General features: G+C 41.2%; 4 protein-coding genes, 2 long non-coding RNA genes and 1 pseudogene across 31 annotated transcripts; 5 read left to right on the top strand and 2 right to left on the bottom strand.

Moving 5' to 3' along the window:
• Positions 1-13,919: 13,919 nt before the first annotated feature.
• On the bottom strand, positions 13,920-323,854 carry RGSL1 (regulator of G protein signaling like 1). Of its 20 annotated transcripts, XM_025429987.3 has the most exons (31): positions 216,759-216,981; positions 215,523-215,703; positions 213,308-213,412; positions 203,935-204,083; positions 150,207-150,281; positions 145,668-145,797; positions 143,299-143,403; positions 141,980-142,141; positions 139,968-140,938; positions 130,109-130,171; positions 129,477-129,693; positions 125,405-125,512; positions 106,002-106,107; positions 101,014-101,207; positions 100,195-100,312; positions 99,645-99,753; positions 97,534-97,663; positions 93,766-93,940; positions 89,736-89,874; positions 89,372-89,496; positions 85,979-86,088; positions 83,901-83,993; positions 82,785-82,851; positions 81,699-81,869; positions 53,615-53,819; positions 52,681-52,816; positions 47,194-47,354; positions 41,568-41,684; positions 41,010-41,213; positions 39,846-39,966; positions 13,920-14,567 (listed from the first exon to the last, which is right to left on the bottom strand). In XM_025429987.3, exons 3-24 carry the CDS (start codon positions 213,360-213,362, stop codon positions 81,833-81,835), a joined length of 3,438 nt encoding a protein of 1,145 aa, XP_025285772.1. In that variant the 5' UTR covers positions 213,363-213,412; positions 215,523-215,703; positions 216,759-216,981; the 3' UTR covers positions 13,920-14,567; positions 39,846-39,966; positions 41,010-41,213; positions 41,568-41,684; positions 47,194-47,354; positions 52,681-52,816; positions 53,615-53,819; positions 81,699-81,832. The 20 variants fall into 20 exon arrangements, with proteins under 20 accessions (XP_025285772.1, XP_025285774.1, XP_025285765.1 ...); XM_025429989.3 differs by lacking the exons at positions 13,920-14,567; positions 39,846-39,966; positions 41,010-41,213; ... (2 more) ...; positions 52,681-52,816; positions 53,615-53,819 and adding an exon at positions 73,059-73,806; XM_025429980.3 differs by lacking the exons at positions 13,920-14,567; positions 39,846-39,966; positions 41,010-41,213; ... (2 more) ...; positions 52,681-52,816; positions 53,615-53,819 and adding an exon at positions 78,281-78,449.
• On the top strand, positions 156,293-165,641 carry LOC118355299 (uncharacterized). Its single transcript, XR_007411873.1, has 4 exons — positions 156,293-162,745; positions 163,758-163,819; positions 164,732-164,866; positions 165,456-165,641. It is a non-coding gene; the product is annotated as an uncharacterized LOC118355299 (long non-coding RNA).
• On the top strand, positions 194,025-195,536 carry LOC112648466 (transmembrane epididymal protein 1-like). The gene has a single exon (XM_025430014.3). It carries the CDS (start codon positions 194,252-194,254, stop codon positions 195,155-195,157), a length of 906 nt encoding a protein of 301 aa, XP_025285799.1. The 5' UTR covers positions 194,025-194,251; the 3' UTR covers positions 195,158-195,536.
• On the top strand, positions 208,118-209,489 carry LOC112648467 (transmembrane epididymal protein 1A-like). Its single transcript, XM_025430015.3, has one exon. It carries the CDS (start codon positions 208,259-208,261, stop codon positions 209,162-209,164), a length of 906 nt encoding a protein of 301 aa, XP_025285800.1. The 5' UTR covers positions 208,118-208,258; the 3' UTR covers positions 209,165-209,489.
• GLUL (glutamate-ammonia ligase) lies at positions 216,398-225,772 on the top strand. Of its 7 annotated transcripts, none has more exons than XM_049112135.1 (8): positions 216,421-216,535; positions 217,557-217,676; positions 219,153-219,331; positions 220,656-220,817; positions 222,263-222,409; positions 222,810-222,937; positions 223,117-223,316; positions 223,905-225,772. In XM_049112135.1, the coding sequence occupies exons 2-8, from the start codon at positions 217,570-217,572 to the stop codon at positions 224,221-224,223; spliced, it is 1,242 nt and encodes a 413-aa protein (XP_048968092.1). In that variant the 5' UTR covers positions 216,421-216,535; positions 217,557-217,569; the 3' UTR covers positions 224,224-225,772. The 7 variants fall into 7 exon arrangements, with proteins under 7 accessions (XP_048968093.1, XP_025285797.1, XP_048968092.1 ...); XM_049112134.1 differs by having other exon boundaries at positions 216,423-216,535; positions 220,656-220,832; XM_049112136.1 differs by lacking the exon at positions 217,557-217,676 and having other exon boundaries at positions 216,398-216,535; positions 220,656-220,832.
• A 5,541-nt stretch (positions 323,855-329,395) lies between the features above and the next one.
• LOC112647810 (DNA polymerase delta subunit 2-like) lies at positions 329,396-331,614 on the top strand (annotated as a pseudogene).
• A 121,467-nt stretch (positions 331,615-453,081) lies between these two features.
• LOC112648228 (uncharacterized) lies at positions 453,082-461,339 on the bottom strand. Its single transcript, XR_003128835.2, has 3 exons — positions 461,245-461,339; positions 455,132-455,384; positions 453,082-454,141 (listed from the first exon to the last, which is right to left on the bottom strand). It is a non-coding gene; the product is annotated as an uncharacterized LOC112648228 (long non-coding RNA).
• Between the last annotated feature and the right edge of the window lie 5,473 nt (positions 461,340-466,812).

Genomic DNA, 466,812 nt, shown 5'->3' with positions numbered 1-466,812 from the left:
ATGAAGCAGTATTTTATTACCTATTTGACCAAAGTGACAATAAAGTATATTTTTTAAAGATTTTATTTATTTATTCATGAGAGGACACACAGAGAGAGGCAAAGACAAAGGCAGAGGGAGGAGAAGCAGGGTCCACGCAAGGAGCCTGATGCAGGACTTGATCCCGAGAATCTAGGACCATGTCCTGAGCCAAAGACAAATCCAAGATCACGCCCTGAGCCAGACTCAAAATGCTCAAATGCTGAGCCACCCAGGTGTCCCGACAATAAAAGATTTCAATGGCAAATAAAAAGGGTCACAAAGTTGTAAGCGAAACGTAGCTCTCTCAATATCCAGAAGATGTGGTTTTCTGAGTACTCAGAGACTTGATGAAGCCACAACATAGAATCTTTGTTTTCTATGCAGATTACATGAAAGGTAAAGGAAAACCTTTGTTTACAATTTCATATTGAGAGCAGACCTATAAGAAAACTTTATTCTTTTAACTGAAGGAAAATTCTGATTATGCACCAATGTGTTTTTGATATCGAAACTTTTTTTAACTTAAATCCATTCTAATTTTAGATTGACTACATATAGAATTCCTTCCTCAATATTTCTTTTCCATAAGCCTTCTATTCCTTCTTTATATCTATTTAAAATTTAAAAATTAAGAAAAGTATTCTGGAACAATTATTTTACTTTAGCACAAAATTACTTTTTTTTTTTACTTTACCACCACCACCACCACCAAACCTCATGTCCTTCATACCCTTCCTTATCTAAAATATACATTCTACTTTTTAAAAACCATTTTTTTCATATACAATCCTTTTCTTTTACTTTTATTATTTCTAGTAGTTTTATTTAAAAACGTTAAGTAGACAGACTGAAGATTTGAAAAATAGGACAACCTTCAAACTGATGACAGAGCTATAAATATCTGGGAAGTCTTCACCAGAATCCAAAGCCTTGCAAGTAGTTATAAGAAATGGGGAAAATTCTTTTAAATAGGTTGTTGCCTAGGTGCAAATCTGAAAAGACACGGCAACAAAGTGTGAGCCTATCGAAAAGTGTAAGTTTGGTTTGGAAGAGTTATCACTGTGCTCCTACAGGGCAGGAAGGGTGGTTGTTTTTGCATTCCCCATTTCAGCTGGCTGCACAGACCCTTTTGTTGCTCAACTGACTGTGATATAAGAACAGTGGTTTCAAACACGCTGGATCATTCCACCCCAAGAATATAGTGTATGTTATGGCCATCATATACCTACATATATAAAGCTATGTAAGTAACTGAGAGCCCTGATTGCTAGAGAAGGCCAGGACCACATAAGGGAACCTGTCTGTCTCTCTCTTTTTAAACAATTTTATTTATTTGAGAGAGAGAGAGAAAGGGAGGGAGAGAGCGAGCACAAGCAGGAGGAAGGGCAATGGGAGAAACAGACTCCCTGCTGAGCGAGGAGCCCAAATTGGGGCTCCATCCCAGGACCCTGGGATCATGACCTGAGCGGAAGGCAGATGCTTAACGTACTGAGACACACAGGTGCCCCAACCAGGCAACCCATCTAAGTGGGGACTGACCATGCCAGTTTAAAGCTGCTGCCTCACTAGGATTTTCTGGAGGTGGGCTCTCCACTCTGAGGCTACTCAAGTGCTTGGGGTCAGCTGGAGTTCCATAGGCCTGGAATGCCCCCTGGAACCCAAGGCTGGCTGACGGGCTACTGCACAATGTGCCTGCCATGCAGGTCAGCGCAGTCTGGGACCTAAAACAGGACACGTATGCCTCCAATTAAGCCTCCTACCAGTCCAACAAGGAGCTGCAAGGACTTCCTTCTTTTTTTAGTGCATCTGTTTTTGGCATAGGTTGTAAATTGGGCATAAACACAGACAGATAAAACAATTTGGGGATCTATATCTGGCTTGGAAAACCTGCATATTAAATTTCTGGGCATAGGCTGCTATTTATTGTAGGTTCCAATAAGACTGAGACAAGTTTTACTAATCGGGGTTCCCATATTCTTGGGTTAGAAGTATGTGGTATAAAATAGAAGCCTCATATATACCATGAAGGACCATGATATGTGTTATATGCTTAGTTTCCTATATAAATTTCACTGTGTACCTTATAAGATGTCCCTGTTCATTTAAACTCTGGACCTGATACCCATGGATCTATTGTTCATAGGTGATTATGGAAGAAAAATGGTTTGTGGGACTCATGCTACATGAATAACCTTGGGAGCCTGGTTATTTAAAATATATTAATATATTATCTGGCCTCCAGGTCAGAACTGGCCCTTCTGTTCTGGATGCCAAAAGTTATAAATCTTGCCTCACATTCCCTCCTGCTCCAGGCTGGGCTGGACCCCGAGAATGGAATCTGGGTGGGGAGGCAGACACACATAGCCCAGGCTCCTTAAAACTATAAAAACATGATAGAAATGCAGCTCGCTCCATACTGCACATGGGTAAATGCTTAACTACAAACCCCATTACTCAGCCTGGAATCTGGTTGGTTACTCAGCCTATGAATACAGAGGGCCCTTATGGGGATGGTCAGTTGGAATTGGATTACAGGGTAAGTTACCCTATAACTATGTGTTTTTCTTAGTCTGGTTGCAAACGTGGAGTCCAGCTGATCAGTTATGTGGGACAAATCATAGAAACATCTATCCATATAGAACAGTTGTTAAGGTATCCTGTTGGTAACCTACTAAACGTATCTGCCTTCCCACGCAAATGCAGTCATGGGTTGGCTCTCTTTATCAACTGGAATAGCAAAGAACGTTTCAGGTAAGTCTGTCCCCATGCAATCAGTGCCAGATCAGTGGTGATATTGCTTATGATAGCATGTATATTTGAGGGTGCTCCCTCAGTTTGGGAAAATTTGTTTAAATTCCTAAAATTTGTAAATGTATATGACCTGTTTGGCTTTTTGACAAGCCAGATTAAATAATTTATGTGGTAAAACAGTAGGGACATAATTTGTTCCTTTAGAAGTTCCTGAATGTTTTATTATATACATGTCCTATGATAGCCATTCCAGGCATGTTTTCTAAATTGGGACTTAAAAAGCATTTAGTTTGAAAGTCTGTCCTCATTGCTCAGAATCTATGTACCCAAGTGTGTGGGGATAATTTTCCTTCTCATCCTTCAATCTCTTTTTATTGCTCAAGTTTTCTATAGGATATCCTATATCTATCTAGATATATATCTAGATATATCTAGATCCTATATCTATCTATTTGTCTAGATATAGAAAATATCTATAGGATATTTTCACAAGGATATCCCTGTGTCATTGTTATTAGGACCCTGTATCTAACAACATAGTGGGTGGTATATGTAGTGTTTCTATTTGCAAAAGAGGTTTCTGTTGATATGAGCAGTTGTCTCTGGCTTGAGCCAGAGGAAGAGACTGCTGAATCCCTGTGGGGAGCTCACAGGGTTTTCTCTCTCTCACTAGCAGTGATCTGCTATTGAGGGGATTAGGTTTTATAAAGGAGTAGTATTTACAGTAAATGGACGAGTGGGTATATGTGGATTTATTTTCTGTAGGTCTATTTACTGTAAAAGATGGTTGTTTCTGTTTCTCTGCCTCTCCTATGTAGCTTGTGGGGTATCTATTTGACTTTCTACTTTTATAGTTTGTTTTCAGGGTGGTGGTCTAAATGGTGTAGGTGACCAAAAAGGCCCCTTGTAGATTTAGGTCTAGATGGTCTATTTTGATTTGGTGTATTTTTATTAGATGTAGGCCTGCTTTTGTCTATATATATGAGTGTTAAAACTATCCTTTTAATTTAGTCCTCAGCTGTCCTTATCAAGCCAATCAGTTCTCCTGGTAGCTGCAAATACTATAAATAATGCTCTTCTGTACTGTGAAGGTGCAGCTTTTAGACTTTTTAATTTGTTGCTTCTATATCTAGCAGTGTGGGTGTCTGGTCCCTATCATAAATCATAGTTAATAATCCTAATTTCATTATTATATTAGCTTCCCCTGCTGTGTTTCATGGAGAGTTGTAAGGGGTGATATATTTGGAATAGGCCATCTTAAACTCCAGGTTTATAAAGATTTTATAAATTAGTACTATTTTCTCCAGATGCTCTAAGGTGTTGATTCAATTTAGCATCACTAGTAATAGGTTTAAGGTGCACAATCTCTGCTCCTGTGAGGATCAGGTTTTGTTCTTCTTTGGACCATAAATTTTTTTTCAATTTTTTAAAATTAAAAAAAAATTTTATTGGAGTTCAATTTGCCAACATATAGCATAACACCCAGTGCTCATCCCATCAAGTGCTCCCCTCAATACCCATCACCCAGTCACCCCCACCCCCTACCCACCTCCCTTTCCACCACCCCTTGTTCGTTTCCCAGAGTCAGGAGTCTCTCATGTTCTGTCTCCCTTTCTGATATTTCCCACTCATTTTTTCTCCTTTCCCCTTTATTCCCTTTCACTATTTTTTATATTCCCCAAATGAATGAGACCATATAATGTTTGTCCTTCTCCGATTGACTTACTTCACTCAGCATAATACCCTCCAGTTCCATCCACATCGAAGCAAATGGTGGGTATTTGTCATTTCTAATGGCTGAGTAATATTCCATTGTATACATAGACCACATCTTCTTTATCCATTCATCTTTCGATGGACACCGAGGCTCCTTCCACAGTTTGGCTATTGTGGCCATTGCTGCTAGAAACATCGGGGTGCAGGTGTCCCGGCGTTTCACTGCATCTGTATCTCTGGGGTAAATCCAGTGCAATTGCTGGGTCGTAGGGCAGGTCTATTTTTAACTCTTTGAGGAACCTCCACACAGTTTTCCAGAGGGGCTGCACCAGTTCACATTCCCACCAACAGTGCAAGATGGTTCCCCTTTCTCCACATCCTCTCCAACATTTGTTGTTTCCTGCCTTGTTCATTTCCCCCATTCTCACTGGTGTGAGGTGGTATCTCATTGTGGTTTTGATTTGTATTTCCCTGATGGCAAGTGATGCAGAGCATTTTCTCATGTGCGTGTTGGCCATGTCTATGTCTTCCTCTGTGAGATTTCTGTTCACAGAAATGTGATTGTTTGTTTGTTTGCTGTTGAGTTTAATAAGTTCTTCATAGATCTTGGAAACTAGCCCTTTATCTGATACGTCATTTGCAAATATCTTCTCCCATTCTGTAGGTTGTCTTTTAGTTTTGTTGACTGGTTCTTTTGCTGTGCAGAAGCTTCTTATCTTGATGAAGTCCCAATAGTTCATGTTTGCTTTTGTTTCTCTTGCCTTCATGAATGTATCTTGCAAGAAGTTACTGTGGTGGACCATAAATCTAATAGTCACTGAGTTCATGTGTCAAAATCAGTATGTTGGAATTCCATTTTAATTTTGTCATTTGTCTAGTATATGCTTTCTCTTTTGTGATTCTGATTTGTTCTATATTACCATTTGTTGTTTCGTCTGTTTTTCATGGGCCTAACTGCTAGTTAGTTAAATAGGGTCAAAGGGCTAAAATAATTATTAGCTCCGGGTTTGGGTTTGTATGCTAAGGGGCAAAAGGGTCTGGATTTCTCCCTCCCCCTGGAGATAACTTTTTGTGCTAGCACTTTTCTTTTCTGCCTGTAGGCACCTGTGTAACTTCATGCTCTAGTAATAGTACTGCAATAGCTTCTTTATTTGCTCTTTTTAATATAGGATATAACACATTGGGTTGAGTGATCTGGCCAACATCTCGAGTCTCCTTATGTTTTGTCCTTCCTGTCTTCAGAGGATTCCTAGGGACCTATTGAAATTAATATATAATCTATTCTACCTCTAAAGCGCCTTTTGAGTAATTTTGGTGGGGTTAGTGAGCAAGGCATATTCTCTGTTTCCTCTTGCCATTCACAACTGTGTTCAAAATAGGTTTTATTACAGAAGTTTGCTGATGGGGAGGACATAGTGCATTAACAGATAGGCAAGTCAGCTAGGGACCTGTTTCAGAAAAATTGTCAGGAGTAGCCTAGTCATGGGAGTGGGCTCTTGGGAGTACAGGGCATCTCCCTAATTCTAAGCCCTAACCTACACCAAGGTGCATATTCTCCCTGAAGGGGGAGGGGAAGAACTCAGCCTGCCTTGCATGGTTTGCCTAAGCAAATTGGCTTGAGTATCCTGACACCTGGGTGCCTTGATTGCTGGGGAACCCCAGAACTCATCAGAAAACCAGTGAAAATAAAGACTATCACCAGTTTAAAGCTGATGCCTCAGGAAGATTTTGGGGGTTGATCTCTCACTGCCCCAGAGGTGATAAAGGCAAGATTGGGGGCCAGCCAGAGCTCCACAGACCTGGAGGGCCCTTTTGGGTCAAGGCTGGTTGATAGTATGTGCTATTCATGCATAGGCCAGGCAGGTCAGTATAGCCAGTGACCTGGAACATGGAAACTGTCCAGAGAGTCCAGGGGTCAAGAGCAGGCTCTTGGGTATCCATAACATCTGCCTATATCCAAGACCCAACCTACACTAATGCATATATTCCCTCCGAGGGCAAAGCTGGAGGCATCTGGACTATCTTGCCAGGGTGGGGCCAGCTGGGCTGGCTGGGGTGCCTTTTATTAGGAGGTACCTGGGAGACTTGATTATTGGTTTGTGGGGTAGAACTTTCTTCTGCCCTTCAAGCTGGTCTAATAATTAAATTGACATGAGATAGATTAACAAAAAACCTTATTTGTACATACACATACCCAATAACATAATTGAGCCCCCCCAGATAACCAAAGCATGCAACTTTTATATGTTTGGGTAAAGAAACATAAATCTGTGAGGAATGAACAGAAGATTTCTGAATCTTATGTTCATTAGCTTTAATTAGTACAAAATTTAAAAAAGAATTTGGGCAGAAGTAATAAATTTGTAAAAGTAATAAGACTTGCTTATTTATACAATCTTCTTGGCTCTAAATACCTATTTCAGGTGATAAGGATACCTTTTTACCTCCAATGTAGGAAGGGTTTCTTTCACACTGGAGATTTATTTTCTGCTCACTGGAGACAAAGAGGGTCAGAGTGTTCTTCCTGCACTGGCTGTTTCTTAAATTAATTCAAAATAACATGACAAAGTGGCATATTTTGGGGTGGCCTGCCCTGGGCCCCTAGAGTTTCCTAGAAACTTCCTAGAGACTTGACATACTAAAATCTAAGCTGGTAGATTGGTTCAATGAGAGAGAACAGTCTCTTGGTACTGACAATAGGCCAGTTCTATTAGAACCCTTTCAGGAGATGGTGATGCACGTGTGTTTCCAAAGTTAGGTTTATGGTTCAGATAGTCAGGTATTAAGTTAATGGCATTTCTATGGAAATAAGAGAAAAACAATGTAGGATCGCAGCAAAACATAGAGTTTCAGTTTTGAGAGTACAAGGTGAGAAGAGTTTTAGATGTCAAAGTATCTTTAGATGGATTGAAAGCAGGCAGTGGCAGATTTCTTGGTTTTCAGTTTGAATGTTTCAGGCGATCCTTCTGAGTGGCCACATAGCAATTTGCACAAAGATCATCCATTCATGTGCTATTGTGATGATTTCCCTGAAGTTTATTATTTTTTTAAGATTTTATTTATTCATGAGAATATACAGAGAAGAGAGAGAGGCAGAGACACAGGCAGAGGGAGAAGCAGGCTCCATGCCGGGAGCCCGACGCGGGACTCCATCCAGGGTCTCCAAGATCATGCCCTGGGCTGAAGGCAGCGCTAAACCGCTGAGCCACCAGGCCTGCCCTTCCCTGGTTTATATCAAGTCATTCATATGCAGTTTGGAAGCCTCCAGGAAAAATGGCAGATTTAGGTTTTAATGACTTCAAGTCAAAGAATGGGAGAAAATCATAAATGTTAGTTTGGAGAGTTGTAGCCAGAGTTTGGATGAAACAAGAAGAGTTCAGGATCTAGTTGAGTTTATAGGTAGAAACAAAATCTCAAAAATTATGAACAGAAATAGAATCTAATATTCAAAAGTACATATTATAGTGTCAAATGAAGCATTTTTTTCTCTCTGCAATTACCCCATTTCTATCAATGGGGTATCACCTTACAATGATAATCATAGTAATTTGTTTGCAAATTAAGTATAGTTTCAAAAAACTTGATTATTTATATAAGTGCAGCAAGAGTAGCAATTGGTCACATAAGCTCTTTTAAGCCTGTTTCGGTATAAGGAGTCTCTAGAATGAACTTTTAATAGTATCTTGAGGCTAAGAAGCCAAGCTAAATACTTGCCATCAGACTTTTCCTGCAATACCTATAGAGTTGAATTATTTTCTCTCTTTTCAAGATCCCCTAATCTCCTGAGGTTTCTGCATCTGGCAGGAAATGACCTTTACTCACCTGGTAAGGCTGCTGAGATCCTTGTAAGCAAGATATTGGGCTGATATGTGCAAGGGAATTTATTGGCTCCAAAAAATCATCCTTAGTTTCATAAAGCTGTCTGGTCATATCTCAGTCTCTGCATATTTCCCTCAAATATGACAGCCTTGCTAATATAATCAATGTCTCCAATTCTATCTTGTCACAAACAAAACAGATTCTTACTGAACTCAGGCAAATATTTCTATGAAACTAAGAATACTGAGAGAGATTCCAAATCTTGGAGATATCAGGGGAAAAAGATACTTCAGTTCTGCTTACAAAGGTATAATTTACCAAATTACTAGAGTCATATTTAACTTAAGAGGAAAGGCTTTCTTGTATCTTGAAAAGATGAAATAACAAGCAGTATTTCAAACAAAAAGTCATAAAAGTTAAAGCATTCTCAGTTTATTCAGTACCATGTGGTTATTTTTTGTGATCTTGATCTTTTGTTAGTTTTATGAAGCCTTCAGTTTTTCTGTTAGAATTCTGTAAGTTTTTACCCAGTTCAATGGTATTCTGGAGTTCCTGTCAGTCCTTTTTTTGAATCTCCTTAAGATGAGGGACTTTTGCAAAGGCATCAGAATAAACCTTTTGTTTATAAATGACTAAAGTCTTAAAAATTGCAGTGGTTAAGGATCTGATTAGAGTTCATTACAATGCAACTGACAAGGTAATTTGGTTATTTCTGTGACACACAGCACTTCAAGATTAGAACTAGAATTGCAAGCGATAACATACCAGGACATATCAGATTTCTAGGAGTCTCATACAATTTCTAGAACACTAATCTTAACATATATTTAATGTGATCTAAGAAAGTTTAGCATCATTTGACAATGCTTCCCATGTTACTTATACCAAATAGGACAATGATCTCTCTTTTATAAGAACAACAAATCCTTCATATGTTCTAGGAATCCTCTGGAATATTCCAAAGTTAGTTTGTGGTCAAGACTTCATTATAAAATTTGATTTGGGGAGATTTCTCAAATATCCTGAAGGTTTTGGATATTTGATTAAATTGGATCACAGATTATGAAACCATACTTAGTTATCAATTTAATCAAAGTGCCAATTAAAGACTTCACAGGCAAACACAGCAAGTTAAATAGCTGTAAAAAGCCTTAGTTCTTTTAATATTAAATAGAAAAATAGGGGATCCCTGGGTGGCTCAGTGGTTTGGCGCCTGCCTTTGGCCCAGAGCACGATCCTGGAGTCCTGGGATCGAGTCCCACGTCGGACTCCCTGCATGGAGCCTGCTTCTCCCTCCTCCTGTGTCTCTACCTCTCTCTCTCTCTCATAAATAAATAAATAAATAAATGAATAAATAAATCTTTAAAAAATAAAGAAAAACAAAGACCTGATAAAGAAAACACACAAAATTATTTTTCTAGGTAGATTATTGGTCTGCTTTTAATAAGAAATTGTAAATAATGTTTTTCTTTACCTTAATGTAACCTAAGAAAAGGTTGTCCTTTTAACAGAAAAATGAAATTTTAATTTTGCACCAGTTTACTTCTGACATTCTCATTTTTTTACATTAACTCATTTTTAAATAAACTCATTTTAATCTTACCCAATTGAGCAATGTCCAATAGGACATTAAAGTCCTATTTTAAAGATTCCTTTTTCACAAAGCTTTTACAACTTTTTTTTCCTCAACAAAAAATTAATAATAATAAAAAAGAAGATATGAGGAATGAATATAATAAACTCTACCCCCTAACTAGGGCTCAGACTCATTATCCCTAGGATCAAAGATCATGGGCCCTACTGGCTGAGCCAGCCAGGTGCTCCTATTCCTTATACCTTCTTTTATCAACAACACATAGCCTACTTTCCTTGCATATGAAGATATTACCTTTAATTTTAGTAGCTTTAACATATATTAGAATTTTTAACTCTTAGAAACTAAACTTTATTATCTAGTGAAAACTATGTGGTAAGAAATTATGAATTGTTGCACTAGCACTCTTTAGATTGGTAAATTTATGAATATATTTCATAATTTCTAGAAACATGCTTTTTCATAGCACAGTCTTTAAGTAGAACACAAAAAATGCTAACACACCAATTTTATCTTTAGTTTTTCTATAATAAGGAAGCCAAAAGTAGATAAACCTATGTTCAGTAATAAGTATTTATTTTAATTTCAAAATGATCTAGATATTCAATGTAATTAATCTAACTCCTTACTTAACCTGAAACCTTAATTTTTTTTTTCTGTTATCGAAACATTTTTGGAAGCTCTTTAGAAAGTTTACCTAAAAACTTTTAATATTTTTTTTACCTTTTAAAATTACTTTTTTTTTTTTTTTAAGATTTTATTTATATGAGCGAGAATGAGAGAGATCATGAGGGAGAGGTAGAAGCAGACTTGCCGCTGAGCAGGGAGCTTGATGCAGAGCTCAATTCCAGGACCCTGAGATCATGACCTGAGCTGAAGGCAGGTACTTAGCCAACTGAGCCACCCAGGAGCCCCAATTTGTTTTTAACAATTATGGTTAGATTACCCACAAACACTACATGAGATACCACAGTCTTCTTTCAAGCTATTCTGTTCTTCTTGTTGGAAGATTTTGTAACCAAAATCACATGAACTTATTTGACTTTCAGTAAATGCAAACAGAATAAAAGTTTTCATTTTAAAGCTGATAAAAAAAAAATAAAGCTGATAAATATAAAGATGTCTATTTTATTAAATTAACATCCTTAAATTAATTTTCATATTGAAAATTCAGATTCAGTATTGAAAGTTCAGATTATGTGAACTTGAAATTCATTTGGACTATTTCTATTTTGAGGATTTTTATAATACCAAATGCTTTATAAGCATTTCATTTTTTAAAAAGATTTTATTTATTCATGAGAGAATTTATACACACACAGAAAGGCAGAGACACAAGCAGAAGGAGAAGCAGGCTCTGTGCAGGGAGCCTGACGGGGGCCTCGATCCAGGGTCTCCAGGATCATGCCCTGGGCTGAAGGCAGCGCTAAATCGCTGAGTCACCGGGCTGCCCTAAGCATTTAATTTTTAAGCCAATTAAATAGAGCGCTTTATAAATGAACTTTGGAAACAACATTGAGAGGTAGAAAAACCTGTATCTGTAATGCATATACATACACAAACAATATAAAAGCTCACTAGTTCATGAACAGTTGCAATAAAGTTTACTTGCTCAGATGCCTAAAGTGTTTTACTATTTGTGGAAAAGACTTTTAAGATTTGTATTTGTCCTTGGATTTAATCTTATATAGGCTGTGCTAGAGTTTGGGCACAAGAGTGATTTTAGCAGTTTATTTTTTAAAAAGTCCTCTTCCCTTTTTCTCCCTTCAGTCTCTAGTGACTGAGGGCTGTACTTACATTTCAAAGACATAAGGTTTATAACTTTGGACAGAAAAAGTGCAAATTGTTTTAAAGAGATTCAGTGTAATTGTTATTTACCTTTTTGAAGCACAGGGCAATTTTGTTCTAATATCCTGGTCTTTTGTAATATCTGCAAGCATTTTGAGAGAAATAAAGTATGGGGATTAGTAAAGACCAGTGGGCTTTGATTGTTCCTAGAGTTGCATTTCTGGTTTTGTAGAGACTTGCAAGGTAAAGGCAGTTGTTTTTAATTCCTTTCAAAGAACTGGATTACAGCCTGAATACTAAGGGACTGACTCATCTTTTTATTTTATTTTTATTTTTTAAAGATTTTATTTATTTATTCATGAGAAACAGAGAGAGAGGTAGAGACACAGGCAGAGGGAGAAGCAGGCTCCATGTAGGGAGCCCGATGTGGGACTCGATCCGGGGAGCCCAGGATCATGCCCTGGGCTGAAGGCAGAGCTAAACCACGAGCCACCTGGGCTGCCCTGACTCACCTTTTTAAATTAAACTAGCTACTTTCTATCAGGGAGATTTAAACTAGAACTAGAATCAAAAGATTTATGCCTTTGTAAGGTCTCTATAAAGTATTTTAACAAAAGCCTTTTTTCTGAGTACACAATTCAACCTTGGCTTTTATTAGTAGTCCCTGAACATCAATCTGCTGATCATTATAGGGAGACCTAGGAGATACTTTGGTCATCTGGTATGTGTGTGTGTGTGTGTGTGTGTGTGTGTAGGGGTGGTGTTGTGAATGGCCATTAATTCTAATTCCTTTCTAAATTTGGGAAGGAGGAGGATAAAGGTCAAAGGCTTTCTGATTGGAAAGATCTGCTGTTGTCCAGGGGACATGAGTTTCCTTTTGGTGGAGGAGTGTAGGAAAAATCTGCAAAGGATGTTGCATAGGAATGCCTGAAGCTGGTAGAGCCTGATTAGAGTGGCCTGGAAAGTAGGAGCAGAGCCAGCTTTACTGCTAATCTTTGGAGCTTGTATTAATTCATTTCCTGACTTTCAGCACTTACATGAGTAATCTGTGTACTTTGAATTTAGAAATTAGGCCAGAATGCTCTCTGTAAATCATATAGGGGAAAGGAAGTTAAAACAGGGAGATGGTCCCAGTTTGTGAGAAAAGAATTTGTTAGATATAGATACTAATTTTTGTGTTAAGTTTAATTTCTGTTCTTTCATCTTGTCAAGGGAATCCCTAAAGCTAGCTGTTATACCAATAAGACAATTGAGAGATCTCTGTAAGGAATTTTCTTTCAAATATAGCCAATTCAAAGAATTCATTTCCTGGCCATTGATAAGTAGGATCATATTAATGCTCAATATCTACTCAGAACAACACACCTTTTTACAGAAAAACATGGAAGCGGGGATCCCTGGGTGGCTCAGCGGTTTAGTGCCTGCCTTTGGCCCAGGGCGTGATTCTGGAGTCCCGGGATCAAGTATCACATCAGGCTCCCTGCATGGAGCCTGCTTCTCCCTCTGCCTGTGTCTCTGCCGCCCCACCCCCCCCGGCCCCCGTGTCTTTCATGAATGAATGAATGAATGAATGAATGAATAAATAAATAAAATCCTAAAAACAAAACAAAACAAAAAAAACCTGGAAGCAACTTTCTAGACTACAGACACAAGAGGTATCCTTAGAGAAGGCATAAATGATGCAGGCCCAGTGCTATAAAAGTTTACTCCCCAAAATAATTTAAAAAAGCAAAAACTTTTTTTGTACCAGCAGTAAGGACAGTATAGTAAAGACAGTGTCTCAGATGTCTCTTCAAAACGGGAGGTATCTGTAGTCACAGACCCACTCATCTGGGACACTGGGCAAGAGCTAGTGGAATGGGACTTTCTGGTACTAACAAGCGACAAAGATTAAGATGATAGAGGTCCCTTATGGGCTGGGACTTCTTATCACAAATTCCCCTGAGAGCTGGCACAAACAGAGAAAATGCTGCTTATAATTTTGTGTCTCAGAATCCCTGTCTATTCACCTGGCCACCAAGGTAAACCCAGGTGAGTACATCCTCTGGATTGTGGAGAACAGAGAGAATAATTTTCCTGGTTATAAAGGCAAGCTCTAAGAACATAGAAGATGAAGGAAGAACTTTGTTTTGTTTTTACATAGAGGACCCACAGCAAATCTTAACAGATGCCAGTCTTTTTTTTTCTTTTTAAAGATTTTATTTATTTATTCATGAGAGACACACAGGAGAGAGAGAGAGAGAGGCAGAGACACGGCAGAGGGAGAAGTAGGCTCCACGCAGGGAGCCCGATGTGGGACTCGATCCTGGGTCTCCAGGATCAGTCCTTGGGCTGAAGGCGGCACTAAACCGCTGAGCCACCCGGGCTGCCCAACAGATGCCAGTCTTACAGGAACCATGGACACACCACTTTTTGAGGCTGACTTGAACAGTAGTCTTCTAAGGGCCTAAGACTTATGTTCTTTACGGTAATTCCTTTCCAAAGACAGAGACAAAGAAAAACCATGACATCTCTGTGAAGAAATGAATCAGTCACATCAAGAGTACTCTACCAAATTTGCCAGAATCTCTAAGCCCAAGAAACTAGTTTCATAAATTTTTTCCCCTGCTGATGTAAATTTAGAATGAGAAGATAGATGCTCACCAGTCGCACTCCATTAGACCATGCAGGCTGAGATCAGGAGTCTGATGTGATGATGATTCTTACTTTCCACCAAGGATACTAACCATCTGCTGATGGTCATCAGAGGTTTCAGGATTTCTCAGCTGCAAAGGCCTCAAAACAAGTAGTATCCAGTGACGGAAGTTTATCCTACTGACTATACCAAGTGTTGGGGAGGAAAATTTTTATTCTACCCCTCAAAGTTCTTCTAGGTGGCCTAAAAATTAAATTAATAGGAGATATATTAATAGAATTTTAAAAAACCTGAAGTTTATTACATGTGCACAGAGGCCCAGTATTAAAATTGAGACCTAAAGAAATGATCAAGTCATGCAGCCTCTATATGTTTTAGGCAAAGAAACACAAATCTGTGAGGAAGCGAGAGAACAAAGAAAACTCATGTTCAGCAGCTTTGATTAGTAAAGAGTTCTCAACAGAATTTTTACTGTGGTAGTAAATCAGTAAAAGTAACAGGGTCATTCACGTAGGCTTCTCTGGCCCTGAATCCCCTTTCTCTGATGATAAGGAGGTTTCCCCACCTCTTGGTGCAAGGAGGGTCCTTCATGTGAGAAACTTATTCATTGGTTTCTGGAGAAAGGAGAATTAGAATGTCCTTCTTATAATGGTTGTTTCTTAAGTAGCCTTAAATCAAAATTATTACTATGTAGTCGTTGAACATTTTGGGGCGGGCTACCTTGGAACCCAGTACTAGTAAACCTGTGACCCCACCAGGTAGCAGATCAAATAAAGACTGTCCTCGGCTTAAAGCTACCTTCTTGGTGTGGGTTTTCTCTACTCCATAGACTATGCAGGTGGTTTGGGAAGGTTGCAGCTACACAGACAAGAGGTCCTAGGCTGCCCACTGTCAGCTAATAGGATAGGTACTCTGCATGTATGGACTGCATAGGTCAGGGTAGCCAGGACCTGTTAAGGGGTCAAGCAATGCCAGTCACAGAAGTGAGCTATTAGGGGCATAAAGTACCTTCTTAATTCCAAACTCTGACCTATGCAAATAGGCATATTCTCTCAATAGCAGAACTGCAGGAAACTGGACCACCTTACCAGGGTGTAGCCTGGTCGACTGATGAAGTATCCTTCAACAAGAGATAACTGGGAGCCTTGATAACTGATCCCATTCTGGTAATGGAGTCCAGTTTCCTCTACTGATGCCTTCAGGAAGAATATAGACATTTGTTTAGGTTAGAATTTGGAATTAGGCAGATGCCATGGACCTCCAAAAGTCTACTCTTGACACATAGACTCTCTCAACCCTTGCCCGGTTCCAGGTCTCTGGCTTCCCTGACCTGTGTGTCTGGCACTTGTGTAGTATGTACCCTGTCAGGCAGCCATGGGTGGCCAGGACCCCCTAGTACTGCGGAGCTGGGGCTGGTATCCAACCACTTACATCGCTTATAGAGGAAAAGAGAGCCCACTCTCAGAAAATCTCTCTGAGGTGACTTTTAAAATGGCCACAATCAGTACACATTTGGACTGGTTGCCTAATAGGGTCCCAGGCTTCTCCCAGGTATCTTTTATTGGAGGATACTTGGTCCAGTCTGCTCAGCCCCATCCTGGAAAAGCAGTCCAGTTTCTATCAGTGATGTCTTCAGGGGGATTCTTCACATTTGTGTAGATTATGGTTTGGAATTAAATGATGTCTTGTACCCCCCGCCAAAGCCCTCTTTAGTGGCCTGGATTCTTAAGACCTGTGCTCTATTCCAATTTATTGTCTGCCCTGAAGTGAGCTGCACCACACACTCAAGACATAGCCTGTTAGCCTTGGGAAGCGGAGGCTTTCCAGGCCTGTGGAGCTGGGGCCAGTGTCTAACCATCTGAATAGTTTCCAGGGCAGAGGGAGACCACTGCTTATGAATCTTTTTGAGATAGCAACCAATCCAAATGAGGTTTGCTTAATGAAGTTCTAGGTTTACCACTGATTAAGGCTCCCAGGTGTTTTTTAGTGAACGATTCCCTGTTTGGCCAGTCTGGCCTCATCCTAGAAAGGCAGTCAGATTCCTCTGCTGTGTATTGGTCCGATATGATTTTAAATCCACTTGTTTATGACAAAGACAAAAAGTATTTTCAGAAGTAAAGTTGTTTTGATATGAGTAAACTGTGTCAGAAAGTCAGTATCTCCTCTGTTCTCACTGATAACAACTAGTAGCTTAGCAGCTGAGGGGCCCCCCTGAGGGCTTATCAATAAAAATACATGAGGAAGTAAATATGGCAAGGGTACATATTAGACTGTGAATCCTGAGTTTGTGAAATTGATCTGACAGTGTTTGGTCTGCACAAGGCTATAGCTCTCAGAAAACACTGGAGCAATTAACTCCTGCCACGATAAAGGTGATTCCTTTACTGATAGTGGTAAAAGCCATGCAGAGGACTTGCAAAGATCTTCATCTTGCCCATCAACACCTTGGCCATCAATCCCTAGCAACCTGCTCTAGCAACACAGGGCTCTTAAGATTGCACTGGCAGCTGGATGTCAACTCTCAGTTGGCTAACCTGTCTCTCCCCAGTATCAATCCATAAAGTGTTTAAAAAAGAAAGAAAGAAACAAGTAGTCCAAAATAGAGTCCTTTGCCTTTAACCACAGCAAACCAAGACTTAATGACAGTTTCACCCTATTCCAGGAACGTGATCTTCTAAAAGTCAATCTGAAATTTCCTGATCAGCACCAATGAGGTGACATGATAACAAATCCTGCTGGTTCCTCCCCCCTTAAAAGAAGATGTCCTGGCCTGAAACAATCCTTTGCTTTCTTTTGCTAATAACGTCTTTGCTCTACCCTCCTTCTTATAAACACCTTCCATTTTTGTACAACTCCTTAGAGCAATTCTTTGTTTGCTAGATGGGATGATGCTTTATTCATGAATTGCTTAATAAAGCCAGTTAGATATTCTAATTTATGGATAGAATTTAGTTTTTTAACAAAATGTCCACCTCAACTAAATTTATTTTTAAATTTTTTAAAAAAGATTTTATTTATTCATGAGAGATAGAGCGAGAGAGGCAGAGACACAGGCAGAGGAAGAAGTAGGCTCCATGTAGGGAGCCTGATGTGGGACTCGATCCCCAGACTCTGGGATCACGCCCTGAGTCAAAGACAGGCACCAAACCACTGAGCCACCCAGGCATCCCCACCTCAACTAAATTTAAACTTTATTCCTTTCATTGCCCTTTGCTGAGAAGGATAATATCATTGATTTGGAATATGATATTTCTTTATTGGCTTATTAAAAGACATTATTGTATATGCTATTGGCTTATAAAATTCCACACTGAAATAAATATAGAACTCTTGTAACTTGGTGCTATGTTGCCCACAATAGTTTTTTTAAGATTTATTTATTTGAGAGAGAGTGGGAAGGAGGGACAAAGGGAAAGGAAAGAGAATCCCCAGGCAGACTCCCCACTGAGCACAGAACCTGACATGGGGCTGGATCCCAGGACCTTGAGATCACAACCTAAGCTGAAATCAAGATTTTGCTGCTTAACCAACTGAGCCACACTGGTGCCCCCATGATACTGATTAACCATATTATAAACCTTCTGGAATGCTCTATTAAACATCTTGGTGATAAAATATTAGTGATCTTTGTGAGTGGCAGGAGGAAATAGTAAATGTGTCTGTTCACAAACCCTATCAAAATTACTCAAGAAGTGGCTTAAGGGTAGAATGGGTTGTATATTAACTTCTGAAGATCCCTAGAGACCTACTGAAGACTTAGTCTGGGCAAAACTTCAAATTAAGGAAACTCCAGATGTTGGCCTGATCATCCAACCCAATCAATTATATCCTTATTAAAAAGAGCAACTAAGGAAGATGTTACAGAGCTCTTCTTAGGAGCATTAAGTTACATAGATGCCTACAGGCAGAAAAGAGGGCTAGTGAGATAGGGAAACTGGACTGTATAAAAATCTGTTTTTCTACTTCTCCTGCTTCTATTCCGGCTAGAACCTGCAACCCGACTCATAATGAAAATAGTGTATATCTTCTTTATAAGGGAAAAGCAGGTCAATAATCCAAAATTACTTTTTTCTGGTCCCAGGAATTCAGCTAGATAGCTCTCAAATCATTCTGAACATCTGCAAATTCAACTGAAGATCTAAGAAAAGAATAGCTGCAACTCTACAAATAGAAAAGTGACCACTTTCTGAATGAATGACAAGATGGAAAAACCTCAGAAAAGAGAGCAAGAGGCAAGGAGTGACTGCCAGAAACTTAATCAGTATGGATATAAATAAGATGTCAGAACTAGAGTGCATAGAAGAATAGAAGACGCTAGCAAATCCCTTTCTGGAGAAATAAAAGAACTAAAATCTAATCAAGTCAAAGTCAAAAGGCTACTAAGGAGATACGATTTAAAAAAATGGAGGCTCTAGCTGCTAGGAGAAATGAGGCAGAAGAGAGAATTAATGATATAAAAGACAAAATGATGGGGAATAAAGAAGCTGAGAAAAAGAGATAAACAACTACTGGATCATGAGGGGAGAATATGAGAAATAAGTGATACCATAAAGTGAAACAATATTAGAATAATTAGGGTCCCAGAAGAAGAGGAAAGGGGGGTGCAGAAAGTATATTGGAGCAAAGTATAGCAGAGAACTTTCTAATATGGGGAAGGAAACAGGCATTAAAGTCCAGGAGGCACAGAGAACTCCCCTCAAAAATCAATAAAAATAGGTCAATACCTCAACATAGAATAGTGAAACTTGCAAATCTCAGAGACAAAGAGAAAATCCTAAAAGCAGAGCAGGAAGGGATCCATAACCTACAAGGGTAGTGATAGTAGACTGGCAACAGACCTATCTACAGAGACTTGGCAGATCAGAAGAGACTGGCATGATACACACAGGGTACTAAATAAGAAAAATATGCAGCCAAGAATACTTTATTCCACAAGACTACCATTCAGAATAAAAGGAGAGATAAAAAGCTTCCAGGACAAAGAGAAAATAAATGAATTTGTGATCACTAAACCAGCCCTGTAAAAATATTAGAGAGGATTCTTTAAGAGAGAACCCAAAAGTAACATAGACCAGACAGGAACAAAGACAATGTACAAAAACAGTGACTTTACAGATAATACAATGGCACTAAATCCATATCTTTCAGTAGATACTCTGAATGTAAATGGGCTAAATGCTCCAATCAAAAGACACAGGGTATCATTGGATTAAAAAGCAAGAACCATCAATATGCTGTCAGAAAGTAGGTGGAAAACCATTCATCATGCTAATGGACATTAAAAGAAAGCTGGAATAGCAATCCTTAGACAAATTAGATTTTAAACCAAAGACTAATAAAAGATGAGGAAGGATACTATATCATAATTAGAGGGTCTATCCAACAAGAAGATCTAACAATTATAAATATTTATGCTCCTAACATGGGAGCAGCCAACTATATAAACCAATTAATAATGAACTTAAAGAAACACATTAATAATACAATAATAGTAGAGGACTTTAACATTCCACTCACTGCAATGGACAGATCATCTAAGCAGAAGATCAACAAGTAAACGAGGGCTTTGAATGACACACTGGACCAGAGGGATTTCACAGATATAGTCAGAATTCCACCCTAAAGTAATAGAATACACATTCTTCTTGAGCATTAATGGGACTTTCTCCAGAATAGATCACATACTGAGTCATGAATCAAGTCTTAACTGGTACCAAAATATTGGGATCGTTCCCTGCATATTTTCAGACCACAATGCTTTGAAACTTGAAGCACTTGAAGCAAAGGAAATTTGGAAGGAACTCAAATCCTTGGAGGCTAAAGAGCATCCCACCAAAGAATGAATGGGTCAACGAGGAAATTAAAGAATTTTAAAAAATCCCTGGAAACAAATGAAAATGAAGACACAACTTTTCAAAACTCTTGGTTTGCAGCAAAGGCAGTCCCAAAAGGTAAGTGTATAGCAAGACAAGCCTTTCTCGAGGAACAAGAAAGGTCTCAAATACACAGTCTAACCTTGTACATAAAGGAGCTGGAGGAAAAACAGCAAATAAAGCCCCTACACCCAGGAGGAGAAGAGAATTAATAAATATTAGAGCAGAAATCAATGAAATAGAAACCAAAGGATAATAAAAAAAATCAATAAAAGTAGGAGCTGGTTCTTTGAAAAAATTAACAAGACTAATACACCCCTGGACAGACTTTCGAAAAGAAAAGAGAAAGGACCTAAATAAATAAAACCATGAATGAAAGAGAACAGATCACAATCAACACCAAAGAAATACAAACAATTATAAGAACAATATTATGAGCAATTACATGCCAACAAATTAGGCAATCTGGAAGAATGGATGCATTCCTAGAGACATATAAACTACCAGAATTGAAACAGGAAGAAGTAGAAAATCTGAACAGACCCATAACCAGCAAAGAAATTGAAGCAGTAATTAAATATCTCCCAACAAACAAGAGTCCAGGGCTAGATGGTTTCCCAGAGGACTTCAACCAAACATTTAAAGAAGAATTAATACCTACCTATTCTTCTGAAGCTGTTTCAAAAAAATATAAATGGATGGAAAACTTAAACTCTTTTTATGAGGCCAGCGTGGCCTTGGTCCCAAAAAACAAAGACCCCACCAAAAAGGCAAATTACTGACCAATATCCCTGATGAACATAGATGCAAAAATTCTCACCAAGATACTAGCTAATAGGATCCAACAGTACATTAAAATGATTATTCACATCGACCGAGTGGGATTTATTCCTGGTCTACAAGGGTGGTTTGACAACCACAAAATCAATCAATGTGATGATATACTAAATAAAAGAAAGGACAAGAACAATGTGATCCTCTCAATAGATGCAGAAAAATCATTTGACAAAGCACAGCATCTTTTCTTGATGCATCCTTATCCCACAATGTAGGGATAGAGGGAACATCTCTCAATATCCTAAAAGCCATATATGAAAAGCCCACAGCAAATATCATTCTCAATGGGGAAAAACTGAGAGCTTTTCCTCTAAGATCAGGAATACCATACAGATTTCTACTGTCACTACCGTCATTCAACATAGTTCCAGAAGTCCTAGCCTCAGCAATCAGACAACAAAAAGAAATAAAAAGCATCCAAACAAGCAAAGAATAAGTCAAACTCTCACTCTTCACAGATGATATGATACTCTATATGGAAAACCCAAAAGACTCCACTCCAAAATTTCTAGAACTCCTATAGGAATTTAGCAAAGTGGCAGGATATAAAGTCAATGCACAGAAATCAGTTGCATTTCTATACACTAACAATGAGACAGAAGAAAGAGAAATTAAGGAGTTAATCCCATTTACAATTGCACCAAAACCTATAAGATTTCTAGGAATAAATCTAACCAAAGAGGTAAAGGATCTGTATTTAGAAAATTGTAGAACATTAATAAAAGAAATTGAGGGGGATCCCTGGGTGACTCAGAGGTTTAGCGCCTGCCTTCCGCCCAGGGTGTGATCCTGGAGGTCCAGGATCGAGTCCCACATCGGGCTCCCTGCATGGAGCCTGCTTCTCCCTCTGCCTCTCTCTCTCTCTCTCTCTCTCGCTCTCTCTGTGTCTCTCATGCATAAGTAAAATCTTTTAAAAAATAATTTTTAAAAAATTTTAAAAAGAAAGAAATTGAGGAAGACATAAAGAGATGGAAAAATGTTCCCTGCTCATGGATTGAAAGAACAAATATTATTAAAATGCATGTTACTTGAGAAATCTATACATTCAGTACAATTCCTATCAAAATATCATCAACTTTTTTTCACAGGGCTGGACAAAATAATCCTAAAATTTGTATGGAACCAGAAGACCCTGAATAGCCAAAGGAACATTGAAAAAGAAAACCAAAGCTGGAAGCCTTACAATCTCAGACTTCAAGACCTATTACAAAGCTGTAATCATCAAGACAGTATGGTACTGACACAAAAAACAGATGCATAGATCAATGGAAAAGAATAGAGGACCCAGGAATGGACCCTCAACTCTATGGTCAACTAATCTTCAACAAAGCATGAAAGAATATCCGATGGAAAAAAGCACAGTCTCTTTTTTGGGTTTTTGTCAAAATTTAAAAAATATTTATTGACTATAACCTACAAAAATGGAAGAATATACAATGGAGAAAGAACAGTCTCTTCAATGAATGGCATTGGGAAAACTGGACAGTTACATGCAAAGAATGAAACTGGACCCCTTTCTTACATCATACATACAAATAAAAAAGTAGATTAAAGGCCTAAATGTAAGACTGAAACCATAAAACTCCTAAAAGAAAACACAGGCAGTAAGCTCTTATATATCAGTCTTCAGAACATCTTTTTGGATATATCTCTTCAGGCAAGGGCAACAAAAACAAAATTAAACAATTGGGACTACACTAAACTAAAAATCTTCTGCACAGCAAAGGAAACCATCAACACAATGAAAAGGCAACTGACTGAATTTTAGAAGATGTTTGCAAATCATATATCCAATAAGGGGTTAATATCCAAAATATATAAATTGCTCATACAACTCAACACATACAGAAAAACAATCTGATTAAAAAATGGACAGAGGACCTGAATAGACATTTTTCCAAAGAAGACATACAGATGGCCAACACACAAAAAGATGTTCAGCATCACTACTCATCAGAGAAATGTAAATTAACACTACAATGAGATATTACCTCACACCACTGGCTAGTATCAAATGGACAAGAAATAACAAGTGTTGGCAAGAATGTAGAGGAAAGGAAACCTTTGAGCACTTTTGGTGGGAATATAAGCTGGTGCAGCAACTATGGAAAACAGTATGGAGTATCCTCAAAAAATTAAAAATAAAAATAGCAACAATCCAGTAATTCTACAGTCTATTAAACAAATGGTACTGGGAAAATTGGACAATCACATGCCGAAGAATGAAACTGGACCATTTCCTTATACCATATACAAAAATAGACTCAAAATGAATAAAAGACTTAAATGTGAGATAGGGATCCATTAAAATTCTGGAGGAGAACACGGGCAACAACCTCTTCAACCTTGGCCACAGCAACTTCTTGCTAGACACATCTCCAAAGGCAAGGGAAACAAAATCAAAGATGAACTACTGGGACTTCAATCAAGATAAAAAGCTTTTGCACAGCAAAAGAAACAGACAAAACCAAAAGAAAACTGACAGAATGGGAGAAGATATTTGCAAATGTCTCATCAGATAAAGATTAGTATCCAAAATCTATAAAGAGTTTACCAAACTCAACACCCAAATAAATAATCCAATCAAGAAATGGGCAGAAGACATGAACAGACATTTCTCAAAAGAAGACATACAAATGGCCAACAGACACATGAAGAAAATGCTCAACACAACTTGGCATCAGGGAAATACAAATCAAAATCACAATGATATACCACCTCACACCAGTCAGAATGCCTAAATTAACCGCTCAGGAAATGAGAGATATTGGTGAGGATGTGGAGAAAGGGGAACCCTCCTGCACTGTTGGTGGGAATGTAAGCTGCTGCAGCCACTCTGGAAAACAGTATGGAGGTTCCTGAAAAAGTTAAAATAGAGCTGCCCTCTATAGCACTCCTAGGGATTTACCCCAAAGATATAAATGTAGTGATCTGAAGGGGCACTTGCATTCCAATGTTTATAGCAGCAATGTCCAGAAAAGCCAAACTATGGAAAGAGCCAAGATGTTTATCGACAGATGAATGGATAAAGATGAGTGGATAAAGTGTATAAAGATACACACACACACACACACACACACACACACACACTGGAATGCTATTCAGCCATCAAAAATGAAATCTTGCCATTTGCAATGATGTGAATGGAACTAGAGAGTATTATGTTAAGTGAAATAAGTCAATCAGAGAAAGACAGTTATATGATCTCACTCATATGTAGAATTTAAGAAACAAAACAGTGGATCATAGGGGAAGAGGGGAAAAAATAAAACAAGATGAAACCAGAGAGGGAGACAAACCATAAGAGACTCTTAATTATAGGAAACAACACGGTTGCTGGAGGGGAGGGGGTAGGGTACCTGAGTGGACATATTGAGGAGGGCTCCTGATGTAATGAGCACTGAGTATTATATAAGACTGATGAATCACTGACCTCTACCTCTGAAACTAGTAAAAAAAAAAAAAATATATATATATATATATAGCAGTTAATGATTTCTCTAGAATAGGTAACATCTGAAAAAGGACAGATAAAGCCATCATATGCATATCCAAGACCACCAGCACTAGACAGCTCAATGCCAAGACCTCCTGGCTCCAGGGAATAGCACCCAAGCCCTCCTCTTTATTCTAACCAATTCCTGGATGCCTGAGAGGACATGTACAACAAACCATAACCCTCAGTAAAAACCCCAGACCCTAAGCAAAGATGAAATTCTCTCTCTTTTCCTTTCTGAGTCTCCCAGATACTCTGTATCCACATTCTCTATATACCTTTGGTTAATTCTGCTTTCACCTCCTGCTGGCTCACATTTCAATTCTATCCTGTGTGCAGCCATCACTAGCACAAAATGGTATCTTCAGAACAGAAAGAAACACTGATCCTTTTTGCCTCTAAGGGCATTAATCCACATCCTGAGGATGATAATTATTTTAACTCTTTTGACCCCAGTAACATTAACTAACTAGAAGTTAAGCCCATGACAATAGACAAAATGACAAATGTAGTAATATAGAATTAGAGTCACTGGAGAGTTTATACCAGACAATAAATGGTAATAATTAAAATAGAATTCCAACAGGGGCACCTGGGTGGCTCAGTGGTTGAGCGTCTGCCTTTGGCTCAGGGCATGATCCTGGTGTTCCAGGATCAAGTTCAGTATCACCCGCCCTGCAGGGAGCCTGCTTCTCCCTCTGCCTATGCCTCTGCCTCTCTATCTCTGTTGCTTATGAATAAATAAGCAAAATCTTTAAAAAGTAAAATAAAAGACTTTTTTCCAGTGGATAATCTTTCCTGCTTTGTCGAATATTAGTTCACCATAAAGTTGAGGGTCCACTTCTGGATTCTCTATTCTGTTCTATTGATCTATGTGTCTGTTTTTGTGCCAGTACCACACGGTCTTGATGACCACAGCTTTGTAGTACAACCTGAAATCTGGCATTGTGATGCCCCCAGCTATGGTTTTCTTTTTTAAAATTCCCCTGGCTATTCGGGGTCTTTTCTGATTCCACACAAATATTAAAATAATTTGTTCTAACTCTCTGAAGAAAGTCCATGGTATTTTGATAGGGATTGCATTAAACGTGTAAATTGCCCTGGGTAACATTGACATTTTCACAATATTAATTCTTCCAATCCATGAGCATGGAATATTTTTCCATCTCTTTGGGTCTTCCTCAATTTCTTTCAGAAGTGTTTTATAGTTTTGAGGGTATAGATCCTTTAAAACTCTGGTTAGGTTTATTCCTAGGTATATTATGCTTTTGGGTGCAATTGTAAATGGGATTGACTCCTTAATTTCTCTTTCTTCAGTCTCATTGTTAGTGTATAGAAATGCCACTGACTTCTGAGCATTGATTTTGTATCTTGCCACACTGCCAAATTGCTGTATGAGTTCTAGCAATCTTGGGGTGGAGGCTTTTGAGTTTTCTATGCAGAGTATCATGTCATCGGCGAAGAGGGAGAGTTTGACTTCTTCTTTGCTAATTTGAATGTCTTTAATGTCTTTTTGTTGTCTGATTGCTGAGGCTAGGACTTCCAGTACTATGTTGAATAGCAGTGGTGAGAGTGGACATCCCTGTCTTGTTCCTGATCTTAGGGGAAAGGCTCCCAGTGCTTCCCCAATGAGAATGATATTTGCTGTGGGCTTTTCGTAGATGGCTTTTAAGATGCTGAGGAATGTTCCCTCTATGCCTACACTCTGAAGAGTTTTGATCAGGAATGGATGCTGTATTTTGTCAAATGCTTTCTCTGCATCTATTGAGAGGATCATATGGTTCTTGGTTTTCTCTTGCTGATATGATGAATCACATTGATTGTTTTATGAGTGTTGAACCAGCCTTGCATCCCAGGGATAAATCCACTTAGTCATGATGAATAATCTTCTTAATGTATTGTTGTATCCTATTGGCTAGTATCTTGTTGAGAATTTTTGCATCCATGTTCATCAGGGATATTGGTCTGTAATTCTCCTTTTTGGTGGGGTCTTTGTCTGGTTTTGGAATTAAGGTGATGCTGGCCCCATAGAACAAGTTTGGAAGTACTCCATCTCTTTCTATCTTTCTGAACAGCTTTAGTAGAATAGGTATGGTTTCTTCTTTAAACATTTGATAGAATTCCCCAGGGAAGCCATCTGGCCCTGGACTTTTGTGTCTTGGGAGGTTCTTGATGACTGCTTCAATTTCCTCCCTGGTTATTGGCCTGTTCAGGTTTTCTATTTCTTCCTGTTCCAGTTTTGGTAGTTTGTGGCTTTCCAGGAATGCGTCCATTTCTTCCAGATTGCCTAATTTATTGGCGTATAGCTGTTCATAATAGGTTTTTTAAATTGTTTGTATTTCCTTGGTGTTGGTAGTGATCTCTCCTTTCTCATTCATGATTTTATTAATTTGAGTCCTCTCTCTTCTTTTTAATAAGGCTGGCTAATGGTTTATCTATCTTATTAATTCTTTCAAAGAACCAACTCCTGATTTTGTTGATCTGTTCCACAGTTCTTCTGGTCTCTATTTCATTGAGTTCTGCTCAAATCTTTATTAACTCTCTTCTTCTGCTGTGTGTAGGATCTATTTGCTGTTTTTTCTCTAGCTCCTTTAGGTGTAAGGTTAGCTTTTGTATTTGAGTTCTTTCCAGTTTTTGGATGGATGCTTGTATTGCGACAAAGGAGGAAAGACTACCCACTGGAAAAAAGACAGTCTCTTTAATAAATGGTGCTGGGAAAATTGGACATCCACATGCAGAAGAATGAAACTAGACCACTCTCTTGCACCATACACAAAGATAAACTCAAAATGGATGAAAGATCTTAATGTGAGACAAGATTCCATCAAAATCCTAGAGGAGAAAAAAAAAATCCTAGAGGAGAACACAGGCAACACCCTTTTTGAACTTGGTCACAGTAACTTCTTGCAAAGATTCATCCATGAAGGCAAGAGAAACAAAAGCAAAAATGAACTATTGGGACTTCATCAAGATAAGAAGCTTTTGCACAGCAAAGGATACAGTCAACAAAACTAAAAGACAACCTACAATATGGGAGAAGATATTTGCAAATGACGTATCAGATAAAGGGCTAGTTTCCAAGATCTATGAAGAACTTATTAAACTCAACACCAAAGAAACAAACAATCCAATCATGAAATGGGCAAAAGACATGAACAGAAATCTCAGAGGAAGACATAGACATGGCCAACACGCACATGAGAAAATGCTCTGCATCACTTGCCATCAGGGAAATACAAATCAAAACCACAATGAGATACCACCTCAAACCAGTGAGAATGGGGAAAATTAACAAGGCAGGAAACCACAAATGTTGGAGAGGATGTGGAGAAAGGGGAACCATCTTGCACTGTTGGTGGGAATGTGAACCGGTGCAGCCACTCTGGAAAACTGTGTGGAGGTTCCTCAAAGAGTTTAAAAAAGGTCTGCCCTACGACCCAGCAATTGCACTGCTGGGAATTTACCCCAAAGATACAGATGCAGTGAAACACTGGGACACCTGCACCCCGATGTTTCTAGCAGCAATGTCCACAATAGCCAAACTGTGGAAGGAGCCTCGGTGTCCAACGAAAGATGAATGGATAAAGAAGATGTGGTCTATGTATACAATGGAATATTCCTCAGCCATTAGAAACAACAAATACCCACCATTTGTTCGACGTGGATGGAACTGGAGGGTATTATGCTGAGTGAAATAAGTCAATCGGAGAAGGACAAACATTATATGGTCTCATTCATTTGGGGAATATAAAAAATAGTGAAAGGGAATAAAGGGGAAAGGAGAAAAAAATGAGTGGGAAATATCAGAAAGGGAGACAGAACATGACAGACTCCTAACTCTGGGAAATGAACTAGGGGTGGTGGGCGGGGGGTGGGTGTGACTGGGTGATGGGCGCTGAGGTGGGCACTTGACAGGATGAGCCCTGGGTGTTATTCTATATGTTGGCAAATTGAACACCAATAAAAAATAAATTTATAACAATAATTTAAAAAGTAAAATAAAATAGAATTCCAACAAACTGATTTGGTCAGAGAAATCTAGTGGCTATTAGATTTATGTTTCAAAGGAGGACAAAACCTGATCCTCATAGGAACATAGGTTGTGTACCTCAAACCCATTACCACTGATGCTAAATTGAATTGATACCTTAGAGCATCTAGAGAAGATAATATTAATTTACAAAGATCTGGTGTTTGGGTAGCAGCAACCTGGAGATTAAGATGGCCTATACTAATATGTAATCCCTTACGACACCTCCAAGGAAAATGGCAGGAGAAGTTAATATAATAATGAAATTAGGACTATTAGCTATGATTTATGATAAGGGACAGACACCTACACTGCTACATGTGGAAGCAACATAACAAAGTAAGAGGTCGTCTTTTAAGCTGCATCTCCATAGGACAGAACAGCATTATTACAGTATTTGCATGCACCAGAAACACAGGAGATCTGATTGATAAGAACAGAGGAGGGAGTAAGTCAAGATAAAGGCTGTAGAGGTGCCTGGCTGGCTCAGTTGGAAGAACGTGCAACTCTTGATCTTGGGTTTGAGAGTTTGACCCCCAAGAGAGTTCAGAGTTGAGGTCGCTAAAAACAAAAAATACTATCTATCATTAGATTTCATTTATTTATTCCTGAGAGACACAGAGGGAGAGAAGCAGAGACACAGGCAGAGGGAGAAGCAGGCTCCATGCTGGGAGCCCGATGTAGGACTCAATCCCAGGATTCCAGGATCACACCCTGAGTGAAAGACAGACACTTAATCTCTGAGCCACCCAGATGCCCCCCAACCCCTCCCAAAAAAAAACCTTTAAAAGAAAAAGATAAAGGTTATAGCTTTAACACTCACGTATATGGACAAAATAGGCCTACATCTAATAAAAATAGACCAAATCAAAATAGACCATCTAGACCAAAATCTACAAGGGGCCTTTTTGGTCACCTACACCATTTAGACGACCACCCTGAAAACAAATTATAAAAGTAGAAAGTCAAATAGATACCCCACAAGCTACATAGGAGAGGCAGAGAAACAGAAACAACCATCTTTTACAGTAAATAGACCTACAGAAAATAAATCCACATATACCCACTCGTCCATTTACTGTAAATACTACTCCTTTATAAAACCTAATCCCCTCAATAGCAGATCACTGCTAGTGAGAGAGCGAAAACCCTGTGAGCTCCCCACAGGGATTCAGCAGTCTCTTCCTCTGGCTCAAGCCAGAGACAATTGCTCATATCAACAGAAACCTCTTTTGCAAATAGAAACACTACATATACCACCCACTATGTTGTTAGATACAGGGTCCTAATAACAATGACACAGGGATATCCTACTAACTTAGAAAACTTGAGCAATAAAAAGAGACTGATTGAAGGATGAGAAGGAAAATTATCCCCACACACTTGGGTACATAGATTCTGAGCAAGGACAGACTTTCAAACTAAATGCTTTTTAAGTCCCAATTTAGAAAACATGCCCGGAATGGCTATCATAGGACATGTAAATAATAAAGAAAACATTCAGGAACTTCTAAAGGAACAAATTATGTCCCTACTATTTCACCACATAAATTATTTAATCTGGCTTGTCAAAAAGCCAAACAGGTCATATACATTTACAAATTTTAGGAATTTAAACAAATTTCCCCAAACTGAGGGAGCACTCCCAAATATAGGTGCTATCATAAGAAATATCACCACTGGATCTGGCACTGATTGCATGGGGACAGACTTACCTGACGCATTCTTTGCTATTCCAGTTGATAAAGAGAGCCAACCCATGACTGCATTTGCGTGGGAAGGCAGATATGTTTAGTAGGTTACCAACAGGATACCTTAACAACACAGTAATAGCCCACAACTTTCTAACACAAGAATTCCAGGCCTTTCAGGAAAACACAACATACACACAAACCAGAATTTCCTGTATTGATGATATACTTATTTATGGTGATAACTTGGACAATAGGTTTATAATAGAATTAATTCAATTCCTTAGAGGATAGGCAACTGACCCGAGTAAGGTCCAAGGACCTTATACTACAAGAAAATTTCTAGGTATAATTTGGTCCTGTGAAGGCAGAAAAATAACAGACCCAGTCATAAACAAGATACATTGCGTCCCAATTCCTACCACAAAAGAAGCATCTCAGAAACTGGTAGGACTATTTGGATATTGGAAAGAGCACATGACACTAAATGGGGATAGTATCATAATACACTTGTAAAATTACAAGGAAGATAGGGAATTCAGTTGGACAGAGACTCAAGAGGTAGCCTTAATTTGCTTCAAAGTGCTCTCAAACTTTTAATACATTGGCATCAGCGAGCGAGGACTCCTAATATAAAGTGCCTAGGAGCACCTAGGGTGACTCAGTAGGTTAAGTGTTGGCCTTAGGCTCAGGTCATGATCTCAGGATCCTGGGGTCAGGCCCTGCATTGGTTTCCCTGCTCAGTGGGGAGTCTGCTTCTCCCTCTCCCTGATGTACCTCTGCCGTCTCTTCGGAGTTGTGCCATCCTCCCCAGCACACGACTCAGAAGAAACAAGAGGAGAAGCTGCACATGATGCTGCCAGTGTTTAACAGGGTTTTTGGAAATGCTCCACCTTCTTTTTCCTAACAGAAAAATAGTGTTTAAAAAATACTAGATATTTCCCACTCCTTTTACAAAATTACCCTCTCCTCTTCTTCAATCACCCTCATTCCCCACAGGACAGTGCAGATGAAGGAGATGAGGACCATGGGCTGAATGGTGCTATTAGGAGTTGGGGTCACTAGAGCTTTCCAGGGTCCCCTTGGTGTCCACTTCCTACTGAAGATGTGGAGCAGGGGAACTGGCTGTCTCCCTCAGCTTATGCTCACTTACGCTCTCTCTCAAATAAATAAGTAAGTAAGTAGGTATGTAGGTAGGTAGGTAAGTAAGTAAATTCATTAATTAATTAATATAATCTTTTTTAAAAAACCCAAAAAACTAAAGTGCCTATATTTACAAGGGTTTGCAACATGGTGTCTGTGGACTGAAAAATTGTAGGAACTCAATTTTTAGCAGATTGCATTTTGGACAAAGATTTTCCCATGGTCCAAGAACAGATACTAATGAATTGCAAGACTCACTTGGGCACTGTATGATGAGGCTCTAAAAACTACAGAACCACTAACAGAAAATAAGCTAATTATACTTTAATTCCAATAGGCTATTCTGGGGTGGGTAAGGCAGACCTTTGAGAAACAGGAATTATTCCTGACTGTCACATGGAGAATGTCTACTTCCAAGCAGGACTAAATGACAGAGGATCAGCCCTCTGCATGAACTGAGGAAATCTCCACAAGGCCAGAAGTGGACTTCACCAAATTTCTGAGGGATGAACCTATTTAAGCTTGAGCAGTTGGGCAATGGGGACCACTCTGGTCCATGGCACTCAATAATGCATGGTTTTTAGCTGGATCAGCTTCCAAGACACCATCTAGAGAATGCTGGCACACTGTGGCCTTGAGGACTAATGATGGTCTTAACTTGACATAATCAGGAGAATTCTGGAGAACAGAATATGCTGAATAGCCATAAATTGTGAGTGACTAATGTGTTAAGGGAAGTGAGAGTGAGGTGTAGCTTTTCTCAGACTCATGGACAGTAGCTAATAGAATAGACATTTTGGACATGAACATTGTGGAAAAATTACTGAAAAATACCAAATAAGAACATAATGAAGGATATAGGGCAGAAAATAGCACTGACTAATATCTCTATATTTATCATCGATGTCTCTGCACCTTAGGAGAACTCTGAAGTAATTAAATTGAATAACTAGATGGACAAACTTGGTAGGTAAACTAAAGAGATGGAGGTATGCAAAATTTAACTTAAAAAACTCAATAATTTATGGCTAGTGATGAAGCCAATTCAAGACATAACTATATATAAACAAGAAGGACAATGGGCTTACAACCTGAACACGCAGATATGCCAAGTAACAGAATCATTCTATAGACACATCAAACAGGTCAGGCTGACACACATGAAACTAGAATTGGTTAGAGCAAAAAGACATGTATGTACCCGTTAAATACCTCCAATTTCAAATTAAATATGAGAATTGCTGGAAGTTTAAAGCATGGAGGTCATTAATGAATATTCCAAATAAGTCAAAGCAGACAGACTTCAAAATTATACAAATGATTATATAGGACACCTGCCCATATCAGAGAATAAACTATGCATGTACCACTATGGAGATATGGTCAGGAGTAGGATTACCCTACTCTTGCAGGAAAACTAATGAAAAATCTACAATCTGAGCATTAGAAATATGGATGCTTGCTATAGTATCCCAACTATCATAAAATCAGATCAGAGAACCAACCCACTTTATAGGAAAGTGAATATAATATTGGACAAAGAAACTAGGCATAATGTGGAACTTCCCCTTACCCTATTACCCTACTGCCTCTGGGCCAACTGAGAACTATAATGATTTGTTCAAGCAAAAACTTAGGTTACTTCCTAACAATCTAGATATTAAAACAGACTAAAATAATCTAGGAGATGACAATATCTCTAAAGTATAGATCTAGAAATCATATGCATACATACATACACACACACATTGCCCAGAACTTTATGCCTGCAAAATAAAAGCCACTGTGAATCCTCAACTCTAGCAATAATATGACATAGATCAGTGCAGCATGCTGCTTGCTGGCCATACTATTTTACCTATTGCTTACTATTGGATATCATACTATTTGTATGGATTTCTCTTCCAACGGTTTCAGCAATAGTAGTTATGGTACCATTCTTAAGTGGAATGCATCTTTTGGTCCAGATACAACTCCACTGTCTGTGACATCCTCTACTTCCTTCACAGATCACCATCCTGGGTCACCTTGTTATAACTGAGGACTCAACGGCGTCACCAGCATCATCTATATCACCAAACCCAACCTCTCCATCTCACCCTTCAGTATCAGTACCATCTACTGGGAAACCTTTAGTCAGTGGAAAAAACAAATATTTAGGGAATCTGATGAAGCAGTAGAAGTCTCCAAAGAATCTCTTGAATAGTATCCCCTACTAGACACTGACTGAGCTTGAAGACTAAACTACTAACTGGCCCTTGTCATAACCCAGCCTATATACCAAGAAAATCAGGTATTGACTTTTCTGCTTTCCTTATATCTAACTGAATTGAGTGTAGCATCAGACACGTGGTAGACTGAAAATAAAGGAGACAGAACATGAAGACTCCTAACTCTGGGAAATGAACTAGGGGTGGTGGAAGGGGAGGAGGGCGGGGGGTGGGGGTGAATGGGTGATGGGCACGGAGGCGGGCACTTGATGGGATGAGCACTGGGTGTTATTCTGTATGTTGGCAAATTGAACACCAATAAAAAATAAGTTTATTATTAAAAAAAAAGAAAATAACCTCAATTTCATTTCTGAGATACTTTGTGTGCTAGTATTTTACAAAAGAGCATCTCTGAATATGTAGAATGGGCAATTGTATCTTTAAATATTAATAAGCCAGAAACCAATCAGTTATTACACTCAATTAACTCAATCCCAATCACCTATTAGAAAATAATCAATCCATGGATACTTTGTTCAGTCTTCACAAGAATAGGGACAACCTGTCAGGGATGTAGCAACTCATAGAAAACTTAGCGTATAACATATATCATTATCCTTCATGGTGTACTTCAGGCTTCTCTCTCATACCATAGAACACCCAAGAACATAGGAACCAGGATTAGTAAAACCTTTCCAGGTCATATTGGAACCTATAGTAATAGGCTATGCCTTGGTATTTACTATGCAGAACTTTTAAGCCAGATATAGATCCTCAAATTTTGTTCAGTTTTATCCATATTTGATCATGCACAATTTTTAACCTATGCCAGAAACAAATTCACTAAAGGAAGGAAATTATTGCAGTTTCTTGTTGGACTGTAGGAGATTTAATTGGTAGATTTAATTGAACAATGGCAGCCACTTTTCTTTTTTTTTTTTACTAACATCATACTTAATGGTAAAAAGCTGAATACTTTTCCATTAAGATCAGGAACAAGACAAGGATGTCTACTTTCTCAATTTTTGCTCAACATAGTACTGGAAGTCCTGCTGCACCAATCAGACGTGAAAAAGAAATAAAGGCATACAGATTAGTAAGGAGAAGTAAAACTTACTATTTGGAAAGGATATGATTCTATATATAGAAAATCCTAAAGATCTCAACAAAAAATTAAGTTGCAAGATAAAAAATTAACATACAGAAACCTGTTACCTTTCTATGCACCAATAGCAAAGGAGAAGAAATAGAAATCCAGAAAACAATTTCATTTACATTTGTACAAAAAAGAGTAAAATACCTAGGAATATATTTAACCAAGAAGGTAAAAGATATATAGTCTAAAACTATAAAACGTTAATGAAAAATACTGAAGAAGACACAAACAAATGGAAAGATATTCCATATTCACAGATTGGAAGAATTAATATTGTTAAAATGTTTGTATTACCAAAAGCAAAATCTGTAGATTCAATATGGTACCTATCAAAATAACAATAGCATTTTAAAATAAATAATCCTAAAATTTGTATGGAACCACAGAACACCCAAATCGCCAAAGCAATCTTGAGAACGAAAAATGAAGATAACGCAATCCCAGGTTTCAAGAACACTACAAAGTTATGGTAATCAAAACAGTGTGATACTGGCATAAACACAGAACACATCAATGGAACAGGATGGAGATCTGAGAAATAAATGCATGCTTGTATGATTAATTAATCTATGACAAGGCAAGAATATGCAATGAGGAAAATATAGTTTCTTTAATAAATGCTGTTGGGAACACTGGACAGCTACATGAAAAAGAATGAAACTGCTTTCTTACACTAAAGATAAACTCAAAATGGATTAAAGAACTAAATATGAGACCTGAAGCCATAAAACTCCTAAAAGAAAACATAAGTGGTAATGTCTTGGACATTAGCGTCAGCAATATTTTTCTAGATACGTCTCCTCAAGCAATGGAAATAAAGCAAAAATAAACTACTGGAACTAATCCAAAATAAAATCTTTGCTGTGCAAAGTAAAACATCAACAAAAGGCAACTTAATGAGAGAAACTATTAGCCAACAATGCATCCAATAAGGGTTCTGTGACAAGATGGAGAGACCTAGAAGATATGATGTTAAAGGCAATAAGTCAGAGGGAAAAAGAAAGAAACCATGTGATTTCATTTTTATGTGGGATCAAAAAAACCAAATGAATAAATAAAATGGAATCATAAATACAGAGGATAAACTGGGCATGGGAAAAATAGACAAAGGAGATTAAGAGGTACAAACTTCCAGTTATTAAATAAAACACAGAGGTGGAAAGTGAAGCATAGGAAATATAGTCAATAATATTGTAATAACATTGTACAACAGATTACAACTACACTTACTGTGGAGAGCATAGTGTAATGTATAAAACTGTTGAGTCACTATGTTGTAAACCCAAAATTAATATAACATTGTCTATCAACCATACTTCAATGGAGAGACATAAAATGTGTTTCTCTAACTATAGATTGTCAGTTGTTGCAATGACATGTTTCTAAGTATATGTTGTTGGACCATATACCTTTTTTTTTTTAAAGATTTTATTTATTTATTCATGAGAGATACAGAGGAGAGAGAGAGGCAGAGACATAGGCAGAGACAGAAGCAGGCTCCACGCAGGGAGCCCGATGTGGGACTTGATTCCGAGTCTCCAGGATCACGTCCTGGGCCAAAGGCAGCACTAAGCTGCTGAGCCACCCAGGGATCCCTGGACCATATACCTTTATTGTACCTTTATTCCTGCTATTCATAGTCATATTCATATGACTATGGCTTGAAGCTTCCTCAGCTACTTATGTATAATATGGAAAACTGGACCAGGATAGTATGCTGTAAGCCAACCCTCACCCTAACCTATTAGAGACAAGGGAAAAAGAAGGAACACAACATGATAGATTGTGTAACACTAACAGGTAACGAATCCTGTGATAGAAAAAGAGGTTATTGCAGATCAGTAGAAGATGAAGCAACTATTAGAATAACTGGAAAAATATTTCACGTTAGACCTCCTCCAATTAATCTAATAAATGTAAATAATGTATTAGAAAACTTAGGATAAGTAAAGGCACATTTATAAGATAAGACTAATAAAGTTAAAATAACTTTGCAGGAATTTAAAAGGAAACAAAAATATGCCTCCCTAAAATAGTAACAGGCTTGAAGTCTGATGTTATGACTACTGAATATGTATTTAATATAGCTATGCAAGCTTGTACCCCTGGAGCTTTATAAAAATGGTCTCCACTTGAGTACATATTTATCAAGGAAGTTAAGGTTAAGTTTTTGTTGTTTGTTCTTTCAATATGATACCATGCTAAAGAGTTCTTTAGTATGTTTATATTGATAGTATTAGAAAACATGGGCACTTAAACTGGTCATTAAACTATGGCATAAAAAAATGTGCATCAAAGGAAAAATACTCCCCCAAGATATGATTGTGATTAAGATTATAAGTGATATAGAATCACAGGGTAGATTGATATTTTTGTGAGCTTAAATTTGTACTGGGCATAAGATCCTTAGCATTAATTAGTGTCTGACTGATTTGGAATCACAGGGTGGATTGTTGTACATGTGATTTCACATACACTTGTTTATGACAAGGACAAAGTTGTTTTTAGAAGCAAAGTTGTTTCAGTATGAGAATAAAGTATGTTGTGTTGTGTCAGGATGTCATTATCTCAGCTGTTCTCACTGATAAATCAATAGCTCAGCTGCTGAGGGGGCCTAATGTTTATAAAAACATGTAAAGAAGCAATATGGCAAGGAGGCATTAAGACTATAAATACTGAGGGTTTGTGAGAATGATCCTGAGAGTGCTTAGTCAGGGCAAGGCTACATCTTGTTGAACTGATAGCTCTTAAAGACCTCAGGGCAATTAGCTCCTTCCTGGTAAAAGCAACTCTTTCACAGGCAGAGAAAGTTGTACAGAGGATTCACAAAGATCTTGCCCATTAACACGCACTGTCATTCACTGGCAATCTGTTCTAGAAGCATGGGACTTTTACTTTTGAACTGGCAGCTGGACTTCAGCTCTTGGTTAGCAAAATGTCTCCCAGATACCAACTCTGATAAGGGTATGTCTCAACTAAATTTGGACTTTACTACTTTCATCTGCCCTTGCCTAGAACAATAGTGTGATTCATCTGACATTGGTTTGGACTACATTTCTTTATTGACTAATTATTTTTTTAATTTATTTTTTATTGGTGTTCAATTTACTAACATACAGAATAACCCCCAGTGCCCGTCACCCATTCACTCCCACCCCCCGCCCTCCTCCCCTTCCACCACCCCCAGTTCGTTTCCCAGAGTTAGCAGTCTTTACGTTCTGTCTCCCTTTCTGATATTTCCCACACATTTCTTCTCCCTTCCCTTATATTCCCTTTCACTATTATTTATATTCCCCAAATGAATGAGAACATATAATGTTTGTCCTTCTCCGACTGACTTACTTCACTCAGCATAATACCCTCCAGTTCCATCCACGTTGAAGCAAATGGTGGGTATTTGTCATTTCTAAGAGCTGAGTAATATTCCATTGTATACATAGACCACATCTTCTTTATCCATTCATCTTTCGTTGGACACCGAGGCTCCTTCCACAGTTTGGCTATCGTGGCCATTGCTGCTATAAACATCGGGGTGCAGGTGTCCCGGCGTTTCATTGCATCTGTATCTTTGGGGTAAATCCCCAACAGTGCAATTGCTGGGTCGTAGGGCAGGTATATTTTTAACTGTTTGAGGAACCTCCACACAGTTTTCCAGAGTGGCTGCACCAGTTCACATTCCCACCAACAGTGTAAGAGGGTTCCCTTTTCTCCGCATCCTCTCCAACATTTGTTGTTTCCTGCCTTGTTAATTTTCCCCATTCTCACTGGTGTGAGGTGGTATCTCATTGTGGTTTTGATTTGTATTTCCCTGATGGCAAGTGATGCAGAGCATTTTCTCATGTGCATGTTGGCCATGTCTATGTCTTCCTCTGTGAGATTTCTGTTCATGTCTTTTGCCCATTTCATGATTGGATTGTTTGTTTCTTTGGTGTTGAGTTTAATAAGTTCTTCATAGATCTTGGAAACTAGCCCTTTATCTGATATGTCATTTGCAAATATCTTCTCCCATTCTGTAGGTTGTCTTTGAGTTTTGTTGACTGTATCCTGTGCTGTGCAAAAGCTTCTTATCTTGATGAAATCCCAATAGTTCATTTTTGCTTTTGTTTCTTTTGCCTTCGTGGATGTATCTTGCAGGAAGTTACTATGGCCGAGTTCAAAAAGGGTGTTGCCTGTGTTCTTCTCTAGGATTTTGATGGAATCTTGTCTCACATTTAGATCTTTCATCCATTTTGAGTTTATCTTTGTGTATGGTGGAAGAGAGTGGTCTAGTTTCATTCTTCTGCATGTGGATGTCCAATTTTCCCAGCACCATTTATTGAAGAGACTGTCTTTCTTCCAATGGATAGTCTTTCCTCCTTTATCGAATATTAGTTGCCCATAAAGTTCAGGGTCCACTTCTGGATTCTCTATTCTGTTCCACTGATCTATGTGTCTGTTTTTGTGCCAGTACCACACTGTCTTGATGACCACAGCTTTGTAGTACAACCTGAAATCTGGCATTGTGATGCCCCCAGATATGGTTTTCTTTTTTAAAATTCCCCTGGCTATTCGGGGTCTTTTCTGATTCCACACAAATCTTAAAATAATTTGTTCTAACTCTCTGAAGAAAGTCCATGGTATTTTGATAGGGATTGCTAATTAAAAGACATTATCCTATATGCTATTGGCATGTGAAATTTGCAGTTAATCAACATTAAATACATTGTTGGCAAAGACAACAATCAGCCTCTGAGCATTATTTGCTTCCCTAAAGAAAACAGCCTTCCCATAAACAGGGGGAATATGTGCATTTGTGTAGATTGGGGCTTGAAACTAGGCAGGTGTCTTGTACCTCCAAAACCTACTCCTATACCACAGCCTCAGGCAACATTGCCCTGTTCCTGGTCCCTGGCTACCCTGGCCTGGCCCACCTCACATGAGCAGTCCGCACTCTGTTAGTTGCTCAAAGCCAGCTGGAGCCCTCCAGGACTTTGGAGCTCAGATGGGTAACCAACTACCTACATTGCCCCAAGGGTGGAGAAAACCCATCCCCTGAAAATCACTGAAGTGGCCATTGAATGGGCAACAGTCCCCATGTATACTTACTGTTTGCTGGGTCCCAGCCTTCTGTAGCAATCAAGGCTCCCAGCAGTCTCTCACTGGAAAATATGTCAGCCAGCCTACCTAATCCAGCCTGAGCAAGGTGGTCCATATTCCTCTGCTCTGCCTTCAAGGGGAATATATACATTTGTATAGGTTAGGGCTGGAATTAGGCAAATGCCAAGTATCCCCAATAGCTTACCCTATGACCTAGCTTCACTGTCCATTGCCCTGTTCCATATCCCCGTCTACCCTGACTTGTGCCTTCCATGCACAATACAGCCCACACCTCATCAGTAGGCCCTTGGTTTCAGGAGCCTGTCAGGCCTGTGTAACTCAGACCATTCACAACTACCTACTTGGCCTCCATAGTAGAAAGAACTCAACCCATAAAATTTGAGGTAGCAGGTTTAAACTAGTGATTGTCAATCTTCATTTTGGACTGGTTTCCTGGTAGGGTCCAGGCTTCTCCAGAAATTAAGATTCCTCAGAGTCTATTATTGGGGGATACCTTGGCTGGCTGTCCCATCCCCAGCAGTCCAGAGTCCTCCAGCTCTGCTTTAGTGTGAATATACACATTTGTGCAGGTGAAAGCCTGGAAGTAGGAGGATGTCATGTATCCCCAGTCGCTTGCTTCTGTGACATGGCCTCACCCATTGTTGCCCTGCTCCAGGTCCCCAGCTACCCTGACCTGGATGCTGTGCACATGTAGTCATTCCTGTATCACCTGGCACTTGGCTGTGAGGGGAAACTCCAGGCCTGTGGATCTCTGGCTGAACTGCAAGTTCCTAAATAACCTCAGGGTGAAGAAAGGCCTCTCCCCGTCATCTTTCTGAAGCAGTAATTTTAAACTGGGGGTAATTAGTCCCCTTTTGTTCTGGCTGCCTGATGAAGTCCAGAACTTCTCCAGCAATCATAGCTTCAAGTGTCTGTTTTGGAGGTTGCCCTGGCCAGCCATCCTGGCCCAAGAGCCTTGACAGTTCAAGGCTGTTGAGAATCCTCCAGCTTTAACTTCAGAGTAAATATGTATATTTGTGTAGGTTAGGCCTTGCAATTAAGCAGCTACCATGGACTCCCAATAGCCAGTTCCTGTTACCTCTATCAACACTTGCCCTATTCCAGGTCTCTGCCTAGCTTGACTTGCATGGCCTGGACATGTGCAATATGTACCTGGTTGGCCAGGGCCTGTGGAACTTGGGCTTCTCCACAAATAACAGCATAGAAGTCAGGCTCAAAGTATCTTCAGACAGAGTGAAGGCAGGTACTGTCAATCTTACAGATTTTCCTGTAGTTTGAATGTCTCTGGTGATCTTTTTGGATAGCTCACAGACAGGCATGAAGATCATCTGTATATGAGCTATTGTAGTACGTTCCCTGAAATTTATATCAAGTCATTCATATTCAGTTTGCAGGCTTCAGAATCTAGTCTGATTTATAGATTTAAAGGTAATTAACAGAAACAGAATCTAATATTCCCAAAGGTGTGTTACTGAAATATAAATTTTCTCTGAAGTGATCACATTATTAAACTCAGCCAAATTAACATTAGTTTATAAAAGAAATTTAGTTTTAATAAACCACACCTGATCATTTATAGAAGTACAAAATAACAGTTGATGATGATACAGGCTCTTTTATATCTGCTTTTCTGGAACTTTTCATAGGGAATCTGCAGACTGAACTTTTAACAGCCTCTCAAGGGTAAAAAGCCTTGCCATCAAACTTTACCTGTAATACATAGATTTGGGTTATTTCCTCCTTCTCAAGGTTCTCCAAATATCCAGAGGTTCTTGAACTTGCTTGGAAGTCATCTTGTTTACTTACCCAATAAGTCTGCTACAAACCCTGTAAACAAAGTATCAAGCCGTTTTTCCAAGAGGCTTTACTGGCTCCCTAAAGTCAACTTTGGTTCCTTAGAACTATCTGGTTATATCTGAGTCTGCAATTGTTTCTCAAATATGATATTCTAGTCAAAGCCTTGGTGATGTAAACAATGCTTCCAATTATATCCTGTTACAAGGAGATCAGATTTTTTAAAACTTATGCAAATCAATATATGGCCCTATAAAGTGGCTCCTGCCCCACACCTAGTAGGCAGCCCTGGACAGCTACCATTCCAAAGTGACCTGAGGTTGGAAGGGGTAGGGGGAGGTAACCACATATACCAGCACAAACATCAGTACACACAGTTTCTGTGGCCAGATCTCTTAGCTGGCTGGTACAGGGAGCAGGCCCTTCCCTCTGGTGTGCCTGAAGTTGTGGCAGACAGGTTAACTGCAAGACAGCTAGGCTGACCGCTAGCCCCATCCACTAATAAGCTTATAGTGGTCACAGCCAGGCCTCTGAATAGGACAGGGAGCAAACCCTGTCCAGTGTGCCTACAGAAAACAAAGTGGGCTATCACAGCTGGCTGGACTGAAGGCAATTGAGGCTCATCCACAACAAGACATACCCAGTCCAAATAGGGAACACCCTGGAGTGTCTGGAGCTGATGACCTGGGGGCGGGGCATAAGGTGGGAAATGTGCTATTGGGCACCACAGGACTTCTTCTACACAAAGCCACTATTTTCAAGACTAGAAGACATAGCCAAGCCAACCTATCTAATACATAGAAACAAACACAGAGAACTAGACAAATGAGGAGACAGAGGAATATGTCCAAAATGAATGAAGGCAAAATATCACAGAAAAAGAACTAAATGAAATTGAGATAAGCAATATGCTTGATAAAGAATTTGAAGTAATGGTCATAAAGATACTCACTTGACTTGAGAAGAGAAGTAGATGCCTCAGTAAGAACTTCAAAAAGGAGTAGAAAAAAATTAAAAAGGACCAATCAGAGCTGAGGAATTCAATGACTGAAATGAAGAATATACTAGAGGGAATCAACAGCAGACTAGAGGATGCAGAACAGATCAGTGATCTGGAAGACAGGATAGTGAAAAGCAAACAAGCTGAACAGCAAAAAGAAAACTAATAAAAAATGAGACTAGGTTAAGGGAACTCTGACATCATCAAGCATAATAACATTCACATTATAGGGATCCTAGGGGTAGAAGAGAGAGAGAGAGAGAGAGAGAGAGAGAGAGAAGGGGTCAGAAAACTTATTTGAAGAAGTAATAGCCAAAATTTTTCTAATATGGGGAACAAAACATATACTCAGGTAGAGAAATTCTAGAGAGTTTCTAACAAAATGAAGTCAAGGAGGATCAAACCAAGATATAATTAAAATGGCAAAACATAAATATAAAGATTTTTTAAGATTTTATTTTTTATTTATTCATGAGAGACACAAAGAGAGAGGCAGAGACATAGGCAGAGTGAAAAGCAGGCTGCTCACAAGAAGCCTGATGCAGGACTTGATCCCAGGACCTCAGGATCATGCCCTGAGCTGAAGGCAGATGTTCAACTACTGAGGCACCGGATGTCCCAAGATAACGAATTTTAAAAGCAGCAAAAGAAAACAGTTATACACAGTGCACATCCCAGAAGGCTATAGATTTTTCAGAAGAACTTTGCAGGCCAGAAAAAAGGTGGCGTGATATAGTCAAAGTGCTAAAAAAAAAAAAAAAAACAACCAAGAATTCACTACCAAGTAAAATTATCATTCAAAATAAAAGGAGAGATAAAGATTTTCCCAAACAAAAGTTGAACGACTTCATCACTCCTAACCCAGCCTTTCAAGAAATATAAAAGGAAATTCCTAAATGGAAAGAAAGGGCATAACTTGAAGAAAGTTATAAAGGAATAATTATAGTTAAAAGCATACATAAAGGTAGATTAACCACTTATAAAGCCAGTATGGAGGTTAAAACACAAAAATAATAAAATCCGTTATATCTACAAAAATTATTCAAGGAAAATACAAAAAAAAAAAGACATGAAATATGACATTTTATACATAAAACAGGAAGTAAAAATGTAGTGCTTTGGGGCACCTGGGTGGCTCAGTGGTTGAACATCTGCCTTTAGCTTAGGTCATGATCCCAGTCCTGGGATCAAGTACCCCATCAGGCTCCCTGCAGGAAGCCTCCTTGTCCCTCTGCCTATGTCTCTGCCATTCTCTGTGTCTCTCATGAATAAATAAATAAAACCTTAAAAAATTTTAGTGCTTTTAGAATGTGTCCAAACTTAATATAGATTTCTGTATTCATATCATATATGAACCTAATGGTAACCACAAGTCAAACTCTTATAACACATACACAAAAAATAGAAATCTAAGCCTATCACTAAAGAAAGCCATTAAACCACAAGGGAAGAGAGCAAGAGAAGAAAAAAGGGATAGAAGAACTACAAAAACAACTAGAAAACAACAAAATGGCAATAAGTACATACATATCAATAATTTTTTTTAAAGATTTTATTTATTTATTCATGAGAGACACCCATAGAGAGAGAGGCAGAGACACAGGCAGAGGGAGAAGTAGGCTCCATGCAGGGAGCCCAATGTGGGACTCCATCCCAGATCTCCAGGATCACGCCCCGGGGCTGAAGGCGGCGCTAAACCACTGAGTCATGGGGCTGTCCCCATACCTATCAATAATTACTTTAAATGTGGATGGACTAAATATTCCAATCAAAAGACACAGGGTGATTAAATACATAAACAAACAAGACCCATCTATTTGTTGCCTACAAGAGACACACTTTAGACCTAAAGACATATATAGGCTGAAAGTGAAGGGATGGAAAAGGATATTCCATGTAAATGGAAGTGAAAAAAAAAAAAAGCGCCAGGATAGCAATAATTATATCAGATAAAATTTAAACTTTAAAACAAAGACTATATATAACAAGAAACAAAGAAGGGCACTACATAATGATAAAGAGATCAATACAATGAGAAGATATAACATTATATCAACAGCATAGGAACACCTAAATACATAAAACAAATATTAAGAATTATGTTTAGATTATCTATAAAAACTTAATGAGACATTAGATAAAATCAATTATTATTCTAAGTTATTTTCTCACAAATTTTATAACAGGGATAACATGAACTTATTTGATGAATAAACCCGAATAAAAATATATTTAATGCTGATAACTCTAAAGACATGTCTACTTTTTTGTGGAGCCCAAAGCTGGGCCTGAGCTCAAGAGCCTGAGATCAAGAGTTAGAGCTTAATTGACTGAGCCACCCAGGCATCCCAACACATCTATTTTTTTAAAGACATGTTTATTTTAATTAAACCAACAATCTTAGTTTTGATACCAAATATTTTCCCAGATCATAGAAACCTGAAATTCATTTGTAGTGTTTTACTTTTGAGAATTTTATGTGCTTAAATTTAAGCCAATTCAGTAGTTTCTTTATGAATTATTTTGGCAATACCATCCACAGGTAGAAAAATACCATATCTATAATGTACACATACGCACATATAGAGATGACTTTTAAGATTTGTATTTATCCCTGGAAGTAATCTTAAACTGTGCTAGAGTTTGGGCACAAGGGCCCTTTTAGCTGTCTGTATTTTTTACAAGACTCTGTTCCTTCCCTTCAGTGTCACATGATTGTGGCCTGTGTTTACATTTCAAAGACATGATTTGTAACTTTAAGGAACAGAGAAAGAATGCAAGTTTTTTTTTTCCCCCTAAGAGTTTCAGGGTAATTGTAAGATACCTTTTTGAAGTATAGGACAATTTTGTTCCAATGCCCTGGTCTTTATCTACAAGTATTTTGACAGAAATAGGCAAGCTTTGGAGGTTAGTAAAGACAGGTAGGCTTTGACTTGTTTTTAGAGTTGCATTTCCGGTTTTGTAGAGATGTGCAAGATGAAGTTGTTTTTAATTCCCCCCCAAAGAACTGGATTACAGCCTAAGTATTAAGGGACTGACCTACCTTTTCAAACAAATTTGCTACGTTATATCAGAAGGATATATTTTTTACGTAAATAGGAATCTGTATAAAGCATTTTAACAAAGGTCTTGTTTCTGAGAGCATAATTCGGGGGACATGAATTTCATTTTGGTGGGGGGTCTAGGATACATCTGCAAAGGACATTGCATAGGAATGCCTGAAGCTGACAGAGTAGAAAGTAGAAGCAAACCCAGCCTAACTGCCTGTCTCAGGAGCTTGTGTTAAATTCATTTCCTAACTTTCAGCATTTATAGGAGTACCTGTATACTTTGAATCTAGAGATTAGTTAGGCCAGAGTGCCCTCTGTAAATCATGTAGGGAAAGGGAACTTAAAAACAGGCAGAAGGCACCAGATTCTAAGAAGGGAAATATACGTGAGATGTGGATATTACTTTTTGTGTTAAGTCTAATTTCTTTTCTCTCATCTTATCAAGGGAGTCCCTAAGGCTAGCTGTTGTAAGACAATTTTAAGAGCTTTGTAAGGATTTTTTTTTCTTTCAAATATAGCCATTTTTAAAGGATTCATGTCTGGCCATTGACAGACAGATCTTGCTAATCATCAAAAGCTCCCTCAAATCAATAAGCCTTTTTATGATTGCCTCCAGGAATGACCTGGAGGTAATTTTCCAGGCTTAGATCATAGATGCAAGAGGCATCCCTGGACAGGGCACAGATGATATAGCTCAATGATCCAAAAGCTTACTTCCAAAAATAGTTTAAGAAAGCAAAAGCCTTTGTTGCATAGGCAGTTAAGACTGGTAAACGTGATATCTCTGGTCCCAGGAAAACTTGAGACACCTCTAATCACAGACCTGCTAACTTGTTACACTGGGCATATGATACTGAAGTGAGACTTTTCCAGCACCAGCAAGCAACAAAGACTAAGACGACAAAGGTCCCTTACGGGTTGGGACTTCTTAGGCAAGCTCTTCCAAGACCTGGTATGGCTGGCAAAGAGAGCACTGCTTGCAACTATGTGTCTTGAAATCCCGGTCTATTTCACTGGCCGCTAAGGTACACCCAAGTAAGTGTACCCTTCAGAGGGTTGAGACCAGAGAGAATATGGTCACTGGTCAGAAATCCAGGCTCTTATGACATAGAACAGGTGAAATGGAAAACCTCACCCAGTTTTTACATATAGGACCCACAACAAAATTTGTCTAAACAAATGCCAGTCTTAAGAGAATCATGAACTCTACTTTGTGAGGCTGGCTGGCTCAACGAACAGGCTGATAGATCCTATGCCTGCCTTTCTCTATGGCAATTCCTTTTCAGGACACAAATGTATTTGTATTTGACACAAATACAAAGAAAACAAAAAACTGTAACCATCTCTGGGAGAAAATGGATCTGTCAAACCAAGAGTATGCTACCAAATTTATTAGAGTTGCTAAGCCCAAGGAACTAGTTCCACAAATATTTTCTCCTGTTGATCTAAATTGAGAGAGAGAGAGAGAGAGAGAGAGAGAGGACTCTCTTACCACTGTTGTGGTAAGAACTCCTACGTTCTGCTGGGTTTTGTCAGATGTCCAAGGATCTTTCAGCTGCAGCAATGTCCAGCCAGGGAAGTTTATCCTGCCAACTATGCCGACTATTGAGGAGGAAAAATTTTCCTCTATTATTCAAGATTCTTCTCGCTGGTCTAAGAATTAAATGGACAAATTAATAGGATTAATAGGAGAAATAGAATTAATAGGAGAAAAAACAAAATTTAATTAACTGTACATGGAGGCCCAATATTAAAATTAAGACCCAAAGAAATGACCAAAATAGGCAACTTTCATACTTTTTAGACAAAGAAGCAATAAGTTTGTGAAGAATTGACAGTAAAAAGAAAACTTATGTTTGACAGCTTCAATTAGTAAGAAATTCTAAATGGAATTTGGGCTGGGGTAGTAAATTGGTAAAAGTAACAATATTTATTTAAATAGCCTTCTCTGCTCTGAATTCTCTATCTCTGATGATAAGGACATCTTGCTACAAAGGGTATCTTTTATTTGAGAGATCTATTTCCTGCTTTCTTGAGACAAAGGGGACTCTGGTTGTTCTTACACTGGCTACTTATTAAATAGCTTCTAATTCAAAATAATCCATACACTGAAGTGGCACATTTTGGGGAATGTTACCCTTGACCCCTCACATGCACATTTGTGTAGGTTAGGGCTTGGAACGAGGCAAATGCCAGGGACCCTTAAGAGATGCTCTTGAGATCAGGATACTCCAGACACTGCCCAGTTCCAGGTCTTTCTAGACATGTGCAGCAGGCATATGCACACTATTCACTTTAACAGCTATCCTTTGGCAGCTGGGGCCCTCCAGTGTGGAGCTTGGGCTGGTCTACAACCACCTACATAGTCTCCAGGGCAGGGGAAGCCTACCTTTGAAATCTTTCTGAGGCATCAGCTTTAAACAGTCAGTCTACAACCAACTAGCTGCCTGATGAAGACCCAATTTTTTTACCCCCATCAATCAAGGCACCCAGGTCTCCTTCCGAAGGATACCCCTGCCAGATTGCTCAGCCTCACCCTGGAAAGGCATCCAGTTTCCTCCAACCATAACTTCAGGGAGAATATGCACATTAATGATGGTTAGGGCTTGGACTTAGGCAGATGGTTTTGACCCACGAAAGCTTGCACCAGTAACATGGTATCTTCTAATACTTGGTCTGTCCTAGGTCTCTGGCTATCCTGACCTGCATGGCCCACACATATGCTATCTGCCCTCCAACATCCAGCCTCAGGCAACCAGGGCCCTCCAGGCATGAGGAGCTCAGACTAGTTTCCAACCACCTGCATAGCTTCCTGGGTGGAAGGATCCCTTGCCCAACAATCTTTCTGAGGAGCAGCTTTAGACAGGCAAGTCAGTCCACACTTGGACGGGCTGCCTGATGAGGTTCCAGTTTTCTCTAGCAATCAAAGGTAACAAGTATCTCCTATTAGAGGATACCTGGCCATCTGTCAGGCCTCACCCTGGCAAGGCAGTACATCTTACTTCTGATCTGCCTTCCTGGGAAATATGAACATCTGTTTAAGTTAGGGCTTGGAAATAGGCAGGTGTCATGTACTCTAAACAGCCCCCTTATGTGACTAGGCTTCTGCTGACATTTTTCTTGTAACAGGTCCTGTCTACCCTGATATGTAGACATGTGCAATATGCACCTATGTGCCAGCCTTGGGCAGCTGGGGCACTGCAGGCCTCTGCAGCTCTACTGGTCCTCACCCACCTGCATACCCACAGGGCACAGGGAGCAGAATCCCCAAAAATCTTTCTAAGGCATTAGCTTTAAGGTAGAAAGAGTTCCCATTTGGACCGGCTGTCTGATGGAATCCTGAGCTTACCAATAAGGAAGGCTCTCAGGTGTCTTTAGCAAAGGTTTCCCAGGCAGGCCACCTGGCTCAGTCTTGGCAGTCCAGTTAATAGTTTTATCTTCAAGGGAAATATGCAAATTTGTGTAGGTTAGGATTTGCAAATAGGCAGATGTCACGGACTTCCATTCATAAGAACTGGATTTTCCATTGCCCAGTTTCTGGTCCTTAGCTTTTCTGACCTGAGCTTTCCATGTATGCTCGGTATGCCTCCTGTCATCTAGCCTTGGTTGGCCAGAACCCTCCAGTCCTGTGGAGCTTTGGTCAGTGCCCCACCAGCTGGCATTCAGTGTGGTGAAAGCCCATCCCCCAAAAGTAGTTCTGAGGCTCCATCCTAAACTGGCAATTCTTAGGCCACCTGATGGGATACAACAGCTTCTCCAAAAATCAAGGCCTCCAGGTGTATCTTTGCAGAGGGCACTCCAGAAATCCCACCTGATTCCTCCAGTTTTCCCTTCAGTGCCAATATGCACCTTTATGTAGCATTAAGGCTTGGGATTAGACAGATGCCAGGAACTCCCAGTAACCCACTCCTGTGACCCAGTCCCCAGGCACTTGCCCTATTTTAGGTCCTTGGCAAGCCTGACCTATATGTCCTGCACATGTATGGTATGCATCCTGTCAGCTGCCCACGGGCACCCGGGCCCTCTAGACATTCAGAGCTAGGGCCCCTCTACAACTACCTGCATAGCCTCAATGTTGGAGGGAACCCATTTCATGAAAATCACTGAACTGGTTGCTAAAAGGAGAGACAGTTAATTCCCATACGGATTTAATGTCTGCTGGGGTCCCAGGTTTCTGCACCAACAAGGCTCCTGGGTATCTCTTATTGGAGGGTATCCTATCAAACCCCACTTGGTTCTACTGCAACAAGGCAGGCTAGGTTCTTCATGTCTGTCTTCGATGGGAATACGGACAGTTGAGTAGGTTAGGGTTTAGAATTAGGCGGATGCCAGTACCCCAACAGCACACTCTTTGACCTGCCATCTCCCAAATCTTGCCCTATTTCAAGTTCCTGGCTACCATGAACTGCATGGTCCACACATGCACAGTAGATGCCCTGAAAGTCACCCTTGGGTAGTTGAGGGTGCTCCACGTCTGTGGAACTAAAATTCATTTCCAAAGATTATATTTCCAACATTGGAGGGAATCTCTCCCTTCTTGAAAATTGCTCTGAGGTGGCTGCTAAAACAGGCAATAGTTAGCTCAATCCTCAGCTTTATTGTCTGCTGAAGTCTCCGACTTTTACAGCAATCAAGCCTCTCAGAGATAGCTTATTGGAGGATACTCCAGCTAGCTAGTCTTCTCCAGCCATGGCAAGGCAATCCAGATTATTCTAGCTTTGCCTTCAGTGGGATTATGTGCACATAATAGGTTAGGGCTGGTAATTAGGCAGATGCCTTGTAACCCAAGAGTCTGAACCCATGAGCTGCCCTCCCTGGATGCTTATCTGTTCCAAATACTTGGCTACCCTGACTTGGGAGATACACACATGCACAGTGGTATCCCGTATGCCAGCCTTGAGCAGACCTGACTCTTTAAGCTTGTGAAACACTAGCTAGGCCCCAACTACCTGTATAGCCTCCAGTGTGGAGGGAGCTTACCTTTCAAAAATTGCTTTAATTAGAAAGCTACAAATGGGTGACAGTCCCCATGTACACTTGCTGCCTGTTGGGTTTGGGGCTTCTCTAGGAACCAGGTGTCCCAGGTGTCTCCCAAAGGAGGCTACCCTGTCTGCCAGCATGGCCACTCCATGGCAAGGCAGTTGAAAAACCTCCATCTCTGCCTTTAGGGGGAATATTAAACAATGAGTAGGTAAGCCTTATGCACTAGGCCTTGTACCCCTAACAGCACCCGTCCTATGATCCAGCCTTGTCAATTCCAGGTTCCTGGCTATTTTAGTTTGTGGAGTTCGTACCGGTGCATGTCATACCTTGTCATGGGATGGCCTTGGGATGCAGGAAGCACTCCTGGCCTGTGGAGCTTTGGCCATATGACTTAACCATCTGAAATGCTTCAGTGTAGAGGGAGTACCCCCTTCCCCTAAATTGTTTAAACTGGTGACAGTCTGTCCCTATTTGGACTGGCTGCCTGATGAGGTCCGAGGCTTCTCTTGTAATCAAGACCATCCCAACCAGCCATGCCCTCCCTGGCAAGGCAGGTCCAGATTTCTCCAGCTGTACCTTCAGGGTGACTATACACATTTGTGCAGGTTGAACTTTGGAATAAGGTGGAATCCAGGTACCCCTACCCCAGTTCACGTGACCCGGATTCCCCTGACACTTGCCCTGTTATAGGTCCCCGGCTGTGGGTTTGCACATGTGCAATAAACCCAGAAGTTCCCTTTATGCAACCAGGGCTCTCCAGGCCTATGGAGCTAGGAGCTGTCCCTAACCACCTACATTACTCAAGGGTGAAGGAGGTCTACTACTCAAAAATCACTCGGAGGCGACTGCTGCAATAGGTGACAGTCACACCCCATAGAGACTCCATGTCTGCTGGTATCCTGGGCTTTTGCAGCAACCGAGCCTCCCAGGTATCTCTAATGGGAGGATACCCCAGCCAGCACCCTCCCCACAATCCAACCCTGACACAAAATCCTCCAGTTCTGCCTGCAGGGGGATTGTTTGCATTTGTGGACATTAAGGCTTGGAACCTGGCCAGATCCAGCTACTCCTATGAAACTGAGTAAAGGAAACCTTATTAAAAATTGAATGAAGGAAGCCCTGAAAAGGGAGCTGTTCTGCTCTTACCACTCCTCACAGCCTGCACAACCAGCGAGGGCAAGGAAGAGAATTCTCATCTTGACAGGGGAGGATACTTTGCATATGGGAATTTATCTCCTGCATTTAAGGAAGGAAGAGCTTTCCAGCCTCAGAAACAGTGCACCAACCACCTCTTACAGCCAGTGAGAAACCACCAAAGCCTCACACTTTTCTCCAATGAATTTGTGTTCAAAAACACTCTCCAGTTTCCTCCTAAAACTAATAAAAGCTGACCTTCCCTTTCTTTTTTTCCAACTTGCCTATAAAGGTTTGCCATAGTTTGCTTGTCCTGAATCACAATTCCTCTGCTGTTCTTGAATAAACTCATTTTGCTAGTAAAAATAACTGGAAGTCTTTTAATGTTTAGGTGGACACCCCCAACAGCCCTGTCCTGTAGCCCTGCTGTGTTGGGTATTGCTCTGTTCCAGGGCAACTTTGACCTGTGTGGCCTGCGCATGTGCAGGATGGGGACATCCTGTCGCAGTCTTGGACTGCAGAGGGCACTCCAGGCCTGTGGAGTTCTGGTCTGATGGGAACAACCTGAATGGCCAGGGTGAAGGAGCCTGACACTTCCAACCGTGCTCCCCTTTCCCAGCCAGTTTTTCTGAGGCAACTGCTTTATCTATCAACTGCCCTAATTGGCCTGTCTGCATGGTGGGGTCCCGGGGTTCTCCAGCAATTAAGACAGGTGTCTCTGGCATGCACAGTCTACACAGTTACCCAACCTTGGATTGCATGGGGTGCTCCAGGCCTATGGAGTGGAGGCTAAACCCCAGATACTAAAAAAAATAAAATAAATAAAATAAAATAAACCCCAGATACTTGAAAGGGAACCCACCTGAAATTCTAAAGCAGCAGCTTTAATCAGGCCAGTCAGTTCCCAACTGGACCAGCTCCAGGTGTCTCTTATAGGGGGCAAGGTGGACCAGGCCTCTAGGTCCCACCCTAGGAAGGCATTCAGGCGTCCTCTAGCTCTGCTTTCAGGGAGAATATACACATTCTTGTAGGTTCAGTCATGGAGTTAGGCAGATGCCAGGTACCCCCAGTAAACCCTACCTGTGACTCGTCCTCAGCTGACCTTGCCCTGTTCCAGGTGCCTGGCTACCATAGCCGGCACACCCTGCCCATCACAGTCCACATGTCAGTTCTCCATTTGCTTTCAGGGTCCTCCAAGCCTGAGGAGCTCATGACAGTGAACAAAAACCTGCTAGACTCCAGTGGGGGAAAGAGCCCCCAACCTTTCCTTCTCTGGAAATCTGAGACTCTAGGTTAAATTGGTGCCTCACTTTCTATTTGAATAGGCTGCTGCTTAATGGGTTCTTGGGCTTCCAGCAAACAAGGCTCCCAGGTGTCTCTTATTGGGAGTACCCCAGCCATCCTGCCTGGCAACCGTCCTTTGGGCCCTCCAGGGCTGTGGGACATCCCCAACCACCTGCATAGTCTTCAGTGTGGAGAAGGCCTACCACACCCTCCCCCCAATTGCCCTGAGGCAGTTGCTAAAATGGGTGATAGTCCCTGATAGACTTAGCATCTGCTACTGTCCCAGGCTGCAGGAGCCACGAAGGCATCCCACCTGACCCAGCCCTGTCTAGGCAGCCCAGATTACTCCAGCTCTGCCCTCGGAAGAATACGCACAGTTGTATAGGTTAACTCTTGGAATTTGGGAGCTGCCAGTTTTCCAGTAACCCCTCCTGGGAACTGGCCTAGACCTTGCCGTGTTCCAGGTCCCTGGCCAGCCTGACCCATACGGCCCATGTGTGCACAGTACCCACCCTGTCAGCCTGCCTCGGCTGTTGGGGTTCTCCAGGTCTGTGGAGCTCATGCTGGTATAAAACACCTTCCACCTGCTAGCTGCCGGGGTGGGGAGACCTGAACATTTTCAGAGACCTCTGCTTAAGCTGGCAGCTGTCAGTCTCCATTTGAACCAGCTAGCTAATGGGGTCCAGGGCTTCTCCTGCAACCAAAGCTCCCAAGTATCTTTAAAAAAAAAAAAAAAAAAAAAAAAGATTTTATTTACTTATTCATTCATGAGAGAGAGAGAGAGAGAGAGAGAGAGAGAGAGAGGCAGAGACACAGGCAGAGGGAGAAGCAGGCTCCATGCAGGGAGCCCAACGTGGGACGGGATCCCGGGGATCACACCCGGGCTGAGGGTGGCGCTAAACCGCTGAGCCACCTGGGCTGCCATCCCAAGTATCTCTTATTGAATGGTACTCAGGCCTCTGCCCAAGCCCGTCCTGACAAAGTAGTCCAGATTCCTCTAGCTCCGCCCTTAGGAGGAATATAAGCATCTATGTAGGTTAAACCTTGAAATTAGGCAGATGCCAGGTACCCACATTATCCCCCTCCGGTGACAGGGCCTCTCCAGATGCTTGCCCAGTTCCAAGTACTGGTTACCCCGACGTGAGAGGCCCACACATGGGCATACCCACCTCATAAGCCAGCCGCAGGCAGCTGGGCCCCCTGAAACGGGTGAGTCAAACTGCATGTAGACTTAACTACCAGCTTTGGTCCTGGGCTTCTGCAGCAAAGCTCCAGGTGTCTGTTGTTGAAGCTATCCCAGCCAGCCTACTGATCCAAACCTGGCCAGGCAATCCAGAACACTCTAGGTCTACCTTTACTGGGCAATGTGGATTTGGGTAGGTCAGATGCCAGGTACCCTCAAAAGCCCCTTCAGGTGTCCAGGACTTGTCCAACATTTCTCTGTTCCAGGTCTCTGGATTCCCTGACCTGTGTGGCCTGCATATGCCCTACCCCCCCTGAAATTAGCCTTGAGCAGACTTTACCCCTCAAGCTAATGGCAGTCTGGCCAGCCCCCAAAGCTCAGTCTTCAGGGTGGAGGAGCTCACCTTGTGAAAATCACTGAGTCTCTTCACAAGAGAGGGGTAGTCCCCCTGTATACTTGCAGGCTTCTCTAGGGACCAGGACTCCCAGGTGTCTCCAAATGGAGGCTGCCCTGTTCTGCCAGAATGTTCCCTCCTTGGCAAGGCAGTTGGATAACCTCTAGTTCTGCCTTTGAGAGAAAAAACCTCTATAATGGGTAGGTAGACTTCTCACAGTAGGCTGGTACTTCATATCCCCAATAACCCCCTCCTGTGTACTGACCTCACCCCATATTGCCCTGTCCCAGATGCCACTGACCTGCTCAGCCTGCTCACACATAGTCTGCACACTGCTAGCTGGTTCTGTGGTGCACAGGGCACTCCAGGCCCATGGAGCTCCAGCCCAACTTCTACCACTGGAACAGCCTCATGGTAGATGGTGCCCACCTCCTGAAAATCTGAGGCACTGACTGTCCCCATTTGCACTGGCTGGCTGGGCTCCTGGGCTTCTCCAGTAATCAAGGCTCCTAGAGGATACTTAGTGGAGGTTACCCTAGCTATCCTTCTGGGCCCCACCCAGGCAAGGCAGTCCTGATCCCTTTAGCTCTGTCTTCAGGTGGGAATATATGCATTTGTATGTAGGTTAAGATTTGTATTAGGCCCATGCCAGGTACGTGCAATAGCTTGCTCTTGTGACCAGGCCTCCCTTACATGACACAAGCCTTGTTATAGGTCCCTGGCTACCCTTACCTGGTAACCCACACAGCGCAGTCCCCATCCTGTAAGCTAACCTTGAGATTAGACCTTCCAAGCTTGTGAAACTCTGGCCAGGCCCCCATCACCTACATAGTCTTCAGCATGGAGGGAGCCTGTCTCCCAAAATTGCTGAGCCAAAAACTGCAAATGAGTGATAGTCCCTATGTAGACCTGCTGCCCCAATGGGGCCGGGTCTTCTCTAGAGACCAGGACTTCTAGGTGCCTCCATATGGAGGATAAGCTGTCTTGCTGGCAGGTCCCTGCCCTGGCAAGGCAGTTGAAAAACATCAAGCTCCAGCTTCAGAGGGTAATATTCCAGAGTGCATAGGTAGGTCTTGTGAATTAGGTCAATGACTTGTACCCCCATTACCCCCTCCTGTGACCTGTTCTCACCTAATATTGCCCCATTCCGGGATCCTGGCAATCACGACCTGTGACTTGGAATGTATATTCCACACCCTGTCCGCCAAAAATCTTTCTGAAGCTCTAGGTTAAACTGGGAACCCTCAGTCCCCATTTGAATTGGCTGTCTGGTGGGGGTCCCAACTCTTCTAGCAATTAAGGATCCCAGGTGTATCTTATAAGGGGCATCCCACCTGGTCCTAGTAAGGCGGTCCAGATTTCTCCAGCTGTGCTTAATATATGCATTTGAGTAAGTTAAGCCTTGGGATTAGGCACATGCCTGGTACTTCCAATAGCCTGCTCTTGTGACCTGGCCTCACAAGACGCCCTTTCTCAGGTCCACGGCTATGTTAACCTGCAGGGTGCATGCCGTGAGGAGTATGCACCCCATTAGCCATCCTTTTGGCAGCTGGGGCCACTAGGCCTTTGGAGCCAGACTCATCCCCAGCCACCTGAACAACTTCAGGGGTGCAGAAACCCAACACCCTGAAAATCGCTCTGAAACAGCCACTGAAATGGCAGCTGGTCAGATCGCATGAAAACTTACCGTCAGCTGGGGTGGGGGACTTCTGTAGCAATGAAGGTTCTTAGGTGTCCTTATTGGAGGATACCCGGCCAGCCTGCTGATCTAACAGGCCAGGCACTCTAGATTACTCCAGGTCTACCTTCAGCGGGAATATGTTTAGTTGTGTACGTGAAGGTTTGGGATTGGCAGATGTTGGGTGCCTCCAAAAGCCTCCTCAGGGGACTAGGCCTTGCCCAACATTGCCCTGTTGTGGCCCTGGCTTTACCTGTATAGCCTGCACATGCGTAGTATGTACGCAGAAGCTGGACTTGGGCAGATCCCGCCCTTTAAACCCGTCGACCTCCCTCCAGGCCCCAATCACCTGCACAGCCTCCAGCTTGGAGGAAGCCCACCTTCTGAAAACTGCTCTCAGCAGAAAGCTGCAAATGGGCAACAGCTCCCATGTGAACTTGCAGCCAATGGATTCCTAGGCTTCTCTAGGCACCAGGACTCCCAAATGTGCCTAAATTGAGGCTTCCAGCATGGCCCCTCCCTGGCAAAACAGATGGAAAACCCCCACAATGGCTAGGTAGGCCTTGCATATTAGGCTGTTGACTTATACTCCTAACAGCCCAGTCCTGTGACCTGGCCTCACTCGGCATTGCCTTGTTCCAGACCTCTAGGTGATCCTGACCTGTGCAGTGGGTACATGCAGTCTGCACCTTGTCAGGGGGACCAGGGCTGCAGGGGACACCCCAGGCCTGCGAAATTCTGGTCAGAACCCAGTCACCTGAATTGTCTCAGTGTGTAGGGAAACTGGCGCATGAAAATGTTTGTCAGGAGGCAGCTTTAAAATTGGTGACCAGCTGCCTAATGAGGATCCTGGGTTTCCTCCAGCAATCAAGCATCCCAGAGGTCTCTTATCCAAGAATGCAATGGACAGCCTTGCCCGCCCCCAGTGACCAGGCGGTCCAGATTCCTCCAGCCCTGCCCATGCTGTGTATTGGTTTGACAGGATTTCAAGTCCACTTGTTTATCATAAACTGTTTTCAGAGGTAAAGTTGTTTGGGTATAACAATGAAAAAAGTTGTGTCAGGATATCATCATCTCTTCTGTTCTTGCCCATTAGAATTTGGCAGCTCAGCTGCTGAGGGGTCTGGCTGGTGGCTTATCAGTAAAACATATGACGTAACTGGCAAGGAGATATTAGAATACAAATACTGAGAGCTTTGGCGGCTCCTGGACAATGCCCCTTGTGAGCAATCATGAAGTTTGCTTATTTAAAATAGCTCTCAAAGACCCTAGGACAATTAGCTCCTACCCCAGGAAAGTCAACTCTCTTACAAGCAGGGGCATGGTCATGTAGTGTCCCAGTGAAGGTCATCTTGCCAAACAACACCTATGCCCTTGTTGCTCAGCAACAAGCTATAGCCGCACAGGACTTTTTTGCACTGGCTGCTGGATGTCAGCTCTCACTTGGCTAAGCCTCTCTTGATTTCATCGCCTATAAAATGTTAAAAAGAGAAATTCAGGGCACCTGGGTGCTACGGTCGGTTAAGTGTCTCTTAGTTTCAGCTCAGGTTGTGCTTTCAGGGTTGTAAGATTGAGCTCCACATGGAGCTCTGTGCTCAGCATGGAGTCTGCCTGGGAGTCTCTCTCTCCTTCTCCCTCTGCCCCTCCAGCTTGTGCTCTCTTTCTTTCTCTCTCTCTCAGAGTAAATCTCTGTCCCTCTTTTTTGAAAGAAAATCCAAAATGGAGCCTTTTGCTCTGACACATAACCCTGAATCAAGAGTTGCACATTCTTCTGACTGAGCCAGCCAGGCACCCAGCAAGGTGACCTTTTAAAAGTCAATCTGAAATTTCCCCATCAGCTTCAGTGTGATTATCTACTTGATAAAAAAAACCCTGTTGGTCCCTCCCCCTCTTAAAAGCATCTGCCCTGGCCTGAAACAATCCTTTTTTTTTTCTTTTGCTAATACCTTGACCTCACCCTCCTTCCTATAAAAACATTCCATTTTATACAACTCTCACAGCATCTTTCTACTTGCTATATGTGATGCTGCTGGATTCATACATTGCTTAGTAAGGTCCGTTAGATATTCTAATTTACACAGTTAAATTTTGTTTTTTAAAGAAAAGTATGCCTCAACTAAATTTGGACTTTATTCCTTTCATCTCCTTTTGCTTGGAACAATAGTGTGACTCATCTATCATTGGTTTGGACTATGGTGTTTCTTTATCGGCTTAAACACATTATCCTGTATGCAATTGACTTGTAAAATTCCACAGTGAACCAATGCTGAGTAAATTTTTGGCAAAAACAAACTCAGTATCTGAGCTTTAATTCATCTCATCAAACAAAACAAAGGGTATAGTCTGCAACCTGAACCAAAGTAATAATAATTAACATTGGTCATTGTTATGAAATATGTCAAATTCCATGTAAATTAGAAACAGGTGATAAATTGTAATAAATTTATAATTAACCAAAATCTGATAAAGCCCATTAATGGCTTGACAAATTTTAATATACTATTTATTAGCTATGGCATCCTACTGAAATTATAACCAGCCTTTGAATAGATAAAATTGAAAAGAGGGCACCTGGGTGGCTCAGTTGGTTAAGCATCTGCCTTTGGCTCAGGTCATGATCCCAGAATCCCGGGATGGAGTCTCACATCAGGCTCCCTGCTCTGAAAGGGGAGACTGATTCTCCCTCTCTCTCTGCCTGCCACTACCCCCTGCTTGTGCTGTCAAATGAAATCTTAAAAAGATAAAATTGATAGAGCTACTATAATTAGGATGCTAATGTTGGCTACAATAATTATCTTATTCTGTTTTACCATACTATAAATGATTTGGAATCCTATTAGGCATCACTATGATAAAACATATATTGTTTTATATATCACAAAACAGTTGTGAAAGGCAGCAAAACAATAGCAAATATACACCTCACTTACTAACCTTGCCAAAATTACTCAAGGGGTGGTTTAGGGGTAGAATGGATTATGTATTAACATCTGAGGATCCATAGAGACTTACCGAAGACTTTGGGAAAACCTTAAAATTAAGGAAACTCCAGATATTAGCCTGATCATCCAACCCAGTTATATCCTATATTAAAAAGAGCAACTAAGGAAGATAATCCAGTGCTCTTATTAGAAGCATTAGGTAACACAGATGCCAGCAGGCAGAAAGGAAAAGTGCTAGCGCAAAAAGTTATCTCCAGGGTAGGAAGAAACCCAGAGCCTTTTGATTCTAACTGCACCAGTCTACATCCTGAGGATAATAACTATTTCCACCCTTTTGACCTTGGTAATAATGAAGGATAATTGGAAGAAAGGCAATTCCTGTTCCCTCCTTGTTCTAAGAGGAAACTACTCGGAAAAGGAAAAAGACCCCATCCTGTTCTCTAGGCTTTACTCAGTGCTCTAACTTTAAGTCTTCCTACTGGAAGGACTTACCACTTGTGACAGAAAGGAAAAGCATGGCCTTGGGCGTCCTAACTCAGGCCTAGGGACCAGCTCAACAGCCAGTGTGATAGTTGAACAAAGAGCTTGATCTAGTGATCTGTGGCTGGCTGGAATGACTTAGGGCCACCCTCTTGATCCCCAAGGCTACGAAACACTGCTCTGGAAGGAGCCTCCACCCTGTCCCTTGTGAACAAGTGCCTGATAGAGGAGTGCATGGACAGAAAGAGTATTAATCAGATTAAAACAGCCCATAAGAGCCCATAAAAACCCTTAGATTTTAATGCCAAATTGGGAACCCTCTTTGGTCTTGTCTCTCTTCAGGAGCTTGGTACTATCTCTCAATAAACTTTGCTTTGCTGCCCACGACTCTCCTCTGGTCTACCTCCTCATTCTTCGAAGCAACATGATCAAGAACCATGGGCATGAAAAGAAAAGAAATCCTGAAACAGTAACTTTAACTAGAAGCTAAAAGCCCATGATAATAGGCAAAAACTACAACACATGATTAACATAGAATCAATAAGAGTCACTGAAAAGAACACTAATACTAGACAAGAAATGAGAAAAATTAGAACGGAATTCCAACAAATTGATGTGGACATAGAAGGTCCAAAGGAGGACAAAACCTGATCCCCTCATAATAGAGATCATGTACTTCAAACCCATTACCACTGATGCTAAAATGAATCAATACCTGAGAGCATATGGGGAAAATAATATTAACTTAGAATGATCTTTGTTTGGGTAGCAACAAACGGGATTAAAATGACCAATACCTAATATATTATCCCTTAAAACACCTCCATGGAAAACAGCAGTGGAAACTACTAATGTACTTCATTATTATATTTCATTATTATGAAATTAGGGCTATTAACTCTGATTTATGAAAGAGGACAGATATCCTTACTGATACATGTAGAAGCAACAGAACAAATTAAAAGGCCAGCTTAAGAGCTGTACCCTACAAGATGGAACAGCATTACTTACAGTATTTGCATGAGTCAGAAAAACAGAACTGATTGACTTGATAAGAACAGTCAAGGAATTAAGATAAAGGCTATAGCTTTAAACTTCGTGTATATAAACAAAACAGGGTTACAGTTAATGAAAATAAACCAAATCAAAACAGACCATCTAGACGTAAGTCTATAAGGCCTTTTTGGCTCCCTAAATCATTTAGGTCACCACCCTCGAAAACAAATGATAAAAGTAGAAGCTTAAATGAGAACCCAAGAAAGTATGTACAGTGGCAGAGAAATGGAAACAGTCAAGCTTTTATGGTAGATAGATCTATAGAAAATAAATGGACCCACTACCCCATTTACTATAAATACCAACTGCTTTATAAAATCTAATCCCATTAATAGACAAGCCACTGATAGTCAAAGGAAAGCAAAACTCATGAACCCACCCATAGGGACTCTGTGGTCACTGTCTCTTGGCCCAAGGCAAAGATAATTGTCCATATATTACACAGGACATATCAATAGAAACCTGTTTTGCAAGCATAAATACTACATATACCACTGTGTTGGTCCATTCTTGGAATGGAAGTAATAGGACATAAAATTTGAGGGAAACATTCAGGAACTCCTAAAGGAACAAATTATTGTGCCTCCTGTTTCACATTATAATAATCCAATCAAGCCTATTAAAAAGCTGGATGAGTGTTATATATTTACAGTAGATTATAGGAATTTAAACGAACACCCTCCCTAAATTGGGGGGGGGGCAGACATAGGCACTATCATAAGAAGTATCACCACTGGATCTGGAACTAATTACCTGGGGATAGATTTATCTGAATATCTTTGCTATTTCAGTTGAAAAGGAGAGCCAACCCATGACTGCCTTCACGTGATACCAAGTTTACTAGGTTACCAACAAGATACTTTAACCACCCAGTAATAACTTGCAATCTTCTAACACAAGACATCTAGGTCTTTTGGGAAACCACACCACACACACAAACCAGTATTTCTTATATTGATGAAATCTTTGTTTAAGAAGATAACTTGGAACAATAGACTAGGGTTATAATATAATTAATAGAATAACTTACACTCAGAGAATGGACAATTGACTCAAATAATGTCCATACTACAGTAAAATTTCTAGGTATAATTTGGTCCTCTGAAGGCAGAAAAATAACTGACCCAGTTATAAAGAAGATAGCATACAAACTTCTACCACAAAAGCAGCAGGTCACAAACTGATAGGACTGTTTCAATATTGGAAAGAGCACATACCACATGAGTATATATTAAAACACATTTATAAAATAACTAGGAAAAGTAGGGAATTCAGATGCTCAAAAGGCAGCCTTATTTTAGAAATGTTGTCAGAACCTTTAATACATTGGTACCAGTTGGCGAGAAATGGTATAAATGAAAGTACCTATGTTCATAGAGGATTGCAAATGGTGTCTGTGGATAAAAACACTGCAGGATACTAAATTTTACCTGACAGCATTTTGGGCTAAGTGCCCATGGCCCAAGAACAGATACCAATCATTTGAAAGTCTCACCTGGGTACTTGATAAGGCCCTACAAAATAGAGAGCCACTAACAGAAATAAGCCAATAAGCCACTAACAGAAATAAGCCAATTAAACTCCAACAGCCTATTCTGGAGGAAGTAAAGCAGATCCCTAACAGAGGGGAACTACATCTGACCATAAAGGTCTAACACGGAAATTGTAAACTTCTGAGTGGGATAAATAGTTGGATTGTTGACCCCCTATATTAACTGAGGAAATCCCGGCAATGCCAGTAGTGGAGAAGTTTGAATTACCAAGGGGCGAACCTATTCAAGTTCAAGCAGTTGGGCAATAGGAACCAACCTTGTCCGTGGCACTCAACAATACATGCTTCCATGATGCCATGGGGAGAACACTAGCAGGCTGTGGTCTTGAGGACATTATAATGGTAGTGTTACCTAACACAATCAGGCTCAGGAGGATCAGTACAATATGCTGAACTAATAGCCATAAAATGGGAGATTGAACAATCTGTTAAGGAAAATCAGAATGAGGTATATATTTTCTCAGACTAATGGGCAGTAGCTAGTTGAATAACAATTTTGGTCAGAAAATGGTGGGAAAGAACTGGAAAATAGGAAATATATAGAGTAAGGACATAATGGCAGAAAATAGTATTGTATGACATCTCCCTATTCCTGCAGGAAAGATGATTTGAAAAAAATCCAGCATTAGAGCATTAAAAATCTGGATGGTATGGTATCCCATCCATCATAAAATCAGATCAGGTCTCCCACTTCACAGGAAAGTGAATATAAGAATGGGCTAAGGACAAGGCATAATGTGGAGCTTTCACTTACTCTATAGCTCTACCACCTCTGAATCAGTTGAAAGGTTTCATGGCTTGCTGAAGCAAAAGCTTGGGTTGCTTACTAACAATCAGGATATGAAAGCTTGGACTAAAACAATCTGGGAGATGACAAGATTTCTAAGCCATAATTATAGAAAGGATATAAGAACTCTCAACTAGTGAATAGTGCAGCCATCCATAGAGATAAGAATTAGCACTAACAACACCCCAGAATCTAAATCAACAAGCAAAGTATTAATAAAAAGAATTATGATATATTTAGTACTGGGGAAATTATAGCACCTGCCACTAATAAAACCTATAGGATGACCAGAGGAAAGGGCATATTACATCAAATTAAATAATATGATGCCTCTATAATAATTTCTGGATGGAAGAACACCATCATGTATCAACACTACATGCCTAATATATTTAGCCTAGCATGATGTACGGTGATTATGCCTGGGGAAATATTAGCAATAATGGCCATAATAACTGTAGATTTCCCTGAGTGGCAAGAACAAGAATGAATTAAAAGTTTATAGGACACCTATCTTATTTTGCAGGCATGAATCCACTATACATCTTTAACTCTATTACTATTACCAAGTGGGTTAGTGCAGCCTGCTGCCTGCTGGCCATATTTCACATACTATTTTGCCTGTTGCTCACTCCTGGATACCATGCTCACTGTAGCTATGGATACTCTTCTGTATCCAAGATTCCAAGACATGGCTGAGTGACATGCTTTATCATGTCTCCTTCTGGATCTATGAAATAAGTAGACAACCCACAAGAATGGTGGAGGTGGTGGTTGTGGTGGTTGTGGGCTGGAATGAACATTTATTCAACATATGCTAGAAGTCCAATATTTTATTAGGCTGTTACATATTTTCTACATTGACACAATCATCCTGAAAGACAGTTTTATTTCTCCACTTTACAGGTGGCGACATGAGGTACAGAGAATATAAATGATCTGTCCCGGATCACATGGCTAGTAAGACCCAGAAATGAAATCCTATTCAGCTCAGAAGCCTATGGTCTTTTATCTGTATACATTTCCCCCTCTCACTAGAGCTGATTAGCAGTAATTTTCTGGCTAAGGATTATTTTTGCACAATGCTTTCCAGCCAACTGAATACTTCCATTCTTTCATTGAATCATTCTTGTCAACATAATGCCAAGCTAGTTTCCTCCTTTAGTTCTTATACAATTTTATTGATTTCAATTAACTGACCCCACTTAGCATATAAAGGTATTTGTTAGAAGATTTGAGTTAATTATATAAAGGGGTGTGTGGCATCACCACTCTGTCCACTTGAAGATGGAGGCTGTACCCAGGTTCTGAAGTCACTGACATATGGAATTACTGTTTCACAGTATTACATGTCACTGCTGCACTAGACTGGAAGCCAAGACCTCCTCTATGTATGTACACTTTCATTCCAATATGGCTGATTCAGGCAGCCCTTGTAGGCAGGCCAGTGGCCTTAAAAGCAGCTTATTTTCCACTCTAGAATTACAGATCAGGTCTTCTTGGCTGACTGGCATTTCTCCCAGGCCATTTTAGAACAACATGAAAGACTTGTGAGTGGGAAATATATAGAGTACCCCTACCCCCGAAAAAGATTGGTGTTATATACTGGTGGGTCTTTTATGCCAATATACATGGCAGCAAAGAGCCTCCAGAGGGCAGAGCTTATTTGCCATTGTCCTTGAACTGTGTCTTCAATTTACTTCTCCACTTCGGTGGCCCAAGGTAAGGAATAAATCATGGTCCTAAATAGTGAAGTTCTACTAGCCCCAAGATATGAATAGCAACCATCCTGCCCTTTCCCAAGTTAGGTGATGTAATGCCCATTCAACGGATACAACACAGATTCAGATATGTTCAATGATTTGCCCAATGCCACACAGCCAGTGCCAAGGTAGATCAAGGCCAAGTTCCTTCCAGACTTCAGGTCAGATTCTTGTATGTTTTTGGATGGGAAGTGAATTAAAAGCAAAATGAGACTTGGATATTGGGTATTGAGCTTTCAGATACAAATTAATTTTTAAAAAGAGTAATAAAATTTATTATAAGAAGATTAATAGTTGTATCTTGTGATAAGTCTGATATTATTATAATTCATTATTTGATAAGTAATACCGCAAAAACATCAGAAATAAAAAAACACCCACATTCTCATTATGATAAACTATTTTAATATTCCATATTCCACCTTAGACTTTATTTACATGCATAGGAGAGTTTTGCATAATTGACATTCTATTGTATTGCTCCACTGTGATGCTGCTTAAATTAAGAAACAATATACTACAAGCACATTATACTGATTTATAGTAATTATTTAAAATGACTAAAAAATAAAAATAAAATGACTAAATATTCTATCAATTATGTTATCAAAGATTGTTTAAACATCTCTTTTTGTCTTATTTTTATTTGCTTCCTCTTATTAATATGAATAACATTCCAAGGAACTACTCTAAGCACATAACTTCATCCTTTGCAAATAAAAAATTATAGTTGTTGCTTGAAATATGTGAAATATGTGTCTAAGTGTGTGAGTGTATGTTTAGTTTTACTTCATGAAGGAAAGATAATTTTAGAAAAGAAAAAATAGATACTACCTTGTAATCCCAACACTTGGAATAATTGCTGTTAAAACTCTGTTATTATAAAGATGCATATTCCTTATATAGTTATCAAGTAATATTTGGGACTCATATTTATGTGTATTATTAATAATAGCTTGAGTCATATCATAGTATGGATGCTTCTGCATCTACTTCCATTCAAGAATATTTTCTCATTTTATTATATAGTTCTTTGTAGCCTGTACCATGATTTAATTGCATCCCTTTATTAGACACTTAGTGGGTTTTTTAATACTTTATATTTAACAACACTACAATTATTTTGAAATTAGTCTTTATAAACATCTACAATTAGTTCCTTAGAGTTAAATTTCTAATTGGAATAGCTGATTTAAGGGTTTTCATATTTTTGTTTTATATTACCATATTGCTTTCCAGAAGAGTTGTATCATGTAAACTTCTTTCTCTATATGAGGGTGTCTTTTTCCCCTCATGCTGGCAAGAGGCAGTTTATTAAAAAAAAAAAAAAGAAGAAGAAGAAGAAGAAGAAGGAAAAAAAACCTCAAAAGACCTCTGTCAATTCTGTAGGTAAAAAACAGACTCTCCTGTATAATTTTGGATTTCTGTGACTACTTTTGAAGCCAAAAATTTGTATTTTGGGTCATAAAACACACTTACACAAATTTAGAAGAATAGAAATCATACAATGTCTACTTTCAGACCACAATGCATTGAAACTGAAATAAGTAACAGAAAGGTAGCTGGAACATCCCAAAATACCTGGGAGATTAAACAACATACTTCTAACAATACACAGGTCAAAGAAGAAATATCAAAAAATACTTTAAAATATTTTTAACTAAATAAAAATGAAAATGCAACTTACCAAAATCTGTGAGATACTGGAAAAGCACCATTTAGAGGGAAATTTATACCATTGAATGCATGTTAAAAAATAAGAAAGATCTAAAATTAACAATCTAAGTTTCCACATTAAGAAACTAGAAAAAGAAAAGCAAATTGAATCCAAAGTAGGCATGAAGAAAAGAAATAATAATCAGAGCAGAAATCAATGAAATCGAAAACAGAAGATTAATAGAGAAAATCAATGAAATCAAAAGCTGGTCCTTTGAAAAGTTCAATAATATCAATAAACCTCTAGCCAAGCTACTAAGAAAAACAGAGAGAGGATAAAAATTACTAATATCATAAATGAAATAGAGGACATCATTACAGATCCCATGTACATTAAATGGATAATAAAGGAATACTAGGAGAAGCTCTATGTCACAAAATTGATAACCTAGAGGAAATAAACCAATTCCTTGAAATACACAATTTGCTGATACTCACCAAAAAGAAAACAGAAAATCTACTAAAGAAATTGGATCAATAATTAGTAAACTTCCATAAGAAACCCAGATGGGTTCATTGGTAAATGCTACCAAACTTATTAAGAAAGAATTTATACCTAATAGTGAAAGGGAAAATAAGGGAAGGGAGAAGAAATGTGTGGGAAATATCAGAAAGGGAGACAGAACGTAAAGACTGCTAACTCTGGGAAACGAACTAGGGGTGGTAGAAGGGGAGGAGGGCGGGGGGTGGGAGTGAATGGGTGACGGGCACTGGGTGTTATTCTGTATGTTAGTAAATTGAACACCAATAAAATATAAAAAAAAAAAAGAAAGAATTTATACCAATTCTCTATAGTCTCTTTCAGAGAATAGAAACAGAGGGAATACTAACTCATTCTATGAGATCAGCATTACCCTAATACTAAAATCAGACAAAAAGTATTACAAGAAAAAAAACACATAATCAATATCTCTCATCAACATAGATGCAAAAATCCTCAACAAAGTAATAGAAAATCTACTCCAATAATGTATAAAAAGTATTATATAACACAACCAAGTTGTATTTGGTGTGCAAGGCTTGCTTAATATCCAGAAATCAATCAATGTAATCAATTACATCAACTGGCTTTTAAAAAAGAAAAAAAATACGTGATTATATCAATAGATGCAGAAAAAGTATTTGCAAAGCTCAAAACCCATTCATGATAATAATCCTCAGTAAACTAGGAATAGAGAACTTTTTCAACTTCATAAAGAATATCCATCCACAAAAAAACTATTGTTTAATATCTTACTTAGTAGTGAGAAACTTAAGCTTTCTCACTAGGATTAGAAACAAAACAAGGACCTCTTACTGGTCCTTTTCAACATCATACTACTTAAGTTCTAGCTAACACAATAAGAGAAGGACAGGAAATTAAAAGTATACAGTTTGGGAAGGAAGAAATAAAACTTTTGCTTGTAGATGACATAATTATCTATGTAGAAGATCTAAAAGGATCAACAAAAAAATCTACTGGAATTAATAAGAGGTTATAGCAAAATTGCAGGGTGCTAAGAATATACAAGCACCATTCATTTTCCTATATACCAGCAATGAACAAGTAGAATTTGAAATTAAAAGCACAATACCATTTACATTAGCATCCTCCAAAATGAAATTCTTAGATGTAAATCTAACAAAATATGTGCAAGATCTATCTTAGGAAAACTACAAAAATCTATTGAATTAAGTCAAAGAAAAAAGTAAACGGAGAGATATACTATGTTTGTGGATAGGAAGACTTAATATTATCAAGATGTTAATTCTCAACTTGATCTATATGTTAAATGTAAACTCAGTAGAAATTCCAGCAAGTTATTTTGTGGATATCAACAAATTTATTCTAAAGTTTATACAGAAAGCAAAAGATCCAGAGTTGACAACATAATATTTAAGGAGAACAAAGTCAGAGAACTGACACTACCTGACTTCAAAGCTTACAATACAGCAACACTAATCAAGACAATGTGGTATTGGCAAAAGAACAGATAAATAGATTAGCAGAACAAACAAATTTATCAAAATAGATCAACAGACAAATAGATCAATATCAGCCTGGAGAGCCCAGAAATAGACTCACCTAAGGGACAAAGGAGCAAAGGCAATACAATAAGGTAAAGGTAGTCTTTTCAACAAGTGGTGCTGCAACAACTGCAATTCACATGCAAAAAAATGAATGTAAATACAGACCTTACACCCTTCACAAAAATAAACTCAAAATAGACTATAGGCCCAAATTTAAAGTTAAAAAATGATACAACTCCTAGGAGAAAAACACAGGGGGAAAACCTAGATGACCTTGGGTTTGGCGATGATTTTTTTTTTTAAGATTTTATTTCTTTATTCATGATAGACATAGAGAGAGAGAGAGAGGCAGAGACACAGGCAGAGGGAGAAGCAGGCTCCATGCCAGGAGTCCAACGTGGGACTTGATCCCGGGACTCCAGGTGGCAATGATTTTTTAGATACAAAACTAAAGACATCAACCACGAAAGAAAAATGGATAAGCTGGTCCTCATTCAAATTAAACATTTCTGCTCTGTAAAAAAATATGTCATGAGAATAAGAAGAGGGATCCCTGGGTGGCGCAGCGGTTTGGCGCCTGCCTTTGGCCCAGGGCGCGATCCTGGAGACCCAGGATCGAATCCCACGTCAGGCTCCCGGTGCATGGAGCCTGCTTCTCCCTCTGCCTATGTCTCTGCCTCTCTCTCTCTCTCCCTGTGTGACTATCATAAATAAATAAAAATTAAAAAAAAAAGAAAAAAAAAGAGAATAAGAAGAGAAGCCACAGACCAGGAAAAAATATTTGGAAAAGACATACCTGATAAAGGATGATATCTAAAATTTTTCAAAGAACTCTTAATTCAACAATAAGAAAGTAACTAAAAAATGGTTAAAAACTTTAATGAGCACCTCATCAAAGAAGATATCCTATATTATATATCATCAGAGAAATACAAATTAAAACAAAAACAAGATAGCACCATGCACCACCTACTAGAATGGCCAAAATCTAGATCACTGACAACATTAAATGCTGGTAAGGATGTGGAGCAACTGGAATTCTCATTCATGATCAATGGGAAGGCAAACTGGTTCAGCCATTTTGGATGACAATTTGGTTGTTTCTTATAAAACTAAACAAATTCTTACCATATGATCCAACAGTCATGCTCCTTGGTATTTGCCCAAAGGAACTGAAAACTTATGGCTATCCAAAAACCTGCACATGGATATTTACATCAGCTTTATTCATAATTTACTAAAACTTGGAAACAACCAAACTGTCCTTCAATATATGAATGGATGAACAAACTGGGACATCCAGACAATTAACTATTATTCAATGCTAGTATGAAATGATCTATCAAATCATGAAAAGACATGGAGGATCCCTAAATGCATATTACTAAGTGTTAGAAGCCAATATGAAAAGGCTACATACTATGTGATTTCAATTATATAACATTCTGGAAAAGGCAAAACTATAGAGACAATAAACAAGATCTGGGGTTGCCAGGGGCTGTCAGGGGAGAAAAGATAAATAGGCAGAGCACAGAAGCTTTTTAGGGCAGTGGGAATATTCTGTATGATACTGTAATGATGGCATGTCATTATTCATTTGTCCAAACCTTTTACATGTACAACACCAAGAGTGAACTCTAATGTAAACTATGGACATTGGGTAATTATGATGCATTAATGTAGGTTCATCAGTTGTAAAAAATGTACCACTCTGGTGGTGGGGGTGTTGATATGGGGGAGTTATGCATGTGTGTAGGGTAGGGGAATATGGGAAATCTTTGTACCTTTCCCTCAATTTTGCTGTGAACTTAAAACTGCTCTAAAATTAAAGTCTTAATTAAGAAAATAATTTGAAATAAAGATGGATTTTTATTCCACTATTACCAAATTCAGCTGGTATAGAAAGCAAGACATACACCTATAATGCTGATTTTTTGTTTTAAGATTATAGAAGCTTCAGTGTTATGCTAAATGGAAAGATGCTTCATGTTCATAGATTGGATGACTTAATATTAGATGGCAGTGTTCTCCAAGTTGAACTACAGATCAACAAAAAAACGTTCTAAAATTAGTTTGTGTTGATGACTGTATAACCCTGTAAATATATTTTTAAAAATGTAGAATTCTACAAATATCATGCAGCTATTTCCTTTGATATACCCAAGAACTGGATCTAGCCCAGAGAAGCCTGACTAGACTGATCAAGAAGACAAAGCCCTCTGTACTCATTCTCATTTCCTATTTCTCTACTTTAGCAGTAAAGTGTATCTGGCACCTGTCCATAGCTCTCAACCTTGGCTCTATGTTAGAATCACTTGGGCCCCATCCCAGACCAGTTAAGTCAGAAACTTTTGTGGGGCCCAGGTTCAATCTTTTAAAAAATCTCCCAGGACTTCAGGTTTCTGATCCAGCATGTAAGGAGTTTAGAAACTCCTTTACCCTATTCTATCAATAAGTAAAATACTGAAGAAACTAAAAAATCAACAAGCCTTCTTAGATCTATCAAAGGAGCAATATTACAAGGCAAACTGCTGCTCCTCAAACTAGAGAGACAGACAGATGAGTACAGAGAATCTCAATTTACCAGAGCAGAAACCCACCTCAGTGAGAACCAAAAATGGGGGAAGAAATCTAAGCTGTAACTGATAAATTGCTGGAGTGCGGTATGGACAAGTCTGAGAGATTAAAACAAAAACAGGAAGCTTCAATCACAGGGGCAGGGCTCACATTTTTGTGCATTTTATCTCCAGGAGCTGTAGCAGGTTCTCACTGTAAAGATCAGAGAAAAAGCTCGGGCTTCCAGGAGAGGGAGGCAAAAAGTGACCATTTTGAAACACACCAGAGCATTCCAAGAAAGGCATACCCACAAGAGAAACTATTTCATCAGACCTAATATACTAGGGTTTTAGCAGAGTCTAACCAACTCAGGTGAAGGGAAAATAGCCAACTCCAGGTACTCTAGCTTCCTATGTGGGAGAAGGCAAACACACAAATCCAGGCCCCTCTGGCCATCCTGGGCCATTTAAATGGGTAAAGGGGAAAAAAAGGGAAAAACTGCAAAGCACATGCAAAATTGACAGCCCAGCACAGACTCACTAAAAGCCTAGCATTTAATCATAAGACCATGCAAGCAGACCTTGGAAATATTGCAGATTCAATGCCAGACCACAATAAAGTGAATAAAGTGAGTCAAGTGAAGTTTTTTGGTTCCCAGTGCATATAAAATTTATCTTTGCACTATACTATAGTCTATTAAGTATGCAATGACATTGTGTCTAAAAAAATGTCCATATCTTAATAAAAAAATACAGTATTGCTAAGAATGCTAACTGTGACCTATGCCTTTAGAGGTCCATAATCTTGCTGGTAGAAGGTCTTGCCACCATGTTGATGCTGCTATCAGGCTGGTGCCTGGTAAAGGCTGGAGTGGCTAGTGGCAATTTCTTAAAATAAGACAATAGTGAAGTTTGTCCCATTGGTTGAATCTTTCACAATTTCTCTGTAGCATGCAATACTGTTTGATAGCATTTTACCCACAGGAGAACTTTCAAAATTGGAGTTGATCCTCTTAAAACCTGCCATTGCTTCTTCAGTTTACACAGTATTCTAAATCCTTGGTTGGCATTTGAATAATCTTCACAGCATCTTCACTAGGAGTACACTCCATCTCAAGAAACCACTTTCTTGCTCATCCATAAGAAGCAGCTCCTCATCCATTCAAGTTTTACCATGAGATTAAAGCAATTCAGTCACATCTTTGGGCTCCAGTCCAAGTCTAGTTCTTTGGCTCTTTCTACTACATCGGCAGTGATTTCCTCTACTGAAGTCTTGAACCCCTAAAGTCATCCATGAGGATTGAAATCAACTTCTTGCAAATTCCTACTAATGTTGATATTTGGACCTCTTTCCATGAATCACAAATGTTAATGTTCATTTGTGAATACTCTGCTGAAGGTTTTTAATTTACTTTGCCCAGATCTAACAGAGGAATCACTATCTATAGTAGCTATAGCTGTAAGAAATGTATTTCTTAAATAGTAAGACTTGAAAGTCAAAATTTCTCCTTAATCTATGTACTGTAGAATGGACATTGTGTTAGCAGGCATGAAGACAATATTAATGTCATTGCACATCTCCATCAGGATTCACAGGTGGCCAAATATTTTGTCAATGAGCAGTAATCTTTTAAAAGAGATCTATTTTTTTTTCTGAGGAGTAGGTCTCAGTGGGCTTAAAATACTCAGTAAACTATGTCATAAAAAGATGTACTATCATCCAGGCTTTGTTGTTCTATTTATGGAGCATAGGCAGAGTAGATTTAGCATAATTCTTGAAGGCCCTAGGATTTTTGGACTGGAAATGAATATTGACCTCAACTTAAATTCACCAGGTGCATTAACTCCTAACAAATAAGGTTTGAAGTTTTTTTTTTTTTTTTTAAGGTTTGAAGTTTTGAAGTCAGGTTTTGCCTTCTCTCTGGCTATGAAAGTCATAGATGGCATCATTCAATATAAGACTGTTTTATTTACAATAAAAGTCTGTTGTTTAATGTGACTACCCTCATTGATTTTCATGGCTAGATTTTTTGGATAACTTCCTGTAGCTTCTACATCAGCACTTGCTGCTTCACCTTGAACTTTTATATTATGGAGATGGCTTCCTTCCTAAACCTCATGAACCAAACTCTGCTAGCTTCAAATTTTCTTCTGCAGCTTCTGCATCCTTCTCGAGCCTTCATAAAATTGAAGACAGTCAAGTCAGGGCCTTGCTCTGAATTAGGCTTTGGCTTAAGGGAATGTTGTGACTGGTTTGATATTTTATCCAGAGCACTGAAATTTTCCCCGTATCAGCAATAAGGCCATTTTGCTTTCTTATAATTTGTGTGTTCACTGGCATAGCCCTTTAACTTCCTTCAAGAACTTTTCTTTTGTGTTCACAACGTGGCTAACTCTTTGCCACTAGAGGCCTAGTTTTCAGACTGTTTCAGCTTTTGACATGCCTTCTTCACTAAGCTTAATCATTTCTAGCTTTTGATTTACAGTGAGAAACATGACTCTTCCTCTCACTTGAATATTTAGAGGCCATTGTAAGGTTATTAATTGGCCTAATTTCAATATTGTTGTGTCTCAGGGAACAGGGAGACCTGAGGGGAGAGAGACAGGGGAACAGCCAGTTGGTAGAGCAGTCAAAATACACGATACTGGGACACCTGGGTGGCTCAGCAGTTGAGCGTCTGTCTCCGGCCCCTGGCGTTATCCTGGAGTCCGGGAAACAAGTCCCACATCAGGCTCCCTGCATGGAGCCTGCTTCTCTCTCTGCCTATGTCCCTGCTTCTCTCTGTGTGTCTCTCATGAATAAATAAATAAATAATTTAAAAAATACATGATACTTATGATTAAATTTGCTGTCATATATGGGCACAGTTTATGACACCCCAAAGCAATTAAAATAACATCAAAGATCACTTGATCACAGAGCACTATAACAAATATAATAGTAATGAAAGAGTCTGAAATACTGCAAGAATTTCAGGAATTCCAAAATAAGATAGACCAGAAAATGAGCAAATGCTGTTAGAAAAATTATGATAATACATTTGCTCAACACAAGGTTTCTACAAACCTCAATTTGTAAAAAATGCAATGTCTGCAAAGTGCATAATGTGAAGTGCGAAAATACAAGGTGTGTCTGTAGGATATTCTTTTCTCTTTCACACCATACTACTACCTTATAAAAGGCCTGTTTATCACAGTTTCTTTTACTAAGTACGTTATGTCTGGCCTTCTACAAAAAATTACAAGGCATTTTAGTATGGTAAAAAGCATCAGAAACAGACCCAGATATGGCAAGAATGTTGGAATCATCAGACCACAAATTTAAAACCACTATGCTTTATATGCTAAGGGATCTAATGCAAAAAGTAGCCAACATGCAAGAACAGGTGGGTAATCTAAGCAAAGAGATGAAAATTCTAAGAAAAAATAAAAAAAAATGAATGCTAGAGATAAAAAGACTGTAATGGAAATGAAGAATATCTTTGATGGGCACATTAGTAGACTGGACATGGCTGAGAAAAAATCTGAGCTCAAGACTGTCCATTACAATCTCCAAAACTGAAAGGTAAAAAGAGAAAAAAACTGGGAAAAGGGGAAGAGAGCATCCAATCACTGTAGGATAATTACAAAAAGTGTAACATTCATGTAATGGAATAACCAGAAAAAGAGGAAAGGAAAAAGAATATTTAAAGCAATAATGATTGAGAATTTCCCCAAATTAACATTAGACACCAAGCTACAGATCCAGGAAGTTTAAAGAACACCAAGAAGATCAGCAAGAGAAAAACCAAGAACCATATGATCCTCTCATTGGATGCAGAGAAAGCATTTGACAAAATACAGCATCCATTCCTGATCAAAACTCTTCAGAGTGTAGGGATAGAGGGAACATTCCTCGACATCTTAAAAGCCATCTATGAAAAGCCCACAGCAAATATCATTCTCAATGGGGAAGTACTGGGAGCCTTTCCCCTAAGATCAGGAACAAGACAGGGATGTCCACTCTCACCACTGCTGTTCAACATAGTACTGGAAGTCCTAGCCTCAGCAATCAGACAACAAAAAGACATTAAAGGCATTCAAATTGGCAAAGAAGAAGTCAAACTCTCCCTCTTCACCGATGCCATGATACTCTACATAGAAAACGCAAAAGTCTCCACCCCAAGATTGCTAGAACTCATACAGCAATTCGGTAGCGTGGCAGGATACAAAATCAATGCCCAGAAGTCAGTGGCATTCCTATACACTAACAATGAGACTGAAGAAAGAGAAATTAAGGAGTCAATCCCATTTACAATTGCACCCAAAAGCATAAGATACCTAGGAAAAAACCTAACCAAAGATGTAAAGGATCTATACCCTCAAAACTATAGAACACTTCTGAAAGAAATTGAGGAAGACACAAAGAGATGGAAAAATATTCCATGCTCATGGATTGGCAGAATTAATATTGTGAAAATGTCAATGTTACCCAGGGCAATTTACACGTTTAATGCAATCCCTATCAAAATACCATGGACTTTCTTCAGAGAGTTAGAACAAATTATTTTAAGATTTGTGTGGAATCAGAAAAGACCCCGAATAGCCAGGGGAATTTTAAAAAAGAAAACCATATCTGGGGGCATCACAATGCCAGATTTCAGGTTGTACTACAAAGCTGTGGTCATCAAGACAGTGTGGTACTGGCACAAAAACAGACACATAGATCAGTGGAACAGAATAGAAAACCCAGAAGTGGACCCTCAACTTTATGGTCAACTAATATTCGATAAAGGAGGAAAGACTATCCATTGGAAGAAAGACAGTCTCTTCAATAAATGGTGCTGGGAAAATTGGACATCCACATGCAGAAGAATGAAACTAGACCACTCTCTTCCACCATACACAAAGATAAACTCAAAATGGATGAAAGATCTAAATGTGAGACAAGATTCCATCAAAATCCTAGAGAAGAACACAGGCAACACCCTTTTTGAACTCGGCCATAGTAACTTCTTGCAAGATACATCCACGAAGGCAAAAGAAACAAAAGCAAAAATGAACTATTGGGACTTCATCAAGATAAGAAGCTTTTGCACAGCAAAGGATACAGTCAACAAAACTCAAAGACAACCTACAGAATGGGAGAAGATATTTGCAAATGACATATCAGATAAAGGGCTAGTTTCCAAGATCTATAAAGAACTTATTAAACTCAACACCAAAGAAACAAACAATCCAATCATGAAATGGGCAGAAATCTCACAGAGGAAGACATAGACATGGCCAACATGCATATGAGAAAATGCTCTGCATCACTTGCCATCAGGGAAATACAAATCAAAACCACAATGAGATACCACCTCACACCAGTGAGAATGGGGCAAATTAACAAGGCAGGAAACAACAAATGTTGGAGAGGATGCGGAGAAAAGGGAACCCTCATACACTGTTGGTGGGAATGTGAACTGGTGCAGCCACTCTGGAAAACTGTGTGGAGGTTCCTCAAAGAGTTAAAAATAGACCTGCCCTACGACCCAGCAATTGCACTGCTGGGGATTTACCCCAAAGATACAAATGCAATGAAACTCCGGGACACCTGCACCCCGATGTTTATAGCAGCAATGGCCACGATAGCCAAACTGTGGAAGGAGCCTCGGTGTCCAACGAAAGATGAATGGATAAAGAAGATGTGGTTTATGTATACAATGGAATATTACTCAGCTCTTAGAAATGACAAATACCCACCATTTGCTTCAACGTGGATGGAACTGGAGGGTATTATGCTGAGTGAAGTAAGTCAGTCGGAGAAGGACAAACATTTTATGTTCTCATTCATTTGGGGAATATAAATAATAGTGAAAGGGAATATAAGGGAAGGGGGAAGAAATGTGTGGGAAATATCAGAAAGGGAGACAGAACGTAAAGACTGCTAACTCTGGGAAACGAACTAGGGGTGGTAGAAGGGGAGGAGGGCGGGGGGTGGGAGTGAATGGGTGACGGGCACTGGGGGTTATTCTGTATGTTAGTAAATTGAACACCAATAAAAAGTAAATTAAAAAAAAAAGAACACCAAGAAGAATAAGCACCAGAAAAACTATACTTAAGTACATTATATCCAAGTTACAGAATATCAAAGATACAGAAAAAAATCTTGAAAGAAGTCAGAGGAATAAAATGCTTTATCTATAGAGGAGGAAAGATAAGAGTTACATCTTACCTCTCAGTAACCATCCAAGCAAAAGGCAAAAAGAGACTTCTCTACAGACCTCCATTAGCTCACCTGTGAAATGTCTTGTGATTCATATCCTACCTGTCACATAATAAATGCTCAATGAAGGGTCTTGAATGTTTTAAAGTATCTGTTAGGGGCTCAGTAGAAAATCTTTTTATCTCTTATTAATAGTAGATTCATGGAACATAAAGAAATCCTCCAAATGACTCTGTGGAAATTGCACATTAGAAATTAATGAGTTTGTGGACGTCCTAGGTACTCAAAGCTCATGAGTCATGTGTTTTGTTGGAAGAAAAGCATTCAGAATTTTTTTAGAATTTAATTCTTCAACTATGTCACTTCTGGTCAATCATTTCCTTCATGTTCCAGGAAATTTAGGGAAAAGGTGGAAAGAGGGGGAGCAACTAATGTCCTCACTGCCAGCTCTGTGCCTGGCCCCATGCAGCCAGTACATTTGGCCCACAGTGTTCCAAGTTGGTCTCCAAACAACCCTAGGAGGTAGACATTAACATCTTTATTTTACACATAAAGTTTTTGGGACTAAACAAGTTTAAGTAATTTGCTAATGATCACTAAGGAGTGGGGATGGGATTTAAAACCAGCCTGCCTCATGGAAAAACAGGAGCTCATAGGGAAGGCAGGAGACCTTCTGGCCTGGGCTCTTGGTCAAGGGAGGGCCCATGTGTCAGAGCTTCTGGATGAGACTGGCTGGTCCATGGTCTTAATCCAGAATTGGAAGTAATATTTCCATTATTTCTTGACTTGAAAATGATCTTAAGAACCTCTGGAGAGCAACGTATTGTTTTCCTGTGCCCTTTCCTTTAAGAAGAGGATGGGAGGCCCATCAATTGTGAATACGGACATCTTTTATTCTATTTAATGATTTGTAGCTCTGGTTGAAATTAGGAGTGAGGACTGGCACCTCGAGGTGCTGCACACAAGTGGCCCCTTCCTCTGCAGCAACTCTTGGATCGGTTGGAGGCTTTCAAAATGAAGGACAGATATCTTTTCATACTTCTGTAAAAAGAGGGAAGATTTTATGTCATTTCCTGACACACAGAACTGGAAGGCTTCTGAAGGTGGAAGGTGGATCTCTCTATCTCTCTTGCTGTTTTCTCTTGCCTCTTTCCATCACTATTTAATCTGAATGGCTTATATGAACTTTCTTTTTTTTTAGATTTATTTTTATTTTTATTTATTCATGACAGACACACACACACACACAGAGGCAGAGACACAGGCAGAGGGAGAAGCAGGCTCCATGCAGGGAACCCAACATGGGACTCGATCCTGGGTCTCCGGGATCACACCCTGGGCTGAAGGCGGTGCTAAACCGCTGAGCCACCAGGGCTGCCCTTATATGAACTTTCTAAAAAAAAAAAAAAAATAGAGTGTTCTTAAAGCATCAGGAGTTATTGGAATATAAAAAATTCATAAGGAAAATTTGTTATTTCTTCTTTAATGTGCTAGTCATAATTAGATTTGATTACTGATTTGATTTTTCTGGTAAACATCACGGTCTACTCCAATTGTAAAGTCAGCATAATTAACTGTAAGGTTAGGGCAGGCATAAACTGCACATTCTGATTTGTCCCCTACATTCCCAAACCTAGCACAGTTCATTTACTAATGCATCCAACATGTTTTTATGGGGCAACTATTATCCGCATGTCACTGTGCTAGGTATTGGGAGCATAAAGAAAAGCAGGATGTGGTCTCTGTCCTACAAAGATTTATAGTCTAGTAGGTAAAGGGTATATACGTGTATATATATATATATATATATATGTATATACATACATATACATATGGATCTCTAAAGGGGAAAAAGTGTCGTAGAAACAGAGAGGAAATTGTGGGAAGAGAGAGGAGACAATCAGGAGGTGTCATTGTTGTGATATCTCTTATCACCAGGTGGAGGAAAAGGGAAAGGCATTTTACACAGCCTTGTTGCTGGGGAATGGAATGCATGAGGAAGAGAGGCAACAGATGAATCTGGAAATCCAGATTGGGGTCACATTGTCAGTGGTCTTGTATAATATGTCCCTAAGGAGTCGAGGCTTTTTTCGACGTGGATGGAACTGGAGGGTATTATGCTGAGTGAAATAAGTCAATCGGTAAAGGATAAACATTATATGGTCTCATTCATTTGGGGAATATAAAAATTAGTGAAAGGGAATAAAGGGAAAGGAGAGAAAATGAGTGAAAATATCAGTGAGGGTGACAAAACATGAGAGACACTTAACTCTGGGAAATGAACAAGGGGTAGTGGAAGGGGAGGTGGGCTGGGGGTTGGGGTGACTGGGTGATGGGCACTGAGGCGGCACTTGGGATAGCACTGGATGTATGCTAAGTGTTGGCAAATCATACTCCAATAAAAAAAAATTTAAAAAAAGGGAGTTGAGGCTTTTTCTCTCAGGGAAAGAAAGTTGACAGTCAGCAAGGAAACAAAATCTCAGTGCTACAACTATAAGGACAGAATTATGTCAACCACCTGAATGAGCAAGGGAATGGATCTACCCCTAGAGCCTCCAGAAAGGAATGCACTTCTGCACACCTGACATGAACCTGATGAGTCCCAAGTCAGACTTCTGACCTACAGCGCTGTAAGCGAGTAATTTTGTGTTGTTTTAAGCCAAAAAGTATCTGGTAATTTGTTATGTTATCAATAGAACACAAGTACAGAGACTAGAGGAGGCCAGCTTCTTTCCCTGGCCTTTTCCTTTGATGCCAGTGACTCTCATGGGTCTATTGTTTGAACTTCTCTTCATCCCTTTTAACATTTTCTTAGATCCAGGACCCAAATATAATTACAAGGGGAAAGAAAAAGTTTAAAGCAAAGATTGCAATTTGTTGGGCTGTGGGCCAATGTTGCCTACTGCCAAGTTTTGTTTGACTTGCATAGTATTATAAAAACTTTAAATTTCCTGTTCTTTTTCTCCTTTTCTTCTCTCTCTTCCTCTCCCCCACTTTTCTTCCTTTCTTTCTTTCCAGCTGAGTGTTACTCTCCCCTTTAAGAGGTGTTCACCAGTTCATCACAGTTTTCTACCTTGTTATCTCTCATGGGTTGCTTACTCATTTATATTATCTGCTTGCATGGTAACTGATTGCCTTTGTGATGCTAGCCTAAATCTAGAGTAAGAAGATACTAGATCTTAGCTTAGCCCATTAGGGGAGGAAATTCTCACTCCTTTCTTCTGGGCCTTCCTTAGGCTGAATGCTTGCTTCCCTGGACCCTCTCCCAGTGGCCTGAGGCTCTCTGTACCTCATCTACATTGAGAACTTTTCTAGTCACATCTGCCTATAGTCTTCCTGGCCTGTCACAATCAAAGCTCCATCCAGATGATCTCACAGTCCCATGTATTTGTGAGCCCTGTCCTGACATCACATTTTTTAGTCTTGATAAAATTTAGGAAATAAAGGGCATCAACATAGCAGGAAACTGCCTGGAAATTTGAGAGACTTCAACAAGCTTTCTAGTCTTTCCTTCTTCTGAAATTCACAGAGTTGAGCCAGTCAGTCTTTTCTCCATTATCTTAAGTGGAGGACATTTAACATTTGGTCATTTATTTTACTCCTGATTTTCTTCAAAGAAAAGAAAATGGGCCTAGTGACTCTATAACTATGACAATAATTTAGGTCTTTAGGTCAAAAGTTTTCCAAAAAGTCTCTTTATCTATTAATTGGCAGACAAACAGAACTCCAGGGAAGAACTATTACTTTTGTGTGTGAAAAGTTGTATAGAAGGTGACCATGGAATGAGAACTAGTCAAAGATTAAGAAGTGATGTGTTCTAGTTCAGATTCTCCCTTCTGAAGATGATCTCGGGAAAGCCACTTACCTTCTCTGTGTGTCAGTTTCTTTATCTATTTAAAAATAATTAATTTTTAACATGGTTACTTGCAGAGTTGTGAGGATTTCCTAAGATAATGGATGTGAGTTATTGTCCAAATGGGAGATCCTAGCATTAAGATCCCATCTGTTCACTGTTGATAAAAATAGTAACTTGTTTACTAGAATGTTTAATGCCATCTACACACATTTGTCATGAGATTCTTTGACAACCATAAGTCAGAGATTTGCTCAAGGCCATGCAGCACCAGAGTGAATTAAGAAGTCTGGTCTCTTGACTGCAAGAGATAGATGATTTGTTACATGTCCATTGTGGAAAGACCATCTCTGACAGAACCTCCAGGATGAAGGGGCGCAGAGGTACTTCTGTTCATGCTCTCTGCTCACATGTTACCCACCGCAGTCCCAACCTACCATGTCTGGGCTGTCACTCCATTGATCATTCCAGGGCAGATGACACAGGGCATTTCATTTCTGACCAGAAATGTTTCTGTCAGTGTTAGGAGGCTTCTAAGAGATGACATGCCTCTGTTAGGAGCCTGACTTGATTACTTTTTCACCTTTTTGGTGCCAAGTAATTTTGGTCTGTAGGAAGAGAGAAGAGTGGCTAATTATCAGAATGGCAATGAGGTAACTGGCATATTCTACTGGTTTGTTACTGTCATTCCCTTTAGGAATGGCAGTAGTCCAAACCAAAACCCTTTGACTTCAGGACAGGGAGCCTTGCATTCTTATTCTCACCTTCCTCCTTAAAACTTAAAACCTCTGAATCTGTGCATTGCCTTTCTGTAAAAAGAGATCCAAAGGTCTTGTCTTCCAGGCATCAGCATAAGCAAGTGATACTGGGGCAGCTCTAAACCCCTGTTGAACCTGTAGAAGGTCTGAGAAGGTGGGATGGCTGGTGAGGAAACTAGGCCTTCCATTTACAGAGCCTGCTATCAAGCCTCCTAGACTTTCAAGCAGCTCTTTGGCTCAGTTATGTTTTCATGACCCCATGGGGTTTTCTCAGAGCCATAATTTAGCATTAATTCCACTTTGTTGTTTGTACAGAAGTGAGTTAGGCTGAATCAGATTTTAACAGGCTCAAGTCCTTTATACTTTTATTGCCAATATCCTGCCAAGTAGAATAACTTTTCTTCTTTCCATTTTATGTACCTTACCTTGAAAGGCTGGATTATTAAGGAGACTGGTAATAAAAGACCATCTGGGACATTCTTTCTCCAGCAATAGTGCTCTCCTAGAAGGTGGGTCAGGGGATCCAGCTTCCTAAAAGTGCCTGTCCTAGTTGGAGGCATGCAGGGATATCCACAGAGAAACCCTTCCCTAACTATCTTGACTACAGGATTCTCTGGAAGAAGCAAGCTCAACTTCCTGGTTTACACATGCTAAGGAGTGTTAGGATGCGGAACTAAGTTTCTGGGAAGTTTCTCCCCTATCTCCCATTGTACACTTGGACAAAACAGCTCTGAACTAAAGAAGAATAATTCTGACTTTGCCTACCCTGGGACGGGACACAGCTGCACAGTGGAGAGCACATGTCTTGATAGCGTAAAGTTGCTAGATGAAGCTAAAGACAAATATAGAGAAAAACTGCATCATAACTCAGAGCACAGACACTCACTGGAGGGCCTCCAACCCAGGAAGGCCATCCCAGAGCAACTTCCAGGGGAGTTGGAAATAGAAGGTGAAACAGTGATGCTCCGGGGCCATTAGGGAGACCTGGTTTGAATGTTGCAGTTCCTTTTGTCTTAGGAGACATTTCATCTGGATTCAAAGGTTATGCCATCCCCATAGACCCAGGGAAGATAATGAGATTAGACCAAATGAACACTAGAATCACAAAATTTTAGGGCTGTTTGGACCCTTTGGATCATGGGCACTGTTCCATAGTAGCCTCTCCCATTGAGCAACTAGGGGACATATGCAAATAGCAGAATAGGCAAGCTGGCATTTTATGCCCATAAGCAGCAGAGAGAAACAGTATCTCCAACTTGGAAATAGAAGTGAATAATTGGTACAGAAAAATAAAAAGGGCTTGTCAGGAGAGACCATGTGGAAACCAAGGCAACTTTAATACTTGGGAGTGGGATTACTCCTTGAAGCTGAAGATGGGGGAGAAAAAGAATATAACATGGCTCAAATGCAGGAGGCTAGGACCAGAGTGTTTATTCCAGGGATAAGATCAGTAGCAGGCACTTCCAGGAAGCAGGAAGTATGGGATAGAGGCCCTGTTCAAGCCAGCAGGTGCTATCACAGGGAGGGGAAAATAACAATTGGGATGTTATGATTGTCTCTTAATAAAAATCACACACCACACCTAGAAATGGCAGAGGAGCCAGCAGAGATACAGGGAAGTTTAAAGCACTTGTCTTCAAGGGGCTATAAAAGAATTAAGAAGATACAATTATTCAGATGAGAGCTGAGGCCCAGAAAGACAGTCAGGAGACCTGCTTTTCATCCCATCCCTGCCACTCACATGATGCTGTGTGGTTTGGAGCAAATTGCTTCACAGTTTGGGTACCTCAGTCTCCTTGTGGTCAATAAGGAGATTGGCCAAATTGGGATTAGAGTCACCCTCTGAGTAATTAGATCAGTGGGATTCCAACTCCAACTCACAATTTTGGACTGGACTTGTCATTACTTCCCGCTGTTGAGGCCGAAACCACTCAATACCTCTGAGCAAGGTGAATCTTAAGATGGCGTGGTCTCCTGGAGAAGAAGGAGAGGGAGTATTAAAATCCTTTTAACATCTGACAAAATAAATCTTTATATGCAAGCAAGGAAGTTCTTTTTTTTTTTTTTTAAGATTTTATTTATTTATTAATGAGAGACCCAGAGAGAGAGAGAGAGAAGCAGAGACACAGGCAGAGGGAGAAGCAGGCTCCATGCAGGGAGCCCGACGTGGGACTCGATCCCGGGTCTCCAAGATCAGGCCTTGGGCCGAAGGCAGCGCTAAACCGCTGAGCCACCCAGGCTCCCCTATATGCAAGCAAGGAAGTTCTTGATAACATTCCTTGGAGTATACAATGTTAATGATAGACACTATCTAAATCCAAACCTCTGTATTTGAGATCAAGGGCCTGGGGTAGAAAGAAGAGAACCAAGATGCTCCAGGTCTCTCAACTCATACACATGGACTCTTCAGGCCAGGAACCCAAGTGCCCTGAACACTTAATTTAGGGCATCCTGTTACTCTCTTCCAATTTAAGATACCAGAAAAGATTTAGGGATTTACTTCCCTGGAGCTCAGCTATAGGAAATGAGCCAAAGATGGAAGCTCTTTGGTTGCCACTAAGGGGAATGTTCTTGCTCCTTCTGAGTATCATTTGCCCACCCTGCCTGCTCACCTCCCTTTCTTTTCCCTCTTACTGTCCCCTACCGCCACCCCTCCACCCTCACCCCAAATAAGCCCTTGCATCCACAGGGACACTTTGTCCCACATATTGAAAAGATTGCTGATTTCTTTCTACTGATGTGACATTTTACAAGGCAGAGACAAGGATAATGAACAACAGTCATTGGCCATTAGGGCTGCTGCAGCCAGGGAGGTAGAGGTGACTTATTTCCTACTTAGTTGAGGAACCTCTTGGGGGGCAGGAACTGGGCTCTACAACCAGCCATAGCTGGTTCTCCCACTGTTCATGCAAGCTAGGGATAAGTTAAGTTTCAAAGGCTTCATTTGTACTCCACAAAGGGGTGGGGATGCTTGTTTGTGAGGAGGCTGGAAGGGGGGCTGGATTAAGTATCTGGGAAAAAAGATGAGAACTGCATAGGTTTGAGCTGAAACCATGGAATGCCCAGCTCTTCCACAAGACAGTTTGCTGCTGTCTTTAAGACTCCTGTCCCAACTCCATAATTTATTCTGATGTTGCTACTGTTTTCAGACTCACAGACCTGTTCTTTGGTTCCCAGAACTTTCCACTGCAGAGACATCCAGCCTTGTCCTCTCCAGGCACTTCTCAATATACCCTCCCCCCCTCTTTAAAAATTTCCTTTTGCTTAAGTATTGATCTCAGTGCAGATATTAAGAAAAGGACTGAGTTTAACTGATCTGCTAAGAAAGCATATACGTCTGCATGTTTTCAAACACATCTATTTGCTTATTTATAAATGTATTAATATAGAACATACGAATAGCACGTATTAAGAATATATTAATATGTAAATATCTCATAATCACACCATGCAGAGATAATCTTATTAACACTTTATTGCTGAGTTTTTCCCATGCTTTCATAAAAATTATTCTTATGCATAAAATATAGATATATATGTATATTTACCACATTAAAATCATACCCTACATTCACTTTTTAATTTTCTTATTCAACACTATAAAATAGATGCTTTTCAAATGATAGGGTTTCTGGAGATAGTTGGAGCAGGGGGCTTCTTAAATAGCAGTAAAGCAGGTCACCATTTCCATTTACCCACCACGTGGGCCATGACCTACCTCCTAAGGCTACTGGGAGGTACTGCTGGGGAGTGGTACATGGGTGAGGTACTCTTTGGCTGGTACTGATATCAATAGACAAAATATACTTTAATGTTTCTCTGAGAGCCAAGTTTATAAGATGCCCAACCCTCTAGCAAATACCCCCTGTGGAGTCTTATGTTGGTCCTTTGGACCCTTGCTTTCCCTTCATGAGTCTCACTTGCTAAAGAATGGGGCTATAGATCATGGTATAGCTTACCTCCACTCCAAAGAGGGTACTTAGCCATGGGCTTAGGAGAAGATTTTTTATCCTTGTATGTCTTGCCCCTGTACTGGAAGTAAGAGCGGGTTGCCTTCCAGGAACAAAACCTGTGAGAAGAATGCTTCTGGTCACATGGAGAAAGATACCACCAGTTGAAGAGGCTGGAATGCTGAGCACAGGGCAACTGGATTAGGACCAGTCCTCACAGAGAGTGGAGTGTCAATAGAGAAGAGGAAAGACTTGGCCTTGGAGTGCTGCCCATCAGAGGCCCTTCTTCTGAGCCTTCTCTGTGTCCAGGCTTAGCTCCAGTGAGAACCTGGCATGAACAGTATGTTCGGATTCCCTTCTGGAACCAGTAAATGGAATCTGTAAAGAATCTGCTATATCCAGGTGTGAGGAGGGGTCAATCATTCTGATGCATGCTTGAGCATCAGACTATGAGGTTCCTACTTAACTACACCTGCTGTAGCCAGAGCATCTGACTGGTTTCCTCTCAAGTTCCAATCCCTGGTTTCATCCTGTCCCTTACTGTAGGTCGTGACCTTGTCATCATATCCCCAGCAGTCCTTTCCCTGGAGTAGACCACTGCTCCTCACATGAAATTGGACTTATAATAGGCACAGCAATCTGAGACCTGGAATCCCTTACACCACTCTTCATCTCTCCCTGGCCAACTCCTTGCTGTTCCTCAGTCTGTCCTTGCATTGGACCCCCTCAGAGTTGGTCTTGGCTAAGACTGGAATTTTTTATCCTGCCTTTGCTCTGATGGTCTTAACTGGTGTCCTCTTTCCCTTTCACAAGGGGCACTCTATTTGATCACATTCGTTTTCTCTTGTTCCACTTGCTAAAATGAGTCTCCCTCCCATTATGGAGCTCCCAGTGTGCCACAATGCATTCTTTATGGTGCTTAAGAAAATAAGAGATCTGGTTTTTAATCCTGGTTTTACTACTCATCTATAAAATAGGGATAATAACTCTTTGTCCCACCCACCTCATAGGGCTATTGAGAGGTTCATCTGGAATAACATAGGTAAACACAAGTTGTGCAATATAAAACTCTTTATATAAGAGTATATAGGAAAATAAGGGAAGAACCAGCTGCATAAGGATTAGGGATTAAAAGCCTCCCTGAAGCACTACTCTACTTCCCTAATTAGTATGAGGGAGTGCTGAGCACTGACTTAAGCCATGCATTTCCCAGGGGTTTCTGATCCTAAAGAAAGTTTCAGGACAAATTTCTATTTAATCCTGCTTAGCAGAACTAGAATCAAGTCTAGCCTTGGTGCTAGATAATAATTAGTGTTCAAAGGATAAACTGGTTATCTTGAACTTCGGTTTTTAATTCTTTCAATCCTGTATTAAATAATTTATTATCATAGAGATTTTATTTTTTTAATTGAACTGAGTGATACTTATTTTTTCCCTAATTTTTATTTAAATTCTAATTAGTTAACATATAGTGTAATATTGGTTTCAGGAGTGGAATTTAGTGATTTATCACTTACATATAATACCCAGTGCTCATCTAACAAGTGCTTTCCTTAATACCCATCACTCACTTTGCCTATCCCCCCACCTCCCTCCATCAACCCTCAGTTTTTTTCCTATCATTAAGAGTCTCTTATGGTTTACCTCCCTCTCCTTCTTTTTCCCTCTTCCCACCATTCATCTGTTTTGTTTTCTAAATTCCACATATGAGTGAAATCACATGGTATTTGTCTTTCTCTGACTTATTTCACTTAGCATAAGGCACTCTAGATCCATCCACATCACTGAAAATGACATGATTTCATTCTTTTTGATGACTTAGTAATGGTCCAGTGTGTGTGTGTGTGTGTGTGTGTGTGTGTGTGTGTGTATTACATCTTTATCCATTCGTTAGATGAGGGATACTTGGGCTTTTTCCATAGTTTGGCTGTTGTTGATAATGCTGCTATTAATGTCGGGGTGCATGTACCCCTTTGCATCTGTATTTTCATATCCTTTGGGTAAAGACTAGTAATGCAATTTCTGGAATGTAGGGTAGTTCTATTTATCATAGAGATTTTAAAATAAAAGGTTGGAGATTGGTAAGCAATCCTGACACTTCTAAAACATAACTTTTATGTGTGTGTGTAGGGGACCCCTAAGAGCTGGAATCACATAATCTATCCTAATTAGACCTGTTTTGTAACATTTCAGCCCGTTGTCCTCTGGTCACTGTCACCCAGGGCACATGACATTTGCTACGTGGAAGGTATAGGGTGACGCTACAATGTACCACAGGAGTAAATAACCAGCTGGGAGGACCTGGGCCAGTGTCTCAGCCCAAACCTTGACAGGCTAGGTTAGAAACCAGTGGGCCACAGGTTGCATTTGTCCTGCAGATATTTCATTTGCTTCATTTTTGTTTTTGGCCTTCGTAATTTCCTTACTATGTTTCAAATTTGAGTTAGTTGCCACATTTGCCATTTTAACTTTGGGATATATGACCTAAAAAGCTAAATTTTGGAGGCACTTGGGTGGCTCTGTTGGTTGAGTGACTGACTCTTGGTTTTTGGCTCAAGTCATGATCTCATGGGTCATGAGATGGAGCCCTGTGTCAGACTCTGGGCTCAGCAGGGAGTCTGCTTGAAGATTCTCTCCCTCTGCCTCTTTGCACTCTCTCTCTCTCTCAAGTAAATAAGTCTTTAACAACAACAACAAAACCCCCCAAATTTCTAGGCTCCTCTTGGAAATTGAAATATCTAGCAACTGTGCCTCTACTGGTAATTATGGGATTTGGGCACAACAGGGTAAAATTCTTTTGTCCTACTGTCTCAGTGAAGCTCCTAAAAGCACAAGTACAATTGTGTTAGTTTTGACTTCCCAGGTAGCTATAGTACACACTCACACTTTGGTGAGGAATCTATCCTAAGAAAAGTAACATCCAAAAAAAAAAAAAAGAAAACTAACATCCCTTTTCCTTTTTTTTTTTTTAAAAAAAAGGTTTTATTTATTTATTCATGAGAGACACACAGAGAGAGGCAGAGACAGAGGGAGAAGCAGGCTCCGTGCAGGGAGCCTGATGTGGGACTCGATCCCCGGACTAGGATCACGCCCTGAGCCAAAGGCAGATGCTCAGCCACTGAGCTACCCAGGCATCTCTAACATCCCTTTTCCAAGCAAGCACAGGGGAAATAGAAGCCAAGCACTCTGATCCCCAGTCTTACTTAGCCTCCCATCCTCTGATTCAGTTTCATTGTGAGAATGTGAGGGATGGAGTGTATCAAGTAGGATAAGAATATACCATTGTAGTTCCCAAGAGACTGGAAAACTGTGAAACAGAGGGCTAGAGGAAACAGAAAACTCTCTAGAAAATAAAATGTGTTTTCCTGCCCTCACAGTCCTTGGGCAAAGGGAAATAGTTACCTTTTCCAGAAGTACATAATGACAGGGAAGAGAGACATGATAGGCCCGTGGAAGATGTTCCGATCTAGGTGGCCCTCTGAAATGGCAGCAAGGATGGCATCCTTCTGGGATTCAGAGATGTTTACCTACCCATAGAGTGGGAGCCTGTTACTGGGAGAGGCTCCAGGGAAGACAGAAAACCTCTTTTGATCCCCAGGACCTATAAGACCACCTCCTCCCCAGAAGGCAGCAGCTTTTCATGCAACTGCTAGGTAAAGTTTATCTGGTTGATCCAAGACTTAACAGGTGCATATCAACTTTCAGAGTTCTTGTGGAAGAAATGCTTCTTGGCAAAAGCCCAGGGAGGAGTGGGAGTCCCCTTTACCCTCAGCCTTGGAGGGATTTCAGAATGCAGGAAGAGCTTTAGGATGATGTTAATTTTGGACCTCATTAGGATCACATCATTCTCATTGTATGCCCGGTTGACTTGCAGCATGTGAGCTGAACTCACCAAATCATTAAACCTAAAAAGAAGCAGTAAGTAGGAAATCAGCGAGGAGAAGATAAATACAGCAACTAAATAGGGCAGCCAGCTTAGACCCATTTCTGGCCTAAATAAGACAGGGCCCAATCCTGGCCAGGTTGCAACTTAATTCATTCAATCATAATGCTTCCATTGGCAAATACTAACTAATTGAGCACCTACCACATGTCAGGTGATATGCTAAGTGCTTCTTCAAGTGTATTTCTTTACCACAAACTCCCTTATGTATTTCATCTTGTCTCCATCCTGGCCTCTGTACCAGTGTTGCCTCTGAGGACTTCAAGGGCTAAGGGCTGTCTTGCTCTTTCTTTCCCCTTCTGTGCTGATGCTCTTATAGTTACCACCACTCTATGAGCAACATATTCCTTTTCTTAATTTTTTTATTATAGTAAAATATATGTAACATAAAATTCACCAGTGTAATTGCTTTTATTTTTATTTATTTATTTATTTATTTTTATTTTTAAGTTATTATTATTTTTTTTAGTGTAACTGTTTTTAAATGTACAGTCAGTGGCATTAAGTACACTGACTTTGTTGTGCAACCATCAACAGAATGCATCTCCAGAACTTTTTTAATCTTCCTCAGCTGAAACTCTATGCCATTAAATAATAACTCCCCATTCTCCCTTCCCCAGCCCCTGGCAACTACTTTCTATCTCCTAGGAAATATATTCTTTTACTAACCATCAAATATATCAGTTATACCTTATCTTGCTTTAAGTACACAGTTTATTTTTCTAAGGCCTCTTTAAATTTTAACCATTTAAAATTTTCCTAAGAGTAGAATACCAAGATTTTCCCATTAGAATCTTGTTTTGCATACCTATTCATTTATTTAACCAATGGACATTTATAAAGGCTTACTCTATGCCAGGTGCAGTTCCAAGAGCAGGGATTCAGCAGTGAACCTGGTAAACAAAGTCCTGTTTTTCTTTTTAGTTGTCCAAATGCATTTCTTTCACCTACCATCCTATTTCTTAACTCTTATTTGTGTTTTGTCTGCCATCCAGATTAGTTTCTAAGATCTTAGAGAATAGAGAGCACGTCTTAATTTTCTTTTGTATCTCTAATTCCAAATCCAGTGCCCAAGAACAAGTAGCAATCAGAAAGCAATTGTGGAACTGAGTGAATGCCTCATGGGGGTGCAGTGGAAGATCTTTTAACCAAAGTACCCTAACTAGTGTGCTGAATTACCAGGTGCTCTGCACTTCTGAAAATACATTGAGTGATGCCTATGACATGCTCACTATATACACTGGTGTACCTTCTGTGATACACTCACATTTTCTCAATGAGTTGAGGCAATATATACTGAGAATTACTCATGTTTCTTTTCAAATATTTTTGCTATTGTACTTGTTACTATAATTTGAATGCATAAAGATCGATAAAATATGAACATAAAAGGAAAAAGTATTTGTTGTTTCTGTGAAAATAAATTTGAATGTGTTGGAATGTTCTAGTAAAGACAAGCTACTTAAAAAAAAAAAAAAGACAAGCTACTTTTTAAAAAGTTACTATTTAAGCTAGATGTGACATAGCAATTTAAGACTTTGAAAAAACAAGTATAAAAATCTAGAAGGATTAAATTTCCTCTAAATTCTCACTCTACTTTAAAGAGTGAAAAATTAGATTTAGTAGATAGCATTTTGGATATAGTTTATGCCAGAAAAATATGTGGATTTCCAATTAGAGGAATGGCTTTGACTTTATATTTGACTTTATAATCAAAAGTTTGATAATGAGTGAAAATATATTAGTATAATTTAACATAATGATATCTATTTAAGTATGGATGTTCTTTATAAAATTAAAAATAGATTTACCATATGATCCAGGAATCCCACTACTGGATATTACCCAAAGAATACAAAAATTCAGAAAAATATATGTACCCCTATGTTTGTTGCAGCATTATTTATAATAGCCAAATTAATGGAAGCAGCCCATGTGTCGATTGACAGATTAATGGATAAAGAAAGGTGTGGTATATTTATACAATAGAATATTGCTCAGACATAAAAAAATGAAATCTTACCATTTTCAACAACATGGATGGAGGCAGAGGGTATAATGCTAAGTGAAGTAAGTCAGTCAGAGAAAGACAAATATCATATGATTTCACTCATATTTGGATTTTAAGAAACAAAACAAACAAACAAAAAAAGAGACAAACTAAGAAACAGACTCTTAGCTATAAAGAACAAACTGATGGTTACCAGAGGGGAAAAGTGTGGGGAATGAGTTAAATAGGTGATAAGAATATACTTATCATGATGAACACTGAATGATGTATAGAATTGTTTCATCAGTATATCCTAAACCTGAAACTAATATAACACTGTATGTCAACTCTACTGGAATTAAAATTTTTTAAAAGCTAATCAATCAGAGGCAAGCAAAAACAATAATAATAATGATACACAATGAGTGAAGTAATATAGAAGATTGAGTAACCTGTATGTATGTATGTACAGGAGACTTCCAACTTACATCAATTTAAAAATCATTTACGCATTTCCATCTTTATTTCAAAATTAGTTTAGAACTTCTTATAGTTCTCAAAAAAAAAGAAACCACCTACCACATTCTAAAACAAAGACTTAAGGCTATCAAGTCATTCTACTTTATATAAGATACCTAATCATGTAGTACATTATTTCTACAGGTGAAATGTATTCCAGATTTCAAATCAGTATTCCAGGAACATGCCATTTCTGATAGTGGCAAAGATGTTCCCATTGATGAGGATGGAGAAAGAAGTGGAGACTCATTTCTCTGATAGTCACTTGTTTCTATATGCAAATATTCAAGAGAAATTTTAAGTCAATTCTTTCGGAGGGGCTAGATCCAGGTTCTCAACTGTGCTGCACATTAGAATCACATGAGCAGCTTATGAAAATACCAGTTTCCAGGCTCCATACTGGACCAGTGAAATCCAAGTCTCAGGGATGTTGGCATTGGCAGTATTCACAAGTCCCCAGTGATCCTGTACCAGGGTTGAGAACATTGACTAACTCCTCTACTCCAGTATGGTTGTTTTGCAAATTCAGGCCCTGGGCTCAGAAATTGGAGAGCTGTACACATGAGACACACTTGGTTAAGAATATTTCTAAGTAGAGGGGTGCCTGGGTGGCTCCATCACTTAAGCTTTGGACTCTTGATTTTGGCTCAGGTCATGATCTCAGGGTGGTAAGATCAAGTCCCATGTTGGGCTCTGTACTGTGTGTTGAGCCTGCTCCAGATTCTCTCTCTTCCTCTTCTTCTACCCCTCAATCCCCCTCAAAAAGAAATATTTCTAAGTAGAAACCACACTGAACAACAGTAAGAATTATATGACCCAGACCAGAAAGATATTTTGCTTCATATATTTCACCAAAAGCTGAAACAGAATGATCTCCAATTTTTTTCCTACTACTTGCTTTTTCATAAGATGGATGAATAAAGCAAGGAATTTTATATAGATATAGTTATCCATTTAATGTCATGCATACACACAGACACACACTATTTTTATTATTATAATTCTTTGCTCTAACTAAAGAACTATTGGCCCTATGGTGCTACGTAAGAGGATTTCTATCATATTAACAAACAATAGGGGGGGAAATGCTCCAGTTCTTGAGTATAAGTATCATTTCAATATTTCAATCACTTCAATATTGGCAACTCCAGAATACTGAAGAGCTTCTAGGACCCAAAGGGAAGAATGGGAGAAAGTGATACAGTGACGGAATTCAGTGAGATTTTCAGTTGGATATTCCTGCCTGGCAGGGCTGAAATCACTGCTCCACTTACAGGCCCCTCCAGTCTTTGCTGGATGGTACTAACCAGGGAAAGTCATGATCAGGAGAGATGGGAAACTTACTTCTCCATTTCAGAAAAAAAATATAAATCATTGATTGCAAAGTTGACAATGATAATTCTGTGGCCAAATATACGGCGCTTCATAAGGATTATATCACCATTCTCAAAGTCTGCACTCCGGACATTTGTGGCATATGTGGTTGGACGTCCTGATGAATTTGGTGATGTGGAGAAATCTGAGAGAGAAGGAGGAAGGAATTAAAATCTAGTTTGAGCAAGTCCCTCTTAAACTTGAAGGCTTTGGCATGGGCATAACAAAATGAAGAAAGGAAACTATGGACCAAACTTTGGGCCTATTGAAATAGTGATTTCCTACCCTTGGGCTCAACCTTTACTTTGACTTGAAGGACTGCTGAAAAAGCCGTTTGCTCAGATGGTATGACCACATACATACCAAAAAAAAAAAAAAAAAAAGAAAGAAAGAAAAGAAAAAAGAAAAGAAAAAGAAAAAAATCAAATGAGTGCTGAAAAGTGTTTTCCTGGTACTTGTCTCATAGAAATATAATTGCACTGTAGTTATGCTAATCCCTAACATTTCTGCAGAAACTGAATATGCAGATGTGACCTTCAAAATGGAGTCTGTGGTTCTGACAACACTTATTCTAAGTTTATCAAGGTAAGTAATTTAGAAGGAAACTGGGAAAGCAGCACAACAAAAAGCCAAAACATCAAGAGTATAGAAGTTTATTAAAGAAAAAGAGAGTAGGGTGCTAGAGTAGAAAACAGACAGAAATGAGCAAAGAAAAACATTGAAGATTCAAGAAGGTTTGGATTGTGCCTCAGAAAAATATGACACTTTAGAAAGGTTCTTGACTAGGATATATATATAAAGAAATCCATTCATAGGGATATAGGGCTAAGAAGATAAGAGTTTTGCTCTGTATCAGGCAAGTAGATACTGGTTAATTGCCTGGCCAGGTTTAAGAAAATTGTCTAATTCAGCTCTAGAATTTACTATTCTTCCTATAAAATCCATTTTTCTGGATATCTGTTCAGGAATCATTGATGTGGGTGTGGTGCTTCCTGTGGTATAAGTGGCATTCCTTTTGGAGCAGTGTTATATATTGGGTGGGAGGGTACTACAACATTGTATAAATAGCTAGAACCTATTTTATGTCCCAGACCCCATACTAGGTCCTAGGGTTACAGCACCAAATAAAGCAAAGGCTCCTTCTTTTTATCTTACAATCTTGCTTTATCTCTTAGACTTGAGTTTGAAGGGGGAAAAAAAAGTTTGCATAGTAGTGGAAGTTGGTATGATAGGGATTTTAGGAAAACGGTGTGCTAAATCCACTCAAGAAATCTGGGAGCAGTGATACACTTGTAAACCAGCTATGACAGGGGAGGGGAGACTTGATTTGTAGTATTTGCTGATTTCTGTAATAAATACTCCCACCATAGTTGATTTCAAGCTATCAATGGCTCACAAAGTGTCCTGAATATTTAACAGTTCATTCTCAATTGGGTTAAGATTGTCAGGTTGGATTATTTTTTTAAACTAAGACCCAACTCCATGCTAGTTACAAGAGGAGCACTTTAAATGTCTGTCATAAATAGGTTATAAGTAAAGGAAATGAAAAAGATAATACATACTAACATTACCAAAAAAAAGCTGGAGTGATTATTTTAATATCAGACACAGTAGATTTCAGAGAAAAGAATACTATCAAGGATAAACAAAGTGGTTTTTTTTTGTAATTATAAGTAGATTAATTGATTGAAGGACAGAAAAGTCTAAATGATAGTGATAGAAAGCAGACCACTGGTAGGTAGATCTCCCACCGAGTTACAGAAGCATTCTTCTTGGGCTATTCTCATACAATGCTAAGGATGTGGGAAGTTGAATTATGCCTGAAATTGGACTTTGTACCATTCTGGGGAATAAGGGTTTGAACTAATTTTATTTAAAAAAGGAAACAAAAGAGCTAGAACTATTCTAAAATCCTAAATGTTTGTGAAGCAGTTCGTAAAACAAATTAGAATTTGTTTTTACATTTTACATTTTATATTATAAAATATATTATTTATATTATATATTTTGCAAAAATATATGTAATTTTGAAAATTAGAAAATATAATATTAAAATTAAAATTCCAATAGAAAAATAGACAAAAGACATAAGCAATTCAAAAAGGAATACAACTGACCAACAAATAAAGGAGTTCAATTACTAAAGAAATATACATAAGAACAGCACATTAGTTTTCACTTACCAGATTGACAGTTTTTAAAAAGTGCATTATACTCCATGTTGGTGACCATGTGGCACTTATATTGTTGGTGAAAGTTTAATTAGTGTAGTCTTCTTGAAGGACTGAAATGTAACTTTTTAACCATTTACCCATTTCACCCATTTTAAAGGATTTATCTCATAGAAATACATGATTGCAAAATCTGTATGTTTTGTAGCATTATTTTTTTTAAGGATTTTATTTACTTATTTGACAGAGAGAGAGAGAGCTCAAGCAGGGGGAGTGCAGGCAGAGGGAGAGGGAGAAGCAGGCTCTGTGCAGAGCAGAGACCCAGATGTGGGGCTCCATCCTAGGATCCTGGGATCATGACCTGAGCCGAAGGCAGACCCTTAATGGACCCAGCCACTCAGGCACCCTAAGCATTATTTGTTATGGTGACAATTGGAACAACTTAAAAGTCATCAAAAGAGATGAAGGTGATGGGCATTAGGAGGGCACTTGATGTAATGAGTACTGGGTATTATATGCAACTGATGAATCACTAAACTGTACCTCTGAAACTAACATTACATTATATGTTAATTTAAATTTAAAAGATTCAAAAAAACGAGAGATGAGATTTATCATTATCAATTCCTTCAGTATTGTCTCAGATACTTTCACCATCTCATTAATCTTAATGAATCATAATCATTAATCTCTAGTCCAACTGGCCTGATTGCAGTTCCTGGAATGTGCCACACTCTTTGTTATTTTTAGCATTCAATGCAGACCTAGAAATTGCTCCCTGCCTATTTTGCCTGTCTAACTTGCTCATTCCTGAAGGCAAATTTATGTCATTTTCTAGAAGTCTTCCCTGATCCTTCTTGACTAACTAGGGTCTCCCTACAATTATCATTGGGATCACTCACCACATAATAATAGCAATAACACTGGCTAACCCTTTTATAGCAATGGGTAAAGATACTTTGTGTGTATGAACTCACTTAATCCTCACAACAATCTATGAGATGAGCACCCATCCCATTATTATTACCATTCTACAGAGGAAAAAACTGAGGTACAAAATCACTTTGACAAAGTCCTTTAGTTCAAAAATGGCATATTCAACCCAGGAAATTTGGCTTCAACATCTGTGGCTCTTACTTTCTGTCCTGCCCTCAAAACTTAAGTGCCATGAGGACATGTCCTGTACTACATGTTTACTACTGTATCCCCAGCACCTGGCAAAGTTCCTGCCACATAGTAGATTCTCAAAAAGTGTGTTGAATGAATAAACTGATAAGTGAGGTAGTTGAATAAATCTATACAATGGACAATAGTTTTGTGAAATGTAAGATTTTGCTGCGCTTTAGTCATTCTTTACCCTTTGCTGGCTCTGTGAGCAGAAGCCACTGGACTTACATCCTGTCTAAGCAGTCTTGAGTTTGGTTTTGCACCCAGGACCTGGAGTTCTTGGTAGACCCCAGGCTAACACAGGCATGACATAAAGCAAGAGCTCTGCAGCTTCTTATGTGGACTAACCCCTGTGTCCAAAATATCAACAGAAAAGACAGTGAATAGTGAAGTGACTTACTTTCCTTGTTATTTTGCACTTCTAGGTGAAGATATTCTTCAAATTCGTGGCACTTCCTGGGATCAGACATAAATCTGCGGTACTTGCAAAAGCTCTTAATAAAGCTAATCATTTTTATCCAGCCTCTCTTCTGAGGAAAGAGAGAGGGGTATGCCCCAATCATTAGTATAGCTGCTGTTCACTGAAAGTCTACTATTTGCCATAAACTTGACATTCATTACATTTCATCCTCACCACACCTGCTCTATAAGGAATAATTGTTAGTTCCAATTTAAAGGTGAGGAAAAACAGGTCAGGGAATTATACGCCTTCTTCCCCAAATGAAGCAACTAGTGACCAGAAGATTCTGGCTTTACCCAGGCATGGGGCCATTGGCAAGCTGTCTACCACAGTTTTTCAACAATAAGATTTAAGATGCCAAAATTAGAAAAGAGAATGTGAAAGCTAAAAATAGGGAGAAACAGGTCGGAGAAAAGCATAATTCACAAGAAGGGAATAATGGTTGGGGAAAATTGGAAATGTTGAAGAAATAAAGGAATGAGTAATATCATTTCTAACAATTAAAAAAGTATAATTATGTGCACATACACCACACACACACATCTTATAAGTTCCTCATCTGTTTCTTAATACCCAGTGACTATTCTGTACTTCATTTATCCCTTGACAAATTGATATTTAGACTCAGAAAGAATCTTAGTGATCAACTAGTTCAGTTGTCTTATTCTACAAAGAGGGATCCTCAATGCAAGTTAGAGAGCCAGTAGTGAAATACAAGAGTCACTGGATTTGGGATCAGAAACTTTGAGTCTGGAGCCTAGCTTCTCCCTAATTGTGTAATTTGGGTCAGTTTACTTAATCTATGTCTTGTTTTCTCCATGTGTAAGATAGAAACAACAACCTTCAGGGTTGTGGTGAGGGTTAGTGATTTTATATGTAAACTCCAATGCAGGGTTTGGTACAAAGTAGGCACTAAGTACGTATAGGTTTCTTTTTATCTTTTCTTATCTAAGAGCAACTGGAAGACCTGAAATTAAAATGAAGTCTCCTGGTTCTGGGTGCAATATTCTTTTTAATGTCCCACAAGAGCATTCATGGTACCCCAACACAGAGTTGACTTAGGCATGGAGGGGAAAAGACAGGAGAAAAGAGGGAGGCATAGGCATTGTTTTCAGAAAAAGCATGATTTTTGGAGTCAGAGATGGGCTCAAATTTTTCCAATACTAACCAACTCTACAACACATTGAGCAAGTGATTATTTAAAGGAGCATGCATTTTTTTTCTCAAATCATATAAAGAGACTTTCCTGAGTAAAATTCCTGTCTGAGAGAGCATGTGTCTTAGTGGATAGTGGTCTGAAGTACACTGTACCTTACTGAGAATCTTCTTTGTAAAGATGGTATTTAATTATTGCCATTTTCTTATAAAACTATATTTTGGAAAATTGTACACTATCAATTAAAATGCTTTTGTGCAAGCTGGAAAAGAATTCTTTTTTCTTTTTTTCTTTCCTTTTCTTTCTTTCTTTCTTTCTTTCTTTCTTTTACTGTTTGCGTGGAGAAAGAAAGAGTTAAATAATTGATAAGTTTGGAAGAAGAAAATGGATGTGTTCTACTCTAAGCCCTCTACATTCCCTCTTTGGGAATGACTTGTTTGTAGGATACCTGTGTTTAGGCCTCCCCTTCGTCATTCAGTAAGGGGTTCACCCAGGTAAGTGGAGGCCTAAGTTGTTCTGTTATGGCAGTGGCTGCACATGTAACTAAGTTTAATTTGGATGCAGGGAAGATCAAACCCATTGGGCTTTATGGCCAAATCCATGTCCTTCAAGCTAGCTTTTAGTAGTAAAAAACTGACCTTTTGATCTCCTTGTATCTGACCCGGTGTCTATCCCTCAATGGGTTCTTATCACAGAGAAATGAAGATAAAGATTTTTCTTAAATTCCAACTGTAACAATTTTCTTTGAGCCTAAGAGTCCTTTGTAAAATGTGAGTTAAGAAGCATACCCAAAGAGCAGTTGTTTTGTGAATAAATATGCTAACAATGAAACTCTGCCTACGCAGCATTTTTCCTATCCCCCATGTCGTGTGTCTTCATTGTCTTCCTCACTGACCTGGGATTCCTGCAGGTGAGTTGTGGTTTTTGAGGGCTTCTTAGAAGTTTGTACGTCAGTAAATCCTTCCTGAGGATGAGGTGGGAACAGCTCTTGGTAATCTTTAAACCTGCCAGAAGGAGATCAAGAATATCAAAGAAGGCAAACACCTGGTACATAAAAAGTAACCGTTAAGGCAAACCTATCTCAGCTTTTGGAGAAGGTCGAAGTGGGAATTGGGGAATGGCGAAACACAAATACTCTTCTTAACATTTCAATCCTTGGCTAATGTCCTTCCTGATCAATACTGTATTGTTCCTTGTTCAGGTAAATGAACTAAAGTGTGTATGTGTGTGTGTGTGTTTGTGCATGTACACACATGCATGTATGTGCATGCACATGCATGTGCACAGGTAAGTAGGTAGAGGATTCAAGATAAATTTGGCTTTTCACTTGTAGGGAAGCTCTGGCAGTGAACTATAAGAATAAATTTGAAACTCCCTAGAGTACTATGGCTCTAAGAAGCCAATGAGCAGATCCAGAATCATCACCTTCGCTGAGCAATACTCACCACTTTTCTTCCAGAGATTTCATGACAAAGCCCTGTAGCATAAACAATGTGGTTGTGCTGACATGACGCATGTGAGAGATTTCTTTGATAATAGGAGCATCACACTGCAGTATTTCTTCTAAAAAATGCAAGAGAGAGGAAAAAATCATCATTTTCTTGTCTACCTTTTCTGAGGTAGCTGGTATGTTTTTCATGGGATTATGCTTACCTCCCTTTTTCCCCTCTAGGATTATAGATTAACAATTTATTTGCAAATTCTGTTTCTGGCCATGGGTCAGATTGCCCTCCCTTCACAGACAAGTAAACAAAATTTAGGACACAAAGATTTTCAAGGAGACTGTTCTTCCCAGTACAACTCTCTCTACAACCCATAGTAGGTGACCACTCCAACTTTACATACAGCTAACTCTTGCTTTTGTATTTAAATTACTGTCTAGTTGATTTAAGGGTCAAATGAATTAAGTTTGAATTCAAGTTTTCTGTGTTTCATCTTCCTCATTAGTAAAATGGAGCTATTCATTCCTACCTCTCAGAGATTAAATAAAATTCTATTTTCAGTCAAAATATAATTAAATGAAAGGATGGATATATTTCACATATAAGTACAAGTGTCTTTCACTTGGCTTCTCATACTAGTATTTATTTTAGATTTATTATTATTGTTCTCTGCTTTTACTGACCCTCTTAATCTTTGTCTCAGTTCTGCCCACTGCTCTGTTCCGACCTTACAGGGGGCACATGAGACAGGTTCTCTGCCAAACACTTCTCCTAAGAGGCTAAAGGGAAAAGGAAACCATATCTGGAGAAGAGGATGCATACCAGCAGAGACTTTGCCATGGAAGAAAGTCTTGATTATATTTTCAAAGAGAGACTTGTACATTTTTTCATTTGTCTCAATACTGATCTTATGTATGGCTACCAGGAATTGCAAGGGGCTTTCAGCCTTCCGTTCTTTGAGAAACTCCCTGAAGAACTCCAAGTGGTGTGTATTTAGGAGGACTTCTGTTAAGTTTCTGGAAAATAAAAAAGCATCATTGTTGAAGAGAAAAGGACGGTGACCCTAGATTCTGCTGCAGTTAGGGAATGGGGAAGGGCATCTCCAAGACTTTAGCCATGCGTGAAAAGGAGAGTGAATAAATTGGTTACTATGCCTGTTTCCTTGGAGATAAATTTAAACTTTATATGTCTACCCTGAGCTTGGTCCAATCATTTGACAACCCTAGTGGAAGAGAAGGAGAGGTATTTTAAGGGAGATAATGTCCCCCCACCCTGCCCCACCCAAGGAAACCCTCTTTTTACACTGCAGATTCCAAGCAACCTTTAAATGGCACTCAAATCAGTGAGTCAGAGCATGAGTGATCAGTTGTTACTGATCAATATTTCTAAATTTCTTTTGCTGACTTATTCTTTCACATTTCCTTAATTATAGATGCTCCTAATGTTTTATCCTCAATCTTGTTTATTTTTGCTTTATGACTTTTTTTTTTTCCCTAGGTAATGTCTGCATCCTCTGGGTTTTCAGTTTTCATTGATATGAAGAAGTGGTGTCATTTCATTTTGATTTTCATTGATACCATATCTCTAATTCTCATGACCTCCCCTTCAAAATTTCAACTTCCTATTCAACCTCATCTTTGTCATAGTTATTACTTAAACCTTTATACCTACATCCACATGTTGTCCAACTTATTCTCCCTCCTTTATATAACTATCTCATTAAATATGACATTAGCTCTAAGTTTTTTTTAATAAATGACCTTTATTCAAATAAGAGGGCACCCTTCTATTTTAATTTTACTGAAAATTTTTATCATGACTGGGTGATGGATTTTGTAAAATGATTTTTATTCATCAATTGAAATAATCATGTGGAGTTCCCCCCTTATTTTAATAATATGGCATATTGTACTAATTGATTTTTGGGTGTTTGAGCAACTGCATTCCTGGGATAAATCCCACTTAGTAATGTTATAATACATTTTTTATATCTTGCTGGATACACATTCTTTTTGAGTACACATGGAACACTCTCCAGAACAGATCACATACTGGGTCACAAATCAGCCCTCAACAAGAACAAATAGATGAGACCATACCATGAATATTTTTGGACAACAGTGCTATGAAACTTGAAGTCAACCACAAGAAAAAATTTGGAAAAAACTCAAATACGTGGAGGTTAAAGAACATCCTACTAAAGAATGAATGGGTTAACCAGGAAATTAAAGAAGAAGTAAAAAAAATACATGGAAACAAATTAAAATGAAAACATGACAGTCCATAACCTTTGGGATTCAGGAAAGGCAGTCCTACGAGGGGGAAATATATTGCAATATGGGCCTATCTCAAGAAGCAAGAAAAGTCTCAAATGCACATCCTAACCTTACACCTAAAGGATCTAGAAAAGAAACAGCAAATAAAGCCTAAAACTAGCAGGACAAGGGAAATTATAAAGATTAGAACAGAAATAAATAATATAGAAACAAACAAAAACCCAGTAGAATGGATTAATGAGATTATGACCTGGTTCTTCAAAAGAATTAGTAATATTAATTGATAAGCCCCTAGCCAGACCTATCAGAAGGATAAGAGAAAGGATTTAAATAGATAAAATCATGAATGAAAGAGAAGAGAGATCACAACCAACATCACAGAAATACAAACAATTATAAGACATAACTATGAAAAATTATATGTCAACAGATGGGCCAACTTGGAAGGAATGGGCAAATTCTTAGAAACCTACAAACTACCAAAACTGAAGCAGGAAGAAATAGGAAATTTGAACAGACCCATAACCAGTAAAGAAATTGAATCGATAATCAAAAATCTCCCAACAAACAAAAGTCCTGGGCCAGATGGATTCCCAGGGGAAGTCTACCAGATATTTAAAGAAGAGTTAATACATATTTTCAAACTGTTCCAAAAAAACAGAAATGTAAGAAAAACTTCCAAACTCATTATATTAAGCCAGCATTACCTTGATTCCAAAATCAGACAAGGACCCCACTAAAAAAGAATTACAGGCCAATATCCCTGCTGAACATGGATGCAAAAATTCTCAATAAAATACTAGCCAATATAATTCAACAATACATTAAAAAATTATTCACCACAATCAAGTGGGAATTATTCCTGGGCTGCAAAGGTGGTTCAATATTCATAAGTCAATCAATGTGATACACCACATTAATAATGGAAAGGATAAGAACCATATGATACTGTCAATAGATGCAGAAATATTTGACATAACATCCATTCTTGATAAAAAAAAAAAACCCTCAAGAAAGTTGGGATAGATGGAACATACCTCAACATCATAAGGTCATATAAAAAGATTCACAGCTAATATAATTCTCAATGGGGAAAAACTCTGAGACTTTGCCTTAGGGTCAGGTACATGACAAGGATGTCCACTCTCACCATTACTATTTAACATAGTATTGGAAATCTTAGCCTCAGTAATCAGACAACAGAAAGAAATAAAAGGCACCCAAATTAGTGAGGAAGAATTCAGACTTTTATTATATGCATATGACATCATACTCTATGTAGAAAACCCAAAAGACTCCACCAAAAATAATTCTAGAACTAATACATGAATTCAGCAAAATTGTAGGATACAAGATCAATGTACAGAAATCTGTCATATTTCTATACACCAATAATGAAGTGGCAGAAAAAGAAATCAAGGAATCAATACCATTGCAATTGTATCAAAAACAGTAAGATACCTAGGAATAAACCTAATTAAAGAGATAAAAGATCTGTACTCTAAAAACTACAGATCACTTATAAAAGAAATTGAAGAGGACACAAAAAAATGGGAAAAAATTCCATGCTCATGGATTAGAACAAACATTGCCAAAAGGTCTATACTACCCAAAGAAGTCTACATATTTAATACAATCCCTATAAAAATATTACCAATATTTTCCACAGGGATAGAACAAACAATCCTAAAATTTGTATGGAACCACAAAATCCCAAATAGCAAAAGCAATCCTGAAAAAGAAAAACAAAAATAGAAGCATCACAATTCCAGATTTCAAGCTATATTACAAAGCTGTATGGTAGATAGTATGGTACTGGCACAAAAATGGACACATAGATCAAGGCAACTGAATAGAAAACCCAGAAATGGATCCACAACTATATAGTCACCTAATCTTTGACAACGCAGGTCACCTAATCCATTGACAATATCCAATGGAAAAACACAGTCTGCTCAACAAATAGTGTTGGGAAAACTGTACAGCAACATGCAGAAGAATGAAGCTGGGCCATTTCTTACACCATACATAAAGATAAATTCAAAATGGATGAAAGATCTAAATATGAAACAGGAAACCATCACAATCCTAGAGGTGAACACAGGCAGCAGCCTCTTTGACCTCAGACATAGTAATGTTTTACTAGACAAGTTGCCAGAGGCAAGGGAAACAAAATCAAAATTGAACTATTGGGACTTCATCAAGATTGTTTCCTTTTGCACTGCAAAGGAAACAATCAACAAAACTAAAAGGCAGCCTACAGAATGGTAGAAGATATTTGCAAATGACGTATCTGATAAAGCGTTAGTATCCAAAAATCTATAAAGAACTTATCAAACTCAACACCCAAGAAACAAATAATCTAGTTAAGAAATGGGAAGAAGACATAAATAGACACTTTTCCAAAGAAGATGAACAAGGGGTGGCGGAAAGGGAGGTGGGCGGGGGGGTTAGGGTGACTGGGGATGGGCACTGAGGGGGGCACTTGACGGGATGAGCGCTGGCTGTTATGTTATATGTTGGCAAATTTAACTCTAATAAAAAAATATACAAAAAAAAAAAAGACATCCAATGGCTGACAGACACATAAAAAGATGCTCAACATCAGTCATCATCAGGAAAATACATCAGGGAAATACAAATAAAAACCATGATGTGATACCACCTCACAGCTGTAGAACGGCTAAAATGAACAACATAAGAAATAACAGGTATTGGTGAGGATGAAGAGAAATGGGAATCCTCTTACACTTTTGTTGGGAATGCAAACGGGTACAGCCACTCTGGAAAACAGTATGGAGGTTCTTCAAAAAGTTAAAAATAGAGCCACCCTATGATCCAGCAATTGTAGTAGTAGGTATTTACCCAAAGGATACAGAAATACAGATTTAAATGGGATATATGCACCCTGATATGTATAGCAGGATTATTAACAATTGCCAAACTATGGAGAGAGCCCATATGTCCATCAAGTAATAAATGGATAAAGATGTGAGTATATATATTATTACTTAGCATCAAAAAAAAATCTTGCCATTCACAATGATGTGGATAGAACTAGAGAGTATAATATACTCAGTGAAATAAGTCAGAGAAGGACAAATATCATATGATCTCACTCATATATGGAATTTAAGAAAGAAAACATAAACAATGGGAAGGGGAAAAATAAGAGGAGAAAGGGGAAAAATAAGAGGAGAAAGAGGAGAAAGGAATTAACCCTTTGATGGAGGGAAGTGGGTGGGGGTTGGGCTAGATGGGTGATGGATATTAAAGAGAGCACTTGTGATGAACACACTTATGTAAGTGATGAATCACTGAATTCTACTCCAGAAACCAATATTGCACACTATATATTCACTAAAATTAAAATAATTAAAAATAAAATACAAAGTGTGCCTGTGTGTATGTATGTGATATATGGAAAGAAGTAAAAAGCCCAAACACAGAAAGATAATTTCAGCATTAAACATACTGAGATTAAAGAGAGCTTGTGTCTAGAGACCATTGCTGTAGCTAGATCCTATGTCTTACCTGGGTCTTAATGAGGGCTTCCTTGCACCAGTCTTTCTGAAGAAAGACATTTTCCTATATGAGGGTGAAAGCACCTTTGGTTCTCTGACAATTTCCACTGCAAAATCTAATGAAAAATCATGAAGTTAGGTAACACCCTGTTATAAAGAACATTTCAGAGAATAAGAAGGCACAAATTAAAAAGGATATCTATCAGGGGATCCCTGGGTGGCTCGGCAGTTAGGTGCCTGCCTTCGGCCTGGGGCGTGATCCTGGAGTCGCGGGATTGGGTCCTGCATCAGGGCTCCTGTATGGAGCCTGCTTCTGCCTTCTGCCTGTGTCTCTGCCTTTCTCTCTCTCTCTCTCTCTCTCTCTCTCTCTCTCTCATGAATAAATGAATAAAATCTTAAAAAAAAAAAAGGATATTTATCAGACATTGCATGCATGTGGAAAAACCCCACAGTCCCCACAACTGCCAGCATCTTAGGCCATTACTGCTGAAAAGAGACTTAGGGATGATTTTTACCCCTGACTTCAGTCCACATTGTGTTTTTTTAAGTCTGTTGACCATTAGGCCAAGAACTCACCCTCCTCAGAAGACACCTAAGACCAAATCTATTTTATTTCTCATTTTAACACCAAATGTCATCTATCCTTCCCCTAACCAACCATTTTGACCAGATCATACTAGTCAAGTATGACATTCAGTCTGCCTTGACACCTCTATTATCCTATCCTAAGCGCTTTGATTTGCCCTCTGGAACTCCTGCTCTGTATTCAGCAAACTCTCACATAGTTTTTAGCTCTTTGTTAAATGTTCCCTCTATCTTCTTGCTTTAACTGGAATCATTCTCTTTTCTGAGAACACTGCTTCCACTGCAAGCTTCTTAAAAGATAGTCTATCACACCATATATAGTTTAGAGTGGGTGTTTGGCTCCCTATTGCCATATAAAAACCATTATTTTAAAAAGTATATTCAAATATTACTATTGAAGAATAATAGATTCCAAGGATCTCAGTATCTTCGGAAAGTCCTTTGAGATGAATATTGTAGAAGAAAATATACACTCTCAACTAACTAAGGGAAGGATGATATATTACTTATCTTACTCTTAGAAATTAGAACATGTCCCAGTTATATAGTCAATGCTTTAAAATGTTTATTAAATAGTATATAGTCCCACAGAAAATATTTGTATGGTTTGGTAACACCTTCAGTGATAGCACCCAAAAAAGATAGAAAACTATGAAAGTAAAGTATATTCTGGTTCTAAATAAATGCAGTTGAATAGGTGAAAAAATAAAATCCAGACTATGGAAGACTAGATATTTAAAAAATATCCACACAAAAGAAACTCAAAAACTTTCCAATACAAAAATGTATAAATGCTAGATAAAAAATAACATGGTTTTATTTTTTAAAAAGATTTTATTTATTTATTTATTTATTTATTTATTTATTTATTTATTTATTTAATAAATAAATAGAAAGAGGCAGAGACATAGGCAGAGGGAGAAGCAGGCTCCACGCAAAGAGCCCTATGTGGGACTTACTCACAAGACTCCAGGATCATGCCCTGAGGTGAAGGCAGATGCTCAACCGCTGAGCCACCCAAGGATCCCAAAATAACACGTTTTTAAACTCATATGTAAACTTGTAGAAAATTATAACAAAACAAATAAAAACATAGAAATTAGAAACAAAGAGGATGTTAGAAACCAGAAAGTTAAACTGACACCCTGGAGGTATTTGCAGTGTTAAAACCACAATAGGGGCAGCCTGGGTGGGTCAGTGGTTTAGCACCACCGTCAGCCCAGGGTGTGATCCTGGGGACCGAGGATTGGGTCCCGTGTCGGGCTCCTTGCATGAAGCCTGATTCTCCCTCTGCCTGTGTCTCTCTCTCTCTGTGTCTCTCCTGAATTCAAAAAAAAAAAAAAAAAAAAAAAAAACTTAAAAAAAACACAACGCAATAGGTCAGAAGACAAAAGCCCTGGCCTTTAGAAAATGGACACAAAAACCTTGGCATTGCATTTATTCTCAAGACACATGTCAATTATGACAGTTGCTACTGAAAAATTTAACAAGGCTTTTGGCAGAGTCTCGGGGCAGAAGAAGACAGAATCGCAAAACAGCAAAGTAGAAGGGGTTCTGATAAGTACCTTAGTCTTTCAGTTGTGATCCCAAGAAGTAAGGGAAACCAGAAATAGCTCATCCATCAAAAGGAATAAAAGCCAGCTATGAACCAACTCAATCCTTAAATGAATTTAAGTTATTTGGATGCGACTAACTTAGTGAACAAGATGTAAGATAAAACCTTCTCTGGAGGAAAATAACATTACCTAGAGACTCAAATTATTGCTACATTTTTTTTTAAACCAGCAACGTTCACACATAAAACAGAAATAACAAGGGATTTAAAAAGACCTGACCAAAAACCAAAGGGAAAAAAAATTGGTAGTTGAAATAGACATAGGGAATCCAAATATGGACTTTAAAATTACAATTATTCATATAGTTCAAGGAATTAAAAGGAGGAAAATATCAACATAGACAATATCATACAAAGAAAAATTGAAAAATTAAAAAAATTAATAAATTGGTTTAATGACAAATTATACACACAAAGAATTACTGAACTAAGAGTTAGATCAAAATAAATTATGCAGGGGATCCCTGGGTGGCTCAGCGGTTGGGTGCCTGTCTTTGGCCCAGGGCATGATCCTGGAGTCCTGGGATCAAATCCCACATTGGGCTTCCTGCATAGAGCCTGCTTCTCCCTCTGCCTGTGTCTTTGCCTCTCTCTTTCTCTCTCTCTCTCTCTGTGTCTCTCATGAATAAATAAATAAAATATTTAAAAAAAGAAATTATGCAGACTGAAACATATGGAGAAAAATATGGAAATAAAGAAAAACTCATATAAGACATAAGCATATGACTATGTTTAATGTGTAATAAAATCATTAGAAAGAGGGAAGAAATAAAATAAATGGAGCAGAACAAATATTTGAAGAGATAATTACTGAAATTTTTCTAAAACTGACAAATGATATCAAGTCAGAAATGCAAGAAGTCCTGAAACCACAAATAGCATAAATACTGAGATACATCTTAGTAAAATCCCATAAAAGTAAAGAAAAAAGTATGGGGGGAAGAGGAATGAATAAAAGAAGTATTTCCTTCTACTAAACAATGCCAGTGAAGACTTCAGACTGACTCCACAAAATGAACTAAGGAAGCTAAGAGATGGTAAAATAATATCTGTAAAGTGCTAAAAGAACATAATTCCAACAAGAACTCTACAACCTAAGACTATTCTTAACAAATAAAACCAAAATAAAGATACTTTCAAAATTCACACTAAAAGAAATGCCAAAAGGCATTCTTAGAGGCAACTAAGAGGAGCAGGAAATGATGAAAAAGAAAGAAAAAATGAATATGTGTCTAATGCTATAAACATCGGGGGGCAGGTGTCCCGGCGTTTCATTGCATCTGTATCTTTGGGGTAAATCCCCAGCAGTGCTGAGTGAAATAAGTCAATTGGAGAAGGACAAACATTATATGGTCTCATTCATTTGGGGAATATAAAAAATAGTGAAAGGGAATAAAGAGGAAAGGAGAAAAAATGAGTGGGAAATATCAGAAAGGGAGACAGACCATGAGAGACTCCTAACTCTGGGAAACGAACTAGGGGTGATGGAAGGGGAGGTGGGCAGGGGGTGGGGGTGACTGGGTGATGGGCACTGAGAGGGGCACTTGATGGGATGAACACTGGGTGTTATTTTATATGTTGGCAAATTGAACACCAATAAAAAATAAATTTATAAAAAAATGAATATGTGAGTAAGCCCACCTAAATATTAATTTATAAAACAGTAATATATATGCAATAAAAGTAGTAACTTACATTAAACTTTAATATGTCAAGGATGCATTTTGAAATCTATATGGTAACCACTGAAGGAAGAAAACATGTAAAAACAACACATTAGCAGAAAGAATATATAGAATTATTAACCAAAAAATTTTGTAAACTTAAAGAAAGCCAAGAGGAGAGGAAAGAGAACATACAGCAAAAGGAACAAATAGAAAATAGTAAGGTAGCACTTAAAACCTAAACTATGAGAAGTTACAGTGAATGTAATCATACTAAATAATCAAAAGGCAATTCTCAAATTGGATTTAACAAAAAATGCAAATACCCCCCCCAAAAAAAGAGAGATTCTGCTTAAAAGAGGCTCACCTTAGATATAAAAGAAGGAGATGTTAAAAAAAAAAAAGAATGGAAAAGGATATAACAAGCAAACACTAGCCAGAAAGAAAGGTGATGACTATAATAATATCAGACAAAGCAAACAATAAAGTTAGAAGCATTATTAGAAATAATGATTTGCTCTACCAGGAGCTATAATGATTCCAAATTTGCTTGCACCTAGAGATGTAGCCTCAAATAATGTAAAGAAAAAACTGCAAGTCTTTTTTTTTTTTTTAAGAATTATTTATTTGAGGGATAGAGAGAGAGAGAAAGTAGGGGGAGGGGCAGAGGAAGAGGGAGAGAGAATCTCAAGCAGACTTCCCGCTATATGTGGAGACCAACAGGGCTCAATGTCATGACCCTGAGATCATGATTTGAGCCAAAATGAAGAATTGAATGCTTAACTGAGTGAGCCATGCAGGGGCCCCAGAAACTACAAGTCTTAAAAAAGAAGGAAAAATCCAGAGTGGGGATTTAAAATTTTCTCTTTTGATAGTGGATACAAATGTAAACTAAAACTATCATAAAAGATATTGAAAATTTGGGGCCTGGGTGGCTCAGCTGATTAAAGACCTGTCTTCGGCTCAGGTCATGATCCCAGGGTCCTGGGATAGAGCCCCACATCAGGCTCCCTGCTCAGTGGGAAACCTGCTTCTCCCTCCCTGCCACTTATGTTCTCTCTCTCTCTCTCAAATAAATAAGATCTTTTTAAAAAGTTATAGAAAATCTGAATATAGTCAAATATACCTACTTGCATATACAGAATATTGGATCCGACATTACATGCCTTATAGATAATTAATTATAATAAGAGAGTATCACAACTTAACAAAATATTTGAAATTTCAAATGAAATAAATAAATTTGTAGAAAAATAACAACATATTAAAATGACACAAGAATAAATAGAAAGTCTGAAAAGTCCTATATATTTTAAAGAAGTTAAGTTTGTAATTAAACCTCTCCCTGAGATTGAGACAAGTGTGCTTGCCCATACTATTTGTATCTAAAAGGGGAATGGAAGACCTAGTAAGATGAAGAAATGAAAATAAATAAAAGTTATAAATATTTTAGCACAATAAATAAAACTTTTTATTGGCAGAGAGCACAATTTTTATTCAGACAACGTTTGTATAAAAATCAAATTTGTAGACAAATTATTAGAATTTATAATTTAGGAAAGTGGTGGAATACATGACCAATATGTGAAAATCAACTATATTTCTAAATTCCAAATACAATTTAAAAATGAAACTTTAAAAATTATACCATTTACAAGTGTATTAGGAAACATCAAAGGCCTAGAAACAAATGTGATGGAAGCTATAAAATAATATATGGAAAAACATAAAACATTTTTGAAAGAAATTAAACTTAAATAAGTGGAAAAACACACTAAATTAATTAATTAAAAAGTATAATAGGGAATGGCATCACAGAAAATTATAAGTAGGGACTCCGGGGACCCACCCTCCATAAAAGCAGCTAACGATGTGGCAAAAATGGTCAGAATCAGGGTTTTACAAAACTCTGGAATCTGGAACTTATAGTAACCAGGGGAAGGCTTAGTAAAGAAATAAGAGGCTGAATCTGGTAAGAAAGTATTGTGGTATTTTAAATTGCCCACCTACCATTGCCCTATCCACATCAGTGGTGGCCATATGAAAGCAGCCTACATACAGAGGTAGCAGTATGGATCTAATTTTCAAAGAATGTGTTTGTCTCTTTTTAAATGAAGTTGTCTCTTGGCTTCCTGAAAGACTGGTACAAGGACTAGCCTTTGTTTTGCCCTATTTAGAGTGTTTTCAGGGAATGTGTGGATGGCTCAGTAGTTGAGCATCTGCCTTTGGCTCAGGTTGTGATCCTGGGGTCCTGGAATTGAATCCCACATTGGGCTCCCTGCAGGGAGCCTGCTTCTCCCTCTGCCTATGTCTCTGCCACTCTCTCTGTGTCCCTCATGAATAAATAAATAAAATCTTTTAAAAAAATAGATTGTTTTCAGGGCTGAGAGGCATCCTATGTGACATTTGTTGAGAGCATTTATAGGCACTAGTAGCCTGGGCCAACAGCTGGGACATCAGACAATATAAAGCTGAGGAAAGGTGAGGTTGTAAAAGTAGATACATGAAGTAATAAGGGCTTTTAAAGCTTCCACATATACTGGGGAATCAAGAAAGCTTTTCACATGCCCAGAACTGGATGTGTGCTCAGAAAAACCATGAGAAGATCCAAAACTTTCACCTCTGGCTGAAATTCAGGGTCCAGGCAAATGGAAATTGCCTGGAAGGCTAAGGCAGAGTTGTAAATAGCCTAGCTGAGCCATGAAAGAGTATTCTAAAACAGCGAATCTGCAAAGACCAGTAGAATAATTTTTGTTTTGTTTTGTTTTCTTTCTTTCTGACATTTAAGGAAACTATCAAAACACTAGTTGGCCACAAGCTAACAGAACATAGACTTCAGCGGTCTCACATAACAAAGAATACAGACTTTACAAAAATAGTTGAGAAAAGTCACCAAAGGAAAAAACAACAACACTTACAAAAGCAGCAGCAGCAGCAAACTTGAAGGAGAGGGGAGAATCTGATTTTCAGAGTTGTCATATTATAATGTCCAAAATGTCCAGTCTTCAACAACAACAAAAAAATCGATAAGGCATGCCAAAAGCCATATATGGCCCATTCACAGTAAAAAAGAAATCAATAGAAACTGTCCATGAGAAGTCCAGTCATTGTACTTACTAGACAAAAATTTTAAATCAACTGTCATAAATATGCTCAAAGAGCTAAAAGAAAGCATGGATAAAGAACTAAAGGAAGTGAAGAGAATGGAGTCTCACCAAATAGAGTATCAATAAAAGGATAGAAATGACAAAAAGAAATCAAATAGCAATTCTGGAGCTGAAAAGTACAATAATTTTGAGCTAAATGAAATAAAGAACATCACATACCAAAACGTATGAAATATAGCAAAAGCATTGCTCAAAGAGAAATTTATTCTTATAAATGCAGATATTGAAGAAAAAACTGCCAAATCAGTAAATGAAACTTATACTTCTAGGAACTAGATAAAGAATAGTAAGCTGAACCCAAAGTTAGCAGAAAGATTAGAATGGGAGTAAACAAAATAGGGAATAGAAAACCAATGTAAAAAAAATCACTAAGACCAACAGCTCTTTTTTGAAAAGATAAAAAAACCTGACATTTAGTTAGACTAGGAAATAAAAGACTTAAATGACTAAAATCAGAAATGAAAGTAGAGACATTACTACCAACCTTACAGAAATAAAAAAGAGAACATTATAAGCAATTGTATGCTGATAAATTAAATAATCTAGATAAATTGAAAAAGTCTTAAAAATGAACAACTATCAAAAGGAGTCAAGAATAAAAAATTTGAACATACTATTACAAGAGACTGAATCAGTAGTGACAAACCTCTCAACAAAAAAATCAAGGACCACATGGTTTCACTGGTGAATTCTATATTATAACAGTAAGACTGTAGATCTTAACATTAAAGACAATGCAAAGAAACTTACAGTTAAAAAAAATGAGTATCTCTATGGAGTAAAGATACTTAAAGCAATAAATGAAATCAATTTTAATTGGATTATAATTAAAAGCTCTGTTTGTTAGAGATACCATTGAGAGAGAGAATATAATCCTTATAATACATATGACTGATAGGTGGCTCATGTATAGAATATATAAATAACCCATACAAATCAATAAAAAAAAGACAGAAACCAAATAGAAAAGTAGGCAAGAGACTTAAATAGGACTGTCATGCACACAGACACACATACAATATCCAATTGAATATTAAATGAAAAGGCACTCAACATTATTACTCTATAGGGAAATAGATGTCAAAACAACAAGTGAGACATCACTATATATCCACAAGAATAGCTAAGAATAAAAATTTGGCACATCAAATATTGGTGGAGTTGTGGAGCAACTGGAATTCTCATGCTCTGTTGATAAGAGCATAAACATGTGCAAACACTTTGCAAAAGTATTGGGAATTTTTATAAAAGTTGAATATATGCAGATATTATGACCCAGAAATTCTAGATACATGTTCAACAGAAATGTATTCATAGTGTGCATCAAATAATATGCACAAAGATGTTCATTAGGAGTATTAAAAAACTGAAACAACTCAAACATTCATCATTTTTGAAAGAATTAAAGATGATATATTCATATATTAGAATACTCTATAGCATGTACTCTCAATGGATGATATTGTTTCCAACAGGTGAAAATTAGGTTTTGAGGGTCAGAAAAATTGTACTCTTTTGTATGCCATGCATATATATAGTATTTCAGTGGCACCGAAATTCATGTCTAAAGAGGCTCCTTGGGGGAACAAGAATGAAAAAAATTGAGGTGAGAGTTACACAGCTGCTCTGCATTACTAAAAATAAGTCAACAATTGCTGCCTTCAACATGACTGAATTCATAAACATAGCGTTGAGTTAAAGAAGCCAGTCACGGGAGTATATTCTGCATGACTCAATTTATAAAATATCAAAAAATTATGTAAATTTTAAAAACCAAATAAAGCCAAATTACCATTACCCTTGGAAAATAGGAAAGGATTAAAAATTGGGAGGTAATATAAAAGCAACCTTTGTCCAAAAGAGCAGTTGATCAGACATATTCTTCCTTTTCCTATTCTTCACAATTATTAGTAATTACTAGAAAAGAGGAAATGGGGGTTTAGAAGAGAGCAAAGAACAGAGGCTGGGTCATTTTTTTTTTTTTTTTGAGGCTGGGTCATTTGAAATAGAAACTTTTTAATACCATATTGGGAAAAATTAAAAAATGCCATCATGCCTTGGCTCTTCATTCCCTTCTGTCAGGGAGAGCAGAGCTGAGACATTGGGATGGGGGCATGCTAACTGCATCAGGTCACAAGATCTGTTAAGGGACTACAAGGTATGCATAGAATAAAGCTATATAAACTGTACACAGGAGTAGAGCTGGAGAAACACACTTAGAATAGACATAGAAGTTCTCCCTGTGACTGTACTGATTTAATCATGCTCATTACTGTATCCTAAGCTTTTTCTGGGTCTAGAATACTGCAGTTAATGCTACAGGATTGCAGCTCAGATCCCACTCTGCCTATCTGAGTTGAAGCACTCATTCTCCTAACCTGCTGTGAATTTTGCCTGCTGATTGTGCACAGTTGGCCCTCAGCTGGAAGAGCTGCTCAATCGAGGGTGTGAGCCTTTTATAGGAGCAGTGAACCCAGCTAACATGTATTGGCAGAAGCTAGGAGACAATGTATGGGAATAATTCTGAGGATGCTGGCTCAAAAGGGACAGAATATAAACTTGATTAAGGGAGAGTTGATTAATATGGGAGCATTCTCCTAGGAATTAAGAGCCTGAGAGGGATCCCAGGAAGCAGTACAACACTGCTAGGCTGACTCTTAGAAGTTTGGGGAAAGCAATGGCTCATACTAAGTAGAAATTTTAGTGGCCAAAACAAACAGGTGAGGAAGACCTCAAATGGCTCATAGAACTGAGCCTGCTACAGAAGATAAACTACATAAGACTAAAAACCCCACAAGGCAACAATGTGCCACAGAAGGCTCAATCCTTTGACTAAAGTCAAGGTGGGGGCGGAAAGTCAGAAGTGCTGATAAGAGCAGCATTAGTATCACTGAGGAGCTTTTTGGTGACTTTCTGTGATGAGAAAACATCCATTTTGAGTAGCTGCCTAACATTTTGCAGTGCGACAATTCAGAGGCTGGACGTTTGGATAAGAATCCAAGCTTAGGATTTTCACCCCAAGTTCCTGCTTTGCTTTTCCTGGGGCATCTTTTAAAATGGTCATTCAAATTTGGGTCCATGAAAAATTAGTGACAGTTGCCCTACCCTCCTTATAAGTAATAGGTAATAAGTAATTTGCTCCCCTGCTTGTGCTTTCTCTCTTGCTCACTGGTGACCTCGGATGTCAGGAATGCTTTTTCCCTGGCTCATTGCACCTCATTTGGGGACTTGAAAGTAATAAATTTTGTGACTTTACTTCTTCTGTGTGAGTATATAGTGCTTTTAATCAAAATGGCCCTAGAGTTTTCTCTTTCCAAAGTGGGATCTCAGATGCCAAGGGAATTACCTGCCAACCTTGTGGGAGTGACTTGTGCCTTCTCACTCATAGTCTGCATATTCTTAACACACCAACTCTGTGTTTTCCAACACATTTTTCTCTGTAGGTCAGGGCCAACTATTATTAAATTGAGGTCTCTGATAGCAATGGAAATCAAATCCCAAAATCATAGAGATAAGGTGGGAGCACTTTGTTGCCAGAAGTAAAGAAGGTGCTACTTTTATAACGAACAATAAAGTGGCAGTAGAACAACAGAGTGGCAGCTAGGAGGACCTGACCCTCAGAAAGCTGTAGGTATGGTTAATAGAATAGTATTCCTAGAGGCTAAATAGGCAGCCAAAAAAGTTCCTGCTTAATATATACAACTAAAAGACACCAAGGATAAATGACTGAGAGCACTTGCACCAAAGAAAGTCACAATCTCTTGCTTAGTTTCTAAACCTGAGTCAATTTTTAGACCTGAGATGCACTGACTGAAGAAAGGTCTCCATGAAGACAGACCCTACAACATTATAGAAAGTGAATTCTAATCATACTCATAGTCCCTCTCCAATGGGGCCTTTGAGCATTTATCCCAGTAACTGGAAGAAAAATATCCAGTTATTTTAAAGACTATTGAACACAAGGTCCTAGTAACACTATTTGGATCCCCAGAACATCATCATGGAAGCCTACTAGAGAAGACACTTATGAAAATTAGGTAATAAGTGGAGTCCTGGCCCAGGTACATCTCACTGTAGGAACAGTGGGTCCACTGGGTCCACAGATCCATTAAGTAGTCATTTCTCCAATCTCTAAATGTGTACTGGAATGGAATTACTTGGTAGTTGATAGGATCTCCATATTATTTCCTTGGTCTAAGGAGTAAGAGCTATTATGGTGAGAAAGATCAAGTGGAAGTCTCTGAAACTCTTTCCATGCTCCTAGTCAAGATAATAAAAAACAATATCATATTCTGGGGATAATGGCAGAGATTAATGCCACCCTTAAAAACTGAAAAGATGACTTCATATCCTAAATAATTAAGTTATAAAACCATTACTAAGGGCAGAACAAGATATTTGTCAGCATGAAAAGGGAGAAAGCTGCAAATTGCAGGTAGGGTAAGGGGGACTTCCCCACAGAAGTACTGCCCTACACTTGGTGCTGAAGCTCAAGCTGAGTGAGGAGAACATTCACATGAAGGGCAACTTGGAGAATTCAGAACTCAGGCAGGATGAGGAGGTATCCACATAAAGGGAGGCCCAGCATTTGGGGTTCAACTAGGGTGAGAAAGGCACCCACATTGGGGCACAAAGGAGCAGACCAGGACGAAGTGTGGAAACTTGAATAGAATGAGAAAGACAGGGACACCTGAGTGGCTCAGTCAGTTGAGAATCTGACTCTTGATTTTGGCTCAGGTTGTGATTTTGAGGTCATGGATCAAGCCTGGCATCTGCTCCATGCTCAGTGGGGAGTCTATGGCCTCTCTGTCTCTCCCCCCATGTGCATTCTCTCTCTCTCTAAAATAAATAAATAAATAAATAAATAAATAAATAAATAAATCTATCTAAAAAAATAAATGAGGAAGATATTCTCATTAGGTGTGGCCTACCACAGGGTATCAGAACCTGAGCAGGTTGGAGGATGTCCATGTTAAGGGGTCACCTGGTATGGGGTGACAGAGTCCAAGCAAGATGAAGAGAGAGTCTACACAGGAAATGGGTACAGCTTGGTATGGAGCATCAGAGCCTGAGAAAAATAAGACTGACCTCTCCATGGAAGAAGGATGGCCACGTGCAGGAAATCAGAGCCCCAGTGGCAATGAGGAATGACTACATGTAGTAGTATCCTGGCACAGGTCATCAGAACAGAGTGAGGAGAGTTTCCTCAAGAAGAAGCATCCTAAAAATGGTATTACAATTCAAGCAAGGTGAGGAGGGTGCTATGCATGAAAAGGGCCTGGTGTAAGGTGCTGGGCCCAGGTAAGGGGAAGAGGGCATCAGCAAGAGTGACAGTGTAGACAAGGTATTAGTTACATAGAAAGAATTAATCAAATACATAAATACATTTAAGGCAAAGGGAGTCAATTTTCTCATTGTCAGAGGAGACGTAAAATTATGGAAAAGGAAAAAACTAGAATAAACTCAAATGTATTGGATTAAAGTATAGATATTGGTGGGGTCTCATGGTTTTCTATATGTAGATATGGAGAAATATAGCTATAAATGTGTCTCTGTGTATGCATACACACATATATTCAAACACAATGTTCTCGAGTTCTGTCCATTAAGAAGATTTGATTGCAGTGATCTCAATAGCAATGAACTAACCTAAATATCATTCTCTAAGAGAAGGAACCACACTCTTTAGAGAAATGGCTGATTCTGAGCTAGAGTAGGGAGAGTACAAGATGAGCTTGGAACAGATATCTCATACAAGAAAGTAAGACAATGCTCGAGAGACCTGTCAAGAGGAGACAGATGCCAGCTTTGAATGGTATGCCACTGACCAAATAGGAGACAATTTGAACATCAAAGTAAGTAACCATAGTAATAGATTAAAATCCATTAAATAAAATCAGTAAACAATGAATCTCTCTGCCTATCTATCTATCACCTATCATTTATATATCTAAATGAATAAATTAAAAGTGTGGTAGAAAATGGGGTATTTATATAATTTCAAAGTATCCTCTCTCCTCCACACACATAATATTTATTAATTACAAAAGGGAAAAACTAATTTACAGGGGAAGATCCTAGGAGGCACCATATAATTAAGTGATCAAAGGAAATATTACCAGTAATGGAAAAAAAGCAAAATGGTGCACCACCTACTGCACTGAAAAGGACTGCAATGATATTTCTGAATGGATAATCCAAGTTTAAACATGAGAAAACACCAGACAAATTTATTGAGAGACATCTATAAAAATAACCTTGCAATTTTTAAAAATGTCAAGGATATAAGAATCAGAAAATTTGAGGAACTGTTCCAGATAATAGACATTTGGTGAGACTTGAACATAGCCTGAAAATTAAATGTAGTAATACATCATTGTTAATTTCCTGATTTTTCTTAAGTTCACAGTCTAGAGGCATAGGCTTACTAAAAGACTGAGACCCAGGACTATAGAATGCTTGCCCTTCCCCCACACCTCACCACCACAGTACTAACGGCCCATTTACAGCAGTTCCTTTTACCTTGTACATCATGTCCTGATATTAGGGCAAAAAAATATGAGGCATACCAAAAGGAAAAAGCCCCATAATTTAAAGAGAAGAGCAAACATAAGAAGCAAACATGACAGGGATTTTGGAATTATCAGACTAGGAATTTAAAACTATGACTAATATGCTAAGGGCTCTAATAGATAAAGTAGATAGCATGCATGAGCAAATGGGCAAAGTAAGCAGAGAGATGGAAACTCCAAGAAAGAACCAAAAAGAAATGCTAGAGATCAAACCACTGACAGAAATTAAGAATGTCTATGGTGGGCTCATTGATAGATTAGAAATAGCTGAGCAAACATATCTGCACTTGAAGATATCTCAATAGAAACCTTTAAAACTTAAAAACAAAGAACACAAAGAGACTGAAAAAAAACCAAAACCAAAACCAAAACACCTAAAAATTGTGTGAGAACTATATAGAAGGTGTAACGCATGTATAATGTGAATCCTAGAATGAAAAGAGATAAACACAAGATATATTTGAAACAATAATGACTGATGATTTCCTCCAAATTAATGTCAAACACCAACCCACAGATCCCTAAAGCTCAGAGAACAGAGAAGAAAAGATGGAAAAAAAAAGATAACAAAAAAATTCTGAAAGAAGACAAGGGGGAAATAAAACATCTAACCTAGAGAGAAGCAAACATAAGAATTACATCTGACTTCTCTTCACAAACCATGCAAGCAAGAAGAGAGTGGAATAAGATATTTGAAGTGTTGATAAAAAATTCCCCCCACCAGCCTAAAATTCTCTATCTTGCAAAATTATTCTTCAAAAGTGAATTAGAAATAAATACTTTCTTATACAAAAGAAAAAAAAAAAGGAATGAGGGAATTTCTTCGAGTAGACCTGCCTTGTAAGCAATGTTAAATGCTAGAGAGAAGGAAAATAATATATAGGTTGGAAACTTGGATCTACATTAAAAAAAAAAAGGAGAGGATCAAAAAGGGAATGAGTAAGTAAGTCAAAACCCTTTATTTTTCTTCTCTTTGGTTGATCTAATGAGTAATAGTTTGTTCAAAATAAAAATAGTAATGATGTATTCAAATAATAGTAACAAGGTATTCAAATGATAGTGGCAATGTATTCAATGATATAATGGTTGGGAGGAAGGAATTAAATTATTTTGCTGTTATAAAGTACACAAAATACTTGTGAGTGCTATATACTTATTTGAAAGGCGAAGGCTCTCTGCCCCAGAGCCAGGCAGCGGAAGAAGCAGGCTATCTCCGCTTCCTCTGGGAGAGATGAAGCCGCTGAATACCAAGCTGGGGAAAGCTGTCCCACCTCCTGACACCCTTCAAATTGTACGAATCAGTGCCCCCCTCCACCTGCCCTCAGGGGGACCTGAGCCAATGTGCACTAAGAGACTATAGTTTGGCACCCGCTGGGAGCTCTTGGCTCTGGGGCTGGAGATCTGGCTGCCACCATTTTTTTTTCCTCCGTTCACCCTGGAGACCATTCGCTCTAGAAAGGCTTAGTCTCCAGGGAACAAAGACCTCACAGGACAAACAGCTTACACTGAACCAGTCCACCTGGAAAGGGGTGGGGCACTTCCGCCCAGGCACAGACACCTGGGAATCGGTGCAGCAGCCTCTCCCCTAGAAGACCAGCTGGAAGAACAGGGGAACACCAAGTTTACTGACCAAACAGCACTGAAAAGCCTCAGGACTGAGGGAAAATAGTGTATAGAACTCGAGGTTTTTTCTGTAAGACTTGTTTATCTTTCAGGTTAAAAATTTCCAATATTTTTTCTTTTTTCTTGCTTAACTATAATATTTTATCAACTCTTTGTTTTTAAGTTTTTTCCTTTTTGACTTTCATATTTTTACAATTACATGTCATAGATATATTCCTCATTGTTGGCTTCCTTTCAACATATTCAATTAAATTTTTTTGTATTCAATTAAATTTTTATATGTACATAAGTTTTTGGTGTTTTTGTTTTGTTTTGTTTTATAATTTTTTAATTTAGTACCTTCTAACACACAGACCAAAAATACACTCAGAACTAAGAGGATCACCATCTTGGTCCACTCTGTGAGACTATATTCTCTCTCCCTCATTTCCTCCCTTCTCCCTTTTTAAATTTTTACTATTTTTTAAAATTCATTTTTCACTTTCATAGTCTTTTAAAATTTTCTGGTCCCTGACCTCTTCAGAATTGTTTATGGTATATTTTTCTCAGGTCATGGTTGATATTTTTGACTCTGCTTACTCAGACAGTCATTCTGCGCTGGACAAAATGACTAGAAGGAAGAATTCACCACAAAAGAAAGAACCAGAAGTAATGCTCTCTGCCACAGATCTAATGGATATGGATTTAAGTAAAATGCCAGAGATAGAATTCAGGATTACAATCATACAATTATTGGTGGCTCTTGAAAAAAGCATAAAAGACTCTAGAGATTCTATTACTGCAGAGATGAGATCTAATCAGGCCGAAATTAAAAATGCTTTCACTGGGATGCAGTCTAGACTGGATGCTCTAACAGCTAGGGTTAATGAGGCAGAAGAGAGAGTGAGTGACACAGAAGACAAGGTGAGGAAAAGAGAGAAAAACAACTAAGAACCCAGGGGAAGAGACTCTAAGAATTAACAGTTTGAGAAAGAATAACATTCATCTTATTGGGATTCCAGAGGACGTAGAGAGAGAGAGGATCAGAAAGCATGTTTGAACAAATCATAGCTGAGAACTTCCCTAATCTGGCATTCATATCCAAGAGATAGAGAAGACCGCCCCCCCCAAATCAACTAAAACTGATCAGCACCCCAACATATAATAGTAACACTTGCAAATTTCAGAGATAAAGAGGAAATCCGAAAGCAGCTCAGGACAAGAGATTCCTAACTTATATGGTGAGAAATTTCAAATTAACAGCAGACCTATCCCCAGAGACCTGGCAGGCCAGAAAGGGCTGGCATGATGTATGCAAGGTACTAAAATGAGAAAACCATGCCAAGAACACTTTAACCAGGAAGGCTGCAGAAGGAGCCACAAGATCCTTCAACAGATGAATGGATAAAGAATATGTGGTATATATATGTACAATGCCATATTACTCAGCCATCAGAAAGGATTCATACCTACCATTTCCATTGTTGTGGATAGAAATAGAGAGTATTATGCTGAAATAAGTCAACTGACGAAAGACAGTTATCATAATGGTTTCACTCACATATGGAATATAAGAAATAGTGAAAGGGACCAAAAGGGAAAGAAAGGAAACTGAGTGGGGAAAGATTAGAGAGGAAGACAAACCATAATAGACTCTTAACTCTGGGAAACAAACAAAGGGTTGCAGAAGGGAGGTGGCAGGGAATGGGGTAAATGGGTGATGGCATTAAGGAGGGCACATGATGAGATGAGCCCTGGCTGTTATACTATATGTTGGCAAATTGAATTTAAATAAAATATTCAATTAAATAAAATATTTAAAAATAAAATAAAAGGCATATGAAAATAAATGGAAGGAATTTTCTCTAGTGAGGGAGGTTAGTGGTTGAAATTAGGGACAGATGTAAAGAGGCTTTGATTGTTTCTATAATTTGTTATTTCTTTGAAAAATGATCAAAAGCAAATATGTCAAAATCTTAAGACATTAAATCTATGTGGTGAAAAAAAAACAACTCTCATAGAAAACCAATAACCAACTTGGTGAGAAATTGATGACATTGGATCACTTCAACTCTGGAATGAGTATCAATTGTATCTTGCCTGGAATTGACAAGAATTTCTGGCTACAAAGCCTCAGTAAGCATTGCTACCAGGAAGCTTACAAGAAACCTGAATGCAATCCCATGTAACATTTCCTCTGACCAAGTGATACGCTTAAAGTAAGGTTGGCAATGGACATATGATGATGGGATCCATTAGTTCTATCAACTATGATAGCTGCTGGCCTGGTACAGCAATGGAGCCATTCTTTGAAGGTGCAACTATGAAACCAGCTTGTTTATGATCTTGGAAAATGGGACATCATCCACCAGGATAAACTGGAGACCATTATAAGATGTTATGTCCCCAATAAGTAGAATACACGGGTTATGAGGACAAGGAGTAAAAGTAAGGGTGACCCATTTAACATCAATATCAATGATGGATTTACTTAGGGAAATTTCTTTTTTTTTATTTTATTTATTTTTTTGACAGAGAGAGAGAGAGAAAACACAAGCAAGGGGAACAGCATGCAGAGGGAGAGGGAGTGGGCAGGCTCCCTGTTGAGTAAGGAGCCCAATGAGGGGCTCCATCTCAGGACCCTGGGATCATGACCTGAGCTGAAGGCATATGTTTAACCAACTGAGCCACCCAGGAGCCCCATACTTAGGAAAATTTTTAATCCTTACAATTTTAGGTTCTGTGGATCTATATCAGTGCTGTCCAATAGAAATATAACATGAATCACACATATAATTTTAAATTTTCTAGTAGTAACATTAAAAAGATAAAATAAAAGGTTGAAGTTAATTTTTATAAAATGTATTTTGTGTAACCTATTAGTATCAGATACATTTCAAGTATTCAATGGCCACATGATGCCAGTGGATCCTGTACTGTACTGGACAGTGCCAGTCTGGAGATCTTGGTTCCCAGAAGGGGAATGCTTCTACTAGGGACACAGTAGGCACAGTAAGCACTTTAAGTTCCTTAGGCCAAGAGGCTAGCAGGCAAGCAAAGGAGTTACTGTACTTGCAGAGTAATTGACTCTTATCATCCCCTGATAACATCAATAACACAGCAGGAGCAGAAGAGAATTCATTTGGCATTGGGAATACTCTTAGTATTCTACTTCCCAATTTTGATGATGAATTGTCAAACGCAATAACTATAGCCTGAAAAACATGATGATCAGGAAGCTTAGGCTCCTTAGGGATGACAATGTATGTCATCCTCCCAGGTAAGTCCCCTAAGACCAGCAGAGACACTATCTGAGAATAAAGGAACTCTAGGATGGGTAGCAAAGAAGGGTGAAGAAGAGTATTCGGTGTGGTCTCCAGATAAGCTCTAGGAGTGTGAGTGAGCTCTTCTAGTATAAGTTCCCTAGGAAAAAGAAACCAACCAGAATTCTGGGGTAACTATTCCAATATGGAGTGAAGTTTCCATACAAAAAAAGTCAACAGGGTGCTGTGGTGCACGGCTAGTGCACAACTCAGATCCTCCTTTTAGGATCTAACCACCCATTCCCAGCTACCTGGAGTATTGGATACAGATAGCTCATAGTTGAGACCCCCTCTGGGCATTGCCTCAGCCAAAGGATGTTGCCTGACCCAAGGTTGTATCCTCCCCTTGGTCAGCCAAATCCCTTTTGAGTCAATGTGAAAGTGAAAAGAAAAAAAAAAAGGTCCTTTGTCTCAGTAAGGGAGGACTCTGAAAGGCCATCCTAGCTTTTGAGCTTCTTCTATGGGATCTGCTGAGGTCTATTGTAACTGCCTTGCAGTTCAACATCTACCTCTGCCAATTCTGCTTTCCTCATTTCTTTAAAGGCATTATACTAGGAACACACACCAACAAACCTCCTTCCACACATCTCTGACTCTAATGAACTCAGTAGAAGACATATCTGCATTAATTAAAACCCCAGAGTGATAACTAAGTGAGAAAGCAGGAATTAACAATTTTCATCACCACCTTCATTCATTTATAATTGCCTGTCAGTTTCAGGATGCCCTTCTATGGCTGTGTAGAAGAAAAAAGACATGGCAATTCTTCCCTGACCATCCCTCATTTCAAAAGAAGCACAGTTCCTCTCTTGGCTTATGCTTCTTGAGGTTGGAGAATCTCTTACCTGATTGTCTCCGATTTATCTTTGAGTTTTAAATACTTACCTGTTTTAGGTGCTTTTTCACAATATATTTTGTAGTCATCACTGATTCTCTGTATGGCCACCTTTGGATACTTATAGCAGAGTTCCTCAAAGGACATTTTCTCTATGTCTATCAAGTAGGGAAAAAAGGAATAGAGCCTGATTGTCCACTCTGGCTCAAAGATTCATGCAATTTTATTGAGGATATTACCTTTAAAATATTATTTAACTAAGATAAGAATGTTTTAATAAAATGTTCACACAAAGAATATAAGTTCCTCAAGCCAAATCAGAAGTAAGGGAATATAGCTTTCCCTCCTCTCCAGAATGTTAGAACACTGCCCCCCTTCTTGGGGACCCCTGACCCATGGAGATTTTCTGCCTGAAGGATGCTGAGGTAACTGAGTTATGGTTTTGAAAGAAATACTAATATTTAACACATATACAAGAAGTAATTTATCCAAATGAATATTGACCCTTAGAAGCAGCCATCTGTTATGGGAAGGAATTGCAAATGTATTCCAAACATTCTGCTATTGCTTCAAAGAATTTGATACACTTAGGGATTGTATATGGCAAATAACATGCTAGGAACGGTTCTCTCTTGCTTGGCTCTGTCTTTGGGAATTACTTTCAGAATTGACAGTTCATATATGTGATTATCATTAATAGTTGCAAATCATTGTCCTTTGAGAGAAAATTATTTTTTCTAGAAATAGCCATACGTTATTTCTAGTTATACATAATGAATTGAGAGGGAATACCTTTTTGTATCCAAAATAAGATGAGGCAGCCTTCCTTCTAGTCATGTACTAGACAATAGATACAGATTAGCAGCACCTTACCTCCTACCAAGGTGAAAACACTCAATCATGTTGTGAGTTCTGGGGTTTAAAATAAGTCTAATTGCACACAGTTCTCCAGAAACTCTCCCAAGGCAGTCCAATACTTTCTGAAGATTATATTGGTGGAGTCTAGAAGGAATGCTGGGGGAGGGACCCACAAAGATTAGTTGTCCTTATGTCAGCTTTGTCATTGTTATCATTCTCCTCTCTCAGCCAGGTGAATCTGGCTGTTAAGTTATAAGAGCAGTAGATCATTCCTACAATAGATCCAGATTTCTAGTCCTGGACCAATCTCTCCCTTATTAACCTTGGCCAAGTCTTTCCACTTCTCAGAGACTCATTTTCTCCATATGAAATCTGAGAAAAGTATTCTAGCTCTGATGCTCTGTGAGTTTATGGTGCATCCTGAGTGGAGGCATCAGTCCATTTGGGAGTCAGGGCCCTGGGTTGAGCAAATATACAGGAGGACCTTATCAGGTCAGACTTGCATTCCAAAAAGGCAGTGGTTGAGGGAATAATGATGTGTGTTGGGGGAGGGAAGAAGCAGCTTCATGGAAAGTAATTCCCACTCTTTCTGGTCATCCCTGGCACTCCAAGGCCACCAACCATGCCTATTGCCAAGTATGTGTGTGGTGAAATTTATCAGCCATCCTTTCTTCCACTTTTCTCTTGAACAGGTTGTGGCATGAGAAGGTGAAACTCTGATAGGAAACAGAGGACTTGTTCATGCTAGATTTAAATAACTCATGCCCAAGCATGGCTCTTGAGAGGCAAGCATTTAAGGCACCTTGTTTTATATATGGAGTGCACATAAAAGCTTTAAAAAATAGAATGTTACATTTTTTTAGTGTAATCTACCAAATATGTATTGAGCACCCGCTTGCAGTGTAAATGCATTGCCTTCAATTCCCTCAGCAATTCTACCAAGGAGGGGCCATTATCCTCACTGTATATTGGAGGAAATGAGGCTCAAAGAGATGAGGTGACTTGCTGAGGCTCACAGAGCAAGGGAGTGGTGGAATTGAATTTTCAAAGCTTTGGCTTACTCCTCCTCTGTGTTTTTAAAAGTGCAGGTCACGACTCCATAATATGTCAAAAAACTGTCATTATCAGCTTTTAAAAATAGAATAGAGAATATTAGGGGAAATCATCTTACATAATAAGGGTAATATTGCTTTGTGAAAATGTTGCTCCATATATATGCACACACATATATACAAGTACATGTTCCCTGAAGTCAAATGTGTTTATTGTGGGTTGAAGTTTAAGAAATGCTGCACATACACAAACATAAACTCAAAATGGATGAAAGATCTAAATGTGAGACAAGATTCCATCAAAATCCTAGAGGAGAACACAGGCAACAGCCTTTTTGAACTTGGCCACAGTAATTTCTTGCAAGATTCATCCATGAAGGTAAGAGAAACAAAAGCAAAAATGAACTATTGGGACTTCATCAAGATAAGAAGCTTTTGCACAGCAAAGGATACAGTCAACAAAACTAAAAGACAACCTACAGAATGGGAGAAGATATTTGCAAATGACCTATCAGATAAAGGGCTAGTTTCCAAGATCTATGAAGAACTTATTAAAGTCAACACCAAAGAAACAAACAATCCAATCATGAAATGGGCAAAAGACATGAACAGAAATCTCACAGAGGAAGACATAGACATGGCCAACACGCACATGAGAAAATGCTCTGCATCACTTGCCATCAGGGAAATACAAATCAAAACCACAATGAGATACCACCTCACACCAGTGAGAATGGGGAAAATGAACAAGGCAGGAAACCACAAATGTTGGAGAGGATGTGGAGAAAGGGGAACCATCTTGCACTGTTGGTGGGAATGTGAACTGGTGCAGCCCCTCTGGAAAACTGTGTGGAGCTTCCTCAAAGAGTTAAAAATAGGTCTGCCCTACGACCCAGCAATTGCACTGCTGGGGATTTACCCCAAAGATACAGATGCAATGAAACGCCGGGACACCTGCACCCCGATGTTTATAGCAGCAATGTCCACAATAGCCAAACTGTGGAAGGAGCCTCGGTGCCCATCGACAGATGAATGGATAAAGAAGATGTGGTTTATGTATACAATGGAATATTACTCAGCCATTAGAAACGACAAATACCCACCATTTGCTTCGACATGGATGGAACTGGAGGGTATTATGCTGAGTGAAATAAGTCAATCGGAGAAGGACAAACATTATATGGTCTTATTCATTTGGGGAATATAAAAAATAGTGAAAGGGAATAAAGGGGAAAGGAGAAAAAATAAGTGGGAAATATCAGAAAGGGAGACAGAACATAAAAGACTCCTGACTCTGGGAAACGAACTAGGGGTGGTGGAAGGGGAGTTGGGTGGGGGGTGGGGGTGACTGGGTGACGGGCACTGAGGTGGGCACTTGACGGGATGAGCACTCGGTGTTATGCTATATGTTGGCAAATTGAACACCAATAAAAAATAAATTTATATAAAAAAGAAATGCTGCAGTACTCTGATTGCTTCAGTTTTTTTTTGTTCAATTTGGATATTAATGGCTGACATTATGGACTTTTACTGTTGCCAAACATTGTGGTAATAGCTTTCATAGGTGACCTGGGGTCTTCTTCACAACAAATCTATTATTATTAGCCCCATTTTAAGGATGCGAAAACTAGGGCTTAACGAGAGGTTAAATACATTTAAATACTTAAATGCTTAAGTTTCTAGTCAGTAGGAGAACTAGGATATAACCCAGACCTCTGGGACAGCAGAGCCTTGTGTTCCCAACCACTCCTCTCTACTCCGTGAGTCAGCTACTGTGTTATGTTGGGCGAGGTCAGTAGCTATTAAAAATATATTCACAGAAATGCTTTGAACCTGACTCTGGAGGAAGTGTGGTAAAGGGGACCATGCTTATCAGATGTACAAAAGTGAATTATTCTTTAACTGAGGTGATGCTTTGGTGGACATGAGTCTGGCCAAACTTCAGTGCTCTGGCTCCCTTCAGAGCTAGAAGAGGCCAGTCAGTCAGTGAAATCCTGGCCCTGCCACTTACTGTGTGACCTTGGGAAGGTCAATTATCTTCTCTGTGCCTCAGTTACTCAGTACTTACCTCACAGGTTATTTTGAAGATCAAATGAGGTAATCTTTGCATTGGACAGTGCTGACATGTAGTAAACACTCACTAAATGTTAAATATTAATATTTCCCAGTTGCTTATATATTAGGATCAAAAAATTATGGTGACTGCCCTTACCTGCTTCGAACACTGGAGAGTTCAGTTCTACCTGGAGAGACCCACATTGTCTCAGGTCCTCAGTAGCTATCTTTTGCCACTGCATAGAATCCATTTTCTCCATGTTAGCCAAACCCTGGCTTAACTCCAGGGATTCCTCACACCTCTTATAAAGAAGAATGTTCTCTTCTTTATTTATAGATCCTTTTTTATGCCATCGGCTGCTGCTGAACTTGGTCTAAGAGAAGAGGATGAGGGCAGAGAGCACCTGCTATAGGAGCTAGACCAGAAGTAAGATTTTTTAACAGCCCATTCCCCTGTGCCTCCTTGTCACATCATTTATGCTGCTGATTGCTTTCATTTTGTTAAGAACCATTGCTCCTTTACACACCACCCTCCACCCTCTTCTAATTAAATCCATTTCTATAAGGAAGAAATTCTATTTGAATGTGACTTCTTCAAAATCAGCTATTGCACTTGAGTCTTTTTCCTTAAGGTTTATCTTTAGAACATCAGGGACCTTGTCAACACCTAGTGGCCTCTAGGAAAAATAAACATTTCATTTACTTTGACAAATAAGGCTTCTAAGGGAACAGTTACTCTTTTTCTCCCCACAACCTCATGATTTCTCCCCAACTCAAGGTCCCTCCTACTGTAAAAATGAGAAACCAGTAGTCCTCTTCATCCAGGAATTCATCGTACCAGGAGCTGAGCATCTGAAATCCAAAGAGGACATAAGTGTTACAAGGTGATGCTGTTTGCTGCATCTCTTGTGCCAGTGTTCATGTGGGAGAAAAGCAGGCTGCAGATTCTGGATTCTCTGATTCAACCACAAGACAATCTATGTGTCTCTGAATATGGCAGCTCGTGCAGTCTCCTTCTGAATCTCAGAGAATGGTAGTTGATATTTACTTAAGAAAATAATAGCAATTTACTGAAAGACAAGTACTTGACATCTTTGTACTCCCTTGTTCTTTTCTAAATAAAGTACCATCTCATTTGATTCTCAAAATGGTCCTAAAAACCAAGGATATTTATTTATTTATTTATTTATTTATTTATCTATCTATCTATCTATTTATTTATTTATTTTAAGGATCTTCTTCTTCTTTTTATTTTTTTTATTGGTGTTCAATTTACCAACCTACAGAATAACCCCCAGTGCCCGTCACCCATTCACTCGCACCCTCCCACCCTCCTCCCCTTCTACCACCCCTGGTTCGTTTCCCAGAGTTAGCAGTCTTTACGTTCTGTCTCCCTTTCTGATATTTCCCACACATTTCTTCTCCCTTCCCTTATATTCCCTTTCACTATTATTTATATTCCCCAAATGAATGAGAACATATAATGTTTGTCCTTCTCCGACTGACTTACTTCACTCAGCATAATACCCTCCAGTTCCATCCATGTCGAAGCAAATGGTGGGTATTTGTCATTTCTAAGAGCTGAGTAATATTCCATTGTATACATAAACCACATCTTCTTTATCCATTCATCTGTCGATGGGCACCGAGGCTCCTTCCCCAGTTTGGCTATTGTGGCCATTGCCGCTATAAACATCGTGGTGCAGGTGTCCCTGCGTTCCATTGCATCTGTATCTTTGGGGTAAATCCCCAGCAGTGCAATTGCTGGGTCGTAGGGAAGGTCTATTTTTAACTCTTTGAGGAAGCTCCACACAGTTTTCCAGAGGGACTGCACCAGTTCACATTCCCACCAACAGTGTAAGAGGGTTCCCTTTTCTCCACATCCTCTCCAACATTTGTGGTTTCCTGCCTTGTTCATTTTCCCCATTCTCACTGGTGTGAGGTGGTATCTCATTGTGGTTTTGATTTGTATTTCCCTGATGGCAAGTGATGCAGAGCATTTTCTCATATGCGTGTTGGCCATGTCTATGTCTTCCTCTGTGAGATTTCTGTTCATGTCTTTTGCCCATTTCATGATTGGATTGTTTGTTTCTTTGGTGTTGAGTTTAATAAGTTCTTTATAGATCTTGGAAACTAGCCCTTTATCTGATAGGTCATTTGCAAATATCTTCTCCCATTCTGTAGGTTGTCTTTTAGTTTTGTTGACTGTATCCTTTGCTGTGCAAAAGCTTCTTATCTTGATGAAGTCCCAATACTTCATTTTTGCTTTTGTTTCTTTTGCCTTCGTGGATGTATCTTGCAAGAAGTTATTGTGGCCGAGTTCAAAAAGGGTGTTGCCTGTGTTCTTCTCTAGGATTTTGATGGAAAATATATCAATCAATTAATAACCAAAGTGAAGAAATACTTAGATAATAATACACTTATACTTGGTGACTTCAATCTAGCTCTTTCTATACTCGATAGGTCTTCTAAGCACATCTCCAGAGAAACGAGAGCTTTAAATGATACACTGGACCAGATGGATTTCACAGATATCTACAGAACTTTATATCCAAACTCAACTGAATACACATTCTTCTCAAGTGCACATGGAACTTTCTCCAGAATAGACCACATACTGGGTCACAAATCGGGTCTGAACCGATACCAAAAGATTGGGATCATCCCCTGCATATTCTCAGACCATAATGCCTTGAAATTAGAACTAAATCACAATACGAAATTTTGAAGGACCTCAAACACGTGGACGTTAAGGACCATCCTGCTAAAAGATGAAAGGGTCAACCAGGAAATTAATGAAGAATTAAAAATATTCATGGAAACTAATGAGAATGAAGATACAACCGTTCAAAATCTTTGGGATGCAGCAAAAGCAGTCCTGAGGGGGAAATACATCGCAATACAAGCATCCATTGAAAAACTGGAAATAACTCAAATACAAAAGCTAACCTTACATATAAAGGAGCTAGAGAAAAAACAGCAAATAGATCCTACACCCAGGAGAAGAAGAGAGTTAATAAAGATTCGAGCAGAACTCAACGAAATCGAGACCAGAAGAACTGTGGAACAGATCAACAGAACCAGGAGTTGGTTCTTTGAAAGAATTAATAAGATAGATAAACCATTAGCCAGCCTTATTAAAAAGAAAAGAGAGAAGACTCAAATTAATAAAATCATGAATGAGAAAGGAGAGATCACTACCAACACCAAGGAAATACAAACGATTTTAAAAACATATTATGAACAGCTATACGCCAATAAATTAGGCAATCTAGAAGAAATGGACGCATTCCTGGAAAGCCATAAACTACCAAAACTGGAACAGAAAGAAATAGAAAACCTGAACAGGCCAATAACCAGGGAGGAAATTGAAGCAGTCATCAAAAACCTCCCAAGACACAAGAGTCCAGGGCCAGATGGCTTCCCAGGGGAATTCTATCAAACGTTTAAAGAAGAAACCATACCTATTCTTCTAAAGCTGTTCGGAAAGATAGAAAGAGATGGAGTACTTCCAAATTCATTCTATGAGGCCAGCATCACCTTAATTCCAAAACCAGACAAAGACCCCACCAAAAAGGAGAATTACAGACCAATATCCCTGATGAACATGGATGCAAAAATTCTCAACAAGATACTGGCCAATAGGATCCAACAGTACATTAAGAAAATTATTCACCATGACTAAGTAGGATTTATCCCTGGGACACAAGGCTGGTTCAACACCCGTAAAACAATCAATGTGATTCATCATATCAGCAAGGATCTTCTTTTAAAGTGTATTCTCTTAGTATCTCACACTCCAAGACCTTACTCACTTCTGAAGAATATTTTTTTTAATTTATTTTTTATTGGTGTTCAATTTACTAACATACAGAATAACCCCCAGTGCCCGTCACCCATTCACTCCCACCCCCCGCCCTCCTCCCCTTCTACCACCCCTAGTTCATTTCCCAGAGTTAGCAGTCTTTACGTTCTGTCTCCCTTTCTGATATTTCCCACACATTTCTTCTCCCTTCTCTTATATTCCCTTTCACTATTATTTATATTCCCCAAATGAATGAGAACATATAATGTTTGTCCTTCTCCGACTGACTTACTTCACTCGGCATAATACCCTCTAGTACCATCCACGTTGAAGCAAATGGTGGGTATTTGTCATTTCTAATATTTTTTTAATTGGAGTTCAATTTGCCAACATATAGCATAACACCGAGTGCTCATCCCATCAAGTGCCCCCCTCAGTGCCTGTCACCCAGTCACCCCCAACCCCCACCCACCTCCCCTTCCATCACCCCTAGTTAATTTCCCAGAGTCAGGAGTCTCTCATGTTCTGTCTCCCTCTCTGATATTTCCCACTCATTTTCTCTCCTTTCCCCTTTATTCCCTTTCACTATTTTTTATATTCCCCAAATGAATGAGAACATATAATGTTTGTCCTTCTCCGACTGGCTTACTTCACTCAGCATTAAATACCCTCCAGTTCCATCCATGTCGAACAAATGGTGGGTATTTGTCATTTCTAATGGCTGAGTAATATTCCATTGTATACACAGACCACAGCTTCTTTATCCATTCATCTTTCGATGGACACCGAGGCTCTTTCCACAGTTTGGCTATTGTGGACACTGCTGCTAGAAACATCAGGGTGCAGGTGTTTCATTGCATCTGTATCTTTGGGGTAAATCCCCAGCAGTGCAATTGCTGGGTCGTAGGGCAGACCTATTTTTAACTCTTTGAGGAACCTCCACACAGTTTTCCAGAGGGGCTGCACCAGTTCACATTCCCACCAACAGTGCAAGATGGTTCCCCTTTCTCCACATCCTCTCCAACATTTGTGGTTTCCTGCCTTGTTCATTTTCCCCATTCTCACTGGTGTGAGGTGGTATTTCATTGTGGTTTTGATTTGTATTTCCCTGATGGCAAGTGATGCAGAGCATTTTCTCATGTGCGTGTTGGCCATGTCTATGTCTTCCTCTGTGAGATTTTTGTTCATGTCTTTTGCCCATTTCATGATTGGATTGTTTGTTTCTTTGGTGTTGAGTTTAATAAGTTCTTCATAGATCTTGGAAACTAGCCCTTTATCTGATAGGTCATTTGCAAATATCTTCTCCCATTCTGTAGGTTGTCTTTTAGTTCTGTTGACTGTTTCTTTTGCTGTGCAGAAGCTTCTTATTTTGATGAAGTCCCAATAATGCATTTTTGCTTTTGTTTCTCTTGCCTTCATGAATGTATCTTGCAAGAAATTTCTGTGGCCAAGTTCAAAAATGGTGTTGCCAGTGTTCTCCTCTAGGATTTTGATGGAATCTTGTCTCACATTTAGATCTTTCATCCATTTTGAGTTTATCTTTGTGTATGGTGTAAGAGAATGGTCCAGTTTCATTCTTCTGCATGTGGATGTCCAATTTTCCCAGCACCATTTATTGAAGAGACTGTCTTTTTTCCAGTGGATAATCTTTCCTGCTTTGTTGAATATTAGTTCACCATAAAGTTAGGGTCCATTTCTGGATTCTCTATTCTGTTCCATTGATCTATGTGTCTGTTTTTGTGCCAGTACCACACTGTCTTGATGACCACAGCTTTGTAGTACAACCTGAAATCTGGCATTGTGATGCCCCCAGCTATGGTTTTCTTTTTTAATATTCCCCTGGCTATTCAGGGTCTTTTCTGATTCCACACAAATTTTAAGATGATTTGTTCCAATTCCCTGAAGAAAGTCCATGGTATTTTGGTAGGGATTGCATTAAATGTGTAAATTGCCCTGGGTAGCATTGACATTTTCACAATATTAATTCTTCCAATCCATGAGCATGGAATATTTTTCTATCTCTTTGTGTCTTCCTTCTTTCAGAAGCGTTCTATAGTTTTGAGGGTATAGATCCTTTACCTCTTTGGTTAGGTTTATTCCTAGGTATCTTATGCTTTTGGGTGCAATTGTAAATGGCATTGACTCCTTAATTTCTCTTTCTTCAGTCTCATTGCTAGTGTATAGAAATGCCACTGACTTCTGGGCATTGATTTTGTATCCTGCCACGCTACCGAATTGCTGTATGAGTTCTAGCAATCTTGGGGTGGAGGCTTTTGGGTTTTCTATGTACAGTATCATGTCATCAGCGAAGAGGGAGAGTTTGACTTCTTCTTTGCCAATTTGAATGCCTTTTATCTCTTTTTGTTGACTGACTGCTGAGGCTTGGACTTCCAGTACTATGTTGAATAGCAGTGGTGAGAGTGGAGATCCCTGTCTTGTTCCTGATCTTAGGGGAAAGGCCTCCAGTGCTTCCCCATTGGGAATGATATTTGCTGTGGGCTTTTCATAGATGGCTTTTAAGATGCTGAGGAATGTTCCCTCTATGCCTACACTCTGAAGAGTTTTGATCAGGAATGGATGCTGTATTTTGTCAAATGCTTTCTCTGCATCTATTGAGAGGATCATATGGTTCTTTCATCACATTAAAAGAAACAGAAAGTAACAATAACAACAAAAAAACCTAAGAGTTAGTGCTTAGCTAGGTTTATTTTTTTGTACTCTCATCTTCATTCATTTATTTGACAAATAGTTCCTAGGGCTTCCTATCTGCCAAGCACATGCAAATGGCTGAGAATACACAGATCAATATGCTATAAACCTTGTTCTCAAGGAGCTCACTTTCTAGCATGATGAGCAGCACAGGAAAGCACATGCTACCATACAAAGGTGAACAAAGTTCTCTGGGAGCAGAAACATGGGAACATTTATTTTTGTTTTGAGTCCAGGAAATCCAGAAAGAATCCATAAAGGCAAGGAAATTTAAACCAGAATTTGTATTTTGTAGGATAAGTAGGAGCTTAGTATATGGAAGTTGAGTAATGGGCATTCCAGGCAGTAGGAAGAACTTAAGCAAAAGCACAGAGATGGGAAAGGACATGTTTGGAAATGATGAGTACTCCAGCATGGCTGAGCTGCAGCATTCTGCAAAGAGCTCAGGAGTGAGGTAGTGGCAAGGGTTGAGGCAGTGAAGGTTGGTTGGGATTTCACGAGGGACTTGAATGCTTGCTAAGTAGTCTAGGCATTATTTTACAGGGAATGAGTCAACAGCAATACTTTTTAAATAATGTAAGACTGGTTTTACAAACCACACCAGTCATGCTGCCAGAAGGTGAGTCTAAGAGTACAAGTTTTAGAAACTTCATCAGAACTGGGGAACTGGAGTGAAGTATATTCCTAAGGAAATTCAGCTCAGTGATTGAATACTAACAATATATACTGTAATACAATATGATTGACCAATGTATAATCTCTAAATACATATATAAAATATAAATAATAAATAAACATGTGTGAAAGGGGTATCCTACTAATGTTCCTTCTAGTTTAAAAGACTTATGACTCTAATAACTAGTGAATAAGTGATCTAATTGGTATCTTAACAATGCTTAATAGAACATTTTCCATTAGAATAGTCAGATTTGTAGCAAAATAATACTACTAATAATAAATATAATAAAACAATATCTTAACCTATAATTACTTTTAAAATTTGACCTATTAACCTATAATTACTTTTTAAAATTTGACCTATTTGTAATATATATGTATTTTTTCTATAATTATTTTTCATTAGAATGTATCAGAGTTTCCTTCAGAATTCAATTTGTCCATCATTTGCTAAACTCTTCTGTCCCATCCTGAAAGCAATGTAAAAGAGGCCAGACAGTAAATATTTTCCAGTGTTCATAGAACCCCTTACTCTCACCATTTTCAGTATCTTCTCTCAATCTCCCTTCTTTGGTTAGAACCCAAGGAAATTTTTAAGCTGATGTTCTGTCTTCCAGGTTCATACCCACTTCTCTCTACCTATTTCCTTTTATAGTATTGTTAATGTATCTGTAAACTTATTAAATCCAACAAATATGATCAAATATGATTTTGTCCCAATTCTCATTTTATATATGAGGACTAAAAGACCTAGGGAATTCTAAATTCAAGAATTTAGACTTTGGGTTTGTTCAAGACCACATAGCCAAACAATGACACAGCCAGAATTTTTAAAACTTGTCCTCCTACTCCATGTAGACTGTGTTTCTACATTGTTGAGCCAGAAGTCAGGAAATGAACATATCAGCGGGCATGCTATTGGCACTTTACAAAGGTTGACTGGATAATTGGAAGTTGGTTGAAGAGATGGATGAAAATCCAAGTTCTCATAGAATCTATTTGTCTCCAACAAGCAAAAAGAGTCTTGGGCAAGGCCAAAAGAGGGGCCATTGCTAACTGGGTTGATTGGTTCAACCAACATCTATTGAGTATGAATGTCTATCTGTACTATCAAGCACTGAATACCATACCCCAAGGTAGTGTTCCAGATTTGGGGGAGACAGTACTGACAAAACATGAAAATCCCCACCCTCATAAGGAGAAAGAAAATAAGCAAAATAAGTTAAACATATATACATAATATTATGTATCTGAAAAATAATATGAGCATATGTATACATAACAGATGTATATGGTTTGCACATATGCATATATGTACATTGTAAGGATTACACATGCATTATACACACATTCACACAGAGTGTATGTATATATGTAAGAATGGATGTTGGATCTGGATAATGATGATAAGTGCTAAGGAGAAAAATAAAATGGGGATGGGATGAAATTTTATATAAAGTGGGTAAGGAAGGCCTCACTGAGATAACTTGAGCAAACACAGCTGAAGGAGTGGGGGCACAGCTGCATGAGCATCTGCACATTACACACAGTGGGAGCACTGCTTCTGAGCTGGCAATATACCTGGCATGGCTGGAGTGATGTGTCCAGGAGAGATTATGTAGGCCTTGTCAGTTTGGGCAAGGACCTTGGATCTTACTGAAGACAGAAAGCCATCTGTTTTCAACGTCCCCAATTACTTCCTTTTACTTATTTTCAGTTAAATTACACAACTTATGCTTTCGCAAGATCACCCTGCCAGTGTGGAAATGAGCCTTCTTGTCATCTGCAAGGACAAATCCATAGGCATCAGTTAGGAGGCCACTGTAGTAACCCAGATAACTAACACTGGATGGGGCTTGGACAAGAGTGGTTGTAACAGGGAAGGGGAAGAATGCCAGATTCTGGATATATTTTTAAGGTTGAACCAACTGGATTCAACAGGATTCACAGGACTAAACATGGGTATGAGACAAAAGGGCAAGCCATGGATGATATCAAGATCTTTAACCTGAGAAACTGTGATAGCTAGTCTTACCTAATACAAATACCATCAATATCTTTGCTGAAGACCAAGGTCCAGGCAGGGGGCTTTTCTGTGTGGATCTGCTAATCCAGGAAGCACAGCCCCAGTATAAGCCTCTAATTCCAAATACTTACAGAAAGAAAAGTGGGGCCTCTGGCCTTTCACTAAAGAACTATGCAAAGAAGAGCTTTGGCTGTGTACCCACTGGATTGATTTGGTCATACACTACTCAATGTGCAGCTATGGATAACTAAGATGTACTGGAAATTGTGCTAGACTTAGAACCAAGACCTCCTGGTTTCTCCACTAACCTGCTGTGTGCTTTTGGGCTAACCCACTTAACCCTCTAGGAGTCTCATTTACGTCAATTGTACAACAGAGGCAACAGAACTACTCTGCCTCTCAGAGGTTCTCAGAAGCCTAAAAGAGGTAATGGGTGGGAACATGCTTTATAAGGCAAACACATTTTATTTAATGCACTAAATAAGTTGTTTATATACACCTGCCCTTCCAGATATACTCTCTATCCTTCTTCACCCTGCTTGTGCCTTGGAAAATTAACCTGTATAGACCTCCTTGACCTCAGGTTGGACTGATCTAATTAAAAGACCTAGTAGGAGATGGGAAAGCAGGAGGAGAGTGAGCTTGGGATTAGCTATTCCCCTTGACCCTTTTTGGCCATATCACTGAGGAATGGCTATACACTTCTTCTGACAATTAGAGTTCCTGCCAAGTGTCCCATACCATATAGCTCTTTCTCTCCTGGTTCTGAAAACTGCTTCCTCTTCTCAATTCTTCAGACCTTGGAGGGAAAAAAGTGACCCATCCTTACTGGCCCTGAGGTATTATATTATCTCCTGTGGTTTTCCCTACCCTCCTGCCCTTTCCTTTGTAAGCAGATCCTTGTGTTGGGCTTTAATCTATTACTCAATTCGATTCTTCCATTTGTTTTCTGCCAAGATCTTGACCATACAATAGTCAGGCTATGGCCCTTATCTCCTGTGAGTCTTCAGGATAGTTGCATGCTTTTATCTAATGTTTTGGGATAAGAACAAACTCCTACCAACTGGCCCATTTCCTTGATGGCTAGTCTAGGAAAGGGAGATCCTGCATTTCAATATATAATGTTTAGAACAGAATTCTTAGAACTTTCTTCAGTAGAACACTCTGAGGTTTCATAGATTTGGGAGATTCCACACAAGGGGAAATTAAGGAAGAAATAAAAAGTGGATGTTGACCACTATGCCACTTCCATTCTATTTTGGATTTTTAGCTGTTTCTTGGGAATTCGCATAGTTTTTTCCTAAGAGATCAACCAACTCTTTGATATATTATATCATTAACTTAACCAGTCTAGATGACCAGATAGGGTTTTTGGTCAGTCTTGACCTAATCTTCCAGATACTAACCCATTTCTGTGGGGCTTAGCCTACCTTGCAGATCTCTCTCTGGGCTCTGGGTATCCAGGGGTTTACTTCCCCAGAAGGCAGCATCTCCTTCAGGCCTTCAATGGTTTGTGATTTGAGTGGTAGGCATGGACCAATCTGTTCATTCAGATAGAGCTCACAAATTCGGTTGCCCAGCATGTGCCGAAAGGTGGCATTCCCAGTCTTCCTGGTACTCATCAGGACACTGAGGAAATGGTGCAGCTCCTGCCAGAGGTCCAGGAGTTGTATCTCCACTTTCAAATCCTGCTTTTTCAGGTGGTCCCGGAAGGGACTCCCTGCATAGGCATCAGCACACAAGGCCCAGTGGGTGTACCCTAAGGAAATGCTTTGCTTAATGGACTTCTTGATAGTCATCTGGGGGGAGTGATTGATGATGGGGGTGACAGTCCTCAGATGTGTAGAGAATGCTGTCTCAAAGAGGCCCTCCATGTGGAGGTGGCTTTTGGATTTCTTCTTCATGCTGGACTTCCTGGCACAGAGAATATCCTTTTCCAGGGAACTGATTATTCGCTCTCTTGAAGAAGTCACTTTTGGGGAAGGCATTTGTAGGTATTTGTATATGTCCTCCTTAGAACACATCTCCTGGGGTGGAATAATGTTGGCATCTGGCTTAGTATCCATTTCCAGAGTAGAGCCATGGTCTATCAATTGCCACATCCTCCTCTTGGTCTTCCTGCTCGAGTACTGTTTCTGGGGGTGATGGCACTTCTTGATGCTCATGTTTAGAGGGAGTCCTCCGACATGAGTACAGCAAACAGTGCACAGGCGAGTCTCATATTCCTGCATCAAACCTTGGCATGATTCTTCCTTGGCCATAATCGTCCTGGCATGGATGTAAAAGTTGGGGAGCCAATAGCTCTGAAGTTTGAACAGAGACACTTTCTGCATGTGGCTCAGGATCTCCCTCCTGGTGGTTGACTGGTTGGGATGCCAGATGGAGAGGTTCAGGAGGGACTCTGGAAAGAATAGAGAGACATGAAGGATGAAAATAATGTTGGGTGTGTTTTTTTGAATTTTTCCAAATGTCATTGTGTATAGCATTTTATTTGTTCTTCATGCAATCTTGGGGTGTGGACAGTATGAATATATAGTAAAGACATTTTTAGGGTTTTCTCAGGGAATAGTGACCCCTTTCTTTGATTACCTTCCTTCTTCCCCATAGAAATAAGCCAGTTTATGGGATTCCTTGAATTATTTCTTAGACAATTAGATGTTTTTGTAAAGAAGAGCAAAAGGCACAAAAAATATATATTTAAGAAGAGACATGTATCTCAGAATGAGATTTCTTAGAGTCACATCTGCCTGCATGAAAGGATTTAGACCAGATAATTTGAAAAAGTCATTACTAGCCCTGATTTTAATGTCATAAATTCTCAATTATCACTATAAATAGAGGAGTGTGACCAATCCCAAACAGCAAATCTTCTGGAACACAATTATATTTGGGTTAGGAATGTCTCCTTACTTAATAAATAAATAAATTTAGATGAATCTGATGTTCTGAGGAGAGGCTGGCAAACCTGTAAAAGGCCAGATAGTGAATATATTAGTATTTGAGAACTGTACGCAGGTGCTGCTGCATAGCCTTCTTCCTTAACCCTTTAAAAATATAAAAACATTTTTAGCTCATAGGCTACATGCATTATTTGGCTGATAAGCTGTAGTTTGTTCTAGGGAATCTCAATTTTGAAAAGACAAACAATAGAGTCTCAGAAGATGTAGGAGCTGTTTAATTACCCTGTCCTAATTCCTCCTCCTCCTTCCAGCCAATCTTCACTGGAGAGTAATATCTCAGGAAGAAGCCCACACCAGCTTAAGGATAACTTGCCTCTTACAAACCCTCCTTGTTAAGGGTTCCCAATGGCATCCCTGGATACATAGAAAATGGAGAAGGTAGCAGTCTACAAAATGAGAGACTGAGAGTTATTAGACACTGATTTGATTTCTTTGTTATATCCCTCCATGATTTCACTTCAGATATGCTTTATAATTCTTACTGATGTTCATGTTGCAGAGAGTTACTACTTTTGAGCCTTCCTGCAGATGGGTAGCCTTCAGTACAAGGAGAAGGGACAGATAGTGGTCTCTCATTTCCAGGTCCATCTCATCAATGCTCAAGATCCTCTCAGCAAGGATCCAGAAATCCACCAGCTCTTCACCTACAGATTAGAAAGGGTAAGCACAGAGCTGCAGCCCAATCTTGCCCCTTCAGTGGTTGCATCTGGGTGTAGCAGCTGATACCATACCCCGCCACCAGCCTGCTCTATTTCCTCCAACATCATCATTAGTCACTTCTTTGGGTTAAGTCATCATCTCTAGTAATGTTATAATGTAGAGTCAGATGGAAACATGGGGAAAAAGGAAAAGGGACTTAATGGGTAAGGATCTTTTGTGACTTTTGTTGCTGTTGTGAGAAAAACTGTCACTTTAGGGAAAACTGCAAGACTCTGAGAATGGATCATGAGACATTTGAGTTTTATCCAAAAAGAACATTTGCTCTATCATGGACCAAGAGCTGCTAGAAGAATAATTGAGCCTAAAGGTGCCAAGGACTACATTCTCTGTTTCACAATTTTGCCAAGCTGAAGTCTGAATGACATAAAAGATTGTCTAGTTCTTCCCTACCTGCTTCCTGGAAATCCAGGATTTCACCCTTAAAATAGGGCTTGTCCTTAAATAAAACGTAGTGCTGCTAAACTGGAGTGTCAGCCAGTGCTGGCTGCTGACCTTCCAGCACTCAACAACCACTGGATCTACCAGAACAGAAAACAGTGGATCCCAAGATTTGTGCTATAGGGATTTGTTTATTTACTTGTTCCTTGTCTGTCTCCCCACATTGTGGTAGCTTTATTTTTTTTAATATTTTATTTATTTATTCATGAGAGACACAGAGAGAGGCAGAGACATAGGCAGAGGGAGAAACAGACTCCCTGCAGGAGCTTGATGCAGGACTTGATCCTAGGATTCTGGGATCAGGTTCTGAGCCAAAGGTAGATGCTCAACCACTGAACCAACCAGGTGTGCCTGTAGTAGCTTTATTAAGTGGGGATTTATGGCTCTTGTTCATAGTGGCTGCCATACAGTAGTGTTCAACAAACACTGTTAAATTAATGGATGGATGGATGGATGGATAAAAAAAGAAAGGGACTCTGATTACTTTTGCCCTAACCTATACTGTGGGCCTGTTTTCAAAGACCTTAACCCAAACAACAATATAAAACATTTTATTTCCCATGCACATACATTATTGTCAATAAGTGCTCCTGGAAGCTGCTAACAACTTTCAAAGTTTCCAGAAACAACTCCAAGAACCTACCTGTACTGCTGTTGAGGTAGGTACAGAAGCGCCACATCCCCCTGACTCCACCAATGCACTTCTGGAGTAGCCACTGGTCTGCTTTTCTCCATCTCATCATCTTGGCTGCCATGAAAAGTCCATGATGAGAGAGAAGAGAGAGAGAGAATGAGCTCTTCCCCCAGTACCTCTCTCAGCCTTGCAGACAGCTAGACCTCCATTCAGTCAGAGTGAGGAAAAATGGTGGCCAGTTCGATGAGTTGGGTTATCTACTTTTAAAGGTAGGAAACAAACCCAGTAGTGACATGCATAAAATGAGGGACCCACAAACACAGTACAATCCACAAATTAAAAACACCATCCAGGGCAAATGGTGGGTATTTGTCATTTCTAACGGCTGAGTAATAACTGGATGGTATTATGCTGAGTGAAATAAGTCAATTGGAGAAGGACAAACATTATATGGTCTCATTCATTTGGGGAATACAAAAAATAGTGAAAGGGAATAAAGGGGAAAGGAGAAAAAATGAGTGGGAAATATCATAAAGGGAGACAGAACATGAAAGACTGCTAACTCTGGGAAATGAACTAGAGGTGGTGGAAGGGGAGGTGGGCAGGGGGGTGGGGGTGGCTGGGTGGCAGGCACTGAGGTGGGCACTTGACTGGATGAGCACTGGGTGTCATTCTATATGTTGACAAATTGAACACCAATAAAAAATAAATTTATTTAAAAAAGAAAAAATAAAGATGAATGAATACAAAAGATGTGGTCTATGTATACAATGGAATATTACTCAGCCATTAGAAACGACAAATACCTACCATTTGCTTCGATGTAGATGGAACTGGAAGGTATTATGCTGAGTGAAATAAGTCAATCAGAGAAGGACAAACATATGGTCTCATTCATTTGGAGAATATAAAAAATAGTGAAAGGGAATAAAGGGGAAAGGAGAAAAAAATGAGTGGGAAATATCAGAGAGGGAGACAGAACATGAGAGATCCTAACTCTGGGAAACTAAAAAGGGGTGGTGGAAAGGGAGGTGGGCGGGGGGTGGGGGTGACTGGGTGATTGGCACTGAGGGGGGCATTTGATGGGATGAGCACTGGGTGCTATGCTATATGTTGGCAAATTGAACTCCAGTAAAAAAAAAAAAAAAGAATATGAAAAATAAATAGATAAATAAAAATAAAAACACCCTCCGACCAAGACCTCTTGCCTTCTATAATCCCCACCTGACAGTGATTTTACCATCAAATATACATTTGTTACATTTTACTTGATGGTATCTACTGAATCTTGACTTTCCCCAGGGTAGACCATAGTTTCCTTTGGCTAGTTGAGCTGAGAGTCAAATGATCAATTCAGCCTTTGATGGAAATGTTATTAATTCATTCTTTCAACAAATATTTATTACATGTCTACTACTTAGTGCCATTCTAGGTTTTTGGAATACATGAGCAAACAGAAAATCCCTGCCCTCAAGGAGCTCACATTCTTGTAAAGGAGACAGATAAACAATAAGCACAATAAATACATTATCTAGTAAGGTTGAACATTGTAAGTACAAAATGAAAAAATAAGAGAGGGTAAAGGGGGTTGGGACATTAGGGTCATCAGGGTAACCTCCACCTTGAAGGTGAGATTTGCACAGAGATCTGAAGAGGTGAGAGAGGGAGCCAATGTGTATATATACAGAAAGAGCATTCCAGACAGTGAATAGTCCATGCAAAGCCTTGAAGTGAGAATGTGTACAGCCTATTTGAGGAACTGCAAGCAGACCAAATATAACTGAAATGGAGTAAGTAAGCAGGGTGGGGGCTGGGGGGAGTAGGAGCAGATGAGGTCCTGAAAGTAATGGAATCACACATCTAGGACCCTGAAGGCCATTGCAGGGGCACTGGATTTCATACTGAGACAGAAGCCATTGGTAGGGGGAGGGAGTAGCAAGCAGAGGAGTGACATGATCTGAATTAAGTATTAAAAGGCTCTCTGGCTGCTGTGAGCAGAAAAAGAGCAGAAGGAGGGAGACTAATTAAGAGATGATTTCAGTAGGCAGGTGAGAAATGATGGTGACTTAGACCAAGTGGTAGCAATGAAGGTAGTGAGCTATGTTTGATTCCAGTATATTTTAGGCAATTTCACCATGTTCTGTGTCCACCAGTAATTCTCTCATTTTTGGCTGCAGTGAGACAAATAACACATACAACCTATCTAATTCTTGCTTATTCCTTTAGGTACCAATTTTTCAGTCTAAGATTTCACCTACTGCTGCATTACAAGCTGAGCCACCCTCACATCTAAGGGTACATGGGTAGTCAGTATCTTATAGAATAGGCACAGGATCATTATGCAACCTGGTTTCCCATATTTCTCCACTCATGCTTACCTCCTTCTGGGGACTGAATGAAACTGATGAGCTCCTGACAGAGAATGTAATGGAGACACAAGTTGGTTTTACAGAAGAAGGGTAACCGGTATTTTTCCAACCAGGTCAATAATCCTTTGTACTTTGGAATCTAGAGTCCAAACAAAATGAGAACAGAAAAGAGAAATGGAACTGAACTGCTAAGTAATGAAGCTTAGCAAGGGGCAATAAATAACTTCATAGCTGCAGTATCTGGCCCACAGGATACGTATTTGATTAAAAGTAGTATCAAAGGAGAGCAAAGACTTGAGCTGAGGCTCCTAAACGAGTGAATGAATTGGTAGGAACAAAAGCCCTGGTCTTTTATCAAAAAATTTCCTTATCCCTGAGGGAAGTTGTTAAAGATCTAAGTCTTGCCAGGTAGAAGAAAAGCAGAAGAGATTTCGATCTATGATGTCAAGTCATAACTCTATTCAACTTGCTTCTTTGCAAGCACACTTACAATTTCTCACAAGTTTCTAACCCATATCAAATACACAACATGTACAAAAACAAAGACTTATACTTAATACTATTTAGAGTACAGGTTGGATCCTTGAGGGATTGAGCCACCAGAGAAGGGAGAAGGATATAACTTTTCTTTTTACTTGTATCTCTCACTCCTCTTCCTCCATTTTTTTCATCCTCCCATCCACTTCCTATCTGGCAACAAGCAGTTTGTTCTCTGTATTTATGGATCTGGTCTGCTTCTGCTTTCATTTGTTCACTTGTTTTGTTTTTTAGATTCCACATATAAGTGAAATCATACAGTATTTGCTTTTAAAGATTTATTTCACTTAGCATAATATCCTCTAGTCCCATCCATGTTGTCACAGATTGCAAGATCTCATTCTTTTTTATGGCTGAGTAATGTTCCATTGTATATTTATAGTACATCTTCTTTATCCATTCATCTATTGATGGACACTTAGGGTGCTTCCATATTTTGTGGTATTGTAAATAAACATAGGTGTGCGTATCTTTTCAAATTAGTATTTTCATTTTCTTTGGGTAAAATTTCTAGTGGAATCACTGGATTTTATGGTAGTTCTAGTTTGATTTTTTGAGGAATCTCCATACTGTTTTCCACAGTGGTTGTACCAATTTACATCCTCACCAACATTTGTTATTTCTTGTCATTCTGACAGGTAGGAGGTGGTATCTTATTGTAGTTTTGATTTACATTTTCTTGATGATTCATGTTATTTAACATCTTTTCATATGTATATTGTCCATCTGTACATCTTTTTAAAAAGATTTATTTATTTTAATGAGAGGGGGAGGGGCTCTAGTAGGGGGAGGAGCAGAGGGAGAGTGAGAGGCAGACAATCTCAAGCAGACTCCATGCTGAGAACAGAGCCCTACACAGGGCTCAATCTCATGATCCTGAGACCCTCACCTGAGCTGAAATCATGTGTCCAACCCTTAACTGATTGAGCCACCCAGGCACCCTCATCTGTACATCTTTGTTGGAAATAATGTCTATTTGGGTCTTCTGCTCATTTTTAATTGGACTGGTTTTGGTGCTGAGTTGCGAAGTTCTTTATATTTTTTTGGATATTAACCCTTTATTATATATACATCACTTGCAAATATCTTCTTCTTTCACTAGCTTTTGCTGTGCAAAAGGTATTTATTTTGGCATAGTCTCAATGGTTTGTTTTTGCTTTTGTTTCCTTTGCCTGAGGAGACATACCCACAAATATGTTGTTAAGGCTGATATCAAAGAGATTACTGCCTATGCTTTCTTTTAGGATTTTTATGGTTTCAGGTCTCACATTTAGGTCTTTGATCCATTTTGAGTTGATTCTTGTGTATAGTATTAGAAAGTACTTTCATTCATTTGCATGTAGCTGTCCAGTTTTTTCAACATTATTTATTGAAGAGATTATCTTTTCCCTATTGTATTTTCTTCTCCCTTTTGTTATAGATTAATTGACCATACAAGTGTGGGTTTATTTCTGGGCTTTATATACTATGGATAGACCTATAGATAGATTTAGCCATAGATCTACCCACATTGATATATGTGTCCATGTTTGTGTCAGTGCCATACTGTTTTGATTGCTATAGCTTTGTAGTATATTTTTAAATTTAAAATTTAAAATTTATTTATTTATTTATTTATTTATTTGACAGAGAGAGAAGAGCACAAGTAGGCAGAGTGGTAGGCAGAGGGAGAGGGAGAAGAAGGCTCCTCACTGAGCAGAGAGCCCAATGTAGGGCTCCATTCCAGGACCCTGGGATCATGATCTGAGCCAAAGGCAGACATTTAACTGATGGAGCCACTCAGGTGCCCCAAATTTGTAGTATATCCTAAAATCTAGGATTCTGATACCTTCAGCTTTATTCTTCTTTGCAAGATTGCTTTGGCTTTCTGGAGTCTTTTGTGGTTCTATATAAATTTTAGGATTGTTTGTTCTAGTTCTGTAAAAATACTATTGGTGTTTTGATAGGAATTGCATTGCATCTATAGATTGCTTTGGGTATTATGGACCTTTAAACTATATTAATTCTTCCAATCCATGAGGGTATGTCTTTCCATTTGTTTGTGCCATCTACAATTTCTTTCATCAGCGTTTTATAGTTTTCAGAGTATAGATCTTTCACCTTCTTGGTTAAGTTTATTCCTAGGTATCTTATCCTTTTTGATACAATTGTAAATGCATTTGCTTTCTTAATTTCTCTTTCTATTTCATTATTAGTGTATAGAAACACAACAGATTTCTGTTTATTAACTTTGTATCCTGAAACTTTACAGAATCCATTCATTCTAACATTTTTCTTGATGGATTGGTTAAGGCTTTATATGTATCATGTCATCTTCAAATAGTGACAATTTTACTTCTTCCTTACCAATTTGGATGCTTTTTATTTTTTTTTATCTGATTGCTGTGGTTAGGACTTACAGTACTAAGTTAAATAAAAGTGGTTAAGAGTGGACATACTTGTCTTGTTCTTGATCTTAGAGGAAAAACTTTCAATTTTTCACCATCAAGTATGTTAGCCATAGGTTTGTCACATATAGCCTTTATTATGTTGAGGTGTGTTCCTTTTAAACCAACTTTGTTGAGAGTTTTTATCATGAATGGATGTTGAATTTTGTCAAATGCCTTTTCTGCATCTATTAAGATCATCATATGATTTTTATCTATCATTTTGTTAATATGATGTTATGTTGATTGATTTGCAAACACTGAACCATCCTTGCATCCACAAAATAAATCTCATTTTATTACAGTAGATGATCCTTTTAATGTATTGCTGATTTCTGTTTGCTAATATTTTGTTAGAGATTTTTGCCATCTATGTTCATCAGAGTATTCGCCTGTAGTTCTCCCTTTTGGTAGGCTTTGTCTAGTTTTGGTATCAGAGTAATGCTGACTTTGTAGGAGGTATTTGGAAACTTTCCTTCCTTTTCTATTCTTTAGGATACTTTGAGGAGAATAGGTATTAACTCTTTAAACATTTGATAGCATTCACCTGTGAATCCATCTGGTTCTGAACTTTTGTTAGAAATTTTCTGATCACCAATTCAATTTCATTACTAGTGATTGTTCTGTTCAGATTTTCTATTTCTTTTTGATTTGGCTTTAGAAATTATATGTTTCTATGAATTTATCCATTTCTTCTGGGCTGTCCAATTTTTGGCATATAATTTTTCATAGTAGTCTCTTACAATTCTTTGTATTTCTGTGGTGGTGGTGGTGGTGGTTATTTCTTCTCTCTCAATAAAATAAAGATTTTAAGTTTCAGGGTTTTCCTAGAGAAATCAAATACAAGAAGCAGAGGGGAGTATCTTTCTCAGCTCTCCAGGTCTCAGAGAAAAACAAAATCTTGTTGTGAGTATGGGTTAGAATGGTCTTTGTGATCCCACATGCCACTGATAGAGCATGCTGAAGTCGTTGGTAAGTCTAAGGTCTACATAGTGGAAAAAGGGAACCCAAGGGAGGAAAGGAAAGGAGAAAGACAATAGACAAGGAAAACATATAAAGAGATAAAAATATTAGGAAAAGACATGTTTCTGAAGTAGAACTGTAGGGTAGTCATTTGGAATTGCAGATTGGCACCTTACCTTAAGCTATAACTTATAGTGCAAATAATCACTAGGTGGCTCAGGGGCTGCCACTTCTATCCTGCACCCATGGAAGGCATTGCCAATCAACTCTCAGACTCCTTCTTGCTGAGGTGTGGCCCCAGAGTTCTCCAAATGGTGTTCCTAGCATTTGCCACCCAATGACCACAGTGGACATGAAAGGTGAATATCTCTTGCTGACCATAGACTAGGATATAGAGGAGAGAACTCACCAGCAATTGTCTGCCCATGTGGTAAAACACAAAAAGGAGAAATGTCTACTTGGCTTGATGCTGTTTGCAAGGTCCTACTCACCTGCTTTATAGTTTCTTTCAGAGTCACCTTCTGGGCCTCCTCTTCCTTTTATCTCTCCATCTCTCAATCCACACTTCAAATTTAGCTTCCTCTCTCCCCATCCCAAACCCTCTGCCATTCAAGAATCTTACCAAGTCATAAGGTATTTCTGGCCACAAGCTCCACTGTGAATTTTCAACAGTGTAAAATGGTGTCTGACCAAAGACCTGCAAAAGAAAGCTAGGAAATAGCCAAAGAGGTAGAGTTTCTCTTCACAAATATGTCACAGTCCAACTGTAGCCACAGGGGAAGAAGGTTCCATTGATTTCCTATTTCAAGAGATATTAATTCTTAAATTCATTCCATTAAATCAACTTGCCTTACAGAAAAACACTCAGAATAGACTAAACTGTAAGATTCATCAATCTTTTCAGTCTGCCCTGCCCCAACCTGGGAGTTATTTTGTCTACATACAAAGGCCAAAGTCTATGATATTAAAAGGCATTTACTTTTGCATTGCATTATTTATTTCTTTTTTAAAAGATTTATTTATTTATTTGAGAGAGAGAAAAAATATGAGCAGGAAGGAGCAGAAGGAGAGGGAGAGACGGAATCCTCAAGCAGACTCCCTACTGAGTGCAGAGCTGGCCAGGCTGGATCCCAAGATCCTGAGGTCACAACCTGAGCCAAGAATCAGACACTTAACCCCCTGAACCACCCAGGCACCCCACATTATTTATTTCTACATGGATTTAGAAAGAGCAAAGACTTGAAGCCTTTTTAGAAGGACAAACAGCTTTGGATTTGCCTAAACTCTTGAACTGGGAAAAGTAGAGGGGCCTAAGGATATGAGGATTAGGGGTACAAATTACTTAGTGGGGGTATAAAGAATGTTCAAAATTAATAGATAATTCTATGTAACTGTCTTGGAGAAGGGACTGCAACCTAGGCAACCAGCTTTGAGACTGATGGGCAAGGGCTTCTATGTTTACAGGTATCTAAGCTTATCAGTCTCACCATAGGCACCAACATGTCTCAAAATATCCCTACATCATTTGGGGATAAACTAGAGGGGCTGAAGCCCCAACTCCTCCCTGAACTCTTAGCACAGTATGTCAGCCTGACCATCTCCCCAAGACTATCAGCCCCAAATTTTGTTAGTTTTAGGCCCTCTCCTTCTCTCTCCTTTGTCTTTGGCTATGAGATAGAAGAGGAAAGCAATGTCACTGGTTGTAACTTACAATTATCAGCCTGTGAAGGAGGCTCAGTTCTTAATAACCCCTATCTGCTCTGCACTTGGGGTATGACATAATATGTTTTGCCTGGCATGTGAAGTTGCCTTTATGAGATGTGTGGTAGGACTATGGAATCATGAGGTTATGTGGGAGTAGTACAAGGAAGCAGTTCCACCACATGACATTTCCACCACAGAGGGCATGGGGCTGATGTGGAAAACATGCCAGGTATAGAGCCTCAAAACCTGGTCAGGTTCCAGAACTTCTCAAGACTTGCCATGTATTCTTAGGTGAGCTATTTAACTTCTGAGATCCATCTTTAAGAAGGGAGTGGTGTCCATCTCATAGGGTGATTATAGAAATTAAATAGTTAAAATTTGTAAATTGACAGTGGTATTCAACATGAATTAATACTGTCTCTCTAAATAGACTATAGCTACCTAAATGGCCAAGACTTTCTTATATTCTTGTCTGGGATTTTACCTCCCACATCATTCTCACCATTTCTAGAATATTATTGTAGACTGCATAAGTTGTGTTGATGAATTAACCAACTAACATGCCTCAAGATTATTTCTGCAACCTTTCGTTAAGACAGTGGCACCACCTTTCACTCAAGCATCTGACTCCTCCCTTCTTGTTACTACCTCTCCTGATGTTCAAACAGTGACAAGTTCCAATATTTTCCTTTGTAAAAAATCTCTTATTTTTTCCATTCTCTTCATTCTCTTGCCTTTAGACCCCATCACTGAGTAATCTCCTAACTGGTTTCCCTGCCTCCATCATAGTCCCTCTTATAACTGAACCTATGGTCAGACTTCTGCAGAAATAATTTTCACAAATAAAGTCTGATCATGTGACTTCTTACTTGAAAACCTTTGATGACTCTCTAGCACCTTCAGGATAATATCCAAACTCCTAAGCATGGCCTGCCTGTTCACAGAGCTTGTTTATGCAGCTTTGTCTCTTGCTATGTCTGCCTCTCACAACTTTTTCTTCAGCTTGCCTTGAAGTTGCTTAGAGTTTCTCCCCAAGTACCATAGGATTGTTTTCCTTGGTGCCTTTAGTTACTCCATTCTGTTTGTAAGGTTTCTGCTTTGTAGTACTCAATCCACCACCCCCACTCAATCCACTCTCCCTCCAACACCTGCCATCTTTTCCCCATACCTAAAAAGGTAGCATAAAGATAAAGATCCATTTTTCTCCCCATTTTATTCCCCAGCCAATTGTCAAATATGTTGTCTTCTTTAAAGACGGCTTGTAAAAAAAAAAAATTAAAAAAAAAAATAAATAAATAAATAAATAAATAAATAAATAAATAAAGACGGCTTGTGTCACTTATTCACTGAAGCCTTTCCTGACCTACCAGGTAGGAATGGTCTCTTCCTCTGATGCACTTGTACTCTTGCTTCCTTCTAGACACTCTTATCATGTCACCCACAACCCGTTTTGCACTCACCTTAAGTATTACTCTTTCACCTTAGACTGAGGATTCCTTGAGAACAGGGATGGCATCATTAATACCTGCATCCCCAGTAATAATCCCACTGGCTGGCACAAAGTAACTACCCAATAAATGTTTGTGAGGTAGTACAAAATTGTTTTTTCCCAGTTGTATGAATTCCATCTTTTAATAGATGGTGTTCCAAGGAAAAGGACACACTGAGCTACAATTTGTAAGGCACCAACCTTAAGATATAACCAAAAACTTAAACCAAAAAAAAATGTGATTAGTCTAGGTTTGGATCTAAGAATATTTTGATGTTTGACATTTGTTTTAGTTGCACAGGTTAAGAAAATACATATTTGGTTTCAGGCAATAGCTCAAAAAGTGCTAGATGCCAAACACTTAGTAAGAAAAATAGAGCAAAATAAATAATCCATGGTCCTTGTCCTGCATAAATTCACATTCTCACAGTTTAGTGGGAGAGACACATCCATTTAACACAAGAAGGATGCAAAGCACCAAGGGGCACAGAGGCAGAGAGAAATAAGTTCTGATAAGGAGAAGCTAGGAATTTCTCAAGAACAGGATTTAAGCAGAGATTTGGAAAATGGTTAAGACTTTGGTAGGTGGAACTATAAAAATTAACAACACAGCCAAGAAGGGGTGCAGAGGTGAGAGAATGCAGACCTGGGTACCAACAAAGGGTATGATGAGAAATAACCGGGCAGGCAAAGGCAATCAAGGAAGCTGAGGATTTGGGATTTATAGTAGTGTGAAGCTCCTAGAGATTTTAAAAGATATTCTGATACCTATTTATTTGCTCAAATTTAAATAGTTTTGAGTTAGTAGCAGTTTATTATTTTTTAAAAAATGTACTCATCTCAGTGAGATTCACTCTGATACCTATTTATTTGCTCAAATTTAAATGGTTTTGAGTTAGTAGCAGTTTATTATTTTTTAAAAAATGTACTCATCTCAGTGAGATTCACTATTTGGCTGTTGATGATTTGAATTTAATTCTGGGAATACTTACCGGAAGAGAAAGAAATGTATTGAAAAAATCGGCAAAGATTTCATCCTCTAGCAGAATTATAAGATTTGTAGAACTGATTATCTCTATGTGGGGAGAAAAAAAAACCTTATGAACTAGAGTTGCATCAGGATGAGAAAATGAAGCAATAGAATGTATTATTTCACAGAGCCAAATCTCAGCATTTGATGACCTTTAGGGTCATCTATCTTGATTTTTCCCCCTCTCCAGGACTTACTCTGCGATGTCACTCTGCTTAAGCATTCCCAGCTGTGGGGAGCTCACAGCCACACAGGGCTACCCATTCCATTTATGAAGAGATGAAATTGTTATGAAGATTTTCCTACTATAAATTGCCTTCTTTTATCTTCTTTCCATTTGTAGAAGTCCTGCCCTCTGAACCTTGACAGAATTCATCTAAGTCCTCTTAAATGGGTTGCTGCTCTCATATTTATAAAAAAAATCTCAACCTTCTGTTCACCTCAACCCCTCTGGCTCATCAGTCACTAAGCAATTCCTCAGCCATTCCTCAGATGGCCTCATTAATACCTGGGTCCTCTCCCTCTGGCTAGAGTAGCTCCCACAACTCAAGAACTCTGCATGCTTTCCGGGGAAGAGCATAAAACAACTTTGCCCATGTTGTATGTTCTATTAGTGTGGCCCCAAAAAGAATTAGTTTTGGGAGCTCTCACATTATACTATTAACTCCATTATCCTTTATTTATTCAGTCACTTTTCAGAAACCAAGGGCAGGAATTTACATTTATTCCAGTTGAAATTCAACTGGGCCCAACAGGAGCTTTTTTGAATACTGATTTGGTCATGCAAAGTATTTATAACTTCTCTCAGCCTTGATCATTGTGCTGCCTAAGTTAATCTGAGGAGATGAATATTGAATGTCACAAAGCCAAGCACAGAGACCATAGGTAGAGTAGGTGCCTCCTCAAAGTTTGCTCTAACTGTCTATGCTTGTTAATGCACAACTAGTGAATAATCCAATTGTTTTATCAATGCCCAGCATTTTTCCATCACACCCAAAGTTTATAATGAAAGACTTGTAAAATGAGCAACATAAATATTGTATTAGTCCTATCTCTTAGTTGGGTTAAATGTCTGGTGAGAATAGTAAGTGCTACTCACAATTGTTAGAGTGTAGTTATGATAATATAAGAAAACTAAACAGACCCCTCCATCATTTTTCCTGATGACTCCTGGTGGTTATTGTCTTTGTATAATAGAAATAGAACCCAGACAATCAAACACTCAATAGACAGAGCTGATGTCAGTTTTGCCCTTTGCTAGACAGATGCCTTTGCTGTTCTTTTTAGAAGCATTCCCTGATCTATTTCATGTATTCCACACGAATTATTCCAAAAATCTGTTTTAAGTCAAGACTTCTTTCCTTGGTTCTAGTTCTAAATATCCAGTAAATTATGTATGGGACATCTCTCCATGGACATCTACCAGCACTTCCATCTCAACATTTTCAAAGCTTATTATGATCATTTGCTTCCTAGCTTGATCTTTTTCTGTATTCCCAATCTCAGTCACTAGAACCACCACTCTTCCAATTATCTAAATCAGAATCCTGAAAATCATCTATGATTACTCCTGTGCTCTATTTCTCTTCTTCTCAAACACTCCCACATGTAACACAGAGGACCATGCTATGTGGTTTCTCCTCCTACATATCTCTAGAATCTATCCTCTCCTCTCCATCCATGCAGTCACTGTCTTATTTCAGGGCCCTATCATCTCTCACCTTGAGTTTATGGCATCAGTTTCTTATAATGGTCTCCCTATCTTTCCTGTCCAAGCACTTTTTGCACACACTACCCCCTTAATCTCTTCTAATGCTGTTCTTATTGATACTGTTCAAAAACTACTCAATATGCTAAAGAATCTAAGGCTTCACTAGATCTGGCTTTTGGGTTGCCTGCCAGCACCATCCCTTACTATACCATACCATGCTTCCTTCTGTTTGCCAGCCAAGACATTGCTCTTTCCTGAATGTGCTATACACTCTAACTTCCAACCTACATATCTTTATTCCCACATTCCCATCACCTGAAATGTCCTCTCAACCCACTTTCTTTGCAAAGCACTAGTCCTCTATCAAGAACTGGTTTACAAATAATCTACCACAATGGTAGAATCAATCACTACCCTCCTGCACCATCATTCACACCTCCCATTGTTATAATTAACAAGTCACTGTTTTCTTCCAAAGATCAGGTGGCATAAATTGGGGGTGCGAGTTGGGGAGGAGAAGAGAAAAAGAAAACAAAGGGCATGAAACATAAAAGCCACATGTGGTTTAAGGCTGGGCAGGTGAGAGATTTGCCTTATGTAGGGTTGCTAGAAGCCTCAGAGACATCCCTTTTAGATACTCACCAGCATTGCTCATGTTGCCATTCTTTCCCTGCCACTGTGATTGATTTTAGGAGGCAGAATTAGCCCCCAGTCAACAGGATTCCACCCCTTGTGACCACACAGTGACACCCCCTCTAAGGGGTTCCAGATTCTATCAGGAAGTGGCCTTTTTATCTCTTGTGTAGACCTTGATCTGAAGATAAGTCTTTGTTACCTGATCTCCTAGATCTCCTGGAATGTATCAGACTTCCTATACTTAGGCTTTTAGTCCATAGTATTTTGTGTGCACTGATAGTTTCCTTAAAAATTTTTGTCCAATGATATAGATCTTGAGTTTTAGTTCTGTCTCTTTAACTTGACTTTATGCTTCAGGGAAGCAAGGATATGTTCACTTATTTCTAATGTGTCTTTTGTACCAATATCCTTGTAGAAATTTACAAGTACTCAATGAATTTTAATAACTTGACTTATCTTTCAGATAAGCTGGCAAATTCAGTCAAATATCCAAGTGTGTTTTCCACCCTCTCTCCTCTTTCCCAGATAGTTTTTCCTCTGGTTGGCTGTGAGTTACTTCATAATCCATTGGCTTTGAAAAGGGATAAAATAAACATTAGTTCAACACCTTCCATGAGGAAGAAGCTAGGCTAGGTATTTATACTTTGTTCTCAATCAATTCTTAACCTCACAAAATAGAGAGCATTGCCTCCCTTTCACTGAAAGATAGTAATTACACCACAGATTTCTGTGTTGATTCAAGACCCCATTTGATTCAAGAGCCCATGTTATTTCAAATATGCTAATAAATCATACCTACTTTTCACATGAAAAATGCATTTGAATGGGCTTAAAAATAAGCCCCTTGGACTTCCTCACAATGATCTATTTTTCTGTATCATTTCTCCTACCACTTCTTGCATATATCCTTACATGTTTAATTAGACTTCCTTTCCTGCAGATGGCACAAAAGAAATAAACCGTATTTCTATGGAGAGAAGCTACTTAGAAAAAGTCATCCCATATATCTAATAATTTACCAGAATATTGAAACAAAGCCATTTAATATTTTCATCAAATCATAGCATAGGTAACAGCTGGAGATTTTCTGTAATAAACTTTGACCCCAAAGTTTTTAATCTTGATCAGTCCCCCATTCCTCTAGACCAGTCACTCCAGAAAAGATGGAAGCAAGCAAGAGGCAATATGGGAAAGAAGCTGTATTTATTTATCTTTCATTTTAACTTTTCTCAAGATGGTATAACGTTTTTCAACTGTAAACTGGGCCCACACCTACTTCCATACTATCATAACCAGTTCAAAGAAAAAAACAGAAAACTTTACCCACATAGAAATAGTCCTAGAAATGAAAAAAAAAAAGGAGAACAAAGAATTTTCTAGAATATTTCCAGTTTACCAAGGTTTAAAATGTTTGTTGCAAGTTGGGGCATAAGTTTACTCACAGAGAAAAACTTGTGGTAAGATAAATGTTTAGAATATTTTAATATGGAAATTAGATTTTGTTACTAATTTTTATTGCCTTACATGGATTTGAAGATTAAGATCTTCACTTCAAGTGTAGGTAAGTCATTTTGGGGTCATCCAGGCTTTGGGTCTGATTCACCACATTTGGATCTTTCCTTGCAATGTCCTAGGATACCTGTAAATTAGCCCAAAGAGGGTCCTGATCACTGAGTGGGGTCAGGAGAAAGTCATTTAGTAGGGTTTTGTGCTGTTTTGTTTTGGTCACTCAGTTTCTGACCACTTGCCCCACTTGAGTGAATCCTGCCCTGGCAGCAAGGACATGACACTTGCCCTAAACTCCACCAGAACGTTTCATCTTAGAGGCATGACTCAAAATCTGAGGGGCAATGTGAGACTATGTATGATGGTGCCTATGATAACGAATGCTCAATGGTGGGGTGCCAGCAGTAGTGGCACACTGTGAATGGCCACAAATGCTGAAAGAAGATGCTCTACTTGAAAATGAGCTTTGATTTAAATGGGAGGTGGTGCTTACCACAAATGACAAAGTTTATGCGGGTATCACAATAGCAGCTATGGCAGTGTCGGTATCAGAATGATCCAATCGATAGATTCTTTGTGATGGCTACTGATCTAAGGATCCCTTGGAAAAATGTGTGGGTAGGCCACTAGGATTTTACTTCATAATATAAGTTCTATTATGATGGCAGGGATTTTTGACTGTTTTATTTAATGATGCATCCCAAACCTCTAGAGCAGTTTCTATCACATGTAAGCACTCAATAAATATTTGTGAAGTGAATGTATTAATATCAATAGGAACCTATGTATAATTAATATAAAAATGAGCCATCACAGTGAAATATTGAATCTCTTCTTCAATTTTCAGTCCTGAGTGAGACACAGGAGCTTTTAAGTAAAAAGAAAGCATTCTTTGCCCTTTAGGAGGAACTTTGCAGTACTTTTGCAGAAATTACTGTGAATCTGTTTCCTAATCTTTGCTAAAGAGATGTACTGCCATTTCCAGTGTAAAGATGCCCAAGGAATGTGGGTATCTATCAATGTTATGTATGTGATTCTTTTAGGAAGAGACTGAAGAGATTTTTTTGTTGTTGTTCAGGTTGTGATAGCTCTTTACAAAGGACATGATAAACTAAGGAATAAAATGAGATTAGTAAGCCATCCAGAGCTTCATCCTGAACTCTCTTGTATCACACTAAAAAATGAGGTAATTGATAATTGATTGAAGAAATATGGTAGGCTATCAACTCATCTTGGAACACATAAAACATCAAGACATAATGAATCTCTTTACTTTAAAAATCAAAATCACTTTAAAGAAGAGTATCTGGCCTTTACATATACTAAAGAAACTATAACACTTTTCCAAATCTAAATGATAAATTATTGGCAGTTCATTATTAACATTTCTTCTAACTTCCAAAGTTCTTCTGTTTTATGGGACAAGATTTTTAGATATGATGAGCTTCCCAAAAATCCTAGAGCTTTTCAAGTTTTTAAGCCTCTTTTGGGTATGATACTGAATGATTCTCTTCTCAGTAACTTTTGGCCAAATTAGGGCTTATAGCAGTGATGGTCCATGAGAAGAGAACCAGAGAAATGGAAGAATTGTTTAATAAGATAACCAAGTGCCTGACAGCCCTTCAGAGAAAGGGAATTCAAGCCTCTTGTAGGCTGATGTTTCAGTGGACAGAATGTCCAGGAGATATTGCTTGTCAAAATAATACCAACTAGTTTTCAAAACCCTTGGAAAGTGAGTTTAGTGATGCAAAAGTCACAAGGTTGGAGAGGATAGAGTAATCTGGAAAGGGACTTAGAAAGGTTACTAAACAAATAGAAAGTTAGATGCAGTACATTGAAATAATGGCCCCTTTGCAATCTGTTCTCTGAAACTAACATCCTATTTTAACAGTAGAAAAATAAATCACAATAATTAGGGATTGGATGAACTCAGCTGAAAGGCAATGGCATAGAGGAAGTCGTACTCCATGTCCAACTCATCTTCATGCCTGTAGAGCCTGGCACTAGTAGGTGCTGGATAATCCAGTTCAGCTGAGAAATGAATGTGAAGGCAATATGGAAGTTTTAAGTCCTATACAAATATAAAGACCTAAAAGTTGTGATTGAGGAATTGGGACACAGAAAGAAGATGAAGGAGAGACAAAGCAAATAACATAGAGTCATTGTCCCAGTGTTAACTTATAAAAGTTTAGATATGATACTGACAGACAACAGACTTCTCCTAGGCAGAACTGTGACTTCTGATTCAAAACTTTGTGTTTGTTACTGCTCCTCGTCAGCTATCTAAGGAAAAGATACAGCATGTAGAATTTAGACTTTGCTCCTAATTATTGTTATCTTTGCTGATACAAAGACCTCAGAATGATGGTCAATACAATTCATGTAAGTTTTAAAGTCAAAGGAAGTGTAATTGTATCCTACATAAAAGGTTCCAAATGCTTTTGGTACGTAATTAGGTTTTGGTGCAATTATCTACAGAAATACAGAAAAAGAATAAAAATTGGGAAAGTCTTTCACAAAAATACCCTATTTAACAATTCATTTTAAGGAAACATACTGAGTTATAAGAGGACAGTCTTTTGTACTGGTGATTAGTGAAGTCTTGGCCAAAGGTAAAAAAAAAATCTCATGGATATGATCATAAAAAGGAGTCTACCCTATAGTTCTAGGGTTAGTCTTGGTCCTTTATTCTTTGATCTAAAATACATATAAAAATTCAGAGAAGCCTCAAGAAGTTGGCAACAATAATTTTCTTTTGGTTGAGTGGAAAATCTTAAATTTTGAGTTTCATCATATGAAGTGACTGAGGAATTTTGACTAACAACATATGGAAATGGTATCTGTTTAGGAAAATTTGATTTATCAAATGCGTGATTGAAAGATAATGAACAAATGATAGCAATTTTAAATCATATTATTATATTTATAAGTAACTTTATATGTGAAGTTTAAAATTTTAATTAGTATATTAAGTATATACCCTAATATATTGAATATTGAGTACAGTAATTGCAAGTATTTCTGTTGTTTTGGCATAGCATTCCCCTTCAGTTAGTAAGAACTCATTAATAATCTGCTGCCTTCAAACTGAAAAGTAAATTATTAAACTTTTCATCAGATAATTTTGCGTGGTTCTTCCTTTGCCATCCACTCTACAGGGCAGGAACTTGGTAGTTTTCTTGTATCATTGGGCCATGAAATCCCTAGAAGTGCACTGCTTAGCTTCTATTTGCTGAGCTTTGGTGTCTGAGCACAGGAACATACAAGACCTTAGAATTCCTACTCTGAATGCCTCTAACAAACTCCTATTTATTTGTCAAAACCCAGATCAGAATTAAACCAACATTTCATCTATGCTACACTTGTACTAGATACTTTATTTACTCATTCACTGATTATTTGTTGCATGCCTATTATGTGATAAGCCAAACAAGAGCATTTTGGTTATATTTACATAGTTGCTGAAAGAACGGCAGCCACTTCAACTCAAAGGGCATTGTGACAGTTTTGTTTTTTGAGATACAAACATATCTATCTATCTATCTATCTATCTATCTATCTATCATCTACATAGCTATCTATATGTGTATATAGCTATATACCTTATGTATCTATGTTTCCATGTATCTATCTACATATTACCTGTATCTATTGATTGAATTCTATGCTTATTCATGTCCACACATCTAACAAGAAACAAACAGATCTTCATTATGTTTACTGGATGCCTGGATGACACTTGCTTGTGTATTTTTCTGCCTTCCTCTTCATCCCTTCATTTCTTTTAAATTGATAATTCAGTAACAAATGGAGAACAATTGCCTTTTCCAGGCTCATGTAAAGATGATGCCCTCTGGTGGACAGTGGTGAAGGTTACACCTTTCTCTCTCTAATTCGGGAGGGTATTTTGTTGTTTTTCTAAATTTATCTTCAGTTGGTTTTACATTCCAAAGTGGTTAGGATTACTTTTCAGAGTACTCATACCTACTGTGATGTGAAGAGTACAGAAAGGCCCTTTGATTGAAATATCAAGTCTGTCTATTCCACCATTAGATCAAGCCTCAGTAATAATCCTTTGTGGCTTTGTAGGAGGCTGCTAATATTTATTATTTTACCTCAGAGGAACATATTGTGAAACATGACAATATTTGGAAGCACTATTTTATGACAAGAGATGAGTTCATCAGTATCAAGAGCTCAAAAGTCCTCAGAAATGGACAGATCTGTCAATAGATGGCTTTGGTATCTCTTCGATTTTTATCTTTTTAGAGAGATAATATATTGAAATACTAATATATTAATTTTAGGCTTTGCTTTTCCACCATTGTAAATAACTTTGCCCCCAATTAGTGACAGATACTGCCTCAAGATGAGGTCAGATTGTAATTGTAAAAAACAAGAGTCAATTTTTAGGTTAAAAAAATTGGAGGACTGAGTGAGGTAGAAAACAGGCCTTTGCCATACCACTAAGAAAGAGCATAGAGGAAATACAGATTCCCCACCTCCCTAGTCTTAGGACACTAGAGGAGGTTCAACTAGGCTTCAGGAAGGAATTGCTGTGAGTCTTGGCAAGGCCTGAGAAATACTCAGAGTTGGGGGAGGTGACAGATGGGATCCAGTGGTGACAACCAGGAACAGGGCAGAAACTACAGGGAAAACTGCAGAGCTCCACCGGTCATCAGGACCAAGGTGAAGCACAGATGCTGAAACAATGCCTGAGAAATATTTTATTTCCACCCCAGGGACCATAGCTCATCTCCAGTGGAGAGCAGCATTGTTATCTGACTGGATATCCCAGTGGTGCGAGGTGCAAGCCTTCCGTGGAGAGCTGTCTGCTGGTCACATGCATGCCATCCCAACATTGCATTGCTGGTCACATGCATGCATTCTGAGACATTGCTGAACACCACTGAAATGACACTGGGAAGCACCTCCCCCTTTGCAGTAACTGAGAATGCTCAGAAGCTCCTCGAACCACAGGGTAGAAAACCTTATCAACCAGACAATAACTCACCACTGCTACATCTTAACTTTGGAACAATAAAATTAACAAGGAAGAGTAAGGCCAGAACCAAAGGAAAAGAGGTACGTCTAGTTCTAGGAACCAGAAGCAAAAGGGAAATTAGAAGGATGATGACCCCCTAAAATCCAGGCCCCAGCCTTACTCTGTCCATGACCGAGGGTAAGGGAAGCTTAACCATGACCATGACCAAGAGTAAGGGAAGCTTAACATAGACATTTCCATATCCTGAGGACAGCAGGGAAAGAAGCATCAAGACATTGTTTTGCAAGTTGCCAACAATTTAACTCTACTACTCAAAAATTCTACCTTCCTTGACAGCCAGGTATGGCATTATGTGACATAGCTAAATCTCTGGCTACCTTAAGATATTTTTTCAACCCTTTTGAGTTTTAGATTATCAACTATAAATCTACATGATAAGATAGTTGTAGGGATTAAACTTTCATGGAATAAATAAGCCACTGAATTTTACTACATATGAGAACCAGAAAGGAGTGGTTCCAGAGGAGTCTACTACTTGGAAATTGATCGAGGTGTGTACAGAGCAATGGACTGATCTACCCAGATGGAAGAGTCTGACAGACTCTGCACTCAAGGAGACTGATAGATAAATTCCAGAAGCACATGGATCCTTTTTTGCTTTCACTATATGCAAAGTGTTGCTCTGTTCTGCTAGACCCTGCAGAGGAAATTGCCTTCAAAGACTGTGATGATGTTATCATGGTATCACATATGTACAAACCCATCAAAATATATACATTAAATATGTGCAATGGTTTTTAAATTAAGTATACTTCAATAAAGCTAAAAATACATGATCTCTTTGTCCGACAAATAATAATCTAAAGAAAGAATTCAACAATAGTTCTCTGAGCTCTTTATAGTTAAAATATCTGTTTAGATTGAGTATAGGCATTGAAGAGATCCAGAAAGAGTGAAGAAGTAATTTTTATGATGGGTAAAATATTATGATGTACTAAATGTAAGTAGTGATCAGTATTCTCTGGGGTAGGTGAGGATATTTATAAAGACCCAAAGGCAGGATACAGCACATTTATTTTCATATTCTCCTAGGAGGGATGTGAAGAGTACAGAGAAGAACAAGACAAGGAGAATGCCTCATCTGGAATTGAGAGGTAGGAGAGGTAGGGGAAATACTTGGGGAGCTGAGAGTGAAGGTCATAACTTCTTCTTGGGTTTCATTTGCCTGTCCCAGCATACTGCGCAGCAGATGAGACTGCTCAGAAGCCAGAAGGGGAGAGGTGGATGTCCATCCCAACAAAGTCTGTTGCCTCAGTCATCTTCCTTTCTAACACCTCCACTTCCTACAACTTCTCATCTAGGTATTCCAGAATGTGCAGGTGACAAAAGCCATTCTGGGATCACCAAGGTTCATACCTCAACAAATGTAATAATACCACAAAAAGGAGAAGCCATAGACCCAGATCATTAAAATGGCAATGAAAGCCACATGCCAGCAGAAGAAGGTGGTGACAAATATAATGTTGTTTTTGTCATCATCCATCCATTTATAGCCAGAAATTGGTTTGTACAGCATAAAGCCTATCTGAATCAGCCAAGAGCCTATCATCATATAAAAAAAGGCCTTCATAACCCAAAGCTGCAGCATATTGGGAGCCCACAGCTCTGCAATCACCACCAGCACCAGCAGGAACATGGCCTGAGTAAGCAGGATGTGAGACTGTAGCTCCACACCTTCTGAGTCCTGCATGTGAGACATCATGAGAGGCAGAAATAGAAATATGCCCAGGGCTTGGGCACCTTGCTCCAGAGCAGCACACCTCTGGGGCAGCAGGTTCTGGCTCACTACATCCATACACCCGCTCAGGAAGAAAGTCATATACAGAGTGAGATGCTGCCACTGTTTGCGGTACAAAAAGTTTCTCTGATGATATATCTTGCTGATAAGTACAAATTGTCCATGTACGTTATGCAGCTCTTGTGCTGCTAAAATGAAGGCACTTAATATCTTCACCAGCCCAACATAGTATATTTGCTGCAGCCTTGCCCATCTTCCTTTTCTCCAGGGATGACATGGCCGATACTGGACAGGGTGGTTGCATATCAAGGCCCTTGATACTAGTCGTGCATGATAAAGTCCATAGAAGAAGAGAGACAGCCCTGGGTACAGATGACCCTCAAAGCCTCCCATGGAACTGAAGGTAGATTTGATCAAAGGTAGAAGCAAGCAGCTCAGAAACGGTCACCACAGATTCTAGAGTGTGGAGGGAACTTCCTGAAGCCTACTTATATCCTCTCTCTAGCTCATTGGATTCCCATACACAGGGGAAATGGTTTTGGAGGAAACCCAAACTTATGGTGGGGTGGGTGTCATGGTTTCCGTTCTGGTCTTCTGCTCTAGTTCATTGATAGCTAACCAACCATTGCCAAAGAGCAAATAAGCATATTCTCCATCACAATGCCTGGGCATCTGCAGTTCTCAGAGATTATGCTATCGACTCCTCTTGCCTCTCCTACTTGTCCTTCATGCCATTGCTACCTTCCTTCCTTCCCTCTCAAATTCATAGAACATAAGGAAAAACTGAGAGAAAGCATAGAGAATACACAACGTAAGGCAGAACCCTTAAGATTCCTCACATATAATCTCATACAAATACTAGGTACAAATGTATTCTCATGGGTATAAAGTAAACAGTCTTAAGTAATCACACACAATACCCAATTTCTCTGATGTTGAGGTTTGCCAGAAAAATATTCACTCCTAAGAATCTGTCTTCTGCTGATCTCCAGATCAGAAATGAGGTGCCACTTCCTGAGATTCTTTCCTTTGGGCTGAAGTAATGTTTTTCCAAGTTAAAATGCAAGTGAGTAGGTTCTACTCAAAGGTACTGATGTGGAATTTCTTGAGGGTGGTGGTCTTAAAATAAGCAATAGTGAAAGGGAATATAAGGGAATATAAGGGAAGGGAGAAGAAATGTGTGGGAAATATCAGAAAAGGAGACAGAACATAAAGACTCCTAACTCTGGGAAACGAACTAGGGGTGGTGGAAGGGGAGGAGGGCGGGGGGAGGGGGTGAATGGGTGACGGGCACTGAGGGGGGCACTTGACGGGATGAGCACTGGGTGTTATTCTGTATGTTGGCAAATTGAACACCAATAAAAAATAAATTTATTATTAAAAAATAAGCATTCCAAGACACATTCCCAGGTAGTTCTTAGGCAGACTAAATTTTGAGAATCACTGAGTAAACTGTAGGTACTGGTTAGAAAGTGATCCTAAAAAAAGAAAAAAAAAAAAGTGATCCTATTAAGCTAAGCTTAGTGTGAATTGGCCATCGAATATTTTCTCTCATGAAATAAGCATTTAGTTAGAATATAATGGTCATATTATTCTTCACGACAGTCAGTCAAGCACAGGAATGTCTCAAGTTAAATTTGTCTCATATTGGTCTTACAGATTTCCATTTTGGTTTATTTTTTGGTAAATTTTGTTTTGTTCTTACTACCAACAGATCTTCCATTTTATTTTATAATTTTTACTCAAAAAACATAATTTTATGTTGATCTTCATATTAATCATCTTGTTGCATGTACCTACTGCTCTAATTTTCAAATTATTTTGTATAATCATATTAACTTCAATGATGAAAAAATGATCTCCTTTTAGATATAATTTTATCTTCTCTAATTGTCTTTCCAATTGCATTACTGCGACAGAATTCTATTGTTTTAACTATGAAAGCGCCCCTCTCCTGGGAAGTGTCTCCTCAAACCATGTGGGTTAATGGGAGCTGTCATTTTCTGACAAATCCTGCTTTCCTAGTCACAGATCAGTCAAGGGATTGAGAGCCTAACCCAGTGAGGGTAATCTAAACCCTTCACCAACAATTTAACTAAAGAAAACAGCTCTCTGCCCTTTCATAGATTATAACAATTCTGTTTATAGTAGAACTAATTAGCATGTTTGGATTCTATTTCCTTCTCCATGGATCCAATAATGTATTCATTATCTGTTGCTGTGTAACAGTTTAACACAATTTAACTCAGTGGCTTAAAACAACATGCATTTATCTCACTTTCTGTGGGTCAGGTTGCAGAAAGAGTTTTGTTGGTCCTCTGCTCAGAGTCTCAAAAGGCACACTCATGGTGTCAGCCAGGCTGTACTTCGTGCTGAAGCTGAGTCCTCATCCAATATCACATGGTTATAGCAGAATTCAATTCTTTGTAGCTGTGTGTAGGATTTGCTTTCTAGCTATTACTTCTCATCCACCAGATTGACAAAAAATAGCTTGACAACAGTCTGACAAAGTGAAACGAGTAGAATAATTAATATATTGCCAGCAGGAATATAAATTGATATAATCACTTTGGAAAAGAATTTGATGTTATGTGGTATTATATAGAAAATTGAAGATACACATCCTTACTTGTATATATTACACAATAATTCTCATATATCCATACAAGGATTATATGGAGCAATGTCCATACCAGCACTGTCCATAGCTGGTAGAGAGGAGGAATAATCAAAATGTCCTTCAAACTATACAGATAAATGTATAAGGTATTCATATGAGAGAGAAGTAAAAGTGAAAAATACAGCTACATCCAACAACGATGATAGTTAATTTTATGTGTTGCTTTAACCGGGCCACATGGTGCCCAGATTAAACATTATTTCTGGGTGTGTCTGTAGATTAACATTTGAATCAATGGATTTGGTAAACTAGATTATCCATCCCAATGTGGGTGGGCCTCATCTAATCTGTTGAGGCCCGAGCAGAAAAAAAAAGGAAAAAAAAGGCAAAGGAAGATGGAATCCATCCTCTTTTTTTCCAGCCTGTCTACTGGGCCGGGACATAAGTCTTCTTTTGCCCTTATACTGGGGCTTATACTATCAGCTCCTTTGATTCTCAGCTCTGTAGGCTCTGACTGAAATTATACTCTAATGTTTCCAGCCTGGAAACAGCAGATGGTCGGATTTCTGTGCCTTCATCATCTTATGAGCCATTTCCTCATGATCAATTTCCTTTATATATATCTTTATTGGTTCTGCTTCTCTGGGGAACTCTCCTGAAACAAACATGGAACCTCAAAACTATAATCTTAGATGAAAAAAGAATGTCACAGAATAATATATACTGTATGATTCCATATACATATATAAAGTTCAAAAACACACAAAACTAAACAATGTGAACACATACAAAGAACCATAAGCAAAATTCAGGAAAGTGGTTATCTCCCAGAGGGGAAGAATAGGATAGATTTGAGAGGGACACAGGTATGGAAAATAATAATGCTTTTATGTTCTTATAGTTGGTGGAGTTGATTACATCCCAACTCTATAGAGTTCACGTGTATTCTATAAATGCTATTTTGTATCCACTCAATATTAATTTTTTTTTTTTACAGAAATAAGAATTCTAAGTGGAAACGCTGTGAGGCAAGTACAACTTGATGTCTATTCAGTCTACTTTAGGGAGAGAAGGTAGGAAGATAGCTAGTTGCAATGGGCCTCTCCCAAATGCCAAAATGAGTTTTTCTCTAGGACATCAAAACTTATATGATCATTCTACTACTGGCAGTTTTTCACTCAGTCATAGAATGTGTTGGAGACAGAACTATTTTGTTACATAGAGGTACTACTGATCCTTTTAATAGCATATTCTTTAACTAGTCCTCTAGTGATGGATGTGATGGTCTAGCTGGCTTACTTTTGAACAAACAATGCTCAGTAAATATTCTTCTTCTTTTTTTTAATTCATGATAGTCACACACACACACACAGAGAGGCAGAGACACAGGCAGAGGGAGAAACAGGCTCCATGTAGGGACCCCAACGTGGGATTCGATCCCGGGTCTCCAGGATCATGCCCTGGGCCAAAGGCAGGCGCCAAACCGCTGCGCCACCCAGGGATCCCAGTAAATATTCTTCTTTAGAGGAGATAACCATACTGGCATTTCTGAGTCACAGACGATTACTTTCTTAAAATTTAATAACTAGTGATAAATCTTCCTTTAAAATAGTGGTACAAATTTTCACTCACCCCTACAATATATTAATCAATAAGTTATCTGGATTCTTTTTTTTTTTTTAAGTTATCTGGATTCTTTATCCCCACCTATACTACCCTTTCCCAAGCATCACCAACTCTGCATTGTTGCCACATCTCTTAACTGGGTTCCAATCCTTATCTATTCCTATCCACATTGCAGCCAGAGTGCGCTTTGGGAATAGAGAGCTTATAATGCCACTAGCTAATTTAAATTCTCTAGTAGCATCTCATTGCCTTATGGATAAAATCCATGCCCTTAGACTAACCTTGAAGGTGCCTCTCGCTTTGGCCTGGCCTCATTTCTAGCCCCTTCCCACATGGGAAGCTTCCAGTTCAGCCTGGAATGGATTTCTTGTTCCATATTCTTTCTTTATTTGGGAAGTTCCTCCTTTCTCCTTCAAAGCTCAACTCAAGTTGAGTTACACTTACACACATATACTTAAACACATATATATAGTTACACTTATACACATATACTTAAACACATATATAGTTACACTTACACACATATACTTAAACACATCTCTACAGTCACATGGTTTTGCCACTCCTTATTTACTAGAAAGTATTTGAAATCGGAGACCATGTTCTCTTGTCTCTTTAGAATCTAGCCCCATGCCTGGAGGTTCTCAGTGAGTGTTTGATGAATGAATAAATGAGTGAACTATCACATGAACACAGGATCTCTACCACAAAATGCTTTATAATCTAGTTATAAAGACGGAACAGATACCAGATACAAACAAGTGATGCAAGGCCACTAATGGTAAGAGCTAGATGCCAAATAAGTGAAACAAATGACCAGACCTATTCAATTAAAGGAGAGAGCTCACTGCAGCTGTAGAAGTCAGGACAAATATGATCATTCCCAGTGAACGGCTAGAAAGACTAACATATGTAAGTTCAAATTTTATCTTCAGCTCCTTTGTCCTTGGATGAAGAAGGTGTGGAGGACTTGGCATAACTGTAACACAAATATTCAGCCCTCCTGGGGGCAATATTGCCCCTATGGAGAGCACAAAGTGCAAACCAAGGGCACAGCATAATCCCAGCAAAGCGCTCATATTAAAAGAATGTTTGTCTTTCAGTGATAGACATTGAGGTACCGGTAGACAAGATGGCCTCAAAAATGTTATGAGATTCTACATGTATGGCTGTCAAAACCCACAGATTTCATGGTGAAGATCCTGGTATGGGAATTAGAAAACACATGTTCTATTAGAGGGACATAAATGAAAATTGCTTTCCTCCTACTCCTTTCCAGTTCCTATCGCAACAGGGGGACAACTGTATGAAAGAGGGAAGTGTCATCTAAAAGGATGAAAGGAATGAGCATATCCTAATGGTTTGGGGGTTTGTGGCCAAAAATAGGTAGAATGTAAATTAAGAGATTCTGCTTGCCCAAATGTGGCAAAAGCAAGAAGTTCCCCCACATTGAGCCAGATATACCACTAATGGGGCAGACACTTGGTATGGGAAAGGAGCAAGAGCCAAACTAATTAACTGATGTTTCATAATCTACAAACAAGGCATCTATCTGAGGCAACCCTCCTGGTACTACAGCGGATACTTGGCTATTCATTGACTCAACCCTAGGGACAGGGTCTGGTGGACACAGGTCCCAATAGTAAGGTAGGAACCTTAATGTTCATCATAATCATCTCAGAAGAGATTTTTAAAATACAGAGTACTAAATTTTCACCTTGATCCTACTGAATAAAGTCTCTGGATGGGTCCTGGAATCTTCATTTTGAATTATAACCACACATTCCCTTACCATTGGCGATTCCAATGCAGGCTATCTCTCCTGAGGCTTGGAAACCATTGCACTAGATTAGAAAACAGCACCCTAGTCATTAAGCCGTGCTTGGGAACCCTCTTCCTGCCCTCACCAAACCATAGATTCATCCAGGAGTATGGAGTGACATCTTTATAAAAACAGAATCTACAGGGGCACCTGGATGGCTGAGTGGTTGAGCATCTGCTTTCAACTCAGGTTGTGATCCCAGGGTTCAGGAATCAAGTCCCACATCAGGCTTTCTCCGTGGGGAGCCTGCTTCTCCCTCTGCCTATGTCTCTGCCTCTCTGTGTGTCTCTCTCATGAATAAATAAATAAATAAATAAATAAATAAATAAATAAATAAATTCTTTTAAAACAAAACAAAAGAGAATCTACAATGTTTATCGAGATAGTCTGGCATGCAAGAGGAGAGAGATGGCAGAGGTGGGAAGAGGCTAAATGAGGGATGGATAGGGGAGGGAAAGGGAAAGGAAGGTGGAGAGAGAAAGAGAAAACTGAGAGAGAACATAAAGAACTCAACAGAAAAGACAGAAAAGGCGAACACAACTCAGACCCTGAGAAGAGAAAGATAAGGAAAAGGGGAATCAAGGGAGCCAGAAGTTGTGCTTTCTCTCCCAAGGTTGGGGGAGAAGTAAAAACCCTCCTCGTCCAGGCTCCAGGAGACCTTATCAAGTAGTGCTTGAGAAAATGAGGAGTCTGATCTATGCTCAAGACCTGGTTTGGCCATTTGTTAGGTGGATGCTTTAAGACAAGGTATTCATTTTCTCTAAGACTCATTCCTCTCATAGGTACATGTGGAATTGTGGGGCATCCATGAAATATTGTATTTTAAAACAGGCTATAAATATAGAATACATTAAGTTGGTAATCTTAGGGCTGGATGAGATCATAGATCCTATTTCTTCCAAATCTCTGAAGATTCACAGAGGAAGGAAGGAACTGAAGCACAGAAAGTGACTCACAGGATGTCGCATGGTTAGCAGGTTAGTTGGTAACAAAGTATGCTGAGGTACTTAGTCACAAACTGACTGTTACCAAGAAGTACCAGAAAAGTCCAGCTCAACATGAGACAAAGTATAAGTGGGCAAGGCTGTGAGCCCCCTTTTCACCTAGCTGATCTAGGATCTAGGGGACTAAGACCTTAGAAAGACACAGATACTTGGCAACACGAATGTATATGTCTTTACCCAGCACCACCCAAGGAGAAAGACTGTTTTGGAAGGAAATAAGTATTCTGTTACAGAAGTACAGTCTTTTTGGAAAAGGGACAGTTTGTCAAGTTTTTCTTTTTTAAAGGTTTATTTATTTATTTATTTATTTATTTATTTATTTATTTATTTATTCATGAGAGACATGGAGATAGAGGCAGAGACATAGGCAGAGGGAGAAGCAGGAGGGGAGCCCAATATGAGACTTGATCCTAGGACCCTAGGATCATGACCTGAGCCAAAGGCAGATGCTAAATCACTGAGCCACCTAGGTGCCCCTGTACACTATGTTTTAAAAGATACCTTCATGATTAATCTCTTTTGTTTGCCCCTCAAGTTTGTCTTTTACCTGCAAGTTCCTTTAGTTACCTATATTCTGAGTCAAGGTTATGAGCTAAATTATCCCTAGGGTGAAGGGGTGGGGGGTGGGCAGGAAGCATGGATGGGTGGTAGGAAACAAGAGAGAACCTCATTGGCAGGCACTGGTATTTCTGTCACTAGAAAGACATATCTTCTAATGTTAAATAATAAATTGGCCTTCTGGTTTACATATTAATGTTAATCAGTTTTTTAGAACCTAAACAGACTGATAAAATTGAGTTTCTGGATCTGTAATTTCAACTTATCCTGCCTTTCCTATGAGCCCCAAGTCCTGCCCCACCCGACTTTCTGCTACTCCAGCTACAGTTGTTTGTAATGTTGCCCAGACCACATATTTGCATTTAAAGGAGATACCTTAGAAATACCAGTGTCTTAATTTGATTCGTTCAATTTAATGAATGTATATTAATTACATATAATCAGCCAGACACTCTGCTAGAAGCTGGTATTACAAAGATGAATAAGACATGACACCTGCCCTCAAGGAACTCAAAAACAATACCTTGACACTCAAAGTTTTGGTCCATGGGCCACGAATGTCAGCATCACTTGGGAGCTTGTACAAATGCAGATTCCGAGGCCCCAAATCAGACCTACCAAATCTGAATCTCTAGATGATCTGTATGCATATAAAGTTTGAGAAGCACTGATTTAGCAGAAAAGACCCAACTAAAGCCATTTTGAATTAAATTTTATGTTGAATAAACCAAGTATGATGGGAACATAGAGGAGAATGTGGTTAACTGATGGAAGGGCAGAAATTTGCACTGAAATTTTAATTCAACAGGCCAAAAACTTGGGAATGGGGAGCAGATGAGAGAAGGTGGGAGCATTCAGGTATGAAAAATGGCATGAACAAAGCTATGAATGTGTATGGTGTCTGGGGGCAGGGGTGATGGTAGGGTAGGCCACATGCAGAGCCAGACTAGGACAGGCTGGAACAAAAGTCTTTTAAGAGTTTTTAGATCTCACCCTGGGATGGATGACACCATCCAGGTTTAGATGTTGTGCCCCACTTTGCTCTGACATGGATGGGGAGTCCCTCCTTACCCTTGTTACCAGCCCTCCATGCTAGTTGCTGATCAGTATGTGGACAGGGAGAGGCCTTTTCTCCACCTCTAGCCCTCAGTGACCCCTCAGGGATGAGGGGCTGATGTTTGCAGTCAGCAAAGGATGCCGAGCCTCAGATCTCATGCCAGGCCACCTGGTCCCTGGCAGCAACTCTGCAGAATAACCTTGGGAGGGAGTGGATGTACAGATTCCCACAGATTCTGATGGACTCCCACGAATTCCTGGCAGCCCAAACAGCCTTTAGGGAGAGGGCTTCCCTCTTACTCAGGTTGTAAGGGAAGTTGACTGTGGAGAAAGTCAAGAAAGTAATGACAAATGCTGGAAAGGGATTAAAGCAGGGTCTGGAGGATGGGTTCCAGTCCTGGCCTGGTCTCTAAATCATAAAGAAGTCTCTGGTCCGCAGCTACAAAATGAAGAAGATGTACCATACGATTTCCAGGGAGCCTCAATAGCCTGTGATTATAGCACTTGCCAATGTCAGGAAGGGTTGTCACTTTCCCATTTTTCAAACTACTTAGATTCTCTTGGAATTCACTGCCCAGTAGCAAAATAAAACATTCTTCTTGGGGACACAGTCTCCACCCAACACAAGGGTATTTGGGTTAGATTGTCCATCTGGGTTATATTTAGGGAGAAAATATATATATATTGACTAATCATGAAACATACATTAAATACTATGTGTTTTGTTTGGTAGTTGAATTGGGCATCAAAGAAGCAGAAGCTTTGTCCTGCCCACAAATATTCTCATATATATTTGGAGAAATATGACACATCTTAGTAAAGAAGAAAGCAGTAAATAATTCCATAATGAGGTATTTTATCAGTGATAATTGTTAACATTTCACAGGACTAAGCACTTTATAGGAATTACCTCATTTATTCACATAAATCTATGAGATAATAAGTCACTTAAGATGTTTGGGATGTAAATAATAAAAAACCCTGGTTCCACTGTCTTAAACATTAAGAAATGTATTCTCTCATTTAATAAGATCTCCACATGTAGTACAGCCCCAGAGCTGGTTTTTACAGTTCCTGGGTAAAGTCATCAAGGACTCAGATTCTCTCTAGTATTTCTGCCATTCTCATTGGTCTTGTTTGCAGATTAATAATCATCATGGTTTCAAGCTGCTGCCACACTTCCAAATAGCATATCCTTACAGAATGTCCAGAGGCAGAGAAGAGAGCTTTTTTCTTCATTATGTATATAAAGCCACCATTATGTATATAAAGCCTGGAGATACATCTCTAAAGATATATGCATAAAGGATTTATTCATGATGGGGACATCTCCCTGACTGGACCTGACTTTTATACCTATACCCAACACAAGCAAAGGAATGAACACTGGGCTCAACTTGCTTTACTCTATTCAGCTGGGGCTGGTGCTCAGGCCCATCTCCTCTATACACAGAAGAGGGAGGAGAGTAACTAGTGCACGCATGCACACACACACACAATGGAGGGGGGACAGTTTTCTTTAGGATGAAAGAAGAGGCATGGGCCTATTAAGAAGGCAAACAAATAATTGTTTCCATTTTACAGTTGGAGAAACAGAAGTTTTGAGAATTAAGTAATTAAGTCAAGGTCAAACAACTTGTACACAGTAGAATTGGAATTAAAAATGGAGCCCACAGCTGCAGCAACTTTTTGCTAGACTGTCTCTAAAGGCAAGGGGAACTAAAGCAAAAAATGAACTATTGAGAGTTCATTAAGATAAAAAGCTTTTGCACAGCAAAGTAAATAGTCAAGAAAACCAGAAGACAACCTGCAGAATGGGAGAAGATATTTGCAATGATCTTATCAGATAAAGGGCTAGAATCCCCAAAATCGGTTAAGAACTTATCAAACTCAACACCCAAATAACAATCCAATCAATAAATGGGAAGAAGATATGAACAGACATTTCTCCAAAGAGGACATACAAATGACCAACAGACCCATGAAAAAATGCTCAACATCACTTGGCATTGGGGAAATACTAATCAAAACCACAATGAGATACCACCTCACACCAGTCAGAATGGCTAAAATTAGCTACTCAAGAAATAACAGATATTGGCCAGGATTCGGAGACAGGGGAACTTTCTTACACTGTTGGTGGGAATACAAGCTGGTACAGCCACTCCAGAAAACAGTATGGAGGTTCCTGAAAAAGTTAAAAATAGAGCTCCCCTACAACACAGCAATTGCAACTCCTAGGGATTTACCCCAAAGATACAAATGTAGTGATCTGAAGGGGCACCTGCACCACAATGTTTATAGCAGCAATGTTCACAATAGCCAAATTATGGAAAGAGCCCAGAAGTCCATCCACAGATGAATAAAGAAGATGTGGTACATACACACACACACACACACACACACACACACACACACTGCTAGACTATTACATCAGAAAGAATGAAATCTTGTCATTTGCAATGACATGGATAGGACTAGAGGGTATTATGCTAAGTGAAATAAGTCAATCAGAGAAAGACAAATACCTCAAATACCTTATAGTTTCATTCATACGTGAAATTTAAGAAACAAAACAGATGAACATAGGGAAAGAGAATGAAAAATAAAATAATATAAAAATTGAGAGGGAGGCAAACCATAAGAGATTCTGAACTCTAGGAAAAACTGAGGGTGGGTGGAGGGAAAGGATAATTGGGTGATGGGCATTAAAGAGGGCACGTGACATAATTAGCACTGGGTGTTATATGCAACTGATGAGTCATTCAATTCTACCTCTGAAACTAATAAATAATAAATGTGAAAAAATAAACAAAAGAAAAGAAAATGAAGGATGAGATGGAGGTAATGTTTCCACAAGCCAGGGGACACTAAAGACTGCCAGCAAACCACCAGAAACCAGGGAAGAGGCATGTAACAGATTCCTCCCAACAACCTCAGGAGGAACAGCCCTGCTGACACCTGCATCAGATTCTTCACCTCCAGAACTGTTAGACAATTTCTGTTGAAAACACTCAGTTTGTGGTAATTTGTTATGTCACCTCTAGCTAACTACTACAATCTCCTTGGGCAGGGGGCTATAAATCTGATTGTGAACCCACTTCTGCTGGGATTGCTTTTTCCTTTGGGAGTCCCATTGCTTCTGCTGGGCAGAAGCACTCCATGAGTTTTACTAGGCTGATGCTAACTACATTTTACATTAATTTCATGGCTTGAGATTCTTGCCATGAATCAAGCCTCATACTTGAATAGTGCGAATTTAGAGAGGCTTCAGAATCTCACTTGTGACTTGTTTTATTTTCTACCCTGAGCTCTTAGCATAGAGCAGTTTCTTTACTTCCTGAGTTGGTGGGAAGTTTGTTTAGTCTCTCTTATACTGACAGGACCATTTCCAAATCTAGTCTTTATGTAGAAACCATGTTTTAATTTTCCCAATGTCTGAGTCCAAGTCCATACCTTCTGTCCCCCTATTGGCATGAAAACCTCAGCTAGTAGGGCCTCTATACTAGCAGGGACCAGTCAAACCCTGCCTGCCACAGAATCAATTCCCCATCATGATCCTGTCATCGAGCTATAGTTTATATTTTATTATCTGGGAATTGAGGGTTTCTTCTTTAGATCTTGGATAAAAAATAATAATCTTGTTCCAATACTTCTTACTTATTTTATCCATCATGTTTTTTTTCCTGTGGAGGTGGAAGGGGGGTTACATCAGTCTGTTATATTGCCCGAACCAGAAGTCCTTGGAGTAGTTATTAAAGAGAAGCTCATCTTCTAAAGGGAGCAAAGGTATTTGAGTTGGGGCAGTTCACACATCCACGTGGGTGCTTTGCTTTCTTCTCTCCAGAGCATGGCGTCACTGGTCTAGCCAAGCCATTTGTGAATGGGGCTGGGAGAGGGCATTCCAGTCTAGAAAGAGCCTCCTCTAGGAGCTGGTTGCTCCCAAAGGAGGGCCCCTGATGCAACTCTCTTTCCTCCCACATCCATTCCTATTAGGAGCTTTCGGTACTCCTGAGAAATCAAAGAACATTGTTGTACTGCAACTGAGTCTCCAACCATCTGAAAAGGATTTTGATTTCTCCTTTCCTTGGGAGGACAGACATATGGGAGCCAATTACAGAAAATCCCAACTACTTAAGCCAGGGTTACTGCCATCAGAAATATCCCACTAAACCCATAATCTGTGTTAATGATCATAATTAAGAGAACCTGTCCATTCTCATTAACATCTCCATCACGAGCTTAAGAGACTCAAGTCCCCAAGAGAGCCTGATTCCTCATGTGAGGGAAGTAGATGGTCTGTTACTTTAAAGCCTTCTGAGAACCTGAAGTCCCCCCAAGTGTTCTTAGCAATTCCATCTGCATCTACTAGATTTGATATTGTGATGCTTCAGCCAGCTTGTTAGCCAGCCAAAGATGCTGGCCAGCTTTCTGAATAACCTTAAAAACTATGACGTACTCCATGCAATATGGAAGCTCTTGTTTCTCATGATGGGGAATTCAAGCAAGTTTCCCCTCTTGGAGGCACATTCAGGGCCCAGACTTGATTTTTAAGTGTTGCAACACAGGGCTATTCTGATATATCTTCAGCTGGCTAACTAGCTGGCTGAAGCATCACAGTACCAAATCTAGTAGACGCAGATGGGATTGCTAAGAAGAAGGGCATCAGAATAACTCATCTCCTTTGAATAGCCATAAGAACTGATGGTTTGGTTATGTGAACACCAGACATGAGGATATATGGCCATTTTCCCTGGTCTCCTAACTATACAGATGTAAAAAATTACACATAAATGGTTTCACACTCTCTGGACAGAAGTAATGCCATTCACTTCTGAAATGAAAATAGAACTGGCTCTAGCCCCAATCTACCAGATTGTCAGGAGATGGACCTATCATCATCTACTACTACCTATCTCCCTCTTTTTCCAAGAACCCCATGGCTAATCCAGTCCCCTAAGTCTTTCAAACAGCCTTTCTCAGAGAGAGGAGAAACATGATATAGTGCTCTTGCTGTTGATACAGCAACAATCTCCCTGCCCCTCTGGCTCTGGAGGGCCACTGAATCTCTGTTTCTGGTGATTTTAGCCCCAGTAAGGTAGTGGTTGCCACAGTGTAGTCCCTATTCAAGCTAGCAGAGGCCTTTGAAGGAGGGCGACCCTGGACAACACTATCATTCAGAATCGCCTCAGACACCAGTGTTTGTTGCCTGGGTCCCAGGACCTTGTCTTTCTCATTCAATCCTGTCAGACCCCTAGAGTCCCCTCTGAGGCCCTACTCAGAAGAAGTCATTGCATTTACTCCCAGTTTCTGGAATTTCCTCCAGGACCAGGCTGCTGCTCACTTTTAACTTCCTGAAGCCCAAAGGCCCGTTCTGATTCTTCTGCTTCAATAGTTTGAGCACCATTAGCAAGGGTCTGCATTTTCAGGACAAAAAGAGAGACATCTACCCTTTCAAGGAGGAGGATCCAAACTTTAGGAATACAAAGGCCTATCTGCCAGCCTGGCAGTGTAGTCAGGACAATATATTTTATTCCTTCATGGATGAGTTTCTACCTCTTTTCCCAGCACAGACAGGGGGATGTTTACTGCAGCAGGGACACATACACAGCATACCAGTGAAAAGTCCCACCAGGTCTTCCTGATACACAGAAACAGAAAATTCAAGGTGAGTTTTTAATGGCTTACTCTTTTGTAGCAGAAAATGATGTGTCATGACTTTGAGATCTGACACACTGGTCCTGTGCATTTAATAGTGTTTATACAAATGAATTACTTTTTAGTGACAATAAAATCTAAGCTTGTCTGCCATCAAATTGCCCAGGAAATTGGATTAAAAATAAGTTTTCTTTTTCTTCAGTTTTTATTTTCTTTTTTTTTTTTTTAAGATTTTATTTATTTATTCATGAGAGATACAGAGAGGGAGAGGCAGACACAGGCAGAGTCTGCCTGCTAGTTAGCCAGGCAGAGGGAGAAACAGACTCCATGCAGGGAGCCCGATGTGGGACTCGATCCCAGGTCTCCAGGATCACACCCTGGGCTGCAGGCGGCACTAAACAGCTGAGCCACCGGGGCTGCCCCTTTTTCTTCAGTTATTGCTAAAAGTTTTATTATGTTCCTAAAATGTATTAAAACATATCTGCTACCTTGATAAGGTATAATGAATACATTTTACTTTTTTAATCTTTTTATGGCTCAGTTAGTTATCTTGTTCTGCTATGATATAGGAAGGTACACCACAAAGCAGGGGTGGGATATGGAGGGAGCACTGTGATTATCTACATTTAGACCCAAACTGTTAAAGTCTTTTAAGCTTTATTTTGCTTGTCATAGTTTTTTCCTCTTGTCAGGCAGTAGCAAATTCTTTTCTGCTGTCAATATGTGAATTTTTCTTTTTCGGTTGCTATTTTGCTTCTAATCTATGACCTAGGGAATGAATCAGTAGGACAAATTAACACTGCATATATAGAGTGTAAATTGGTTTTGAATGAGATTTTTACATACCTCTCTCCATAACTGTCACTGCTTGAGTCTTAGAATGTTAAACTAAAATTTTAGGAGTGCTCCTTTTCTCTTGGACATTCTTCATATTCTGAATACTTGAGGTTCCTATATATGATCTTTCAAAGGTAAATTGAGTGTAATTACATTCTATCCTCAGAGATTCCAGTAGTTAACACCAAATTCCATGCACAAAAGTGTGGATTTGGGTACCCTCTCATTTTTCCTTCTGTGTGCCCTCCCATTCCCACCAAATACTGCTCTGTCCCTTTCTCTTCAAGCATTCATGCTGGCAGCACATGGCAATAAATAAAATTGGCATTTGAAGATGGACCACCCCATCAAATCCTAATTTTTCTTACTGCATAAACCTGAAAAGTCACATAGCTTCTCTGAACTTTAGTCATCTAATTAGAAGGAATAATGATTCTTCTTATATACTAGGGTGTTATAAAAATGAAAGTGATAATGCTTGGGAAAGCATTTTCTAAAAATATTGTCATTATCCCAATGTAACATTCTCATGTCCTTGTTGCTAACATTTATTGAGGTATTCTGTGACAGACACTGAGTTAGGCTTTATGGTTGTTCTGGGGTTTTTAAAGATTTTATTTTTATTTATTTATCTGAGAGACAGAGAGAGAGAGAATGAGTGAGGGGCAGTAGGAGAGAAAAAGATCTTAAGAAAGTTCCATGCCCAGCACAGAGCCCATCATGGGGCTCAATCCCACCACCCTGAGATCATGACCCAAGCTGAAATCAAGAGTCTGAGACTTAGTGATTAAGCCACTCAGGTGCCTCTAGGCTTTATAGTTTTTATCATTTAATCTTAACAAAAATATCTGAAATTATGCAATAATACTGCTAATTATTATCCTTACTTTAAGAATGGGGAAACTAATACTGAAAAAGGTTAACCAATTATGAGTGCCAGAGTGGCTCAGTTGGTTAAGCATCTGACTCTTGTTGTCAGCTCAGGTTTTGATCTCAGGGTCATGAGTTCAAGTCCTGTACTGGGCTCCATGCTAGGTGTGAAGCCTACTTAAAAATAAAAAAAAAAATAAAAAAAGAAAGAAAAGAAAAAAGAAAAGAAAAGAAAAGAAAAGAAAAAAAGAAAGGCTAACTAATTAGCATGAATCCACACAGCTAAAATGCTAGAGTCTGGGTTTGAGCTCCAGACCCCAGGTCTGGGACTCCATATAATAGCAGAATTCAGGTATTTTGGCTCATGAGGATCAGGAAAAGAGAAGAAGCAATATAGAAGAGATTATGGAAGGCCCTTCAGATCACATCTTGGTGTGTGGCTGTCTGTCCACCTCTCTCTACAAGCACAGAGGTTCTCCTGGCCCCTGGTTCTCATGGCCACCTTTCAAAGTTCCACTTGAAGAATAATTCAAACTCCCTTTCAGGTGGAGGGGTCAGACTCAATTCCCTGACTAGACCTGCTGAATTCCTATGGCTGCCCATATGTAGCTAGCACTGCAACTTTTCCACAGTGGAAAAGCCAGGCTCTCACACTCATAGAAACATATCTGGTGTTTCAGTCATCCCAGCCAGCAGTTGATAATCTAACAGAAAGCTACAGTTTAAGTTGCTTAGAGAGTCGAAGGTCACTTGTTTACATTTTCTTTGCCCGCTCATTCCCTGTAGCTATGCACCTGCCTAATCTCTCTATGTGAAAAGCTCCAGGATCACAAGGGATATTGACTCATGATCTAATAATGTTTTAAAAATCAGAAACAACCACAATCTCCTGTTTGAGCTTTCCTTATAAATGACCACAATCTCCATTTGTACCATGTGAACAAAATAGGATTGCCAAAGAGTAGACTATAATCTAAGGCTTAGAGGGGGGTTTATCTAAGTGGAACCACCATGTCCCAACCTGAAACTCTGCGTCTCTCCCATTGTTCTCCATTTACTCCATCATTCATTGACTGGACAGAATTTAAAAACTAATGGAAGCAAAAAAAAAAAAAAAAACTAATGGAAGCAATAAATATTCTTATCAGCAAATGCTGGTGATAAGTAATCCTTACAATCAGCATCATCTCTATTTGACAGATAAAGTGATCAAGGTTCAAGGATTTGCCAAGGTCACACAAGCAGGAGGTGAAAGATTGGAATTCAAACCCAGGTCCAGTGGAAACCAAAGCCTGGTACTTGATCCTGGGCCGCAATGCCTCTAAGACCCATCCTCACCACTCATTCCCCTGTGTTCTGAGATTGCACCAACCATACCTGGTCAGGACCTCAATACAATATGTGACAACGATGAATGACCCTGACTTTAAAATATCCAGTGAGGTCACTGTTCTTCACTGTGACTCATGGGAATGTGAGAGATGCCACTAAGAATGTCTCAGAAACCAGAGACTTCTGCTAAAGTCCAGCTGAGACCACAGTTCCTGGCTTTCTGCAGAAACAGTCTATTTTTAAGCCAACATCAAATATGCTTATTCAGAGGACCCCTTCTCCCCATCCCTCCTTAAATCACTAAAGTGAATTTCTGTTTTCTATTCATCTTTATCCTCAGAATTTTATTTCCAGCATTGCCCTAACCTATGGAAGAAACTAAAGGTTGGAATTAGCATGAAAACATGTGTTTCTCATTAGATTGTCTGGAACATGAGTTGTAACCTGCCCAACTTCAACACTTAGAATGGAAGCACAGCATGTAGTTGAAAATACAATTAATGCTATATTCCCATTATGTCCCTGACTGCTTAGGATCTCTGGCTCCCTACTGATTCATCAGACCCAAAATAAATGCCACAGTCTGACATTCAAGGTCTTCTGTTAGCTGTGTCTCCAGATACTTCTATTCAAGCCTCCTGTTTGGAACCCCCCAAAACTCCCTGGCTTGGCAGATAGGCTGCTTCTCCCTCAACATCTCTCCATGTGGGTTCCTTGGCTTGTGCCTGAAACACCGCCTTACCTCTACACTCCTCTAACTCATCATTTCTTGTAAAGCTCAAAAGAGGGGCGCCTGGGTGACTCAGTTAAGCATCTGCCATCAGCTCAGGTCATGATTTCAGGGTCCTGAGATCGAGCCCTGCATTGGGCTCCCTCCTCAGTGGGGGGCCTGCTTCTTGCTTCTCCCTCTGCCTGCTGCTTTGCCTGCTTGTGGACGCACTCTGTGTGTCAAATAAGTAAAACCTTTTTTAAAAAATAAAGATCAAAAGAAAAGATTCCAAGAAGCCCTTCCTTATCATCCCCTATGCCTACATGTCTTTTTGTTAGTACTCAGTCAATAGACCATTTCCTGAGCGCCTTCCATGGGTCATCATGTCCTCCTCTGACCAACATGTATTGAGCCCTTTCTATGTGCTAGGCATTGTGCCAAATGCTCTGCATATCACCCTATTGCTCTGCTCCCTGTTACAGAAAACCTTCTCAAAGAAGTTGTTTATCCTCGTGTCTCAATTCCTGTCCTCTCACGCTCTTTTGAACTGACTTCAAACAAACTCTTGTCCCCACCTCTGCACTGAAATTGCTCTTTTCAAGGCCACTAATGATTTCTATGCTGCTAAATCCAATGGTCAATTTCCAGTGCTCTTCTTCATTGATGTCTCAGCAGTATTTGTACAAGAATCTGATATTATACAATATTATACCTTCTCATAATGAATGAGTTTTAAGAGAAGTTAGATAATATTCCAAAAAAACCTTCATATTTGACCTCATGAAATAAAAGGGGAATAAATATATATCCACATACACATAAAATCACTATATTTGTGTCAGCTATACTTGTAGTCTGACATAAGTACGGCTACTCAAATAACTTGTGTTGCTATTAGCAATGTATTTTTTTCCTCAAATGGTAACTTTGACAGAATTCTAAACAAAGCAAAGTACAATGTTCCTTTGATTTAAATAATTAAATATTGAGTATATAGTAAGCTGAAGTGGGGATATTTTGTAAAGTACAAATAAGAGTCTAGACTCAAATCATTCAAAGAATTATATATATTTTTTTCATTCAAGTGAATGCTTGACATTAAAAGTTGTATGGGACATGAGAGAAGTCTCTTTGTGTGATACTGTCCCATTTATTACAAGATATCTAAAATCCCTGGCTCCTGCCTAGGAAATGACAGTAGCCCTTCAATCATTATAAAAACAAAAAGTGCCCCTTAAAATTTCCATAGTGCTCCTTAGGGGGTGATACCCTGTGGAAAGACAATTCTCCATGGTCTCTTATGTTTCTGTAACTCATGAGCAGAGATGATGACTGACTTTATTATGAATTATCTTTTGCAAGAATATAGCAAATAGATTTCAAACACAGAGATAGTGTGTCCCCCTCAGAGCAAAGGGTAGGCATGCTTATTTCCAGTTACAAAAGATTTAGGTTCCTCAGCCCTGGGTTCCTCTTCTGTCATGCAACCTACTGCATTTGCAGGTTTTCTCTGGCCCTTCCACATTGCCCTGGGGAACTGAGACTCAGGGAACCAAGGAAGGAAAAGGCAGATACTCTGCCTACTGTGATTACCGTAATAAAGGTCTTGATCTATGACCCCAGAGGCTCATGTCTTCTGCCAGCATCCATGGCACTGTGGTAGGCTGACTTGGCTTGTAAATCGGATAAAACTCAGATCCTTTACAGTTCTTGACAATCATATCACTAACACTCGAAGTATATGCTCACTCCCAAATCTATATTCTAGTCTTGACCTCTCCCTGAACTCTAGGCATTTCTAATTAATCGCTATCATTATTTGAATATCAAACAGGCATTCTCAAGCTTAAAGGGCTCCAGATAAACTCCTTACCTTTCCCCCAAATCCTTTTTCTCCTGAAGCCTTTGCCAACACAAAAAAATGCAAATTCATCTTTATAGTTTTTCAGGCTGAAAATCTTGGTGTTATTTTTTTGACAAAGGTCTTAATCCTTTTGACACTACCTTCAAAAAACATGTAACATCTGACCACTTCGCATCATCTTCACTTCTCCTGGTCCACAACACCATCATCCCCCATGTGGATAATGGCCATAGTCTTAACCAATCTCTCCTCAAATATCTGCATGACTCACCAGCTTATCACTCAAGTCTCTGCTCAAATGTCACCATTATCACATTGGCCTTCAAAGATGATCCCATTTAAAATAGTAATCTTTCACAGGCCTGGAATGTCCTATTCCTTTTCGCCATTTCATTTTTCTCTCTAGCCTTTACCAGCATCTCATATATAGATTATCATCTTCTTCCTTCCACTAAAATGTAATTACTTGTTGAATGAATGAATCAATCAATCAATATAATCTTATAACACTTCCCTATAATTCCAAAAGTAAAATTTGAAATAGTCTCTAGAACTGAACTGCTCATAACATGTGTGGGGGGTCAGGATTAAATACCATGAATCAACTAACAATACCTGAGACCAGGGAGCCTGGGTTCAAATGCTGGTTGTGTCATTGGCTAGCCATGCCATACTGGGTAACAAAATAACATAGACCCACAGTTATTTCATTTGCTAAATGCACATTCCCCACCTGTCCCATGGGTTGTGATAATGATTATACGAAGTAAGATATTCAAAAGAGCCTTGCAAACTGTAAAGTGCTATGAGAATCTTTTAATCCCAACTGCCACAATTATAATCTTGATCTCCAAACATTCCTGTGCATTCTTGTATACTCATCTTGCCTGAGGCAATTCTGTCTATATTAAATGCCTTTACCCCACTCATGCCATTTGCTCCAGCTCAGATCCCTTCTACAAGGGCTCCCTTAAAGAAACTCTAAGATGGAGTTTCTTTACCATTTCCCTATATTCCATTGGAATGATACTGCCAGACTTTTCACGGTGTGCCTTTTACTAAAACTGTTCTTTAGCAGCTCCTGGATTGCAGATACTGGGGCTATGTTCAGGGAACCAATGTGTCTATGTTCACCTTTTAACTCCCACAGCTCCTAACACAGTTGTGGTTATAGCACAGACTCTAGTTGGTTGAATGAGCCCAATATATCCAGGGACAAGCTTGGAGCAATTTATTCTTTTCTACCATGGTCCCCCTAAAACCTGCTCTGTGAAACCAATTTTCTTTGCTCCTGGGCCAAAATCTCAGTCACTCAGATAATAAAGGTCCAATCTGATACACTCATCAAATAATCTAGCCTAAGTCATATGCATTATCTAAACCCTGAACTTTTGTCCAGTTTAAAATTCCTCATCTCCCAGCTTGGGCTGCTTTAGGCTGAGAAGTCTGCAGAGGTGGTGGGGGGTGGCTGAGATGGTGTGTGGTCAACTTCTCTCTCTTCCTTGCTTTACCTCTGCCCACTCTCTAGCGCCCTTCCTGATCTGTCCCAGGCTGGCTTCGGGAAAAGGAGATTGGGGAAAGGAACATAGTCTTATGAGGCCAGTATATTTGTCCATGTCCTTTGCATGATCCTCTTTCTAGAGCTACCTCTGTGGCTCCCTCAGAGATTATGCAGTGAGGTTACCTCAATGCTGGCTATACCCTTCCTCCACATGGTTACCTGCAATTCCCCCTTTCAACTTCTTAGATACCTTCATCCCTACAGGGAGCTTCCTAGGGGAAGAACCCTTGAAGAAGCCCAGTCCTACTGACTTCCACACAGTTCATATGCAGACTTTGGACACAACCACCATTGCCCTTCTTCTGTCAGTGGGCATGCCCATCACTCACTCTGTGCCACCTCTTACCACTTTGCATCAGGCAGGTACAACCCCATGAGAGCATCTTGCCACTGGACCTCCAGGTGAGAGTCAGACATAGGCCCTCCATCCCTCCAAGTAACACATGTCCTGCTCTCCACACAGCACCTCTTGGAGTCCCTGTCACATGGCTTGAGGTAAGGGGAGTGGACTTTTAGCCCTCTCACTAGCCAGTGAGGATGGTGCAGAGAATGCATAGGACACTGACAATTCTTTGCAAAGAAATCCCCACTTTCTAATCTCTTGTCTACCTCAACTTCTTAGATGGGCTAGAGCTGGGTGGTGAGCAAAAGTCAGCAGCACGACTCCAGGCCTTTCCTTTGAATCTTGCATAGAGGTTCCTACACCTGCCCTTGGAATGACAAAGGGACTTCCCACCAACAGTTTTATTACTAGCCTTTGAAACTTAGAGACAAAAGGATGAGCTACAGTTAAGATCCTGTTTCAAACATTTGTTGAATACCAGAAATGGAAAATGACAAGATATGGGTCCAAATGAGGTCTATTACTCTTGAGACAAGTCCAAAAGACAATTCTGTTAAGAACAGAACATCTGGTGGATTCTTAAGTTCCTTTCTGGGAAAGTCTTTAACTAGAAGCCTGGGAAGGAGTGAAGGAACAGTCTTTGATAGAAGACTTTTCCGGTGGTGTGGTAGTGCTGGACACTTGGAAAAGATGACCATGCCAGCCAGGATTTGTAACAAGGACAGGAATAGTGGAGATGGTTAGTCTAGGATTGGTTCTATCCAACATATCAGGGCCATTTTATGACAGGACAAAACTGCCTCTGCTGAAGACTGTGGAAATCCTAAACATCCTTATTTAAATATCAGTATTGACTTGCAGCAACCCTTTTTTTTTTTACCCCCAAACTCCATATCCTCATAGAAATTCCTAGGGATATGCTTCTCACCAGTTCAAGGACTGTAATAAAAGAGAGAAACCGAAATTGGCATGAGGGACATTACCATTATTCAAGCACATACGATGATCCAGATCTTTACTTTTAAAACAAGTTGTTTAATCTTTACAGTTATTCTGAGGAGTAGATAAAACTAACCCCTGGGAAAACTGAGGCTTGAACTGATTAAGAGATTTTCTCATGAACACACAGATAGAAGAAACAAGGGACAACTTGCTATTACCAAAACATTCCCTGGACTTCCCTGCCAGTTCTCACAGTGTGTTCCACTGGAAAGACCACTGTCCAGATCCCACTATTCTTAAAGGGTAGCATTGATTTAACTTCCTGTATATAGCAGTCTTGGTTCTCTCTGAGGTGGAGGCAATTGCTTCTTCCTTGACTTAATGGAAATTTGTACCTCTTTTGTGACATCTCACAGTCTTCCTTCCCGCACCCCCAACATACAATGCTGCCATTTGTGTGCACCTATTTCCTCTACTAGAACATACAATCCTTGAGGGCAATGACAGTGTGTTATTCACCTTGATATTATTACCCAAAGCATATAATAAAAGCATTAGAGCACAGTTCTTGCTTATAGTAGGTATTCAACACATGTTTGTTGAATGAGGAACACAGAGGCATTGCAAAAGATAAAATCTCAGGTATACTGATTTCTCAGAGCCCCTTGTTTGCAGCTCAAATGAACAAGATCTGAAGGTTCACTGCCATCAAAAGCAAACGTTGGCCCATCTCCAGAGGGCATCTACCCCATTCTGGCTTCTGCTTCAAAGTTTCCCCTAAGTCCCAGTCGCAGCCTCTTGATCTTTCCCTGTTTGCTCATTAAAGTTAATTTGGGACATAAAAAGATCTAGGACTGAATATTTCATTAAGGTCAGGTCTTCTTAATGCAGCAACTGCAGACAAAATGTAAACATAGGACAGGGGTTGCCAGTACAAGGCCAGTGCCTGTAGCACCTGTTTAAACCCCAAACCCTCTCTGTTCACAGATTCACATCTTCGGGCAGCTTTCAGGATGCTAACAATACCAAGAGAAATAGATTATGTCTCTTCTCAAGGAGCTCCATTGCTCTCCTCCAGGGAAGGGGAAGGGCAATAAGGAAACAGCAATTTGTATGGAAATAGTTTTGTCTTGAGTCCTGGGTATGAACTAAGATAATTGCTAACAATGTCAGGTACCATTTTCTGAGTTCTTATTGTGTATCAAGGATTGTGTCTAGTGTTTTTACATGGATTATTTTTTCTAATCCTCACAATAACCCCCTGAGGAGATACTATTATCAATCCCATATTATACTTACGGGAAATAAGTGAAATTCCAACCATGGGATAAGAGAGTCCAACCATGGCAGAGTTGGTTGAAACCAACTCTCTTGTCTAAGAAACAATAGAGTGAGGCAGTACTCTATTGTTTCTTAGGATATCTCAGAATTTTCTAGTCTTTCTTAGCAGTCAAGAAAGATTCTAACCAATAACTGGTGCATCCAGTAGTGTGGCTTTGAATCAATGAGGTACTGGTGAGGTGAGGCCATGATTTTTATTAAATTTCATATATAAAAATTTATTTATGAGGAATAAAGGAATAGAGGTTGTCACATCAACTGCTGGTGCTACAAGAACTCAAGGACAACTTTGCCTTATGTGACATGCCAGGTGGCACATCAGGTTTCCAAGATTCTACAGGATTGTTTATAAAGTTTAACAAAGCTGGAGACCAAAGGGTGAGGAAAGTTGGAGAACACAGAAATACAGTAATGGGTCACCAATCTCAAGTCCCAAAACCTTCAATTCCAACCAACATATGTTTATTTCAGTAGAAATTTTAATTCTAGTAAATGTAAATTATTTATTTCTATGAAAATATTTTTTAATACATTTATTTTTTATTGGTGTTCAATTTGCCAACATATAGAATAACACCCAGTGCTCATCCCATCAAGTGCCCCCCTCAGTGCCCATCACCCAGTCACCCCCACCCCCACCCACCTCCCCTTCCACCACCCCTAGTTCGTTTCCCAGAGTTAGGAGTCTCTCATGTTCTGTCTCCCTTTCTGATATTTCCCACTTATTTTTTCTCCTTCCCCCTTTATTCCCTTTCACTATTTTTTATATTCCCCAAATGAATGAGACCATATAATGTTTGTCCTTCTCCGATTGACTTTCAAAAGAAGAACCGGGGTCAGGACCAAAAAACGACCATGGAACCATGAACAAGAAGGTTAAAAAAAAGTCCAAATATATCAATGATCACAATAAGAGTGAGTTTCTTAAATTCCCCTGTTGAAGTAACGGATTTTTCAGAACACATTAAAATAAAAGTTAAGCTAAATACATAGCATGCTTAAACAAAGGGCACAGGAAGGTTGAAAACATAGGCATATAAATATACTAGAAAAATAATAAAAGAAAATAGATGTTAAAATGCTAGTATCAGACAAAAGAAAACTAAAGGTGAGAACTATTAATTAAAAGGAACAAATATGTTTTTTTCCATTATATTCAATTCACCAAGAAGATATGACAATTATGAATTTAACGTATTAATATAGGGCAGCTATATGCATAAAATAAAAACAAAGAAATAAAAAGAGGGTGAACAAACCCAGAGTCATAGTCAAGAACCATATTACAGCCATCTCACAAGTTATCATATCAAAACAAATAGAAATATCAAATACTCAAGTATCTCTCATGGGACATTTATAAAGAAAAACAACGTACTTTTAAAAAGCAGAAATAACATCAACATAAAAAGGAATTTTAAAAGGGTTCAATTTGCAAATTAAAAGATGTTTTCTTAGATAACTTTTGGATTAAGTAGAAAATAAAAATAGAAGTGTAAAAATTATTGAAAAGTGAATGGTAATGAGAGCACTCCATATATCAAAACCTGTGGGATACAACTAGAGTGGACTTAGATAAAAAAACAAAGTGTTTTTGCCATTTCCCTGAGCCTTCAGACTTCCTACACTAGAACTGTACCATTCAATACAATGGCTACTATCCATATGTGACTTGTTATGTTTAAATAATTAAAATAAAAAATTCAGTTATCTAGTTGCACTGGCCACATTTCAAGTGCTCAATAGCCACAGGTGGCTAGAAGTTATCATATTGGCAGGACAGATTATAAAAAATCCCCATCTTTGCAGAAAGTTCTCTTTGGTAGTGCTTCTTTAGAGTTTGCCAGGGAAATTTCAATATGTCTACTTCACTGAGCATAAGCTACCATGAAGTCCAGCTTTCAATCAGCCAATCTAGCAGACTACTTACACCATCTCCAGATGTTCAAGCTATATATTAAACCTAGAATCTCAGGAAAGTAAACTCAGCCTCACCTGTTTCCCAGTCCCATCCCAGTCCTACTTCTTCTCCTACAAGTGCCCTTGATTCAGCATTAGAGACTGGTGGGAAAGCACTTGATTGACCATGCCACTCTAGAACCCATATGCTACCCTGGTTTCTTAGCTGTATCAGCCCTATAATAGTAAGAAATGAAGGATTCCTTGAAAATTGGTATAAAGTCTTTTGAAAGAATCTGACACTAGAACCTTCCCTGACTTATTGGCAGTTTTCTAGAACATATCTAGGGATGATTCTAATTAAACTTGAACCTCCCTCATGAACAACAACTGTCACCGAAATCTTCTAAAATGCACTCTAAAATGCACCACTCAGCGTGCCATTCTCTAATTCTAATTAATTCTGTAATTATTGTATATTTTCTATGTGTGTGTGGGTACTACATAATTAATTAATTAATTAATCGTAAGCTTGATGAGGACAAGATTATACCACAGTATTTAGTAAATTCATGTTCACTAACTTCCTAAGGATATTCTTGCTTTACTCTGCATTTCGTACCAGACAAGTGGCAGTGATTGTGTCAGTGGCCCCTTGAGAATGGGGGCGGGAGGGCAGGTCTGAGGGGCATCTCAGTGTGGAACAGCCAGGACATGAAGGAACTCCGTGGGCTCTTATGGTCAGTTGGAGTTTCCCTCATGAAACAGCTGTCCAGGCACTCGTCCACAGACTCTGGAGCTGTCTGCCAGTTCTGCTAATCATTCACCACCTTTGGCTTCCTTCTTGGCTACTTGTGGGCAGTGTCTGGGTTGGGAAGAGTGATTCCTATCTTCACAGCCTGAGATCAGGATGCTCATGTTTTAATGAACAACATGTAGTGCTGGGGTCTGGCCAGGGTGGGGGGCCTGAGCATTCCAGATGAGACCTTAAGTGGAGCTACTTGTCCTCATATGTGCCACTTTCAACCTCTCATTGCTGTTGGGTCAGTGCTGCTAATTTCTCTCTTCCCCTGACCACTGCTTAACAGCAGCCAGGAGTGGCCAAACATGGAGATAAATGTGATGGTCAGGAGATGAATGGCATCTGCTTGTTCCTCAGTGCCTACTATGTTCATTAAACCCACAGCATGGAGGTGCTGGAGATAACATTACTAGTGACCCCAGTCTTTCTGACACTTGCAGTCCATTCTAGGTAGAACTGGGCTACTCAGATACACACACTGGTTCTTTGCTGATGGTTAATAGTGGAGCAACAGGCTCTGCTGTACTGAGAGCTAGTTCCCTCAGGGCAGCTCAATGATTTCCCAGGACAAGACAAGAACCACAGAGAGTACCAGAGATTTTGCCTCCCTATCCTACTCTATTACAATGTCATAATCTTGGCTTCCTTCTGTACCTTCTCTCCCTGAGAATTCAGCTCCTTGAGGTTTCCTGGGAAACCTAGATAAAAAGGAAAAATTTGGGGGTGACAAAACACTCCTTTCTATGCAAAATCCCCAAAAGTTTCCCCTCTCCCCTGTTCCCTACCTGCTCTCTCTCTCTCTCTCTCTCTCTCTCTCTCTCTCTCCCCCCAAGTTAGAGAACATAGATGCCACAGTTCTTTCTTTTCTTAAAGAAGCCAATTAGAGGGGAACTGGGACTGTGATCCTGGTCTCTTAATTTTTAGTCATCCCCCCCCCCAAAAAAAAACTAGGATTTTACAGAAAAGTGTTAACAGTAGTTATCATCAGGTTTGGAACTGCAGGTGCTTATTTTTCTCTTATTTTGTTTATGAATTTGTCTAATTTTTTCTATAAAAGCTGTGTGTTAGTTTTGCATTTGGTTGGGTATTACAGCTACAATAGCAAACAGATGTGAAAATTTCCATTGCTCAAGAAAAACAGTTCATTCCTTGTTTATATATAGTTAAAAAATGAGTGTTCCTGAACAACATATTGGTTTTCTAGGAGGAGTAATCCAGGCAACCTGTTCTTTCCATCCTAGGGCTCCTCCATTCTCCACATATATTAAGCTGCGAGATTCTGTATAAAGCCAGAGAAAGGAAAATAACATGGAAGAGTATGTGAGGGAGGATCTTATAGCTGAGACCAGGAAGTAATCTGTATCATTTCCATTTATACCTCATTGTCTAGAAGTCAGTTGCAAGGCTACATCTAACTGCAAGGTAGAGTGCAAAATGTAGTTTATCAGTGCACAAAGAAAAAAAAAGGAAATGAATAGAGTGAATTGCTGGCCAATGTATGCCACATTTGTGTAAGAAGGGAAAGTCGAAATTAAAATGGAATAAGGAATTCAAGTCCCTCTGTAAAGCAATCTTCAGGTCTCTTTCATACAGCACTTTCACATCCAAATCCTCATTCTCCCACTATCAAGAAATGGCCTTCATCCTAAAGGGCATGGACAGATTGGATTTTTTTTCTGATATTAAGTGGGTGTAGGAAAGAGAGATAATAAGTGGTGAGGGCTCAGAGTCAGTGCTGTGACCTGGATGTAAACACTCCTCCACCCCACTGGGGGTGATATCAGCATATAGATGCTGCCTCTCTGCCCCACAGCATTGCTCTACCCTGAGGACAAATGATTATGCAGAAGACTGTGATGTCAGCACCCTTCATGTTGAATGATGAACTTCCTCCTCTTCCACATACCTATCACTCTCAGGGTAACTCCTATTCCATGTACCTCCTGCAACAAACCCAGAACACTTGTGTGCCAAGGGCCTGCCTCACATTCCCTGTACCTTGTTCTCTACCATCCCCTCTAAATGAAGACTCTTGCCCTAGATGCATTGCCTCAGATCAACTGGCTGTCATCTACTGCCTAGAACTTATTCTACTTATATATATTAGACACATAGCAAATGATAATTAGAAAATAAAGTTGATGAGCTAATTCACATGAAATATAAGTAGCTCACTGAATCTACTTGTCTAAACATATATACATTTTAACAAATCACACCTTAAAATCCCAAAATTGATCTCAAAAAGTGGCTTTTCAAGTTTATTGATTACTCACGAGAAAGAGATTTAGGGGCAGTGAGGGGTTTTCTTGGTAGTCCCCTAAGTATGTTACAGAAAAATGAAGAGGCCAGATAGATGCTCAGTGTGTATATATGTGAGCACATCCCAAAATGTTTATAAACTTCCATATAATAGCAAATAATATATTTGCTTTTAAAATTTATGGCCAAAGATGTGAGTATGGGTTCTTAAAAGATGAACAAATTTTGGTGAGTAAGTCAGACCTTTTCTGGGTAATCTCCAGTTCATGTACCTCTCTACTGCTCCTCTAAACACTAGACAGGAGCAGAAGAAAGTAAGCTCTAGGAGAGAGGGACAGTGTGACCAGAAGCATCTCAAAAGTCCAAAAACAGAGCTCATGAGAACACACATTCTTATAGGTGTATACTAGAAAATATTAAATATTCATCTTTTTTTAAATTTTTTTTGCAGAAGTCAGCTTGTTCCCAGTGTCCTAGAATGGAATGGAACAATGAGACTCACATCACCAAAAGTATAGGCTCCTGTCCAGAACTTTGCATTCTCTCTGGGAGCAGTGGGCAGAGGGAGATGATAAAAGTAGGTAGAAGTTAGCCGAAAACTTGAAGGGCCCTCAACGGAGAAGAGAGCAGAGAGACCCTGAGTTTTGATCCTCACCCTGTAGTAAAACAGACCTGTAATTTCATGGGAAAGTTTATAGGTCATTTATACCCAGGGCTATATCTTTTCTCTTATGGACTGTATCAGGCCGCAGTGGTCTCTAAGGCCATGATAGTCAATGACTCACTCCTCTATCTTTCATGCCCCCCCAGGAATAAGGGAAGATGGGCCGGGCTGTGGGGAATATCCTACGGAGGTTTGCTGAAGCTGGTGACTGGCTCCATCTTAACAGTTTATGTGGTCTTCTGTCTTGATGATATGATGGTGCTCATGGACAAGAAGTACCCACCGAGATTTCTGTACCCCAAAGAGTGGCAGCATCTCACCATGTTCATCCTCCTCACCCTCAATGGCTGTGTAGATGTCATGAGCAGGAATTTGCTGCCTCAGAGGTGTGTGCTTCTAGAAAAAGGTTCCCTGGTCCTGACCTTCTACGTGCTCCTGCTCTTGTTGATATCACATGTCCAAGACACAACAGGGATAGAGCTTCAGATTCATTATCTGCTCATCTTGGTGGTGTTCCTATTGATGCTGGTGTTGACTATAGAGCTGTGGACTCCCGACACATTTCAACTCTTGCTGATTGAGGCTTTTCTGTTTCTGATGATGGGCTCTTGGCTGATGCAGGCTGGCTTTATTCTGTACAGGCCAGTCACTGGCTACCCATGGCAGGATGATGACATCAGTGACATCATGTTCGTCACCACCTTCTTCTGTTGGCATGTGATGATCAATGCCTTGTGTCTGCTGGGAATCTATGGCCTCTCTGCCCTCTGGCATCGTTGTCACTGCCCCAGCTTGAAGCTGATGGGATCCAAAGAAGCTCCATATCACAAGGGCACAGTAGGACCCCTGTACAAATTGCTGCAGGAAGTGGAGCAGTCAGAGAAAGATGAGCAGGCTCTTCTCCTTTCAAAAAGCTCTTCCTGACACAGGGCCTAGAATGCCTGGCACACTGTCCACCCATCTGCCTCCTTGCGGGTTCTCTCAGACATGGGCACTGCACCCTTTTTGGTCTCCAGTGAAGGTAATGGCCATGAAGGAGAGCAGCTGATCTCCATCTGCTGGTACATCTCCTCCCTTTGAACGTCTAATTGCTGAGGAGATGAGAGAGGAGCCTGGGAAAGGGTTGCTGATGGGACTCGTGGAGCAGTGGGGAGGGCACCAGGGTGGGTAGGTAAGGGTGCAAGAAGAGCTATGGGGGGCAGAAGATGTAATAGAAGGGAGGCCTTCAAAGAGAGAGCAGAGTCCAGCAGTTATGCCATCACCAGCTACTTCTCCAGGTTTTACTTGAGGAATAAAGACTTCTCACAAATCAAAACTGCAATGTTGGGTATTTCTATTTTCCAACTAAAGGGACAACACCATGTGGAACAGATGCAGTACAATTCACTTATCTCACCTGGTTGAAGTGATAAGAATCTCATGTATACTTTTAAATTTGGGTAGATTCATATTTCAGGTTTCATACAGTGAGAATCAGTACTTTCATATCACAATTATTCAAGTTTACATAAGCCAAATTTTCATTAAATGCCATCACATGTCTTATCCCTGACTTCTAATCTAGCCAAAGCAAGGTGCTTAGAGCTACTTGTTTACCACCAGTCCCACCAGCCATCTACTAGGTTATAGTTTATTATATGCTATACTTGTGCCTTTGCCAAATAACATGGTGTATGATTTAGAAAAAGTTACTGCCAATCACATATTTAGTACACAGAGTTATTTTATACTCAGCATTAAATCTCCTTGCACTGCTACCACCAAAAATTCCATCTCCAGAGAAATTTCTTATGCTCCTTTGACCTGGAACTCCAAGAACTCGTCTAATTCTGCTTTGCTATTTTTCCCAGGCAGCTGATACATTCAGTTGTGTCCTGTTTCTCATGGGGAAGTTTTGTCTCACAGAAAGGTAGGCTCCTTAGGAGTGGAAAATTTGTCATTTCCTAGTTACTTAATTTGCTTTGCAAATATATCCAGGATATAACATTGTCCTCTACATGGTTGATGCTTAATAAAGTTTCACTTGCATCTAGAGCCTCTCTGGCTCTTTGGGATTTGGAGAAGCTGATGGGCCCCTGAACTTCTGACTAGGGCTTATATTTCTGGGAACAGGTCAGAGCAGAGCCTGAGACAACATGTTTCTTTGAGTATTTCTAATCCTTCTTGTTTCTCCTGTTATACCTAACTCCTGAGTCCTTTGCCATTGTTTTTTTTTTTTTTTTTTGGGGGGGGTGTCCTCCAATTTTTTATTGCCATTTTAAATATAATCATGATAAGTGATGAAGAAATACAGAAAACACCTCATTGTTCTTAACAAGTTATGTGTGCCCCAGTTCTAAACTGCTAAGGAAATCTTGAATAGTTAAGTGAATTTCTCCTAACGTAATATACCATAAAACATATCTTACAAGTAACAGAACTGTGTTTACAGAAACACAAATTAAAGGTACTTCCAATCAAAAACATTCTCCATGTGATTTTAATGGAATTCAGCAAACCTATTCTAAAATATATCTGGGAAAGAAACATAGAGAAGAGCCTAGGTCTTTTTTTCTTCCTAGAAGAAAACAATGAGGAATAAACTGCTTTACTAGCTTTTATAATACATTATAAGTATTCAATAATTATAAACCGTGGTATAGGAGCAAGCAAGTATCATTATAGAACCTTAAATCAACATAGTGTCATGTAACAGAGACTGCCAAAACAGAAATATGTAGTGGGAGAGTTAAATACATGTTAAGAATGGGCTCTTCAAATAATGTGAGGAATAACTGGCTCTCTCCACTTGGAAAAACAAAACAAAACAAACAAGCAACAATCAGTAGCTTAAGTTTCTACCTCGTAAACACACACACAAAAAGAATTATAGATGGCCTGAAAAATTAAACATGAGCAACAAGACTATAAAAATTTTTGAAGGGCTTGAAGGGTGTTTTATAATAAGAGATATGAATATTTTTCTTGAGAAAAATAAACTCTGAAAAAATTACCCATTTTATTTCCTATTACTAAAAGATGTAAGAAAAAGATAAAAGGGACACTGTGAAGAGCATTTGCAACATATTAAATAGACAAAAAAAAAAAAACAATTCAATACCCAGAATATATAGAGGTGTTCAAACATTAACAAAAAAGCAACCTACTATAAAAAAATGGGCAGAAGATAGAAATTACTATGTCTCAGAATAAATGGCTAACAAACATTTTTTTAAATTGTTAACCTAACTAATTTTAAGAAAAAGAGGATTTTTTTAAAAGTAGGATCTTTTTTTCACTGTCAGGCTGTCAAAAATCATCAAAAGTATTAAACAATACTATCCATTGCTGGATAACATCATACACTGTCTACATTTCCTTGAAGTCAGTCTAGCAGAGTGTGCCAGAATTTAGAGTGTACATAATCTTCAAACAAACAATTCCACCTCTTGCTGTTTGCAGTGGACATCTGACATAGAAGCCTAACACCATCTTTGAAAAAGACTCCCAACATTTTGAACAATTTCCACATTATCAGGCCTGTCTTTTTGGTAGATTTTTATGTTTAATCCCTAGCCTCCCTTGTAGCTAGCTAGATTTCAGGCATGTGACCAGCTAGACAACCCACTTAAGACTTCAACTCACAAGTGAGTAATGTAAGGAAATCGTCTGTGCATGGAGCTTCTATTCTGTAGAAGAGTAGTGGCAAAGACCGGAAATTATATGCATCATTATGCTGGTCTGCCCTGTAGTTCTGGGGTCAGTGCCAAAAGCAGCAACCTAAGCCCATTTCAGTAGTGTGATTCTGGGCATTGGTCCGTTATACTTAACCTAGAATCTTTTTCTCCAGCCAACCTAATGATTATGTGAATGAACATAACCTATTAAATAAATTCCTTCTCAGGTTAGCCAGAATTGTCTGTAGCTAGGAACTCTGATGCAGTATCCATACTAAAAATACTCACATCTATACAAAGAACATATACAAGAATGATCACTGAAGCATTGTTTTTCTACCAGGAACTTTAAATAATAAACTTTCACCGGTAGGGAAATGGTTAAATAAATTCTGGAGTACTATACAGGAATTAAAAAGAACAGGGGACATCTGTATGTTATGACATCAAGATATCCAAGATGAAGTAAAAAAGACTAACTCCAAAAAATATGGGGTCTATGGTCCAGATTTTGGAGACAGGTATGTTCTTGTTAACCTCAGAAGGTCTCAATTTTTCTCCTTACACTTTCAAGAATGGTCAGGACCACAGGGCAATCAGGAGGGATGGTATCCTGATGGTGTAGTGACTCACTTCACTTAACATATCTCATAGAAAACTCTATATCCATTTGGATACTAATCCAATTGGATTTTAACCTATAACTGATGTGACCATACAAAATTTATCATTCAAACCTGGACAACTGAGAAAGAAAAGGCAAAATTAAGATTTGCCCTGGGACAACAGGTAAAAACCAAACTGCTACAGACACATTGGGATTTATGGTTACCCTACCTAAAAGCTAAAAAGAGATGTACTTCAGATTGCCCCTCTAAATCCACCTTTTACATCCATCCTGCTCTCTCTCTCAGGAGACTGCCCAGGTCTATAGCATATCACTGAGCAACTTATCCTCTGGCTTCAGGCAACATCTGGCCAATGACAAGCCCCAGGAAAATGATGGATAAGAGTGAGATTAGAGTTTAATAAAAACTTTTAGCTCCTGCTTTTCTGGGGTCACCTCAGGCTGGCAGTAACCTGCCCCCCATCACACCATTGGTATCAATCTCCCAAGCTACCACAACAAATTACTACAAACTTAGTGGCTTAAAACAGAAATTTACTCTTTCACAGTTCTGGATGCCACAAGTCCAAAATCAAAGTATTGATTCCTTCTGGAAGCTTTCAGGAAGAATCTGTCCCATGTGTCTGCCCTAGCTTCTGATGACTGCTGGCATTCCTTGGCTTGCAGATATCACTCCATTTTCTTCTTCCATATTCACATTGTCTTCTCCTCTACGTGCTTCTGTCTCAAACATTCCTTAGATTTTCTCATAAGGTTACCTATCATTGGATTTAGAGCCTACCCTAAAACCAAGATGATTTCATCTCAGGATCCTTAATTATATCTGCAAAGACTCTTTTGTCAAATAAGGTCACAGGTTCTGGGGTTTAGGACTTGGAAATATCTTTTTACAGGCCACTATTCAACCCACTACACTATTCTTGCATATTACAGAACTTCTCCTGTTCTATGTCCCTTGGGCCTAGAGTTAATAACAGCTCCAACTGTTGCTCAGCTATCTCTGTGGTCTCCTTCCATCCTGCTGACAACTGCATAGGAAGTACCTTTATTAAACCATCCTTGAACTATCCTGAATTGTGTTGCCATCTATTTCTTATTGTGACACTATATGAAACACCAGTGGAACAATTGCACAGGAGGCCAGAATCCTTAAATACAATTCAACCCCAGATATTTGGAATAATGACAAGAGAAAAACTACAACTGAATTTCACAAATGTGAATATACAATGGAGACTAATTTGTAAATGTGGATAATAAATTAGTAAATGAAGGGGATCAAATTCAATCAAGACAACCAAAGAATTCAACTAATTTATTAAAAAATCCTAAACAGATACTATTGTCCAGGTACTCTGCAGGGATCAGCAATACATTAGGAGAAAGATACAAAGATGTACACAATTATATTGCAACTTAGAGTAAGGAATGGAAAGGAGGAATTCTAAGATTTCTCCCATTATTCCTGCCCCCAGCATACATGCTCTATATAATCCCACCCCTTAAATGGGATCAATGAATATAACGGATTATCATTCCCATGATTGGTTACTAATGGTTGAGTTTGAATTACTGAAAAGAGAGATTGTCCTGGATTGTCTAACTTTGTCAGGGAGGTCTTTAGAAGAAGCTAACCTTGAATCCAAGCTAACCTTGCACCTAAAGGAATTGGAGAAAGAACAGCAATTAAAGCCTAAACCAAGCAGAAGAAGAGAAATAAGAAAGATTAGAGCAGAACTCAATTAAATAGAAACCAGGAGAACTGCAGAACAGATCAATGAAACCAGGAGCTTATTCTTTGAAAGAATTAATAAGATAGATAAGCCCCTAGCCAGTCTTATTAAAAAAAAAAGACTCAAATTAATAAAATCATGAATGAAAGACACTACAACCAATATCAAGGAAATACAAAGGTTTTTAAAAATGTATTATGAGCAACTATATGCCAACAAATTAGGCAATCTGGAAGAAATGGATGCATTCCTGGAAACCTACAAATTACCAAAACTGAAACAGGAACAAATAAAAAACCTAACAGGCCAATAGCCAGAGAGGATATTGAGGCAGTCATCAAAAACCTCCCAAGGCACAAAAGTCCAAGGCCAGATGGCTGCCCAGGGGAATTCTACCAAACATTTGAAGAAGAAATAATAATTATTTTACTAAAGCTGTTTCAAAGGATAGAAATGGAGGGAATACTTCCAAACTTGTTCTATGAGGTCAGTATTACCTTGATCCCAAAACCAAAGATCCTACCAAAAAGGAGAATTACAGACCAATACCTCTGATGAATACAGATGCAAAAATTCTCACCAAGATTCTAGCCAATAGGATCCAACAGTACATTAGGATTATTCACCACGACCAAATGGGATTTATCCCTAGGATGCAAGAGTGTTTCAACATTCATAAAACAATCAATGTGATAGATCACATCAATAAGAAAAAACAAGAACCATATGATCCTCTCATTAGAGGCAGAGAAGGCATTTGACAAAATACAGCACCCATTTTTTATTAAAACTCTTCAAAGTGTAGGGATAGAGGGAATATTTCACAATATCATAACAGCTATTTATGGAAAGCCCATAGGAAATAATCTCAATGGGGAAACACTGAGAGCCTTTCCCCTAAGATCAGGAACACGACAGGGATGTCCACTCTCACCAATGTTTTTTTTTTTTTATATAAATTTATTTTTTATTGGTGTTCAATATGACAACATATAGAATAACACCCAGTGCTCATCCCATCAAGTGCCCCCCTCAGTGCCCATCACCCAGTCACCCCCACCCCCCTTCCACCTCCCCTAGTTCATTTCCCATAGTTAGGAGTCTCTCATGTTCTGTTATTCAACATAGTACTAGAAGTCCTAGCCTCAGCAATCAGACAACAAAAAGAAATAAAAGGCATTCAAATTGGCAAAGAAATCAAACTCTCTTTCTTTGCAGATGACATGATATTGTGTGTCCCAAAAGACTCCACCCTAAGATTGCTAGAACTCATACAGCAATTCAGTAATGTGGCAGGATACAAAATCAGTTGCATTTCTATACACTAACAATGAGACTGAGGAAAGAAATTAAGGAATCAATCCCATCTACAATTGTACCCAATACCATAAGATACCTAGGAATAAACCTAACCAAAGAGGTAAAGGATCTATACTCTAAAAATTACAGAACACTTATGAAAGAAATTGAGGAAGACGTAAAGAGATGGAAAAACATTCCATGCTCATGGATTGGAAGAATAAATATTGTGAAAATATCTATGCTACTCAGAGCAATTTGCACGTTCAATGAAACCCCTATCGAAATACCATGGACTGTCTTCACAAGAGTTGGAACAAATAATCTTAAGATTTGTTATGAAACCAGAAAAGACCCTGAATAGCCAGAGGAATGTTGAAAATGAAAATCAAAGCTGGGGACATCACAATGCTTAACTTCAAGCTGTATTGCAAAGCTGTGATCATCAAGATAGCATTGTACTGGCACAAAGACACATAGATCAATGGAACAGAATAGAGAACCCAGAAATGGACCCTCAACTCTATGGTCAAATCATCTTCAACAAAGCAGGAAAGATTATCTGCTGGTTTCAATAAAAATTAAAAATAAAAATACCTTTACGGTATTTTTATGGAAGAAGAAGGTGAATCATCAAGGAGATGCACTCCTGTTGGCCTAGAAGAAAGCAAACAGCCATGTTGTGATCTTCCTGTGGGGGTCACATGGCAAGGAACTGTGAGCAACCTTTAGATGCTATGAGTGGTCCTGGCTGACAGCCAGGAAGAAAATAGTAGCTTCAAGTCTTAAAAACTACAAGAAGCTGAATTTTGCCAATGGTCAGTGAGCTTGCAAGAGAACTCTGAGCCGCAGATCAGAATCACAGCCCCAGTCAACACCTTGATTTCAGCTTGGTGAGATTCCAAGCAGAGGTCTTAGCAAACCCATATTGGATTCCTGATCAATGGAAACTGTGGGTTGATAAATGTATCACTTAAATTCCTAAATTTATGTTAGTGTGTTATGCAGCAATAGAAAACTAATATAGCTGGCATTAGTTTTGGGTGAAAGTGTATCCACTGGTCAGTGATTAGGAAACACTGTATCTAATTAAGATGAGTGGCCCATTGGTGAAAGATTGGAACAAAAATGAAGCAGGGGTCCTAATGAGAATGAGAAGCTTTAGGACCATCAAGTACTTTTGTTCTCTATAATTATAAGGCAGCCTTTGTGAACTTAGTTTCCTGGGCTCCAGAAATAGTGGCATAGGGCACATGAGAATAATTCCAGACTTTGAGATACCTAAGGCAGAGGAGGGAACTGGTTGGGAGAAATCAGCTGAACCCTTCAGGTAGTTTGTTAACATCAAAGTTGATGGCCAAGTGATGAATTTACATGAGCTTCCAGGGGCCTCTTGGAGGCTTGGCAGGCAATGTATACTAGCTAACTGATTTAAAACCGATAAATCCTTAAATCTTACGGGCTAAACACAAAAGAAGGCTACTTCTCCCATGCTTATAAGCTTTCTACCTAGTCTTTCAGATGTGATTCCTCCCATCTTGTGACTTGTCCTTCTCTAGTGCCTCAGTCCTCTGTATTCATCCAGTAGACATGGAAAAAAGAAAGGGCGAAAAATAGGAGGATGTTTCTAGAAGCCTCATCTTGAAGTGGTGTAGATCACTACCACACACATTCCACTGGCCCAAACTCAGTCACTCAATGCCTGGGAAGTGTGGTCTCAGCAACACCCTACATTGTGGGAGGGGGGGCATGAGTATTCAGTGGTCAGATAGCTGTATCTCTCACAGAGAATTTTGAAACTTATCATGGGCTTCCCAAATTGCAGGATTAAGAATTCTGAACAAGTGGGACCAAGGGTCAACTCCTAATTTGGGCACACATATTCTGGTATAGAAGAGAAATGATCAAAAAAAAAAAAGAAATGATCTATGAAAAAACAGACTCAGGGTGCTTGAGTTCTGTCCTCAGCCATGGGTATAAGTTCACTGCATAGTCATAATGGAAGAAATCGGTATAACAGAGGTAAGGTGAGTATATACTTCCACCTTGCCAAAAGTTTCCAGAAGAAAAAGAAATTTGCAGCTGTTGAAATGTGATTGTCAAAAAGTACCTGAAATCAATTATATAAACTGTGAAACCTAACTCATAATTATACAACGAGGTATACAAAGCTCACGTTTTGGAAAAATCCAAAGAGGAAAATTATGGGCTGGTGTGCCAAGAGAAATACAGTACGCACATCCTTTCAAACTAAGAAATTAGAATGTTGTTTTCCATCTTCTGTGAGCTTTGTTTTGGAAAGTCAGTGACAAACCCCAAGGCTTACTAACCCTTACTTGAAATAAGATGAAAGTTTGGCCCATGAACAAATGGGCTATCTCTGACCTTGTGCATATTTCCGTGGACCCACTTCCTGTGTGGTTCTGCTTGAGTTCCCAGCCTCTGCCTTGCCTTCTTCCTGTGGTATATTTCTGCCTTGAAGCAAGGTGAGTTACAATCATTTTTTGTTGATGATGGTGATGAGGATATCTCTCCTAAATAGAAAGGAGGTAAATTAAAAGATGCTTTTGGAAAGCACCATACTAAAACCACACAGTTACTGAGAAGTTTATAGTGTAGTTCTCTAAATCCCATTTTTTACCTAACTTCTATCTCCTCCATGATCTATTCTTTTCACTAAAACTTTAAAATTTGCTCAACATGTCATTTCATACTGTCTAAATCTGCACAATCCAATACAGCAGCTGCTAACCACAGACAGATATTGAGTGCTTATACTGTGGCTTGTCTGAACTGAGATGGGCTGTAGGTATAAAATATACACTGGAGTTTAACAACTTAGTATGAAATGAGGAATCTGACATACATCTTTTAAAATTCTTATATTAATTACATGTTGAAATAACATTTTGGTAATGTTGGGTAAAAACAATGTCTCATTAATATTAACTTCACTATTTTGTTGTTAATGTGCTTTTCAAAAACTTAAAATTACATGTTATATTTGATTTCCATGGAACAGAACAGTCCAAATAGTTTCTAATGTCTGTTGTATGTGTGTATATAGAGGTGTATGCCTTCAGCTGAATTGTAAGCTCTTTGAGGGTGAGGACTATGTCATATGCTTTTTTTTATATGCCTTGCTATACTCAGTAGAATCAACAGCTGTAACAAATTCTTATTTACTGAATTCCTAAAGACCTTCTTGCTCATTCTAGCATTTCATGCCAAACAAATGGCACTGTTTATGCCTGAGGCCCCTTGAGAATGGGGGTGGAAGGGCAGGTTCGAGGGGTATCTCAGTGTGGAACAGCCAGGACATGAAGGACCTCCACGGACTCCTGTGGTCAAGTGGCATTTCCCTCATGAAACAGCTGTCCAGGCACTCGTCCACAGACTCTGGAGCTGTCTGCCAGTTCCGGTAATCATTCACCACCTTTGGCTTCCTTCTTGGCTACTTGTGGGCAGTGTCTGGTTTGGGAAGAGTGATTCCTATCTTCAAAGCCTGAGATCAGGATGTTCATGTTTTAATGAACAACATGTAGTGCTGGGGTCTGGCCAAGGTGGGGGGCCTGAGCATCCCAGATGGGACCTTAAGTGGAGCTACTTGTCCTCATATGTGCCACTTTCAACTTCCCATTTGGGTCAGTGCTACTAACCTCCCTCCTCCCCTGACTATTGGCAACCAGCTCACAGCTTCCAGAAACAAGTGGGAAAATGAATGTGGGAGCTGGATTGAACTCTGCTGCCCCCACCTTACACAGACCACAGCCTTGAAGTATGAGCAGCAATATTCAAAGTGACTAAATACAGCTCCCTGGGGCCTGCAGACCATGTATTCCCCAGCCCAGCCCTACTATTACTTACAGGAGTGATGAACCCTGTGCTTCTCCCAGAACAAATCTAAAAAAAAAAACAAAGAGAATCCCTGGGGTCCTTGCCTCCCTGACTCACTTCAGAAGTGTCACTTAGATTTTCCTTTTGCATTCCTCTGCTCTACCATGCTCTCCAGGCATTTTGATAATTCACCAAAGGAAAGAAACAGGAGATAAATATGCTCACATCTATGCAACAACATTCATGCTCTTTTATTTTCACTTCAATAGAAAGTTAAATTCAATCCTCAATTTTTTCAGATAAGAGGTATGATATACAGCAAATGAAGGGAGAACTAGAATTAGAACCCAGATTTATGACTTCTGGTTGATACATTTTCCACTTCCTTATGCTGCCTTCCTAAAATTGCACTTCTATACCTCAATGATGGGTCACCTCCAGATTACAAGACTAAAGATGATTTTTAATGTTCTTTTTGCTTATATATTTACCTGATTTTTTACAGTGACTATACATCAATTTAAAAAAACCCAAACATCTGGGGCATCTGGGTGGTTCAGTTGGTTAAGTGTCTGACTCTTGATTTCAGCTCAGGTTATGATCTCAGGGTTCTGAGATCAAGCTCTGTGACAGGCTTCACACTGGGCATGGAGCCTGCTCAAGATTCTCTCTCTCCCTCTCCCTACACTGCCCCTACATCCGCACTCACATGCTCTCTCTCAAAAAGAAAGAAAGAAAGAAAGAAAGAAAGAAAGAAAGAAAGAAAGAAAGAAAGAAAGAAAGAAAGAAAGAGAAAAACCTAAAACTAAATTTTAAAATAAGCAAATTCCTTCATAAAGCAGAATTAAACTTCATTTTTCCAACTTGCCTTCACACTCAAATCTTAGCCCTACCGAATCTCTCAATAGTAAGAAGCAATCTGAATTACTGTGATCCTTAAGGGCAGAGAGAGATTGAATTTTTCTGGAATCAAGTGAACTTGAGAAAAAGGTATTTTGATAGGAGTGAGGGCTCAGAAGCAGTGCTATAAACTGGGTGTAAATTCTCCTCCTCTCCTCCAGGGGTGCTGTTGGCATACAGGTGCTGCCTCTCTGCCCCCAAGACATTGCTTATACTGTGAGGCTGATGATTATGCAGAAGACAGTGATGTCAGCATGGTTCATGCTGAGTGATGCACTTCCTCCTTCCTTAGCACAACTGTCATACCTGGGAAAACTCCTATTTCAGTACCTACTGCAATAAACCCAAAACTATTTTGGGCCCCGGGGATGCCTCACGTTCCCTGTGCCTTTTTCTCCACCATTCTCTGCATTATTTTTTTTTCCATAAACAGATAAATGCATTAACAGATAAATGAAGCTGATGGGCTAATTCACATTAAAATACAAACGGCCAACACCAACTCACTGGAGTCACTCACTCAACAGTATCTGCATTTTAAGGATTTGACTTTAATCCCATGAATCATGGGAGCAAAATGACATGAAATATGAATTTCTTATGGATATTACACCTTGACAGATTTGTAGTGAAGAAGTCTATGGTAGGCTGTGGCTAAGTGATGAGGCTTGAGGTCATTTCAGGTCAATGTGGCAGCAGTCAGGAAGTATACTGCATGAAAGCAAGGACAAACTGAAACCTATGAGAACAAAATGAAACCTGTGTCTTTCTTTCACCACCTCATACTTCAACGGCAAGTGACTTACAGAAGAAGCTGGTGCCCCGACACTAAAAGAAACTAAGGGAGCTATAGGCTTGGTTGCTGCCCATGCCAAGGAGGTGAGCCAATGGACCAAAAACAGAATGCATGAGGTAGCCTGGGTGGCTCAGCAGTTGAGCACCTGCCTTAAGCTCAGGTCATGATCCCGGATCCAGCAATCAAGTCCTGCATATGCTACCTGCGAGGAGCCTGCTTCTCCCTCTGCCTATGTCTCTGCCTCTCTCTGTGTGTCTCTCATGAATAAATAATATTTAAAAAAAAAAAAAAAACAGAATGCATGAGCTACAGTGGCAGGTACCCAACACTTCCAGAGTGTGTTCAGGTTGCTGCTTCACTTCCACCCTCAGATTCTCATGTAAATCTCTCTTGTAGCCAATCCAATCTGGAACTACATAAGGAAGGAAATTATGGAAAATATGGCTTAAGCTTAGTTAGGTTGACACACTATAAAACCACCACAGCCCCTGAAAATCAATATCAAAAAGTAGCTTTTCTGATCCATTTATTGGCCAGTAGAGATATTGAAGTGGGGTTAAGGGCACAGATGGAGATGTGAAGAAGAGGTGGAGGTGAAGGGAGATTTCTTGGGGATCTTCAGAATGTGTCTATAAAAGAAGAATAGAAAAGTCAGATGCTAGGTATGCATTATATGATCACATATCCAGATGTTTATAAATATATGTGTTCAGAAAGAGAACTTTACAACTAGACCAAAATTATGTCTGAATGGCCAGGCTACCTCAGGATACCACAGCAACCCCTTCCCCTATCCCATGCTCCTCTCTTCTTGTTTGCGTGCTGGGCAGCACAAGGGGAAGGAAGCCATGGGAAAAAGGGACAGGTGTGCACAGAAGTACCTCAAGGGCCATTGAAGGGAGCCTCTAAAAGCACATTCACAAGCCTTCTTCTTTGGCAGAAGTCAGTTAGTTCCTAATGTACCAGAATGGAATGGAACAATGGGGCTTTACTCCACCAAAGACGTAGGCTTACTTCAAGAAGCATTTCCTCTGTGGGGGAGCAGTAGGTGGGGTGAGATGATAAAAGTTGGTGGAAGGCAAATTCTTCCAAAATCCAGACCTTGAAGGGTCCCCAGAAGGTGTGGACTTGCCCAAATTTTGCTCTTCTCTCTTCATTAGACAGATCTGTAGTTCAATGGGAACCTTCATTGGTCATGTGTACCCAGGACTGTTTCTAATCTTATATGGACTGTATCAGGCAATAGTAGTCTCCAAAGCTGTGATATTCAAAGACTCTCTCCTGGATCCTTCATGCCATCCTACGAATAAGGGAAGATGGGCCAGGCTGTGGAAAATATCCTACAGAGGTTTGCTGAAGATGGTGACTGGCTCCATCTTAATAGCTTATGAGATCAGTTGCATTAAAGGAGGGTTGGTATTGATGAACAGACAATTGCCACCAAGATTTCTGTACCCCAAAGAGTGGCAGCATCTCACCATGTTCATCCTCCTCACCCTCAATGGCTGTGTAGATGTCATGAGCAGGAATTTGCTGCCTCAGAGGTGTGTGCTTCTAGAAAAAGGTTCCCTGGTCCTGACCTTCTACGTGCTCCTGCTCTTGTTGGTATCACATGTTCAGGACACAACAGGGATAGAGCTTCAGATTCATTATCTGCTCATCTTGGTGGTGTTCCTATTGATGCTGGTGTTGACTATAGAGCTGTGGACTCCCGACACATTTCAACTCTTGCTGATTGAGGCTTTTCTGTTTCTGATGATGGGCTCTTGGCTGATGCAGGCTGGCTTTATTCTGTACAGGCCAGTCACTGGCTACCCATGGCAGGATGATGACATCAGTGACATCATGTTCGTCACCACCTTCTTCTGTTGGCATGTGATGATCAATGCCTTGTGTCTGCTGGGAATCTATGGCCTCTCTGCCCTCTGGCATCGTTGTCACTGCCCCAGCTTGAAGCTGATGGGATCCAAAGAAGCTCCATATCACAAGGGCACAGTAGGACCCCTGTACAAATTGCTGCAGGAAGTGGAGCAGTCAGAGAAAGATGAGCAGGCTCTTCTCCTTTCAAAAAGCTCTTCCTGACACAGGGCCTAGAATGCCTGGCACACTGTCCACCCATCTGCCTCCTTGCGGGTTCTCTCAGACATGGGCACTGCACCCTTTTTGGTCTCCAGTGAAGGTAATGGCCATGAAGGAGAGCAGCTGATCTCCATCTGCTGGTACATCTCCTCCCTTTGAACGTCTAATTGCTGAGGAGATGAGGAGAGAGGAGCCTGGGAAAGGGTTGCTGATGGGACTCGTGGAGCAGTGGGGAGGGCACCAGGGTGGGTAGGTAAGGGTGCAAGAAGAGCTATGGGGGGCAGAAGATGTAATAGAAGGGAGGCCTTCAAAGAGAGGAGAGCAGAGTCCAGGAGTCATGCTGTCCGTGGCTACTTCTCCAGGCACAAGTGATTGCCTTTTACCTGAGAGTATAATGATTTCTCACAATTCAAAACTGTAATCATTCAAGTCTTATCCTGATAAAGATAAGTAGGTACTTCAGTTTGCTCACCAAAGTTGCACCACCATGTGGAAGTAATAGAAACAGAATTTATAATTAATTCATACTGGTTGAAAGTATTGAAAGTATGCTTTTTATGCTTCCTTCCCACTTTTAAGGACTGCTTTCATATCAAATCCAAATTAATAAAGTGAGACTTTATTAATGCTTAAGTATACTAACATTTCAAATGTGCAGAATTCAAATATAGAATTCAAATGCTCAGTACTTCTACTTCATATTGTATTGCTCCTATTCCAGTCAAAGCTTTTCTGTTTCACCACTACCACCACCTTCACACATGTCACTTTCTGGATGGAATCCTGGGTCTTTGCAAATATCACTCCTTTGCATCTCACAGAAAGCCATCAGTCAATCACATTTTTACCATGGTATTTGGTACGCAGCATAAAACCCACCTTCACCCTCACCCCACTGAGCACCCCAAAGAGGCCTTCTCCAAGAATTTTTACTGACTCCTTTGTTCTGGAACTCTTAAGAACTTATATGAAACCCGTTTTGTTAAGTTGTTCATACAGCTGATACATTGTGCTTTGTACTGTCTCTGAAATCATTTCTTTCTGGGGAGGTTTTTCCTCCCACCTAAAGCATTGACTCCTAAAGGGTAAGGACTTTGCCATATCCAAGTTACATAATTTCCTATATGTGCACCGAATATATAGCATAGGTGATGCTTAATAAAAGCTTATTTGCTTCCAGAATCTCTGCCTACCCTTGGTCCTTTTTTTTTTTTGAAGATTTTATTTATTTATGTATTCATGAGGGACACACACACACACACACACACACAGAGAGAGAGAGAGAGAGAGAGAGAGAGATAGGCAGAGAGAGAAGCAGGCTCCATGCAGGGAGCCCGATGTGGGACTCGATCCAGAGACTCCAGGATCATGCCCTGAGCCAAAGGCAGACGCTTAACCACTGAGCCACCCAGGTGTCCCTAACCTTGGTCCTTCTGTGTTTCAGGATAGGTCCAATGTTCTATGAACCTCTGGGAAACACCAATAGTCCTAAAGCCTGAGTCATCTCCTTAGTAATAGCCCAGCTGTCTTCCTCGTTCCTGGGATAACAAAATCCACCAACCTATTTCTAAATTGTTTACTCTGTTATTGCCTTTTAATCCTCAAAAGTATTTCTATAAGGAACTTCCAGAAAACTGAGACTCAGCAGGCTGATTTACCCAAGCCTTAGCTGGTACGAGGCAAGACAGGAATTTGAGTACAGTTGTGTCTGACTCAAGCTGGTGACTGTGTCCCCTGGGCCATAGTGACTTTGCTAATAGCAATGGTGAGGGAAGTGATCCTCAAATTGAAATTGTTTTAAAAACGAGAAAAGAAAAGAAGGGAGAAAGGAAGAATAAAATGGTTACCCAGAAGGCCCAGCTGGAACAGGTGGCACAGTAGAAATACTTGAGATGTCCCCTAAAGGGTGCATCTACGTCTGACTTTCTGCCCACCACCCAATCTCCCCACCCCAGGCACCCCCTGGGAGTGAGTCTGGCAGACTCTCAACTCCTGGCTGAGTCTTAAATTTCTGGGCTCATATCCTAGTGAGGGCTGAGGATAAGACTTGTTTGTAACATGTTCTCTAATCTTTGCCATTCCTCCCTTAACTCTTGGGTTCTAGACTCTTCAAATACTCTTATTGGGGGACATCACTGGTGGGAGATGAGGAAAAAGCACAAAGCACTCAAGCTGCTCTTTCCTAGTCATCTGAAGCCTAATTTCATAATAATAAACAAACATCTGGTAATAAATTGATACTTCCAACATAGTATCTCTTAGATATCCAGTGTAGGTAATAGACTTGCATATTATTAATTTACTGTATTTGAGATATAACAGAGGCCCTCCCCTTGAAGGCCAGGGGAAAAATAATTCCCACGCTTAAACTTGGGGGAGATTCTCACAAAATTACACCAGAGGGCGCTACGATCCCACAGCCCGGGGCCAGGACTCTGGCTCTCCAACCTGGTAAACAAGTCTCTTCCAACTGGTTTGAAAGAGGTTGGGGGGAGGGGAAAGGAGGTCAGGAAAAATACGGAACTAACTCTAAGTATTGCCCAAGCAAGCATCCAGAGGACATATCCCAGAGTTGTTTGTTTCCCATTAAAATTTGGCACGTGAACATGAAATAAACAGGGATTCAAATCAACTAATCGGACAGAGGGTGAGGAAGGCAGGGCTGTGGACCCAGTTGAGGATATCTCTGGGAAAATTACCCACGAAGGGACACACTCTGGTCCAAGCAATTTTTTTTTTTTATCACAATGCTAAATTTCCTAAGTTTTTAAAAAATAAAGGTTCACTAATGTTCCATCAATCTAGAGAACAAAGAGAGATCCATACAAGTATTGAGGATACGGAATAAGATTTATCTATGAAAAATCTCAGATTCACAAAATAATGAAACTGGGGACAGATGATTAAATATGCAAAACGATCTCCAAAGATTCCTTTAAAAAGAACCTGACATAAAGTATTCCCACCCCCCCCCCCCCCCCAGCTCTTCACAAAGAGTATATTGAATGTCCACTAGGTGGAAGGCCCTGGGCAAGCCACAATGTAGGATTCAGAGGTAGACTGGCTGGTCCCCTCACTGAGCCCTTTCCGCAGTGGGTATGAGAGGGACTGCAGTGTTGTGGAAGTGGTGGCCCAGGATGCACCCACAGCAGCCTGCAGAGACTGGAGGAAGGGAAACACAAAAGGCTCTCAAGGGAGTTAACACCTGGGAAGTGCATTGCGCTGTGAAATACTGCCCTAAGGTGACTTCAGCAAGCTGCTACAGGTTATAGATGCCTCAGCCTCCTCATCTTTCAGAACGATGTGCAGATTACTTCTAGAAGTGCACAGCTTTAATTTTCTCAGCGGGACTTATTTCCCCATGTTAGCTAAGATGAACTTAATTCCTCCCAGCTCCCCAGGTTCCTATTTGAATCAAGATTTGGAGTAGGGTTCAAACAGACCCAAAACCTTGGTCATAATATGCGCTTTGGGAAATAGAGTGTTCCCTGTATTAGAGTGATTACAGGGGGCCTTCAATAAACCTAGAATTAGGCTGAAGGACCAATAGCTGAGACTTGAACTTCTGATTTCCTAACCTGCGCTTAAGAATATCAGTCAGTCAGTCTAGGGCCATACCACCCTGGACACACCCCATCTCATCAGATCTGGGAAGCTAAGGAAGGCCAGACCTGGTTAGTATTTGGATGGGAGAAAGTCAAACAACCAGAACAGATATAAAGAACAATTCTTCTGTATTCAGTGTTCAGTACTGAATTGAGCAAACACCTGGTCTGTCCTTCTTTAATTATGTAGAATGAAACTGGAAAGCTTGGCCAACAGTAGCTTCTCCCCCCAAATTTAAGATTCATGACATCAATTTCCAAGGCTGCTTGTATTGTTCTTCTTGTTTTGTTTTAAGATTATACTATGGTCTATTCTTTGGGAAGGAACTGATGTTGGCTTAATTAAAAAAAAAAAAAAAGAACAGTTTACAATTCTGGGTTGGGTTTCCAGGGTGTTCCTCAAGTCTTGGTCTCAGCTATGTTTCTTGAATCTGAGTTAAGAGTTTTGTTGAATGCTTATTGAAATCACTCGAATATAGAGAAAACTCCACTTCCCCAACTGCCGGTTATGGTTGAAGGTTTGGTTATGTTTGAGCCTTACCCCAAATCTTGTCTACGGTGAGTGCAAGACAACCACACAGGCCCTGGGAAGGCATTTCCAGATCACCAGATTAAGAAATTTACAGCTTGCAAGTGAGAATCGGTCCTTTAGAAGAGAGAGAAAGAAACTGAGAGAAGAACTCATAGATAAAGCCCACCCAAGACAAGGCCTTTATTACAGGTGAGCGAACAACACTAGAGAGATGCCTTTAGTCCCCAGCCATCCTGCAGGTTAGAACAAAAAATTTGTACCTATAATACTGCTCTCCCAGTCCACGTACCTGTTGGACATAGCTACCCTACTCTAAGAGAGAACAAACTGACTTCAAAGCACATGTAACAGGACTCCCCCACCCTCACGCCCCATTGGGTTTGGTAGTGGGTGTACCAAGAGATGGAACAGTTTACGGTTCAAGCATGCTAATGCTCTTTAATGGAGAGGGTGGAAAATGGGGGCGAGTGGCAATTTAAGGAAAAAGGGGGAAGAGAACAGAGGGCAGCAGACACAGCAGAGTCTAACTGAATGGAACAGGCAGTCCTCCTTTTAACTTCTCTAAAAGTACAGTCTGGGTTTCTGGGGGCGAACCAGTTAGCTGCTTCTCCTTTTTCTTCCTCTCATACTCTTTTAAGCTTCTCTCATCAGTTCTTGGACTCATTTGGTCACTAACTGGGTTGGTTTAAGTAAGGGGCTGCCCAAAGACAAGGCCTCTTGTTCCCTCCTGAAAGACTCAGTGGTCATGTATTCTACTTCTAACCCTCACGAAGTATGCCTCTGGTCACATGAATGGATCAAAGCAAATCCATTTCCATTCTTGGAAAAGCAGCTCAAAGCACATGTTTTCTTGATGCTGCCGCTGTCATTTCTGTGTAATCAACAAACATCATTTATTGAACACTCTCTCTGGACACTATTGGAGAATAGAAAGATGGATCAGTTGCTCAAGGAGGTGAAGACACCTAGCAAGCGAAGTAGGTACACACACAGTGAAATATAATACCACGAGTTTTAAAGACTGCATTTGCTTCTTTCTACCCCATTTGCTACTATGTTTGCCACCTACGTCTCAGACGCTGGTGGTGAAGAGTGCAGTAGAAGGCTCTGGTTTATGCTTAGGCAGTTTGGCATCTGAAAATTAACATCTTTTAAAATAAAAACATTCCCTTTCCTCTCCCCCACTTACCCTCCTCAATTCAAGACTGAGTCAGAAAGTTGTACCTAATGGGTTGTTATGGGGAAAGAAAGAACCCAATCTCCTTGGATTACCTTGACCTATAATAATTATAATTACTGTTTTCTAAGTTTATGATATGCACCAAGTGTATAATGCTACCAGACTTAATCTTTACAATATACAAGGTAACTGTTATCCCTACTCTGTAAGCAAGAAAATTGTGGTTTCATGTGGCTCGGAAAGCTAACCGAAAGCTGGTAAGAAGTAAAGCCCAGATGTGAACCTATGTTTGGATGACCTGAAGCTCAGCCTTTAACCACATCATTAATGTTTCAACATACAGCACTGAAGCTTGAGATGAAATCTTTTACTTTTGCAAGGAAACTTACCCAGTGCGGAACATCACCTGTCTGAAGTATACCAAAATCCCGTTTGAGGCGAAAGCTGCATCTATCATTTAAAAGCACTACAGTGTCAGACACTCTGGAATGGAAGAGTGTTGACCAAAGAAGCCAAGTTATGTGTGTGCGGTTACAGGCAACATTTCTTTTCCATATTTGTGGTACAAAAAAATAACCACAGGAACAAACTTTTCCCCTTCCTCTTCCAAAGGCAACGAGGCCTGACTTCTTGGGTCTTCAAACAAAATAATCTCAAAGTCTCAAATAGTGGGGCTCCTGAAAACTGCAATAAAGACTAGACACCATCAAGTGGATTTCAGGCAATAAAAATAAATAACCAAGGGAGCGCACTGGTGGCAACGAAGATATCAGATGTGCCCATGTGTTGCATGTGTGCATCTCTATGTATACTATACAGTTATTATGCATCTGTGGACAGGCATCCATCTCAAGATTGTGTTCACATACCCGTTTTCTCACCCATCACAGCAAGGCTGAGAGAAGGAAGGGGTACCGATTCTGATTTTCCAGATTAAAAAGAAGGCACAATAAGTTACTTGAAAAGCAAATCACAGCATTATTTTCAAAAATTCTAAAATTCTGATGTACCCTGGGCTTCAAAGGGGGCGTGTGAAGAACTCACTTTTCACTCAGCTGCCCTCGGGGAACAGTCAGATCTGGTGGGCAGCTGGAAAGGTGCTCTCTCCCAGGGCTGGATCTGCAGATGTGGAAGCCTAAAGAGTCGCTGAAAGACTGGTCTCTGGAGTGACAGGGGCAGAATCTGACAGGTCTCCTGAGCCTTCCTACACCCGCCAGGATCCTCTCTAAGGAATAGCAGAAGCACAGCACGTAGGTTAGGGAGGAGAGAACGGCCGGCCGAGCGCCATTCACTTCCCAGGCCCCCCTCGGGGAGCACCCCCCCCCCGCGCCCCGCCACCGCCCCCACTCAAACTGGACGCGAGCGCAGAGGAGGGCTGGAGGTTCTCAAACAACAAAAGGCAAAATTACGTTCCCGGGGATCAGAAGGTGCTTAGGGGGCCTTGGGGTCTGCAGTACGACCTCGAAAAAGAGAGGCCTCTCCTGCAAAACTATCCAACCTGAAGGCGGCAGGGGCGGAGGCCGGGCGGTCGGCGGGGCGCCTGGCTCGGGCCGGGGGTGGGTGGGGGTGGGTGGGGGTGGGGGCGGGGGTGGGGGCTGAAGGGCCGGCGCTCGGCCGGCGGAGGCGAGCGGCGGCCGGGGCAGGCGGGGTCCTTCCTGGCAGGAATTCGCCCGTCCGCGCGCCGCGGGCCAGACCTTCCTCGGCTCCCCTCCCCCTCCCCCCGCCCCCTCCCCCTCCCCCCACGGCCCTTTCCCTTTCTTTCTTCGCAAGCGCTCGCACCCCCGCCCCGACGGCGCCCGCTCGCGGGTTCGCCCAATGGCCGCGGCGCCCGGACGCGCATCAGCCGCTCCGCCCCGGCTCCCGGCCGCTGGGAGCCAATCAGGGCGCCGGGGGCGGCCCGGGCCGCGGATAAAGAGCGCGGGGTTGCAGGCGGCCTCGCAGAGCCGAGAATGGGAGCGGAGGGGAGCTTGTGAGCAGCGCCCCGGCCTCCTCTCCTCGCCGCACCTCGCTCTCGCGGCCCGCCCGCCCGCCCGCCCTGCTGCCTGCGACCCGCCCAGGTAAGCGCGCCGCCGGCCCGGGGACCTCCAGTGGTGCGCGCCGCCCCCTCCCCCTCCCCCTCCCCCCGAGCCCGGCACGCCGCCCCCGCGGCTCAGGGCAGCCCTGTGCACCGCCAGCCCCCGCGGTGCCTCTCCGCCCCCGCGCCCTCGGGGTGCTTTCGGCGCCCCGGGCTCCCGGCTGCCCGGGCCCGGCCTGGCGATTGTGGGGTGCGCGCGCGCTGACCGCGGGCTGGCGGGGGGGCGGGGAGTTGTTTTGGTCTTTCTTCGGCTGCTCGCGGCTCTAAGCGCCGCCCCTGGAGGTCTCGGCGAGGCGAACGGTGGAGCCCGTGCTGGGGCCGGGCCGTGCGCGCCGCGGAGGAATGACTGGCGGCCCCGCGGGAGCCTCGCTCTCCTGCTGCGCGGCGGCGGCGGCCCTGGGGGACCGTCGTGGTCTTGATCTCTAGGCGCCTACCTTGAGGCGAGCAGCCGTGAGCGTCGCCAGTGGGGTCCGGGGGCGCCCTGCACTGTGACTGAACAATGGGGAGCCGGGCCGCGGCGTGGCCCCCGCGCAGCGGGCGGAGAGGCCTGGCCGGGCAGCGGCGGCGGCGGCGGCGGTGGTGCGCTGTGCCCCCGCCCCCAGCCCTCCCCGCCCGGGCCCTCGGAGGGTGATGGCCCCCTGGGCGAGGCCCTGAGGTCCGGCCGGCGGCCCGAGGGGCGGGGCGCCGACTTTAGGGACGCTGCAGGGGCCGAGGGCTGCTCTCGAGGTGGATTATCCCAACTGCCCGGGGGGCGGGAAGCGGGGAGCCCCCCCCTGCCGCGAGTCCGCGAAGAGCGCCGACGGCGAAGATGAAGACGAGGCGGAGTCGCGGTCCTCGGAGTCCCCCAACAACTGCTTCGGCTTCGTCGCCTACTCGGTGAACTCGGGAGAGAAGTCGCGAGTCAAGATTAAGGCCGTATCCCACCCGCCTCCGTTTGCCTCCTCGGCGCGCTGCGACCCCGATCGCTCCCTGACCCCTTCTCCGTCTCCGTCCCCCTCGCCCAGAAAGCTCCGGTGTATGGACCAGCGGGAGCCCGAGAGCCTGGAGAGGCGCGAACGCGACTCCAAACGGAGAAGGGCCAGGGAAGGCAATCCCAACGACCCGATTGACCTTCTGTGGCTGGGGTGAGTGAAGAGACAGGGAGGAAGACCCCGGAGCCAGTGACAGCTGCAGAAACAGCTAGGACGCGCAGAGTCCCATTTTTATCCCACGTAAAACTCTGGGCACCGCGGCGGCACCAGTCGATAACCAGTAGCCTAGAATGTTGGCATCCAGTTCGTCTCACCCAAAAGAGCAGGAAAATCTGGAACTGAGGCTGAAAGCTGGAAAAAGCGTGGCTTGATGATGGCTTGATGATGGTGTAACGGGTTGGGGAGACCATCGATAGTAGTCTTTAGTGGGAACTGAAAGGGTCAGGTATTGTTCCTTCTGGCCTTTAAAGGCAGGGGTGGGGGTGCTGTGTGACCCACCGAGACCCCTGCACTGGATATGCAAAGAGATGCAAAGGTTTTCTAGTGGGAGACACCAGAGAGGTTCTGCTTTTTTTTTTTCCCCCAAGGGAAGGGGTGAGGCTATGGGAGGGAGAAGTAGTTCTGTTTTCAGCTGGGCAAACATGGACCGTTGCCCATAGAAACTTAGCCACTGTACTTCAGAAAGTTGCCCAAGTCGTCGGAGAACAATGTGTTCCCTTTCAGCCACCCTGGGCCACTGAGCTGGGGAGGGTGGGGGTACAACATTTCCTCTTGTGTTGGGTTTCTCTCCTTTCAGAGGTTTTTGTGGCAGTGGCTTGCAGTTTCTAGCGTGCCACTTGGCTTTTCAAAACCCAGATCTTTTTTGTTACCCAAGTAGGAATTTGCTCATTAAAGTTCTCTGGTGGAATCTGAGGATGTCGTTTGCAAACATAAATCTGCCTTCTTAAGTGAGAAGACCCATGGAAAATGTACCATAGCAGTGTACATTTTAGAATCCAGCTCAGATCAGCTCTTTTGATGCCTCGCGGGTTCCTAGTAACTTGCACTGCTTTTAGGAAGCCCACCAGTCTTTAAAGTCTTCGAGCTGGCCTCCTTGTTTCTTGCTACCATCTCAATGTGTGGAGTGGAGGGATCTCTAAAAAAGGGTTTTTCACTGAGATGCCAGCCAGGATGCAAGGAAAAGACGAGACTGACCCAGAAACCATAAGCAGCCAAGCCTTTCTGTGGCTGGATTTTACGCATATTGGGAGAAGAGACCTTCTGTGAGCTATGTCCTTCTGAACTTTAGTGTTTTGTTTTGTTTTAGGAGCTCCCTGCTTCCGCCCAGTGTCTTAGTGTAAAAAATAAAACACTTCCTCTACCTTGGCTACATTGAGAAAATAGAGCTTAGTCCTCACAAGTGTGGATTCTAGCTTGAGGAAGCCTAGAAGATTTTCTGATAGAAAAACTTAAACCCCTTGAAAGCAGAGTGAATAACTATACCCTGGAGAGTGTGGCTTCCAAAGGGAGGGGACAACAATCCCATTGTGACTTTTTGATTGAATTGTCCTTACTTGAGTCGTTCCTGAGGAGGCTCAGTTTGGGAGTCGGTGACCTTCATTGTTTTTTTTTTTTGGTTCTTCTCTGCAGAACAACTTCCACCATGGCCACCTCTGCGAGTTCCCACTTGAACAAAGGCATCAAGCAGGTGTACATGTCCCTGCCTCAGGGCGAGAAAGTGCAAGCTATGTATATTTGGATTGACGGGACTGGAGAAGGATTACGTTGCAAGACCCGGACCTTGGACAGTGAGCCCAAGGGTGTTGAAGGTGAGAGACCGAGCAGAGTGGGAGTCGGGATTGGGTGGGGGGAGCAGCCTGAAACCAAGCCACTAGATTTAGCCACTTTATTATTCTGTTTGTTAAGGTTTCCTAAGGCAGGGTTTCTCAGACTCCATTCAGTTGATGTTAAGCTCCTACACTGCCTCAAAGCATAGTAACAATGGACCCCTTTATTTCAATAGAATCTTACATGTAAGCCAGTATATTGAAGAAAAAAGATTAAAAGTCTAGTTGGGGCAGGAGGGGGGCTGAGAAACTTTGCTGACTTGGGCATCCCCATTTAATTGGCCCTAAGGCACCCCCAGGAACCCCGTTTGAAAACCATTGTTCTAACCTGACTCCACTATCTACTTGATAAACACTGAATAAATACTGTTTCATATTCCTATCAGTGAGGTTCTAGATGCAAAGCAGACTCTGTAAAGTGGTTTCTAAATAGGACTAGCCGTTCATTTGTTTTTAGTTGATGCCACTTTTGGAAATTCTTAAGCCACCTGATTGCTTATCACACCAGGAGCTCGTGACTTTCATTTTTCATCAAGAGCAAGCCATAGCCCTCCTTCTGGAAGGGGACCAGAGAAAAAAAAATAACCACCTCTTACCTACTTTTACGAAGGGTTACTCTTCTAATGGTGTTCACACTGGAGTGAATACATGACCATAAAATATAAAGTATAAACTATATACGTGCTATGAGGCAGGTATTAGGCACTGAGGGTACAAGAGAAGAGTCTGTTTCTCTGCCTTTGGAGAGGAAGAAACCAGCCTTTAATACATAGTGGGGCAAGTGGATAAGTGATAATGGGAGCACCCTTGACTACGTTATCCTGCTAGTCGTTCATTTCCTTATCTGTAGAATAAGGATAGCTTGAGCTAGAACAGTCCCTGGATGCAATGGGGGATGAGTTAATGAAGCGACTCGGGGACCTTGTGGGGGAATCTGAATCTGTTTCTCCTATTCCAGTTTTCTAAATGGTGACTGACTTCCTGGTTATGTCAGTCTATTTCAGTTTGTCTCCACAGTGTCTAGCAGATGACCTGGGGAAGATAACTTCATTCTCAGGTTGTTTTTGTGACTTATTTTTCTTAAAGGAAGTGATGCAGTGGTCTTACTTGCAACCCATGTGGGAAGGACATTAAAGCCAGGTGCAGTTGTCAGAGTGTGCATATTGATTGCAGGAGTCATGTATCACTTGACTTTCTGAAAAGAAGGTGTATCTCTTTCGACATAGTAAGGTTAAGTAAGGGTCTGTACTCCTCCCTGTAAAGCTCCACATTCTTAACCTAATTTTCCCTTCTCCTTTTACCCCAGAGTTGCCTGAATGGAATTTTGATGGCTCTAGCACCTTTCAGTCTGAAGGCTCCAACAGTGACATGTATCTTGTCCCTGCTGCCATGTTTCGCGACCCTTTCCGCAAGGACCCCAACAAGCTGGTATTCTGTGAAGTCTTCAAATACAACAGAAAGCCTGCAGGTGTGTACAGGATAGGTATGGACCTGTCCTCAGTCCGTGAGTGTTGTAAAGGAAAAGGACAGGAGGTTCCAAAATTGGGAGCAGGAACACGAGACCATCTTATGTCTCAAACTGTTGCGGGAGTCTGGGTAATGGGACATGCATCTCTACCTTGAACGCCCTCATTCAGAGAGGCCGTGTGGTCCATCTACACATGGTCTCCTCTATTGGTTGTACAAAATAACAGTGAATTCCTTTAATCTGTCTACCTGTTCCCCCATGACACAGCCCTACTGCCTGCCTGTAGATTTGAAAAACGTGAATTCTGAAGTCAGAATGATGGGTTTGAATTCTGGATCTGCCACTTAACTGGCTATGAACCTTGGCAAGTTATTTATCCCCTTACACTTAAGTTTCCCTGATTTTAAAAGGGCGGGGGATAAAATCCATCTCCTGTCTGCGTTCACCGAGAGTATACATGTGTCTTGGAGGTTCACCGTAACTGCATTTTTTTATTTTTGCCTCTCGTGGCATTTGATCCTGATTCTCTGCCATTCACCTCGTTATCTCCACCAAAGCCCCCCACCCTCCTCACTGTTAGTCTCCTGCTGTGCCCTGCCAGTGTGACTTGCAACAAATTACTTAGTTCCTGGACCTTACTGCCTTTGTTTTGAGAGGCAGTACCATTGTGGTAAAGGGCGTGAGCTCTGAGGCCAAGCAAACCACGGCTTTCCTGGTTCTGCTACTTGCTGGGTAACTTGAGCAGGCCACCCAATGTCTCTGAGCTGAACTGCATTTTCTCTTTTGTAAAAGTAGAGGCTTTAATCCTTATGTTAGGAAGACTCCGTTGTGGTTTTTCCTTCAAGTAGTAGAGGTCTTAAAATGGTTTGGGGCTTGGGGACATAGTTTAGCTGCTGATTTTAAGTCCGTATCTACTTATTTTAAAGTTCTTTTCTAGCTTAGAAATTGTCAAGCTCATCTCATTTTAATATTTTGCATTTGTAGTAGACAACGTAGCCCTTAATCTTCTCACCTGGAATATGAGGCCCCCAATAGACCAATGATTCTCAAAATTGTAGGTTTGGCTCTAAATACTTGAGAAACCAGGAATAAGTCTGACGACTAAAGCAGCTGCCTTGTGAATAGAGTTTAAGTGCCTGACATGTGGTACTTGGGAAGTGGCCAGCATGCAGATAAGGTGCAGATTTGCTCTCTTCTGGATCCACTCCATGTGATTTGTTTGTGACCTACGAGTCTCCCTACAGACCTATGATTACTACTTCTCCTATTTTCCCCACTTAGGTTGATGGAACACAAAAAAACGGTTTTACTCTGTATCATTCACCTTATAGTCCACACTTCAGCTTTGTGGGATCCAAAGACCTTTTCCCCATCTGCACTGGGATTCAGTGTATTTGCACTGTGTCTTCAATGGCACATTGACTTTTTTTTTTTTTTTCCCCTAGAAACCAATTTAAGGCATACCTGTAAACGGATAATGGACATGGTGAGCAACCAACACCCCTGGTTTGGAATGGAGCAGGAATATACTCTCATGGGCACAGATGGTCACCCTTTTGGTTGGCCTTCCAATGGCTTCCCTGGGCCCCAAGGTGAGTCCTCTTGATGATGGGTTAACCCTCCTGTTCCCTTGTTGCTTCATTGCCAAAGAAAGACTCTCTTCATAGCTGACCGTAAACTCCTTATGGATCAGAAAAGCTATGGGAATATCCCTAAGGCTGGCTGAAATAATACTGTAGGGAGCCCCTCTTGTTACCCAAATGCAGACATTGTATTTAGACATTAACATGGAGGGAAATCTTTTGGCTCCACTGAGGTTATAATATAATGGCCAAGAGGAACCCCCTGCATGCTAGCACCCCCACCTCCAGGTGAAGACAGGCATAGTGATTCCGGAGAGCAAATGTTGAGAGCTTTCTGATTTCTGACCTTTGTGGAAAAGGATTTCTTGGGTTTCCTGTGTCTTGACCTTTCACCTTAATGCCTCTGCAGGTCCGTACTACTGTGGTGTAGGAGCAGACAAAGCCTATGGCAGGGATATCGTGGAGGCTCACTACCGGGCCTGCTTGTATGCTGGCATCAAGATTGCTGGGACAAACGCTGAGGTCATGCCTGCCCAGGTAAGTGACTTGTTCATCTGTAGGACCTATGGGCAAGTGGGGACTTTTGCCAGCACCCTCGTTTGCCTAAAACTTAAGCGGGATTGGAATAGAGGTGAGAAAAAAGCACGGTTAAGAGCTTCTGAACCGGGGTAAGAAGTTGGCATTATTGTAAAGGCCAACTGTGTTGTTCTCTCTAGTGGGAATTCCAGATAGGACCCTGTGAAGGAATCGACATGGGAGATCATCTCTGGGTGGCCCGTTTCATCTTGCATCGTGTATGTGAAGACTTCGGAGTGATAGCAACCTTTGATCCTAAGCCCATTCCCGGAAACTGGAATGGTGCAGGCTGCCACACCAACTTCAGCACCAAGGCCATGCGAGAGGAGAATGGTCTAAAGTAAGTGCTTTCTCTTGATGGGGCCATCTTTTCCTTGCTCGCGTACTTGCCAAGGGTCTGATGTGTTGGGGCTAAATGAGCCAGACTTCTCCATGTGGACTTGAGCTTTTAGCACTTGGCTTTACAAGTGGTTTTCTAATTCTGTCATTTCATTCCTATTTGAAAAGTACCAAAAAATACTCTAGGAATCGAATCCAAGGGTAGCGATTGGAAAAGGGGGGGACCTAATTTAATTAATGGGTTTGAAAGTCTTCAATAGGAAATAACTTAGTAACAATAAAAAGCATGTGAATGAACTTAATGCTTAGGGGTGGGGGAAGGTCTTTGATAAGGATCTTTTCCTTTAACAAATACCATGTAGTGAGTGTCCAGCACCATCCTGAGGCACTGGGTGGGATGCACAGGTAAGAAGGCAGAGTTACTGCCCTGGTGGAATGTTTGATCTGTGGGGACCATGTTTTGGTGAATTGTAAGCAGTCGTTGATAGAGGAGCCCCTCCATTCTTAGATCCATACCTGGCCCCCTGCCGTTGAAGGGCAGATTTCCTGGTGGCAGGTTGGACCCCACCATCTTCTCCATTTACCCTAGGTACATTGAGGAGTCCATTGAAAAACTGAGCAAGCGGCACCAGTACCACATCCGAGCCTACGATCCCAAGGGAGGCCTGGATAATGCCCGGCGCCTAACTGGATTCCATGAGACATCCAACATCAACGACTTTTCTGCCGGCGTGGCCAACCGTGGTGCTAGCATCCGCATTCCCCGGACTGTCGGCCAGGAGAAGAAGGGTTACTTTGAAGACCGTCGCCCCTCTGCCAACTGCGACCCCTTTTCGGTGACAGAAGCCCTCATCCGCACATGTCTTCTCAACGAAACTGGCGATGAACCCTTCCAGTACAAAAACTAAGCGGACTAGACTTACAGCCATCGAACCCCTCCTAATTAATTCTCCATCCTGCCTCCGTGTTTGCCCCTCTCTTGACTGTCCTAATAGCAGTAACTCAAAGGGCGGAATATCAAGGTCTTTTTTTATTCCTCATGCCCAGTTAATATCTCTTGCTTTCTTTGGCCAGGATAGAGGGGTCAAGTTCTTAATCTTTTTACACCCCCCCCCTTTTTTTTCCCTGTCACTGAAAGCTGTCTAGTATGTTAGTAGGGAGGGGGGTAGGGAGACATAACCACTGTTCCCATTTAATCAGGTGTGTTTGTCCAATAGGCGTAGCTATCCGGACAGAGAATAGTGTTTGTGAAGGGAGGGGGAGGGCTCTTTCTTCGAGGTAGCTGAGTGTTGAGGGGGGGGAGGGTTACTTACTCTGGGGTTAGGTTAGGATTTCCCCTCCTGGTGGGAAGTTCCACTTCGAATAAGGTTATAACCAACTTTCTATTAAAAAAGTGAGACTTATGAGAGAATCAGGCGGGAATGTGCCTCCCGTCCTCCTGGTGCAGGGCTTCCCCTATCTGGGGCGAGATAGCCCTCACCTGAAGACAAGCTCAGTGTAAGGATGGATTGACCTACCTTAGCAGAAAAAGTTCTTATTGCTTGGTCCTCCATTTATAACACAAAGCAGAGTAGTATTTTTATATTTAAATGTAAAAACAAAAAAAATTATATATATGGGTGTGCAGATATGTGTGGTTTTTTTCCTAAAGGAGGAAAAACATTCTGGTCACGGAGAGCCAGATTTGAGGTGAATAGTCTGGAAATAAGGATCTCCTACTGAGTGGAGACTTGGTATTCCCTCACTGCCACTATAGGGCTCCCATGTGCCCTGCCCACTCTTCTGCAATTGGGGGTAGACACCGGTCGGTTGACAGGTGGAAAGCACGTTGTAGAAGGAGGAGTCACCTGAGCCCCGTGGCTTTGGTTTAAAAGACACACATGTACACACAGAGGTTTAGAAATAAAGAGTTGGCTGGTCAACTTGCATGTTACTGACAAGGGGTTATTGGGATTATTTTCTGATGGGACTAGCATGTCACTAAAGCAGGCCTTTTGATATATTAAAATTTTTTAAAAAGCAAAACAGAAGTTTAGATTTTAATCCTGTTGTAGGGTTCTTCTGAGTCTTCGTTGTTACAGAATCACCCGTTTGCTTTGGCTGTCTCCTTCCTATCTCTGCTCTTATGAGGACATGGGGACAGCCCTGGAGTCAGAACACTTGTCATTTTGTATCCTGGTGTCTATTCTGAGTGTGAGATGCTCCTTTCCATTGTTAAGATTCCTGAGGCGTTACTTTTTCTTTTATAATAAAATGCAAACCCCATCTTCATCCCTATGTTTTCCTGGCTGTGTCTGGCTGTTTTCATGTTGGCTGCAGCCGGCCGGCGGTGGCTTCCTCTTGCCATGACGACTTCTAATTGCCATGCACAGTATGTTCAGTTAGATAGCTCTTCATTGTAAACAAACTGTTAACTGCCCAGCGCAGCTCTTATAAATCAACCTAACATTTATAAGATCTCTTCCGACTCGATTCTTTGTGTTTCTTTTTAAATCCCTGCGTGCCTTTTCATTCTTTTTCCTACCAAAAAAGGGGATTTTTTTTTTTTAAAGAGACAAGCTCAAATTCACTCACTCTAGGAATTTTTAAAACTCTGTCTTAAGTCATGTTGCCAACCAGCTCGCTTTTGTACTTTGAGTGTTTGGAGTCTCAGGATGAAGGCATATCCCAGCCCTAGAGTTTTGGAGGATGGTACAAACCCTAGCCCTCTCCTCATGTGCTCCAGAGCTTGGTTTTGACTTATGATTCTATAACATCGTCTTAAGCACCCTTTTTAGTTTTATAGCAGCCTGAAATGGTTAATGTGTTATCAAGGGCTCTCACCATCCCTACTGGTCTTGATTTCATCCTTACCCACCACCCCCGAGGTGTTGCACCTCTTGGCCCTGCGGCGACCCTGATTGAAGCCTTCCGAGGCTGGCTGGGTCAGAGCCAGCTAGCCCAGATATGCCCTGGACATTGCTCTCCTTTCTCTAGCCCAATGAACTGCTTATTGAGTCCCCCCCCCAAAGCTCCTTGTTCTTGATCCCTCTACCTGGAAGCTGGTTCTCCCACCTTCCCTGCTTTATTCTTAGTTCAATTCCATACCAAGCTAGGTGGAAACTCTCCTCCACAATGTTGTGTGTAACCCTCTGGCAAAAAGCACTCTCATCCAACACTTTAACCTAATGTGCCAGGTATTGTGGGCAATAGCAATTACTATCTTTAAAAGGTAATGTCCTCTATCAGTTTGGAGGTCGGTGGGTCCTGTCAGAGCAAACTTAGAGATGACTATTTTCTTTGAGCAAGTGTGTATTTTGCTCTAGTTTTAGGCAATCCTAGATAATTGTGGGTTTTGGGTGGTTTTTTGTTTGTTTTCTAGGAAGATTGGCTGGACATTTTCAGAATAGGATGATATTGGTTTACTGGGTATGGTCCCAGTTAGTACTGGTTGTTTCAGCGTGATTTTAAGAGTGGCTTCTGTCACTCAGCATCATCTTGGTTTTGCTGACAAATTGTGGGGTGTTCTTTGCATTGAACCTCTACTTCCCTCTTCCCAGCTGAAATTGGCTTCCCCTCACTGGAGCACCCCTTGCAGTTCAAGAATGGGGGTTGGGGATGGTATGTTATCTGCAGCACAAGCACCAGATCAAGGCAATGGCCTGAGCACAGTTCCCAGCAAAGATGACATGAAAAGGAATTCTAAATTAATATGATCAGAACTTCAGTGGAAACAAGGTTATTTCCTTCTCTACCCTCTCACCTAGAATTAGCTGTGACCTATAGAGGTCACAGTGCAATCCCTTTGTATTCCTAAGGTGTTTTTTGTTTTTTTTTTTTAATAGCTCATTTAACAGACACTGGGTTACCGATAAGTTATCAGTGATTAAGCAGAATGGCAGCCAAGCCCTCAGCCTTAAAGAGACAGAGGCCTGTGTTCACAAAAGGAGTTATCCGTTTTAAAATTGAATTTCCTTAATTTCATTCTGCCAGTACTGGGTGGAAGCTAAAGAATTGCACAGGTTAAAAGAGGAATGTCAGAAAACTAAAGGATTCCATGGAGTTCCTTGGATGGTCACGTTGGGACCATTTAACAAGCCGGATCTGTGCTCCTGGGTGGTGTTGCACACGAGTAGAGAAGTTCCTGAACACACCCGTGGCACCAAGATTTCAAATATCTCACCAAAGGCTTCACTTAGATAATTCCAGCTACTGCTTGGCCCTTATACCAACAAAGGTCAAGTCTAGAAAGTAACTTGCTATCCTAAAGAAAGCCCCCACCCCTCAATAGGACTTTTTGATTATAAACTTAAGGGATCCCTGGGTGGCTCAGTGGTTGAGCATCTGCCTTCGGCTTAGGGCATGATCCTGGGGTCCAGGATTGAGTCCCACATCAGGATCCTTGGAGGAGCAGGATCCTGCTTCTCTCTCTCTGTCTCTCATGAATAAATAAAATCTTAAAAATAAATAAAAATGATTATAAATTCAGGAAGGCAAGGGTCCTGGTTTTCTCAGGACTAGATCCCGGTCCTGTCATGGTGCCTGAGTACTTGCTTAATGATTATTTTTAAGTATCAGTTTTGTGAGTTCTAAGCCATTTGGCGCTATTGGTGACATCCAACCCATGAAGTCTGGGTGGTTTGGCTGTGTTCTAACCCAGGTCATGGCACTAAATTTAAGTTCAGTTTTACTGAGCTTAATGACTGCTGGCTTGGCTAATTCTGGCTGGAGTCAGGCTGCCAAGAGCCTTGTGTTGCTTTGTGAGTTATAACTAATATAAAGTGGCAATTCATTATGTAATTCCAAGGCTTCAGGTAAATTGCAACTGTAAACAAATGTGAGCTGACTAGAGCCCTGCCATTTTATAGCCTTTAGCTCAAGCACCAACCACTCATTTAAAAATATGTCATACTTGATTTTACGATATGCAGATATATGCACTTCACATAGTCCTAAGATAGGCATACACCATATTTGGGCATGCATATATGTACACATTAGATACACAATGCATGCATACACGTACACATTAGACGTACATGCATGTATGTACACATTAGACACACAATGCAGGGATCCTACATGAACCTTCCCCAAGTTACAGCATCTTATGAAGGAGACAGGAACTTATGAATATCTCTTCTAGAAGCAGCGTGTATTCAATAGAATTCATTGGACTGATAAGCTGTGCCTAGGAGCCAGAAGGCAGGACATAGAAGCTGTTAAGTCTTCAAGCATGGTTCTGCTGCCAACTCTTTCTCTGGGTAGGAGGTTTTCAGTCACTGTCAACGTAGAAGTATTTGTCTACAGTTCACTGCCCAAAGCTCTCTGGCGTCCTAGTCCCACTTTACCGAGGAGTGTTGGTGTGGTTCCTAATGTCATTTCATGAGTTGTTTTCTGGGGGTGTTGGACCTCAGCGAATTGTCGTTTTTCTCATGGGTTTCAGACTGAGTTACTTGCATTGTCTTGAGATTGCAGCTTATCTCGGTTTGTTCAACTCCTCCACCATAGGGCCTCATCAGCAGACCTGTGACTTGACTCCAGTGGGCATGCGCTCACTAAACTCTGCCTGGAAGCCTTTCTACATTTGCCTTTCAGTGAAAGTTCAGAATAACTTCCTTGTAACTATTATACTGCTCTTATATTGACATTAAATGGAAGATGCATCCAAGATACTTCCAAAATTTAATAAAATGGGGACCAAATAGGCACTATTTGGGGTATTTTGGTGCAAGCACATGAATGAGAGGGTCAAATGAATGGAAATTCTTCTCTTTCTCTTCTAATGACCTCTTCTTACAGCTAAAAGAATGTCATTCATATCACCAAGCAATATGGAACATCTGATCCTATCACTATGTATATTAGCTTATCCCCAAATGATTTTGCAAGCTGTTTTTTTTTTTAATTTTATTTATTTGCTTGAGAGAGAGAAAGAACACAAGCAGGCAGAGGGAGAGGAGAGAGCACAGGAAGGCAGAGGGAGAGGAAAAAGCATGCAGGACCCTGGGATCATGATATGAGCTGAAGGCAGACACTTAATGGACTGAGCCACCCAAGCACCCTTGTAAGCTGTTTTGATAACTCAAATAATGTTATATATAAAGAAATATAGTATTATATTGGTAGAGGGGAGACAGGAGGATTGTTTTTTGTTTTTCATTTGGAAGAAGTACACATCTGTCTCTGGGAAGGAATCTGTGATTTATTAGGAACTACATTTAGAGAGACAGTACAGTAGGAACATCCACTTCTCCAGGTCTTCCTTTAGAAAAGATCATAAAACAAACATTGGAATTCTCCCCACACAACCCACCACCAGTTAGGATCCAGAGGTGGCAGCATACGTCTTTATATAAATATATTATGACCTAGCCCACTTAAGGTAGTTAGCCAAGCAAGACTTCAGTAAATGTCTGTTGAATTAGGTTGTTAGAGAAAAATCACTACCCATATAATATCACTGGCTAGAGGAAATGGATACAAGCAAGCCTGGAGTGGGGTGAGGGGCAGTTTATTTACAAGTATCAGTCTTAGGTGTTAATGGCTGTGTATGAGCTGCCTCACTCCTGCAGTTAATCCCAAATTACCCAGTTCAGAAATATCTTCTCTCTAATCCAAAATGCAGAGCCTTTTGGGGTGATCATCCCAGTTGCTATATCCTGGAAGCAGCTGAGTCTTCCAAATTCTTTTCTTCCCCCAGGAAGGGATGAAACTCCTTCCAGATTTAGAATTCTGTGCTATGAACTATCATTTCTAAAACTGAAATAAAAACAATTCAGTCTCAGATTTGCTTTCTTGGGGGGATAAGAGTGCTCTTCCAATTTATGATCACTTATTTGCCACCAGCGTTCTCAGCTGAACTCAGTCAGGTATGTTAGAGAAGTCTGAAAGAAATGACAAGCCAGGGCAGCCCAGGTGGCTCAGTGGTTTAGCACACCTTTGGCCCAGGGTATGATCCTGGAGACCCGGGATCGAGTCCTGTGTCAGGCTCCCTGCATGGAGCCTGCTTCTCCCTCTGCCTGTGTCTCTGCCTCTCCTCTCTCTCTCTCTGTGAGTGTCTCTCATGAATAAAAAGAAAAAAAAATGACAAACCATATCTTAATACAGTATTTTTTGGGGGGGAAATTATGAGGGGACATTTTGGTAAGAGTAGTTATTATAGGAATATTTTACCATAGGTGATTTAAAACTCATTTCTTCCAGGTTAGAAAGAATCATTTCTCTGAAGACTCCAGCTTCATGGATAGGCATCCTGATGCTGGGTAGATATCTACCTTTGGTAGCTCAGCCCAGTGCTCTCCAGCTCTGATGGATATATATCATTTGAAAGCATCCTAAATGTGTTATCTGTGGTTGCATAACAAATTACCCCAAAATGTAGTTCCTTGAAACAGCAAATATCTATGATTTCATACAGTTTCCTAGGGCCAGAAATCTGGGAGTGACTTAGCTGGGTGGATCTGCCTCAGAGTTTCTTTGGAGGTTGCAATTAAACTGTCAGGACTGCAACCCATGAAGATTTGATTAGAACTGCAGATCATGTTTCACATGACCGTTGGCAGGAGGCTACAGTTTCTTGCCATATGGACTTCTCCATAGCTCTGCTCTGCTCAAGACATGTCTTGCCCCAGAGTGAGTGAACTAAGAAAGCAAATCACAAAGAGAAAGAAAGAGAGAGAGAGAGAAAAAAAAGTAAGCATATGGAGGCCACAGTCCTTTTATAACCTAATCTTAGAAGTGATAGCCCGTCACTTTTGCCATACTATATATGCTAGAAGTGAATCACTAAATTCAGTCCACACTTAGAACAAGGAAAAGCTCCACCTCTTGAGGAGATGAGCATCAAAGAATTTGTGAGTAAATTTTAAAATTAACCACAATGGGCTCTTGTTCCCTACCCTCCCTTGTCAGCTTTGGCCCCGAGGCAGTAGTAAAGATTAAATTATTATCCGAGGGAGAAAGTCTTTTATTTAAGGTTTCTGGTTTCTTTCCTCTGACTTTTGTTCTTAATTATACCCTTTTGTTTGTCAGAGAGCAGAATTAAGGATTTCCAGTACATTGTCTACACTTCATTGGAAGTGAGGGATAATGTTGATTACAACCCTCCCTTTCTCCATCCCAAACAGCAGGACGGTCCTCTGAGAGCCACTCAGGGGACCTAGAGCAGGAAGAAAGAGACAATATCTGCAGGAACCAAAAAAAGCCCAAAGCGTGTGTTTTTGCATATAAAGTAATGACTATATTGGACTCCTATTGGCCTTCCAAAACCACTTGCAACCTCTGCATACACATTAGACCCACATCAAGCCAGTGCCTGCATTCTTCTCCATGACACATCATCCCGTCAGAGATGCCCTTGAGAATCTGTGTATTTTTTTTTGTTTTTTTTTTTCTTCCTTGAGTCTTTGTAACCACATTTCACCTGGATTAAAGTGTTGGGAGAAGACACATACACACAATGCAATTGATTTCCTCCTTACCCTAGGCTAAACTTTCTCTACTCCTGAAAACAAAACAAAACACTTCATGAACCAACCCTTCTTCTAACACTTAAGAAAAGCAAATCTTCAGCAGAAACCCCAAAGACTTCTTTATTTTTGCCACAGCATTCCCAAGAGAGAACCTAAAGGGGCCTGGTTAATATCTCTGCCTGAATAATTAGGATGTGGGAGTGAGGACATCCCCCAGGGGACAAGGTTATCATAAGTCATTTTGGGCAGCTTCAAAATATCGGTATGGCCCTGCCTTTTTGTCTACACAGCTATTGAAAAAGCAAGAAATACTTCTAGGGGCCACTAAACTGATGAGGATTGTGCAAAGTTTTCAGGAGAGATGCCAACTAGAAATTCCAGAGGCAATCACAGAGGGTGGAAAGGATGGAAGACTTTGTCCTAGTCTTCATGTTATTCAATCATCAAATCACTCTTTACCAACACCCCTGCCATCCCCACCCTCCCTTAATTGTTCTTTCTCTGTCTTTTAATGAATTGGGAAACTCCAAGACCCGACTGAGTGCATCTCAGGAGAGACCCAGGTGACCGGTGCACTTGGGGCCTGTGACCCTGGGGCCACTGATCCTCCTTGCAAACAGTTCAAGAAAGTCTGAGAGCACCAGGTGTTTTCACTCTGGGTTTCACCCAGCCTGGCACGGTAGGCGGCAGGGTTATTTTGCTTTCATAAGCCATATTATGTAAGATCTGGAACAGTGACGCTGAGCCAACTTAGAGGTCACAACAGAAGGGGAGGAGAAGAACAAAGAAATGGAAAGAGAATGAGGAAAGAGCAAGAAGGGAGAAAGAGAAGAGAGAGAGGACAAATCAGAGAGAAGGTGGAGACAGAGGGAGACCATTTTTTTACTACCTGTCGTTCATTCTTGGTCTCCAGTGACAGCACACACTTCCCGAAAAGTTCTTCCCCCTCATTTTAGCCGTGCAAGAGGCCTCCTTTGGTTCACAATCTGTGGAGGATCTCGCTGAGTGCCAGCTGCCTGTAAGCCTCACCCCTGGGCCCATCGGTGTCTCTGTTGGAGGCTGCAGCAGCCTGGCATGGGGGAGCACTGAGTGTTCTTGTGGGAAAACACACAGGAATGACGTGGTCTCTGATCACTGAGCCTCCATCACTGTTCCATGCTTGCTTAGCAGATGTGCCGGGGGCTGGCGAATGAGGAAGCCCCAAAGGGGGTTGGAGACCTGAGGCATTTTTCCTTTGCTGTATTTCAGAAGGTGATAGTCCACTTTCTGGAACTTGGATAGACAGGAGGAGCAGATGCCAAAGATAGGGTGGAGGGTTCTGGATTTGCACCCACAAAACACACACAAAACATTACCCACAAAATACCAGAGTCCTCTACCCTGTGTTTGGGACCTGCTCCTGAAAGTCTTTCCAATATCTGGGAAAATACCCAATACCCAATATATGCTTTTGAATGAGTAGATCAGCTCTTATGGATCCTGAGCTACTCTTCTTTCTTCCTCCTCTGTTTTTTTTTTTAAAGATTTTATTTATTTATTCATGAGAAATATTTTGAGAGACGGCAGAGACATAGGCAGAAGGAGAAGCAGGCTCCATATGGGAGCCTGATGCAGGATTCGATCCCAGGACCCTGGGGTCATGACCTGAGCAGAAGGCAGATGCTCAACCATTGAGCCACCCATGCGTCCCAGGGTACATTTCTTATTCGAGAGATACAAGAGTAACAGATCCATTATTCTTTGTTTATCTTTTCTTAATCTTTTTTTTTAAAGATTTTATTTATTTATTCATGAGAGATACAGAAAGAGAAGCAGATACATAGGCAGAGGGAGAAGCAGACTCCTCGCAGAGAGCCCGATGCAGACCCAATCCCCAGACTGGGATCACTCCCTGAGGGGTGCTAAACTGCTGAGCCACCCAGGCATCCTAGTTTTTTATCTTTTTTTGTGACATGGCCATAGTTTTGTTTGAGAACTATGTTCCTGTTGTCTGCTCCTTTGCCTTCATGTTTCACAGGAGGACTTTTAGACACAGATCAGTTGTTTGACTTCTTGACACCTTCGTCTTCACCCTGACAAGGTGCAGTATCCCATTTATATTTTTAATTAGCACCAATGGGAAAGTAACTTGATGCTGGGATGGAGACAAGAGATGACAGAGGAAGATCCTGAAGGGAATATGTCATATCCACTTAGCTCTCTTGTGTGATCTGAAAAGACTGAAGCGTAACAATGACGACTCTGGTGTATTCTTAAACAACTGCACCTAGGGGCTAAAATGACCAGATGAACGAAGAAGGAAAATAAGTAGCATGAATTTTCCACTGTGATTCTCAAAGTTAACTCGATTCTTCACATCTATGTATTAGGAGGCGGTTGTACTAGCAGGTGACCTCTTCCATCTTTAGGATATCCCTAAAAGGCAGGTGGAGAGGAAGTTCAGTGAAGAAAGGAACGTGGAAATTAAGTGTGATGTCCCTGAAGTCCCTCAGGGAAATGCTTCCTAGATGTGGAAGTGGCATTTGCTTTACAGTGAGTGTATTCTTTGACCATATAAATGTTGCTTTTCCAAAGACAAAGGACTTATTTGTATGCTGTTTGTTTTTAATCGACAGAGAGACTAAGCTATAACTAACTTTTCACTTCCGTGCCACCTTTTCCTCAAATTTTGCAACCATATACAACATCTTGTAAAATTCCAAACTAACCAGAGTTCTGTGTTCTGAGCACTATGGTCTTTCAACAACTGTGATAATGAGGAAAGATTGTAAGCTTTTGGAATCAGGGACCTCACCCTAGGGCTAACTACATAATATTCTCCAGAGGAGGGAGAGAGGAGTATATATTTGTAAGAACCATCCCAAAGGATTCTTTTCAATCAACCTCAGGGAATACCTGTTGGCTTCAGAGGGCTGAACAAAGCCATGATTTGGGGCTCCAAGGACATGGGTTCACTCTCCATTTGGCATCAGTTTACTCAAACTCATCAAGATTATCTATCCATTCTTGTAAAGTTGAGCTTATTATAATACCCCAAGCTGCACAAGGGGGATTCTTGCTACAAAACCTAGTCTCCTTCCTCAGGCAGGATGATATTGGACCATATTTTAAACTGATGATCCTACACGAATTCTGTCAAGTTCCCATCTCTGTTTTTCTCAAGCCAGCCGGAGCTTCAAACCTTCAAGCCTTTATCAGAGTCTCTCATGTACATATTGCCCCACATATACCCTAGTGGGGACACATTCATTCCCCTCTTCTCCACATCTGACCCTACCCCTGTGCTCTCTGGAATTAGTCCTAACTAATTCTCTGCATATGCCCTCCAACTCATTGCCTTGACCAACACCTGGAGAACAAGGCTTTCCTTCAGGGCCAATTGGATATATGAATTCAGAGCTTTTGGTTCGCAGGCACCGCTGTGTGTTCTTGGCCCCTCCTTAACACTGTATCTCACATCCTTTCCTTTTCTGTCTCCCTCACTGGCTCCTCCCCCCCTTGACTGGCTTCAACATCTGCATTTTAGATAGCTTCTAGGGCTCTATCCTAGACTTTTTAATGTACATCTCCCTGCAGATAACCCTCAGGCTCTGATGCCCCAATTTTTCTCTCCCCTGGGCTCTAGACTTCTGTATCCAACTCCACACTTGATAACCCAGTTGGCTGGCTACTAGGCATCTAAAACTTAAATATGACCAATGCAGAGCTTTTTATTTCAAAGCACTCTTTCTAAGACTCTTCCTCTCCATACCTCTGGCACCATCCATTGTTGCCCCAAACCTAGTTATTAATCTTAATTCTTCCTTTTCATTCATGACATACTCTCTTCCAATTTTGTCCATCAGTAAATCTGTACATTTTATTTACAAATATATTTTGAATCCTTCCATCATTATCCAGCTCCACCATTACACTCACTCCTAGTCCAAATCACTGCATCTCTCACTTCTACTTTAGCCTTGCAAAAGGCCTCTCAACTCTAAGCTCCAATTAATGTATTTCCCAACAATAACCAGAATAATCTTTCAAAACCTAAATCAGATGATGTCCTGTCTCTTCTAAAACTTTTCAATGGCTTCCCATTGCTATTGCAATGAAATGTAAGCTCCATTCTGCTCTTAGGCCCTGCATTGATCTGTACTCTTTCTCCTTTTCTGATATCATCTGAGACCAGAGTGCCTTTCCTCCCTGTGTTCAGTCCTACTGTCCCACTTTCTGTTCTGTGAACACACCAAAATGGTGATCCTTGAGTATGTTATCTCTTCAGTCAGAAAAGCATCTTACCAAGTTTCAAGCAGAGCTGTCTGACCCTCAAGCTCTCAGCTCACTGCCACCTTCTCAGAGAAGGCTTACTTGACTGTACTCTCTAACACCTCGACCGACCCTGTCCTCTGTTTATTTCATCATATCAGCCGTAGGGTTTCTTTTGTCATAAGTATCATAGTTAGCATAACATTATCAAACTAATCTGTTTACTTGTGTTTATTATCTGTATTCCTTACAATAATTATTTTCAGTATGATGTACTAGAAAGATTTGGGGATGTGGAATTTGATGAAAGATTAACTTTTGTTCCCATTATTTACCTATTTTGTGATATTGTGATTTACTTTTTCTCTCTGTGCTTTATTTTTCTCATCAGTAAGATTGGGATTAACATAGCATTATAAGGTTGCTGTGAGGATTAATGAGACAACATCCATAAAGTGCGAAGCAGAGTTTTTCCTGCTACTACATATTAGGCATGGTATTTCTTTTTTTTTTTTTAATTTTTATTTATTTATGATAGTCACAGAGAGAGAGAGAGAGAGAGAGAGAGAGAGGCAGAGACATAGGCAGAGAGAGAAGCAGGCTCCATGCACCGGGAGCCCATGTGGGATTCGATCCCGGGTCTCCAGGATCGCGCCCTGGGCCAAAGGCAGGCGCCAAACCGCTGCGCCACCCAGGGATCCCTGGCATGGTATTTCTAAAAATGCTCACTTTCATCCCAAGTAATTGCATCCCAAGTAAAATCATTTAAGAATTATTTAAGATGTCTTCATAAAAATGTTCCAATTTTATGGTATGAATCAAGGAAATGCCATGGGCACATTCATCATGCAAATCAGTAGAATGAACACCAATAGAATGCCCATCATCCTCAGAGAACAGACATTAGGGAAGAAAGGCAAACTTCCCAGTTCCACATAGTGAAACACTGCCAGCCAGATAAGTCCAGGAGACACAACAGAGACAAGGTAATATTGTCAAGTACCTCCATGCCAGGTCTGGACTATGAGGCTTGGAAATAGGGCTGGCCATTGGAGCGTGGGTTGTTAAGTGATTTGTTCAAAAATTTGAGTTTCTTTCTGTAGTTCTAAGAGCTAAGGTAGGTAGAGACACTATCCCTTCTATTTTATCTAAATTCTGACTCCCTCTCACCTCTTTTAGAACATGTCTATGTGGAAGGTAACGTTCACATAAAAGGAAAAAAATAAACACTAGACTTAAAACCAGAAGTTCTGGATCTGGGCACTGCTTCTGTCAGATACAGCATAGAAAGAGATTCTAGACCTTTCTGGCAGGTTGAAATCACTGGCAGTCTTGCAGACATTGCTAGTGGAAGTGTGAATTGGGGCATCCGTTTGAGAAGGTAGTTTGACAATTTAAATCATTATTTCCAATGCACATAGACCTTTGACACCCAGCATTCTCTTTCTAGGAATGTACATGCTTGCATATGTGCATAAAGACATGTACAGGAAAGATCATCACCCCACTGTTTATATTAGCAAACTGTTAGGACCAATTGGTTAGAAAAATATGGCCCATCCATATATATTATGCAGTTGTTAACAAGAGTGAAGGAAGTCCATTTGAACTGATAGGGAAATTAGAGCGATATTGCTAAGTGAAAAAGCAAGGTGCAAAACAGTATACTGTATTCTATCATTTGTGTGAATATGTGTCTATGTGCATGCAGCATACACACTCACAGACACACGAACTTATACCCTTATATTCATAGACTATTCCCGGAAAAATTTACAAGTCCTAGTGGGAGTGACTTAACTCGAGACAGTGGTAGGAAAGAACTGCTTGTAGTTATTTTCTTCCACAGTTTGACGTTTTTAAAGAAATCATGCATTCGTGATCTTTTGAGAAAAAAAGTCTATACTTTTTAGCACCTTGGCACTAAGTTTACAACACTTAGTCAGTGAAGGAGAGGTGTCTAATCCTATTATCTTTGGGCAAGTCACTTAATCTTGCTGAGATTTTTCATCACCTATAACATGATTGTAATGATACACAGCCCTCAGGATTAAGTAAGGCCGCTTTGTGGATGTGCCAAAGCACACTAGTAGAGAACACAGTAAATGTCTAACAAATGCTTGTCAGACCCACTCTGTTCACCCCCACCATAGGTAGAGCCTATCATCTCTCAGGGCTTAGGTTTCCTTTCTTAGGCCAGGAAACTTGCTGTGGATGCCATAGCTATTTAAATCAACTGACCTTTCCTGCTAAGGCTCCAGGACATCTCTATCTTAGGCTAGGGATGACGAAGGTTGCTGGGGATGTGTTGGGGGGGTGGGGCAGGGGTGGGGCCATGCCTTCCTCAGACCCATATGACCTATTGGCTCTCATGCTCTGCAAATTTCTCTTGATAGATATGCCTGCCAACCAGACTGGTAATCTTGGTGAAGATAGAAATAGCGGAGCTCATGGCTCCAATTCCTATCCTCTCTTTGGCCTGAAGTCCTTCACAGTTGCCAGAGTTTTAATTTCCTTTCTCCATTGTTGCCTTGTGGCTGCCTCAAGCACTCTCCTGAGGGCGTGGAGCTTTGTCAAAGCAGCAGAGTAGGGCTTGCAGACTTTCTGGAGGACAAAGGTCAGGATCTAGAGAATTTTTTTCTTGTTTCTAGAGAAACAAGAACATTTCATTATCTTAAGAGACAATGTCAAGATGCCATTGTCCTGCCATTCAAACCAAGTGACCCCACCAGGGGAAGTCATGTGATTTAACCACCTCCACCACAATTTCCAACTTGCTCTCGTGCCCATTATACAACCTAAACAAAAGTGTGTGCTTGCTAACTCCAGAGAGTAAACCCATTCCACTCATACCGCCACCGCCTACTAGAAAACTCCTGGAGTTAAGTTGAACATGCTCAAGGTTGACCTGATTTCCACAAAGTTTTGCACAAATACCATTATGGTATGAGAAGCAACTTATAGAAGTTCATTTGATCCTTCTAGCTTTCTGTATCAACTGGGCTTAGCCATGGTACCCAGATTTTTGGTCAAACATTACTCTGGATGTTTCTGTGAAGATATTTTTGGATGAAGTTAACATTTAAATTAGTAGACTTTGAGTAAAGTTTACCCTTCCTTAAAAATGTGGGTTGGCCTCATCTAATCTAATGATGGTCTTTAATGGAACAAAGACTGACTTTCTCTGAGCAAAAAGGAATTCTGCTTTGACCCGAACTGCAACTCCTCTTGAATTTCCAACCTGCAGGCCTACCCCAATCAGGTTTTGGACTTGCCAAGCCTGGACAATGGTGTGAGCCAATTCCTTAAAATAAATCTCCCCCTTTCCTCTCCTCTTTCTTCCTCCTTCCCTCTCTCTCCCTGTCTCTGTCTCTGTCTCTCTCTCTCCTCTCTCTCTCTCTCCATTTACAATTTTGTCCTGTGAGCAAATAAAACCCAATTAGATAGTTTTTATCAATATCTTACCAAAGCCAAAACAAGAAAAGCATGCTTTGATAAACCCGGAAACATATACTGGGCGTTAAAATTAAATGGTTGAACAAAAGTTGATTTCCTAGATTTTCTAACTGTTGAATCGTGAAAATGCATCACTTTATAATGAAAATATTTAACATGCATTTCTCAATAGGGAGGTTTATGCTATGACAAAACAGACTTTTGAATTAAAATTAACTTCAAAGTAAAACAAAACAAAAGAAAAGAACCAACCTTGTGTTTGCTATGCATATCTAGCTTTAAATCAAATAGGCTCAAGGCTCTCTTTCCACCAGATTCTGCCCCTAAGACTCTCCATAGAGAGTCCTGCCATTGCTCGGGTGTTCCTGATTTGGCAGTCTGCAAAGGCTACTTGCCAAGCTTGAGCTAGGCAAGCACTTGCTTGCAGCTATTTTTCATCTGATTCTCATAGCTATGGGAGAGCTAGGTTGTTCTTACATAAGAGATAAAGAAGCTGAGTCTCCAGGAAGTAATGTGATTTGTTTAAGGCCACATAGCTAGTTAAGAGGCAGAGTCAGGATTTGGACCTTAGTTTCCTAACTCCATTCCCAGTGCTCTCACCTCTGTACCATAGCTGTATTTCCTCGGATCCCAGGAGATGTAGGAAAGAATAAGACCAAGAGTCTGGTTCATTCTAGATGAGCTTTTATATTGAAGGAGGGGTGGGATGTTAAAAAATGATTTTGATCAGCATCTTGCAAACCACTTCCTAGGGGTCATCTTCCCCACTTCACCAAGTTTCCATGGTTCATACTACAACCTGCTCCAAAGGAAGGCCAGTTCACCTCTTGTACTCAGGAGGGGCTCTGGGCCCTGATCCTCTTTGGCTTGTGCCTCAGCTCCCTGGCCATGGTGACCAGGTCCCTTTTATTCTTCCTTTATCATTGTTTTCACACCAGAGAAAACCATCCTTCTTACCTGCCACCATCAGAGGCTGGGAGCAAGGTGAGGACTTCGGTGGACAGGGCAAGGAATGGGTGGGGTGAGGGAGTGGGTGGGGGGAGCACTGTGGAGGTAGTTTGGGAGAGTGTAGAAAAGGCTGATGAGGGACACAAGGAAATAAAAAGAAGTGGTTAAGAGCACAGAGTCTCTGGAACACAGATTGTGTGGGTTCAAATCCCAGCTCTGCCCCTGACTTGTGTGTGTGACGTCAGGTGAATTACTTTGCCTGTCAGAATATTCATGTCTAGGGTTGATGTAAAAGTTCAATGAATTAGTGGACCTACAAGTGTGAAGCTCCTGCTACATGTGCTCTGTATTTGCTTTTATAACCCCCAAGCCAGCTGTATGACTTGGGCGACTGGCGCTTCCTTTCTCTGACCTTCATTTTTCTCATTGATAAAGTAAGTGGATTGGATTAGGTGATCCTGATTTCTTTCTAACTTTCAAGCCCCAGGCTTCTGATCTCTTTTTAGTCGTTGGAAAATATTGTCAAGTTTCTTTCAAGGGCTGGCTCCATGCAGAGTAATTTAAATGATCATTTCAATAAAATGCCATTTAAATAAAAAGTCAGCTAAATGATCATAGTACCTCCTCGCGCAGCATCTATGGTGATAGCTTTGTGTCTTTGGACATTACAAATGTTTTGTGTTTTAAGGTTTTCTAGTTGAAGTTCAAATTCTCTGGGAGATCCTAAAAGCAAAAAAGATTGAAGGACCCTAACAGCAAATAGGGGAGAGCAGACACCGTAGGAGGTGAGTGGCAGAGGGTCACTGTGGCCTGCCCCAGTCTAAAATCCCCACCCGGTTTGCCACTCCAGTGTGACCAACTACCTCTTTTGCCTCGACAGGCCTACCTTCCTCCTTTCCACCGTGTTGTTAAGCTACTCCCCTATTTGTTCCTTCACTAGCAGATATTAAGAAAGGATGGTCAACACCCATTACCTACTCTCCCTGGCCAGCTGGCCATGTCCCCATTCTCCCTGGCCTCTCTAAGGAGCTCTACCCAGTTGACTCTCAAAATGCCGCTTCCCTGAAGTGTCAGTGACTGACACTCCTGCCTCTTCTTCTGCCCTTTTTCTATCTCCTTTTGACTTTCAGGCAAGCTCTAACTGTACTGGAGTTGAGTCTTGGACCAGCTCAGCCCATGGGGGTGTTCAGGCTCAAGGGATTGCTTCAGAGAGTTCGACTTCACTGCTCCATTTCCAGGATGTGTGCCTCTCTTCTTTTCCCTAAGCTCTTTTTTACACCCCACCCGGCCCCCACCCCAAAAGAAAGATTCCCCCTCCCATGCCTGCTTTTGAAACAAATGTTCCGGGAGTTGCCCAGGCAGGTTCCAAATAAGCAGCTGCCAGCGCCCTGCCCTTCCCCCAGCACAACTTGCTGCTGCTATAAGTAGACTAGGATCTATAGCCCTCAACACTGGAGTCAAGTTGCAGGTACTCAGCCCTAGAGACTGTCCTCCTGCCTTGTGTTTTTGCTGAGAGGGATCTGAAGCCTGGTGGAGCCCCTGGCTCCATCCTACGTTTCCCTGTGTCTTTGTGGGCTGAGGCTCTGGCTGGTGGCCAGTGGGGGCTGGTTCGTGCCCTGTGTCTCGTGGTCCCATGGGAACCTACAGTGAAACAGCAAATCGTTCACATTTCCAAAGTCAGGTGAGGCTAAGACTTTTCAGGTATCTTGTTCTTTCCCCCACATGAGCCTCTTAGACCCCCATATGCTTGTTAGACTACACTCATCAGCATGGAAACTTACTGTGGGCTTAACCAAAAAGAGATTTCTCCTTCTTACCTGACAAAAAGTCAGAGATAGGTGCCTGGGCTATGCAGCAGCTCCAGGATGTCATGAATGTAGAAAACTCCTTTTAGAGGACTTTTGCATCTTCAGAATTCTTTCTTTCTTTTCTTTTTAAAAAGATTTTGGTTATTTATTCATAAGAGACATGCAAAGAGAGGCAGAGACACAGGCAGAGGGAGAAACAGGCTCCCTGTGGGGAGCCTGATATGGGACTGGATCCCAGGACCCCAAGATCATGACCTGAGCCAAAGGCAGACCTTCAACCACTGAGCCACACCCGGGTGTCCCTCCAGAGTCATTTCTGTATTCTAGGCAAGAAAAAGGAGGAATGGTGAAGGAGAAAAGGCCAGAGTGGCCCTTAGCAGCATCACTGGCCCCTTCAACAGACTCCCCGGCAAACACCCCTCCTTGCATCCCACTGGCCAGCACCATGTCACCTGGGTGCCCCTATGTGCGAAAGGATCTGTGAGAACTTTAAATGAATTTTGATACCTAGCACCAAGTTAGGGTTCTCTTGGTGAAAAAGAAGGGAGAAATAGATATTGCTTATGTAGGTAGCACTGTCTCTGCCATAATGGTACTTCCCCTTGAGGACCCCCACTCAAGTTCACTAACATTTCCCACTTGACTGCCCTAGATCATCTATGATCTCTCTATACTTGGGCAAGACAGTGTGCGGGTTAAGAGTCTGGACTCTGGAGTCAGAAACAGTTGTTCAAATCCCTGTTCTGGACTCACTAGCATTATGGGTTTGGTCAAGTCACCCAGGGCTTCAGTTATCATACCGGCGGAGTAGGAGTAATAATTGTTCCTACTTCTAGGGTTGTGGTCAGGATGAAATGATTTAATAAACAGATAGCCCTTGGTACATAATCAGAGCTCAACAATTTTTAGCTATTATTATTTGATTGCTGCACAGATCATATTGAATTATATTTTAATGCATCATTTAAAAGATTGTGAGCCTGCTGAGCAAGGATGCCGCCTTCTCCTGTTTGCTTTTACATATGAAAACAACTGTTTTCACCAAACAAGTGATCCATAAATTCACTTGCTTTGTAAAAACTGAAAATACCACAAAGAAGGCTAAAGGCCCTTTGACAATCCCATCCCTTCACCATCCTTTTTCACAATTCCTGGAAGTGAACACTGATAACTGTTTCTGCCTCAGACCTTTTCTTATACATTTCGTATATACATGTGTACCATGGAAAACATGGATTTTTTTTTAACATTTCACTTGTATTATATGATATCAATCATCCTTTAACTTCCTTTTTTTCTTGTTTTCAACTCAACCATCTATCTCAGAAAGATATTCTTTCATTAGCTGCAACTTTCCCAAGTTGTCTTTTATTTTCCTTTGCCAAACTGCTTTGTGGTATTTCTATTATGGATATGCAGTACTATAGTTTATTTAGCCAATCCTTATTAATTGACACATAGGTCATTTCCAACTCAGGCTATTGCAAAACAATGATGCAAAGATGATCCTTTTGCACATGTGGATTGCAGAAAATGAAATTTCTGGGTTTTAGGATGCAGGTATTTTAAATCTTTAAAATAGTCCCAGGTAACTCTTACTCCCTTGCAGAGATAGCTGTATCCAAGAATGTGCTTTTTTTTTTAATCTTCAACTTAGGTCTACCTTTGGGCCTAGCACAGTCTAAGTTCAACAAACTTTTATTAACTTGAATGTTCCACCAAGATTTTGGGTGATTTCACAGGGAAGTTGATGTATTTGGAGGCCTCCATAGATGGTTTGCTACATTAGATAATTCTTTTGAGCCTCATGCTCTCTTTTTCTTTCTCTCTCTCTCTCTCATGTTACACTTTGGTTCTTTTCTACTTCTAAGAACCAGGGAGAATAAGCCTAATTCCTATTTCACATGATGTGCCCAGCCTATATCAGACTGTAATTCCTTCTTCACTCCACCATACCCATTTGAAATTTTTCAGGGTTTTTGTGAAGATAAATAAGATAATATTTGTGAAAGTAGCAGGAGTTCTTTTCAAGGCTGGAATGTAAGTGTGGCAACAATATGTCTTACATTTCTTAGAACAGATTAGTTTTTATCTGATGGACTTGCATTTCATATTATTTAAATTTTTTTTTTTTTTTTTTTAATTTTTTTTTTTTTTTTTTTTTATTTATGATAGGCACACAGTGAGAGAGAGAGAGGCAGAGACACAGGCAGAGGGAGAAGCAGGCTCCATGCACCGGGAGCCCGATGTGGGATTCGATCCTGGGTCTCCAGGATCGCGCCCTGGGCCAAAGGCAGGCGCCAAACCGCTGCGCCACCCAGGGATCCCTATTATTTAAATTTTTGATAATGGAATACATTCACATGGTTGGAAAATGGAGAAGTACAAAAAGGTACACATTGAAAAGTCTTGCTCTCACTTTTACTCCCCATTTTTCTAGTTCCGACTCCTCTATCCAGGCCCCCAGGTAATCACTTTAATTAATTTCTTGGGTATTATTCTATAATTTCTTAACTACTTACATATGTAAATATAAGAATGTTTCTCCACTATGTCCCTTCTCATACTGTCTCTCACTTCTTTCCATTCACATTATATCTTGAGATATTTCCATCTAAGAACATAGAGTGCTTCCCAATGATTACTTTTGGCTTTTTGTATCACAGAAATTGAAAATTTAAGTTTTTTAAAGATTTTATTTATTTTATTTGAGAGAGGGAGAGAGAGAAGTGGGGAGAGGCAGAGCGAGAGGAAGAGAGAATCTCAAGCAGACTCTGCTGAGTGCTGAGCCCAACTTGGGGCTGTATCTCAGGACCCTGAGATCATGACCTGAGACGAAACCAAGAATTGGATGCCTAACTGACTAGGCTACCCAAGCACTCTGACACTTAGTGTATAAAAAACTTAACCTTGCATATAACTTCCACTCAGCTTTAGCAATGGATAATTTGCCAATTTTTAAACCTATTCTCCTACTTTAAGAATTTTTGTTGTAGGATCTTAAGGCAAATCCCTTATAGCATGCCATATTTCCATTTTTGTTTTTCTTTATTGTTTTTAATGGATACACAGATACTCTGATAAAAAGATATGTACCATAATGTATTTTAGCAGCCCTCTGTTGATGGATATTTAATTTGTTTCCATAATATAATTTTTTACTAAAAGGGAATTGCTATATATGTGTATAGAGACACACACACACATATGGTATAATTATTTTACTGCTTAAAAATTTCATATAGACAAATTCACTGATCAGAAAAAGAAATCCTTGATCACTCAGTTTGAAGTTCATAACATAAAATCACGGGAGGACCTGAACAGCAGCCATGGAGGCTCTGATCTGAGAAGCTAGGAGCAGCCCTTTTCCTGTTGCTCCTCTCAAAATGCTGTAAGAGCTTTGATTTTAAGTACCTTCCTATATTAATACTCTCCTCACATTATCATGACTAAGAAAGCTATGAATTTTCTGAACCCCATCTTCTCTCTCTCTTTTTTCTTTTCTTTCTTCCTTTTTTTTTTTTTTTTTTTTTTTGTGAGGCCTTTTTCAACTTACCCAGATTTGGTCCAGAGTTTCTTAGTCTCAACACCGTTAACATATTAGGCTGGATAATTTTTTGGTTTGAGGGGGGTGACCTGTGCACCCCTCACAGGTAAAGGTTGTTTAGCAGTATCCCTGGTCGCTACCCACTTGATGCCAGTAGCACTCTGCTCCCCCACGTCCACTTTGACAATCAAAAATGTCTCCAGATATTGCCAAATATCCCCTGGGGTGCAGTCTTCCCACCCTGACAATATTGCTTTGGACTTAGGGCAAAAGGAGGAAAAATAGCAAGAAGGCAAGTAGTAGACATAGAAACCTCTCATGGTCTACTAGCTAATATCTAAAGAAGAAGAACAATTGGACTGAATTATGATTTGGTTTAACTTTCTATTCCAGAGCCAATTGCTCATCTGTTTATTTAACCAAGAAGTTATAACTTATTAGTTTAAACAAGGTTTGGGAATAGAAGTAGAAGCAGAAGGCTAATGAATGAATTTGCTAATCCTTCTTTCCAGACAGTGACCTTGATGGATAATATTTCTTAGCAGTGACATATCACAAGTACTGTTTATCTTTTTACCTCTGATAAAGTAATATTTTGTATATTTATTTTGTGATCCAATGCCTTGTTTTCCATTAAATATCTCATAGTTAACTAGATGAAATTGAAACTTTTTTTTTAATATGTTACATGAATTTGTATCCAAGTCTTGATGAATTTCTGCAATATAAGCTCTGTTTCAATCTCAGCTCTCTGTGGCTCTCAGAATGTGTATTTAATCTTAGACTTGGCCACTGACTTCTTATGAGAAAGTGGAAGAGGAATATAAAGGAGTCTCCTTCATCCTCCTTTTTGAGAAACAACTTGTCTTCTTTGCAGAGGGAAGGATAGAACTGAATTATCCCAGCTTAGAATGTAAACACGCTGTCAGATGCCTAGAAATCCTGCCTAGCTATGAAGGATCAATTCCCCCACATGCTCTTCCATGAGGTTCCTGCACCTGCTAAGCAAAACAGTCTGTCTCATCCTCTGTGCTCTAACAGTGTTTTAAAACTGCCTGATGTCATGGCGAAGTGGGGACACATATCTCCCTTTAACCTGTACTGTCCATTTGGCTGTGAGCACCTGTAGAGCATGGACTCATTTATATAAATCCCTGTAATCCTCAGTATCTATTATCTTATTTGGCACATACTAGTTACCAAATAAATTTCAGTTTGGTTTGAATTGGTCTAAGTAATGGAACCCTTTCTTCTCAAAAGTTCTGACTGCTTGACAAATATTTATTGGTTACTCCTTTTGGAGTTTATGCCTTTGGAATATTTCCTCCATGCCCCAAGAGTAGCACCGCTGTGTCACATTCAGTGAGAGATGACATTCATGGTCATTATCATGTTCATCCTCAACATCATCATCACTACTAATAAATGCCTCTTACATATCAGACTTTTACACATAATCTCATCTGAAAATTTGCAATTGCATTGCAAGGTAGGCATTCTATATCGATTTTTCTTTTTTTTTTTAAGATTTTATTTATTCATGAGAGACAGAGAGGGAGAGAGAGAGAGAGAGAAAGAGGCAGAGGCATAGGCAGAGGGAGAAGCAGACCCCATGCAGGGAGCCTGATGTGGAACTCGATCCTGGGTCTCCAGGATCACAACCTGGGCTGAAGGCGGCGCTAAACCGCTGAGCGCCACCCCCCCCCCCCCCCCCCGGGCTGCCCTATACCCATTTTTATGATGAGTTAGGAAGCTAAAGCTCAGAGAGGTTCACAGACTTACCCAGGATCACCCAATTCAGAAGTGGGTAAGCTAGAAAACAAATTCAGATCTCTGACTGCTAAACACCTGCTCTTTCCATTGTGTCATTCCACTTGGGTTAGAAGAGAATGTCAGGGGAAGCTCCAGTGTGGAGTAAAAGATATTCTTATTTTCCTTATAGGATATTCAAAACCATGGTGGTCTCTCAGATTTCTCCTCCATAGGAGAGTCCTTTATCTGTTAAGGTTGGAAAGACATGGGTCATCCGCACAGAGACTTGGTTTATTTTCAGTAATGCAAGGATCCACAGGAAGGGTCATCTGGGGTACTGAGAACCCTCTGGCATATTCTGATCTCATTTCCTCCTGGTCCTGTAGCTCACAGCTCTGGCATTGTGCAAGGAGAAGTATGAGCAGTTTGGAAGGGAGCATGTGAGGCAAAGCCAGCAAGAGGAGTTGGGGTGGGGCAGATCCCAAGAACATCAAAGCCCTACTGAGGCCTTTCTCTGCTTACTGCTCTGTGACCTCTTGAGCAATTCTTCTTTTTTTTTTTTTTTTCGCTTTCCCACTCCTTTGTTCCTTTGGATGGGAGAATTATGGATGTATTGTCCAAACTAAGATGATTTTTTAAAAGACTTCGTTTATTTATTTGTGAGAGACACGGAGAGAGAAACAGAAAGATAGGCAGAGGGAGAACCAGGATCCCCACAAGAAGTCTTATGTGGGACTCAATCCCAGGACACTGGCTTTAGGACCTGAGCCAAACAAAGGCATACGCTCAACCACTGGGCCACCCAGGTGCCCCAAACTAATATGAATTTTGAAAAGAGAGCACTGTACACACAGGGATATCAGAATTCTCCTAGGGGCACCAGGATGTATGGTGTTCCTGTCTGGAAGTCCTATTTCCATAACATTTCAGAAACCCAGAGGTGAGTGTCCCTGACACCTTTAAACAATGAGAACACCTCTGTACAGGTTGGCTGGAAAACTTCATAAGAGAGTCAAAACTGGGATCCCTGAGTGGCGCAGCGGTTTAGCGCCTGCCTTTGGCCTGGGGCGCGATCCTGGAGACTCAGGATCGAATCCCACGTCGGGCTCCCGGTGCGTGGAGCCTGCTTCTTCCTGTGCCTGTGTCTCTGCCTCTCTCTCTCTCTGTGTGACTATCATAAATAAATAAAAAAAAAAAAATTAAAAAAAAAAAGAGAGTCAAAACTGATGGGGCTTTTTAAAGCTGCAAGCCTTACATAAACTACTCCACCACACTGAATTCAGTGTTCTCGTGTATAATGGGCACAATATCTTATGGGACTTACGTGGAATAAATAAGATATCACGTGTACTATGTCTGGTGCACAGCAGTGTCTTTCTCAACTGGATTGGGGTGCAGGGCAGGGGAGACTACTAAATATTTAGTCCAAGTTCAAGGGAAACTTTGGAAAATTTGAGAGATGATCTAAATTTCAGGTTCCTGTACTTTGAGGAGTCTTTTTAAATTTTATTTTATTTATTTTTTTTAAAGATTTTATTTCTTTATTCAGAAAAGACATGCAGAGAGAGGTAGAGACAAAGGCAGAGGGAGAAGCAGGCTCCCTGCAGGGAGCTTGATGTGGGATGTGATCTGATAATCCATGAGGCTCAAAGACATCCAGGCACCCCTGTTTTGAGGATTCTTGACTCACTCTTAGTTGATGGAAGTAGAACCCACTCATGTTTCCTAGTTAAGAATTATGCATCCACTAACTGGGAATTAGAAGGGAACAAAGGAAGAGAAGAAAGCACTTCAAGAGCTGCTTGCATTGGCCCAGAGGAAACAAGGCAGTGAAGGCTCAGGGGAGGCACAGCCACAATTCCACCTGTGACAACAAATGGAGCAAGTATGGAAGATAATCTTGGTTGCTATGTTGACAGTTTCCAGCAGAATAAAAAAAAAAGAAATGAAAGAAAGAGTTGAGATCTTAAGCCTGGGGCTGAAAAGGCCTGAATTTTGACCTTTTACCTGTTTTCTTGTTTCTGACAATAGGCTTGCAATCTCCTTATTGGGCAATGATCCTTTAGGCATCCGAGCTCAAGGGAGCATTTTCCAACAGAGAGTCTGTTTGGGTCAGGGCTTCCCTGTTAAAGTGGCCTCCACCTTGGGCTTCCTCATTCTTTTTTGTTTTTGTTTTTTTAACTTAACTAATTATTAATTAATTAATTTAATTGGAGTTCAATTTGCCAACATATAGCATATCACCCAGTGCTCATCCCGTCAAGTGCCCCCCCAAGTGCCCATTCTTAGGGAAGGAGACGGGGGCAGGGACCTCCTTTGTGCATGGGTCAGTCCTGCCTTTGTTAGCAATGCTGGAACAGCTAGAAGATGGGTGATGTGATGTCTGTTCCTTGAAACTAAGTGGAGAACACCAAGTAAATAACAGGATTGAATGGAAAGGGGCAAAGTTACAAGTGACTCAGGTTACAGGCTCTCAGAACAGCCCAGCATCCAGCTGGGCCCAGGTAGGTGCCCAGGGGCAGGCTGATTGTCATGCATTCTCCTCCTTTTCCCTACTTTTGAGCCCCTCTGCAAGGGGCTTGTGTTGTCTCTTTTTTTGCCCTCCAGGCTTCTCTGCTCTTCCAGTGGGATGAGGAGCAGATGTGCTGAAATGCTAGAAGGCACATGGCTGGGGTGCTATTTCTGACTTGGGCTGAACTCAGAAGTCCTAGAAAGAATGTTTCTGACACTGCTCGCCTTCTGATAATCCATGAGGCTCAAAGACAAACTGCCTGGCTGTGCTGGGTACTCATTCAGACAATAGGCTTGCAGACTGTGGCATCCAGAGGGACCAGGGCAGGAGGGTGATAGAGGTGGCGACCTAGCCCATAAGTTGCTCCCCAGTGGCTGGTTCAGAGCAAACTGCACTCTTGGCTGCTTCATTTATTTATTCATCCATGCATTTATTGAGCAGCTACATCTGCCAGACATTGTTCTGGGTGCTTGATATACATAAAAGAACAAAACATACTTAACATTCATATTTTCATGGATTTCATATTCTAGCAAGGGGAAGATAGAGAATACCTAGTACCATAATAAACTAATGAAATGTTTAATGTTGGAAGATGTCAAATACTGTGGAAAGAAGAAACAGTGGAGCAGAGGAAGGGGGATGGGGAGTGCCCCTGAGGAGGTTGCGGCATTAGACAGGGCAGTCAGATGAGACACCATGGAGAAAGATTTCAAAGACTTGAAGGAAGTGATTAACTTAGTTCCTATCTGAGGAAAGAGTGATTGAAGTAGAGGAAATTGCTAGAGCAAAGGCAGAAGCTGGGAAGTCATGTGGTATGTTCAAGTAACAGCAAGGATCCCAACAGAGCTAGAGCAGAGTGTAGACAGGAGAAGAGCATGAGAGAGGGTCTGAGAAAGTGAGTACAGGAGAGGACCTGATCCTACAGGGCCTTGTAAACCATGGCAAAGACTTTGGGTTTTACTTTGAGTGAAACTGGAAGTCATTTCTGAACCTTTTTTTAAAAAAAAATATTCTTTCTTCTTTCTTTCTTTCTTTCTTTCTTTCTTTCTTTCTTTCTTTCTTTCTTTCTTTCTTTCTCTTTCTTTCTTTCTTCTTTCTTCTTTCTTTCAAAGAGAGAGTGTGTGTGAATGCATGCATGAGCAGAGGGTGAGAGAGAGAAATTCTCTTTTGAGAAATGGCATGATCCGACAGGTTTCAGAAGGAGCCATCCAGAAAGACGGCGGCAGCCGTGTCAGCATTGTATTTGGACATTTCTGAATCCCCACATCACAATTGCCAGAAAGACTGGAATGAAAACTAAGAACCACTGGACAGGGCAGCCTGGGTGGCTCAGCGGTTTAGCCCCTGCCTTCGGGCCCAGGGCGTGATCCTGGAGTCCCGGGATCAAGTCCCACGTCAGGCTCCCGGCTTAGAGCCTGCTTCTCCCTCTGCCTGTGTCTCCGCCTCTCTCTCTGAGTCTCTCATGAATAAATAAACAAAATCTTAAAAAATAAATAAATAAATAAAAACCACCGGGCAATATTTCACCCAAAATTAGGGTGACAATGTATCCTCACAAACCCTAAAATAGAAGTGGACATAAACCAGTCACCCAAAGCCACAAGACCTGCATGGTATCGGCATCTCTGCAGAGGAAAGTAATGGGACCTGAAGAAAGGAGAGCCACAAAATAGTCAACAGTTACTCACTGGAAGGCACAGGAGACCAGTCTAAGAAAAGCATTTCACTGGTAGAGGAATGTAGGGGCCTGAAACACACCAGCCCCCTGAGATTTTGAAACAGCCTACAGTAGGCTCCCTTCCTGGGGATGGCCTTACCTGAAGAGAAGTGGCTGGGGGCAGAAATAGAACAAAAGAAATGTGGGAGGAGGACCTGCAGAGCAAAGCAGTGGAGGAGAACAGAACCAGGAGATCTGAGAGAGCAAGCTACCATAGTGTATTTTGTTCAATTTCGTTCATTTTTCAGTAGAACGCAGAAACAACAGAGGAGGAAACCCTGTGAAATTAGAGATGCTACCTTCAATCAAGTTTCCTCCTAGCAGTTCTAGAAAATGTAATTGACAGAACAGTGAGCAACAAAAAGAATCAAGTTTAAATCCATGTAAAACTGTTATAAGAAAAAGGGAATATGAATAACATCCCTATAGATCATGAAATCATGCCAAAAAGTTATGCTCCAAGAAAAAAAAATCAAAAATAGAATATATTTTCTCAAAATGAAATAAAACACTAAGAAAATATCTTCTTTCAGAATTAGATATGTTCAGAAATGAAATGACAAGACTCAAAGAATTGGAAATAGGATTATAGAAGCAAATAAACATACAAAATAACATTTTAACAGAAATAGAAAGTAAAAAGACACACCTTTTTCTTTTCTTTTTTAAAAATTTTCTTTTATTTCTTTGTTTTTTTCATCATGATAAGTGCACTCTTTAATCCATATCCCCTATTTCATCCCTCCACCACCCACCTCCCCTCTGACAACCACCAGTTTGTTCTCTGTAGTTCTCTTAACTACAGTTAAGTGTTGGCTACTTGGTTTGTCTCTTTCCTTTTTCTCTCCTTAGCTTATCTATTTTATTTCTTAAATTCCACATATGAGTGAAATCATATGGTATTTGTTTTTCTCTGACTGACTTATTTCACTTAGCATAATCCTCTCTAGCTCTATCCCTGTCATTGCAAATGGCAAGGTTTCATTCTTTTTTTATAGCTGAATAATATTGCATTGTATATTATATTATACCACAGCTTCTTTTTCCATTCATCTGTCGCTGGACACTTGTGTTGCTTCTATAGTTTGGCTACTGTAAATAATGCTGCTATCAACATAGAGGTGGGTGTAGCCACCCCTTTGCATTAGTGTTTTTGTATTTTTTGGATAAATACCCAGTAGTGCAACTCTTGGATCATAGGGTAGCTGTACAGCTTTTTGAGGAAACTCCATACTCTTTTCCATAGTGCCTGCACCAGTTTGCATTCCCACCAACAAACAGTACATGAGGATTCTCCTTTCTCCACATCCTCACTACTCTTGTTGTTTCTTGTGTGTTTGATTTTAGCCATTCTGAAAAAGGTACATCTTAAATATTAAAAATAAATGAAGAAGACAAGGATTTGAGAAAACATGCCAAGTATTTTGGATTGGCAAAAAAGATCCAACATAAAGATGATGAGGGTTCCAAGGAAGAAAACCAAAACAAGGAAACAGAATGAAACTCAATATTATGACTAAAGAAAACCTGCCTGAATTGTAAAAAAAGAAAGAAAAATATTTGAAACAACATATGGAAAGAGCACATAATATGCTGGGGAATAAACACATGCTAGTACATTTTCAGGTTTAAAAAAATGAAGAACGGGGGAAGCCTGGGTGGCTCAGCCGTTGAGCGTCTGCCTTCCCCAGGACATGATCCTGGAGTCCTGAGATTGATCAGGTTCCCTGCATGGAACCTGCTTCTCTCTCTGCCTATGTCTCTGCCTCTCTGTATGTGTGTGTGTGTCTCTCATAAAAAAAATAAAATCTTTAAGAAAAATGAAAAATGTTTTGGGCACCTCTGTAAAAAGAGCATGTCACTTATAAGGGAAAGAAAATTGATTTATCATCAATTTTTGACAGTAGTGATTTATGCCAGAAGCAAATGGAGTGCCATGTTTAAGGTACTCCAGGAAAGAAAATGTGAACCAAAGATTTTAAGTCCAGCAAAACTTACTTTGAAGTAGAATGACCCTGACAAATGAATCAACATTTCAGGACTCAAGGAATATTATTCCCATGAGCCCTGGGATTTTCTGAAAAATGTGCTTCAGACAACGAGATGACTTGAGAATAATGAGCATAAGAACTGTTAGTATTAAATATATAGTTACCTGTAAAATTAGATTAAATGAGAGTTAAAAGGCATAGGCAATAGCATATGCAATAGCTGTATGTTCTGACAATGTAAATTTACTATAACCATTAAAAAAAAGTAAGAGAATAGGATTAATATGAGCAACAATTTTTAAATTGTTTTAGTAATCATAATTGATGGCAATAGTTTCGGTATTCGGAGACTGTTGCATTTATTTATTTATTTTTATTATTTAAAAAAATTTTTTTTGACTGTTGTATTTGTAACACAGGATAAAGCAAGTAACTTTTTGTAGGATATTCTGTTTTCCCGAGGTACCTGAGAAATAAGACTCTCAGAATTTGAACTGAAAATATTATGCATTCATGAGAATTTTAACTTCATTTTATCCTCAAATATGTTTATTCTTTCCTTCTCCTCTACCCCCCAAGTTCTTTCTACTAAAACATTCAAGAAACACTCCAGATCTGGACCATAAAATGGTCAAGATGAGCCTGGAACATTTTTTTCATACCAGAGACTGAAAAAGGTATCAAAGGCAATGTTTCAGCTTCCCAGGGTTACCATAACAAAGTATGAGAAACTGGAATGCTTAAAACAATGGGGATTTATTCTCTCACAGTTCTGGAGTCTAGAAATTTGAAATCAAGGTGTCAGCAAGATTTGTTCTTTATGAAAGCTCTGTGGGAGAATCTGCTCCATGCCTTTCTCCTATCTTCTGATCGTTACTGGCAATTCTTGGCTGGTAGATGCATCACTCCAATCCCTGCCTCTATTACATGACATACTTCCTGTGTGTCTGCATGTCCAGATGTCTCTCTTCTTCTAAGGACACCAGTCTTATTGAATTGAGGGCCTACCTAAACCAACATGACCTCATCTTAACTTGATTACATTTACAAAGACCCTGTTTCCAAATAAGGCATGTCCATAAGTTCTGGGTGGGCACAGGTTTTGGGAGGACTCTATTCAACCCACTACAGACTATTAGGATCATGTCAAAATAACTCATCTTAAAGAAGCTTTCATTGGCAAAAGTTTGGATGAAATAAAGCATTTTCTTCCAGAAGAGCCCCTTCAATGTGGGTAATTATTGGCAGACCAAAAAAAAAAAAAAAAGGAAAAAAAAGTCACAAATCTAAGATGAAAACTAAAGCGTCATGAACATCTTTTCATTTCAGTGAACTTGGTTGGAATTTCTGATAAATATAAGCTTTTATGAGCTTCAGTAAGAAAAAGAAATACGAAGAATTAAAACTCATCCTGTATGTTTAAATCTATAAATTCTAAATTATACACACACACACACACATATACACAACACAAAAATTGGTTGGTTTTAGAAGATGACAGGAAATCAATCCATTATCTTGAAAACCAAGGAAATAAATGGGAAGAACAAGCCTTTCCTATGTAAACTGTAATACTAATGGAAGGAAACATCTCCTCATACAATTATTCCAGCTAATAAATGGAAACAAAACCATGCAATTAGGATATGCCCATTTTGCAAACCCTAATGAATTAATGGGTCTAGGCAATGAGCGTCATTGGTTGCTAACATCAAAAAGAGGAAAAGCTAAAAAATGAAGTTGATTAAAAACAATAAAACAAAAGGAATGAACGCCAAACTACAGTTTGCCAAAGGAATCAGACCAGAGTCTGATCTGGCTCTGAATTCGCTTTCAATATGCAGGACATCAAGAGGACAGAAGAAAGTGTTGAAATGTGTTGTGGTGTTCAATCTGTAAAATTATGGAGACTATGGGAGAGTATGCAGGTCACATGGCCCAGGTTCTCCAACAAGAAAAAAGGAGGGAAAAACAAAGTGTTAGAGGGGATCCTGTAGATTAAAAGAGACATATAAAATTTTAAAAAGTAGGCAAGTCTGAGCTGTAGTATGTGGGGACGCCCATGTGGATGATAAAACCATGAAGAAGCATAAGGAAGCAAGGGCTATGAAAGTCAGGATAATGCTTAGTGTTGGGGGCCCAGAAGAACTGTGTGATTGAGATGGGGCACATGGAGGGGGTGCCTATGGTGGCCCGTCACATTCTGCTTCTTGATCTGGGTGGTGGTTACAAGGGTGTTTACCTTATACAAATTTGTTAAACTAGATATTTGTTTGCAACTTTTTGTATCTATGGTTTTTTTCCATGATAAAATGATTTAAAAAAAGAAAGAGTTGGTGATCACTCTGGCTATAGTGTTAAGAATAAATTATAGGGCTATAAACCTAGGAGCAGAGAGACCAAGTAGGAGGCCCTTACTATTATTGAGGTAAAAGAGAAGATGCTGGGTCATACTAAAGGAAGTGGTACCAAGTGGTCAGATTCTGGATGTATTTTAAAGATAAGCCAAGAGGATTTCCTGATGCTTTGGATGTGTGATATGAGAGAAAGAGGAGGAGTCAAGGATGATTTTGGAGATTTTGGACTGAACAACTAGAAGGATGAAGTTGCCATTAGTTGGAACAGCAACAACCATGCGTGTTAGATGTTTCTGTTTTGTTTGGGGGAGTAGGCAAGAGTTCAGCTTAAACATGTTGAATTTCAGCTAGCTTCTCCGAGGTGCAAGTGTTAAGTAAGGAGTCCTGGAAAACAAATTCTTCTCCTCCTCCTCCTCTTCCTCCTCTTCCTTCTTCTTCATTTTTAAACAAATCAGGAGTCTGACAGGAGAGATGCCTGGGCCAGAGGTTCCTTCCTTGGGAGCCACTAGCACAGAGATGGTACTCTTGTGCATATAAAAGGCAGATGGAGTCAGATAACTTGAGGCTTAATCTCCTTCCTTCTAGCTTGTGCCATCCTTAGCACATTATTTAATGGCTCCATTTCTCATTCAGCTTCTTTGTTGCAATGATAGTGGTACCTACCTCATCAGGTTGTGGTGCTGCGAATTTGAAATGAAGAAAAGTGTGCCAACTGCTTAGCGGAGTTCTTACAGAGCACAGCGCTCAGTAATTATTGGGTATGATGATGTGATGGTGATGGTCTTACCTCACAGCCTGCTTCCTCAGGCATCCAGTGAACTTTGCTCAATGCTCCAAGGGTCTCCAGAGCCTCACCCCAAGTATCCATCCCTTCTGGATAGCTGTTCCATAGCTCAGTTTGCTTCCAGTTTTCTAACTACTCGGTGCTCCAGTTTTTCTTTTCTTTTCTTTTTCTTTCTTTTCTTTTCTTTTCTTTTCTTTTCTTTTCTTTCTTTTCTTTTTTTCTTTTCTTCTTTTCTTTTTTTCTTTTCTTTCTTTCTTTCTTTCTTTCTTTCTTTCTTTCTTTCTTCTTTCTTTCTTTCTTTCTTTCTTTCTTTCTTTCTTTCTTTCTTTCTTTCTTTCTTCTTTCTTTCTTTTAAGATTTTATGTATTTCAGAGAGACAGAGACAGAGAGAGACAGAGGGTGAACAGGATGGGGGTGGGCAGCAGAAGGAGAAGGAGAGGGACAAGCAGACCCTGAGATCATGACGCTGAGATTATGACCTGAGTTGAAATCAAGAGTTGCATGCTTAACTGACTGAGCCCCCTAAATGCCCCTGTGCTCTGTTTTCTTAAGTCTCTGTTTCTTGCTAGTCAATCTGATAGATAAAATTTGAATCCATTTATGTTGGTATTTAGGGAGCTGTTGAGACACGATCAACACTTTTCCAACAAAGGCTTTTGGAGCCATGACTTAAAGGAGGAAGTTGTGAAGGAAACATTTGGCACCCGGGGAAAGCAGTGGGACCACATTGCCAATACAGGAAGCCCTGTATTCTCTGCCAGATGAAAGGCGTCTCTTGAGTTTTGCCCTAAGAATAAGCTCATGATGAATGCTCTGCAGGCAGCAAAAGTATTTGCTCTGATTCAGTCCTTACCCAGACCTCTCTTCCCTCCTCTTACACTTGGTAGACTGAGTTCAGTTATTTTCTTGTTGAACCATTGAGCAAGGAGAAGGTAACACAGGGTGATGGAGAAGAGGCACTGCGTCCAACTTCTGAGGAGCTTTTCAGATACAAGTGTAGAGTCTTATGCTCTGGGATCTGGAGAACCTGGTCAATGTCTCCCATGGCTGGTCTAGGTTTAGGGTTCCCAGTCATGGGTGTGTGAGGAGAATTCACTGCCTCTGTAATCTTCACATTATTCCATAGAGAAGGGCAGCAGCAGCATTTGGTGATGGAAACATTGCTTGCTTTATCCTTGCCTCCTCCTTAGCAGCCAGCCTCGGTCCTCTTAGCAGGGCAATGTACAGAGATCTGCACTCAGAGCTCATCCTCCCTGATTCACTATCCAGGCAACAGGTGAGAAGGTGGGTCCAGCCAGTGTACAAGTGGAGACTCCTCTCCCATCTTCAGCCTTACACTATGCAAAGAATCACAGTTCAATTCCCAGAAGTCGCCCCTAGCTTCTGAGATGAGGGTAAAAGGGTGTTCATCTCCTGGCGGAGGATGTTGGTGTGGTTGAAGACTTTTTGTGTTGGTGTCTCCTTACCTCTGCTTGATTCCCAAAAGGCAGGTGTGGGACTTGTGAGCATGAATCCTTTCCCATTATAGGACTTTTATTTTGAGATGTGTATTAGCCCTCAGAACATCTAGAAACCTGAAATTTTGTGAAAATTCGGTAAATGAGTACAATTTTCTCCTAGAGAGTTTGGCTAAAGTTTTTTGTTTTTTTTGTTTTTTGTTTTTGTTTTTGTTTTTAAATCAGATTCTTTTGTGTGCTAGATCAAGGAGTTACTAGTAAGAACAGTAACAGCACTGTCCTTTTGACACCCCTTTATTGTCTCTACATGCTCTCCTTTTCATTTTCTGGTACTTTCTCTCATTTTCTAACCATTAAAAAAGTTACTAAGAAGCACTAACAAATGTTTGTCCAGAAATTTAGAGGATCCAAAGATCTCAATGGGAGCTTCCTTAAGAGCCTTCAGAGAGAGACTCTGTGAGGTTAAGGACTATGACCACCACATTTTACAGTGGAGGAAACTGAAGCTCAGGACAGGCAGGGAGATGATCAAAGGTGGATCTAAGATTCAACTCATGTCTTTCTCTGAGAGTGATTCTTTTCTCACTCGATACAGAGCTGAAATTGTACTACATCATGCCACTTTATTTGTACCCAGATGCCAGGAAATTGCACGCTGAAAAAAGTCCTTACTAAGGCAATAGATACTCAGTTTTTGGTGGGAAAGAACAAATTTGCTTTCTCTGTAGACAACTCTTCTTTGACACATCTTCTAGGGTATGCATGCGAGGGTGTGGGCAGGGTTCTGGAAGGCTGCTTTCTCAGAAGCAACCAAAGGGGCAGGGTGGAAAAATATTCTTACAGAGGAAAGTATCCCCTTTCCACGAGTTCTCAGGAATGTCTCCTACCATAGCCAGTCTCTTGATTTTCATCTGTAAAGGGGTCTGGATTGAAAGGAGCTTTGCACCAAAGTTCAAAAGGTCGCCCACTCACATTTTTCCAGCCCACAGGCCGTTCCCTCCACAAACAACATCGTCCTATGTCACTGCAGCGCTTATCTCTTGTGGCTGTAACAATACCCCGAAGACATCGCTTAGATGGTTCAGGAGTTCACATTTTTTATTCAGTTCCTCCTTTGCCACCTGTGTGCTTTTTGGACCGGCTTCACATTCCCCGGGCCGCGAGAATGGGCTTGGCAGGACCAGTGCCTTCCTGATTGGAAGCTAAGGTTCCATGTGTGGTTGTTCTTAATCTGCGTCTCTAATCTGAGGGCCCCTGCCATGCCCTGCAGGAGCCTGCTCCTGGTCCCCCGGGGCTGCAGCGACTTCCTGCCCCCACAGACCTCGGGTCCCCAGGCCCCCCACCGCTGCCCACCCCGCGCTCGCTTCCTTCTTCTCTGTCCCCGGAGCTTGAGCCTGATGGACAAACCCTCGGAATCGGACTCGTTATGTAAGTTTCCTGGTCCCTGAGCTGGGTGACTCAGCATGAGGTGGTGGCCCGCTCTTTCCCAGCCTGGGGCAGCGCTAAGCAAGGCCAGGGCAGCGGCAAACGAATGGAAAACAAGACCAGCTAATGAGGTCCAGCTGAGCAGCCTTCATTCCCAGTGCTGTCTGGTGAGCCCCGGAAACCCACAGGAGCCCCTGGAGGGCTGTTGCCAGCGAACCCCTGGGTGGGATCCTCCATCTCCCTGCTCACTTCCTCTTCACTCCTCTTATCTCTCTGGCTGAAGATTACAGAAGGTTCACATTTGGGTTCCTCTTTGCCCCGAGTCTGCTACTTTCTGGGTCCCTGTTATACATTGAATGTTTGTGTTACCCCAAAATTCCTATGGTAAAGCCCTAACCCTCCAGTGTAATAGTGTTAGGAGGTGGGGTCTCTGGGAGGTAATTAGATTGAGATGAACGAATTAAGGTAGAGCCTCCGTCATGGGATTAGTGCCCTCCTAAGAAAAGGAGGAGACCAATGCCCTCCCTGCATCTCCACCCCCTATATGAGGATCCAGCAAGAAGGTGGCCACCTGAAAGCCAGGAAGAGGGTCTTCACCAGAACCCCGCTATCCTGGCACCCTGATCTCTAATCTAGCTTCCAGAACTGTGAGGACATCGGTTTCTGTTTAAGTCACAAAATCTGTGGTATGTTGTTAAGGAAGCCCAAAGACAGTCTCAACTGACCTCGGGTCCTAGGGAGGCTCAGGCAGGAAGTGAAGCTGGTGCATGAGGGTGTACCCTTGGGTGAGGCTCAGCCTGGACCCAACCTCTCTCTCTCCTCTGCCCCAGGTCCCAGGCACAGAGTAGAAAATCAGTTGGAAGGGCGCCTGGGTGACCAACCGAGGCATAGGTCATAATCTCAGGGTCCTGGGATCGAGCCCCAAAGATCTCAGTGGGTTCTCTGCTCAGTGGGGGATCCTGCTTCTCCCTCTCCTCCCTGCCCGAGCTCTCTTGCTATCTGTCTCTCTCTCTCAAATAAATAAATAAAATCTTTAAAAAAAATCAGTTAGAAACACGGGTTATAGAGAGGACAGACTTTGGCCCTGAATTTGGTCTTGTGCCTGGCTTGCCCTCATTTCTGTCTCCTTCAGGCATGTCGGTGAGTTTTCTTTCCTTTGCAGGACAGGGACAGGTGCTGGCATCCTGCAAATTACTGGACTAGGAGCCAGAGACCTCAGATTCTAGTACAGGTTTGCACTAACCAGGTGTTCAAGGCTAGATGGCAAACTTTCCTCTCTCTGTGTCCCAGGGACTCATCTAAATGAAACCTACCTTAGAATTGTTACTCATTCATTAATAAAAATTGTGTGCTGGCTCTGTCCGGCGTTGGGATACGGCTCTGAACAAGACATCTTGCTCAATAAACAAGCCCCTACCCTCATGGAGTCTGCATTCCAGAGTGAGGAGACAATTAGCCGGGAAACATGTAAATAAGATAATTACCGAATGTGGCAAGTGCTCTGAGGGAGACAGAATTATGAAATCGAGAGTAACGTGGGGGAGGTGATATTTATTTAAGTCTCCCCCCACTAGCTGAGAAAAGGCAGCATTGTCAGCCAGGCAGAAGCTTTCCAAGCAGAGTTATGGGCTAACCAAAGGAAAAACGCTTTACAAAATCTACAGTGCTACACAGATACCCTGTTTAATGTGACTTAAACCACCTTCATTGCCTGTGGCTTTGCCCCCATGTTCCCGGATCAGAGTCTAGAGTTGGCAAGACTGGCTAGTGTCTGGAAAGCAGTGCTAGGACAAGTTAAGTCATGCAGGAGGCCAACATTAGGGATCCTGGTGGGAGAGTAGGGTAGAAAGACAAGTGTCTGGGAGATCGGCTTTCTTTGAGGACGTGATGATCCAGTCTCTACAGAGACCCTTCTCCTCCCACGGCCTCCTGTCCCCAAATGCTTCAGCTCTTTGTCACCCTTCTTCCAGCATGCAGCTGGCATTTATGGAGCACCTGCTAAGGGAAAGGGATCCTCCCCTCCTCTGAGCAGGAACTCAGGAAGTAACACCCCCTCCTCTATGTCTTAGGCCTAAGGAGGTCACTTCTCCCAGCTGTTCCTGTTTGGGTCCATGTTGGCTCCAGTCCATTTCATTTGTTATTTTGCTCTTCAGCTAGATTCCTTTTGGGAGCCAGTGGGGCTCCAAGCATGCTGTGTTTGTAAATTGATGCCATTAACCATCCAGAGGGGCCATCTAGGGGTTGGAATGTTTCAGCGTGTGTGTTCTCTCTCTCTCTCTGGACAAATGCCCAGAGGTACGTGGAGTGGTCATGCAGCACATCCCCCTCAGGGAATCCCAGTAGCAAAGTTCACTGACTGACCAACTGAGCCATCCTCAGCATGGTGGGCACAGTGCAGCCTCCTGCTTTAGATGCTGTCTGCGCACGTTTCCTTAGGGCCAGGAGCACTGGGCAGGGAGCCACAACATCAGGGATTCCACCTCCTGGGCTTGGGGCCTGATCTGCAGTGTTATACCTGTTAGTCATGCCCTTTGGGCTCTGACATTCTCCAGCTGTGTGACTTTAGGGGGACAGTGGTTTTCAAACTTTGGGCATCAGAATTCTCTAAGATCCAATGAAAGTCCAGAGTTCTCACCATCTGCTGAATCAGTAGCTCATTGATTAGAGGTGCAGGAATTTGCATTATTAACAGATGTTGAAAAGTGTTTCTGATTGCAAGTAAACTACAGTTTGAAAAACATGGCTGCTTAAAGTGGCTACCACCAAAGCGTGATTTGGTTAATTCCTCCCTTACAAGATTCATGGGGGGACACCTGAGTGGCTCAGTGGTTGAGCATCTGACTTTGGCTCAGGGCATGATCCTGGGAACCAGGATCAAGTCCCACATCAGGCTCCTTGCAGGGAGCCTGCCTCTTCCTCTGCCTAAGTTTCTGCCTCTCTCTGTGTCTCCAATGAATAAATTAAAAAATATATAAAAAACAAAAAACCAAGACTCATGGGTGCTCCACAAGCCTTGAAGCCAGGCTTCCAGGGGGCATTCCTGGAGGCAGCATATATCATGACAATGCCTCCCCAGAGGGAGCCCTGGCACATCACAGGATGCCAGGGCCCAGAGCCTGTGCTCAGTAATGCTGATTGAAAGAATGAAGGGCCCAGTAATTTGGAGAGATGAGAAGGGGAGTTGGGCTAGACTACTAATACTAGTAGATGCCACTAGAATGCAAATTCTAGAAAAGTAGGGGCCATATTCTTATTATTTCCAGGGCCTTAGATATACTGAACATGCTGAACAAATTAACGGCACCACCTACTTCTCTCTCTCCCTTGGGTGAGAGAGAAGGTCCGAAAGCCCATTGAAGTAGACTTACCCTGTTTGAAGGAATTTCCTATTTCCCCAAATACCTAATTTAAATGACGATAGAATCAGCATTGCATGATTAAAAACCAAATTCAGATTAGGACATGAAGGTATTTTTCATACCTAGTGGCTGGGCATATCACCTGGGAATAATAAAATGAATCATATAATTTCTATTCTAATAAGAAAGTATGGGGTAATTTATTTCCCTTAAACACCAAGGCCAGAACAGCTGGGCCATTTGGAGAATTCACTAAATAACAAAACTCATAAAAAAACAAAGAAACAGCAAATTTAACTGACAATGCAAAACCATTTTACACCCGTTAGATGGGCAAATATTAAGCAATATGACAATAGGAAGTGACAATGATAGCATGTGGCATAATAAAAACGCTGGTAGACTGCTCATGGTTTTACCCCATTGTAAAAGAGAGGGCACCCAGAAGCACACTTGCGCACTTTATGACCCAGCAGTTCCACTTATAGGGAGGTATTCAATTCTTGCACATGTACAAGAGACATCAGAAGAATGTGCGTGGCAGCGTTGTTTTATAGGCAAAAGCCTGAAGCAAGCAACCCAACATAGTAAAATGAAGTGGTAACTAATTGAGAAACCATGAGCATCACTTTTCGGTTGTAATACGATATACTTCATTATAAGTTTATGTAAGTTTTCAAATGCACCATCAACCGTAGAAGAATAAATAAACCACTAAGTGGATACGATGTCAAACTGCATAAGCAGTAAAATGAATGAACTCTAGTTGTGTACTAACAGATGAAATCCAACAATACTTTGCTAATTGAAAAAAAAAACAAAAACCCAAGGCCAAGAAGCATACATACATCATATTCCCCTGACAGAAAGGCCAATAACAGAGCAAACAAAGCAGGGTGTGGAATTTGCACAAAATGATGTTTTGTTATCGTTGTAGATTCTTTTCCTGGAATTCCCATCCTGTGCTATTTAACTTGAAAACTTCTCATTCTTTCCTTAGGATAAAACGAAAGTCACTTCCTCTATAATGTCTTCCCCAGTGGCTCCAGGTGACCCCTCCTTTCCTGATACATCTTTGCTTTACACATATATTATCAGAGCACCTGTGACACCATATTGCAAATATGGGCAACGTCCCAGCCACTTGTGTGCTTGTAACTGGTTCCTAACTGGCTCTTCATGGGTAAGGAATAATGTGTATATACATACATATGCACATAAATGCATGTTATTTTCTCAATTTTTTATGCTGTTTAGAGTAGCTATAGATAGGACACACTTTGAGTTTTTACCTGCCTTATTAACATTTTCTTCATTAACTTAAGTCTGATAGTCAACAAAACAAATCAAACATTGATTTTTAGTGTTTGCTGATTTCCATGGTATAAATTCTTCCCATGTAGAAAATTTGGGGTTTTAACATAAAATCATTGAATGAGGAGCTGGACAGAGATGCATGGCAACCCCTGTGTCAAGGAAACCTCTTTTATGCTGTTACTCATTCAGTCCACAGGTATCTGCTGAAGGCCAAGTCTACAGTAATGTTCAGGGCAGGCAATGTCCTCAATCAGAAGAAAATTAATGGGGCTAGCAATAAATAAATGGAGGCAGCAAAGAACAAAAGGATCTGAGAGTGTGGTGAAGGAAATAAATAAGGTGGTTAGTGAAATAAATGAGAGGGAATGACCTAGAGAGACCAGTGAGGGCTTCTTTGAGTTGGTGACATCTAAGCGGTGACCTGAAGAATGAGAACAGGTCATCGTTTTAAGGAGCCAGAAGACTATTCAGACAGCAGTGTCAAAGCCTCCGAGGAGACAAAGAGCCTGGAGTATGAGAGGACGACACGAGGGCTGAGAGATAGGAATGTATTTGGTGTTTGGTGTATTTGGATACTGTCAGATTGTGGCTGGATTTTACTCTGACAGCAGTGGGAGCTCATGAAGGGAGTCTTGTAGGCTGGTTTCTGTTTTGGGTGCATGGCAAGAACTAAGGACGTGTTTAGCCATCAGTTTTGTTCCTAGGTCTGACCCTTAAAATAGACAAAATCACACCATTGGTTTCAGGTTGATTTCTTCTAGGGACACATGATCTCCCTTAGTTTTTGCCATGGTATACTGAGAGACCATAGTTTGGGAGACACTGCACAAGACGAAAGGGGTTCTCTACCGGAACCCCTTTAAAGTGCATCTTTTGACAAGTCGCAGGGAGGAGCCTAGGAGGAGGGATCAGGTCAAGAAAAAGCAGAAGTTAAGGCAAGTTAACCTCACAGTTACTGTAGAAAAAGTAAAGGACTCCAGGACAATGGTCAGGTCTCTGTCTACACAGAGATGCTGGGCTTCTGAGATAAAAGGCTATTTTTTCCAATAGGGAATACCTGGTGGACAAAGCATTCTCTCCTCGGCTGCCAAAAATAGAGCTAAATGATGGTTTGTAGGCCCCAAATGAATACCCATCATATTCTTAAGTTGCTGTGGCGACCTGTGTCCTAAATCACACCTGTCTACAACAAACCCAAAAGATCCAAACCAGAGGTTAAAAAGTGGGAAAAAGAGAAATTCTTATCTTTTATCTAAAGACAGCCTTCCCAAAGTATGTTCTGAGGAATATTAGTCCCGTATAGTCATGTCATGACAAAAGATTTCCATGGTCAAATGGAACAAAAGGACGCCGTATTCCCATCTTGGAGACTCACTGTGCACATCTGAGAAGTCTTGTTGTCAAGACATCAGGTTAATATCGTTGAACTCAGTCTTTGGAAATAAGGCTGGAGAGCATTTTTGCTTATGACATTGTCTGCTGCACATATTTAGGGTAGCACTGCCTTTGGATACCTTCTCTCTTCAAAGGGAGGAATTTTGTTTTGTTCAGGATGGAAACTTCATGGAGGCATGCAAGAACAATCTGATACACACACAGCTGCCTCCAGCCTCAATCACCAGATTGGTAGGAGAGGAAGTATCCCCAGTGACCGTTGCTGTTCTCTTCCCCTCCAGATGTGAAGCTGCCTGGAGGCACAGTATTAGTTGAATGGGGCAGCATGGGAGCTGCTCTTTAATGGGGTGGTCAGGGTGGGGGGAAGAGGAGGAGGAGGAAGCTCTGGGAGTAGGTGATAGGCAGCCAGGAAAGCCCTGGCCTAGGGAGCATCAAGTGGAATATTCCTCTGGAAATCCTTTTGAACTAAGTGGATTTGAATGTTGCACCCCTGGTTGCCTAGATCCCATGGCTAAGTGATTTGGTCTTCATTTTCCAGAAATGATTAACATTGCTGTAGTCACCGCAGGTCAGGGGCAGTTTGTCTAACTGTGGTGATGGAAACAAGGAGGAAGCCTCTCCCTGAGTCCCTCAGCAAAGTCTGCTCTCCACTTCTGACTGTTGGTGAGAAGAGGAGGAGCATTAAAATATTCCTCTGTTTGCAAGGATTGTTCAGCCTTTTCTCTCTTTTTAAAAAAGATTTTATTTATTTATTCATGAGAGACACAGAGAGAGAGAGAGAGGCAGAGACACAGGCAGAGGGAAAAACAGGCTCCATGCAGGGAGCCCGATATGGGACTCGATCCTGGGACCCCAGGATCATGCCCTGAGCCAAAGGCAGGTGCTCAACTGCTGAGCCACCCAGCTGTCCCTATTCAGCCTTTTCTTAAACACTTCTCAGTGTCTTGTATTCTTTTAACGAAATGCCAAGTGGGGGCTAATGGATGATGTTTTCATTAGTCATTCTAATGAAACGGTAATGATGGTATTTTTATATGAGGAAACAGAGGCCAAGAGGCCCAAATCTTTCTGGGGCAGGAGCAGGGAAGAATGTGGTATCTTACCTCCTAATTCACTGGAGACCTCTGATGCCACCTGGCAAGTTGTCTGGGTCCCACATTTCACTTTGAATAAACAAGTTGGCTCTGACAACTAAGTGAGGTTGAAGACTCATGGCCCTGGGATGGAATGCCACTTACACAGCCGCCGCGTTGCAGAGGGGCCACTTTACCCCTCACCCCCACCCACTGAGCCACTCTAAAAGAGCATGGCTTTGTTTGGTGGTTTTAATTTTGTTTGTTTTCAAAAGCTTTTCTTCCTCCCTCCCTCCGTCTTTCCTTCTCAGTGAAAAAGGAAAGGACAACAAAATATCACTCCTTTGAGAGAGGCAACAATAGAAAGCCATCAGAATCTGCCCCTGGGAGTAAGGGGAGAGCTTCCTTTCCCAGGACACTGTGTGCATCACAGAATGTCAAAACAAGGAGCGAACTTCTCTCTCAGAGAAGATGGAGGCCCAAAGGTGAAGCTCCTGCTCAGGACTCTTAACCACAGCACTGCCTCCATCTACTCCTTCATGCTGGAAGTTGGAGCAGTATTTATTATGTGATTTCATGAGTTCGATGGAGTTCTCTCTGAAGCATAGCATCACATGATTCCTTTTGGAACCTTTAGCAGGATCCATCCATCAGCATCCTGGTGAGGATTTGGCCATCCTGGTCATATTCATGGGTTGAAGTAGGGATGAAATGGGCAGCCTGCTGAGAAAGGCTGCTTAACCTAAAACTAAAGATATTAAAAACGTGCTTGATGCTTTTCTGAGCACTGAATCACAATTAGTTTGCCAAAATTAGACTGGCTGAGACTTTTATGATGGACAGAGGGAAACTGAGCAGGGTGTGGAATATTACAGGCTTGGAGAAATGTACCGGAACTTGGACATCACTCAGAGCCCTGTGCAACTCCATGTCTCACGAGCCGATGGCCAGGGGTAAATTCTGGGCCTCCCAGCCATGCTGTGGAAAGTTGTCTCCTACGAAGGATAGCTATCATGTAATTCAGACCCTGCAGCTGAAACCAAACCTATCCTTCTTGTTCCTTCTATAAGGATGATCTCCTTATTCATAGTTTCATGCCATTTCATGTGAGCATGAAAATGTCTGTTCTAGATACTTTATTTCTTACTCTTGTGACAGAGGGATATTTTCTTATATGGACATTTTTATGATTGACAATGTTATCAAATATCAATTCTTTATAAGCCACGTTCTTGAAGTTTGTATGTAATGACAGAAACTTAATTATACCTGTGCAATGCTGATAAAAATAATGTAGCATATAGGGATAGAGACACAGAGAGAGTATGGAGTATAGAGATGTAGAGGGCAACAGCAAGGAAAGGGAAAGTGACGTGGAGAGACACTTGGAGAAGTTCTGCAAGAGACGGCGTGTGGCTGTTGGGGTTTCTGAAATCTCTAAATCTTGGCCAAGACTTCATGGAATCACATATGTTTTGTTTTCTCTGGATCCAGAGTAATGACTTGAGCTATGAATAGGAATGAGGAAGCTTGGGAAATCGCATTTCCCAGAATAGGGTGTGAGTATATGGTTCACAGCCTAAAAGTGTGTCGCCATGACTGGACACAATCATGCTGGTTAGAACACAACTTGACACATCTCTCACTTACAGTTATAAAGAAGGGTGGCCATCAGAGACATGAGGTTGCTAGGGACATAAAGATCGCCAATTGCTAATGTTGGGAGGATTTCAGAGGTCATCGGGTCCCTTCTTCTGCCTCCTAGCTCTCAGACAATGAGTGAATTGGTGAGGGGTAGGGGGATGGGGTTCTTGCCTCTGATTTTGTCCTAAATATACCAGAAATGAAGATGATATCCTGGCCACCAGGGTAATATCAATCTATTCTAGTGTTTAGTTTTAAAGGAACCCCAGTGTATGGATAAGCGTGACTCAGATTATTGAGGACACATCATGTTATGTCTGGCACTTGCTGAGCACCTGCCATGCATGCATCTTACCTCAGTTAATACTCATAGAAGCCCTAATGAGTAATAACATCTGGAAAGGAGGAATAACTTTCTCTAGACCACAGTGAGCAAGTGGCAGAGCTAGGGCCTAGCACCAGATTTGTTTGATTTCATACTTTGAGCTCCTAACATACCATTCTATGTCCATTATGAAACTCCTAATATTATGAAATGGTTCTCTATATGTGTTGAATAATTGGTTTTAATTTATTGGTCAAAAGACATTTCCCTTACAAATAATAAGAGGTTCATTATTAGGGTTTCTAGATTAGCCAGTAAAAATAAAGAGTACCAAGTATTTTTGAATTTCAGATACATAAATAATTTTTCTGTTTAAATAATTTTAGTATAAGTGTGTCCCAAATGTTGCATGGAACATACTCAAACACTAAAAAAGTCCTCTTTGTTTTATCTGGAATTCAAATTTCCTGGATATCCTGTACCTTATCTGGTATCTATATTCATAATGAATGAGACCAAGTTGGTGAGTTTATTCCCTTTGGAGGCCGTTTGTGGCTCTGTTCCATGGCTGACCCCTCCCTACTGGGAACCTCTTCATCCAAGGCTGCTGTGAACCCCTTCATTTCCATGATCCCTCAATGCCTATGTATATCATAGACTATATTCTAATTCGTTTATCTTAAAATACTTTCACTACTCACTGGTTGGTACATACACAAGAATATATATATAACAATTGCTGAGTCAAAGGTTATAGATCTGTTCCGCGTTGCAAGATAAGGCCAATTGTTTTCCAAAATGATGGTACAAAATTACTCTTCTATCCTCACTGCACATAGGGTGTTGTCAGACTTTTAAATTTTGCTTTCGTGGTGAGTGTGACCAGCTCTCTCACTGTGATTTCAATGTACAATTCCCTGATTTCGAAGGAGGTTGAACATCTCTTCACAAACTCACTATTTTTCTCAGATATCTGTTTGAATTCCATGTATGTGCTGGGGTTTTAAAGTCCACTGTTTTAAGGAAGATACTCAGAGATAGTAGCTCAGGAAAAGATTTAACAGAGTGAGCCCTGGACGCAGTGTGTACATTGCTTCTTGGCCAGTAGAAAGCTGTGTTTTGTATAGAGCACTACCGGAAGCCTCGAAGTCCCTAGGGGCCTAACCACCACTCAGATCCTCCCTCCTGGCAGCCAAGTGTTGTGGAAAGAATTTACAAGCCAGACAGACCTGGACATAAGTTCTATTTCCAAGCTGTGACAACAAGTTAGTTTCTTTCTCTGAGTGTCTGTTTTCTTATCTGTAAAATTGGTAGCGAAAATGTGCCTTGCAGGGTTGCTGTGGGATCCAAAAAGATAACTGCCAGGTAGCTGCTCAATCAATGTTGCTTTTTTTCAGGCTTTTTTTTTTTTTTTTTTTAACTTAAGTAGGCTCCACACCCAGTGTGGAACACAATGTGGGGCTCGAACTCATGACCATGAGATCAAGACTTGAGCTAAGATCAAGAGTTGGATATTTAACTGACTGAGCCATCCAGGCACCCTTCTTTCAGGTTTCTTTGTACTCAAGAACCAACTAGAAGAAAAACACCTGCAGGCAATCAATATTCTGTTCCATTAGAATAAATTGCCAGGAATTTTGCATTTAAGATCTTATTTGTGTCAAAGATAAGCCCCAGGTTTTTCCTAAAATCAAGAGTGACTGGATTTTGGAGGCAATCTGACGGGAAGACTCCCTTCCGGGCAATACTGTGAATAGATCATCTGAGAACTATCCACCATCTCATCCTCCTACACCTTCAGAAGGAGACGCCACCACCATCTAGATATCGGACTCAGGGTTTCACAATTGTTAGATAGTTCAGAGTTCTTCCTGATATCTTGCTTAGACTCTTGTTTCAGTATAAACTGCGTTCTTTTCTTTTAAGATTTATTTGTTCATTTTAGAGAGAGGGGATGAGCACACATACGCAGAGTGAGAGGATCTTCAAGTAGACTCCCCAGTGAGCATGGAGCCCAACTGTGGGGCTTGATCTCACCACCCATGAGATGATGGCATGAGCTGAAACTAAGAGTCGGCTGCTCAACCACCTGAGCCACTAGGAGCCCCTTTTCTTTTCTTCTTCTAGTGAGGGAGCACTGCTGTGAAACAGACATTTGAACTACACAGCAGCATCCTATTGCTGCATTAAAATCCCAAAAGCTGCATCATTGGCCTGGTTCACAAATTATATTATAGGAGGTTGGGCCTAGGCCTGACCTCTTAATTCACATGAGAGAAAACTAAGAGCCAGAGGGGTCCAGTACCTAGCTGAGAATATCACAGCTAGTCAGGGGCAAGAGCTGGGTTTCAACTCAAGTTTTCTGAGCTACAAATTTAGGATTTTTTTTTTCCTGTTCCCTTTTACTCAGGATTTCCTTTCATTGGACATGTGTCCAAAGGTGACCCAGAATCTTTCAGGCATCTCCAAGGGCCAATTTCAAATGGCTTAGTTTGGGAGTCAGAAGACTCTAGTCCCAATCTTGGTCCTTTTCACAATAGCTCTTCTGGAGAATATGTGACCTTAAAGCTTTTGTTTACATGCTCTGCATAGGAAGATTCAATTTATCTGTGTCTATATATATATATATACACACACACGCACACATTATATATATGTATAATGGAGAGAAGAATTATATAGATAAAAATATATATAACATGAAATATAAATATTTTATAAATATTTATAAATAAAAATGTATATTTATAAATATCAATATAAAATAAAAATATATAAATATACTTTTATGGAGAGAGGAGTTCTTCTAACCAATTTTTAAAAAGATTTTATTTACTTATTTGAGAGAGAGATGGAGAACACAAAGAGGGGGAGGAGAGAGGGAAAGGGAGAAGCAGATTCCCTGCTGAGCAGGGATTTGGATATGGGACTTGATCCCAGAACCCTAAGATCATGACCTGAGCCAAAGGCAGATGTTTAGCCTACTGAGCCACCCAGGTGCCTCAACTTTTACCCAATTAAAAAAAAAAGTCCAGCACCTAAAAAAAAGGCTAAGGAATTCATAATTCATTCAGTCAGCAGATATGTTTTTTTAAGATTGTATTTATTTATTCATGAGAGACACAGAGAGAGGCGCAGAGACATAGGCAAAGGGAGAAGCAGTCAGTAAATAATTCTCAATTGCTTACTGTATGTGAGGTACTCTAGTAGGCCCAGAGAATAAAATAGAAATAAAATAAATATAATCCCTACTTTCATGACACATTATAGTGAGAGGCAAATAATAATCAATAAGCAAATAATAACACGTGAAATAACACCTATGACAGACTGAACGAAAAAAAAAAAGCAGGCTAAGAACTACTGATCTAACTAGACTTGCATTTCTCTCTGGTCTTTATGTTTTACCTTTCTTTTCCTGACAAAGTCAAACCCCTCTAGAAACAAACTCAGTTTAACTTCTCAGTTGTAATTTGAAAGCATGTCTTTAAGTCCCTAAGTCCTCTGACCCTCCTTCACTTGAATAGGGTGGCTTTGTGCAGCCAGGCTGATTAGATTAACCCTTCATTCCACCCTGCCTCCCAGGCAGGCAGGATAATTCCAGGTCTCTAGAAATGAAAGGCAAGTCTGTTTGGCCAGGATCAACAATGTACTTTCCCCTTGCAGCATCTCCCTCCTGATTACAGCTGCAGTTTGAGCAAGAATACATGATCTGAAAGCCCCAGAAAGACAAACTACCAAGAAATGTTGGCAAATTTTAGAAATGTGTGAATTCCCATAATGAGGATATTGTTCAGATTTTTATCTCAGATCAGGTTTTTGTCCACTGCTGAGTGGATTTTTATATGTGCACATCTATTGTTTAGACATGCAAGTGATTTATACCACCCCCCTGCCCCATTTTCAATCCTTAATAAACTCACAGAACAATGTAACATTGTGCAACTAGAATTGTTGCTATTTTTGAATTGGTGCTGTCCTAAATTCACCCAAGGAGGTGGGCAGTAGTAAGAAGGGGACCTGTTGAAAGATTTTACAACTCAATGGCAAAGTTGAAATTTGAATCTAGGACATCTGATTTCTGGGTCTCTGCTCTCCAGGTACTAGATTAGATCCAACGGCCTTCCTCAGGTTACACATGCATGAGCACACAATATTATCAGAATGCTGTGGGGTCAGCTGATTAGAATTTTCAGTCCTTACTAGGGAATGTACCACACCACCAACTGAAAGGCCAGCTCTGATTTGGAGAAAAACAGACTGTTGATTAAACATGAATGCATGGTTGTCACACTTTGAAGTGAAAACAACACACAAGTAAATGAGGGGAAAAAGGCTATTGGGGAAGGTTGTGGATATCAGTTGTAGGGGGAATAGGAAAGATTAATATACAATTAAGGTTACCAGGTCACCATCTAAAGTCCTGTTGGTTGTCCTAATGGGCCTGAGTAATTTGAACTCAGCTGACAGCTTCTCTCATCCATTCCTTTTCTTCCCATCTTCATCTTCTACTCCATTTCTTCCTGCCATCCATTGGTATCTTGGGTCTGGTGGGGAGGTGACATCCCTTGCTCTTGAGAGACGAGCTCTTGGGGACGAGCTTCAGATCATGGTATTCTATCGTAGCAAGGAATTAGCTTTTGGGCTCTCCTTTGCACAGCATTGCCCTCCTCAGGTCCCCACTGAAGGCTTGGAAAAGTGTCTGAAAGGCTCGAACTGGAGAGAAAATCAGGCTTCCTTCCCAGGGAACTGTTGACTATTTCTGGAAAGCCCAGCCTCAAGGTTTATGCCCATTGCTGAGAAGGTATCATGGCACAGAGCAAAACACATTAGGGGCAGTGTCCTCACATCTCTTAAGTCTGTGCAGCATCAGTGCCTGGGCTAGGATGTGGAGCAGGGGGCTGTCTTGGGCTAGAAAAGGCTGAAAGCCAGACTGGACAGGAGGCCCTTCCCTTACAGATATTGGGACTCAGTCAATTCCAGGATCAGTCAATTCCAGGATTTGAGCTCAGGCCCCCTTAGGCCTCATATTCAGTTATCTTGGGAAATGCCATCCATTGAGGATGCTTATTCCTAGGCAGCAAAAATGCTATTACTTCTATTTTGTATAGTTGCTATGCCTTCTATCACCCTTGGCCCAGGCAGCAGCGAGAAAGGGTAGGAGTCAGGCATTCGCCATTATCCGTTCACCTTTCTTGTATGCTCTACCTGCTAACGCAGCTCACTCTCACACTCCTCACTCCCCTGGCCCCACCCATATACACTCAAACCCTCCCTTAATTTTCAAGCCATGGCAAGGTTTAATTAAATGCTTATGTGCATTTTCATATACAGTCTGGTCTTTGTATCAAGTGTACTAAGCCTCAACATTTGCCTAGAGTAAATAAGGAAGTGCTGTTAGGAAATTCATTCCTTGTGATCTTAGTGCTTTCTTAAACTGGACCAGTACCTTTTGTTATTACAGTTGTTTTTTAGTGCAGTGCACAGAAGGCTTGCTTTTCTGACTCCTTCTTTTGAATGTGATTCTTTTGACATGCACCCCTAGAATAAATTTCTACCCTTTCTCCAATCAATGGGACAAATTCATGTGCCAGTTTAGGCTGATTCACCTGCCCAGTGCTGTAAGCAATTTAAATAGGGCCGCCTTAATAGCACTTCTTGGGCCCACTCTACTCAGGAATGTGGTCCTGGCACAGAAGCTCAAAATTTCTTTACGGATTTGAGGAGTGCATCAATGTAAGCAGACTTAGAGGAGGGGCGCATCTGCAGGCTTGGAACCCTGCAGACAAATTCCTGTCCAATGCCTAGGAAAGCCTGTTTTCTGGCTAAAGTTTTAGAGAGACCAGAAATTCTTGCAATGTGGGTTTTAGAAGCTGGAGCTAAGGGTAAAGAAGAGGGGAGCAAGCCATGTGCTCAGGAAAAAATCATAGGCGACATTCTTGAGGTTTCCTCTCCTTCTCACCCCTTATAACCAGTCTGTGACCAAGCCCATCAGTCCTGTGTGTCCTGAAGTCCCTTACACCTATTTACCTTTACTATCATCCCCCAGCCACGCCTCTACCTTCTCTCACGTGGTCAACCAGATAACCTCTTCCAGGTAGTTTTTGTGCATTTTCTCTTGCTGCTTTCTTATTCATTCTCCAGGCAGAAAATGGAGAAATCTTTCACAATGGCACACTAGATCGCAGCACTTCCCTGCTTGAATCTCTTCATCAGCTATCCACTGTTGCTGGAATTGCATCAAGTCCTATTCCAAGGCCTGCAAGCCCCACGTGTTTTAGTTCTGCCCACCCCTTGTCTTCCCACAGCACCCTCTTCCGTGATCATTGTTCCACTGCCACACGGGAGAACATTGCCAGCTAAGCATTTGGATGCCTTGGAGCCTCTACTCCTACTGCTCTCTCTGCCTGGATTGCTCTTGCCCACTCCTTCACCTGGCTGGTCCATTTTTAGGTTGCAGGTATGCACTCGAGTGCTCCTTCTGTGAGAGGCCCCAGATGACTTCCTTATCTAAGTAGCAACACTTCCCATCCCTACTCCTCAGTTGCTAGCTCATCACCATTATTTCAATACCAGCATTTATTATAATCTAAAGTCACTATCTTTATTAATCTCTTTCCTTATTTTCTTACCTTCCCACTCATAGAGGGACGAGAGACATTTCTATTTAGATCTGTGCTCTCCAGTACAGTAGCACTAGACTTGTGTGGCTGTTGACAACTTGAAATGCAGATAGTCTGAATGGAGATGTGCTTCGAGTATAAAATATACACCAGATTTTGAAGATTTAGTGTGAAAATATATTGATACATGTATGCTGATTGCATGTTGAAATGATAATATTTTGGATAATTAAGTTAAAGAAAATATATTCTAAAATTAATAACTTTGTGTTTTTAGTTTTTTTTTTTTTATTGGAGTTCAATTTGCCAACAGATAGCATAACACCCAGTGCTCATCCCATCAAGTGCCCCCCTCAGTGCCTGTCACCCAGTCACCCCCACCCCTGCCCACCTCCCTTTCCACCAACCCTTGTTCGTTTCCCAGAGTTAGAGGAGTCTCTCATGCTCTGTCAATCAGAGAAGGACAAACATTATATGGTCTCATTCATTTAGGTAATATAAAAAATAGTGAAAGGGAATAAAGGGGAAAGGAGAGAAAATGAGTGGGAAATATCAGAGAGGGAGACAGAGCATGAGTGTTTTTAGTTTTTTAATGTGACTACTAAAATTTCTAAATTACTTGCACGGCTCACATGATATTTCTATTGACCAGTATTAATCCAGACCACCATTACTTTCTCCAGTGGGTACAAACATTTGTTTGTATTGATGGTTTCTTTGCTTTCTTTGCTTCCACTTTCTCTGAAATTTACCGAAGATGAGTGGCTTCTAGGATTGTCAACTGTTCTTCATTGTTTTGTTCTATTTATTGTTCTATACTAGGAAAAAGACAAAGAAAAACTCAATACTAGCAACATCGATGGAAGAAGCCCCTCCACCCCTTGGCCCCTCCCTAGCCCCAGCCATCCAGACCCTAGCAGCAAACTGAGGAAGGCAAACCAGGGATACAGTAGACTGTGGAAGGGTGGAATGGGCAAGTTTCAGCAGCCAGAGATCTTTCCTTAGGCCAGGACAGTGACATAAGCAATTCTCCCAGAACTGCCTTGACACAAAAAATAAATCAAGTAAACAAGGCAAAAGGTCACTGGGACCCATCTCCATCAATGTGGGCGTGACTCTCCCATAGCCTAGGAGCCAAGATGCTGGGGGAGGAAGTCTTCTCATTCACCAGTTCACATCTTTCTGCTTGTATGGTGGGAGGAACTGCAGAATTTGGAGAGTCAAAGTGGGGTAGGGAAAAGGATATAACTCTGGGAATTGGAAAAACCCTCTTGATTTTTTTTTTTTCCAGCTTTCTTTTTAATGATTTCTGGGGACAGAAGGGGATTAAAACTTCAAGTTATGGAAGAGTAAAAACTCATAGCTAACTCATCAGTGGAGTTCATCTGATTAATCCTGGGGATCTTAGGTCACAGTTCAGTCCAACAAAATTTGCTGAAGTATGGAGAGTTTAAAACAAGATTTGAGCCAGAAATTTTACCTCCATTCCTTGGATAGTGGGAAGGAATGAAATAGGGCGAGAAAGTGCTTTGTTCTGGGAATATAAAAACTCCCGGGGCCAATGGAGTTGCTCTCTTCACAGATCTGAGTTTTCTCTTAGCCTTACTTCTGGCTCTGCTCAGTCATTCATTCATTCCACAAATATTGGAGCCCTATTACATGTTAGGCCTTTTGTAGCACGATGCATTGAGTACAACATTGAACAAGATATACAAGATCTCCAACTTCTTAAAACTTAACATTCTAGTTGAAGAACAGACTGAAAAGTAAACAAAGCAATAGTGGAATTACTAGATTCTATGGCATTTACCTAGAGAAAATGAAAACACTGATTCAAAAAGATATATGCACCCTATGTTTATTGCAGCATTTTAGCTAAGATATGGAAGCAACCCAAGTGTCCATGGGTGGATGAATGGATTAAGAAGATGTGATATATACACAGTGGAATATCACTCAGCCACAATAAAAAATGAGACTTTGCCATTTGCAATAACATGCATGGATCTAGAGGGCATAATGCTAAGTGTAATGAGTCAGAGAAAGAAATACCATATGATTTCACTCATGTGGAATTTAAGAAACAAAGAAAAAAAAAAAGAGAAACAACCAAAAAGCCAGATTCTTAAATATAGAGAAGAAACTGGTGGTTGCCAGAGGGGAGGTGAAAGGGGGGATGGATGAAATAGGTGAAGGGGATTAAGATTACACTTATCATGATAAGCACTGAGAAATGTATAGAATTGTTGAATCATTATATTGTGGACTTGAAACTAATATGGCACTATATGTTAATTATACTTGAATTTTAAAAAAAGTGAACAAAGCAAATGTAAACTAAGAAGTTCTTTGAAGCAATTAGTAAATGCCAGTAAGCAAGAAAGTCCTCTTTGAGGAAGTGACATTTAATCCCAGATCTGGAGAGAAGGATTACTCACTGCCTCTTTCACATCTTGTAGATTTTATGATGCATTTATTCAGTCATCAAACACTTACTGAATGTCTTTAATGGTCAGGCTTAGTGTTGGGTAGTACCAAAAAAAAGTGAGTAAGTCAGGAACTCTGCCCCAGAGGAATTCATCATCAAGTGGAGGAGACCTGACATGTCAACAAGAAGGTGATTGCAGGGTAATTTGATACAGCAGAGCTAGATGATCCCTAAGGGGCATTCCTATGTCTAAACATTCTACTGTCTAGTAAGTTCTTAACGTATGTTTAGGACTTTCCGGATGATCATTCTCTCCAAGGATCTTGTAATCTAACCTTAGGTAGCCAGCATGCGTATTTGATCATTTAAAATCTCAGAAAACAGGCTGTAGCAAATTATTTGTATATTTTCAGATCAGCCCCTATCTACTCAGAGATCATTAAGGCTTTTAAAAATCCAACAGGCCTAGCACCTCTTCCTTATCCATTTTTGGATCCCATCCAGAGTGTATACTACCTTTTCTTTCAGGGTCCCATTTGAAGGTCTGGAATCAGGATTTGGCCACCATTTATCCATTAAGGCTTGAGCAAGATGCTTCAAGTCTCAGGTACCTTGTCTGTATCTATATAAACTGAGGTCTACTCTGAGTTGCAGGGAAGCTGAGATATATCACACAGCAAAAATTAGTTGATCTTCCAGAAGCAAATGCCGTAGTGAGGTTTCTCTTGCTATGGACTTCTAGAGCTGCTGACTGTCCTCTGAGAAATCACAGATATTGCCTTAAGATCTTTAAGCAGGGAAGAAAATGCTTCATTTGAATCATCAAGTGGGTGGATTCCCCACTTCCTCCTTTTATCTCTTCTCTGTAATAACCTGTCATCCCAATCATTCTATGCCTCTGATTTTCTGCTGAAATTGCTTCCTTTAAATTCCCCAGTGACCTCCATTTTGCCAAATCCATATTCACTTGCATCTGTGGAGTATCAATATCTCTTGAAATTCTGTCTTCCTTTGGCTTTTTTGGGACACCCTTCTTCCTTGGTTCTTCTCCTGTATTTCCAGCCACCCATCTTTTAATCTTCAGATCTTTTGGCTGGCCTTTGAAATGGATGTTCCTCTATTCTCCTTGGCTTTCTCCTTTTCTCACTCTGTTCACAATTCTTGTCATCAATAACCAAGATCATAGGTTCAGCTACCATATAAACATGGACTGGGTTCTCAAAAACTGTATCAGGCTCTTATCTCTCATTTGACCTTTGTTAATTTTATTTTTTTCTCATTTTCCTTAGCAATCTGTCTTAAGCTGCCTGCTAGAACTGCATTGGATGAACTCAATCCCTAAACCAGTGGTTCTGTTATCCCTGTCTTGGGGATTTGGCATTACAAAGAACCTGTGGGTTATTTGGATTTATGCTCTCTGTAATGGCTTTCATTCAATGGAGAAATATTGATCCCTTACTAGATCCTGGGCCCTGGGCCATGTTCTGGGGGTACACAAGGGACTGGGCGCTTAGAGACAGGTAAATAACCAGAGAAATGCACTGTAGAACATCATCAGATGGATAAGTGCAAGAGTAGAAGTGCATAGAAGATGCAGGACATACAGAAAGCACAGTAGAGGGACTGACTGGGAGACAGAATCTGAAGGGTCTTCCTTGACGTAGTGACAAGGCCTTCTAAGTGGCTTCAAAACTTATCCTTCTATTGAAGTTTTTTCAGGTCAGTTATGTGTGCTGACTAGCAAATTTGCAAAAAAAGTTGTTTAAATTTACAAGTAAATTTGTTTATCCAACTGAGTGTCAAAAACCAAAAGTGAGCATATAAAGCTTTAATATGTACATCATCTATGTTTTTTGGGTCCAAAAGTTTGAGTTTAGCTTATTTCTGGTTTTGCTTGGTAGACAAAGGAACTATTTATTTAATCATATATACCTTACAAATGTGCTATGAAGATTAAAGATATTAAAAATATATTATAACACATGTTGAGTATGTTATATATTAGAATATATTATTTTATATATTATTATATATTGTGTATCAAAACATATATATTTACAAAGATAATTATAGGAAGCATATACAGCCTTTTGTACTATAAAAATGCCACGATTGCCATATTTGCCAAGTTTAGGTACCATTCTTTTTTTTTAAAGATTTTATTTATTTATTCATGAAAGACACAGAAGGAGAGAGGCAGAGATTTAGGCAGAAGGAGAAGTAAGCTCCGAGCAGGGAGCCCAATGTGGGACTTGATCCCGGAACTCCAGGATCATGCCCTGAGCCAAAGGTAGTCGCTCAACCGCTGAGCCACCTAGGTATCCTTAGGTACCATCCCTTTCGAAAGACAAATGGGAATGGAATCCCTATGACCGACAAGGAAGGTATAGTATTTTCAGCATTGAGAATAGCATGTAAAAGGCATGAATATGTGAACCAAATAGCCTATCTGAGAAAAGAGAAGCAGAATGATATCGATGGGGTGTAAAGTACAAGGCAAGGGGAGATTTGGCAGGAGATGAACCTGGAGTGGTAGGTAGGAGCCCCATCATAAGGGGTCTGTAATAATAAGACCAATAATAGCTACAATGAACAAAGTACACTTTACCTACATGGCCACTAGTGCTTCATGCACCCTGTGTTATTATTCACATACTACAGCAAGTAACATGAGAGGCTACATATCTGGTACAGTTTAGCTGAAATTCAGTCCAAGGATTCTTAGCTTCCACAGCCTCCACACACATACACAGGTCGTTTGCCATACACCCTGCTACATGTGCATGACACTAAAATATCCTTATCTTACGGAGCTCTTAATGTAGCACAGAGTGGGGAAGCCTGGATATGATGGGTTGAGTGGGAAGGGGAAGAAGATGGCCTCTGCACCTGTTTGCAGGGTCAGGAACTAGAACAAAGCCACCTTCACCACAGCTGGTGGTGGGCTGGGTCTTGCCTACTAGAGCAAGCTGCTACCTCTGGGTGGTATGCAGTTCTGAGGTTAAGTCAAAGGAGTTTTTTTTCTGTAATAATTCTGTCCCTTGGCTTCCCACACCCTCCTAATCTATTTCCTTGCTGCCCTCCTTCTCTTTGCAAATCATCTTTAACACCATCCAAATTTGACCTCCTTCACTTCTCTACCTAATAAAATCCTCCTGCAGATCCTCACTGACTTCAGGATAAAGCCCAATTCTTCACACTCCTTTGCTGGCACACAAAATGCTTCCTAGAGAGCGTCTTGCCCACCCACTTTGGCTCTGTCTCCCACCTGTAAGTAGGCTCCCACACTACATGGTCTACTATCCCACACCTCTGTGTCTTGTCTTTTTAGGTCCTGAAATTCCTGCCTCAAATCCCTGCCCTAATCTGCCTGGGACTGTTTTAGAAAGCTGGATTTTCCCCCGAGCTACATACAAAATCCTCTCCCCCCCACACTACCACCACTACAACCGCATTCCTTGAAAATCTATCTACTCTTTAGGATGGTACACATACCACTTCCTCCCGGAAGCCTAGCCTAACTTCCCCAGGCTGGGCTAAAGGTCTCTCTTTGGTTCTCCCAGCATCCCTTATATTCACTGTGCTATCTATGCACCTGTTATTACTCTCTTCTAATTGGGAGTTAAGGTCAACTCCTAGACTGGCTTCTTCCTAGTTACTTGTCCTTAGGCAAATTACTAAACTTGTTATTTAAACATGTCATTGTTATTATTCTGCCTATTAGTATTGCCCATCCATACTAGACTCTTAGTGCCTTGAAAGCAGTGATTTATTCAATATTTAGTATACTATCTGGCATTTGGTGGGCATTTAGTAGATATTTGGATCTATATCTCTCCTCTTTTTCATCGTTGATTTTGCCACTTGAAGTCCTCAATCTGATTTTTTTTTCTTTTTAAAAATTGAGTAAGATGAGAAGAAAGGGAAAAAAAGATATTTGCATTTACTTCCAGAGATTTCTCAGCCCTGGGCCGTAGTCAAGTACCCAAGGGACTGCAGGAAGATGTTATTTCTACAGATAAGAGAGCATTGGCATCCACCCTAGTCTTTTCCACTGGTCCACCTCCCTCATTCCTTGCAGAGAACCCTCCTGCTTTTACTGCTTCTCTGTCTACTCTTGGGATCTTTGAACATTTTCAAAGAATATGGTTGTAGCGGTGGTGGTATGGGGAAAAGAGCTTGTATGTAACTTGTATGTAGCTTGGGGGGGAAATCGACTTTCTGAGACAGTCCCAGAAGAGATTAAGAAAGATGAGGTTATATATTTTCCCTAAGGGCCTGAAGGCTTGGAAAGCTTTATCTGAACAGGAATATCCATCTGATCCTGTAAGGCCGAGGGAGTGCTCACTCCTGTTTTTGTTGAGCATTTGAAGTCTGGAGAATAGGGAGTTCATTCATCAGATAAGGGCTCAGGGTGGGTGAGGAGCTGGACTGGATAAAATATTTACTGTGACTATATCTTCTAAGCCAATCTAGTGTTAACTATGGCACAAAAGAATTGTTTAAATCCTGATTTGTGATTTTATTTATATAAAAGATCATGCAAAGATATAAAACAACGAAATAACTTTGAATGAGCTGTCTTTATTAGACACAAAAGAAAAAAGTGCAGTTAAAAACATTTTAGATTTCGTTTGTAATTTTGTTTGCAAAATTACACAATAAAAAAGGTTTAGTTCAATATTTTGCCCACTTTTGCATTAACTTATCTGATATTCTTGATTTCCAAAATTTCTTTAATAATTCTGGCTATGATTGCAAATATATTTTCTCACTCAGAAGCTTGTTTTTTTTTTTTCATTCTTTTTACAGTGTCCTTTGATGGACAGAATATTTACATTTTCAAAAAGGCTGTGTTATCACTCTTTTCCCTTATGGATAGTTTTTTTTTTTTTAAGTCTGCCTATTCTATGGTCATGACAATATTCTATGGTCTTCTATAAGCTGCGTTGTAGAAGAGAATGTCCAGATGGTTAATACACCATGAAAAAATACTCAGTGTCATTACTCATAAGGAAAAAACAAATGAAAATTGTAAAGAGGTACCTCTCTACTGGAAGAGCTAAAAATAAATAAATCCAGCAAAAATGTATAACACTGAATGTTAGAGAGGATGTGGGGCATCTGGAATTCTCATGCCCTGTTTGTGGGTGGGTACATTGACATAGTAAGTTAGTACAATCACATGGAAAAAATTTTGAGCATTATCTACTAAAGCCAACATATGCTTACCCTGTGACTTAACAATTTCATAAGTTAACACACAACAGAAAGGTATAGACATGAGCACCAAAACACAAAGGTGCTCACTGCATTTTTAGTCATCAGCTCAAAATTGGAAACAACCCACATGTCTTTCAATAGTAGAATGGATAAATGTATGTAGCATATATATTCAATGGAATACTATCCAGTAATGAAAAAAGACCAAACTATTATTGCATGTAAAAACATAGATGAATCTCATCCACATAATTTTGAGCAAACATAGCCAGACAGAAAAGAGAACACACTGTGTGACTGTGTATTTATATGAAGTTCAAGAACAGAAAAACCTGATCTAAGATGGAAGAAGTTGGGATACTAGTTATCTTTGGTGAGGGTGGGGTTGACTAGAAAGGGGCAGAAGGAAACTTCTAGGGTGCAGATAACATAAACATGGCTTGATCTTGATAGTAGCTTTATGGTTGTATATATTTGTAAAAATTGATTCAGTGTCATTCAAAGGTTTGGACACTTCATGTCAATGAAAAGAGTTAAGGGAAAAAATGTTAGTTAATAAAATATTTGAGCTGTAACTTTTACTATTCATTGACAATAGAAGTTGAAAGAGTATTATTTTGCTGTATATTTGTGTGTTTGTGGCTTATTCAGTCATTCCAATGTTCACCTATTTGATTCATTTTGATGTTGTCTGCAGGAAATTTAGAATTTCTATAAAATGTCAATAATTTATGAGAGCTGGGATATTTAAACTTGATATATTCCCAGAAAATATGAGGAGTAGGGGTAGAGGACCTCCATATCCCTTCTGGGCCTAAGATATAATGATGAATTGTCTGAGATTATGGACAGTAATAATAATATTATCCTTTGATTATAAAGGCAATAGGATATAATACTTATTTGAGGTATGTATAATAATAATAGCATTGTCCTTGATTATAAAGGCTATCTTATGTAGAATATTTTGAAGTTTTTTTCAGGAGTGTTGATTTGATTTATATTGACTTTACATTTTTCTACATAAAATGTTCCAAATATTTGGATCTTGTGTTTTACCTTTCAAAGAGCTTTTCCATGTATTTGGATCCGCTTTCTGAGGGCTTAATATTCTATAGGAGAAACTGACTTTAAGCAAATATGGTACTGGAGTGCTAAGAAGGGGACATATAGTCTGATCTAAGGGGTCTAACCTAGCTTAGGGTATGTCAGAGAGTTCACTGGAGCATCTGACATCTAACTTAAGATGAGTTTAAGGTTGCCAGATAAAGTGGGGTAATGGAGGCCATTGAGATAGGGGGTTAACACATTCCAAAGCTGTAAGAATAGAGAGCTACATGTTGCTTTGGAAGGAAAAAGTAATCCAATGGGCCAGATAAGAGAATTTGAGGAGAGATCTAGGAGCTCTTCACTGTGGAAGGCCCTGTTTGCCTTATTAGGAATACTGGACTTTATCCTAGGGTAAGATGAAGCCATTGGAAGTTTTAAGCAAATACATTGATCGTATTTATATTTTAAGCAAATCGAACTGGAATAGGGACAATTCTCTCCTTTTCGTAGGACCTGTGGAAGAAGTAGAGTGGGAGCTAGAATGCAGCTCTCCAGGGGGCTGGTCCCTTACTATCCTAAGTTCTCTATTCTTTCTCAGTCTCAGACTAAAGTGAAAATGGGAACTTGGTATTAGAAGTGAAGCTTAAGTGCACAGCTGGCCTCCCTTGTTTTTTTTCCTGGTTCCTGGTTTCTGTATGCTAGACAGAGAGGAGGGCTGACTTCTTGTGTGGATACATGGCAGACACCTTTGCAGAGGAATCCATTCTACAGGGCTTACCACCACAGCAAGACTTTTTGATCCTTTTTGTTGATTTTATCTAGGAATACTTTTTAGAGAAGAGCTAAGAGCTCAAATAACGGATTCCCAAAAGGCCCACTTGAAATTCTGTGAAAGGATAAATGTCACCTTGAGGAGTTGTAAAAGTCCATTGGTCTATTGCCAGAACATAGTGCCAGGTTAATGAATTGGAAAGCAGAAATATTTTCTAGGACAGTTGGTTTTTGAGAGCGAGAAAAAGAAGGAGGAGGCGGAGAAGGGGTACAGGGAGAGGGAGAGGGAGGGGTAGAGAGAGAAGGAGTAGGAGAAGAAAGAGAAGGAGAAGGAGACAGACGAAGGGGGAGGAAGAGGAGAAGGAGGGGATGAAGAAGAAGGAAGAGGGGGAGGAAGTGTTATAGAAATGTCACTTCTTGAAAATTCACTCTATGCTCCCTGCTCCTACCTCTTCAGATCCACTAACTTCTGAAACCAGACGACTATGCCTGTGTTCCCACTATTCTACTGAAACTGCTCCTGCTCATCTCACCAAGGATTCCCTTTTTACAAACCCAGAAACTTCTTTCTGGTGCTCATCAAAAAGCAATTGAGCTCCCTAAACTAAGAGCTCAGTGTCATGAAGTCCTGTTAACTCTATATCCAAGATCTTTCTTCCTGCTACATCACCCATGTTTTGTTTTCAACCAAGGATTTCTCTATGCCACTGTATTCTTCCTCATAGTTACCAATTACGACTTTTGAAGCGCACATCTGATGAGCTCTCTTCCCTCTTTGAAGTCCATGAAGTCCCTGAAGGCTCCCTCTTACCTCCAGAATAAGGTGTCACCCTTTGGCTGTTGTTCATAGGGCCATCCACAGCCTAGTCCCAGCTTGTCTGTCAAGGGTCTGCCCCGCACACCCCCTCCATTCAGATGGGCCCCTCTGTCTACCTCCCTCTTCTCTGGCCCTTGCTATTCTCCTGTACCTCTATGGCTTCACCCTCTCTTCACATGTAACAAACTCTTCTCCAGTCTCCAAAGCTGTCCCCTCTCTGTGACTTTTCTTGATGTGTCAGCACCCCAATATATTGAATCATTTCCTTTGCTCCCTCTATGCTTTGTACCTACCTCTATTATAGCAGTTACTGCAGGGTTTTATGACTCTTTACCTCACTGTTTGTGTCTTCCTCTCCTAGGATCTTTCCTGATTCCTCATTGTAATCCCCAGGGTGGTGGCATTTGGTAAGGACCCAGTAATGAGTAGGTTTTAATGCTTCCTCCCTCTTTTATTTCTGATCCTTTTCAGTAAACTGGTTAAAGATGTAGACAAAGCTCGACTCATATTTTTCCCAGCTGAGCAAGTGCAAATGGACACAGCAGGCCCTCAGAAATAGTAATGAGAATGAAAGATCAAGGGCTGAGAGAACAAAGAACATGTTGAGTTTTTTTCAGTAGGGGTGACTGGAATTGTACCACCCCCAAGTGCCAGCTCAGAAAATAACAGTGATGCTTTACAGCCAGTCCCTGTCTTACACTTTGCAAAGTGCAGGCCAGCTGGTGTTAACAACATCATGGTGAGGGAGCCAAATGGTGTATGTGTATGCTGGTGGGAATGTTTTTGGTGAAGAGGGAGGTATTATCTCTGTTTGGGAGGTGAGAAGCACGACTGGAATTGGACAACCGATCCTCTAATGCAGAGTTGACCAACTTTTTCTATCTGCAGATGGTTAAGTATTTTAGGCCTTCTTGTTCATATGCATAAGCAGCCATAGAAGATATAGGAATGAATGAGCATGACAGTGTTACAGAAAAACATATGGAGACTGAAATGTGAATTTCATCTATTTTTCACATGCTGTAAAATATTATTCTTTTTTTTTTTTTTTTTGGTATTTTTGCCCAACTTTTAAAAAATGTAAAAAACACTCTTAGGTCTCTGGTCATACAAAAGCAGGTGTCAGGCAGGGTTTGGTCCACCAGTCATAGTTTGCTACTCCTGCTCCAGTGCCGAGTCCATCACTATACCACCCCAAGTAGCTTTAATGGGAGTGAAGCCATGTGGAGACTGCTGACTTTATGATATCATCATGGCAGCCTAAGCTCCTAAGGGCTTGCTGAGAGCAGGCTCCGTACATCTCCTCTCTTATTTATTTCTTACAACAACTCTGTGAGGAAAGAACTAGGAGCATCTATTTTATGTGTGATCAAACTGATCATCCAGCTTGCAATTGTGAGAGCCAGACTTTAAAGGCTATTTGGTTCTGAGGTGCATGTTCTTACCACTACACCATACTGCTTCCTATCGTGAAGTATCATTGCTGTAGAAATCATATGTGAGGGGTTGTGTTTTTCAAAACACAGACATTTCTATCCCAAAGTGGTTAATTTTCCAAAAGAAAAATTGGAGACAAAGAAGACTGAAGGACAGATGTGCTCACATCCTGCTGTGGGAAAATCGGTTCAGAATCCTCCAAGACTTAATAACTTTTCTGAACTTATCCAATTCTTTCCCCCAGGAGTTTACAGGAATGCGGAGTTAATCTTCTCACTTACCAGAAGGACCCTCCCCTGACTGCCTTCTGCTACCTCACACTACCACCAAAACACACACACACACACACACACACACACACACCCCTCTTGGGTATGCATGCGAAACTACTGTCAAACAATCTATTTGGTATTAGTATTTAAAGAACAAATGTCAACCTCTGGTCACTTCCAGAAAGGGCCATGCCAGGTAAGGGCAGATGTGGGCAATACCTCCTGTAGGAATCCCTACCACACTCTGTGTATATTTTTTCTCCTCCTCTGCTTCCATAATTTCTCCTCCCAACACTGAGGGCTGCTCAAGGGTCAGGCCACTGTAACAGTGTAATGGGGGAAAGGGAGGTAGCCTGCAGCTGCATAAGTTCAGATACCTTCTCTACACTTCTGAGAGGTCTGCTCCAAGCTTTTCTTCTCTGCCCCTACCAGCCCCACCCTCCCTTTCCTCCCTGATCTCAAAACTAGTTCTTTAAGAGCTGGGGTGTGACTGTCACCCCCTCCAGTAGGAGCTGCAGGCCCTGGAGTAACAAGGACTCAGATTGTTAGTCCAGACAGAATGAAATCGGAGGTGGGTGTGGGAGCTAGAGGTTGGGCGAGGGAGATAAGAGAAACACAAAAGAGAATGTAAAAGATCTGACAATGAGTAGACTAGGTTGGGGCTGGAGGAGGGGTGGGGTCTTCTTCCCTGAGCTGACTTGAACCTTGCCTCCTCTTCCTGGTTTTCTCCCAGTTCTTCTCTTTCCAGCCTTAGAGGTCCTTGGAAATGTGCCACCTCTTGAAAAGAGTAGTTTCAATTCTTTATTAGAAATCCCCTTCTTGGCTCCTGGGCTCACTTGCCTTCTATTCCTGACTTCCTCCCTTTCATAGGCTAGTGAATCTTTTTGGAGCAAGGCTGGCGTGGGCTGGGGTTTGCTGCTCAGCTGTGGAGCCCATTGGTAGTCTCTAGGCCTATCACTGATCTTGATCTTGGTTCCTACAGAATCTACATGCCTGAGCTACCTCTCCTGGGTTGCTTTCAACTCAGTCTCTGCCCTCAGGTAAGGGTAATGGCCTCCAGTGGACACTGTACTGTGCAGCAGGAAGGAGGGTGGAGCCATGGGGTCAGAAGACCTGAAGGCCTTTGTACTCGGGCTTCTTGATGAGGATGGAGCAAGGTGATCTACATTTGAAAAACAAACTTAAAAAACTATTCCTCTCATCCAACATTACTAGAGCCATATTTGCTGATGGTAAAAAAACATAACAGCAATAGCAAAAAATAAAAATTTGGGGCAGAACAGAAACATACAGAAAAAAAAAAAAAAAAAAGCTAAGATCACCCATAATTCCACAACCTGGAAAAAACATCTGGCATTTTGTTTTTGTTTTTTTACTTTTGGCATTTTGATGTATTTCTGATGAAGGGTAGTTGGAAGAAGGCAGGCAGGCAAGGACAAGCCCCCCCCCCGCCCCCCCCCCCCCCCCCCCCCCCCCCCCCCCCCCCGGCCCTAAGAGGAAATCACCCTTAAGAGAATCTTATACCACCCAGGAAGGAACCCTCCACCCTTCCCAAGTGATAGATGACAAAAACCTAATTGGATGACAGGCACAGGGAGGGTTAATCACATTAAAACAGTCTACCAACAAGCTCATAAAAACCCCTAGACTTAGAAATTCTGGTAGCAACCCTCCTGGACCCCCTTCCTCTTTGGGAGCTTTGTATTATCACTTTACTATTCACTCAATAAACCTGGCTTTGCTGCCCACCACTCTGCTTGGTCTACCTCTTCATTCTTTGAAGCGGTGTGACCAAGAACAGTGGGCACCAAAGGAAAAGAAATCCTATAACATTTCCTTCTATTCTTTTTCAATGCCTATTTTTGTTTCTGGCTCTGCCTAAAACATATGGTATCTACCATTTGATAGCCTGCTTTCTTACCCCATTGCCATCTTTTTTTAAAAGATTTTATTTATTTGTCAGAGAGAAAGAGCATAAGTGGGGGGAGAAGTAGGTAGGGGGAGAGGCAGGTTCTCCACAGAGCAAGAAGCCCAATGCAGGACTTGATCCCAGGACCCTGGATCATGACCTGAGCCAAAGGCAGATGCTTAACCAACTGAACCACCTAGGCGTTGCCATTCTTTCTTATTTCCCTGATGAAAATTCATTCAATGATTTGTGGATAGATATTTGCCCTCCAAGACTAAGACAGTGTTCTTATCCAGGAATTAGTTTTAAATTTGTATTGATGCTGTTAACATCCCCAGCTCAGCACTATACACACTCACACACACATACACGCACACATCTCCCCTCTGAAAGTTTATCAGGAAGGCGGGTGGATTAAACACCCTTCACAATGAGGGGCAGGCTCTCCAGATGGGATTTGTGGGCTCGGGGTGGGGTGGAAGGCCAGGGGTACAGGGAATTGTAGGCACAGGGGGATTGTTTACAGCTGCTCATTCCCCCTTTTGAAGTCTCCACATCTTGACCAGAGAGTTTCCTTTGGGATAGAGTGTGAACCACTTACCTGACAGCTGGGACCAGGGCTCAAACTATGTGGGTGTATGTTTTGATGCTCAAGCAAAACAATTCAACATGAACTCTGCCAAAGTAAGACTGGATTAGACAAGAGATTTTTAGCACCCGGAGCACCCTGGGAATGCTGACATTATTCTCCCACATTGTGGTTTATTTTGCTGGTTCTCTGGGCTGCTTTTAATCTGGCACACACTCCAGAAGAAATGCACCCTTTCTGTGGAGATGGTGCCAGAACAAAAGGCCACTGGAATAGCTTGTGTGCCCCCCAACATGGCACAGTCACTGGTAATATTTTGGGTTCCTGGGGGCTAGCATAGACAGGAGAATGGGGTATAAGTGGGCAGGACAGCCAACAGCAGCTGTGAACCCACCTCAAAGAAACCTGACACAAGCTGCAAGGGAGAGTTCCTGACGCATGGATGAGGGGTGAGTTTCTCAGCTTTGAGGGCCAGCAGCTGGACTCTACAAGGATTGATACCACTGGGAGTAGGAAAACAGTAAAAATAAGTGTAAACAAAGGAATAGAAGCAGGACCTGATTGCCTGAGAGGCCAACTATCAGTGCTTGGCCATCCAGAAGACTCTTAAACCACCAATTCAAAAGAAAATAGAATTTAATGTTTAATAATTCATTAAGAGAATTCATCTATTGCCTGGTGGATAAAGTGAGGTAGAGAGGAAAAGGTAATTAGGGCCTCAATGAGTGTCAGCTATTAAGGCCTAAATGGGTTCTGAATGAGCAGGAAGGAGACTTGAGAAAGGAAGAGAAAGTGGAGGATAAAAGGAGAGAGAAGAGCAAGGATGGTATCCATGTACAAATATGTATTAAGTATCTATTATGTCACAGGCTTTGTGCTACTGAGGACAGAGAATTGACACTTTCAGGGCACCTGAGTGGCTCAGTTGGCTAGGCATCTGACTCTTGATTTTGGCTCAGGGCATAATCTCAAGGTCATGGGATTGAGCCCCATGTTGAGCTCCATGCTCAGCAGGGAGTCTGCTTGAGATTCTTTCTCTCCCTCTGCCTCTCCCCTGCTCTCTCTCTCTCTCTCTCTCTCTCACACACACGCAAATAAATAAATCTTTAAAAAAAAAAAAAAAAGAATTGACACTTTCAAGCCCTGCCTTCAAAGGATAGTGTGCCATAGAAGATTTGTTTTCTAAATCTCTATGTAGTAATTGCTTTTAAAGACCTTTGTTGTTTGGATTCCCCAGATGGTCCTAGGCTTGATTCGTGTGGAGTCAGATGTTATATACAGATTCTTGGGCTCCAGATACCATATTGGCCATATCTACAGGCTGGCTTCCTAGCTACTGTTTCTTTATGGTTGCTGGCTCTCCAGGAGGATATCCAGTCTCCATCTTTAGATGGAATGTGTTCAAGAACTTTGGGGAGGTGCTGCAATTCTATGAGGCAAATCAAATAAATGTCCTATATTCATTCCATTAGGGTCTGGAATGTTCATCATTTGCTTATTCATTTATTTGTTCATTCATGTTTTTTTTTTAATTTTTATTTATTTATGATAGTCTCACAGAGAGAGAGAGGTAGAGACACAGGCAGAGACACAGGCAGAGGGAGAAGCAGGCTCCATGCACCGGGAGCCTGATGTGGGATTCGATCCCAGGTCTCCAGGATCGCACCCTGGGCCAAAGGCAGGCGCCAAACCACTGCGCCACCCAGGGATCCCTCATGTTTTAAACTTAGTAGTTAGACCTTATCCTTAAGGCATGGTTAGAAAGGATATATCTAGCCATTTCTTTTCCTTAGCCCTTTAAACCACAGGGAAAACTGATGACAGTCTCTTCCTGTGGCATAACTATCTGGGAAATAATTTGGACCTTAGACTAGATTAAAAAGGAGGGTAGAACTTGAATCGCTTAAACTGGGGACTTGCTTTGCCTCAAGGGGAAACCCCTCGGTTGAGAGTTGGGGACAAACATGGGAAATCTGCTTGGAGTTTCTTTTTTGGTCTCAGTTGGTCTTCAATGGCTCATGACCTGAGCAGTATCACTGAAGGGATTGGTACCACTATTGAATCAATGCTCTCCATGTTGTTACCTGCCTTTACCATCAAAGACTCTTGGGAGACCATGCTGAATTACAGAGATGAAGAGGATGCACCCTCTGCCTTTGGGTTGCTTACAGCTCGGGGGTGGGGCAGAAGGTAAATGACTGAGTGGAATTTGAAGCTGAATAAAGTGAGTCCAAAATTGTAGAAGAGGCAGTGGGCTATGGGGACTCAGAAAAGGACAATTTTATTATAGGGTAAGATTACAAAAAACTTCATGGAAGGGATATTCGGTTCAGATGGGTCCTTGAAGGATAAGTAGAAAAGACAGAAGGATGTTTTCTGGGATAAAGGAATTATAAGAGAATTACCTGGAAACCTGAAAATACCAATGTGTTCTGGGAAAAGCAACTATTCAGCGGTGGCTTAAAGGGAGGGGACATGCATGGAGTGCTGAAGTGAAAGTCATGGGAAGGGAGCCTGAGAGACCTACAGGAAGAAACTCCGTAACCTTCCCATGGATGTTCAGATGGGAGGCAGTGTGGCACCTTCAAAAGAACATGCTATTCCAAGTCAGGCCTCCCAGAGTCTGCCTCTCAACTCTATCTCATTATTGCTGACTGACCTTGAACAAATTATCTAATATATCTGATCTTTATTTTCATGATATGTAAATTAAAGATAATATTTTTAGCTCTCACCGTGCAAAGTTTAAATGTGATATTCAGAAAGTGCCAAACAAGTACATATGACAGGCCCTCATGAAATGTAGGTTATTCTTATTCCTTGAAGTGGGATAAATCAGGAAATGTAGTTGTCCATCAAAAGGTTTTCTATTCTGTCGTTCATTTCACAAGCAGTTATTGACCACCTCCTATGTGTTAGGTCCTGTGCTGGGTAATGCACGATGTCCAAGGTGCAAGCTCTAAAAGAGAGAAGAATACACTTGGGGAATTATACACAAAGAGGTCAGAGGTCAGGTATAGTCTGAGATAAGAAGTCTAGAGCAATCTTGAGGCTGTCTCAGACTGATGAATGAATGAGCATCCAGACAATGAGTGCCACACATGATATGCTGGTGGACATAAAGCAGGGTGAGGTCACTGAGGGGTGGCAGGGGATGGGGGAAAGGTGTCAAGGACCAGGAGGTATGTGAGCCAGACCTCAAGCATGGTTAGCATTTGGCATGGCAAAGAAGGGAGAAAGAGATGTGCTAAGTGATAAACCAAAACCAAAACCAAAACAAAACAAAAACACAGCAATGGAGCAAGGTGAGCTTAGGGTATTGTCTAGTTTGATTGTAGAGGAGGGATCCTGGGAGGTAAGGCTGAGGTGCAAGTTGAGGCCAGATTATGGAAGGCACTGAAAGGCAAGCTAAGGACTTCAATTTCCATTATAGGCATTGTCTTTTTTGTTGGGTGCGCTGCTCTGCCCCCCAGCCCCTGCACTGATTTATGCCATTTATTTTCTAGTATTTATATATTACCTTGTATCATTTTCTCTGTTAGATATATGTGTCACCTTATGCCCTAAGCAAGATTATAAATTCCAAAGAATAGGTCACATAAGATTTCCTAGCTTGATATGGCTCAGTGTGGTAGCATACCATCGAAGCTGAGAGATAAAGAAGGCTTGGGGATACCCCTGGAGAAGCTAGGAACACACTGTTGTGACAGCTTATAGAAAGTCCTAGCCCCACACAGGCACCATAATCAGCACATTTGGTCTCTCCAATGTTGATTTTAATGCTTTTGGTATTATCTCTAGTTTGAACAGTACCTCTATAGACCGTATTTGATGTCCTTCCCATCCATTAATATAGACTCCTCAAATATAAGTGGAGGGGACACTTTTCTCTTGAAAGATCTTAGATCTTCCAGATTCTTTTAGGTTTTGCCTTGCCCAGCTCCTTGACTTTCCTGAATTAAACAAACCAAAGTCTCACCATTTAATAAGAGCTACTATGTGCCTCTAACTCCCTTATCCTTTAGAGATCCTGTCCTTTGATATTACTGCTGTTCCTTCTCAACTTAATCCAAGGAGGAAATCAACCTGGAACCTTAGGAATCAGGTGACTGAGGGCAGAAAGCAAGTACTATGCAGAGCAAACATGGTTTGCCTGGATGTTTGCTTTAGATTAAAGAGTTACTGGGGATGGTATACTAACCTTTTGTTTTGCAGGCAGCTTTACTTTCCCGATAAATAGCTGTTTTTGAGTAGCAATTCCTCCATGTGACCAGTCAGAAAGATTCTTAAAACAGACTTTTCTTCTCTGTGGATCAACTAGAAAGGCAACAGTGATAACTGAGCCGTTGGCTCCAGTCACATATCAGGACAATGGCCAATCAGGAATGCGTGGGTTTCTTATCTATCCAGTACCCAGCTGTTTGTTCAATTTTCTGTTTCTTGAGGCCACAGACTTTGGTGGCCCAAGTGGTAGGGTCCTCATAAGAGTGTCTGCTGCCCCAGATACTACTTGAGACCCTCACAATGTGGCAAGTGCATGAATGGTCTCACTCATCTGGAGCAGATTACTTTGGTTCTATAGATACTTTTAAACCTGGTTTTCTATGAAACAAGAACATATAAACTGGGGTAGGAGTAAATACGGGACTGGAATGAAGCTATATCTAGTGGTTTCTCTAAGGAACAAGAGCAAAATCTCTCTTTCCCCACAGGAGACTGCTCACACTATTAGGGACTAGCAAGAGTCTGTAGCTGGTCAGTTGATTGGATCATAGCCTAGCCCTCAAGGCCCGGCAGATGCTGACTATCCTCAGATTGTTTTTTCTTTTCTCCTCTCCTTATTTTCCATGGAGTAAGACTAACTCTTTACATACATCCCTCATGGCATATACACGTATGCACCTTATGACAGTTCTCTCCTCTTGTCTATGTTCCCTGTGTTCATACTATTTTGTCTGCATCTCTTCAATCCCTACCATTCTTCAAGGTCGAATGCAATTTACTTCTTCTATGCAGCCTCCTCAGAATGTTCCCTTGTGTTTCCTCACAACTTTGTCTTGCTCCTTGTATCTTCATGCTATGTGGTCAGTTTTGTATGCTTGTGGGGTCTGTGAGCTCCAGGAGGGTAGGCACCATGCTGGATTCTTTTCATGCCTTGCCCACATTACCTAAGATAGCTCTCATTCCCAAGATCACTTATCTCCCCTTTGTCATTCACTTCTGAAATGCCCATGGCTACTTGCACAAAGTTGGTGATACATAGTTACTGATTGGTTGATTTATCTTTAGCCTATATTAAAGAGAAGACCATAATGATTAAAATGATAGAAGGCTTAGCATGATCCAAGAGCCCTATTTTAAATCCTTGAAAGTAAGCATGCGTAAATGCATAATGGACTTTGTGTGCATTTCCTCTTTCATTTAGTTGCTGACAAGGCAGTCTGGCTCTAGCCACTCTTATGCTTAGTTAGAACAATTCAATTAGTAAACATTAAATGAGTATCTGCTAAGTGCACCTCATTCTGTTGGATCCTGGTAATAGGGTCTGTGGCCTTAAGGGTTGAAAAGCCTTAGTTAGTTGCCAGTCACTTATTTCCTTCTTATCCCTGATGGGAAATGACCATGAGAGCTAAGAGCAGTAGCAGCAGGTTGTTCAGGGCAAGGAAAAGATAGGGAAGGAGTTCCAAGGGGTCAGAGCCTGGAATGAAGAATTTCAGTTTCCAAGAGCACAAACTGGTTGATGCTCACAGTAAATACCGTGGTCTGAGGTGACTCAAATGACCAATTATGCAAGTATCACATCAGTCACTAGAGCCAGGTGAGACCTTCAATGAGGGAGTCAGTCTGAAAGTCTTTCTGGGGGTAAACTAAACATTCATCAACCATGAAACAAGGTTAGCAAAGGTCCTTGAGAAAAGCTAAATATATCCAGGTTGAAGTGCTTGAAGGCATGAACTTCACGGAAAGAAAGTGCAAATGAGGAACCACTTATATGCCAGTGAAGGAGACCAGAAAGGACAGTACCCATGGCTGATGAATCACAATAGCAAAAGAAGGAAATCTCTCCAATGCTGATCTGCAGCAGCTGCTAAGCTATATTACAGTTTGTTGGAGTAGAAGGCGGGGTGGGGGTGGGGTGGGAGGGTGGGGGAGGTGGGGATTGTCTTTAACTAAGGCACTTGAGCCATCCTGGGGAATTTGAGATAATGGAAAACTATGAACCACATCAAAATTCTGCTACATCTAATGATGTATAGAAATGTAATGTTTTTTTCAAGAACTGGATAAATAGCTGAGAGTTACAAAAGCATGTCACCTCATACACTGTGATCAGAGCATGTAATGTCCAAGATGCCATAACTTGGTGACATAGCAGAACCCTTTCTACCGATGGTCCAGAGAAAATGCTGCAATCATTGTCAATGTAGATAATGTGTCTAATTTGCAAGGAGTTGAAGGAAGCTAAGATGAAGAGTAATCTTGCCCACTCAAGGGTGGCTCTCAAGGGTAAGATGAGCAGGAGGTAGGAGGTGAGGGAGCACTTATTGAGTACCTATTCATATCTTTTGTGAATACTGTCTCATTCAATACTTTTCAGTAAGTATCACCTCCATTTTATAGGTGAGGAAACGAAGCCTCATGAAATTTACATAACTCTAACAAGGTCATATGATAATAATTATTAAAGACAGGGTTCAAACTTAGGCCCCCTATTTCCAAAGCCTAGGCTCTTTCTTCTCCAAAGTGGTGTTTTCCAGCTCTCTCTATTCCCTTTGGGTATGAAATCCCAGCCAGGGAAAGCTTTCAGAGAGGGTCTAGTATAATTAGGACATAGGGGAAGAGATCAGGAGATCCTTGCTCATAAAACCTCCTGGGTCTTGGGCCAATCCAAAGCTAACAATAAACTAATACTCCTTCTAGGTCAGCTCAACATTTTTCTACTTGGAACTTCTGTTTTTTCCAAATTGGCATTTCTCTGAGAAATATATTGAACTAGGTGAAAGGTGGATGTCATTGCCTTTTTCCCTTTGTTTTTCATATATGATAACCTTTATGGTCACATCTCGGTCTCATTGGTCTTTGCCCTCAGTGCAAAGAAAGTGCATGTTTACCCAACCTTTATTCCACATGGCTCTGAGCAGCACATGCTCTGATCTGGACTAAGTCCACCTAGCAGAGGGTGGGTGGCCTTCAACTGACCCTTCCAGGAAACACCTGTCCTCCCCAGGTTCCCTTGGAGTCTGTGCTAATGGCAAAAGTGCTGGGATGGGGAAGAGTGGGCGGCAGCCTACTCTGCAGGAAGTCCAGAAACAGTCCCACAAGCTTCTCCAGGATGAACCTCAAATGCCTTTGCTTACTGTAAATCTTCCCTCTTCCGTTCTTCGATTACTTCAAGCATTGGCTGCACATGCTTATAACACATTTTTAATACTTGAGAGGAAAACAAGCAATGAGGATCTCATACCTCACCTCAAGACATATGAGACAACTATTTGGAGGCAGATGTAGATTCCAGGAGCAACTTGTCTTCTCCTTTACTCTTCTTGTCTTAAGATTGGTGTTCCTTAGGATTTTGTGTGGAATATCTTCTCTTCTTAGTGTTCTCATCCTCCCTGGGCAATCTCATTCTTGAGTATGACAGCAATCACCACTTATATGTGATGACTCTGAAATCTCTTCTCAGCCTCCGGCACTTACCTGTTCACTAGACACCTCTGCTTGGAAGTTCCTCAGGACACAGTGGCTGCTCTATAAGTCACTGTTGAAAGTATGACTATCTAAACTCTGAAGGTCAGGTAGAGGTAGGCCTCTGACTTTCTGGATTTTACAGCCTCTCTTTCATTGTTGTTGCTGTGTGAGGCAGTTTGGAATGGTGGATGGATTACAAGTCTCAAAACTGCGACTGTATTTAGACTCTGACCTTGCTCTGGTGTCTACATCTATTTATTTATCTGTAGGCAACAGGTCATCTCTGTGGTAGGCAGTACAGAGTTCCATCCAAGATTCCAGATCTGGTTCTGGTGCAAGTAAGCTGGAGGCTTTGGGCATGTCCATCCCTTTGCCTCATTGGGTCTCATGAGATAGTAGACCTCGATGATTTCTAAAGTCTCTTCTAACTTTACCTTTCAGTGTGAAGCATTCTAGCACCTCTGGGTAGAAACTTTTTTTCAGACTAACTAAGCTGATAGCTTTTGTTAGAAGGTGATATTACAAATGTCAGTAACTTGGCAAATTTCATTGTTTGTTTGTTTTTGTCCAGATCTCTCTGATTGAGGTTGAGAATAGTTGTTGGTTTCAACAAAATTCTAAATTCAGACTTCTGTTATAGTAGACGTACACATAGCAGGCTTGAAGAGGAAGGTGAAAAGAGCTCCATCCCACAGATGCTTATTTTTGACTCACTCATCCACTTTTCCTTCTTCCTGAGCATGGACCCACAGAAGCATCTGTTGTCTGAGCGCACCTGGCAAGTGTGGGTCTGCAAGGGTGACTGTGCTTAAGGGAGCTGGACCTCCCAGGTTATAAGTGCTTGATAAAATGCCAGAAGCACAAATGATGTATATAAGTGAGTTGTCATCTTTCCAGGTATTCACCTTGGTAGCGGCATAGTTATTCTAAAACTATTTGGGTACTACTAATTTCTGAAAGTAAGTTAATTTAAATTTTAATCAAAGTAACATAAGCTTTGAGTTGAAACAAGTCAACTGTGCTATAAACGCTTGCCAACACAGTAGTGCTATAGCCTATCAACCACCTCCCCCATATCTTGCTCCCCAGAGGCAACCACATTCAGGTCTTTAAGCTCCTTCTTATCATATGTACTTCCATATTTTTAAATAAGACACTCATACTACTGTCACTTGATTAATAATTTGACATTGTTTTTAGAATTTTGTCACAGATGAGGTTTTAGGTCTCTTATACTCCCTTCTCCTCCTCTCATGCTTTCACTTCCTCCAACAGTGAATTAGAACTATATTCACTGTTTAGATTATTATGATCACTGAAAGATTGCTTGTGCTAAGCCAGGTAGTGGGCTGTAATTCCAACCTTTTGGTTTTTTCCAGTAATTCATGATTGCTGTTTCCTCTTCCCCACCCCCATCCTCCCTTTACTTCTTCTTTTGTTCATTATCTTTGTATCTATGCCTAAATTTCCCTAACATCTTTCAACATCCTTTCTAAACCAATTTCTACGTGGTCAAAATTGGCATCTGTGGGGGATGGAGATGATTTCTCATTTATCTTGAAGTCCGGTATGTGTACAGCTCCATTTTTTTCCCCCTGCAGACCTTTCTCCAGGGGGTCTCTGTCCTGTAGCTCCTCTTTGGCTTGCTCTTCTGACCCACTGCAAACATGTCCGCATGGGATCTCATTTCATAGTCATCTCTGGAATTTGTGTCATCTTTCTCTTATGTTGCATCCCTTATTTCCTGGATCCCATGCCTTCCCCTTTATCAGTTTATACCTCACTTCATTGGGACATATTCTCTAACAACTCTCTGAGGAAGTGTCAGTGTCCATAGGTAGTAAGTATTTTGAAATCTTGCTTGTATAAAAATGTCTGTATTCAATGTTTGCATTTATTTGGGACTTTTAGTTGAGAACAGATGAAAATAATTTTCCTTCAAAAAACTTTTTTTTTGTCTACTAGCTTCTAGTGCTGACATTGAGAAGTCTGCTGCTATTCTTAGTCCTCATTTCTTTGTAAGATATTTTTCTCCGTAGAAGTTTCTGTCTGTCCATTGTATGTTAAAATTCCATGACTATATACAATAGTGTGAGTCCTTTTTTATTTATTATGTTGGGCACTTGTTGGGCCCTTTCAGTTTAGAACTTTGTGTTCTTCAATTTCTTGTATTTTTTAAAATAATGTTGTCTCTATTCTTTTTCTTTGTTGACTTTTTTTTTTCTTTCTGGAATATCATTGGCCAGAAAATACCTTCCAGATCAATTCTTTGATTTTTAATCTACTTATCCATCAGTTTACACATTTTTATACATTTTGGGACATTATTTTCAACTTTTTTACATCTTCCACTGAGTTTATTGTATCTTTACAATATAAAAATTTATCTTTACAATAAACTTCTGCAATAAACCACTTTTTCTTATTCACATAGTTCCTTTTGTTGTTGTTTTTGTAACTTATTCTTATTTCATGAATATAACCTATATTCTACCTCTCTGAAGATACTAGTTACATATTCATGGAAGTTTGCTGCTTTCTGAATGGTCTCTGCTTCCTCCAGATTGTCTTGTTACTGTTTGTTATCATCTCCATCTTTCATGTTGAAGAGTTTTCTTTAGTGCTGATGTTTTCTTCTTGTCCGTTCTTATTTAAAGAGTGAGGTTTGTCAACTGTTGGATTAAATTTTAGGGTCATCTAGTGGCAACTGGGCTTTTTCACACACAGCTGGTTGTATTTGGAAAGCAGGAAATACAGTACAAAGACCAGGTCCTTGAAACAGGGGGCAATGCATTAGTATGGTAAAGTTCAATGCTTTCCCCTCTTTCATTTAGGGACACTTTGTTTCATTCTTGAACTTTAGAAATCATCAAAGAGATTAATAAGTGATTACCCCTTTGAGATAATTTCAGATGCTTCCCAAAACTTAGAACTAGTTGTGAGGTTGGGACTTTAGCTCACGGAGCCCAAAGAGCACCATCTTTGGAGATGGGCCCAATCAACTGGAAAGGATTAAAATAAAGATTACATGGGTATTATGACTACCCTCATGGAATTGGGATTGATGCAGTTGTGCCAAGCAAGAGTGGGACTCTTGTATAGATATAAAGTCCTGGTATTATATGATCTTTGTGTTTGACTTTCAAAGGAGCAGCTTCTTGCAATATCACTAAATGATTATTGCTATTGACTCTCTGCATTAGGAAGCTCTCTGCATTAGGACAGTCCTGGGCGAATAGAGAAATTACAGAGAGCACTGTCTGCAGATAAATTGAAATGTCTTCTCGATCTAAAACCGAAGAATTTTCAGATTTTAAGTAAAAGTACTAGATATATGTTTCTGCAATTTCAGCCATCACTTGCCATACAAATGCCTTAAAGCCATCCCAGAATCTAAGGGAAACACTTTTCTCTCTTTCATCTATTTATTCATTTATCCATCCAACCACCTATTCTTATCCTATCTACTTGTCAAGGCCAAGTCTAAGAAGCTATATTCAACTATTGAATTCTACTGATTTCTCCTTTTCCTGAATACCTGCAGCAGAGCCGTCAGCATCACACATTCTAGCATGTAGTAATTCATGACTTAGATTGTCCTCAGGTGTGGTCATAAACATACATGCCTCCCAAGCACTGAGCAGCTAATACAAATGCAATCTTCCCCATGAGTCCACTATAGAGAGCTCCGAGGACAAGAGTAAAGGGGAGAATGGGCGCTCTCAGGAATGGGCACCTGTACCTTTGTCCTAGTCAATTGCTGCCTATCAGGAATGCAGGTCAAGGGTCTTAGATCTTCCAGTTTTTGAACAAGAGCCAGATATGCAGATATTTACCTGATTTTAAAAAAATGATGGTTCAATTTTACAAAAACACTGTGCGGCACAAATACCATGGGTGATTCACATTGTAGATCTGTAGCCTCTGACATAAGTTTTCTTTCCATGACACAATGAGCTTCTTGAACTCCTTGTTTCTGAATTCCCCACAGCAGCTCATACAGGAACCAGCATGCAGAGTAGGTGCCTGAGAAGTACTTGTCCAACTTTCCAGAATACCACATCCAAGCCAAGCAAAATTATTGTCTCAGCTGACTCTGTAGCCTGTAGGTAATACAAAGAGAATTATTCCTCTAAAACTTATTTATATATTAAAGCCCTCTCTCCTGCCCCTATTAAATCTGGTATGTTTTGATGTTTTGCCTGGCAGGCATAAATGAGATATTAGTGTGTTCTCTACCAAGTTTACATAAAACCACCCGTCAACCTTCTATTCTCTTATGCTGCCACTAATAGTGTATAAACTCTCTACCTCTTTCTTTTCTTCTCATGTGTCTTTCACTCATACTTCCACATACACAACTCGCCAGAAATTGCTGTCAATAATAAGGCCACAAGTAACCTCTTTGACGGCACACGCATTGGTGCTATTCAGCTCTGCCCATCCTCTCATCTGACTTGAATGGGTCTATAGCATTTGATGTTTTTGATTATTTCCTCCTCTTGAAACTCCTTTGCTCCTTAGTCTTTGGGGCTCCACTTTCTCCTGAATTTTCTTCAATCTTCCTGGACACTCCTCAGCAGCCTCCTTTTTTTGCCCGATTCCTAACACGCCAAGTTTCTGCAGGTTGCATTGCAGGCTGTCTCTCTTCTCCTTCTACACATTCACCCTGGATGACCTTATCCTCTCCCGTGCCTCTTGCCCCACCCCCTTCACCCATGAGTGCTGATGATACCCAGTTCTACCATCTCCGCTCCGGACCCATCTAATCAGCTGCCTTCTGGCAGTGTCTGTCTCCATTGATACTTCACACTCACACGTCCAAGGCTGAGCTCATCATTCCCATCCCATCTCCTATGCTTCTCTTCCTGAATCCCCCCCTTCTCTGTGAGAGGCATGTCATCCATCTAGTGGGCCACACATGAATTCTGCAACTCCTTCCCAGTATCAGATTATCCAATAAGCACAAAAATTCATGCTTGAAACACCAAGAAAACAAAACCTGGGGTGCCAAAAAATTGTTTTCAAAGAATTTAATGCTTAGTAAGTGTATCAAAGCAGCCATCCTAGAAAAAAACAGAAACTTTTTGGAATTCCTTACATCTATTTTACGACTAGATGTTACTTTTATTTTGAATGATGTTACAGGAGGTGGGCATAACTTTTTCAGGGCTTAAAACCATTAGGTCCATGCTAGAGCTCCGGCCATCCTTACCTACTTCCTCTCCATGCCCAATTGTTTCCTAAGCCCTGTTGATTTTGTCTAATTGACAACAATTGAGCCATTTCTAATGTTATCTTAGAGCTTTCACTGCCTGCTACCTGGATTGTTATAGCAGCCTTTAACTAGAATTCCCTTCCCATTCTTCCTTCATAGAGCTGTGTATCTGCTTCCTGTATGTCACTCTCCTTGCTAAAATCTTTCTATTGACACTGAATAACTTCAAGGGAAGTTCCAAGTACTTAGGCTAGTTGACAGGCACCTGTGTGCTCTGCTTCTCCCTTGGCCTCCTCATCTTCATGTATAGCTTCACCTCTAACCTTCACACTAGACTTCCAATGCTCACTTCACCTCCTGCAACCCCCACCCCATACCCCGAGGTCTGCATGAGAAATGAAAGAAAAGGCAGAAGAATCTAAACCCGTGGTCTCCAGAGAAGAAATTACCACTCTATCCCCATCTCTTAAAAGCTTTCAAAGGAGGAATAATCAAACATAGAAAGATAGACCCCAGCCATCATTTCCTTCTGCTCCTAGGATTGCCCCTAAGACTTTTGGTCATAGCTCTTGCCCATAAAATGCAGGTAGACTCATTCCTGGAGCCACACATAGAAGAGGGCCATTGTCTTCCTTCTCTCAATGCTCCTCTCAGTGAGAGCATCCTCACGTCACCAGCCACGAGCCAGCCCTCTCAGCTGACTGAACCCGTGTCTGCTGTAAACAGGGCTGGGGAGAACGCTCTGTGCACCTCCGGTTAGAGCTCAACCTTGGCTGGGGAGGATGGCATTACTCATTGGAGCCCCATCCTTTCTTCTCCCCAACATTGTTTGCCCATTTTCACCGGGGGGCTAAAATGGGGATGGAGGGGAGAGGCAAGAGGACACAGAGGAGTGGGGCTATTTGTTTTCTTCTTTGTGTTAACAATACAACATCTGTTCCCCAGCCTGGCAGCTGGACCAAAGTGAAATGATGTGAGTATTCACTGCCCTCTGATCAGGGGGTGGGGAGTGGGAGAAGGAAGGAGGGAGGGGTGCAGCGAGGGCCAAAGCCTTCCTGAACAATAACAGCCCCAACAGTAAAGAGAATATCTCCAACACTACTCGGCAGGCAGCCCACAGAACCCACAGAGCTGAGTAACTGGATGTTCCTGCTGATCCACATATTATAACGACACACTGCACAGTGATCTATGTGCCTTTTAAAAAGAGCCACACAATTAGAAGGCTAGTGTTTACCTGGTAAATACCTACCTTGGCTCATGCACTTTTTTCCCCCACTTGTTTTTATTTAAGTTCGATTTTCCAACATATAGTATAACACCCAGTGCTCACCCTCCTCAGTGCCCTTCAGCCAGTTACCCCAACCCCCCCCCCCACCTCCCCTTCTGCAACCCTTTGTTTGTTTTCCAGAGTTAGGAGTCTCTCATGGTTGGTCTCCCTCTCTAATTTTTCCAACTCAGTTCCTCTCCTTTCCCTTATAATCCCTTTCACTATTTCTTACTTACCTAAGAATAAGGTGGAGAGAGGTGGAGTGAGAGTAGAAAAGAAAAATGAGAGTTAGAACAGGACAGGCCACATTCTGTCCTTCCACAAGGAAGGAGCCACATTCTCCTGGTTTTCCTGCAACCTTACTCCTGGGTCCTCTTTTTCTGATGTCCAATGCCAGCAGCCTCCCCTTGTCAGTGGGCTGCGTCTCTCTGGTATCCCTGTTCACCCTGAGTGTTTTCATCTAGTAAACGCCTATTTGTGCCATCTAGATACTGATCCTTCCCAATGTACATCTCGAGCACAGACCTACTTCTTACATTTAGCCTCATCTATCCAACTACCAGCTTGTCATTGCCAATCAAGTTTCAAAAGGTACATCCGGCTAAGCATCCCCCAGATGAAAGACTGATGTCCTGTACCCTCCAAACTTGTTCTCCCATAGTCTTCCTCATCTCAGTTAATGCCAGCTTCATCTTTCCTTGAAAATTTGCCCTCTCTTGCATCCCAAAACAGAGCCATTAGCAAATCCTGTTGGATGTGCCTTCAGAAAGTCTCCTAGAACCCAATCACTTCTCCCCACCTCAACTAGCTATCACCTTGCTGTAAGCCATCATTAGTTCTTATCTAAATTATTGCAATAGTTCCTGACTGCTCAGCTTCCACCTGTGTGCTCCCTCCCACACCATCTACTCAGTTTTTAATGCAACAGTCACAGAGATCTTACAAAACTAATTTAGATCAGTTCGCTCATCTGCATCTGCATTACCCCCCCTCCCCCCCATGACTCTCCTTCTCACTCAGAGTAGAAGCCAAAGTTCTTGCAGTGGCCTACAGAGTTCTCTATAATATGGACTCCTGTTAGCTCTGTGACTTGTTACACTGTTAACTTTGCCTCAGCCTTGCTGGCCTCTGTTTCTAGAATATTCCAGTTATATCCCAGGCCTTTCCCTGAACTGTTCTTCTCTCTGGTTTTTGCTTATCTTACACTCTCATCTTTAGGACTTTATCTCAGAATTTCCTAATCTCCTTTCCTAGTTTATTTTTCTCCGTGACACATCCTACCTCACAAGTTTTATCTTATACTTATTTATTTTGCTGATTGCCTCCTCCCAGTAGTGATGCAAGCTGCATGAGGGCAGGACTTTTGTCTCTGCTATACCCCTAGCACCTGGAACAGTGCTTGGTACATAGAAGGCACTTGATAAATATTTGATGAGTGAATGAATTGGTGAATAAACAAATAAGTGGATGCACGACTCTGCTATTGTTTATGACAGAATGGTTAGACTGCTAGCAGCTCATCCCACACCGTCTGAATCAGTGGGAAAGTGTCTGGCAAGTGTTTATTCTAGGTGTAACGTTTCTCCACCCCGGGTAAAATGGCAGGCCAGGAAGGCAAGATAGACTCTCTAATCCTAGGGACCCATTATAGCTCTTAGGAAAGGGATTTTGGGTACCTCCATGAAGTACATGAACAAAGGCTTCCATTCAGGTTTATAGAGCTCATTCCTGTTCCTTTGTATCAACTGGCTGATTTTAAGGACTCTGGGCAAAGCCAGTAGATTACAGATGAAGGTGACATGGGAACAGCTGTCTCTCAGACACAGAAGAGGAGAAAGTGAGAGATGCAAGCTGTCAGGTCAGGGCGACATCTTATTCCTTAGGAAGAGACTGCACTTCTTCTCTTGGCTTTGCTTCTTGACTTATCAGCTTTCCAACCTTTAAGGTTACCAGGGCTTGAACAAAGAAATTGTGATACAGTGAGTTTCCTTGTATTAACCAGGGTGCCTTATATTTGCACAGTATGCTGAGAGCTTCTGTCTTCATTCCTTGTGCATTTTCTGAGGCCCATGCATATGCAAGGAAACTGTGCTAAGTGTTAGTGATATTAAAGAGAGCTCTAATGTAGCAGTGTGAGTAGAAAATGTTAATGTAATTAAAGCAACACCAAAAAGCAGAAGACAGGTATTATTCCTTTTTCACAGATTAGAAAACTGATTTAGAGATTAAGTTGCTCAAAAATACCTGCCCAGGTATTAGAAAAGCCCTGGGGACTGGATTTGATTTCAGGTGTTCTGGTGCCCAATCCAGGGCTCTGACCTTTATATTGTATATTATTCAAAGGTGATTTCCCCAACATTGCATTAGCCCACACAAATTGTCACATTGATCTGTGGCCTCCCTCTACATGGTCCAGAAGCACCAAGAAAAATGATGTATGTGATATCTTTCTTGAAGTCCAACGGCTAAGGTTGGAGACAGGACCCTGACTTGTTTGATAATCCACTAGGGTTCTAGGACTCATGAATGTATCCCAGCTCTGCTACCTACTAGTGAGTGACACAGATGAAATTATTTAACCTCTTGAAGCCTCAGGTTTTTCCTTTATATTATGGGGACATAACCTATGTCAAAAAGTTGTTCCAGGGATTAGTGAATGTGTATTTGCAAAGCATTATGTTGGCTTGCTAGGGCTGTCCACACAAAGTACCACAGACCAGATGTCTTAAATAATAGAAATTTATTTCTTGTAGTTTTTGAGACTGGAAGTCCAAGATCAAGGTGTCGGTATGGTTCTTTCTTGCTGAGGTCTCTATTCTTGACTTGCAGATAGCCACCATCTTTGTCCTCCAAAGTCTTTCCTCTGAGCACACGTGCCCTTGGTGTTTTTTTTTTTTTTTGCCCTTGGTGTTTTTATGAGTGTCCTAATCTCTCCTTTTAAGGATATCAGTCAGACTGGATTAGGGCTCACCCTAACGGTCTCCTTTGAATTTCATCACCCCTTTAAAGGCCCTATCTCCAAATGCAGTCACATTCTGAGATCATGGAGGTTAGGGCTTCAACATGTAAAGTTTGGGGTGGGTGTGGGGGACACAATTCAGCCCATAACAAACACAAAAACCTAAAACACAGAACATTAAATCAACTAATTAAACTAAAGTCTAATGTCTTATTTGGATTGCTATTCTCAGCCTTTACTGCTTTCTAGAGTTCTATAATTCATTGTTGAATACGTACAGCAGCACTTCCCCTTCTTGTTTTAAACGTGTCTCTCTCAAGCCTCCAGAATGGTTCTTTGTCCTAGTGTTTTTATACTCACAGGTTTTGGAAGATTTTACTTACTCTCTTCATATCCTTTGTAATTTTCAAAGTTTGATGATAGCCTTGCTCAGCTCTTAGCCTTCCAGATGGAGTGGTCCCATGGCATGGCAGGAAGATCCTGGCCCAGGAGTCATGAGAGCTTGGTTCAAGTCTCCATTCTGCTGCAAGCCAGCTTTGGGCAAGTTTCCTCAGCTTTCGAAACCCCTGATTCTTTGGAGGAAGGTGGGGAACATGGACTCAATGCTAAGGCTTCATGTTCAGTGGTTCCCTGAATGGATCACTGTAGTTGAATCCCACCCCTGTCACTTTCTAGTTGGGTATCTTTGGACAAGTTACTTAACCTCTCCAAGCCCTCATTTCTTCTCCTGTAAAATGAGAATAGTAGTGTGATCTTGGTTCACAGGGTATCTATGAGCCTCATAGGAAATAGTGCAAATAACGATGACCCCTTAGCACAGTCCCCTTCAGTAAAAAACCAAACATATCCTAATTGTGCAAAGCCTCTTCCCGGCTTCATTCTTTCCTTTAGCCATCTTTCCTGTGTGTGTCTTTCCAGACTGCTAGCATCCAGATCCCCATGTCCTCTCTATTCCAGGTATACTAAGAGTTTTGTTTTGTTTGTAAAAAAGAATAATATTCTCTGTTTTGTATTTGGTTCATGATAATGTTCAGCAGTTTGTTTGCCCCTTTTGGCCAAAGCAATACACTCATCTCTGCTAGGTCATAAACAGAGAAGTTCCTCAGCAAATTGAATAAGCACAGCAGTGAGACTGCTCAGGAAGGACTCATCATAATTGGGATTTAAAAGTCAGTGTCTGCAAGATTCTTCTCACTGGGTTTTATTCTCATCCTTTTTATAGCCTTTTACTATAACAAAGTGCCAAATAATTTCTTTGTTTTTACATTTTTGCCTAACTTTCACTATAGTGTTAAAATATTAAGAGGCAGCAATTAATATTAGTTTAATATTAAGAGTAGCAACATTAACCTTGCAGTATTGCAATCATCTTCCTTTCCATCTATAGAGCAAGTGGAAAAATAGGTGCTGTGACCCCTCCTTGCTAGTTTAGGCAAATACTTAAAACTTTTTGGTCCTATGTGAAAGATTGACAGATATCTGATCCCCAAGTCCAAATCACAGATTTTTAAAAAAGATTTTATTTATTTATTCATAAGAGACAGAGAGAGAGAGGCAGAGACATAGGCCAAGGGAGAAGCAGGCTCCCTGTGGGGAGCCTGATACCAGACTCGATACCAGGACCTTGGGATCATAATCTGAGCCAAAGGCAGATGCTCAATCACTGAACCACCCAGGTGCCCCCAAATCACAGATCTTATATCTTAATAGCTCTTGAAACAGTTGCAGGAGGAGATTGTTGAAAGTAGCAGTAATAAGATGCAGACTCTTTTAAATCATTGACTCACTTTCAAACCAAACAAAATAACAGTTAAGATTCAGTTGGGAGAACATTTTTGTTGTTTCAGGTTTATTTTGCTTCAGTTGTTTTAAAAGTCAGAAAGAGTATGAAGAATTAATTCGGAGGGATATGTGCACCTCTATGTTTATTGCAGCATTATTTACAGTAGCCAAGTTATGGAAGCAGCCCAAGGATCCATCTGAAATGAATGGATAAAGAAGATGTGATATACGTGTGTGAACAGCACACACACACACAATATAATATTATTCAGCCATAAAAAAGAATGAAATCCTGTCATTTGCAACAACGTGGATGAATCTAGAAAGTATAATGCAAAGCAAAATAAGCCAGTCAGAGAAAGACAAATACCATATGATTTTACTCATGTGTGGAATTCCAGAAACAAAACAAGCAAACAAAAGGGGAAGAAAAGGACAACACCAGACTCTTAACTATAGAGAACAAACAGATGGCTACCAGAGGGGTGGGGGTAAGGGGATGTTGGAAGTAGGTAAAAGGGATTAAGATTATACTTATCATGATGAATACTGAGTAATATATGGAATTGCTGAGCCACTGTATTGTATACCTGAAACTAATATAACACTATATATCAACTATACTGGAATTAAAGTAATTCTAAAAAATTTAAATAAACTAATTTATTTTTTAAAAAAGGGAAATAAATATCAAAGATTTTAATGCTGCTAAAATGGTTTATCTAAGTGTTCTTTTAAAATTAAATTAAATTTTATTTTATTCTAAAGGTTTTATTTATTTGAGAGAGTTAGTGAGTGAAAGAGGGAGCGAGAATCTGAAGCAGATTTTGCACTGAGCACAGAGCCTGATGCAGGGCTTGATCCCACAGCCCCATGATCATGACCTGAGCCAAAACCAAGAGTCAGACACTTAACAGACTGAGCTACCCAGGTGCCTCACTAAGTGGTTTTATTTATTTTTATTTATTTATTTTCTAAGATTTTATTTATTTGAAAGAGAGCAGAACGAGAGAGAGAGGGAGAGAGAGAGAGCATGAGCAGGGGTGAGGGCCAGAGGGAGAGCAAGAAGCAGACTCCCCACTGAGCAGGGACCCCCCCCCCCCAACATGGGGCTCCATCCCAGGACTGTGAGATCATGACCTGAGTCAAGAGTAAACACTTAACCAACTGAGCCACCCAGGCGCCCCTCTAGGTGCTCTTTAAAAATACTTTGGGTTGCTTTGTGAAAAGAAAGTATAAGTTTATTGCCTCTAAAGGGATGTCAAAGACTCATCTAAATTTGATTACCAACTGACAATCTGTCATGTATTTGAAGATAGCAGTTATGTCTCATGGAAGTTTGTAATTTTCTTGGCTAAATCTCTTCGCCTCCTTCAGCTATTTTTTATGTGACCGGGCTGCCCAGTTCTGGGTTTTTTTGTCTAGTTGTCATTCAATGTGCTTGTTAATCTAGAAGTGTGGCATCCAGAGGTGATTTTTATCACTTCAGATGTGGATTGACCTGAGCAAAACAAAGTGGTCTTTCTATAGCCCCTCTTTGGAATGCTATGCTTCCTTTGGCCCTGGCGACATCAACCATATCACAGTATTGACTCACAGTAGCTTGTGGTTACCTAAGAACTCTTAGAAGAGCTACTGTTATTTCCTTCTCTTGAACCAGAGTAATTATTTAAGCTTTTAATTTTGAAATGATAGATTCTCAGGAAGTTGCAAAGAGAGTACAGAGAAGTCCTAAGTACACTTCTTCTAATTTCCCCCAATGGTTACAACTTTCTTAAGTATAATATAATATAAAAACAGGGACATTGACATTGGTACAATGTGTGAGTGTAGTACTATGCCATTCCATATATTTCTTTTTTTAAGAGAAGGAAGAGGGGCAGACAGAGAGGGAGAGAGAGAGAGAATCTCAATCAGGCTCCATCCTGACTCAGGGCTCAATCTCATGACCCTGAGATCATGACCTGATCTGATATCAAGGGTCCTTCCCTTAACCAACTGAGCCAGCCAACTGTGCCCCCTACCTATCTTTTTGACTTAAAAACTCTGAGTTCATTAAATAACAAACCTTGTAACTACCTAAGTGTCTTTAGGCGGTATCCTCTATCATTTGTAATTAAATTGTGAGGATTGAATTTTTTGAGACCTTCTTGTTTCACTAGAACATTCCTCCCTTAATGTTTCTTAATACCTCTGGCAAAAAAACCACCTGAACGAACACTCCACACTCAGGGTTCCCCATATCAGTTCGTGGCATGACCACTCACTCACTTACCTAAATTCAAGTTCTTGGAGATGTATTTCCTCCTTCCTTTCACCTACAACTTATTGCCAATTTATTAGTAAATCTTGTCAACTTTCAAAATTTACCCTGAAGCTATTTCTTATCATTCCCACTATGACCTCCTTGGTCTAAGCAATCCTTATTCTGGCCTCTATCACTGACCTCTGGCCTCCTAACTGACCTCCCAGACCTAATCTTGCTACCCTTAAATCGATTCTTTACAGAGAGCATAGAGAGATCCCTTGAAGAAGCAATGTGAGCCATAAGCAGCCTTCTGGCTTTCCATATGATAAGAACTAAATTCTTATTTATACAACATTTATAAGCCAAGAAATCTTGGTGTTTCACATATATTAACTAATTTAATCCTTACAACAACCATCTGAGGCAGATTCTGGTAGGATTTTCATCTTATAGATGAGGAATTTCCATCAGACAGAAGGTAAGTGACTTTTCCAAGGTCATACAGCTAGTGTATGGAAGTCCCAGGATGAGACCTCAGGTAGGTCAGCTCCAGCATCAATAAAACCCTGTTTTACCTTGTGCCTTTTGAAGGAAATCATTATGTGCAGCCCACACTTAAGGGTGAGCGTTATGTTTCACTTCCTCAAGGGAGAATTAGTTACATAAATTATTTGGAATTCCTCTGCATAGGAGATTTATCTCTTTATTTATTTATTCAATCATTTACATATGTCACCATGGATGCAAAGATATGTATTTTATACCCTGGGTTATAAATCAATACTACTTCATCTTGTTGCTAAACTTATTCCAGTTTTTAGGGCACCTGGTGGCTCAGTCAGTCAAGCATCTGCCTTCAGCTTAGGTCATGATCCCAGGGGCCTGGGATCCAACCCTCTCTTGGGTTCTCTGCTCATTTGGGAGTCTGCTTCTCCCTCTTACTCTGCCCCTCCTGCTGTGGTCTCTATCTCTCAAATAAATAAGTAAAATCCTTTAAAAAGATTTTAAAAATTCCAGTTTTGGCCATTAGAAGTGATTTCATTCTATTCCCGTTGACATAGTCCCATTAGTGTGGGATTTTTGGTTTTTGTTTTTAATTTTGAGCACTTCCTTATTTTCTGACGCTACAAGATTGTTTCAAGCTTATCTTATGTATTTCCTTTCCCAGTCCTAGAATCAGCCATTTGTCCAAAGAGCTTTTTCTACTTTTTAAATAACATTTATCACTACTTGGCATTTTATGATATATTTGTGTGTTTGCTTTTTGTTCCTCTCTTCCCTGTCTATACTTTAAGTTTCACATGGACAAGAGCCTGTTTTATTCAATGCTGTAATCCAGCCATAAAACAGTGCTTAGCATATAGCACATGTTCACTTTGTTGAATCAATTTCTGACTGTGGGACCAGTGATCTTTCTGTAGCTTTGAACTTTAATTTGCCCCCCTCCAGAAGTTGGGAAAATGATACTCACCATTTACTTGTTTGGTGAGATTTTTTTCCTAAGATTTTTCTCATCTTTATGATCCTGATGACTCCTTACTTGATCAACAGTAAATCTAGGATAGCACTTCTTTTATTGCCTCTTCAATTTTGTATGCAAGAAAATAATTTAGAGAAGTTCTGTTTTTAGAAGAAAATGAGACTAGTGATTTCTCATCATGTCCATATTTTCTATATTGTGTAAATACAGTACCATTCTGAGCCCAGCCATGTTGCTACTACTGTTACTTTGTCTTTAGAATTCTCCTAAATGGTCTCATAACCAATCCTTCAGTTCATGGATAGCCAGGACTTGCCATGTCTGCTAGGACTTTCAAAACTGCAAAGCACAGGCTTCTGTGGCCATGTTGTAGTTGCCAGACACTATCTGCTAAGTCTAGAAAATCTTTAAGATGGTATTTGCATTCTTACATGGAAATTTCCAGGTAATTTTGTTACTTAAACTGTGGCTTTACTACTGAACTCTATTATGTATGCCCTCTTCTTAGTGATTTTCCTCTATGGTCTTTCTTTGCTACTCCTAGCAGCCTTTATAGAACATGATTTTGTACTTTTACCTAGGGATGTCTCCTCATTCTAGTAGAAAACCTGTTTGTTCACTTAAGTGAGTATCCTTTTGTCACGTTCTTCCTGGTTCTTACTAGATTTACTCTAATTTTAGCCAGAATTTCATCCTCTTTTGTTAGTAATAGGTCAGAATGCTAAATCTTATGGGGTATTTTGTCTTATTTTTGTTTTTAGTGCATTTTCGTAGGTATATTTTCTCTTTCTGCCTTCTGAAATAAACCTGGAACGTTGATAGCAATAAGGGGTAAGGAAAAAAGATAAAACAGGCAAGAAATATGTGAAACAACAGGGTAGGGGTTGACATTTTAGATAACAGCTAGGGAAGGCCCCACTAGAAGGAGACTTTGAGTAAAGTGTTGAAGAGAGGAGAGAGTGACGACCGTGTGGTTCTCCGGGGAAGAGTGTTATTGACACAGAGAACTGCAAGTGCAAAGTTCTGAGGTAGGAGCAAGCCTGGCACTACCTAGAAATAGCAAAGCAACAATGTGGCTGGTGCCAAGTGAGGGAGAAGGAAATTAGCAGGAGAGGAGATCAGGGAGCTATGGGAGGAAGAGCAGGTCATATAGGTCACAGTATGGACTTTCTGTCTTTATACTGAATGAGTTATGAGAGTCCATTAGAAGTTGTGGATGTGAGTGTGTGTGTGTGTGTGTGTGTGTGTGTGTGTGTGTGAGGGTGTGTGCACATGTCTAGGAGCTTGCAACTGGGATAAAGCCAAAAAGGCAGACTAGGACTAAATTTTGCCAGGCATATCTATAGAAAGAGGTATAGACGATTACGAGACTCGTCCTTTTTAGTGGAGAGCTGGGTCATTAAGCAGAAGAGAGAATGCAGGTGTGCAGTAGTTGCCAGACTACCATTTAGTATTGAGCATACTGTGGGAATATATTGAACTATTGTCAACAGGTTTATTGATAATTTTTAAATTTTGCAGGTAGATAAACAGACACAATCAAAAGTCGTGAGTAAAGCTTGAGTCAGGTCTTTCGATTGCTAGCTCTGCACCATCTCTAGGCACTGCTTTCTTTAGAGATTTAGCTCTGATGAAAATTACTACCGGATCTCTTCACCTGGAGTTGGCATCAGAATTATCCAGAAGACTGGGCAGCCCCAGTGGCTCAGTGGTTTAGTGTCGCCTTTGGCCGGGGGTGTGATCCTAGAGACCGGGGATTGAGTCCCACATCAGGCTTCCTGCATGGAGCCTGCTTCTCCCTCTGCCTGTGTCTCTGCCTCTCTCTCTCTCTCTCTCTCTCTCCCTGAGTCTGTCATGAATAAATAAATAAAATCTTTAAAAAAAAGAATTATCCAGAAGAGAGATTTTTTGAAATGTGCATATCCCTAGGAATACTGAGTCAATAGTTTTGGGGAGGGACCTACTATATGTGGTTGAGAAAGTTTCCAGGTGATTGTGATGTGCATCCCTGAACCAAAGGAAGAATTAGCCCACTGTAATTTTATGAAACACAAATTAGTGGAATACATTAAAAATCCCTACCTTAGCTATTTATGAGCAATAGAAAGATGAGAGATTCTTAGCTGCCTTTACATATAGTTTCCTCTCACTTGGGGAGAATATTACCATTAAAGATTTTTCATATTCAGAGAACCTGGGGCTAAAAATTGCTTTTGCACTATCTATGAACAATGGGCAAATTGGTCCTGAGCTTCTCTGGGTCCATTTCTCTCAATATATTACTCTAATAATCAGTGCCACAGCTCAGAGTAGTTTTTGGAATGTCTCTCCTGGGATGAATATATTTTTATGTTCTTAGTTTAAAAAAACATACTTGTTTAGGGCTTTATAAATTTCAATTTTAGAGGGGAAGAAACAAAATCAGTTTGTTTTTTATTTGTACGTATTGCTAGACTGGCTGATCGATTCTTTGGGTGAACAAATAGCCTCCCTAGAAGGTTCCACATTCTTGATCTAAGAAATAAGGCCACAGAAGCTATTTTTATGTAGCAGCTAGGAGTTCAGGCTCCAGGTTAGATAATGCTGCACTTGCTCTGGCTCTCGGCTATGTATCAGCTTTGTAGACTGGGGTAACTTGCCTTGGCTTCATCATCTGCAGAAAGGGATAATAAAGGTATCCATCCTCTTGTATTTCACAGATAGTGTTTATGTAAAATGCTTAGCACAGTGCCTAAATCACAGGCTTTAGTGAATATTAACTCTCACCATGTTTCATAGATTCTGAGCCATGTCCTGGAATTGAGTCTCACAATGATAATTTCCAGATTTTTTTTTAAAGGATATATGAGCTTAACATCAGTGCCACATTGGATTTGATGAAATAGGTATTAATACTTACTAGAATATACCATAGTCAGTGACTTTAGCAACACAAATTTACACATAACAGTTTATGAGTTAATCTCTAATGTTTTGTTTGAATAACTTGAATAGATCCAGAAGATATTTATTTGAATTAACAATTATGTCAATGTGTCTATGCAGTAATAATGAATACTTTCTTTTCAAAAATGTTCCAATATATCACCTCTTTATTAATTCCTTCCAAACAGCCCTAAATTGATGGCATTTTTCACATCTATAAAAATAATCTCTTTTTTAGCCGACAATGGCAGCCAAATATTATCTGAATCTACTGAGGATGGCATAATGGTCTTTGGTTGCAGCAAGATAGATTGCAGTCAGAGATGAAGGAGAAATGAGTGGAAGTACAGACAGAACTATTCATGGTGGTGTTACCCTTGTCCTCTGCTCTAAGCTGACCTGACCCTAATGAAGAATCCTTGGAGACTCCTTGTAGCATCTGTTGCAAGAATACTGCTAAGGATATATTCATCACATTGCTCAGGGTCCCTCTTTTTATTTAGTTATTCAACAAATATCCACTGAGGCTCCTCCTAAGTGCTAGACTCTATCCTAGGAGGTACAAACCAGGTTCTTGTGCTCACAGACCTTAAATAGTGGGAGAAATACATGATAAGCAAATTATTAAATAAATAAAAATTTTCGTGTAGTGATTAGATGGTAAAAAAAAAAAAAGGGTGAAGAATACCACCTTGGAGATGGGGGAAGGAAGAGAGCTTTCAACTGGGCGGTCAAATACAGCTTCTTTTTAAGATGAGACTCTGAGCTGAGGCCTGAATGAGTTAAACATGTAACGATTTGAGCAAAGGGCATTCTGGGAAACACACACACACACACACACACACACGCATTGCACAAAGGTCTTGAGTCAGGCATGCCCCTAGTGTGTTCAAGGAGCAAAGTAGAAACCAGTGTGCTAGTTGCTGAGATTGAAGGTCTGGAGAGGACTTGTGCATCAGGGTTTCTAGGTGGAGGGGGAAGTTGCTAGAGCTTAGAAACACAGTTGGGTTGCTCAGCCATATTCATCTTCTGGATCCCATGAATTGGATATCTGAACTCATTGCAATCCCTTTCTCCTCTGCTGCTCAAAAGCTCAGGGCCAGATCTGTGAGTGCCTAGGAACCTGAGCTTATATTACTTTCCCAGCACCATCTTGCACCCAATCCTGTGTGTCTTTTCTTTGTAACACTTCCTTATTGTACCTTATCCTGGTTTATTTTATCTTTCAGGTAAGTCACTTCAAATCCATTTGTGGATGAAGGTGAGTGTACCGTACATAAGTGCATAAACATGAGTGGAGGGACGGGGGTAGTGACATCTCCTTCATGGAGTCTTCAGAACAGCATAGATTTTTCTTATCCAGTTGATCTTAGAGGCTGGCTCCTCTATCTATGATTTCTGGCTCCTTGGGTTTTCACATGTGGGTATGGGTTTGCAGCATTCTTGTTCTATAAAGTCACAAACACTGAATTGAGGAATATGAACCATTGCTCCAGGGGAGATACACAGGGTGAGGTTGTAGGACCTCTGGTCACAACATTCTTATCAACCAATCAATACACATTCCTGTTTTGTGTGTTTCTGCTTAAAAACACCTGATTTAGTATATATTGCTGATTCATTTATATAGAATTCATGGCTAATAGCAGCAGAACTCATGCCTGAGCAAAGCTTATCTAACATATATGTTTTCTTTGTAGGGCGCATCCCAACCTTCTTATGCTTAAGAATACCAGACAGCACTTCGGCATTATGCTTGGAGATCAGGGGGATCCCTGAGTGGCTCAGTGGTTTAGCGCCTGCCTTCGGCCCAGGATGTGATCCTGGAGTCCTGGGATCGAGTCCCACATCATGGAGCATGAAGCCTGCTTCTCCCTCTGCTTGTGTCTGTTTCTATGTCTCTCTCTGTATCTCTCATGAATAAATAAATAAAGTCTTAAAAAAAAAGATTAATGCTTGGAGATCATTTAAACTGAAATCATTGACAAGAAGGATAAAAATGTGAAAAATATGTTCACTATAAAAACTGCAAAAAGGACACTTGCTTGGTGTAGAAGAGTTGAAGCAACATGACAGAGTATTGCTTAATTCAACCTTAGCTGGGAACATGTATGTCTAGCAACTCCTGTTTTTTTCCAGTCTGCAGGTGTTTGGGAATGCCTGGAATAGTGCTGGTATATTGATTTTGGAAATTACAGATAAATTTTAGCAGGGAGGCAATTTTGCAAACACAGAAACCAATGAGTAATGATTGACTGTAGTTTAAAAAAAAGTTTTGTTACGTTTGATATAGACCCGGATAATCCCAGTATTGAGATGCATGTTAACAAGTCTAAGAGCTCTTGATTCAAGTCCTAGTATGGAGGTTATTTTCACTGCTTGGAACAATACTACTGGGATCCCATACTACTGGAAACATTTGGCAGTTGACTTCGAAAAGCTGTTTCTCAATGGTTTTTCCTAAGGAAGTTAAGGAACCAGGAGGTATGATCTAAGTGGTCTGGTTGGATAAAAAAATTCCTTAAGTATTGCGGTCAAGAGGAGAGTAAAAAATTCCAGCCACTTACATAGAGAGGCTCTTACTCTCCTGAGAGTCTGGACCTCCCGGGCAGCTGGCCTCAAGATGGTTGCCCAGATGGGGTGGAGCACAGGAACAGGAAGCTAGAATGGGGCTTTTCAGACTGTTTCCTCTTCTTGATCTTCCCCTGGCCCATGTTTGTGGTTTCTACCACTTTTCTTGGTATTGATTTCAGTTCTTCAATCATTCTTGGTGCCCCTTTTCCTCAACCCCCCTGGTCACTAAGTTCCATCTATTCTTGCCCTTGAATCTAGGTCCTGCTTTCCATGATCACACTGTCTTACTCCATGTTTCCTTCATGTTCTCCAAGCCCATTGGTGTCATGCTTAGTGTTTTTCTCCATCTCTGGCCTCAACTCCCTCTAAGCCAAATTCTTCCTAAAAGAATCCCTTACTCAAAAACCTTCCATGACTCCCTACATCCATGGATTTAAACTCAAACACTTTGACTTCAAACTCATCTCCCCCATTCGTTGTTCTTCCCAAAGTTATTACAGATGCTTTTTCTAGTCTTGTCTGTCATGGCTCCTTTACATGTGTTCATATACACTAGGCCGACTGTCTCCTTGCTATTTTCAAAACATAACTAAAATTTCCAACCACAAATGATTATTCATCTTGTACTTTTTATCAGATATACTTTCTTTCTATATCTACTATTTAAAATTATATGCAGGATTAATGACATGTTTCCCAATTTTCCCCAACTGTATACACTTTTCTGCTCCCTGAACTTTTGCAGCATTTTACTTTTGCCTCTAGTGAAGTTTTACATGTTTGCTTTATATTCATTATTTTTCTTACTGTTAGGCCTTTTATAGGAGACAGAAAACTACCTGTTTCCCAACACCCTTATTTTTTTTATTTATTTATTTATTTATGATAGTCACAGAGAGAGAGAGAGAGAGAGGCAGAGACACAGGCAGAGGGAGAAGCAGGCTCCATGCACCGGGAGCCTGACGTGGGATTCGATCCCGGGTCTCCAGGATCGCGCCCTGGGCCGAAGGCAGGCGCCAAACCGCTGCGCCACCCAGGGATCCCTCCCAACACCCTTAAAGGAGACCTTGCACAGAATAGATGCTCAATAAATATTTATGGAACCTGAAGACTGTTCTTAGTAGCCACCATTCTAGGAAGAAAAGGAGAAAAAATGGAGGAATGCCACCAGGTGTTTGTACCTAGGCCACCTTAAAAAGCACATGATGGGTTCAGATAAAAATAAGGAATGTACTCCAAATCCCAGATATCTAAGAAGCCACTGACCATTCTTTTTTTTAATAATAAATTTATTTTTTATTGGTGTTCAATTTGCCAACATATAGAATAACACCCAGGGCTCACCCCGTCAAGTGCCCCCCTCAGTGCCCGCTACCCAGTCACCTCCACCCCTTGCCCTCCTCCCCTTCTACCACCCCTAGTTTGTTTCCCAGAGTTAGGAGTCTTCCATGTTCTGTCTCCCTTTCTGATATTTCCTACCCATTTCTTCTCCCTTCCCCTCTATTCCCTTTCACTATTATCTATATTCCCCAAATGAATGAGACCATATAATGTTTGTCCTTTTCCGACTGACTTATTTCACTCAGCATAATACCCTCCAGTTCCATCTTAAAATTCCAGAGAAATGTAAGTTAATTCCACAAATGCACTAGAGTCAAGTATCAAAAAACCCCTGGAAGTCTCAGGAATTTCCTTCAAAAGTTATGTAGAACTGCAGCGAGCATCTCTGGGTGTTGTGGTCTAGATAGGCCCTAGGCTCAGTGTTAGTCTAGGTGTGGCAAAGCCCACTAAGGCTTACCATAGTCCCTTTGTCATCTCCAGCCCTTGGCTGAACAAGAACTTGAGGTTTCAAGAAGATACACAGGCCGGGGCCTTACCATATGGTGGTAACCACCCTGTTATTCCTTGTCCAAACTGTCATCTAAGAAAAAAAAAAAAAAGAGGGAGTGAGAGAGAGAGATAGTAAGTACTTGGAGTGGTGTGTGATTGGGGTGGGTCACAGGAAATTCACTGTGAGTTCTCTCAAGTATAGTGAACAAAGAGGAAGGCCAGAAATCATTTTACAGGAAATAAAATAGCATACCTGTTTTATTTTAAAATGACTATCCTTTTCTATGTTAACCTGAGCCAAAATTGTCTCCATTCACTCACTCCAAACTTTATTTATTTATTTATTTTTGATTTTTAATTTATTTATGATAGTCACACACACACAGAGAGAGAAGCAGAGACATAGGCAGAGGGAGAAGCAGGCTCCACACACCGGGAGCCCGACATGGGATTTGATCCTCGGTCTCCAGGATCGCGCCCTGGGCCAAAGGCAGGCGCTAAACCGCTGTGCCACCCAGGGATCCCTTTTTTTTTCTTTTTTTTTAATTCCAAACTTATTTATTTAGTGCCTTTTAGTTTCCAGGCACTTTCCTGGGCATTAGAATACACCATTGCACATGATGATCTTATCCCTCTAAGGTGATTGGGGTCATCTGCCTGTGGTGATCACAGCCTGTCATTGTTGCCTACTGCCCTAAACTTGGTGATTCCCTTGGGAATATAAGACAATCATACTCAATGAACTGCCCAGGGCTTCGTGAAGGAGGGGCTGGCAGAAATCAGAGAAAGAACTTGGATATTAGCTCTTGACTGGTGCAATACTCTACCTCTTAAATGTCTGATCAAGGAGCTACACACCCAAGTGACTAATTCTACAAGGTAGGTGCCACTTTCAGCATACTGTGAGGCTTCTTTTCAGATTTTCTATAAGCCTAAATGTACATTTTTTTTGAGAGAGAGAGAGAGAGTGTGCTTGTAAGCAGTGGGGGAGGGGCAAAGGGAGAGCCAGACAGAATCTTAAGAAGACTCTATACCCACAGCTCAGATCTCATGACCCTGAAATTAAGAGTTGGATGTTTAACTGATTGAGCTGCCCAGGAGTCCCATACATGTACATTTTTCAAGTTATCACCTGTTTCCCCTACACCCTCCCCTCGGAAAAAAAAAAAGATGGGGGGAGGGTATATATCTTCTTCACTATTTTGTTTTTCGTACTTCTCCTCACATCTGGCTTTTGCCACAACTGGCAGCAGAAATGCTGACCTGTCATGAGAAAGCCTTTCTAGGAGACACGTGGCTGAGCAGCAGCAGCAGCAACAGCAGCAGGAAGTACAGGAAATCTCATGAGATGGTCTGTTCTTGAACACTTGCCAGCTTTCTTCTGCAGTCTCATGAGGGAAAGAGAAACATCCTAGTTACTGGAGATGTAACTAGAACAGAGTCTCAATTCTCAACAGTTTGAGGTTCACCCATAACTGACAGAATGACCACAGAACACAACTGTTAGACTCCAGCCACAGCCTGTGGCCATGGTGCTGTATGTTGAGATACTTTTTATTCTAACGACTCCACACACCCAGGGAGCCCAAGAGTTAATACTGGCAGTGAACGGCATCAAGCAAGGCTTTCTCCGCAAGTGCTGTGATGTGCTGGGTCATGGTAAGATGTTGCTATGGAGTCCTGGGGAGGTCACGTGAGAGGGGAGAGGTCATGGTCTGTTTTTGTGAGGCAACAAGGTAGCTGCTAGTTCTAAGGGGAAAAGGAAAAAGTCTGGATCATAGACCAGAGCTGACTTCTCTGGAAGACTCAGGATGGGGACCCATGGTGGCTTGTGTACACTTTGACAATTTAGCTAATACACACAATGTGCCCTCTAGGATGAAGATATTGTTTCCAAGTCAGGAGCCTTCTGAAAGTTTCATCACTGAGAGAGAGAGAGAGAGAGACAAAAGAGGAAAAGAAGAGAGAGATAAAGAGAAAGAAACTTTCTCTGCCACATCTTTGGCAAGTGTTGTTTCCTGAAACAGCAAGGTCCATTCTAAGAAATGGCTGGGCTTCACTGCTAGGATTTGCTGAAAGCACCCTGTTAAAGCCAGCACAGAAAGACTGGCCGCAAGCCAAATGTTCTGACCTATCTAAACCGACCCAGGCATATGTCCAACAAGAGCACCCTTTCTTTTTGTTTTTGGCCGCCTTTTATCCTCTGGTACATACCTTGAGAACTGGAAATTCTGAGATGCTCTGGTTTTGTCTTACATACACCAAAAATGCTGGGCCAGGCATTTAGATGCTTAGAAAAGCATCTAATAAACCCAGTGGATGACTTCTTCAAGCAAGACTGGCAGTTCAGTCTAATTTGGAGGAAAAATGAGAAGCCGTTTAAAATAAGGCCAGACACCAGCTATGGGCCTTGGACCAACCATCAGTCACCAGAGCCTGGAATTCCAAAAACCCTCTGCCACTTCTCTTACCTGAAGGAGATCTCCTCCCTAGGCTGAAAATGTGAAGAGCAGAGCTGGATACTGCCAGAGGCTTGGTGGATTACAGCCCGGAATGGGACTTGCCAGTCAGAAGACTGGGACTGGGGCCCCAACATTGTGGTCGGTTGAGGATTATCGTCTGACTTGTCGACTGGCATGCTAGTGACATCCTCCACATGCAGGTGGTAGGGGTGAGAGCATTCCTGGGCTGCTGATAATTTGGATGGAAGGTATTAAATAACTGAATTATAAAATGCAATTGAAGATATGTATGCTCAAAACAATTTGTCTTTCTAAAGGAAGCTCAGATATTATTTTAAATGGATTTCCTCCTACCTTCTTCCCACTGCATACAGCTGTCTTGGTGATCTGAACCACCCTGCCCACTCTTGTTCAACCTACAATCAAATTCTAACAGTGAGAATTTCCTTAATAGATGGTTAATGAAGATGAGAAAATTAAAGATGTATTAAAACACACACACACACACACACACACACACACACACACACACTATTTCCCAAGCCTGGGAGTGACCCACATACTTACGATAAGAAGGCTGCTCAACTTCTGCTGAGCAGGGGTGGGGGATGCAGGGTTTTTGTCACTACTCCTGGGCAAATGCTAAATATCCACTTGCCCTCCCCACTGCCACCACCTCTGAAAACAGAAAAACAGACAAGAAACCTTGCCACAAAGATTGCTTTCACACTGAACAGACAGATGTTTTCTAGCATCTATTAACCCTAGGGCTATTATTAGAAGTTGCTTTTTTGGTTTTATGGTAAAAGTCTCTTAAAAGTAATACCATAATCATAAAGACGTCAGAATAAAGTAGACATTTCAAGTCCCTCCTTGTGGCCAACATATTTCTAAACAACAACCAAAGTAATAATATTTTCTCCTCAATAATGTTGGCATTGTTTGATTCTTCTACATGCCTTATCTTACCTGATCCTTCGGAGTGGATGAGGTAAATTGGCCTGATTTTACCATCTTCACTTTACAGCATGGAGGAGTGGCAGATATGGAGGTGTGCCTCTCTACCCCCCCACCAGGGAAGGGACCGGTTGAGGGATGGGCAGTGGGTCAGCAGACAGCCTCATGCCAGCTCCTTTAGGGGTGCCTCAGTGTCCAAGAGCTGCCTCACCTGAGTCACACTCTTCTCAAGGGGAACTGAGTCTTGAGGAGGAATCTGAAGGCCCAACATTTCAGCCCACCGCAGGATCACCATGATAGGCACTGCTCCTTCCAGAGCTCCCCACCAGCTAAGCCCAGGCTCTGTTACATCTGCCTTGCAGTGGAAGGAGAAGGCCTGAGCCTAACACCAAGTGACCATGAGTCCAGAACTGCTCACCTTGGCCTGGCCCCTGTCATATCTACCAAGTCATAAGTTCTACTGGGCCCAGAAATAATTCATTATAGAATTGAGATGGTACATCCGGGATTGAGCAAAGCAGGGATAGAGGGTTCAGGCTGCAGCACAGAGAGCTCAGCCGTCACTGTGGCACCTACCACCCTTGGGTCAGTGGCCCTCCCTCAGCTCACCTTCACGGTTGTATAAGTGGCTCTTTACAACATGCTGAAGGAGGGTAAAAAAGCTGGAGCATGTCTTATGGATGGACTGGCTTGGTGTTTGTGTGCAAGTTGAATGTTGGTGACAGCTGGACTATAGTCTCACTCAGGCTTGGCACTGAGGAAGAAGGGCCAAGAGAAAATTCTGCTAATGAGCAAAGCTTTGAGCAGTGCACGAGGTCATCCACACAGTGTGAGAAGAAAAGTGGTCTGAGATTAGAATATACACGGACTCACACACTGGAGTCTAATTTTCCCAGGAATGATCTCTGATGTCTCACCCAGACTTAAGAGTGAGGGAGAGAGAGATTCTATTTTCCTTCCCTTGGGGTAGGCACCTTTTGTCTCAGGATTGACCTAACTTCTCTCTGGAGTCCCTTCCTCATCAAAGGGTCCCTCACAGGTTGGGAGGCCACTCTCTCCTTTTGAGATGTGACGGTTCAGGATGATAGAGAGTGCACAGGACACATAGAGAACATTTCAAAACCAAATAGCTTCTGAAACTTTATCCCTAGCTCTGGGTTATGGCCCCTCCAGGCACAGACTTCTGAGAAACCTGGACAAGGTCATGTGATTTTCTGTTCCAGGCTTAGCTAATAATAATACAGACCTAAAATAAACATACCTAGGCATATTTGGACAGTACACTTAAATTTGCATTTATAGCAATACGGTCAAGTTTGGGGAGGGGTTAAGAGGAGAGTCCTCAATTAGCCACTTAATTGGTGGCATAAGTTAAATATTTCAGTTTATTGAATTTATTAATATTGCAGTTTACCCACAGTCAGATAGGGGAGAATGAAAAACTATGTATCTTTCAAGAAACTTATTTTAACAAGGGACATTTCTTTACCAAATAGGATCCCTTTCTTTATCATGGAAAGAGAGATCGGCCTAAAGAAGCCTTGCCCCTTTTGCTCCCCGATTCTGTACCCACCTCAAAATCCTTAAGCCATCAGGAAAACAGTCAAAAATGGCTGAGACACCCAGAGGATAATGCCCTTGTTGCTAAAAAATCCTTACAAAATTAAACTGGTACATCCACATGCAAAATAATGATGACGATCAGAGTAATCCCATTTAAAATAATCAGGCAAAACTGTTACCTGTGGTTTTAAATCTTTTATTTTGATAAGAAACACTTGGGGAGTTTTAAAAATATAATAAGACCTGGGCTCTGTTTCCTGAGACTGAGATTCAGTTGTTTTGGGGAGGGAGCTAGGCATCTGCCTTCTTCAAAAAGCTCTTGGGAGGTTTAACATGCAGCCATGGTAGGGAACCACTGACCTAGACCTTGACTTAGAACCAGGTATTTTCTATCCCCACAGAAGAACATGCATTTGGCAGGAGGGGGTCCTAAAGAGGCTGAAAGCAATCATCAAAAAGAATTCTACAGAAATCAGGTAAACCAAAGCCTATTTTTGGTGACAACCCACGAGTCTCCATATTCAACAAAAATTCTATGAACCTTTCAAAACACAATATTAAATAAAATCTACATTTCAAGTATTAATGCTGAATTGATTATTAATAATTCGATGATAAAATGTAAGGTTATTGTTTTACAGTGTTTCTGATTTGAATTCTGCAAATGGGAGGGCAAATTCCCTATTGAGTGTGCCAATTATTACAACAAAAAATGTCTACTGTCCTGCTGCTACTGTCACAGAGGGTTCCAAAGACAGTCCAGGCTGCCAATGGACAGACTACAATAGTGGCAGCCCAGTATGGGGAGAAGCATCAATCTGGAAGCTAGGCTACTTGGACAGTTGTCCTGTTCCTGACACAGAGCTAGTGAGCTATTTAACTGAGATTCTTTTTCATCTGTAAAAGGGAGGAAACAATAATTATTTAAATCACAGGGAAGGTAGCTGTGGGGCTAAATCAGATAAAAGTACTTTATAAAGAAGTGAACATTTATGTATAGTATCATTGTTATTCACTATGAGTTTTGTTATATATTTTTTAAAGATTTTTATTTATTTTTTCATGAGAGACACAGAGAGAGAGAGAGAGAGAGAGAGAGAGAGAGAGGCAGAGACACAGGAAGAGGGAGGAGCAGGCTCCATGCAGGGAGCCCGACGTGGGACTCGATTCCGGGCCTCCAGGATCACACCCTGGGCAGAAGGCAGCGCTAAACCGCTGAGCCACCCAAGTTGCCCTGTTATTACATTTTTATCCTTACACCTGTGTGAACCAGTGAGTCTTAGTCTTATTGTACAAAGGCCAGTTTGGGAAATTACCTTTTTAAAATTATAATCTACATTACTAAAGTCTTTATTTTGGTTATCATCCTATTTCAATAGCAAAAAACCCCAAAGAAGTGTCAAATAGGTGACCCCAACAAAATGGCCCTGAAAGTCTAAATTATCGTAAAGCGTCCTTCTCATTTATGTTATCCAACTATACTTCTTCTGACTCACTTCAAGACCCAAGGCAAAGTCAGTGATTTCAGTCCTCATGATCCCAAGAGCAGAAATGTCCTTAGAGGGTTGTTGTTAGCAGCGACAAGACAGCGAACACGACAGCACTCTGTGAACTGTGACACTAGGCATGTGTAGGTGATGATGTTAGTGGTAGTCATAGAGATGATAGTGTTAATGACAGTGATACAGACCAATTGGTTAGCCTTGAATACATAGGTAAGGACATTTACCACTGGTCCCTACTCAAGTAGGAAATGTCCCAAAGGAGATAGGGCAGCCTCTGGAAAAAGAATGATATGAAGGCTGAAACTGATTGGTTAGTAAGTCTTATGGCTCCAGGCCTCTACCCCATCCTTCTCAAACCTAAGAAATGCCAAACAACTTTCAGGTGGTCTTCATTGGGTTTTCTTCCCCATATGCTCCTTTCTAGACAGTTCACTTGAAGCTTTGTTATGCCTGTCTCTTGTTCATCTAAGTCCCTCTTCCCACACAATCTCAGTGGGTTCCACTCTCTGGACCATAGTATCAATGTAAACACTGGTCAGAACTTGGAATGCAGAAAGGAAGGGGCATGGTAATGAGGAAGGCCTGTCTACTTGTCCCCAGGGATGTTTCATACATTATGTGTTCTTTTTTTTTAAGATTTTATTTATTTAAAAAAATAATTTAAAAAATATTTTATTTATTTATTCATGAGAGACAGAGAGAGAGAGTCAGAGACATAGGCAGAGGGATATGCAGGCTAATGCAGGACTTGATCCCAGGACTCTGGGATCATGACCTGAGCCAAAGGCAGATGTTCAGCAACTGAGTCATCCGGGTGCCCCAAATTATGTGTTCTTACAGTCCACTGACTGTTCACTTTCTAATGGCTAAGCTCTCCTGAGAAGGCTGCATAGAATTTTCCACTTTGGTGGGGAAGACAGATGTATGGAAGCAATATAAAACTACCCCAGGTTCTCTAAGCAGGTAGTTGCAATTTCATTTTGGTTGGAAAATAAAAAGACTTAATGGAGGAAGAGCAGTGAAGGCACATTGAAAAAAAATTCAATAAAAAACTAGACAAATGTGAGAGATGTATAAACCTTCCAAAGGTGTTCACTTTTTTTTTTTTTCCCCCAGATGGGAGAAGAAAAGTCTCATTAACCTGTGACAGTGCCTCTTCCACATCTTTTGGTTCTCTTCTTCTGGCACTTGCAAACTTCTTTTTCTAGTAGTTGGGGACTTTTTCTTCATGAGAGCCATGCCACCTGCCCATTCCTAGTTGATACATCTAGGATCAAAACAACTGTGTGTAGGACAAACCCTCAGTTTTTTGGATTGGGGTGGGAGATCAGAGGTCAAAGACTATCTACCCGTCCTCCAAGCCCAAGCCATGAGCTGTCTCATTGGGTTAGCACAGAGCAGCAAATGGCCATGAAGTCATGTCCATTGAGATTTGTCAGCTTTGTGGAACTTAGTCAGGGACATAACCGTGCTTGGCCCTGATGCTGATGGCCCCTCTCTTTTAAGGACACATGGTGGTTGTAAGGATGCTTACAACTTGCAGTGGGTAATAACACTCTATTTATCTTCATCATAATACTTGAAACTCAGGCCTTTTACAATAGGCTTTATCAAAATGTTTTTGTTTTTAATCTCTGAAAACTTTCCCAAACTCTATTGAGTTTCATCTTGCTGGCTTCATCTTGCCCTGTGTGTTCTAGCAGTTAGTGTCTGGTACTTCTTTTATAGCAAAACTTTCTCATGAGAGTTTTGGGGTGAAAAAGTAGACATTCTTCATGTTGACTTTTTTTTATAGGAAGATTAGGCAGGAGTCCAGGAATGTAAATAGACAGGCCCAAGAGAATGTTTCGTGTGTGAGCAGATCCCAGAGTGTCCTGGGGGATGGAGCTCCATCAGAAACCCAGTGAAGGCTTATTCTTTTCTTAACCCTCCTGGATCACTGCACAATGAAATGATGGCTCCAAAGAGTCTTTCCCACAGGGTCATCAGGCCTCTTGCAGCAGACTGTTCTGGCTTGCGGATGCAGGCATGATATGAGGCCATGTTGGAGAGAGTCGGCAGAAATAAGTCAAAGACAAGTTCTCATTTTCTTATGGGCACTTGTGAAGGCAAACCAAGAAGGGAGGTGAGGGGAAAGGGTGCATGGGTGGGGTCAGGGAAGTTGAGGAAAAGAGAAAGAATGTAAAAGGTATTTAGGGGTCGTTGGGCCTATTCACAAGAATGCTGTAATGTACAGAGGGATTGGGGGTATCTGTATGATCCTGAAATGGGCTCAGGTGGCCTAAGGACTAAAGTTAGCAGGCTGTACTATAATAAAGGTGAATAACTGAAAATGAATGCTATGAAGTATGGAAAGTTGAGTTCTCTTGTGAACTACTAGAACATTCCATAACAAAAGATTATCTTCATTCTAGCTTCCTAAAAGCCAGTGGATAAAGGAGTTGGGCTGTTTCACTTTGGATAGACTAAGGGAGGGTCAGATTTCATGAAGAAATATAAAAAAAAATAAAAACCTTGTCATACATTTGCTTAGGACAAATTAAAGGTATATGAGATGAAACAGCAGCAAAGAAAATTTTGGTTAAAAAAAGCGCACACACGCACACACACACACACAAACCCCACAACAACTCAGTGATGCAAAAAATTTATTTCATATTGTCCTGGTGGCTGGATTTCAACTCTGTGGGTCAATCTAGTGTTGAATAGGAAAAGCATCTGACCACAAAGGCATAGGTACAGTTACGTAAACACACTGAACACCATGAGATCCAGCTAATGTTGTTTCTATAATGCTACCCTTTCTCCTTTCTAATCTCACCAAGCCACAGCTGAGGCATTACCTTTTTGTAGTAAATGCTACATTTGTGACTGCCTCCTCCTTGGCCTGAGTACGCTGGTCTGGACACATTAAGCATGGTCATGTTTCCTGAGCAGGCTGCCCAAAAGGCCCACACTCTACTCTCCCCACCATCAATCAACAATGTTACTTTTGCCCATGTGCCTGTGTTGACTTACACCAAGTCCTCCCAGCCCTTCCTGCTGGGGGTGTGTGGCTTTGGCTGGTGGCATGCCCCCAATTATGCCACCCATCTTCTCCAGGTGAGGCCCTTCCTGGTAAGCCTGGCCCAGTGACACTGGGGTGGTGGAGTCCAAATAAAGAAACCATGTGAGCTGCAGCCTGGGAAGAAGTACCCTGTGGTGGGGGCTCTTCAAGGCCGTGCCGCTCCAGGTGTCCATCCTCTAGGAGATCAGCAAAGGGCACAACCTGCTCTCCTAGCTTCCTTGGAACAAATATATCCACCCAGATGATGAACTGGTTTTAGAGGGTGAATTGCAGTGTATCAAACTGGAAGGCACCACTGACCTGTCAAAGCTGGTCCCAGGGTCAGTCCTGGCTGTGCTCCACTCTGTGAGAGACAGTGGGAAGTTTCTGGTGGAGGACCACTGCTTTGCAGAACTTGCTCCTCAGAACCTTGCATCTCATCCTGACACAGACAGGTTTATGCTACTGGTGTCTGGTTTGGGCCTGGATGGAGGCAGGGGTGAGAGCCTGCTGGGAACCCAGCTGCTGGTGGACATGGTGACAGGGCAGCAGGGAGACGGGGACAGTGCAGTGCTGCCCACATGTTCTAGGTCATCCTTGCCAGGAACCTCCTAAGCACAACACCCAGAGTAGAGATACCATCAATATGGCCAAGACCTTAACCAAGAAAACCCAGGCATCCAGCATGGAGGCTGTCAAAATGCTGGATGAGATCCTCCTGCAGCTGGGCACCTTGATACCCATGGTCATGGTGCCAGGCAAATTTGACCCAACCAAGCACACTCTCCCCCAGCAACCCCTGCCCCCCTGCATGTTCCCCCTGGCCACTGCCTACTCCACCCTCTAGCTGGTCACCAATCCCTACCAAGCCATCATCGATGGAATCCAATTCCTAGGGACTCAGGGCAGAATGCAAGTGACATTTTCCAGCCCAGCAGCACGGAGGATCACTTGGAAATCCTAGAGGGGACCCTGCATAGTGGTCACATCAGCCCCACAGCCCTGAAATTAGGTGGCTACCCCTTCTACAAGACCAGTCCATTCATCTTTCCAGGGTATCCTCACATCTACTTTTGTGGGAACACCCCTGGCTTTGGCTCTAAAATCTTTCCAGGCCCAGAGGACCAGAGGCTGTTGTTGGTGGCTGTTCCAGACTTCAGCACCACACAGACAGCCTGCCTAAGTCTGCATAGCCCAATCTCCCTGCCCACCCGTTTCTCAGGCTTTGTGACAGAGAAGGACCTGGGGGGCCTGCGTCTGGGCCCCCAACTCACAGAGATCTGGGCCATCTGTTGCCTGCAACATTGACACTGCAGCAGCATTTGCTGTACAATAAAAATCTGTGGAAAAAACAGGTGGGTTGGGGAGAGGCAGTGTGGCACCAGTCCACGTGGCAGCTGAGGTGGAGACTGAGGACGTGGACTGCCAACACCCCAGGTCAGAGAGTGGAGGGACCCACACCCCAGTCGAATGCCGATGCCGCAGGGGAGCCCGCTGTTGCCGTCACATGCCCTGCAGGAGCTGCGGGCCGGGGCACCGTGCAGGTGGAGCTCGTTCCCGAGAAGGGCCCCTTCCTGGAGCAGTGGAATACCAGGTTTCCAGGCAGCACTTCAAGGGCTCTGTGTACAGACGGTACGAGGACTTCGTGGTTTCCCATGAGATGCTGCTGCAGACGTTCCCCTAATGCAGGACGCTGGCCGTCCCCCGGACAGAGTGCTGGGAGCCCACCAGGAGTTCGTCGAGGCACTTCATTGACCTGGTGGCCCGGCACCCCTGTTCTCCACGGGTGGCCCCGATGTGCAGAACAACTTAAGGGAATCGGCTCAGTGTGCTGGACACGAATTCATGCCCAGTAAGCTGGCTCCTCTGGACAAGGGCTTCCTCCCAGCTGACATCCAGACTCAGCTGTTAGCCGGAGCTCATTGGGAACATCTACAACAGCTTCCACGAGCTTCGCCATCTGGCCCATGTGGCCGAGTGGATGGCTTCAGGCGCCACGGACAAGGCTGCTGACCTTCCCATATTCGGGAAGGAGCTGAATGCTTTGGATGGCAGCACGCGGGGTCCCTCCAACGGGCCAACAGGAAGAGAATGAGGTGCTCTGGTCCTGTGTGAGGGCCCACGCAGAGCCCCGGGCCTGACTATGGAGCAGCTGGGACCCTACATCGTGGAACAGGAAAGCGCCACCCCGCCACCCCAACGATGGAGCTTCAGAGCTTCCTCTCCCCATCCTGCCTGCACCGGGAGGCGCAGCTGGTCCACAACTACCTGCCCCTCATCTCCCACATTCTCCTGCCTTTGTCAGCTCTCAGCTCCAAAGACACGAGGAGATAAGCAAGAAGAGTTACCATTTGCTTCTCTGACATCAGAATTATGCTTTCTACATCTCTTCCACTTCCTACATCTCTTCCAGCTTGGAGAACTGCAGCTCGCTTGAGCTTGCTGTGTATCTCTCCCTGGGCTCCAGATGTCCTGGTGTCCGAGATACCCACCCCCACTCCTGCCACATAAATCCCTTCCAAAGTGACTCTTGCCCACGTTTCCATCACACATACCCGGACAGGTCTGAGCTGAAATGGGGGATCCTGATGTGCTATTTAAAGAAAAAAAAAAAAAAAAAAAGAAACAGAAATCCCAGGAATCTTAAAGCTATTCATCTTGAAGACTATTCATGGAAGCAGGGAAATTTAAACACAGCATCCTTGAATATATACCCTCCACACTTAACTAAACTTGGGCTATTGTTTCCTTCATAATGACAATTCACCTCTGGGAGTTGGAGAACAAGCACTCACTACTGCTCAGTACAATCATGTAGAGCTGGATCAGGTACCAGGAGGAAATGAAAACAAAGCTATATTGTCAGGAAGCCTGAAGGTTGACCCAAACAAAGCAGAGCTCCAGAAAACTATTGTGGAAAATATTTCCCCCATAGCTGCCTGTGGTTGTTCAACCCAATCTTTAGTCAGACTGGGCTGGAAGAGGAAAAGTACTTATCATTTAGCAGAGAAGCCTACATGCTGCTGTCCATTTACAAGAAAAAGAACATGAAGAGGAAAGGACAGTGGTGTGAGCCACAGCTCATGAGAAATCCACTCTTCTGCCCCCACTGTCTGCTCTCTCCTTGAGTTGCTTTCCTGAAGAAAACATCCATTCAATGTAAACACACCTTTCTTTTAAGGAGCTCCTATAGGCTCATCTGCTCATTTGATTATCTGGAGGGCCATTGAGGGTAGGAAATTCTAGAGGCAAAAGGGGGCCCCAAGGTAGTGAACCCAGAATTTTTAGTAGTGAATGGTTGGGCTGGAAAAATTGGAAGTCAAAGTGGAATCCAAAATGGGCTCTGTCATCCATAAGATCACTTAGCCTTTCTGCTTCTCTTGATAATCATATGGGTATCCCAAAGTAGATTTCAATGCCTTCCTGGAGGGCCCAGAGGGTATTGTGAATACGTAGAAGCCACAGTTTTAACAAGATTAAATTTTTCTAGAATCTATCAGAGACTTCCTGGTCAGATGTTTTGTGGTATTAGTAAATCAATTCCTTTTCTGAGAATAGCAGGAGCTGTGGAGAAATCCTGCAAAGGGAAAAAGTGAAGATGAAACTATATATGGAATGACAAAAGGGACAGCATTTCTCGTAATGGGCTGGTTAGTTCATACACTTATTCATCCATTTATTCAACACATATTCATGGAACCTCTTCTATGTGCTAAGCACTGCAGCATTAGGGAGACATCAGGGAACAAAATAGAAAAGGTTGCTTCTTTTTTGGAGCTTGTAGCCTGGTAAAGGAGACAGACTAATAGGACAAAATAAATTATGTAACTGTAATTGTGGCAAGCGTCAGGAAGGAGAACAGGGTGCTATGAAAGCAAATAGCACGGGTGGTGATGGGTCAGAAAAATTTCCATGAGGAAAGCTGAGCCCTGAAGGATTAGCCAGATGAAGGGGAGGGGAGGTTGGGGAAATGATCTAAGCAGGAAATAATAGCACGAGTGAAGGGAAAGGCAGGTGAAAAAGTGAATCTCAAAAAAAAAAAAAAAAAAAAAAGAAGCCATCCATAAAGAGCAAATGAGCCAAACTCAACGAAGAGCAAAACAAAATGGAGCCAAACCACAGTGCAGCAAAAAATCTGTTCCAAAAAGGTGCCAGCTGTGGTGGGGAAGTGGGTGCAGGGCCCCTTCCACCCATCCTGGCTTCTGTCTCTCTTACATTGATAGCGAAAGGCATTGTGTGGGAGCAAATGGTCAAATCCTTCCCTACTGCATCCCCAAGACATTATCCTAAGCCAAATGGGTGCCATAAGTTTTTTTTTAATAAAATTAATACGATTATCCAATGACAGAATGGCAAAGGTGAAAGTGGGGATACAGCGAGAATTACTGAGCACCTCTGGTGTGGCAGGCAGCATCTAGGCATTTGTGTGCATTATCTCATTTAACAGTCAAGTAGCTCCACATGGCAGAGGATAGTACACATTTTATACTCCATGAACTGCAGCCCAGAGAAGCTCAGTGACCAGCTCAGAAAGTTAAAGATGGAGATGAATGGGCTCTACTTGGTGTGACTCTTATGTCTGACCATGCTCCCACTCTGCTTTGTGACCTTAGAAGAACTCGTGGAGGTCATCTGGTCCCAGCCTGTTATTTTGTAGAAGGAACTTGAAGCTCCAAAGGTTGAGAGACTCAGTAAGGCCTTGGGATTAGTGGCAAACGCAGGCCCAAACCTCTGGCTCCCATTGCTAATCCATATATCTTCCCTGTCTTTTACTGTTTTATAAACAAAGTAAAAACACACACTTGTGAGTTAACAGGATGCCAAAACTATGTATAATTCATCATCATTTTTCTTGACTTGCACCCTTTTCTTCCCTGAAAACTTTAGTGTTGAAAAATGTAGTGGGGGGGATCCCTGGGTAGCTCAGCGGTTTAACGCTGCCTTCAGCCCAGGGTGTGATCCTGGAGACCCAGGATCGAGTCCCACGTCGGGCTCCCTGCATGGAGCCTGCTTCTCCCTCTGCCTGTGTCTCTGCCTCTCTCTCTCTCTCTCTCTGTGTGTGTGTGTCTCTCATGAATAAAATAAATAAGATCTTTAAAAAAAAAAAAAGAAAAAGAAAAATGTAGTGGGAACTTCCTCCAGAAAAAAAAAAAAAAGACTACTGAATGGTACAGTTTGTAATAAAGCAATCATACTTTAGTTTCTTTTTGAATTTGGCTGTTTGGATTTTTAACTGTATTAAAACAGGGCATGCTGGTATTAAACAACTGATTTGTGCTTTTTATATTCTTCTATATTCATCTAATAAAATGGAAAGTCTTAAATAAGGTACACTTAATTGATTGGCTGCTCTAATAAAATCTCATATCCAGAATAATATCTCGGTCCATACACTGAGTCAGTGAAACAATACTGAGGAACAGAAGGAGCATGGTAGCCACTGCCCCACCAGAGACTTCTCCAGGGGCAAGGACAGACTTGCTTCTAATTAGTTCTGCCTTTGAATATATTACTTCATTCTTCTGGCCTTGGGGTCTGCATCTGGGAAATGAAGACAGTCTATCTGATAGACTGTAGGATTCCTTTTAGATTTGAATTTCATTGGGTGTTGGCGGTACATTCCCAATTGGCCCACTCTCTCTTTCTCCTCAACAATCCCCAACCATCATTTTCATCTGCCCGTCACTTGACTTTGTGGGGTTTTTTAAAAATATTTTTTAATTTAAATTCAATTTGCCAACATGTAGTATAACACCCAATGCTCATCCCATCCAGTACCCTCCCTCCTTAGTGCCCATCACCCAGTCACCCCATCCTCCCACCCACTTCCCCTTCTGCAACCCTTTGTTTGTTTCCCAGAATCAGGAGTCTCTCCTGGTTTGTCTTCCTCTCTAATTTTTCCCCACTCGGTTTCCCTCCTTGACTTTGATTGCCTGCCCTTCCCGACTGGGTTTTACAAATATCCAGGGCGGGAGTGGGGTGGGGAAATCGTCTGACATTTTCAATTCCTGGGCCTGAGCGCCCCCTAGGCACACAGAGGTAAACTGGCAGCTCTGGGAGAAATCAGGGAAGCTGGCGTCTCAACTGAGGTCAAAGCACCAAATCCCTGCACTTCCCTGTAATCCTCCTGGCAAGAACTGTGGGGGTTTCCTGATTTGGGCAGGGAGGGGGGTTGGGAGACAAGTGTTGGGGGTGGAAAGCCCTAGCATCAGTCACATTTGTTGGGTCAGGGGGCTCTGCAGCCCTGTTACTTCAGTGGGCGGATGCAGAAGGCAAGGGGGTGAACTAGACGCCTAGCAGGTGCCACCCTGTGGAAATAAGTCAGGGGCCACACGGTGAGTGTGTCAGGGCTAACGAGCAGTCACTGGAAAAAATGGACGGTTCAACTAAATACATTCACAGAAAATGATCCAAAGGTTATTAATCATCTGTTATTTGTGTTGCTGGCATTATCTTCCTGTTTCTATAAATATTGTGCATGTGTTTCAACAGACTTTATCCTTTTGTATACACCATTTTTCCTGCTTTTTCCACTTCTGATACTGTTTTGTACACATACCTCTTATACCCGTAGCCCACATAATATTTATTTTAAACCTTTTATAACATAGCTCTACCACAGCGAGACACTTTTTGAGAAGTAGAGTATATTCACACACATATGTATGTGGTGTATGTGCGCCCCGTGTATGTGTGTGTGTGGGTGGTATATATGTATATGTTGTGAATAGGTGTGTGGTGTGTGTGTGTGTGTGTGTACTCTGTGTGTATGTTTATGTATGGTGAGTGTTTAAGAGTGTGATACAGTATGTAGATATGGGTATATGGAGGTGTATATATTTGTGGTATGTGTATTTGTGTTTCTGTGTGTACAGTATATATGTTGTGTGTGCGTGGTATGTGTCCCTGTATGTTTTTGGTGTACATTTATATGTTTACATGGTGTATATTTGTGGTGTTTATGTTTGCTTGTGTAGGTGTGAGTGTGTGAGTATACATTTGTGTGTATATGTACACGTATTTATGGTGTGCATGTTTGTGTCTGTATATGTGTGTATGGAGTGGGCCTCCGTGTGTGTGGGTGCTGTGTGTGTGTGTGTTCACCCTTGTGTGGTGGCTGCAGCCTCGTAGATCTGGGTCCTGGTGCCCTCTCTCAGGCCTTAGCATTTGTGCCAGAAAACAGAGTTCCCAGGTGCCCCGGAGGACTGCGCTTGCTGTGTAGGGAGAGTGGGGAAAGCTCTTCCCGTGGTAGGTGTTTGAAAGCCTGCATAGTCACCATGCCTGGCTGTGTGGCAGGCCAACTGCTTCTGCAGAGGATGAGTGTCTGCGGTTATCAGCAGAGACAGGACACTCAGGAAGCCACTATCACAGGCCCCAGACTGCTTGAATTCACGGAGGTGTGTTTTTTCTCTAAGACCGTATTTTCATTCTCTGTTAAAAAAAGGGGGGGGGGAGGGAGAGAAAACATCTCTTGGGTGAATCAGTATATCATTCTCATTAGCCCTGTCCATTGATCAACATCTTGTGATCCTCTTCCAGAAGCAGGAAGGGGTGACATACACCCAATCCACCAAATAGCCTTTCCCCAATTTCTGGCCCCAGTTCCTTGTTGGACTTGCACACACAGCTCCACCTCACCCCACACCAGTGGGCACATCTCCTCCGTGTCCCTCATGGTCAGCTTCCTGCCATTCTGACCTGGGTCATACCCAGAAGGTGAAGATGCTTAGGCCACAGCATTTTGGGTCTAATTTTCTGTTTAAACCCACGATGAACTAACTCCTCAAACGTGTACTGTAGTAGGTGTGGCCAGGCACTAGGTTAGGCATGCAAGATAGGATGATGAGTAGTCTAATAGAGTGGTTAAGAGCATGGGCTCTGAATCAGATAGAACCTGTTCACTTCCCACCTTCACCCCTTACTCTGTGACCCAGGACAACCAACTTCCTTTAGGCTCTGCTGCCTCGTTTGTGAAACGAGTACTTGTCCCCCTGGATTGCTCTGGGGCTGGCTGGTGGGAAGTACACAGCAGAGTACCTAGAAGGTGACAGTCCGTACACGTTAGTTGCTGTGTGGACTGGCTCACTCAGCCTTCACGCTAGGCTCCTAGGCGAGGAGGTCTGAAAGCTGAGCACACATTTTCCAGTCATTTTTGCATTTTGAATTCCAGATGCAGACTGTCCTGCACCAAGTCAATGAACTCAGGAGAAGAAATAAAAGGCAGAACCTGTTCCCATTTTAGCTCTTTTTTTTTCTGGGAAGCGAAGTTGTGGAAATGTGAATTTTCTGTGCAATGGTGCTCTAGATTCCGTTTTTAGCCTCTTGAGTACTGAGAGGTAGGGGTAGCCCCAGCTTCTCGGTTCCAGCAGAGCTCCAGAGGTTCCCAGAGATGCTCACTCTCCCAGAGGGTCATTTTCATCTTGTCTGGGAGCCATTTCTGGAGTCCTGGTCAGGAGCCTGCTCCTTCAGCTACTCTACTAACTTTCTAAACATCTGATTCCTTGGTTAAATACGTTCCTACTTAATATAAATACAGCAGTTTCTGTTTCCTACCTGGAATCCCAATGGATGCAATTCTTATTACTTATATGCAAAATTTAAAGTAATAGCAACCATCACATATTGGTAACACCGTAAGTTCAGGTTTTTGCAGGTGTTATGTAATTCCATCCTCTCAGCAAAACCACACAGTCTGTAAGAGGCCTAATCAAGATGGAAACTGAGATCGTTCTGCCACCAGATGCCAGGGGCCTACTCACTGTACTCATTACACCCTCCTGTTCCTTCCCCTGAGGAGCTCACAGTGGACTGAGGATGGCTGTTTGGTAGCATGAGAAACACTGAGAAGAACTGGGGGCTCAGGGCTGTAGAAGCCTGGGAAAGAAAATGTCTAACTCTGCCTCTGGCTTGGAAGCCCAAGATGGCATCTGCTTGCCACCTTAGCAAGAGGTCATCATGACTTCTTATTCCTTGACATGTTGGGGGACCCTGCCTCAAAGGTCTGGTGGCCTGTTTCTCCAGTAACCATCATTTAGGGGTCCCCAGGCTGCATGTTTGCAAAGGGTCCAATCTGTTTTTGTGTCCCGCCGAGTCATGGCAGGTCTTGAAACTTGCGGATACCTTCATGGGACTGATTCCTGCGGGCAGCCTGAAGAGCTCGCTGAGCTGAAGGTGCCAGCGGCCTGGAGCAGGTGTGTGCACTCATCTTCAGCATGGCTCTCTCCTTCCTTGTTTCTCCTGAGACTTCCATGCAGCAACACCTGCTTGCTGAGAGGGTCTCCAGGTCGGAAACCTTGCCTTAGTCAGGTCTGTATGCCTGCCACTTAGCACATGGCAGATGCTCATCGCATGAATGAGTGAATGAATGAAGCAGCACCATACTAGAGCCCCTGCTTGCCTCAAATATGAGTGAGGAGCTGGCTCTATTCTCTTGGCTGGATGTTGGAGCAGGAAGCATAAGCCATACCAGCTTTTTCAGCCCTGGAAGAAGTGTAAGCTGGGTTCTGTTGGGGAGCGGGGGAGTAGCAGGCAGATGTAGGGCCTCTGACTTCTTGGCTCGCAGCTCCTCATTTCCAGGATTCACTACCACTCCTTAATTTCCAGGTTATGGGTCTTGTAAAACCTAATTCTGGAGCACATTTTCTAATTCTTAGCCCCTGGGCAATTGGCTCCTCTCCCTCTGCATTTGGTCCAGCTGCTCATGACCACCCTCAGCAGAGTGCTAGGCAGGGGTGCAGGGAATCACAGGAGATCCTGGCTCCAGGATAACCCGTAGATGCTGTCAGAGAAATAAAGACCACCATAGCTGTGCTCCCACAGAACCTGAAATACCATGGTATTTCATAGGGAGCACAAAAGGGGGGCTTGGGAATAGTGCAGCTTCTAGAAGATGAGATAAAAGGAAGGAAGTTACAGTAGAGATGATGAAGTGCTCTGAAAAAAATACCACAAATTACATGCATACAGTACTCGATGATTTTAAAACCTTTCTCATAAATAGTACATCAGGTCATCTAATTCTCACACTAGCAGCCTCGTAAAGGAGGCAGAGCAGACATTATTATGCCAGTTTAAGAAAACAAGCCTGAAGCTTGGGGTTAGGTCTTCTGATCCCAAATCCAGCTCCCTAGTGAAAATCAGGACCAATAAGACATAAAGTTTTAAAAACCAGATGTTTTAAAAAATCTGTCATCCAAGTTACTTGATTCTGATCCCTACCTGTGTAGGCAGGAGTTCAATCTCCTGAAAATTCCTCCTTGATAAGTTCTGGGAATCCCTAAGGGGCTCTTCACAGGTGTTCAGGAGCAAGGCCATTCACATAAGTTTCCCTCCTGGCAATTGTGCCAGGTCTGTTGGGCCCCACAGAAGCCACACTACCCTGGGCCATGGCCTGGGACTCAGCGACACTACCATCGCCTCTCTGGATCTGTATTCTTTCTACAATTCCCGGGCCTGGCAATTTTTGTTCATACCCATTTCAAGTCCACAGGCTGTCAAAGATATTATTTAGCGGTGAGTAGGGGACACTGGCTCCCTCTTTGTGGAATTACACTTCAGCAGAGGCTCCGAAAGCAGTGTTACTATGACTATGGTGTGATGCAGAAATTAACTTAATTGCTATGTCAGTTTTCATGTATCCAGGGTGACCTTGGGAGAGGTACTTTGAACAGCCAAGCAACTCTACTCTGCTCCATTTAGTAGCTACACTGCAGGGCTTTACTATGAGCCTGGCTCTCAGTCATTCAGGAAGTGAAGTGCATTTTTGGATAAACCCTTTGTAGTTCAAAACTGAGGGATCAAGCAGATTTGATAGCCCATTGTTTGTCAATATCTAAGTGCTCCTATTTGGATGGAGGGGAGCCCTCTGATATGTCAGGCTGTGTAGTTGCAGGTCCTAGAGGTCCAGTGGCAAACAAGACAGAGGCAATTCCTGCCCTCCTGAATCTTACATTCTGGAGGGTCAGGATCCTAGTGCCAGTTTCCTTCTTTATCTAGATGAGTTCTTTCCTGGGAGGCCTCTCTGCATTTTTTTTAATATAAATTTTTATTTATTCATGATAGTCACACCCAGAGAGAGAGAGAGAGGCAGAGACACAGGCAGCCTCTCCGCATTTTTTTCGCTCCCTTCCCACATTCCCATCTTGCGAATGAAACTTTTTTAAATTAATTTTTTATTCTGAGATGATTGTAGATTCATGTGCAGTTGTAAGAGATAATATAGAGAGATCCTGTGTACTACCTAACAGTTTTACAGCAAAACTGTAGCACAATATCGCAGCCAGGATATTGATATTGACACTGCAAAGATGCAGAATGTCTCCATGTTTGTCACCACAAGATGGACCTTTTGTAGCTAATTCCACCTCCTTTCCCATTCACCTCCATCTCTGATCCCTGGCAACCACAAAACTATTCTGCATTTTTATGATTTTTGTCATTTTAAGAATACTATATACATTGAGGGGTACCTCGTGGCTCACTTGGTTAAGTGTCTATGTTTGGCTCAGGTCCTGGGATCAAGCCCCACTTTGGGCTCCCTGCTCAGTGGGGAGTCTGCTTCTCCTCCTGCTGGTGCATGTGCTGTCTCTCTCAAAAAAAAAAAAAAAAAAATATATATATATATATATATAAATAAGTCGAATCATACAATGTGAGACTTTTTGGAATTGACTTTTTTTTTTCTCAGCATAATTCCCTGATTATTTGCATGTTCATGGAAGTTGTCTTGCTTATCAATAGTTCATTCATTTTTATGGCTGAGGAGTGGTCCATGATATGGTTGTGCCACCGTGTAACCATGGACCTGCTGCAGGGTAACTAGGTTGTTTCTAGTTTTTGACTGCTATGACTAAAACTACTTTTTTACAGGGTTTTGTATGAATAGGAGTTTTCATTTGGGGGGGTACAAATGCCTAGAGGTACAATTGTTAGGTTGTATTATAATCGCGTGGGTGGTATTATAAGAGATTACCAAGTCGTTTTCTAGAGTGCCTATACCATTGTACATGGCCACCAGCAAAGCAGGAGTGATCCAGTTTCTCCACCTGCTCACTGGCAAGTAAACTTCTGACTGACTACCCCACCAAATTGCCAGACATGCCCAGATAGTTCGAAAGCTTGCCAGGGCACAGTTTGAGGTTTTCATTTTTTTTTTTTCTAGCAGGATTTTTATAGTCTTTGTATAAATTTTATTTCTATCCAGCCTTTTCCACCATTTCCCTGGACATATCCAGACATGCCTGAAGCCTCAGCAATGGTCAGCAGAACACTCTGGCTCAAGCTACAAGTCCGTCTGCATAGAGTGAGATGTTTGGGGGTTTTATCCTCATACCCCTTTTAAAGAATGACCTCTCCTTATATCCCCCTGCTGTCAGGTAGTCCCCAGAGACCAGTGTGTATCCACCCACTTGAGGTGAGGGAGGCCCTTTTTAAGTTGTGTAGAAACCATCCCATCCATTCTCTTGGCATCTACGATGTGTCAGGCACTGTTCTAGGTGCTGCAGATAAAATACTGAACAATCAGGTAAGGCCCCTTGTTTTGAGAATTTTATATTATATGAAGGGAAAATAGACAATAAAGACACAAGATGATTTCAGATGGCAATAAATACTACAAAGACTCTAAGTAGAATGATATAGAGGCACATAAGCTTCTCTCTAAGGAGCTGAGCTTTCTTAGCATCAAAATTTCTACAGGCTCCTTTTTTCAAAGCTATTTCCATTTCTTTCACCATTTTTTATGATATTCTCACCATGTTTTCTTTCTTTTTTTAAAGATTTGTTTATTTATTTATTTATTTATTTGAAGAGAGAGCAAGAGAGCCAGCAAGCATGTGGAGCAGTGGGGAGGGGCAGAGGCAGAGGGAGAGAGAGAACCCTAAGCAGACACTCTGCTGAATGCAGAGCCTATTGTTGGGCTTGATCCCTTGATCCCAAGATCCCATGACTCTGAAACTATGACCCAAGCCAAAATCAAGAGTGGGGCATCCAATCTACTGAACCACCTAAGGGCCCCTCACCATGTTTTCTGATCCTAAGATACCATGGTTGACCTTTGCTATCAATAGTTCCTTTTATTTGTTAAGGATTCTTTTATAATTATTTCTTTGACTCAAAAAAATTACTCCAAATATGGAATATATGCCACAGAAACAGTGAAAAGACTTTCTTCCTTAATTTGAACACCAAGTTTCTATGAAAATAGCCAAAGATGGCAGGCCTTTGGAAGGCTCTGTTCTTGTCCATTCCTTGTTGTTCTATGAGTTAATATTCCCAGGTTCTTTCAAGTGAAGACTGTAAAGTCAGACTTCTCACATCTCATACCAATTCAAATAATTTTTTTAAAAAAGGTGTTTACATAGATATGCATCCACCTTGCTAGACTCAGCCTACCAGGAATTTCTTCTACTTGAGTCTACCATTTTATATATATCAGTCATCCCTCCCAGCTGCAGGTCATTTGTGAGTATGATAATGTGCACTTTCACACCAAATTTCATATTTAGGTATAGAAGAGGACACAACACCAATGACTGCCTGGTGTTCAATCTAACATAGTCTACTCAGCCTCTTGGGCTTATTTGTTCAGTGAGTTAGGAAGCCACTTTGGGTTTCCTCATTTTGCCGACAAGAGTATAATGAAAGCGTTGGTAAAATGTTTTGCTCAGATCAAGCTAAGTTACATTACCCGTTTGGTAATCTCACTAAAAAAAACTCAAAGGCGAGTTTGATGAAACTTGTTCTTAATGGTCCCATATAGGCTTCCAGATCTTTAGTACTGTTTGTAATATTACACCTTCTGCCTCAAGCAGTTAGCTTAGTCTTTTCTTATTCTTCCTGCTCTAAACACAACTAAAACAAAAATCTTTGCTGTTCTTAGGCTTTTTGCATGTTTCTGCTTTTTCTGACATTGGTCTTTTGGGTCCTTTTGTTTCATCCTTTGCACTCATCCTTTTAAAGTCTGAGTGCCCTGAATGGCCAAATTGTTAATTTCCATGTATTATTTTCAGCATGTTTAGGCACTCGTGTACACTTGATTGGATGACTTGTGACTATATGAATAAGAATATTTAAAAAAAAGAATATTTTTAAAATAATTTTCCAAGCCCCTTTAGGGTCCTGCCTTTTGGAATCATTGACCACAGAAGTATTCTCTCTTTTCTGTTTATTTTATAAAATTCGGTTTCCTAAAGTTTAGTATATGTGTGGCCAATTCTTTCCAGAATTCTCTTTTTAACTACTTCATCTTTAAAATGGCATAGTTATCTTTCACCAATCTTTAGAGGCCAGGTGTCATATTGGCAAACTTAGACTCTCAATATGCAGATCTACTTGTATATATGTGATTTTTCACAAATGGGGCATGGGTTTGTACTTTATATCCTTCAAGATTATAAGCTTCTTAGGGGCAAGAACCACTCTTCTCTGCCTTTTCTAGAAGAAGCTAGTCTAGTTCCGAGTAAAATGGCTCCTTCATTGGCTACTGGAATGAATTAGACACAAATAAACTCTCAGGAAACTGTATGATTCACTCACCATACGAAGTTAATGGATATCAACCAATTAAGTCTTGGAACCTGCCTCATCCAAGGATAATTACTGTTGTTTTGTTGTGGTTGATGTTTAGCTCCTTTTCCTGGTTAGTATAATAAAACCATGCTGTCTGCATTTGCACTTGGGCTATCCTCTTCAAATAGTGGCCTGATATTTCTAGAAAGTCTTCCTGCCTTGCTTATTTTGGCAGTGGAGTTAGAATGCAGAATTCATAGTCTTATCCAGGGATCTACAATGAATGCTTCTATGGCTTAGTTCACAACCAGCGAATAGGAGGGAGTAATTCTTCATATTAACTGGACTCATAAAAGATTTTCAAAGAATGTGTTGTCTGATTACCTGATTACATTTGTTGGGGGCTCCTCCCCACCAGACATCTGGTACTTGGGATCTTCTACAATACAAATCACATTGTGTCACTCTGCACTCAAAAATCACCTGTTTTCCCATTATTCTTAGGTGAAGTCTAAAGTCCTCGATGTGGCCCCTTCAGCCTGATGTGGTGCTGCCTTCCTCTCTGGCCACCCACTTTGCTCACCATATTCTTAGTATACTAGACTCTCTCATCTTCTGTCCCTCCAGAGGACTTTACCACAGCTGTTCCTGCTGACCAGAATGCTGGACACCTAGCTAATGCTTTCTTATCCTCTAGGTCTCAAGTTAAACATCGCTTTCTAACCTCCTCCCATTTCTAAATTCGACTCCTAGCTACACTCTCTCATAGCGTCTGCACTTTTCTTTTGTAGCATTTACCACAATTTTTAATTATGACATTTATTCAAGTAATTATAGGTTACTAGTAGATGCCAACTTCCAGGTCATCAGAGGCTCATTTGTTTTGTTCAGTGCTAAATGGCCGGGTGACAGGAATTCAGTTAATATTTACAGAATAGATGAAAATTTATAGTGTCATGGTATTGGCTCCCATGATTGTGATTGCTCCACTGAGCATTGTGCTTAATACACACACACACACACACACACACACACACACACACAAACATGTGTGCATATGAATATGTACTGTACTCAAATATACACATAGGTTTAATTTTATGGAGTAGGTTCTTAATCATCACTTTAAGATGAAAGTTATAGCAAACTCTCCTTCCTTTACAGCATTCCTTTAATATGCTGCACAGGCCAGCTGTAGGCAAATACCTTCTTCCTTGGATAGTAAAAAAAAAGGTGCAGGTGGGAGTCCAAGTGTGCGATCCAGGGCAGCATGTTCAGGCCTGCTTAGCCCAGTCATTTCCCCTCTCTGGGGTCCTCAGTTTCCTCACTGTGAAGTAAAGGGTTCAGATGACATAATAATTAGCATCCTTTCTATTTCAATGCAATATGATTCTAAAAGAGAAGAGGGGAAGGAAGGAAGGAAGGAAGGAAGGAAGGAAGGAAGGAAGGAAGGAAGGAAGGAAGGAAAGTTAACTTTTAATGTTGGAGGCTAAAGTAGTTGAATTTGTTTGGCTACAGGTGACAGAAAACCATAAATAATGGTGACTTAAGTAAGTTTCCAGATTATTTTTCTCTTATGTGAAGCCTAGACATTGTCCATCTATAGCTAGAATGGATACCACGCTCCTTCTGTCTCTTTGTTCTGTCTGGCATGGCTTTCATTGCCAAGGTCACTTCATGATCCAAGATGGTGGTTGGCCATCTGCTTACATTCCATTGGTGGAACTTAGTCTTATAGACACACTACCTGCAAGGGCATCTATCAATACAGTTTTTATTCTAGGTAGCTGTGGGGCTCCTACTGGTGAGGAATAAAAAGGGAACATGTATTAGAGGAAACATAACAGCCTTGCTAGTGGGGGCTTCCCAAAAAGCGTAAATTAGGGAGATGTCCAAAACTTGCTGAACAGAGAAAATGCTGCCTACACAACATTTTCCAAACCACCTTCTGCCTAGAGGACTTTTTGGAATCAGTCATTTGTCTAGTTGCAAAATTGCTTCTCTTTTGCCTTTCCATTTCAGGTTTCTAAATTCTGCCCCTGGGTCCATTTCAAAACCTGTAATTGGATCATTTGGAGCTGACCTACTGTGGAGTGTCTCAGTGTCCTTGTCTATATTCATCTTGGAACAAACCCATCTTGGAACTCAGTTTTCATTGCAAAACTTGTCTATGCTTCTTATTTCAAAATCACTGTATCTGAAAAATGGTGACCCATCTCAAAGCCTCCTACTTTGTGTTGCCAGTTCAAAATATAATCTGTGTCCGGAAACCAGGATTCTTTGGAAATTGTTTTAAAAGATACTCTGGAAGGTCAGTATAAAACCTTCAGGATCATCTTCCCTCACTCCTCCCCCTTCCCCCAGCTCTCCTTCCTCTCTCTTACTTTGGAGTTTGTCCATAGATAATCTTCCCTATCTGCTATTAGCCTTACCAGAATTAATGTGTCAAATCCCACTGTAAAGTTGACATTGGGGTATTGATAAGCAAAAGTTATTCCTAAATGTTCTTATATCATCTTTTAGGCAAAGCCTAGTGTATTTTTAACTTCCATATAGTTCCTTTTTTAAAAAAAAAATTATTGGAGTTCAATTTGCCAACATTTAGCATAGCACCCAGTGTTCATCCTGCCAAGTGCCCCCCTCAGTGCCCATCACCCAGTCACCCCAACCCCCCACCCACCTCCCTTTCCACTACCCCTTTTTCATTTCCCAGAGTTAGGTGTGTCTCTCATGTTTTGTCACCCTCACTGATACTTTCACTCATTTTCTCTCCTTTCCCTTTATTCCCTTTCACTAATTTTTATATTCCCCAAATGAATGAGATCATATAATGTTTGTCCTTCTCTTAATGACTTATTTCACTCAGCATAATACCCTCCAGTTCCATCCACGTTGAAGCAAATGGTGGGTCTCTATCATTTCTAATGGCTGAGTAATATTCCATTGTATACATAGACCACATCTTCTTTATCCATTCATCTTTCGATGGACACCAAGGCTCCTTCCACAGTTTGGCTATTGTAGACATTGCTGCTATAAACATTGGGGTGCAGGTGTCTCAGCGTTTCACTGCATCTGTATCTTTAGGGTAAATCCCCAGCAGTGCAATTGCCTCCATACAGTTCCTTCTGCTGGCCTGCTCTGTTCAAACCAGCCCTGGAATGTTCCAGTGCTGTGAAAGGAAACCAAGTCATTGGTGGTCAGTGCATACCTAATGTACAGTATCCCATTAAGTCCTCTCCACCCTCCTGGGAGATGGGCTTTACTATCCCAGTGCTTCAGATAAGGAAATGAGGCAAAAGTAGGTTGAGTAACTAAGGCCTCCTCCAAGCTGGCCATTGGAATCAAATTTGCATGTGTCTGACTCCAAAGCCAAAGCTCTTTCTGCTGCTCCAACTAATTAGCTTCCTTATAAGAAGATTGGAACTAGTCAACCATATAACCTTGGATAAGCCAATTAACATCATCTGAACCTTGGGTTCCTTCCCAAATGAAGAAGTAGGTTTAGATGAATGTCAGAGTCCCTTTATCTCTAACATTCTCTCTGTTCCCATAGCTCTCTGGCTGGCTTATTCTGGAGGAAGAACTTCCACTAACCCTAAGTAACAGCAGCAGGAGTAATATCAATAATAACTATTTATTGAGTGCTTACCCAATACAAGGTGAAGATAACTTATTTTAATCCGTTTAACAAATCTGAATTCTGATGATCCCTCTTTCATATATGAGAAGACTGAAGACCAGAGAAGTTATAGATATACCCAAAGTCACACAGCTGATAAGTAGTAAAGACCCAAGGGTGTCTGTTTTCTAAGCCTATGCTCATGTGACTTCCATGCTGTTTGGAGGCGGGGGAGTGATGAGGAAGGAGAAGAGAAAAATGCTATAAGGAATGATCTCTTAGGGTAAGAGACATATGTACACCTGCCAAGATGATCCAAAGATAAGTCAGTTGGGATAAGAAAGGGTGCTTGGAAGAACCAGCTGATTAAAGCACCCCCATAGTCTCCTCAATTTTGTTTCCAACTCTTACCAGACATGCTCCTTACTCCCAGGCACAGAGTGCTGCCCAGGTAGGAACTTAGCTTGGGAGAGCCTGGCTTGGTGCCAGTCTTGCTCACAGAGGCCACTTAGACCCTAAGTCACTAAGCCTTTTATCTCATTGCTTTTTAAAATCTCATTTTATTACTAGGTCCATGCTTTTCTGACCTCTCTGAACTTTAGCCAAAATTGCCAGACCCCCAGCCCAAGCCCTACCATGCCCAGTACTTCTCTGGAGCTGCCTGAGTCTTAGTGTGCATCTGGTAAGGCTTACAAGAGGATGAAATCATCACTAGCCCAAATGGAAAAGGACAATCAGGGGAAAAGAAAAATGGGTTTCTGAAGAGTAAGTGGGGGTCCATTATGGATTAGTCTAAGCTGGTCAGGTGTGTGAAAAGGAGGGGCCAATTATGAAGGAGGGCCTGGGCAGGCTATGAAGGCTGAAATCTATAGGGTCTGAAAGTTCCCCAGCCTCTGAGGAAGTTGGGCAAGTCAGTTTTGCCAAAGCAGGTGCATGGCCTGATGGAGTACAGATATGGGCTTTGGGGCCATGTAGATCTGGATTCAGATAACTCGGCTAATTTCCCTTTGTGGCTTCAATTTATAGCCTCAGTCCCTAAAATGAAGCTGGCTGGAACCTCACAGGTGGCTTGTAAACATTAGAAACAATGTGCATGGTGCTTTAAACACACCAGAGAGACAGGAGGCAGGTTCTGTTATCATATTACTAAGGAAATAGCGTGAGAAAGGCTTTTTTCCTGCCATGAGCACTCAAGCAATCATCATCAGTTTTCATGCTGTTTTGTTTATTCAAAACTTGGGGCGTGACTGGTGAGTAAAAGCTGGCAATACTCAGTTGGGCACTGAAGTTCCAAATGAAGCAAGTCTCTGGAATTGAGGCTGCCAGAACACACCACTCGGAGCATGGGATATATAATGGGATCATACAGCTATTTGCATGGAGAATTTTTTAAACTTGCCTTTTCACCACTTCAAAATAGAGATGTAATTATTGCTTGCAGATGACTGTTATCGAAGAAAATAAAGGAATAATTCCCCCAAACCAGTAAAGGGAAAGGACAAATCAGCCATAGCATAAACAAAACAAAACAAAACAAAACAAAACAAAACAAAAGAAAAACCCAAAACCCAAAACAAACAAACAAAAAACCCAAAAACAAAACTACTCATGAATCAGGGCAGACATGTGAATAGTGACAGTGAATTGTAGGATGAGAAGTTGACCTGCCAAGCTGGGTGTTCTGGTCAAGAGCTTTGTCCCAGAATTGCTTTCAATTGCACCCCACTTAATTCTCAGAGATGTCCTAGTGTGGATAACACATTCTTTGGTCACCTAATCACATGGGCTATCACACACATTGATGTGGGAGGAGAGGGGTTACCTGATTACCCCAGACAACCCCAGGTGGAAGACATTTAGAGAAGGAACTTCTAGAATTTTGCTCTCTGAGCCAGGGCACTCTCCTTCATACTTTTTTACTTAAGCCCATCTGAGCACCATGTTGGCCCACCTGCTGGCTATGGCATGAGGAAGCAGAGACTAGAGAAAATAGGGATGTTTTGGGGGCGAATCAGGGAGGATAGAATAAGACCAAGGAATCAGATGATCGTTGGTCGGTTGTTTTCAGCATGGCATCAAATGGGAGAAATGAACTGAAGGACCGTGCTTGTCTTTCCGGAAGGCAGAAGTATTTCTTAGAGAGTGGACTCCATTCACCAGTGGCCTGGCTGGGTCTGAGTCAGTGTCCACTTTACACGCTCTCCAGGTTCCTGGGAAGTGCCCTGAAGGAAGTCGGCCGTTTCTGATCCTTGCAGAGCAGACCCTCTGAGGCTTTGGTATTTGTCCAAGCTCCACCAGAAGTGAGGATGTGTATACACACGTTTGGTGGACGGTGTGGGTGTGCCTCCCCCATCCAGGAAATGCAGTCAACTCCCTAACTCCGGACCCACCCAGCGGGCCCCCTGTGTTCTATTTTAAAAGCTCTAGGGTAGCCCGATCTGAGGTCTGTCTGGTGTGTCCATCCCATCCCCTCCTTGTTTACTGGAACATTGGGTCACCGCAGTGCAGCTGGAATGCAGTGTCTGGGCGAATCAGCAAGGCCGAGGCGGGCCCTACCAGGCGTCATGTCATTGCACTGTTTTTCCTCCCCTCCCACTGAGTTTTCTTGGAAGTTCTGAGGCTCAGCGTGTATCTCCAGAGATGCATTCCAAATTCTCAGCTGCTTGCAACTCAGCAAGTCTTACTGCCTCTCTTTTTAAAAGCAAGGTGCTGGGAAGCTTAGGAAGGCTCTGCCTTCTGCTCAGGACATGATGCAAGGGTCCTGGAATCAAGTCCTGCATTGGGCTCCCTGCAGGGAGCCTGCTTCTCCCTCTGCCTATGTCTCTGCTTCTCTCTCTCTCTCTCTGTCTCTCTGTCATGAATAAATAAATAAAATGTTTAAAAAAATAAATAAAAGCTAGGTGTCTTGCAAGGTCCGAGATGAATAAGTGTGAATACAAAGGTATTCAAGACTCCATGTGTTTGCTGCTGCCTGCTGTCACACCTAGTTCAACCAGAGTTTGCCCTCTTAAAAAGCAAAGAGGAGGGGCACCTGGGCTGCTCAGTCAGTAAAGCAGCTGCCTTCGGCTTTGGGTTGTGGTCTCAGAGTCCTGGGTTTAAGCCCCATCAGAGGCTCTGTGATCAGTAGGGGGTCCGCTTCTCCCTCTGCCCCTCCCCCACTGCAGGTGCACACTCTCTCTTTCAAATAAATAAATAAAATCTTCAAAAAAAAAAAAAAGAAAACAGAAAAAAAACAAAGAGGAAAATAGCCTCTGTATGAGATGCCTTTGTGACTTGATGTATTTGCCTCTGGTCTGCGCGTCTGTCCCAGCTGAGACCTCTGGGGGTGGCTTTGCCGCCCTTTTCCTTCCTGAGTACACCTACCCTGAATGCCAGGTGACTGATCATGGTCCGACTTCCTGTTTCCTTCCAACCTTCTGGCTCCATTATTTCTTCCCATTAGTCTTTTCTCTCCTCATCATGGTCACTCCATCCCTTCCTGGACTAGAGGAAATGATGGGGAGCAGCGGAGAAATAGCCGAACACATCAATGATGTAAAAATCATATTTGTCTCATGAAGAGTTAAGAAAGGTGTCTGTACCTTTTCTTAGATTTGGTCTTGGTTTTAAATGATATATTACTTTTTTAGCATTGAGCCCTGGTTCTTAAAGTGTGGTTCCTGACCTGCAGCATAAGCCTCACCTGGGAACTTGTTGGAAATGCACCTTCTCTGGTTCTAGCCCAGATCTGCTGAATCAGAAACTTCTGGGGTAAGGCACAGCAAACTGTTTCAATAAGCCGTTTAGGCGGTTCTTTCTAATGCATGCAAAAGTTTGTGGACACCTGGAATAGAGGATTGCCCATGAGACAGAGGAAGGAAAGTTTGAGATTTCTCTTTGATCTCCAGATGTCAAAATCAGTGTGAGAAGGACAGAGCCTATACCGTGCTCCTTAGGCCTGATTCATACACCTTGCCTTTCAAGCTGGGGCAGGTGTGGGAGTATATGCGAGGAGAAGAAGGACCAGGCAGTCAGAGTAGCCCTGGGTCATGCCTCTGGTCAGGGACCTGGAGGTTCCTGATCTTCCTCTTGTGTCCAGCACCCCTCTAACGGCATAAGGCCACCTGATACATGTTATATAATGGTATAAAGATTCCATCAGGCAGCTTCTCATCTGCTCTCAGGCAACTTAGCCAACCATTAGTTATAGATAGAAATTGTGGAGCTTATTCTTTTCATATTTTTCTTAGATTAAATCAAGCAAATAACTAGAAACATGCTCTTCATCTGCCAATGCTCTCCTTACTATCTGTAGAGCCCCCAAGATTATGAAGAGAGTTGGGATCTATGTGTCTAGATCTGTAATGTCCACTTCAGCAATTCCTAGCCACATGCAGCTACTGAGCAGCTAAAATGTGAGTAGTCTGAACTGAGATGTGCTGTAAGTATAAATATACACCATGTTGCCAAGTCTTAACACACAAAAAAGTGTAAATTATTTCATTAATAATTTTTATACTGATTTCATGTTGAAATTGTAACATTTAAGATATATTGGCTTACATAAAATACATTATTAACATTAATTTTACCTATTTCTTTTTACTTCTTAAAATGTGGCTACTAGAAAAATTAAAATTACAAATGTAGCTTCCACTTATGGCTCGTGTTATATTTCCATTGGACAGTGCTGGTCTGGTTAGTCCAGGACTCTGGTAAAACACAAGGTTTTGAGTAACACTAGTGGGTATGCCAGAAGCAAATACAAAGGAGCAGGTATAAACTATAACATGTCCAGCGTGTCCAGGTGAGGCAATATAGCTAAAGCCTGGCAGCTAATATCCTGAACCTTGGAGCTAGACATACTGGAGTTGAATATGGACTCTACCACTAGCTTGGTGGAAGAACTTAATCTCTCTGAACTTCAGTTCTCTTATCTGTAAAATGGATTTTCTTGGTTCCTAACTCAAAGGGCATTCGTGAGAATTAGTTAAGATAATGAATGTAGGGCACCTGGGTGGCTCAGTGGTTGAGCATCTGCCTTTGGCTCAGGTCATGATCCTGGGGTCCTAGGTTCTAGTCCTGCATTGGGCTCTCTAAAGGGAGCCTGCTTCTCCCTCTGCCTATGTCTCTGCTTCTCTCTCTGGGTCTCTTGAATAAATAAAATCTTTTTTTAAAAAAAGGCAATGAATCAAAACAAAACAAAACAAAAAGGCAATGAATGTAAAAGGCTTATTATTATTCTACTAGTAAGTACGCAATAAATACTAATTTTCCTTATGACTAGAAATTCTAATTAATAATAGATGGTTCCTGATTATGGAATCTTCATTTCAGAGGGCCCTTAATATTGGGATAGATTCTCCTCTATTAGGAATAGTTTGTGGGCTATCTGACCCCAAAGTATGGAGTGTGGAGTATCTTACCTTTTCAGTACTTCTTCAGTTACAAATCCACAGTTAGCTATAGACCCCTCCCCACATAACTTATCATATGGTTCAAGGTCCTCACAGTGAAGAACTGGATTACATAGAAGACTGTCTCTGGACAGAGACCCCTGGCTTTTTATGCTTGCAAAACTCAAGTGTTTGTATGGCACAGATCGAATGGACTCTGAAAGGTAGTGTCCTTACTGAATAAGAAGAATGGAATCACCTCACTAGCAAATGTTCCAGGTGAGTACAGTCAGGGTTGGGCAGGAAACTGGAAGGGAACACTATAATCCTGGCCTTAAGAGTACTGACTAGCCCCTAAAGAACCTTCAGTTGGTAAGATAGAACAGAACATCTAGTTTAGATTTTTCCAAAGAGTAGACGGTTTTCTTGCAAGTTTATGTGTATGAAAGAAATGGGTGATATGTAAGGTAAAAAAGAGATGGAACAAACAAACACATTAGAAAAGGTGCCTGGCTTCATTATGAAAGACCTGAAGAGTGTCCCATGATAGTAGCATCTCTCCAGGTGCAAAGTCTCTGAGCTCCTTGGAGCACTGACGCCATGACAAAACCTGTAACAGTTATTAGCCACACACACACTCAAATACCTTGAGTTTCTGTCCATGGATACTGCTCAAAACAATTGCAAGAATGAAGAAGCAGAGATTATGCAAGGTATTTCCATCCAGGATTGAATATTCTGGATACCTGTTCTGGGCAGTGTTCTACCTTGAAAAAAGAAGAAACAGGGTGTAGATATGACATACTAGACTAAGGAAGGGATTAAAGAGCTTTGGTCTCTTTTTGAATCTTACTACTTAATTTGTCATCATTACCATCATCCTTGTCGTCATTATCGTCATCATCATCAAAACAGTGCTTCCTGCATGCCAGAAACTTTGCTAAGTGCTTTTCAAGGTTGAGCTCATTTAATTCTCCTGACAGATCTATGAGGTAAGCACTATTATTATGCCATTTTTAGGGATAAGGAAACTGAAGCTTACAGACGTTAAGTAACTTGCTCAAAGTTGCACATACCTCTATCTCTGGCCTTGCCAGGATGGCTATGCTCAATAAACAGAGAAGCAAATCGAGACTATTTTATTACAGATCCTAAAGGAAATCCCTAGATCAGAAATTATTTACCCAAATCAACCCTAAATCCCTTTTTATAAGAAATATTTTATAATGATGCATTTATTATCCTGAAATGAAATTTATAAATTATATAATCCACCCAAACACACAATATTTGAAAATCAATTATTTTGGCAGAAAGAGACATGACATGAACGTATATTATAATAAAGTACTATATATTGCAATATGTAAAGTATAATGAGATCATCAGATGCTTGCCCCTGTATATTGAATCACAAGGAAAACTTCAGCTACAAATGCTAATTATTCAAATACCACAAGTCCTGCTAACATTGGTGATATGGTTATAAGACAAGGTAAGCAACTCCTAGTAAAGTTCTAAACATAATAAAGTACAATTCTACATTGATTTATAGTTGATAACGTTCTGGGAAAATTCAGTGTATGCTAATTTAAAAAATGCAAAGAATACTTTGTGTTTTTATGTATGGTGGAGTTGAGTTCCAGATTATATAAGTTTTTCAACTATATCAATATCCACTAGGACATTCAAAAAGTAGGGCAATTTTTCAATGAGCAGGGGAAACATCCTAGGCATTATAAGACATTACAAAAACATCTAACCCGTATATCTGCCAAGAAAATACCAGTAATACCTCTGCCTCAATTATTGGGCTACCAGGAATATCTTGCAAATTTCCAAAATGCCTTAGGATAATAGTTCTCAACCTTATCTTCATATTCAAATTATCTGAGGAGCTTTGTTCAAATACTGACACCTGGACTGTATCTGCACTGTCTCTAATGTATTTGGTCAGGGCCGCTGTCTGGTCATCAGGGTTTTTTAAAACTGCTCGATTGATTTGTATTTAGTCGCCAACATGAGAATCATGCATTAGGGATAGTTCTGCCTCTTTGAGCATCTTTGCCATTAGCGGAGTCATATCACCACACTGTGGACTTTACAGGCTTTCTTTCTGCTTCATGGAGCTGTTGGCAGTTCAGATAGAGCCCAGGGGCTTCTTAACCTAAGGAACACCATCCTTAATTACAAAATGAGGGGGAAAACAAAAACAACAAAATGAGAAGCCCTGCAAAAACCAAAGTGTTATGGGGACCCGTGGCTCTAGAATCTGAAAAGTAAAAAAACCTACCTTCAGGAAACTGCAGGAGTTGAGTAAATGATTAATAATTTATTTCCAAAGGTAGAACAAGCAGAAGAACACAATTTTTAAAAAATCATTTATTTGTTTATTTGAGAGAAAGAGAGAGAGAGAGAGAGGCATGAGAGAGCAGGAGCAGGGGGAAGGGCAGAGGGAGCAGCAGACTCCCTGCTGAGCAGGAAGCCCTTCTGTGGCTCCATCCCAGGACCCTGGGTTCATGACTAGAACCAAAGGCAGATACTTAACTGACTGAGTCAGGTGCCTGAGAGGAGCATTATTTAACTAAATAAAAACCAAATTAATCAGTGACTGATTGTTTAGGAAATAAATTTATGCTACAATATGGCTAAGCTTCTTCTAGAACCTCTGGTCATCCCTTTTTTGGCTTGACTTGGGCCTTTACCTTCATAGGAAAAATAAACCTGTAATCACACTTCCTAGTCTGTTGGAGCTATCTGCTGAATCTTTAAATCAGGAATGGCAGATATATTTTATCTCCAGCACTAACTCTAAATGATTGGATATGTCTGCCAGGAATGAGATTTGAAGCCCAGTCCAGGTTAATGGAAGAGTGCTATAGTGGATTGGTTAGTGATACCTGTCATGCACACTGGATGGGGGAGAAAGGGAAGTGCCCCCATTCATCCCAAAGACCCTAAGGCTATCGTGGGGAAGGAGGCACATTTCTCAAAAATAACAAGTGAGCTGCTCATCCTGGTCAACTTTTGGAAGTTGATTGGATTCTATTCATCATCATCACCATTAGCATCATCATCCAGTGAGGTTTTATTGAGGCATACTTATGCACTTCACAATTATTACCTCATTAATCCTTCCAACAACTCTACAAGGTAGGCATTTGCATCATTCTGGGATCTTACAAATGGTAGAAGGAAGTAGTCTTCAAATCCGGGGTTGCTTGGGGAGCACTAAAGTCTCACAGTGTAATAAATAATATAGAGTGACACGTAGCTTTAGGTCATCCTGGAAAGCTCTAATATTCTTTATCTCATATACAAATCTTCAGGATTCTTGTTCAAATGGGACAAGATTCAACAAAATTCAAATGGCAGTACACATTTTTATATCTCAGCATTTTCCCATCATTTCCTGGTGTTGGATCCTGCCCACACATTTAAATGGAAAACTTGAAAAATATAGTAGAGATGTTCTGTTTAATGAAATTTTCTTTGCTTTGTGTTTTTCTTTGTTGAAAAATTTTCCAAAATGTTCATTTTCCTGCAACAGTTCAATGTAATAGAGTTCACTTCATTGACATAATTCAGCATGAAGAAGGGTACTGGCACATAAATAACATTTTTAAAAAAAGATTCATTTATTTATTTGAGAGAGAGAGAGCATAAGCGGAGGAGAGCCAGAGGGAGAGAGACAATCTTTTTTGTTTTTAAGATTTTATTTATTTATTCATTAGAGACAGGGAGATGCAGAGACATATGCAGAGGGAGAAACAAACTCCTGCAAGGGGCCTGATGGCGGACTCAATCCCAGGATCCCAGGATCATGAATTGAGCCAAAGGCAGACCCTCAACCACTGAGTCACCCAGGTGCCCTGGGAGAGAGAGAATCTTAAGCAGACTCCTGGCTAAGCAGCAGAACACAACAGGGTACTCAATCTCATAACCCTGAGATCGTGACCTGATCAGAAACCAAGAGTTGGATGCTTAACTGACTGAGCCACCCAGGTGTCCCACATAATAGATATTTAATAAATATTTAGAATGAATTAATCAGTACAATTGACATCTTTGTCAAAAAACAATTTTAAATTTTTATTGAGATCCAATTCATCATTTTTTCCTTTTATGGTTTATCCTTCTTTTGTTGGATGTAAGAAATCTTGGACTAATCTAAGATCACAAAGATTTTCTCCCATGTTTTCTTTTAGAAGTTTTATAGTATTAGCTTTTACATTTAGGTGTCTGATCCATTTAATTGATAATAGTTTTGATTATTAAGTTTCTTGTAGATCTTAGGGTTGGCTTTCTCAGCATGTCTGCTCAGAACTGAAGATGCAGGTGAAGGTATATAAAAGTATGGATATAATGTTCTCTGCCTGGAAACACGGTCTGAAAGGTGTTCTTTCAGACAAAATCTCTCACAGCAATGTCATATTTATTATTTCACTCTTTCTCAAGAAACAGAAAACTCTAATCTGGTCAGTGGTGTTATCTGATATCTTTCCATTTCAGAATAATCATGTCCAAACCTGGTAAAGGAAATATTGCTCAATACATTCCGTCCTCCATCCACTTGCCCAGATAACAGCCCTGAACACCAATCTCTAAAGTAAACTCCTTCATTGTCTGCAAAATAATATTCAACTGGGGCTCAAGGAACACACCACCAATCAGAGGCTGAGGTCTGTGGGTGGGAAGGGGAGAGAGGTTAACAGCCCACTTATTCTGGTTAACCTGTAGCTATTTCCGTTTCATGCTATGCATATTGCCTGAGCAGTATCTCTTTGTTTAGGAACCTTGTTGAGGGAGTTGGAGGAAAGAGATGTGATGGGAAGGACTTTTTCCTTTGAATTCATACAGCTTCTAAGATTTCATTTCTGTCTTTTGTTTTGTTTTGTTTTAAAGATTTTATTTATTTCTCCATGAGAGACATAGAAAGAGAGAGAGAGAGAGACAGAGAGAGACAGAGAGACAGAGACACAGGCAGAGGGAAAAGCAGGCTCCATGCAGGGAGCCTGACGTGGGACTCGATCCCAGGTCTCCAGGCTCAGGCCCTGGGCTGAAGGTGGCGCTAAACTGCTGAGCTACCCGGGCTGCCCTAAGATTTCATTTCATTGCCAGAATGGCAACCAAGATTTCTGTTTGTTCACAATTCCAATAGCGAACTTACATTATATTTATACTATATAATATATATATAGGAATATATATACTATAGAATATATAATATGTATTATATATACTATAGAAAATATAATATATACTATTTAATATATAATAATATTCATATATACTATATTTATATATACTATAAAATAAATAATAATATATTTATAAAATATATTTATATATAATTACAATTATATGGTATATATTATATTTATAAAAATATATATTATATATAATTACCTCTCTGACATTTTGGGAAGGTCTGAGGAAAATGAAATGGACTTTGTTGTATTTTTTTAGGTATATGAAAAAACATTTTGCCTACCACAGTTGGGCTCGTGTCCTTTACTGTTTAACAGATTCATGCACAAAATCACTCTCCTGTCAGGAATATCATCCCCCTGACCTTTGAAATTCTACTTACCTATTGATCAGGACTCAATCCAAGTCTTTTGCTATGAAACCAACTACTTACATCTGCTCAGTAATTTTTCTTGTCCCTAGTCTTAAAAAAAGAATGTTATATTCAAAAGAGCCAGGAGCTAGTAGAGATGCTGGGGAACACAGGAAAATGAGACACAACCCACACCTATCAGGGAGGTTATAGCACTAGTGAGGGATTCAGACACGCTAATAGCTTATTGTAACACAGTGCTTGATAAGACATGTGCATCAAGAGCTGTGGGAGCACAAAGGTTGGGTACATAACATAGACCGGGCTAGGCCAGAAAACAATATAGAGTCAAGGAAGATTTTCTGGAGGAGACAATGGCTTTGGTTGAGTTTTCAAATTAAAATGGTATAGAGTATCAATGGGATAGTACCAAGCAAAACTGTCAAAAGTGCAGAGACATGATAACATGGGAAATACTAGGTAGTTCAGGAGCCTGCAAACAGCCCCTCTCAGCTCACTAATTAAACAGGTACCCTTTCAACTGGTTTCCTTTAATTTTGTTTAGAGAGAAGTCAGGAACCCTGCGATGGTTGAATGTGTCTGCTCTTTGCAGTTGTCCCAAGCAGGTCAATTCCTGGCCCCTGACTCAGTTAAACAAATTCTGCAGTTACATGGACATGCTCTCTTTAGAAAGCAATTTAGAAATCTTAAGTGCTCTTACTTAAGCATGGCCCTGGGGGATATCACTCCCCACCCTTAGCAGTTTATCACAGGACCTCACATAATGTCTTCTCCCTGAGGGGTTCTGACAACTCCGTTCTCCATGCCTCGCTAGATTTCTAGTGATGTTAGAAAGCCTTAGAGATTGACTCTCCCAGGGGTCCCTCTTAAACCAGCTCCAAGAACATAGTATGTAAGAGAGAAATGTGCTAGTTGCAATATGAGTGAGAAACCAGATGATGATCTCTGAATACCAAAAAGACACAGAGGGAGCCAGAGCAATGTTAGGCTGTTGACGTATAAACTGAGCCTCACAGATAAAGACACAATTATTCCTAATTGCTTTAAGGTACAAGCCGGTCTGTCCTAGTAAATTACACATATACTTTGTAAGGGCAAAAATCTTGCCTATTTCTTTGGTGTCCTCTATGATTCTAGAATCATGTTTGAGTACATAAGAAGTTGAAAAAAAAAAACATTATGTTGGTTGGTGGGTTCAAATGAGCTACTAAGAGAGGCTGTATAGATTTTTAGAAAAAGAGCTTTTGTATCATAGAGTAAGATTGTTAAATGGCAGGAAGGAGTATAGTCTGTATGTTTGACCCTCTTCAATTCCTCCAGCCTGTTCTAAAGTAGCCTATTCAGTGGCTTCTTTTAATTTTCCACTCTCTCCCACTAGGAGGCAGCATTATTCCCTTTGCCTCTGGGATAGGGATCCTCTGTTCCATGATCCATAACACATGTTATGAATGTATTATGCATAAATACATAACACACGTGTATGTATATATTCCACCAATATGAACAGCTTTGACCTTGATTGACTGCAAAAATATTGCCTGGTGTCTTGGCCAATTGGCACCAAAGCTGAAGACAGAGGGTTCTGGAAAATACAACTCTCTTGACCTCCATCTAATCCAGAAGGAGCTATCCCAATAAAAAACAACTTTCCAAGAAGTATCTGCATGATAAATTGATTCTGCAAGGAACAATTGGCAAGTTCAAAGATTGCAGAATCATATGTCGGGTAAAGAGGGTTTCATTGGAGTTGGGCTGCTTTTTCCCATTGAGCTTTATGCAACCCTGGGTCCCTAGAGAGCTTCCACAGAAAATCAGTTCAGGGTGTGCGGGCTTCTAGGGTTATAGCTTTCTGTTTGTTTCATAGTGGCTGCAATATAGTGGCACTTGTTCTTATGCCAGCAGTTTGAAGCCTTTCACAAACTAAACATATAACACCCCAGTAAGCAGCCAAAATCGGATCCAAACATGTTTTTCCCAAGGCCCATATTTCAAGGATTACCTCTGTCAGAAGCGACAGTAAAACTTTAGGAAAACTAAACTATTTATTTTAATCGCTATTGTCAGTATGTCATTTATATGTTGTCTGGGTGTCTCAGGCTGTCTGGAAAAGATTGGTCAATCGATGAAGTAGAACTTCTCAAAGCTGATTATATTAGAGGAGTTCAGGTTATTTCTGAGTCACAGATGTGACAGCCAACACCAAGGACAAGGTCAGCCTCACTCAGACATACAGCTTCTGTTAAAGTCAAGTCTTGGGCTGGCCTCCTACTTAAGCCTCTTTAAGAAAGATTTGCTTTGACAGGTGACTTGGGTAAAGACCAAGATAATTGGCTACTACATGTGTGTGGGAGGCAGAGACCATGCAACATTTTGGAAGAAATCCAGCTTATCTTCCTTTGAGCCTTGTTGAAGTCCCTCCAGAGTTTTCAAAGGCGAAGTCAGCATTGTTCTTTCAATAAACATGTGTTGAACTGCTGTCTTGTCAGGGCTGAGTATACAAGGGGGTAGACATGGGGTTCAGTCTTGGCCATCACACCTGCTACAAATGGGCTTGTACTGTGCTAAGGGGCATAGGCAAAGACAAGTCATTTCCATATGATGCATTCATGAGAATAAATAATAAAAAGAGAGGAAACACTACTTTCAAAATGGAAATCAACATAACACAAAACAGAAACATTGATTTTTGGAGCTACTATAAGAATGGGAGAGTCACAAATGTATGTAATAAAAGAGATGCTTATAATAATGTAGATAATGGCCCCCATATAATATTGACATTTTAAAAATTACTATGAGATACGTGAAATTTAAGAAACAAAACAAACAAGCAAGGGAACAAAGAAGAGAGAGAGAGAGAGAGAGAGAAAGATAAGCCAAGAAACAGACCCTTAATTACTGAGAACTAACTCCCAGGTGGGGAGGTGGACAGGTGGATGGGTGAAATTGGTGATGGGGATGAAGAAGGACACTTTTTCTGATGACCGGGTGATGTGAGGAAGTGTTGAATCACCATATTGTATACCTAAAATTAATAAAACTCTGTATGTTAAAAATTTTTTAAATAAAATTACCATAAGAATGGAGAAGAAGGAGTTATTGAGCGCAGTTTAACTCTTTTCTCACTGAGAATTTGCAGTACTAATGACAGAGAAGATCTGGGGAATCACCTACCAGGAAAATGGTGGCCTTGCGTCAGGCAAACCTTACTCATTTACTCAGCAAATATTTACCGAGTACCTGCCCCATGTTGTTAGGTTCTTGAGATGCATCAATTAATTAAAGGGGAGAAGATTCCTGTCTTTACGTCCTGGCAATAACCAAGAAAAGCACTTCTTTTTAAGTAATAGGCAGAAATCTAATTGTCTTTTTTTAAGATTTATTTTAATTTTCATTTATTCATGAGAGACAGAGAGAGAGAGAGAGAGAGGGAGAGACATAGGCAGACAGAGAAGCAGGCTCCCTGCGGGAGCCCGATGCAGGACTTGATCCCCAAGACCTGAGCCGAAGGCAGATGCTCAACCACTGAGCCACCCAGGCACCCCAACATCTAATCGTCTCTTGTTGATGGGACTTCTAAAAGTTATAGGACATTATATCTCTTGATCCTGAAGTCCTATTGAAACAACAGTATCAGACAGTATGTAAAATAATGATTGCCCCAAATGTGTTCTGAAGACAAATTTAAATTCAGTGTGGGATAGTAGCACATCATGTTGGTAAACACTTAACAACTGGAGATAAATAATAAAAAATGAAGCCCTCACTTGTGGCATTTGCTTTTTTTTTTTTTTTTTTTTTTTTTTTTTTTTTTTTTTTTGGTGGTGTAAATACTCACTGTGGCCATTTTAAATTACTGATGAGACGTCACTGAACAGATATAGGAAGAAATGTACACAATGGCTCTTGGGCCAGTGCAAGATGACACCAGCACATCACCTATGGAGGGCCCACAGAATAATGAATCATTCGATGGAAAGGACCTGGACAGTCTCTGTACAAATGCTCCTTGTTCATGGTGTGTTGCAATCATTTCAGAGAGAGGTGTCACAAGTTGCTACAAATATTTATTTCCTTCAATCATCTCAGATTCTACAAAAGCTTTTTGTGAAAAAAAGAAAACATTGAATATACTCGAAAATTATTTTATTTTCTAACTAAAGCAAGATACATCTTCCTTCACATTTGGTACCGAAATATTCCTCTTACTTTTGGCCATGGGCAGCCATGCAGAGCATTGTAGTGAAAAGCTGCTATTTGGGGACCTTTTTTATTTTTGCAGATTTAATATTGATCTTGAACTTGAAGTTTATTAAAGAATGTCTGGGTTTTGTCTGCATTTCCTATTTTATTAAACTGATATTTTTTTTCTTCTTAATTAAAATATTTATTGAGGATTGTTAAACAGTTCGTCTTTAAGATCAGCCAGGAGTTTTTGTCAGGCCCATACTAAGAGTTTGAGACATAGTTTTTCAGATGTGTTGCTTATACCACATTTTTCCACTTAGACTTTTGCTGCCTTTTTTTTTTTTTTTTTATGTGTAATACATTTTTATTCTGTGATGTTTGGCTCAACTACACTACAGCAAAGCTTTAATCTCCTAAGCATACATTTATTTAGATCATCAACTCAGAGACCATATTTGTATTATTCAGATTACTAATAGACATTTGTTTCATTGTAGAATTTTTGCTGCCTCTGATCCCACAGTGTAACCCAATAACAAAGCAAAACTCTACTCAGGTCTGGAGGACACTTAGTTGCTTTACCAAAAACATGTGGAGGGATACTCACTCCTCTCCTGACAAACTTTGGTTCACTTCTTCTAGGTATCTGACCTTTTGTGCATGGAACATGATACTGAAATGTGGGGTGATATTCTGGTAAAGTAAATTTAGGGAACCATATAATGTAGAATTCAACCAAGTACCACATATATTCTAATTTTGGAAACCCAGTATGCAATCTGGGCTTAGCTTTGAAACCCTTATGCCATGATCTCTCTCTCTCTCTCTCTCTCTCTCTCTCTGCTGCTTGGACAGCTGCATGTGCAAGATCAGGGAGAACTCCAACGAGGCTCTTGTGAACAGCAGAGCTGCTGCTTGCAAAGAACTCTGGAGCTGCCATCTGGAGAAGAGTTGCCTAAGGTTGCTGCCCCAACCAGATGCATGGGGATTAATCCTCTGAGTTACTAGAGTCCATTTTTTTTTTTTTTTGCAGTAGAGCTTCTCTTATCCTAATATTCCAAACCAGAGCTTCTGGGACAATTATTCTTTTTTAAAGAGTTTGATATTTAAGTTTAAAAGAAAAAGATCAAACTATTCTAAATGGGCAAAGTCAAAACTTTGTTGGACTTCCTTGGCCTTATTTTGTAATTTAGTGTTTTTAAAATCTCAAGCTGCCACACAAGAACACTAATAAAATTCCTATTCTTAGAATTTATGAAGGTCTTAAACCAGTTTCACTTTCCTGGCCTCTAGGTCATTCGTAGTGAAGACAGACAGCTCATGAGTCTCTTAAAGAGTCTACTGGCTCTTGCCTAAATATATTCTTTATTCCCGTAGTTTTCTACTTTTGTTCTGAAATTCCCTCGTCCTGGAATATTTACTCTACCACCTTCTTCAAGTTCAGTTCAGTTCGATTTCTTCCAAGAAGCCTTTCTAAATTCTTCAAGGAATAGTCAATCTTTTTACTCTATAGTCCCATGTATTCGTTCATACTACTTATTACATTTGTATCTGTCTCTTCCCCAGAAGGACCCACACATGCACACAATGAAATGTAGCTTCTAGAAGGAAGGTTCTATTCCTTACTGTTGTCTTCACCATAACATAGTGCTCTGAATGCAATAAAAGTTCAATGCATTTGTAAATTTTAGTAAAACCATGTTTGGTTGCTGGAAGAGTTTGTTTAACCAGACAGGACCATCTGGTACCTTCTCACTCCTCCATTTATATGGAGTGAGGGTCCCTACAATATACCTTGTTCGTACATTAAAAAAAAAAAAATTCTAAATGCCTACTGTAAATCAGGAGCTGTGCAGAATGCTGAAGCACTGTGTACCCTGTTTAACTATTGTATGTCATCCACCAGGACCGCTGCAAACCACGTATAGGATGTACCTACTACGTGCCAGGCTTTCTGCAGATAACTCCTATCACTCTGAGTCTCTGGCCAAGCCTTCACTTTCCAGGACTTCTTCCTTTTCCAGAAAATATAACCTCTCAGGATCTGGGCAGCTAATCACTCATTTGCTACCGTTTGTACATCAGAATTTTTTACTTTCACAAACTGGCTGTTCATGTCTCTTTGGCTCGGAATCTGTGTTCCCATACTATTATTTATGATGTAATTTAGAATCTATTTTACAGAATTAAATTCAATTCAATTTTGACATTGTGCAAGAGATCTACCACACCCATTTTCTTTCCATTAAAATTCAAGAGGAGGTATGTAGAAACAATTTATTAAGGGGCCCTGGGGCTAATCCCAGCCCGTTATTTCACCATTTCCTTAGAGCTCACTGAAAAGGATGGCGGGGGGGACAGGAAAGGGGAGACTTGTTCTTTCCTGAGTGATTGTTTGACCAATCCACAGGGACCCCTACCACCCTACACCCATTAGGGAAGTAGCATTTGGAGGGTCATCGCATGGGCAGGGCTGGCTGTGTCAAGCTGTGATGAATGAGCCAGAGTAGGAGGTGGAAGCTGGCCAACAACAGGGAAAACATGATAAACGATAATCATTAGGACATGAGACTTTGAGAACAGGATCTGCATCTGTTTTGTGTACCCCAGAACTGGCACAATGACACGGCTTAGAAACTGCTCCCTAGTGTTGAAATGGATGTTAAATGAATGATTGAATGAATGAATGCCACATTCGTGCTTCCTTCTCCAAGTACTGTTATAAAAGGATTTCATTCATGTCTCCTCTGTAAATCAGGAATTTGGTGGGGCCTGCAGCCTCCTCCGCTGGAATCATTCTATTTACTCACAAAGGCCTCAAGGGGCTTGGGTAAAGAAACATTCTAGAGCCTTTTCAAATAGGTTAGTGCTCCCTTCTCCCCGTTGCCCTATTGGGTTAGTTTCAGGCTTCTTTGCCATCCTTCCAACATGTTAACAGCTTGATGAGAACAAGGATCAGCAGTATAAAAAAAAAAAAAAAAAGGATCAGCAGTATACAACTATGGCTAAGTGCTCTGCTTTATAGAAGTAATTTAGTCTCTTCAGAAGGGCAGGTGATATATCCTACCAAGAAAAAAAGAATTAATGAACTCTATTGAGGTATAATTTATATAAAACATCCATATTTTTGCATATACCCCTTGTGGGTTTTTTTTTTTTTTTTTTTTGTAAAACTGAATAATATTCCATTGTATAGATATACCACAGTTTCTTTTATCTATTCACTTGGTAGGTGGGCATATGGATTGTTTCCAGGTTGTGATTATAATAAATAAAGTTGCACTTGTGTACAAGTCTTTTATGTATGTTTTCTAAAAAAGGCTGTTCCATTTTGCATTCCCACCAGCAGTGTATGAGAGTTCCAGTTGCTTTACGTTTTCACCAGCAGTTGATATTTGTGGTAAGTAGAATAATCATTTCCTAAGGTGTTCATGTCCTAATCCCCCAAATCTGTGACTTCTGTGGCAAAAGGGACTGTGGATGTGGTTAAGGATCTGGAGATAGGAAGATTATCCTGGATTGTCTAAGTGGGCCAGTGTAATCACAAGAGTCCTTAAAATATATAAGGCAGAGGCAGAAGAGTCAGAGAAGGAAATGTGAGGATGGAAACAGAGGTCAGTGTGATGGGTTAACAGGCCAAGGAATGATGGTAGACTTTAAAAGTTGAAAAAAGAAAGAAATCACTTCTCCTTAAGACTGTAGAAGGAATGTAGTTCTGCAGACACCTTTGACGTTAGCCCCGTAAGCCTCATTTCAGTTCTACGACAGCCACTGTTCATTTGAGGAAGGATCTTTTCTATAGCCTCCTGGGAATTACAGGAACTGCAGGGACAAGACCCTATATGGTAAACACTCTCACCAGATTGCACTCTGGCTCTCACTGACTAATGTGATTTTCAGGCTAAATTCTTAACTTCTCACTGTCTCTCCCCCACCCCAAATTTTCAGTTGCAGCTATAGAAACAACAGAATCATGTTGTCCGAGGGCTAAACTGCTAGTGTTTAAATTCTATATCCCTCATTTACTAGTCGTGTGATTTTGGACAAGTTCCTTAATTTCTCTGTGTCTAATTTCCTCATCTATAAAATAGAGCTTCCAGGACACTGACCCCAGATGATTGTGATAAAGATTTAATGAGCTAATACCAGTAAAGCTTATGAATGCTACCTAGCATATAGTAAGAGCTCAATGAATGTCATCTTTGGTTATGGGACAATCATAAATATGTTTTATTCCTACATTAGTTTTAGTAAAAAAAAGAAAATATTACTCCCTTCTTCAAAAATGTATTTCTATTCCTTTGCTCCATAAATAATGTTATAGTGTGAAAATAAAAGTTTCCACAGGAGATTACCCAATTACTATTTTATTTTCCTGTCCCGATCTGGTAGTTTTAGGTTAAATGGGGGAGAATAAGTCATGATCTAGCAGTATGGAAGGAGACCGAGTATCACTGATTGCATTGTCTTAAACACATGGTTTATCTCACTTATCAGTGGTTGAGCTGAGCCTTTAAACCAAATCTGTCTGGTTTATATGTACGCTCATTTGGCCCTCAGCCTTCTCAGTCCCAAACTGTCAGGAACCCTTCCAATAGTGAGACAACTGTGCAGTTTGCTGGTTGACATCAGGAAAGGGAGGAGAGGGTGACAAAAGGAGTTTCAAAACCAAAGATTGTCTTTTTTTTAAAAAAAATTATTTATTTATTCATGAGAGACACAGAGAGAGATTGGCAGAGAGGGAAGCAGGCTCCATGCAGGGAACCCGACGTGGGATTCGATCTGGGGTCTCCAGGATCACACCCTGCGCTGAAGTCGGTACTAAACCACTGAGCTACTCAGGCTGCCAAAAGACTCTCTTTTTAATAAATTTGACAAGTCTTAGAGAGACGTTTGTGATTCTATCCTTGTGGACCACAGCTCTCTGCACCTCTGTTATGGGACTGTCTTGTCTCTTTTATCTTGATACCTCAGTACCCAGCCCAGGGCCTGGTGAATGGTCAGCGTTCCATAAGTGTTTGTTGAACTGCATTGAATATCAACCACCCTAGCCCTGGAAGGACCTCAAGGAATCTGAGTTGGAACAAAGCTCAGACATAATGGAGCCCCAAATCCTGCTGGATGCGGGAATTCCCTCGATTGTAAATCAGAGGGCCGTCCTTTGGAGCATAGGATCTGGAGACAGACTTCCTGGTTCTGAGTCCTAGCTCCATTATGTCAAATTCTATAAACATGGGCAGATTATTTAACTTCTGAGTGCCTCAGTACTTTATAGAGATATTGTAAGATTTTAACAAGATAATATATGTAGATTGCTGAAAACAATGCCTGGTACAGAGGAAGTGCCCAATAAATGTTGAACATTATTTTTAATTATTATTAATGGCAGGAATACACTGAAGCAAACCTATCTTCTCATAATTTCCACTCATTGATCTCGACCTGTCTTCCCATGAAAACTTTCAGAGAGCCAAAGGCAGCTACTAGGTGCCTCCCGAGGCTTCTCTAAAGTTGTACATTCACACTTTTCTGCAATCATGTTTTCTGATTCTATGGGGCTTTCAAAAAGATCTTGTAGGTCCATTCCCTTGTAGGTTTCTAGTTGCCCATGGGCAGTGCCCCAATTGAACACAATCCTCGTTTGGTTTGTTCAGGAGGAGGGTGGTGTGGGCTTATTCATTCTTCAATCTGGACAGGTTTGTGGGTCTCTTTGAAGAGATGGGAGTTATGAAGCTCTGTATGGTTGCCTACCTAGATACCATCTCCTGTTATACCACACACCCATTCACCCTAAATCTCAGCTCTTCTCACTGAGTTACATTCTGTATGGTGTAACTCCTTCTTCCCCCATCATAGCTCTTGTGACACTCCAGGAGGGAACCAAACTGGGTTCAGGCTATTTTGGGTTTCTGCCAGTGCCACAAAAGCCAACTTCAATATCTGGAGGGAGGTAAGGGTTGTGTATCAGCAGGGCAATCCAGGAAATGCCTCAGACTCTCCACAGCAATCTTCCACACAGTGAACCTAGGGAGACCTGCCCTGCCCACCTAGCAAGGAGAACCTTGGGTAAAGTGGTTGATGTTCATTCTGAAACACTAGTCCCCCTCAGCATTTGCAGCTTCCACCCTGAACTGCCTGCCTATTCCTTTCATCTTGCCTCTCTGTTGCTGATTCCTGTTTGTCTCTCCAACCTCAGCTAAAACCTCAACTAAAACATCTATATTCAATCATTTACTTCTTTCTGTATATTTTAGACTCTACTACTTGACTCCCCTTCAGACATTCAGCACCTTCAATAATATTAACATTTACTGAGCATTTGCTATTTATTAGGCTAAGTGTTTTACATGCAATATGCCATTTAAACTTCACAATGACTCTATGTGGTAGCTAATGTTATTGGTCCCATTTCACAAGTGTAGAAAATGGGGCTTGAGAGGTTTAATATCTTGCCCAAGATCAATCAGTTGGTAGTGGTGGAACAGAGGCTGGTATGAAGTATCTCCGACTCCAGTGCATGGTGCCTTTGCCAACAAGAGCCGTTTAGTAATTAATAATCCCTTCCCACTGGGTATCTCAGGATTCAAATAGGGAAGAACCACTCTGCATTATTAAGTAAGGGATTTATTATGAAATATTAGATCTCACATAATTATAGGAGAAGAAGAGAAATGAAGGTCCAGGTGGGGAGTTGAAAGATCAGAGAGAGTCAGTAACACAGCCAAGCATGTCCCACTGCTGAAATGCAACCACAAAGGGAAGCTTATGGGAGGTCTGTGGGACACTCTGCCCCCACTGCCAAGCATCTGGTGACAGGCTTGGACTTTGGGGCCACTGTTGGTCAGCAAGTTCAGAGCAGAATATGGAACTGGTGACAGAAGAACAAACTGGAATCTGCCGTCGCCTCTCCATCTAGCACCACATTTAATCATGACGATTCAGAGATCATTGTGCTGCTTCTCTTCAGCCTTCTAAATCTCATGCATAACTTTTTTTTCTTTGACAATGGTAGAATTGAACTATACAGGGGAGGGAGTTTGGTAAACATGGTTCCAGGTTAGCAAAGTTGACATGTGCAATCACCCCATGTGTCAAAGCCTGCAAACTTCTTCCCATGTACAACCCTTAACAGCAGCAGGGTACATGATCCACTGGGGAGCCCAGACATTACCCGGAATTCTGTGGGTACTAATAATGCTTATGTAATCCAATCTTCCATTGCCTTATTTGTAATTCAGAATTTAGTATGTGACCAAAATTCATTTTCTCTCTTTTTCTTATGTCAGAAGATTAAAAGAGGGCTTGCCATTTCATTTTTGACCACTGGTGTAAAATGAAGAAATGATCAAACAAGTGAATTTAAAAAAATTCTCATTACAGACAGGCAAGGTGATGAAGTTTTCAAGCATTTGAGCATAGATAACAATTGGCACAGGGTACGGATTCCATTTAAAACAAAAGAAAATAAAGTTTTAAAAAATCCTTCAGAAGTTGTATGCCAAGAATTCCAGAATTCCAGTAAAGACAAAACAGCCTTAAAGCACAGCACAAATCATCTCATTTGTTCACCAAGGCTCATCTAGCAAGGGCTGTAGCTTCTTGCAGGGAGAATTCCTGATTATCATTTACTGGTAGCAGCAAGGGCTGTAGCTTCTTGCAGGGAGAATTCCTGATTATCATTTACCGGTAGCAGCAAGGGCTGTAGCTTCTTGCAGGGAGAATTCCTGATTATCATTTACCGGTAGCAGCCACCACCACACCTGTTCACCATCACAATCCATTTGTACAGATAAATGAGAGTGCCCACTGGACAAAATCCTTTTTGGCTGATACAGAATAACCTGGAACCCTGAAGTTCTTGGGTCTTCTGTTTTACTGTACCCATAGCCTTGCACTGAATCCATGCCTCAGCTCAAGATCTAAAATATCTCTCTGGTTTTACTGTCACCAGGCTAACAAATTCTCTCCAGCAAGGATGCTACTTTTTCTCCAATGTGCAAATTGCCAAAGATATTTAGAGGAGAAAAACAGCTTGACATGAGTGCAGGTATATAGAGCAGAAGAGAGGCAGGTCCTAGGGATAGGCAGGTCAGCCTTTACCCTGATGCACCATTCATCATCTCACTAGACAATCATTTATTGAGCATCTACTCTATACCAAGCACCATGCTAGATGATGTGGATGCCATGAAGAATAAGATAGATGACTCATAGCAATTTCCAGAAAATGCTATTTAAAAAAAATGCAGCCATATTTTCCATGAACATTTGTGTCTGTTAAACCTTTGTCTGAGATTGTGAGTTGGGAAAACAGAGTGACATTCATTCCTCTCTATTTGCTTATTTCATGTGCCCTCTCCCCACCCCACTACAGGCCGGATTTGGCTTCAGCAGATTAGTCTGTCAGAAGATTGAAAAACAGTGGTGGCTTATGTGTCATTATCTATTTCCGCGTTTTTTTTTTTTTGCCATTGACTTTCTGAAAGACAAGACTGGGGGCAGCCCTCCCTCCAGTGGCAAAAATTGCATAAACATCAGTCACAATACCAGGTAATAGATCTCGCACATCTTTTTCATAGGCTCAAGTTGTAAGTCTCCTTGGCAAACACCATCCATTTATTAAAAATAAATAAATTACTTTAAAAATCCAAAAACAATAGAGATGATGATATGGATTCAAGGTGAGACAGAAGCTCTCAAAGCCTCTCAGAACCAGCAATTGCACTCAATCCGAGTGATCACCATACTGTTCCATTTTCACTCACACATTACTGAATGCTAGGGCCTTCGCAGCAGAAGTTGCAGCATTTGGGTCTTTCCTGAGGTTCTAACAGATAGTGCAGATGAACGTTCAATTAAATAGGTTTTCCAGCCTCAGCTGGACCCTCAGTGACATTCGACATTGCTTCACAAACTAAGTGCCTCTCCTTTTTCCTGAGATGGCTGTTTTGGGCCTTCTTCATTCTTTTCCAAGGATTGAACCCTCAGTTCCCTCACTTTCTACTTAATAGAAGATATGGAGAAGGAATCAGATGAAAACTCTTCAGCTTTCTGTGCATCCCTGTGTTCCCTTCCCTTCTCCTCCCTATTCTCATGGAAGAAGCTTCCACACCTCCTGTCCGAGCCGGAAGCTGTGTCCTCCATTCCTCCCTGTCCGTTCTGATTAGACACCATGCATTGATCAGCATCCTCTCTGTTGGCTTTCCACTAGTTTTTGACCTTACTTTAATCTCTCCTGTTTATTACCGCCATTTCTATCTATCCTGTAGAATCTTCCAGCTCTCCCTTCTCTCTCTCCTTCTGTCCATAGATGCACTTCTTGGAAATGTGTTTTTGTTTGCTGTGTACACATTCTCAGTTCCTTCCAACTCATTCTGGTCTACTGAAATCTGGTTTCTGCCTTCATTACTCCACTGAAACTGGGGAAGGTCTGTGTTAATCACACAGGATGTAACTAATGTCCCCTTCCCCTGACAGCCCATTGTCCCTTCCAACCTGCTCTCTGGGGCTGATTTTTCTATACTTTTAGATGGATCTAGAATAGGTTCATGGTTTTTCTGACCACTCCTAAATAATAAGAAAACTTCTGGTCACTCAGAGCTTCACAAATAACTTCATTTCCAATATTAAAATGCCCAGCCCTACTTTTACTTGAGGTTAAATCTTCTCCCCTCTCTGAGCTCAGGAAACATCCAGATGTGAAACTCCTTTGGGTAAAGGAGCTGTAGTTGACTGTTCTTCTTACTCTGTTGACAATTTCATGGTCCCCCTTCCCTACTCCCAGACTTAAAAGCTGCAGGTTCTGCTCCCTGGAAGATTGAAGTACACAAAGCAGGGGTAAGGGTCAGGAATGATATTACTTGGCTGGCAATGATGGATTGCCATTGTTTTTCTCTGGGTACAGCAGGTATTTCAGTCTGGCTCCCTCTCTTGGGGTACCTTGTGGATTCTTTGAAGTCTTCATTGCAGGGCTCGCTAGCTTGTAGTTCCCTTGAATGGACATGTTCCCTTGTAGTTCTGGCTGGCCACTAGAATCCTCTGCCTTCCCTCTGTGACACTGTCCTGGGTGGGGTTTAAGAAACCTGCCTGCCTCTTTCAGCCTCTTTAAGTCCTTGTATAGGGTTGATGAGCTAATCGTCTTTAAAAATAAAATTTCCCAGACACCCCTTTGCAAGCACAATATTGGTATTTAACACTTCACTGTGAAAAATGAATGTCTCATTTTAATACTCCCTTGCAAACATATCTCAGACTTTATCTTATTCCACAATAACTAGTCCTTACTTCTGGAAATGCTTTGTTTCCTTTATTTTGAAAGACAGCACAGTCTCCTGTCTTTCCTTTTTTCTGGCTGCTCATTTTAATCTCATTTCCCCTTCCTCTGGTTCTCAGGGGCCAGCATCAGCACCTGCTCTGTTGTCCAAGCCTCTTAAAGGGCTCCTTCACTACTCCATCTCCCTAATCCTCCCCGATCCAGGTCATTACAAGTGGATCTGAGTTCCCAAACACACACTTCTCTTCATCCCTACTGCCCCTCATGCAAGCCATCATCATTTTCCTATGGATATGGCACCACTGGTCTCTGTTCTCCTGGCTTACCCTCTTCCAAGTGATCTCCATGTTATTGTCATAAAGATCTTTTTATCATGTAAAGGTGATGGTTCTGCCCTTAGAACCCTGCTTTCACAGGTTCCCATGCCCTCCAGATAAAGCTCAGTTCTGGAATGGCTCCACCTCTGTCTCTTTCTCATTGCTTCCTATCATGGTGCCCCATGCTCTGTGCTTTTCTCCTTCTTTGCCGCTCACCAGGTCCTAGCCTCTAGGCCTCCACAACGATTTGCTGCCTCTTCAATTTATGAAGATGCTCACCTCTCTACCCACCCTGTGAGCCTACAGTCTCATCTACCTTTTCACTTCTTCGAGGGAGGCTTCTCCAAGTGCTTTATGCAGGTCAGTTCCTTCTGCTGTGTGTTCCTACCGAGACTGGATGGCTTCCCTACAGAGCACTTACCAGTTTTTCTTGTAACTTCTTGTTGAATTGATTTCTCTGATGCATGGTGCACTTTGAGCAGGCAGGGACTGACTCCCCACTGCTATGTTAGGTAATCCATACCTTATCAACTCAGTGTATGAATTAAAAATGCACAATCACAGGAAACGGGAAATGGAGGCAAAAATCACCATAATTCCATTACTCTAAGAGGAACTTTCTCATTTTTGCTTATTTCTTTCTGTCCCTCACCCCCAAAATTATATATACTTTTAGAAAGTTGCAGTTGGGGGCACCTGGATGGCCTAGTGGTTGAGTGCCTTTGGCTCAGGTTGTGATCCTGGGGTCCTGGGATTGAGCTCCCCATGGGCGCCCCATGGGGAGCCTCCATCTCACTCTGTCTATGTCTGCCTCTCTCTATGTCTCTCATGAATAAATAAATAAAATAATAGATAAATAAATAAATAAATAAATAAATTAATAGTTGCAATTGTTGGGGTGCCTGGGTGGCTCAGTCCATTAAGCATCCAACTCTTGATTTCAGTTCAGGTCATAATCTCAGGGATGTGAGCTTGAGCCCCCTATCAGGCTCTGTGCTGAGCATGGAGCCTGCTTAAAGTTCTCTCTCTCTCTTTCCCTCTCCCTGCATTCCCATAACTCACTTATGCTTTACCTTAAGAAAAAAAAGTAGCAATTGTTAAAAAACACATTCAACTGAGTAAAATTTAAAGATCTTACTGGTTTTATTCAATGATCCATGAATCAAATAGCATCCAATGCAGTAGTTAGAAAGGAGCTCAGAAGACCTATGCAAAGTAAAAGAAAAAGTTGTTTAGGCAGAAGGGAACAGGAACAAGGAAGTTACACTAGGCAAAAGAAACCAGATTGGTTATTGCAAGGTTACTCTCCCTGGAGGGAATAGCAGGGGTTTATCAGGCAGATGACCTACCTAGTGCTGATCAGGAGATTCCCGATTGGCTTGTTTAAGACTCCATTTTTGGGAGAGCTGAAACTGTCATTAAGTCTTAGTGACTTGGGGCTTAGGATAAACAATTCCATTTTGGGTCTGTTGTCTTGTTTTTAACATAGTCATGAGACTCATACAATTTTGTACCATGTTTCTAACATCAAGCTTTTTAAAAAGTTTTACATAATGAAACTAAACTTCGCAGCACCTTGTCCTACAAGTGGCCCTGGAGCTCTGACCTCTAGGACAATGGTAAGCCAGAGCGAGAAAAAGAATATGTGAACTACATTACTGCATTTATTCTAAGTCATGTCTGCCTTTTGTCAAATCCTAGGCAAGCAGATGTGGACTTCGTGTATGCAAGAAATTAATCTGTAGATGAATGCAAAAATACGTTCAGCCTAGCAAGCTGCCCTCCTTTGAATTTCTTCTTAAACTCATTCAGAGGATCAGCTTATCCCAGTTAATTTTTGCTACTTGGATTTTCCCAGGAATTTCTATTTAATTGCCTACAGCTGACTCTGTGAGCTTCTCAGGCCCAGAGTTCAAATTCTGATTCAGATTTGATTTGGTATATACTTGTAATTTTTTCCTTGATTGGTCATTTGCTTTCAAATATAGTTTATATGTATTTAGTTTTAGAAAATATATGTGTTACATATTTTTGAGAGGTTGGGTCTGAGGTATTTTATATATTTTTAAAATTTTGACTGTATATTCACAATTTTAAAAATTTGATACTGCTAAGACAAGGTCTTTATGTATGTATATTCATTTTCTGACCATTATCTGATATTATAAGATCTGATATAAAAAGAAAAAATATTTTCTTTTTCAGTAGATTCTTTTTGGTTTTTGGTGTAGATGATCATATCATCTGCAAATAATTTTCATTCTATCTCCTACCCCCATTTTATTTCATTGGCTAGAACTTCCGCTACTGTCGAAAGAACAGCAGGATAGTCACATCCTTATGTTCTTTCTAGCCTTTAAATGTACAGATCCTTATTTTTTTTCAGTGTTGCATATAGTATCAGATTTGGGGTCTATGTTAATGTTCTGTTACTCATTGAAGAGTTTTCCATATTTGGTTTAATAAAAATTTTGGGAAGTAATTTTTACGAAAGTTTAAGTCAAATTCCTATTGGCACCTGTCAAAATGACCATATAGCCTCAGCTTTGCTTTGCTTTTTCTTTTTTTCTAAATATTTAATTTATTTATTTGACAGAGAGAGAGCACAGGCAAGAGGAGCAGCAGGCAGAGGGAAAGGGAGAAGCAGGTTCCCAGGGCTTGATCTTGGGACCCTAAGATCATCTGAGCAGAAGGCAGATGCTTAACCAACTGAGCCACCCAGGCACCCCTGTTTTGCTTTTTACTATCAAATAACACAATCCTGCCTGCCCATAGTTTTAATCCACAGACCCCCTTGTGACTTTTATTTCTTAAGTTTCTCATGAAATTTTTTACTTCTAATTTTTTTTTTTAGATTTTTATTTTTTTATTCATTAGAGACACAGAGAGAAAGGCAGAGGGAGAAGCAGACTCCCTGCAGGGAGCCCATTGGAGGAACTTGATCCCAAGACCCTGGGATCATGACCTGAGCCAAAAGCAGACACTCAACCACTGAGCCACCCAGGTGCCCTACTTCTAAACTTTTTAACACTAGGATTCACCATAAGTTCTCATCCTTATCCCCACCAAAGATAGCATAAAATAAGCAGAAATAAACAACTTTCCAGTGAACAGTAACAAATCAAGTGCTCTCCAGCTATGGGATTAGAGCATTCTCCCATAGAATAATTTTAAAATTCAGTAACTTGAGTAGGTTATTTTATTCCATGCATAGTTAACCTTCTAGATATATTTTATTTCTGTCATTTAAAGGCATCTTAAAGGTATAAGCTTGCTCTCCTTTCTCTAGTCTATGTTTCATTTTTTTTAATAAAGCCTCTATAATCCCCATTGTAATTTTATTCAATATTTATTCAGCAAAAACATTTTGAACACCTGTTTATCATACTATGATAGACTCTGGGAAAACAGGTGACACTAACACAGTCCTTGTTCCCCAAAATGTTGCCCAGCATTGGAGGTAGCCCACAGGGGGAATTCAGGACACAGACAAGAAAATCATGGTGTCAAAAGGGTGTGGTAAATTATTCAATAAAGGTACAAAGAAGATATTTAGGGAGCATAAAGGGGCACAGAATTCTGACCTGGGGTGTCTGGCAGAGGGGTAAGGGACCACTTGCCTGGATGCTGCCACTCAGTTGAGTGGATATCATTTGAGATTACCTGATTACCTACCAAACCACAAGTACTTGAAGGGTAGCCATCCTTTTGCCCCTGTATAACTGAAATAATTCTTCCCCACTGTTTTTAAAAAGCCACCTTAGTTATCTCTTGACGAGGCTGGCTATAAATCCCAGTGTCTCCAAGGTTGTCCTATTTTGTAGCTATTATCCCCAGCAAATTTCTAAGAGTTCCCCTTCATTCTCAGAGGTCCCCCAGCTTGGACAATGAATGACAAGTATCCCTTCTATCTGTCTTCTTCCAGCTTTAATCAACCAAAATTCATGGAGGAGTTGGGTTTTAAAGGCAGATAATAATAATTTTTGTCAGCAATTTCACTATATGCTAAATTTTTAAAAAAGATTTTATTTATTTATTCATGAGAGACACAGACAGAGTGAGAGAGAGAGGCAGAGACACAGGCAGAGGGAGAAGCAGGCTCCATGCAGGGAGCTCAATGTGGGACTCGATCCTGGGTCCCCTGGATCACACCTGGGCTGAAGGTGGCACTAAACAGCCGAGCCACCCGGGCTGCCCACTATATTCTAAATTAAATCAAGTTTATATTTTTGTAAAGGTAATATATATAAGTTTTAAAAAGCAAATAGAATTACAAGACCTGTAATAAAATAATAATAATAATAATAATAATAAAAATTCCTTGCCTCAATCCTTCACACCCATGTTTTTTTGCCGCAGGGGCAATATCTTTTAACTCTTTGCTACTCTTTTTATATTTATCACTATTTTTCTAAATAGTATACCATTTCTTGATTTTACCATTTAATATCTTCTATTGACTTCTGTTATGGAATGAATCTAGTCCCTCTAAAATACATGTTTAAGTCCGGAGCCCCAGTGTGACTATATTTGGAGATAGGGCTCTATGTAAGTAACTAAAGTTTACTAAGTAACTGAAGTCATGAAGGTGGGGCCTGATTGATGGGATTAGTGCCCTTGTAAGAGGAAGAAGAGACACCCTGGTGTCTCTGAAAGCCAGGGCAGAGGAAAAGCCATGTGAGGACACTGTGACAACGAGGCCATCCTTGAGGCAACCAGAAGTGGAACTGGCCCATACCATGTTCTGGGATTTCCCAGTCTTCAGAACTGGAAGAAATAATTACCTATTGTTTAAGCTACCCAGTCTGTGGTATTTTGTTATGAAATCCTGAGCAGACTAAGACAACTTCCTACTATGAAAAAGAGACATTAGTTTCTCCCTATAACCTCCTTCCACAAAGACATACCTCACACACATCTCACATACACCCCTTACATCCCTCACATGCATATGGCCATGCACGCACACACACACCTCACATATACTTCACACACCTTGCATACACAGCCTCCCAACACACACACATCATATATATGTATAGAATTATACATCACACACATTCACATATACCGCAAATATACCTCACACACGCCATGTCCGTATTCACATACACCTCACAAACCACTTACACACCACATATACACACCTCACATATACCCCACACCACACATACATACACACTTTCGTAGCTTCCCATTTCTTACCTCATGATGCCTTCTGTCCTATTTCCTTTGTTCTTGATAACTTATGTGTAATGTGGTTTTCAAATCTTTTACCTGACATATTAGTTGTGTTTCAGGATAAAGATCACATGTTTTAAACCCACCATGCTTACCCAGAGGCTCTCATCTGTACCATTATATTTGCCCTGGGTCTACTCTCCACTCACCAGTTGTGCTAACTTGCTGAGATATGGCGCTAAAGAAGCACTTGTGCCACCTCCTTCCTTGCATGAGGGGGTTTCTTATGATCATCAGCTGGCTTCCTCAGTCCTGGTGATTTTCAGGCCTTGAACTTTGCTCCGTGTTGTGTGTGTGTGTGTGTGCGTGTGTGTGTGTGTGGCCTCTTTAAGTTTTCCTTAAGTACACCTTAAGCTCAGCGTCTGCAGATAAAACTTCTCTGTGATGTGGATTCACTCCCCACTTTGACCCAGTAATGCTTCAGAGAGGTATATGAAAGTGAGTTTTAAAACTTCCACCATATGGGGGGCACTGTTCAAATGTAAACATTCTTATTATCAACAGTAACAAAGTCAAAAAATGCATAAACTTTTAAATTATGTCATCAAGATACTATTCTCAGCATCTTTAATCATTGGACTTCAGACTGCATTTTCAACTACAACGTCAGGCAGGGAAATGCTCTCACTCTTGGTTTCCAGGATACAACGTAGAGAAGACTTGCTCCGTGTGTTAAATGAATAGATCCCTAGTTCATCTAAGGGTCATGATTTCTTCTAACTCAACTTTCTCCTTCTGTAGTGGTCATATGAGTTCTGAATAGCACCAGCTTTTACCTTTATATATATATATAAAGTTATATATATATATATATATAATAAGGCATTTCCAATGGGAATATGAGGTTTCTTCTCAAGTAAAGAAACTAAATGCCCTACAAACTCAGAGTATAATCCCAGCTTCAGAGATTTTCAACAGGAGTGGTATTACGGAATATTATTTAACTGAACTATACAGCAGTGTTACATGGACACAAATGACTTTTCTACCGAATTGATTCATTCATTGAGAAAATTACTTATTTAATACTTCCTAAACCCCTGACATTAAAAGTAGTGGATGAAGTAGCTAACATTATATAATGCTTACTATATTCTATCATGTTATATAACTCATTTAATTCTCAAAATGATCATATTAAAAAACTAATAGTATGATTTCTTTTTTACAGATGAGAAAACTGAGGCACAATATTGGTAGGAAACTTGATTAGTCTACACCAGTGGTTTTCAACAAGGGGTGATTTTGACCTCCCCTTACTTCCAGGGGACATTTTGCAATGTCTAGAGGCATTTTAAACTCTCATAATTGATGGCAATGGAGAGCTACAAAATCCAGGGATGCTGCTAAACATCCTACAATACACAGAATGGCCCCACAACAAAGAATAATCCAGTCCAAAATATTAGTGGTGCTGCTATCCAGAAACCTTGATCTAGGTCGATCAGCATATGGCATTCTCCTGGCAACCGTTTCCTGGGTAGTGATGGACACATGACTTACTCTGCCCAATCAGACTAAAGAAGAGGGATTTGGGAAGAAGCTACTTTTCATTCACACCCTCCTGCTGAGTATGAACAAGAAGCCCAGAGCCTGATGTCCAGTGGCAGCCATCTTATTCTATTGAGAAGAACCAACCTTCCAATGGAGCCAGTGCTAAGGATAGCAGAATGGAAGGACAGAAATAACCTCTGTCCTTAATGACATTACTGAGTAGCACAGGAACAAATCTCTCCTGGAACCCAAGTTATCTCTGGACTTTATGTGATGCAATACATTTAAGCCTGTCTGAGCTTGGTTGAGTGGGCATTTTCTGTTTCAGGCAGCTGTTAGGGTCATAGCCAACTCCTTTTGCTAATTTCGGGCAATATCTTGAAAAGTTCTGCAAAGTCTCTTTCAGAATCGTTCAGCTTCCTCCTCAGAAATTTACACTTCTCCCTTCTGGCTGCACTTTGTCTTAGATAGAGATCAGGAGGTATGTTCTTAAGCTTGGTTCTCCTGTCTGAACAAACGTACATGAAGTAGAAACTTGTTGACAGGCAGTTAGAATCCAATGCCATGTGCCAATGAAGAAAAAAGGGAAAGCCTGAGAGGGAAAGTGCACTCTGTGTAGAAATATGGAATACTATCTGCATGGGAAAAAAAAAACAACAACCCAGAAATGAGTTGTTGAAGTGTTTGGTAAAGACAGTCTTTTTATTGATATTTAGTAAATAGAAAGAATGAGCTGCAGTGATTTGGAGGAGGTGGGCTTGGGAGTGGAAGCCATTCCCAGGTACCCCAGGTGACTTGTGATGATGTGTTGCGGGAACTGGAAAAAGGTGACCATTAAACATTATACCAGCTTCACATTCTGTCATTGGAAACTAAAGGAGATGGTAACCTACCTTCCCTGTATGGTATCCACACTACATCCTATGGACTCTGATGGTGGCAATTTCCATTTTATATTCTAGAAGCCACAACCTGTTATTGCCCAAGTAGCACTGAGGTACTCACCTCCTTTTATATCATTAGGTACATCTGTGAGAGGGTGAGGAGAGAAGGGAGATAGTAGCTCGACCTTAGCACCCTGAGAACACTGTAAATGAAGTAGGTTGGATGACTTTCTTAAGCACCTAACCACCTTAGGGAGTGTTCTGGAGTCTGTACAGATAGGCATCACTTTTCTTTTCTTTTCTTTTCTTTTCTTTTCTTTTCTTTTCTTTTCTTTTCTTTTCTTTTCTTTTCTTTCTTTTTTTCTTTTCTTTTCTTTTTCTTTCTTTTCTTTTCTTTTCTTTTCTCTTCTCTTCTTTTCTTTTTTTTTTGAAAGAAAATTTTAGTTTAGTCTCTGAACCCTGGAAAATGTAGTCATTTCAACATAATCTACCAAAAATAATACATTTTCTTATGGTCCCCAGAACTTGTTGCACATGATATCAATGTGCAATATCAATATTTTCATACTGAAATGGACTGTAACTGGTCAGTAAGCACACACTTTTCCAGGAGGGCTCCTTTCCTTCAGACCTTTCTGATTTGCACAGAACCCCCCCCCCCCAAAAAAAAACCATATAAGACAGAGAAGCCAGGCAAGATACTTCAATATTCTGTTTCCCACGCCCCTCCACAACACAGCAAGAAAGATGCAGTCAAAAGCGGGATGGGTCATTGGGTGCTGGAGACTCTGAAAAGTCCTGGAAACACCACATGTGCCCTCCAACGTTACCAGACTTTCAAGTTCCCTCTGGAAAACTGTCTCAGTTCATGGATTCCTCTCCTTACTTAAATGTTTAGCAAGACCCCAGAGTTTTCTGTTTTTGTCTTTTCCTTGATCCCTCAAATTAGATTTGATTTGATAATTCTTTGTTCTGATATCCAGGAAGGGTAGACTTTGCTAACGTGTATATTCACCATTTCTGCTGAAGGGCAGACACATGATCCAAACCTCTCCTGCTGAGCCTTGCCTCTGGCCTGTGGCCCATGCACACTCATTTCACAATAAATCCCTTTGTTGCCACATCAGGCTCTTTCCCTCTGAGAGTGAAAAGATACTGACTCAAAAGTCTCCTCTTGCTAGCAGAGAGTCTCACCTGTGGTTAACCCTTGAAAGCAAGCAATTTAGTGTTAACCAAGTGGCTGAAGCAGCAAACACACGGTGGCATTTTTCAAACTGCAGATCAGGACCCACTAGAGGGTTGTGAAACAAATTTAATAGAGTATAACCAACATTTAAAAAATGCAACAGAAAAAAAAATGCAACAGGGTAGAACAGAACTGAGGAGGAAGAAAGAAAAATATTATAATGCCCTGCCTGTAATAAGGGTAAGTTTTATTTGGTGAAACTGTTCTTTCAATTCTATATGAATGCATGCATTATGTCATGATATAAAATGCATTTCTTACTGTGGGGTTGCAATCAAAATTATTTGAAAACTACTAAAGTGTTAAATTGAAATTTGATTCCACTATCTCTAAAACTCTTGTCATTGGCAGGTGGCAAGTCTATTGTTCCCTAAATAGGGAACAGGAGAGAAATACTTTTTGGTTAAACCCAGTGACTCCTAAAAAAAAAAAAAAACAAAAAAAAACAGTGACTCCAAGAACCTACATTTCTCTTAGGAGGTCTGCTGTCACATGTTAACAGGAAAATGCTCCGTAGTGCAGCCACTTTGCTCTCCTCTTCTTCCCACCACCTTAGTGGAACGCTTAAGAGGAGCAAGCACCAGAAACTGGTAAGACAAGTCAGAAGCTCAGAACAGATTCCATATGCTTCTGAGGACATTCACTGAAAAACATTGTGACATCTGCCTACAAGATTGAAAAGCAGCAACTGTCATGTAATAGTCATGGAGCAGAGCTGCTTGGACAGAGGGGAACAGAAATTTCTTCCATCTATTACCTGGACATTTTTCTTCATGCTTCAGATGGTCTTTTTATGGTGGTAAAATATACTCAACACAAAATTACCATTTTAGCCCTTTTTAATTGTATAGTTTCATTATCTACTTCACATTGCCATGCAACCATCAGTACCATCCACTTCTGGAACTTTCTTGTCATCTCAAACAGAAACTATACCCATTAAACAAGTCTCCATTTGCTGCTCCCTACCACCCTTGGTGACCACCATTCTACTTTGGGTCTCTGTGAATTTGGCTTCCCTAGGTACTTCAAATCAATGGAATTCTGATATTTGTCCTTTTGTTTCTGGTTTATTTCATGTAAAATGTTCTCAAGCTTTATCTATACTGTAGAATGTCAGAATTTCCTTCCTTTTTCAGGCTTAATAATATTCCATTCTATGTATGTATACTCAGATGTTATGTTAAAAATACTTTTTGCTTTCTCCTGACATTCACTGTGTAATGCACATTTTGGACCAGCAGCAGAGGGAAGAATTTTATGGATCTATTACTGTCCATAAAAGACCTGGAGATAGTGCATCAAAAAACCCACAGCCAAAACTATCTGGTGGCTGACTTCTCTGGCACTCATTTGTTGACTCTGGGAGTTTTAAAAGATATGAGTGACGTGTCTATGTGTATGTGTGTGTGAGTGTGTGTAAGAATGCCAAATTTCAAAACCTGTTGACATGTTCCCTTTAATCCTTATTCCCAGAAGTAGAACCTGGCTTTCCTTGAAAACAAGCTGAATTCTCTCTCCCGGGGCTGCATTTTAGCATCATGATCAGGAAACAGAAGAAAATGAGCCTGTTTGATTCCTCTGTTTCTCTCATTCAAAAGCCCTCATTATTTTTAATGCAACTTTACTATGATTTCTGGAGCAGACTTTTTTTTTAAGATTTTATTTATTCATTCATGTGAGAGAGAGAGAGAGAGAGAGAGAGAGGCAGAGACACAGGCAGAGGGAGAAGCAGGCTCCACGCAGGGAGCCTGATGTGGGACTTGATCCCGGGTCTCCAGGATCACACCCTGAGCTGAAGGCTCAACCCCTGAGCCACCCAGGCATCCCGTGCCACTGCTCTCTTTTCCTCACTTATCCAGGTTCTAAATGATTTAGATGTTTGGTAAGAACGTGACCAGGATGTTTTTACATAATGGAGTTAGAAATGAGGCTGAGAATAAAGATGGCAGAAAACCTTCATGTTTAGGTACTTGATGTCATTATACTCCATGATTCAATGACAGATTCAGGTGTAGAAAGCGACTTGGGTAGGAGACATACACAAGGCACAATCCCACCTGTGTCTGTGAGGGCTGAGCTGTGACTGTAGACCTCAGCCTGCATCCATGAGCCAGTTCAGTTCTGCTCACCACTCAGCCATGCTAACAATAGCTAACGTTATGAGCTCTTACTATGCGCTGGCCTATTTTCTAAATGCTTTACACACATCCCATCTCTTAATCCTTACAGCAGCCCTATGACAGGTTCTATTATGATCCCTCTCTCACAGATGAGGACAGGCGGAGTAATTTGTATGAAGTTCCATAGCTAATCGATGGTAGACCTGGGATTCCAGCTCAGATGGTGGCAACCAGAGCCTATACTCTTCAGCACTCTTCTGTTCTGGCTTCATTTACTTTTTCAACTCAGAAGCCTAACTTGTGATCAAGCTGAGTCTTACAGATGGATGCTCCAAAAGATCTTACTGGGTCAATCCCTCCAGAGAGTTACTGCAGACACATCTAGCACACAGAAGAAATAGAAGAAACACTGCTGGTCTCTTTCTTTGTCATTTCATCCTGGAGGTAATGTAGCCTGAAAATAGCTCATTGAGGCATTAAAATCATTAGAATCACTTCTTAAAGTCCACCAATTAACAATGACTTTTTGAATACCTACCAGATGGCCAGCAACCATGCTGAATGCTATGATGTATACAAAGAAGTAAGTATAACATGGTCCCTTTGTTAAAACCAGCCCCTATGAACCTATACAAGGTAGTATAAAAGTTTTCCAACACATAGGTATTGAGCAGTAGATGGTCCATTCAGAGAAATTTCTATATGTTAACTTTTAATTTATGATGCTCCCACATTTTCTCCACAAGTTATCACCCATCTTTGTCTCTAGAGAAGAAGTTGGTTGCTTCCTACTTCTTCCTATGTACTCCTTGTCAATTTCTTTAAGAATTAAAATATTCCTTTGGAGATCTTCTTAATTTATGTGCCTTAAATGGCATGGCAACCAAGGGCCAGATGAGGCTTAAAACACAATATGGTCACTGCACACAAAAATAAAAACAGCCCCACTTAAAACTAATCAGCACCAAAGAGGAAGGCAAGGTCAATACAGACATTTCCTCCTTTTCCAACATGAGAGAAATTCCTCCCAGTTTTCTTAGTGGTGCTTGTTTCTGCTCATTTTCTGGTTCATTTCATGTGACTTCCCGTGTGTCTTGTTTGTGTTAGGCTCAGAAATGGAAACCAGCTAAGCCATTTTAACTGAAGTCAAGGCTTGCATGAACCCTACCTTTCTTGGAGATGCTGGAGTCACTTTGGAAGAAAGGACATAGCACACATTTCACTAGGAGGAGAACTACAACCCCTTTTTAATTTAGTGTCTGCTGAAACATGCTGACAGAAACTCAGCGCCTCCAAATGGCCTGGAGATTACACATTTTTGGGGTTGAGAAAGACCTCTCCTCCTACCAAGGTATATTTTCTCTAATGTGTCTGCATTCAGACCTGAATCTTGGCTTATATGCTTGGAAATCTGTTCATCCCACAGCCTTGGACTATATGCCAACCTAGGGAATCCCTGAAAATAGTATTTTTTAGTATGTTTTCAGCATCCATCAAAACCTGTATAAACTAGGGTGTTTATGAAAAGTGCAGATTTGGGAATTCTACTAAATCTTAAGGACTCTGAATCTAGAGGTAGGGCCCAGGAGTTGACTTTCTTTAACATCCCAGGGTGCCTTTCCTTTTCCCTTAATCTATCAGCCCCTGAAGGGCAGTGGGACTTCAGCCAGCTTGGACTTGGGAACAGTAACAAGCAGCAGAGTACCCCTTTCAGCAGGCAAGAGTGATGGCTAGGGAAGGGCCAGGAGGAAGCAGTGACCAGTGCCCTCTGGCTCTGAAAGAGCTCCAGGCAAATGCCAGAACTGGAAGCAAAGTTAGGATAAAAAAACAACAACAACAACAACAAAAAAAAAAACCCACACCACAGTTTGATTATATATCCCTTTCTCAGAGATCCACTGGCTTTTAATTCTCAAACTTAATATGAAAACCAGATTTCTTACCACATCTCAACACACTCTTCAATATCTACACCGCTCTCACCTCTCTTATCCAAACTGTGCTTCACCCAAAGAGATCAAATGGAAAGTTTAGTCCAGGAAGAGAAGTGATGTAGAGTTGCTGGGGAGCCACTGGTTGCCATAGGAACCCTGCCTGCTGCAGAGTCTGAATGGTTTTCTGTTTGCTGATGTCCAGTTCTTTGGGGCAGGCCCTGGCATCAGCGGGGCCTGGGCACTGCATCCTGTGTCTCCCGTTTCCGGCATCCGGCCCAGTGGCATCCACCCCAGCAGGTCTCTTGGTAGCAGGCAGGGTGTCCGGGACTGAATGCTTCCTTCTGACCTCTTGTCCCACTGCTGCCGCCCTCCCCAGTTGGGAAGTGAAGGGAAGCAGAGCATGTTTCCCAACTCTTTGAAGAGAGAGTCCTTGTTTTCTCTTGCATTTTATTCTTTCTGCCCTTGTCATCCAAACACGAAGCATTGGCCATGTGCCTGTCTCTCTGCTGGCCAGCTGTCCTTGCCATTCTCAGTTCTGAATTTTTATGTATCTCATGAGGCTTGCAGAGTTTGTTTGCACCCAGTTTGGCATACTGGGTGAGCCTCTGTCTCCAGTTGGCTGTCTGAAGTATTACTTCCAGCAGCTGATGAGAAAGGCTGAAACGACAGCCACCCGAATGATCCAGGGAGACAATCCATGGCTTTAGCCTGTTTAAAAGGCTTATTAGACCCAATTTAGGAATGATCAAAGTCTCTAGATGCTTAGCTCATGCTGTATATGTAGTATAAGCCACCATGCTGTAGGCCTTCATGCCCACATACCAATTCCTCCAAATGACAACTCTTTTCACATCTCTAGGCCTTTACATGAACTATTCCTTCTGCTTGGCAAGTCCCTGCGGCTGGTTTTTCCTCGGCTAACCAAGCCCTGATGTACTAGTCCTACTATACTCCCTAGAAGTATGTCAGGCCTCTTTTTATTCACCTTGAACCAGATACATAGGCCTTGTTGCAGTTAGTAAAACAGGGCCTTTGCACATGCAGACCCCCTGTCTGGAATGGCCCCTTTTACCTGGCTCTCTATGGTTAATTCATTCTTATCTCTTACCTTTTTATCTACTATCAGCTCCTCAATGAGACCCTTCTTTTTTTTTTTTTTTAAATTTTTATTTATTTATGATAGTCACAGAGAGAGAGAGAGAGAGAGAGAGGCAGAGACACAGGCAGAGGGAGAAGCAGGCTCCATGCACTGGGAGCCTGATGTGGGATTCGATCCCGGGTCTCCAGGATCGCGCCCTGGGCCAAAGGCAGGCGCCAAACCGTTGCGCCACCCAGGGATCCCCAATGAGACCCTTCTTGATTCTTCCAATGTGCTTCCTTCTCGCTCCCTATCTCAGCACCTTCGTCCTTCCTTCCTGACATGCCATACTTTGTAATATTTGTTTACCTTCTAGTGCCTGACTCTTGACTAAGTTGTGAGGACCAATGAATCAGGAACTTTCAATGTTTCCATCCTCTCTGAACTGAGAATGCCTTAACACACTGTTTGGTGCATAGGGTACTCATTAAGTATTTATCGAATAAATGAAAGAGTGGCTTATTTCTGCCCATCCTTCCAAATTCCATCCAGAAGTCAGCTGCCTTCTTGTACAAATATTTTCTGACTAACCCCCCTCCCCACACCCACACACACACAGGTTCACCTCAGGTCTGGGTAAGGTATCTGCCCCGATGCTTTCCTACATGCCGGGGCCTACTTCCTTTGGCTGTATTATAGTGTCTACTGTTATGTCCTTTTCTGCAGGCAGATGGTGATCTAGAAAATGATCTAGAATCTAGAAAAATATAAGACACATAGAGATTGCCTGACTTTACCAATGTTGGTTGAATGAATGAATGAATGAATGGTTAGGGGTCATTTCAGAGATGCACACAAAACTCAGTGTGGTCCTACTACCTGGCTCAAAAAGAGACAGAGATAAGTTTCAGAAGAAAAATCTTACACAATTTGGTCTCATCTTTCCTGGTCCTTCACTTTACCTGATGATATTCCAGTAACATAGGCAAGCAATGATCCAGTAAGGTCTCAGAGAAATTAACCGAGTCCCAACTGTTTCACAACTGAAATGATCCTATCATTTCAGGATCCTATGATGCTCATTCCCTAGTATTGAAACCTTGAGAAGGGGTTGAATTTCAGGCACCTCTCTGGGCCTCAGTGTTCTCATCCATAATGAGAAGGATGGAAAAGATCATATCTTCCAGCCCTGATGTTACGTGATTTAAGAAAATTCAAGGTAACTAATATTGGCCTTGGGGGATCCCTGGGTGGCGCAGAGGTTTGGCGCCTGCCTTTGGCCCAGGGCGCGATCCTGGAGATCGGGGATCGAGTCCCACGTCGGGCTCCCAGTGCATGGAGCCTGCTTCTCCCTCTGCCTGTGTCTCTGCCTCTCTCTCTCTCACTGTGTGCCTATCATGAATAAATAAAAAAGTAATAATAATAATAATAATAATTTCTTTAAAAAAAAATATTGGCCTTGGAATGCTTTGAAAAATTCTCAGTATCTCTGGGGCTTACTATGGGCACTTTAAGGCCAAAGAGAATTGTGGCTGGGAACCTCAATTTTGGGCATATCAGGTTCACTGCTCTCCATCAGAGCAGACAAGAGTCACCTTCTTCTCCATATCATCAAGTGGGCTGTGGCTCAAAGTATTAAGAAAAAAGACCAAAACTTGGTACCAAGTATATGAAGAGAAGAGAGGCTCTTAGGACATGATGTGGTCTCCTTGGTTGAGCAAGGAGGGGATGCAGTTGGGGCCAGAGGTGGATGTGAATGTCTCAGAGAGTACACTGCAGGAGTGTGGCTGGACAGAGGGGGAGGGCTTTGAAGGCTGGAGAAAATGTGGTTAAAATGCGTTGAGAAGAAGAAATAATGAAACAAAGGAAGAAGAGAGGAAGAATAAGAGGTAGCCAGTAAAATGTAGCTCAAAGATCATGAGCCCAGCAGTCAGAAGACTTTATATTTAGCTCAGGTTGGCCACTGACTAACTGTAAGAACCTGGACAAATCTCTGGACATCTCTGGGCTTCAGTTTTTGAATCTGTAAAAATGGAACTAATAACAACCTTCAACTCGGGACTATATCTTTCAAACTAAAATAAACTTATGGACATGAAAGTGCTTGAAAAGAATTCTTAAAAAAAAATGAATGAAAGCAGAGATGATTGGGTCAAAAGGGTTAAGAACAGTTATGGAATAATACAGCATAAAGTGCTACCACATTAAAGAAATACTACCAGGAATTTATAACTCACAAGGAAATAGATCAAAGGGGTCAGAGAAAGGTCCCCCCTCTCTCCCGCCCCCAAAGGCTTGGTCATATTTTTCCAATTGTTTAAAAGAGAAAAATTAATACATGTTATCTTTATTTTACCCAAAGGTGACTTACAGGAACTGAAAGGGTTGGGTCAGGACAAGGGGTTGATGGATCAAAACATGCCTTTGATGAAGCTAAGTCCCAGGTAATTACAGTCCTGGAAAGTTTCCCTAAACTAAAGGTCATGGGCTAGGCTGTCCCTCACTCATCCACACACCATCCAGGGCAACAGAAAAACCAACCAACCTACCAGCAAGACTCGAATCCAGAGCTTGAAAAGAGTGGGGAAGGAGGTGGGCGGGAATGCAGCTCACATAATGGACTTTGAAAGAGGTTGAAAAACCAGATAAGAAAACTTACCAGATAAGAACGTAACTTTAAAGACAAAACTGTGACAAGTAAGAGCAGACAGTTGCTGTTATGTATGCTCATTTTAGTTAAGGCTCAAGTCAGAATCCTTCCACAGATGAATAGGTCAGACTTCTAAAGTTGGCTGAGTCTATCTTCAGAGCCCCTTCTTCCATGGGGTGCCACCTTCAACCCTGGCCAGTATCCTGCTGCCTGGTATGTCCCATTTTGCTCCCAGCCTTTGTGATAGGCCTGCCTGACCTTCCTTTCTGCTACAGCATCTCCATCAGGACTCCATATTGCTGGCAGGCCCCCTAAACCTCTTACTGTCACACTCACTCCTCACTCTAGATATAAACTTGCTAAGCCATCCAAGCCAAGCATCAGGCAAGCCTTGCTTATATGCAAGTGGCCCACAGCCAGAGGTAGCTAGCCCACCAGGGCCAGCTTTTATGCATCCTTTCTGGGGCATGAAGTTTCCCTGTAATGAACTACATAGCAAACACTTAGCCTTTGCAGGCCAGATGGACACTGTCTCAGCTATTCAACTCTGCCATGATACAAAAACAACCATATACAATATGTCAATAAGTGGGCATGGTTGTGTTCCAATTAAATTTAATTTGTGGATCTGAAATTTAAATTTCATATCACCTTCATATATCATGAAATATTACACTTTTGATTTTTAAAAATAAGTTAAACATGTAAGAAACATTATATACATCACAACAACATTCTTAGCTAGTGGATGTATGAGAACAGGCAACAGACCAGATTTAGTCCATAGGCATAGTTTCAGTATCCTGCTCCATAGCTGCATTGTCAGGGATGGCTCTTGAGTATGTGAGACATGGATATTCTGAACTGAGATGTCCTGAAATATAAAATCACCCAGACTTCTAAGACTTCATACCCCCCCATATTCTCAATAATGTTTATATTGATTACATTGTTGAAAAAATGGTAATTCAGGTATCTTGGGTTACATAAAATTTATTGTTAATTTTACCTGTTTCTTTTCACCCTTTGAAAATGGCTACTAGAATATCTACACTTACATATGTGACTTGTGTTATGTCTTTGTCAGACAGCGAAGCTCTCAAGGCAATGTCTGGGTCTTTGCTGAATGAATCCATGGCCAATAGAGCACTGGTGCAGATAATCAGGCCCAGCTCTCCCGTCTCATGAGTGACAACCTGAGAGGTGAAATATTTCCCCAAATCTCACAGCTGGTTGCACGAGGACCCTGATCATCTTGTACTTTAAGTCCGTGGCGTTTCCATTACATCATTTTGACCCAGGCAAGGTATTCTAGTGTTGAGCAGAGAGCAGGGCCCCAAAAGTCACAGAAAGTAAATATCTTTCTATTCTGGTGGCCCCAGGGATTGGGATAACTTCCTCTCAATCTTTCCCCTTTACCAGTTCCACTTTTTTCTCAAAGTCTGGTCCCAGGGCCACTGATCAGAATCCTAAACGGCATTTTAAAAATACAAGTTACAGGGGTGCCTGCGTGGCTCAGTTGTTTAAGCCTCCAAATCTTGATTTTGGCTCAGGTCATGATTGTGAGATTGAGCCCTGCATCGGGCTTCACACTGGGTGTGGAGCCAGCTTTAGATCCTCTCTCTCCCTCTTGCTCTGCACCTCCTCCTCTCATTCTCAATCTCTAAATAAAATAAAATAGAAAAAATAAAATAAAATAAAATATAATAAAATAAAATAAAATAATACAGGTTACAGGACTCACCTCCTAGAGATGCAAAATTAGCAGGTCTAAAGCCAGATCTGTGAGTCTGTATTTTGACAAACCCCTTAGGGTGACTCTTAATGGACATTAACCTTTGAGTTCTGCTGCTCTTAGATTGGCTCTTGATCTATATGACACAGAGAAAGTTCCTTTTATATGGTAAGAAAGTAGACAAAAAATTAGAATGGGCTGAAAGCCCTTATTTTCCAAGAACTATGATCTCCTTGAAAGAAAGTACTCACATAAGTAACATAATATGCTTGAATCCTGGAAACTCTTGGGTAACTGTTGGGTGATCATGCACACATTCAGGTCTTCTTTGCACACATTCAGGTCTCTCTAAGAGGAGTAATTTTTTGCCTATTAGGCAGCTCTTGGGTTTTTTAATTCTTTGCAGATTGTGTCTTTCAATATTCTGCACAACATCAGCTGCACATCGGTTCACAATAGGTTTTGAATAATGTTTGTCAAAATAGTCACAACTTAGGGGCGCCTGTGTAGCTCAGTCCATTAAGCATCCGACTCTTGATTTCAGTTCATGTCATGATCTCAGGGTTGTGAGATTGAGCCCCACCTTGGGCTTCTGTCAGGCTCTGTGCTCAGTGTTGAGTCTGCTTCGGATTTTCTCTCTCTCTCCCTCTGCCTGACCCACTGCATGTGCTTTCTCTCTCAAATAAAAAAAAAAAAATCCTAAAAAGATATTCACAATGTATGTGCAGGGAATGAAGGCTTAGCCATTGCTCATCAGAGTTGTTACCATGGTTGACAGGTCTGCATTTCAGAATGGGCCAGAAATTCAAGCCAACACACGGCAGATTTTAAATATGAGGGAAATGAATTTCCATTTCTTTTTCCACAGAAGCATCTTTAATTTTGAGATCTTGCTGGTAGTAATGGCACAAGAAACAAATGATAATATCTCTGTAAGATACATATCATTTGAAAGAGTGCCCAGTGCAATCTTCATCTTGTATGTATTTTCAGATTAAAGTTAAGGAAAGTAATGCACTTATGAGAGAAATAGCCATACTCCATCTTGAGATGACAAGCAGAGATCTCCAGTTCTGACCCAGGAAAGGGCTCATCCTTTCTAAGAAGACTCCAGTTCAAAGCACTACTGCAATGTTAAGTGACCAATTAAATGTTGGACACTGTCAGATACAAACTACAAAATCTCATCTTAGCCTTGTATAAATCCACTTGAATCTATCACACAGAATGCTTCAAGCAGTTAGAGTTATCTAATACCAATAAAGAAATAGAAATGTTCCAGGAAGGAAATCAAGCAAAACCATTGATTTATATATTTGTTCATGCATTGAACAAACACATGAGTCCACTGTATAATCCTCAGGAAATAAACGCAGATTCTGGCCTCAAGTGCATATAACCTAGAAATAGAATTATGAAATGCTTAGTGTGACTAAAACTCTAATAAAGAAAGTGAAAGGTACCATATGAAGGATCTGAGGGTATACAGTTCTATGGTTATAGCACAAAAGAGTGAAATCACTTCCATCTGGGGGGCATCAAAAAAAAAGTCTTCTGGGGGGGGGTTGTTAACCTTTGAGTCAGTCATAAAGGGTAGATTATTGGCTCCGAGGAGGTAAGGAACAGGTAGATAAAAGGGAAGGGTCATGGGAAACTGCCTAGAACAGTTCATTGCCTGCAGTGTGGGGTCAGGAAGGGAGATAGGAAATGGCAGCCTTACGGAAACACTGAAAACATGGCATTTTGGCCTGGAAAGGTGAGGCCTTAGAGCAAGCTGTGATAAATCTAAAGAAAATTAAAAGTATATTTGAGGGTGAAATTGGAATTTAGAGATGTTATAGCATTAAAATTAAAAATTACTTTTTATTTATTTTTAATTTTTTTTAAAGTGCATTTTTTAAAGATTTTTATTTATCTAATCATGAGAGATACAGAGAGAGAGAGAGAGAGAGAGAGAGAGGCAGAGACACGGGCAGAGGGAGGAGCAGGCTCCATGCAGGGAGCCCAATGCGGGACTCGATCCCGGGACTCCAGGACCATGCCCTGGGCCGAAGGCAGACACCAAACTGCTGAGCCACCCAGGGCCCCCAAGATTGCTTTTTAAATACTGAAAACAGTAGCATTAGTTTAAATAAAAGGAAGCATATAGTACGAACTGGCCTACTTAAAACCATTTACTCAGTACTGTGCAAGCAGATTTAGATTCAAGAGGAATTTAATTAACTTCTGGATAACAAGACCCTAATGATTATTGAGAGAACTGAACAATGTTTGAGGGATACCAGCCCCAATCTTTTTTTTTTTTTTAAGACTTTATTTATTTATTCATGAGAGACACAGAGAGAGAGAGGCAGAGACATAGGCAGAGGGAGAAGCAGGCTCCATGCAGGGAGACCCATGTAGGGCTTGATCCTGGAACTCCAGGGCCACGCCCTGGGCCGAAGGCAGGCACTCAACCACTGAGCCACCCAGGTGTCCCAAGAGATCAACCAAAACCTTAATGTAGTTAGTGCATCACATAGAGTATGATTCTCCCCTAAAACATCTCAGCCCTGGAGTGTAATTGGTTAAAAGTTAGCTTGTGTTTTGGGTTTCAGACAGATCTGGGTTCAAGTCCTTTTCTGTAGCATGCAAGATATGTGATCTTGGGCAAAGTATTTTGTCTCTAAGTTTCAGGTTCATCCGTAAAATGGTAACAATGATGCCCATTTCAAGGATTATTGCAAGAACAGCCATATTATAAGAAAATGCTTGAGAGGTGCTTAACAGGATACTAGCGTTGTATAGTAGATGTTGGCTGTTGTGGTTATTGCCTGAGTTAAGTGGACCATGGGCCCAATTTGGGGTGACATTTCTTATGGTCTGAACTTAGGGCTTTAAAGGACTAAATAAGTATGTCCAAACTTGCTTTCATAGGGGGCCTTCCAGGTATGTGTGTTGCATGTAATACACTCAGCAACAGATCCAATGGCTCTCCCTACATGTAGCATCTAGGGTCCTGGTTAACATGTGAATTTGATTTTAGGTATCTAAAGTCTTCAACCATTGAGCTCAAGTGTCCACACAAGACTAATCCTGTCTTGTGCCCAGGGCTGGGCTGAGACTTAGGTTTCTGAGAGTAAGAGCTGAATAAATTAGCTATGAGAGTGCTGGGGCCAGGCTAAAACAACATGACCTGAGTGAATGAGATATTGAGCCAAGTTTGAAATAACAGGGAACCATGGCTGGCCTGGGCGAAAAGAGAAAGTTGAAATTGTTTGTAGGGGAAAAATACCAAAGTACACAGCTCTGGGGAGTCAAGGAAAACAGGAGAGTAATGGGTCGGTAGGTAGAGACAGCCAAAACTGGAGGCCACAATGATCCTATCTGGAAAGCTAAATTCTGTCACCAAAAATTTACTCAGAGCTGGGCTGTGAGGCACTGTCCTATCTCTAGAGAAATGTAGTGGGCAGAGAGCAAAAAACCTCACTATAGTGACTCAGTAGGGCTAGAGCCAACTCTCTCCTCCCCTTGTAAGAGTTCTTTTGTCATGAGTTAGATAATGTCTGAGAAAATCTGTTGTAATGGAGCAATGGGACTCTCCATGACAATATGACACTGGGACCCCTCAGGACTCTCCAGGGCCACTCTGAGCTCATTTCTCAGAACAGCATCCACCCTTCCCAATGAGTTTCCCTTTGAGGATCTGTCACCAGTCCTCGGAGAGCACCTCCAAAGAGGCTCCCTTCCCTACCCCCAGTCCTTCCATCAAAGAAGCTCCCTTCTCTTATTTTCCTCCAACACCTAACTGGGTCCTTCTAGAAGGCTCCTCCCCAGGCTTCCCCTGAGTTTACATTTCTCAACTGTTTTGAAAAGAAACATTAGCACTTAGGAACAGTCAAGACTTGAAAGAAGTCAGATGGAGTCATAAAGAATTGTGACCTTGGATAGTGGTAATAATAACCACAGCTTTAAATCTTCCTGGAGCATTGTGGCTCAGGTCTCTGGAGCCCTCACCATGGCCATGGCACTGGTGACAGTAAGAAGCACCCATGACAGGTCTTCTTGGCAGCCTGGCAGTGCAGGGGAAGAAATCCAAGCATTTCCTTGCTCTTGTATTTCTTTGAGGCCTCCCTTATTTTTCTTCACTCCTGCCTTTTGTCCCTGCCCATGTCCCCACAACCATCCCTCTGCCTGTAGAATTTCTTCAACATCCCGAGAACTTCCAGTATGAAATAGGATCAGGAAGGTGGTGAGACATCATATTTAAAATCTTCTCAGAGCTGAGATGTCCTAGAAGTTCAATGAAGTATTTGGGGCCTGATAGAATGAGTGTTTCCATTAAATCCTTCTAGACACTGGCACCAGAAATAAAACCCAGACTCATCTCTTCTTCTTTAGCCTTCCTTCTGGGGCTTTGTCCCCAACATCCAATAACTAAGGAACTTACAAACTTCCAATTACATTTGTCATGGTTACACCTGTCTCAGAGACCTACTGTGTGCTAATCCAGTTTTTTCCAAACATGGTATATAGGCCAACAGAGATGATCTTGCTGGTCCACAAAAGGAGGTAGGAAAGGTGGTTGCTGCCGTAGAAGGGTAGGTTTTACCAGTAACAGCAAGAGGGGACAGAAGGCAGGGGAGAAGGGAGTTGAGTAGCCAGCAGTTCCCAGCCAAGGAGAGGGGACTACGGTTTCTCTTCAGGCTGTGGGTCCACTGGGTACCCCTGCACTTAGTGTTACGCACACCCATGCCCAAGGCTTCTTTGCTCCTATCTGAATTTTCAGGTAGGACTAGACCAGTGGGAGTCAATAGGGGCCAGAACACCCTGGTGCCCTGCTCTGAGGCCCAGGCTCTGTGAATTAACTAAGGCAGAGCTGTAAGCACCAGACTACATCCCATAGAGGCAGAGAAGTGCAAAGATGCAGAGCAAGTCTTGGGCATTGGATAGCAGCCCTAAATCCCAGTCTTGAACCCACATTAGCGAAACAATCTCAACTCACTTGCCCTATTTGAGCCTCAGTTTCCCACCTGTAAAATGGAGGAGACAGGGTACTTAAGCCACCGAGTTATGAGAATTCAATAATTTATTTCTGCCAGGGTACATAGTTAATACTCAGAGGGTAGTAGCTGGTGTCAGCTGGTAATATGCCAAGGACCCAAAAATGTGTCTTCTAAGCTGCCCCAAGCATACAACTAATTTAAAACATTCGAAAATATTTTCATTATCTGAATCATATGGTTATACATACTCATCTGAATAGTTAGCTCCTTGTTTTGAATATTATATAGCAATCTTTGGAAAATGAAATAAAATATCATTCTTTTCTTTCCTTTTTTCTTTTTCTTTTTATCCCTTTTGTAAAAAAATTTTTTTATTGGAGTTCAATTTGCCAACATATAGCATAACACCCAGTGCTCATCCCGCCAAGTGCCTCCCTCAGTGCCCATCACCCAGTCACCCCAACCCCCCGCCCACCTCCCTATCTACTACCCCTTGTTCATTTCCCAGAGTTAGGTGTCTCTCGTTTTTTTCTAGACAAGAATTCAGCAGGGAGTAGATGAGGAACCCATTTTCCATCACTTTCCAAATATTACCAGGGAACTCAACACGTTCCAAGACTAGATTTTGGAAACTGCTTCAGAGGCCCCATTCAAAGAGAAGTTTGTTGGGCTAAAGTCACTTTCATCATTTTGGTTAGGAATCGACTCTTAGTGACCAATCCTACCAGGGATAAGTGGTAAATAATTTTTTTTTCAATCTTTCTGATGCCAAATTCTACAGAGTAGGAATTTTAAATCCATGAATCCTGCTAATGCTAACATTATGACTACTAATTATTTTCATAGCTGATGTTCATTGAGAGCTTACTAAGCGCTGGGTGGACCTTTCATGACTGTTTTGCATGTGGTCAGGAACAACTCTGAGCCTGGCACTATTATTAGCCTCTTTCGACAAACAAGGAACTAAGGCACACAGATGTGGAGAAACTGACCCTTGGCCTCCCAACTCCTAAGTGGAGAGCTGGGACTCAGCCAGGCAGTCTGGCCACTGTGCTCAGACGTAACGCCTCATCATCCCAGGAAACTTAGGACCCTGGGTCGAGTATATGTAAACTGTTTCATTTTTCGCAAGGAGGAACTTATTTTCACAAATTGCTTATAACTACGACTCCATGCAAGATATGGAAAACTGGGATGTCTGGGTGGTTCAGTGGTTGAGCATCTGCCTTTGGCTCAGGTTGTGATCCCGTGGTCCTGAGATCGAGTCCTGCATTGGGCTCTTCCTGGGAGCCTGTTTCTCCCTCTGCCTGTGTCTCTGCCTCTCTCTGTGTCTCTCATGAATAAATAACAATCTTAAAAAAAAAAGATATTGAAAACTAATAGCGTTGTTTTGTTTCCATGGTTTTATGTTGGCATTTCTCTTTTTTATGCTTATTTTTTCTTATTTACAGAAATGATACTGACTTTACACATAAAGTGAAACTATAGTGTTTTCTTCTGGAGCAAACTGGTTTAAGTAAGAAAATCAGCTTCAAAGACAGTGATGAAGTCTTTCGCAGTGTCACTAGCTGTATGTGGACATGGTTGGCAAAGGGCTTGTGGGTCTGGGACTTGCTGAGCATCATACAAGCCCTGCCGCCATCTCTGGTCAGTGGAGTGGTATGTCCCTGGACAGGTCCAAGTGGCAGATGACACCCAGCTGAGGCTGGGGTACAGAGGCAAGCTCTCACCCTCCCTGACCTCATGATCCTCTGGGAGGTCGGTCTCATGTCTTACTTACATTCTTAGTCACCTTGTGACCAGCTTTTCTGGAAAATGTGGCCAGAAGGGGCTCCAACCCCTTCTCGGGATTAACATGCTCCCGCTTTGCTAACTCTCTTTAATGTTTTTATTCAAAATATTTATTTCAATACTGCTCTGAAAGGGCGAACGTTGTTCAGGTACTGCCTGCCCCACAGCTGATTTCTAAAGCTGCCAAGGACAAGAAAGGAGAGAATATTGCTGAAGACTTTTAACAGGCTCAATAAACATCATATTTAATGATTCTTTTAAACCTTTAAACCCTGCCCTTATCATTGGCCTGACCACTTTTCTATTTTTTTTTTCTTTTTAAACCTGCATTTTGTAAGAAAATGGGGAAAGGGAGCAATAGTGTGGCCTGGAAAACCAGGGTGTTTACTGCCTAAAGGAACCAGAAGTTCGCACAGGCCTGGTTGGCCCAAGAAGTGACAGCTCAGCACCCGGAGGGGAGGGGGGGAAGGACTCCCCTCCGGCAGCCACCTCCCCCCACCCCTTCCAGGACAGCAGCAGCAAGGCAAGAACAAAACATTTTTTAAGCGATCTGGCCAGAACTGGTCCCCCGCCCTGCGCTCCCGGGCCAGAGCAATCTTGCCTCCCCGCGGCGAACCTGCCCTGCCCCTGCCCGGACTCCCACTCCCTGCAGCCGCTGCCAGCTCGGCTCCCGCCGCACCCACAGCAGGCCGGCCACGTGGGCGGGAGGGTGAGGAGCCCAGCACGGGAAAGACAGCTCAGCCGGCTGGCCCCTGCCCCTGAAGGAAACAGGCAGGGGCAGGGAGGAAGACAGACTGTTCCCTGCAATCTGATCACCTCCGGGCGTGCACCGAGGCCCAGGGGCCAAGCCGGTTAGGCCAGGCTGGAAAACCGAGCGGTGGCTGTTTCGGGGCAGATCAGAAGCACGTTGCACTGAGGGGAGCACTGGGTCTTACTTATTCTATGTGTTGGCAAATTGAACACCAATACAAAATAAATTTATATATATATAAAAAGAAAGAAACACGTTGCTGGAGAACGGGGTGGGGGATGGGGATGGGGGGATGGAGGGGTGGGGGTCAGGCGGGCCCCGAGCGTGCACTGCAGCGAGGCTGGACGCTGGGCGTGGGGCCGGGCCAGGGCCAAGCGGCCCCGGTGGGGGCAGAAGGACTGTATATAATGCTCTGTTTGTGAGCTGAGATTCCAGCTCCTGGGGTGGCCCCTGGCAGCTGTCTCGGCCTCACAGTGAGAAATCTGGAACAACAAAACCGTGGGGACAAAGGGTCTCTGGCCAGAGGGGCTGAGTGCTTCACAGGGCCAGTAGCCCTCCAGTGCTGGGGACACAGGTCAGCCCCCCAGGAGGCTAGGGCCGAGCTGTCCAATGAGGTTTATGGGGTTTCGGCTGCATGCACTCTGCAAGGCTCTCACTGCATATTCCATCGAATTCGTGTCACGGTATGGAAATTCTCACCGAATTGGAAACCCAGAAGCAAATGGCCTTTCTTCCCCAGGTTAGGGACGCCCAGAGTTGCCCAATTTCACATCAGTGCGGTTTGTTTGAAAAGGAAATTAGAGGTCAGATGGGAATTTTGTCACTAGGAAACCAGGGGAACATGCACCCCTTTAGCTTCCAGCCCAGGCAAGGGTGTGGGGACCGCAGGTTCTCCGCGTCTCACCTCTGAGCCACCACCTATGAGCTCCCCACCTCCCGGTTCAGCCTGGGGGCTCCTCCCACCTGCCCAGCCTCCGCGGCTTTCCCGCAGCCGCTACTCTAGCGCCATCTGGTGGCCGCCGCTGCTAATTCACGGCTGATCCGGATGGAATTTTCGGAGTTAAAGCGGCTAAATCAGAGTCACCTGGCTCAGCTGTGTGAGGTCCACCTGTCCTTTGGCTCTGCCAGTTATCTGCACATTATTATCACTCTTCCCCTGTTTCCGCAGGATTGGCCAGTTCTCAGCTGCTTCATCTCACTAACTGGCCACTGGTGTTATTTTCATGGGGCCCCCAAATCAGGGAGATCTTGCTCTGTTTGTTACAGTTTTGCCAATAGATCAACATTTTCATTTGAATTTTTTTCCATTTTCTAGAGGGTTCTTCTCTCCCTCTCCTCCTAAGAGTTTGGGACATGGGACGTGTTTCTGAGAGTTTGGTTTTAACCCTGTGAGAATGGCATAAAACTGCATTTTGTTCAAATTTGTCGCTCCCTACCAAGGCTCAATCTCGACCCCTCTGTCCAGTCACAGGTGAGTTCCTTGCCCTCCTGGAAGCCCTCCCTGGGAATGCAGGTGAGAGACTTCACTCTGCTTTTGACCAGGACGCTCAGTCTGGCGTGTGACTCTGATCCACAGAGCCGGAGCAAGCCCGATGGGTAATGAACGTGGAGGCCAAGCTTGAGCGAGAAGGGGTTTGTCCAGAGCAGCAGCCTCAGATGCACTTGGAAGGGTAAATGCCCATTGCAAAACAGGAGGATGGCCAAGGCCGGGACCAGAGGGACAGGGTCAGGCCAAGGCCATAGGGCAAAGCAAAAGCCAGAAAGAGGAGAGGCGTTGGGTCTGAGGAGGCCATGCGAGATCTGGGGGAAATTATGAAGAAGCTCAAGGCTCTAATCAGAGTCCTGCTCCATGGCACCAGTTCAAGTGAACAAGTTGCAAGTCTGCAGGGCTGGCTCAGATTCATGGGGCCAAACGTACTCCCCAGATGTCTAGTTATTGTTTCTCCAAGGAGGTCTATCAAGACCTCATGTAAATAGAACCCCCCTGTAAGGCACCCTCAGGATGCAATGCCCACAGTGGGTACAGTGCACAGGTATCTCCGGGCCCTTTATCACAGTGATATAGTAGGTTGGTCAATAGGGCCTTCATTTATATAGGGCTTTCTGTAAATGTTAATTTTTTTTAACATTTATTCATTTTCATTCAACCAGCGTTTTTTAGTGGCTACTAATGTGCTACGTAGTGTTGGGTAACAGAGCAGCAAGGCAAGTAAGACAGCTCTAGACTATACTGACTTGCAGTTGTGGAGAGAGAACCATATACACAGTATAACTGGGACAGCATTATCTCTCAGTGGTTTTACAGAACCTCTGTGCAGTACCTGGGGAGGACATCCCTATGATCACATGGCCAGAGTGGCTGACTTTCTGGGACTCTGTTTTCTTTCCTGTAGAATGGTGCTTGGGGAACATTAAAGCCAATGTTGTTGGTAAAGTGCTTAACATTGTGTCGGCATACAGTAGTTGCCTCATAAATGCTGGCTATCCGATGATAATGATAAAGTTGAGAGTTCAGAAACGTAATAGAATTGGCCCACAGGGGCAGCCCAGGTGGCTCAGTGGTTTAGCGCCGCCTTCAGTCCAGGGCCAGATCCTGGAGACCTGGGATCCAGTCCCATGTTGGGCTCCCTGCATGGAGCCTGCTTCTCCCTCTGCCTGTGTCTCTGCCTCTCTCTTTCTGTGTTTCTCATGAATAAATAAATAAAAAATTAAAAAAAAGAATTGGTCCACAGTTTTCCACAGGTAGTAATGGAGAAAATGTGAGCTCATTTTTTTTGTTTTGTTTTGTTTTTTATTTTCACTATTTTTTAAATAAATTTATTTTTTATTGCTGTTCAATTTGCCAACATATAGAATAACACCCAGTGCTCATCCCGTCAAGTGCCGCCCTCAGTGCCCGTCACCCAGTCACCCCCCCCCACCTCTCCTTCCACCACCCCTAGATCGTTTCCCAGAGTTAGGAGTCTCTCATGTTCTGTCTCCCTTTCTGATATTTCCCACTCATTTTTTCTCCTTTCTGTGGGCTCGTTTTGATTCAAAACTCAGTACCCTTCCCTGTACACTTCACTGCCTCTTAAAGTACTGTCTTAGAGACAGACATAACAGCTGGGTGGTTAAGTGCTTTCAATTGCTTTTCTGCATAAAGTTGATATGAAAAGCTGTGATTTAGGAGGTAGACAGGCCAATGACTGTTGGTCACCAAGTACCAGTCACAGCTGTGATTCTTCCTCCACACCACCTTGCACCTGAATCAGAAATCACACAGAACATTTAGAGGCATGAAAGGGAGCTGTGAATTCAATATACAGAAGATAGATTCTCCTTATTCCAGGCACTGAAGTGAGTGTCAGTTTGGATGAGAAATACACCAGGATCAGTGAGGCCACAGCCTCCAGAAAATCTTTCTCGGCAAGTTCCTCTTGAGGCACAGGAATCTGTGTCTTTAAGACTCTGATGGTAAGCAGGTTTGAGAAGAACCGAACTAGACACGTCCCGGGGTTGGGGGCGGGGGGGTGGCGGTCTGTGTGTCTATGGGCCCAGCTTCTCCAGGGAAGGAGGGGTCAGTCGAACTCCAAACAGGGCTGGGAATGAAAGGCAACTGAACCACGAAGGATGGAAGTCAGCAAGAAGCTGTGGACGCCAAGGAGTGACTTGAATTCCGGCTGCCCAGGAGGGTGATGCGAGTCTGAGCTCTGTGGTGCTGCAGCCCTCCTTGGCCAGCTCATGGCTGCTGGCAAAAGACTAGTTCTTGTAATTTAGAAACAGCAAAGAGTACTGTGTGGATGGAGCAGATGGATCTAGGTAAATCTCATCAAGAATTCAGCAAGATCAGAGCACCTGGGTGGCTCAGTGGTTGAGCGTCTGCTTTCAGCTCAGGTCGTGATCCTGGGGTCCTGGAATCGAATCCTGCATCAGGGTCCCCGCAGGGAGCCTGCTTCTCCCTCTGCCTGTGTCTCTGCCTCTCTCTGCGTGTCTCTCATGAATAAATAAATAAAATCTTAAAAAAAAAGAATTCAGCAATATCAACTGTCTGAGGCAGCATGACCTGGCACATCGAGAGACAGTGCGTCTCCACAGTCTCATTGGCTAATGTCAGAAGCTCTGCTTCAGGCTCTCTTATTCCCTGTACTGTTTCTTCCACCAAATCCTTTTGTCTGAGGGTGAGGCAGCACAAGGACAACAGCACACACATTCCTTGAGCTCAGGCAGGTAAACCGGGAGGTCCGGGCCCAGCCACGTGGTGACTTGACCCAACCCTAGGTCACAGGCTCCTGGTAAGCAGCAGCTACAGTAGTATCTCCACCTCAGGGAACTTCCCCAGGCTCTACCTCCTGATCTTGGCTAGAAGCCCTTCTCCTCTCTTTGCTGTTTTTCCTGGATCTCTTTCCTGAATTCTCCTTGCCTAGGTCTTCTGCTTTGATGATAAGTCTCTGGAATGTTCTCTCTGGATTAAATTCTGTTTCCCTCTTGATCCCCACCCCCCACCCCCCATGCACTTCATCCCTCTGTAAGATTTCTGGAGCCCTGGCACCACTGGCTTCTAAGACATAGCATCCCAACTGGGGCTCCTGTTTGTCTAGAGTGCAGAGCAAGGATTGGGTGCTAGAGCCTGTGCAGTAACAAATGTTTCTGCCCCAGGCAACATGGGACCTGAGAGCCAAGAGGGATAAGAACAAAGTAAAAGTTAGTTAGGGATAGGCAAGGAAGGAACTGAACCTTGGATTTTCAGTTGGCCTTCATGCGTCACCAGGCCTGAGTGTGTTAGTCTGCCCTAAAGGGTCAGAAGCAAGGAAGGTCAATGGTGACCAGCTCTGGTTGAGTCTTAGAATAACAAGGAAGGTTTTTAAAGGAAAACACCAATGTTCAGATCCCATCACAGGGCAAATCAAGCAGAATGTCTGGGGATGGTCCTGACGTGTGTGTGTGTGTGTGTGTGTGTGGTGTGTGTATTTTAAACCTTCCCTGTGATTTTGGTGGGTAGCCAATGGAAAAACCATTGAGATGATGACAGAATCAGACAGACCCCTTTGCCTGGCCTTCCAGTGTTTCTTGTCTGGGTCTTTCCCAGTGGTGTCTGGCTAGGCCCAGATCCTGCCAGAAACAGCTTGATGGACTAGAGAGAGTTGAGTCTTTGGAGTCATACATGAGTTTAGATCTTTGTCATATCACCTCCTAGTTGTGATCCTGCAGGTCTTAATGTTTCTGAGGTCTTTTGAGAATTAAATGAGATATTAAAGCACCTAACATGGGCAGTTTTATGACATATGTCAATTTTCTTCCCTGTCACCAGACAAATAGGTCTCTTTGTAGACCCTTCCCTGGGTACTGAGACAAACCTAGAAGAGATGAAATGTGCGTCAAAGCCATTGCCCCTCATTCTGTGGGAGATGAGCTTCCGTGTGGTCCTAAAACCTGTTTTACTGTTAACCCTTCCTAGGATCTAATGTCCTAGGATCTGAATATCTAGGTTATCCCTAAATTGCTTAAATTTCTCCTTACCCCCTGTCCCCTACTCATTGTCCCAGTCCACATGTTTGGGATTTTGACCTGAGCTCACTGTTGTTGGGTTTTCCCTACCCATTTTCCCTTTAGGGAGACATACAATGAGTGTCTAGCCTGGAACCAGGGTCTGACCCTCACATTTCATCCACAATTGGGTTTCTAGCCTATGTTGGCACATTTTTTAATATTATCTTCTGCCTATAGGCTCCAGTACTCTAGCACTGAGACAGAAATGGCCGGGCTACCCATGACACTGCTCTGGGAGCACCCAGCTGCTCTCCCAGGAACAGCCTGAAATATGGGTGGGTCATTCCCATTGCTTTCTTTCTTTACCAGGGATCAGGCCCCTGCTTGGTCTAGTCAGACTTCTCTCATCCCAGCACTGGACGTCCCACTCCTCATTCCTGAACCACCTCAAGCCATCACACTATTTGTGTATTTTAAATACTTGGTGGCAAATTGTGACTGTTGTGGAATTTGAACATAAAAGGAAAAACAGTTGCACTAAGGTAGGGCTGTCTACCTGGACGGGCTCTATAAAATCATAGTAGATACTTGACTTCTTAACCACGTTGTGTAGAGTGACAAGGCATGTTTAATATGTTATAGGAATGCACTAATCTTTTCCGAAATCCAAATCAACTCTAAGTCTTCAACAGTGCTTCTAGCTTCTACACTAATTCAAGCAATTCAGATATGTGGAGCATATAATATAAAGCCATAGCCTCTTTCTGGAATCACTCCTGTAATTTTCTCACCAAAGACATTCATAAAGAATGGTGAGAATGCCCATGAAGAGCAGCAGGTTCATATTGATAGCTTGTGGGTAGCCTGAATTCCTCGTCCTTTTTCCATACCAACATATTAAATATGCATCAGCTCGGGAAAGCAGTCTAGGGAGGCCTTCTGATGGAAAGACTCCGAGGGAAGGTGCTAGAATACAACCTACGGTAGCAGGTCAGCTTTTGATGTGGTTTAGGCTTACAGTGCTGAATCAGAATCTGAGGCTGCATCTGAGATGACACCACTAAGGTGTAGGCAAAGGGCAACCATCAGTCCTGTCTCATGACTCAGTTCTGATCTATCAACAGTGGCTTCCCAGAGCACCAAAAGTTGGGATGCTCAGTCTGGGCTGAATGAAAAACAATGCAATGGTTGATTAGTGATATCTTCCATGGGCAGGACTGCATTGTACTTAACAGCATAGGTATTATCAGAGAGACAGAAGTTCAAGTTCTGTCTCTGCTACTTATTAGCAGGGTGACCTTGGGCAAGTTATCTAATCACTTTCAGGCTTTATTTTCATCAGTAAAATGGAGGTAGATTATAGCACCTACTTCACAGGGTTGTTATGAGGGTTAGTAGAGATAATTCATGCCAAGTGCTCAGCAATGTATCTGGCACAGAGTACTCAATAAATATTAGCTATTATTGTCATAAATATTATGGGCCCAGGTGTAGGCTTGGACTATCTGCTATCCCAGGTGCAGGCTTATACAAAGCCTTGTAGGGAATTGTGTTGAAGACACCATGCAGAGGCACTCTGTAGAGGTCATTGGAACTCCTTTGTCCCTATGACATTAGCAAAAGGTTTTCAGTTGATGTTGGTATTGAGTTTCATTCTATACATACATTTTTTCCTGCATAAATCTTAAGTGGTATTTCAGGATCATCACAGACCTTCACTGTAGGTAATTACAAGTCTCATCTGACCTTCTAATTGGTTCCTAATTGTTTACAGGACAGAACAAAATTCCTTGTTGTATTCAGTGTGGCTTAAAAAGATTTACTCCTGGGGTGCCTGGTGGCTCAGTTGGTCAAGCATCTGCCTTTGGCAGGTCGTGATCCCAACCCTGTATTGGGCTCCCTACTCAGCAGGGAGCCTGCTTTTCCCTCTCTCCCTGCCCCTCCCATCACCCCCCCCCCCCCACCAACCTGTGCTCTGTCTTGCTATCTCTCTCAAATAAATAAGCAAGTAAATAAAAAAAATCTTTTAAAAATAAGCAAATAAAACTTTTACTCCTGCCTAACTTCCCAGCCCCATTTCTGCTTCTCTCCAATAAGTTCCCAGAGCTCCAACTGTACTGAATCACTTATTTCCCACATTCATCATATTGTTATCTATTTTTATGTTTTTGCACGTGCTCCTCCTGCCTAGGATGCCCTTCCCCACATTACCTATCTACACATTATTCTCTGGAATAGTTTACATAGGATTGGAATAATTTCTTCCTTGATGACTTGGTAGAGCTTTCTAAGGAAAGAATCTGGGACTTGGGATTCCTTTGTTGGAAGATTTTGTTTAATTAGAAATTTAATTTCTTTATTGGCTAGCAATTATTCAGGTTTTAGATGTATTCTTTTTTTAAGATTTTATTTTTATTTATTTGAGAGAGAGAGAGAAAGAGAGAGAGAACACATAAGCAGGAAGAGCGTTAGAGGCATAGGGAAAGAGAGAATCCCAAGCAGACTCCATGATGACTCCAAAGCCCCATGTGGGGCTCAATCCCATGACCCTGAGATCATGACCCGAGCTGAAACCAAGAGTCAGGTGCTAAACCAACTGAGCCACCCAGGGGCCCCTGGTTTTAGATATATTTTTTGAACCATTCTTGTAAAGGATTTTTGTTTTGTTTTTTAAATGAATCAACTTTGCTGTTTATCTCATGACCACAATACTATCAAAATATCTGGGGGAGAATTTTCAAGAAAAATTGGAAAATTATGAGGGCAATACAAATTTGTGTTTAACTTGTAAAGCACTGGGAGAATGATTATTATTTAGGTTTCTAAGTGTAAAATTATGAATTACTAGGTGTTGACAAGCTCAGAAAAGTTCAGGGTTTGTAAAAATTTTCAGCCTAGTAAGATTCTGTAGTGTGGCAGATTTATTTATCTGTTTTCCTCACTATTAAAAGAACTAGAATTTTAACTGGGCAATTGGCCATTTAGCTAAAGACTACTTGACTTGCTCTTAAAAGAAGTAATTAAGTATACACTTCCCCAGTAGTTCTCCCTTTCATTGGCTAGGCAATAGTGAGAAGTAGCTTGGTTCCTTTGGATTCAGTGAAGGAAGCCACTTGCTGAAGATGGCAGAGCTATCCTGCTGATTCTGCACTACCAACTTCTAGATGAACATATGAAAAATAAATTAACTTTATCTTATTTAAGCCATTGTACTCTAGAGACTCATTTTTCTGTAATTGAACCTGTGCCCTCGATAACACACCTAACAATGGGTGAACTGCAGGCATTGGTTTAGTGCTTCACAATGCAATGTTTTCTGAGTCTTCTTGGGATTTAGTAATAACCCAATTAACATAGGCCAATGGGCAATTACAGCTGGTTGAAATACCTTGTTGATTATACACAACTTAGTCTTCTCTTTTTCCCTTTAGAATGGAATGTACATTTTTATCTTTCAATGGAACTAATGTAATGGCTGCATAATGACCTGCATCTTTTTTTTTTTTTTGAGATAGTAAACCAATGCATTTTTGTTTTAGAAAATACTTAGTTCCTCATTTTCTATGGCTATTCCATACATTGAGGTTCTGGGGGGCATAGCCTTCCCTAAGGGGGAAGTTCAGATATAGACTAGAACAGTGCCTCTCAAACTTTCTGTGCTAAAGTGTCATTTAAAAAAAGATCTTCCAATCCATCATTTTGCAAAATACAATGAAAGCATAAATTCTTAGACAAATTATATTAAGAGCAAATATAAATATCACAGGCACAATATTTCTGAATTCAACAGACATAAAACTTCTCTGTCAAATTCCTGTGAAAGTTTCTAAGAGCCTCAATTCCTGTATTTAATTGTTCCAGACAGATAAACAAACAGATCAAAGTCAAATGGCCTAGGACTAGGAATCATTGCCCTGCTTTCCGTTTCAAATTAGACTTTTTTGAGTCTATGGAAAAGAATTCTTTTGGAAAGCCAGGATTTGTTGCAGATAAAGGGCTTTTTTGGATTTCCAAAGTTTCCTTTACAATAGAGAGTGGAGCTCTGAGGTCTGACCTTAGGGTTTTACTCTAATCCATAGTGTTAAGAGAAGCAGGATGTGACTGAATTCCCATCCCAAGGAAAGAGAAACCTCTTCCAGTCACTAGAGAGTAGGGCACTGAGAGGGTGCAGAGGTTTCAAAATGACAGTCCTTGCTTTTTCTTTCATGTTGAATCCCATTGGGTCCAGAGAAACTGCCAAATGTGTTTGGGGGAAGCCAAGAACTGCTTCCTTGGCTCTGGCCTGGGGACTCTGTATGTCTGTCAGGCATGTTCTCATTCAGCATAGCTCCACATCCATGATAGCAAGAAGTAGGAGCCCTCCACAGTGGAAGGGGGTGTCTAGCCAGATGGTTCCAACAGCACAATCCTGGGATTTGTATGTGGTGTCAACAGACCTAGGAGTTCTGACTTGTCCCAGTGGGGGGACATGCATGTGTAGAAAGGCATGTTGGGTGGGAAGGAGCTTGTGGTTAGAGGGAGCAGAAGGTCCTTGTGGCCACAGTCAGTGATGAGGTCCCCAGTCATTGGCAGTGAGAGCCATTACAATACCTTAAATGGCCATAATACATCATTTAAGATCCTCAAAACCACGGTGCAGGCAGCATTGCCTTGTTGATTTCATTTTTAGATTATAAATTCCAGACTTTTATTTGTGGCTGCCACTGCAGCTTGAGCATATTGACTTCAAAATCTGAAAAATTTGGCAAATATTAGAGTTAGGTTCAACCAGGACAGTGAAAGCCCTTCTAATTGAAGGTTGGGAGACAGTGAAGACAAAGGCTTTGGGGTTAGATTGAAGGGTCCACCCCTGGGTCTGCCCTTATTACTCTGCAACCCTGGGGACCGCATTTCTCTCCTTAGTAAAACAGAGATAGAATATCTACTGAGCAGCACTGGTGTGAGGATCAGGAAGTATGCATGCAAATCACCTTAACCCCAGGGATGTGCTCAGTACATGGAAGAGAAACTTGAAAAAGGAAGCTGTTCTTATCTTGAGTCGGGGTTTGCCAGCTACTAGGAACCTGGCACTCTTTCAGTTGTACTTTCTTCCCAGAAAAAAAATAGGAAGAGTCTCAACATATGTATCCTAGGAAGAATGACTGACACCAAACCCTTCATATGCTTGAGGCTGCAGTTTTCAGCAGAGCCTATTCCGGCTTTAGAAGGAGGCTGTGTTCAGTTTTACTATTAATCAGCATTGTCTGATAATGTACTCATCTTGCCTGTGAAAATCTATTTTTATTTATTTCTTTTGATTAGTTTTATTTCAGTAAAGAGAATCCCTTAGTCGATGAAGAAAGTGTCTTATGTCACAGAAATCATGCAGGGCTCATTCAGTCATTGACAGTGACTTCCTGAGGCCTCAATGTTCTTCTAGCTCATTATCTAAGCCTGTATTTACTAACACCAAGTTGACTATTGGAGATAGTACCCCAGGCCCATAGCAGCACTTCTCAAGAGCAGGTACTCGTACCCCAGACTTAACTTTAATAACTCTGGGTCACTGAATCCATATCAGCAGTGGACCGGACATGCCTGAAAGTAAGATGCATCCTTGTGCCCAGTGCTTCTTAAGGCATATTGGTTAGATTTCCTGAGGGTCTACAGGCTCATACACATGAAGCTGGCCTAGTGGTGGCTTTTAAGGCAAGCTTTATAAGCTTTGGGGCAGGCATGTCATTCCAGCTACTGTGATCCAGGATGACTTCGGGGGCTGCTAGACAATGTCCCAAATTTCACAAAAATCACTGAATTAGAGTTTCATCACTCAGCCACTCCATTTCTTGATAATCTCCCTGTGGGATTTAAAAATTCATAGCAAAAGATCTGTGGCTATTGCATAGTAGTTCCCAGAGATGTTCTGCAATGTCACTAGAGGAAAGAAGAGGGATTGTTGGCTCAAACTGGCAGGATCTCACTGTGGAGGCAGGAGGCAGCTCCCAGGACAGAAAAATCCAGATTTTGCTAAATAAAAGGCTGTGAGAGTCTTAACCTGCTCAACAGTCACTGAAGAATGAAAGCAGCATATGAAATTTGGGTTCAACTTCAAGGTTAACCAAATGAAAGGAAACAAGCACAGACATAAGAAAATCTTATAAGCCAACTGGCAAGTTCAACAGACACTAGGCAGCAGTTTGGAAACATTATACCAAGGCCAGGAGTGCTAAACTCAGAGCTCCCCCTGGGTTACCCAGGAAGCTACTTTTCTAGCCAGATAGGACACCAAGAGCTGAGGACAGAAGGTTGGCGGTTGGCGGCCCTCTAAATTGGACTGCAAAGTCCAAGTCACTTTCTAAAATAACCCCGTGTTTCCTTCTAACTTAGTGTGAAATCATGCCCAGGCATGGCAACAAATACCAGGATTTTAGTGCTTGAGCAACCTCAGAGGTCCCTACTCTGACGTGCTCCATTTCCAGATGGGGTAAGCGATGCTTAATGAGGGGACTTTACCAAAACCATACAGCTACTGAGTGGCAATCCAGGGTTGCCCAGACTGCCTGCCCCCAGTTCAGTGCTTTTTACTAGCATACAACCTAATCCCTAATGTTTGGTCTCAGGCAAGTTTTGTTTCCTGATAGCACCGTGACTCATGCATGGTTTTGTTGCAAATTCTATTTATAGCTAATAGCAGCAGTTTTAGTAACACTCCTGGTGTTAAGAATTGTCTAAGTAGTTTTTCAGGCTGGACACTGGCCATAGGAAATTAAAACAAATTTTCCACCTTTTTTTTTTTTTTTTTTTTTAGTAAAAAGCCATTCCTAATGCAATCTTGCTTCCTGAAGCTGCCTCAGGTTCGTGGTGGCTAACACTAAGGATATTCATTCAATGTCAACGAGAAAATAGTTTTCTCATGCTCAAAATCAAGGAGCTTAGCATCTAGTCCAGGAGCTAAAACTGGCCTACACAGAAAAGCAGTGATTCTAGGAGGCAGAACAAATCTGTGAGTAAAAAGAGTGAAGCCTGTGAAGTTCCTGAAGGGGGGCCCTGAGAGGGTTGGAGGTGATAAGGGAAGGTTTCATGTGGCAGATGGGACATGTGTTAGTCTTTGGATGGAATGGGATAGATTTATGAATAGGGGACGCCATGCCAAGGGAAAGAAGCACCAAGAATGATGACAGAAGCAAACGAATGAGCAGAGCATCTTCATGAATCACTGGCTGGATGGAGATGGGAGAAGGTCTGGAAAGGCAAGAAACAAGACTGGCTGTTATAGACCCAAAAGGTTGTAAATGAGCCATCATGGGAAATGGGAGCCAAAGAAAGATTTTGAGCTAAGAAGTGACATGAATGTAGTTCTAAAGGATGACTGGTATGCAGGACAAATTGGAGGACACATAGACTAGAATCAGAAGAACTAATCATTAAGTCTGTATTGCAGGATATAGTATGAAATGTCAAGGGCCTGAAACCAGCGTGTACTAGTACAAATGGAGAAGGAGTGACAGATATAAATGTTTCAAAGGAAATATCGAACACATGCCACCTGCTCATGTTGCCCTAAGAAGTCTTTGTGCCTTCCTCAAAGTGACAAAACACTAAATAGATATACGAAATATTGTGATATATGAATGCCTATCAATAAATACCAATATTTATAGGTTTCTCATGATACACTTGATTTTCCAAATATTTAACTCCTTTAGGTGAGGTGTAAAATATTATATGCATTTTGTAGGGCGAAATTATCAGAATAATTTATGATTTTCAAATGACATCTCAAAATACCTTTGAAATATTTTAATGATCTGAATTTCACAATGTGGTAATTAGTCCAGCTTTGTCAGATTACAAGAAGGAGGGGCACCTGGGTGGCTCAGTTGGTTAAGCACCTGCCTTCGGCTCAGGTCAGGATCCCAGAGTCCTGGGATCAAGACCCATGTCGAGCTCCCTGCTCAGCGAGGAGTCTGCTTCTCCTTCTCCCTGTCCCCAGCTTGTGCTCTCTCTTGCTATCACTCTTTTTCTCTAAATAAATAAATAAATAAATAAATAAATAAATAAAATCTTTAAAAAAAGATTACAAGAAGGAGACATAGCTAGATTATTCTAAGTTATGAAGATTTATTGTTGAAATGCACAGGAAAATGAGGAGGTAGGCCAGGTGCTCAGTAGTTCCGATCATTCTGGATCTCACATATTGGTCTAGTGTCACCATAATGGGATGCACAGTAGATCTAGATTGGACTCGGGGGAGCAGTAGAGCCCTTAGATATGATTCAAGTTACTGCAGTGCCTCCTGTGACCTGCTTTCTCTGTGAACACCTCCCACGCTCTCAAAGAGAGAGAATGTGACTGTATTTTCTCTATCTAATATGAAGAATGAGCACTGGATAGAATTTCTCCCCAAGGCTACACATGGGAGTGTTCTGCATCATAGGCATCCCATTTTTGATTGCCTTTGACCGGGACCCCATTCCTATTGTAATTAGTTAGGATACAGTTGCTGTCTCTCATAATGAATGATATAATCCATAGCCATTCAGGCAGAAAGAAAGCCTGAAGTCACTTTCTTTTTTTCTTTTTTCTTTTTTTTTTTCTGAAGTCACGTTCTCATCAGGAATCTATGGCAGACACTGAGGGCTTCGGTCTAGTTTGAATTGGGTAGACAATAATGGAGACGTGTGTATGAAAGCAGTGGAAGGGGTTACCTTTATCAGAGAGGTATATAATAGCTTCCTGAGTTTCTTTTTTTTTAAGATTTTATTTATTTATTAGAGAGACAGAGAGAGAGAGAGAGAGAGACGCAGAGACACAGGCAGAGGGAGAAGCAGGCTCCATGCAGGGAGCCCGATGTGGGACTCGATGCCAGGTCTCCAGGATGACGCCCTGGACTGAAGGCAGTGCTAAACTGCTGAGCCACTGGGCTTCCTGCTTCCTGAGTTTCTAAACTGGGTCTTAAATGAACAAGGTTTGTATATATTTTGGGCCTATCACTAGCTTCTGCTTACATCAAAATTTTTTTTCCTCCTCCACTGATAGGACAGGAAATATGGTCAAACACAGCATACCTGGGGAATGCCATAGCTTTCCATATTTTATCATGGTCCTTATTGAGATTAAATATCAGAGGTCAGCAGCTCTCTTTTTAAATGTGTTTACTAGAGCCAAGAATTTGTCTGAACTGATTTTCCCAAGGTCACTATCAGCAATTAACCAATTAATATTTGGTGAGTAATTATTTTAACTACCAGCTCTAAGATGGCATCTCATGATTTATAGCTCCGATCTATGAGAGTAGTTTATGGAATATTTTGGGTTGAGAAGGATTCTAAGGTTTTGATGGTTCACAGACAGAAGGCCGATACTGATTAGTGACAACTCCGTGAGGAGGGGAGGGAGGGAAAGCAACCTCTACGTGGTATTTGCCAACCTTACACCTTATACTCCTCCTTACAGTAGTGTCAGGAACACTCTCTTCCTTATTCCTATCCCAGTTCACTACTTCTAAAGCTTGGAAACTTCACTGGGGCCTGACTTCTTTTGTTTAGCCCCTCTCAAATCTATGTTATCAACAAGGGCTTCCTGAAACCTCTCTCTCCCTTTCCATTCCTCCAGCCCTAACTTCAGTTCTGGTCAGCCTTGTAGATCATCAAAGTTATTGTCTTTTGGAGGGGAGTGACATAGGGGCCAAGAGATGCCAATTGGATGTCCAGGAATAGTCCAAGTTAGCAGACCCTTGAGCTTTAGTTCCTCTTTAGGCTTGTAGGTCTAAAGCTCATCATATCAGCGCCCCAGATGGGACCCAAAAGGAAATGATTTATACAAATCAAAGTCATAGGGGGCTGATATATACAGAATTACAGTTAAAAGTGTCTTACAGAAAATTGCAAAGTTCTCTGAGCTGTACATTTATCCCTGGAGAGAAATCTTCTTGTAATCCAGGACATGACCAGGAGGTTTGGTGAACAGGAAGCCGAGGAAGAGAACTAGCTGTATGGTCCAAAGGGAATGAAGCCAAAGTGGCCCATCTCCACAAAGCAATGTCTCACCATTTCCCTTGGACTATTCTGGATATGTACCTGTCTTTTAATACTGAGTATTGATTTTATTAGCTAAACCCTCAGAATTTGGGGGGAGGGGGTCCTCCACTTTCATACCTACCAACCCAATTGCCTAGCAGCTTACCTAACTTCATAACCTCCAGATTTCTAACAAATTCATTTGCCCCAAAAGGTCTTTAATAATCTAACAATACCTCCATTTGCCGGACCTCTAGTTGACAAAGCCCTTCCATCAACAGTGTGTCATGAAGTCCTCACAATGGGCTTGGGCAGCGGGTCAAGCATGTAGTACCATCTCCAGTCCACACAGGAGGGAGCTGAGACTCAGAACTCACTCAAGTTCCCTCAGCTAACCTCTCCCAGTGTCAGGCCCAGGACCATGTTTTCTCTGCTATGCCCCCTCCTCTGTTCTTCTCCCATTAAAGATGCAGATAAGATTTCCCAATCAATGCTCAGAATAGAGTGAAATTCCTAATAATAGGTTTTCAGGCTGCCACCCTGTGTCTGATTTCCTGCTCCCTACCCCCCAGATTTTTCATTCTGCTCAGTCATGTGAACCCCGTTCCCATTTCCACTTGCCCCCGTGCTTCGGTCCCTGCTTTGGCAGCTGCTGAGCAGCCAGAAAATGAGTTCAGAGTGTGCTTTCAGGTCCCATTTGAGTGCTCTTCCCCAAGTTACGCAGGGTATCAGTTTGGCAGGTCATCTTCCACTGGCAAAGGACTCAGGGCCCTAGGATGGCAAGGGGTGGGAGAGAGACAACCTGGCTGAGAACTGAATATTTTCAATGCATGTTTGATTCTCATTTCCATTCAGGGTTCCTCATTAGGCCACAGATGCAGCGTGGACCTGTTCTTCATTTTGAGTTGGCAGGACCCAAAGCCCTATTAGTGGTAATACGCACCAGCAGGACTCCAGGGAGAGGAAGAAGGCTGAAAGGACTGGCATTTCTGGTCCAATTTTTTAAAGAAAAGAAAAGAATGAAAGACCCATAAAACTCAGAAACACTCTCTTCCCTTGGCTCATTCACATGGAAATGCAAGTCTGATGATCATGGACAGGGAGGTGATGGCCTTAGGAGCAGGGGTCACAGTGACCTCCAGCTCTTCCGCTCCAGCCTCCTGTGCCAGCAAGACTCACCTCCCAAGCCACCAATGCCAAATGGAAAGATTTTAATGTCATGTCTTTGGACACTTGGCAGGAAGAACCACGAATGTTCTAATTACTACACTAATAAGCGCTCAAGACCCCAAACAGCCCTTTCTGGTGCACGTACTCCCGAGTGTCAGGTGCTGGGAAAAAAGCACATCAAGCAGGAGAAGCCCCTGTGTTTGTTGTATTCATGCTATGGAACAGAAAAAGAGGAGCAGTAATGGTCCTGACAGCGGTTATCAAAGATTCCTCTGAAGACTGCATAGGCTGAGTATGAGGCCCAAGCCTAGTGAGTGTCAGGGTAAGTGCAAAGAAAGGAAGCTGTGGATCCTGTTCCTTGAAACTTAGAGAAACAGATACTGAAACAAGATCTATGTTTTGCAACCTGACCTCTTGATGACAGGTGTAGAGAGCAGCACCACATTTATTATAATCGCAGACAATGCATGGGGACATGCCAACTCAGGTTTCAGTATCACAACCTTCGCTTTCATTCAGTGGATTCTCAGTGCACAGTCACTCAGGGAGGCAGGCAGGGTGGCATTAACCCTCCCGTCTTACCAATGAGGAAACTGAGTTTCTGCATGTAAATGGTTTCCCTATGGTTAACATAATTAAGACTCGAATCCAGGACTCCTAATCAACTTTCATATTTGTTCCAGGAAATCACTTTCTAGAAAGATTTCAAGCTAACCTGTGTGGTTAGGATTGGGAAGGGCATCTACTTTGGGACTATGAATAATTCTTTCCTTGGAAACAAGTTTCAGGACATGGATAGTCTAAAGATCCACCAATGACCAGACTTTCTTTGAGAGCTCTGAGTGGAGGCTCTCATCACAAGGAATTGAATAATAATTAATATAATTGAAACAGATATATTGTGCCCTTTGGTTTACAAAGTTGACTTCTCATACATGGTTTCATGTTCTGCTTTCCAGCAGGCATCCAGGTTTCACATTCCCCTTGTGATTCATTGGCTCCTCCTACCATGATTGCTGATCTCTTTCTTTTCTTTCCTTGGGTTTATTGCCCTTCTTCACCATGCCATTTGTTGTCAGAGGCCAGAAAATTCATATCCATTGGAGAAAAGAAAATAGAGAAAGCCATTCAATGAAGCTGCAAATACACTGGTGTCCAAAAAGTAACAGAACTTCTCCTAACACCACATATTATGTATCCAGAGTACACTTATCCATCACATCACATTAGTGCTATATAGCTGCACTGGCCAGCATGTGGCTTCAGGCTCCTGAAGCTCTGCCTAGGGAATAAAGGGTTTGGAAGAGAGATTTGCAAAGGAGAGGTGATATCCCCAAAATTGCATGGCTCTTCAGTGGCAAAACAGGCTTACTTCTACTTGTGTTTTCTCTTTTCTTCCTGTGATTTGTAAGATTGAAGGACTGAGAGGAATACCTGGCTCTTTTTAGATGGGAAAACAAATCATATTAGCTCACATTGCCTTCCCACATAGTTTTGCTGAGGGCTAATAGGGTCTTGCTGAAAGGTTCTTAAAAGGAAAGCCTATTCTCTCTTTCTGGACTATCTTTCCATCCATTCTTCTGGATCTTTCCAATAGTTCCTTAAAGGTATGAGTAGGAAGTGGGATTATTATGGTCTATAATCTTTAATGCACAGACAGTGCATTACCTGGATAGAAGAATGGAAAACATTACCATTTTCCATCTGTGATGCGTCATTTGAAGCTTTTTTGCAATCTTTAACTTGAACCCTGGATTACAAAATAGAGTGGCTAAATAGAGTGCCCATATACAACAACTCTCCATAACAAAAAAAATTCCTGTAAAGCATTGTCTTTGCCCATATCTGAGTAGTTTCAGGGCCTTGCCAGCTTGTGTTTACCCTAGCAGTGATCGTGTTTTCCTACTTCAAAGCTACAATTCAAATTCAGTCAAAGAATTATTTTATATCATGAGTTACCTTATACAGAAAGTCATATAGGGGTATAAAAATAAAAGTGCATTTAATCATGCACTTAGCTGAAAGTAAATATGAAAAACAAAAATGAATAAAATCAAGATTGACCCTAGTAATGCTTTTTTATGGAGAGAATCATGCATTAATTGTTTATTTTTTCTAAGTTTATTGACCCTTTTAAAAATATTTATGTATTTATTTGAGAGAGAGGGAGGGAGACGGTGTGTGTGCGTGCAGATGCACATACATGAGTTGGGGAAGGAGCAGAGGAAGATAATCTTCAAGCAGACTCCTCACTGAGCATAAAAACTGACTGGGGCTAGATCTCATGACCCATGAGATCATGACCCATGAGATTATGACCTGAGCCAAAACCAAGAGTCAGATTGCCAACTGACTGAGCCACCCAGGTGCCCCTAAAATTTGTTGACTTTTTAAAGATACATTTGGTTACATTTTTTCAAGATAACTTTTTTCTCATCATAAAACTCAATAAATATTCATTATAGAATATTTAGAAAATAAATACAGAGAAGGAAAATACTACAATTTTAAATTATAATTTTACCCCTTCAAGATAACCAGTGTTAGTAATTTACTTCATTTTCCTTCTAGACAGACAGACATACACACACACCCCACTGGGTAACACTGTACAGTCTCATTCTTTTCCATTTAATATTCCACAAATATTTGCCTGTAGAGTTATTTCAGAGGCCAATTTGCATCCCTTTGTATGGTATTCTATTGGTTAACCCATTCCATATCGTTTGGCTGGCTATCTTAAAGCTACATTGACCATTCTTGGAAATAATTAACCCCTCCAATGATTGAGTTCTCAAATTCTGAAGCACTGTTTTCCTAAAATGCTTACTTTTGACACATTGATGTTCAGTAGCAGAGAAGGTATAAAGACTGTTAGAGATCTTCAACCTATCATGCTCAAAATAACTTAGAGGGTGACTGAAATGAGTTGGGTTGCTAGGAATTAAACTTAGATAATAAAGAGCATCATCACTCACAAAAAATAGTATCTCTTCAGGTATTTATTACTAAGCAAGACTGAGGAAGGAGGGGTGTGGTGTTAGAAATGTTAGTATAAGAAAGTCAACAACTTACACAACATATAACTGGCACCATCATGTTCCTCTGGCTCCCTAAGGTGCCCTTCTTGCATTTATTTTTCCAGTCTATGTTAACCTTCACTAAATAATAAAAATGATAAAGAGGTTGGGAATTGCATGTGACTTGTCCTGAGTTCCATGACCCGTGTCCTCCATCCTACCCCCATTCATCAGGGCTGGCCCCAATGTGACATTAATAAACTGAGGGAGGAATGCTGGTAAAGATCTGGAAGCAATTTGAGCACAGTCCCTAGAAGACTGGTGTGGGCTGGCCCAGGTATGATGAGTCCACAGAGGCACATTCCCTTTGTAGCCTGAGACTAGGTTAGCACTGCTGGTTTCTGCACCATTCAGCAGTTGTCAAAATTATGAGCATAATAACTTCCTTAAGTGACACACCTTCCAGCCCAAGTACTGATAGTACCATCCCTTAGCATGTTTTGCAATGGCAATTTACTACTAGTAATGTAAATCATGGATAGGCACATTTTTAAATATCCCCAAATTTCTTGTGCTAAACATCTCCCCCAAACCAAACCAAAATAAACAAACAAATAACTCATCATTTTTATCATCCCAATCTAAATGGATTCATTTATGAAAAACGGTCACTTCTGCATTAGTTTCTTTAGGCTACTTTGGAACAATTCTGGCTTTCTACTATAATGTTTTTCTGTCATGAAGTACTTTGCTAAGTGGCTCTGTTTTCGATGACTGATTTTGGCTACTGGTGGGAACTACCAAGAGAAGCAGTTAGCCCTTCCATCCCTTCCACCTGTATGCCTGGACACTGGCCCTCCTTCACTTGGCCTCCTCTGATATGGAGACTGCATTGCATTCCCAGCACAGAGCCTACTCCTGGAAGAGGACCTCCTTCCACAGCAGTCTTTCCCACAGTCCCTAATGTCTGTGTTCTGAGATAAAACAAGCCTTGTGCTCCTTCCCCTTTGCAAACACCTGCTTATCAGTAGGTAAGGCAAACATCAATGGAATGTTTCAAAGCACTGCTAACAAAATGCCAATGCAGTCCAAATCACCTGGTTAAGCGTTTTGAGCACTCACCAGCCCTGGCATTGACAAGCTCTTGAAGGAAGTCAATAGCTTCAATGAGATAAATAATCAGCTTGTCCTTTTGTATTGAACACATCAAGTCAGCTTGGAAGAATATAAGCACCACGAGTGTTGAGAATTTTGTTTGTTATATTTTCTAATGTATTCCCTACTGTACTGTGAATGCTACCAAAATAGGAGCCAAAAGAATGCCAGGGACATAGTTGGTACTCAAGAAATGATTTTTTTAAAGATTTTTATTTCTTGGGGATCCCTGGGTGGCTCAGCAGTTTAGTGCCTGCCTTCCGCCCAGGGTGTGATCCTGGAGTCCTGGGATCGAGTCCCACATCAGGCTCCCTGCATGGAACCTGCTTCTCCCTCAGCCTGTGTCTCTGCCTCTCTCTCTCTCTGTGTCTCTCATGAATAAATAAATTAAATCTTTAAAAAAAAGATTTTTATTTCTTTATTTGAAAGAAATAGCAATAGACAGCACAAGCGGGGAGGAGAAAGACAGAGGCAGTCTCCTGCTCAGCAAGGAGCCTGACACAGGATTCAATCTCAAGACCCTGGGTTCATGACCTGAGCAAAAGGCAGACCCTTAACAACAAAGCCACCCAAGTGCCCCGATTTTTTTTTAACTGAGTTAATGTTTCCATATAGTGAACAATCTGTTCTTGAACTTTTTTAAAAAAGATTTTATTTATTTATTCATGAGACACACACACACACACACACACACACACAGAGGCAGAGACACAGGCAGAGGCCTGTGGTTCTCCATCCTGGGTCTCCAGGACCACACCCTGGGCTGAAGGTAGCGCTAAACCGCTGAGCCACGGGGGCTGCCCTTGAACTTCCTTATAAATGCAGTCGTTTAGTATAACTTTGTATCTGCCAGATTTTTAAATTCAGCATGTCTTGGGTTTTATAATGTATTTGTACCTTCTTCCCTTTTCAATGCTATGTAGTATGCCATAAATGTTTTATAATGTGTTTATCCATTCTCTTATTGATGGATATTTGTCTATTTCCAGTTTGAGGCTGCTATGAATAAAGCTTCCAAAAACATTCTGTACAAGTTTTTTTGTGGACGTGTGTGTTTTTTTTTTCTCTTGGGTAAATAAATACTCGGGAGTAAAATTGCTGGATCAGAGGGTAAGGGTAACTTTATATGACTCTGCCGAACCAGCAGTAAATATTTATTGAGCCCTTTGAAATATATCCAGATAAGTTGTTCTTTCAATTTGAAATGTCCTTTCCCTTTCTCCATCAATTACAGAAAAACTCATTTTTTCAGGATTTTGCCACATAAAGACTTCCCCTGATTGCCACAATATTCATTCAACAAGTTTAATGTTTAGCAGATACTCAGTGCATATCTATTAAATTTCTTATATCTTATTATTTTCTGAGGCTACAGATAGAAATCAGTCCTTGTTCCTTGGTAGCTCACTGTCTGGTGGAAAGAGAGCTATAATGGAGAAAGGGGAGGATGCTCCAGGGCTGTAGAGAAGAAATGTAGGTACTACAGTCTGAGAGGCCTTTCCCAGACTGGGCGCTTCATTTGAATCTAATAGTTGGGGTAGAATAAGATGAGGACATTCCAGGCAAAGAAAATTGCTAACGTCAAGAGAAGAAAACAAACAAACAAACAAAAAACAACAAACAAAAAAACCAACAACAAAACAACAACAACAACAACAACAAAAACCCCATGCTTAATACAGGGATGAGAATCCCAGAAGCTGGAGCACTGAGTGAGAGTGTGGGTCAGGAGAAGCACCAAGGGATGAAAGCGGTTAGGGGGTAGCCACTATCTGGATCACAGAAGGCCTTGCTTGTCTTATAAAGGCATCTAGACTTCCCTTTGAAAACAATGGAGAATCCATGAATGGTCTTAAAGCAGCAGGTGACATCAGAATTACCTGACTTCTGCTTTTCCACAGCAATTGGCTTGACCTTTATCACACCACTTGTTTCAATTTGTCTCTTGCCACTGTGGTTTGCACGTTACCTCCTCTCTATCCCATCTGCCAAGTAAGCCTTGCGAATATCTTGTCACGCTTGTCAGGAGGTATGTAAACAGTAGGCACAGGTGCTTTCTGGATGTTTAATACATAGGACTAATCCTCAGTTCCTAGGGACTATTGTCACCCTGGAGTCTGCTAGATAGAGTTAAGGAGGATGTTAATTGTCACTGGGGTATAGGTTCCAATGAAACAGATTTGGGAGAAAAGACCTGAAGTTCAAGATGGAATAACATTGGGAAAAAAATCACACAGACCTAAGAACTCAGTTTCTCCAGTCATGATCTTATCGGCCTCTCATCCAGGATCCCGCTGAAGTATTCTGGGGCTGTTTTATAGCAAATACCTAGCTGCTTTCCTGAAGCTTTCCAGAATTTCCATCTAGTGAACAGATGGCATTGTTTTCATATGAAGAGAAAAAGAATTTCATGTACTCAAACACTGAAAGCTTGAGAAAACACACAGAGCATGGGTAGTAATTACAATGGGGAAAGAACATGACGTGTCAACAGAGAGCTAGGCTCTGTACAAAGCAAGAATATCACTGGATCCTTGGCCAGGAATGTGGACTCTGCAGGGAAATGTCAAAGTTGAGGGCGTATGTGTATGGATGTGCTGTTAAAACAATCACTGAGCCAGACAATAGTCTCCTTTACAAACATGACTGAATTGTTCTCTCTCTGTTTCTAAAGTTCTTATTATATACTTGACCCTGAGAATTCAGGTTGAAAAGAACTAGCCCCTGTCCTCAAGGGGCTGTCAGCATGGTGATGGAGATGAACTCATCAAAGATCCACCCAGAAGATGAGAACAGCAAGGAGAAGCTCCTACCCCAGCCTGGAGGGCTCAAGGGAGGCTTCAAGGGAGGGTGATATCTGAGCTGTTTTAGGAGCTGACTGGGAGCTGGCCAGGAGAAATGCTAATAGGGCAAAGTCAAGGACATTGTAAAGGGCATTCCAGACTGAGGGGACAGTGGGTGCAAGGGTATGAGGAGGTCTCAGGAGTGGGATGAGTCCCTTGTATCAGAGTCATGATGCAAACCATTCAGCATGGCTGGCTGGGGCAGGGAGTGGCAAAAAAAAAGAGGCAGAGTTGCAAGCTGGGGATTAGAATATATCTGAACACAAGGAACTATCTGAGCACATTACACAAGTTCATGCAAATCACTTGCAAAACAAGGTGCATCCTATCAGTTAACCTTCTCGTAAGGTTAAAAGCATGGGCATATTTGGTAACAGAACCACACTGCCAAGATCAACAGGCTACACAAGGAAAAATTAGTCATGCATTCATTTAATATAAACAGATATACAAAGCGTGTGCTAGGTGCTGGGCACTGGGAGCCCCATAATGAATACTATACTCCTAACAAAAATGACTAGCACTTGGCACTGTGCCCAAAGTGAGCACTCCATAGACAGTTGGTGAGCGAATAAATGAATGATCAATTTGGGCCCCTGCCCAAGGAGCTCACAGTCTACTGCGAGAAGCAGAGAGGCAAGTGATGATTATAGTATCACATGATGACAGTTCAGATAAAGCAGGGAATTTATCCAAAAAAAAATGTCTGCACGAACTCAAAAAGTCAAATAAGTAAATGAAGAGACCTTTGAGTGAAAGACAATAGGGACTACTGGGGACCACAAACAGTAGAGAAGATGTGCTCATTCTAAAGGGGATAGTTGCTACCCAATTCCAGGCAAATAAGGATCAATAGATGCTGGAAATTTGTGTTTTTATTAAGTGAAATGTCACTATCTACATTGGTTGCTCCCGCATGCCAAGATTCTAGCATGATCAGTCTGGTACCTACAGAGAATGAGAGAGAGAGAGAGACTTTGGTTAGCAAGGCACAGGGTCTGAAAACTTGCCTTTTTGGTTAGACATGGCATGGGACAGAGTGACCTGCATAATCAGAGCAGGGCACCATCGCCCTCACAGTCAAGAGGGCAAACGATGTCAGGCACTGCCAGTGACCAATGGCAGCCATTGGACTCATGTGCACCTGGTGAAGGCCTGGCCTGAGATCAGTCTCTGGCCTTCTGAGGCCAGGCCCAGGGCTAGTACAGCTCCTCCCCCAGAGAGGACCTGTTTGGCCGTTGCTAATTCCCTGGCCATGGGGATCTGTTTAGGGCTGTTTGTTCTACAGAAGGAAACAGAAGATTGCAGTGTATCAGAATCCTGCTCCTCCTCCTGTACCACTGCCTTCCCCACCACATAAAAGCTGCTGAACAAACAGAGAAATCAAAGATGATTATACACTGCTGCTTCCGCCTGGCTGCATCCCCTGCCAAACTCTTATGTAAGCCACCACCGCTCTACTCAGGCCTGGGACCCAACAGAGATGCTATTGAGAGACTGTCGGCCCAGCTCCTTGCCCACAGCTTTTCTCAGGTCCTGTCTCACCTGGGGCAGCCTCACCCTGTGGAGGGAAGGGCTGCCGCTCAAGCTGAGGAGTTGCTTCTACATTTGTTTCGGGATTTCCCTCTTTCCCTTCCCAGCCACTTCAGAAGGGTGGGTCAACACTAGGAGTTTACTTTGGCCCAATTCCAAGTGACTAAGACATTTTATACTGGAAAACTCCATTTGATGATCTGGGGGAGGTGGGTGTGTTTCACCCTCCAAAGTGAATAATTCACTTTGGCTGTTTAGATACCAGAGCAGAACGAGTAATTCCTGGAGCCCGAGCTGACCCTGTGGCCAGAGATGGCCTGACCACACTGTTCTCATGACCAATACTTATTTCTATTAAGTCCTTCAGCTCTAACCCACCTAAATGGACTTATAGGAGTATTACTTTGATGTGTCAGTGACTCGGGTAAATAAGTTGGATTCTCAGAGCTCTTTCTGGACTAAAGGGTCAGGAATACTCAATGGCTCCTAAGGCAAGTACACTAGAGCTTTTAAGTGTAAATCCTGACCTTCTGGACTGGTTATCATTGTATCTGAAATGAGGTCCCAGCTATTTAGCGTCCACTATGTTTAGGAATTTATACCTTCCCATCTATTCCACACTGGTCTTCCCTTCCTCTCCCTTTTGCAGCCTTAACTGACCATACCTCAGTCAGGCTCAATTTCTCAAGTAGAAGGCTGGACTTTGGAGTCAGATAAAACTGTTGGAGATACAGCTTGGTCATTCAGAAGCTTGTCCTAAGCTGTAGCCTAAACCTTATTAAGTCCCGTGAGTCTACTGGCTTCCCTTTGTTTGTTTGTTTTTTTTCTATCATTTTAGAAAAGCACATGGTTTCCCAGGGGGCCGATTCTGGCCTTGGAGAACAGCTGACCATGGTCACCTCCCACCGGTTCTACCATGGAGAGGGTGAGTGAGTGGGTCCACCATGCAGAACCCTTCATTGGTTGGTGAGATTGCTGTAGGGGTTGAACTGGAATCTTGGGCTTAGTCCCCTCCCCTCACTACTCTCCTTCCTTGTTAATCCTGGAGGGAGCCCTTCACAGGCCCAAGGGTCTGGGTGGCTGTTTAATTTTTCCTCCCTCTTGATGACTTAGGTACCTGATTTTATTGATAGATATCTTCTTCCAGGAAGACAGATAGCAAACTCCTGCTATATATTTCTTGCATAGATATTCTGATAAAGCTCAAACCAAAGAAGGAATTGCCTTTTCTAAATCCCAATGCATAGAACGACTAGTCAAGAGATCTCTGAATCTTGGTAAGAGAAGGAATTTATGGGGTTACCCCATAAGTAAGCACTGTGGTGGTGAGATAGAAAAGCTCAATATCCTGAGAACTACTTTTACTAAGCATTGCATTGTAACCACACTGTAAAAGTAATAAATTGTCTTTGCATTGAACCAACCTGAGGTCTTAACCCTCTCCTTCAGGGAAGCTTTACTTCTCACTTTGATTCAGGATGACCTTTGGCTAGGAAATGAAATGTGTGTCTGAAATCAGTTGATTTCTGCTTGGTTCCCTTCACATGGCCCAATAGAAATCCCTGTTCCTGAAATCCAGTGGCCTCTGTGAGTGAGTTCATCCACCCCTGCTGGTTTTCTGGATAATAATTAAACTCATGTTGCTGTGCTTTGTTATGTTGCTATCTAAAAAAAGAGAGTAGTGGTGTGGTTGGGATGGAGCCCTGGGAAGTAAGCCTCTTCCAGCATCTCTCTCCCTCTGCCCAGCTACTACTGCCCTCCTGCCTGACGGTACAACCTTGGACAATAAACCTCCTTCCTTGGATCCTTCTGATATCCACCTAGAGAGTGGGAATGAGAGTATTATGAAGTTGGATAATCTTGACCAAGGGAACTGGTTTCTTCATAAAACATGCTTTCCTTAATCTGGTTAGGGCAAGGCAGATTACCCAGTGAAAGCATGGAGGCTTCACAAATCATTCCCCAGGTAGGATGTTTTATACCAGAAAACACTTTCATGCATCTACGAACTAATGGAGTAAAAAGATCAGCCAGCTGGTATTCATGAGATCAGTCCTTTGGAAACCCCAGGCATCACGACTGGAATTCAACAGCTCTTATGGAATAGACAGAGGAGGTTAGGGAAGCAACATGTAGTCCATTTCCCAACGATGTATGTACGGATAAAAAAAAATTAAAAAGTAGGGGCACCTGGGTGGCTCAGCCAGTTACATGTCTGCCTTTGGCTCAAGTCAAAATCTCAGGGTCCTGGGATGGAGCCCCGCATTGGACTCCCTGCTCAGCAGGGAGTCTACTTCTCTCTCTCTCTTTCTACCCCTCTCCCCTGCTCACACTCTCTCACTCTCTCTCTCTCTCTCAAATAAAATATTTTTTTAAAAAGAAAATTAGGCAGTATGTGACACGATTTTTGTTAATCATGAATTGTCTATAAATTTTTTCAAAAAGCATCAGGAATCACTAACATATATTTTATAAGATTTAGAAATACTAAATGTACAAATTTAGAATTTCTGCACTAAACTTTGATCATTAATAATTACTGCTCGGTCAGATCTGGGCCATAATCTTATGTGTAGTATATCACTTACTTCTGAAAGTTTCTAAGAATAAGAAGTCTTCTGGAATATGTATGTGGCTTTGCAGGACAAGTTGTTTTGCTTCTTTAAAAATAAACTTTATTTTTTACAACAGTTTTGGATTTGTAGAAATATTGAAAATATAGTGCAGAGTTCCCATGTACATCTCATTCAGTTTCCCTTTTGATAACATCTTAGAAGAGTGTAGTACATTGTTATAATTAATAAACAATATTGATACACTATTATTAACTAACATCCATACTTTAGAGAATGGGGGTTTTATGGAAAATTGGCATTAAAATTTCTCAGAGGTATCTTAACTCAGGCTTTCACTCGGTGGAGAGAGGTTCTTTGCTGATCTCAGACCTTCCCTATCACTTCTTGGAACATTCACTGGTTGTCCACTGCTTTGCTGCCTTCTTTCTGAAAAGAAAAATTTCTTTTCTGACTTAAAAATGTGGCTACCCACTGAGAAACAACTCCCACATATCTTGTTTTAAGTTGTTCTCAAAAGTATCTTAAAATAGCAGTAGAGTGAACTGGTGAGTAGAGATGTTGGATCAAACAGACTGGATTCCAGTTCTGCCATTTATAAGCTGTTACTTTTTTTTTTTTAAGATTTTATTTATTTATTCATGAGACACACACACACCCAGAGAGAGAGAGAGAAAGAGAGAGAGAGAGGCAGAGACACAGGCAGAGGGAGAAGTAGGCTCCATGCAGGGAGCCCGACGTGGGACTCGATCCCGGGTCCCCAGGATCAGGCCCTGGGCTGAAGGCGGCGCTAAACAGCTGAGCCACCCGGGTTGCCCTATAAGCTGTTACTTTATGAAGTCTTGTTTTACTTACTCATAAGATAGAAATAATAAAACTACCTTCCTCATTGATTTGCCGTGAGGATTGAATACGAATAGTTCAAAAGCACTTAGCACAGTGCCAGGCATTTAATAATAGTCCAACAATGGCAGCTATCATTAAGCTTAAAAGGTGAGTCTTTCTGAAAAGTACCTGTGGTCAAGAGACTAGTAGATGAATAATCTAGATCAACTTGATGAAAAGTAGCTTTTTTTTTTTTTTTTTTTTAACAAAGATGAGTTTCAGAGGTCAGTAGGGAGAATATAGTTACAGAAGCATAAACTTCATTGCCTGAAGACTCTTTTTCAACTGGAAAGAAAAAGGTAATTGTAGGGACTGCTGATGTGAAAACATATAGGGAACCATCCATTGGCTTTCTCTGCTTTATCATTCTGTCTGGAGGATTAAAATATCAGTAAACGTTTGGAACAGTAAATATCTCTATTGAAAGCATAGTTAAGGGGAAAATGACATCTCGGGGCTAATTATGAATATTGTACAGATCTGGCCCCTTTCTGCATCTTGGTTTCTACTCACCACATCCCATCTCATCAACTCTTCCAACACCCCAACCATGGGGAGCTATTGTAATTTATCAAACATGCAGGCTCTCTTGCCTTCCATGCTCTTTCTGCGTGCTCTACTCCTTCTGCCTGGGTGTACTCCATCCTTCACCAGCCTAACATATTCTTCAACTTTCAACTTAAGTATCATCTCCTCTGGAAACTCTTCCCCAGCCACTGCTGTTCTGAGTAGGCATGCTCCCCTAGACTCCCAGGCTTCATTCTCAAAGAGGAGGCACTAAACCCACTTTATCTCTCTGTCCCTCACTCCGTTGCAAGTACCGTGGGTAACTCAAGTCTAGCATGGCACCTGGGACACAATAAATGCTCAAAAAACATTGGCTAGTACCTATTCTCAGACCATCTGCAAGTGATGATAGACTTTTGGTCCTCTCAAACTGAAGTAGAAGCACATGGATTTGGTGGAAGTCATATTTTTATACTTGAGGCATAAATGAGAAGATGTTAAATGTTTCTCTTTAAAGAATATAATTAAAGCCAGTGGAATATCAAACCACAACATATTGATTGTGCATTGGTTTTCAGGCTCCACAGTATAAAACAATGTTGGTCTGTATGACATTTACCCAGGTCAGTGAGGAGTTTTTTCAAAAAATTGTCACCTGTCTTATGAGGGTGCTCAGGACTGTAAGCAGGACCTCTTCTGCCAAGAATGGCCTCAGAGAGGGGATATCCTACAGCCTGCAGCCTGTCTGTCTCTGCCCATTTTCCTACAAATGGTGGCCATTGTGATTAATTCAGTTGAGGAAACAAAAGTAAAGTAACTTCTTCAAGGTCACACAGCTATAGCATTTTGAAATTAGGATCCTGGCTCATCTGTCTGATTCCAGAGCATTTAACCCTTGATTTCTTCTTCAGCTGCCAGCTGCTCCAATCACAGTCTTGGTATTCAGAAGGATAGAGCCTTCATGTATGAGGCTGAGCTGACACACCCAGATCTGTTTTACCTGCACACTTATCCCAGACTGGATCACATCAATACCCTCTTATCATTCAGGAAGTATTTTTCATCTCTTGACTCTCTTCTCTTCTTTTTCCATTGGAATCCTCTACTACTGGGTATGAAGACAGCATTCCAGGGTAGATGAAGAGGGATCCTTATACCTTACAGTATTAAAACTTATTTCACAGCAGGATCTACTCTGTACCTGATGATTATGATAGAATTGCTAGTGGTAGCTATTGTGCCATGGGTCAAATCATTCTACAATGGACTCCAAAACCTCTTTATTCTTTTTCCTTTTTAAAAAATATTTATTTATTTTAGAGAGAGAAAGAGAGAGCATGAGTGGGTGGGGCAGAGGGAGAGAGAATCTCATCCAGACTGCCTACTAAAAGTAGAGCCCAATGTGGGGCTCAATCTCACTACTCTGAGATCATGACCTGAGCCAAAACCAAGAGTCAGACACTTAACCAACTGTGCCACCCAGGTGTCCCCAAACTCTCTTTAAATAGATAAGTTGGATAAGAACTTTGTACCAAGATAAGTAAGTCTTTTCTGGTGTTTGGACATTAAAAAATATATAAAGTTGTTTGTTACAATACAGGTAGCTTCTTGGCATGAAATGTAGTCTTATATAAAACAAGACAGGACACTCGTAACTTTTTGGTTAAACTTCAGCATTTGTGGGGGCAACTGGGTGACTCAGTTGTTGAGTATCTGCCTTTGGTTCAGGTCATTGATCCCAGGGGTCTGGGATTGAGTCCTGCACCAGGCTCTCCACATGGATCCTGCTACTCTCCCTCTGCCTATGTCTTTGCCTCCCTGTCTGTGTCTCTCATGAATAAATTAATAAAATCTTAAAAAAGTTTTTTTTCAGCATTTGTGGTTTATAAGTCAAGACAACAATATACATCCAGTTGCAGTACACATTCCCATGTGAAGAGCCCTTGGACCAGCAGGTAAGTACTTTCCTGCTGGAACAACGACCATTCTGTTCTCAGGCTAAAGAGCATCTAGGAACAGGTGAGCGGGTGCCTCTGTGGAGGAACAAGCGCCCTGATTCTGCTTCGCACCCTACACTTAGAGAAGACCTTATCATTTCTGTCTTAGAGCAAGCAACTACAGAAGTAAAATATAAGCTGATTCAGGAATGAAAACCTCATAAAGCAGTGAGGAAAACAGAAAGAAGCAGAAGGTGGATCCATATGTACTCTCTGGCTTCTGGCGGTTAGGCTCACCCCCAGTTAGCCTCGCTGTTCCCTCACTGGGAGATTTTTCTGTGGTTTTGGCACAGGCCGGCGATCTGGGAGAGAAAGCAAAGTCTATGGATATGGTTGCCTTTTCTCCTCTAAGCCAACTAGTGCCTTGTTTTCCTGTGAGCCTGCCACTGTGGGAAAATTGGACAAGTGTAAAGTTCCCCTCTTTGTCTCCAGCACACTTCATTTACCAGTGAGCCAAGCTGGGAACAGAGCCGCCTCTCACACAGCTCATGAATGACTCCATTTTCTCAGGGCAGCCTCTGCCTGCCCATTGTCTAACTGTCATGCCCTCTTGTATAGGTGTTCCCTGCAGTCCCGGCTGTTATGTAATGCCTATGCAGGGAACATTGCGTGAGAGCGAGAGATCAGAGAGAGAGAGGAAAAACCCAGAGGGTAACCAAGACCAAAATGTCTTCCTGGAGAAGGAAAAACAAAATGCTAGCCATTTGTCAGCTCTTTTCCTCTAGCTTGTTTGCCTGAGTGATAAACTTTGATGCTGGCATACAAAACCCCATGGCTGGCTCAAGCAAACGCTTCTGTTTATATCCACAAAGCTGGACATGCCGTACCCTCCCACCCACGTTGGTACAGCTGCCTCCTAGGTCCTGCCACAAGACTGACAAGAAATCCTAACCCCTCTCCCTTATGGCCTAGGAGGAAAGGACTTTCTCCTCCCCAGTCACCATATCCTAAGCTTCCCTCTCCTGCCACATCAGTAGCCCAGGGAGCCTCTCAATTCTGTTTGGAGAATTGCTCGCCCTCTTGGACTCAACCACAGCAATTTCTGGGTAGCCCTGACTTCATCAGAGTTCAGTGTAGAGAGACAGCCGCCATTTCTGGTATCCATGAATGGGGCAACTCTCCCACATACTCGCATGAACTGGGTGCCATGTTTGGGACTTAAATGTTACCCACCCTCCCTTTGGGCACACTACTAACACTGTGGTGAAATGAATGGAAGTGGTGCTTGGCATTTTCTATCTTCTCCCATATCTCCCCCAAGCTTGTGTTGCAGAATAGCAGCCCCATGGCAGCAAGAAGAGACCTTATTGCAAATGAAGTATGATTCTGTGGCCATATATTTTGGGGGATCCTTGTATTTTCAACCCACTCTCAGAAAGTCACAAAGCCTGTTAGCAAAATAAAGTGCTGAAGTGTTTGCAGTAAAGAACCCTACAGCACTTCAGTGTGATATTTCCCAAAATTACTTGACTGTCAATCTCTAAGCTCTGAGAGACTCGGCCTGCATTGCTCATGGTTGAATTTGTAGTTCACAGCCTTGTAGTGGGTGTTCAATAAATGCATTATATTGAAGTGAATTTAATTGACCCTTCTTTCTGAGTCATATCCAATAACGTCTTACAGAGGTCATGTTCTATGGAATATACATTGGTGAGTGCTGTCCATACCATTCACTTTTTCTGTTAATAACAAGGAAAAGAAAAGAACAAGAGCCACAGTTGGACCCAAGATGAAGTCTTTTTGGTCCTCACATAAGAACAAGCTGCAAGAGGTTGCTCTGTCCACAGCCCTTTGAATTCATCCAGCCCCCACCCTGGGCCATTGCACCGAGAGGTGGTATATGCCTCTGCTCACCCAGACCTTCTGACTTGTCTCTCCATCCATTCTGGTTTGCTCACCCTTGTTCTTCAAACCCTTTGCTTTGGTGACTTCTTCATAGTAGGTTTTCCAACTCTCTTTCTTATTATAAAAATCCATTAAAACAAAAACAAAACCTTATCTCAACCTTGCTGGTTAGTGCTTTGGAGTCTGAAAAACCTAGATTTGAATCCATATTCTGTCAATGGCTGGCCATAAGACTTTTACAAATTTCTTATACCTATCAGAGCTTCATTCTCCTCTCTTTAAAATGAAGATAATAGCAGCACTTGGCTTAGGTGGGAATTAAATGAGGGTGTAAAGCCTCAGCACAGTGCCTGACAATTTAGCCAGTGCTAGGCATATGGCTACTATAATTCAACTGCTCTCTCCTCTCGGCTCTTAGCAGTGTGTGCTGCCTCAGTTTACACATATGCACACCTCCAGATAAGCCTTTCCTCTCCCTCCATGAGACCTAGCTGACAGGAACTCTGGTCCAGGCACCTTTGCCTCTGGAGATTTCTCTCTTCTCATCTGTCCCCTTATTGCTGAAGACTTCAGGAGCCCCTAGATTCTCCCCTTCACCACCTTTTATGTCTCCTTGGGGCCCTGCCAAGAAAGGGTAACCTTTCATTAGTAGAGTGTTCATAGTTTGTAAAATTCTTTTTAATACAACATCTCATTTAATCCTCACAACAGTGCTCCACATGTTACCTTTCTACATATGAGAAAAAAAGTGACTCTATGACTTGTTTAGGGTTATACAGCAATCAAACATTGGAGGCTAGATTTGAACCCAGGTATGGCATCAGACACAGTACTTTCACTCGCAACCTCACCACAGCTGTCACCTGGGCAACTGTCGAGCATAATGGGAGGTATAACTTCATCCTCCTGCCCTCTCAGGACCTTATAGTTGACATTATCTTCTTACCTCCACTTCCATGGCAGGACATGGTCTTGAAAAGCAATAAAAGGACATGGAAAGAGAGGATATAAGAGGAAAAGAAGATATAAGGGAGGTAAGAACAAAATAGACCAACTGACCCTCCAACTGTATGCCTCAGACTCTGGTCCTACTCCCTAATCCAAGAGTTCCCAGCCTTCCTTTTCCAGGACAGTGGCACATGGGATACCTATGCCCACATCCAGTAACAGTGAACAAAGATATTCAAAGGAACACACAGAAGAAAATTCTGTTAAGTATACTTGAGAGTTCAGGATAAAGAATGTTACCTCGTCAATGAGTAAAATTCCTCAAACCTTCTCAGAGGCCTTTTTTAGTCTTTGCTTTTGAGAAGAATAAACACGCATACAACACACACACACACACACACACACACACACATCTCTATGGTATTAAAATAAAGACATGAAAAAATGGTGGTTTTTATTTTTGGTTGTTCTTTATGTCACATCCTATAATAAATATATGAAATTTAGTGACAAATCCTAGATCGTCTAAAGACCTAGGATGCCTTTGTCACTGTAAATGGGGAATCCTAGATGTGAGTCTCTGTGAAGGTACAAAGCTTTTCAAGAGCAGGAGGCATTTAAAAGACAAGGGGTAGTGGAAGGGGAGGTGGACAGGGGGATGGGGTGACTGGGTGACAGGCAGTGAGCGGGCACTTAATGGGATGAGCACTGGGTGTTATACTATATGTTGGGAAATTGACCTCCAATAAAAAAATATACAAAAAATTAATAAAAATAAACTAAGGATGAAAAATAAATAAATAAATAAAAGACACAGCAATCCCTAGGCCAGCACCATGGACAGTCACTCACTTTTCTGATTACTGAGGCCTGATGCCCTAGGTTAGGAAGTGGCAAATGAGAAAAGAGGGATAGGTCTTCTTTCTCAATGGGAAGAATCATGCACCAGGAAAAGTAAAGTCCTCTGTTTTTCTCTACATCAGTGAACACTTTATTGGTGAATTGGGACTGTGATAATACAACACAAGAAAAGAATGGTAATCTCTTGCCATCTGGTTTGGAGGAATTAGGAATAGTCTGTCACATGCTTCTCTTACTTCTGGTCTACTTTAATTCTCTTTCTTTCTCCAGCCTCCAAAAGGCTCTAGAAAAGCATCTCCTGTGTTATTCTCACACAGAAGCCTCAACACAAAGAGTTTAAAACTTTCTTACTTTCCATTCCATTCTGCCATCCAAGGGCACATCTAGAATCTCAAATTTCTACCTTTTGATTAAAAAAAGGCATGAAATCAGAGCTCTGTGTCTGAACTTTGGTGATGAGAAATGTTCTGCCTATATGTTCCTATGACAGGACAAACCCCTTCAAAACCTAGTGACTTAGAACGATAACATTTTTGTTGTTGTTGTTGTTCATTTATCTCCAATTTGGGAAAGATATGGGGGAAACCTTTTGATCCACCCTGTGCCAGCTAGGGCTGCTCAAAGGATGGAAATTGGATCTTTCTTTTTTTTTTTAATTTCTATTTATTTGAGAGACACGAGAGAGCACAAGCAGGGGGAGGGGCAGAGGCAGAGGGAGAAGCAAACTCCCTGCTGAGCAGGGATCCCAGTGTGGGGCTTGATCCCAGGACCTTGAGATCATGACCTGAGCAGAAGGCAGACACTCAACTGACTGAGCCAGGCAGGTGCCATGGAAATTGGATCTTCTTAAGGTTTACTTACTCACACATCTGTTACTTGGGTGGGATAAAACCACAAGTGTTTTGGGGGCTGAAAGAGCTGGAGTTCCTTGGGCATGTCTATCTCCATCTGGTATCTCCACATGGCCTTTACAGCATATACTTTCAGGGTAGGTAGGCTTCTCACAAGTCAACTCAGAGTTTTCAGATTATGGGTTGTCTTCTATAACCTAACCTCAGAAGTTAGTGTCACTTCCACCATGTCTACTCATGGAGGTAGTCACCTGACACACACAGGGTTGAGGGGGGAGAAGATAGATTTTACTTCTTGATGGGAAACTTGCAAGGTGCTGAAATAGCATGTAAGGTAAGAAATATAGCTGGGGTCATTTTTGGAAAGTTCAATCTTCTACAAGAAGTAAACCAATGGAATGGACATCAATCTACAGAGTTACTGGTTTCTAAACTGTCAGATTCTGGGCTAATGACCTTTTCTATTATCTCTTGAGGGTTATAAGTTAAAAGAAAATAAAGCAATGAAACCAAATAGATGCAAAGAAGTTGCAAAAATCATCCACTCTCATCATGTTCTTGTTGCTTCTTCAAACCACTGGTGACAGGCACTGAAATAGGTACTGCCATTATTGTCAGTCAGAAAACTAAGAAAAGCAAGGATTTTTTACACCAAGTCAAGAAGATTGACAGTGACCCCCAGAATTGGTGACAGGGAGGACAGGACTAACTATTGCTTCAGCATCTGGAATAATCAGCAAGAGAACTCCTTTTTTGCTGAAAGAAGGGTTTTACTCTCAGGAATCAGAGGAATGATTCCAGGACATGAATATGAGGAATTAGTTAAAATGTGGAATAAATGAAGATATAAAGAAATGTAGGTTCCAATTCCACTAATAAGAAATGTAACACATTAATAAACGGAGCTCCATGCTATGGAGTACATCAAAGAAACATAATGAGGATGAAAAAAAATAAAAATATGTGAGGGTTCTAAAAAGAGAAAGTGAGAGCTCACTGTCAATATGCCCAGGGAGCTATATGAAAAATAAAGTTTTTAAATAATAAAATAAGTAGAGATTAATAAGGTAGAAATACAGCAGATATTTTAAAATATAATATTAATACTTATTAATAGTATTAAATATTGCCACAAAATAAAGTGCAAGAAGCAATATAACAAATCACCTAGTGTAATAACCAAGATACTTGGACAATATGCATTCTGATTTTAATTAATCTTAAAGAATATTATTCAAGTAAATTCTTCAAGCTGAAGAACTGAGGACCTATTGAGGTTGTTAAGGACCTAGTAAATACTGCCACTAACTAGAGTGCCCTGAAGTTTCTTATAAGTTTCTTAAGAATACATTTCTATAAACATTTTGCACATATAATTATTGACACATAATAAAAAACAGGCATGCTAAGCAAGATACTATAAACAACAAAACAGCAAAAACAAAGTACACTAGAAACGGATTCATGTTGGATCTAAATATTCAAATAATCAAAAATGTTTTTAAAAACAATGTCTGATATAGATATCTAGTATCAGTTAAGTTTCCAACCAGAAGCAGATGTCACAAATTATGATAATCTGGGAAAGAATTTCAGAAAGAAATAGTTTACAGAAGTGGGGGCAATAATAGAGATGATCCAGCACCCTGGGGGTATAAACAAGGAAAAGCCTTCACCACCTCTAGGCTTGGGAAAAAAGAGCTATCAGAATCTTGAAGCTGAGTCTATGGTCAGGGCGTGTGGACTGCCCACAGTGATCCTGCAGAGAGAGACCAGGTAAAAATACCCAATGTCCCTCTCCTTCTTCCCTCTGGTCTTTTGGTACTTCCCATTAACCAAACACAGCTAGAAGCCAAAGGACAAGAAAATCCATTGATATAATCCATACATATCAGGCTTCTGGGTACAGCAGGCTGGAGTAGGATGAAGATATAGCTGGAGAGGCAAACAGAAGATATATAACACATGCTATTATTTTCTCAAGGAAATAAGAGAAATGATTGAGGATTTATACAGAGACCTAGAAACAATACCAAAGAGACAAAAATAAATTATAAAATTAAAAATATACATAATGATAAAAAATTTAATTTTGCATTAGGTTACTGAATGACTTTAGTGGTTAATAAGACCCAATCAGAAGGCGAATTTGTGAGTTGGAAGATGGGTCAGAAGACAATAGATAGAATGAGTATGGAAAGGAAAATGGCAGGAAATATGCAAAAGATAGTAAGAGATACAGATGATTCATTGAGGAGATGTAATATACTTGTAGGTAGAGTGCCAAAAGGAAAGTAAAAGGGGTAAAGAATATAAACAGTGTCTAAAGAGAAAGTAGCTGAGCATTTTCCAAACTTGATGAAAGACAGCAATAAAACTTGTGACTTTCCAACAAACTAATCAAAGCCAGGAGGTAGTAGAATGAAACTTTTAAGGCTGAAATTTGAAAATAACTGCCCATCTAGAATGTTATATCCAAGGAAAAAATATTAATAATAAAATTTTTAAGACTCAAAATGCATATTAAGAAAAACTAAGAATGGTCACCAGCACATTCACATTTGAAGGAAATACTAAAGAGTGTTCTTCAGACAAAAGGAATATGATTTCAGATGGAAAACTAGAGATCAAAGAATGAAAAGCAATGAGAGTATAAATATGTGGTTAAATATAAATAAATATCATCCATTTAAATAACAATAATCAAGTATGGAAGGTTTAAAATACAGATCATCAAAATATATGATAATAATGGTATATTCTGTAGGAAAGAGAATCAGTGCAGTTAACATGTATTAGAATTATTTTTAAATCTAATTTCCAAGTAAGTAAATGGGAAAAATGGAATAATAAAGACTCATCAATATAAAGGAAGCCAAAACAAGGAAAGAAAAGTGAAAAAGAATACATGAGAGATATAGAAAATGCTAAGATGGGAGATTTTTTTTTTTTTTTTTTAAGATGGGAGATTTAAACCCAAACATATACTAAAGGTAAATGTGTCCCAATTAAAAAAAAAAGAGGGGATCCCTGGGTAGCGCAGTGGTTTAGCACCTGCCTTCTGCCCAGGGCGTGATCTTGGAGACCCGGGATCGAGTCCCGCATCGGGCTCCTTGCCTGGAGCCTACTTCTCCCTCTGCCTGTGTCTCTGCCTCTCTCTCTCTGTGTCTCTCATGAATAAATAAATAGAATCTTAAAAACAATAAAAAAAATAAAAATAAAAAAGATTCCTAGATAGGATTTATAAAAATAGTAATCACATACTTCTTATAATAGACACACATCTAAAACGTAATGATACAGAAAGATTGAAAGTAATAGAGTAGAAAAGATATACCAAATAATAACCAAAAGAAAACTGAGAGAGCTATATCAACTACACAAAGAAGAATTTAAGACAAAGGCACTATTTTCAATCAAGAGACACTTACTGCATAATGATAAAGTCGAATTCACCAGGAAAATGCAACAACTCTAATTTTATATGAGGCTGTGCTAACATAGCCTCAAAATATACAGAGCAAAACTGAAAGAAAAATGTGAATTTATTTTTCTTTGTTTCTGCTGTTTTGTTTATATTGTCTTGCTTAGCATGCCTGTTTTTTTATTATGTGTCAATAATTATACGTGCAAAACGTTTATAGAAATGTATTCTTCCTTTAGATAGGATATATCTTTGCTCCCACCAGGCAGTTGGGATGATGTTAAGCTAAAGTGGCTGGCTCGTCTATGTCTGATTCATCTTATTTCTTCAGCATCTCAACAGTGAGAGGATTCACCACTGGCCCTCTTCACCTTGGGAAGCCCCAGACTGCAATCCATTCCCTTAGTTGAGGCTCCTAGTTTCTCCCTAATCTGTCAGAAATTACTAAATGCTCCCAGGTTAAGCAGTTGTATCTTCCAGTTTATTTCTCTGGGCCTCTAAACAGGCCCAGTAATTCTTACTGTCTTTGTTTCATTCTTTCCTTCCTTCTTTCCCTCTCAACCTCTTTCTTTTCTTCCTCACTTCCTTCCCCCTTGCTCCCTAAAGCAAGTCTCAATAAATTTTGACCAATTTAAGTAACTCAAGGTGTTTCTCCGGTAAAGCGATAACTAGAAAATACTCATATGTTTAAAAAATCAAAGAAAAAATCATGATGGCAATTAGAAACATTATAAAGATGTCATTTCCCTGAAAATTGATCTATAGATTCAAACAATCTCCCCACTTCCAAAATAATAAATAAATAAATAAATAAATAAATAAATAACAGCTTTTTTTTCTTCTGCAGAAACTGATTAGCTAATTCTAATATTCTTATGGTTATACAAAGGGCTAACAACAACCAAGACATTCTTGAAGAAGAAGAGCAAAGTGAGAGGGTTTGCTGTCCTGGATATAAAGACTTTCAAGTCTTTGTACAGAAATGTACATGGTAAAGCTGGAAAAAGATGGTGAAACAGACCAATGAAAATGAAAAAAAAAATGCCCCTATATGGACACTTAATTTATTATGAAGATGATCCTGTGGAGCATTGAGGCACATTTGGTTTTTCCATTAAATGTGCTAAGACATTTTGCATGTCCATATAAACAACAGCAACAATAATTTAACCCCTGTCTAACACCATCATAAAAATTAATTTCTGGGGGATCCCTGGGTGGCTCAGCGGTTTCGCGCCTGCCTTTGGCCCAGGGAGCGATCCTGGAGTCCCAGAATCGAGTCTGCTCGGCATGGAGCCTGCTTCTCCCTCTGCCTGTGTCTCTGCCTCTCTCTCTCTCTCTCTCTCTCTCTCTGTGTGTGTCTATCATAGATAAATAAAAAAATAAATCTTAAAAAATTAATTTCTGATATAAATTAGATCTAAATATGAAAGATAAAACAACAAACCCTCTAGAGACCATATGGGAGAATACTGTTATGATGCTGGGATAAAGGAAAGACTTCTTAACCAGGACACAAAGAACAGTAACTATCAAGGAAAGCATTCATTAATAAATTAGGCCATATTAAAATTAATATCTGTTTCACCAAAAGACAACATTAAGAGGGTGGAAAGATAAGCCACACAGTATATTTGCGATACATAAAACAGGCCACCTATTTGTATATGAATTATGTGACACTCTATCACAAATCAGTAAGAAAAAACAACCTGATAGAAGTGTGGGATTTGAACAATCACATCATAAAAAAGAATATCCAAATGACAATCATTGATTGACCACTACACATCCACCAGAATGGCTAAAATTGAAAAGACTGAGAATATTAAATATTGATGAGGATATGGAGAAACAGAAATTCATACAGTGCTGCTGGGGTACGGTACTTAGGACCATTGTTTGGCATTATCTACACAAAGTACATTATGACCTATGAGTTCTGCTTCTAAGTTAATACCCACAGAAGATGTGCACCAAAAGGCAGAATAAGAATATTCATCATTCATCATAGCATTACTTACAACCACCTCAAAGTGGAAATAACATAGAAGTCCACCATTAATAAAATGGTAAATAAATTGGGTTCCATTGATACAATGAAGCAGCATAAAAATGTGAACATGCACAACTACAGCCACAAATAATAATATGAATGGAGCTTATGAACCTTGAGCAAAAGAAGTCAGACACAAAAAGAACATATATTATATATGAAGTTAAAAAAATTATAATTTTTAAAGATTAATGCTTAGGTGGTAAAACTAAAAAAAAAAGCAACTTCTATAAAAGTAATGATAGTTGTTTTTTTCTTTGAAGAGGAGGAGGAAGAATTGAGAGGGTCGCAAGAGCTACTTCTGGAGTTCTGACAGTGTCTATTTCTTGATTTTACATGGATGTTTGCTTTATAAGAAATCATGGAGCCGACCACTTTTGTTTTGTGCATTCTTTGGTAGGAGAGTTACAGTTCATAATGATAAAAAAGGCATTACACACACACACACACACACACACACACACACACACATTTAACACAGTATATGTGTTAAGCATCCAGCCTCATGCCTGGCAGAGAACAGATGTGGAAACAACATGTGATTATTTTTCTTCTTCCCATTCCTTCTTTCTTTCCATGGAGAGAAAAGGGGGGAAAGGAAAATGTGAATTTTCATAAACATCTCATTTTCCAAGTACAAGCACCACCATTTTCTAGCTTTCTCACAACAATCTCATTGCCATGGCAACTGCAATCAAAGGTGAAGCCTGGTGAAGAGGAGGGATGTGGGTGTGACATTTGAACTTGATTACCTCCTGGAACAAGGAAATCCTTGCTAATAACTGAATTGATGGAGCTCTAAACCTAAAGCTCCCATTAATGGATAATATGCCTGTCTGTTTTATATTTTATTTTCTTCCAAAAAAAAAAAAAAAAAAAACAAAGCAAAACCTTTGTTTAAAGGCTTACCTTCCTGCGGGTTGTAGTTAATCCTATAATCACTGGGTGAATATTTATCGAGCCAAACATTCTTTAGTGAATCAGAGAAGCAAGAGGCTGGCAGTAGAGGCGTTGTCTTCTATGCCATCGGGATGGCTGGGGAGGACAAAGACGAGGTTGGGTGGCAGGCACAGTGGGGCTGTGGGCTGCAGGGAGCTGTCACTCCCCTGCTCTTGTTCCGGCAGGCATGCTTAAGCCTGCATCTGCTGGGCTGGGTGTCTACATTCACCCGCCCACTTTCATTCCTCAGCTCTTTACCTATTGCCATTTGACATGTTTAGAACTGGGGAAAGACTAATGACACTTGGGAAAAACACTCCAACTCTATCAGATGAGACATCAAAGACACTCAAAAATCAAGGAGGAGCCAGAGACCATTTTAAAATTACCTTCCCTCAAGCCTCATCCCAACCCCATACACCCCTGCAATCAATTTATCTGAAAAATGCCAGTCTTAGCAAGAGATGAAAGAATGAGATTTTCAGATCCAAAAATGAGAGACAAGTATAAAGGACAAAACACTGAAATCACAAAGGACCTTGAAAACCTTATTTTTAGCTGATGTTAGAATTCTTCCTTATGACCTCAAAGGAAATTCTACCTATAGCAGAGATTTATTCTGCAAATGGGATCAGACTAGAATTCCTTTTGGACTGGAAGGATGTGGGGGGCAGAGGAAGGGAGTCAGGAGAGAGCATCTAGACCTCACTTTTTTGAACTTGTGGAATAGGCAAGCAGTATTCTGCTGGTTTGGTAGAAGTGGGAATCTCTGAGGGCAAGATTACTTATCATTTAACTCAGTAAATAGTTATGAGGGCCTGGAGCCTACCTGTGCTGAGCTAGGTGCAGGAGTTAGGATGGCCAACCAGAGAGACTGTTTCCCTTACTCCATGGAGTATAAGACAGAAGAGCTCAAAAGCAGTCTCCAAGTGAGTCAGAGATGTCTACTTATACATGGGCATTGCGGGGTGGACAACTTCAAAAAGAGGAAAGACAACCAGAGAATTTGCAGACCAGAACAACCATGAATTCCTCCATTTCTATCCCACAGAAATCTGGCAAGAAGGGTAAGGTGAGAAGAGGAGGGGAAGAAGGCTGTCCCATATGGCTTGTATCCACCTGTATGTGGTCAAGATGGACCAGGGAAAAGGGGAACCCAGAGATATGATTGGAAAGATTGGTCATCTACATAAATACATAAATTGTGCCAGGAACCAGGGAGATTAACTCAAGGCCAGAACAATAGCATCTTGCAAAATAGCAAACAAAACAAAACAAAACAATCAGAGTGACATCACAGATACTTGTCTACCTTCTTCCAGGGAGTCCAGAACTAGAAGGAAGAGCAAATAAAGCATGATTGACAGACACTAGGGTGATCACCCAGAGGTCAGCTAAAAAGGTCACACACACACACTGCCAGTCCGCTCATGAATGGGAAGTTGAAGGTCTGATGTCCCCATCTGTCTGGGGCAGCTAAGAGATCCACCAAGAGATGAGGCATGTCTGTTGGTCTAGTCATGCCATGATTTTCAGAATGGACTAGTGTGGAGGCAGCAGAGAGCTCTGAAAGAGAGGGCTTTCTAGTGTAGATCCAGCAATGCATTCCTCTGCATGACCCTTGGCAGGCTTCTTTCCTCAATGATTTCCTCACTTGCAAAACATCAAAAACACTCATTATAGCAATTCCCACCCCATTACCTTCATCATGCTCACTGCCAAAATTAAAAAGCGTAACATATTCTCTGTAATGTTCCCCTATGACACCATCTCAAATATTTATAAAGCATTTTCCAGCCAAATTAGAGCAGAGAGAATTGGACTTTAACATCCAGGGATGGACGCAGCTGTCTCCTTACGTGAGATAAAGTCATGGCCCCTGCAGAGTTACCGCAGATGGCCCAAGGACACCATGGGTAGAACCCTAGCCAACTTGGAGAGTGGACATCTCTAAGCCCTCAGACCTGAGAAGATGTACTACACAGATGTGTCCTAGTCACAGATTGTCATTTGGTGGGTCACTCTCCAAATAGATAAATCTTTTGACCACCAGACTGCAGGACGTTGAGGACAGAAACTTACCATTCTTCTTCTTTCTTTCTCCCTCAGTGTCTAGAACTGGTGCTCAGTGTTCCTTAAATTCTTGTTGACAGAACAATTTCAAAAGGTATCTGCCTTATGTTTATTGAATGGATCCTGCGTGACAGGACCATGCTACAATAATCACATGTTGTTTTTAAAAGTCCAAGGAACTTCCAGGTAAGTGCTTAGTATTACACACTGTTGTCAACTGCTGTTCAAAAATAGCCCATCAGATCAATATCTCTCCCTAAAATAGCTACTACCTGGAAGTAAGAGAGGAGGGCACTATTCCCTGCCTTCACATGGACCAGGGCCAGTCCAGTTTGTGGCAGGATTGGACCAATCCTTGTCCAAGGGATCCAGGACCTTGTTGCTGAGCTGGACAGGCCAGAAGCAAGTACTGCTACAAGTTTTATGGGCCAGTAGAGTCCCGAATTCCACTCCAAAGACAAAGAAGGGAAATTAGTTTAAGAATTTTACTAGTTTCTTGTGAGTTGAACTATTTTATTTCCTTTTCTTTTTAAGATGTTATTTATTTATTCATGAGAGACACAGAGAGAGGCAGAGACACAGGCAGAGGGAGAAACAGGCTCCCCGCAAGGAATGTGATACGGGACTCCATCCCTGGGCCCTGGGATCATGTCCTGAGCTGAAGGCAGATGCTCAACCGCTGAGCCACCCCAGGCGTTCCAGAGTTGAACTGTTTTCTGATATTCTGACATGGGATTAAGTAGAGACAGCATAGTAGGAGAGACAGGATATTAGGAGAACAGGTAGGGAGAGTCAAGTAAGGCCAACATTTCAGAGTGACTCTGAAACTGTCAAGTACCTTCTCAGGTGGTTGTAAAGGTGAGAATGGCAGTTACAAACTGTTTCTTTAATAAGATAAATGGAACAGAAAACCTGAGTTCTGCTATCTTATCATGCCTACTCTCAAGAAACAAACCTAGAAATGCTCTCTGATGGCCTGTCTGGTTCTTGCCCCACACCCAAGAGTCTAGACCTATAGACCTGAGTAGACCGAAGCACGTTCATGTAACCATTGTCTGCAAGTATTTTCTAGGAAATCAGGCCCCCAAGGACAAGCTGCTTGTCCTCTGAATATGAATGTCCTGAAAGTTGAGAGGAGGGAAGGCTCTTGCTATGCTGACCCACATATTTCCTGGAAAGCTATTCTCTTGCCTACAGAATACTGGCAGAGTGGTTCTGTGGATATATCCCCTCTGGCCTCCTACTGTGTCTTCCACTGATACCCTAGGGCCAAAGTGGCCACAAAGCTGATGGCCACAGGGATATCCAGTTTTTGCCTTGACTTTTCTCCACCCACACTAATCACCCGCTATAAGATTTCAGACCTGTTCTGGAACAGAATGAATTGTGGCATTGGCACAAGATTGAATCTCTATATCCCAAATGCAAGGAGACAGAAGTTGTGGAGTGGTGGCCAGGGCTCCCTGGGTCACAGTGGCTTTGGAGAGAGCCAAAGCCAAGAGCCCACTGGGGCAGAGTGTGAAGAGTGGCTCCCCTCACCCCCAACCCAGTGGAATTTGATACACCAGGGAAACCTTCTTCCCACTGGCACAGGGAAGATTAGAAACTGCCCCTCAGAAGTTGCTTCAGAGGATGAGCATCTTACTTATTCTCATCCACAATCCATCTGTAACAAAGGGGACCACACCTCTTCCAAGCTCTTCCCCAGGGCTACTTAGTATGGAAGCAAGACTATCAGTTAAGTAATACAGCAATTCTGTTGAATATTAGAGCTCAGAGGTGCAAAGTCTCAGGGTTGGAAGAGACTGTAGAGGCTATCCATACCCATTGCTCATTGATGTGAGTTACCACAACACCAAGCTAAAGGGCCATCTACTTTTTTCTTTTGATAAAAGAACCATATTTCCCCTTTTCTCTGGGCTATACATTCTTGGTTGTCTTAGTCATTCCTTACAAGAACATGACACCAGATGCAGGTATGTGACCAGTCACTGTCCTGGGCATACCAAGATGAATAAAACAGAATAACCAGGTGGGCAAATAAGCACAGTGTCCTGAGTGCCAAGCACTGCAGGAAGTGGAAAGAAGGGAAAGATCTGCAGCAGCAGGAAGGGCTCTCAGAATTCCTGATGCCTGAGCTGGTGCTTTAGAGGAAGAAGGCAATTTGCCACATGGACAAATGGGAAGGAAGGGCATTCTATGCAGAGGAACTAACACTGATTCATTTACCCCTCCATTCATTCATTCATTCATTCATTTAACCAGGATTTACTGAGCACCTGTTTCGTGGCAAGATCCACCCTAAATAGGAAAATAAGAATGAAACAAGCAACACTGGCTCTGACCTCAGGTTGCTTAAGTCTTTAAGTGGTAACTAAGACATAGTACGGAAAGGCAAGAAAAACACAGGGCGAAAAGAGGTGCTTTGAGAGCCCGCAGGAGGGCACTATATCTATGAACAAAAGTACTAAGTAAGAATCAACTTGGTAAGTTCAGGGAACAGTATGGCCAGAATATTGAGCCCACTGGGAGTGTAGAGGAAAATGCTGCTACAGACACAGAATTAGAATATGGAAAGTCTTGAGTTTCATTTCTTAGGCAATAGGAGAAAAGAGCACTGAAGGCTTTAAATAAGTGAGTGATGTGATCCTATTTATTTTGAAAGGAAACCACTGTGGGAGCAGTGTGGAGAACCACTGGGGCACGCAGGACATGAATGCCGGAAAACAGCAGATTCCGGTGGTTTTCATGGATCCTGCTCTTCTCCTTTCTATGCACCCTACTATGTCAATTACCTTCTTTAAACATGATGCCAGATGGAATAAATTACTGTGTGGATTAACCAGCATATAAGATAATTAATTATTGTGGATACCACTCTTCTGTTATTGCTGCCTGGGATGAGAATAGTTTTCCATAACATATCACTATGCTGGTTCACGCAGAACTCATTATCATCATAAAGTGTGAGGTCATTTTCTTATTTACTGTGGCTAACCACTGGTTCCCCCATCTGACATTTATATATCCAGTTCTTGCTACCAAAGCACAGGAATTCCCATTCGTTCCTGTTAAATGCCATTTTGTTCGCTCTACCCACTTACCTAGGCCTGTGGGACCCTCTGGGTTCCTTCAGTAGATTTCTATCCTACCGAGCTTTGTAACATCTGCAAATGAGGCCGCCATTGCAATAATGCTTTTATTCGAGTCCTTGATAACATTTTGAACAGGCCAAAAGGAGAGAGTAGAATAGGCCAGTTATAAATTTAAACCTGCGTCATAAGCCTTTATTTTGCCATTGTGTTAAAAAAAAAATTTTTTTTCCCCGAACACCATGTTGAAATCTGGGCAAACTATGGAACTGTCCAGGGACATTTTATAAATAAAAGAATGTGCTTCATCTGGCAAAACCTATCTTGAATCCTAATCATTATCACTTTCTTTCCAAGAAAGTGATGATCCTTTAAACCAATGGTTCCAATGGTCATCCCTTGGTCTTTATCTTCCTACACCTTTCAGCTGGAGTTGACACAGTCAATCCCATCCTCTTGCTTGAAATCTCATCTTCACTAGCCTCTGGGACCTTATCCTGGTTGTCCTCTGACCTCGCTGGCTATTCCCTTTTAGTCTTCCTGTGCTGCTTCCTCTTTCTCTTCTCCGCATCTCAACATTGGGATCCACTCCAGCTGTCCTTGGACTTCCTCTCTTTTCCCGTTACCTTAGTCCCTTGCTAATTTCAGCATTCTTGGGCACGTACCTCTCCAACATGGGTTCTTCCTTATCTCCAGATTCATGAACCCAACTAGCTGCCGCAGTCTCTTCTTGGGTGCCAAATAAGCATCTCGAATGTAAAATATCCCCCAAGAAGTCCCTCCTCACCTCCCATCCCCTAAGCCAGGGTCCAGAACAGAGCCTGGCACTGATGGGTATATAATTATGTTTGCTGAATAGTCGCATAGTTCGAAATTTTGCATGGCATGGACAGCATTGAGAAAATTCACTTCTTTGATTTTCAAAACTGGGGTATATTTGTTTAGTTTTGTCTTCTAGACTTTTCTCTGATTGCTATGATGCTTGATAGACTATTGGTAGATCAGCCATGTACTAGTAGGAGCAGCAAGAGCAGTAGCTAACAGTTATCAGACATTTCATAGGTGTCAGGCCGAGTACCAAGAATAGATTGAATTTTATTTAAACCCCTCAATAGTCCTATGAGGCAGCTGTTGTTATTTTACCCATTTAACAGGTGGAAAAACTAAGACATAGACTGATTGGGTAATTTCGCCAAGGTCACACAGCCAGCAAGTAACTGAGCCCAGCTTAACAGAGTTTCCTGGGCAGCTGCTTTAGCCTATTTATTTACCATTCATGTTCATTAAGGTGTCCTTTTTAGATCCTTCCTACTCTCCTTCTACCTCAGGAGCAGCAGAGATCTCATTAGAAGAATTTCATTCTAGAATGCCTCCAGCGGGCATTCCCGTTGGGTTGATTGCACCAGTCATGTTTCCAGGCCATGGTGTGGGATTGTTGCTGGGAAGGACTTTCCAGCAGAGACTGTGTTTCCAGCTCACTTAAGATGAGGAAACTTGTGGTGGGGTTCTGGCCGACAGCATGCAGGCAGAAGTGACGTGTTCCCGATTACAGGGCTCACCCCCCAAATCCTCCTTCCTGCCTCTCCACAGCCCCCCTGCCCCATCTGTGGGTTGGATGTCTCCACTCCAGCTGTCTTTAGAAGCCGCATGTTAAAGGGGCCGTGCCTTTGCTGGCCTGGGTTCCTGGGTGAGCCCTTGAGGGCATAGGAAATAAACTTCTACTGTGGTAGACCACAGAGGTTTGAGAATCCATATACTACAAGAGCTAGAAGCACATAACTAGAACACATCATATGTTCACTTTTCCAGGAGCCTCCTGAAATCTGCTGTCCATAGTCTGGGAAATGCCCTGAGCCCTTACACGATTCCTGTCCTCCGCCATCACTAGCTTTACCAGGAGGTGGGTATGTTCTCTCAATAGTCCCACTGCCACCATCACACATGCCATATGCTCCATCACAGTGACATCCACGTCACGTGCTTTCTGCCTACCAGGAGAGAAGACTCGGCAGAATGAAAAGTAGAAGCAGCTCTTTAGACAACTGATTTGGGTGAAGGCCCACCCAGATCCTACTAAGAGAGGGAAGAGTAAGAAGAAAGTGAAAGACTCAGGAAGGAAGCCAGTGTCCTCCCTGTCAGGGAGGCAGGAACAAGCTCCAGGCCTCGTCAGAAACCTTTCTTTGGCGCTGAGATGCAGGCCAAGAAGCAGGCCTTGTCCATCTCGCATGCGAGGCAGCAAGTAGCTGCTGGCAGGCCAGGCCTCTGGGTGGCTTGCTGTGTACTTTGTGCAGCCTTTATGCCACAATGACAGCCTGAGTGTTCCCAGGATAGATGGGTGCTTGAGAGCAGAGCCTGGCAGTAGGAAGAAGGCCAAACCAGGCTCAACTCCCCAGCCAGAGAAACATGTTCCTGGAAGGCCCAGTCCCAACACCTCAGTACCTCCCAGGAGAGGGCACTCTGCGTAGGTGATGTGGCCCCAGACCCTGAGGATAGAGCAGCTCCTGGTGGCTTGGCTTCAGATTTTCTTTTTTTTTCGGGCATAAAATAGGAATGTCAATGATTTTGCCTTGTTTGGATGTAATATTAAATATCAAACGTAATTGGTATTCACAACAACAATATCAATTGTTGTTATTGGTAGAGCTTTTACACAGAGCATTTACTAAGTGCTAACGACTGTTTTAAGTGCTTTGCACAAATTAACTCAAAGCCCAAACAAACTCTGTGAGCTGGTGCTATTATAATCCCATTTTCTAGGTGAGGGAACTGAGGTCTAGAGAAGCAACTATTTTGTCTGATATGACACAGGTAGTGCCTAGCAGTGCAGGGGGTTTTAAGCCCAGCCATCTGGTATGAGCCCATGCTCTTAACCACCACGTGTGGCCTCCAGAACACGGCCGACTGCTATCCGCCACCAAGGGGGCTCTGCAGAGGAAAATGTTTATACCACGTCTGACAGACAGGAGGCACTGACCACACCTTGCTCTTCATCATCCTGCCTTGTTCCATGCTGAGGGACTCAGAAAGGGTAGCTGGCACCATTCAGGGTTTCAAAGAAGGAGGTGGCTTTTGCAGAGTGGCAGGACGCTGAATTAGGAATCAGAAGCCCCGTGTCTTCCACTTTGCTTTGTGATTTTAGGCAAGTCATTAGGTAATCTGAGTTTGAATTTCTGCATTTTTAAAAGGAAAATACTCCCCTTGGAAGGCTGCTATGAGGCCTAACCATGAAAGGGCCTATTACTCTTCCCAGCATTTAGTGGCACTTACATCAGTCAGTTGACTGCAAATCTGAGCCAGGATTCAACTCTGGGCAGATGGGATGCTGTAGGACAGGCGGGGCGGTGGGGGGGGGTCTTTTGAAGAGGAAGAGCTGTACTGCATGGCTCTGCTTAGAGGGCTGGTGTTCACAGAAGCCACCGTGCCTGGGCTACCATCTGCTCCAATGCTCTTACCTTTCCTAAGCAACTTTACCTTACCTTTCCTTCTCTTGACCCTGGAGGGGCAAGATTATAGTAGATAGCCAGGAGGAAACATCCTACTTGAGGGCAGAGCTGGCCCTTGCTGCTCAACCATAGGGGGCAGAACCAGCCTTGAAGGCCATTTCTAGGAAGGTAGATGGGAGCACGCATGGGCTGCCTCAAATGCACAGCCCTGGGTTAGTGAGTAATCGTGACTGTATGACTGACTCCCACCTAGAAAGCTGCCTTTCTTCAACCCCTCTGAGCACGCACCACATTCAGACCTCAAAACTGATGCTGATGAGGGTTTTCTTTGTTTGTAATTATTGCTACAGCTGCCACTTGCTGCAGAGATAAGGGACTGGACAATGAGCTTCTGACAGGGACAGACAAGATGGGAGTCTAGCTGGTCTTTGAGCCTCCACAGAGGGTTTTTCATGGATTCTATGTTCCCATGTCACTTGCGGTCTGATGCTATGGGTGATTTTGTCCCCACTCCTGCCACTGTCTGTCCAGTGGCTGTTATGGTTCTTGGGGTCTCTACTCTCTTGATGTGGTTCATGCTCATTGGGCCCATGCCACCCCCCTCCCCCCAGCCAAGACATCACATTTAGGTTGCTTTGTACTTCAGGGTGCTGTGTGCTGCTGAGATCTCAAGGCTTAGAGGGGGCAGGGGGCATGACAGATGCCAAAGGTTCTGTCAGCTGGTACTCATTTAAGCAAACACCCAGGACTAGATAGAGCCGAAAACTCTCGAATGTCTCCTCTGGCTGGCTTGGGAGATTCTTTTTTGCCTCACACAAGTCCATTCCCGTCAGAGGTAGCTCCCGCTGCTTCCACTAGGCTCAGGGTATCAATTACAAGATCCAGGTTCAGCATCTGGAATCTGAAGAGCCAGCAGGTTTCTCTGAGGGGATTTGGGCTCCTGGTGGGGACCAGAGGAGATGTATTTTTCTCACATGTACCCAAGACAGAGCTGGTCCTTCTAGGTCCTTCAGTGACCAGAAGGCAATTGATCAACATGATGGGTTCAACAGTATGCCTTCTGTGATGTTGGAAAGGAAACCAAGGGAGAGGAGGAGAGGATACAATATTCTAAGCAGTCTGAGGAACCAGCTCATATTTTTTCTTTTTTCTGAGAATTCCTCAAGCCTCTGTCAAATGGAATGTGTAGTGCCTTTCTTTCATCCAAAAGAGCATCCCACAAATACCATCTCTGTGTACAAAGGGCCTGCCAGGGCTGCAGAGCCTGGGGAACCACTTCTAAACTCTGGGGCAGATGTTGGGGGAGGAAGAGAATCCATCCCTGGGGCTCCTGTCCTGGGGGTGTGTAGGGCAGTGGTGGGTCATTATACTTCATGCATCGCTGCATGAATGGTGGCTGGCAACGGGATAGAAGCCCAGATATGAAGGAGGTACATGCACACTTCATCTCATAGGTACCTGCTGGGTACTTGGGATGAGCCAGGCTCTGTGCTAGAAGTCATAACTAAATAAGACCCAGACTTGCTGTTTCTCCAGGGGAGAAAGCAATATTAACCAGATGTGCAACTATAACCAGACTGGTTCACCCACCCATCAAGCAGGAGTACCCTGAGGCTGTGCCTGTTGTTCTCATAAGCTTAGCAACTCTGAGGATGTTGACCTTCTGGCACAGTATGTCTCTACCCTACTTTTGGAGAAGTGCCCAAGGGGTTGCATGACCACTCAAATCAGCATCCCAAGATCAGCAGCTGCTCTGTCATTAGAGCTACTCTGGCACAGTGGGGTGCTGCATGGGCCTAGGTGTTCATTCACAAACTCAAAAGATGTCCATTCAGTGCTTAGCAGGTGGTAAGCATTATAGTGGCCGTCAGACCCATGATCCATTAATTTCATGCGATGTGGGTGTAGAGGGTGTAGAGGAAGGACGGTGTGTTTGGGATGAGCTAGCAAGGAAGTGTGGCTATTTATAAAAGCCATTGGTTAACATGAGGGGTTCAACACTGTCTTCCATGGAATTCACCTGGCACCATCCTGATCTCATTACCTCTAGCCTTCCTGGTTTCTGCCCTATGAAAGGGCATCTGAAGGTGCTGACGTTAAACACGGCAACTCAGGACGCACGTCAGGTTCCGGGACGCTTCTCCTGCGGCCCCTCCCAGCATCTCTGCCACAGCCTCTTCCTGCTGCCCCAGGGACAGGCCTAACTCTGGTCAACTGCAAGTAATACCCCAGCAAGTGTACTCTTCCCTGGGCTGGGACTTGCTACCTGGGGCAATGAGAGTGTTGTTTTTCTCCTGTGATTGCCCTCCTCATTACCTGAATGACTCATGGGAGGCAGCAGGCCAGCCTAGGGCAGAGGAGGAGGGCCAGGGCCCAGGGCCAGCACTCAAAGCCAGGGCTCCTCTGGGTGGTCAGACCTCATGAGATGCCACAAGGGAGGAGCTTGTTCCCACATGGACATAATTTGTCTGTTTTTCAGAACTCAGCAATGTGGCTTGATAAAGATTACAGTGAGGCCCTCAAGGAGGAAGAGTAGAGGTAGGGAGATACACATTTTTTTAACAGAGTGCCATCAGATAGTAGAGAGCTCATTCTCCCAGGAGGACACAAGGCACACTCTGTCCCTGTCATATCGTTTGCCTAGCCAACGCGGGTGAGTCTCCCAGACAAGCCATGGTGGGTGGAGTCCTGACATGGCACTAACAAGCAGCTCTCCATCCTGTCCATGACATCCACACCCAACCTCAGGGCCAAGTGGGTGGCTAAGAGGGGACTCCTTCCCTCATGGAACCTTTCCTTGTCTTAAGCAAACTTGGAAGGAAGCCTGGTAAGTGTGGGTAACGCTCCAGAGCAGAGCCGAGAAAGCAACAAACAAGATTTTTATCCACCCTGGGGGCACCTCTGCTTTCTCCATCTTACTTGTTGTCTCCTCCAAACACCTTGACCCTCATTGAACAAAACCCTAAATTTTCACTTAAGACTAGAAGCTGTCATAGCTCAAAGTCTCACCACGTTTACCTTGGGGGTAGAGGAGGAGAAGGTAGGGAGGTTCATGCAAGTGCAAAAGTCCTCAGGCTCCAGGCCAGAAGGTGAACCTCTGATTTGCGGGAAAGACATGGATTCCACCTGTCGGGCTATTCCCTCTTTGATTTTAGGATGTGACTGCCAGACTGGTCAGGCATTGGCCTCATCACAACTCTGCTTCAAGCCAGCAGAAAAACTGGGTTAGGAGATGCTGGGCCCACTCTGACAGCATTTCTGCCTTTCACTCCCTCCCTGGCTTTGTGCTTGATGTTCCTTTCTTGGTGTGAACTGGGTCTAGGAGAGAAGCCAAGGCCTTGCTGACTATGTACTCCTCACTCCCTGGTTGGTGCACACACTCCAGAAAGTTCTGTTGGGGATAAACTGAAAGTACCAGCAAGATTGACAGTTGATCATGATTGGCCTGCTCCACCCATGAGTCACTTTTATCCTATCCAGGAAATGTCAGCACTGACTTTAATTAAGAAAGCTCTGAGAACATGCTGGTGACCTTTCATCTGATCTTCTGAACCATCCTTCAGGGCCTAGATCAATTTCTACTCCATGACAAAACCCTCCCTTCCACCGCACCTTGCCGCCATCTTCTCCCTTCACCTTCTGGATTCACACTATTTAACGGTCACAACTCTCTTTTGTCTTCTTTCATCACTTCCTGTGGGCCTCCTCTTGTCATGTCCACATAAAACTTTGTACTAGGGGCCAAGGGGCAGGTATATGGGCACATGGTGCCCCCTCCCATCCTTCAGGGTTGCTTCCAGTGCTTCCAACGCAGTCAAGAAGATTATATATATACATCTCAACTACCATCTCACATGGTTCCATGACAGAGATTCAGAGCAAATGTTACAGACCTCACAGGTGGCCTCTGAAAAGTGACTTTTTGAAACATATAGGATTTGGATGGCAGGGGTCAGTCTAGGAGAAGACTTCGTGGTAAAAGACCAGAATGGACAAAAGCATGAAGACAAAAAATGATGGCTGGGGAACCACCGGGATGGGTCCCAACCAGGCTAGCTCCTTTAAATTGGCCCAGTCAGCACCTGGGCTTCACTCTTCCAGGATTTACCCACTTTGGCAGCTTTCTGCCCGGGGCCATCAGCGTGCAGTGACTCAGAGAGGCTGCAGGAAGAAGTAGAAGAATGTGGTCACCTACTGTTAAAACCCAAAGTCATCCCAATTTTGCATGTGTGGGTAATCCTGCTAACCTGTGGACCTGATCAACACCAGGATGCTCTTCATGGGCCTCAGCTTTAGGAGGTACCACTGCAAATATGGCCTGCCTGAGAGGTGATAGAGCTGGCCACTAAGCACTCCTCAGCCACCCTGTTTGCTTCTGTAGGCTAGTCAACAAGCCCTGCGGCTGGGTTAAAGCTCAGAGGACAGTAGGGGTGGGCTCTGCTGGGGTTGCAGCCCTGCCAAGGCTAGGGAAAAACAAGAGAGGAGAGCACCTATAGGTAGCATAGAGGCTGGACCCCTGGAGGCACCCTGCTCCACCCTCCCTGTTGATGTTCAGTCCTGGGGCAGAGGGGTGGGTGGTGGGCCCAGATGTACTAGGTTTTCTTGATAGATTAAGGTCAATTTCGTAACTGAAGGGCTAGCCATGGGCTCTAATCACACAGATGAGAATTTGGCCTACCTCCATCAAAACCACTGGGGGATTCCCAGTAACTATCCGGGAGATTCTGATTCAGAGGTTCTAGGGAAGCCTCTGAGTCATTCATTCATTCTTTCATCTATTTTAACAAGCATGCAATACCCCTCTAAGAAGGCTTGGAATTAGAAAAAATTAGGCCCACAACTGGTTATAGATGGCTACAGCGTGTAGAGCAGCTGGCATCCTGACCTCATCTGTGCCTCAAATCACTCTGAGACTGGCCTCCTGTGTGGTGCTTTCCAGAGCAAGAAAGAGCCTTTTGCTTATCCGGTGGGAAGCAGTCCCTCATCCAAGGGGCAATGCTGACACCTGCTGGTCAGTTCTAGAAACATCTCCCATTCTCCAGATGCCTGGCGTAAGCAGAGGTGAGAAGCCAGGTGGCAAGGCCCTGCTTCCCTCTTGTTCTGCCTTTGAACGTCCTACTCTGAGAACTACAGTATCCCCCAATCTTGTACCTCGTCTGCAGTTTCTCATTTGAGCCCATCTTCCCTGGGCAGCCACTAGTCAAAGGCAGATCCTGTTAGTCCGATACCTTGCCCTGAATTCCATTCAGTTTAGCACACACTTGATACGAGCCAGGTGTGGTGGGTTGGCCACATGGAAGAAAATGATGCAGGGCCTCTTGCAGAGGTGGTGTTTCATGGATGTGGATAATTCCTATCCGAGGTGATGTCTGAGCTGAGTCCTCAAGGATAAGTGGGAGTTGGCCTGGTGAAAAATGGGAAAGGAGATTGCAGGCAAAGACATTAGCAAGATAGAATGTTCTGGCTGTTTGCATATTTTAAAAGCACAATTGTTTTATTTTATTTTATTTTTTTAATTTTTTTTATTTTTTATTTATGATAGGCACACAGTGAGAGAGAGAGAGAGAGGCAGAGACACAGGCAGAGGGAGAAGCAGGCTCCATGCACCGGGAGCCCGACGTGGGATTCGATCCCGGGTCTCCAGGATCACGCCCTGGGCCAAAGGCAGGCGCTAAACCACTGCACCACCCAGGGATCCCAATTGTTTTATTTTTAATACACTTCTCTGATGTCCCAAAATGATAGAAATGCAAACATTTCCCATCAATTTCTGGCAGGTTTAGTGATTAGGAGAAAGGGAAACAAGATTTTTTTTCAGCTGTTAAAATTAGATTTGGGGTTTTAAAGGTCTCCAGGTCTGTTGTGACCATACAAGAGACAGGTATAGGGTTGAGGAAAGAAGCTGTGTTACTAGGCAGGAGGCAGAGAAGCCTTCTCCCCTCTAGAGAGTTCTCCTGGCCAGCGAGGGGAGAGGGCTCTAAGTCACCAACTGCAACCTGGTCCTGTGGCGGGCCACACAAGTGTCCAGGCCCGGAGGGAAGTGGCTGCATTTGCACCCTTGCAAAGAACTTTCAGGTTCTGAGAATAGTGGAGAAGCATCCCAGAGCTAGTGGACCTATGAGCCCCATCCGGAAAGAGCCCCAGATGTCTCCATGGTAATCCCTGTCGATAAATGCCCGACCACCAGACCCTCAGCCCTATGAAGGACTTGGGGAATCTTGACATTGCCTCAGAAATAGAGAAACACAGATTTCGAACCACAATGAGAAAATAAAGGAACTCAGTGTTCTGGTACACCTGAGGGTGCCGCAGTTCATACGGGTCATAGGTGCAAGGAAGGACAGGACATGGCCTCAGAATATAATGGAGAAGGTGTACCTATTATAAAGCTAGTTAAACTGTCTGGGTGGTGGGTGGGAGGCCGCCAGTCCAGGACATTCTGTTGCTCTGGTGGTTCTAGGATCTTAGCCAAAGGTTTCCCCCAGAAAGCACTAGGCCTTATTTTGTGCCCCAAAATGCTGTGGTCATCTGGCTCCTGAAATCCACCTCTGCACTCACTCTGGGGCCACTCACAAAGAGACCAAATTTGCTCATGTTCTGCTTCTGCTCATAAACCTTCAACAAAAGAAATATATACCTTCCAAAGTAGATACCCTTCAGTGGTCCCTCAGAGCTCCCAGGATGGAGCCCAAACTCCTTGAGCACACTCTCAAACCACCTGCTCACCTCTTCATTTGTCTCGCCACACTTTGGACTACTTGAGAACGGAACAGTGTGTGGATCACAATTCCTTCTATGGCACCAGCACAGTGCCCTGATATTAAAGGGGGTATTCAGCAAGGTTTCTTATAGGAAATGAGATCTACAGGATTGGAGTGCAGTTTCACGAAGAGAAAGCATGGCAGCAAATGCAAAGGCCCTGGGGCTGGGGGAGAGTGTGGCAGGTTATGAAAGATGCAAAGGACACTGTGGTTGGGATAGAGAGAGAGAGTGAACAGGTGGCATGGAATTTGGTCTATTAGGCTCTAGGTGTTGTGGGAAGTTACTGAAATGTGTTGAGCTGGATAGAAGGGTTATCCTATATCCACCACATCCTCTCTTTCTTTTTTGCTCTCACCGAACACAGTCTCTCTTCTGAGAACAGTTCCCTGCAGCCTTCTCCAGTGGTGCTTATTTTTCTCGGTCACATCCTTCCTACCGCGGGGTGGGGCAGGTGTCTTCCTCTTTCCTTCTTGCTGTTTCAAGCCATTCTTCCTTTATACTTCTCAGCTTTGAAGGTCAAGTCGTCAGTCTGCAGCGCCCACCAGCCCCCCATTGGGCCAGTCTCCCACAAACCCCAGATGACTACCCCTCATTTCTTGTAGGGCTCTTGGTACCTGGTTCGATGTCACTCTCACCAGCACCATCTGTCATCACTCTTGCACGTAGCTGGCTTCTCAGTTCCCTGGGCGCCTCTTCCCCAGAGGTCTTGTCCCGGCCCTATCTCAAATACTCAAGAGCCTGACATTAACAGTGACTGCATCCTTTCCAGAACCTCAATTCGGTGCGTCTCCCTCTCTGACCAGCACCTCCCAACTTCACAGCTTAGGGCTCCTGAAATCTCATCATCGGCAATCCTCTCAGTGAAGGGTCCCTTCTCTCACCTTCAACTCATACCCTACTTTTCTCTCTCCCCACCAACCTTGGCTCAAATTCCACAGTTTACCACTTTAATCACTTCTTTTCTCATATGCTCTCATCCCCAATACCCCTTTTTGCTTCACTGTTTTGTTTGGCAAAGCTCTGCCCTGGTAAACTCCATTTCTGAGCCCACTCCATGCCTGTGCCCACACAGCGTGGACCATGGCAGCAGGAAAGTACGTACTCTTCCTGACTGGTCGTGACCGCTACCCTCTGGTGGGCCTCTACTGCTGCCTGGCGATCACGGACCCATGCACTCTCCCACTCTCCTAGATGAATCCTTTCTCTGCTGGCCCCCACACCTCCTGCCCCACCTGCCATCTCAGCCAAGACCTTGCTTCCTATTGCATGGAGAAAAAGCAGCCCTAGAGATTTCAGGTTGTACTACAAAGCTGTGGTCATCAAGACAGTGTGGTACTGGCACAAAAACAGACACATAGATCAATGGAACAGAATAGAGAATCCAGAGATGGGCCCTCAACTCGATGGTCAACTAATATTTGACTAAGCAAGAAAGACTATCCACTGGGAAAAGGACAGTCTATTCAATAAATGGTGCTGGGAAAATTGAACATCCACATGCAGAAGAATGAAACTAGACAATTCTCTTACACCATACACAAAGATAAACTCAAAATGGATGAAAGATCTAAATGTGAGACAAGATTCCATCAAAATCCTAGAGAAGAACACAGGCAACACCCTTTTTGAACTCGGCCACAGTAACTTCTTGCAAGATACATCCACGAAGGCAAAAGAAACAAAAGCAAAAATGAACTATTGGGACTTCATCAAGATAAGAAGCTTTTGCACAGCAAAGGATACAGTCAACAAAACTAAAAGACAACCTACAGAATGGGAGAAGATATTTGCAAATGACGTATCAGATAAAGGGCTAGTTTCCAAGATCTATGAAGAACTTATCAAACTCAACAGCAAAGAAACAAACAATCCAATCATGAAATGGGCAAAAGACATGAACAGAAATCTCACAGAGGAAGACATAGACATGGCCAACACGCACATGAGAAAATGCTCTGCATCACTTGCCATCAGGGAAATACAAATCAAAACCACAATGAGATACCACCTCACACCAGTGAGAATGGGGCAAATTAACAAGGCAGGAAACAACAAATGTTGGAGAGGATGCGGAGAAAAGGGAACCCTCTTACACTGTTGGTGGGAATGTGAACTGGTGCAGCCACTCTGGAAAACTGTGTGGAGGTTCCTCAAAGAGTTAAAAATAGACCTGCCCTACGACCCAGCAATTGCACTGTTGGGGATTTACCCCAAAGATACAGATGCAATGAAACGCCGGGACACCTGCACCCCGATGTTTCTAGCAGCAATGGCCACGATAGCCAAACTGTGGAAGGAGCCTCGGTGTCCAACGAAAGATGAATGGATAAAGAAGATGTGGTTTATGTATACAATGGAATATTACTCAGCTCTTAGAAATGACAAATACCCACCATTTGCTTCAACGTGGATGGAACTGGAGGGTATTATGCTGAGTGAAGTAAGTCAGTCGGAGAAGGACGAACATTATATGTTCTCATTCATTTGGGGAATATAAATAATAGTGAAAGGGAATATAAGGGAAGGGAGAAGAAATGTGTGGGAAATATCAGAAAGGGAGACAGAACGTAAAGACTGCTAACTCTGGGAAACGAACTAGGGGTGGTAGAAGGGGAGGAGGGTGGGGGGTGGGAGTGAATGGGTGACGGGCACTGGGGGTTATTCTGTATGTTGGTAAATTGAACACCAATAAAAAATAAATTAAAAAAAAAAAGAAAAAAAAGAAAGAGCCCTTCCTCAAGCTCCCGCCTCTACATCTCTCCACCCACCTGCATCTGTGTCCCGGTCATCTAACTTTTCCCCTGCTCCTGTGGATGAGCTGCCTGTGCAGAGGCCAACCTTCGCTCATGCCCTGGATCTCCTCGTCTGTCACTTTTTGAAGGACATCACCCCAGCAATTCCCACCACTGCTGCCTCATCTCACTAATGTTTCCTTCTCCACTGGGTAATTTCAAAACCTACTGTTCTCATTCTCAGCTCTTACAGCGAAACTCCTTGAATGTACTGTCTACACTCATTGGCTACAATTCCTCTCTCCTCCATTCCAATCAATTTCTGAGGCCTGTGTGGCTAAATCAAATGGTAAACTCATAGCCCTCATTTAAAATAAGCTCTCAGCAGCACTTGACCTAATGGATCACTTCCTTCTCCTTGGATCACTTCTTCCCTTAATCTCCAGAACATTACATCCTTCTGGTGTCTCTTCAAGTCCCTGTGTTCTCTGCTATTCATCTTGTTTGCTGGGTCCTCTCATCTCCCCATTTCTCAGAGTCGTTCCTTGCACCTCTTCCCTCCACTATGTACAATATACTCTTTTGGGGACTTGTATACTCACACGGCTTTAAATGCAATCCATACAGTCATAACTCTTTAAATTTACATTCTACCAATATCTCTGTCTTGAAGTCAGATGACTATATCCAATCCAGTACTGATTTCAATGATCTCTTATCTATTAACTATCAAATATCTCTAGTCACTGTCCAAGCCTAACCTCCTTGATCTTTTCTCCTGAAATCTATTCCCCAGTGTCTTCTCCAACTCAGTTAAGGGCAATACCACTCTTCCAGTTGCTCGGGTCCAAAATCTTAGGGTTGTCCTTGATGCCTCTCTGTCTTTTGCTTTCACATCCCATTTATAACCAAATCATGTTAGTTCTAACCTCAGAATCAATCTGGAATTTGAACAGTTCTCACCATTGGTGGCCATTTTAGTCCCAACCACTGCAAAGCCTCCTAACTGATCTTCCTGAGTCTGCTGTTATTCTTATCAGCTTTCTTAAATATATATTTTTTTAAGATTTTATTTATTTATTCATGAGAGACACACAGGGAGGCAGAGACATAAGCAGAGGGAAAAGCAGATTCCATGCAGGGAGCCTGATGTGGGACTCGATCCTGGGACTCAATCCTGGGACTCCTGGATCACACCCTAAGATGAAGGCAGACGTTCAACCACTGAGCCATCCAGGCATCCCCTCATCAGCTTTCTTAAAACAGCAGTCAGACGGCTCTGGTTAGCATCTTACTCACAGCAAAAGCCAAACTGCTTAAAATGACATACAAGACCCGATACAATCTGGCTGCGACCTCATCTTCTTCCTTACACTTGGCTCACTCTTGCCAGCCAGCCAGGCCTCCTCTTCCCCCACATTCTAGGCATGTCCCTGCCACAGGGGCTTTGCACTGGTTCTTCCCTCTCTTGCCTTCTCAGAGACATCTGTACATTTTGCTATCTTGCCTCCTTCCAGATTTTGCACAAAAGTTATCTCCTTAATGAGATCTAGCTCAGCGATGCAATTCAAATCAGAGTCCCCATCCCCTCACTTCCAAGCCCCTTAACACTGTTTGATTTTTCCCATAGCACACTTATCAACATCTAGCAGGCACTCTAATTAGCTTATTTATTAAGTTTATTTGGGGGATTGGAGGCTTAAGATTAAAAAGTTTATTTCTCTCCCATGCTACATGTTCTCTGTGGGTCCACACAGAGGCTCTACTCACCAGAGCCATTTAGGGATCCAGGTTACTTGATGATGAGCTATCACCATCTCAGACGTTGCTGGTTGCCAACTGAGAGGAGAAGAGGGAACTTGGAGTCTCAGTGAGAAAAAGACATGCTCCGTCTGAAAGACACCCACATCTCATTGGCCAGAAGAAGTAATCACATGGTCCTGACTAACCACAAAGGGCCAGGGAATAAAATTCTACTGAACGTTAAGAAGGGAGAAACTGGAAATCTTTGATGGACAACATCAGATGATTACAAAACAGTCGATAATTATTAAATGAACAAATGAATAAACTTGAGTGGGGTCAGTTAGAAGCTTTTACTATTGGTGAAGCCTTATATGTTGGAAATGGAGGAAGGGGAAGGAATATGATACAGGAGTCAGTGACTAATGAGATGTGTAGATTGTGAGGAAGTCCAATTGACTCCCAGATTTTCCATCTGGGTGATGGAGGAAGGGTAACAGTGATTAAAAAAAAATCTAGATGAGGTACAAATGTAAACATGTTCCCATATTTGTGTTAAGTAGGATGTAGATGAGACAGCTGCATCCTGACCTCACTTGTTGCTAGATAAGATATACTATTTTGGCATCAGGCTCTTTGCTCAGGATACTATTTCTCTTTTGTGGTCAGACATTGGGGATCTGGCTAGGAATCATATATGTTCCCTCCTCTGAAGACATTTGCAACCTGTCATAGGGGTAGAGATCTGCAAAGAGAATGTCAACAAATATGGAGAGCAAGACACTGTGTATGTGTCACCTCACAGCATCCCATCAGTGAACCATTCTTATAGAATTTACCATTAAAGGGGCACCTGAGTGGCTCAGTCAGTTAAACATCTGCCTTGGGCTCAAATCACGATCCTGGGGTCCCTGGATGGAGCCCTGCATTGAGTTCTCTGCTCAGTGGGGAGCCAGCTTCTCCCTCTCCCTCTGCCTGTTGCTGCCCCTGCTTGTGCTCGCTGTCAAATAAATGAATAAAATCTCTCTCTCTTTTTAAAGAATTTAGCATTAAATATATCTGCCCAGGACTATGCCCTTCCCAGAGCTTCCTGTACCTGGCAACAGAGTGAGGAGGAGGTAGAAAGACCCAGCTCTGGACATGGAACTTTATTTGTGGGCTCATTTTTAGCTACAAATTCAATTTCTTTTTTTTTTAAGATTTTATTTATTCATGAGATACACATAGAGAGAGAGGGAGAGAGAAAGAGAGCGAGAGAGGCAGAAGGAGAAGCAGGCTTCACGCAGGGAGCCTAATGTGGGACTCGATCCCGGGACTCCAGGATCACGCCCTGGGCCAAAGGCAGGTGCTAAACCACTGAGCCACCCAGGGATCCCCTGCAAATTCAATTTCTTTAATAGATACAGGGCTATTCCCATTATCTGTTTCTTCTTGACTAAACTTTGATAGTGAGTTTCTTTCAAGGAATTTTTCTATTCTGCTGCCAAATTTATTGGGATAAGGCCATTTATAATATTCCTTTATTATTCTTTTCATATCTGTAAACTCTGTAGAGATGCCATTGCTCCCATTCCTGATATTATTTGATATTTTCTCTTTTTTAAAATCTGATCAGTCTGTCTAGAGGATTATCAATCTTACTAATCTCAAAGAGCCAGCTTTTGGTTTCGCTAGGTTTTTTTTTTTTTTTTCTGTTGTTTTTATTCTCTCTCTTATTTACTTCTGCTCTGCTCTTTCTAATTCTCTTTATTCTACTTACATTGGGTTTACTTTAATCTTTTTTAGTTTCTTGAGGGGGAACCTGAGGTCATCATTGGAGACCTTTCTTCTTTTATAATATAGAACTTTTGTGTTAGTATAAGTTTCTTGTGACTTGAATTTGCTTCTGTTTTGTTCACTGATAAAACTCTAAAGCCAAATACAGGAATTGGCGCATAGTAGTCACTAAATATTTGTCAAATTAATGAATTAATGCCTCCTGCCTACCTAAAACCCTCTGAAGAGTTCCCGCTTTATTCCAAAGAATGCCAAGTCCTTCCATAAGCCTCAAGAGCCTACACTTCTGGCCCCTTGCTACTTCTCTGACTGTTCCTGCTGTCCCACTGTCAGCAGCACTGGCTTCTTTGCTGACCCTGGACAAGCCTGGAAGTTTCTGAGCTCAGGCTCTTTGCATATATTGTTCTTCTGCCTGGAATACTCACCTCTGCCCTGTTTCTGCAGGAAAAGAATGATATATGCCTTTGTGCAGGGTTTCTGCTATCACTCATCCTTCCTTCCCCTCTGGCTCCTCCTGGATGAAGGAACTTGGCTGAAGGCCTGAATCAGGGCACTGTGGGTTCTCATCTCCACAGCAGCCCTGTCTCGAATCATCACGCCTCTGCTGTGACCCCACTGGCCCCATCACCTTAGGGGGCCCTGTCAAAATCGGATCTGTTTCTGCAAAGCTGAGGACTGGAGTCCTTGGAGGCACTTTCACCTCATGAGGCACAGCCACTGGCAGATTGATGATACTTTTTATTCTGAATACAAGATTGATTGATTGATTGATTGATTGATTGATTTTAAGCAAAGCCATAGAAGTTTATTAAGTAAAGATACAGAGAAAGCTCTCAGAAGTGAGAGGGGTCCCGGCATACAAGATTTTGCCCCTGAATACAAGATTTTTTTTAAAGATTTTATTTATCTATTAATGAGAGATAGAGAGAGAAAGAGAGAGAGGCAGGGACAGGCAGAGGGAGACGCAGGCTCCATGCAGGGAGCCCGATGTGGGACTCGATCCCGGGTCTCCAGTATCAGGCCCTGGGTCCAAAGGCAGGCCCTAAACCGCCGAGCCACCCAGGGATCCCTGAAGACAAGATTTTAACTTTATTCATTTTACATAAAGATATAATTTGCCTCATTTTCAAATGTAATGGCATAAAACTAGGCAAAGGGTGTCTTTATGCTTTTTATAGTCGCTTATAATTTTGTGTTTCTGTGTCCATCCCCCACCCGCACCCTCCGATTAGATTTGCCAGAGGTTTTCGTGGTCTTTCCACCGCTGGGGGTGCGGGCAGGACCACTCCTCAGTTTGCTCCGGGCCAGGAGAATCCACGCGGTCGGAGTCACATTGCATTCCAAGGACCCTAAAGAGCATTTCTTTCCAGAATCGCGGGCCAGAGCGTTGAGAAGGGAGGTTCTGTCCCGGTATGCTCAGGGCGGCAGTTGAAGAAAGCAAAGGGGAGGTATGTTTTCATGGAAACCTCAAACGCCTCTCCTGTGAATTACCTCTGTGTTCAGGCAGCCGAGCTAGACAGCTGCGAGGGAGAGCCTGTGTGCTTGGCGGGGCCTTGGAAAGAAAAGGCCCCTTGTACCTCGGCCAGCGACTGGAGGTGGGGTGGCCTAGGAGCACAGGGGAGCTGGGAGCTCCGCGGCAGCTGCAGCGCCGGCCGGCGTCCCGGGGGCGATGCTCCGGGGAGCCCGAGGCGGAGCCAGAGAGCCGGGCGGCCCATCCCCGGCGCAGGGGCGCGGACCCAGGGCTGCGCGAACCCCCCGCCCCCCATCCCTAGGAGAGCGACCCACAGGATACCTGGCCGTAGTGAGGCCCCTTCCGTCCCCTTCTCCCCTTGGCAAACTCAAACTCCTCTTTCAAGGCCCAACTCAAAAGACATTTCTTCTAGAAACACTTCCCCGAAGTCCAGGCACAGCCAATCCCGCCTCCTCCTTGCAAACCCGCAGCATCGCAGGCTCCCGGGAGAACTGTCCGCGGTGGAGGCTCCAGCACCCCGCGAGGCCGCGGGAAACCCCCAAAGCGAGACCTGGCCTGGTTTCCCGACACCTAGCGCCTGGCTCAGAGCCATGCTTCTTCTTCTTCTTTCTTCTGTCTTCTTTCTTCTTTCTTCTTCTTTCTACTTCTCCTTCTTCATTTTTTTTTTATTGGAGTTCAATTTGCCAACATATAGCATAACACCCAGTGCTCATTCCGCCAAGTGCCCCATTCAGTGCCCATCACCCAGTCACCCAAACCCCCTGCCCACCTCCCCTCCACTACCCCTTGTTCATTTATTTATTTTTTAAATATTTTATTTATTTATTAATAGAGACAGAGAGAGAGAGAGAGACAGAGACACAGGCAGAGGGAGAAGCAGGCTCCATGCAGGGAGCCTGATGTGGGACTCGATCCAGGGTCTCCAGGATCACGCCCTGGGCTGCAGGCGGGCGCTAAACCGCTGCGCCAACCCCTGTTTGTTTCCCAGAGTTAGGAGTCTCTCATGTTTTGTCTCCCTCACTGATATTTTCTGGGTAGCTGGGACCCCTGCCCCAAGATGGGGCCTGGGCTCACCGCAATGCACACTAGAGGATCCTCCCGACCCGAGCAATCTCTGGGAGTGTGGCCCTGGAATCATCATATCTAGTCAGATCCCTCTGTTATTCAGATGCACAGCAAGACTGGTACAAGTCTTTCAAGTGTTTTTGACCAGGAATCAAAGCAAACCAGAGCAAGAAACACAGTTTTCATTACAACCCTGCTGTACATATATATGGATATAAAACTAAAATTAAAAAAAAGTTCTACTTTATTCCATTCTGTTCTACTCTATTCTACTCAAACAAGAATGTTGGTTGTGACTCTTTCCTATTCATAGGTTTTGTCCCACAGTTTGAAAAACATAGACAAAGTGGTGCTCAAACCATTATTTGATGAATGAATAAATGAAAGATGGAACAATTAAGGGAATGCTTGTATCTTAGCAACTGCAAAACAGAGGGGCTGCATTTGATACTTTCTATGATCTTTTCATTCAAAATCCTGAGGCCTGATGCCTTCTCTTCCATTTCCAGCAGCTTCATCATGCCCAAGGGCTGATGATCTTTAGTCAAAATGATTCCCGCTGATATAAGATTGCAGAGGGTTCTAGTTCGGTTCGTTAATTAACTAAAGACATGCAGCTTCCCAGCTTCCCTCCCTGGAGCCTGGAAGGACCAGCAAAGGCAGGAGCCAAACCTTAACCATAGGAGATTCCTGGAAGTCCTGTCTGTGGTGTTCTTTCTTGGTCCTCCACATGGTCCCAAGGTTGAGGTGGTATGTGGAGGAGCCTCTGTGACCTGGAAGGGTGTGTTATCCCCAGGACAAAGAAAATGTGCTACTATGTCAATAGAGATAGAGTGAGTGTGTGGTACCTGTAGGGCTCCAGGAACCTCAGGGATCCCCATCCTGCTGCTGGTATTTTGTCCTCCTACCCTGTGGGCCTGGGGCTTTGGGGCTCATCTGAGAAGGCCGCCGCAGCACAAAGTGGGCCTCGAGGAGCTAGGAGGGGGCTGGTCTTTTTGGAGAGTTGCCAAAGAGGTTCTGCTTCTTACAGCTCATCCATAGGGTAAGGCCTCAGGAGAGCTGGAGAAGAGAGTTCTGGTGGAGACCAGAGGCGGGTCCTCTACTTCTTTCTGATGGTTGGACTATAGTGGAGGCTAGTTTCCCTCTCCCTAAATTATGTTATGGTTATCTAATACTGGTTGAGTGCTTTTACTCTGCAAGGTCAACATCTCATTTAATCCCCATAACTCTGTAAGATAGATAACTGTCATAAATCTTAATTTACAGATCAAGAGATGAGACAA

This window comes from Canis lupus, chromosome 7, assembly GCF_003254725.2.
Source record: "Canis lupus dingo isolate Sandy chromosome 7, ASM325472v2, whole genome shotgun sequence".
Lineage (NCBI taxonomy): Eukaryota > Metazoa > Chordata > Mammalia > Carnivora > Canidae > Canis > Canis lupus.
Note: the sequence above shows the minus strand (reverse complement) of the source record. Positions and strands in the feature narration are given on the sequence as shown.

Bases quoted from the DNA above. Each gene is read 5' to 3' on its own strand.
- LOC112648466 (XM_025430014.3), top strand. From the start codon at position 194,252: ATGGGAAAGTTTATAGGTCATTTATACCCAGGGCTATATCTTTTCTCT.
- LOC112648467 (XM_025430015.3), top strand. From the start codon at position 208,259: ATGGGAACCTTCATTGGTCATGTGTACCCAGGACTGTTTCTAATCTTA.
- RGSL1 (XM_025429987.3), bottom strand. From the start codon at position 213,362: ATGCCTTCCCAGGGCCTGTGTGGTTGTCTTGCACTCACCGTAGACAAG. The intron at 100,313-101,013 runs GTATGCATCCTC...TGCATTTTTTAG, and splicing joins CCATGGCAAAGTCTCTGCTG to AAGAAATACTGCAGTGTGAT. The intron at 97,664-99,644 runs GTCAGTGAGGAA...CTCTTTCCTCAG, and splicing joins CTCACCTGCAGGAATCCCAG to AAGAGAGGCTGGATAAAAAT.
- GLUL (XM_049112134.1), top strand. From the start codon at position 217,570: ATGGACCAGCGGGAGCCCGAGAGCCTGGAGAGGCGCGAACGCGACTCC. The intron at 220,833-222,262 runs GTATGGACCTGT...TTTTTCCCCTAG, and splicing joins TGCAGGTGTGTACAGGATAG to AAACCAATTTAAGGCATACC. The intron at 222,938-223,116 runs GTAAGTGACTTG...TGTTCTCTCTAG, and splicing joins CTGAGGTCATGCCTGCCCAG to TGGGAATTCCAGATAGGACC.